Here is a 576,716-nt window from a genome sequence, read left to right on the forward strand (position 1 = left end):
AAGGCAGCACCCCACCAGCAGCAGCGCAGAAGTAAGGGTGGCAATACCATACCATGACATCCTTACTTCTGCGCTGCTGCTGGCGGCGGCTCCGCCTTCAGAGCTGGGATCCCGGCCAGAAGCCACCAGTCTCCAGCTGCCCAGCTCTGAAGGCAGCATTGCTGCCAGCAGACGCACAGAAGTAAGGGTGGCAGTACCGCAACCCCCGCTCCCGCCACAATAACCTTGTGACCCCCCCAACCCCAACTCCCTTTTGGGTCTGGAGCCGTACAATTACAACTCCATGAAATTTCAGATTTAAATAGCTGAAACCATGAAATTTACAATTTTTAAAATCCTATGACTGTGAAATTGACCAAAATGCACCGTGAATTTGGTAGGGCCCAAAAGATAAATAGTCCATGAGAATGAGAAATGTGGACTTGCACTGATGCTGGGGAGACAAGGGACACTGCAAGGAAAGGAGTCTATGTGTCCAAAATGTTAAGAAATCCGGGTACCTCTGCAAGGCTACTCAGGTAAGTTATGAGGTAGGTAGCGTGAGAATAACTCAGGGCTTGTCTACATGGGATGTTACTGTGCACCAAGCCAGGAGTTAATCCACAGCACACCAGCTTGCCATGCAGTAACCTCCTGTGTAGACACTGCTACAGATTACTGGACAGTCCGGAGGGCGGCTTGATGTTCTGCTGCGTAGTGAGTGCCGTATAGATTCTCACCTTTCTCACTGTAACTTGCTTTGTAGACAAGCCTGCCGCGTGTAATGTGGTTTGTGTGTGTGAGAGTTTGTGTGTTAGTGTGTGTGTGTGGAGGGGGGAATGTTGTGTTTTGGGTGCTTGTGTATTGGTTTTTCTTATATGTGTGTGTATGTTGTGTGTTGGTTTGTGCACTGTATGTTAGTTTGTGTGACATGTTGTGTGCTTGCACAATGCATTTGTGTGATGGTTTGTTTTGCAGGTGTGGTCTAAGTGAGTGTGTCTTTTAGGGTGACCAGTCAGCAAATGTGAAAAATCGGGACAGGGGGTGGGGGGATAATAGGAGCCTATATAAGAAAAAGACCCAAAAATCAGGACTGTCCCTATAAAATCAGGACATCTGGTCACCCTAGTGTCTTTGGAGTGGGTTATTCAGTTCAGGTGGGTGTTGGTTTGTGTTGTGTGGGGGTATTGTAGGTGCAAGTCACATGGTCTGTGCATTTAATTACAGCTGTCTGTATGTGATCAATGTGCTGGCCGCCTGAGTAGGTTACAACCCAAGAAGGATCCCTGGAGCTGGAAATCAGAGTGTGCTAAGAACAAAGGGATGAATCACGGAGCAAATGCCACCTCATGTTTCACACCACATGACAGTGCAAGTCCAACTAGTATGTATAATAAAGAGCACCGTAAGCCACGCAAGAAAACTCCACTGAGTGCTTTGCTGGCCACTTGCCACAGGCTGAGTAATAGTCAGTAAATGGTGCTTAAATAAACAGAACGCTTCATGGTGAAGATTTCAAGTGTATGTTAAAGGTCCCCAGGGTTGGCAAGAGGCTTTTTTGCTGCCCGAGGTAAACAGGAAAATACGTTTTCTTCCCTACCGCCATACAAACAAACCTTCCTGGTACATTTCAGGCAGCAAGAAAATGGAGCGGGGGAAAACACGCTGAGTCAAAATAAAAGCCCAGATGGAGTAAGTGAAAGCTTCCGTGCTAGCCAGGCACCGCGAAACCGGCTGTGTGTTTGGAGCCTTAAGCCCCTGCTTTGGTCTTTCTGGCCCTCCTGGCTGCACAGGATCCCATTTAGTGAGTGATCCTGGATGCAGGTAAGTCTTGGGCCTTTGCAAAGCTATTGTGCTCAGCGAGAGCTGGGTGGGCTGGAAGGTTTACACTGGGATGCAGCAGCTGTCGCCAGTTAGAGCCTGAGCTGCTAGGAGTCACCCAAAACAATTAGCCTGTGAGAGACAGGTCTGAACGGCATGAATGCAAAGTGTGAGCACAAGTCTGGGGGCTGGGAAATCCTGAGACCTGAGTTTGGCTCCAACAGTGACTGTGTGGCCTTGGACAAGCCAAACTCCCAGCCTCGGTTTCTCCCGTGTGCTAAATGTGATCACGCCCTCCCAGACGTGTTGTGAGATCTTCACACACAGTCAGATGCGAAGGGCTGAGTATGAACCAAAGGTCTTGTAATTGTCCCCGACACAATGGACACTTGCTGTGATCTTAGCCGAACCTCGGGGCTGCTTGGTGACGAAGGCTGAGCTCTCCTCATGCCCGCAGCGGTGGTCCCAATAGAGCAGAAGCAAAAAAAACTTGCCCTCCCACTGCCTGGCCTGTATCTGTTCTGCAGGTGGAGACACTTCACTCTTCTGTGCAGGGCTGGGTTGCCACCTGTCCATGTTTCCCTAGGATTGTCCCTTTTTTTGAGATAGCTGAGCCAGGAAATCAGTAAAGTTGCTCAGTGCATGCTGCCAACTGTCCTGTGCCCGGGATCATCTAGGATGTCCTGTTTGTTTGAACCTCAGAGATGGCAACCCTAGATCAGGGGAGCTGATGTATCCTTTACCGTGAGGTCTTTAACCCTGGTCACAACTGGGAAAGCAGAGCTAGATCTGTCAATCCCTGGCAGGAAGGGTGTGGCCCAGGCTCTGGAAAAAACAGCCAGTGTTTATCCTACCTCTCCAGCTGCTGCGGCCCTTTCCCAGACGCTTCTTGCTGCAGAGCAGAAACGGAGACAGCCCAACTGCAGAAGGGATGTGCTTATTCCTTGTTGCTTGGACTCTAAGCTTTCCTGGCCTGCTTACTAGGCTGGGGGGCGCTCTGCAGAAAACTGGCTGGAACCCTGCCTGCTGATGCCCATGTAACTGGCTACAGCAGCTCACAGCATGTGTCCATGCACATCTCTCAGACAGCTGCACCACAGAGAAAATCAACAGATCTGTGCACCTTCCGACTAAAAGAAGGGGAGTTTTCAGGTGAGCAGAACCCTTGACTGTCACAGTGCTGTCCTTTGCATCTGTTTTCATAGCGTGAGATATGACGGATGTAAAAAAACCCTATGAGCTGATCAAGGCCCACCACCTGCCTGTGGGGGGGTGTTTGCTACTGTATATTTTGCTCACACATTTTGCTGTTGGACTTCAGCTGCTCCTGCAAGGCCAGGTAGCAAGAGCAGCCTGTTCTTGTTTCTGGTCCGGTGTTAGTGACCCTTCCCTCTCAGAGGCAGACCCTGTCTTGTTACCTGCGTCCGTCTGACTTCCAGACCAATGACTGTAATTCGCTCTATGTGGGATTAGGCCCAAAGATCACTGGAAACGTTAAATTGGCACAGGATATACCTACCTGTTTATTAAGTGGTGTTTCTTTGCAGAGAGCCTGTTACGCTTGTGCACTGTTGTCTGCACTTGCTTCGAGTTTGATTCTCTTTTAGGGTTATTGTTTTTATTATTAACATATATATTGTTTTGGGGCATTAAGGCCGCACCCAGGTTGGGCCCCCATTGTGCTAGGTGCTGTACAGATATATAAGGTGTTTGGTTTGAGACCTGATCCAGATGAGAAACTGGAAGTGGAAACAAAAGTGACATTGGGGGTGTGTGTGTGCCCTGTAAGCTCCACAGTATAGTACATTTCCTCCCCCTTAAAACAAACACACCCCCAGCAGTGTTTTCTGTCAGAAATGGGAAAATGCCCCCTTTATCAAATCTACAAACTCTTTATGAAAAATCTTTGCTTTCATATGCAGAACCCAAACTGACAATTGTGTCTGGCACTTACTCAAGGCGGCTGCATTTTGTCTGTAGGCACAGGCATGTCTCTCTCTGTCTGTTTGTCTTTAGATACACACCCAGGTCTATACAAACTCACACATCTATTTCTAAAGATAAGCAGTTGGTCAAGAGATGGACACTGATGTTACAAACATGAACCAACATGTTTAACTTTATGCACATGAGTAATGTGCATCAAGTTTACAGGCAAGTGGTCACAAGCCTGGAGCCATTGTTATCAAGATATGGAGAAGAGGGACTGGATTGCACCAGGGATTAGTAAAGGGCTGCCCCCTTTTACTTCCAGGTGACTGTAGAGAAAGAGGGGACCAGACAAGATGCTGTAGTTGCTCACTAGCTCTTTGCTATTTAATCATTGTCTTGTGGCGGAGGCAGTTTGTTGATCTCCGCTGAGTTCCTAGGGGACAACTGTCCACAGCACACTACGACTCTGTATTATAGGCCTGGCTGACAGCCTCAGCAGGGAGGCCTAGGACTGAATAAGCCCGGAGAAAGGGCTATCCTCTCTTCCCCAGAGCTGATTCCCTGCAGGTCCGCGTTGGCAGGGCTGATGTGCCTGTTCTCAGAGGAGAAGCCCTGGAGATGGAAACCTTCTGTCAATCTGGCACCTTTCAACGTGCATTCCATTCAAATGCGGAATGACAAAGTGGGAGGAAAAGCAGAAAGAGCTCAGGCAAAGCTGTGCTGCCTGGCCTGTGCTGGGACCCTGCTCTGTGCCTGTTGCATACGCAGCTCTCAGTCCTCAGGTGGAGCTTCCACTGACGTCAGCGAGAGCTCTGCATGCAGAATGTACAGGCGAGATCTGAGAGCAGGGCTGTGCCCATGAGGCAGAAGCCTTCGCAGGAATTCCTGTGAAATTGCCGACATTCCGAACGGTGCTATGGTGTAATTAGCATATTGTTAGGAGAAAATGACAAGCACCAGGAACATAGTCCTGTCTCCACTGCAGCCTGGGTGGCTTGAAGGTTTTCTTTATAGACTATAGGGCCCTACCAAATTCATGGTCCATTTTGGTCAATTTCATGGTCATAGAATTGGAAAAATAGTAAATTTCATGATTTCAGATATTTACATCTGAAATTTCACGGTGTTGTAACTGTGGGGGGTCCCGGCCCAAAATGGGGCTTGGTGATGGGGATGCGCTATTGCCAGTCTTACTTCTGTGCTGCTGCTGGTAGCAGAACTGCCTTCAGAGCTGGGCAGCGAGAAAGCCGCAGCTGCTGGCCGGGAGCCCCGCTCTGAAGGCAGCGTCACCGCCAGTGGCAATGCAGAAGTATGGATGGTATGGTATGGTATTGCCACCCTTACTTCTGCGCTGCTCGGCCAGCAGCTGCCACTCTCCGGCCACCCAGCTCTGAAGGCAGCAGCGCAGGAGTAAGGGTGGCATAGTATGGTATTGCCACCTTTACTTCTTGTAGCGGGGTGGTCCCCTGCTCCTGCCCTGAGGGGTTTAAAACAGCCCTGGAGGAGGGCTGTGGAAGGGCAAGACGCCTGGGCTGATTGGGAGGAAGCAGGCTCAGCTGGGGCCATGCCCCAATCAGGGCTCAGCTGGCACTATAAAGGCTTGAGCCAGGAGCTCAAGCAGACAGTCTCTTTCTCTCTCTGTGTTCAGAGAGAGAAGGGCCTGGCTGCAGGGAGCTTAAGACCAGTTAGCTGGAGTGGAGCAGGGCTGGGGAAAGGGCCAGGGAGCTGAGGAGCTCCGGCCTAGGAAAGCCCCAGGCTGCAGGCCTGGTAAGGCCTGTTAGGTACTGGGTTGCAGGGTCAGAGGCAGCAGGTCCAAACCCCTTTGCCTGTGATGAGTGGCAGTCTGCCCCAGTGAATGGGGGCTAGATGAGGCCTGGCAGTAGCCAAGACTGAGGCGAAGTGGGGATAGTAGGTGGGGGTTCCCCTGGGAGGGGGAGACCCAGACTGTGGGGGTACTGCCAGGGGGCAGCACCCAGTTAAAGGGGCTCTGGGGTCCTAGGAGGGACACAGGGGCCTAGCGGCAGTGGGACACTGGCTGGCAGAGGGCGCTCCGGAGGCTGGATGAGCTGATTCCCTGAGAGACCAGCAGGAGGTGCTGCTGGGTGAGTCTGCACTTGCTTACACTGCTGCTGGTGGGGAGCTGCCTTCAGAGCTGGGTGCCTGGCCAACAGCTGCTGCTCTCTAGCCACCTGACTGTGAAGGCAGTGCAGCGGTAAGGCTGGCAATACCACACCCCCCCCCCCAGCAACCTTTCAACCCCCTCAGCAACTCCCTTTTGGGTTGGGATCCCCCAGTGTGAAAGCGGCTGGTCTCCCCCATGACATCTGTATAGTACAGGGTAAAAGTACACAAGACCAGTATTCATGGAGGGAGACCAGATTTCATGGTCTGTGACATGTTTTTTCAGGACCATGAATTTGGTGGGGCCCTATTTATAGATCAGCTATTAAAGGCCTCCAGCAGGCAGGGACCAATCTAGGCCACACATTTCTGAACTTGCGTGAGTGATAAAAAGTGCTAAATCCCCAGTAAAACCTTGTTGCCAAGATGAATCCTCTCAGCTGGTGACTCTTGGCACTTCATTGTAGTCCCATAGCCCAACCAATTCTAAACTGTGCCTTTTGAACACAAAAGGACTGTGGTGCGCGAGTGCCTCGGTGGCACTGAATAGATGCCATTTGTGCAACCGTCTGCAGCAGGAGCAGAAGCGCATGGAGAGGAGAGAGGGAGGCTTTGGTTAGCCACTTTGAGTCTTAGAGCACTGCGAAGATGTTGGCCAGACCTCGCGGTGCACTTGGGGAACACTAGCAGAAAACTTCCGGCTGGTGTGTGTGTGCGTGCGTGCGTGCTCCTGAGTCCTCTGCTAGCCAGCTCATGCTTGCAGGTGCAGACGCAACATGGTCCCTAGCGTCCATATAGTGTTTTCCCTGAAGCGGGTGAGAAACAAAGTTCCAGTTAATTTTTTTGGTCAAAGTGACGCCTTTTCCCCAGTTAAAATAGATAAAAGCGAAATTCTGTGCACACTTCTGACCTATTCAAACTAAAGAAAATTGGCTTTGAATTTCAGAGTCTGTGTGGGAACAAATCCAGTCTGTTAAATTTTGCCCCAAAGTAAAACCTGAGGGTGCAAAATTGTCAGGAATGAAACTACAGAGATGTGAACACCAGATCCTTGTATGGCATTTGGAAGGGAAATGTTCAGAATTCTCACACAGCTCTACTTGCAATACACCGGAGAGATATTGTTGCCTTCTTTTACATCTGGGGAAACTGAGACAGAGAGGTTAAGTGACTACCCCAAGATTACGGAGGGAGTCGGTGTCAGACTCACAAGTGGCATGCAGGAGTAGAGCTGGACAGGAAATGCAAAAAGTTGAAATCTCAAAAATTTTCGCTAACCAAAAATCAGAAAAAAGCCAAATCAGTTTTTGTCACCAGGGGAGCAAGGAATGCAAACTGAGTCCTGACTGCCAGGTCTCAAACTCTGGCGCTCCAGCCTGCAACACTGGCCACTCATATGCTGAGATCTCTGTCCTACAACATTATGCTGCCTCCTGTAGTGCTAATAGGAGCACCTGGATTTTCTTCCAGGCTCTGCTGTTCACGTGCTGCCGTGTGATCTTGGCGGCGTGCAGTATTTTCAGTCATGCCATCTGTGATGATTTGGAATTTTCTGTGATATTTTATGAACTCTCTGTATGACACTGCTCCTAGCCTCCTGGCACTTCTATGGAGGGGAGTTGATTTTTCTCCCCGGAACAGGGGGAAGGCATGAGGTGTGTGTGTCCTGTATCTGTCTGGGGCATAGGTGTGGGAACCTGCAGCACCCCCAGGTTTTATGCGGAGTTCTGCTCCGGCCCCGAGCCCAGGGCTCCATTTCTGGCCCCCCACGTGGGGTCCCGGCTGCTGGCCCACACCTGGGGCTCTGCTGCCGTGCCTAGTGTCCCAGCTGCTGCCCTTGTGTCTGGGTTTCCAGTGCCAGCCCCATGCCCAGGGTTCCGCTCCTGGCTCTGCACCCGGCCCCAGCCTTGGCCCCATTACCTCTGCCTGTGTCATCCCCCCCCCCCCGAGACACAGCCCAGTTCTTGGGGTTGAGGGGGATGGACAGGGGTAAGGCGGCTGGTTTTCAGCACCTCCACTATTAAGTGTTTCAGGGCCACTGGTCTGGGGTGGTGTGAATGGGCTGTCAAGGGCTGGCTGGAATCAGCGTATACCAGTGGAGGATCCCTGAAAAACAATAGGGACCCCGTTAACCCAGAATTGACACGTAACAATGCGTGTGAACTAGGCGTGGCTTTGCAGAGGAAGGAAAATGGACTGGAGGTGACAGGATTCCGTGATAAGAACACGGCTCAATGACACATGCCCAGGGGTGTCCCTTGGGATTGAGAGACAAAGGGGACAGAGAGAAGGAAGATGGGGACCAGGCCCTGGCTCCCACCAACAGCACCCATATACTAAGGGTACGTCCATACTTACCGCCGGGTCGACGGGTAGCGTTCGACTTCTCGGAGTTCGAACTATCGCGTCTAATCTAGATGCGATAGTTCGAACTCCGAACGCACTCCCATTGACTCCGGAACTCCACCACCGCGAACGGCGGTGGCGGAGTCGATGGGGGAGCCGCGGACTTCGATCCCGCGGCGTCTGGACAGGTAAGAAGTTCGAACTAAGGTAGTTAGACTTCAGCTACGCTATTCGGGTAGCTGAAGTCACGTACCTTAGTTCGACCCCCCCACCCTAGTGTAGACCAGGCCTAAGCCTGCCTCTCTTATGTGGGCCACGTGACTAATAAATCAGTACCTTGTTTTGAGAAGGCTGCTGGGGTCGCTGCACTTACTTATGGAGACCATTGTGCCCTGAAGCCATGGAAAAAATCTCCTGTGGGAGTCTGGCTTGGTGAGACCCTCTGCGGGGAGCCAAGGAGAGAGAGAGTGATTGCTGGTGCCCGAAGGCCCAATTTCAGAGTCATGGAGACCACGGGCATGTCCCTGTGAAATGGTGGGGATGCTTGGGGTCCAGCACACTAATGGGGTTATTCCCAGGGAACTGATTAATCATGGAGTCATAGAACCATAGGGCTAGAATTCAGAGTAGCATTCAGAGTAGAATTCAGAGGGCTAAAAGGGACCGTAAGGATCCCTTAGTCTACCCCCATGCTGAAATGCAGGATTTGTTGTCTCTGCTATCCAGGGCAGATGGCTATCCAGCCTCCTTTTGAAAACCTCCACTGAAGGAGTTTCTACAACCTCCCTTGGCCTCTGTTCCATTGTCCTACTGCTCTTACAGTTATGAGGGTTTTCCTGTAGATGACAAAATGAAATTCAACAAAGACAAATGTACACTTGGGGAAGAAAAACCAAATGCACAAATACAGACTGGGGAGTAACTGGCTTGGCAGCAGCACTGCTGAGAAGGATCTGGAAGTAGTGGTGGTTCACCACCTCAACATGAGTCAACGATTCGACACCACTGAAAAGGCAGCAAATGCAATTTAGGTTGCGTTAACAGAGGCTTAGCATGCAAGTCACGGGAGGTGATAGTACTGCTCTATTTGGCGCTGGTTAGGCTGTACTTGAAAGGCTGCCTTAAAGAAGATGGAGAAAGGTTGTTTTTTGCCACAGAGAGCAGGACAAGTGGCAATGGATTAATGATTGAGGACCCTGTGAATCTGTAATACTACTCCCTACCCTTGAGCCAATTTCTTACCTCCAACCTGCTAAGTACATTCTCTTTCTTCCTTCACACCAAATCCCTCTTTTAAACATGTTTCTTCCATGGACCCTTCAAACCTTGACTTCTTTAACAAAAAACCCTCACTCTCGCTTAGCTGGGCAGTTCTTCCTTCTCTTGTCTCATCTGTATGAGACAGCAAGTGTGACAGCTGCCATTTTGGCTGACACACGGATTGAACTGGGATTCTCCGGAGCTAACAGCATAAGCTGCTGCAGCTTGAGCCCCTCAGGGCAGACTGTAATGGACTCCTCTCCTCTTTGCATCAGGCACAGAGGGGGAACCTGTTGTCACATCTCACCCGCCTGAGGGTTACTCAAGCATGTAACGTGCCAATGTTTCTACAACCGTAGACTGCAAGCTCCTTCTCGTGTGGAGAATGTCCGAGTCTCTCTAGTATCAGAGGGGTAGCCGTGTTAGTTGGTTAGGCTGTACTTGAAAGGCTGCCTTAAAGAAGATGGAGAAAGGTTGTTTTTTGCCACAGAGAGCAGGACAAGTGGCAATGGATTAATGATTGCATCCGAAGAAGTGGGTATTCACCCACGAAAGCTCATGCTGCAAAAACATCTGTTAGTCTATAAGGTGCCACAGGATTACGAGTCTCTCTAAAATGCCATGCACAGCTAGGGTGCTATTGACACGGTGTAGTGGGGTGGTTACCCCGCTCCTGGGATAAAAGGAGTGAGAGCAGCTGAGGGAGGCTGGCTGAGTATCTGGCCCTGATAAGAGGGCTGTGAGTAAGGAACCGTGCTGGTCTTGCTCCAGCCCTGGAGTGAGAAGGACCTAGTTGCCAGGGAGAGACAGAGCAGTGCTGGGGAAGGGGCAGGCTGAGCTGGGGAGCTCAGGCCTGTCTCTCTCTCAGGCTGAGGCCTGGCAGGAAGGCCGAAGGAGGTACTGGGGTGTAGGGAAAGGCAGCAGGTCCAACCCCCTAGTCAGTGATGAGTGGCCATTGCAGACTGCAGTTGTAAAAGGGCTAGATGAAGACTGGCAGTAGCCACTGAGGCAAGGTGGGTGTAGGGGGTTGGGGTTCCCCTGAGGAGGGGAGACCCAGAGTGTGGGGCAGCACCCCAAGGTAAGGGGCACCAGAGTCTGGGAGGGACACAGGGCCAGAGGTGGTGGAGATTGATTGATTGATTGAAAGACAAGTAGTGACAGCAGGAGAAATACCAGCCAGAAGGAGGCGCTCTGAGGCTGGGCTGAGCTGAGCTAATTCCTGGACTGACCAGCAGGAGGCGCCGCGGCAGTGAGTGCACGCCGTGCTACACACGGGTTAATTAATCATTGTTTTGGTAAATGATTATACCATGTAAATGTGTAGCTCTTTCTAGATAGTTGATGATAATAATAATGCCAGACCTTTTTAGTACCTGTTTTTAGGTCTCTCTGCTTTATCCTAATTATTCTTTAGCTGTGGGAAGCCAAATTATACAGCTTGATAGGAAACACTTCCAGGTTCATAGCTCAGGAGCCAGCGAGTCAGTCTTGAACCAAGGTGAATGTCAAGAATAGATGGATAGAAGGAACATGGAACAGAGGTGATTAGTTATTATAGAGCAGTGGTTCTCAACCCGCAGCCTGTGGGCCCCTTGCAGCCCAATCAGCACACAGGTGCGGCCAATGTGACATCCTCAGGGTCATACAGGTAGTATATATATTGTATGGATGCGGCCCACATAACACATGGAGAGCTGCATGTGGACCTAGAAGCCCTGGTCCTGGTCCAGGACCCTGTTTGCTTGGTGTTGTACAAACACAGAGCAAAATTATGGTTTCTGCTCCAGAGTGCTTTCTGAGTAAGTATAGACAACAGATGGCTATAGACCGACAGACAGACAAGGGAGTACAAGGAAACAATGAGATAAAATTGATCGGCATGATAGATAGAGCAAGAATACATGATTTGGGGCCAGCTTCTCCTTTAGCTCACTCCAGAGTAAACAGAGGGGAGCTCAGCTGAACTGTGCTGGAAGTGGGAGGAGAACTGGATCTTTTATCTCCTTCTAGCAACCAAAACAAACAGATTATCATAGAAATAAAGAGCAGCAGTGGAAAACAGGAATCCCTCTCCCACGGAAGTCAGTGAAAATAGAGGGAAAGATGTAAGAGGAGAAAAGAGAAGATGTGTGTGGTGCTGGGGGAGGAAAAAAGAAAAGTTTGTTGTTCTAGGGGCGATGGTAGAGTTGCCTAGAGTTAGCGTTGCATGGCACTTCCCATTATTACTCACTGTGGGTGAATTTTGGAGAAGGTTTCAGCCAAACAGTTCAACCATTTCTAAAAGCGAGTGTAGGAAAAAAAATACACTGTGTTGCCAATTGGAAAAAAATCCTGGCGATCTTTCCTTTGAGAAGCTCTTGCACCCCCCATGCTTTGAAGCAGTGACTTGAAATTAGGCAGGGTCTCTCCCTGCTACTCCTCTCGGCATGGGGGACTCCCTCAGGAGCACAGAGCAAGTGTAGTTGGCTCCTACACCACCCTCCCCTACAAGCCCCAGTGCAGGGAGGAATGCACTCTGCCCCATTTACCCTCGGCTACTGGGTGGCCCCTCCAGGCTGTTGTAACCTGCCTTGGAGGTAGACAGAGAACGTGGGAGCCTTACCTGGTTTCCTTAGTTCCCTGCTTCGTCAGTTCAGTACATGAGAAATCCTACTCCATGGACTAGAGGAGTTACTTCTGATTTACACCAGCTGGAGCAAGATTAGAATCAGCCTCGCTCTGTGTAATCTTCTCTTCTCATCCAGCGGGAGCTGTAGATGATTGAGCCCAATAATAACATGACTGTAAACAGAGCCTGAAGACACTAACTGGGTAACAAGCTCTCTGAGTGGAGATGGTTGCATTATTTTTATTAGACAGAAAACAACATCATTCCATTCTCGGGAGATGTGTGTCCTCCTTGCTGGAAAAATGGCTTTTCAGTTAAATCGAAATTCGGGGGCATTACTCAGTTCTGGGAACTAATTGCTATTCTTCACCAAACAAACCACAGAACTAACAGAGCTGTTAACTCTAGAAAAGGGACAACTGCACACGTGGACGACTTCTACTAATAATGGTGTAAATTGCCTTGGCGTAATGGAGCTCTCATTCTTTATACCAGCTTCACAATCTGCTACCACTTTACATTCATATGGCTCCTTTCAGTTTAAGACAGGGGTAGTCAATAGGCGGACTGAAGGCCAAATCCGGGCCACCAGACGCTTTTGAACGGATCATTAAATCTTTTTATTGCAGTGTGAAGAGTGTTTCTCTGTAGTCTGGATCTTGACCATTCTTTTGACCAAAAAATTGGGACTTTTGGGGAAAAAAGTAATTGACTACCCCTTGTTTAAGTCCTTAAAGAGTTTAAAGTATTGTTTAATTAAGTATCAGACCATCTCTGGGAGCACAGGTATTTGTTTTGTACACTCATCTGTAATAATCATTAGTTAGTGTTTTTCTGGTAGCAACTACAGTGTACAGACAAGAAGATGCTGCCTCTGCCCTGAGGGGCTGCAATCTAAGACGGACACACAGGCATAGGCTGGAGGGCAGCAGTAGGACATACGTAGTCACGGTGGTGGTTAGCCACATCTTGGCAAAGTAAAGGGAAGGTATAGGTTAACTGTACATGTCAATTGAAGTCAGATGGATTTCCTGTAGGCATCTCTATGAGCATTGCCATGAAACTTGGTAAATGGTGACACAGAGCTAGTCAGTGATTGGCCCAGTGTCTCCTATCACTTCAGTGGCAGAGTTAGGAATGGAATCCTGGAACACTGACTCCTCTTTCCAGGCTCTAGGGTGAAGTGTATTTAGACAGCCCTCAGTGGGTATGTCTACTTAGCGTTTTGGAGCGAGACTCCCAACCTGGATCAATAGACTTGGGCTAGCGGAGCTTGCGCTAGTGCCCTGAAAATGTCTGTATAGACAGTGCTTTGATGTTGCGGTTTGGGCTGGTGCTCTGTCCTGAAACCTAGAGCCCGAGCTCCAGGCTGAGCAGCAACTTCAGTGTTAGCACGAACTCTGCTAGCCCAAATCTGTGAACCTGGGCAGGGAGGCTCTCCCCAAAATGCTGTGTAGACATACCCCGCGTGTTCCTCTTGCCCTGGGGAGCTCTGAAAGGTATTCTACTCTCCTGGGGCAGAGTACCTCTGCCTGGGTCCCCTGGAGATGGTCATCTTTCCACTGCTATGTACACAGACTAGCTCAAAATCTTTAGCCTCTGCGGAGGCTGTCAACAATGGGCATCAATTGTAACTGTAGTTGTAGCACTGCCTGGGAGAAACCAAACAGTTGCTTCTCCTGAGTCAGCTTGGGGACAGCTGTATGGGTATGGTGACATTTTTATATGTGTCAATCCCTGGCCCCCTCAAAAAAACCCAGTGCAAACCATGTGTTCAATAAATATTTTTGTTGTTTTTTGGGGAAAAAACAAACGATATAGTCCTCATCATATGGTGATAACACACTTTCCATTCCAGTAGTATCTCTGGAGGATGTTAAACGCAAGCTACTAAAGCTAGACGTTTTAAAATCAGCAGGTCCAGATAACCTGCATCCAAGAGTTTAAAAAAAAAAAAGCTGGCTGAGGACTCACTGGCTTGTTAATGCTGATTTTCAATGAGCCTTGGAGCACTGGGGAAGTACCAGAAGACTGGAAGAAAGCTAATGTTGTGCCAATTTTTGAAAAGGGTAATTGGGATGACCCAGGTAATTATAGGCCTGTTGGCCTGATGTTGATCCTGGGCAAGAAAATGGAGTGGCTGATACAGGTCTTGATTAATAAAGAATTAAAGGAGAGTGGTGAAATGAATGCAAGTCAACATAGGTTTATGGAAAATAGATCCTGAGAAACTAACTTGATATATATTTGAGGTTGCAAGTTTGGTTGCTAAAGGTAACAGTGTTTATGTAATACATAGGGGTGGACAAACATACTGACCCTCTGAGCTGCATATTATTATCTCCAGAAGTTTGAGAGCTGGGCGCACCTGTTGTGGCTTGGGGCTTCTGCCCTGCGGTGGGGTGGTGGGGCTCGGGGCTTCTGCCCTGCGGGAGGTGCTTACTGGAGCTTGGGTCTTCAGCCCCACTCCTGCTGAAGCCCCGAGACTCCCCACCCCCCTGGGCAGAAGCTCCTACCCTCACTATCCTGCCTCAGGGTAGAAGCCCTGAGCTCCCCACCCCAGTCTGGTAGGTGGAGAATGGAGAGGGGGTGTGGGAGGCTCCGCGAGCCACATTTTAATTGTAAAAGAGCCTCAGAAGCTGTGGTTTGGCCACCCCTGGTAAATACCTACATTGGGAACAAATATTTAATAATGTTCAGTCTAGCAGAGCAGGGTCTAACATAGAGGTAGGCAACCTATGGCACACGTGCCAAAGGCGGCACACGAGCTAATTTTCAGTGGCACTCACACTGCCCGGGTCCTGGCCACTGGTCCGAGGGGCTCTGCATTTTAATTTAATTTTAAATGAAGCTTCTTAAACATTTTAAAAAACCTTATTTACTTTACATACAATAGTTTAGTTCTATATTATAGACTTATAGAAAGAGACCTTCTAAAAACATGCAAATGTATTGCTGGTATGTGAAACCTTAAATTAGAGTGACTAAATGAAGACTCGGCACATCACTTCTGAAAGGTTGCCGACCCCTGGTCTAACATGATCCAGTGGCTGGAACCTGAAGTTAGACACATTCACACTGGCAATAAGGTAAATTTTAAACAGTGAGAGTAATTAGCCATTGGAACAATTTATTCAGGATTCTGGTGGATTCGCCATCACTGACAATTTTAAAATCAAGATGGGATGTTTTTTCTAAAAGACGTGCTCTAGGAATTATTTTGGGGAAGCTCTGTGGCCTGTGTTATACAGGAGGTCAGACTAGATCACGATGGTCCCTTCTGGCCTTGGAATCTGTGAAAACAAGAGGGTCCCTGAGGTCCCATTAACTAACTGTGCTGGGTAGGCTCAGGCCTCCATTAGCAAGGATGCTCCCCTGCACCCCCACAGCATGCTCTGCTGCCTCTGTGGCTGTCCCCTTTCTGCTCCCTTTGGTATGATTTGCTTGCCCAGAGATGCTTGCAGGGACATAGGGCTGCTATTGCATCTGTCCTTTGGGCAGGATGCTGCAGGGAAGAAAGGCAGCGACACCATGACTAGGCCTGGTCCAGCCTTTCATATCCAATAGAGCTGCATATTGGCTATCCCTGCTTTGTTCTCTTGTATACAGTGGCTGCCTGATCTATCTCTCTGAGAATGATGTACAGAAGCCAGGAAGCAAATCAATGAAGGCAATTAGTTTTCACCTTCACAGTTCTGGTCTTTGACTCCTGGTTTTGCATCGTTACATTTTTTTTTCCAACTGCACTGTAACAAATCTCCATTATTGAGTGTTTTTATGTATACAAAATGTCAGCTCCAAATAGAGCTATGATGTGTAAGGGGCCATTCTTTTATAGTGAAATTGTTGGTGAGATATCAAAGCAGTATGTCAGCAAATGCCATGTCTGGCTCGTGTAGTTGGCTCCTACACCGCCCTCCCTTATGAGCCCCAGGGAAAGTAAAGATGCTATATAAAACAAGTTGATCTCATTCTCTCAGTGATTTTAGTGACATTAATAGCAATTTGCAGGTGTTTGGCAACATTTCAAGCCTGAGGCCTCAATGTAGAACTCTTGAGGGATTCTCTCAAGGTACCATAATTAGGGTATAATTAGAATAAATTCATAGAGGGAACATGTGCTGTTCTGTTTCTGAACACTGAGATCTCCCCCCCACTGCTAGTGTTCAACTCCATTGATCAATCAAGATTCCAAGTATTGTTCTATTATTACTGTTCCTGAGTACCTAATTATTTGGGAGAGGCTTAGACACACCCTGATGTCTTTCATGAAAGGGGTAGGTTTTCAGGCAAAGGAAAGCTGAGAAAGCTAGGGGCAGGAGTCTTGCATTTTCTTCCCCATTGACACTATCTGGGAGTTCATGCACAGACAGCAGGCAGGCTGAGGCCCTGGGTGATCTCCTTTGCCCAGCCTTTCCTATGTGGTGGACGTGTGCAAGCAGGGGATGATAAAATAACTTGCAACCAGCCATGATAGAAGTTAAGGTAGGAGAGACCCTCTAGGTCACCAAGTGTATCTTTTTGGCACAAATCATTTTCTTCCCCTCATGGGTTCTCCTCTATGTCCCCCCCCACACACCTGTTTGTCATCGCTGGTGCTGTTATATAACCCACCAGTTCCTGTCTGTGTCCAATTCACAGAAGCCACAAGTCTGTTACAGTCCCAGCTACAGAGCCGACCTCTTCAGCTCAAGCTGTAACTGCCGAGGTCCCTGGTTCAGTCCAAGATGTGCCCCTCATGCTATTTCCCCTTTCCTCACCCTTGGCACGCTCTGTCCTTTTGGTGGGGCAGCTGACCCACAGTGGTAGGAGAAGGGTTTAGGCAGCCTTGGAGAGGCTGCACAGAACCCTGCCAATCAGGAAAGGGATCATTGGGAGAGCCAATCAAGAGAAGGCTTGCTGGAGCAGCCCATATATAAAGGACTGCTCAGCAGAGTAAGGGGCAGTCTCTTCCTGGAGGGCAATGGGGAAGGATGGTTGGCTAAGGACCACTAGAGCTTCTGCAGTGCTAAGCAGGGTAGTGGAGCAATAGGGGAGCTCTTGACTGACCATGGTGAGACTGAGGTCCAGAAGCAAGGGCAGGGAAGGTACTAGGGCTACAGGGGAAGTGGCCGAGGGAAAGTAGGCAGCAGGAATAGGAGGGGCAGTAAATGACTGCCAGCTATAGGATCCCTGGGCTTGGACCCAGAGTAGCGGGCTGGCCTGGGTCCCCCTCCCTTTATTCCTACTTGCCAATGAGGAGAGTGGCCTAAATTCAGAGTGCAGTGTTCCCCTGAAGCCCGGGGCTAGGCTAGAGACTATAGAGGCACATGGAGGGACTGAGGACCTCCTGTCCTCCGAAAGGGGGAGACAGCAGGCTGGACTCAGCCAAAGGGCTGTGTCCCGAAGAGGATGCTGCGGTCTGGGAGTGACGCGGGACCAGACGGTGGAGGAAGTGGAAGTAACGCAAGTGAGACACCGCTAGTAAAAGGCGTACTGACGGTCCAAGAGAGCTAATTCCCAGCATGACCAGCAGGAGATGCTGCAGCAGTGGGTCTGCATCTCTACAGTCCCCACGTGCTATTCCATTGTTCCCCCTACACTGTTCTGACAACTACATTATGGAAAATCCATTTGAACTTTCCACCCCGACAGCTTCCGTCATCTCTCTTGCTGCCTGCTAGAGGATTAAATTGTTTTCAAAGATTTCCTTTGTTATGTAAGTGTTTTTTCCCTTCCTTTTAAGATTAAGGCCATTACTTTCTGGAATTCATCCTAGCACTGTTGGCCTAGAGGCGCTATTAAGAACATAAGAACGGCCATACTGGGTCAGACCAAAGTTCCATCAAGCCCAGTATCCTGTCTGCTGACAGGGGCTAATGGCAGGTGCCACAAAGGGAATGAACAGACAGGTTATCATCAAGTGATCCTGTCACCCAGTCCCAGCTTCTGGCAGACAGAGGCTAGGGACGTCATTCCTGCCCATCCTGACTAATAACCATTGATGGACCTATCTTCCATGAATCTATATAGCTCCCTTTTGAACCCCATTATAGTTTTGGCCTTCACAACAACCTCTGGCAAGGAGTTCCAGAGGTTGACAGTGCGTTCTGTGGAAAAATACCTTCTTGTTTGTTTTAAACCTGCTACCTATTAATTTCATTTGGTGGCTCCTTGTTCTTGTATTATGAGAAGAAGTAAATAACACTTCCTTATTTACATTCTCTATACCACTCATGATTTTATAGACCTCTATCATATCCCTCTTTAGGTGCCTCTTTTCCAAGCTAAAATGTCCCAGTCTTATTAATCTCTCCTCATACGGAAGCCGTTCTATACCCCAATCATTTTTGTTGCCCTTTTCTGAATCTTTTCCAATTCCAATATATCTTTTTTGAGATGGGGTGACCACATTTGCATGCAGTATTCAAGGTGTGGGCGTACCATGGATTTATATAGCGGCAATATGATATTTTCTGTCATCTTATCTATCCCTTTCTTGATGATTCCCAACATTCTGTTTGCTTTTTTGATTGCCGCTGCACATTGAGTGGATGATTTCAGAGAACTATCCACAATGACTCCAAGATCTTTCTTGAGTGGTAACAGCTAATTTAGACACCATCATTGTATAGGTATAGTTAAGATTATGTTTTCCAATGTGCATTACTTTGTATTTTCTTCCCTTTAACTTATTCCCACTCAAAAAGAGTCACAGCATTCTCCTATTCCACTCACCCTACCTCTCCTTCCCTTCATTTAAACTAGGTAAGCTGAGTTCCTTTAATGTCTCTTGCTACGACATGTCCCAGCCATCTTATCCCTTTGCTGGGCTGCTTTGTAGTCCTGCTATTTTAAAACAGCAGTGCCTTTATTGTTCGGATCTGAATCAAGAGCCTGGCAAAATGTGGGATGATAGAAGCCATTAGCAGGTATGGATCCAATCTTCCCACTTACAGGGGGAGCTAGGAGCAGGTACTCTAGGCTCACACTATTCATCAAAGTGGGAGCTAGTTGAATCTCCTGCGAGGACGTTATAGTGTGGCCCCATTGCATTCTCTAGCATGTGGTTCTGTACAACATGTTAAATACGGAGTAGATGCAGAGCGGAATTTATTAGCATTCTATTAGTTGCACCAAGCAGATTTTTGGGACAGTGATAACACATTATGGGGTTGATGGTAGATGGGAGATGGAGTTAAAGTAAAGGAGAGATGGAACCAAACTGAAACCTCTGACTAGTGCCAACATTTAAATTGTTCAGGATCTGCATACAGGTTGGAATTTCTAATGAATAATGCATGCAGTAATACAACATAGGGCCATAATCTGATCTCATTTACACACCAGTATCAATCTGGAATGACCCCACTGATTTTAATAGAGATTGATACAGGTGTACCTGAGATCAGAATCAAGCCCATTATATTGTAATCTGCGTTTGGATTGCTTTGCAAACTGAGTACAAGCTACAGTATGGAAAGATCATTTCACCCACCACGGAAATGCAACCACAGTTGGGGTGATTGGTTAGACTTGCACACAGCAAGACTGCACAGGCACTTAGGACAGAAAGTGGAGAATAATTAATCCTATGAAAAATACAGGGAGAACTTTCATAAGCAGAATATGAAGGACCTCATTTGAATTCAGTTGCGGTGCCAAGGCCAAGACCTGTACTCTGATGTAATGTCAGTGGGATCGCCAGGTCGCAGTCTGATGTGTCATCCCCATAGGCAGCACCCTCAGCAGCGCAACACTGAGTGAATCAATGTGTTGCCGGCACAAAAGGCCTGAGGCTACAGCAACAGTGATTCGTTGCCCGGAGTGCCTCGCTCCAATTAGACACACCAGGGTGGAGAAGCAAAAAAAAGTTTATTTGAGATCTCAAAGCGCAGGATGCTTGGAGACACAGAAAGGTCTCAGACAAGCAGCTCTCTGTCTTTATACATGATCTTAGCTAAGCATGTCTATTACCCCCAATGCCCAGCTCCCCCGTCCCTCCCCCTCTTCTCCCTCCTTTCTAGTTCCCATACATCAAGCACATTATGAAGCAGCAATTACTCTAAACAGGTTAGATCATACTTGGTAAAAAAATATATTATCTCGTTAGTAACTTTTCTTGACCGGTCATTCTGTTTCACTCCCTTTAGCCAGGTGCAAGCAGGCTGTATAATTGCCTCCTGGTACTGATAACTAGTTGCCACACATTCCATTCTTTCCATCTAGCCTGTGGGGTTAATTAAAGTTTAAACATGGAAGCGGTTCAGACAAGCAGAGGCCTAATACAGGGAGCCTTCATTGGCACTGTCATTTTCCACCCCTCTGTCAACACTGGGCCATGCCTGGTGCCACCAACAATTCCCTCCTTTGAGAATACTCAACAAACCTTTGGCTGAGTGTTCTCATATACTGTGGACAAAACGTAATTGAGTTCTATGGAGCTGGGGCTGTCAATGAGAGGGTACATAGGGACCTTCGGGGCACGGGGGGTACAAAGTTTACGGAGGAGCAGTTTAAAACAAGCAAGCAGGAGGAGGGTGACCAGGCACAGTATCACACCTGTGAGGAGGAGACGCACAAGGCCACTTTCCAGTCCTCCTAGGTTGGGCAACCAACTCCAAAGGGAATCAAAAATTGTGGGTTCCCTTTCCTGGGCCTTCCACTCCTCGAAAGCCTGTTTGGCTGACAGGATGTGTTTCCATAGCAAAGAGTAACATTGTGGCAAGCCCTAGGCCTGGATCCATACTGGGCAAGTGATCCTAAGGCCTAACAATTAAAATTTCCCAAATACCCACAAAATTACTACTACTAATAACAAGCAGATTAAAAACAAAAGGGACCAGGCCCACAGGTTAGGCTGGCCCTGTGAAAATAAACACAGCCAACGCTTAGAATGTTCACGGGGAGTGCGCTGTAACTGTCCAAAGGGGTCACAGGGCATTCCCAGCAGGCCTTACTGTTGCCTGAATAACAGCTTAAGTCCCAGATCGTCGTTGGCAGTCTTCTCCGCAGGTTGGACGGTCCACCGTTCAGGAGCTGGCACTGCTTTCAGACGGGAGTAGTGGATCCAGTTCTTGTATCCCTCGACCTTTGCTGCTGTGTGGGTGATCAGCAGGACGGTGTGAGGTCCCTTCCACTTCTCTTGGAGAGGCTCGTCCTTCCAGGTACGAACGAGAACGGAGTCACCAGGCTGCAGGGAGTGGACAGGGGCATCCAGCGGGAGAGGCTGCAAATCTTTGGTATACCTGTGGAGAGAACAGAGAACAGCAGACAGAGAGCACATGTACTGAGATAAGAAACCGCAGCCTACCTCCCACTCCCCTAACAGAACCGGTGTACCATTCATAGGCCATGCCCTCCCAAACATAATCTCGAAGGGACTAAGCCCTAACCTGCCCTTTGGGAGAGCACGAACTCGGAGCAAAACAAGGGATAAGGCATCAGGCCACCGAAGAGAAGCCTCTTGGCAGACCTTTGAGAGATGCCGCTTGAGTGTCTGATTAGTACGTTCCACTACTCCACTGGCCTGTGGTCGCCATGGAGTGTGGAGCTTCCAGGTGATCTGTAGAACATCTGAAATCCCCTGAATAACTTGCGATGTGAAGTGTGTTCCATTGTCAGATTCCATCCACTGGGGGAGTCCAAAGCGAGGAATGATCTCCTTGACAAACTTGAGAGCTACCGTTCTGGCAGTGTTGTTACGGCATGGGAAGGCTTCAGGCCATCCGCTGAATCGATCCACCATGACGAGGAGGTACCTGAACCCTTGGGTTCGGGGGAATTCAGTGAAGTCTACTTGCCACACCAATCCTGGCCCTGGGGTAGGTTCCAGAGTGGCTGGTGGCACTGACACTCCTGGTCGAGGGTTGTTCTTTTGACAGACTAAACACTCAGCCTGTACCTGGGAAGCCAGGGGTCTTAATCCAGAGGTTAGAAAATACTTATTCATAAGCTGGGTGAGAGCCTCCCTTCCAGCGTGAGTGGTCTGATGTAGTTTCTGTAGTACTGGCCGTATTAGGCTTTTAGGTAGGAGGATTTTTCCTTCTGTGGAGTGGAGCCATCCCTCCTTTTCCTGGAGCCCAAGGGAGTCGGCCAGATTCCTTTCTTCACGAGAGTACTGAGGGGCTGGGAGCTCACCCACTGATGGGATGAGGGCATGCACATGGGCCTCCTCAGCTTCCAATGGCTCCAGGGTGGCAGCCCGCTTGGCTTCCCTGTCGGCCCTGGCGTTGCCCTTGGCTACGTCCTGGTCTTCTCGTTGATGAGCCTTGCAGTGCACCACTGCTACCTCTGAGGGGAGCTGCACCGCTTCCAGAAGCCGGAGAATCTGTGTCCCATGCTTGACCGGGGACCCCTGAGCTGTAAGCATTCCCCTTTGTTTCCACAGACCAGCGTGAGCATGCAATACCCCAAAAGCATATTTTGAGTCAGTAAAAATATTAACCCGTTTGTCTTTTGCCAGTTCAAGTGCACGGGTTAATGCTACTAGTTCAGCAAGCTGGGCAGATGTTCCAGCAGGTAAACTCTCTGCTTCCACTGTATCGTAGAGGGTCACAACAGCATAGCCAGCCCTCCTTTGCCCATCTATGACAGCACTGCTCCCATCAGTATACCACTCACAGTCTGCATTTGAGAGCGGTTGATCTTTTAAATCTGGATGGCTGGAGTACTGGGCATCTATGATTTCTAAACAGTCATGTTCCTGCTCCTCTGTTTCTGGTAACATAGTGGCTGGGTTGAGGGAGGGGCAGGTCTGCAGGGTAACTTCAGGATTTTCTAGGAGTTTAGCCTGGTACCGAGCTACCCGAGCTTGCGTGAGCCAGAGACCACCCTTAGTGTCCAGCAGGGCTTGAACCATATGAGGGGTATACACCTGCACAGTCCCCCCCAAAGTCAGTTTCTCTGCTTCACCAAGCACTAGGGCAGTTGCCGCGACAGCTCGCAAGCAAGCTGGCCACCCCTTGGCAACTTGATCCAGTTGTTTAGAGAAATATGCCACAGGACGTTTCCAAGTGCCTAATAATTGAGTAAGCACCCCTAGAGCCACTCCCTTCCTTTCATGCACATACAGTTGAAACGGCTTAAAGATGTCGACCGAGTGCCGGGGCTTCCATTAGCTTTCTCTTTAATACTTTAAATGCCTTGTCAGCTTCTGAGGACCAGTGAAAGGGGTCGTGATCCATTCCCTTAACACATTCATACAAGGGCTTAGCCCACAGTCCGAACTCTGGGATCCATATTCTGCAAAAGCCTGCCATGCCCAGAAAAGCCCTGAGCTGTTTACGATTGCTTGGGACAGGAATTTGACAGATTGCTTCCTTCCTCTCGTTTGAAAGCTGTCTCTCCCCCTGTCTTATGTGAAATCCTAAGTACTGTACTTCTGAGAGGGCAATTTGAGCCTTGCTCTGAGCTACCCGGTATCCTCTGAGTCCAACAAAGTTCAGGAGGCTCACAGTGGCGTGGAGGCAAGGGGTTAATCCCACCGCCCCTATTAACAGGTCGTCCACATACTGCAGGAGGAGAATCCCGTCCGGAGTATTCCACTCCTCCAGGTCTTTGGCCAGAGCCTGGCCGAAAAGCGTAGGGGAGTTCTTAAATCCCTGGGCTAACACAGTCCAGCAAAGCTGCTTCTTAACCCTTCGGTCGTCTTCCCACTCGAAGGAGAAAATCTCCTGAGATTGTGTGTCGACCGGAATTGTGAAGAAAGCATCTTTCAGGTCTAGGACCGAAAAGTGGGTGTACTGCCCTCCTATAGATGCCAACAGTGTATATGGGTTTGGAACAAGGGGGTGCAGAGTCTTAACCCGTTCATTAACTGCCCTCAGGTCCTGGACCAGCCGATAGGTGCCATTGGGCTTTTGAACAGGCAGGATGGGCGTGTTCCAGGCTGACTGGCATTCTCGCAGTACCCCGTACTTCAGAAACTGATTTATAGTTTCCTGCAGCCCTTCTCTGGCCTCCCTCTTTATCGGATACTGCTTGATCCGCACCGGACTTTTTCCTGGCAGGAGCTGAACTTTAATGGGGGTGTGATGTGCTGCCTTTCCTGGGACCCCGATGCCCATACTAGAGGAAAAACCTGGTCCTCCCACTGGCTCCACTCTGGGGCTTGCATGGCTGAGGGCTCAACTGCAAGAGTCATTATCCAGGCATTCTCTGGGGGCAAGGTGAGGGTGATTTCATCTTGGGTGAAGTGCAGGGTGGCACCTAAGCGACAAAGCAGATCCCGTCCCAGTAGAGGCGTTGGGCAGTTGGGGAGGTAAACCAGCTTGTGGGAGAGAGTTCTGTCTCCCAAAGCACATTCTGCTGGGGCATACACTGGACATTTGATTCCTTTTCCTGTAGCGCCGACCACAGTGAGGGAATCTGCCACAGGCAGCTGGAGGGGTTGATTTACAGCGGTTCGAGCTGCTCCAGAGTCTACTAAAAAGTCTATTTCAGAATTTCCCACCCGCATTTTTACTCGGGGTTCCGGGGGCAGGATAGTCCGTCTCCCCTGACACCCCTAGTCTTGATTCTCTGCTGCCATCATAGGGGTATCTTCCCTCTCGGGGCACTCATTTTTCCAGTGTCCCTCCTTTCGGCATATGGCACACTGATTGCGTCCCAAACGCCTTTCCTGTGAGCCAGGGCGCCCACGTCCACGGCCTCTCATTCCCCGGCCCCTTCCACCTCCTTCCTGAAACTTTCTTTTGTCACCAGCCTGTACTGCTGCAACCATCATCTTCACTTGCCTTTTTTCCTTCTCTCCCTCTCTAAGGCTGTAAACCTTGTTTGCAGTTTCCAAAATCTGTGCCACAGACATGCCCATCAAATCCTCCTTTTTCTGCAATTTCCTTTTAATGTCAGGGGCAGCACGGCTGGTAAAGATACCTTTTATAATTGCCTCAGTTGCTGCATTATCAGGGTCTGCGTTAGTGTTTTGCCGAATGGTATCCCGGATGCGCTGCAGAAAAGCGACCGGACTTTCCTTAGGCTCCTGTATGAGCTCATAAGGCTTGGCCCAATTGTTATGGCGAACAGCTGAGCGTCGGAGTCCTAGCAAGAGCAGCTCCTTGTACACAGTGAGGCGGGTCTGACCATTAGGCTCATTAGGATTCCACCTAGGATCTGCTAGGGGGACCATATTGGCAGGAGTGGCAACATTAGCTGGATCCCGATCATGCCTTAGTTGTGCTTCTTCTCTTGCCTTAGCTATAACCTGATTCCTCTCCACTTCAGACAACAGGGTCCTCATAAGGATATTACAGTCATCCCAGTCAGGCTTGTGACTGGCAAAACATCCCTCAAAAACCGAAATAAACTTGCTGGGATTCGTGGAGAATTCCCCTGCCTGTGCCTTAAAGGCTGCTAGGTCCACTGGGTTAAAAGGCACATGTGAGTAAACTAGCATAGTAGTGGCCCGGCGCCCCTCCGCTCCCGGGCGAGCCACCACAGTCTCAGTAATCAACGGATAAAGTCCCACTGAAGGAGCAATCTCTGAAACCTGAGGCACCTGGTCTTTATACGGTGGGGGTGTAGGAGCCGAAGGGGACACCGACTCTGCCATTACAACCGGGGAGAGGTTCGGGGAACTAACAACAGTGACTGCCGAGCCTGTCGGAGTCAGATTACACTCTTGCAACAGATCTGACCTATCTCTCAACAACATAAACAACTGTGCATACATAAATTCATTCCACTTATTCATTCGCTGACAAAACAAAGCTAATTGAAGGATCGTGTTGTAATTAAGTGATCCCTCCGGTGGCCACCTTTCCTGGCCCTCTAGCTGGTACTGAGGCCAGTTTACTGTACAGAATCTTTTCAGTTTACTTTTAGTCAATGGATCTTTTTCAAACACTTTCCAATTCATCAGAATGCATTCTAAGGGTGTACACCGTACCCTGCCTGTACTCTGTCCCTGCCCCATACCTATGGGAAGACACTGGGCGTCCCCAGGTATTAACAGGCAAACAAAAGGTTAACAGCACTGGACTGTTCCTACCTTATCCACGAGACCGGTTCCCCACCGTCGCCCGTAGCTGCTTCTCCACTATCTGAGCGCGTTGCACCGTAGTGCCCTCCGGGGTCGACCACACCACGTCTCCGCCGAGGCCCCCGATGAAGTCACCGGTGCGCGCTAGGCATCGGTCGTCGCCGCAATCCGTCGACCTCCAGGAGGGGTCCGGGCAAGGCTAAATTTAGCCTCAAGCCCACCCAGGGACGCCAAAACTGTTGCCGGCACAAAAGGCCTGAGGCAGCAAACAGTGATTCGTTGCCCGGAGTGCCTCGCTCCAATTAGACACACCAGGGTGGAGAAGCAAAAAAAGTTTATTTGAGATCTCAAAGCGCAGGATGCTTGGAGACACAGAAAGGTCTCAGATCAAGCACACCCCAGACAAGCAGCTCTCTGTCTTTATACATGATCTTAGCTAAGCATGTCTATTACCCCCAATGCCCAGCTCCCCCCTCCCTCCCCCTCTTCTCCCTCCTTTCTAGTTCCCATACATCAAGCACATTATGAAGCAGCAATTACTCTAAACAGGTTAGATCATACTTGGCAAAAAAATATATTATCTCGTTAGTAACTTTTCTTGACCGGTCATTCTGTTTCACTCCCTTTAGCCAGGTGCAAGCAGGCTGTATAATTGCCTCCTGGTACTGATAACTAGTTGCCACACATTCCATTCTTTCCATCTAGCCTGTGGGGTTAATTAAAGTTTAAACATGGAAGCGGTTCAGACAAGCAGAGGCCTAATACAGGGAGCCTTCATTGGCACTGTCATTTTCCACCCCTCTGTCAACACTGGGCCATGCCTGGTGCCACCAACAATTGGAACAAGAACAAACTACTAACTCCTAATATCACTCTTTGCAGTATTTAGGGATTGTATGGAGGTCCCCTAGTCAAGTGCTGACCAGGCCCAATTATAAACTAGTGCAATCTAATGAGATCACAGCCTGTGGCAGTAAATATAGAGTAGCTCCTACTAATGTTTCTTTTTCACATCCCTTCTATTTTTATGTCCTTGGCTGCTCTTGGGATGTAACGTCACAGATGAGAGCCTCTTGAGCATCAAAGGGAAGGAGAATTAGCTGATGGAGTGGTGAAAAGTGAGTGAGCCAGGTGCTGCATTTGCCAGCTGGATGCACTGAGCTTTCCTTGGCTCAGCAAATGGCTTCTTGAATTCTTCTTTGTCCAGAGGACCTGACTCCTCTTTCTTAGCACTGGTATAAAATCAGCGTCACTGCATTGACTGACTCCTGATTTACAGTGGCATGACAGAAGAGCCAAGCTATAGGTAGATCATCGTGTTCTCGGCGTAATGGAGTTCTTGCCAGCTGTCTCCTTCCTTTTTTAGGATGTGTCCCAATAAATCCCTCCTCTCTCCTCCCAGGCCTGCCAATGGGGGGAGAAATGGGGGCAAAAGGGGTAATTGTCCAGGGGTCTGGGTGATTTAAAAGGGCCCAGGGGCCCCCAGCTGCCACTGCGGCAAAGCTAAGGCAGGCGTCCTGCCCGTCCTCACTCTGTGCTGCTCCCGAAAGCAGCCGGAACGGCCCTGTGACCCAGAGGGGAGGAGGGGGTCTCCGTGCTCTGCTCTCACCCTGAGCACCGACTCCACAGTTCCCATTGACCAGGAACTGCGGCCAATGGGAGCTGCAGGGGCGGTGCCTATGGGCAGTGGCACGCGGAGACCCGCCCTGAGCCTCTCTGCCAGAGGGGTCGCTTTTGGGAGTGGCCCAAGGTAAGCACCAATCCCCTGACCCTCTCCTGCACCCCAACCTACTGCCCCAGGCTAGAGCCTGCACCCAAACTCCCTCCCAGAGCCCACACCCCCTCCTGCACCCCAACCCCCTGCCCCAGCCTGGTGAAAGTGAGTAAGGGTGGGGGAGAGCAAGTGACGGAGGGAGGGGACATGGAGTGAGCAGGGCTGGGGCCTTGGAGAAGGGGTGGGACATGGGCATGGCCTCAGGGAAGGGGTGGGGCCCCTTTGGGAAGGGTCTTTGGGTTTGCACAATTAGACAGCAACCCTACCGGGCGGGCAGGTGGAAGCCCTGGCCGTGCCCAGCAGCGCATCCGGCAGCTCGCTGGGCACCAGCCAGTGCAGGCGCAGCCCTGCCAAAATGTCAGGCGGACCGTGTCCACTCAGGCCTGGCTTGTGCTTGCGTGGGGGCCCATTGACTGTTCTGCCCTGGATTCAGGAATTGCTGCTGACAGGCCTGTCTCCTCCCATGCTGACATTACACAATGCAACACAAATAATGATGTTCTGCTTTTTGGGCACCTTTCCCCCCACACCGAAGAGGCCAACTGAAGTGATTTGACTTGACTTGAAACTGCTGGTGACCAGGTGTTATCGAGATTGACAGGTCTTAAAATTTACATAAACTATTCTATAAAAATGGTATGTTGGATACTAAATGGCCCAGAATAAAATATTTCAGCATGAGTGCAAAACATTAAAAGTAGAGTAGGCTGGATCCTCAGCTGGTGTACATTGGCGTTACTTCATTGGACGTTAGTAGAGCTATGTCAATATTAAATTCCCATTGACTTGAATAGGTGAAGCCATTCAATAGGAACTGCATGATGCTCTTATGCCAGCTGAGGATGTGGTCCAATGAAATTTATAGAAGAGCATCAGAATGGCCATACTGGGTCAGACCAAAGGTCCATGTAGCCCTGTATCCTGTCTTCTGACAGTGGAAAATGCCAGGTCCTTCAGAGAGAATGAACAGAACAGGTAGTCATCAAGTGATCCATCCCCTGTTGCCCGTTCTCAGCTTCTGGCAAACAGAGGCTAGGGACAGCATCCCAAACCATCTTGGCTAATAGCCATTGACAGACCTATCCTTCATGAACTTATCTAGTTCTGTTTTTGAACCCTGTTATAGTCTTGACCTTCACAACATCCTCTACCAAGGAGTTCCACAGGTTGATTGCGTTGTGTGAAGAAATGCTTCCTTTTGCTTGTTTTAAACCTATTGCCTATTAATTTCATTTGGTGATCCCCTAGTTTTTGTGTTATGAGAAGGAATAAATAACACTTCCTTAACAAGAAACAAGAGACAGTACTGTGTATTTTAGACAATACTTTACGCAGAACTATGGTCTTGATTTGTCACAGCCTTGTAATTGGTGTATATTATTGTACATCTGTGCAAACTGCCTATAAAATGCTGCTATTTTGCTTTGGTAGCAGGATACGTTTACTCTGCACGGGTGTAAATGATCATGCATCCATGCTGATGACCGGTTCTGCTCCATAATAATCCAAAGTAGTGTGGACCAATGCATGTTCATTTTCATGCCACCAGCAAGAGGTTGATTTTGGGTGGTTCAGGTTCTGTAGTTTCTGCATTGAAGTATTACTTTTTTAAGAATTGAAAGCATGCTCCACACCTCATTCCTCCCAGATTTTGGAAGGCACTTCAGATTCTTAAACCTTGGGTCGAGTTCTGTAGCTATCTATACAAATCTCACATTGGTACCTTCTTTGCATTTTGTCAAATCTGCGATGAAATTGTTCTTAAAATGAACTGTTCTGGGTCATCATCCAAGACTGCTATAATATGAAATATATGTCAGAATGTGGTAAAACAGAGTAGGAGACATATAACCCGTAAGGAGTTGAGTCACAGATTTAATGAACGTGTTATTTTTTTAATGAGTGTCATCAGCATGGAAGCATGTCCTCTGGAATGGTGGCCAAAGCATGAAGGGGCATATGAATGTTTAGCATATCTGGCATGTAAATACCTTGCAGTATCGGCTACAAAAGTGCCATGCAAATGCCTGTTTTCACTTTCTGTTGCCATTGTAAATAAGTGGCTGGCAGCATTATCTCCCAAAAATGTAAACAAACTCGTTTGTCTTAGCGATTGGCTGAACAAGAAGTAGGACTGAGTGGACTTGTAGGCTCTGAAGTTTTACATCCTTTTGTTTTGAGTGCAGCTGTGTAAAAAAAAATACATTTGTAAGTTGCACTTTCACTTATATGAGGTGAATTGAAAAATACTATTTTTTTGTTTATCATTTTACAGTGCAGATATTTGTAATAAAAATAATATAAAGTGGTCACTGTACACTTTGTATTCTGTGTTAATTGAAATCAATATGTTTGAAAATCTAGAAAAAACATCAAAAATATTTAATAAATTTCAATTTGCATTCTGTTGTTTAACTGTGCAATTAAAACTGCTATTAATCACTATTAATTTTGTTAACTCAAAAAAAATTAATCGCATTTAACTGTGATTAATCAACAGTCCTACTTAAAATCTGTGTACCTGTGGCTGGATGAGACACCTAAGTTTGGATTTAGGAGCCGAATATCAGGCTCCTGTTTTTGTTTTTTTAAATCTCAGTCCCAGTTTTTAAATATAGATAAGGGCCCTGACTCTCCACTGACCTTCACCTTCTGCCTTGTGGCTGTGAAACATCCCGGTTCTGATGCGGCGGCCTTTTATACCCACTTTGCACCGGGGTAAATGATTCTACACAGTTGAGGGCAGTGAAGGGTTAGGCCTAAGGTGACTGAACGGGGGAGAAAGCTAGATAAGAGCAGAAAGACAAGCACTGAAACTCCATCGAGGAAATGTCTTGGCACAGGGGAGACAGTCTGCCAGAGCGAGCGAGCTAGGAAGGTGTACTAGTGCAGTGGTTCTCAAACTAGGGCTGCTGCTTGTTCAGGGAAAGCCCCTGGAGGGCCAGGCCGGTTTGTTTACTTGCCGCATCCGCAGGTTCGGTCGATCGCAGCTCCCAGTGGCTGCGGTTTGCCATTCCAGGCCAATGGGAGCTGCAGGAAGCGGTGCGGGCCGAGGGACGTACTGGTTGCTGCTTCCCACGTTGGCCTGGAGCGGTGAACCGCGGCCATTGGGAGCTGTGATCGGCCGGACCTGCGGACGCGGCAGGTAAACAAACTGGCACGGCCCGCCAGGGGCTTTCCTTAAACAAACGGCGGCCCTAGTTTGAGAACCACTGCACTAGTGCACAGTGTTAAAGGCTGCAATGAGATCAAGGAGGTTATTAAGGAAGAAGTCTTCATCCGCATCAAAGAGCTGGTAATAAGTGATTGTCCAGGGAAATTGTTGCTGTGCTCTGATCAGAACAAAGCTCCAACTGAAATCACTCCAGGGTACCCCCTTCATTAAAAAGCTTGCTTCACTTATAGCTAAGCCCACTAATTATTTTGGATATGGTCTTTGCATTACATTCTGAATTGAGTTCAATGCTCATGAGAGGTGTGGGGTTGTGACAGCCCCTACAGAGTGAAGCCCTTCCTCTCTGGGTCATGTAGAACACATCCACTGTCATGCAAGAACTCTCTCTCTTTCTTTCTCTCTCATATATAATCTCGAGAACGCCTCTTCCCTGTACAGCGAGGGACCTTGGCATGAAAGGAGAGTCTAGCCTCTCAGCTCATTTACTCTTTGCTAAAGCAGCCAACAAAGGTGCTGATTAGGCCCAGTTGTGTGGGAACTGGACTGAGACCACCAAATCATTTCAACCACATGGGCTACTGAGCAGCCTTCAGTGGTGATTAATTTAGTTCACTTGTGACCTGGGTCTTCTGTTCACTTATATCTCAATTGGATGCACTGGAGTGAAGAAAATGATCAGTGTGCTCTCTGCACACATCACTTGTTCACATCTTTCATTTGTTTCTGTCGAGGAAGCACTAGAAAACAAAGCTATCAGCTGACAAACAAAATTGCTAGAGCTGGCACTCTGGCTGGCTGTAAATACAGTATAAGACTTATGAGGCTACAACTTGTATTTTCCTCTGGAGACATTTCCTTCCATCTTGGGGAACAGTCACTCAAAAATTTTAACTTTTTATTGATTTGTATAACAGTATAAAGACATAACAAGAAAAGGCAGGTGTAAGTACAGAAGCGATTCACAAAACACATTATAAAGTAAGTGCATGGTAAATGCATTGTAAATTAAATGCACAATGAAGTAAATGAATTCAAAATTCATTCATGGAACCTGCATAGGAATGAAGTAAAGCAAAAGTAAAATAAAGAAATGGTTGTTTTCCAGCAACATGGTAGGTGTAGTCTAGTCTAGATAGCTCTAATTGCAGGGGGGAAAAAACAATTGGGAAATAAATTAATACATATTTCATGATGTGTAGGCCCTGATTCTGGAAAGAACGTTTTAGTAATTAAGCCTCATTGACTTCAGTAGGAGTTAAGCACATGCTAACAGTTTAAATCATAGAATCATAAGACTGAAGGGACCTTGAGAGGTCTGGTCCAGTGCCCTGCACTCATGGCATCACTAAGTATTATCTAGACCAAGGATCAGCAACCTTTGGCATGTGGCCTGTCAGGGAAATCCGCTGGTGGGCCGGGACGGTTTGTTTACCTGCAGCGTCCGCAGGTTCAGCTGATCGCAGCCCCCACTGGCCACAGTTCACCATTCCAGGCCAATGGGGGCTGTGGGAAGCGGTGTGGGCCGAGGGATGTGCTGGCCATCACTTCCCGCAGTCCCCATTGGCCTGGAACGGCAAATAGCGTCAAGTGGGAGCTGCGATCAGCTGAACCTGCAGACACTGCAGATAAACAAGCCGTCCTGGCCCACCAGCGGATTTCCCTGATGGGCCACGTGCCAAAGGTTGCTGATCCTTGGTCTAGATAATACTTAGTCATGCCACAGGCACATTCTCAGCTGGCTACCCAAGCCACCGCCAATGCGGCCACAGCCACACTGCTAATTTTAGCACACTAGCTTGAGCAGGGCTAGTGTGCATATGTCTACCCAAGCTGGGAATTACACTACCCAGCTGCTGTGTAGGTGTCACTTTAGAACCTCTAGAAATACAGGGTCAAACCAGCTCTAGGTCCCTAGCCAGGCGGATAGTATCTAGTGGCACGCAGTTTATTACGAGTGGGTCTTTCATAGGGGACATTTAAAAAGGGTGCCCAGTTTGCACTGCGTGGACGTTAAAGCGCGTTTATCAGAGCAGATGTTTGGCCAAATGGCCATGCCCAAATAGATTCTTCTGCCCCTGCTGTGGTGTGATATGCTGTGTGCAGCCCTGCACTCTACTGGTGGGGCTATCTGGAGAGAGAGTTACGTGTTGCTTTATTACCCATTCGGATCAAAGCCCGCTGTCTAAATGAAAGACGCAGCTATCGAACGCACGCCATCAGAGCTAACCCATCAAACCTCCTGGATGACTTAATGATGTCAAACAATCTCGGAGGTTGCTTGTGATGGGGTGCTGCCCTCAAGCACAGCCCTTCGTGGCTCCTCATGGTCCTGCCAGTGAGCTGCCCTCAGCGCTAGCGCAGTTCTTCCCAGCAATTACCCAAATTACTTTTAACAACATATCCCCTTCAGGGGGTCTGGTTCATTAACTCTTTTTTTAAAAGAAAAAAAAGGTACAAATCACTTCTGTTAGCTTATGTCTACACTGTCACTTATGCCGGTATAAGTTATGTCACTCAGGGGTGTGAATAAGCCACCTCCTGAGCAGCTTACGTTACACCAACCTAAGCGCCAGTGTGGCCAGCACTATGTCGGCAGGAGAGCTCCCCCGACCGACATATCTGCCACCACTCGTTGGGGATGGATTAATTAAGTCGCTCTCTCCTGTCAGCTTAGAGCGGCTACACTAGAGAATTTACAGTCGTGCAGCTGCAAGCTCTGTAGTGTAGCCATAGCTTTAGTCTCTTCAGTTCACGCCTGCTCTGGGTCCGTATAAGAATCCTGGTACGTTTCCTTTCCTCTGCTCAGGAAGCCCCAGAGCTGGCTTGCACTTTGGGGAGTGTCTCTCTCTCTCTCTCTCTCTCTCTCTCTCCTAAATTAGGAGCCCCCAACTTTCTTCCTTGATCTAGGTCAGGGGTAGGCAACCTATGGCACATGTGCCGAAGGTGGCACGTGAGCTGATTTTCAGTGGCACTCACATTGCCCAAGTCCTGGCCACCGGTCCGGGGGGCTCGGCATTTTAATTTAATTTTAAATGAAACTTCTTAAACATTTTAAAAACCTTATTTACTTTACATACAACAATAGTTTAGTTATATATTATAGACTTATAAAAAGAGACCTTCTAAGAACGTTAAAATGTATTACTGGCACGCGAAACCTTAAATCAGAGTGAATAAATGAAGACTCGGCACATCACTTCTGAAAGGTTGCCGACCCCTGCTCTAGGTTCTACTTTCAATGGAGACTTTAGTTTCTCTTGCTAAATATCAAATGCGAAACCAAAGTTCCTGATGCCAGAGTACTTGACTGGGCAATTTTGCTTTTTCTTATCACTGTTCTCAAGCACAGATGTCTCTGTTGGTTTGGATATCTGCACTGGATGGACGATGGATGCACTCCAAAGGATCTCCTGTTTGAATGTGGGTGCTCCAGGGTCACTAGGCTGATCTAGCTCAGGTTCCGGGACATTTGCAAGAGGGACTCTTGAAGTCTTTCAGCGTGGACACTGTCGAGGTTTCTTTCCCCACTTTGAACTTTAGAGTACAAATGTGGGGACCTGCATGAACACTTCTAAGCTTAATTACTAGCTTAGATCTGGTAACGCTGCCACCAGCCAGAAATCAGTGTCTGGCACACTTTCTGTCCCCCCAAAATCTTCCCTGGGGAACACAGATCCAAACCCCTTGGATCTTAAAACAAGGAGAAATTAACCATCCCCCCTCACCAATCCTTGGTGAGTTCAGACCCAATCCCCTTGGATCTTAAAACAAGGAGAAATTAACCATCCCCCCTCACCAATCCCTGGTGAGTTCAGACCCAATCCCCTTGGGTCTTAAAACAAGGAAAAATCAATCAGGTTCTTAAAAAAGAAAGCTTTTAATTAAAGGAAGAAAAGGTAAAAATTATCTCTGCAAAATCAGGATGGAAAATGCTTACAGGGTACTTAGATTCATATAGCCCAGAGGAAACCCCCTCTAGCCTCAGGTTCAAAGTTACAGCAAACAGAGGTAAAAATCCTTCCAGCAAAAAGAAACATTTACAGGTTGAGAAAACAAAAATAAGACTAACACACCTTGCCTGGCTAGTTACTTACAAATTTGAAACATGAGAGACTGATTCAGAAAGATTTGGAGAGCCTGGATTGATGTCTGGCCCTCTCAGTCCCGAGAACAAACAACCCCCAAAACAAAGAGCACAAACAAAAGACTTCCCTCCACCCAGATTTGAAAGTATCTTGTCCCTCTATTGGTCCTCTGGTCAGGTGTCAGCCAGGTTTACTGAGCTTCTTAACCCTTTACAGGTAAAAGAGACATTAACCCTTAACTATCTGTTTATGACAGACGCCACAAGCTGGGAAGATGCAGCTAGCCACAAGCTACACTGGAGGGTTGTGCTGCATCAGGGAACTAGAGAGGCCGAAGAGAAGTGGGTGGGAGAGAGGAGAGCAAAGAGGAAAACACAGCAGCCACAAGCACTAGTAGTGCACCAGTGTCACCCTTTGGCCCTGTGCCTTATGCCTGCATCATCTGTGTGGCTAAGACTGTCACTCAAGAATTGTGCTTTTTTAGCCACTCGTGATGCTGCAGCATGATATATAGTAACTGAACCGCCTGGGCACTTACACTATCATCTTTTGAGGGCACAGCTGCCATTTTGAGGAGGCAGGATACATGCTGATCGCCCTCCCAGAGCTCATCCCAACTGGCTGGGAGGGAGGGGAGCCTCCCCCTGCCCATTCTCAGGAATAAGGCCCTCTAGCAGCAACTGCTCAGTCCCTGACAGCCTAATGAGCACAGCTGGGCTGCATCAACCAGACAGGCTGATGTAATGCCCTACCTGATTGGCTGAAGAAGCTAGCAGGCTTGCTCTTAAGCCCTGCAGCAGCAGCAGTTTGCTGGCTGCTCAAGGCATTTGCCCAGGGCTGTGATAGTGCTGCTTGCACCCAGCCCTGTACCTGCCTCACTCCAGGTAACCTGGTTCTGACACACAGCTCCGATTCCTGACTTCGGCTCTGGCCTCTGGTTCTGGGTCTGACCCTGAGCTCCATCTCTTGGTTTCTGACTCCGGTCGTGACCCTTGGCTCTGGCATCTGGCTACTGACTCTGACATCTAGGCACTGTGCCCACGTCCTGGTACCTGACACTCACTGCAAGACTCGTAGTCCTGGGCCCTTAAAAAAACAAGAATGGGTTTTCCCCCTTAACACTTCCTATTCCTGGATCTGCTTCCTCTCTATCCATATCTCTTGTTTGCTCGGTCCTTGTATGCATAAGACTTCCCAAAATCTTTGAGCCACGGCATGGAACAAGGGTGGGCTGACCCCTAAGCCCTACTGCCCTTAAGGGACAGAATGCCCTGTCACATTGATCTGTTATAGAAACTGGAGACACGTATCCACTGAAAAGGTGTATTTTTTTTACTTTAAACAAACTGTACAATTCAGTGCAGTAACATGGGTTCATATTTTTAATAGTGACTTAACTAGATGAGATTATTTTCCATGAGGAAATGAAACTGTTTGTTCTACTTGAGGGATTGTGTTCAAGAGCCTCATTGATTTCCTCGTTCACAGATGTCCAAATCACAGTTGCTGCTCATTGACACCCTCTGCAAAGAAGCAAAAAGATTGAAGGGGCCTGGAACATAAACTGTTTGCTCTCCTAGATCTTTCCAGGTTAAGGCTGGGGCCCATTAGTAGAGCAGTGTAAGGGGTGCGGACTGAGTTGCCTATGATGTATCTGTTTGGAGGATAGACAGAGTGGATCTCAAGGGACTTAATTCAAGGGAAAAGGTGGTGCAGTAAGTTAATTTCAATTTGTTTTCAAAGCACTATTGATCTGAATGCTAAAATCATTAGCCTTAGCAGTTACTGGAGGATATTGAAAAATACCTTTTAAATTAGCATCATCAGATGAAACACACAGTTGGAATGGGAACCCTTTCTCCTGTTTTAGAGAGTTGACCAAGTAAAAGACAATATTGATAGGTGAGATCCCGTGGGAAGCAAGTCTAAGGGGAAAAAGAGTTCAGGAGAGTTGGCAGTATTTTTAAGACATGATTAAGGGCACAAGAGCAAACTATCCCACTGCACCAGAAAGATAGGAAGGGTGGTAAGAGATCTCCGTGGCTTGACCGGGAGATCTTCAATAATCTGGAATTCAAAAAAGAGTCCTACAAAAAGTGGAAACTAAGTCAAATTACAAAGGATGAATATATATAAAAAACCAACAACACAAGCATGTAGGGACAAAATTAGAAAGGCCAGGGCACTAAATGAGATTAAACTAGCTAGGGACATAAAAGGTAATAAGAACACATTTTACAAATACATGAGTAATGAGAGGTAGACCAAGGACAGGGTATACATGTTACTTAAATGAGGAGAGAAAGACAATAACAAAACACTTCAGCCATTGCTGCATTAACTGCCTTTTTTCTCCCAGTTTTCACCAAAAAAAAAGTTAGCAGCAATTGTATGACTAACATAGGGCTTGGCTACACTGGAGAGTTGCAGCGCTGGTGGTGGCTTTGCAGCGCTGCAACTCACTCACCGTCCACACTTGCAAGGCACATACAGCGCTGCTTCTCCCTGGCTACAGCGCTGGCTGTACTCCTGCTCTGCCTGGGGAATAACGACTGCAATGCTGGTGCTGCAGCGCTGGGGTGCCAGTGTAAACAGTGATTAATCTTACTATGCTGTAACTGACCTCTGGAATTTTCCCATAATGCTTTTAACTAAACAACTCTCTTTGTTTTGTTATGATGCCTCTCTTTGTTTTGTTGTGAACTCGGGGCTCCGGGAGCTGCTTATCTAAAAAACAAACACAGCTCCTGTTTGCTGTGAATGAGGCAGGCAGGCAGGGGGATGAATGTCCACAGCTAATGTTTGCTTAAGGAGAGAAACAGCACGGGGGGAGGGGGGAAGGGAGTCCGTCGGAGCAGCTGCTTATCTAGTCTGCAGGCTATTTGCATTTAAGAGTGAATGAGGGGTCGGGGAAGTGGTCAGAATTTGCAAGGCAGGGAGCTGACAGTGTCGGCTCCAAAAATCCACACTCTCTCTCTCTCCCCCACACTCCCTGTCACACTCCACCCCACCTCCCTCTTTTGAAAAGCACGTTGCAGCCACTTGAACGCTGGGATAGCTGCCCATAATGCACCACTCCCAACACCGCTGCAAATGTGGCCACACTGCAGCGCTGGTAGCTGTCAGTGTGGCCACACTCCAGCGCTTTCCCTACACAGCTGTACGAAGACAGCTGTAACTTCCAGCGCTGCACATCTGCAAGTGTAGCCAAGCCCATAGTGAAGATCAATGCACAGGGGTAGGATCTAAGGCTCAGATAGGGAAAGACCAAGTTAAGAATTGCTTAAACAAGTTAGATGTCTTCAAATTGGCAGGGCCTGATGAAACACATTGTAGGATATTTAATGAACTGGCTGAAGAGACCTTGAGCCATTAGCGATGAACTTTGAGAATTTTTGGAGGATGAGAGAGATCTTAGAGGACCGGAAAAGGACAAATATAATGCCAATCTATAAAAAGGGGCATAAGGACAACTCAGGGAATTATAGACCTGTCAGCTTAACTTTGGTATATGGAAAGATAATGGAGCAAATAATCAAACAATCAGTTTGCAAGCACCTAGAAGAAAATAAGGTGATAAATAACAGTCACCATGGATTTGTCAAGAACAAATCATGTCAAGTCAACCTAATATCCTTTGAGAGGGTAACAAGCCTTGTGTATAGGGGAAAAGTAGCAGATGTGATGCATCTTGATTTTAGTACTGATACTGTCTCACGTGACCTTCTCATAAGCAAACCAGAGAAATATCATTTAGATGAACCTACTATAAGGAAGGTGCACAACTTGTTGGAAAAAACATACTCAGAGTGTAGTTATCAACAGTTCACTGTTAAGCTGGAAGGGCATAATCGAGTGGGGTCCTACAGGGACTTGTCATGGGTCCGGTTCTATTCAATATCCTCGTAAATGATTTGGATAATGGCATAGAGAGTGCACTTATAAAGTTTGTGGACGATACCAAGCAAGGAGGGGTTGCAGGAATTTTGGAGAACAATTTAGAATTCAGAATGATCTTGAATTAAATAGTATGAAATTCAATAAGGACAAAGGCAAAGTACTACTATGCTTATGAAGGAATAACCAATTGTGTCAATACAAAATGGGAAGTGACTGCCTAGGCAGGAGTACTGCAGAAAAGGATCTGGGCATTATAGGGGATCACAAACTAAATATTCAACAATTCAGTACTGTTGCAAAAAAGTGAACATCATTCTGAATGTATTAGCAGCACCGATAAGGCCTCAGCTGAAGTACTGTGTCCAGTTCTGGGCACCACGCTTTGGGAAAGATATGGACAAATTGGAGAAAGTCCAGAGGAGAGCAACAAAAATGATTAAAGGTCTAGAAAACATGACCTCTGAGGAAAGATTGAAACAACTGTGTTTGGTCTGGAGAAGAGAAGACTGATATCACGTCCCCCTTCAGTCTTCAAGTACATAATAGGTTGATATAAAGAGAAGGGTGATAAATTGTTCTTCTTAACCAGTGAGGACAGGACAGGACAGGACAGGAAGTAATTGCCTTAAATTGCAGCAAGGGAGATTAGACATTAGGAAAAAGTTTTGTAACTGTAAGTGTAGTTAAGCACTGGAATAAATTGCCTAGGGAGGTTGTGGAATCTCCGTCATTGGAGATTTTTAAGAGCAGGTTAGACAAACACCTGTCAGGGATGGTCAAGATAATATTTACTCCTGCCTCGGTGCAGGGGACTGGCCTAGATGACCTCTCGAGGTCTTTCCAGACCTACATTTCTATGATTCTATGAATATTTCTGTGCTAATTGCTGTAGTATTTGCTAATTGTGTTCTCCATGATATACAGCCTGAGAAAATACTTTGCAGGGTCAATACCAAGCTAAGGATAAACAGGAAAGTGTTAAGAATTCAAGAGACTGTATGACTCAGTATATCTGAGGAGGGGACAGAAAGAGAGACTCAAATTTGATATTAAACCACCTTATTGGTAGCTTGGTCTGGCACCTGTGGGGTCACTCATGGAGTAATGGACTGCACTACTTAACATGAGTCTGGCTCTTCATGTGCTCTGATTGCGTGAGGGGCTCAGACACTGTTGATGAATGTGATATACACACTGTAGTAAGTGCAGGCCCTGATAAAGGCCCAGTATGAGGCCTGAGGCCTGAACTAAAGTAATGGTCAAGACTTTGCTAACATAAAGCAAAGTTAAGCTGTGAGCCAGAGGTAGGCCCTGCTCACAGAAGCTGGCACAAAAAGGGCTGATGCTGCATAAACGTATATTCACCTAGCATAAACACAGCACTAGAACACACTATACTGAAACATTCCATAGATAACAGGAGGACAGGCCGACCCATCCCAATGACAGGGGCAAAAGGGTAAAATGATGGATAGAGTTGTTTTGTTTGAACCAACATGTACAAGGTAGAAGGCGGTGCCTTAATACGTAGAAGGGTTGTAACTTGCTACGTAGAGAGGTTGTACCTTAATACGTCAGGTGTGATGTGTAACTTGTTTGTATCTGTGTATAAGAATGCATCCCTGGGGAGGTGCCTTTGTCCGGCCGTACGGGGAGTGGAAAGTCCCGCCACTAAGCCGGGTCCTTGCCAAGAGGCACTCTCTCGCAGTACGCCCGGTAGACTAAGTAATCTACGGGGACCCTGCACGGGTGTCCGAGGTCGCAATAAACCTAGCCGACGTGGCTTTGCATCTTACTGGACTCTGTGGTTATTGGGGATTCTCGTCGGGTCTGCTGTGTCAGCTATCTGCGCAGAGCTGGGGCAGCACACAGAGGGAACTCACGCACACAGCCGAGTGATATCAACAAGGAGAAAGCAGAGCACCACACCGGTACAACTCTGACAACAAGACATAAGTACTCAGGGAGTGTATATACACTTACTGCCAACACTTCCACGGCTTGGTGCAGTATTTCAGAGTTGCACTGGACAGTAGCTCTATAACTCCCATAACAGTCAATGGGATCACACCGTAGGTCCACCTAGTTCAGTAGCCTCTCTCCAACAAGGGCCAGCACTAGATACTTGAGAGGAAGAGAATCCCGCAATAGGCAGATTTAGGATAATCTGCGCCTCACATTAGGTCTGCTCCTTATCTTTAATTGTCTGGCTCCTCTGGTGGCTGTCTCCCAACTGAGTTCTCCGGCACGGCTTTTATACTTCCGGTCCCGCCCACTGACTCTGGGCGGGAGGGTTGAGCGTGGCGTGGCTCCGCCCACCAGGGTTCAATGAGGGGGTCCTCCCCCTCCAGGTCTGTGGGTGGCCAATTCACCGGCCCACTACAGCAGGGTATTCCAAACTGCCTTGCACAAAATTTCTTTCTCCTTCCTCTGTGTATCTGATACTAGTGGGCACTGTTAGACTGGATGCTAGACAAGATGGATCACTAGTATGGCATTTCCAGTGTATCTAAGTGTGATGTAAACAGCAGGAAGGGAGAGAGGATTTGTTTCAGATGGTCCAAGAGGCTATAACTTGAAGTAAAGGAAGGCACTTGAGGAAAGGAAAATTTAGCCTGAATACCAGAGAGAGCTCCCTAACTTCAAGAGCTATTAGACTGTGGAATAAGTTCTGATGGGAACCACTGGCTGCTCCGCTGTTTTACCCAGGATAAGGTATGGTTATTGTCAGTCAAGATACAGTGACCTTCCACTTGGAGTGGAGTCTCCTATTGAAAAAACAACTACATCACCACTGGGTTACATTGTGCGTCTGTATGTGTTCTTAAGTACATACCTTATAGAAGGGCCCTGAGCTGCAAAGCCATGCTGGGCATTGGCATGCAAATCAGCAGATGAACCATCTCACTCTGTCTGAGAAATAGCTTTCAACATGGACATTAATGCATCATTTTGGATACTAATGCATTGTGATCTCCAGGGAGAGTTCAGAGAGACTAACAGCCCAATTTTCCCATAAAGCAGGTGGGAGGTAATTTCCCTCTGAGCGCCTTACATTGCTGATTCCACATATTTTATCAGCACACACCGTAACTATTACCTTGATGTGGGTCAGATAACTAAACTATTCCGTTTGTGAGGCTATAACGCAATCACAATGGAGATGACAACACCTGTAATGCGATTACATCCCATACAATATTTCAGCTGCTTTAGAAATCTTTTGAAATCTGATATTGGTACCCTGTAGAGGCTGGAATTTATTGCCAGTTCTTTATCAGCAGTGCACTGAATTTTCCCAAAGGAAAATCACCACATATTTGCTCAATAATTAATTCATATCCAGGTGTGATATGCAGCCAGGAGACCTGAAAAACCAGTTCCTCAGAAAGCAGCCTTGAAAGATACCATTCGTTTGCTTTCATTTCCTGCCCTCTTTTTCTCCCGACTCCCGTCCTTTCTCATCTGAGATAGCATTTGTTACCTCTCTGCCCACTCAGCCATGTTTTCTTTCCTCATTCCCTTTTTCTTTGGGTGTTTAAATTTACCAGCTCCTTTCATCTTTCTGCACCAGGTGGTTTTGGAAGAAAATGCAAAAAGGAGAACAGTCCATTTGCAGAAGAAGCTCCACCCAAGAGCTGGGTTATGCTAATTGAGAGCAGGGCTAAGGCCCTATATACACACACACACAAACACAAAGCAATATATATATATATATATCACAGCTCTGGTTATGATGGTAGACAGGTCTGGGTTAGTGTTGGGGTGGGGCAGTGCTTTAAAGTTGAATTATTATTTTCTCTGGGATGGCCAAAGCCATTTTGCTGTGTGTCTGTATTTCAGACCTCATGTTCAGAGAAGCTGATCACAACACAGAGCTCCTGTTAAAGGCAGTGGGCGCTGTGGATGCTTGGTAGCTCTGAAAATCAGGCCTATCATGTCCGTGTTGCGGTTCTTCTGTTCTATTTCATGTGCTCTCACTTGATCTCTAACCAAATGTTGTAATAAAAGCCACATATGCGGTGTGTGTTGTACATGAATTCTGAATGCAGGGCTGTTACTAGCCCTTCTCAAGGCAGGGAGATGTGCTAAGATCTACCAACAGGAGTATTTTCTAATAAAGCTCATAAACCTCCTATTTATATCCAAGCAGGGACAAAAATAGACTCACCGTGACAGAACAGCACACGGCAGTTCTCTCTCCATCCCTGAAATAAGATAGCACCTGACACGAACCTGCCTGTGTTAACAAGGTGATGTGAAAATATTGATCCTCTCAGCTGCTCCTTTCCAGGACAATGTGACTTTCTCCTGATGCATTCTCTTGTCCTTTATGCATATAGTTATGGCAGCAGCTCCATGTATAAACCAGCCACTCGTATTTTCATTCAGTCTGGCCCCCAATTCTGAGCTGTGAAAACAGCTCAGGGTTTTCCTCCCTAATTTTCTGTATCCTTAACAGTTTCTCTAGGCACAGCTACAAATACATCTGTTCCTACAACTGTTTCCAAGTACAGCAAAATTCTAAGTACCTCTTCTATTAAAAAAAATAAAAAAAAAGCTAAGCCATACTAAAATGCACAGACAGTTTATGGTTTTACTTTCAGAACTGGGAGTCAGGACTCCTGGGTTCCATTCTCACTGATTGGATGTGTCATGAACATACAGCTAAGGATATCATAAAATCCCTCCTTTACCTGTAAAGGGTTAAGAAGCTCAAATAACCTGGTTGGCACCTTATGAAAAGGACCAATACGGGGAGAAGATACATTCAAATCTGTAGGGGAAGGTTTTTGTTTTGTCTCTCTCTCTGTATTCTCTCCAGGTCAGCGAGGAATCAGGGCTGGGAAAATACATCTCCCAAAGCCATACTTGAACTAAGCATCTAAGATTACAAATTGTAAGTAATAGGAAGGAAATGCATTAGATTATCCTTTGTTTTAGCTTGTGAATTGTCCCTATGCTAAGAGGGAGGTTTATTCCTGTTTTTTTTTTTTTTTGTAACTTTAAAGTTTTGCCTAGAGGGGAATCCTCTGTGTTTTGAATCTTATTACTCTGTAAAATTGCTTTCCATCCTCTGCCACTGCTAGGGCCCTGGGACAGGACGCAGTGGAGTGGGTGGGCCTGCACACCCCCCGTGCCACCCCAATCCATGGAGGGCAGCCTCCCCTCTCTTAGGCAAGAAGCCTGCACTTGTCGGCCTTCCGCCAGAGCTAGGAGGCCCGACTGTTTGTGGCTGAGCCTGAGTGCAGGCCTGAGCCTCAGACTCTCTACTGCCCTGCCCTGATCCAAGGCCTGGGCTAACTGACTGGTAGCTGCCCAGCCTGAGTGCAGGCCTGAGACAGAGACGCTTTGCTGCCCCACTTCAACCAAGGGCTGGGGCTCTATAACTGTATTTGTTGTTCGGCCCTGATCACAGGCCTGAGCTCACGTCTCCCTGCTGATTCCCCAGGTCACGCAATCCCCCAGAGACGTAGTGGGGCGGATTGGCTGCCTGCAGACCTGGAGTGGGAGGAGCCACTCCCCTCAATGGACTACACCTGCCTACAGGGAAAGTTTCCTCCTGACCCTCACCGGCTAGAAATTGGTTTATGACCTGAAGCTTAATGCTGTATATCCCTTCCAAAACTGTACCAGCCTAATTCTCCACTCCCTTATATCAGTTCTAGACTGGTACAGCTCTACTAAACGCAGTAGTGTCCTGCTTATGTAATGGACTGGAGAATTGGGTGCTTTTTTAAAATCCTCTCTGTTATAACTGTATGTTCTTGTTATTCAGTCCTTTTCTGAATCCTGCTAAGCCCTTGGCCTCAGTGATGCTCTCATGTGTAAGCATCTGTGTCATCTGGCCCTGTGCAAGTTCGCAACTCAATCTACAACGCATCACCTACTTTCAACAATTCACAACACAACAACTTGTATCCCAAATTGCCTTAAGTGTGTGTAACAGCTTGTCAGTTGTTAAGGAGGTGAGCCTATATTGTATTAAGGATAGCAGTGGAAGGGCTAATGAGACCGATGCCTTTGTAGGGACACTGGGTATGTATGTGTGTGACCTTTGATGGGAGCGCCGTTGTTGAGATGATGAGGTCAGGCTGTATTTTGGCAGTTCTGATCTTGCTCTGCTCCACTCAGTGCCTCCTTTGGAGATCAAACCTTCCTGGTGGTTGTGGTTAGATGTTTGGCTGCATGTGTGTGTTTTCCCTGCGCGCTGCCCCAGGTCTGTGCAGACAGCCAGCAGAGCAGACCTCGAGCGAACTGCCCAATGACCACAAGATTTGTTAAGGTACAAAGGCGCCAGGCCAGGCTTATTATTGACCAAGCACAGTAATAGCACATGGCAGACTCTACGGCATGTATGCTTGTGACAATGGACCAGCTCAGTGAGTGATGGGACTCTCCATTCCCTCCTCAGCTGGACAAAAATACTCTCTCAAAAATACATCTTTATACCCTAATACAAACAAGTTATGTACTGCCCCTCTGACATGGTTAGTTACTGCCCACTGATGAGTCTAGTTATTAACCATCACCTTGTACCTGTTGTTTCAGTCAAAACATCTCGATTACGTACTGTCATCCCGAGTTTATCTTTTAGGAGGGGTCAGTGAGTTCCTATTATCCTTGGGGAATGTTTTTGTATCACCCTTGATATCGGGATGTTCTGGTACCACTTAATATCAGGATGTATTTGCGTATGTACTCTGTGCTTAGCACTTCTTAGGAATGCGCATTTTTGCAATATCAGCCCTGTGCTTGCCAGATTCTGTGAGCAGGTCCTGCCTCATACCAGGCCTCTAATACAAGGGCTTATGTCTCAGGCTTACTTCCTACTACAGTGGTTGTTTCCTAATGGCCTTACCCTCTCCTGCTGATAATTATTCACAGATCCATTTAGTGCTGCTCTCTCTAGTTTCTTTAATTAGGAACTCCTCAGATGTGATAAAAGATTGTATTAGAGCTTGTTAAATCCCAGGCTGATTTATTTGTTGGGGAAGTTAATTCTCCCATGTTCACTTAATAAGGAATCTTTTAATATTCCACAACACCTTTGTTCTCTGTGATGCTAGTGAGATCTGGAGATACAGTTAACTGGGAATACCAGTAAATCTGTACATGAGTGGTTCTTTCCTCTGCTCTTTTGAAGTTACTCCAGGCTTTGATTCTGATCACACATAAGCCAGTGTAAATCAGGAATAACTCCACTGAAGTCAGTGGAATTACTCCAGCGGGAGATGAGAATGAGGCCCACTTTCTTTAAGGGAGTGAATCTAATTTAAGGGCTTGATATTCTCTTACACTAAGTTTATACCAGTTTAAATCCATTGGGTGAAATCCTGGCCCCACTGAAGTCAATGCCAATATTCCCATTGAGTTCAGTGAGGCCAGACTATCACCCATTGAGGCCACTCTTGACTTACACCAGTTTGACAGCAGACTCAGTCCCTGAGCAGCGTTGTTCATGAGAACCCCATCTTCTCTCATTTCCAGTGGAGCGTTTTCCAGTAGCATTTCACACAGGGTTTATATTTTGTAGTTTATGGGATTTGTACTCTTGAGTGTACACTGTTGAGATGACTCGGAACGTGCTCGTATTTCCAGCAGGGCCATGTCTTAATTTTGCAAAGGTCAAAATGTTTGGTCTGAAAGTTTTTGCAATGGAAAAATGGGTTTTAAACCAAAAAGAAACATAAGAACATATAGAAATTTATCATTGGAAAATTGAAACATTTCAGAACCCATTGAGGGAGGAGGGCGGGGGCAGGATTTGTCACAAAAAGCACCATGTTGTGACCAGTTCTATAGCGTAGGTCCTCAGAGAGCAAAGCCAGTGTGTTTTCATGGAGAGTGACCGAGGGTTCTGCAGAATTTGCAAACCCTCTCTACATGATTCTGCAGGAAAGGACAGTATTTGACGGTGATTGTCAGGTGTTGTTTATTCGCAGGACCTCGGTATCCACTGCCATGCGTCGTCATTGAGGCCTTGATTCTCATTTACATCAAGGCTCCTTTACACCCCTCCAACATTGTCGATGGGCCTTAAAATGGATGCACATTATTTAAGGCTCCTTTGCACTGTCAGGGGCCTTAGTGTAAATGTTCCTGAACTGTTGCCAAACCCAAACTCCTTCTTTCCATACCCCCGCCCACACACACTTGCGTCGCCAACCTACCCGTCAGTCTTCCCTCTTATGTAGTTCAGTGAGCCCCTACCCAGTTAATTCCATGCCTCCCCCTTTGTTCATCCTCAGGCTGTCACTCAGCCTCCTGTCCCACTTTCAGTCCTGTCTGTCAGTGTCCTTCCAAAGGTTACTTGATGCTGATACCAAGGGGTTATAAACCATCTGCAAGGATGTGGTGCTCTCTTTTCTCTCTGAGGAGGCGTCCATGTGGCATTGACAAATGGCCGCAAATACTGGTAGTATCAGTTCGGGAAGACATGGGTTAGAAGGAAAGAGGATCAGCTGACATGTTTCCTTTTTTGACATGTGATCTCCATAGAAAATAAGTGTGTTTAAAAGTCTGTTTCACACTGATGTGCTGAAAGCTGACATCCTGAAAGGAGCGTTTGTCCCCGTGTTGTCTGCAGCTGAGATTTTTAAAGGAGGGGGGCGGGGAAATGTTAAAATGAGTCAAGTCAGAATGTCTCCAGCTGGTTATAAATTACAGGAGAGAATTCTCATTGTAACTTCTCCTTGTCTCCAGGAGCCAGTCAACCCCAGGGCTGTGATGTGAAGTCACTTCTCTCCGGGATCTTGAGGTGGGTTATTTAGTACAATATGCATTCCACTTTCTGTTACTCATGGTGTAAAATCCTTTCCCGTTGCCCAGCTGAGACTCACGAGGCTGAATTTTGGAGCCGCCTTTCCCTCTGTGTGTTTCTCCCTGCATGTCAGATGGCTCTCCTTTCCCCATAGGCAGTGATTGGAGCATAGATTTATCTTTTAAAGATTTAATCCAGCCTTTTTTTCTGGCCAGACTGATAATCCCGTCTGCCATAGCAAATTTCAATAAGGTGCTTGACCCAAGAGCTGTGGAAGCAGGAGGGAAGGAAGATGCAACACTGCTTAACAGACACTAGGGGGTGGTAAAGTGCAGTGCATTACTCATGGTACTTTCTGTCAACTCTAAGGCCTGGTCTACACTAGGATCTTAAATCGAATTTAGCAGCGTTAATTCGAACTAATCGCTCAACCGTCCACACCAGGAAGCCATTTAATTCGAACTAGGGGGCTCCTTAGTTCGAATTTGGTACTCCACCCCGACAGGTGGAGTAACGCTAAATTCGCACTTGCTAGCTCGAATTAGGCTAGGTGTGGATGCAAATCGAACTTAGTAGCTCCGGGAGCTATCCCACAGTGCACCACTCTGTTGACGCTCTGGACAGCAGTCGGAGCTTGGATTCTCTGACCAGCCACACAGGAAATGACCCGGGAAAATTTGAATTCATTTTCCTGTCTGGGCACTTTGAATCTGACGTCCTGGCTGGACATCGGGGCGAGCTCCGCAGCACCTGCAACGATGCAGAGCTCTCCAGCAGAGGAGTCAGCCCAATGCAAGAATAGAAAGAGATCCCCAGCATGGACAGACCGGGAAGTCCAGGATCTGATCGCTGTGTGGGGCGAGGAGTCTGTGCTGTCGGAGCTGCGCTCCAACAAGCGTAATGCAAAGACCTTCGAGAAGGTCTCCCAAGCCATGACACAGAAAGGATACAGCCGGGATGCGATGCAGTGCCGCGTGAAAGTCAAGGACCTGAGGCAAGGCTATCAAAAAGTCAGAGCGGCAAACGGACGCTCCGGAGCACAGCCCCAGACATGCCGCTTCTACGAGGCACTGCATGCCATTCTCGGTGGGTCTGCCACCACTGTCCCACCACTGACCGTGGACTCAGTGGATGGCATAGTGAGCCAGGACAGTTCCTACTCGATGTTCGCCGATGGGCAAGACGACGAAGGGTCCGTGGAGGAAGGCGCAGGCGACAGCGAACACAATGCCGCTTTCCCTGACAGCCAGGATCTGTTCCTCACCCTCACAGAGATCCCCTACCAACCCTCACCGGCCGTGAACCCGGACTCAGAGTCAGGGGAAGGATCAGGCGGTAAGTCGTATAAACAAGAAAATATTTATTTGCTCGAAAACATGTATACCAAAAATATAAATTCTATCTATAAATACTATATCTAAAAGTTTTTAAAGGGAAACTAAACGAACAGTAGGTCTACACAGATTGGGATGGAACAATAGTCCTCCATGGACAATTCCACAAATGCTTCAAACAGTTCCTCAAATACCCTCCGCAGGAGGTTTCGAGGAAGAGGTGCCCTATTTGGTCCTCCGGTGAAGCTCACTCTTCCACGCCACGACATCCTCAGATACAGGGGAACCATCGCCTCTACCAGCATGGCCGCGTAGGGTCCCGGTCGGTGAAGTGCTTCCCTTAACATCCTTTCTTTCTGCACTCGAGAGACACGCCTCAGGGTAATCTCGTTACTGAAGTGCTGCATCTAATTAGGGCAATTAGCGAATAGTTACTGTTCTTAATGGTTTACTTATACTTTGCATAACAAAGCCCCGCGCTTAGCAGCCACGTGCTGTAGGCCACACAGGAAAAGCATACATTGATCTTTCCCCTGCAGTGTCGGGAGTGGCTGCAAAAGGGTCATAGTATCTGATTTCCAGATTGCCGTTAGCACGACGGCACAGCTATCCGTTAACTGATAAGCATAATGTACTGTAAGGCTTACCAGGACTCTCTGCTAGAGGGATTCTGCTCTCTCTCCCGACTTCTCCGCTCTCCTGTGCAATGGCGCAGCCAATCAGAGCGTAGGCCAAAATGTTGTGCTTCTCTGGAGACCACGTGACACTTGTTGTCCGGTACGGTCTTCTTCATGGAAATTGACTAGACGGTGTTCACTGTTCGCGAAAATGTATCTGTACAAGGAAATCACTAACTTTCCCCATCACACAGCTTCGGGTCCTTCCCGGACTGCCCCGGCATCCCCCTCGCAGAGACTGGCAATGATTAGACGGCGAAAGAAGAAGACTAGGGACGACATGTTCGCTGAACTGATGGTCTGCTCCCGAGCAGAGGCTGCAGAGCAGAAACACTGGAGGGAGACCCTATGTGAGCAGCATCGCACACTCATGGAACGTGAGGATAGGTGGCGGCAGGAAGACCAGCAGACCACCCAAACGCTACTTGGTCTCATGAAGGAACAAACGGACACGCTTCGTCGCCTTGTTGATGTCCTGCAGGACCACAGGCTGGAGGACAGGGCCCCCCTGCAGTGTCTCTGCAATCGCCCTCACCAGCCAAGAAGTCCTGGCCCCCCCTCACCCAAAAGTACAAGACGGAGGGGTGGTAGAGGACGTGAGAACTGTCACTGAACCAGAGCAGAGCGGCCGTGTACCCCGCACTTCTCACGTTAGAAATTTGTAGAAGTGCTTCCCTTATAGGCTCAGCCAGTCCCAAATCCAAGGTTCATCCCCCCACTGTTTATTAGATTAATAAAAGCTGTTTGCTGTTAATCACTGTTTCCGTCATGTCTTTCCTGTCAGAGGATTTTTCGGTGTATGGGGTGGACAGGGGTTTCATACTTGCACGGTATAGCCTACAGTACCAGGGTACAGACTTGGGGAAAGGATCAACTGCGGGGCACACACACACTGCAGTCAGTAGGCACCAGGGTCATTCTGTGTTGTGTATGCTGCCCCTGTTCATTTCGTAATGTGTATAATTGTCCAGGGTCCTAGCGCCTGTCACGCCATTACTGTGAAGGCAGGCTGCCCTTACGATGCACTTGCAACGGATCCACGAGCCTATCCGCTGCCCTGAGCCCCAACAAGAGCCCTCATCCACGGACAGATAGTCACCCTTCTCCCACACCCATCACCCCTTCCCACGCAGAAACCCGCAGCCCACTGCCGTCATCCAAACCCCTATGCAAAGAAGGCACCACTCGCCCCTTCCTGCAAACCCTCCCCTTCATGCAGAACCACTGTCATCCGTCCCCCACCCCAGAGACCTATGTAGGAGCAGGAGGATGTCAGTCCTCTATGGAGGAAGCGGTCTGTACGTCAGTGCACACCGTGCCCAGCACAGTATGCGTCCATGTCTCAACACCAGAACAGAAATGCAAAGTAAAAGAAAGATTTATTAATAATGAGTGTAACAATTACTTTGCTTAAAAACGTGCTTTGGAAGTGGGGGAAACTTGGAGAACAAGGCATGTAGCCGCAGATCCAAATCGACACAAACTGACACAGGCCCAGGGTCAGTTTCTCTTGAAAGCAAGTGGAGAGTCATAGGTTACCCTGATCTCCGAGGAAACTTGCTTTCAAAGCCTCCCGGATACAGAGCGCTTCCCGCTGGGATATTCTCTCGGCACGGGTGTCTGGCTGAGCGTAAACTGCAGCCAGGCGATTTGCCTCAACCTCCCATCCGGACAAAAAGGCCTCGCCCTTGCTCTCACACAGATTGTGCAGCACACAGCAAGCAGCAATAACTACGGGGATATTCTTTTCGCTGATGTCCGAGCGAGTGAGTAAGCTCCGCCATCTCCCCTTGAGACGTCCGAAAGCACACTCCACCACCATTCTGCACTTGCTTAGCCGGTAGTTGAAGAGTTCCTTCTCACTGTCCAGGGCGCCTGTATAGGGCTTCATGAGCCAGGGCATTAGCGGGTAGGCTGGGTCCCCGAGGATCACTGTAGGCATCTGCACATCCCCAACCGTTATTTTGTGGTCCGGGAAGAAAGTACCTGCCTGGAGGAGTCTAAAGAGACCAGAGCTCCTGAACACACGCGCGTCATGAACCTTGCCCGCCCACCCGACGTTGATGTTGGTAAAACGTCCCCTATGGTCCACTAGTCCTTGCAGCACCATGGAAAAGTAGCCCTTTCGGTTAATGTACTCGCTGGCCTGGTGGGCCGGTGCCAGGATAGGGATGTGAGTCCCATCTATAGCCCCACCGCAGTTTGGGAATCCCATCGCGGCGAAGCCGTCTATGATGACCTGAACGTTTCCCAGGTTCACTACCTTTGAGAGCAGTTGCTCAACGATTGCGTGGGCTACTTGCATCACAGCAACCCCCACGGTAGATTTGCCCACGCCAAAGTGGTTCGCTACTGACCGGTAGCTGTCTGGCGTGGCAAGTTTCCAGAGGGCTATGGCCACTCGCTTCTGCACACTCAGGGCTGCTCGCATCCGGGTGTCCTGGCGCTTCAGGGCAGGGGCCAGCAAGTCACAGAGTTCAAGGAAAGTGCCCTTACGCATCCTGAAGTTTCGCAGCCACTCTGTGTCATCCCAGACCTGCAGCACTATGCGGTCCCACCAGTCCGTGCTTGTTTCCCGGGCCCAGAATCGCCGTTCCACACCATGAACTTGACCCATTGCCACCATGATCTCCACTGCCCGGCGTACCCTGCTTTCTGAGAGGTCTGCGCCACTCTCCTCACCGCGCTGCCGGAGCCTCCTCGCCCGATTTCTCAGTAGCTGACTGTTGCACAGGTGGACGATAAGGTGCGAGGAGTTGACAACGGCCATAAGTGCAGCGATGATCGCAGTGGGCTCCATGCTCGCAGTGCTGTGGCGTCCGCGCTGTAACCGACCAGAAAAGTGCGCGAACAGATTTCCCGCCGGCGCTTTCAGGGAGGGAGGGCGTTTGTGAGTGACGGTTGAATGATGACAGTTACCCAAAACCACCCTCGACACATTTTTCCCCCAGCAGGCATTGCGAGCTCTACCCAGCATTCCAATGGGCAGCGGGGAGTGCGGGAACTGTGGGATAGCTTCCCACAGTGCACCGCTTCCAAAGTCGACGCTGGCCCCGTGAATGTGGACTCAGAAATTCGAATTAGTGTATTTAGTATGGATACACAAATTTGACTTCATAAGGTCGAATCCACAAATTCGAACTAAGTTGATTCGAAATAGTCTTGTAGTGTAGACAAGGCCTAAGGAAAAAGGGGGCAGATTCTGTGACCAGTTACTCTGATGTAAACCCAGAGTATTGACTTGAATGGGGTTCTTCTAGATTGACACATGAGAGCAGAAACTGGTCCCGGCTTGTCTTGAGGTAACTCCCTAGTACTTTGTCACCTGCAGGATGTAATAGCCTATAGCTTTACGGTGTCCACTGAGTACTGGACTTGTCCAGACTGCTGCTGATTGTTGACAAAATAATACATAAAACAGGGAGACTTCAGAACTGGTCTCATTTACAATAATTAGTTATTGCTCCCATTGGGCTAAATCCTGCCGTTCTCAGTCCTTTTCCAGGCAAGGCTCCCCTTGAAGTTCTGCCTATTAAGGGAACAAGCAGGAGTTTTATGATTCTTCCCATTGTATGCCATCAAAGTGCCCCCACTGTATAAACACAGAGGGGGAGACAGTCCCTGCTCCATGGAGTTTACACTTTACATCAGATACAGGCCCCATGTTGTTTATAATGAGGGATGCGTATCATAGCCTGGGGTTACACGGTGCTTTATAGAAAAGAGATAGAAGCTTTCCTGTTCCTGCTCCACAAAGCTTGCAGTCAGATTGGAGAACAAAAACCACACAAGAATTCCATCTCCCCTGCTTTGTGTGGGGTTGGGGTAAGGCAGTCTTGCTAGATTAACCAGTGGGCTTTGCTGGTGGAGACACTCCATAATTTTGCTGTAGTTTACTCTATAGCGGAGCATGGGCAGCAAAAATATTACGCTGCCCCTGGAAAGATGACTGTGTCACCTCCATGAGGAGGATGAAAACAACATGGCAGTGCCCCCATTGAACCACTGATGACCAGTGTGGTTACTACATTTTTGATTGATCTGACTCCCAAAGATAATGGAACTTTGCTGACTGACACCAGTTAAGGACCTGGCCCCATAGACTACTGTAGAGTTACTCTGGATTTAAACCTGTATAAGACTCATTCAAAATATCTGAACTTCAAGGGTCTGCAGATATGAGTTAGGAGTCTCCCAAGAATTTGACAAAGCGCACTCAAGAGGTTTTGGGGATTTTCTGCCAAGGAGCTCCCACAAAACAGTCTCCCAGAGACGTATATGCTTGCAGACATGTGTGGGCTTTCAAATCTTAAATTCCTCTAGGTCAGCTTTTTGACAGTATTTTGTCATTTCCTCTTTCAATCCCAGCTGAAGTGAATGGAACTATGTCGATTTACACCCAATGAGGTTGTTTCCCAGTGGGTTCCATATTATGTTAAATGGGTCTGATTGTCTTCTCTCCTACACCAGTGTATATCAGGAGTGGCTCCATTAAAACCGTTGAGGTGAGAGGAGAATCGGGCACTGTTTCTTCCCTTCCTCACTTGCGTATTATAAGATATTTGTAATACTGCAGAATCCTGTAGGGTGGCGATGCATTGATCACTTCTGGGAAGAGATGAAAACTTTCAGCTGGAGAGCTAAGCCACCAGGCTTGCTCGGGTCCATGCTGTCAGATTTTCAAAAGTGGCCGTGCATTTGCATGCCTTCATTTTTGAGTGTCCAACTCACACCATCTTAGGTCTGATTTTCAAAGATGGTGAACACCTGCAGATCCCATTGGCTTCAGTGAAAGCTCTGCAGGTTGGTGCTGAGTGCTGGACAAGGCTATGTCCCTAATTTCCCCCAATCCTTAAATGTTAATGCCCATGCAAATGGTAGCAGGGAGATAAGTTTCTGGCCAACCCTGGTCTGGGTTACATGGCTGTGTATTCGGGAATGAGGTGCTCCTTGCACTTTGACCCCTTTTGACCTGTACATGGGTGGTTGAAATTGTGTTCAGATTTTATTTTGGAGACTGGTGGAATTCCAAAGGTTTAGCGCAATCTTCAGTGGGAGTTGCAGGTGCTCAGTACCTCTAAAAACCTCCTGGCTGGGAGAGGAGCCAGGCTGTCGTAAGTGACTATTAATTGTTTTAACCAATTTCCTCTAGTGCAGTTAGCGAAGCCACTATAAATCTCCTTTGGAAACATCAAGGCATGCGCTTAGGAAATATGATCATGATGAAGCAGATTGGGGCTTTTAAGAAATGACAGCAAAGCAACTTATTGTGGCTTTTCACTTGGCTGATCCTGGTTTTCTCTAAATGGAACACATTAGCCAAATTGCATGCAGTCTGTTCTCAAAAGACGAAGGGGAGGGACGGCAGAAGGATCTCAAGACCAGTTGGAATATTTTTCATGATTCCTATAAAATGCTCCGTAGGTTTGTTCAAAAACCCTCTCCACGCCTGGTCATCCCTGTAATGCTAGTTAATCTGTTTACTTCTGAGAGGTAGATTCCCCAGTAGTGCATTTACAGGGATTTACAACCCCGGAGTCTACAATGAACACGTCTCTGAAATACATCTTCAGGAAGAGTAGGATGGAATATGGGCACCTGTCTGGCAAACTCTGGGATTCTGTTACCTGTTTTCTCCCATTGCTTCTCTTTCCATAGCCAGAGGCAATAGCAACAAATAATAAAATAGAGAAAAAACCTGTGCTAGTTCATTTCACCAGAAGCTCTCCGTCCTCTTTGTAAACAGAACTGTAATTAATTAGGTCTCATAACCCTGTTTTCCATGCGGTGAAACTGAAAGAGGCAGGTTAAGTGACTTGGCTAATTAACCTCTGTGCACAGGTCATTTTTACTGATATGTATATACCAATTATATTGACCTTGCAAGTTTTCCTTCCCACTCCTTCTTTTTGGAGAGTCATCTGCCACCCAGCCTGCAGTGGTTCAGGTCCCATTTTAGGGATCAACAGGCGGAAGGAAGGAAAGGGGTAAGTTAAAAATGAGGGGGATGCTTGTTAGTTTCTGATGCAAATCAGACTGCTGAACATTTCCAAAGAACGTAGTAAACAGTAACTCTTTATCCTATCACCAGTATGAGGCAGGTAAGCTCTCATCACCACCGTATAGATGGGGACACTGAGGCACGAGGTTCTGGCCAGGACAACAGAAGGATTCAGTGTCACAGGCAGGATTCTCTGTATCCCTGTCTACTTATACATCTCTCATCACTGCAGTATCTGAGCATCTCACCGTCCATTATTAGTGTATGTATCCTCACAACACCCTGGTGCTGCAGGGCAGTGAAGTTATCCCCATTTTATAGATGGGGGCATTGAGGCCTAGTGTGGATTAACTGACTTGGCCGAGGTCACACAAGATGTCTGTGGCTGAGATGGGGAATTGAAACCAGATCTCTTGAGTGCCCTGTCCACTAGTCTAACCTTCAAACAAGGCTGCAAAAGAGCCACTTGGAAATGTTTAGCAACATTTCGAGTGGCCCCATAGGGGCTGAGAAGCTTGTTGACCACTGCGTCACTGCATTTCCTTCACAACCAAAGGAAACAGAGTTCTGGGTTAGCAGAGATGAGACTTTCAAACCTGACCTGAGGATTTAACCATGTAGCATCCAATGGGACTTGTGGCTAAATCCCCATGTCCACAGTTTCTCAAACAGGGGTCGCCACTTGTGTAGGGAAAGCCCCTGGCGGGCCCGGCCGGTGCGTTTACCTGCCCCGTCCGCAGGTCCGGCCGATCGCGGCTCCGGGCCAATGGGAGCCGCTGGAAGCAGCGGCCAGTAAGTCCCTCGGCCCACACCACTTCCAGCAGCTCCCATTGGCCCGGAGCAGCGATCCACGGCCAGTGGGAGCTGCGATCGTCCGGACCTGCGGACGGGGCAGGTAAACACACCGGCCCGGCCCGCCAGGGGCTTTCCCTACACAAGTGGTGACCCCTGTTTGAGAAACCCTGCCCTAGTCATCTTAAAAAAAATCTCCATGTCCATTTCATTGGCCAGTTGGTTGAAAGGTCAGTATGGCGCATGCATATATAACCTTAGTCCCTCCCTTTTGTTTTTGTTCCATTGTCTCCATCTTTATGGACAGTTCCATCGTGGAGAGGGGCAAGGGGACCTGTGCAGAACTTCACCCACAAGGGCAGAACCATGGCTCTGTCTCCTTTGCACCCCTTTTGAGATGCCATAGGCTCCCGGGGACATAGAAAAGAGCATTCCCTCTACTCAGCAGAGCACAGGGCCTATAATTGTGCACAGCCTCTGCACTGGGATCCCATGTCTTCTCATACCCTCCTGCCCATCTGTGCCTGTGTTCAAGGGCCAGGCATGCCCTGGCTGTTAAGTCTGTGATATTGGGGCCATTCCCGAGAAGTGATTCCAAACCAAAAGCTACTCCAACTTCCTCCCCAGCTCTGTAAACACAACTGCTACTCCACGCTGAGATAGCTTCCCGGCACCATACACCTCACAGCGTTGGCTGGGGGTTAGACCAGAAAGCAGGAGCTGGGTTTTCTGCATCATGGTCCTGTCCCTGCAGTTTACCCATTGTGTGCTCTTGAGCGAGTCACTTAAATAGTCTGTGTCATTGTGAAACCCCAACCTGCCTCCCCACAGGGGTGTTCTGAGGATTAATTAATATTTGCAAAGTTCTTTGCCATGCTGGGAAGAAAGGTGCCTAGAATGCAAAGCGTAATTATTAGAAATATGAATTAAGCCTCACACAATCTGGGAGAAGTAGATATCCAAGAGCAGTGGTCTCCAAATTGGGGTGCGCGCACCCCAGGGAGTGTGCAAGAGGATGCTTTGGGGTGCATGGCAGGAGGAGCGCTTTTTTTTCTTTTTTTTTCAGAGCTGGCACGGCAGGGGCTGTGTGCTCCAAATTTTTTACTGATAGGGATGCACAATCAAAAAAGTTTGGAGACCACTGTCCTAGAGCAGTGGTTCTCAATGAGGGGTACGTGTACCCCTGGGGGCACACAGAAATCTACCCGGGGGTACATCTACTCATCTAGATATTTGCCTCGCTTTACAACAGGCTACATAAAAAGCACTAGCAAAGTTGATACAAACTAAAATTTCATACAATTACTTGTTTATACTGCTCTATATACTTACCCTGAAATAAAAGTACAATATTTATATTCCAGTTGATTTATTTTATAATTATATGGTAAAATTAGAAAGTAAACAATTTTTCAGTAGTAATGTGTTGTGACACATTTGTATTTCTATGTCTCATTTTGTAAGCATATAGTTTTTAAGTGAGGTGAAACTTAGGGCACACAAGACGAATCAGACTCCTGCAAGGGGGACAGTAGTCTTGAAAGGCCTATAGAGAAGAAGCTCTCTGGGGCTAGAAATATGTGTCAATGGGTAAAGAGAGCCATAATAAGTGTAAGTGACTTGCACACAGCAAGGCAGAGCCAGGAGTCCTGATCCCAGTCCTGCACTCTGACCGTTAGATCACGTTCCAATAGTGATTCATGTTCAAGGCCCTTGGTAACTCTGCTCCTCCCTACTTCTCTGCCTTTGCCTCTCTAGACTTGAATGTGTTAGCTAAAATGTTCTAAAACCGAGGCTTTAAATCCTAGCCTGGACAAGGCTTTCATCTTGCCACGCCCTTTACTCCACTCTGACAGAGATGCCAACCTTGTCAGTCCATTTGTCCACTTCGCTCAATGACCATTCCTGCGTTTTCTTTCACGCTGCCCTCCAAACCTGGAATACCCCTGCCTGAGGCGGGCCACGAGGCCACTGTCCTGTCATCATTCAAGCCCCTTCTGAAGATCCACATCTTTCCCTGTACCTACAAGAAGCAAGGTGCCTAAGTCATCTACTTACCTGTCCCATTTATTTATCCTCTGAGTTGGCTACTCACTTTTCCTTAGGGAAGGGGTTGAATTTTGGGAGGGAGGAGCATAAGGGCGCTAGAATTGAAGCAGGGGAGACAAGGAAAATGGATGATGGTAGGAGGAGGATGGGTGGAAGGGAATTTAGAGCATTTGGCTTAAGACAGTGGTAACAATAATAAGCAAAAGTGAAGCTGACAAGCCATGTGTGTGTGTCTGATCCCTTTGACTGTTTGTTACATTCATTTCCCTGTCCTTTTCTGCCTGTGTATGCTCTCTAGCATGGGCCTTTGACTTCCTGTGTTTGGAAAGCCCCTAGCACGTCTTGAGTGCACCTACAATGAAAATAATAGTAGAGAAGGATGTACACAGTACTGCATTTCCATAAGAGATGAGCTTCTTAACAGTGCTGAAGGCAGGGAAGATGTGGAGGGAGAGTCATGGAAGGCAGAAATGGTGTTGAGACACCAGCACATTCCCAGTCTGTTGAAACGTGTATGCTATCACCCATCCTGTTTTGAAGAGATTTTAGAGATGGGCCCAGAACGCTGGCTTAGAGCCCCTTCCTACTCCAGGGAAGCCATTATCCAGTCAGGCCCACCATTAGAGGCTGGATCTGAACTGTGGCAATGAGTGCAACGCGTCTCTGATATTGGCAACATCTGGAGCCGGGCCCATCTGGGTTAGGCCCATCAGTCTATCTGCATGTCTGTGAAGATGAACCACACAAAATGCAGCCCCTGGGAGGAGTGCGGGATGTGCCACTAGATCTCCTGAAAACGCCAGATCCGCAGCTCAGGTAAATCAACGTAGCAGCTTGAATTCAACAGAGCTGGACTGACCAACTGTGAATCGAGCCCGAAGACTCTATCTCTGTGCTGCTTTCCATTCTGCCAGTTCATTTGTACATGATGTGTACACTGTGGTGGGTTTCCCCCCTCTCCCCAGGTAACTAATGCTTCTGTCATCAGGAGAGTGGTCACCTTAAAGTAGTCGACAAAACATGCCTCCGGGGTCGGCAGAGGGAGTCATCGTAAACGGAGAAGAATATCTTGCAAATTTTCTCTCTGAGGGAAATGAAATACACCTGAGCTTCTGTGCAGGCCTCCAGACTTTGCTGTGCACATCCTCACTGTCCCAGACTGAGAGAAACTGGACTGCAGATGCCACTGTTATTTAGTAGTAATAATGCAGTGTCCTGGCTTTGCAGGATGATACGCAGAATGAGTGAAGGCTCATTCCCTTGTGGAGATGTTACAAAGAAGACAGGATGCCGGAGTAGATAAGAATCAAGAAACATTAAAGGAAGGAACGCTCAGAAAATGTTCATGGGGTTGTTTGGCTGGGACAGCGCAGCTTGTGTCAGTTCCCAAGTGTCACCGGGTGACAGTGACACTTTAAGAAGGAAGTGCCTGGTGCACCCATCAATCATCAGCCGACTCCAGTTGGGCTTAAAAGAGGAGTCAGTCAGGAGAAAGGTGCGTGAGAACTGCCTGAGAGGAGAGCAGCAGATGAGAGTGGCCAGAGACTAGTTGAGTGGAGCAGGTCTCTGAAGGAGGCTGGAGGAGGTTTCTGGGGAAAGGCTGAAGGCAGGAGAGCAACAGAGGGTTTCCTGGCTGATGTCCCCAAGCCAGAGAGCCAGGGCCAGAAAGCTGGGGATGGCTGAAGGCAAAGGAGCAGCAGAGGGAGTTGCCTGCTAGTTTCCAAGCTGGAGAGCTGGATGGGGCTGAAGGGAAAAGGGGCCACAGAGGGTTTTACCCACTGTGACCTCTCCATGCTGGAGAGCTGGAAAAGGTTAATGGAACAGGCAGAGCAACGGGTGCCCATGTTTGGAGCTGCAATAGTGTATGTCAATGGATTCTGTCATTCAACCCTATCTCAAAGGGCACGTCTACACTGCAAACTCAAGTTACGTAGACTTACAGCCACCATTTTAATTATACTGCTGCTGCATGTCTACACCATGGCCCTTGTGTCGACAGCGCATGTCCACACTAGCAGGTTTTGCATCAATGCAGAGAGAAATGCACTGTGGGTAGCTAACCCCTGTGCAGCTGGCCACCATCTGCCACAAGGTGTTCTGGGAAGGGTTTGGAGTGGGGAAATCCACCGTGTGGGTTGCAGTGATACAAGTGTGCAGGGCCATTAATTGCCTCCTGCTAGGAAAGACTGTGGCTCTGGACAATGTGCGTGAAATAGTGGCTGGTTATGCAGCAGTGGGATTCCCTAACGGTGGTGGTGCGATAGATGGAGTGCATATCCCCATTTTGGCCCCAGACCACCTTGTGACAGACAGGGGCGGCTCTAGCCATTTCGCCACCCCAAGCACGGTGGCACGCCGCGGGGGGCGCTCTGCTGGTTGCCGGTCCCGCAGCTCCGGTGGACCTCCCGCAGACGTGCCTGTGGAGGGTCCGCTGGTCCCGCGGCTCCGGTGGACCTCCTGCAGGCGTGCCTGCGGATGCTCCACCGAAGCTGCGGGACCAGTGGACCCTCCGCAGGCACACCTGCGGGAGGTCCGCCAGAGCCGCCTGCCACCCTCCTGGCGACCGGCAGAGCGCCCCCTGTGGCATGCCGCCCCAAGCATGCGCTTGGCGTGCTGGGGCCTGGAGCCGATCCTGGTGACAGAGTGCATCAACAGAAAGGGCTACTTTTCTATGGTATTGCCAGTGCTAATGGATCACCAGGGTCATTTCACCAATAGCAATGCGGGCTGTTCAGGGAAGGTGCATGACACATGCATCTTAAGGAACACTGGCCTGTACAGAAAGCTGCAGGCAGGGACTTTCTTTCCAGACCAGAGGATTACCATTGGGGATGTTGAGATGCCAATAGTGATCCTAGGAGACTCAACCTACCCCTTGCTCCCACGGCTCATGAAGCATAACACTGGCCCCCTTGACAGCAGCAAGGAGCATTTCTACAAAAGGCCCAGCAGGTGCAGAATGCCTGTTAAATGTGCCTTTGGCCGCTTAAAGGGGCGCTGGCATTGTCTCCTCGTCAGGTTAAACTTCAGCGAGGAAAATATCCCCATGGTTATAGCTGCCTGCTGTGCTCTTCATAATATATGTGACTCAAAGGGGATACGTTTCTGCATGGTTGGCGCCTGGAGGTGGAGCGGTTGGTTGTCTGGCTTTTGAGCAGCCAGATACAGGCCGGGGAGCTATTCAGATCAGGGAGGCTTTGAAGAAGCATTTTAACAATGGGTGGTAGTAATGTGTGTTGCTATAATGTGTTGAGCCAGGCTTTTTAATTTTTTTAGTTTTTTTTAAAAAGCAGTACGAGACCAAACGTGTCCATGCAGTATTGAAGCAGAAAGAGTTCTTATCAGAGGTTCCCTCCCCTGCATCCAGCTCGCCAGAGCAGGACTGCTGGGACTGGCTAGACTGCTCCGGAGTCAAAAAAGGTCCTGGCTCATCACACCACTGGATCTCCCTGTTGCCTGTCCACCCATCCTCCTCCGCCTCTACTTCCTTGTCCAGCATGTCATCCTCAGGGTTCCCTCCAGTGACTCCAGCCCCGCCCCCCCAGAAATATCCATGGGGCTCTTGGCGGTGGAAGTGGATGGCATACAGCTCCTTGTGGAAGCAGCACATTTGCAGCTCTGCCTCAGTGTGGCTATTTGCCTGCCTTGCCTCCTGGTATGCCTGCCTCAGCTCCTGGATTTTTACATGGCACTGCAGCACGTCCCTGTCATACCCCTTCTCTACTTTGCCCCGAGCAATCTGGCCGTAGATGTCAACATTCCTGCAGCTGGAGTGGAGCTGTGATTCTACAGCCTCCTCTCCCCACAGACCCAGGAGATCCACCACCTCCCGTGTACTCCAGGCAGGAGAGCGTTTGCTGCATGGAGCCGGCATGCTCATTTGGGCAGTTGGGCTCCACACGGAGCAAACAGGAAGAACAATTTCAAAACTTCCCAGGGCTTTAAAGGGGGAGGGGTGTTCACCTGTGTACCTGGCTGCAGGGCAGTGGAGTTGAAAACTGTGACCAGAGTGGTCACGGTGGGCATAGTGGGACACCTCCTGGAGGCCACAGGCATGCGTTCTGGTATGCCTGCCTCAGCTTAGGGCACTGGAGGCCACTTAGGGCAACATCAGCAGCATCACTCTAATTACGTCGCAAAAAGCTCCATGCCCCTTGTCCAGGTGGTTTTATGAGGTCGGTGTAGCGAGTTAAAGCGCCAGGAGGCGCATTGCGGTGTGTAAACCTCCATAGTTAGATTGGTGTAAGCTGCCTTATGCAATACAGACATGCCCTTAGCAAGGTGGTATGTTCTCAGTGAAAGCAGGTCTGGCCAGCCCGTTTAAGGGTCTGTTCCCAGCAAATTCTGAGCATCTATCGCTCTTTGATGTAACTGCCTTTCTTCTTTTACATTGTAATCCCCGAAATGGAGTTCCCCCTCCTTGGCCCAGAGCCAAAACCTTCCCACAGATGAAAAAGCACGAATTTGAACAATAGCAGCAGAATCATTTCTTGTAGCTATCTGCCTCTGGGATGTGAATGAAAACCAGGGGTGATGCTGCATATGCACTGCCTGGGAGTCTTAACAAATCCCGCTGTGATACAGCCTGGCATTTGAAGCCATGATGTCAGCGGTTCCTCCACGACACTGCAGATCAAAGAGAGGGAGAACAAAAGACATACAAAGCCAAAAGGAGAAACTAACTGGAATTTCAGTTTAAATACTCTGTTTCAGCTCCAGGTTCAAATTCAGTTCTGCTTGATTCCCACAGCCACTGCTGGCTTCCAGAGCTTGGAGAGGAGGGATGATCCAGCAGTTAGTGCAGTAGGCTGGTACTCATGAATGTCAGGTTCCCAAGCTCTGCCACAGGCTTCTTGCATGAGCTTTGTCAAGTCACTTAAAGTATGTTTACACGAGAAAAAACCCCCATGGCCGTGAGTCTCAGAGTCTGGGGCTGGCTTGTGCCATGGGGCTAAAAATAGCAGTGTGGATGTTCTCACTTGGGCTGGAGTCTGGGCAGGGGAGTGGGTCTCAGAGTCCAGGCTCCAGCCTGAGTGGGAATGTCGCCACTGTTATTGTTAGACCCATAGTGCAAGCCTCAATCAGTTGACCCAGGCTCTGAGACTTGCTGCTGCTTTTCTATTTTTGCTGTGTAAACGTACCCATAGTCTCTCAGGGCTTCAATTCCTCATCCCAAAATGGGGATAATAGCACTTCCCTGCCTCATAGGCTGTTCATGGGGCTAGTATAAGGGGAGATTGATAGCTCAGTGGTTTGTACATTAGCCTGATAAGCCCAGGGTTGTGAGTTCAATCCTTGAGGGGGCCACTTAGGAATCTGAGGCAAAAAAAATCTGTCTGGTGATTGGTCCTGCTTTGAGCAGGAGTTTGTACTAGATGACCTCCTGAGGTCCCTTCCAACACTGGTATTCTATTTTATAAGTACCTTGGATAAATTCCATTATCTTTTTCTAGGAATGGAGCCATTGTCCATTATCTTTCTCTAGGATGGAGCCCAATAAATATAATAATTATTATTTTATATTTGCATAGTCTCTTTCATTAAAGGGTCTCAAAGCACTTTACAAATACTCATTATATTATCCTGGTATTTAGTGATACTAGAGCTAGATGAAAACATTTAGGGGGAAGGGTGTGGGGAATGATCAAAGCTGAATTTTTTAATCAAAATTTCATTTTCATTAAAGAACCAAACCCACAATATCTTTCTATAAAACAAACTGCTGGGTTTTGCTCTTTGAAAACAGAACATGTTTCTTGGAAACCTTTTTTTAACTAAAAATGGATTTCAGTGAAAACCTGAAATATTTACACATGAAATTTCTAAGAAAACAAAAACAAAAATTCTCAGGAAAAATCATGAATATTTTTTGACAAGCTCTCACAAGCACCATATGTATCAGGTAACCTCCTTCATTGCAGTGGGATTACTCAGAGCAAGTACAACATGGATAGGGGTGGCAGAAAAAGCCCCTCGGTGATTAAGATGAGGTGGTAAATTTTCTACCCATGTTGTTGATGGACATTTGATTCTGGGAACCAAAATGTGATGAGCCTGCCTCTGATCAACTGAAGTCAAAGGGAGTTTTGTCCTTGATTACAAAGACAGAACTGGGTTTCATTGTCAACATTATCAAACCTCGATGCCTATGATTGAAAAAGCCTTGCTGATGTGTCCAAAAACCACAGCGAGAATTCAAATGAAGGAGAATATGTCGTATGCCATGTGTAGCTGTTCCCAGGGTTAGTTATCCTTACTGTTAAGAATTTGTCTCTTACATCCAATGTGAAGTCTGAAGTTTGATCAAGATATGACCTAGCTCAATGACAGGTGACTGGATTCTATAGTTGAAATGTAACACTCCACTGCAGAGATTACTAAAGTGAGATTCTCTGGCTTGTGTCATGCAGGAGTTCAGACTAGTGGTTCCTTCTATCCTTAATGACTAGATGCTCAGCGATGTAGCAGCATTTGAACTGCATTTAGGAGTCAACATACAAGTGGTGCTGTATGCGGCGAAAGGCAGGTGTTTTTTTTTTAAACGGGGGGGGCCCAGTGTACCCCAAGACTTTTTTCATCCTGTTGCACAATAAGCATTATTATGGGGTTCTGGATGTGAGAAAATTGTTCAGTGTGAAAAATGATTGTGAGTTTTGCCACACGGTGTCCAGTCATGACCACGCTTGCTGGTATCGTTGCCGCCTCTGCTTGAGGGTGATGTGCTCAGACAGTGTGGCAGTGCCGCTGAGGTGTCCTCGCTGTAGACTGTATTGTCTCTCCAAAGAGTGTTCAGACAGACACATCGACTGTGCATCGAAAAAACAAGTCGGATGCCTGTCTAAAACTTTTTGATCAGTGTCAGTCTTACGTGGACAAGTGACACAGGTGTAAAGGGAGGCATTGTAAGCAGTGTCAGGGTTCGATCGCTGGTGATGTAGACAGCCACCTGTGTTTTATGGATAGCATTAGAAATGCCCGAATGATTGGCAAAGTATATTTTTTTACGATTTTGAATGCACGCAGGAGACGGGGTTGCATGTGCCCAATTAAATTTTTGCTATGTCCCTAAAGCCAGAAAAGTCCTGGGAATTTAAGGGTGGTGCGTGTCTTTCTACCTGTTGTCAAAGTTAGACTCAGGACTCACAGTTTGTCAGACCACTCTGTTTTATTAGCACAGCGCTTCTGCTAATAACACCCAGATAATGTGAGCCCCATGCAAGACACAAACTATCTTATTTATACAGATAAAAGGATGAGAAACTTAACAAGATAACAAAGGAAGCAGAATCAGATAAGTTTACCTGGGTTAGGCATGCATATTTTATTCCCTTACTAACTACTACCCATCTTCTGTTAATGTTTTGCCATTAGCACCATTGTTTATGCCTAATGTTTCTTTTCCTGGCACCTGTATTTCAACATTTCTTATTTCTGCTTAAAGGTACATACAACATTTCTTTAATCCATTCTTATTTTTACAATATAATTTATTCTACTTTCACAATCCCTCCTTTTGGTCAAGCTTACGCCATGACCAAAATTTTACTGGGTTTTACACATTAACCGTTTTTTTTTTAATCTCTTTGTTCATTAGCAATATTTAAAATTATTGTATTAGCACTCTGTTCTGGGGCAGTTACCTGAGTAGCATGCCTTATACAATTTTGGGTACAACAGGAGACTAATTGAAAACATACAAAAATTATTAGGATTTCAAACAGGATAGTTAGGGCTTCCTGAAACAACCAGTTTCCTATACCACAGAATACTTAGCCACTTCCATAAAGAACTTGGCTTTTTATGGGGAATATATGCGATTTGTTCTAAGTGGCTAGCGTGATCTATTACCTTATTGGTATCGTCAGGTATAAACACACAACATTGTTTTTTTTTAATGAGAGCACAGGTCCCTCCTTTGGCCGCCAGCACTATGTACAATGCCTGACGTTTTTGGAGGGCCACCTGTCGGACCGCCCCTGTTTCTTTGGTCAGGGCTCTTAAAACTTTCTCCAGTTTTATTTGCCATTATTTTAACTACTTCTTTTAACCTCAGGAGCCTTTTTGCCCGGTGTATTACTCCCCCAAGTGGGTTAAAGGAACTGCCAATAGTCTCTTCCCAGGTGTCATTACTGTTCCATATTGTATTAAACGGATGAGGTCCTCCAGTGAAGTCTGGGGAATTGAGCGGGATAGCCAGGACAGGAACATCAGTTTGACAGTGGGCTGGGATGTGGCTGCAGACCCAGCATTTAGAAATATTAAGGGTCTGAGCTATCCACACTTGCTGCTGGATAAAAGAATTGTCATTGTGGACTCCCCCGACCTTCAGACACCAACAGCCGAGGAACAGGCACCACATGTTGGAGGCAGGGCCCTTCTGGTTCTGACAACCTCAACTGAGGGAACTGTAGTCAGTTTTATGTCCACCAGGCAGCAGGCGCTAGGCTCACTACTGCTTTTTCTTGGGCCTTGCTTTAGGTAGTCGTCTGCTTCTGGCAACCCTTACGAGAACGTAGATTGTAAGGTATTGCAGGCTGTTCCTCTACGTCATCTTCTGGAGTCAAAATTGACTCTGCGTGGTCCTGAGGTGATGATTGGTTCGCTGGGGTGGTTCATTCTTACACGGCAAAGCATGTATTCATGCTGCGGATGCCAGACAGTTTAACAGCAGTTTGGGTAGTAAGCAGTGCCTGATGATTCTTTGATACTCTTTAAGTCTTTTTGCTTCTTTTCTTGACTCTGGCTATAACAATGGCCTTCACACCTTATCTTTTCCTGATGCATTCATTCCTCATTCACACAAACAGATTGAGAATACAAACAGTAGTATTTTATATTGAGCAAAAAGGCATTGCAAATTAAACCTTGCTAAGTTTTACAATTAACCAAGACAATTTACATTGAGACCCAGGCCTTCAATGTTTCTCTAATTTACTTAACATAGACACAATAGAGAATCCTGTCTCTTACTACCTAAATCTTAAAACAAAGAGTTAGAGAGGGCCCAATTTGTAATGCATATGGGAAAACAGAATCTTATAGTCCCAGAGGGTCATTTCTTTCTGCTATTCAAAAAGGGTGGCTGGTAGGATGAAATCAAATTATACATTATAAAGTCCAGCTCCTACATATCCCCCTTTTGACACTAAGATTATCAATCGCCAGTGTCACTTCTTATGTAGTAAAATACTGGGAGGTGATTTGGGCCTGTGGCTTTAGCTTTGCATACATTTGTTTTATTTACCAGCATATTTTAAACATTTTAATTAAACACATACAATTTAAAACCAAAAACAATTAGGGGTAGTAACATTAGTATGCCAGTAGTTGTGGGAGACCATCCAGATAATATGAATGGTTCTGTTTCCCACATTGTTTTGTTTGTTTGTTTTTAGGAACTATGTTACCTTTTTAAACAGATAATGGGTAACTGTTTGCCATTTAATGCCAAGACTGATAGAGAACTCAGCTAAATTAGTGCTTACAGTAAGCTGAGACTTTTTGGTTGTGGCAAATAGTAAATGTGATTATTGGTAAACACAGTACTTACATTACATGTACATTTGTCTACTGGTGGGTTGCTAACACTTTTATTCTTTTAAAACACTTCTTTCCAAGAATTAACACACACATTGCCCGTTATACAATACTTTGGCCTAATTATTAATTGTATCCCACATACAGGATCCTAGTGAGATGCCTTTACTACAGGGCTTTGGAGCAACAGGCATGGATGAGCATACCCACTTTTGAGGAGTTCACTTGGTACAACCTCTAGTGTCCAATAGTTTCCCTTCCTCCCCAGCCCACTGGCTTGAGGTTTGAGGTAGCCAGAAGGATCCCAGGTGCAATCTGTGGAGTGGGCTAACTTTTCATTTTTTTTGCTTCCAGAGCCTGTTGGTGTGCAATTTTAACAACAATTTCTTCACTTAACAAATTTTGTCTTACCGTACTGGAGACATACTGCATCCAGTTATATTGATAGGTATTAAACAATAATCTTTTCCTTTGATTTAACAGATGCATCAAAACCTTAATATTTTCTGATATTACCCAAAACATCTTATGTTCTAAATATCTGCATTTTAGTACATTTCATAGCTATTGCAGTATTTTTTTTTTTAACTTATTTGTTTTTGTAATAGGTTGTTCTGTAGCTGGTATTAGCTTTTTCTGATTTTCTGAAAGACAAAAATAACATTTTTCTACCCCTTTCAGGGTGGCATTGATTGTTGCTTAAAATATTCCTTTCTTTTACAAATACCCTTGCTGATTGCAGGCAAAACAGAGGAATTACCCCCATATTTTCCTGTGGTTTTTTTGTTCTATAGGCAGGCCAGGTTTTAATGGGTTCTACTTTTTAAGAGTTATGGGGAAATTATTCCACTGTTGAGGTATACCACCTCATGAATTTAATAACTAAAGTTTTTCTTCTTATATTGCAGACCAAGTTTGTAATGTTTTTCCTGCTGTGTTAAGCTTTAAGTTTATTCACAGGTAATAGCTGAGAAGCATTATTACCATATTACCTTCAAGGTTTTTTTTTCAAAAATCATACACACTATACGTTGTTACAGGGGTACTTACTAACATTAAATTTATTTCAATGTTTAATATTAACAATAACATTTAGCATCAAATCTCTTAAAGGGATCTTGTTATACCATGTCTTTTATTTAGGCAATTTCTTCTGTGCTGGCAGTTTTTACCTTCCTTTATCAGTTAGGTAATTTGCATTAACACAGGCTTGGCTTGTGGATTCAAAGCCATTAGCAGAGCTCAGAGACTTTGTCTTAAAAGGGACACAATTAACTTCCACCAGAGTTTTAATTTCTTTCCACTTTCAACTCCTGCTTACAAAACACACAGAGATCTGAAAAAGAAAACAGTCTATTGCGGCTCTTTTTGGAGCCCTAATAGGATTTTAATTCAGTAGCATATTTCATTTGTATTTCTTTTACCCCTTTTTACAATATACACTGCACATGTCCTAGGGAAAAAGCACATTCCTTCTATATTACAACTTTTTTTTTTTTAAACATTAGCCATATCAATTTTTACATACGATGTAACTGTTTTTTTTTTTCTTACAGAGTTTTCATGTACCCTTATCAAAAGTGACAGTCTGATTACACAGAGCCATTTTAAGGCTCAGTGTTTTTAACATTGCTTCTTTTTGTTTTGTGCACCTCACCTCTGCTGTTGCTTCAGAGGGGCACTGTTAAAATATTTTTTTTTTAATTCTTTCACTACAGCTCTTATCTGCTATTGTTACCAAAAAAAAACCAAAAACAACCAACCAAACAAAAAGACTCCAGAATCTCTCCCTATTCTCCTGATTTTGACTGCCCTATTGCAGCCATGACTTGGTTTTTATTTAAAAAACATTTTAAATTTTATAAAGAATCAAGTTACCCCTTAAGGGTTAAATGCTAAATCCCAAAGCCAAACAACACTAATTACCTGTGTCTTGCAAAAAGGTCTGTCGGTTTTGCAACTTTGAATTAAGAGTCAAATGAATTTTTAGTGGCATTAAAAACAAAAACAAAACTAATTTATCTTACACCTACAAAACAGCAGTTTTACAAACCAGATGTGCTGGTTTAGATTCTTAGAACTTTACATATTTTCACAGACAACTAGATACATACACATTTTCTTTTCCTTAACATTCCTTTGCACTGCTTTGTTTTTACATAGCTCTATATATTTGGATTATTTACAGGCATTCTTTTGGAAAAGGGCCCATTTTCCCTTCAGAATGGCTGCAAAGAAACCAAGAATTCTCTCTCTTTAACGTGGTCCTTTTTAACATTTTCACAAAGTTTAACTGCTTAATTCTCTCCAGCCCTTGTAGAGTTAACTTTTCACTCTCTTTCCTTAAATCACTCGTTTATCTCCCAAAATAACACCTTTATCACCTCAGATTTCACCATTTTAAGTATTGTTCCAGGGGTTCATGCCTGCACTTACTGCTTTTCTTACTCCTTACACTATGCCCTTAGGGCTTCCAACCTGTTTTTCAGTTGTTTTTTTTTATCTGTTGCTTGCCTGCTTTTCTGGGCCCGATCCTGCTTTTTGTCCTTTTTACAATGAGATGGGAGTATTAAGGGGGTTGGATCGATCCGGGGTGGGTTTTTTTTGAGAACGGGGTAAAGGGGAGCGCTCGGTCTGGTGGTGGGAGAGGAGGCTTTTAATAAAGCTTTCAACTTATTATTTGAATATTTGAGAGAGGCGAGTTTTTTATTTTGTCCAGCTACGATTTGCCTCTTCCCACCACTGAATGAAACAATTAACCTCTTCTTTAGCCAATTTAGTTTTAGGTTGGCCGAGTTTGTCCTTTAAGACGTCCACTCGGTCTTTGTTCCAAGATTTTAACAGTGGCCACTGAGTTTTGGGATCCCCCTGAGTTAGCCTAGACCATTTTTCCAGAAATTTACAGGAGTCCGGACCCTTCTTACAGGAGTCTGGACCCATCCTAAATACATAAAATGAGCCGGCGTTCGTTTAGGGAACTGTCCCTACTTAGACATCTGGTTACCCATACAGGAGGACTTCACACACCAATCGCACAAGAAGGAAATTCGGGTTTGTCAGAGCAATGCCCAGTGCAACACACAAAAGGAGCCCACAGGCTACTGCCTCAATTGCCCTTGCTTTCACACCCAGGGATTTACCCAAAGTGTGGTGCGGCTGCAATTGTGCAGATTCCACTCACTCAGACCGCAGGGACAGGAACCCCTTGGTTGGCCGATCCCCGGACGGAGATGGCACCCAGACTCAAACACTCCACAGGAAGACGGATAGACACAGAGACAGAACAGTCCTCAGTCCGGACAAAACACAGAAATAATTACCTGACCAGATTCCTGATGTCAGATCCCGGGATCCCTACCAGAACAGAGTGGGAACCAACAGGTTCAATGGCGTAGACTTCACTGTGGTCGTGCACCTTTCTGTTCTGGTGGAGGACCGCTCGGGCCAAATGCCCAGGTGCCGGCTTCCACGGTCGTCCTACAAAAACAGTCAGGAATCACACAGCCCCAGTGAAGACGGTTGCCATCTCGGTGGAACCTCCAAATTGTCAAAGTTAGACTCAGGACTCACAGTTTGTCAGACCACTCTGTTTTATTAGCACAGCGCTCTGCTAATAACACCCAGATAATGTGAGCACCATGCAAGACACAAACTATCTTATTTATACAGATAAAAGGATGAGAAACTTAACAAGATAACAAAGGAAGCAGAATCAGATAAGTTTACCTGGGTTAGGCATGCATATTTTATTCCCTTACTAACTACTACCCATCTTCTGTTAATGTTTTGCCATTAGCACCATTGTTTATGCCTAATGTTTCTTTTCCTGGCACCTGTATTTCAACATTTCTTATTTCTGCTTAAAGGTACATACAACATTTCTTTAATCCATTCTTATTTTTACAATATAATTTATTCTACTTTCACACTGTGTTAAGACCTTTATTGGCAAAAAGTTCCGGGACTACACGGTCGTAGCACACAATTCCAAAGGTTACGAAGCGTACTTCATTGTTAGACAGTTACTGAACGAAAAGATGTGCATAGAACTGATAACCCAGGGTAATAAACTAATGTGTGTGGAAGTTAAGGCCCTGGGCTTTTGTTTTATAGACTATTTAAACTTCTCACCCAGGAAGCTTAGCAAGCTCCCGCAGGTGATGGGGTTTGAAAGTTGCAAAGGGTATGTCCCACATTTTTTTTAACACTTTAGAAAACCAAAATTACATGGGGCCTGTGCCTGGGGTGGAGAACTATGGAGTAGACAGCATGATCCTCAGGGAGAAAGCAGAATTTCTTGACTGGTATCAGGGCAACAGATATGAGATGTTTGACTTGCAGAAAGAGCTCGTGTATTGTTGTCAGCAGGATGTCAAAATTTTGAGACAGGACTGCATTCTGTACAGAGAAGAGGTCATGAAAATGACAGCGACAGGAGATATTGTAGAGAGAGGCCCTGATAAATTCACAGAGGTAAAATTGTGTATAGATCCTTTCCGGTACATAATGCTGGCATCTGTCTGCATGGCTGTGTACAGGGTTATGTTTCTGCAGCCTAACACAATGGCTCTTCTCCCTCCAGATGACTATCACAGGCAGAAAAAGAGCGATTCGACCCCGCTGTATTCAGTGGCTGTTGTATACCGCTCACAAAGACAATATACAGATACGGCATGCTTTACGGGGTGGGGAATTACAGGTAGGCCCCTACTCTCTAGACGGTTACGCCGTCATTGAAGGAGTACGCACAGCCTTTGAGTTTAACAAATGTTTTTTCCACAGCTGTGTCACTTGTTATTGTGAAAAAGCACAGAACCCTATGACAGGGACAACTTTGGGGTTTCTTTATTACAAGGTGCAGCTCAAGACCGACTATCTGAAAAGACTTGGTTATGTAGTGAGGACCCTCTGGGAGCATAAGTAGGGGGTGATGATAGAAACAGACAGGGACCTTGCAGATTTCTTAAAGCCCAGCTGCCTCAGCCTCTCGTGCCTAGGGATGGTCTTTTTGGAGGGAGGACTAATGCTATCCACCTATATTACAAACCTAACCCCGGTGAAGAAATCCACTATTATGATTTTACCAGCCTGTACCCTTTTGTAAACAAAACCAAAGAATACCCGATCGGACACCCTGATATAGCTCATGACAAATATGGACCCCTCACAAATTAGTTTGGAATTGCGAAAGTTAAAGTGTACCCCCTGCGAGGTCTCTTCTTCCCATTGTTACCTGTCAGAGTGGGTGGCAAACTTATGTTCCCGCTATGCTGAACTTGTGCAAAAACAGAGCAGCGGGAGACGTGCACCCATACTGATGAGGAGAGGGACATCCTGGGGACTTGGTGCACGGTGGAATTGAACACGGCCGTAGCGAAGGGATATGTGGTGGCTAAAATCTATTAAATCTTGCATTTTGAAGAAAAATCTGACAAACTCTTTTCAGAGTACATAAAATTACACCTCCGCCAGAAACAAGAGGCTTCAGGGTATCCCAGCTGGTGCACAGGCAAAGAAAAACAGAAGTATGTTAATGATTTCTACTGGAAAGAAGGCGTGTATTTACGCCAACATGAGATCATGTTGAACCCCCTAAGTGCCAAATCACTAAACTGTTTTTAAAATCTCTGTGGGGTAAATTTGGCCAAAGATCAAACCTCTCAATACCAGCATCATGAGAAACCCTGACAAACTCTTTCAGTACCTGTTTTCCCCCAATTACAAGGTTTTATCCTGCGAGTTTATCAATGGTGAAACAGCATGCATCTTGGAAGCACGCAAAAGACCACTACTCAGTCTCTGGCAATGCCAACATCTTCATAGCCTGTTTCACCACCCCTTATGCCCGCTTAGAACTATACAACCTGCTAGACAGGTTGTACCACAAAACTGACTCAGTGATATTTGTGAAAAGGGAGGGTGACTGGAACCCTCCTCTGGGGATTATTTAGGGGACCTCACAAGCGAGATTCTGCCAGATCAACACATCACCAAGTTTGTCTCAGCCAGCCCGAAAACATATGGGTACAAGCTGTTGGGAGGAAAGGCCTGTATGAAAGTCAAAGGGATTACCCTGAACGTAGCAAACTGTGAAAAGATCAACATTGACAGTTTGAAAGATTTAGTCCTGGACTATAGCACGGCCCAGGACTATAGCAGCAGCCCTCTATCCCAAGGAACAAAAATCAGTTGCAAATAAAGACAAAGACCCTTAAGAAAGCGCAAAAAGTCATTTACAACAAGAGGGTTCTCAGAGAAGGGTTTAAAACCCTGCCCTGCGGCTTTTGAAAATGGATATGAGGTGGAAACACGCCTTTTCTGTAATTCTCGCAGGGCCTAGCAACTGCGGGAAAAGTTATTTTATAAAAAATGTGTTGGATAATGCCCAATGAACGTCGTCTATTCTGCCTGAGAACATTGTGTGGTGTTACAGTTGCTGGCAACCTCTGTATAAAGGACTGCTCGGTAAATATCTCTTTATTGATTTTTGTGGAGTGGCTGCCTGATGCTTTTGACGATGACTGTTTCTTTCTTACCAATAAAGTAAATATGATTATCGTAGATGATCTGATGAACACTGCTTGTAAAAGTGATGAAATTGAGAAAGCCTTTACCAAGTACGTGCATCACAGGAACCTGAGCATTCTGTGTATAGTTCAGAACGTATTTTGTCAGGGATAAAAGAGTTGCACGGTTAACCTAAACACAAAGTACATGGTTCTGTTCAAAAACCCCAGGGATAAATTAGAAATCACTGTGCTCACTCAGCAAATTTGCCCTGGCAAAGTGCACTTCTTTCTAGAAGCTTTTGAGGATGCCACCAAAAGACCTTCTGACTACCTGGTGGTGGATTTAAATGCTTCTACACCAGAAGCTTATAGACTAAGAATTGGTCTTTTCCCTCCAGACTGGCCAGCGGTTTATACTTTGAAAAGAACAACAGCCAGGTATAGAAAGAGAGGAATTATCGGCAGGCCCTTTTTAACAGCTGGTGTTGCTGACTGAAAACATGTCTAGCTGCGTGAAGGAAACCTGGTCCTCTTAAAATTACTTAGCAAATCATCCCCACAGCAAAGGAAGGCTATACCGTGTTTGGCCTCTGACGATTTAGTAGCGGCCATCTCAGAAATAGCACCCGATACCTTAAAAGGAAACGTACCTTTGACACAGAATCAAGTGCACGTGCAGAAAAAGAGATGCATGCTTATAAAAACTTGTGTAATAAAAGGGTTTCACTTAAACGAAGGAAGCATCTGGTGAAGCAGTCTGGGGCGTTTATTGGACTTCTGTTAAGTTTTGCCATCTCTCTAATAACGGGGCTTTTGACTAATCAATAATGGAGTATGCAGAAAAAATGTACCTGGTGCCCAGCTGTCAGTTGCAGCAATTAAGGGGTTCCCCTCCAGCAGAGGAAAATATCAGCAACTTGCTTACTGGGTGCTGAAATGAAGTCTGTGCTTCAAAGAACTGACTTAGCCCAATACGAAAAGGCTAAACTTTACAACACCATGTTTCAAAGGTGCCTAATGTACGTGATGCAGATAAAGGGAAAATAAGTCTGTTTCTACCAGAACAGCAACAGAGTGTGACAGCCAAACCCCCAGAAACTCCAAAGACCTCAGACTCTGTTGCTCAGGAGGTGTTGGATGACCTGAATAAGCATTATAAGAAAAATGCATTAGTATTGTTAAATAAGCTGGGCCAGGATAAAAATATCTCTTTGTGAAACAATAAAGGGGCTTTTGTGTACAAAGGCTCAGTGGTTAATGGTTCTAACATGTGTGACTAAGTGAGGGCCGTCACCCAGACGCGCTCTGTTCCTAGCAGACACGAACCTAACGGATGGGATGTGTTTATGAATGTCATGCCAGAAATGAACGTCTTCCATCATGGGCAATGTGGCCAACAGAGATCTTTTGGAACACCTGAAGGCCTTGACCACCAACACCGGGGTTGACTGAGAAACACTGGCCCCTTTTTTGCCATCTAAAAAATGAAAATTGGCTCAAAGACCCGAATAGCTCAGTTTGTAATGTTTTTCGTGTTCTAAAAAAAAAAAAATTTAAACTGGTAAATGTTTTGCTTTAAATAAAGCATTTCTATACTTTTAAAGAAAATATGTATGTGTACTTTTTTGGAATTGGAAAAAGAAAGAAAGAAACACACCAAACATCAATTGTCTTTAAAGCCCTCACCTGGAGTGCTTTATTGGGTAACCTGACTGTGAAAATTGTTGCAAGATACACATGTCTAGGTTTGCTGAAACATGTTTGGAGCAAGGCTAGGCATGCCTGAGATTTTATATTTTTTACAAAATTCATCACCATCCGGTCATTTTGCTCTAAATCTTTAGAATACAATTTAAAAATCTGGTCAAAAGATAAACCCGTGCTATAGTGAGGTAAGAAAAAACATGCAGTGATAGCCACAGGCGATGGAGCAGGGGTCTTGTAATTGTCTAGTGTGAAATGCAATGTTGATGGTGTTTTTGTTTAAAAATTTCATAATGCTTCTAAGAAACTACACGCTGTTTGGGGGATGCCCATATGAGTCAAAAAACTCTCCATGATTATGCTTCAACAGATACAAGGCAAGCCACTGTTCACCAGGTTGGTTGTGCAGATGCATGTTGACCACCAAACCTAGCAGTCTCTGAGACAGATTGCCACCAGGGAGCCAATAACAGGGGAACACATCTAAGAAATTCTCTTTTGTGTAAGGGGCTGCTGATAAGACACATGAGAGTTGCACGGTGTCCATATTCACATGTATTCAAACAGAATGTTTCTCCTCTGATTTATCTCTGTGATGTTCTCAAAAAACCCATACATGATCATATTGACGGTGACCATCAAAGCCTTCCCAAAATGTATTTCTGCTTTCAGGTTCCCGGTTTTAATCAGGGAATAGTAATTGGCACTTCCTGGTCGGGAGACAGGTCAAAGGCAAAAAAGGTGTAACCCTATGCAAACTCCTCACGGTTGATTAACAGAGAATGATCTTTCATGTGTTTGCCAGCCGTCTGTACCAGATTCATGTATTCGCTCACGCAGCATCTGGCCTTGAAGTCTGGTTGCAGAGGCCTGGTTGGTATCTGTTTACCATCCACATACAAGCTCACAAAAGTAATATTGTAATGTTTAAAATGAAAGGAGGTTTTAGCGTAACTTCCACTAAAGGCATCATTATCCACAAACCCTAGGACAAGCATTTTGGGGAACTGTCCCAAGAACAGGTTCTCCTGGTTACTGACTGTGCTTCCCAAGGGATGATAAACACTTTAATTCCCACGCGGTCCACGGGGTACTTAGCATTAGCGGGCCTCTGCGTGCAGGCAGGGCCGGCTCCAGACCCCAGCGCGGCAAGCACATGCGTGGGGCGGCCCTTTCCCGGGGGGGCGGCAGGCTGGGCCGGCGGACCTGCTGCAGTCATGCCTGCGGGAGGTCCACCGGAGCCCCGGGACGACCGGACCTGCCGCAGGCATGACTGCGGAGGGGGTGCTCGTCCCGCGGCTCGGCTGGACCTCCCGCAGGCATGCCTGCGGCAGCTCAAGCGGAGCCGCCGGACCTGCGAACCGTCTGCAGCTGCGGGAGGTCTAGCCGAGCCGTGCGACCAGCGGACCCTCCGCAGTCATGCCCGCGGGAGGTCCGTTGCTCCCGCGGCTCTGGGGCACCTCCCGCGCATGACTGCTTGGGGCGGCCAAAAAGGTAGAGCCGCCCCTGCGTGCAAGGCCTCCGCGTGCCCCAGACGGATGCCTGGGGCCACCCGTACTTTCTTCACAAAAAGGAATGCTGATACAATGCACAGTTTAACGCCTTAGGCCGCACTGCCCATTAAACAGACGGCATCTTTACTGCACATCAGTTTAATGTTCACATCCACTCCGTTCAACAAAAGTGTTTCTGGAAAAAATAGGTCGCTGTGTAGATGACCCAACAGCTCTATCATCCTGTTCAGAGCCATCAGCTTTGCCTGTCTCACAACCCCTAGATTCCCGCCACCCAGCTCTGTTTCTTTGTGTTGTCCAGGCGTGTCGTTGTAAAACAGGTCGGTGGAAAATTGTGTGGCGAGAGTGTGGTCGCTGTAATTGAGCACCGAGTGTATAAAGGCCCTGTAAGGGTAACAGTTGTTGCTTTGGCGTATGCGGCAGTCTCCCAGCGTGACATCCAACTGACTGAAAATAGAGGCCATGGGGTAATTCACCAGGCCCACCTCGGCGTCCCTGAGTTCAGTTCCATCTCCTTTTACAATCTTGCAACAAAGGTACAACAGCGTGTTGTTTAAATCCATATAATCTATGTCATTCGCTGCTATAAAAAAGTGGTTGGGGGCAGCCTCCATAATGGCTGATAGAAGCGGCACCTCTATGTAGATGCTTTTCTTGATGCTGGTCTGCATAGGGGCTATTTGGAAAAAGTCTAGTTCAGATTTGGTGCACTCTTCAGACTCGCAGTGAACAAAAGCCATGTTGATTAAAATATATCTCTTTTACCAAGTAGAGAGGTCTCCTCTTTTGCCCAGGCTTCCTCTTGAACTTACGCATATGGCCGGTGCTGCACATCAAAGCCCTTCTTTTAAAGGTTTTTGAGGGACCTGTGCATTGTGTGTATGACGCAATTCTCTTTCTCTTCCTCCTCCTAATGTACATCAGCCCCGATCTCTCCTGTGCAGCTGGATTCCCCTTCTTCTCCAGAACAGTGCTAAAAACCGAGTGGCGGTTTTTACATGGGGTTTAATAATCTCTAGCCCTCTCCTCAAAAGCGGTACGGCTTTTTGAAAGAGGCTACGGAATATTCGGCCCACGCCAGCCCCGTACATAACAGGGGGCCGCATGATATCCAGGAAGGGGGTGTCCATCCTGAGCTTTGTAGATGGTGGGATCGCTGTAATTTTTTAATTTGCTTTTTAGAAACCTCGCTCTCTCCGGGAACGCAGGTGCAGCTTGACGATCACCTTGCCGAAGCGAATGAGACATGGCTGTTCTGATCTGTCTTTATTTCAATGGTGGAATACCTCACCATCTGTCTTGTCTTTTAGGCCGAGGCATATTTAGATAGAATGTCTATCACTGTTAAGATGTACTTAAAACTACTGTTGTGTTTGGAGAATCAGTGCATATCCACCAAATCTGCTTGCCATTACGCATCCACATCTGAAAGAAGGGTCTTGTTTCTTTTAAAATGTATTTGAACTGCTTTGTGTAAAGCTTAAGCATCCTGGTCTGAAAACCAAGCTGTTACCTGTCTTCTATTCAAAGTTTTACTATGCTTTTTGGCTGCTTGAAAGAGAGGGTTCACCCCACCGAAGTTCTCAACTTCCCCAGGGGTGTAATATATTTTCTTTAACTGAGCCGTCTGCATTGACCTGATGATTACTTGTACCATCTTTTACTAACATGAGTATGGAGGGGACATATTCATATTGACATGGTTTAAAATGCCCTTTTACAGCTGCCTGTGAAACTGGACTCCATGACCCCTACCATTGGGGATTTTGAGCTGGTTCATTCTTCCATTTTGTCCTTTTCTGGATTTTCCTCTTCAGATTTGTGTCTTAGAAATGAGCAAAAACAGCTGATGCATGATAGATTTATTCCCACAGGGCTACCGATGTGTAAGTTCTCAAAAACCTCTAGAAAGATATTGTTGAGTAATCAAGAGATTTTAAGAAAAGAAACAGTGTAAGCCCCCTACTGCTTGTTTTTAGATTTACACAACCCTGGGTCAGTTCCTAACCCCATTACACCCCATCCTTGACCGTCACTTCTTAATCATACATTTACCCGAGTGACATCTTTTCCATTTACCTTGTCCACCGGTAACTCCCATGAGCCGTGGTTGCCTTCTTCCATAGGGGTGGACAACGAGAGCCCATGTCACTCGTTGGGCTGCCTCAGGAGTGCTTGGGTTTCAGGATTGGGTTCCAGCATATCCATCAACAGCTGGGCCAAAGGACCCACCATGGCCTCTCCCTCCTCCTCCTAGGAACTGTCACTGATGTAGTGCTTCCTCTATGGGTGGTCGAAGGCCCTTGGAGCTAAAACAAAGTTCAAAGTTCTCACGGGGGTGGTGGAGGAGTCTGTTTCCTCTCAGTGTTTCCACAATTTCCAAAACATGCATTATTGGAATGAAATGTCCTCTTCTGTGGGGCACTGGAACTTCTGGGGGTGGTATTGTACTCTGATTGGTAGAGGGTAGTAGGGAGACTTCTTAAAGGGGTCACATGACCCACTTCTGGATGGATCACTCTGCCCTGGAACACCCCCTGATTGGTCAAATCTCTCGGGGTGGTCCTACGTGGGGTGAAACACATCCTGATTGGTAGAGGGTGGTGGGAGGAGTTCTTAGAGGGGTCACATGACACCCTTTGCTGTCGATCATGTGTCCATCATGATCCTAGAAGTAATACCCCCAGGCGCAGATCTTAGTGTGATAGATGGGTGGGGCCTATGGGATCAGGGGGCAGGGCTACGTTTGATTGATGGTAGGCCCCTTATACTACTATTACTAAAGTGAGATTATCTGGCTTGTGTTATGCAGGAGTTCAGATTAGTGGTTCCTTCTATCCTTAATGTCTATGGAATCACATAGCAAGTCTGTGGCAGGGCCAGGGATTAGAACCCAGGAGTCCTGACTCCCAGTCCCCTCTGCTAATCACAGTATTGACACTCCCTCTTCAGTCTTTCAGCCAGTAAAGGTGATTACCATGCCAAACTGATTGCTAGTAACTCCAGGCTTAAGTTTAGCTATGAACTGACTTTTATACCAATTGAAATTACTTCTTTAGTTCACCAGATTTCAGGATTGCTGACCTGGTTTTTTTACTGATGCAAAAATAAAACACAGCAAATGGAACCACCTTACTGATTAAAACACAGTGAACTGTAAAAAGCAATATTGAGAATTTATGGGTTTGAGTTTGGCATCTGATGGATGAAGACCAAAACAGATTTGATAATGCAGCTTTTCAGGGGGATGGTACATAAGGTACAGAGCCCTTTGTTGCTAGGCCACAGGTTCAAAAGACGTTCCAGGGGTCTGATCCTGCAAAGTGTTGAGTGTCTCCTATGACTCCCATTGCCTTCCAGGGGCGTGGGGGGTAATTTGTTGCTCAGAATGCAGTCCTGAGCACCTCACAGGATTGGGCCTCAGCTCAGTAGTGGATGGGCCTTTGATCTGGAGGAAGTGAAGTCACTGACTCACTCCTTTTCCTAGAAGTAGCACTGCTGGAACCAGGTTGAAATGCCTTTGAGATCAGTGGGGAGCAGCTTGCGCTGTTGCCATCTGTACTGCAGCTAAGCCTGTAGGTAAAGGAAGGACTTCATGCCAAGGTTTGTAAATGACTAGTAACTTTGGGTGCCCGGCTTTAGACACCTTAAAGCGGCCCAATTTTCAGAAAGTGCTGAGTACACCCGCCCTCTGAAAATTGAGTCTCAAGTTGGGCCTAGAAAAATGGAGGCACTCCTAATCACTGTTCACTTATTTAAAATATTAGCTTCAATCTGCAGGAGTCCATATACTTTGGAGAAGTAGCACTAGAATTGACTTAGGGTGAAATTCACCACTGTGCAACGGGGCTTACATAGAACAAAAGCCTCATCCTGCCTCTCTGAACAGAAGAGTGTTTCATCCTGAAACAAGAACAAAAAAGAGCATGATACGCAGTGGGCCTCTGCCTCTGTCCTGTTCTCTCTATTTTAATTTGTTTTGGGCCAGTTGGCATTCCTGACTGGCACTTATTCTGCCAAGATCCAGTGACACAAAAAATAACTGCCACTCCAAAGGCAAACACCAAAGGAGCCGTTGATTTATTTTCAATAACTGCCTTGATTTTTTCCCCTCAAGATTTATTTTGTAGTAGAGATGACATTGTTGTCCTTTGTCACTGATGTTCTTCTCTTCCACTGACATGGTCTATTAATTAGAGAAGGAAGATGAATTAAAAGCCAGGTTGTGATCTATAAATTTTGATGAAACAAGACAATTTTTCCTTGTCATGTAGATTTTATCACAGTCATTACAGTTAAAAAAAATGCTATCCAGTTTTCACTACTATAAGTTTTTGTTTGTTTTGAAAAGCTACATTTAAGTTCGAGCCAGCACAGACCCATGGCTTGTATTCAGATATGTGAGCTTTGGGGGCACTTGTCCATCCTGATAGAGGCTTCTGGGAGCTATCGTGTATTTCTTGTTGCTGCTGTTTTATTTATAGGTATTTTGAGGAGAGCAGTTGGTTTTCAGGGATACTTCAAATACCTTTGTTATAGAACTCAGAATCCAAGGAGAACAATGACTGAACAGTGTGCCTGTTGCCAAGAACGCTAATGGCATTTTAGGGTGTATAAGTAGGGGCATTGCCAGCAGATTGAGGGATGTGATTATTCCCCTCTATTCGACATCGGTGAGGCCTCATCTGGAGTACTGTGTCCAGTTTTGGGCCTCACACTACAAGAAGGATGTGGAAAAATTGGAGAGAGTCCAGCGGAGGGCAACAAAAATGATTTGGGGGCTGGAGCACATGACTTATGAGGAGAGGCTGAGGGAACTGGGATTTTTTAGTCTGCAGAAGAGAAGAATGAGGGGGGATTTGATAGCTGCTTTCAACTATCTGAAGGGGGGGTTCCAAAGAGGATGGCTCTAGACTGTTCTCAGTGGTAGCAGATGACAGAACAAGGAGTAATGGTCTCAAGTTGCAGTGGGGGAGGTTTAGGTTGGATATTAGGAAAAACTTTTTCACTAGGAGGGTGGTGAAGCACTGGAATGGGTTACCTAGGGAGGTGTTGGAATCTCCTTCCTCAGAGGTTTTTAAGGTCAGGCTTGATAAAGCCCTGGCTGGGATGATTTAGTTGGGAATTTGTCCTGCTTTGATCAGGGGGTTGGACTAGATGACCTCCTGAGGTCCCTTCCAACCCTGATATTCTATGATTCTATGAACTGACCCCAATGTGAAGCAGAGGTTGTACCTTTAAGCTGCTTTGGGAGCCAGTTGTGCTTTGAGGTGCAATCTAGTGTTTACTTTCAGAGCTCCTTGGGGCACAGGGGGAGCATGCCCGCTGTTTAAACCCCTATGTAAGATTTGGCATAAACTGCACCTTCATACCTATCCAATTCCCAAAGTCTGCTATGCTGTAGGGGTAGGTCCATGGTCTCACCGCTTCTTGCTGCCCTCAGGGATGTTTGGAGGGAGTAGTCCCTGAGCGCAAGGACTGCAACTGCACCTTGCTCTTACACTGAAGATGCAAAGGGTGTGTGTGTGCATGGGATGCTCCTTCCCCGCCATCCCACTGCATAAGGACCAGGCACTATCTGTACCTAGCTTGGCTATTAACTATTGGTAACATAGCCCATCCAAACAACTGTGTTACAATAATATGGAGGTTGCAGAGTGAAGAACTCCAAAAGAAAGAATTGCCTGCGGAAAAATTGTCTAACTAGTCTTATGCTACGCCATGCCTTGGGTGAGTTGGTGGCAGCAGAGCTCAAACCACGGATCGCTGCATCTTAATGCATGAGCCTCTAGTGCCTGGGCAAAAAGACATATTCCTCCTAGCCAAACGTAGAGCAGGCTTATCACCCATTGTGTCCCAGCTACCACCAGAGGGGGACAGAGAGCCACCCCAAGTTGGTGTGGGTTATACTGTTGTGTGTATTCTACACCTTGACCTTCATTTACATAATCACATGCTAATTTTCTTTGCAGGACCCATCTCATTCAGGGACTGATCCAAAGCCCACAGAAGTCCATGGGAGTCTTTCCATTGACTTCAATGTGCTTTGGAGTGGGCCTTTAGTGTTCGGGATTAGTGCCCAGTGAAGAGGAGGGCTGTTCAGTGCTCCATCCTGTTTACCATTAGATCATGAATGTGATCTCAGTTACATCACTGGGACTGGGTTGCCACACAACACCCTTCTTCCTCCCGTAGCCTCAATTGTTATTCCAGACTGCACTAGAATAGCAACTACAGTCTGGCTGCACCGACTGGATGGGGAACTGGGTTGTGAGTGCCTTTTAATTGTAGACCCATGACTCCTTGCCGGGCCCCGTTCCTAGACTACCCTGGGTATCCCCAAAGCGGCCTATGCAAGGCAGGCAGGGAGATCATTTCTGTAGCGTGCAAGGGATGCATTATCACCACAGAGTTCCAGATTCTGCAGGTCAGTTTAGGCCCCTGGTGACACTTGTGCAGCCCCAGTCTATTCCTTGCATGAGTGTGACCAATAGGCAGAATGCTTGCCAAGTTCCACGGATGCCTGGCTGGAATAGAATCCAGCTCTTTCTTGGCTGTGCTGGCTCTGCCAGGTTAGCAGGAGTGAAAAACGCAGGAAGAATACGTCACTCCCTGAACTCGGCAGGCCTGCCTCTGGCGACGCACAGAGAGCAGGGCCGACGACTAAGAAGGTGCCACTTTCAATAGCTGCTTTTCAGAGCAGACCTAGACTTTAAAATATTGTTGTGCCGGGGCTATTTCTTGACACTCTCTATCACTCTCTGCTACGCTATGAAATACGCCCTAGCTGAGCTCACGGGCTAGCACCAGAAAACCAGGAACTAGCAGGATTTCCCAGAAGAACGGGCTAAAATCAGTCCTTGGAAAAGCAATTGACTTGTGAGATATGGAGTGCGTTGGGTCTGGGGTACCCTGCAGCTCTCCAGTGGAGCCGTGCTCATGTTAGGTAGCTACTCCAGGATCCCCTTTCAGGTGGGGGGCGGGAGGTAGGGCTCCCCCTGTATTATGAGGTAATAGCGCCCCAGTCTGTATTTATAATTCTGTCTGTTTCCATGGGGGTTAAATATGGAGGTTGAGGAGAAACAAACGTTAGCTTGGCCCAAGCCTACATTCCCCTGGTCCTCACCCTGGGCAAAAGTGTCATGAAGGCAGCTGACCTCCCCACCTCCATGCAGGAAGGTTTACACTTAAGGAGACCCTAGCACTAATAATCAGATGCTGTTTTCATCACCAAGGGCTGGGTAGGCCCAACTGCTGGTTTTGGGTCAGTGCTGGACAAATGGACCATCCTGCCTCTCCCCTGAATCCCTCCTATTGGCCAGATAATCCAACCCTTGCTAATTTATGGCCTGCTCAGAAGGTACTGCCTGGAGGATGAGAAGTGCTTGTGGTCTGAGTTCCCACAAACAAGCCTGCAGTTTAATGCTCACTGATGGCTTTCGAGCAAACAAGAGTAATTTAACCTTAAAATAATCTTATTAAAAACCCCACATGCACTTGCCCCCTGGGCGTTTACAGAGAGATTAGAGGAAGGGCCAAAGTCTGCTCAGTTATGCTGGTGTCAATCGGAAATAAGCACTTACATTAATTAGCAGAATTTGCCCTCTGGGATTGGAGCTATAAAAAAACATCTCCATGGCTTTATTAAAAAGGTAGGCCGGTCTGGGATGTGAGAGACTTGCATGGTAGAAGAGCTGGGCTTGGCCTACAGGCTGCATTGGGGTGATTGTGACGTACAGAATGGGAGCAAGGTTTTGTGAGCTTCCAAGCGTTTTTTACACCTTGGCTATTTTGATGGCGCTACATCTGTCTGATCACACCTGAAGTTGGGGATTTAGTTGGGGATTGGTCCTGCTTTGAGCAGGGGGTGGGACTAGATGACCTCCTGAGGTCCCTTCCAACCCTCATATTCTATGAAGCAGTGGACAAGTTCTGCTCAGACCCCAGAGCTTTGGTAAGAGCCTAGTGGAACATTAAAGCTTTGGATGTATCTGCTGATTTACTGTTTTAACATCACCCCTCTCCAGCAAGGGGCCGGCTGATCCGCACTGACGTTCAGGGTCTTAGTCAGAAGTGTATACTTGCAGCTCTCTCAAAACAGACCGTACAACGACAGCAGGCTTTTGTTCAAAGGGGTCATCCAACCCCATTGTGATGAAGTGGGAATGTTCTTAATGTTTTCTCTGAATACTGTGTGGGTGCCTCAATTTCCCCTATGCCTTTCTTAAATATCTAGGTGGGGGGAGCAGGGTGTATGATTGTCGCAGAGCCCAAGAAGGGCCCTGTGATACTGTCTGCAAAGAGAATGGCCGGCTCTCTGTCTCCTGGCAACTAATGGCCGGGGCCCCTCCTCTGCAAAGATGCCAACTGAAGGTGTTGGAGAACAAAGAGATCAGGTGACCTCCTGGCCCGGGAAAGAGACAAAGGCCAGAGAGGAGGGGCTGGAGAGTCTCAGTTTGGAGCTGGCTGGGAAAATGGAGGGGAGCCTAGATGGGGCTCTGGCCTCCCTGGGGCTCCCCAAGTTGGACCTAACTGAGGGGGTCCTGTTGTCTGTACCTGCAAGACCTGTCTTGGACTGTGTTCCTGTCATCTAAATAAACCTTCTGTTTTACTGGCTGGCTGAGAGTCATGCTGAATCACAGGAAGCTGGGGGTGCAGGACCTTGTCTCCCCCGAACTCTGTGACACCCATTACAGTCAACCTCAGCGCAGCGGGACATGGCATCTGTGCTCGCCGTGAGGTGATTACCTAGCTGCTGAATTGAGGACCAAGCTAATTCATTGAAGTGAGGGATGTTTTTCAAATTGTGTGTGTTTAAATGTGGAAAAGCTAATAATAATAATCAAACCTAGCTCGTATGTAGGGCTTTTCATCCACTGATCTCAAAGTGCTTTACAAGGGTTAGTATCATTATCCCCATTTTACAGGTGGGTAAACTGAGGCACAGAAGCAGATGACTGTCTATGATCACCCAGTAAAGTAATGGCAGAGCAGGAAATTGAACACAGGTTTCCTGAATACCCATCCAGTGCTCTAACCACTAGACCACACTGCCTAAGCAGCCATCTTCATAAGGGAAAAAGTGATGCCAGGCAGACTTGACTGCTGTATTGGATAATATTGCAGAATTATTAGAAGGAAGGCATGCAGCAGGTATAATAGTTCTGCACTCTGGGAAAGGGTAATGCAAATCACAGCATACAGAGCAAAGCATGGGAGAACCAGAGATGAGGCATTCTCAGCTAAAGGGATCAGGCTGCAGAATGAAAAGACTTCTAGAAGAGAGTAATTCTGAATCCTCCCACCTTTCGGTCCTGTTTCATGACCTTTTTGGTAAAGTCTCGTGTAATGGGTTGCACTCACCAGCGTGGCATCTCCTGCTGGCTGTCTCAAGCTTTCTCAGCTGGCACACGCTCTTCTGCTGGATTGATGCCTTTTCTGCCGCCTCAGTCCAGGAACCACAGCTTCCTTTTCATGACTCAGTCTTCTGGCCATGTCACCATCTGTGTTTTCCCCCTTCTGGGGGTGTGTGGGGATGTATCACAATCCAACCCACCCACTTCCCAAGTGGTGAGCTGGCGGGGGGAACCCAGGCAGGAGCTGCGCCAGGGTTTCTGGTGCCCTAGGCAGAATTCGGGGGGCAGCATTTTGTGTGCTCCCCACGGAGCGTGCGGGAGCTTCCAGTTCTGCTCCCATCGTGCTGCCGAAGAAGAACCCTCTGCCGAAATGCCTCAGGCGACAGCGGCAGTCATTGAGCTGCTCAATTGCCTGCCACTGTTTTCCGCGGCACGTTGGCAGAAGGTCCTTTTTCGGCAGCGCGACAGGAGCGGAACCGGAAGCTCCCGTGCGCCCCGTGGGGAGCGCACAAAATGCCGCCCCCTGAATCCTGGCGCCCTAGGCGACCGCCTAGTGTCGCCTAATGGAAGTGCCGGCCCTGAACCCAGGCCCGCACACTACTCTGGGTCCCCACCCAGGGACCCTCTAGATAGCAGCCTACTCCTGCCTCTCCTTAACTTCTCCATCAGCACTGCTTCAATTCCCCGGGTGACTTCCCCACAGCCCCAGCACCTTCTTCGCCCTCTTCTCGGAGCCTCCAGTCAGCACATCCCAGCAGCCAGCCAGGAGCGCCTGTTTGCTTCCCTGGCCCCTACCAGCAACTGCTCTGTCCATGGTGCTACCTTCTCTTGGGCTCCTGCAGCAACTGACTGTCTATTGCCCTGCAGCTCCTTTTAAGTAATCCCACCAGGCCCTGATTGACTGCTCCATGCAGCCTCTCACCAACTGGCTGATCCCCACACAGCCTCCCAAGGCTGTTTTTAACCCCTTTCTTTCCGGTGTAGGGTGAACACCCAATCACTCTTCCCCACCACAGTGAGAACACCAAACACCACTCCACCCCCATCTCTTCCCATAAGCAGTAAATGGAGGAGAGCCAAAGGCTCAAGAGACCTTTTGATGGACCAATCTAATGAACCTAGGAGGTGCACAGATCATACGTTGATGGGCACCAGTGCAAATTCCTAAAAGAGACCAAAAATTGATAAAAGTTCCCAGGAAATCTAAATTAGAATGTGCTTAGTTGTGAGTGCGGACACAGGGCTCATCCACATTCGGGGATTTGTGCACCACTGCTGTCACCACCAAGAGGGACTGAAAACTGGCAGAAAAATTGCAAAAAATAGGTAATTAATTATATACTCCAAGGCCAGAAGGGACCATTGTGATCATTGAGTCTGATCTCCTGCAGAACAGAGAATTTCCCTCTGGGGTAGAGCTGGTCGGAACATTTTTATCAGAAGTTTTCCATCAGAAAATGCCCCTTTGATAAAATCAGATTTTTTTTATGAAATTGTTTCAATTCCATAGATTCATAGATTCTAGGACTGGAAGGGACCTCGAGAGGTCATCGAGTCCAGTCCCCTGCCCTCATGGCAGGACCAAATACTGTCTAGAACATCCCTGATAGAAATTTATCTAACCTACTCTTAAATATCTCCAGAGATGGAGATTCCACAACCTCCCTAGGCAATTTATTCCAGTGTCTAACCACCCTGACAGTTAGGAACTTTTTCCTGATGTCCAACCTAAACCTCCCTTGCTGCAGTTTAAGCCCATTGCTTCTTGTTCTATCCTTAGAGGCTAAGGTGAACAAGTTTTCTCCCTCCTCCTTATGACACCCTTTTAGATACCTGAAAACAGCTATCATGTCCCCTCTCAGTCTTCTCTTTTCCAAACTAAACAAACCCAATTCTTTCAGCCTTCCTGCATAGGTCATGTTCTCTTGACCTTTAATCACTTAAACTATATTTAGTGTAAATAAAAGTTGACAAGGTTGGGGGAGAAGATTAGAAATGTCAAAGTCCTGGTTTGATGCTTTCAGAACAAAAAGTTTTTTTCATTTTGAAATCGCTTCATTTCAAAATTCATCCTATCTATCTATCTATCTATCTATCTATCTATCTATCTATCTATCTATCTATCTAAAAAGGGTCAAAATAAAAAAAATACCTTTTGATTGACCCAAATTATGTATGTGTGTGTGTGGTCTTTTAATTTTTTTCAAAATTTCATTTTGTGACACAAAGTGATATTTTGCCTTTTTGTCCCAAGATCTTGAAATGTTTCACAGGACAGAAAATCCATGTTCTGACCAGCTTTACTTGGTGGTTCCTGCACCATTTATTGTAGCACATCTAGAACAGCATATCGTGTAGAAAAAGGGATCCAATATTGTTGTAAAGACTCCAAGTGACTGAGAGGCCACTACATCCCTTAGGAGAAATGTGCAAAACTCAGAGCTTTCCCTTTGCAAAGGCTCATGGGGACATTTTCTTCAATTTCAGTCCACATGGGTTGGCACTTTCTCTGCTCCTCTCTATGTGTTTGCTTTCAGTTTCAGGTACAAAAATCACCACATTTCAAAAAGAAATTTAGTTAGAACCATGAGATTAATCTTTGTTTCCTCCTTCTTTGTGTCTCCATCTAAAGCTGGATTGTAAATTGTTCAGAGCAGGTCCCTTGTTTTATTTGTTCTATAAAGCATCTAGCATGCAAAAATAATGAGCATAATAAACCTGGCCAGAGTTCCAAGGGTGTAAATTAAACACCAAAGCAGGGGAGTGTGGTGCAGTTTCGGACTGTGTAGTGAATGTTAGTATGCAGATGGCAAAGTCTCAGTTTATGGGGACCTGTCCATTAAAACTGTCAATCATCAGCACAGAGCTGGTGAGAGATGCTGTGTGAGTGGCTGTCACTCAACCTATCAGCTTCAGAAAGATTTGAGGCAGCTTAGAAATCTTGACTCCAATTGAAGTCCAGGGGAAACTTGTCAAGTGCTCAGCGCTTCTGCAAGTCAGGCCCTAAATGTGTAGTGGGACCCCCATATATGGGACTATATAGCACAGCATTTCACCATGCATTATTATAACTCCTTCTGCAGGCTGTTTCTGCAGGTACCTGCATCATTAGCATTCTATAACTGAAGCCATCGTTAGTGCCAGTATTAAGAGCCCAGCTCATAATTAAGGTTGCACAGAATTAAGGAGCAATTTAATGTAAGTTTATAGAAAAGGGAAAAATAAGTGGAGTCATCTGCTTTCTCCTGCGTTCATTAGGAATGGGGGGTGTTGGGAAGAGCGGAGATTATCTGAAGCCTCAGAGATGTTGTTGGTGGATTAGTGGATAATATGCAGACTAACTAAACCTGTTCTTCTGAAGCAATGGAACTAGAATACGATTTACCTTTACATCAATTAGGACATTTGGGTCATTAAATGATTTAATGTAATTAGTAAAGAAAGTGCTATGTTCTCTTAGTCACTTATCTTCATAAACCATAATTACAGTGTCATATCAATTTCCATTACAACTTAAACTGAAAACAAACAGGCGCATAACATGAAAAGTGATGATTGCAGCTCCTAGGGTATGCTGCTGTTTGTGGGCTATAAATGGCAATAGAAGAACACTCTAAGCCTTCATGTAAATGAAAACAAATACCTAGCGATTTCACTCATAGACAGGCCTGGCTTCCAAAGGGGCTGAACACCTGGGAAGGTTAAGGCAATGGGAGCTACTGGTCACTCTTATGTAGGAGCCTATATACAGATGTTGGAGCCCAGGTGTGATAAATGAAGGAGGGGGAGCTCCCTTTTATGGACACCCAGCCAGCCAGTAGCTATCAAATCCCTCTTAGTAGCTGTTCTCTACTTGCTTTACCTGTAAAGGGTTAAAAAGTCTCACCGCTATGCATAGGTAAAAGGAAGTGAGTGGGCACCTGGCCAAAAGAGCCAATGGGAAGCTAGAACTTTTTAAAATTGTGGAAAAAACTCCCAGCTAGAGAGGCGGACAGGGCAGCAACTATGCTATAAGAAGCCTGGGGCCAGGTATGAAAAATCATCAGTATACCTAGAACTATTCAATTGAAAACCCAGATATGTAAGTAGATCAGGAAATGTCTAGGAAGACGTGGTTAGGTTTATCTCTTTTTATTTCTTTATGGCTTGTGGAGTCCTCTGTGCTAACCCCAGGTGCCTTTGTTTTGCTTAGAACCTTTAAGCAGGAACTCAAGAAAGCTATTCTTGGTGCTTAATCCTTGTCGTTACTCTTTTAAAATCTAGCAATAGCCTGAGTTCCCAGATGCATTTTCTTTCTTTTTTTAAATAAAATTTACCTTTTTTAAAATCAGGATTGCATTTTTGTGTCTTAAGAGTTTTGTGCACGTTACTTAATTAGCTGGTGGCAACAGCTGATTTCTTTGTTTTCTTTCTCAGCTCTTCCCTGGAAGTGGGGGGGGGCATGAAAGGACTTGAGGGTACCCCACTGGAAGGAATTCCCAAGTGCGCCTTCCTGGGCTCTCAAAGAGGTTCTGCACTTGGGTGGTGGCAGCATCTACCCATCCAAGGTCAGAGAAAAGCTGTAACCTTGGGAGTTTAATACAAGGCTGGAGTGGCAAGTATTAATTTGTAGAATCCTTGCAGGCCCCCACCTTCTTCACTCGAAGTGCCAGAGTGGGAAATCAGCCTTGACACCAGGTTTAAAAATTGGCAAATAGAATCCAGCCCCACAACACCCGTGGTGACCATGGTTCAATCACAAAGCCGTTCAGTTTTATTTCAAAACAAATATAACATTTAGGGGACTAATGCTGCTCCGTTGTGTGAACATTTCATGTGCTTTAAAGAGGGTTTTGTATGAAGTGAAGAGTGTTTAAGAGAAGACAGCACATGAGAGAGGTCAGAGTAGAAGAGTGCAATCGGCGTGGCTAGTCTGGGGTTTGGGGACAGACCTGTGAAGGAAGAGTGGCCCTGCAGGAGGAGAGAGGGGCTCAGAGAGTAGGAGTAGACATGGGCAGGCACTGGGAGGAGAGGATGAGACGCGTGAGCCTGAAGCGCCAGAGGGAACGCCTGTAAAGGGATTCAAAGACTAAAAGGATGGCCAAGGGCAATCTTTCCCAGCAGCATTTTGAAGGCAGCAAAGGGGAGTGAGGGGAGAATCCAGGCCATCAGAGAAGAGGAGGAGGCAGTAAGGTTGGTGTTTACAAATTGTTGGCCGTCCATGCCTGTGAGATGGAGAATGGCTGTTTTAGAGATGCTGCAGAGGAAGAATTCAGAAGGATTTTGTGATACCCTGGGTGTGACAGATGGAGGAGAGAGAGAAATCAAACACCTCACTGACGCTGTGAGGCCAAGGAAGAAGGAGGAGTGGGGTTCATAGATTTTTAAGGCCAGTAGGGACCCTTGTGATCAGCTAGTCTGACCTCCTGCATAATACAAGCCACTGAACTTCACCCAGTAATTCCTGCATCAAGCCTATAATTTCTGTCTGAGCTGTAGCATGTCAATGAGAGAGAACGATTGGTTCATGGAGAAGGAAGAGTTTGGGAGTACAAGTGAAGAGCCTAATGTTACAGTCTTATTTCTGGCATAGCCATTTACATGCATGCAAAATGCTGCCAATTCAGCATGGCGGTGCCAAGCTCACTCTACACAGATGTAAACGACTCCACCAGGTGCTAGAGAGAACCAGTCCTGAAGGGTTCAGTTTGCATGATGCTGTGTTTGAGTCAGACACAGGATACCCAGAGTGAGGTGTCAGAGATGTGAGATTGCCCAGAGGTAGGGAGATTGATTTTCGGAGTCATTTGGAGGATGGGGACAGATGCTGTGTGAGTAGAGGCCACCAGGGAAAATGTGCAGAAAGAGGAGAGGAATGTGCCAAAGACAGAGATCCCTGAGGGACCCCAAACAGGGAAAGGAGCCATTAATGAAAGAAGACTTTGAAGGAAGGTTTGGAAGTGGGGGAGGAAAGCAAGAATGAGAGAATTCAGAAGAAATGAGTGAGAAAAAGCAAGTAGATGTCTCAACCTCCTTGATATTAGAAAAAAAGGTTCTTTGTCTTGGACTAAAAAAGGGGGATCAATGACATTGTAAGGACAGCTTTGGTGGTGTCCAAGGGAAGCAGGGGAAACTAGTTTGCAGAGGACCTAGGAGACCAGGAGAAGAGAGGATATTAAGGCCGAGGGAGTAGACTACATGGTCACCTACTTTGAAGGCAAAGGGTAGAGGGAGATGGACTGGTAATTGTAGCAGAAGCTGGATCAAAGATTTCTTTGTGTGTGGGTTTGGGGATATAGGGTATGTCTGAAGAGTGAGGGAAAGAAGCCAAGTATGAAAGAGAATGAGGCTGAAAATGGGATAGCAAGGGAAGCCAGGAGTCTTACAGAAATCAAAAGGGCAGGCCAAAGGGGTAGAGGCCAGGATCAGGCGACACAGCTCTCAGGCAGCAGCACCAACTGGAAGTAAAATGAGCTTCTCTCTAACAGCTCCAGGTCCTTTTATATCAGCCATGATAACAGCAGCATATGTGGATTTAATAACTGTGGCATATTCCTTCCTCTGGCTCACTAGTATACGTTAAAGTGAGTGTGAGCTATTTTAGTGGAACCTCGCTGATGTGAAACGTGGTAAGTTACATGTGGGAGGTGGGGGGCTGTCACGGAGAGGGGCCAGCTGCGTCCAGAGTGACATTCAGAACCAGCACAGGGGTGAGACGCTCTCATTGTTTCCATGTTGGACACAAGGCCGGAGCTCTGTTGTGCGTGGGAGTCTCCAGTTCTCAGGAGTCTGGAGGATTCTGCAGTAGTTCAGCTAGTTCCTGGTTGGAGCCTTTAGTGGTGGATCTGGTTCTTGCTACATACTACTGCCTCTGCACTAGCAAGCTCTGTCTTTTCCCAAAGGAGCTGGACTCACTGAATCTCAGTATCTGTACTCAGCATGTTTCTCAGGGAGGCTCTGAAAGGGCAGAGGCAGCAAATGACTGAGTCACAGTAATAGAACCGATTGGAAAAATTCTCCCACCCACAACGGATTTTGAAGAATATGAAAATTACTTGTTTTCTTAATTTTGGAAGTTTTCATCTTTCTTTTATTTGCAACTGGTGAAAAGAATTTTTAAAAATCAGTTTTCATCTGAAAAATGTTAGTTTTTTTCAGGTTTTGTCTTTTTTGATGAAAATGTGAAAACTTGTGAGGAAAATGGATTTTTTTGGTGAAAATTCCCACTCTGTCACAAGAATGTGCCACAGGAGATTTTGACCAGCTTTCCATAAGCAGATGAGTTAGTGTAGGGATTGGCAACCTTTGGCTCGTGGCCCACCAGGCCAGGCCGGGCCAGTTCATTTATCTGCTGCGTCCGCTGGTTCGGCCGATGACGGCTCCCACTGGCCGTGGCTCGCCGCTCCAGGCCAATGGGGGATGTGGGGAGTGGTGGCCAGCACATCTCTTGGCCTGTGCCACTTCCCACAGCCCCCATTGCCGATCCCTGAGTTAGTGAGTGGTGGGAGGCCACCTTGGGAGATGCGGTTCATTGAGGCCAAAGGTGCCTGTAGGTGGTGACTGGGACTTGTCTGAGTCCTTCCTAGCGGTTGTGATGTCACTTACCTGTGATGAGCTGCCTATGTCACAAATCCCTGGATTTCAGAACAGGCTGTCAGAGAAAGGTCAGGCAGAGCTGGCTGGGCTTTCCTCTAAGAGGGGGTGTTTGCCCAGGCCTGGACCCTGCTTGGTCACAGCAGTTTGAGGTGTGATGGCATGTCAGAGTACGTGCAGTTGAATGCGAAGTTGGTAGCAGAAGTACTGCAGGGATTGAACACAGATGCTGAGCCCACGGGTCACCACTAAGGTAGGGTGGTAGCGTGCAGTGGGCACTATCATGTGACGAGAGGTGATGTTGAATCATTGCCAATGGGGAAAGATGGACGTGCCAGTACTGGTGCACAGTGGTGGATGAAGACTAGAGAGGGTTACCAGTGCCTGAGAACACCCAGGATTCATTCTCAAGATGAGGCTTTGCAGGGTCTATTTCAGGAGGTTCCCACAGCGACTGGCCATATAGGCTTCATTGTCAGTAACTTCCCAGGTGCTCTTTAGTGTAGGTTGTAGCTATTACTGGCTGAACTGATCTTGGCTATGTGGCAGATGTGCTGACTGCTGTGTTTTTCAGTAGGAGAGAACAGTATGCCCTGAAAGCTTTGGCTATGCAGTCATTGGATTCTTAATCACAGAGGCCAGGCTGTGCTGTCTCTGCTAACGGAGATTTCTTGTTTCCTCTCTCTTCCAACCTTGGAATTAAACAGAAATATCTCACTTGCCAAGTGGTCACCAATCTCTTCTTGCAGCTCAGCAAGGACAGAGCAGATTAAAAAGTCCCTATTGAAAGAGAGTTAATTAGGGAAAGGCAGCTTTTGTTAAAATTTAACTGTTTGGATGTCATTGTTAATTAAAAATGTGTGTAGCATCTGTTAGGAGAATACTGAACAAGCAGTAATACAAATATCAAATGACCGTCGCAACACCAGTGATGGCACGTGCAGTGGTATGACCCCCAAGAACAAATGGTTGTCACAATACCGACTTCATCATAGGAAGATGGGAAATATTTCCATTCTTGCAGAGTGGTGTTGCACTGAGGCTATTATTGCTTATATTTGTATCAAGGGTCCAAGACAAGTATATCACCAATAAGACTGTGCCTGCCCTACAGAGTTTACAGTCGAGGTGTCAGACAGGTGGAATGCAACAGGCGGAGAAGACAAAACGAGATGGGCGTGGAATGTGACTAATAAATCAGTACCTTGTTTTGAGAAGGCTGCTGGGGTCACTGCACTTACTTATGGAGACCATTGTGCCCTGAAGCCATGGAAAAAATCTCCTGCGGGAGTCTGGCTTGGTGAGACCCTCTGCGGGGAGCCAAGGAGAGAGACAGTGATTGCTGGTGCCCGAAGGCCCAATTTCAGAGTCATGGAAACCACGGGCATGTCCCTGTGAAATGGTGGGGATGCTTGGGGTCCAGCACACTAATGGGGTTACACCCAGGGAACTGATTAATCATGGAGTTATAGAACCATAGGGCTAGAAGGGTCCACAAGGCTCCCCTAGTCTATCCCCATGCTGAGATGCAGGATTTGTTGTGTCTAAGCCATCCAGGGCAGATGGCTATCCAGCCTCCTTTTGAAAACCTCCACTGAAGGAGTTTCTACAACCTCCCTTGGCCTCTGTTCCATTGTCCTACTGCTCTTACAGTTATGAGGGTTTTCCTGTAGACGACAAAATGAAATTCAACAAAGACAAATGTACACTTGGGGAAGAAAAAACAAATGCACAAAATACAGACTGGGGGGTAACTGGCTTGGCAGCAGCACTGCTGAGAAGGATCCGGGAGTAGTGGTGGTTCACAACCTCAACATGAGTCAACAATGCGACACCATTGAAAAAGCAGCAAATGCAATTTTAGGTTGCGTTAACAGAGGCATAACATGTAAGTCACAGGAGGTGATAGTACTGCTCTATTTGGCGCTGGTTAGGCTGTACTTGAAAGGCTGCCATAAAGAAGATGGAGAAAGGTTGTTCTTTTTTGCCACAGAGAGCAGGACAAGAGGCAATGGATTAATGATTGAGGACCCTGTGAATCTGTAATACTACTCCCTACCCTTGAGCCAATTTCTTACCTCCAACCTGCTAAGTACATTCTCTTTCTTCCTTCACACCAAATCCCTCTTTTAAACATGCTTCTTCCATGGACTCTTAAAAACCCTCACCTTAGCTAGGCAGTTCTTCCTTCTCTTGTCTCATCTCAGTTTAGAGAGCCTGGCTAGCTCAGTTGGTAGAGCATCAGACTTTTAATCTGAGTATCCAGGGTTCATGTCCCTGGTCAGGCAGAGAGACACTTATCCCCTGTAAACTTCAGTAGAACTCACCTTGACTCCAGTTTTTGGGGGGAGGGATAGCTCAGTGGTTTCAGCATTGGCCTGCTAAACCCAGGGTTGTGAATTCAATCCTTGAGGGGGCCATTTAGGGAACTGGGGTAAAAATGTCTGGGGATTGGTCCTGCTTTGAGCAGGGGGTTGGACTAGATGACCTCCTGAGGTCCCTTCCAACCCTAATCTTCTATGATTCTATGGATGGGAAGATGACTCTGATTTTACAGTGATAAAATAAATACTGCCAGTTTATGGCAAAATCATGACCCCAAGTGAAATGGCACAGGTCTTCATCCAGTTACCACCAGCTGGAGAGGGTTTCATGTCATCCTGCGACTACACTTGGAGTCCCTTTCTCTCTCTCCATATTACTCTCTGAGCCTGGAATATTCTCTCTGTTTATGGGTTTTTAATAAGAACGGCCAGACTGAGTCAGACCTGTGGTTCATCTAGCCCAGTAGCCTGTTTTCCGACAGTGGCCAGTGCCCAATATTTCAGAGGGAATGAATAGAAAAGGACAACAGTCAAGTGATCCATCCATCCATGTCATCCACTCCCAGCTTGCAATTAGAGGCTCGGGACACCCAAAGCATGGGGTTGCATCCCTGACCATCTTGGCTAACACTCATCACAGTAGCATCTACATGCTTCTGTAGTATCTGGCTGTTATTTCCCTCATTCCCTCATTGGGGCTGGTACAGATTAGACTACAAACCCACGGAGTCCAATACTTCTACTTTACCTACCTACCCATTTGTGTCCTGTGCAGGAATTAGCTGTGAAAGCTGCATTGATGGTGCATTCAGGAACAGCAGGGCTGCAGTCATTGCATGCAGCTGAGATATTTTCCCTGTGTAACTGGTAGGCTGAGACCTTACTGCGTAAGCAGCCACCATTGCTATGTAGCCATGTAGTGAATTGGGTTCAAAGCCTGATTCCTCCCAGTCTAAGTCATTGTCAGGATCCCAGTGCTGAACGCAGGCCTACCAGGTCCTTAGGTGGCATCCTTGGTTGCTGCACTATGGTGATGCACTGTACTACTATCCCTGACCAATAGCCTTAGTGCTAAAGGCCTGCAGACCTTCAGCAGTCATGCCCCAGCCCCCTGACTGGATGGATAGACAGCACCGTCATTGGGTACCTGGGCTATATAAAGACACCAACAGGAAGAGGAAGCTGTCTGAGCAACAGACTGGTGGTTGCTGCCTAGACTGCCTTGCCCTGTTGCCTCACCTGACCTTGCTTCCTTAACCCACTGATCCAGGCCCTGGGATTGAATCTTCCAGCTTCTGACACCTGCGAGAACTCTGACCATTCCTCCTGGCTACCTGACCGCTCGAACACACTTGACTACTGCTTGGGGTTGTCCCTAGCCCACTTTAGCCACTGGGCATTATAGTCATGAGTGTTACCTTGTAGTGGTTCTGATACTCACCAAGAAGAGATCCAAAATCCCCCCCTTGTTGGCTTCCAAGAAGGCTGCTGGGGTGGAGGGTGCGAAGAAAGAAGTCCTATGTATTGGGCAGAAACTCCCAACCCAGGAGCCAGTCAGCTCAGGAAGAACATCAGAACGCTAGTGGGACCACACAACGGCTGCTTTTTAACACAGTTTGTTAGAGTAAAGCAGTGGTTTTCAACCTTTTTTCATTTGCGGACCCCTAAAAAATTTCAAATGGAGGAGCGGACCCCTTTGGAAATCTTAGACATAGTCTGCGGACCCTCAGGGCTCCACGGACCACAGGTTGAAAACCACTGGAGTAGAAGATTCTGCACATTCCTATTAATCCTATAGCAGTACTGGGGTGGGGACGGACAGACAATCTATGGAAATTGCTGTGACTTGTGACTGTGGAGATGAGGATGGTATCGGTGATTGTGACCCTCTGGGCGATGAGACATGCAGCAGGTGTGATAGTAGTAGCAGAAGATTTGGCACTGATGGTGCAGTGATACCGTTCAAAGCTCACTAGTAAAAGGGCCCAGTGACTATCCCCTTCCTACTCAAACAGGAACAATGCCATGGCTGATTGTACATTAACCTGCACAGGCACTGACAGCAACATGGGAAATGGCTCGATTCTGCCCCCTTCACGCAGGCTGGGTAGTTCCATGTCCTGTGAGAAGCCCCATTGATTGCAGTAGGACCCTTTTGAATCCGGCTTGGTGTAACTACCATGGGCCCATCAGCCTGGCTCCTTTGACTTCCCTGGAGTGAAAGTGGTTTACACCAGCTGAGGATCTGGCCCCATATATTCATTACAGAGCTGTGCCCTCCACACGTCTTTATGCAAATCACTTCCTTTTCCCTTTATGCTGCCTTAAAAGGCAGCTCGGCCAGGTCTGTGGTTTTTGATGAATTCCACTCTGAATCTGGCTAGCCCACCAAGGGCCTTCAGCAGCAACCCCTTCCAATGCAGAGATGTAAGCACTCATGACTAACCAGTTTGTCTGATGCTTCCTTAATCATTCCATCAAAATTAACCTGAGTGCCTCATTGAGCCCTGGCCATGATTGTACCCATATTATCCACACACCCAGACACTTCAAAGCCATCTGTAGTAGGAAGAGAGCCTGAGATCTAAGCCCTTCTATTAGAGACCTGGTATGAGGCAGGACCTGCTCACAGAATTTGGCAACAACAGGGCTGATATTGCAAAAATACACATTCCTAAGAAGTGCTAAGCACAGAGTACTCACGCAAACATATCCCAATATTACGTGGTACCAGAACATCCCGATGTTAAGAATGGTACAAAAGCATTCCCCAGAAACACACCGACCCCTCCTAAAAGATAAGGGTAGGATGATAGTACGTAACTTGTTTATATTAGGGTATAAAAATGTATTTTTAAAAAAGTATCTTTGGCCAGCCGAGGGGGCAGTGCAAAGTCCTGCCACTGACTGAGCTGTGTCCATTGTCACTGGCGTACATGTCTTAGTATCCTCGTAGAGTCTGCCAGGTGCTATTACCATGCTTCATCAACAGTAAACCTGGCTGGGTTCCTTCATACTTTAACAGATCTTGTGGTTATTGGGCAATTCGCTCGAGGTTTGCTGTGCCAGCTGTCTGTGCAGAGCTGGGGCAGCACACAGGGAAAACACACACACGCAGGGCCAGTGCAAGGATACTTTGAGCCCACCTTGCGCCTCCCCCACCCATCTCCCCCAGAGCATCGATTATAAACTTTCAAAAACGAATACTGCATAATATGGCATTGTTCATTAGAATTAATACACGTTCGGCTTGAAAATTTATTAATTTCATTATTTAGTCTACATATTTAATGAAAATAAATGAATAACCTGACAGGGCGTGGGGCTGGCTGGCTTTGGACAGGGGGGTGCGGCAGGGGTTGTCTGGAGACAAGGGGGTGTGGGACTGGCTGTGGGCAGGGCAGAGCGTGTGGGGTTGTCTGGAGACAGGGAATGCAGGGCTGGCTGCGGGCAGGGCAAGGGGTGCAGCAGGGGCTGGCTGAAGACGGGGGTTGAGGCTTGCGGGCAGGGCAGGGAGTATGGTAGTGGTTGGCTGGCGACTGGGGGTGTGGAGCTGGCTGTGGGCAGGGCAGGGGGTTTGGGGTTGGCTGGAGACGGGGTGCGGGGCTGGCTGAGGGCAGGGCAGGGGGTGCAGCAGGGGTTGGCTGCGGGCAGGGTGGCAGGTACCGGGGCCCTCCCTAGATATTTTGGGGCCCTACGCAGCCCCCCCCCGGGGGCGTGGTGCCCCCGGCCTCTATGGGGGGAAGGGTCTTCGGGGGGGATGGGGCTCCCCAGGCTTCCGTGGGGGGGGCAGGCCTCCGGGGGGGTGGGGCTGGCTTTGAGGGTGGGGGTAACCACCCCCCAGCACTCCCCGGGTCTCTGCACTTCCCCCCACCGGTGAGTGCAGGCCCGGCCCTGCTGCAGAGCTCAGGGGAGTGGGAGTGGGGGTGGGGCTGAGCAGGGGGCCCTGGGGAAGAGCCAGAGCAGCAGGGAGCAGTGCAGTGCCCCCAGCGGCCAGAGGAGGAATAACATCACTTCCCGGCCCAGAGCTGATCAAAGCCGCAGCGCCGGGTGAGCATCCCAGACATTTTGAGCACCGCTTTTTGGCGCCCTCAAATCTTGGCGTCCTAGGCGACCGCCTAGTTTGCCTAATGGTTGCACCGGCCCTGCACACACGCAGCCAGACATCTGACCACACCGTGATTTATTTATTCCTTTTTTTCCTAGACCCTTCATGTCAGGGGATGAACTTTTTTTGGGGGGGGGGAGCATCATGGGGAGAGCTTGTGATGCTGCTGCCCTGTCCCTGTTGGGTAGATCAGTGGAGGTCTTGAGCTTGTAGAGCACTCTATACGGCTGTTTTTATGAGCGCTAATGATATCCTGTGCCCAGCTTTCTATATTATCTCTGCTGCCTGCTAACCCTCTGCCCCAATCACATTGTTCATTGCGTTGTCTGTGGGACACCGGTAGTGCATGGATGTCACAGACTGTTGGTGGCTAGGGCTAATGTTAGCTTGTGGGGAGCTTTGTCCCGTCTATGCTATCATGCTCCCTTTGCTGCTCTGGGCCTGTTTTCAGGTGGACCCCATCAGGGTCGAGTGCCCTTGTTTACAGCACACCCAAGCTATGGAGTTCTCTGACAGCTATTAAGACGGCTGGGTCCTCTGAGTCTTTTAGCAGCAAAGTGAAAAGCTTCTGATTTTCACAGGCTTACAGTGGTGAATTTGGAGCCATTGTCTTATTTCTGCAAGACGTTAGCGAGACGCCAGGCTTTGCCTTCTCCATTTTTCAACCATGATCCTTTCTTCTCCATGTGAAATGGATACACTTTCCTCAAATGGGTTGCCTTAGCTGTCTATTGCAGGGAGTGATACTTATTATTATGATCATGTAGTCTGACCTCGGGTATAACACAGGGCAAAGAACTTCACCCAGCAACTTCTGCACTAAGTCCGTAACTTCTGTTTGAACTGTAGCATATATTTTTAGAAAGACATCCAGTGTTGATTTAAAGATTGCAAGGGATGGAGAACCCACATGTCCCTAGGTAGGTTGTTCCAATGGTTAATTCCCCTCACTGTTTAAAAAAACTGTTGATTTTTTTTCTAGTGTGAATTGGCTTAGCTTGAGTTTCTAACCATTCAGATTCAGCAACTGGATCTCATTATCCCTTTTCCCATTAGATTAGGGTTGTGAAGTGCACAAAAATAAATATTAAGAACAATCAATGGAAGAGGTGAGACTGGCACTCATGGTCTCTGATACATGGGAAGAGCTTCTAATTATGGTCTCCTGGTTCTCAGCTTAACGTACCTTCTCCTAGGCTACAGGGGGATCTATTACAGAGACTATTTTATGGGGGAAGAGGTTTTTGCTTGTGCTTTCTTGCCCTCCAGACTGCTGAAAAATCAGGATTTTCCTTGAGCTCATGGTGATGGAACATTCTCTTGAATGTAGGGACTGGCCAGCAAAATTTGGGCCAGGGGATAACACTAGGATGGAGATGGTTATTCCTGGGGTTGAGAGATAAGGGGCTTGCATGGATAAGACGCCAAGAAAGGGAGACTGGGCAAGCACAGGAGTGGCCATGCTTGATTTTGTATGTTTGAGTTTAGTGCTTGTAAAAAACTGTTTAGACGGGAAGGTGGTTGGAGGCTTTGACTACATTGGTGTCCATCTGAAGTTAGCCAGAATTTTCAAACTAGGGTACTGATCTGTGTCCAGAACTGAATCTTCAGTGACCTAACTTTCTTTGTTTTGTTGATCTGGCCCTGGCACAAGAATTCCCAAGGGCGGTTTCGAAAATACCTATGTGAAAAGTATCATTTGCTGTTAATTTCGATAAAACCCAGTTACATTTTTTGGGAACCCCATTTGTTCTCATCCCTGTCAAATTCAGTAGGCTTGTTCCATAAGGGCAGCACGGTAAAAGAGCAATGCAGTAAAAATCCCCTTTAAAATCATTTTCAATTCTGATGCTTCTAAAATAGCAATATTTTGTGCTAAATCTTTGAATTTAACAGAGTATTGAGTCATGTTTTGGGATAGTTCCCCCTCCAACCCCCCAGTGTTTTTTTGGTTTCTGTCTGCATCCTTTGGTAACAGTGTTGCTTCTTTCAAATGGGAGATACCCTGAAAGAAAGGTTGGTGGCAGTATGACTCCAAAAGCTCCTGTCACCATGCAAGCATCTTTGGAAGAATATTTTTCCTCCTTTCCGGAAACTACTCTAGAAAGGATACAAGTGAATAATCTAGGGGAGAAAAAAAACACCTTATCATTAGGGAATGAGTGAGTATTTAGGGCCCAATCCTGCTAAGAATTGTGCTTTCTGGCCCCCAGTCCATTAAGGCAGTTAAGCACATTCTTAATTTTAAGCCTGTGTGGAGTCCCATTGATACATGCTTATGTGCTTTGCTGGATTGGGGCCAGAGTGGTCCATGTCTTGTAGCATTGGGCCCTTAAACACTAGCAATAGGAATTGCCATACTGGATCAGACAGACCAGAGTATCCATCTAATCCAGTGGGCCCTCTGACAGTGGCCAGTCCCAGATTGCTCAAAGGAAGGTGCAGGGAACCCTGCAGTGGATGATTCTGGAATAATTCGCCCATAAGGAAATGTCCTTCCTAATCCTACCCCCTGTCATTTAATAGTTCACTATAGCCTGAAGCATGGAGATTTAAACCCCTTCTGGGTTTTTTTTTTTAATCCCAGCTTGTGTAGATCTGCTTCTTATCCAGATACATTTCTCATCCTTTTCTGAATTCTATAGAGCTCTTAGCCCTCCATAGCATCCCGTGGCAATGAGTTTCACTGGTTAATTTTGTGTTTAAAAATTATTTCCTTTCATGCTCACAAAGTAGCTATCTTTCATTTTTACTCTGAGGAGCCACCTGATTTAATGTTCCCTGTCCCATTGGTTAGTTTGTACATCTCTAGGATATATCTGCTTTATTTGTCTGCTTTCCAAACAAACCAATCCCACTTTTTCAGTCTCTCTTCATATGGAGATTTTCCCCGACCGCCAGTCATTTTTGTTGCCCATTTCTGAAGCCTGTCCAATTCGGCTGGATCTGTTTACAGATTGGTTGATCAGAGCTGTACACAGCATCCCAGGTGAGGGCCTGCCTCTGCTTTATATTGTGGAATAATATATTTTCAGTCTTCTCTATCCCATTCCTTATACAATCTAAAACCCTGCGGGATTATTTTTTTTCACTGCCACTTTTCATCAGAGAAATATTTCTGCTGAGCTGTCCACAATGACAGCCAGGTCTTTTCCCTGAATGATTAGTTCAGAACGTAGCCCTCAGTATGAGTGATGCCAATTATTCCTCCTATTACCTTGCATTCATCAGCACTCGCTTTTCATTGAGTGTGATTAATTATGTGCCGAGCAGGCACTTGTGCATGGAGGTACATGCGCTTTGCTGAAGTTCAACCCCAGCGTCCGAACGGTGTCCTGGTGCAGCAGAAAGACCACTGCTATGGACAAGGGGTGGAGTCAGAACTGGCTTCCTTATTGGAAGCCTTAATAGGCTACAGTCAAGACTGAGCAGCGTGGAAAAGCATGCGGAGCTGCTGCCTGTACCGTGGTACTTGGGTGGATAAATAAAAGCCTTTAAGGCAGTGGGTGCATTAATCCAACACCTTTAGAGTGAGGACTCTGTGCTAAGTGGGTGGGAAATGACCCATTCCCCAATATCCGTAGCATTAGTTAAAGAGCTGCTGTATTTCATTCAGAAGAAGGATACATTCTTCTCAAAACCATGGGCCTGTTTGTAGCCAGGCTTATATGGCCATAGGGGAAGCTAGATCCCACCCTGCTCAGCCTCCATTTCAAATACAGAGGAGACCCCAGAAGCAGCTGCCTTCCACTGCAGGTACAGAGGGGTAAGCCTAGTACTCCCCTCCCCCATTCATGCCAGGCAGGCAGAGCACTGGGGGAGTGGATGAAGCTTTGTCCTTATCTTCCCAGCACGCTGGCCAATGCAGCTGAGCTAACAAGGAGAGGGGTGTGATGTGCTGCTGATACGAGACCATAGTAATATAGGGTGACCAGACAGCAAGTGTGAAAAATTGGGATAGAGGGTGGGGGGTAATAGGAGCCCATATTAAAAAAAAAAGCCCCAATATCAGGACTGTCCTTATAAAATTGGGACATCTGGTCACCCTATAGCAGGGGCCGGCAACCTTTCACAAGCGGTGTGCCGAGTCTTCATTTATTCACTCTAATTTAAGGTTTCGCGTGCCAGTAATACATTTTAATGTTTTTAGAAGGTCTCTTTCAATGTCTATAATATATAACTAAACTATTGTTGTATGTAAAATTAAATTAAAATGCAGAGCCCCCGAGACCAGTGGCCAGGACCCAGGCAGTGTGAGTGCCCCTGAAAATCAGCTTGCTTGCCGCCTTCAGCACGTGTGCTATAGGTGGCCTACCCCTGCCCTATAATAATAGCATGTCGCAGCCCCCTGGGAGCAGGGAAGGAATTACACTAGGTGATTTTTGCAGGGGTGAGGTACAGCTCTGTGCCACTTCTTACACAGCTCTGGTGGTATAAGTACAGTCTAGCCGGTGTGTCCCAGAATACAGCCTGTGGAACTGAAAACATTGTACTGTGAAAACTAGCTGCTGCTGGAGAATTCTAGTGTACATCATGTGTGGCTTTAACCGGCATACCTAACTCCAGTGAAAGCCTTCATGAACTTGCTCAGTCCTGTAGAATGGGCCCCAAACAGTTACACGGGCTAAAACGCAACGCACACCTCAACCCCTTGCTTGTTCATTACACTGGGGTTAGAACCTCATGGAAATTCCAGAGAGGTTTTAAAGAGTTTTGTTCAGGTTGAAATGGTTGCTTCAGTCGTAATCTCCCAGCGACAATGCTTTTGCCTTTCGCTAGCTTTTAAGATGAAATGTCTGGCACATGGGCTCCTGTGGGTAAAATTCAAAGTGAAAGCTAGCCATATGTGCTGGTCTCACCCCTTTTGTTCTTTCTCCATCTCCTCCCAGCCTTCCCAACCCCTTTCCACCTAATTGTACCATTTCTTTCATATGGTGTACGTGGTTCGTATGAGGTTTTTTTGTTTATTTTTGCTACTTTTGTATGTTGATGAAATTCTCTGAGAAGGTGTGGGTCAAGAAAAACGACTGACAATACTAAATATAATGTATTCAAACTCATTAAAAATAAACCAGGTTGCAGCTGGTACTTAAGCAATGCATCCAAAATTCATTGGAGATCAACAGGGAATTTTCCTTGCTATACTGAATGCCAAAATGTACGCAATAGTAGCAGTGCATTTATGTATTGTTAAAGATGGAAATACAGTGCCTTCCCTTCCTCCCCACCCCCATCTGTTGTCCCCCTCCCCATGTATGTGATAATGGAGAAAATCCCTTAGTAACTAATGGCTAAGGATAGTGATACTGCATAGGGGAAAACCTCACTGAGCACAAACACTGGTGGTTGTTAGTTTCAGCATTCTAGCCTGGGCACCGAGCCAACCAACCAGGGTTCCTTTCCCACCTCTCAAACACATAATATATAAGAAACAAAACAACACACCAAACCATCCAGGGAATCTAGGTGTATAATCATGTCATTAAAATAAATATTGCTTTTTCCCCACCCTGCTTCAGCTAAGATGGATTTAATAGAGCCAGCATCCTTGTGTGTGAAAGGGTGTGTTTGCGTGGGTTAGTATCTGAGTGTTTAAGACTCTGTAATCAGTGATATGTGACCTCGGGCTATGGATTCTGCTCAGTTTCAGCAACAGGAAGGACTGTCTCAAGCGCCACTTTATGAACTATGTATGTGAGGTACTGAGCCTCCCCAAATCCCATAGAAATTGATGGCACCCAGGGCCTTCCAGGATCTGGTCCTTATGAAACATTAACCACTAAAATGTCCTTTGAGCAATCTGGTAATGACCACTGTCATTGTTTATAGGAAGAACATCTTAACGTTAAGACTCTGTGGATTCCTAATAATGTAGGTCTAAATTCTGCTCTCAGATCATAGAATCATAGAATATCAGGGTTGGAAGGGACTTCAGGAGGTCATCTAGTCCAACCCCCTGCTCAAAGCAGGACAACCCCCAACTAAATCATCCCAACCAGGGCTTCATCAAGCCTGACCTTAAAAACCTCTGAGGAAGGAGATTCCACCATCTCTCCAGGTAACCCATTCCAGTGCTTCACTACCCTCCTAGTGAAATCATTTTTCTTAATATCCAAGCTAGACCACCCACACAACAACTTGAGATCATTGCTCCTTGTTCTGTCATCTGCCACCTCTGAGAACAGCCTAGCTCCATCCTCTTTGGAACCCCCCTTCAGGTAGTTGAAGGCTGCTATCAAATCCCCCCTCACTCTTCTCTTCTGCAGACTAAATAAGCCCAGTTCACTCAGCCTCTCCTCATAAGTCATGTGCCCCAGCCCCCTAATCATATTTGTTGCCCTCCGCTGGACTCTCTCCAATTTGTCCACATCCTTTCTGTAGTGGGGGGAATCAAAACTGGATGCAGTACTCCAGATGTGGCCTTGCCAGTGCCGAATAGAGGGGAATAATCACTGCCCTCGATCTGCTGGCAGTGCTTCTATTAATACAGCCCAATATGCTGTTAACCTTCTTGGCAACAAGGGCACACTGTTGACTCATATTCAGCTTCTTGTCCACTGTAATCCCCAGGTCCTTTTCTGTAGAACTCCCAATTAGCCAGTCGGTCCCGAGCCTATAACAATACATGGGATTCTTCTGTCCTAAGTGCAGGACTCTTCACTTGTCCTTGTTGAACCTCATCAGGTTTCTTTTGGCCCAATCCTCCAATTTGTCTAGGTCACTCTGGACCCTATCCCTACCCTGCACCATATCTACCTCTCCCCTCAGCTTAGTGTCATCTGCAAACCTGCTGAGAGTGCAATCCACACCATCCTCCAGATCATTAATGAAGATGTTGAACAAAACTGGCCCCAGGACTAACCCCTGGGGCATTTTGCTTGATACCAGCTGCCAACTAGACATCGAGCTATTGATCACTACCCGTTGAGCCTAACGATCTATCCAGCTTTCTATCCAGCTTATAGTTCATTCATACAATCCATACTACTTTAACTTGCTGGTAAGAATAGTGTGGGAGACCGTATCAAAAGCTTTGCTAAAGTCAAGGTATATCACGTTCACTGCTTTCCCCATATCCATAGAGCCAGTTATCTCATCATGGAAGGCAATCAGGTTGGTCAGGCATGATTTGCCCTTGGTGAATCCATGTTGACTGTTCCTGATCACCTTCCTCTCCTCCAAGTGCTTCAAAATGAATTCCTTGAGGACCTGCTCTATAATTTTTCCAGGGACTGAGGTAAGGCTGACTGGTCTGCAGTTCCCCGGATTCTCCTTCTTCACTTTTATAAAAATGGGCACTATATTTGCCTTTTTCCAGTCGTTCAGGTTGTCCATGCCTACACTGATGTTTTCTCTTAAATGTTTATGCCACCCCACATCAGATCCCTTCTGGGTGAGAGCCGAGTGCTGCCAGGTGTGCTAAGGCCAGCATTTCCCAAAAGAGCTCCACTCCCATTTAGGCATCCATACAAGTACCAAACCAGACAGTCTCTGCGCAAAAGAATAAATAGACACAAATCTGACATTAGGAATCATAACATTCAAAAACCAGTAGGAGAACACTTCAGCCTCTCTGGCCATTCAGTGACAGATTTAAAGGTGGCAACTTTGCAACAGAAAAGCTTCAAAAACAGACTCCAACGAGAAACTGCTGAACTTGAATTGATATACAAACTAGATACTATCAATTTAGGCTTAAATAGAGACTGGGAATGGCTGAGCCATTACATACATTGACTCTATTTCTCCCATGTTAAGTATCTTGTCAAACTGTCTTAAATGGGCTATCTTGATTATCACTACAAAAAATTTTTTTTCTCCTGCTGACAACAGTTCATCTTAATTAATTAGCCTCTTAGAGTTGGTTGGGCAACTCCCACCTTTTTATGTTCTCTGTATGTATATATATCTGCTCACTATATGTTCCATTCTATACGTCCGATGAAGTGGGCTGTAGCCCAAGAAAGCTTATGCTCAAATAAATGTGTTAGTCTCTAAGGTGCCACAAGTACTCCTGTTCTTTTTTTCTGTTTCTTTTCTTCTTCTCAAGCACTTGGGGCAAGGTGTTGGCTACCCTGAAACCATCTGATTCAAGTGTCCATCAAAGCAGGGTGTTGGCTACCCTGGGACCTTCTGTCTTACAGCACATCTTTACATGTTAATTGGGAGGAGCATATGATATTCCCCAATACTTATACCCCTTTCTCAAAGGAGTCACATGTCCCGAAAAGTTCTGATCATTTCTTGCATCTTTCTCTAGCTTCTGTTTCTGACACCTATTTATTTTCAGTGAGGCGTCTACTACTGGAATTTGTCATTTGCGAGGATCCCCTGTGGAGAGCAATTTTCCTTGCCTTCTCCAGTGTTTGCCTTTCGCTGATGTTTATATTCCTGTTGGGATTCAAGACCCAGACTTTAGCTATTCATCTCTGTTAATTTATTGTCTATAAACCCCGGGCACACTAGTGGTGATACCACAGGCCCCATTAGCAAGTTACCAGGAACCTGATCCCTGCATCTAATTTCCCTGTATTTGCATACATGTTTAAAACTATAATACAACACACCGCCATAATTTTTGCTTGCTTTCTTATCTGCCCATGAGGGAGATAAGCAGCTGTTTGAGTTCATCAGCAATAAAATCCTGCGGTTGATGGTTTTGTCTTACCCTGGGCTTTAAAGTTTAGAGCGGTGGTGTGCCAGCATTTAGCCCTCATGCTCTTTCTTTGTGGTATGGGCCATGCGTGGTATGGACACCGTTCTATGAACTGTGGTCTTATACATTTGTCATGTGGCTGTCTGAGCTAAAAATTGGGGCAGGAGGAATGGGGTTTTGTTCAAATTCAGAAGAAAACTATATTTTCTTTTGGTGGACTTCTGTCATGAGAAATATATTTCGCAGTGATTAGACTTTGGTGTTATCTAGAAATCTTTCCATACTGGTTGTTTGGGATGGCATATACCACAGGCTGTCAAAACCTTTTCCTAGGGAAGACAATGTCTTCACAGTCTGTCACATGGCCATTCATGATGGCACTGCACATCCTTTCCCATTGGTGATAGCTATACTCTTCTGAGCACAGGGCTGAGAGCCAGGAATTCTTCCATTATAATGCAAACCTTGATATGGTGCCCTTTGGCAAATCTGAAAATTCCCACACTGTACCCTGGGGGTTGAGCTGAACTGGACAGAGAATGGACCAGACTTTCACAAAAAGGTGTGGTTTTGTTTGTTGAAATTTAATATTTTAAACAATTTTTTTGACCAGCTCTGGAGTCAGAGTGCTGAGGACTTTAACCTCAGTCACTGCACTGCACACCAAGGGGCGCTTGGAGTTTCCTGGTGAAGGTGGGGATAGAACTCAGAATCTACTGCTGAGAAAGCTAGTGCCTCTCCTACACGGGTTAAATGAGAATCACTATTAGCAGCATAGGGCCTATGAAATACCATATGAAACTTTTGAATTGATCTGATAAACGACAGTGGTACCAACACACACATTACCTCTTCATTGCCCTAGACACTCTGATTATACTCTGAACAAGGCATATTTTGTTGTTTAACCTTGACTCTTCCCCCCCTCAGTAATGGAGCTTAAAAATACAAATATTTAACCCTTCATATCTCAAAGTAAAGAAGGTATTTTTGTTTTGTTTTTTGAAATAACCCTCCTTCATTCACATGATTTACTGTTCTTGCAACAATTTGGTTCTGGGACAAAACACAAACGATCCAGAGAGGATAGGAAGATATCAGTAGTAGTTAAATGTGTTCAGTCACAGGTGGCAGGTCTGATTCCGTTGCTCCTTTTTGCTCTCCTTTTGTATGTCTAAGCAGAAACTCTTACGGGTTCTGACAAGCCTGCCAAGTCTACTTAGCTCTTCTGGTCGGATACCCTTTGTTCTTTCATCAGCAGCTGGGCCAGGAAGTAGCCAATGATCACAAGGTTCTTAAATGCATGCAGTATTTCAGGAGCGCTAGTTAAACAATGGCCTGACTCTAGCTGGGTACCCAATGTTTTAATTGAAGTCAGTGGGAGCTGACTATAAATAGTTCCTCTTAAGGCTTAAAAAGGGTACTGTCAAATGAAACATCACACTGTTTTCTAAAATTATCACACCAAAGACAATGGGAGGGTGGGGAGAGGAATTGGTAATTTTTTTCTCTTTGTTTCCATTATGCACGTAAAATCATAGAACTATAGGGTTGAAAGGGACCGCAAGTGTCAGCTAGTCTAACCCTCTGCCAAGATGCAGGATTAGTGGTGACTAAACCATGCAAAACAGATGGCCATCCAGCCTCCTTCTGTGTGCTGTCCGTTTCATCGATTCCCCTCTTGCTTTTGTGGGTTTTTCACAGAGTGGGAGGAAATAATTAAAAACCTGAGACAAAACTCAAGAAAATGTGTTTCTAAAAGCATCAAAATTGGCAGTGGGCCCAAGGGCAGGTGTAGAAGCTGAAACTACTTCAACTCTTTTTTTTTTTAAACTGACTAAATTCCAAATGAGAGACAAGGTCGGTCAGGGTAATATCTTTTATTGGACCAACTTCTGTTGGTAAAGGAGACAAGCTTTTGAGCTGCCTGGAGCTTCATGCCTGGGAATGCTGCCTGCAGTGACTCTGGAGTGTGAGTTCCAAGCGCCGGACAGACAGTTACAAAGTACGGGCCAAACTCCAAATTGGTTGTTTAGCTGCTGCAATACAGAAATAAGTCATATAACTTGTAGCATATATTAAATCTACATACCAGACTAAGTGTATGTCTCCACAGAAACGCAGGCTTTAATACTGTACCCTGAAAACATATGGCTCAATTTCAGGTCTTAATTAAAAGCTCATAGATAAGCAAGCCCAATCTGAATTTGTTCCTGAGTCATTCTGACTAAATTCCCATAGGGAGGGTCAATCTATCTTTTGTGTGTGTTTTTCCTTAGAAAAGCAATAACGACCATTGAAAACTCAAGTCTCCAATTAGCTTAGTCCAGGGGTCGGCAAGCTTTCTGAAGTGCTGTGCCGAGTCTTCCTTTAATCACTCTAATTTAAGGTTTCGCGTGCCAGTCATACATTAACGTTTTTAGAAGGTCTCTTTCTCTAAGTCTATAATATATAACTAAACTATTGTTGTATGTAAAGTAAATAAGATTTTTAAAATATTTAAGAAGCTTCATTTAAAATTAAATTAAAATGCAGAGCCCCCTGGACCAGTGGCCAGGACCCAGGCAGTGTGAGTGCCATTGAAAATCAGCTCGCATGCCGCCTTTGGCACACGTGCCATAGTTTGCCTACCCCTGGCTTAGTCTGTACCTAATGCTGGACTTTGTATAGCTTATACATATACTTTGTGCTGGGCAAGTGGGATGATGTTCTAATACTGAATAATTTCAACTCAACACTTGGTCAATAAGTATTTACTGAAGTTGGGACCATCTTTTTTGTTCTGTGTTTGTGCAGCACGTAGATCCTGGTCCATGAGTACAGCTCCTAGGTCCTATGGTAATCGAAATAATTAATAATGTATTGCCATCCACTGGAACAGCACAAAGTAGAGGAAAGCCAGGGATATGTTGTACTTACAAAGACCATTTCTGGACTGAAAATGTGTTTTGAAATTAATCCACATGGCATCTGTAACTTTATCCTTGCCCATTAACGTTTCCCCATCTCCTCGTTCAAGAGCAAAACCAGCCAACAAATAAACAGAGCATGCAACAACACTTTCCCTCTTTGATCGCCAAGAAGATGGCAGAATCATTACAGCAACTGTTTCCAACGTTTAAGTCATGACAAATAATTCAATAAATAGCAAAAGTTACAGTGAATGGCAATTAGGCACGGGAGAGATACTTCTGATGGAACACAAAACTGTTTTTTTCCCCCTATTGATCTTGAACAGAACCATTGTCATTCGCTGGTCATGAACATTCCTAAAGTTAAAGATTTGTTTAATGCAAATATTAGCAAACAGTGCATTTCAGGTTTCGTAGAGTTTATGGCCAGAAAGGGACCATTAGATCATCTAGTCTGACATCACAGGCCATTCAATTTCATTGAGCCCAATAACTTGGGTTAGACTGAAACATTTCAGTCTGGAGACTGAACCTTTGTATGCAGAAAACAGGAGAGAGTCAGGCACCACCAGTGCCTGAGGTGCCTGCTCTGGCAGGGAATTAATTAGATGGGATATGCCCAGATGATCTTAGTAAGTGATCTGTATTCCGTGCTGCAGAAGAAGTCAAAAAATCCTTCCCAATATGAAAATTCCTCCTGTCCTCAAATCTGGCCATCGGTTGGACCCTGAGCATGTGGGTTCTCTGTACCTCCTCGGAGCTGTGGTCCACTCCATACACATTTGGTAGCTGAGATAATTTATAATAGTCAAGAAAAGTTAGGTCATCCAACCAGGGAACAGAAACCATATCATGTGACCTAGGGAACCAGTTACAGAGCTCAAATATTGAATTCAAAATAATTGACAGAGTACACACTATGGAAAGTTCACAAACAACTCATAGCATTAAATCCCCCTGTAAATCGGATCCTCAACTGGTATAAATTGATATTGCTACATTGACTTCAGTGGAGCTATGCCTGTTTATGCCAGCAGAAAATTTTTCTTGTTGCTCTAAGAATATTGAATAACGAACAAATTTGCCAGCATCTTAATGTGCTCTTGGACAACTTGTGAACAGGGAGTGGGGAAAGAGGCTAAAATTGTTGAATAGCTCACTGAATAACTGGAACAGTTCTACTTACGTAAATCAAATGGTCCTCTTCCCCTGACAAGGGCCTTTATTACAAAAGGATAACAGTCCAAACAGGGCATTTCTCCAGATTAAGGAGGAGAAACTTTAAACAAAGGAAAGAGAAACACTGTACTATGTCTAACATTAATGGGCCAGCATGACCGACCTACATGAAACAATATATTACACCTCTGTCTGCTACAAAAGAAACTATTCCATAAGCAGAAGCCTATAGGAGTAGCATATGGCCTCATGCTAGGGCACTACATCTGTATCAAGTCAAAGGGAATGTGCCACTCATTGAAAATTCCTCATCAATTCCTGCAGCCCCTAGGTGGTCTCCCATCTGACTACTGTCTTTCCTTGCTTACCTTGTCTGAGCTGTTAAGATCACAGCCCATGGTTGTATGCCTGCAAGGAACACAACGGTGTTCCTTGCTATACATTTAATATTTAATACACAACATGCAGCTCTGTGTTCTAAGTTAAATAGTTCAATGGACTATATATTATTTAATAGGTGAGACTTACTGAATTCACTAAAGACGGAGTTTAACAGTCATCTGTATAAATGGGTTCAATTACACAACTCCCTTGATTCATTTGTGTTTTAATGCTTTCATTATTTGATTAAACTGCAAATGGAGTGTTTTGCCATCTCAGGCACTCCTAGCACTGACCTCTTTTCTTCTAGATAATGTACAACTGTACCGTCAGTCCTGAGTGGCTGATGCATATACAATTCAGAGATATGCAAGACCCACTTAGATGCTACAGACACAGGCCAGTGTAAAGTGTTGAACTCCATTCCTAGCATTGCTTCACATGAAGATTTTAGAAGTATATGTATTTTCATATAGCCTTTTTATTAAAGGGTGAGAGTATGGTCTTGCAGATCTTTAATTGTTACTTACGTATTGTCAGAGAAAAACTTAGTTCTCACTCTCTGGTTGGGTGCAGCAAAGTCAGATACTTTATTCTCAAGCAATTGCATAGAGGGAGAGAGTGCACTAGGACACAGGGTTTCCCCCTCCTTGGCAGGTCTCTCGACAGGTAAACAATTACAGCAAGCATTTATACTTTTTGTTACATACAATAATAAGCAACAGCTGCATTTTGTTTATACATAGGTCATCTTGATATCTTATTTTTCTCACTTATTTAGACTCTAGTCTACATTCTATATTTATCTACACAAGGTCGCAACAACTTCTCACGCAGTTCTTTCCCACTCGCCTCACCCAATCCTCGCTTCTACAAATCTCGCGTCATTAGGGTTACCGCTAGTCTGAATCTTGCTAACAGAGACTGCCATGCATTGAAATCCCCTTCAAATCCCTAACAGTTCTTTCTCTACTTCCACAATATTCTTATCTCTTGTTATTGGTCTTTGTATTCTATTAGCACCTAGCGACCTGAACAAATGCATAGTAATAACACCTAGTTCGAATATAGCACTGTGAAAAGGAGGTCAGTATCATTTCCCAGATGGGGAAACCGAGGCACAGAGCTGTGACTTGACTTATGCAAGGTCACCCAGCAGGCCAGAGCTGGGAATAGAACTCAGGTCTCCTCAGTCCAGTTTAGTGTTCTGTCCACTAGGCAACGCTGCGTCCTCAGGTCAAAACTCTCACACTCTAAGTAGACAAGACAGAAAAAAGGTATGGGAAACAGGCATTATTATCCCCATTTTAGACTGTGCTTTAGTCATGGAGAGATTATAAGATTTGCCTCAAATCACCTACAAAGTCTATGGCAGAGCCAGGAACTCAAGCCATGTTTCCTGATGCCAGTCCAATGCCTTAATCACACGACTCATCTTCATTTCAGCTCTACCAGTTGGTTTATCATGTGACCTCATTTAAATGATGTAATCACTCTACATCTTGCCTTATCCCTGGTAAAACAGGGATACTACTACTTGTCTTCTGCACAGGGGTTAAGTAACTTCGATATCCTCCAAAGACATTGTGCTATAGAAATGCAAAGTATTAACCATAAGGAAAGATGGCCCGAAATCAGAGCTTTGCATATGAGTAGGCTTGGCACAATTTGAATTTTTAAAAAATAATTTTGACAGATAATATCAATGTTTATTTTAAAGGTTTTTTTCATATTTATTGATGTGTCCACAGTTGCACAAAATTGTGGATTGTAAGCATTTTTTTTATTTTTATTTTTTTTTTTTTTTTGCATTTTGACAGTTGAGACAATTATTTAATGACAGTAGATACTGGGATTCAAAAAAAATTGAAACTTTAAAAACCATAAGAGCAGAAATTGTCAACATCACACGTCAGATTACACAAAATAAATATCCTTAAATCAATGAATCATACCTGTTTTCACTATTCATTCGCTAGTCAATTCGTAACAAGCCTAATTCAAACATCTAAATCACTAGATTTTGACTCTTGGGTTCTCAGAAAAGTAAGAAAAATGCTGTTTATCTGTAAATTTTGATTATTATCAAAGGAAATATTTTTTCATTGGTTTGTCTGCATACAGTGAAATTGATGTATATTGACATCTGCCAATGAAATCTAATTCTTCCAAGCCTACATATGAGCCCCTTCAGAGGTGAGTGAAGGCTATACTGTGTTATTTTTCTTTTGGAGGCAACAATTAACTTCATGTGGGTGCTAAAGTGACTTGTTCCAGGTGGTTCTTTCTCCCCATCCCTCTCTGCTCTATCTGAGCAGAGAAGACATTCCCACTATCCAAACGTGGGGTAAGGTACAGCCCTTTTGTGTCCTACTGTCAGTGAGCGGGACATGGGTGATCATGACTAGTCGGTGGAGCAGGAAGCAAGCCAAGTGGTTAGAGCAGGATTCAGACCTCATGGTTAGCACAGGAGTTGATTGCCACGAATCAGAGCCAAGGGTCGGAGCCTAAGTCAGGAATTGATGCCAAGAGTCTGAAGCTGGGAATCAGAGCTGAGGGGTTAGAGCCAGATTCAGAGGCCAGGTGCCAGAGGTGAGGAATAGGAAGGAGCTGAGGCAGGGGCCAGGCTGGGTCCAAGCACATGCAGGAACTACTGCAGCCAAGGGTAAATGCTTTAAGCAGTCACCAAACTGCTCCTGCACTGGGGTTTCAGAGCCAGGCTGCTTACTGTTCCAGCCAATCAGGTGGTGTGGACTATTAGGCTGCCTATGACAGGCCAGCTGTGCTCATTGAGTGCTCAGAGACTGGTTCTCCAGGCCCTGCTTCCAGACTGGCTCTGCTGCAGATTCTGATTCCTGACACTTATAACAGGACCCTGCCTACAGCGAAGTGTGTTGGTAAAAAGAAGCAAACAAAACACTCAGGAAAACAAAGGTCTGTCCCTGACAAGCTCACAATCTGATGTTAGCTGCAATATCATTGATATTAGATGTGATATCAAGTGAAGGGGGAGGAAGAAAGCAGGTTACACTGATAATACACTGAGGGCCCTAGTCACAAACCTAGACCCAGTTGTGCTAGGTGCTGTACAAATACAGAACAAAAAGTCTCTCCCATGAAGGACTTACAATCTAAACGGACAAGACAGACACAGGGTGGGGGAAGGGGGATAACAATTGAGATAGCAATGAAAAGGTAAATCAGTGAAGATCTCTATAAGTCTGAAAAGTGAGTTTCATTTCCATGCAGTTTCATGCGTTCATTTTCAGGGGACCATAAAGAGAAATGTAGATTATATTTATTTTTTTTGTTATTGCCATAGGCAAAACAACTACTGATTTCTGGTACTGCAAAACCGTGGAGAAATAATTAGTGGGAAATGTTTTAGTTAAAAATCTGAATCATGAGCATTAAAGTCAATGGTTTGTAACAAATCTTTGCTCCAGCGTTCAGGGCATGCAGATTCTCAGGCAGGCGCACTGTGATGCCTGAGAACTAGTTTGAGTGTATGGTGAGGAAAGAAAAGGGGTGAAATTTACGTTGAAATAGCAGGAGAAACTTGCTAATACTTGCTAAAGTTGATTTCTGCAGTCTGAGGTTGGATAGTCTCCCAAAGGAAGTGATGGAAGACTCATTTCTTGAGATGCTTTAACATGTCCAGTCACTAATATATAGAAATAGGTAGGCAAAATCTCAAGTTGGCAAGTTCATGCACTGAACAACTCAGCAGATCTTTTCCATCTCAGGCTTCTGTGATTCTACGAAATGAGTAGAACTGATAAAAACACAAATATAGTGAACATTTTGAAATTTTCAAAGACTTTTGTTCGACTAGGTGTTCAGTGTGCTGATATCTTTGCTTTTCACTGAAATTGTTGTAATCTTGCTTTCATTTCTGAAAATGGAATTTATTAAAATGAAATTTCCATTTTGAAATTTTTAAAATGTTGGTTAAAGAAAAGTTTTGATTTTTGAAAAATCCCTTCATGTAGCTTATCTGACCAATCAAAACTAGCAATGAAAAAGGAAAAAAAAAACACTCCCCAGACCAATCAGAATGGCATAAATTTCAATGTTTAAAAATGTCCACATTTAATGGAAAAAACATATAGAATTAAAAATGTTGACCGGTTCTAGAAATATATAATAATAATACACAATATGAAAGAATTCAACATGTTTGTACGTGACTTCAAATTCATTTTTATCTTCTGCCTCATCATTACAGATTACATTCTTTATGAGCCAAATTCTGAGGTTTTAGTTCAGTTTTTGTTCAATCTGAACTCTAATTGATTTCAGTGGGAGTTTGTCTTGTGAGAACTAAGTAAGGATATCGGGATTTGACCCTAAGAGAACAAGAATTCCATTTGCTTTGCAGTAATTTTTACACTACTACATGAAGAAGATGCGTAGGATGCTTCATCTTAGATGCTTCCAGATATAGCTGATTTTGAAATGATCCTACCAAGACATGAAATCATTATTGATGTCTGCAGAGCATATCCCTTCTGGGGACTATGGTTATTGACTTAACTATCCAGGAGAGTAACTAGAATTGATTTAGACCCTGTGCCAAGATGATCCAGTCTGGGATTTTATTTGAGATACTCACAGGGAATTCATCATAAAGGAATGAGTGGGTTAATGAAGCCTTCTGTCTATGTGATATGAGTTCAACTTTGCTAGCCGTCGCTTCTCAAGTGTGGCAGCTGTGGCCAACTCCTAAAAGTAGCTTTGGTTAGACTTTTGGAATAGTCTCTAATATCTCCCTTGCAGCTACCTAAAAAACATTGGTGGACACGGTCAGTTTACATTGGGCATTAGTGCCTGTGTTTTAACTGCATGTGCATGCAAGGGAGGGAGGGTTCTTTAGTAATTAGACCAGGTGGGGCTAGGCATTAGGACTCCTGTACTGTTACCAACGGCTTTTGGGAGACTGAGAGCGAGGCCATCAGCTGTTAGTATCAATCAGTCTATCTGTGGCACTTATCTGTCCCCCAGTACCTGAGCATCTCATGGTCTTCAGTGCATTTATTCTCACAACACCTCTGTGAAGTAGGGAAGTGCTGTTATCCTTCTGTTACAAATGAGGAACAAGGGCACAGAGAGAGATCATTTAATCATGGTCACACAGGAAGCCTCTGGCAGAGCAGGGAATGCAGCTGTCCTGAGTCCCAGCCTAGCACCCAGACCACAGGACCACCCTGCCTCTCAATGCCTAGCTGTTACATAGCACTTGCATCCTTACAAATGACTTACTAAGGAGGTCAGTAATCATTATCCCCATTTTACAGATTGCGAAGTGCGGCACAGAAAGCTGATGTGATTTGTCCAAGGTCACCTACTAGGCTAATAGCAGAGCTGAGACTTGACCCCAGGTCTGCTGAATACCAGTATACTGCCAGTTGTAGTTCCTGGTTTGATGAGATACTTCACCTTTCTGGATACAGGATGCTCTCACTCTTCTCTGAGTCAATGTCATGCCAAGTCAGCAGAAAAATCCAGGAATGAGTCATTAGTCCTATATAAAGCAGTAATATGACAGATTGCATTGGGTGAGACATATTGCTAGAACATCTCTAACCTGTAGCCTAAGAGTATTCGTTCTGTGCATCCCAAATCTGCCATCGTCTTCTTTTCTTCTCTTTTTTTTTCCAAGCGTGAATTGTGCAATAGATTCCAACTCATGGTTAATAATATTGAATGTGACTAGAGTTGGTTGGGAAAAGAGGATTTTTCCTGCCCAAACTTTCAGATGAAATTTTGAATAGAATTTCGTTTTTGGAGGAGGGCGGTGGGTTGTCAAAGAAAGAACAAATCAGTTTTATTTTGAAAAATATCTGTTTTCTGTTGGGAAAAAAAAGAGGGGGGGTGAGGATTAACAAAAGCCTGAAAAATGTCAACAAAAATGGAAAATTGTCCATGAAAATTTCCATTTAATCAAAGACTTTTTCCATCAAAAGATATTTTGATGGCAAATATTTGAGTTCTAGTTGCAACCCTCTGCTTTATGGCCGGTGAGCTCACAACAGGTGCCCGACAGGCAGCGGATGGTTCTTGTATTAAACACTTGGAATGGTGGTGACACTAGACTATTTCCTACTCCCTTCTGTTCCTCATTTCTTTATTTTTCTATGAACAAGGTAGAAAATGTGCCACGTCATGGCACACACTGTGATCAGACTTTTGACCGTATTAAGTTCTGGGCTTAGGTTCTCTCAAGATGAAATTACTCCAAGTTTATCTGTTTGCAAAGTTTCATCATCCAAGAGGTCACTTTGTCTGTGTTCCTCCAAAGATTCCATTAAGATGTCAAAACGAATCCAGGGCTAGATACTGTATGTTAACAACAATGCAGCTGTCAGCTAAAGATGTTGGCAACTTTTTTTAATAAACAACCTCGTAAGCAATATGAAGAGTGTTTACAACACAGCTATAGTCTCTCTGAGGAGTTGAAATGATGCATCCAGTCTTCTTCTAGCAGTGTCTCTTTTCTGTTCTAGCATGACAGCGTTCAGAGAGATGCTGCAGCTCCCAGAACCCTGTGAAGTTTAGGTAGATGGCCAGATTTTCAGAAGTGTTATGTATTCAACAGGTTCTACTGTGGCAGAGACGGCAAAAATTTCAGAAGAGTTTGGCACCCAAAATGGTGAGATGTTTTTAAAATCTGGCCACTTATTTTGGTTCCTAAATAAGAAGTCAGTGTCTTGAAAATCTGACCCTATAAATGCATGCTGAGCACTTCTGAAAATCCAGTCCAGAAGCAAGGCAAGAATCTGAGTCCTGTTCACAGTAACAAAATACAGTGAAGTTTGACTTGTATTTGTAGGGTCCAGTCCTTCTGAAAGTCCCCTTTCAGCCCACATCATCCTATCTGACTTGAGGGAGGGGAAAAGGACATAAACATTAGCCATGAAATTTGCTTAATCTTAACACAAATAATCTTGCTACCCAGAACTACCTACCATCCAGTTATAAACCTCTCTCCTTTTTCTTTGATATTGGCTCCTTGAGAAGGTGCCATCTTCTGCCAGCATCAAATTCCAAGCCATAACATGACACAGAGGTTGCCCTTCTTGGGCTGGTGTCTGAACTTCTGCTGGCTTTCGGAAGGAAACAACCCCCCTACATGGCTGCCATTAGATTTCTTTGTAGCCTCCAGACTGTGGACCATCTGAAGAATATTATGCACAAACGATTTATTGTAGGAATGAATGGGGCAGCACTCTGCTGGATCCATGTCTTCCCATCCAGCAAAGCTCCTCATTATTAGATCCCTATGATGTAGAGTTTGTCAACACTATTTTCCCCTCCTCTTCTTTATATGAGATCTCTGCCAAAGTGAGAAGGATGCCAAGGACTCCAGGACCAACCATTTATGATGGCACCCAGCACTGTCTTCTGTGCTTTTGAAGGCTCCACCATCAGCACTAGGATGCCCCAAAGCCAGAAAGAAATCAACAGAATGATGAAGCACAGCACAGGTGGCTCACAAGTTACCAGGTTAGACACAAGTGACATTAGCAAGTACCCAGATAGAAGCACTGTGGGCCTGGCTAATACTCTGGTCTCACCAGTGACTGAGGATATCAGACCAGTGGGTTGCCAGGTGTCTGGTTTTCACCCAAACATCCAGTCGAAAAGGGACCCTCCCAGCCTGGTAAAAATGAGTGAGTGAGTAAGGGTGGGGGAGAGCAAACGACGGAGGGAGAGAGTGAGTGGGGCAGGACCTTGGAGAAGGGGCAGGGTAAGGATGTTCGGTTTTGTTCGGTCAGAAAGTTGGCAACCCATCAAGTTAGACTGAAGCCTCACAGTCATGCTGGATTCTTCCAGCCTAAGCCTTTGAAATTCTCCTTGACTAGGGTGGAGTGTAACCAGTGGAATAACTCTCTCCAGAAAGTTGGGGGAGAAGGAGACAGACACTTCACGCAGCACCATGAGATGCCTCTCTCGGCCCCCAGTAACCGGCAAAAAAGTTACTCCAACTTTTTTCTCCACACAACCCTTCATAAAGGCACTTGCTTCGCCCTTTGCCAATGGTGCAGGCCTTGGCTGGCTCCTATGCTTTGCTCCAGAATGACTGTGGTGAAAGTCTACAGTCAGCCCTCCCCTTCTATCACCCAGGCTTCCTTCTGACCGTATTAGCAGGCATAGCATGAGTCCTGGGTGTACAGAGAGGAGAAATCACTGCTTGGACACTTCATGCTTCTTCATAATGTTATTCTGTGTGTTTAGATCCCTTGGATAAAATTGCTTTGCGCTGCTAGGAAAAAACCCAGACATTCTTTTACTTGTAAACCCAACATATTCGATACAGAATCAGAGGCCAGTTCATGGCAGACTTTGTGATGCCATTTGTACAGAGTTATCCTTCAGAACTGAACCACACCCTACGGAGGGAGGAATGGGGAGAGTATAGGGCACACAAAGAGGTGGGAAGGGCTATAAGCAGTCAGCTGGAGACTTATGGAAAGAGACCACCAATGCTGAAGGATGGGATAGCGGGAGGTGGATAGGATCAGTCCTGTCTTTCATGACTTGAGTTTTAATTGGGAAGGAGAAGTTCATTTGTAATAGTGAAAGGAAGGATTATTTTGTGGTAAAGGCACTGGGCCTGGAACACAGGTCTGGGTTCAGTTCCCATTTCTGACACAGACTCCCTGTGTGACCATGGACAAATCACTTAATCACTCTCTGTCTCAGTTTGCCATTGTTGGTAATGAGGGGATAATTCTTCTTTCTCCCACCCACTGACTTGCCTTGACTGTTTAGATTGTAAGCTCCTTGAGGCAGGGCCAGTCTCTTCCTGTGTGCCTAGCACACTTGTGTCTGATCTTGGTGGGGGTATCTAGGCACTTCCATAATATACATAATGTTTCTCAAGGAGGAATAAAACTGAAAGATGGGGACAGTTCATACTGGAAGAAGTTCATGTAATGGCAGGATTTCCTGCCACGCCTAGTGGAGCAAGAGCAGGAACAGAGGAAGTGTAGGCAAAGGAAGAGCCAGCCAGAACAGAGGGGTGGAGGGTGTTGTGAGGAAGAGGAGGGGCGTCAGGAGCAGAAGAGAAGACAGAGTTGAAAAATTGGTCTGACAACAGAACTGACAAAGTGCAGGAAGGAGGGGAGGTTGGGGACCCGGAAGCTAAGAGCAGCAGAGAGGTTAGTAGACTGGCTGTCACAGAAATCTCCATATTTATCCCACTGTTGATGCCAATTAGTGCCATTCACCAGAGTGGCTTTTGTGTGTGATCTGGCAGCTAGGAACTGGGCTAAATCCATCAACTCCTTTCAAAGAGCCATTCAATGGGAATGTCTTTTGGCCACTATCAACTTGGGCTAGGTTTGAGCTGGCAACAAACTCTGTGCCTCGTATCCAGTCCCCTGAGCCATCCAGGTCCCTCCGTCCCCCCAACAGACTCACTCTCATTCTCTATATACTGTTTTATTGTTCTGCACTCATCCTTGGCACTGATCATTCTCTATGTAATGGGCTGCATTTCAACGAGGGATTTATTAACATGGCTTATGACACTGTTCACACTGAAGTGAGTAATAGCATCTTTCAATAGCACTGAAAGCACCAACAAAACCACAGACAAATGGATATTCCACTTGTTCTCTTTGGCTCCGGCAAATATATGTCAGTGTTATCACTGTGCTTACATGAATCAACGGCTTCTTCTGCACGTGTGGGGAGATGACCCATTCCATTCCTCATAAGAAGCAAAATGGAGGAGCGTTAGGAGGTCATGACCAGGCATCAAGATCTCTAAGGGCTATTACACTCTCATTTGAGTGGGGCACCAGGGGACAGTTCCCATGCCAGTGAAGCAGGGGAACTGTGGTGTAATTGCTACTTAACCACAGTTTTATTTCTTTCGCGGAACAAGATGTCAGTGAAACCGTGAGTGTAACGCTACTGTGTGTCATTTTGTAGTGCATGTGTCATGACTTATTAAATGCATTGAGAAGGAGCTGTCCGACGAAGTGGGTATTCACCCACGAAAGCTCATGCTCCAATACGTCTGTTAGTCTATAAGGTGCCACAGGACTCTTTGCTGCTTCTATATTAATTGTTATTGTGGTAGCACCCTAGGAGCCCCAGTCAGGAAGTGTGACCCATTGTGCTAGGTGCTGTACAAGTGTGGAACAAAAAAGACAGGCTGTTTAAGGCAGTCAGGATTACTTTCAGGGTGTAAACTTTGCTACCCTGTTAAAGCACAGCAGATCCTAAGGGCACGTCTACACTACAGAATTACTTCCATATAACTACATCGCTCAGGGTGTGAAAAATCCCCACCCCTGTGTGATATAGTTATACCGACCGAAACACTGGTGTAGACAGCACTATGTTGGCGGAAGAGCTTCTCCCACTGACATAGCTACCGCCTCTTGGGGAGGTGGATTAACTATGCTGACGGGAGAGCTCTCTCCCATCAGCATTGAGTGTCTTCATTCACGTGCTACAGCAGCATCAGTGCAGCGTTTGAAGTGCAGACCTGCCCTAAGGGCAGTGGAACTGCTGCTATTCCTTTGCTCAGAGGGGCAGGCTCTGGAGGACGACTCCCAGCAGGTTCAATGGTGGGAATTGGCTAGAGGATCTGCCACTGCTCCGTTAGCTTGATGCCCAGCTACCAGGCTGTGGCAATATGCAGCCTCTCCACTCCTGACCATTTATTCTTCATTCCCCTGCTATCCCCAGCACAAATCTGTGAATTCAGTAGAGGGTTGGGGACAGGCAGGCAGCCTCCATGCTCAAGAGGGAAAGAGTGACTATATGCTTTTCCTTTCAGCTACAGAGATGAATAGGTCTCTCTCAGCCCCTATTAAATTTCAGAGCTGTGTAATCAAACTAGAACTATTGCTGTCCTTGTGGCTATAAAAAAAATTTGTTTATCAAGTTCCGCTATCCTTTTTATCAGTTTGACTTATACACACCGTGCTGCTTTGGTAGTGAAGGTAATTGCCGTTGTTGGGAAGTGACTGCAATGAAAGTAGTGAGTGTACACAGATGTAAATGAGGGAAGATTTGGGCCCAAAGTTCCAGGCTTGAAGATATATATTTAAAAAAACAACAAGGGGGGGCTAGGGTTAGGCTGATCTATGATGATAGGAGATTGCAAGAGTGTGGGAAGCCAGGTGACTGCATGGTGGAGTTGAGCGTCTGTTATTGAATTGTTTCAAGGGGAATATCATGGGTTGTTTTTTATTAGTGGCATGTTTTTATCCGTACACTTAAGGGCTGATTCTCTCCCCCTTGCTCACGCTGAGTAGTATGAGAGGAAGGATTGTCTTGGGTTTAGGGCATTACATGGGGACTCAAGTTTTAATTCCTGACTCCCTGGGTGACCTAGAGATTGATACATGGGCTACAGCCTTGGCTAAGAGACATACGTCTTTTAGCTCATGCGGTAGAGCAGGGATCAGCAACCTTTGGCACACGGCCCATCAGGGAAATCCCCTGGCGGGCCGGGATGGTTTGTTTACCTGCAGCGTCCGCAGGTTCGACTGATCGCAGCCCCCACTGGCTGCAGTTCGCCGTTCCAGGCCAAAGGGGACCGCGGGAAGGGCGGCCAGCACATCCCTTGGCCCGTGCTGCTTCCGCTCGCGGCCCTACTCACACTCCATCCCTGCTCCACCCCAGGCTGTGCCCCCTCCCCCACTTGGCCCACTCGTCGCGTTCCTCCTCTCCTCCTCCCTTCCCCGCGAGGCCCCCACTGCTCACCACGACCCTCTTCTCCCTCCTCCCTCGCGAGGCCCCCACCACTCGCCACATCTCTCTTCTCCTCTTCCCTCTCCTGTGAGAACCCCACTGCTCACCACGTCCCTCCTCTCCTCCCTTTCCCCCTCCCCCGTGAGGCTCCCACTGCCTGCCATGTCCCTCCCCTCCTCCACCTCCCCCCCGCGAGGCCCCCATCACCTACAGGGACACAGCAAGCGGCAGGTGGCAGGGGTCTCTTGGAGGGGGTGAAGGAGGGACACGGCGAGCGGCAGGGACCTCTGGAGAGAGGGGTTGGAGTGGAGGAGAAGAACTCAGCCAGGCACTGGTGGGCAGTGGGGGCCTCGGGAAGGGGTGAATCAGGGACGGGAAGATACGGAGCACAGGCGGGGCCACCAGGGTCCAGGCATCTGGCAGCACCAGCTGCACCAGGAGAGGCTTAGTCTCCCCTGGCCTATTATACCTGCAGCCTACGGTTAAAAGGATATTGTGCCCTGAATGAAGCTTTAAGAGCTGGAGCCAGTCAGGGAGCTCAGGAGTTTACAATGCAGGGTGCTGCTGAAATCCTAGCTTTCTATATTTATGCATCAGCTTCTCAAGTTGGATTTTAGTTCCTACAAAGGGCCAGCTCCTGCAGTCCTGATTTAGCCAGAATCCCAGGCTCAACAGGTGCAAGCTCAACAGCACTGGATATTTAAGGCGTCTCTTCTTGGAAGAAACACATGCTGGTGGTGATCGTGTTGGCTTTGTCACACTTTGCCCACAGCCATTGTAGTCCCCTATAGTCCTCCCTGCCCCTTCAGCCTTTGGCCTTTCTGTTGAGAGACTCAATAAAAATATTAGTTATTGTTACTGCCTGATGCTACTGCACATCCAATAGCAAGTGTGCTGGGGCAAGCAACTCCGTTCACATAGGCTACCAAGGAGATGAAAATGACTGGGTCACAGCCAACCTTTGGAGCAATGACCTATACATTCAAAGCCCCGTATCCCATTATGAGTCCCCTAAGCCATCCAGTTCCCTTGTGCACCATCACTTGCTTTACATGTGTAGTAATTTCTTTGTTCTCATATTCTGGTCAGTAAATAAGCTATAAAAGGAGCAGCAGATACCTGCCTGCATATACAGTCACTGTGTTGTGATGCTATATTGAGGGTGTATCTTTCTTTGAACTGTCAGAGACCAAAGACAACGTAGTAGCTTGCCTGACCCACCGTTGCCTAGTTCCTTAGGGTACAGTCGCACCGCTATAGGTGCAATCCATGCATGTTCCATAACTGTTAATAGGTCTTGCACATGAAGTAAGGACTTGACTCCTCCTTGCATCAGCTTTGCAATGTTTTGCTGGTGGATCACTTCACATTTTTCTGATGGATTTTTCCACTCACTGAGAAGACGCCAACAATAGTGGCTTTAGCATTGTGCAGAAACATTCTTTGACTCAGCCAGTCTCCAGAGAGTTAGAGGTTAGTCACTAAAACCTGGAATCACATGTGGCCTCTGCCTCTTGCTCACGGATGTACACAGTCAAGTTAAAAAACTTTGTTACATTTCAAGTGGTTTTGGCTTCATTGGTTGCTTTGTATTGCGGTATAATACCAAACCCCACCTCTCCCGCCGAATAGTGAATTTTCTCTACCTCTCCATCCCAGGGGATTTTATAAATGCTAGTTTCTACTCTGCAAATCACAAACCAAGTTAAAGAAGTCATCAAACAAAAGGCTCCCCTGAAGTGAACAAGCATCCGTTGTGTACTGCCATCATGCAAGGCTGTTAGAATCTCATCCCCAGGGGCCAATTCTCCCCCGAGCTGCACAATGTGCACTTACTAAAACACATAGTAATTATGTCATAATTGCTGCACGACAGCTGTGGCAAGGGAATTGTGGGGCTGGCACTTGTTTCATTCATTGAGAGGGAGGAAGGGCGGAAACAATGTCAGGAAATGTTAAGAATTGGGGATACTTATCTCTGAAACCCCGTAAAAGTGGATTAATTTAGTTTGCTGCAGTTCCAGTAATATCCAGTTAGATTCTCTCTTCTGAAGACCTAGTTTGATTAGAAAGCTCCAACTTGTCTTCAGTTCCTGCCCACCTTTGGTTGTGGTCTAACTTGAACTGACTTGCCTGGAAACTGGAGTCCTGCTTTATTGTCTCTTAGCTCCACCCTCTTTTGGTTTCAGCCAATCAGTTCCCTCTAACTTTCCAGGCTGTCTTTTCCTAAGTTTTTTTTTTTAACTTTTTACCCATTGATAAACTTGTCCACTTGGCCTTGCCTGACCAGAAGGAAGTGAGGGGCAACCAGCACCAGTCACTCAAGAAAAAGAGAAGAGACTACAAAAGAGGAAAGAAACAAAACAGACTCATCTTACAGTGTCCCCATTTGCATCCTTGAGAAGCTGCCATGCCGCATTCCTCTCACCATATGGTGCTATGCAGGTCTATACATCAGCAGCTCCCCGAAGCCCACTTAAACAGGAGATAAAATATGCAGTGTTGCTGTAGCCGTGTTGGTCCCAGGATATTAGAGAGACAAGGTGGGTGAGGTAATATCTTTTATTGAACCAACTTCTGTTGGGGAGAGAGACAAGCTTTCCAGCTTACATAGAAGCTGGAAAGGTGGAACAGATTGTTTAGCATAAGCAGTTAACACATTTCAAGGGACCATGCAAGGTGAAGTGGCTCGTTAACACTGCTCCAGTCATAGGGAGAAAAGGAAGGAGAGGGAGTAAGCTGCTGGGAGGAGTTGTTAGTGGGTTACAGATTGTTGTGATAAACCATAAGTCCAGTGCCTCTAGTCAGTTCATGATTTTTTGTTTCTAGCCGGGTTACAAATGTAAGCTTCCAGGCATGTCTTTTGAAAGTATTATGCAGGCTTCCTTTGAGGGTGAGGACTGAGAGGTCGGATGTGGAGTGATCATTTTGTGAAAAGTGTTCACTCACAGGCGATGGGGTGTTTTTGTCTTTAATCATTTTTCTGTGCAAGTTCATTCGAGAACGTAGTGATTGTCTGGTTTCACCCACAAAGTTGTCGTTGGAGTATTTAATGCACTGGATGAGGTGCACAACATGTGATAGGCATGTGGAGGATCCATGGATCTTGAAAGGTGTGTTGTGGGGGATATGTCATCAGGTTTTGCCTCTATTGTTCATAGAATCATAGAATATCCGGGTTGGAAGGTGTCAGGGTTCCTTCCCCACTCTGAACGCTGGGGTACAGATGTGGGGACCTGTATGAAAGACCCCCTATGCTTATTTTTACCAGCTTGAGTTAAAAAATACCCCAAGGCACAAATTCCTTCCTTGTTTTAGTATCGCTGCCACTACCAAGTGATTTAAACAAACATTCAGGGAGGGCCACTTGGAACCCTACCTTCCCAAAATATCCCCCCAAATCCCTACACCCCCTTTCCTGGGGAGGCGTGAGAATAATATCCTCACCAGTTGGTACAGGTGAACACAGACCCAAACCCTTGGATCTTAAGTACAATGAAAAATCAATTGGGTTCTTAAAAAGGGAATTTTAATTAAAGAAAAGGTAAAAGAATTACCTCTGTAAAATCAGGATGGTAAGTACTTTACAGAATAACAAAAGACTCAAAAACAAAGAGGATTTCCTCTTTAGGCAAAACTTTAAAGTTACAAAAACGGGGATAAACCTCCCTCTTAGCACAGGGAAAATTCACAAGCTAAAACAAAAGGTAATCTAATGCATTTCTTTTCTGCTATTATTTACTATTTCTGCAAGACTAGATGCTTAGTTCAGATATAGCTTAGGGAGATGTATTTTCCCTTGCTCTGTTTCCTGGCTGGCTCTGAGAGAGACAGACAAAAAACCTTTCCCTACAGATTTGAAAGTATCTTCTCCCCTTATTGGGCTGGTGCCCCTCAGGTTATCTGAGCTTATTAACCCCTTACATGATAAAGAGGGATTTTATGCTACCTGTATATTTATGACAGAAGGGACCTTATGAGGTCATCTAGTCCAAATCCCTGCTCAAAGGGAGACCAACCCCCAGATTCCTAAATGGCCCCCTCAAGCATTGAACCTACAACCCTGGGTTTAGCAGGCCAATGCTCAAACCACTGAGCTATCCCTTCCCCTTAGTCTAGTGTGGTCTGGTGCCACCGTGATTTGGTGTGTCCTGGTCTGTGGGGCGCTTGCTTCTGATGATGAGCTTGGAGAGGTTATTTGAAGGCCAGAAGAGGGGGTTCAGGAAAGATTTATTTCAGGATTGGGTCCCCATTGAGTATGAGTTGTAGTTGTTTGGTGATATGGGTTCTAATGTGGGGTGGTAGGTGACAACTACGGGTGTGCAGTTGGAAGGGATTTTATTTCTGTATTGAAGCAGGTTCTCACAGGGCATTTTGGTGGCCCATTCCATGATGCCATCTACATTTCTGGTGGAGTGTCCTTGTGTGGTGAAGGAGGTTTTGAGTGTGTTAAGGTGTGTATCCCTGGACTTTCTCCTTGGAGCATGTTCTGTGGTATCTGTGTACCTGAAGTCCTCCAATTAGAATAACCAGCTATATTAACTTATTAATGTCCCCTGCTTGAATGATTTCTGGGCATATAATGTTTGATATGGCTTTTGGCATGTGTATTTTGTTTTACTGGAGAAACTCTCTATATTGATTTGTAGGTAATTTATAATAATATAAGATAGGTATGCTCTAGTATTAAAGCAGAGGAGTGAACATCAGGATTCCTAAATGTCACAATACCAGGCCTCAAATATGAGGTATGTGTATTTTTTTAAAGTTACATCTACATGTAAAGAAACTTCCACACACCTTGAATTCCAGCTTTGTGTTGGTTATTTACCATCCTATGGTTAATGCAACCAGTGGCTGAATAATATATTTCAAGCAGATATAAAATTACATTCCTTTTACTGGTGATTTGCTGTCATGTTTTTTTTTTCTGTAACGTAATCTACTCTGGTGACACAGACAAATCTGTTAATCTCACTGTGGCTCAATTTACTCATCTGTAAATTAATATAATCCAAGTTGCCTGCTCTGTAAGGGTGTGTTATGAGGTTTAATGCAGTATTGTTTCCAATATATGTTTGAAATCTTTATATACAAACCTCGACTTGAGAGCAAAGTAATATAATTTATAACATCCCAACTGGTATTTTGCATTGTCAAACAAACAAACAAAAGGCAGTTAAGAACCACTGGGAGAAAAGATTAAAGAAACAAGCCCACCTGGCTGTTTAGTGAATTCATCTGTATTATAGGTGGAGCTGGTAGTGCCACCTATTAAGGTTGCCCAACACTTACCATTATAAGACTCTGTTTTCAGTTGCTTACAACTCCGCCAAACTGTAATCATTTAGGGTAAAGTGTTGTGTGCCAGGTGCCTGCCTTGGGCTGATTTGGGGGAGGGGAAATTTCAGCCAAAATGATTCATCTGTTTCCAAGAATGCAAATAGGGAAAAATAAGTTTGTGCATCTTAAAAATGACTGCTAACCTTTTCTTTGAAAGCCCTAGACCCTTCGTGCTTTGGAGTAGCGACTTGAAATTTGGCAGGGGAAGTTGCCTTTGTTTCAGGGATGTGCCTTCTGCTATTCTCCATGAAAATCTGTCCAAATTGGGCCGAGTTATAAGCCACTGTAAAATGAACTTTCACATACTCTGTGGGGACTTTTTAGATTTCAGTTGCTAAATTCCCCAAAGATTTCATCCACACTGGCATGCTCCAAACTGGGATTGAGAAGAGCTTTCCCTGCAGTTGCAGTTCTGAGCTGTTGATGTCCCAGTCTGAGAACCTGAAATGAGAGCAGGGAGCCTGTATCTCCTGTATTCTCAGTGACCCTATGCGATGCCCAGGCAGTGTGGAGGAGGAAGGTTGTCTGATCCAAATGCAGGGGGCACCAGAGCTGGACCTGCTGGGACCAGAGGGGTCGGGCAAGGGGAGTAGATTGTGACAAAGAGCCACAGAAGGTGGGGAGACTGGGATTGGAGGCTGGAGGGGTGGGGAGAGGGAAAGTAGGAGTGGGAGCTGGAGGGAGTCTGGAAATGGCTGGGCAAGGAGACTGGGACTGAGAACCATTGGGATGCAGGGTAGGAGGGAGGTGGAAAGGGGAGACAGATCTGATTTCATTGGAAGTTAGCTGCCTAGGCCGTCTTCAGAATCTTACTAAACTGCACCATTACATACCTAAGTATCTTTAAAGATCTGGCTAAATGGCTGTATCACTTCCGGAAATGCATTTTAGCTGTGCTAGTCACTTAGACCCAGATTCGCAAAGGTATTTAGGTGCCTAGCTGTCAATGCTGAGCAGAGCAATGCCAGGCCATTTTTACAAATCTGTGCCTCAGTTTCCCATCTGCAAAATGGGGATGAAACCTCTTCATCTCATGACGTGTTGTGAAAATAAATGTGTGATGCACTCAGCTACTGTAGTGAAAAGTGATGTAGAAAAGCCAGGAGGAAATTGTGAATTCTCTCTCCATCAGGGCTGGCTCCAGGCACCAGTGAAGGAAGCAGGTGCCTGCGGTGGCCCATAGAAAGGGGTGGCACTCTGTCCGTTATTGGGGCGGCGCTCCTGGGTCTGCGGCGGTAATTCAGCGGCAGATCCTCCAGTCCCTCTCTTCCTCTTCGGCGGCACTTCAGCGGCAGCTCAATTGCTCCGCTTCAGTCTTCGGCGGCACTGTCGGGGGCAGTGCAATCACATTTTTCTTTTTCTTTTTTTTTGGCTGCTTGGGGTGGCAAAAAAGCTGGAGCTGCCCTGCTCTCCAGAGCAGGGTTTGAGTAGCGTGCATTGCCATTGGGCCTCACGCTGAACAATGAGGAGAAAGCAAAATCTGAAATTAGCTGCTCGTTAAGTGAGCATCATCCACCCTGTACACTGAATGAGGCAGGGGTCTCGTGGGGCAAAAAGGATGCAATCATGTAATTAAAGACTATCATAATACACATACACAGGGGAGCCAAATTAAGGCTCCTAACTTTTAAGGGCTTGATTTTGCTATCAAGTGCCTAATAATGTTCGTTTAGCTTATTTTTTGTGGGTAATATTATATGTACTTTGACAAATTAATAATAATAATAATATATAAAACAATGAATTATTGTTTTTTCTGGCACTCTTAATTTTTGTCTTTACCCTCCAATTGGCCAGGCTGTCAAATGCTTTTAAACAGCCACTTTTACCACAGTGGCCTAAAAGAAGTGAATCAGCTATATTTTCTTCAGTCATGCTGAACACACATTCACCTTTGCTGAGAAACCATGTAATCTCATTGCTGTGACCCCTGCCTGTCCTCCCCTACCCACTGTTTAATTGCTCCTTGGTTGCATCGTGTATGAAATTCAATTGGGGGCAGAGACTGCGTTGTTTCTCTAAATAAAAGTTGCCTACTTGCACTCTATAGGGTGCTGTAATATACTGCCATAGCAATTAATAATCATGCATGCTTCTGCCACTTTAACTTATCTGTGGACACAGCATAGTATTATTAATTTATTATTAATTATTATTATTATTATTATATTTTATTCTTTGTATTGCATAGCAACTAGAGGCCCTGACTGGGATTGAGGCCCCATGGTACAAGGGGTTGTACAGGCAGATAAGCCCAGATCCTCAAAGATGTATGAGCCACTAACTTCATTGAAATCAATGGGAGTTAGGCACCTAAATACCTTTGGGGATCTGGGCCATAGCGAGAGCCAGTCCCTTCTCTTTGGAGCTTATAATTTACCTGGACAAAGGGTGGGTGAAAGGATTATCCTCAGTTTACAGACAGGGAACGGAGGCATAGGGGGAGAGGCCCAGATCCTCAAAGATATATGAGCTGCTAACTTCCATTGAAATCAATGGCAGTTAGGTGCCTAAATGCCTGTGAGGATCTGGGCCAACTTGTGCCAAGTCATGCGGATGCTCCATGGCAGAACCAGGAACTAAACTCAGATTCCCACTCTTCCAAGAGGGAGGCATGTGTTTCTGTGCTTGTTAACTATCCTGAGACCAGCTGATTTGATCTTCCATGTTTACATTTTATCCTGCTCTTAAAGTAATTTCCCAACCCTCTGCAATATTCTATTTCTTTGATTATGGATGCAATCCCTTTCAAAGAGTAGTCTTCCTCTTGGAAAGGCAATGACTTGCAACAACAATATTAATTCCATCACTGAATGGCAACTGTTCTACCTTTGCATATATTTAATGCCAAAGAAAAATGCAGTGTTAAGGGTGCACAGTTAAGCATGCCAAAGTCAGTCAAGGTTGAACGTGCAGCCTTAATTCTGGTGTTGTGCAAGCATGTACTGCTGTGAGACAACCTTTAACTATGGGATCAAACAGTATTTCTCTAATAATGGTCTATTATTACACAGGGTTTTTGTGCACAAACATAAAGACACTTGTGCCTGATTCTTCACCTTTGCACGTTTATACCTGAGCAGTGACAACACCACCACCAAGGTGATTGGGCCATTCTGATGTGGCTACAATGTACACCCAATTACACAGGGATAAATGACTGCAGGAGATGCAGGGTGGTGGAGAATCAGCCTCATGGACTTCAGCAGAACTATTCATGTAGTTAAAAGAAGTAGAATTTGGCTCAGTATTACAAGCAGGGTTGAGAATTAAAGTGGCTAGATCCTCAGCTGGTTTGAGTGAGCATAGTGCCATTGAAACCAGTGAAGCTACCCTGATTTAAACCAGCTGAGGATCTGCCCCTGAGCAATATATTCAGCAGGAGCAAACCTCAGTGTTATCACTCACATGAGCAGTTCATTAGCCTCACAGGTGCAGTTTAAGAGACAGGAGTCAGGTTCTAAGCAGTTTTGAACATTGTGACTGAATGCTTGAAAGGAAGTATTCACAGAACGTGGAAAGTTAGGAACCTAAATAGGAGTTTAGAGCTAATTCCTTGTATTCATCCTGTGTGCTTAACTAGTTGTCAGTTAATCTCTCTTTTTCAGGATGCCTCCTGACTTAATAAAAAAAAATCTACTGCTATGGTGAGTGAACTTTTGAAAACTACCCTTTGCTTTGTTGGTGCTTAGCTACAAGGTTAGCAAACTACAGAAAATCTTAATTCGATCTATTTTTCAAAACCAGGGGAAGGTACTGATTGATCCCATTCACAATGAATTTCAGCTTCCAACCATCAGCAGTTGTTAACCTGGCCCTGTTCAAATGTGTGCATACCATTTTTTAAAAAGCATAAACTATATAACTTTCCCCCTTCCTTCTCCCATAGCTCAGAGAAGGACTTTTTGCTCAAACTTTCCAAAAATTGCACGTTGGACAAAGATGGAGCTTAGAAAACTTGAGCCTAAAGTGTGTATTTCTTAGAAAGTGGAACACTGTGTAAAACTGGGCTGGAGGAGAACTCCAGAGGATTACATCTGTATGGTATTGTACTGTATTTGAAGACAAACACTCCCTAACGCCTGATGTGCAGCAGTCCCACCTGTCTTGTCGTTTGGGTCCTAGTTCTTGCTAATAAGGTCTCTAGTAGGAGCCCATTCAGCTTAGTTCTCTCCCTCCTTGTCCTGCAGATTCTCAGAGCTCGGCAAACTCCATTCTCTGTAAGGGGATTCTGCATGAATGTTTTCCCCAAATGTCATTCTACTCTCTGCTCTGCGAAAGGAAGTGGCTATCCTTCTTCATTAGGAACTTCTGACTAATGTGAATTTTCTGTATAAAATCCATTTTCATTCAAAGGGAAAAGAAAAGGTCCAACTTCCAACTGTGTTTTGCTTGAAAATCGGCCTGTGTTTACCTGGAAAATTGTTCTGTCTTTGCACGAAAACAAAAATTGGAAAATTGTCCCTTTTGTGAGTTTGTTACAAAAATGCAGAAACCCCATGAGCAAAACCCTTCTATCATTTAAGTAATGGCAAAATTATCATTGACTTCAGTGGAGTCAAGGTTTCACCCCACCAATTCTGAGAGGCTTAGCATTCTGTTAGAGTATTTCAGGCACTTCTGTGGACCACCTGTTTCTTCTCAGCTGTGCCATCACTCTGCAGCCCATTAGCCAGGCTGTATGGAATTGTCTCTGATGCTCTCCTTCCTCACTGCCCCACTAGAAAAGGGTTGGGGGTATGTCCTGGGCCCTTCTTCTAAATCCCCTTCTCTTCCATCCCCTTTTCCTGCTGCTGCTACGATTATCCCTTTAACCTGCTTCCAGGAGGCTTCTGAGAGACGGGATCGCCCAGGCATTGCAATCATTAACCTGATCGCAGAGCCAGAGCGCTAGACTCAGCTCCACACTAGTAACAGCGGCAGCATAATATTCAAAAGAGCAGGAGAAAGTGAGTGCTGGAGAAGAGTGGGCATTTATTATTGTTGTTGTTTCTAGCTCCGCCACAGCCTGTGTCTGAAAGAACCAGGAGCTGGAGCAGCTGTTGCACTGAGTGGTGCTGCCGCTGAGTTCAGTAACCATAGCAACAGCATCAGCACCATCACCATCCTCCTCCTCCTCACTCATTCTCCTCCTCCTCAGCATCATCAGTACCAGGAGCAGCAGCAGCAGCCCTGACAGGAGCCAGAGCCCAGCAGCAAGGACTGCAATCCGCCAACTGCCTTTCTGTACCTGCTCCATCGACACCAGCAGCAGTAACCACAACCTTACTTCCTACTGGGAGAGAGCGTGTTGAGGGAGGACCCCGCAAAGACCCAGGTAAGATCAGCTGTGCTGCTTGCAAACTCTTCCCTTGATCAGTGCAGTTTTGTGTACGTGTGCGTATTGCTAGTTTATTGGCTGTCTTGTTTCAAAGGCATTTTAATGGTATTTCAACCAAGCATGTTGTCCAAAGCATGTTTTGCTATCTTTGCCATACAGACCCTCTCTCTCCACCTCCCCTCAACACGTGAAAAATAATAAATCCCTGTAATATTCCAGTGAGAGTGGTTAGAAATGGGGTGATCAGGGGACACAACGTGATCCGATTATGAACGACTCAAGCTCTGTGCTTCAGAATAAAAGTGAAGGGTTGCAATGAAGCAAAGGTCGACGTAGCAATAAATAACCCTCTGAAAAAAATAATCCAGGCAACAATGCTTTTCCCTCTCCTCACTGCACAGAATAAATTCCTCGGGTTATATTTAGGAGACATCTGTAAAATATAGAGGTGTGTGTATAGGCTAGAGAGGAAACTTCACTGTAATCTGTAACTGAAAGGGTTATGTTACGTGCTTTAAAATAAAAGTAAATAGTTGCAATAACACTAAGGTTGTCATAGCTGTTAACAATCATTTTTAAAAAGACTTACCAAAATGTTCAGTCCTTCCTATCTTAAAAAAATGTTATGAGTAAGAAATAAGGGAAACTCACTGGATCCATATATAGAAAAACATACATTGGGTGCATTTAAAAAGGGTAAAGATCAGCAATAATGCAAAGACAGGTGTGGAAGTGAATCCTCAATTTAACGCACAAATAAATAAAAATGCCTTGCAATGCCCATATGCAAACTTGGATTGTGCTGAAAGATCGAGTGTGTTTGTGTTTGTGGAGAGGGTAAAAGTAAGTTGAAGCCAAGTGGTAACTGTTTGCTATGTAATGACTGCAGAGAGCTCTTTCCACTTACACGTAACTAATATTTTTTGCAGCAGTAAGGAGAGATAGAGACGTCAGCAGCTATCTCCTCCTCCTCACCCCCCGCCCACCCTCGTTATCACTGCCTGCGTGGTTGGAAATGTACTTCACTGTAATGACAATCAGCATTTCAATAAAAGGGAGCCAGACATTAGCAAAGTCGTACCCATGAAATGCCAAAATTATAACCCTGCTTCTGCTTCACAATTATACTCTGAGGGTGGTCTGGATGTGAGGTAGCCATGGCTAAACTGCACCTGTCTTCATGTTGAACAATGATAGAGAATGAGCATATGGGTCCCAATCCTGCAAAGCCCATTAGAAATCAACAGGAACTGGGGGTGCTTTTGCACCCTGCAAGAGGCGCCGAACGTGTCACAGAATCATGCCCCTTATTTCTCTCTCATATGTAATACACACTACTTACACAAGCTGTTGTGAAGCACAGAATATACACAGCTCACCCTGATGGAGAAAGTACTGTAGAGATTGACAGAGACTACATCCCTGCTGTGGAATTCTATAGGATGGCTTAAAAAACCTGTACGGAGATTAACATTCAGAATCCAATTCTGTAGACTCGCAGAGTAATTTCCTTAGAACCCTCTTGGTATCATCGTTACTAAAATCTATAGGACTTCTCCATTAGAAGATGTTTGGCCTTATTAATACAAATATTTTAGAATAGCCAAGTATAATTAGAAGGGCTGATTTTTGGTCCTCGTTCTAATTAAATCTATCTACTGTGAAACCATAGGTCCCTGGATGACGTCCACTAGGATATCCTGGCCATATCTACGATATATCTTTGGCTGGGTTTGATTTCCTGTTTTAAGGCTAGAGAATATTATAAATTGGGAACCCTCGTTTACAATGATGTGTCTTGGAGAAGATGGGTCAGGGGAAAAAACCGCAGTAATAGGAACCTGAACCTGATCGTGCTTATAATGATGATAAATCAATTGCAGCATTTTAATCAGTTTTATACATGTTGCAGGGATATGAAGCACATAATCAAGAGGGAACATCGTAAAGAATGAAGCAGAGTGAATATTTCATCAGTGCAAACAAATGATTAAAGGTCAAGGGGCTTTGAGATTACACGTAATGTCCCCAAAATATTATTCTGAATTATTACTTTGCTGCTAGCTGGAGGCGTATGATTACATAGAAGCCAGCACTATATATATGCTGACTCCTAATTACTATGTGGCTGCAAAACTTCTCTTAAAAAACAGCTCTAGGAAAGGCAGGAAATCAGTGTGTTTATAGTAAAGTAATGCTCATATAGAATCACAGTGTGTTGAGAGATGGAAAATGCTGTCAGTTTATGGAGAGTCAATCCAGTGTTTAGTGTTTTTATCAGTGTAAATGTAAACAGTCAGGGTGCTAGGCACTCAGGGCATATCTACACAGTGATAAAAAACCTGCGGCTTGTCCGGCTCAGATGACTCGGGCTTGCAGGGCTCGGGCTTTGGACTGTAAAATTGCTGTGTAGACGTTTTGGGGGGGCGTTATCACTGTGTAGATGTACCCCTAGAATAACTGATTTTTAATATTCAAGGCCAGCCAACACTTCCAGCTGACAGTCATTACCCCCCACTTACTCAAATTAGAATCTTAGGAGAGGATTTTCCTTGTATCAAATGGCTGGTTGTCTTATATTACCATTTCGTGCTAATGTGGAAGGACACAGTCTCTCTTACGTTGGACTCTTGATGACCATCTAGCATTGGTATCTGGCACTGTTCTGGGGGGGGGGGGCGTGGAAATGCTATTTTGGTACCTAAAGATATTAACTATCTTTTAAAAATCCAGTTCCTTTTTTCATTAGTCCTCTATTGTGTCTCACTGGAGCTTAGAACACAATCAGGCTTGTATGGTAGCTGCCATTAAAAAGTCAGCTTTTGTCAACAAGTTGCAACAGTCATTTCTGAGACACAGCAGCCAATTTCCTCTTATAAGTGTAGGGGAAACTGCCATGTTCCACATGCCACGGTGTGGTACTATTTGGCAAGTGATTCTTCATTGCTGGTGAACAGTGTATCTGATATTGTTTGATATGTTTTAAAATTCATCTTCATTTTATGTAGAGGATTTGGAGAAAATTTATTTTTTCTTGTCTCAGTACTTTAAGTTGTATGTCCTTTTAACTGGGTAAAATCAGGCTTTTAATAAAACAGACAAATTAGTTATGGCAAAGCATTGCAAGGTGATCCAGGATAATATTGTCAGAGATGCTAAGCAGCCATTTAATGTGGTCCCTTTGGAATTAAAGGGAGATATGGGGCCTCAACAACTCAAGGGATCAACCCCTCTAATCCATCTCCCTGTCAGGGCAAGATTGTTCCTTGCTAGATATGAAAAAGACCCACACATCCTAAATACAATGTCGATCTTTTCCCCTATGACTGGGTGTACCAGGCCCTTTGAGGCCCCCTGTTGGAGGCCTTGTGGTCCTACAAAACCCTGCCCCCATGAAAGAGCAGTGAAAGTGGGTCCTCCATGCCTGCCTAGAAAGGCTGCAGGATGCAGCCAATCAGAGCACAGCGGGCTGAGATAAAAGGAGCTACGGGGCTAAGCAGGTCAGTCACTGTCTGGAGCCAGAAGGGGGGAGAATGAGAAAGGATGTGACTCTCTACAGGTAAAGAGTCATGGGCGAGACCCGTTCAAGCAGGGAACAGAGAGCCCTGGGGTATAGGTGAAGAGGAAGGGGCTACATGGGAAGAGGCCCAGGGAATAGCAGCAGCAATGGTATCTAAGGGAGCTATTTGTAGGATCCCTGGGTTGTGACCTGGAGTGGTGAGTTGGCCTGGGTCCTTCCACTGGCAAAGTGGCCAAAGACCCCAGAAGGGGACAAGTTCTGTTTAGAAGCCCAAGCACAGGGCTGGAATTTACAGGGCTCAAGGATGGGTCTGAAGAACCTGCAGAGGGCCACCCATTTGCTGAAGTAGGCTGAATTTGAAGGAGTGACCTGGCTGGAGAGCTGGGGTAATAAGAACTGATAAAGGCTAGGAATCTCCAGAGAGAAAGCCCTGGGGGCACTTCTCTATACCAGGGCAGGCACAGACTTAAAGCTAGCCCAGAGGGGGCTGAGGATGGAGCCCAGAGACTGGGCTGTAGATGGTAACAAGGGCACAGAGACAGGCCCTGTTTGACCTTTTACTCTGGTTTTGTTTGTGCATGTTGGTGGTGTGTGACTTGGCTGGAGGGCTGGGCCACTGAAGATTCACCTGAGGAGCTTAACAGCTGACAGGGGGCACCCGGGCCAGAGAAAGAGAGAATGTGCAGGAGGTGCTCATGAGAGAGGGGTGTCTCCTATCATAATCCCCTCTAGTGGCCATCTCACTGGAGAGTTTGAGGGTCTGTCAGTGTGCACAACTTTAACTGTGCAGGTCCCAGGTTCGCCCCCAGTATGTTAACCTAAGTGGGGTTAATGAAAAAATCCCTCTTTTCCAGACTCTAGGTGTGCTTTGCTCTGGATCCACACTTCACGGTTGGAGCCCCTCCCTGGTCTATGTAGGGTGACCAGATGTCCCAATTTTATAGGGCTAGTCCCTATTTTTGGGTCTTTTTCTTATATAAGCTCCTATTACCTCCCCCTGCCCCCGGTCCTGATTTTTCACATTTGCTATCTGGTCACCCTAGTTCTATGCAATGTGTGAAGTGGTATTTCCCTCTATGTGTACAGGCTGCTTGTATCCAAGCCCGTGACTAGCCTGCTATTATGGTTGAAGTTTCATGCTTATTTTCTGTATTCTCCCCTGGATCCAACACCCTCCCTTGCACACTGACAGTGCTCTACATACTCTCTGGAGGAAGCTGTGCCTGGTCTCCAGCAAGATCTTTGCTAACATTGTTCCAGGAGGTAAGGCTCTGGTTGCTATGTTGCTCTGAGCCCTGTTTCAAAAGGTCAATTTAATCAACTTGGTGACACGCCTGATCTCAGCCCACCTAGGGAATGAGACACAGGTTGATGTCTTCCAAACCTAAATCCAAGGGATATAATTTTATTCCCTTTCTGAGCCTAGCATTAATGCCTGCACTGCTAGTGACTCTATTGTTCTAGAGTTTTACTTCTCTAGTGTCTGATTGCACTTTCTTTGGGGGGTTTTTTGCCACAAGGATCTGCCACTAAACTACCTGTAAAACTGTTCTCTTCTGTGATTTCTCCTCCCCAAATTCATGGAGGCTGCGAAAGTGTGTGTGTGTTTTAACCTGGCTGCTGCCTTTCTGCCCCCAGAAGAGCAGGATCCTTCTTCCAATGAGAACTACAGCCAAACCCTCATTCCCTTGAAATGGCAGTGCAAAGAACCCAATATCACTCAGGACTCCTTAGAGATGAAGGGCACTATATATAAATACAATATCCTGATTTTTTTTTATAGTTTTCTAGCTGTGACACAACAGTTGTTTAATTGCCCCTGCAGAAGGTTAGAGGAATGGGATTAGGGTCAGGTGAGCAGCTGTTTGGTGTTTGGTGAATACTGACTGTCCATTTTTGTAACTGTCCTCTTTGTTGTATTCACAAACACTTTTGATATACACATTGTAAATGCATGACTAAATGTTATTAGTTTTTTATTAATGACATTGTAATGAACCGGCTAGCGTGTGTGTATGTATATATACCACTGCTCAGGAATGCATGAATCAGAAATGCTTGTCTGTATGTCATAGACTTCCAACACCTAGCAGAGATTCTCCTTTAGGTTAAGCGCTAGGACCCTGTTGCATGCAGAACCGAACTCTAACCCCACTGTGACCAGGAAGTTTTTAAGGAGTCCTTGGCCATGTTGTTGCACACAAGGTGAAGTTCCTAGGTAGCTGCTGTTTGTTACATCGTGACCTGGTTCTGAGGTGCTAAGTGTCGCCTATATTCACTCAACACCTCCTAGGATCAGGCTGTATCTTTATTCCACTTGTTTGGAAAACATGTACCTGAGCCAAAGCGTCTATGTGATATTTCCACTAACTGCACGTTCTACTTGGAAGAGGGCTTGTTTCTGTTGGATATTTCTTTTCAAATGCATCGTTGGTATTGAGCACGCAGCAGCATGTCTGGAATTTTATGTGTAAGCCAAGGAGCAGGTCTCAGTCTTTCTACTGCCCCAACAGAGCTGCATATTTATCAGGTGTGATGCATCAACCAAACAATATTGAGTCCATGTCAATGAGTTGTTGACAGGTACTATTGTCAATTTGTATTTTCAAGATGTGAAGGATACAGAAATCCAAGTACAGTACCTTTCTAAGAGCTGTTTCTTAAAGAGAAGAGCAAGAGTATCCACACTTAACTCTTCTGACTCTTCTACAAGCAGGATATTTCCTTAGTACCAAAAAGATCAAGATCTCAGAGCAGGGCCGCACAGAGCGGGAGGGCAAGTGGGGCAATTTGCCCGAAGAGTTTTCAGGGGCCCCCATGAGAGTTTTCAGTGGGTCTTCGGCAGCAGGTCCTTCAGTGCTGCCGAACACACCTGGATCGAGTGAAGGACCCGCTGCCGAAGACCCGGAGCTTCTTCCGCTCCGGGTCTTGGGCAGCAATTCAGTGGCGAGGGCTCCTTCCCCTCCGGGTCTTCGGTGGCAGTTTGGTAGCGGGTCCTTCACTCATTTTGGGATCTGCCGCCGAAGTGCCCTGAAGACCTGGAGTGGAAGGACCCTCACCGCCGAAGACCCCAGGCCCCCTGAATCCTCTGAGTCTCAGAGGCTCTGATTCTGCAAAGAGTATCTATGTGGGCCCACTGCAGGATTGGGACCCTGACCACAATCCTGTCCTCCCCTTACCTTTATCCTCCCTGTACTTGTTTACATCCACCAGCCATCTCTCATTGGCTACTAACATTGCAAACTCTTTGTGGCAGGGGCTGGCTTTTTCTTGCAGGTGGGTAAAGTGCCTGGCACACAATGGGGCCTTACTTCTGATCAAAGGCTTTATTCTCTATCCCAGGACATACCATAATATCCCTGAGATGGGACATGAGGAATGATCCCATTGGGTTGACTTGGAGTTTTTCTGATTTTAATGGTATGGTGTTGGGCCCAGTAAATAATAAGAGTTCCCAAAGTGGCATTCACTTCATCACCAATGACTTACTGGACAGTCACAGGATAAATCCCATTCTAAATGCTGTTCCTGGATCCCTGAATGCTGTGCTGGGTCCAATGGTTTTGCCTGTTTTCTTCATATAAAGGGGCCTCATTATTGTGTGTGTGTTTGTTTTTGGTTTTTTTTGTGTGCGTGTAACTTTTTAAGTAGCGGATTCCATTATGAGACATCTCATTTCAATGAATTATTTCTAGCACAACAGTGAATAGACAAGGGGGAGATACAAACAGTGGGCCCAAGGACTCCTGTGTGAGGAGTGGGGTGTCATCTGCCTTCCCAGGGCCCCATAGATAGCTGTCCTGTGGGGCTGGGATCAGCATGGGAACAGGTAGGGACTGGGAGAGGGAAGCTGTAGGCTGGGTAGGTCAAAAGGGCCTCATATTGATCCCCACATGACCCTGTGGATTTTCCAAGAAAAGGCGATACCGCCTAGGGTCAGACTACTTTCACCTAGAAGGTGCTTCAATAGTAAGAATCATAGAATTATAGGGTTAGAAGGGACTGTAAGTGTCTTGCTCTGAAGGGGACTCTTGGAGACACAACTACAATAGAACCTCAGAGTTGCAACCATTTCGGGAATGGAGGTTGTTTGTAACTCTGAACAAAGCATTATGATTGGTCTTTCAAAAGCTTTCAAACTGGACATTGTCTTAATACAGCTTTGAAACTTTACTGTGCAGAAGAAAAATGCTGCTTTTCCTTTTCTTTTCAGTTTGTTTAACACAGTACTGTACTGGCTTTTTATTTTGTCTCTGCTCAGGCCTAATTGTGTACTTCTGGTTCCAAATGAGGTGTGTGGTTTACTAGTCAGTTTGTAACTCTGAGGTTCTACTGTTTTGCGGAGGTTAGGGCCCTCCACACACACACATTGTGGTGGACCTGTGTGGTTGTTGCCTTTTGGCTGACACGATGATCAAACCAGGGACCTCCAGTGCTTAAGCAGGGGCGGGGAAGCTACTACAGCTTGAGCTCGAGAGCCAGGCTATGTAGCTGGGGCTGTTGCAGACTCGCATCCTCTGTGGATCAGGCACAATGTAACACACACTGACCAGTGGTTTACTTCTGTACTGCTCACTCATTTCCATAGCACACTGTTTTACTGTGGCATGCGGCCCTCAATTATACCAAGTCATATGGAATCACATCTGACTTAGGCAACTGACTGAAATGGGACTATCAGCTTTAAGTGAGTTGAGCAGGATTTGGTACACAGAGCTCTCTGGGGCTCTGTGGATGTGGGAGGCTGAAAGCAGTTTGTGGCCCATATTATACTTTGTAAATCTATTTTGCAACAAGAAAAACGACAGCCTCATTTATTTCCTTTGTCTCTCCATCTCAGCTGAAAACATCTCTTTTTGTCTGTAGCTCACCATTGTTTCCCTTTTCATTTCTCTCTCCCGCTGCAGCTGTGTTGACACTAAACTCTGTCAGGGTGCAGTCTGTAGGGTAGATGGTAAAAGCAATAACGTTCCATTGTGTTACATTTCATAGTTACCTTCATGCATGCTTGGCCTGACCCTGCACAACTGACATTAATCGGACTCTGGACATTGACTTTAATAGGGGTAGGCTCAAGCCCAGTATTGCAAAAGGCTTTTCAAGGAAGATAAGCCACAATTTAGGAGCAAAGGAAGATTGAGAAGTGACTCAGCATGTTTCAGAGAGAACCAAATGTGAAGCCCATCAAGTGAATGCAGACGTTTCCAGAGGCTGCAGTGGGCCTGGAGTCCAGCCGAGAAGAAAGTTATGGAGAAAGGTCAAAAACTAAGTGGTGCAGTATGAATGCCAGAGTGACATAAGACCAGCCATACCAGCCCAGACCCATGGTCCCTCTAGCCCAGTATCCAGTCTTCTGACAGTGGCTGCTGCCTGATGCTTCAGAGGGAATGAATAGAACAGGGTAATTATGTGTGATCGATTCCCTGTCATCCAGTCCAGCTTCTGGCAGTTGGAGGTTTAGGGACACTCAGAGCATGGGGTTGTGCCCCTGACCATCTTAGCTAATATCCATTGATGGACCTGTCCTCTATGAACTTGTCTCACTTTTTTTTTAAACCCAGTTACACTTTTGGCTACCAGTGTCCCTTGGCAATGAGTTCCACATGTTGACCTTTAATGATGTATGGAGAGAAAAGCAGTGAGGACAGATACTGGATGAGTAGGCAGGGGAGAGGGTTCAGAGGTCAGAGATGTAGGGTGAAGTGACTTCAGAGGGGCTATGTTTGGTGGTAAGGGATTGGAGGATTGGCACTAAGGGAGTACAGTAATGGTTTCAGTAGCTTTTGGTGTGGTAAGTTTTAGAAGTAAAAGGAGGAATTAACCCTGACTGGATTACAAGTCAAATATATTTTTTGTCTTATGGAAAGAATCAGATGCCTTTGGCATAAACCACTGGGAAATGATCAGCTAGGCTCCCATGCTTTTTCCAGTAGTGCTGTAATGGAACACTGTCTTACTTTAGGTGACTCACGGTGGTAGAGAATGACATTAGTGCTTTAATAAACGTACAGCACGGAGTGCATTGTCTCAGCTCAGCTAATAATAACACTCTAAATGAGAGACAGAAAGTGGGATAAATCACATCATAATTCAGGATGCAGAAATAGTCGCTGCTAGAGGAACTAAAAATATACAACCGTATAACCCTAACACCTACAGCGGCATACTGGCAGAGGCAGGGTGTGGGCTGGCTGGCTAGGAGGGAGATGCTCACTTGTCCTGGATGTGATTCATACAGCTGGTGTCTTCCTTGGCTACTCAGTAAGTGGCTTCACAGGATCCCTATGTATTGGGGTGCACTGGGTAAAAAGTAGGGCTCTGATAAACCACACAAACCGCAGTCTGAACTGGGGGTAGACAGGAAGCTCCATCTGGGGGCGTGCGGTGTCCCAGGGGTGTGCCCCAGTGCCAAGCCTGTTACCTACATTGCTGTGCCTAGGGAAGAGGCCTTACTCCATAGAACATAGGGTTAGAAGGGGCCGCAAGGATCCCCTAGTCTATGCCCCTGCTGAGATGCAGGATTTGTGTCTAAACCATCCAAGGCAGATGGCTTTGCGGCCTCCTTTTGAAAACCTCCAGTGAAGGAGTTTCCACAACCTCCCTGGCCAGTCCATTCCATGGTCCTACTGTTCTTACAGTTAGGAATTTTTTTCCTGAGATTTAATCTAAATCTGCTAGGCTGTAGTTTAATCTCATGTTCTCTTGCCACAGAGGACAGGACAAGAGACAAACTTTTCCCATCTTTTTTATGGCAGCCTTTCAGGTTTTTTGGAGACCACTATCATTACCCCCCTTATTCTCCTCTTTTCCAAACTGACTATACCCAGTTCCTTCAGCCTTTGCTTGTATGGCTTGCATTCCATCCCTTTGATCACCTTTGTTGTGCGCCTCTGGATCCTTTCCAGTTTCTCTACATCCGTTCTATACAGCAGTGACCAGAATTGGACATGGTACCGCTCCACTTGCTGCTGGTTAGGTCTCAGCTGCAGTACCATCACCTCCTGTGACCTGCACGCTATGCTGCTGTTAATGCAACCCAAAATTGCATTTCCTTTTTTTTTCTTTTTTCTTTTTTTTTCTTTAACACCATACTGTATAAGATGGTGGCTGCTGGCTGAACTGTTCATAGCCGAGGATCTGGGGTAAGTCCATTCCTTGACACAGCCCCCCCACCCCCAATTCCTCACCAAACATGTCCCCTCTGTATGCTACTCTTAGTCTGTGGAGGTATGTCCCTACGGGGCCTGATCTTGCACTCACTGAAGTCACTGGGATCAGCATGGGGCCTTAGTGTGCAGACCCAGGTCCTGATTCTCCTGCCACACCTGCCTCTCAATGCACTTACATTGGGCTGAACCTGGTGCAGAAGAGGGAAGAATCAACGCAAGCACCATGGGCCTACCTGCCCTCGCAGCCAGCAGGAGCACCCACAAGGGAAGGTCATTCTGCGTCTCACACCCCGCCTCATGCAAGTGAGCAGAAAGAACTTCCATTGACTTCACTGAGCACAGGACTCGGCCCTTCAGTGCTGCTTACCTGTGTGCAAATGTCAAGGGGAGTAGTGAGGGCAGAGCACGAGAGACGTGTAGGAGACGTGAGAGCGGGCATGTAGTCAGAGACACATTGTGAAAAGCCTTAAAGCTGAGGATAAGGAGCTTTAACGCAGAGGGAACTATGAAGCCAGCAGAAAGATTCTCCAAGGCGGATGGTGTGTAGCACATAAGGGGAGATGAAGTTGAGCATAGCAATGGCATCTTGGCTAAAACCAAGGCAGAGTGGTCTTTTAAGAGCATTCTTTTTAGTGTGGCTTGTTTCCTCTGGGCAGAGTGTGAGTGTGAGTGTGTGTGTATTTGGGGGAAAGTCTTTTCTTGTGGCTTGGTTGTAGCTGTGTAACTAGACTAGATTTGTCGTGCTTATGTCGCAGAGGCAGGTGTACCTTCTAAGAGGAGACGCTTTTGACTTGTTCTTAGTTGTCCATTGTGGTTGTGTACCCACTCGTCCAGGGTACAGTTATGGTACTTTGAGGTACATAAGGTTGCGAACTTTCTAATCACACACAACCGAACACCCGTGCCCGCGCCTGTCCTGCCCCCACTCCATTTCCCACCACCCCTGTTCCTTGCTCTCCCCCACCCTCACTCACTTTCACGGAGCTGAGGCAGGGAGTTGGTGTTGCGGGGGGGGGGGAACTCTGGCTGGGGGTGCTGGCTCTGGTGTGGGGCTGTGGATCAGGGGTTTGGGGTGCAGGAGGAGGCTACATGGGCCAATTAACAGGCAACATGTTAGCGCACTTTAGAAATCACATCACTCCAGCGAACAGACAAACCCCTAGTTTTACTTTACACAGTTACTTCAGTCTTGTCCTGTCTTTCCTCATGATGGCTGGTCTATAGGCTTGTACTGTAAACGCTTTGGTGCCAGGTCAGTCAGTCATATGTGGTTTATACAATGCCTAGCACAGCGGAGCCTGATCTCTCATTGTGGCCTCTACATCCCACTGGAATACAAATAATTGGTCCCAAGTCTAACTTGTGTAATTCAGAGTTTGCCTCCCTAATACGCTCTGCAGTTTCTGTGTGGATATTTCATATAATGCATTTCTGGGGTGGAGGGCACTGTTAAAACAGCTACCGTGTTACATCCTAGAAGTAGCTGCAGTTCAGAGGTGAATGAAGTGGATTCCATTTATCAGAGCGTTCCTGGCCTCATTGAATTCAATGGCAACATTTCTTTTGACTTCAGGGAGGCCAAGATTTCACCCTATATGTATATTACACGTTTAAAAAAACCCTAGTAAATGGACATTGTTAAAGTTACAAAGTCAAGCACTCAAATTAGGAAATGCCAGAATTAAGATTGCCACAATGAAGCACCCTGAATCTTCAAACATTCTAGCTGCTTAAATTGAAGTCTCTACTGAGCCTGTGCAAACTGAAGTTTTTTGTTTTTTTTTCCCCAAAGACTTCTAACTGATCCAAATTTTGGCAGACTTTCACAGGGTGACACAAAGGCCACCCCTTCCAAATTTCAAGTCCCAGTTCCAAAGAATGGGGGTGTTAGGGTGCCTCAAAGAGAAGGTTGTCTGATTTAAATTTTTAATACTGTACAGCAGTATAGTTTTCCTTGTCCTGTCCGTGGAAACAGCTTCAGCCAAAATGGTTCCGCTATCTACAAAAATTCGACCGGTGCAGACACAAAATATGAAAAATTTTGGCCCTTTGGGAATAGTTGAAATTCATCAAAGTTATAAGCAAATGAGAACAGGATCATGTACTGGAAAGTGTTAGGCAACATTAATAATAGGTGGTATTACCAGCCTTTCATCTGATCAATAACTTGTCCAGAACCCCTTAATCCATATGAGTATTAAAATGAACTGAAGGACCAGCCATGTGACTAACGAGTAGTCTCTGTGTTCATCTAGCACCTTGGAATCTCTAGGGATAGAAGGTTACATGTCAATAATGTTTAATGAATTAGTGGTATGAGCTGCGAGGGGAATGTCTTAGTTTGGATGAAGTGTAAATAGTTCCAGTAATGTCAAAGGGAATAACTGTAATTGTGTTCACTCGCTGTTCTCCTCTTCAATTTTGGTATTGATATTTTTTTTCATGACAAAGGGCTCTTCAGGCATGACCTATGCCAGATGTACAATGTTTGCAAGGTGACTTCTTCCACACACAAAGCCATTTTAGAAGATTGCAGCTAGGCAGTAATAAGAGTTCTCTCTCGCTCTCTCTAACATAGATGTGCAATGAGCAGAATTTGAAAATCATTACACATTTTCCAGGAGAGATCAGAGATGGCAAATTTCAATGCGTGGAAAGAGCAAATACAGAAGCTCTCATTCCATGGAAAAGCCCTGCAGAGAAAATGGTCTCATTTTTTTTGAGACCTTGTGTGAGATTAATTTAGGTTTTATTCTTTTTTTTTCTTATTATTCAGATAACTCTCAGTTCTGAATACTAAAAAGATGAGACTGTAAGGACCACGTGGAATGAAGAGTTGGCATGGCCTAACTGACTTTTTTTCGTGACAAGTTAACCATCAAGTTAAATGTGGGACATATGCTTTGAGTGTGTGAGTGTAATTTTATACACTGTATAGTATGCTATCGCTGGCAATGGAATCCTAGCTCATCCTGACAGCAGGATCAGAGACAGCAATTTTTCTCAGTCATAAACCATATACAGTCTAATCTCAATATACATTCTATCTATAGCTATATAATGATACTCTTGGGGGAATTCTGCTCCATTGCGCATGTGAAAAATTCAGGTCCCCTTCAGATTTCTTTGCTTCTCTGCAGAAAAATGACTTTCTGACAGGGAAGCAAAGGGAAGCTGCAAGAGCAGTCATGCACCACTCCCTAGCTGCACAGGTACATCGTTTCAGGCACCCAGAGCAGCCGGCAGAGAGGTAAATCACTTCAGGGCTGGGGACACCTCAGCCAGTAGCTCCCACCCTGAGCCGGGATCAGCTGCTAGTCCCCTCTGGGCTGGAGGCAGGATAAGGATGGGAATTCCTCTTCCCCTGCATGGAGTGGCTGGAGCTGTGTCAGACCCACCCCCAGAAACCTCTCCTAGCTGCAGGAAGCTCTGCATCCTCCTCTGCTTCCTGCCCCCATTGTTCCTCAGCTGCAGGGGGAGGAGTCACTGTTCAGGGAGCTGTTCCCCCATCTGCCCAACCCCCGAGCATCCCGACCTCCCATACCCAGGCACCCCCACCAAGCCTCACCTCGTACACCCAGAACCCGCCTAGTCCTCCATGCCTGAACCCCACCCCATTGATCCTCAGCCCCTGCATCTGGAGCCCCCTTGCACCCAGATGCCCTGCTTCCGGACCCCCACCTCTTTACACAGACCTCCCTGCACTCAAACCCCCACCCTTATGAGCCCCACCACCCTGAGGCCACACACTGACCCCTACACCACTGACCCCCCCCATTAGCTGCACCCAGATCCCCACCCCACCCCTGAGCCCCATCCACCTTCACCTGGAATCCCCTGAAGAGTCCCATTTCCCCTATACCTGGAACTCCCCCCCCAACAAGCCTCTGTGCATCCAGATCCCCCCCACACCTAGACACCCCACGCCCCCACACTGAGCTGCCTGCATCCAGATTGTCCCATACAGAATCCTCTCACCCCACACCTGGATCCCCCCACACTGAGTCCCTCCACACTTGGATCCTGCCTGGTTGAGCCTGCCTGTCCCACACCTGGTGCACTTGGCACAGAGGGCCAGGGCCCCAGGGTGTTTCTGAGGGTGTCTCCTTGCCTTGGTTTTCTTCAGCTTGTTTGCTGAATTTTCAATTTCTGTATTAGCCTTAAGGATCTTTTACAGAATGTTATGGCTCTGCTCCTGTCTGCATCGGTTGTATAAGTTGTGCCTGTTATTCACTGCTCCCTCTTGTTGTGTAGACTTTGCATGTCTACACAGCAAAAGCTGCAGGTGGGCCAGCCTACATGAGCTAGCTTGAGTCTAGTCAACATGAGTAACAGTAACAGTGCTGAGAGAGCACTATGGGCTTCAGAGCAGGCTAGCAAGCCAAGTATGTACCCAGGTCCCTGCTGAGCTTGTATTACCGCTCTGAAGCCCACACTGTACTGTCTTCTCTGCTGTTGCTACCTAGGCCAGGCCAGCCCATGCACAGCTTTTGCTGTATGGACATGCTAGATCCTTATGTTAGATGCTTATGAAAGATGAACCGTTTTGCTGGAGAAGTGTAGCTTGTATTCAGTGACACTTTAAGCAACATGCCTGCCTCTAGCTTTTGTCTTTCAGGCTTCCTACTGAGTCCAGCTAATGGCTTGGCGTGACAGCCGGTCCGCTGATTCAGTGACCAACTTATGTGTGAGCTTGCCACTCCGCTTGTGATTCCTGGGCTGGCGTTTGTTGGTGCAATTCCATAGGAAGGAAAATGGGGGATGGAGGGAGGGGAAAGCTCCTTTGTGTTGCTAAATTTAATGCATGTAGTATGAGAGGTGCACACTAATCACAAGTGTTGAGGGGAATTCAGTATCACGTTTTGTAGAGAAGTACTATATCTTGATGGTTGGATCAATACTTAGATGTTGTGTGCATGGATGTGCTCACGCACTTGTAATAGATTGTCCCTTTTGACTAGAATAGTTAGTTAATATTCAGGGCCTTGCCAGTTTGTTTCCATCAGAAGAAATTGATTGTGACCGAGGTATTTCATTATAAATAAAACAGGATTGTACCGAACTCTTGTTTCCCCAAACACAGTGGAAATGAACAACAGCAAGCAGCTTACTTGCTTGGAAATCCACGCTTGTCTTTCCCATGAATACCATTCATAGCAGAAGCTCTGTCTTTTTCTTCCTCCCCAGGGCCACGTTCATGACTGCGTCTCTTGCTTTCTGTATCTCGTGGTCCATCTGCAGCCAATCCACCCCCTAGTCTGTCTTTTACAGTCAGTCTCTGGGAAAGCCCTTCGCCAACATGGCTTAGCTTCTGATTGGCTTTGCCATGCAGCCATTTGCCTACAGTAGTGGCTCCCTATTGTTTCGAGTTATCATGATATAAAGGGGCATTGAATTGTTCCTTCAGCTTAGCCTGATAGAAAGGTGGGTGTGTGTGTGAGTGTGGGATACCCATCAGCTTTAACAAAGTCTATGACTCTCTGCAGATCAAAGATATTTCAAGACTTTGATTCCCACAGGGATGGGGTGTATTTCCAAATGGTATATCAGCATCATTGTGAAGGGACTTGAGTCTTAAGGCTGCTTTCTTACAACGGTTGGTACATGGGTAGTCTGCTCTGTCCTGAGTCCCATTGACTTCAGTGTGACTTCATGTCGCCAAAGCAGATGATCTGAGCTGTATTAGGGCTTGTCTACACTGGCAATTTACAGCACTGCAACTGTCTTGCTCAGGGGTGTGAAAAGACACTCCCCCGCCCCCAAGACAGCAAGTTTCAGCGCTGTAAAGTGCCAGTGTAAACACACTGCACCAGCGCTGGGAGCCGGGCTCCCAGTGCTGGTAGCTACACCTCTTGTGGAGGTGGGTTTTTTAGAGCGCTGGGAGAGCTCTGCCATGACTACACAAGCCACATTAAAGAACTGCTGCGGCAGCGCTTTAGTGTTGCCAGTGTAGAGTAGCCCTTAGCTGCAGCACTGGAACCTTGATTTTCAAAGTGGTTGATAATTTTGGGCCCTGAATCCCTGATGTTATTGAATGCCTCTCTTGGGGGACAGATATGCCAAGTGCCTCTGACTCCTGGCAAAACTGAGAAGAGTTCTGAGCATTCAGCACCCGTGAAAACCAGGCCCAAGATGTTGTAAGTTGATCACCTAAAAACTGTGGAACACTGAATGGATAGAAAATCTGGGCCTAGACAAGTAGGCCCCAGTCCTGCGTTCTTCTCATACCCAATACTGCTACTGATGTGAGGAGTTTTGGATGCATAAAGAATTCGGTGTGCAGGATGCTGGTTTGTTGCATGCATTCCTGCAGGCCATATTTCCAAAGGTTTGGCACTTTTGAAACCCATTGTACAAAGTTTGTTGTGTTTTTTTTTTTTTGCCCTTTGGAAAAGGACAGGACTTGCTCCTGCAGAAGTATGCTGACAAGGTATATGAAATTGTTGATTTCCCCTCCCCCGCCCACCCCATAGTGCTTGATCCTGCACGTCCCACGATCACATGAGCAGTACCCCATGAGCAGTCCTATTGACTTTAGCGGTTGCGGGATCATCCCCTGGGTTACTGGCCTTAAACCAATATTGCTGCAAGAATTGTTCTCCCCATTTTCACATGCTACAAGTTGGTGGGAGGAGAGGCAGGGGATTAGAAAAGATTCTTCTCCTTAATCATTTTAAACTGTTCATCTCAATAATTGCTTGTTAGTTTTTATCCAATTTCAACAAATCTAGCATGAGGCCAAAGGCAGGGTTTAAACTATTAGTCAATTATGTGGAAAGGGGGAGTGGGAACAAGGAGGTGCCAAACTTGTCAGATGATGCATAATTATGTTTAGTCAAGACTGGAGGGACCTTACAAAAGTGGGTAAAGGACAATGAATTTCTTTGTCCACAAATGCAAGATAATGCACATTGAAAAGGAGCAATTTGAATGACTCATCCCCATTGCCAGGCTGTAAGTAAACTGTCACTACTCGGAGTGAAGACCTGCTGTTATCTTATGTGGTCAGCTCAATAAAGCAATAGGTGGCTTGCGCTCAAAGCGCAAACAGAATTTAAGGCTGTGTAAGGTCTGTGATGTGAGATAATATTGAAAATCGACGCAAGTTGAAAATCTTCCAGTGAAATCTTTTTCTGTCTGACCTTGATTTGTCAAAATCAAAATTCTGTGGTAATACGTCAATTGAGATTATTTCATTTTTGAAATAAATAAATAAAAAATGGAGTGTTATGGATAATAAAAGCACTAGTAGTTACCAGGATAGGGGATCAAAATCTTTGAACTTCAGAGCATAAACCAAATACTAAGGTCCTGATGCAAAGCTTGCTCAAATTAATGGAAAAACTCCCATTCAGGTTCAGTAGGCTTTAGATCAAGGCAAAAATTGCCTGATGGGTCAGGCTATTTCATAATTGTCCATTGCAGAACTGCTTGCATCTTCCTTTGAGATGTCTGGCTGCTAGGATCCTAGACTAGATGGACCATTGGTCTGACACAGAACGGCACCTTCTGTGTTCTGTCCCTCAACCTTGAAGTAATCTTTGACTTCCCTCTTTTACTTAGCCCATGCATCCATCTTCATATGTATTTGTTTGTCTGGGGCCATCTGCTTTGTATGACTTGGGACGTTGTTAGTCTGTACATAAGTCATGCAGTGTGTGTGTGTGTGTGTGTGTGTGTGTGTGTGTGATCCTTGTTTAAAAGGCATCTGAAAAGCCTGGTTTTGGTGTTTTAGTCTTTTGCAGTTATGTCTCAGAAAAGAAATGAATTAGCTTATGATGGGACTGGTTCTGTTATGTCCTCTGCGCTATATGAATGTGATGGGAATTTCATCTGTCTACGGAGTGTAGAAAATAACAGTAGCTCAGCATGGAACTTTCTATCCTATTGAAAAGGGAAACCTTTACGGTAGTACAAAACATTGAATCACAGCATATAGACAAAATGATAAACAATCCTGGCTGACCTTAGAATGGCATGCATTCTGGTTCTGAGGAGGACCATGTTATGACGAAGTTTTCTCCATCCTCTTCTGAAATAAGAAATCTGTGACATCATACAAGGCCTGTTGGAGGCATTTTTCTCCTATATATGCCTTCTGGGAACTTCCCATAAGCAGGTAATTAGGAACCTATTCTGGGCTCAAAGGAATATCAGTCTATTTACTTTGATTGTATTTTAGCCTGAAATAATTATTTTGTAGGGGAAAGTCCCATCGTGGCACAGTGGAGTTGGCACCAGCCGTACCTTCACAAGTGTTTTATTCCTGATCCTGAAAGCTAATTTGCTAAGAAAATGCAGCTAGAAACCAGGAAGTGTATTCCAACAGAGCCCCTCTGAACACTTTTTTCTTTCCTCTTGCCTTCAGCTTAGAACTGCGTCTTTGTGATTTATACTCCCCACTATTCCCCTCCCCCCTTTGCTTCGATATCCCCTGACCTTGTTAGAAACAGACGAGACCACCTGAAAGATCATCCAGAATTGTGCAAAAGCTTCTCTCGCTAAAATGGACTCTTCATAGCACTTGGGGGCCAGTTCTTACTTTGCTCTATTTCAATCTGAAAATATCTCAGAAATGAGTGACATGTTTCCAGGGAGTTGATAAGCTGTTTTCATTCAAAATTTCTGCACTGCCATTATTTTTCATGAAAATATATCTAGACATGATTCTCCAAATAGGGAAGGCCCAGAATATGATGGGAGCTCAGAGTACCTGGTACTTTCCTTGTGGCATTTGACACTTTGTAGGATTGGGCCTTTGATCTCTAGATTCTTGGACACATGCTGCCCTTTACCTGCTGCTGACTTGCCACTCTGCTCCCCTTCTCCCTGTCACTCAGTTGGCATTACTCCTCCACTACAGACTGACGTACCAGTTTGCTAAATGCTACCATGGTGCATAATTGTGTGCACTGTGTACCATGGGGATCTATAGTATATGCTCTCATCTTGCAAGGGATCCAGTTTGCATAGCCTGTTTCGTCCCACTCTTGTCATCTATATCCTGTATCTAGCAAGTGCAGTGTGACCCAAACACCGCTTATACCCTCATAAACTTGCCCATTGTTCATGGATGAGTGGATCCCAGAAAGTGGGTGGAATTACCACACTGAACAAAGAATGTTGTCCCTATGTTACCAGTAAAACTGCTGGATCTTAAATAGAACTGGGGTTCAAGGCTTGGTGCACTTCAGGAACCTGGGAAAAGGGGTTTGGCCTGATTGCGGGGAGGGAGGGGAAGCTCATCAACTTATTCCCTTCAGTTAATTGGCTTTGCTCCCCAAAGCCAGGTTCCCCTTCCTTCCAACGTACAGAAAGTCACTCCTGACCGCCTGCTGCACCCAGTACCCTAACTGGGGGATGGGTAGTCGTCCCATCTGGCTCTCTCCTGGTTGGCTAATTTTATAGAATCTTTGACCACCCAACACATCTTGCATTTGGGAGGAGGCCCCCCAGGTACGCCCAAATCCCATTCCCTGCAGAAGATGCTTGGAAAATGGCCTGACCCCTCTCTACCACAGGGAGGCAGGAGAAAAGAAATTAGTATTAACTAATTATTAAGGCTGCAACTTCCATGAGAGCAGCTAATAGTCTCTTTGAGCTGGCCTCTGAAGTCTGTGTCAGAAGCGAATGAGTCATAGGTTCCACCAGCTGATTGATTGCAAATAAGTGTGTGGGAGGGGCACAGTCCTTGCACTTTGCATTGGGAAGGTATGAATACAGAGTTAGCAGCTGGCACTCGCAGTGAACACAGGTAAGTCTGACTAGAGCTCAGCAGTAGTGAGAAACGGGCAGCTTAGGTGGTGGTTGGTGCAATAAGAACTGTAGCTAAAGTGTCTCTCTCTTTAAAAAACAAACAATTTAACAATGTAGTGAGGAGACGAGCAGTGGATGAACTAGGTTGCAGAGCGACCCAGTTTTCTGCACAGCGTCTAGAATGAGTAACTACTTGCTTTGTGGTCAAGTGTAAACTGCTCCTGGAACACACATGTTTCAAGTGGAACTGCACTAAGTTTTTGAGCAAATCCAAAAACTGATTCAAGTTGCAGGGTTTGCATCTGGAATTGGAGTTCTCCCAAAGAGCCTGTGGCTTCATTGTCCATTTTGGCCCTTTATAGAGAGACCCAAGCTGTGGAAATTCAGATTTGCACATGGATCTGGGTCTAAAGTTTGCTGGGGTTTGATCAGGTTTCCGTCTGGACCCATCTCTACCAAAAACCATGCAGATTTCATTGTTTTTGTATTGGCTTTGCCCTGAAAGTCTGCAGCTTTGACTGTTCCTTCTTTTGAGGTGCGAGTTTAATTTGAACACAAAAATCAAAGTGAATCTGATGGTGATCTAGACTGTTCTCAGTGGTAGAAGATGACAGAACAAGGAGTAATGGTCTCAAGTTGCAGAGGGGAAGGTTTAGGTTGGATATTAGGAAAAACTTTTTCACTAGTAGGGTGGTGAAGAACTGGAATGGGTTACCTAGGGAGGTGGTGGAATCTCCTTCCTTAGAGGTTTTTAAGGTCAGGCTTGACAAAGCCCTGGCTGGGATGATTTAGTTGGGTTTGATCCTGCTTTGAGCAGGGGGTTGGACTAGATGACCTCCTGAGGTCCCTTCCAACCCTGAGATTCTATGATTCTATGACACGGCTGTGAGCCCACAGTGATTGCAACAAAGAAAATGAGTTTACTTACCCCAGTGAAGCAAACCCATTGTTTCCCCACAGCTTTAGCTCTGACCAGAATAGGGGCTGTATGCCATGGAACTAGAGTTGTCAATGGGGTGAAGTTGGGGTGTACGCACAGTTGTTTTCAGACTATCTAGGAGAAATGCCATCTGTTTGGCTGACGCATCCTGCAAAGATTTTGATGGATGAGGATGCTGATCAGTATTAAAAAGGTTGCTGGAAATATTTTTCTCTCTCATTTCTGGTTTGAAAGATGGAGGAATATCCAGATAAGTGCAGCCAACAGGATTTACAGGAGTTAATATTTCTGGGCGCTAATACTTGTATTAGGCAAGAGTATGGCCTGGAGGTTAGAGCTAGGGGCTCGGAAGGTCTTGGTCTAGGGCGCTGACTCACTACATGGGAGCTTAGACAAGTCACTTACCCTCTCTGGGACTCAGTTTTCCCTTTGGTAAAATGGAGATAATGGTACTTGTCTTCACTGGGAGACTTCCTTAATTAGTGTGGAGCATTTTGGGATGCTAGTCGGATGGAAGGTGCTGTAGAGCTGCAATCGAATATCAATAGCATGTTCTGCATTTTATGGGCTGAGCTCTCTATGCCCACTCCTTGTCCTTCAGGATCATTTATCGATGACTCTAAGCATCATGTCCCACTCCTCCAGCTTCTCCTCCCTATTAATGTGACCACGGCTGATGGACACGGCTTCGTTTTTGTCTGTGTGATGTTAATGCCATGCGTAACTGCTTGGGATTTGTAGTATCTTGTCTTATCACACAAGGGACCCATTCTTCACAACCCTTGCTTGTTACCTTGCCCTTCTCCAGCATGCATCTTGGCTAGTACACAGAAGATCCTCTATGGGTGAGAAGGTAACTAGCCCAGAGCAGGTGGACAAAGAGGTCAGAGGACTCCTGACTGCACAAGGCTATAGAGGCTGCTCACATTGACAGTTTCCTCCAAAGAATACAAGGACTGAAACTCAGAAAATGAGTGTCCCCCCCCCGCTTTTTTATGTAAGTGGGACTTGGGCACCCAGTTGATCTTTGTCTTTTAAATTCTACCTCTAGAGTGCAAAGACTGGCCTTGTCCCTCATAAGTCCCACTGAAAACTCTTCCAGTATAGATCAGATGCACTGCCTCCTGCAGATCCCCCTGGAATAATGCTCCCCTCCCCTTCCCTGCCCATGAGGACTGGGCTTTGGAGACACCAGTTAGCCCTAAGTGTGAACGGTAGCTTTGTCTTGCTGTGACACTGCTGCAGTATGTACAAAGCATGATACTTGCAGTGGCGATAGTCTGGCAACGCGAGGGGTGATGGTAGGGCACTGTGGTACAGGGGAGACAACCGGGAGCCATGGCGCGGGGATGATTGAACTTTCTTGTGGGAAAATGTTGGTGAACATATTTTTCAAAGTTCCATTTCTCCCTTGGAGACTGAGAGTATCCTGGGCCAAACCACTTGTGTGTCATGCGCTGATCTCACCCCAGGAGATCCAGCTCATTCTCTCATGCTGGCATGTGACTATCCCAGCAGCTTAAAGGCTGTGTAAGGTCTCTGTGCTGTAGACTGAGTCTGAAAACTTGCATGCAGAGTCCAGGATTGGTTTTGGGGTGGGTGTGTGTGGGTGGGGGGGGAGGTTGGGGGTGGGGCAGGGGTTATTCAAGGGCATGAGCAGGGCTCAGGATTAACTCTTCCATTGCCAAAATCAAAGGACAGCCAAAATGCGAGCTTCTGCTTGTACTGCTCAGTTTACAAGGCTGTAGTTATTTTTAAAACGGCTATTGCCTTATGAATGGTATATTTTGATAGAGGTTGTAAGTTTGGTCTATGTCTTTGGGTGAGCATTAGGGTTGTGCCATGCCTTGAAATATTATTGTATGCAGATGTTTAAGTGGGGGACCAAGTCGTAACTGTAATGAGACCAAAGAGATAAAAAATACAGTGTGGTGCTTTCTGATGCCATTATTGAAAGTCATTTTCAGAAGAGAGCTGTGCATTCAGTGACCACTCTTCTAATAATAATTTGCACTTGAAATAAACATTTGATGAACAAAAAATGATGAAATGAACAAAAAAAAACATTTTAAGTAGAAATTCAGTGACAGTTTTTGATTGGAAACTTCCTGTGGGGAAACACAATTCTTAAACCAAAAATTATGAACAAAGATTTTTTTTTTCTTTTAGAAATTTCTCATAAGAAATATATTGCTTTTTCCAGCCATGTCGATCCTAAATTCCATCCCTACCTACAGCACACTATCAACCCCTGGAAGCTGGAAACTGAAATATCTTTTTGGGGTGTAAGTTATCACAGGTCATCTCTGTACCACTTAAGCCTGGTGGCTCCCAGGAGCCTGGGAAGAGGGATGGGGTGGGTGAACATATGAGAGAAGGGCACTCATACTGGCCTATTTGGAGAAACCAAAGCTGCAGAGACAGCATTAAAAGTTTAGCAATACACTCAGTCAGTAACTGATTGTTTGCAGCCAAGATTAGACCTGGAATCAGCGGTTTGTATCTTAATTAAAACAAAGCTATTTTTATTGATAAACTGGGAAAGCACGTGCAGACATCTCCTCGCAAACGTAATCCCTTGCTCCTTTTGATTAGTAAATGGGATTACATTAAAATCAATCCTTCTCCCAAGGTCCATTTGTGCTCGCGCTCTCTATTGAATTACATTGCTGGCCCAGTGCCAGGCTGCGCTCCCCCATTGGGACAATGAAATTTCATCCGCAGTAGTGCTCATTTATGTCTTACAGTGTGTTGCCCATTTATTACAATGGGCTCAGGAGACTTTACTCCTTGGTGAGAAATTATTTTAGGATTCAGATCTCTGTCAAACGATCAGTCTGCTTCTCACATGAGTGGCTATTGAAGTGGGGGAGGGGGAACCAGCCTGTGACGGGCAGAAAAGCTATTTGTAGCGAGAGATTTTTTTCCCCATCAGGGGCCTGCTGCCAGGAGGAGAATTCGTTTGGGAATTGTGAGCTGCACGGACTGTTGGAGAGGGGGACTCACAGGCTGCCGCTCACCTATCCAATGCGATGCATCCGAGTCACCGGCACCAAGATGTTAGAGCGCTTATTCCTTCACTCTCACCCTTCCCTGGTCCTTCTCGCGTGAACAGAGAGCAACAATACCCGAAGTCCGAAGGTGTAAACAATTCGATGTTTATTGGGGTGAACTTCCAGCAAGCTTAAATTCAAGTTCCTTTTCCTTATTTTCGAATCCCAACTTACTTCCTGTTTGCCCCTAATTTATATAGTAATATTTTCAGCTATACCTTAACCAGTTATTCTACTAAAATGTACCTAACCAATCCTAACGTATTGTAACATGATTAGCTAACCAATTATATCCCACCCCCTTAATTAGTTTACACCTAGCAAAATTAATTATACAGCAGTCAGAAACAATCACAGAACCAGACAGACCATGCAAATAAACATACAAAACAATACAGAAGTGAGGATTTCACAACTACATCTATACAGACATAAGGGTTTTCCAGCTGTGTCTATTGATAAGTGAGTTCTTACCAGACAGAAAGCTATCAAACTAAATTTCTAGGCTTTTTCCTTTCTCTGGAGGTGATAGATTGAATCACCTTCCTAACAGCCCCAGATTGCCTTATTTTAATATGACTAGTTTGGAATGTGAGGACGTGACCATTCATTTCCCAGTTTATGGTTGCTAAAGAACCAGGCCTCAGACTGTCACAGTAAGAGAAGGCCACTACACAGACAATGATTTTTTATTCTTTTTTTATACCTCTATAACTAGCTAAGTGATAAGAAAACACCTACATTTTTAAAGTATAGGCCTTTGCAGACAGGCCTGAATATCTATATCCTAACAAGCCTGATCCAGGACGAGAATTTCAGTGTGAAAATTCAGAGCAATTGGAGGGGCTCAGCACCTCCTGGCGTTGGGTCCCCTCTGCTTTGAACTTGTGCATTGGAGGTTTGACTCCTGAATGAGGAAGGTGCTTTTAATCTTGCTGATTTACCCTTCATTGCTCACAGAGGACTCTGTCCGAAGCCCAGGGAAGTCAATAGGGGTATGCCCAGGGACTTGGATTGGACCCTAATTGAGCTAAAAATTAGAGTGGAGAAGAATGATGGAACTCTGTTTTGTTTTTGTATTGCAATTTATAAAGCCGTGAATAATCGTGCCTATGGAAGGTGAAAGGGGTTCATAAAAAGCATCAGTGAAGTGCTGCTGAGGATCTAGGAAGTGGATGAGCTGGACTGCTCTGTTTAATTTCCTCCCACCTTCTCCATCTGTAGATCTTGCCTTCCTGTCAGCAAGCCATCCAGCAGTATGTGATAGTTAAGTGGTGTGCAGTCCCTTAAGGCTTAAGACTACATTTTTCTCTTCCTTTTGCTGTCTTTTAATAATGTACTGCTTCACACTGTGCCCCTGGTTCCTTGACTTGTGTAGTTGTGACTAGGAAGCTATTTTCTAACACATGAGATCTTTGGTGGCTTTTGGAGTAATGCAGATGTCTCGAGAGTGTAATTAGATCTGTTAACTCGCAGCACACCTCTTTGTCTGCCAAGGCCCAAATGTAGGATGCAGAAATACCAGTCAGGCAGGAAATATGAAGTGCTGTGGGATTCCTTCCATTAGCGTAGAGAACATTCTGTATTGCCTCGGTTCCCTGATTCTGCATTTCTTGCATAAATAATGTCCAGCAGTAGAAGTGAGACGGTGGCATATTTTTGTATAATGGGGGTAACGTTGGGACTAAAATGAAAAGTGTCCCTTGAAATGAGGGCCGTGGGGGAGGTGTGACTTGCACCGTGAGTGTGTTAGCTTGCTGCTGTTCTGAGAGGTAACAGCCACTACAGGTGTTGAAGGAAGGGCGGGAACCTTGCTGTATCTGTTGGTTTGAACAGACTGTTAGTTTTCAGAGGTAGAAGACCGATGACCACTCCAGTTTTATATTGTGTCTTGTATTCTTTGAACACCTCAGCAGCTCTAAGAGCCAGTTGTGACACCTTAATACCCCCCACAGCATTAAACTAAAGGGTCCCCTCGAGTCTACAAACACAAAGGTTCCTAGTGCTCTCAAGAGCCGGCGTCCCAGACAGCCAACTGATCAACTTCACTACTTGATTCAACTAGTGATGGCTTCACATTTTTCTTGCATTGGAGATGCGGAGCCCGATTCACCTTAAGCTTGTGATGTTACATTGACTGCAGTGGAGTTACTCCAGCTTTATGCAATAATTATAATAGTTTGAATTACTGTACCACCTAGGAGCCCCAGTCATGGCCCAGGAACCCATTGTTCTAGGCCATATCCAAATATAGAACAAAATGACAGTCCCTACAATGTAACTGAAAACAGATTGAGGCCCGTTGGGTAGAATAGCTCTTGCCTAGTGCCCCTCTTTTTGGTAAAACCTTTGAAAGAGACTGATATGGGCACTTGCCACCTTCCCCCATTTATTGATGCATTTTAGGGGTCTCCATATTTGCCTTGCACCTGTGATATGAACGGCAAGATGTGGCACAATCTCTTTAGAGAAAAAGAATTTACAATCCACAGGCTGACAAGTGTTCCATTACGACTAGTGCCACTAGCTGTAAGTTCCAGAGGTTGGGAAGACATTAGGGGACTCGTAGGTCTTCCTGGTATAGTTTGATCTAAGAGCTGGCTTCTGTGGAAAGCCATAAGGGTTAGCGTCAGTCCTTCAGACCCTCCTGTGTCCCCAAGGGCAGGGACAACGGCTGCACTGGGGTCATAACTTCAGTATCTTATATTTTAAAGAGGGATAAAATGAGAGCTGGTGAGAAGCAGGAGCCATTCCAGCAGCTGGAGATGAGACATTGGGCACCCCATCCACTCACTCCTCCTCTTGGGCACAGTCCTGACTTGGATGGCCTCCTTCACCAATCCCTCCTGAACCACTGGGGGAATACTCCGCTAACCACATCTGCCAGGTATAAGTCAGCTTGGTACAGCAGGGGTCTGGATGCACATTCCGGAATAGAAAGGCGACTTAATGGTCAGTCCTGCATCGAGCACAGCTCAGCCAGACCAGAGAATCTGGCCCCTGATCTATATGGTTTTCACTTGCTGCAAATTCTGCCTATAATGAAAATATCTAGACATCCCTAACTGAAAATGGAAAGCTCTGAGCATCCCGTTTCTGTTACTGCTGATGGAAGAGGTGAAATGCAGATGCCAGCTCTCCTGAGCCCCACACTATCTGATGCATCATAAAGCAGAGCCAGGGCTAGGCATAAGCAGCCTAAGCAATTGCTGAATTGCTTAGGGCCCCGAGCAGCTCAAAGGGGGACCTTTTTGCTTTTATTACAAGAACTTCCCTGTTTTAGTATTGTGTGTTTGGGGGATGGGGGAGCAAAATATTCCTCCTTAAGGCCCCCAGTGGGCTAGCACTGGCTGTCCTAAAGCCCCAGCTGCTGGAGGCAAGGGGCTCTTGAGACTCTCAGCTGCCTTTTTTTTTTTTTTTAAATGAATGTTTCTAGTTCCCTGTGGCTGTGGAGAAAAGAAAGTTTGAGACTATGACTGGAGTGTGACCTTACAGGAGCAGAAACCAGACAAACCAAACTCCAAATCTAGTATTTCTTTTTTAAAGTTTGCTATTTTTAAGCCAATCTCTGACTTTTTGGAGGGCCAGGCTCACGATTTTTGAATGCTTGTGGTCAGTGCATTGTGACAGCGTGTCTACCCCCCAAACACAGTAATACACCTAGCCGCACCTGGAGAGTGGGTTAGGCTTTATTAAAGATGGAGCCTCACTGAGGAGAAACTGGATGGATGAAGAGAGGAAGTCCTGGAGCAGGAGTGGGCTGCAGAGAGAGAGAGGGGCGAACTCTTCCCTCACTCTCTTGGTAGCAGAAAGTGAAGACACCTGAGGGAAACAAGAAGTCTCGTACCAGTGAGGGTGAAGATACCTCTAAGGCACAGCATTGGAATGAGCTATTGTGGTGGACCCTGACACAAAAGCAGGAACTGGGCTTTTGGGGCAGAAGCCTGGGTGGCACTGATCCTTACAAAGAGCCCAGGAAGGCGCTATTGGAGGAAAGGCCTGAGGAAAGGCTAATGGTAGGAAGGAATCCAAGAGGCAGCAGCATGGTGTCTGATGGGACAGCCTGCAGCTGTCCATCTTAGGTTCCCTGGACTGGAGCCCAGTGCAGCAAGAAAGCCTGTATTCCCCTACTAGTTACTGGGAAGATGATGTGCCACCTCCTGATATACGGGGGATTTGAAGCTGTCTGAGAAGGGTTTGAGGACCATGGGGCTGAGAACCAGGTGTAAGGAGTTGGACTCTTCCATGACTGTCCGGGAGGTCCAAGTTGCGAGGACAGAAGGACACAACACAGGGCTGGAGATCAGTAGTGGGTCCTAGACAGAGCTGCTACACAACATGCAGCCAGGATGGGACGTGCCAAAAGTGAGTCGACATGGAGGTGTTCCACTGTGATCTGCATCCAGCAGCAGCCAAAGTCAGCTGTAAAAACATTGACTGCTCAAGTACATTAAATAGTAAACAATTTGTGGGGGTTTCAAAAATGGTAATTTGACAGCATAGAGGTTTGGTGGTGGTAAATTCTCATCATATTTGCAATGTTTTCCCCTTGTGAAAAAGAAGCATTATTAATTGGGCAGCTATGTTTATAAAAATGTTAACTAATTTTTGCAAGTAAAGCTGATAAAATGCCCCCCACCCAAAACCACAGCAAGCACAATACCGAAAACGTGCATGCATTGTCGATACAGCCGGTGTTTATACTATAGTGTATGGTAAGCAGGGAGAGGCACTTGCATTAAGTTTCTTGCTTTATCAAACTCAGAAAAATAAGATGCCTTCAATATTTTGAGACTGATTTAACAAAAATCCATGGCTGGCTTCAATGCTGCAGAAGCCTGCACAAAGCTATGGGGATCCTGCATAATTTGGCTTCCTCCATTTTTACTTGGGTGTCTGCAGTGTGGAAGCCAAATATTTTTCTTTTCTTGCTGAATCAGGCCCTTTATATACGATATAAAAAGTCTCCCAAATGCTATAAGGTAGGCTGACTCCTAGCTTCTCTTTAGGCACATCCTCATCTGACTGCAGGATATTCCATGTAGTTAGCTAGTGCCTGACAATAGACAGGGATAGGAGACTAAGGAGCCTTCTATCATCATTTTAAAATGTTCTCTTACATTTCAAAGGAATTCTCAGGCTTGCATGACTAAGCTCTTTATCTCAGTAGCCTTTTCATTTTAATTTCGAATGACATATTTATGGTCTCCTCCACATTAACACAAGCCCTTTTTGCATTAAGTAAGTGGAGATGGAGAAATATAATGGGGTTTTTTGGTGCATTGTCACTTTCAAAAAGTAAAGTGAACATTTTCAGCAAGCTTGAAAAGTCAAAAAAAAAAAAAAAGCTTAAGGTCAAATGAAACATTTGTTTTGACAAAATGGTTTGTTTCAATTTCAACCATTTTTACTCCAGTTAAGAGCCAGCATATTTTTGCCGCTAGGGAGATGCTCTGTTGGAGAGGTTGCTGGGAAAGGGGAACATACTTGCACATGTGGTGATTGTGTCCAGGAATTAGACAGTTTGGGGAGAAAATTATTAAAGGGATTCATTTTATAACAAAATGCCAGCTTCCCAGAGATCCCTGACCTGCTTACTTAATGCTGCAATAAAGGATGTACATTGTAAACAGAACGACAAATTAATTTTTTATTGTTAGCAGCAGACTTTATATTGCACATTATTAGAAAAATGTGACTTCTCCTATGAAACTGTGGTATAGTAAAATGTGGACTGTCTTGGTAATGGAAAAGCTTTCACACCAAGTATGTACACAAGAAAAGTGCCAAACTGCTGGGAATGGGTGATGTCCACCCTGATTGCACTGGCATCATTAGCACTACAACAGTAATTTTCTCTGATATTCACCCCTTCTTGTCAACTGTTGACAATAGGCCACTTCCACCTTAATTGAATTGGCCTCATTAGCACTGACCCCCCACTTGATAAGGCAACTCCCATATTTTCATGTGCTGTTATATAATAAAACTTATACTGCATACTGTATTTTTCACTCCATGCATCTGATTAAATGGGTTTTAGCTCACGAAAGCTTATGCCCAAATAAATTTGTTAGTGTCTATGGTGTCACAAGGACTCCTCATTGTTTTTACTGATACAGACTAACATGGCTACTGTTAGGCCTGAATAAAGATGTAGCACAAAACCAGTTGTGCCAACCTGACTAAAATCAGGCTAGCAGAGGTTTCTGGGAAAACCCAGAGTGAAATACTGACAGGCAGAATTGTCTCACAAAGCCCTGGGAAAGAGCAAGATAAGTGAGGGGGCTGATGCCAGCTGTGTTGTGTTAAGACACAGTGTTTGAAGGACCGATAAGAAACACAAGCATCTCACAGTTCTGACTAACTCCCTGGTTTAGTGTTCGGTGTGTTTTTAACTCCCTCACATTCCTAACCTTTGGCGCTTGTTGAGATATTAACAATTCAATATTGTAGAGACTAGGCATGCGTATATATTAAAAGGTGTCTAATTTCTAGTTGTTAGACAAAGGGGGTGGATTGCTCTAGTGAATGATCTATGACGTAATAAAACTGTCTATATAAGCTAATACTAAGCTGTAAAGAGGGGGCTGGTTCTTTTCGGATACGAGCTGTTCTTTACTGATACGTGCACTTATCAATAAAGAACTTTTGATCGGACCTTGCTGGTGTTGCCTGGTCTCTCTGCGGTCAGACAACGAACTTCGCTGTTGGGGTTCGAGTCCCCGACACTACCACTCTAAAAAGAGAATGAACATTTAGGAAACTTGGTCACCCTGTTTTAGCATAATCAGCAGAGGAGGATAGGTCCCTAGGCAGCAAGTGCAAATCTTAACCCAAATTCTTTGAATAGTACCTGATCCTTAATACGTAATGTGTGGTGTAGTATGTTCACGTTTTATTATAACTTTGCCTGAATAAAAAGTTTAAACAAAAATATTAAAGGCAACATTAATATAAAAAGTCACTTCAAACCAAAAAATCAAATAGTTTCATTTCCAAAATGTCAAGATAAACAAAATCTGGAAAAGTTGTTTTAAGTGAAGAATTTGGCAAAAATGACATGAATTCTTGAAATGTTTCGGTGTTGCTGCATCTGAATTTTTCACTGGAAAAGGCTCTGGTTGAAAATTTTTGCCCAGCTCTGCAAATCAGTTCCTTTATTTGTGATTTTGCCTCCACTTAACAGCATACAAGCCAGAACTTGTCCCTAGAATTCTCTATTCTCATGAATCTTCACACAGCAAAGCAAGGATCTTCAAGAGTAATCCCTCCAGTGCTACGGCTGCAGCCAACGCCCTGAGATTGTGATCTACACAATAACATTGCAAATGCTTTTTACCAGCCTACTCATTTCATTTAGGGATGCTCCAGTATTTTAGTTGCCATAAAGTAAAATACAAAAAGTGCTCTCTGAATGTTCATGAAAGCAAACCAAGCTCTCTTCTAATTTTTAATCTAAACTAGGAACATTAATTTTTGAGGTCCAGCCTTGGAGCTGTGCCAGTTCACTGTTCAACATGAAATACAGAATAACGCCAAGTAGAGTGACCAGATGTCCCGATTTTATAGGGACAGTCCAGATTTTTGGGTCTTTTTCTTATATAGGCTTCTATTACCCCCCCACACCCCTGATCCGATTTTTCACACTTGCTGTCTGGTCACCCTAACGCCAAGCCTACCTTGAGCTAAGTACAAACTGCATCTGGGAAACAGTTGCAGTTCACTCAGGTTATGGTCATGTCCAACAAACTGACTGTAGAAGTTTAGAAGTTCTATATGGATGCTCATAAAGCTGCTGCTGATGATGTATGTGCTGCTTTTGCTTGGTTTGTTGTAGGAATTCACATGGAGCAACTAATGTGTTCAAAGCCACATGGTATTTATCCTGTGTCCTTTACTAGTAGTCTATCCCATGTGATCAAGGATGTCAGACCAGTTAAAGGCCAATTTCACTTGGTTTCTTGGTTACAGAGGCAGCATTTTAGCTGAACTTCCTGATCTGATTGCAAATAAACAAATCAAGAAAAATAACTTTTCTTAACTTACCATTGGCCGTGGTGGATTATCCATCCCTGGCAAAAGATAGGCTCTAGTTCAAACAGGAATTAATTCAGTGAAGTCCTATGTTGTGCAGGAGGTAAGTCTAGATGATCACCATGAGCCCTTCTGGCTTTAAACTCTATGAATCCTGGTTCCTTCATGGGAGTGATCCTGACAAGTAGTGCCCAGTGTATGTTTTACTCTAATTCCTCCAGTTCTGGGGGACCATCTCTCATTACTTAATGATTATTTATTGCATATTGTGGCCCTCAATCACTTTCTCCTCCATCCTCTCTCTCTCTTTGTGATTGGCAAGGAGATCACCGTTGTCGCCAGGGTGAAATGCTTGTAGTCTGAGTTTAGGGGATTTTGGTGACAGGTGGTTGGGTGGAAGTCCCAATCAGCCTGAGTGTTGGCACACTTAGGGCACTTCGCAAAAGCTGTCTCTTGCTGCAGGCCATCTGCTCCCCAATAACACCAGCACAGAATGAGCTTATGACCTCTGGCCAATGAATTGCCAGAATGATCCCTCTTGTGGCCAGAGCTAAGATGAGGGAGGGTGGCGATTTGAGGCCCTTTTGAGGGAGAATTTAGTATGGTTGGTATCTCTGTATGCAGTTTACTGGGTACCAAAGTGTTGGGCATGTTAAAATGCCAGAAGTGTGTACCATTCCCAGGTAACTCAAGGTCTCATGGATGGGGTTTGGATTTAACTGATGAAGCCCTAGATGGTTTGGGTCCTATATACCTCAGAGATTGCTTGTCCTTTTGGGTAGTGTGTGATCAGCTGAGGTGCTCACAACTAAGTGTAACAAGAGGGGCTTGCAGGAAGGATGTTTTCCTTTGGAATCTGCTTCCCATCAATGGTTTGCTAGTTCCCAACAGATACCTTTCAGGTCACACTGCAAATATACACTCCCTGGTGAAATCCTGGCTTCACCGACATCTGTGGCACAACTCCCATTGACTTCAACGGGACCAGGATTTCACATGCACACCTCGCTTCAGGCGTCTGTGGGGTGGGAAGTTTGTTTTCTTTGGTGTATTCTCAATAGATGCTACAAGTATGTTGTCCAGGGCTGGACAGTGTATATTCTCTGTAGCAAATGCAGATGTGAAACTTGGTCTTTCAGGTATCTTTCACTATCTGTAAGCAGGAATTCCTTCCTTAATAGTAATACGCAGCACTTACAGCTCTTCACTTCTTCAAAGCACCATGCAGGTATTAACTAATTATGATTAACTGGTGTGTTTCCATGTGAAAGATCCTGCTGGTTCTCTTCTTTTCAAGTCCTCCAATAAATGAGAAGAATCTTACTCACTATGGGTCCGATCACATCTGAGGCTGTCTTGACATACCCAGGACTGAGGGTTGCCTTGTTACCCCCCTGCCTCCAGTGTGAGAGAGATACTTGCTGGTGCTTGGCTGGGTGTCACCTCCCTAACAATGCCAGCCTGTGAGCCACACAAACAATGCTCAGGGCAATGCTAACCCTTGCTCTGCAGCTTCACAATAGGTTCACCCCAGTCCCCGAGCCCCTTCAAAGAGTTCCCTGTGATATCCAGGCCCTGTGACTGCTACTCATAGAAATACAGGAACTCTTCACTTAAAGTCAGCCCGGTTAACGTTGTTTCGTTGCAGATCAATTAGGGAACATGCTCATTTAAAGTTGTGCAATGCTCCGTTATAATGTTGTTTGGCAGCCACCTGCTTTGTTCACTGCTTGCAGGAAGAGCAGCCCGTTGGAGCTGGCTGGTGGGGGTTGGAACCAGGGTGGACCAGCTGCCCCCCCATCAGCTCCCCACTCCACTATGTTCCCTGTGTGGCAGCCGCCCAGCAGGCTATCAATTGCCAGCAGTTCAGCTGTCCTCCCCTCCACCCCCATGTGATGCTCCTGCCCTCTGCCTTGGAGCTGCTCCTGGGGGCCTCCTGCTTGCTGTGCAGGGGTGGGAAGAGGGGGACGAATGTCAGGGTGTCCCCATCCCCCCTGCTCCTGCAGCCCCTTTACCCCTTCTTCCATAGAGCAGGGGGGACACACAACAGGGCTCAGGACTGAGGGAGCTTCCTGGGAGCAGCTGCTGTCTCAACTTGCTGATCTACGTAAAGGCAGTGTATTTAGAGTGGGTCTGCGTGCTTAAAGGGGCAATGCACCTCTCTCTCTCTCTCTCTCTCTCTCACACACACACAGTGTGTCTCTCTCTGCCATGTTGTCTCCCCTCCCTCCATTCGTGCTGCCTTGTAGAGTGTGAGGCTACATTAACAATGAGTTAACCCTTGAGCCAATTGCTAGTTCATCATTTAGCAGTAAGGCATCCCCTGGGAAACATTCCACCCTCTGACTTCACCACCTCAACCAAGCTTCACAATCATCATCACTGTGTACCAGTATTAAATTGTTTTGTTTAAAACTTATACTGTATGTGTGTGTGTACACATTCCCTGGAACCTAACCCCCCCATTTACATTAATTCTTATGGGGAAATTGGATTCGCTTAACATCGTTTCACTTAGTCGCATTTTCAGGAACATTACATTAAGTGAGGAGTTACTGTACCAGCTTTGCTATCCCCTAGGGACAGTATGACACCAGCTTGTTTGGCTGTATGGAGGATCAACTCATGTATAACATCGCAGTGCTGATAAAATTATGGTGCAAACAATTTTACATTTCTTATCAAGGTTAAGATTTAAGAGATAGCAAGTGAGGATAATGGAAACAGGCTGCATATAAAACACAATCAATACAAGCTTTTTAGAATCTACATTTAACTTGAACAAGCTAACCATCTGTCTCAAAGCAGTCTGCTCTCACGCAAAGCCACCTTGCAGTGTTTCTAGCCAAGGCTGGTTGGGATCCCATTTTCATGACTGTAAATGCACTGCCTAACTACTTCCTCGGGTGCAGGATAAAGGGGTGTCCTTTTTCATTGCCTTCCTGTTACATTCCCCAAAGTTTGTCCCCAGAGTCAAGATGACTCTTCTCTCTCCCCCACCCCCAGTGGTTTATTCCCTGGTTTGCTGACTCCATGTTAAGATCATCTGCTTCTGTTGATTTCATATGCAAATAGGGCTTCCATTGTGTTGGCTTAAAAAGTAGAATTTGTGTGAACCAGGGCAGACCGGTGAATATACATTCTTGTGTTACAGGCTCTAAAAATGTGTAGGTTTTATGGCCAGAAGGAACATTGTGATCATCCATTCTGACTCTGCATAATACAGCGGATGGGATCCCACCCAGTAATTCCTGTGTCAAGCAGAATAGGAAAAGGGGGGAGGGATAGCTCAGTGGTTTGAGCATTGGCCTCCTAAAACCCAGGGTTGTGAGTTCAATCCTTGAGGGGGTCACTTAGGGATCTGAGGCAAAAATCAGTACTTGGTCCTTCTAGTGAAGGCAGGGGGCTGGACTCAATTGACTCTTGAGGGTCCCTTCCAGTTCAAGGAAATAGGTATATTTCCATTATTTAATTTTTAAAAAAAAGCTCTGGAATGTCACACTTTATCATAGTGTTACAACCTAAGCAGCATTCTCCCATCCACCTCCAACTGCATGGAAATATTTTTGTGTGCATATTAGGCTCTGTGGTGATGAGGGTGTGGCTGAACAGGTAGGCGGTGGAATTTGGTAATGACCTCTTGGCAATCTCATCCTAAAGCCTGTGAAGGGGAGAGGCCAATAACCTCCAGTGGTGAAAATCATAGCCCAGGTATTGATACTGTTAGGCAGGTGTGGGTAGGTATATACCAATTTTCAGGCAATATTTTTTGATAAGATCAGATGCCTATAGATCTTTTCGGGAAAGGGAAAATCGTATTTCCGGAGTGTTTTTTTTAATTGTTTTTATTTCCTTTCCAATTAAATGTGGACTAACTCAAATTAGACTGCTAACCAAATGTGTCCCTTTTACCCAAGAGATCATTTCCGCAGGAGGGGGTAAAAAGGCATGTTTTTACAACAAGAAATGAAAATACAGCAATTGAGGGAATTAACATACTGTAGTGGCTGACGCAAATGTTTGTCTATTTATAAGACTAAATATGCTGGATGCTAAGAGCTCTGAGAGCTAAACGCTGAGAATGATGGACCCCCTTAGTGCCAAGGCTACACAAGGAAGCAAGAGGAAGTGCTGCTAGCTTGAAGGCAAAGAACTGTAAATGACATGGGAATTGTTCAGCATATAACAAAACTCCACTTTCTGTGTGCCTCTTACAAAATCTGCATTTTAAAAATGCAGGCGTAGATCATGTTCAAACAGTTATCATATTTAGGACTCTTTTTAGAGTTTCCCCAGATCATTTAGAGAGTGTGTGTGTGGCGTTATTTCTGTTAAGCTTTGCAGGGAATTGCAGAGTGGAATGAAAAGGCAGTTCTCATACTAATTGCTTTCTATGCACCCCTTCGTGTCTATAGCTCCCTGTTGAAATGAAATGCCCAAGGGCCTGGAGTTCCAGTAAGTAATAGCTAAATCCTGAAAGATGTTTCTGAGCACTTCCAGAAAGATGCAGAGTCCCTTAACTCATATTGACTTCAGTGGTGGTAGAGGGCACCCAGCACCTCGCAGGGTTGAACCAGAAGTTATTAGCCAGCCTAGGTAAACTCCGTAGTTTGGATAGAAAGTGCTCATCTGAGTGATTTCCTTTATTCCCTTGCAGACAAATATGGTCCCTTGTGCACATCCCACGAAAGTTGTTACCCCTCTCCACCCATGCGGCAAAATAAATGCCCCTTGAGCTAGGAAGTGATACTCGGACTTTGGCTTTCAAGCCACAAGTGGCTCTTTAATGCATCTCCTGCGGCTCTTTGCAGCATGTGGTATTAAAACACTGATTGAATTATTAACCAATCAGGATGTGATTAACCACTTGTAGTGGATAAAATAATACTTGATCAGTCATTTTTGCTGTGCGAATAATAGATATGGAACTAAAGATTTCCCCTGTCGTACTGTTTAAATATGACTCTGTAGTACTATAGTAAATGAAACAATGAATTTACACGACTGTGGCTCTTTTGGGTAATGTTGATGGCTAATTTGGCAGCTGAACCATTGAGCTAGGGAGAGATAACACCCAAAACTCCAGTGGGTGTCCACGGGGGAGCTGTGGGTGCTCAGCACTTCTGAAAATTAGAGACTCATTGACTGAACTGCAGGCTGGCGTGCACTTAATACAAGGTTCATGCATCAAATATGAGAGAGATTAATGAGGCATGGTCTTCACATGCACCATGTATTAACCCATACTAGCTGACCCTTCCGTGTCTATCATTCACTCATGATTCTGTTCTACTGTTGCTGATATGGGGATTGCAGGGTCCCTCAGTTTGCCTTGCCTGGAGCCTGCCTTCTCTGGTCAGTAGAACTGCAGACAGTGCATTGTATTTAGGATTTTGCTCAGCCCTGAAGCAGGAGGACACAGGGCTGCTGGATAGGAGAGAATGGGGCAGGATGTGGTGCTTTGGTTGGATATTTTGTGATATCATATGTAATGACTGCTGTGTTGAGTCCTTACCAGGAATGGAGGAAACATCTGGATCTCTAGTATAGAAGCATGTAACCCGATGCCTCTTCAGATAAAGAAGTAAATCCGTTTAGGCAGGGCATGTCTACACATACAGCAGTGCAGCTGCACCGTGTCTGGTGAAGATGCTCTGTGCCGATAGGAGACAGCTCTCCCGTTGACATAATAAAACCGCCTCCACAAATGATAGTAGCTATGTTGGCAGGAGAAGCTCTCCCACCGACTTACACTGACTTTAGTCACTCGCGGGTGGTTTATTCACAACCCTGAGTGACATACGTCATGCTGATATAAGCTGTAATGTAGACGTAGCTGTAATAGACCCCTAGCTTTTGTGGCGCAGACGGCAGAGGGGATGGGTTACATACAGTGAACAATGGTTGCTTGGCCTTTGTTGAAAGAATACATTTTGCGAGCATAATTAAGGCACCTATATTTGGGGTGGGGGAAAAGCCACTGAGTTCTGAGTTTGCTCTAGCCTAAATCAATGTATCATTTTAGAAAAGTCTTTTAAGACACTAGTGTGGAGCTGTTCACTAAATGGTTCAGAACATTCTCCTTATATAACCCTTTGTCTGGGCTGGGTTCCAGCCTTTCTTGGTTTCATATGTTTTTATATCTCTGAGCGATTAAGCCTGTGTTAATTACCATATTGTGGTCAGCTAAGGTAACAGATATGGGGTGTGATTTATGTAACTTTTATAGCACATTACCGACTGCTACTTTAATATGACGTCTGCGCAAATCCCCAAAGGCAGTCAAGCCAAAATAGTCACACTTATGTTCATAAAGCTCAACACCTAAATAGGTGTCTTGAATATCAACGGGATTTCATAAGCAGGAGGAGATCAACTAACAACAGGGACGTGGTATTTCTGTATACAGCATTGTAGGATCAGTACTTGAATACTGTGTCCACACTCAAAAAAGGGTGTTGAAAAATGGGTTTAGAGAAAAGCTACGAGCATCACTAAGATCTGAAAAATATGCCTTAGTGTGGGACTTAACCTCGATCTATTTCATTTATTGAAGAGAAAGTGAAGAGATGACTTGATCACCGTCTCCAAGTATGTATGTGGGAAAGACATTTCTGATGGCAGGCAGTTCTTTGAGCCAAAAGATCTCGGTGTTCTTCCTTTCTGCTTAAAGCTGAAGGTGGACAAATTCAGATTAGAACTAAGGGACACGTTTTTAACAGCGAGGGGAATTAACCATCGGAACAACTTGCTTCAGGATGTGGGGGAGTCTCCATCACTAGAACTGTTCAAATTAAGACTGGATGTCTTCAGTGAGCGATGCGGGTGCCTCAGCACCTCTGGAAATCAGTGCTTTGACATCCTCCTGTGCTCAAGAGTGGAATCAATATTAAAGGGTCCAGGACTGTTTCCCATGTGTGCCTTGTGCATGTCCTGAACTAGGGTGCATCCCAAGCGTGTGTGCTTTCTACAGTCAGATGTCTTATCCCTCTCGTGTAGCTGAGCATGCTCTGTGTGAGCACAGTGCTCTGCTTTGGGAGGACAGGCACCTGGATCTACTGCCGTGAAGCTGCTTAAGAATCTTTAACTGCTGCTGCTGGTGTCAGAGAGAACTATGTGCTTTTGCCTTCTTCTTGAGATCAGTGCATTATCTCAGAGCACTCCTAGGGCCTCCTTCTGCTCTCCATCCAACCTCGCTGAAGTCAGTGAGGTTGCATGGATATAACTGAGTGCAGAGTTTTTCCTGTTTTAGTTCTTTTTAATCCCCCTTACTTATCCTCTAAATGTCATTCACTCTGCTCTTCAATGCTGTAATTGTATTATTTACAGTCTGTTTGCAAAACTCTTTTTGGCACATGGCTTTACACTCTGAAGGAAGCTATCAAAATAAAACGGCAGCCCGTGTGTGCTGTGGCATGAAGATCTTGTCATAGCTCATCAGAGATCTGTAAGGGCTGGCTTAATTGGCAAACTCTGACCTGGCTTGCACCCCCTGCGTAAACAGACATAGCAACTAGATTGCTGTCCATCTCTGCAAAGTCCCCGCCCAAGGAAATTAATATTAGTCATGCTTCTTACAGTGATACCTAAGGACCAGCCAAAAATGGGGGCCCGTTCTAGGCACTGTACAAACACAGTGGTAGATGGTTTTGGTAACATTTCAGTGAAACTCAAAAGATTTTGGGCAGCTCTATTCAACTTCTTTGTCTGGCACCACTGGTGTGGTGAGGAGGTCTACAGAGTGTGCCCTCTAGCTAGACAAGCTATCAGTGAGGCTGAAGAGGGGTGGGCTGCATAGTTATGCATTTGAGCCCAGCATGCATCTTGCTAATTCCAAGTGCATTTGTTTTAAGGCGTTAACATGGGCTAAGTGAAGGTCTAACGGGATGAAGTGAGAGCAGGGGGGTGAGTGAGTATTTGTGGCTTAGCAGCCATAAAAAGAGCCATTTGAAGAGGGGTTGGATGGAAGGGAGTGAGGTTGCATGGCATATGGAGGCATATGGAATAACATGGCAAAAAGGCAGAAGCAAAAGGGTCTCTCTCTGTGTAGCTTAGCTATTTATCTGGCTCTCATTACCGTAGTATCTGAGCACCTCACAGTCTTTAATGTGCTAATCCTCACAACATTCGTGTGAGGTAGGGAAGTGCTATTATCCCAATGTTACATATGGGGAACTGAGAAACCAAGAGACTAAGTGACTTGCCCAAGGTCGCACAAGAATGTCTGTGGCAAAGCAGGGGATTAAAGTCAGGTTTCCTGTGTTGCAAACTAGTATGCTAGCCACTGGCTCCTCCTTCCTCCCTGGCATGGAGACCGAGTAAGGCATCCAGAACCATGGAAGGGCACATAAATTAAATAGCCCTGCCCCCTCCATTGGGATTTTAACATAGAGAGAACTGAAGGAGATGGAGCCTTGAAGGAGAGGCTCAACTTGCTGAGGGACGCAACAGAAAATCAGTGGAGGAGGGGTTTGAGAGCTGGGCTAGTTGCTGCACTGGAGAACTGACTGGACCAGCATGGAGAGATGATGGAAATGGTGGTGGCAGTGACATTGTTTTCCTCACTGATATTTCATAAGCTGTGTTGGGGCCTGCCATTGGTGCCCACTTGGCCTTTGCCTTCCTCTGCCGCCTCTTCATCACCATGGGGTCTGAGCGCCTCCCAAACTACGTGCATTTATTGTCCTGATTGCTGCTTTCAGGTCCCCCTGGAGGGAATACAAAAAAAATTGCCCCAGAGGCAGAAAAAAACAAGTTTAGAAGCATGTTGCTGGGCTTTGTGTGACAGGTGGCGTTGGGGGGGCCCTTTTCATGGTCCATAAACATCTGCACTTTCTGGCCTGCCTTGTCTCTCCCCCAGCCCTCCTGCCCGTCACACTGAGAAGGACTAAGCTCCCATTGCACAAATCTCTCTGTAGCCTGCTTTTCCTCTTATCACACTGAGTTCCACAGTCATCTCCTCCTTGGCTTCCACAAGGCTGTCCAGCAGCAGTGTCTTACTAACATGGGAAATTAAGATGTGGTTTGGTTTTTTTTGTAATATCCAAAATAATAATGGGAGCACCCACAGTTATATTGGGATTGCAACAAAACTGAGAGTAGAGAGAAACCCCAGGAATCAGGGCATGAGAGCCATGAATCGACGTTCCCTATGGACAGTTTGCTCCTTAATTGCCCACATCAGGGTTTCTTGCATCTTCCTCTGAAGCATCTTGTACTAGTCGGGAGACAGGATCCTGGCCTAGATGGACCCACAAGTCTGACCTGACGCAGCAATCTCTGTGTTCCAGATCCCCGTCTCCTCAGGCAAGGGATGAATTCTGTGCTGCATAAGTTCCCTGACGGTTGCCCAAGTCTTGAGCAACATGCTGATTATCTTTCTCACCACTGTGGTTAGTCAGGTCCCTGGGCACATCATGTCTCCTTTTCTCTCTCCCATGTGCTGCCAGTCTCTGTACAGCAAGCTCCAGTGCTTCTCCCCACATTGTAATCGGATGCCAAAAATCTTTGGGTCTCCGCATTGCATTTTAGGTACTGCCTGTGGTGGCAATGGTGCAAGACCCCCCGCCCATCCTATTGGGAGGCATTGTGTTGCCTTCCCAGAGCTCCAAGCCTACAGGAAGAATGCTGCTGTATTACTTCTAGGACAGTGCAGGGTGTGGTCCCAGCCACAGCCAGCCAGCTCTTCCAGTGAGTAACAAATGGGGCAGGCAGAGCCATGTCCCTCTCACCTCTTTAGGAACAGTTTGTTCTAGGAGGTTCCCTTGTAGCCAGGATAGCACAGGGACTGCACTTGTAGCTGGTCTCTCACCCAGACATGCACAGGAGTGGGGAGGAAGGGTCCCTGTGCTCCAGGGCTAGGCATAATCGAATACTGCTATTTATTACTAGTTGGACCAAATCCAGGAGCTCAGAACCGAACCCTTCCAAATTTCAGCATGGGGAGATCTTTGGCTGCAAACTCAGCCCTACAATTTTGATTCTGAATCAGTTCCAGAACTGGCGGGGGCCTGCGTTGCAGTTCTGGTTTAGGAATGGCCATTCTTATGAGATCTCTGCCATTTTGAGCTCAGATCTTGGTTGCATCGCACTAGAACCAAATTCTGACCCTGGTGAGGCCTGGTACCAGAGCTCCAAACCCAGTCTAAGCTTGATCTCAGTCTGTCAACTGTCTCCTTGGCCCATCCCTTTGGATTCTTTTCCTCTACACCATTCACTATTGTCAGGAGCTCTTTTTCCTTAAACTCAAGGCTTGTTTTTGTACTAGCTGTTTAAGACAGTGCTACCGCAGGTGTAAGTAATAAAGTCTGAACTGAGGTGAGGCAACAATAGCAGAAAGAGTGGCTGCAATTCGAAGCAGTTCCACAGGAATGACCAACACAAAATTGCAGGGTCTGCTTTTCAGTGTTGACATGCATTCAGTGTGTTTCTACCAAGTCTTCACTCACCATCTCTCGCCGGATATTTTCAGATGCTCCTCCCTAGAGGATATGCTCTAATATGACAAGACTGTTTTCAGGCCTATTGCTGCAGTGGCTAGCCACACACAAATGAAAAGAGTAGCAGCCTCTAAAGGCTAAAGACTTTTGACTCAACTATCAGGTTGCATTGTCTTGGGGGCAAGTGACTCAGAAGGTCAGTGGTGTTAGGATCTATCATGCGTCTGTGGTGCATAATTGTGTGTGTGTGTGTGCATGTGCTGTCTCCCAGAGATGTCACTGGATGGAACCTCAGACCTATAAAGGAAGGGTTGGAGTGTGTGTGTGGTGTCACTTTCTAGTGTCTGGCACTCAATAGAAATCCTGCATAATGATGCAGCTTACTTGCTGTTCTTTTAAATAATAAACTATAAGCTTATGGTCAGAAATGAATGACCAAATTCTGTTTCTTGTTAAATAGATGAGCCAGCTGCTTTTAATGACCAGGGATGACTAAGCATTTTCTGCTGATGATCAATATAGTGGAATGAGAACAAGCTCCCTTCACACATTACTGTATGTAAACCCCTCTCCTGCACGCGCCTTGCATCAGTAAAGTACAACAAAACATTTGATGCACTTGTGCTGCGATATTGTAACATTTTTTTTAATACCTCAAGTGGAGAGAAGGCCTAGTGTCCTGCCTCTGCTAGCTGCTTGGACATAACCAGACTGAGGCCATGTCTACACTAAAGACCTACACCCCTGACCAATGTAGTTATAATGACCTAATCCCCTCGTGTAGCCAGCACTGTGTAGATGGAAGAGCTTCTCCCATCGACACAGCTATCACCTCTTGAAGAGGTAGATTAACTACACTGATGAGGGGGAAAGCTCTCCTGTCAGGGCAGTAGCGTCTACAGCAGTAAAACAGCAGCACTGTAAGTGAAGACAAGCCCTGGGAATGAATTTTCATTGACAAAGTGCCTAACATAGAATGACCTTTCTTGCCCCAAATCCAAGTCTGTTACCTGATCCCTGGTCTCTAGGGCCTTGTCTATACTGAACAACGTCGCAATAAGTCAACCTGTTACGGTTCTGTGGCATGGTGATAAGAACTGCAGAACCCAGCCCGTGCTGCAGTTTCCTTCATGGGTACCTTGGTGAAGGTGCATTGGTGGTTTATTGGCTCTGAAGTTTGCTAATGGAGGTGCAGCCTACTACTGAATAATGACTTTTTGGCTTCTTTAGTCCCACATAAAAATTGTAAGGGAGACTTTACCTGGACAATTCTTGCCTGATTCAGCATGCAGCATTTCCAGTACCTCATCGTCGCTGCAAGGGACAGTGTTAATTTATGGTGGATTTTAGAATGACTTTTTTTTTTTAATTTCACAGACTTTAAGGTCAGAAGGGACCATTATGATCATCTAGTCTGACCTCCTGCACAATGCAGGCCACAGAATCTCACCCACCCACTGCTGTAACAAACCCCTAACCTATGTCTGAGTTATTGAAGTCCTCAAATCGTGGTTTAAAGACTTCAAGGTGCAGAGAATCCTCCAGCAAGTGACCCGTGCCCCAGGCTGCAGAGGAAGGCGAAAAACCTCCAGGGCCTCTGCCAATCTGCCCTGGAGGAAAATTCCTTCCCGACCTCAAATATGGCGATCAGCTAAACCCTGAGCATGTGGGCAAGACTCACCAGCCAGCACCCAGGAAAGAATTCTCTGTAGTAACTCAGATCCCACCTCATCTAACATCCCATCACAGGCCATTGGGCATATTTACCTGCTGATAATCAAAGATCAGTTGCCAAATCAATTGCCAAAATTAGGCTCTCCCATCATACCATCCCCCACATAAACTTATCTGGCTTTAAGACTAAGCTTGATGTGTCTTTTGCCCCCACTTCTCTCCTTGGAAGGCTGTTCCAGAACTTCACTCCTAGCTGCTCCCCTGAATTCCACTGACCAAACACACCAGGGGTCCAGGGTTGTAGTGTTCTTGTAGGCTGACTTCATGTAGGCTAGAGATGAAGGGAGATGATTAGAGCTGAGTGGGAAACAGGTTTCCTATGAAAAATGTTGAGTTTTCAAATAAAATGTCCATTCTGCATATGGATGAAACCCAAACCTCTTGAAGGTGTGTGTGTGGGTTTTTTTTGTGAATAACCAGAGAAAGGGGAAGAGAGAGAGAAACAGCCATCCCAGAATAGCACTTACCTGGGAGGTGGGAGACCCAGGTTGAAGTCCCTGCTTTGTCCGATTCAGTCTCCCACATCCCAAGTGAATGCTCTAACCCCTGGGCTATTTTGGGGTGTGGTATTCCAGCCTGTACTTAATAAACCTTTCCAAAGACAGTTTTGTTGCTTAAAAAATATTCCCAGTCAGCTCAAGATATGAAACCTCATAAACCCTGCTCTTCCACCTCAACGTTGGCAGTCAGTTGAACTAGAGCAGCAGGATGATATGACTCAATATTTCCCTAGTTGTGGGATTTTGAAATAGACCATTTAAAAAGAGACTCAACTTAAAAATTGCTTTTTTGACCTGAAAATGTTTCTGTTTGCAGTGTTGTGGTAGCTGTAGGTCCCAGGGATAAGCAACAGTCTAAGATGATCATAACTGAAACAGACTGGAGGAAAGTTTTATTTCCAGTAGTGCATTTCACTGTTTTCCCTGCATAGTCAGTCACTTGGTCAGTTTCCTGTTTGGGTCTTTTACTCAGCAACAGGGGGTGAGAAACATTTTTAATAGATTTTTTTTTATTATTTTAAATCCACCAAAATTGGCAGTGGGACTCAGGTGTTGTACAAACAAATACTTTAATCTCTTCTTTTTTTAAAAAATGTACTTGATTTCAAATTATTCCTTCAACTAGTTAATTGCCCCTGTTAATTCTGCATCTAGTCATTTTCTTCCAATAAACAGTCTTAAAGTTAAGAGACTGTGAATTCCTAATAATGTAGATCTAAATTCTGCTCCCAGTCATGTAGTGGGTGTTGCATTCAGTATCGGGTGGCAGTGTGGCTCTCAGTTTGGGGGTGAAGGAATGACTAGTGTGTTTGATGCTTACTAAATTATCAGTTATTCTCTTGTCCTTCTCTGTGTGCTGAACAAGGGGGTGGGGGGGAATCCTGCCAAAGAGCTTTTTTAAAATGAAAGTTGTCTGATTAGAGTGCTAGATTAACATTCACCTGGGTAAAAGAAATAACAATTAGATATCTCAGTCCTAACCTAGACCCTGATAAAATGAAAAGAGCAGCTTTCAAATATCAGCAAGTTACCCAATGTTTGCTGTGTGTGAGAAGAGGCGTATAAGCCCTTTGCTCAGTACTCTGCCTCTGTTAGTACTTTGCAATCCAATAATGACTGTTTATGGGTAAATGCCAGAATGCTTACAAATGAAGTCGGGCTGGCACTCCTCCATCCTGACCCAACTTGATCATGTTCTAGATGAAGGAAAATTGAATGAATGCTTATTATTAAAAGCTGATTTTTGTGGAGCCTCCTGAAATGTGCGTCAAAGTAATTTACCAAATGAATGACACAGTTGGAGAATTATGCAACATATAATGGAATTTTCAAAATTCAGGGTTCATCATTAGGCAGGCTTATTGGACAGGCTTGATCTGCACTGTCAACTGGTCCTTTGTACATGTGTACAGTCAGAATTCCTGGGACTGCAAATGCATTAGGCTGTCAATTGCACACTTATAACGCACATGCTCCTGCCAGCCTCTTTTTGAAAATCAGGCCCTATTCTAATGTTGTTAATTAAATCCACATTACATGCTAGTATCTGTCTGCACTTTACTAGCTTATTGATGGGACTGGTTGTAGCATACTGCAGTGGAGTGGGCTAACTGAGTTTGAAATTGGGATTAAAGTGGGATTTTCACAATGAAAAATCTTCCATTGAGTTCAGTTTAGCGAATAAATCTAGATGAACTTTCACTGAAATGTTGTTCTCTATCAGCTTCATGAATGGAACCAGCTCTAATCATGTCCTCTTAGCAGCAGTGAACAATTTCTGAATTTACTACAGTAAGGTTTTAATCTCTGCCTGGTATGAAGATGCTTTTTGTGGGGTGGATTTTCTTTTTTTTCTTATGTATTTGTTCTGCAAATATTATTTGTATAATAGTTGTCTGGAGAATAAACAGATGCACAGATGGAGTATTGAGTTAAACCAGGTGTTGAAACGGTTAGGCAGTTGCTGCTTGGTATATGAATAAGTTATTAGTAAGCATTACGTGCAGGTTTTGTACAGGTAGTTTGAAGATTAACAGCCTCTGCACTGAGTCACCGACATTAAAGTGACAGTGTAATTCATTTTAGTCTACTTCATGGCTTGGCATCTTGGGGCCTGATTTTCAGATATGCTGAGCATCAACAAGTCTCGAGTCAAGTTAACAGGAGATGCAGGTGCTCAGCGTCCATGAAAGTCAGGCTCTTTAAAGTCTTCCCCACCTCCCATATGCTACTTTGCAGTACAAGCATCCCAGGACACTTTAGAAGATGCTGTTACAGTGCTTCTGCTATGGTGACAAACCAACTGATGTTAACCATTGAGGCAAAGTAGTGCCTCCAGGTCTGACGTGCTTCTCAGGCCATGTCCCATATACAATGCTTGTCCCTCAAAGTTCAAGGGCTAGACCCTGCCGAGGAGAGATTTGACTGCTGCTAATTAGGATTTCCAGGGTTCATCTCAGGAACATGTTGGATTGGGACAGTGTTTCACAACACCCCCAAAATAAGGGATCAAAAGCAGGACATAGGCAGATATGATGTGACCACCCTTTTGTAACGGAGTAGTGCCCTGTTGGCTAGACTCTGGGAGCGGTGATGGAGAAGAGCTACAGGTAGCTGACCCTGGGTATTTATTACTTGTTTTTGCATGCATTGTGAAAGCACCTGTCTCTCTAGCATCTGGACACTGCTCTGATGGGGAGGGGGAGGGGATAAGCCTGCATTCCCTTATTCCAGTGAGTATTTCTCCTGAAGCCAATGGGACTACTCTTCTGAGTAAGAATTGCTCATGTGAGCAAGAGTTTACAGGCTCTGGCATGGATGAATTTAAGAAAGCCCCCTCTGTTCTGGGCCATCTTTCTTTTTTCCACTCAGGTGACTCATTTAAAAGGAGACTGTCAACGTAAAAAATCACACTTCTACCGGAAAATGTTTCTACTGTTGTGACAAGCAGCAATCTGAGATGACAATAACTGAAAGAAAGGGGAGAGAAAAATATTTCAGTTTCTTAAAGCCTGTTTACTATCTGCATGGTGTGTTTCATTGTTTTCCCCTGTATAGTCAGTCAGTTTTGCCCAGTTGATTGGTTGTTTGGGTTGTTTACATAGCAACAAGAGAGAGAATGAATATATGTATTTTTAAGGATTTTTGTTTTTAATTGTAAAGCCACAAAATTTGGCAGGGGGAGTTAGGTGTTGTAAATGAAAACATTTTCATGAGGCTTTTTTTTTTTTTAAATGCACTTGATTTCTAATTAGCTAGTACAAGATTTGGTTTGTGCATTGCACTGACCCTTTTAAAATATACTTTCTCTTTTCTATCCTTGCTCCTCTGTCTGTCTCCATCACTCCTTACACCATCGGTCTTGGTGATTCTCTTGCTCTCCACCTTCCTTGGTGTTTCAATGTTTTGAAGCAGTTGTTCCCACTCCTGCCTCTTCTCTTTTCCTCTGTCATGCCTGTTGCCTTTCAGTCTCTCTCTAATCTGACCCCACATCAGTCCTTCCAGATCCTTTCTATTCTCTTCCTGCTCATTGTCCACTCACAGGCTTTTCACACGCACTCTTAGCCTCCCTTGCCTACCACAATCTTTCTCCATAATCAGTCATTCTGCCCCCACTCTCACCTACTGGAAGGGCTAAGTGAGACTTTAGGGCCATGGGAGACAGTGACTGTAGAAGTGTTCTCCCAGACCTGGGGACACACGCATTCTTCCCCCAACCTCTGCAAGTTTCTTGGTTGTACTTCACGCTCACTGGAGCAGATGCTGAGATACCACAGGAATGAGCATGGGTTAGACAGAGGTAGAGTGAAGAGGACTTTGTTCTCCAGGGTTGTTTGCCTATCACGGCTCACTTGCTGTGAATTAGTACACCAGCAAAGTGGGGGTTGTCTAGTTTATCCCCTATTGATATGGGATCCATCCCTCATGCAGGATGTCTTGTAATAAAAATAGATTTTTAGGGTGATTTTATAACAATCACTACATTTCTGCATATGGTGTTATCTAATTGTATAAGCAGTACCACATGGGCTGTGTGTAGAAGGTAGCTAAGAATAGGTACAGCACTATTCTAAATAGGTTCTTGTACTGTGCTCAGCACCAGAGAATCTGAGCACCTTAATAGTGCATAAAGCAGCATGACTGTTACCTGTTGGTGGTTCTCGTATCCTTTCCCTTAGGGGAGAAGTGTGTGCTGTGGAATGGCTCGTTCTGCTAGGCTTTTTAGGGTTGTTTATTATTATTATTATTTATTTTAAATATACATGGTGTGTTAAAGAAGGAAGGTCAAAGAAGTGTGCCTCACACTTGGAGTGGAGGGTGATGAGGTTTGTGATAGCCCTGAGTTCCTGAGGTACTTCATTTCATAGTCTGGCACTGGCCCCCAAGAAAGCCCCCTCTCCTGCACAGATGAGCTTTACCTTTATTGTAGAGTTCCGTTGTGCCAGAGGAATGAAATTGTCGACCACAGTCTTCATCCGAGAACTTTAGGGGATTTTTTTTTCATTGAGCACCCTGAAGATAAGGACTGAGACACTGAATTTGATTCAAACATCTATGGGAGGGCCTGATCTGGAGCAGTCTGTATTCAAGTGAGTAGTTCCTCCCAATCAGAATTACTTACCCGAGTAACATTTTCAGGACCAGGCCTTGAATAATAATAATAATACAAATTATTATTATTATTATTATTATTATTATTATTTATTATTACAGTAGTGCAGGCCCCAACGGAAATCAGATCCCCATTGTGCTAGGCTCGGCAGGAACACATAATGTAGAGTTAAGTTACAATATAAAGCCCTTGGTCCTCCAGCTCCTAGAGAGGACCAGAACATGAGTGGGGAACTTTTGGGTGATCTTTGGTAGAGATGTTATACCTGTGGTAGATATAAGTCTGTGTGTCTTGTCCTTGTCTGCATGAGAGACAGTCTCTGCAATGAGGCGTTAACAGTCTAAACGAGGCAGACAAGGGAAGCGGCATTACTCTCATTTTGTACATTGGAACTGAGGCCCGAAATGAAGGGACTGATCGAAAGCTCACTGAAGTTTTTCCATCAGCCTCAGTGAGAACTAGATTAGACCTTGTGTGTAGCCTGAAGTTGCACAGGAAATCTGTGGGAAAGCCAGAATGAGAACCATGTCTCAATGGGTCCCAGTTCAGGCCCTTAACCACAAAGCTATTCTTCTATTGGCTGTGAAGATGTCCACTCCAAGTGGGATACAAAACCCCTCAATTTAATTCTTCGTCTAATTCTAGTTAATGTTTTGCTTTTCTGTTTTTCCTGCATAAGTATTGGTGCAGCCTGCAACCAGGACACTAACTTTGATCCAGGAAAGTAACAAATTGAAGATACTGTTTCTCAGTCTTTATTGAGCTATTAAATCTGTGCACACATGAGTTCTTCTAAATTAGTGTCTGATACAGTCTTGCTGTGAAAGCTCATCAAAGAGTGAAGTTTTCTTAAGGGTATATGCTAGCTTGTGTACCATTTCCCTTGTTCTTCTCACATGTGATCTCTACTTTCTGGTTCTGTGCAGTCCCCTTGAAGTCCTATGTTTTGATGTGACTTGACACTTTTGAGATTTTTAACTGGCACGTTAGAGGAATGATGAGCTAGACCCTTTTTGGGGGGTTGTTTTGGTGTGTGCGCCCACAAATGGTCCTGCTACTGAAAAAATCTAGAAAACTTCACGGCCTGTGGGCCACCCTCAATTTATGCCAACTGTAAGCCGCTTCAGATAGCTTGAAAACATAGATGGGGATCAACATGGAACAGTGGCATCCTGGCCAGAAAATCTTTCCTTTGGCCATGCCTTCTTTTTCCTCCAGTGCTAGCAATGTGGGGAAGTGGCCTAAAAGGCCCAAATTTGGCTGTATGCCTTTGGAGAATCACCCTGATGGTGAAGGGATCCTCCCTGAGCCAGAGTAAGCAGGGTTCAAGGTTAGATTAAGCTGCCTGTTGGCACAAAATTGCTTCTCTGCACTGGCAAACTTGGTCATCTGAGCCAGAGTGGGTAAATCTTTTGGCTCGCATAATGCATGTTGATTGAGGCTTATAAGGTGGTTCTTGAATATTGCCTCAGGCTTCCCAGCAGATTGGGAAACACTTGTTTTTACAGAACAGACAGTTTGCAAGAAGGTCAGGACTTCGATGTGAGGATTTAAATGATCTACCCCCGTTCCTGAGGATGACAACTTACTCTTATGAGGTGCCAAGCACCCTCCCATTGACCTCGGTGGCAATTGCTGTTGTTCAGAGTCTGGTCCATATCGATCAGGATAACAAGAAATGGGGATGACTTTAATTTAGAGGTTGTGCAGGAACATTTCCTTCTATTGCTGAATGCCCTACCCTGTCAAAATCTATTGTGGGTCTAATTCCTAGGCAGGGAGCCAATCAAGTATAATAAATAAGGCTGAGGTTGGGGGACACTAGGGAAATAGAGATTTATGGTCTCAGTTGATTTGAAATGTTTAGGTAAAACATAAGGGAAATGACTAAAGTATTTGACTGTGCAGAAGCTGACTCTCAGAGGATGAAAAATCTCCCTCAAAGGGTTGTGATTGGAGGTTTTGTTTTTATAAAATGGAACTGAGTGATTGCGAGATGTCACTGTAAATCTTGCACATCACATTGTGGGCCAGATCCTCAACTGGTGTAAATGAGCATGGCTCCATTGACTTCAAATAGCGCTCCACTGCTTTATTCATTGAAAGATCTGGCCCTTTTTATTTACAATTTGCTATTATTTCGGTAGCTCTGTAGATGTCTCAGATGCTTCCCGGTTGATAGAATGTGCTGAACAAATATCACAGAGCTGGTGGAAAATACCATTGCATTGAAATCAAAACTTGCCATGGGAACGTGACGACTTCAGCTAAATCTTGTTTAGGAAAAAAATGCAACATTTTATTAACATAAGAACAGCCATACTGGGTCAGATCATGGGTCAATCTAGTCCAGTATCCTGTATTGTGACAGTGGCCAGCACCAGATGCTTCTGGCAATTGGAGGTTTAGGAACACACAGAAGATTCATAGATGCATAGACTCTAGGACTGGAAGGGACCTCGAGAGGTCATCAAGTCCAGTCCCCTGCCCTCATGGCAGGACCAAATACTGTCTAGACCATCCCTGATAGACATTTATCTAACTTACTCTTAAATATCTCCAGAGATGGAGATTCCACAACCTCCCTCGGCAATCTATTCCAGTGTTTAACCATCCTGACAGTTAGGAACTTTTTCCCAATGTCCAACCTAAATCTCCCTTGCTGCAGTTTAAGCCCATTGCTTCTTGTTCTATCATTAGAGGCTAAGGTGAACAAGTTTTCTCCCTCCTCCTGATGACACCATTTTAGATACCTGAAAACTGCTATCATGTACCCTCTTAGTCTTCTCTTTTCCAAACTAAACAAATCCAATTCTTTCAGCCTTCCTTCATAGGTCATGTTCTCAAGACTTTAATCATTCTTGTTGCTCTTCTCTGGACCCTCTCCAATTTCTCCACATCTTTCTTGAAATGCGGTGCCCAGAACTGGACACAATACTCCAGTTGAGGCCTAACCAGCGCAGAGTAAAGCGGAAGAATGACTTCTCATGTCTTGCTCACAACACACCTGTTAATGCATCCCAGAATCATGTTTGCTTTTTTTGCGACAGCATCACACTGTTGACTCATATTTAGCTTGTGGTCCACTATAACCCCTAGATCCCTTTCTGCCGTACTCCTTCCTAGACAGTCTCTTCCCATTCTGTATGTGTGAAAATGATTGTTCCTTCCTAAGTGGAGCACTTTGCATTTGTCTTTATTAAACTTCATCCGGTTTACCTCAGACCATTTCTCCAATTTGTCCAGATCATTTTGAATTATGACCCTGTCCTCCAAAGCAGTTGCAATTGCAAACTTAATAAGCGTACTTTCTATGCCAACATCTAAGTCGTTGATGAAAATATTGAACAGAGCCAGTCCCAAAACTGACCCCTGCGGAACCCCACTTGTTATACCTTTCCAGCAGGATTGGGAACCATTAATAACTACTCTCTGAGTACGGTTATCCAGCCAGTTATGCACCCACCTTATAGTAGCCCCATCTAAATTGTATTTGCCTAGTTTATTGATAAGAAGATCATGCGAGATGGTATCAAATGCCTCACTAAAGTCTAGGTATACCACATCCACCGCTTCTCCCTTATCCACAAGACTCGTTATCCTATCAAAGAAAGCTATCAGATTGGTTTGACATGATTTGTTCTTTACAAATCCATGCTGGCTATTCCCTATCACCTTACCACCTTCCAAGTGTGTGCAGATGATTTCCTTAATTACTTGCTCCATTATCTTCCCTGGCACAGAAGTTAAACTAACTGGTCTGTAGTTTCCTGGGTTCTTTTTATTTCCCTTTTTATAGATGGGCACTATATTTGCCCTTTTCCAGTCTTCTGGAATCTCTCCCGTCTCTCATGATTTTTCAAAGGTAATAGCTAGAGGCTCAGATACCTCCTCTATTAGCTCCTTGAGTATTCTAGGATGCATTTCATCAGGCCCCGGTGACTTGCAGGCATCTAACTTTTCTAAGTGATTTTTAACTTAAGATGGTTTTGCATTCCTGACCATCTTGGCTAATAGTCATTGATCGACCTATCCTTCATGAATTTAGTTCAGTCATTTTTAATCCAGTTATGCAGTCTCAATGTTGTGAAGGCCAAAAGTATGTTGTGTGAAATAGTACTACCTTATGTTTGTTTTAAACCTGCTGCCTGTTACCCCTGGTCTACACTGGGGGGGGGCGGGATCAATCTAAGTTACTCAACTTCAGCTATGTGACTACTTACTGTGGTGTCTTCACTACGGTGAGTCGACTGCTGCTGCTCCCTCATTGACTCTGCCTGTGCCTCTCACCAAGCTGGAGTACAGGAGTCGACGGGAGAGTGCTCGGAGATTGATTATCTAGACATGATAAATCGATCCCTCCTGGATCGATCGCTGCCCACTGATCTGGCCAGTAGTGAAGACATAGTTTAATCAGGTGACCCCAGGTTATTATTATGTGAAGAGGCAAATAACACTTCCCTATTCACTTTCTCCACACCATTTGTGATTTTATAGATCTCTATCATATCCACCTAGTCATCTCTTTTCTAAACTGAACAGTCCCACTCTTTTTAATCTCTCCTCATCTAGAAGATGTTCCATTGCCTAATAATTGCTGTTGCCATTCTCTGCACCTTTGTCAATTCTAGTATCTTTTTTTTAGATGAGGCAACCAGAACTTCACATAGTATTCAAGGTCTGTGTGTTCCATGGATTTATATTATGGCATTCTGATATTTTCTGTCTTATTACCTATCCCTTTCCCAATGGTTCCTGTTAGCTTTTTTGGACAGCCGCTGCACACTGAGCAGATGTTCTCAGGGAACTATCCACAATGACTCCAAGATCTTTCTTGAGCGATAACAGCTAATTTAGACACATCATTTTGTCTATATGGTTGGGATTATTTTTTTTTTCAAATTTGCATTACTTTGCACTTATCAACATTGAATGTCATCTGCCATTTTGTTGCCCAGTCACCCAATTTAGTGAGATCCCTTTGTAACTCTGCAATCAGCTTTGGACCTCACTATCTTGAGTAATTTAGCATTATTTGCAAATGTTGCCACCTCTCCATTCGTCCCTTTTTCCAGATCATTTATGAATATATTGAACAGCATAAGTCCCAGTACAGATCCTTGGGGGACTCTATTTACCTCTCTCCATTTATTTTTACCCTTTGCTTCCTATCTTAAGCCATTACTGACCTTTCCTCTCATCCCATGACTGCTTGCTTTGCTGAAGAGCCTTTGGTGCAGAACCTTGTCAAAGGCTTTCTGAAAGGCCAAGTACACTATATCCATTGGATCACCCTTGTCCACATGCTCGTTGATTCCCTCAAAACCTTGCCCTCAAGAGTCCAAGCAGCATAAAGATAGTTTCTTCTTGTTAGGGTTTTTTTATCCCATTCCCCCCCACACACCTGTGTATCTCAGCTGATGGGAGGAGTCCATTGGCAAGACTCATCTACAGGAGGGAAGGAAGAACAATCAACAAAGTATTTTGTCCTCTTAAGGTTCCACAAGAGTTCATGTGGTTTTGTTGAGCCTTCACTATTGGGGACAATGTAACACCTTCTGCAGGAAATCAGCATTTCACATTAGCGAATATCTTGCCCCTGTTTGATTTACACAGTTATAGAATGCAAACACTTTTATCTTATAACATGGGATACAGATATTATTTAAGTGAGATTAATTCATGCAGCAACTTACAATAATTTCATAAAGTCTGAACAGATGCTTATAATTCTGATACCTGTTTTAACCATACTAACACGCAGGTGATCCAGACTGGTTCCAGCTACATATTTGTCTGGGTTGAGTTGAGACCTAGGAGCCTTGGCATGAGCTGGCGCCTGGGCTGCCAGCATCAGTCAGTAACACAGCAAAATACGATGTAGAATAAAGAGTGGACTAGTGTCTGCCTGTCACCAATAGGAGCTTCAGGGGACAGGTTAGTGTTCATGCCCTTTTAAAAGGAAGGAGAAAGCTTAGTCAACTCCTCAAATGAGGTGTTCCAGACATTGGAGGTGGTGTGAAAGAAGGTACAAAGTCATGGGGACTCTGGGGGTAAGAAGCATTTATGCAGAACATGTCTGTTGATCCTTTAGAAAGAGGATAATGACAATAGTATCAAAGAAAATGTCATGGGGGAGATTTTCAAAGGCACAAAGGAGAGTAAGACCCCCAGCTTCTATTGGCTTTAAAAATCTTCCCTGTAAACAATATCTGACAATATTGTCATTCAGTCCTGTCCACAGACTGACACGACTGACTCAGGCTTCTTTGTGTTTAGCTGAGAAGCCTGGAGTCTAGGCACTGAGTTTTCCAATTTCACAGTAGCTGGATATATTTGACAGCAGTGACACTCAGGAGCTTTCAGACTCATTCTCTTTTCGGTGGTCTCCCTGGCTCATGGCCTCACCCCTACAGATGTGTTTGATGGATTGTTCAAACCCTCAGGTTATTCGGAGGAAAATTATAGTCTTGGTTCAATGTATATGGCCTAGATTTAGAACAGTGAAGACTAAAGCAGTGAAATCAAACGGTGCATTAGGTTCTTCTGTCCAGTATCCCCCCACAGTATTAAATAATCACTCTAAAGCATCCCCAATATTTCCTGTGCAGTTATATTCAAAATTGCATTTACCACAGGTCAAATTTTCAAAAGCCCCAAGTCCTATTTTCAAACATGACTTTAAGGGCCAGATTTATAAAGGTATTTAGGCAACTAAAAATGCAGCTAAACATCTAGTGCAATTTTCAGAAACGCCTAGGTATCTAACTCCCATTGCCCTAACACCCTAATGGCCATATATTTAAAGGTCTTAGGTGCCTAATTCCCATGGAAATCAATGGGAGTTAGGTGCCTAAATACCCTCTAAAATTGGGACCTACGTGCCTGCGTTGCTTTTAGAAGCCCAAGCTCTACTTTTACATCACTTAGGTGCTCTTGAAAATGCTACCTCCCCCATGCCCCTCCCTACGAGGTCACTGGTCCTGGTTCCTTGGTTGGTGGCTTTAATCAGGGTTCAGTGTACAAACAGAGCAGGCAGTAGTGACCAGAATCCCAATTCAGCAAGGTACTTAAGAAAGTCAGTGTGACTACTCACATTACGTATATAAACACCTTGCAGAACTGGGACCTAAAGGAGGACCAACTATGTTCAAGTCCCTCCTGAAGAGCTGCTCTTTACATCTGTAGAGCCCACAGGAAGCGAACATACAAGCAAACCAACAATTTTAACTTGCCTAATCTTCCCCGGGGCTTCCCAGCACATCCCGCAGCATTCCACCCAAAGTGTATAAAAAATTCATGCCAGATGCCCCAATGCCTGTAAAACTCATGAGATTTTAAAACAAATACAAAGAACCCCAAAATTATTACTAGTTGCTTTCTGTTTTTTAAACACCTACAGTGCACTCAGGCCACCTTTTTCAAGCCTTTCTGTGCAGCCACGAGGGCTAGAATTTTTTAATATGAAAGCTGAGATTTTCAAATTCACCTGACTCCCAGAGCTGGGGCTTCAAGAAAACCACAGAATATTTTTAGACTCAAGACTGAGAGTATTAGCAACACTCTTTTTGTTGCCTTTTTCCTACTAACTGATCCATGTGTGCAGCTCCCTTGTGTGTGGGCTTCATAAGTCTCCACTCAGGCAATGGGTCAGGTTGTACCGATTCTTTTGCAGGATCTTTTAAGCAAGGACCTTCTTCTTTTTGTATCTTGTCCAGCAATGAGTACGTTGATACCTTAGATAACAAGCAATAACAACCTCTAACCTTGATTGGATGATAATTTGGTTACACTGTTGCTGCTGAAATATGGATTAGTCCTGTGTAACATGTCCTTCGGGCAAAGGAAATTTGCATTATTATGTACATTTCATCTGTTCTTTGGATCTTGGCAACTAAGTAGCAAGTACTTTGTCAAAAACAGCAAGAGGCCATAAGTTTGTATGTTAGATAGGTAAAAAGAAAAATCCACCTTAGTTATACCTGCACGAGAGGGCTTCTCCCGAAGGAACACAAGATATTTCTTTTTAAGTTTTAAAGTCTGACTGAATTTTTTAATAACTGTCCTACTTGATTTAAAGAATTGAATCCTTGTAATTACTTGATAATGGTACTGCTGTCTCATCAGAAATTCCTAACAATTTAAGTAAATATTTGAGACTTAACTGATTAAAAATTAATATTACATACGTCCCTGGTGAAATGAAATAATTGATCTCCATATCTTTGGGATAATGAAAGATGAAAACTGAAGACACTGGGGCTTTGTTTATCACAGCAGCACACTTGTGCCAACTGAGGTTGGAGACGGTTTCCTTTATTAAATGGTTTCCAGAATTTTACAACTTTTGTCATATGACCGAGAAGAAAGTATTTTTACCAAAACTTCAAACGGTTAGTTCAGAATGGATGCAATTGTGTAAACTTATTAAAATTGAAATTTTTTTTGGAAATTAGTTTAAAATTCCAACATCTTAAAATTGTAAAGTGAAAGTCTATAGATACACTAATAGTCATTTTAATAGTGTTTTGAAAATTGTGTGAATATATTTTTCCTTTAAAATATTAGATATTGTACAGGTTTAATTGATGGGGAATGTGTTAGAAAGGATATAAACCTGCCTTCTGTAACTAGATAGTCCCATAATCCTTATAAATGCATACTCATCTTTTCAGTGCTATTAGATTCTTGGCTTCAGTTACTTGTGGAAATATGTTCTACAGGTTAATTACATGTTGTTGTTTTTGTTTTGTTGTTACTATTTATAGATACAGTGCTTACCAGAAGGGGGACCAAGTTTCAGTTTGAGTCTCTAGGTACTATTATATTATAAATAATTATAAACTATACTTGGAGAAACACGGAACAAATGAAAAACTTCTACATTTTGGAAAACTTCTTGGAAACAAAATCCTTTTTTTTTTCATAGAATCATAGGACTGGGAGGGACCTTGAGAGGTCATCTACTCCAGTTCCCAACACTCATGGCAGGACTAAGTATTATCTAGATCATCCGTGGCAGGTGTTTGTCTAATCTGCTCTTAAAACTTTTCACTGATGGAGATTCTATAACCTCCCTGGGCAATTTATTCCAGTGCTTAACCACCCTGACAATTACAAAGTTTTTCTTAATGTCCAATCTAAACCGCCCTTGCTGCAATTTATGCCCATTGCTTCTTGTCCCATCCTCAGAGGTTAAGAACAACTATTTTTCTCCCTCCTCCTTGTAACAATCTTTCAGTGGAGAGAGGGGAGGGATCGCTCAGTGGTTTGAGCATTGGCCTGCTAAACCCAGCGTTGTAAGTTCAGTTCTTGAGGAGGCCATTTAGGGAACTGGGCTAAAAATCAGTCTGGGGATTGGTGGTGCTTTAAGCAGGGGATTGGACTAGATGACCTCCTGAGGTCCCTTCCAACCCTGTGATTCTGTGATCTATGTACTTGAAAACTGCTATTATGCCACCTTTTTTTCTCTTTTCTCCAGACTAAAGAAATGTAATTTTTTCAGTCTTCACTCATAGGTCATGTTTTCTAGACCTTTAATTTTTGTTGCTTTTCTCTGGACTTTCTCCAGTTTGTCCACATCTTTCCTGAAATGTGGCACCCAGAACTGGACACAATACTCCAGTTGAGGCCAAATCAGCACAGAGTAGAGCAGAAGAATGATTTCTCATGTCTTGCAAGCAACACTCCTACTAATATATCCCAGAATGATGTTTGCTTTTTTGGGGTGGGGTGATGTTATTGACGTAAACTGTGACAGTATACATTGTTTGCAGCAAATATTGTACAACGGTTGTCGTGTAAGGTGTCTATAAAAAAGGTTGTGATTTGCTGGTTATGATTATGCATATGTGTGTGTCATTTTTGTAGTTAAAGTTATGAATATTGGCTATGTACTTGTATCACAATGTGTTTGATTCTAAATAGCATTAGTGAAGCATCGGGTCAGCTTCTTGAGAAAGGAAGTTGCAAATTAAGTACCCAGTCAAGAAACACTTAACTGACAATGGACCTTTGGAGACTCCAATCCACATAAAAAGTCTTCCTGGGAACATTCAAGGTAGCATGTAAGCAATGGCTGCCGCCTGCAAACTGAGTCATGCACGGACATGTGACTTGCCCATGTGACTCCAAACTCCATCTTGCTATTGTGATTGTCCATAATAAGAACAAAAGGGTGTCCTTCCACAGGGCAGAGAATATAAAAGGCCCTGGAAACCCCTCCATTTTGTCTTTAATCCTGCTTCTTGCCTCTGGAGGAACTTTGCTACAAACTGAAGCTCTGAACAAAGGACTGAATGACCCATCCCAGCTGTGGATGTAGTCCAGAGACATGATTTGAACCTGCAGTTCATTCCATCGTTGCTACAAGCCTGAACCAAGAACTTTGCCATTACTGTATGTAATGATTCCATTTAACCAATTCTAGCTCTCATCTATCTTTTTCCTTTTATGAATAAACCTTTTAGATTCTAAAGGATTGGCAACAGCATGATTTGTGGGTAAGATCTGATTTGTATATTGACCTGGGTCTAGGGCTTGGTCCTTTGGGATCGGGAGAACTTTTTTTCTTCTACTGGGACATTGGTTTTCATAACCATTTACCCAATGAGTGGCTGTGGTGGTGATACTGGGAAACTGGAGTGTTTGATGGAATTATTTGTATGACTTATGGTTAGCCACAGGGCTGGCCTTACCATGAGGCTAACTGAGGTGGCCGCCTCAGGTGCCAGACTCTTGGGGAGCACCACTAGGATCCAGAGTGTAGAAAATTGTGTCTGCTGCTGGTGCATATGTATTCTCTCTGCTCTAGATGCACAGAGATGGTGGAGTGCTGTGCTGGAGGAAGGAGGGCACAGGAGACATAACAGGCAGGCAGGAGAAAAGTGAGAGAGAATAACAGAAAACAGCAGGAGCTGTAGGGAGAGAGGAGGAGGAGCCTCTTATGTACCCCTCTAGCATCCCCAGGAGCCTGGACTGATTAACACCAGCTGCTCAGGAAGGTTCCTGTTTCCTGCTGCTTCCCTGACCCACTTGAGGAGAACAGGCAGTCAACTAAAGCAGTAGGAGCCAGTTAGGCCCTTAAGACGCTGATATCTTCCCTCACTCAGGCTCTGCTACCAGCCTGCTTATTTGTCCCCTTCAATTGAGTGTTGAGAGCTACTATAGCTGGCACAGAACAGCAGTCATGAGTGAAAGCATTCTGGGGCAGCATTCAGCATTTTCTATCGAAGCAGGAAGGAGCTCTCCTGAGATACATAGACACAAATGTTCATGGTGAGTCTTCTGACCCCAGTGAGGACGTGAGTGGTGAGGAGATGCCTGATCCTCCAGTTAGAGTGCAGGTGACCTGGCAGCTACTGCGGGATCCGTATCTCCATCTCAAATGGATATAACTATGCACATTCCTGAAGAAAAGTGTAGATCAGAGAAGAGTGTGGTGGAGGCGCAAGAAACTGCTGCTGCTGAGTTTAGTTCCTTAAGTCTAGATGATCCAGGACTGTGGGCCCACTTGAGCAGTAGCCTGAGGGACTTTCTTGTATTGCATGGGCCACAGCAAGTGAAAAACTTCATGTTCCCCAAAGACAATGAAAATAGAGGTTTCCATCCAACACATTACTGTTGTGAAATCCCTAATGGTGACAAAGTGGAGAGGCCATGGCTTATGTACTCAAAACCCCAGAATGCTGCATACTTTTTGTTGCAAACTCTTCCAGTCTAATGTTCCAGCCACATCGGGTTCTACAGGAACAAAGGACTGGAAAAATCTGGCTAGAAATCTAGCATGCCATGAGAAGGCAGCAAATCACCAGAGAGCATTCCATAGGTGGAAAGAGCTTGAGATGATACTAAGGTTAAAGGCCACCATTGATGCAATCTTCTCTTGATGCTGATCATCTGAGTCTCTTTACTGGCAAAAATGTACTGAAAAGGCTCATTGCCATTGTGAGAATGCTTGCTACCCAAAACCTACAACTGCATGGCACTTTGGATCAGCTGTACGTGCCAAACAATGGAAACTTCCTTAAAATTATGGAGCTGATGGCTGAGTTTGATGCTATACTCCAGGAGCATCTAAAAAGAGTCACCACCCAAGAAATGTACACACCCCACCACCTTGGAAAAACAATTCAAAATGAGATCATACAGTTACTGGCAACAAAAGTCAAACAGAAGATTGTGGCAGATCTGAAGTCAGCAAAATATTACTCTGTTATTCTGGACTGCATATCTGACATCTGTCATACAGAACAAATGACTTTAATGGTACGTTTTGTAACAACAGAACCTAGTGAAAATGTTTCTGCAATGGTCACTGTCAGAGTATTTTCTAGAATTTATTGACATTGATGATACTACAGGAGCTGGTATGACAAATGTGCTTCTTAAAAAGCTGGAAGACATGGGAATTGCGAAACTGACATGAGAGGTCAGGGCTATGATAATGGTGCCAACATGAGAGGCAAGAACAGAGGAGTGCAGACATGAATCCGAGAGTTAAACCCTTGAGCTTTTTTTGTCCCATGCAGTTCTTATTCATTGAACTTGGTGGTGAGTGATGCAGCATCAGCTTCTAGTGAGGCTGCTGATTTTTTTTTTAATGTAATTCAAAGCATCTATGTATTTTTCTCTGCATCAACTCATTGATGGAAAATTTTGAAGCAACATCTGGGGACATCCTCTCTGACACTGAAACCATTGAGTGCCACACAGTGGAAAAGTCGAGTGGAGGCGATAAAGCCTATCCAACACCAAATTGGGAAGACAGATGATGCCATAGTTGCCATTGTGGAGGATAATGCTGTGACAGGAACTGTTCGTGAGAGAACAGTGGCAGAGGGAAATGGAATCACCAGAAACATACATAACTTCAAATTTCTGTGTGGCTTAGTGTTATGGCATGACACACTGTTTGAAATAAATGTTGTAAGCAAGAGACTCCGAGTTGTTGACCGTGATATATCTGGGGCAATGGAACAACTGGACAGGTGCTAGATTGTGCAATACAGTCAAAGAACGTTTCATGCAGCTCAAAGAAAACAGCAGTATATTTGGGATGTTGTATGATATTCCAAAACTCCTCACTATACCTGAAGAAGACCTACATCAGCAATGCAGGGCACATGATGACATGCGCAACATAGATGCGAGTGATTTAGGTGATGAACTGAAAGCCCTTTCAAGATACATTTCAGCAGGATCAACTCCAAAGGCTGTTCTGGAATATATGTGCACAAATAAGATGACCACCCTCTTTCCAAATGCTTTTGTTGCTCTGCGCATACTTCTAACAGTTCCTGTAACAGTTGCCAGTAGCGAACAGAGCTTCTCCAAGCTGAAGTTAATAAACACATCTAAGTTCCACAGTGACACAGGAGGGGCTGGTCGGCCTTGCAACCATCTCAATAGAGCATGAGCTGGCCCAGACTGTGGACCTTCAGGAAGAAGGTCAAATCTTTGCAGCCAAGGAGGCACGGAAAGCACCACTTTGATTATTCAAACAGATAAAAGTGACAGTGTTTACTATGCAGACAAGAAAAGTTACCTTTCAAACACCTGAACAGCAAATGTAAGTGTTACTTAAAATTTTTGAACAAGGCATTTTAAGTTGTTAGTTCTCCTTTATTGGGGTAGGTAGCAGAGGAGTACCATGAGAGGAGTAGAACAGGAAGAAGGCAGAATTGAAATCTTTCAAATGTTTGGCCTAAGTGAGGGGGTATGGGGATGTCATTTGAGCTCCTAGCCTCAGGTGCCAAAATGCTGTGGGGCTGGCCCTGTTTAGCTGTAAAACTGAAGTCCTCTCAGTTTGGCTGGTTTGTGCCTTAGAAAGGACACCCAGCTTTGGGCTGTGACTGCCCTGCTCTAAGCAATTCATCCTGAATTGATACACTCAGTTCTGTCCTGCCAGAGGCAGCATCGTTATGGGGGGGAGAGGCAACAGTGTTACACTGACTCACATTTAGCTTGTGATCCACTATCACCCAAAATTGGGTTTTTTGATTAAATGAAATTTTCCATAGAAAGTGTTTGTCCACAGAAACCAGACAATCTTGACTTCCCAAAAGAAGAAAAATCTACAGGTTTTGTTTATAATAAAAAAAAGAAAAAAGTCAAAATTTGCAGGTGCAGGGAGGAGAGAACCTATTTTCCTCCTAGCTCTAGGGAACTGTGCCTCTGGGTGGTTTGCAGATATTCATCATCCATTGTATTCAGTCTCATTTGAAGATTATGGGGCCAATCTTCTGCTCATTAACACCTCCACAAATCCAGAATGACTCCATTGACCACAAGCCCAGCAGAAGGTAACCCTGTGTTAAAGTTATAAAACGTTTGGCATTGCAGGATCTCACTACTTGGCTCCAGATTTTAATTTTGGCAGCTCTCCTTCATATGAGCGGCACCATTAGCTTCCCTACAGCCTTTCTAAATTAATTCCATGGCCATATTATCCAGTTTATACTGCCAATTGGGGGATTTGCTTCTGGGCCCTGTTTGGAGCTCAAGAATTTTATCTTACTCTGATGTCCTTGTCCCCTAAGCACATGCCTCAAAAATTCACTAAAGCTGTGAGATAGCACAAACGGTCAATTACTTCTGCCTCTGTTAAGGAAAAAAAGATTTGTAGCAGTCATTTCAACGGATCCATTATACTTGTGGCCACAAAACTCCTGTTTTTGGAAATAGGTGAGCCTTGCAAACTTCCATTTAGCGTTTGCCTCTGGATAGTTTTTCTTTGTTATCCCTGGTTTGAAGGCCTATCGGCTATTGCAGCCTCACCTGAGCGGGAACTGTCGGGGTACTGTACAAATAGTCTCAGCAAGCTCCGTGTCGGTCTCCATGATGATTCCTGCTGGCTGCACTGTGGTGTGGTGTTGATGTAGAGGTGTTTTTCTCCTTATAATTGGCAAGGATAGCGGAGTGACCTAATCAGCGAGGGAGTTCTTAGCTTCCTTTCCTATCCACTCAGCTTCTTCTGCAGTAGTAACATTCCACTAGACAATCTGTTAAATATAGTCTGGATAGTCAGAGGATAACTGAACATTCATTATAGTGAATGAAGCAATAAATGTCTGAGGCTTTGGTGAGCGGAAAAGTCAAGGTGTTTATCAGATTGCCATGGGAAATATCTTTGCCAAGCGTTCAGTAATAAACTTTCAATGATCACTTTTATACTCTGACTGACTGCAGAACACTTGTCATATCAGGTTTGCTTTTCTTTGTTCAAGGAGGGCGGCACATGAAGTGGTTTTCATTTCATGCTAAGAGGTGATAAATACATGTGGGTGCGTGCATGTGCAGATAATTATGGGATGTGCTTTTTGATTTCTGGTTTGCTTTTCCTTTTCCCCAATCCAGGATTAACTGACCTGAATGCTGATATATTGAGGATTTTGAGGACAATCCCCAAAATAACTCTTACAAAAATGATTAATCCTCTTTTGGAATACAAAAGTAAAATTAGTTGGTTCCCACTGTAATACCCCGCGTCCTAGGTACAGGGAGCAATAGCAGTGTAGCAGGCACAGCTTAGGCAAGTAGAGGTGACGTGCCTGAATGGTGGGGGTATGTATTCAAGGATATACCCTCTCTGCTCACCCAAGCTGTGCCTCCCCGACAGTGTAGAGTCCTGCTGCCTCCTCACTAGAGGAGCCTTTTCCCTCTGTAGGAAAAGCCTCCTCCAGCAGTGAAAGGCTCTGACAGGGGATAGACTGCCTTTCCCTTCTGCCTCCCCTCTACCAGAGCCTTTCACTGACATGTGTAGCTACACACCACAGGGACACAACCTGCTTTTCCCTGTGGAGTGTAGCTATGTGTGCACCACACACTGCCACCACTGGTGTGTAGTGTAGACATAGCCGAAGTGTCTGGCCTGCCTTTTGAGAAGGAGCATGATCTAGCGTGTGGAGCAAAAGCCAAGGAGTTGGGTGCTGGGTTCTGTTCACAGCTCTGCCACTAAATATAAGAACAGCCATCCTGGGTCAGACCAATGGTCCGTCTAGCCCAGTAGCCTGTCTTCCAGCAGTGGCTGATGCCAGGTGCTCCAGAGGGAATGAACAGAACAAGTAATCATCAAGTGGTCCATCCCCTGTCGACTACTTCAAGCTCCTGGCAGTCAGAGGCTAGGGACACCCAGAGCATGGGGTTTCATCCCTGACTGATTTGGCTGGCTAACTAACCCAGGAACCTATCCTTGCAACAAAGCCCGTTGCCAACTCTATCCACATATCTATTCAGGAGATACCATCACAGGACCTAATCACATCAGCCACACTATCAGAGGCTCGTTCACCTGCACATCTACCAATGTGATATATGCTATCATGTGCCATGCCCCTCTGCCATGTACATTGGCCAAACCGGACAGTCTCTACGTAAAAGAATAAATGGACATAAATCAGACGTCAAGAATTATAACATTCAAAAACCAGTTGGAGAACACTTCAACCTCCCTGGCCACTCGATTACAGACCTAAAAGTCACAATATTACAACAAACACACTTCAAAAACAGACTCCAAGGAGAGACTGCTGAATTGGAATTAATTTGCAAATTGGACACCATTAAATTAGGTTTCAATAAAGACTGGGAGTGGATGGGCCATTACACAAAGTAAAACTATTTCCCCATGCTTATCTTTTCCCTACAGTTCCTTATATCTCCTTGTCAAGTGCTGGAAATGGGCCATTCTTATTACCAGTACAAACAGTTATTTTCCTGTCCTGCTGACAACAGCTCACCTTAACTGATCACTCTCCTTATAATGTGTATGGTAACACCCATTGTTTCATGGTGTGTGTGTGTGTGTGTGTGTGTGTGTGTATATCTATCTATCTATCTGTCTATATATAATCGTCCTGTATTTTCCACTACATGCATCCGATGAAGTGAGCTGTAGCCCATGGAAGCTTATGCTACAATAAATTTGTTAGTCTCTAAGGTGCCACAAGTACTCCTATTGTTTTTGATTTGGCTAATAGCCATTTATGGACCTATCCTCCTTGAATGTGTGTAATTCAGTTTTGAACGGCTATAGTTTTGGCCTTCAGAATATCCCCTGGCAAGGTGTTCCTCAGGTTGACTGTGCACTGTGTGAAGAAGTGCTTCCTTTTGGTTGTTTTAAACCTGCTGCCTATTAATTTCATTGGGTGACCCATGGCTCCTGTGTTTTGTGAAGGAGTAAATAATACTTCAGTATTCACATTTTCCACACCATTCATGATTGTATAGACCTCTATCATATCCCCATAGCTGTATCTTTTCCAGGTTGAAAAGTCCCAGTCTTTTAAATCTCTCTCCATATGGAAGCCGTTCCATACCCCTAATCATGTTTGTTTGCTCTTCTCGGTACCTTTTCCAATTTGCATGTCTTTTTTGAGCTAAGGTGACCCCAGAACTGTGTGTGTGTGTGTGTGTGTGTGTGTGCTATGTGATAAACTTGGGACAGAGCTGCAAGTGTGGAGTAGAAAACAGTCCCAGAAGGGTAAAAGGCCCTCCTCCCTATCCACTGAGGGGTGACTACAGGTCAATTTGGTTCATCTGAGAAGAGGGTTACCAGAGATCAATTAGGATCAGTTGAGAGGGAGTTACCTGAGGTCAGTTAGGATCAGCTGATTCCAACAAAGGGCTGCCTGAGATCTTTTTTTAAACCCTCCCCTGTTGGGGAGAGAGGGGGGAAGTTAAGCTGCCAGTAGGTGAGGAGCAGCAAGACAGCAAGCCTCACCAGGAGGGGAGGCTGTTCACTAGTTAAATGAGGATGAAATCAGAAATGTATCATAAGGGAGAAAAACAAGCCTAAAAGACTGGCTGAGAGAAGGCGCGGCCTGCCTCTGTGTAGCTAAGAGGGACTGTTACCCCAAGCCCGTCTCACTGAGGCTGGTGAGACTGAGAAGGTGCCTTGCCATTATATACACCCCCCCTTATATATGTGTGTATATATAGGGAGGGGTGTATATATAGATATTATGGTATTTTGTTGTATTATTTATCCCTTTCCTAATGATTCATAACATTTTCTTAATTTTTTTTTGACTGCTGCTACACACTGAGTGGATGTTTTTGAGAGAACTATCCACAATGAGTCCAAGTTTCAGAATAGCAGCCGTGTTAGTCTGTATCCGCAAAAAGAACAGGAGTACTTGTCCAAGATCTTTCTTGAGTGGTAACAGCTAATTTAGACCCATCATTTTCTATATATAGTTAGGATTATGTTTTCCAATGTGCATTGCTTTGCATTTATCATAACTGAATTTCATCTGCCATGTTGTTGCTCAGTCATTCAGTTTTGTGAGATCCTTTTGTAATTCTTTGGAATTTGCTTTAGACTTAACTATCTTGAGTAATTTTGTATCATCTGCAAATTTTGCCACCTCAGTGTTTACTCCTCTTCCAAGATAAGTTATGAATATGCTCAAGAGTACTGGTCCAAGTACAGATCCCTGGGGGACACTGCTATTTACCTCTCTCCATTCAGTAAACTGACCATTCATTCCTGCCATTTATGTCCTATCTTTTAAGGAGTTATTTATCTATGAGAGGACTTTCGTTCTTATCCCATTGATGCTTACTTTGCTTCCGAGCCTTTGGTGAGGGACCTTCTCAAAGGCTTTCTGAAAGTCCAAGTACATTATATTAACTGGATCACCCTTGTCCACATGTGTGGTGACCCCTCAAAGAATTCTAATAGATTGGTGAGACATGATTTCCCTTTACAGAAGATGCGTTGACTCTTCCACAATATATGGTGTCCAACTATGTGTCTGATAAGTCTGTTCTTTACTGTACTTTCAACCAATTTGCCTGGTACTGAAGTTAGGCTGATCAGCCTGTAATTGCCAAGATCACCTCTGGAGTGTTTTTTGAAAATGGATGTCCCCTTAGGTATCCTCCAGTGATCTGGCACAGAAGCTGATTTGAATGATAGATTGCAGAACTACTAACAGTAGTTTGTAATTTCAAATTTGAGTTCTTTCAGAACTCTTAGGTGACTACTATCTGGTTCTGGTGACTTATTACTGTTTAATTTATCAATTTGTTCCAAAACCACTTCTACTCTCACCTCACTTTGGGACAGTTTTCCAGATACATCATCTAAAAAGAATGGCTCGGGTGTAGCAATCTCCCTCACATCCTCTGCCGTGAAGACCGATGCAAAGAATTAATGTAGCTTCTCTGATCTGCTCTTCGCAAACACCTCTGTGCCTAAGGCATTTGTAAAATGGGGATGATACTGCTTGCTTGCTTCACCTAGGTGTGGTGAGATGAAACACTCTGACTTCACATGACAGACTCTGCAGACTTGCCAAATACTGTTGTTAATGCTGATCTTATCTGTTCTTGCTGGGATCTTATGCTGTAATGCACATGTTGCCAGCCTTTTGCATGCGGTATCCACCTTTATTCAGTTGCAGCTGAATCCTCCTCAGCTGCATCCCACAATCCTTTGCTCTGGTTCCCAAAATATTGAGAGAGTTGCTTTTTGGAACACCCTAAATAATTCTTCCCCTTCTTGGTGTTTACACTGCTCAGACGTTTTTATTTGTTATTTTTAAAGCAACTGAGGACTTAACAGCTGTTATATCTGTAATCTGCTCTACTGCCTGGCCCCCTGGTAACAGGCACACAAGCTCACTGAATAGGCTTCCACAGCATGGCAAGCCAGACCCTTTGACAACCTGGCTGTTGATTTTTCAAGGGTGCAGAGCTCTTAGAGAAGTCACGTGCCCAAACGCAGAAGGAATGTGTGATCATGCCCTTTATCCATCCACAGTGACCTCAGTGGAAGTTCAGAGTGTGCAGGATCGGGACCTTAGTAGAGTTGGCAGCATGAAATGCACTGTTTCTGAACAGGAGCACTTCATAAAAGTGTTTAAGGTTGGCATTTCCAGTGGCATCCAGCAAACAACCTCTCCTCCCCTTGCAGGAAAAAAAAGTTTTATTTCCAAAAATTCTACACCTTGGAAACAAAATAAACACCTACTATGGGAAGTCTAGAAATAAACAATTAAAGGTCACAATCAGGGCATTGCACTGATTTAACTACATCAATTAAAAAAGCCAGTGCAACTTGTGTGTGTAGACAAAGTCTCACTGCGCTGGCTAATGTGATAGCAATGGATGAAGGTTGATTGCATGTCAGTCCCCAGACCTCCTCTTCATGCCTCACCCTGCCATATACCCTTATGGACTCCTGGTCCTCTACATTTCCTCAGGGCAGATTTATTTCTTTGGGTGAAACTGTGCTGAGGGGACAAGGTCTGAAAATTGAGCAAGCTTCTCTGAATTTGAGTTAGCTGTGAAGTAGTTACCACTGCTCCAGACTAACAAACTGGACCTGAGAAATGGTAAAACCTCAGAATGCAGGATTTCAGACTGAACGATTCCTTCAGTTAAGATTAGAAATAGATATAATCTGTAAAATCTTCCTGGCTCCTTGAGGGATTCAGGAGCCTAACTCACTTAGATGCATAATAAAACCCAGTTGAAATTTAGTTTTTGTAAATATTGGAGGATTATTATTATTTATTTGTAGTACAGTAACACATAGGATTCCCCGTCATGGATCAGGGTCCCATTGTGCTAGGCATTGTACAAACGCAGAACAAAAAACACAGGCCCTGCCCTGGAAGAGTTTACAATTTATACATCGAATCAAGTGGTGGTTCTTTTCTTTGGAACAAATATCTTTAGGATTATGGATGAATGTTTGTTGTTATCTACCGATGCTAGTATTATGTAAAATGATTTCTTGCAAGGAAAGTATAGCAACTGGGCCACCACACAATTTAAAAATTGCATTGAGCTGAAAAGATTAATAATAATTTTCTGCTCAAACGGTTCACAGTTTTGTGCTTTGCTAAATGAAATCCTATTTCTAATCCAGCAGTCTGTCGGGGGATATTTTTGTCTCTCTCACACAGACATTGTCTTGTACAATACATCGCTATTTCTGCAAGCACTGAAAAATAAGAGATCTTTTAAAGATATAATGGGATAGATCCTCAACTGATATAAACTGGCATAGCTCTACTGACCTCTGAACTGATAACTATTGATGAAGCTTTAAAGTCTCTAGCTCAGATAAATGTCCCAGCTCTTGGGTTGTTCAGCTTTCCTGCTGTTTGGTAATTAATGTTCCTTGCTCAGTGTCAACTCACAAACATCTTCAATTGGACAGATTCATGGCTGCATGTTTTATAATTTGTTTGGATGAGTTTGCATGTTCTGATCTGACAGTGCCATGCAGTCATATGTAGACCTTCTAAAACAGAGATTCTGCAGGTTTGGATTGATCAGAACTTTCTTGGGCAGTTTCATAGAACCTCAAACTTCCTTGCATTTCCCAAAATTATTAGCAGGTTTTAACATTTTGGACATGATCTGTTTAACTTAACCTATTTTTCATATATGTCAGTAGATGCTTTCTTGTCTTCTGTGAGCAGAGACCACATTGTCACATGTACAGAATTACAAGCTTAAAATCAATGAGCGCATCTCATTAGGAATAAACCCTGTGGTTGAGCATATTGTTTTGACCTTATGCTTAGGGACATATGTATCTTCTATCACACTAAAAAGAAGCACTTCCTACATCCACTCTTTGAAAACGTGCTGTATCTATATTGACTGGAGTAAACTCAGAGCACTCCTTAATTCACTCAGATGTGCAGTAAATGTACATTCCTTTAAGAACAAGAAAAAATCGAGTGTACAATGCTGAAAGCATTTGGCAAAGAATTACAAATAACAAGTTTTAGAAACTCATGATGTGTTTTCAGAGAACTTGCAAACAGAAAAAGAGGTGACATATTAAATGAATTGTTACTTACAGTTTGTGCACCTCATTCTAAAAACTGACATGCAGGCCAATTCATCACACACTTTCAAAGGTTAGCACAAGCGGTGATTATATCAGAGTTTTTTAAAGCGATTGTATCAGTTTCATAGACAGTGCTGCAGACATTTATTCATGTGCTGAACTTTAAGCATGTGAGTAGTCCCACTGAAGGCAATGGGACTATTCATAAGCATAAAGCTAAGCATGTATGTCAGTATTGATAAGATCAGGGCCTTTATATTTTGATTGTGGCACCTTCTTTCCATTCAGTTGTACATGAGCTAATCCTCCTTTTACTTTAGCTTATGCCTTGGCTACTCTATTCCTTAGTTTTTTTATTCCAGTCTGAGTTATGTATTCAGGAATAATCTTGACATTTTCTGTGTCTACAATCAGAGAAAGCTAAAGAAGCTCAATTGTGTGTGAATGTGTGTGTGTGTGTGATGTTTGTGTGTGTGTGTGTGTATATATATATATATATATGTATATATATATATATACACATATATATAAAATATGTATGTGTGTATGATATATATTTATGACAAGGGTCTGCAAATAAATCAGGCTCCCTATCTTAGTCTGTTTTGCAGTGATATCTATTCTAATTCAAAAGAACAAAACGCTTCCCAGTTCACTCTTTACTGCCTGATGAAATCATATGTCTGCCAGGTATTGTTCTGTCCTTCTGTTAGTTCTCATGCTGTGTGAGAATTCTGTTGCATGGATATCTCACTGGTTAAATGAGGATGAAATCAGAAATGTATCCTGAATGTTCACTCATCATCAGAATCCTGAACTTGTTTGTATTAAAACCTTTTAAGACCTTGGTGTACTTCCTTACCCCTTGATTTCTACCTTATTTTAGCTTGCAAACTCTTTGATCAGGACCTTGTGTCTATTGGGCACTGTGAATTGACGATGATAAAACATAATGATGAGTTGGAAAAAATAACCTTTTTTTTTTTTTTTTTTTTTAACTTTCACCTGAGAATAACATGCCGTTTCTTGCGAGGAGGAAGTGGCTCTCTGCTATGCTAGGTGTTTAATACAATGCTATACATTTATATTGTCTCCTTCATCCAGGCAGGTTCCAAAGTGTTTTCCAGTCTACCTCTCTATCATTTCACCCAACACGGAAATGCAGCCACCTGTGAGTTACAAGAGGGAGCTGTAATGCATCAGTATTACAAGACAGCAGTTTGTAGGGGAGGATACAAAGAATATCTTCTCTAGATAAAGCAGCAATGGAAATGTAGCTAGGTGGAAAATAGTCACCTGAGTTGGGACTTAGCCAAGACAATGGGGGTTAATCTGCTGTTGCAAAAAGTACTATGGGATCTCTACCCGTATGTGGTACCTGTATATCTGGTTTTAAATAAGACTTTCCTACCCGCTGGAGGTGCTGTGATGACTGTTTTTTTCCCCAGGCATTGAAAAGGCAAAATGATATATAAACGCCAAGTATTAACCAGAGGTACTTAAGCATGAAAATTGGACCCTGCTGCTAACAATTAAATTTCTAAATCCATGCTTCGGCATCTGTTGTCCTGCTTTTGGGCACATAAATGCCATGTTGTCTCCTAAATACATAATTAGTTGACCAGATATGGATTTAGGTGCCTAACATTAAACACCCTGGTTTGGCAATTGGGTGATTCATATATCATTTTATTTCTCTTTCTGTCCAGAGATGGGTGGGTTGATTTGATTTGTTTGAGTTAGTTACGTTTAAGCACTGAGGGACAATTTTCAAAGGTGTTTAGGTGCCTGAGGATGCAGATAGACACCTAGCTGTGGAGGGACAGGATGCACAGTAGCTCTTTAACCTCTTCCTTTCCAATGTGGGGTTTTTATACCCCATCACAGGCACTTAAATACCTGTGAAAATATGTCCCTTAGATCCCACTGATCAGTTTACCCTGGCTTCTAATTTTGCAAGTGAAAATGGTAACAACTGGACGTTCTGTGTACCTAACTTGCATCTGCAAGCAGGTAGGTAGGTGGCCAAATGTTGCCATTTCCCTCAGCAATTTGGGTGGGTGTGTATATTTGCAGGGGGGAAAAAAAGGCCTTAAAGTGTGGCTATTCCTGAACAGTGACTTTGCAATGTTATCATTGCAGAGTGCTATACTCCATTGTATCTAGCTGATTTCCCTGTTGCACCTGAAACATGGGTGATTGCATTTCCTATCTGCCAGCCTCTCAATCTCCAACTGTGCTCTAAAAGTCAAGCTCCCACCTCCCCTTCTTGGGCATCATCGTGGACAATAGAGGTTCTTCAGGCTAAATTCTGCTGCTGGCTAAACCTCTGCAATCTCATTAGCTTCAGTTAACTCTTGACACTATAGGTTAAAATAGGTCAGTACAAGGAGGGGCAATCTCTCACCAGTTAGTGGATGTCGTCACAGGACTTAACATTATGTTTTGATGTAGCATTGCATCATCTCCTGGAGTTTCTCCTGATGTTCCCTGGTGGTGATCGGACTGTAAAGTGCTGATTAAAAAAATAAAGCTTAAAAGTCTTGCAGAATAATAGGCCTCCAGCTGGGGGATATTGTGAGGTGATTCATCAGTACAGTTCTGGGTTAACAGTTAGGTTACAAAAAGTCCCCAGGAACCAAACAGTCACTGTGTTAAATATGCCCCCACTGACTCGTGCAACGGAGAATCATAGAGATGCAGTGATGTATTTATTTTTGGCTTGTAGCAGTGTGATAAACTCAAGAGGATTTAGTTTATCCTCATACCTACCTCCGTTCATTACTTGGAGGATGAAGGAGGTGTCAGTTTAAGATATGGCCAACGGGTTGTATCACCCGATGCTGTTCATCCTGTCAGCTCTCGCCTGCTAAGAGTCGAGTCTTGTGAGAGGCCGAGCACTGTCTGTGAGGGATTTGGTGCCGGCACAGGAGGAGTTCAATGCTTTGTAAAATCAGGCCCCAGGGCAGGTGTACTGCATCAGTGTTTTGGAGAAGAATCCTCCACAAAACATCCAGTTACTGCAGGAAGTGGTATGGATCACAGGAGTGGAAGGGACCTCGAGAGGTCATCTAGTCCAGTCCCCTGCACTCATGGCAGGACTAAGTATTATCTAGATCATCCCTGACAGGTGTTTGTCTAACCTGCTCTTAAATCTCCAATGATGGAAATTCCACAACCTCCCTGGGCAATTTATTCCAGTGCTTAACCACCCTGACAGGAAGCATTTTTCCTAATGCCCAACCTAAACCTCCCTTGCTGCAATTTAAGCCCATTGCTTCTTGTCTTTATCTTCAGAGGTTAAGAACAACAATTTTTCTCCCTTCTCCTTTTAACAACCCTTTACGTACTTGAAAAGTTACCATGTCTTCTCCTTTCCAGATTAAATTTTTTTTTTAAATCTTCCCTCATAGGTCACATTTTCTAGTCCTTTAATCCTTTTTGTTGCTCTTCTCTGGACTTTCTCCAATTTGTCCACATCGTTCCTGAAATGTGGTACCCAGAACTGGACACAATACTCCAGTTGAGGCCTGATCAGCGCCTAAATGTTGCTTCTGACTGAGTCAGTTATGAACCCAATGCCTCTGCATGGTGGGCTAGGCAATTGTGCTACATAGAAGTCGTGTCTTTCAGAATGAATCTAAACCCCAGATCTTGACCATTTGTGGCCAGTGTGCACAAATTACTTCTTGCAAGGGTTAGACGTGTTTTAACCCCAGAATCTGTCCTTACAGCAACTTGGGTAATGGTATTCCTCCCCGCTTAGATTTCCTCTGCAGTTTGGATTGGATAGTCTATTCTTCCTGAATTTGTAGCCGAAATCATTGGTTAGTAAAGCTACTGCGTTAGGTCAAGGGACAACCATTTCAACTAGGTGAAAGATTATTTGCCTGTTCCTGAGGTTGCTCCGATTTCAGTAGTGCTTGGCAATTTTATCAAAACCTTTTTGAATGCATTTTGTTTATTTTTAAGCTGTTAGGCTCACGGTGAAACAATGCACATTTTTCCACATGCCCGTCTCAAATTTTGAGCTAGGCTGCTCGCTGTGATTGGTTGTTTAGGTCATGTGTGTGTGTTTCTGCATATAATGAACAGTTAAAAAGAGCACAAAAGCTACCAGGTGAAGAACTAGAAAAGTTGCCATCAGCTGAGACAATAAATTAAACGACTAGTGGCTCTGAATAGTAAATGGTTACGGTACCCCAGGAGCACTCAGGCACTGAAATGTACAATATTGCAGAGGCTGAGGATGCTAATGAAATGCGTCCCCTTCGCTTCGTAATGTTGTTTCTTACAAGGGGGAGAATCTAGTCATGTCGTGCTGCTGTATCTCTCTTCAGAGAGACGGTTCTGAAAAAAAAAATCTCGCTCATTCTACTTGTCAGGAACTGTGGCTCAGCAGCATGCAGGAGGGGGCAGCAGGGAGGGCATAAGGTGGAAGAAAACTCAGCCAAGGAGTTTTGAAAGTGTTGGGTAAAAGTTACAGGGCCTGATCGTCTGCTGCAGAGCCAGAGCCAGTAAAAGTCATGGACTGGTCACAGGCTTCCATGGATTTTTCTTTATTGTCTATGACCTGTCAGTGACTTTTACTAAAAATATGCATGACAGTAAGGAGTTGCAGGCTCCTCACACCACCCTGGGGGGCCCAGCTCAGAGCTGCAGGGTCCCCCTACCACCCATGGCTCCAAGCTCAGGGCACCTCCGCCGCCTGCAGTGGCCAGGAGCTCCTAGGGCCCTGCAGTTCCCAGCCGCCATGGGTGGCAGGAGGACCCTGCAGCTCCTAGGCACTGGGGGCTCAAGTCACGGAGGTCTCCGGAAGTCACAGATTCCGTGACAAAATCATAGCCCTACCCATAATTAGCAAATGGTCCTGAGTACGCAAAACCCAGTGATGAGAACTTGGGATCAGAGTCTAATACCTCTCACGTGGAATAGTATCTCACTCCATTATGGTCTAATTGAAATCAGTTGATTATAAGGGTACCAGGAACTGGCCTTTTAATAATATTGCTGCAGAGTAAAAACAGCTGAGCTCTGAGATCAGCCATCCTCAAATGTAGCCTAATCTCCAAGAGAATAACTTGGCCTTGAGCCTAAATGAAAGGGCAACATTTTTTGCTGTGCACAAGCTGTCCACACCGATGCATGTGACTCTCACATGGATGTAGAGCTTTTAGCAACAGAATTATCTCTGGTTTTGGCAAGCAAAGTCGCCTGTGGATATGTCACACTTCAGGCTGCCATCTGCACAGATTTGACAAATGAAATGTGTTACAGTTTGGTGCTTGGAAGGGAGATCTCCCAGGGAAGCCCGGGGTGGCTTAGCAGGAAGTTGTGCTGGTGACTCAGGAGCTGGCTTCCCACCCCTCACTTGGAGCTGCATGTCTGTGCTCTCCCGATTCACACAACTGAGTGCCACAGATCATTTTGGAAAGCACTGGAACTGTCCAGGAATGAGGGAAGTCGACACACAGAAGAAGTCAGGGTGTTGGAATTTTTGTCTAGTGACTTGAGAGAGAGATGTGATTTGTAGACGCTACTTGTCTGTGACTTGGCTGGGTGAGAGTTAGCTCTCTGGGCTTGAGAATTCAGCAGCACAGCCTAAGGGCAACTCTAGACCCTAGCACTCAGCCAGCCAAACAGGAACCTTCCACATACAGAAGGGTACGTGTTGCCTGTGTAGGTCTGCCCCCTTCTTCCGTGGAGCCATGGGAGTTCCAGTACCGAGGGACTCATTGTGGAGGAGGGAACAGGATTTTCCCCAAGTGCCAGGACTGTCAGGAAACCTACCCCAGGAAGTGTGGCTGGGCCCAGCTGTACAGATTTAGAGGTCTCCCAACACACTATAGACCTGATCCTGCAAGCAGTTACTAACTCACAAAGTGCCATTTACTTTGTAGAGTGAATAAACACTATTCTTGTGAGTGAGGGCTTGTAGGAGCTGACCCAGTGAGAGGGCGGTGCACTGAGGTGTCTGTGGTAGCTGGCATTAGAAGTCCTGCTCTCCTGTTCAGAAAGGAGGAAGTATTAATGTAAGTGAACGTCTATGCTACCTGCTGGATCGGCGGGTAGCGATCGATCTATTGGGGATTGATTTATCGCATGTAGTGTAGACCCGATAAATCGATCCCCGATCGCTCTCCTGTCGACTGCTGAACTCCAGCAGTGCGAGAGGCGGAAGCAAAGTCGACGGGGGAGCTGCGCCGCGCCGCGAGGACACAAAGTTAGTAATTTTAATTCGATCTAAGATACATCGACTTCAGCTACGCTGTTCTCATAGCCGAAGTTGCGTATCTTAAATCGATTTCCCCCCCTACGCACACACACACCGTGTGGACCAGGCCTAAGAAACTGCCTTTTTGCCTGGTGCATAGTCTGCAAGACTGAAGCTCAACGTCATCCTTTTGTTGAAATTCATTTAGGTGCTGGGTTAACTTACAGCTTCAGCTCTGACCAGGGGAAATTCTTGTTTTGAACAGACTCCACAAAGCCTGGTTAGATCAGTCTGCTTCACTGCAAGACCTTGGCCCTAGGCCTAGCTGCAGCTCCCTTGGAAATGGAAGGTCAAGACATGCCAAGCAACATAAGCATCAGACTTCCATTTTGTTTGTGAGCCATTTGATTTGCCTCTGGCTGCATGCCAAAATCTGGTGCGGTTGTGTGTCAGTTTAGTCCCCAGCACTTTGAACACATGTCGACCAATCTGCTTATGGCTCTGCATATTTTATTGCTTGTGCTTGCGTCATTCTGAAACCACTGCCTACCCAAAGAACCAATCCCATCACCATGACAGCGAGCCTGTTGTAGTCATCTGACCCTTCGTTTGGGCTCAGTCACATCTTTGAATTTCTTGCCCATGGGCCCCCGTGGGAGCTCCCCACTCCTGGGCAATTTTCCTATCCCTAGTGGGAGGTCAGCTCACTCCCAGGGTCTTTTAAGCAGGTCTTTGGAGCGGAGCCCAGAGCTGGAGCGTGGAGCATCTCTGGAGCAGTGGAGCTGCAGGTTTTTGCCTGGAGCTGGAGCACAGCTCCAAAGCCCTGCTTTTAAGAGTCCAGTTTATAGTCCCCTGGTCTCTAGGGTTACCAGACGTCCCGTTTTGGCCAGGACAGTCCGGTTTTTAAGCCCTATCCCGGCCATCCCGAGTGTTTTGGGGGTTTTTTTGGGAAGGGGGGAAGTGGGGATTTGTCCCATTTGCTCTTGGCAACTTGATCAGTTCGCAAGAGGAAGTGCAACGAATGCCCACTTTTTTTAAAGAAGTGAGGTGCGGGGAGATGAGCGGTGATGCCGGCCTTGTGGGGGGAGGGGAGGCGGGAGTCAAGTGGGGGGCACACAGGGCTCGCGTGAGCAGCGATGCCAGCCCCAGCCTTTGAGAAATATGGTTACCTTATTTAGTATGTGTGTTGCTGCTCGCCCAAGCCCTGCCTGCCCCGTGTGTGGGGAGGGGAGCATGGGCCAGCCCTGTGCAGGAGAGGGGTGGGGCTCGGGCGAGCCCTGTGGGAAGGGACCTCGGGTGATTGGCTTGGGCCTGTCCCACATGGAGTCCCGTTTCCCTTTGGGAGATATGGTCATCCTACTTGTCTCTAGTCCAGGGGTCCCCAACGCGGTGCAGGGCATCTAAATGCGCCCGCGTCCTGGCCAGCGGTCGAGCATCCGCCAACATTCGGCAGCATTTCGGCGGATGCTCGACCGCTGCCACGGTCCTTTGTCTGGTGCCTGCCAGACAAAAAAGGTTGGGGACCACTGCTCTAATCCCTGGTGGCACTTAATAGGTTGTTAGCTGGAAGCAGTCCTTCAGGGCTTTTGCTCATATCAATCGGGTAGTGCCAGTCTGCACTAAACTGAAGGGTGAATGGAAGAGTTAGCAACAGCCTCAGCCTGAGATCCCCTTGCTCCCGGAGCTAAGGGGCAGACCCTGGCATCCTCCCTCCACCTCGGAAAAACTCCCCCACAGTTGTGTGCAGACTTCCTGTTTTGAGGCTTCACTTCCCCAGGAGGAACACATTTGGTAAGTGTGCCTAACTGAGGCTGCCTTAGTGCAAGAATGCTTGTTAGCCTTTTCACTAGGGGGATGGAAGCGTGTCCCACCATGCCTGTGAATTGTTTCCAGTCCCTGCAACGGGGAATGCCATTCCACACACAATGGTATTTCAAAGATCACAGGCACTGAGAGTATTTTAAATTCATTTTCAGGGATTTTTAGTTTACTTTTTATTACCAATTTAGGAACCTACAATTTCTCAGCTTACCTACTTTATTCTCTTTTTGTTCTGCACATACTAATAGTATTTATATTCCAATAGCACCTAATCAGGTTTCCCAGTTGCACCAGCTGCTTTTACAAACAAAATAAATAACAGTCCTTCCCCCAAGTAGCCTACCATAAAAAAAGATGAGACAAACCAGGTGGATGAAACCAACGGGCAGATGGGGAAGGAGGATAGGGTAACAATAAATAGCAGTAGCACTAATCCTAACAACCATAGCTTACCACTGATTGAGTGATCTGATTCTTCCTCGGTGAAAGACAGCATAGTATTGCTTGATGGAGTGTAGTCTTTGGGCCCAATTCTGCAAGCACTACTTGACACAGTGCTTGCTAGCGTGAGAAGTCCCATTGGCTGTAAAGGAACATAGTCAGAAACATCAAACCCTGTAATAAAGAGTTACAGAATTTGTCCCTGTGAGAATGAGATATAGTACACATGCTCACGCACACACGTGAAAAGAACGTTATTAAGGTTGCAAAGTCAAGCACTCAAAAGTTAAGAGATGGGAGGAGCTGCAAGATAATTCAGTTCTCTAACACAGTATTCAACTACCGTAACCATGACCCGGTTGTTTAACTTCCTGCAGTCCCCTGCCTCGGTCACTACAAACCTTCCAGTTTCTGCAAGAAATTAAATGGGTCTTCCACATAATCTCCCTCACTGTGCAGCCCTAATTCACCCCCATAGCAGGTTTATCCTGTGGGGAAAATGTTTGTATGTGATCATGTAATTAAAGACCATCATGCATATGTGCATGGGGGGATATTAAGGATGCACTTGTGACAGATTTCTGTTACCAATTTGACTGAGGCGTCAGGTGATGAGACTGAGGCCACAGGATCGTTAGGGGAGGAAATGACAGAACACACCAAGGCCTGGTCTACACTGGGGGGGGGGTGTCGAACTAAGGTACGCAAGTTCAGCTACGCTATTTGCTACCTTAGTTCGAACTACTCACCCATCCAGACGCCGCGGGATTGAAGTCCGCGGCTCCCCCGTTGACTCCGCCACCGCCGTTCGCGGTGGTGGAGTTCTGGAGTCGACGGGAGCGCTTTCCAAGTTCGAACTATCGCATCTAGATTAGACGCAATAGTTCGAACTCCGAGAAGTCGAACTCTACGCGTCGACCCGGCAGGTAAGTATAGACATACTGTGTGTGACTGAGTTTTAAAGCTTTATTAATAAAATAACAGCAGAGAGTGCTGGGGGTTCCTCATGTCACTCAGAGGAAGGAAGAAAGTGTTAGTGCCCCAAGCCCTAACCCACTTTCATACTCACACATGCACTGCCAAGCCTGGGTGTAACGTACGAAGAAGTGGGGGAAGAGGTGGATGGGAGTTCTGTCCTGTGCACAGGTCGTCTGGGGTCTGCTGTTGATCTCCGACTTGCTTCACCTCTCAGGAGGGTTTTAAGTCCTGGGGTCTTTGGAGGCATTTTGTTCAGGACCTCTGTCCCCTGTGCTCTTTGTACCAGTCCAAACCAGCTTTCTGCAGCATCCTCAGCTTTCCCAAAACACGCCGTCTTCAGGGACGCCAGCCTCTGTTTTTCCTCCCTCCTGGCCTTCGTCGTCTCACTCGTTTTCGCAGCCCCTGCAGGTCTGTTCAGCTGAATCCTCCTTTCTCATGGCTGGTTGGGGTTGGGATCCAGGCCCCCGTCTTTCTTGGCAGGTAGCCGAGAGTCGGTTGTGTGCCGTGCCTTGGGCTGGAGTCAGCATTTTTTCTTCAGACCTAGCTGGAGCATTGAGTTAACACAGTCTCTTCTCTCTTCCTCCCCCCTCGGCCTCTCGCAACCTGCAAAGAAATATTTCACTCCACATCCACAACTTCAATCCTCCCCGAAATTCTTTCCAGTGCATCTCAAAGCATTAGCAATATGCAATGCTGGTGCTTACCCAGGGCACCCTATGGGGGTGCAATTTTATTGTGACACACTGGCAACCTTGATATTGGCATTTTCTAACTTAATGTTCTTTCCACATAGGTTTTTCTGTGTAATTTCTTAAGCTTTTAAAAAAGGAAACTGAAAAAACAGTCCACGTGGCATCATACCACAGGGACCGCAGTTATTAGCTCAAATGCCAGACAGCAATAGTATGTTGTCATGCGCTATGTGGACCAGCACTACAGGGGAATGGGACACTTTACAGAGGGTTTCACAGATAGAGTATTTGCTCACAGCAGAAGAATGGTGAGACTCATGAATCTTGGGTTCTATGCCAGGCTCTGGATGTGAGTTTTCTCTATTGGACACAGAATTTTCTGCCTATGTCCCCAAAATTTGACTCTTTCTGCCCCCCTCCCCCTCTCCCAGTCCTGTCTCTTCCCCACCCTTGGCTCATCATCCTAGTACTAGTCTCCTGGCCCAGCCAGTCATGGTCTCTTTATCCACACTCTCCTTGCTGGTCTTAGGTCCTTCCTCATCTAATCTCTTCTCTTCCTTCTTGGATTCCAGTTGTACTCCCTGCCCATGTTCCTTAATCCCATTGGCTTTCCGTCCCAGTCTTCCTCTTCAGGCTCCTCATCCCATTTCAGTGTCCCACCAGCTCCTCATCCTAATCTCCATACCTAGCCCAGCCCAATTATCCACCCACAGACTGGCTCTTCATACTCCTCTCCTCCACCTCCATCTGCCCAGCTGGGTCCCAGTCTTTCACTCTTGGCTTCTAGTCCTATCTGTTTCCTCCCAGTCCATCAATTCCCCCTCCCACCCATTTCCCTCCTTGTCTCCTAGTTCCAGTCTCCTTACCCAGCCAACCCTGGTTTCTCACCCAACCCAGACAGCCTTTAGTTCTAGGTCCTTATCTGTCCTGCCCTCTGTATTTGAATTAGGCAGCCTCCTCCTCCCCTGCTCACTGGGCTGCTCAGGGGAGTCACTAGGAGCACAGTCATTTTCTGGTGCCCAAATGCAGCCCAAAGCCGCAATTGCAGGGAAGTCCTGATCAGTGCTAGGCTAGAGTGTGCCAAGTGTGGATGGAATGCTACCAGCCTGGCCTATTAAGTGTGTGTGTGTGTGTGGGTGTGTGTGTAAATGAGCATCACTAGAGATGCCAGCACACTTGTCAGAATAGGTCTTGATTATTAATTTTTTGTTCCCTTGTATTAGTTGGATGGCTACATCCAGAGCAGCAAAGCCAAGGTATCGTAGGCTCATACCTGGATAGAGTTTGAGGGTTCTTTTTTTCATTCGTATACTCACAGCACTAGTATTGAATATATACACCACATTCTGCCCTTACCAACCTATATAACCCCTTTGAAGTTGGTGAAAGTGAGACCAGAATTTGTCCCATAGGTGTTTAGAATCCAGTGGATACTTCTTTCAATGAAAATATTTTGAGGCAGTTTAGGCTCATCACATCAACAGACTTTCATGAACTTTTGCTTGGATTATCCGGAAGGCACTCAAAGCACAGCACTTTTAATGTCAGCAGTTTTGGAAAGCAAGTGAAACAGAATACCTCGTCTAAGTGAAACTCTAGAGTGAATTTAGCCTGGCAAAATGTGTCATTACTCAGCTTGATGTTTGACAAAGGCATCATGTTTAAAAACCCCTTGTTCTTCTTCAAGTTCTGGTCCTTATGGGTATGCATGAGCTCCATGTGCCCAGAGATGGAGAATTTTGAAAACAGCATCTCTTGGTCCTCACATGCGCCCTGGCTAACCCCATGCCTCAGACCAAGAAGATAAAGGGCAAGGCAGACTGACCACCTCTCCAGTTCCTTCTCACCGCCACATGAAGCTTCAGCTCTATTCATTTATTGCTAAATAGGTTTAGAAGTTTTTGGAGTTGAACGTTTTATCTAATAGTTTATGCCATATAGTTAGTTTTAGGTTAGTGAGTTAGTTTAGTTAGTTACCTTTCCAACCTGGGGAACGCCCCCATATCCTGTTTGGTTACTGGACTATACGCAGGACTCAGGGCTTCAAAATTTGTGCCTCCTGCTCATGCTCCTTCTACTTCAGCGATGACCACTAACGCTGCTTGTACTGCCTTGGGTAAGTCCACATAGTGGCAAGGTGCAGTATCTGCCATTCGTTCCGCCACCGTGCCTGGGAAGTGCGGGAACCTTGCCTTAGGAAGCACCCAACAGAGGCCATGAGATCACAGTTGGACCCAGCCTGGAGTATTTCCCCCTCTCCCCTGCTACATTGGCCTGATTCAGCAAGGAGTGCACCTCCTGCCCAATTCAGAAACAAGGGTGTCGACTGCCACAGAGCATTCAGTGGGGACTTGGTGGCAGAGCTGGGAGGAAATTTCATAAGCATGAGAGTAAATCCTCCTCCAAATCCACTTTGAAGAAGTCTAATTCAGTCCTGCCTAAACAGAGCAAGTCTCTAAGCTCAGCCCAAGAGAATTTAGGATGTACTAAGTCTCAGAGACATGACAGGAAAGGCCATAAGTCTGGGGCTCCCCGGTACTGGATCGCAATGTGGTGGTGTGATATACCAGTGTCCAAGCCACACATCCTCCTCCTACTTGAGTACTACACATTGGGACCAGCACTTGAAGAAGAAGAGTACATTACTCTATAGTAACCAGGAGTTCTTCCAGATGTTTTCCATGACCCACTCTCCTTCCATGACAACTCCTCAGCTTCGGGTTGTCTTTTTGTTCCTGGTAGAGAAGGAACTGGAGAGGTCCACCCCTCCCCTTTATCTTGGTCCGAGGCACAAGATAAGCAAGGGTTCATGTGTGGACCAACAGACACCACGTTCAAAATTCTCCAGCTCTGGGTTTGTAGGGGACCATACATCAAAAAGCCGCATTACTGTAAGGTAAGTAACTTTCTCTTTAAATATGCCATGGAATTTTTCAAGACTGCAAATGGGAATGCAGTTAATATAGTGCTAAGGAAAGTTGTTTTCCAGCGATTGCCCATATAGTCACTACAGAAGATGATGATAATAATAATTATAATAATTATTATTATTAATTACAATGTATATGTCATAGCACCTAGGAGCACAAATCATGGACCAGGACCACATTGTGCTAGGTGCTGTACAAACACAGAATAAAAAGAGAGCTCCTGCTTCAAAGAGATTACAAGCTAAGTATAAGACAGGCGGGTGAAACAGATGGGGAGTACAAGGAAACATGGAGAGAATGACATTTTCCCAAATAAGGAGATGCTTAATCTTAGATGGGAAAGTGTGAGAACTGTCGGCAAATTCTGACCATTTAATAGTGTCTAAAATGTGCTGCAAATGAATGCATGACTCTTGTTGATGGACTTTATGTTCAGAAATGAATACAGATTGCACTAAACTGAAACAATTCACAAATTTGTGTCGATTTCGCTGAATTGTTTAGGTTAAAAAAAAAAACCTAAAAAAAAAAATCAAAACGTTTCATTTTAAAAAATTCTGAAATGACACGTTGCAATTTTTGATTCAAAATGACTCTGTTTTGCAAAGAATTTTAATTTTATTTCAAAAAATTCGAAAACTCAACATTTAAACAAAAGCATGTTTACATTGAGTAAGGTAAAACATTTTGTTTGACCCAGAATATTTGTTTTGTTTTTTGCTTCTCAGAGCAAACCAAAAAAAATAGTTATTTGCACAGCTCTGGTCCTAAGACTGTCCAGGGGCATACCAGAAAAGGATCCCTTTACTGCAGGGGAACTGTAAGGAAGAGACATGACATAACTGAAGATCTGGGCTCAGTGGGTGTTCAGCAGCAGTGAAAATTAGGCCAATGATTTTTAACTGTAACTGTGCACAAAGGTTCTTTGGGACTTGTAAGAGCAATTTCTTTCTTTCTTTTTGGAGAGTCAGAAGGGAGGGATATGTGGCAGGCCAAAAAGCAGAGAATCATGTGACAGTACAGATGAAGGTCTGTTACCGCTTTTCTCCTTATATTCTACCACCTCCTCACCTTTCTGCATTTTCCCTGCCTTTCCGTTTTGTAGGCAATAGCCGCAGCAACTTAATATTATTTACTATAAGCAGATGCTGAGTTGATTTCAAGACTGCTGCATGAAAAGAGCATGCTGTGTGAGGCTAATTGGGGCTGGCATTCATTCTTTGTCAAATTATCTGACCTAAATTTATATATGCAGTGTTTGCTGTAGCCGTATGGATCCTAGGAGATTAGAGACACAAGGTGAATGAGGTAATATCTTGTAATGGACTAACTTCTTGGTGAGAGAGACAAGCTTTTGGCCGCCTTCAGGTCGAAAGCTTGTCTTTTACCTCACCCACCTTATCTCTCTGACCTAAATTTTCCTAAATCTCCCTTGCTGCAATTTAAGCCCATTATTTCTTGGCATGTCCTCAGTGGATAAAGAGAACAATTTATCACCCTCCTCTTTATAGCTGCCTTTTGCATACTTGAAAACTTTTATGATGTCCCCCTCCTCAGTCTTCTCTTCTCCAGACTAAACAAACCCATTTTTTTGGTAGATCATGTTTTCTAGACCTTTAATGATTTTAGTTGCTCTCTGTTTTTTCCAGTTAGCCCACACCTTTCCCGAAGTGTGGCGTTCAGAACTGGACACAGTACTCAAGTTGAGGCCTTATCAGTGCTGAGTAGAATGGAAGAATTACTACTTGTGTTGTGCTTACAACATTCCTGCTAATGCATTCCAGAATGATTGCGTTTATTTTTTGCAACACTGTTACATTGTTGACTTGTATTTAGTTTGTGATCCTCCATGTCTCCCAGATTTTTTTCTGAAATACTCCTTCCTAGGCATTCATTTCCCATTTTGTACTTGTGCAGCTGATTATTCCTAAGTGAAGTACTTTGCATTTGCCTGATGGAATTTCAACCTATCTATTTCAGACAACTTCTCCAGTTTGTCAAGATCATTTTGAATTCTAATTCTGTCCTCCAAAGCGCTTTCAGTGCCCTCAGCTTCCTATTATCCACAAACGTTATAAATGTATTTTCCATGCCAGTATCTAAATCATTTCTGAATCTTTAAAAAGAAACCTCATCTGCCTCTTCTTCCTGGTTAGGTGGCCTATAGTAGACCCTTACTGTGACATCATGCTTGTTTTTACCCCTTTTATCTTTACCCAAAGACCTTCAACAGATCTGCCTCCCACTTCTATCTCAATCTCAGTGCAAGTGTATACATCTTTGATATACAAAGCAACACCTCCTCCCTTTTTTCTGCTGCTTTTCCTTCCTGAACAAGGCGTACTCTTATACCAATATTCCAGTTGTGTGAGTTATGTGATCATCTGTCCACAAAGCCATGCATTCATCTCCAAGATGTCTGCCTCTGCCTGGGCCCCTACCCTTGTCTGGAAGTATTGATGAGAACACCACCTATGCCCCAACTCTCACCCTCTCTCCTAGAGCCCCCTAGTCACGTCTGATTGGTTCAGGGTCATAACTTGAAGTATCATTAATGCCCATGTGGATGAGCAGCATGGGTTTAGTAGTCCGAGGGCTGGATGATCCTCGGCAATCCTTTCTAAGTGTCTCTATAATAGGCCCCACACATGCACCATACCTAAAAGATGCCTCTGTCTCCTTTAGAAAGGAATCACAGACCACCACGACCCTTCATTTACTCTGTGAGTGGTGTCCATGAGCCTCCTAGCCTTGGGGGTGTGTGGCATCTCCTCCTCCACCTTTTGGGGTAGATTCCTCATCCCTCATTGCCAGGGCAGCATACCAGTTTCTTTATCTTTATGGACGGTGGGTTGGGAGCAGGTGTGGAGCACTGTCTGAATCCAGAAGTCGCCAGCGGCCAGCTTCCTCCTTGTGGTGGAGCCATTTCCTCCACCCCTGGTGGTGCTACTGTGGTTCTCCCCAACTGGGTTGCTTCCTCAAGCTTGACTGTCTCCATATGCATATTTTCAATGAGTTCCTGACAATGACAGCTGATGTTAGTTCTGGAACTGTTCAGTATTGACCTACCAAAACCTCTGACAAAACCTGGGTTTCCTTTGGAGATTTACCACTCAACTGAATAGCCTTGGATTTGCTAATCTCGGAGGATAATCTAAGTAATGGGCTCTCACTTTAGAGATCACCAATAGGTTTCAGACAGTCATGATCACACTTTATTGCTAGATGCAGGTGTACGCGTATTATCCCAGAACTTCTTGTAGAGTAATGACATGGAGCAAATTGAGAACCCTTGACCTAAATCATGAGTTTGGGATTTTGTGGATCCCAAGTGGGTTGGAAAAAGGTAAAATATGGACGCAAAAATATAACCGTGAAAATGTCAACAGCTATAAGTGAGTTGGATCCTTTCTTGAATACTTTTTTAATTCAGTATCTTTCTTGGGTTTTGAATCACTATTTCCCTTTTTTAAGGGATGTTTGTTGTTTTACTCCTACATCGCCAACTTTATTTTCTATAATAGAAATCAACAAGCGTTGGGAAAAATTACTCACTTTTTTGTGCTGATTTTTTAAAAATAGGTTTGATATGGCTGATGAAGGAACCAATTTTGATTTTCCCAGGAATGCAGAACAGCAGACTTGAAAAGTTTTAAAATAGGACTCTTATCTAAAGTGTGTTGGCTCGTCAGAGAATAGAAACAAACAATGTATAACAATTAAACTGTGTGACAAAGTTCCTCCTCTATCTTGGTGGGTCCTGCGCTTATTGGTGGATTTCTTCGCCTCAGAGATTCACCATGTGGGTCAGGGAACAGCCCAGAGACCTTCCCCTCTGGTAGAACCCACAGTCCAGGTCAATTCCTCCTGTGTCTGATCAGGAGTTGGGAGGTTTGGGGGGAACCCGGGCCCACCCTCTACTCCGGGTTCCAGCCCAGGGCCCTGTGGACTGCAGCTGTCTAGAGTGCCTCCTGTAACAGCTGTGTGACAGCTACAAGTCCCTAGGCTACTTCCCCATGGCCTCCTCCCAACAATTTCTTTATCCTCACCACAGGACCTTTTTCCTGGTGTCTGATAATGCTTGTACTCTTCAATTGTCCAGCCATCCCACTCTCAGCTCCTAATGCCTCTTGCTCCCAACTCCTCGCATGCACACTACAAACTGAAGTGAAGTCCTTTTTAAACTCAGGTCCCCTGATTAGCCAGCCTGTCCTAATTGATTCTAGCAGTTTCTTCTCAATTGGCTCCAGGTGTCCGAATAAGCCTGCCTGCCTTAATTGGTTCCAGCAAGTTCCTGCTTCTTCTGGAACTGTCCCTGTTACCTTACCCAGGGAAAAGAGATCTATTTAATCTGGGACTAATATATCTGCCTTCTAACACTCTCCTGTATCCATCTGGCTGGACCCTGTCACAACTGGTATACTTGTGAAAGAAACAAGCATGTTTTGTGGATTATATGGCAGGATAAGGTCATGTGCCTTGAATTAATTTGTATCTGTCCATCTGTCCATCCATCCATCTATCCATCCATCCATCCATCCTGCCCTGCAACGTAAAGAAATAATTCCAAGGCATGTTGCAGGCTGGAACTTTTACAAAACAATAGGAACAGTTACCTGCAGCTATCCCATCTTGTGCTGTGATCCCATTACATTCCACAATCTAAACAGGCAAATATATCAATGGAAGACCTACAAGATTAATCCTTGATACTTTTGAGTCAGTGCAGAATATTGAAGGGCACAATGTAGCTGCAGATGCTGTGTTTTTCAGAGGACACATCAAATTTAAATCCTGAATAGTTGTGGCCATTTAAAAAAAAAGTGGCTGACTCTTGTGTCCTGGCTAAATTCAAAACTGGGTCAATACACTGCAGTCCAGAAAACCCAAATTCTGGAGCTATATGGAGGCCATGCTCCTCTTTCTTTTTTTTTAAGGGTATTTTGTAGGTTATTCTTCAACTATTCATCTAATAATAATTGCAAGGCCTGGTATTGCTATTCTTTATCATTCATATAGGGCAGGTATTACCATGTGCCCTGAGTACTCTACCGTTCGTTGTCCTTATTCAAATACTAAAATGTGGCTATGTTATACCTTGTCGTATTCAAAATCTTGGAACTAAAATAACATGGCTGACATAATTTAAAGGTGATTAATATATGCCACTAATATAATAAAGGCTCTACCTCCACTGTACTAATGATGCCCATGGGTTCATGGACATGAGGATGATGTGCAACAGAAGTGCTGACTGGCCTCTGTGATTGCTCTGAATCAAAATAACTCACCTGCTTTTGGGGCATCTTGATTCAGTAGTGACTCTAGGGTCTCCTGGGACCCATTTCACTTGAGAAAAGGCAAATGATAGAAAAACTAAAAGGAATTAAAAAGAAAATTTTACTTCACCTTGAATGGTCCCTTGAAATATGTTAGCTATTTATGCGAAACGATCTGTTCTACCTTGTATTTAGTTGTGACACACTGAGTAGATTGCCTGGACCTGAAGAACATCTCTGTGTAAGCTCGAAAGTTTCTCTCTCTCACCAACAGAGGTTGGTCCAATAAAGGATATTACCTCAGCCATCTCACCTTGTTTCTCTAAAAAGAAAAGACATTTAATCTATTTTCACCTTTCCCCAACACTTTATCCTAACTGACGGTTTCTGAGTTTGAGTCACGATTGCCCTGTTTTTCAGAGGCTGTTTATTATTTTGCTCCTGTGTCGCTGACTTTATTGATATCTATGCTAAGAGCAGATATGTATGGAGAAGAGAGTAATGCAGTTTTATCATGACTGGTTTTTTATAAACACAATTGTAGCTTTTAGAAAAACTTAAATTCCCTCCCTCATCTTGCAAATATCAGCTTCCCAGGGAACCCATAACAAAATACAGTTTGTTCTAAATGTAGAAATAGCAGGGAATGTATTATGGAGACTCACGTCTAAGATGCGCTGTGCTTCCTGAGGAACACAGCTGGGTTCTCTTCTTTAAACTTTGCCCTAAACGAATGCTTCTAGGTTTATGAGTCATTGCTTTCTCTGGGAAGGTGTTTTTATTTTGCTCTTTTGTCCCCGACTTTCTGATGAATCCTGTGATGGAATCAGACAAGTATGGCCAAAGCACTGACGAAATGTCTGGCTTATTTCTTTTTTTGGCCAAGAATACATACAGAACGCAGGGCAGATTTATAATCTGCTGGGGGAGGTAAACACGTTTTATGTTGTAGTAGAATAGCTTCTGAAAGTAAATCAAAGTAGGGGCCAGATCCTGCAGCCCTCACTAGTGTGATTAGCGCCATCAAGCTAATGCGGTTCTTAAGAGTCCTGTGGCATCCAGCCTTTAGGATTATTACCCTCTATAATACAGTAATGCTACTGGGCCAGATTCTGTCCTCAGTGACACGCAATATATTTCCTCTGAATCATGGTTGCTGCAATTATGATTTCTTTAGTTTATCTCTGTGTTTACCTATGTATGTACCAAATAACCATTTTATCAATGCATATAGCTCAATCAGCTGTACTACCAAAATAAGTAGTAGAACTTAGTAGCTAGCCCAGACAGCCAGCTACTAAACATTGCACATGGCAAGGGCCAATGAGCATGAACACAAGCATCATATTTTGGCCAAAAGATTGCAACTTTATCATAACTTAAACAACCACCACCAGTCCTCAAAGGCAACCTGGTCCAGCAGCAGCAAAAGAAAATAACAGCAAGTGTTCCTTTAAAAATGCAAATGAGATCATGCATATTCATCTACCATACAGATTAGGACATGCTATCATTTCAAGAAGATGTCCAGATTTCCAGCGTGGGAGACCCCACTCCTTTCCTCATCCACTCAATTTTAACAGCATGAAGGGGAATCTAACCCCTGTGAGCAGGACAAATTGCCCAGATTTGTGAGCCTGTAATTTAAATAAATCATAAATTAATAAAACCATGACAACCTGGGCCCCTCTGTTCTGTAGATTTTGCCAGCACAACACAACCTGTGCAGTTGCCTGAAATGTCAAGTGGAACATGCTGAGACCAATGAACCATAGACCCTGAAATGTAACTGATCCAGCTTATCCTCCATAGCCATTACTCTCTAAAGCTATGTCTACAGTGAAGAGTGAATTCAACTAATAATTTGAGTGATGCCCCAAACTTGAGTCTTGTCCACACACGCAAACCCTTAACTCAGGTGTAATGGTGCTTTTAACTTGAGTTTGCAGGCCCAAGGGCCGGGGAGTTGTATAGGCTGAAACTCAAGTGAGTACAATGTCTGAGTGCAGACTAGCTCCTACCTGAGTGCTCCTGGGCCTTCCTACAATTCCCCTGTGTGCCCAGAAAGAACAGAAGTTCTTCTGCAGTTCAGCAGGAATGAATTCACAGAGCATCTCAAGTTACTGCAGTACAGAGAAACACGGGGTGTGGCCCCAGAAGTCTTAGCACCACACATGAGTGAATGCAATGCTAGTGTGCATACAGCAGTTGTAGTATTATTTTACAGTGTGGCCTCTCTCACTAAAGCGAGGCTAACTTGGGAGTAGTAACTCGAATATAGTTAACTCTGCAGTGCAGACATACCCTCAGGGAGCGAGTGTGGGATACTTACAACCTTTTGGGGAGTAGCAGAGAGAGGCCTACTTCTGTCCAGTGCTCTCTTTATGGGCAATACTCCACCAGCCAATCCAAACTCAGAGGTGCTAGGACTGATCAGTGGCAGCCTCGCTAATGAGAGAGGGCTGCCATTGGCAGGTCTGTCCCCCAGGTCACGTCACCAGCTGCGTTGCCTTGTGCCTGCCTTATTCTTGTTCCGAAATGTTAGTGTGGCATGTAGTGCTTAGCTTAAAAGCACTCAAGGTGCTGTCCAACAGAGAGGTGCCCAGGGGCATTCCCTAAACACTCGCTGGTCATCTTATTGAAGTATGTGACATATCTTCAATATTGGCAATATTCTCTACAGTACTGCAAATACTGATGTCTTACGTCGGCCCTCGGTAACAGCACAATCGGCCAGGTAGCTACTCTACTTTTAGGTAATGCTCGTTTAACTAACTACTCTGTGGCCTGGGGGTCCTGTCACAATCTTGTCTGTGACATCTGTGATACAGACTAATTTTCCTGCCTCAAAGAGCTTACGTGGCAGTCCCTGCCATTCATTTCTTTCTGGAGTTAGTTCTGTTCCATGTGAAACCTCCCTTCCTTGTCTTTGATAAGTGCCTTGGTTGGAGTGGGCACAGGGATGGGAGCAAGAGAACTCTGTACCACTGTGGTTTTTGGCTGGAGACTGAATTTTCCATTCTCTAAAATGGGTATAACAACATCTCTCTTTCCCCCCAGGAATACTGAGAGAGCTTGGAAAGCACTCGGAGGTTCTAGGCTGAAGGATACTATGTACATTTCAATGATTACGATATAGCCTAATGTAGCATTATTGCTGCACCCTCAGGCTGTCTTTGTCTTTTATGACTCACAATCATGACTTGGATAGGGATCTTATCAATAAAAAGCCTGAACAGAGTCCATTGAAGTCAGTATAAAGACTCCCATTGAGTTCACTGGGTCATGGATGAAGCCCAAAGTGCTGAAGCAAGATGTAGGAACTTAAGTGAATTTGTTATTAAGCAAACTGTTCGGCATGTTTAAAATACCTGTTTGTGTCTCATTTAGGTGATGACCTGATAAGATCATGTCTGAGGTACAGGGAACGGTCGAGTTTTCTGTGGAACTACACAAATTCCACAATGTGGATCTCTTCCAGAGAGGGTGAGTTTGGAGCTTCCATTAGTTTTTAGCTGCTTGTATAATGCCCATTTATGGAAAGGACCTAGACTCTGAAATATGTTGCTTCCTGCTAATGCAGTTATACTTCATGTAATCTGGTGTGGGGGGGATCATTAGTCTTTCCTCACAGTCAAGGAAGCTGGAAGCATGTTATTTCCACTTATTTGTAAAGTCTGACTGCCTGAATTATTAAAACAATGTGTTTATAAAACTAGATCAAATGGATTTAACCAGCTGCTTAAGTTTAGGCCCAGTGACGGCTTTACCTCTCCTGGGTTAGCTCTGATCTTCCAACATGAATGACAGTTGTGCTCCGTGACTTTTCCTTCCTGCTTCATGTTAAATAATGCTCACACTGGAGTCATAAATGTAATTGCTCTATTTTCCTATAATGGAGTTTAATGGAATTCTACTAATTCACATTTAGAATTGGAACACTGAGTATTTGTTACATCCTGTATCTAATATTTAGAATCTTTGGTTCTATTAATCTCCATGTATTATAAGCCCACTGTGGTTTTAAAATCAATGCTTCAGAAGAAGGGCAACTTCCAGTAAACTTATTTAACTTTTCCCCTGGACCTTGCCTGGTGGTAGAGGCATGGCAAATATGTGGCTACTAAATGGTGGTAGTCTCTTCTAAAGATTGCATGGTGACTGGGCTTCTAGTGGCTATGATTAGATCACAGGTGTATTTTGTGATTTCTTTCATCAGGGTCAGGGACCTATATTGAAGGTCTGTTCAAGGTTGCCAGTGGAACTGGATAGGTTCAGACAGCCCTGAGGGTGTGCACTTTGTTGCTAATTGACTATTCTGCTGCGGGTCTGCTGGGATATTTATTTTTGTCAGTGAGTTTTTATATAGTGACTCAGAAATGCCCTCTACTTAGCTGCAACCCCCACCCCACCCCCCCATGTCAGTGAATGGCAGATGACTTGGATATGCCGGTAACTGATAGTGTTACCTGAACTGTGAAACTGCTCCAGCAGTGGGATAGTTTAGCTAATCAGAGCTGCCTCCACCGGAAAATGGAATATAAATTTTCTTACTATGATGAAATGTTCAGTGAACCCATGAAAATTTTTCCTATGAAGCCCTTGAGATGGTCAAGGTAGCATGAAGGCCATATGATCTATAGCAATAGGTGCTGATTAAAACTAAAACACAAATCACTCTTGAATAGATACTTATTTTAGATTTGAACCAATAATACACTTTTTTTTTCTGCCAAGTTATGCACTCTTGAGAAATGAGGACCAGATAGGCACCAGTTGAGTATCAGCATAGCTCCACTGAACTTAAAGCAGCTCCATCTCTTCATTCTATTCATTGCCCAGAGAACAATGTTTAGAGCCCTTATTCTCGAAAACAGCCTTGATTATACCAAATCTAGCTATTAGGAAGAAAGCAAACATGCCTTTTAATCAAGGGACTTGATTCAACTTAATCACAAAATGGTTTAATCTGCAAGGAGTTTACTGTGTTCTGTATATTTTAGCTCTCTCTGCAATCTAAATACTAAGATAAGTGAGCTTGAATGCCTGGTATTTGATGATGATGATATAATAGGCATCACAGAAACCTGGTGGAATGGTGATAATCAATAGGACATGGTAATTTTGGGGTAGAAAATATCTAGGAATGACGGAGTAGGTTGTGCTAGTGGGGGAGTAGCACTGTATGGGAAAGAAAGCATACAGTCAAATATAGGAAAAATCTTAAATAAATCAAAATGTACCATAGAATCTCTATGGATAGAAATTCCATGCTTGAATGCTACAATAGGAATATGCTACCGACTGCCTGCCCAGTATGATGACAGTGATTGTAAAATGCTCAAAGTTTAGAGAGGCTACAAAGATAGAAAACCCAAGAATGAGGGATTTCAACTATCCCTCTGTTGGCTCGGTACATATCCCCTCAGGCTATGATGCAGAGATAAAATTTCTAGACACCATTAATGACTGCTTTGTAGAGCAGCTAGTCCTGGAACTCCCAAGGGGAGAGGTAATTCTTTATTTAGTCCTAAGTGGAGCACAAGATCTGGTCCAGAAATGAATAGAGCTGAATGACCAGGTAATAGAGACCATAATGTAATTAAATTTAACAGAGTTGTAGTGGGGAAAGCACCAAAGAAACCCATCACAGTAGCATTTATCTTCAAAAAGGGCAACCACACAAAATGAAGAAGCTAGTTAAATGGAAATTTAAAAAGAATAGGCACAAGAGAGAAATGCATGCAAGCTACATGGAAACTATTTAAAAATGCCATAATAGAGGCTCAGACTAAATTTATACCCTGAAGGAAAAAAAACAGAGGACCAAAACCATAAAATAAAAATGCCACCGTAGCTAAACCACTGAGTAAAAGAGGCAGTTAGAGGCAAAAATACATCATTTGAAAACTGGAACTCAAATCTTAGTGAGGAAAATCGAAAGGAGCATAAACTCTGGCAAGTCAAGTATAAAAGTTTAATTAGGCAAGCCAAAAAAGAACTTCAAGAACAACTATCAGAAGACAGAAAAGCTAGCAAAAAAATTAAGTACATTAGTAGCAGGAAGCCAGCCAAAGAATCCAGGAGGCCACTGGAAGATTGAGGTGCTAAAGGGTTACTCAAGGAACACACAGCTCCTGCAGAGAATCTAAATGAATTCTTTGCATCAGTCTTCACTGCAGAAGATGTGAGGGAGATTCCCACAGCCATTCTTTTTAGGTGAAGTATCTGAGGTGCTGTCCCAGATGTCAGTAGAGGTGGTGTGAGAACAACTTCATAAATTAAAAAGTAATAAGTCACCAGGACCAGATGGTATTCACCCAAGAGTTCTGAAGGAACTCAAATATGAAATTGCAGAATTACTCCTATCACTTAAATCAGCCTCTGTGCCTGATGACTGGAGGATAGATAATATTATGCCTATTTGTTTTTTAAAAAGGATCCAGAGACAATCCTGGCAATTACAGGCCAGTAACCCTAATTTCAATACCAGGTAAATTGGTTGAAACTATAGCAAAGAACAGAATTATCAGATACATAGATGGACACCATATATTATTGAAAAAGTCAACACGACTTTTGCCTCACCAATCTATTAAAATTATTTGAGTGGGTCCACAAACGTGGACAAGGGCAATCCCAGTTGAGTCAATGTATGTGGACTTTCAGAAAGCCTTTGACAAAGTCCCACACCAAAGGCTCTTAAGCAAAATAAGCAGTAACTGCTTAAAAGATAGGAAACAAAGGATAAGAATAAATGGCCAGTTTTCACAATGGAGAGAGGTAAATAGCAGGGTCCCCCAAGGGTCTGTATGGACTAGTTCCATTGAACATATAGTAAAATCTCAAAGTTACGAACACCAGAGTTACAAACTGACCAGTCAACCACATACCTCATTTAGAACTGGAAGTACGCAATGAGGCAGCTGCAGAGACAGCGCCGCCCCCCCTCCCCCCGCCGCCGCAAAAAATAAAAAAAGGCAAATAGAGTACAGGACTGTATTAAATGTAAACTACTAAAAAAAATGGGAAAGTTTAAAAAAAAAGATTTGACAAGGTAAGGAAACAGTTTCTGTGATTGTTTCATTTAAATTAAGATGGTTAAAAGCAGCATTTTTCTTCTCCATAGTAAAATTTCAAAGCTCCGTTAAGTCAATTGTAAACTTTTGAAAGAACAACCTTAATGTTTTGTGCACAGTTCCGAACATTTCAGAGTTATGAACAACCTCCATTCCTGAGGCATACATAACTCTGAGGTTCTGCTGTATTCCTAAATAATCTGGACAAGATGGTGAAGAGGGATATGGCAAAGTTTGCAGCCAAAAAAAACCTGTTCAAGCTAGTTAAGTCCAAAGCTGATTGCAAAGAGTTACAAAGGGATCTCACTAAACTGGACAACTGGGCAACAAAATGGCAGATGGAAGTCAATGTTGATACGTGCAAACTAATGCACTCTGGAAAACACAATCCCAACTATGAATACAAAATAATGGAGTCTAAATTATCTGTTACCATTCAGGAAAGAGATCTTGGAGTCATTGTGGAAAGTTTTCTGAAAACATCTGCACAATATGCAGTGGCAGTGAAAAAAGCTAACAGAATGATAGGAACAATCAGGCAAGGGATAGGGAATAAGAGAGAAAATATAATGTCACTAAATAAATCCATGGTACCCCCACACTTTAAATACTGAGTGCAGTTGTGGTCACCACATCTCAGAAAAGATATATTAGAATTGGAAACATTACAGAGAAGGGCAAGAAAAATGATTAGGGGTATGGATCAATTTCCATGTGAGGAGAGATTAAAAAGACTGGGACTTTTCATCTTAAAAAGAGATGACTAAGCGGAGATATGGTAGAGGTCTATTATACCATGAGTGGCGTGGAGAAAGTGAATAAGGAAGTATTGTTTACTCCTTCACATAATGCAAGAACTGGTGGTCACCCAATGATATTAATAGGCAGCAGGGTTTAAAGCAAACATAAATAGGTACTTCTTCACACAAGACATAATCAACCTCTGAAACTTGTTGCCAAGGGATCCTGTGAACGCAAAAAGTATGAGCAGGATCAGAAAAGAATCAGATAAATTAATGGAGGTTAGGTCCATCAATGGGTGTTAGCCAAGATGTTCGGGATATAACCCCATGCTCTCAGCGTCCCTAAATTATCGATGTCCAGGAGCTCAGACTGGACAACAAGAGATGTGTCACTCCATAATTGCCATGTTCTGTTCATTCCTGCTGAAGCATCTGGCACTGGTCACTGTTAGAAGACAGGATACTGAGCTAGACGAACCATTTGTCTGACCCAGTATGGGCCGTTCTTTTGTTCTTATGATTTTCTAAAGGGCTCAGTGTTGGCCTAACTCTCCTCTGAAAGTCATTGGCTTCAATGTGAGCAGAGTTAGGCCAACAGTGAGTGCTTTAGAAACAACAGCTTAAATAAATAAAAATATTTTCCAAAGGACAAAACGAGGGTTCTGTTAGGCCCTTCCTCATAAAAGCCCAAAGGCATCTGTTGTTAATCAAATTCCATGAAGTAGTCAAAACTGTCTGTTCCCTAAATAAATGGTTAACATTCAAAACTACAGTAAGTGGCCTGAATGATCAAGAATGTCTAAATAGAAAATAATCAGGATTCTTTGTGTGGTCCAAGCTTGTGTAATGGGGACCAGTTATCAATAGGTTACATGCTTCAAGTTGTTTTTTCTTGGTGAGATATTTGCAATTAATATTAATGTTCTCTTACTCAAAGGCACAAACATAGGTATCAGTATTTATAGACATGAATGGTCAGTTGTTGATTTGTAGAAAATACTATTGTGGAGAGAAAAAAACACTTTTTGTTGAAACAAAAGACTCATGCTGATGTTTGATCCTGGAGTTCTAAAGGCTGAGTAATGCAATTTCTAGACGGAAAAGCAGTTTTTAGTTTCTCCATCCGAGTTCTCTCCATCATGTGCTGCTTAATGACTGGTGACAGATATTTCTTTAGTAAAATTAGCTAGCCAATTCTGATCTCCTTTAATAGACTAGGAAATAAAATTATCCCTGTCTGGTACAGATCAATTAATTGATTTTGTCTGGTTCTGTCAGAAGCAATCTTTCTGCACCTTTATTCTTGAACTGTTTTAAGACCTATTTGATGGATTTCCATACTTAAAACAAACCTGATACTGGCATATCCACAGTATAAATAACTTTCTGAGTGACTGAGGGGGAAACAAAGGTCACAGGAAAGGTGAGCAGGTGTCTTGATAATACTGGAATTCTGACACTGATGTATTTTTAAAACACAGTGAACATGAAAGGAATGGTCAGGGCAAATGATTGAATTAATTCACAATTAGTCCCTTGACTTCTAGAATTGAAGGCCAATGTCTGAGAAACAAAGAGAAGCATTATGATGAAGCATTTTTTTTCTTTTTTTGGGGGGGGGTGTTATCAGGACCCAATACAAAGATGTAGTCTGGCTCCTTACATAATTAATATGACTGCCATGCCGGGTGTGACCAGTGGGCCATACCGTTCAGCACACTATCTGTGACAGTGGCAAGTATCAGCCACAGGCAACTCATTCATCTGTGACTCGCTAGAAGACTGTATCCCATCTTGGCAGATGATTTAGCCTCAAGAATGCATGTGTGTTACCTACCAGCTGGACTGCAGTTGTGTGATCTATTTGGCCATTGAAGCCATCAGCTCTTAGGACAGAATCCAGCAGCACATCTACTTAGCAACATAGGCTACCCTGAGCACGTTGCACCCATCCTCTGCTTGTCACACTAGCTTCCGACAAGTTCAAGGTCTAACGTCCGTACCGGGCAAATTAGTTGAAACAATAGTAAAGAAAAAAATTGTCGGACACATAGAAGAACATAAATTGTTGGGCAGAAGTCAACATGGTTTCTGTGAAGGGAAATCGTGTCTTACTAATCTATTAGAGTTCTTTGAAGGGGTCAACAAACATGTGGACAAGGGGGGATCCATTGAACATAGTATACTTAGATTTCCAGAAAGCCTTTGACAAAGTCCCTCACCAAAGGCTCTTACGTAAATTAAGTTGTCATGGGATAAAATGGAATGTCCTTTCATGGACTGAGAACTGGTTAAAAGACAGGGAACAAACGGTAGGAATAAATGACAAATTCTCAAAATGAAGAAGGGTAACTAGTGGTGTTCCCCAAGGGTCAGCCCTGGGACCAATCCTATTCAATTTATTCATAAATGATCTGGAGAAAGGGGTAAACAGTGAGGTGGCAAAGTTTGCAGTTGAAACTAAACTGCTCAAGATAGTTAAGACCAAGACTGACTGTGAAGAACTTCAAAAAGAACTCACAAAACTAAGTGATTGGTCAACAAAATGGCAAATGAAATTTAATGTGGATAAATGTAAAGTAATGCACATTGGAAGAAATAACCCCAACTATACATATAATATGATGGGGGCTAATTTAGCTACAACGAATCAGGAAAAAGATCTTGGAGTTATCGTGGATAGTTCTCTGAAGACATCCACGCAGTGTGCAGAGGCAGTCAAAAAAGCAAACAGGATGTTAGGAATCATTAAATATATTATTGCCCTTATATAATTCGATGGTACTCCCACATCTTGAATACTGCGTACAGATATGGTCTCCTCATCTCAAAAAAAGATATACTGACATTAGAAAAGGTTCAGAAAAGGGCAACTAAAATGATTAGGTGTTTGGAGAGGGTCCCATATGAGGAGAGATTAAAGAGCCTAGGACTTTTCAGCTTGGAAAAGAGGAGACTAAGGAGGGGATATGACAGAGGTATATAAAATCATGAGTGATGTGGAGAAAGTAGTTAAGGAAAAGTTATTTACTTATTCCCATAATACAAGAACTAGGGGCCACCAAATGAAATTAATGGGCAGCAGATTTAAAACAAATAAAAGGAAGTTCTTCTTCACACAGCACACAGTCAACTTGTGGAACTCCTTACGTGAGGAGGTTGTGAAGGCTAGGACTATAACAGGGTTTAAAAGAGAACTGGATAAATTAATGGAGGTTAAGTCCATTAATGGCTATTAGCCAGGATGGGTAAGGAATGGTGTCCCTAGCCTCTGTTTGTCAGAGGGTGGAGATGGATGGCAGAAGAGAGATCACTTGATCATTACCTGTTAGATTCACTCCCTCTGGGGCCCCTGGCATTGGGCACTGTCGGTAGACAGGATATGGGCTGGATGGACTTTTGGTCTGACCCAGTACAGCCGTTCTTATGTTCTCAAATGTTATTTTCAGAGGTCTCAATGGTATGAGGCCAGGATATGGAAAATATTGCCCTTAGAGAACCAGGGCAAGGACACACCATGTAACTTTATGTTCTTAGTGCAAGGTGCATTTCTTCACCATCCCCATCACTAATAAAAACACACAGCACAGAACACAAACGTCGCATCCCTTCCCGGCAAGTGATGACCTGGCCTCAATTATTCATTCCTTTGTCATCTCTTGGCTGGACTACAGCAATGTAACCTACTTGAGCAGAAAGCTTTCAGCCCTTAAAAAACTCCAGCTGGTACAGAACTGCATGGCACATCTTCTGAGCCACATCAGACCCATTTTCCATTCCATACACTGGCTGCCCCTTGTTAAGGGTAGTTAGCATGAGCAACTCCATTTTATGAGTAGTTAGCATGAGCAACTCCATTTTGTAAGTTTCCCTATTTTGTATCCATCATTAACTAAAAACGAGCACATCACATACACAGCTCCCAAAAGCAGCATTAAAGAAAGACAGTCAGGAACAGGAAACAGGATAGGAACACAGCTGTAGCAACATAATTAAGGAAAAATTCTAGTATGCAAGGTAACAGCTGGACTGCGCACTAGCCAGCACGTGGACAGTGATTGACTGTAATAGGCTAAAGATAAGAAAATGGCTTGCTTATTGGTTAAGGCTTCCGATTCACGAGGGTAGCATGCACTCCTAAAAGGTATATAACTTCTATGTAATCTGTAGCCTGGGTCTCTCCCTGACTAGCAGGGGGACACCACGTTCGAACGTTGTTTGAACCTTGTGCAATAAAACTTTGTTATTTGGACACTCTGTAAATCTTTGGGTTTTGTGCCTCAGCCTAGAAGTGAACGGTGCGTGGCCTACAGGTATAATTCGCAACACCCTAGAATATTGAATCAGGTTCAAAGTCTTGGTCCTTATTTCAAAAGTGATCCAATGGCTTGGACCCAGGTTATCTTTTAAAAAAAAAATCAACAAAAGCTCTGAGATGAAGACCAGGGCTGACAACGTCAACGTTCTACCATAAGAGTAAATCTTGTTTTGTGCAGGAGACAGAACCTTGTCAGGTACTGGTTCAAGACTGTGGAATGAACTCCCTCACCACTACATCACAAATCTCACCACCTTCTACTCCAAGTGCCAGGCCTTCTTGACACATTGCTCTGTGTGTGTGTGTGTGTGTGTGTGTGTGTGTGTGTGTGTGTGTAAAACGAACCAAATCAGAGCACTCCACTGCACATGCTTCCCCCCTGGGGAGAGGATGACAGAACAAACATGTGACCGATGTTAGTTACGTTGCTTAATGCACTACTGGAAAGCGCTCAGATGCTATGGTGAGGAACATGGTATAAGAACTCATACAGAATAGAATAAGAAAGCAGCGCTTAACAATTCTGTTTATCTTTAATAAAAAGTTAGCCACTAGACTGCCTTATAAAATTCATGGTATTTAAAAACCCAAAAGTAAAGGGAGTTGGATGCATTAGTGAGCTCTCCAAACTTACCTGTGGGTGATGATGCTAGTTGAATAAACTAATATTGGAGAGATTGCCAGTAGCATTCCAGTGCTCCTGTAGCCTGATTTATCAAAGCTGCTGAGCACTCACTAGGCCAATGGAAACTACATGTGCTTCACTCCTTTTGGCAATCAGACCACCAGGACCTCATTCAAAACCCATTGACTTCAGAGGACTTTGGATGAGGCCCTTTGTGATTTGGGTATGTGCGTTCAGCATCTCAAAAGCTCAGGCAGGCCCCATCACAAATGTTTTCAAATTTGGGTACCTAAGTTAAAGAATGAGGCATCTGTAGTGGAGCTTAACCAGGGCCGGTGCAACCATTTAGGGGACCTAGGCGGTCGCCTAGGCCGCTGGCATTTGGGGGGCGCAATTTTTTTCGGCAGTGACCACGGCAGCCGGATCTTCGACCGGCCCGGTCGCCGCCGGCATTTAGGCGGAGGGAGCTGGGGCAGGGGAGCATGGGGAGGGCTGCCTGCAGCATGTAACGGGGGGTGGCATGCAGGGGAACTCTCCGCCCCAGCTCACCCCTGCCCCGCCTCCTCCCGAGCATGCCATGGCCGCTTCACTTCTCTCGCCTCCCAGGCTTGTGGCACCTAAGCTGATTGGCACCGCAAGCCTGGGATGTGGGAGAAGTGAAGTGGCCACGGCATGCTCGGGGTGCTCGTGCTTGTGCGCTGAGCAGAGGTGAGCTGCCGCGGGGGGGAGAGGGGGGTGTGCCTCAGGGCCGAGGGTGGGGAGTGGGGAGCTGCCGCGAGGGGGGGGGCGCCTCAGGGCGGGGCTCGGGGGGGGAGGGCGCGAGGTGGAAGTTTTGCCTAGGGCGCAATACATCCTTGCACCGACCCTGAGCTCAACACAAGCCAACTCTTGTGATTTTAATGCAGGTTTTGCATAGTGCTTTTCTTAAAGCCCCAGCTCCTGGCATCAGATGATTATGTGTAAATCTCAGCTTTCATTTTTTTTAAAGTAAGTTTTTTAGCATTCGTGGTTGAAAAGAGAACCTTGCAACGGTGAGCCAAGAAGGCAGGGTCAAAAAAGGACCCCAGATTTATTACTTTTTAAAATCACATTTTTAAGCTAATCTTGTGATTTTTGGGGGGGCTGACTTGTGATTTTGAAAGCTTGAGTTTAGTCGTACTGCTGGCTATTGCGGTCTCATTGATTGTCTGTTAAGTGGTTTGAGATCCTTACATTTAAGTTGTAAAGTATAATGGGTTTTTGCTGTTTTATTAAACAAACTATCTCTCATTGGTAAACCATGCTGGAAAAACTGAAAGTAGCAACGCTTTCTGAAAGCTTTTGCTGATGTGCACACGCTGTCCTAAGAAAGCCGGCTTGACATTGTAATTGGTTTACCAAAGACCAAACTCTGCTCCCTGAGCAACAAGATGCTCCTGTAAGGAAAAAAAAATACCCTTACAATCCAAGTGACATTTACGCTGCTGCTTTATTGGGATCCTGAGTGAACTGAGTCTGAAAGAAGCTTCAGGCTCACCTAATATGATTTACATTTTTACAGAGTTACACTTTGAACATTAGCTCTAGCTCTTACTTTGTAGAATTACAAGAATGTACGTGTCCCCATTTGGAGATCACGGTGTTGCCAAGCTGGCAGGTTCATAAAATGATCCCTGTTTATGTGCTGCAACATATTGTTACTTAAAGTGAAGTGAAACATTTTTAAACATTAAGCTTAACTGGAACAAGCTGGAAACACAACACCGACACAAGCAGTCAGTGCATTTGTCTAAACGAGAAGAGAGATTGTGCCGACGATTGTAACTAAACGAGCAGTACTGGTAATGAAATAATTCTGAAATGCTTCAGAGAGAACTTGTGCGCCGCGCAAGCAATTGTGGTGGAATTTGAGGCTATTCCTGGAGTTGGCATGTGAGGATAATGCTGCTGCTTAGCAGTTATTTGGCACTTTTCCTTCCCGAAGCACTGCACAAATGCTAACAAATTGAGGCATGTGAAGTTATCTGCGCTCAGAATGTGTTGTTACATTGTTACATGCTGCACATATCTCAGGGGAGAGAGCTGCACAATCACCAGCAACAAATGGAGCATTTAAATATAGGCTGAGCTGTTAGGAAAAACAGCCGGCCAGATCCTGGGCCCCTTTGCACCATTCAGAGGGCACAAATAGTGTACAGAGCTTTCCTTCTGTGGCAGTCAAGAGTCTCTGATGGGGGGGGGCGCGCTGGGGGTGGTGTAAAGCTATATAGCCTTCTCTACCCCACTCACTCAACCCCCTGGCACATTGGTCTTTCCTGGATGGAGGGAATGGGGCCATTATATATACACTCTGTTCTGGCAGTCCACAGCCAATGCAATGGTCCTTAGGCAACTCTCCAGCTAGCATCGCTTAGAGCAGACTGTAGGGTGGTTTGGGGCTTAGCACCTCCTTTTCCTTCACCACCCTGGTTCCTGCACCAAGTGCAGCGTTGACCTTGCTCAGGATAGTTACTGTGCATCTTCTTACACACATCCGGCAAATAAAATCTTTATGTAATGGTGTGTTAAAATATTTCTAGTTTTAAGAAAAAGCATCTCACACTTCTAATGATTTTTATAACTCTCAATAGTATTCCTAAAACACCAATTGTGGGCCAATTTTTCAGACTTAGGTTCCTATCTTTAGAGCCACATGAGCCAGCGTATGTTGGCTCCTAAATAAGGACACAGATATTCTGGTCACCTAGAAGCACCTATTTATTGTATAGATTCTCTCTATTCATTTAAACTGAAATTCTCCCCAAAGGTGCAGATCCTCGGTAGATCAGTGATGCTTTCTTGAACTGAAAATTTTATCAACTTTCTTGACAGTGATCAAAGCCTCTCTCATTTTCCTGAGTATAATAAATTTAACTCGAGACCCTCTTCCTGCGGTATTATTTAGCCAGCTTTTATTTTATAAATTGTATTAATAAGAAACAGGTAAAATTCCTTCCAGTTAAATGTCAAGTGCTTTGAAGAACATCTTGTAATGATGAATTGCTAGTGTTACAGGCTGGGACTGTGAGCTGGCTTTTGAATTCATGCCTGGTAAACATTGAAAGTTTGGCTAAACCCCAAAGATATCAGGGTTTTCTTTTTTCAGAATATGTCCAAACATTTTCATCTGACAGTTCTCAACTTTCATTCAGTAAGAATAGTATATACTTGTTCTGAGGTCCAGAAGGAGGTGAGAGGCAGAACAGTTGAAAGTCCCTGGGTAAAGATAAAAGGTAAAAAATAGGGGCGACATCATAGTTGTGGTCTACTGTGTACCACCAAATCAGGTAGAGGTGGTGGAGGAGACATTTGTAGAACAAAAAAACAGAAATATGAAAACTACAAGACCTGGGAGTAATGGGGGGCTTTAAGTACCCAGACATCTGTTGGAAAAGTAACAGCAAAACTCAAATTTTCCAGTAAGTTCTTGGAATGTATTGTTGACAACATTTTGTTTCAGAAAGTGGAGGAAGTAAATAAGTGGAAAGACATTTTTAGATTTGATTCTGATCAACAGGTAAGGACATGTGATATGCTCATGTGACCCTGGACTCCATCTTGGGCCAGTAACTTTCCACAAATGGGCTGTGGTCTTTGTTTGGGACAGTGAAATTCCATGCACATGGCAGAGGATATAAAAGACCCCTGAAACATCTCCATTTTGTCTTCTTTCCCCTGGACTGAATTACTAACAAGGGCGCTCTACACAAGGAATCCTGATGATTTCCAATCTGTTCGGGTGATTCTAGAGAGACCTTTGCAAGCTAGCAGTTTATTCTTTTATTCTATCTTTGCTACAAACCTGAAACAAGGACTTTGCAATCACTTGTATGTATATGATTCCTTAACCATTTATAACTCCTCTTTTTTTTAAACGTATTATTAAACCTTTAGTTTTAGTTACTGAAGGATTTGCATCAGCGTGATTATTGGGTAAAATCTGAGTTATGTATTGACCTGGCTAAGTGGCTGATCTGTTGGGATTAGAAGGACTCTATAGCTGATAAAATTGTTTTTGCGTAACCACTCATCATGAAGTCTAGTGTTTGGGTAATGAGCCAAGGGCTGGAATGCCTAAAGAGACTGCATTTTGACTTCTTGTTAACTATTGTGGAGATACAGAAGTTCACTTTTGTTACTGGCTTGGTATAATCTAATGACAGAATAACCACCGGTTTGGGGTGAGTCTACCCTGTTTCTCAGTAATCTGTCCTGAATTTGGCATTCTCAGCTGGGACCCACTGACGCACAGTGGTATGGTGTCCAGCTTGAGACACTGTTGAATGGGCCTGATTTTCATAGGGTGGATAGTCAGCACTTTCTGAAAATCAGGTCCCTTTAAGGGGTCCCGAGTTGGACAGCCAAAAGCATGAATCCCTTTTGAAAATGTAGGCCTTTACATTTATTCGAGGCCAATACTTGTACTCTTGTGTAACACTAAAGTCCACTTTGAGAAGAATACAATGGTGTTAAAATTATTTGGTACATACATTGCAGACAGTCACGGGGCACAAGTGAAAAAATTGGCCTTTATCCTTGTATTGTGGAGCTTGAACGTACAGTATGTCTAGATCAGAGACTTTTTTTAGCACTTTAATTACTTAGAGTGCTTGCTGCTTTGGCAGTAGATTAACAAATGCAGATCAATTCGTCCACCAATCCATGTCCATTTTGTTATTTGAGAACATCCATTCATCTGCAGAGATAACATCTGCCAAGAAAAGGTATTACAAACAAAACGCAGGGTAAAAAATGAACTGTTCTTGATAATCTTCTGCACTCATTTGGCTATGCATGATAACTCTTTATGGAGATGTCCTTTAGCAAATGAGAAGTTAGTTTATAATGGAGCAGAAAATATAACTGCTCAGGATGTTGTTTTTAGCTAGTTAATAACTAGCTGAGGATGTCAGGAAGTTTATTTTTGTTGTTGACTAGTTTGAACACTGACTCTGTGGATGAGATATTCTCAGGGCATATGTTTCCTGTTGGTAAAATAAACAGCATAAAGCAGTGGAGGGAAATATTTTGATAGAAAACACTTAACAGCTGGACAGGTGTCAGGAGGTCTGCCACTCACTGTTCAGCAGCGCCTCCTTGTGGCTCGTCTAAGGAATTAGTTCCCCATCTGGAGGTCACTCACTCTGCGGCCCCTCTTTGGACTGGTCGGGAGCTGCAGCGCCTCTCCTTCATGTCTTAGTCCTCTAGCCAAGTCACAGTTGTCTTCCCTTTCTAGGGGTCTCACCAGAGTCTGTCTCCACGTGGTTTCGGGCAGTCTCCATATCCACCGTGCTGACTGCACCATTCCCACACTGGCTTGTAGGGGAACCTAGGCCCATACTCCTACCCTGGGTTCCAATTCAGGGCCGCTTGAACCAGCATTCAGGTCTATTCTCTCAGCCCGTCTCTGGACTGCTTTCTGTACTCCTATAACAGGCTCTTACTCTCCCCGCTCATATCGGGGGTGTGACTGCAAGCTTCCTCACTGCACCCCTCCTCTCTCCGCAACTCCTAGGCTTTATAGGGAATGTCTGTACAGCAAAGAACCACCCTCAGCTGGCCATGCCAGCCGAGTCAGGTTCGTGGGACTTGGGCTGCGGGGCTGTTTCATTGCTGTGTAGATGGCTGGACCCTGAGCCCCGGTACCCTCCCACCCTGCAGGGTCTGAGAGTCCAGGCTCCAGACCAGACATCTACACAGCAATGAAACAGCCTCGCAACCCAAGCTCCGTGAGCCCGAGTCAGCTGGCATGGGCAAGACCTGGGTTTTTCTTTGCTGTGTAGATATACTGATAGAAGCCCTACCTGTTCCTCCCCAGGTGAGCTCCATTTTTAGTTGATATCATTGCCGCTTAGCTTCCCAGCTGGTGCAGCCTATGGCTAATTGGCCTCTCCTGCCACCTTAAGCCCTTCAGTCTTGGTGTGGGAGGAGCACCCCATCACAGGAGGAAAGTGTGTGTGTGTGTGTGAGAGAGAGAGAAAGTGTGTGAGAGAAAGTTATGGGAGGAAGGGTAGTTAGTGGGTGTATAAGGAAGCATGGGTAAATGATTTAGGGAATGTCAAGGATAAATCAGACTCAATAATGGATAAAATAATGAATCATTTAACATTTGGAACATAATTAGGAATTAATTTAAGTGGAGAATGGTTTTTAAAATGCTATGGCTAACCTCACATAATTAAAAATTAACTTTGCTCTGCTTGAGATTGGACTCCACGTCTATACACATTTAACACTTGACAATATGTTTGAGGTAAGTAACATTGGAATAATACTTCCCTATCTTATAGGGTTGTTGCAAGAATAAATACATGAAATGACCGAGGCATTCAAATACTATGGTAATGGTGGCCATATAGGTATATATTATCTATAGTAATTTCTCTTAGATAATTTACTTGATTGATTCAGCTTAATTTTCCTGTCATGGAATGTCCATTATCCGATTGAGTTTCCTCAGACTTCATCATTGTTTTAATCTTTTCACAATTTTTATTTTACTTTCTGAATTGAACACAAATTGTTCTCGGTCAGCATTTGATGCTACGTGTTTGAAATTTGGGCCTTGATGTGTAGTTGTGATTGGTCACAAAGTATTGTTTCTGATCCCTGATTGGATGTGTGAAAATTACAAGTAGGAAGAGAGCTGGAGGAAGCTGCTAAGGCTATGACTCTCTCTCAGGAAGGGGGACGAATTTAGGGACAGGTAGTAGATAAACAGGACAAAGCAATTTGTTTTCTTTAAAACAATTATTAGTCTCTTCCCCTCTAGGAAAGACCAGTCTTAGGGCATCAGTCTTTTAAAAAAAAAAATCAGGCTACTGTCAGATTAATTTGGCAGATGAGGAGTTACATTGAATTCATCTGTCATTACATTGGCGCACACAATTTGCAAGTGCATGCCCAGTCCTGAGAGAGGTCAGATGTGGGCCAAACGGATTTGGTCCAAGATACTCCTCAGACTTGTATATTTGCCTCTGAGTAAGGGTTTTGAGAGCCTGGATACCCATTGGGTGTCCCATGCCTTATAAAATATATCATGTGTATTCCATTTACTGCTCTGTCATCAGCGCCATAGATGTGGACACAGAGTAATTCATGCATGGTGCTAATTATGGATGGTGAGGGGACATCTATCTTAGGCACTTATATGGCCCTGGTTATTGGGCTATCTGATTGCCTCATAACCTAATGGATTAAATGTATTTATCCCCACAAAGCCTCTGGGGGAGGGCAGTTTTATTATCCCCTTTTTACAGAAAGGAAACTGAGGCACAGAGTAGCTGAGTGACTTGCTCAAGGTCACATGGGACGTCTGTGGTAGAGCAGGAAATTTAACCTCGGTCTCCCGAGGCCCAGGCCAGGGTGCTAACCATCCTTCCTCTCTGTCCTTGTCTCGCTCATTTACCAGCCTCTTTAAATTTCGCTCTCTGTGAATAGTTGCTCTTGTGAGTCTGAAATTTAGCTTTTCATCGGCATTTGTGTGGCTGAAACTCAGTAGTGCAGATACTTGCTGCAAGTGAAACAAAGAGGGGGGTGGGCAGGTGATCACCGCGGAAGAAGGTTAGTTTTAAATTGGAGTGAATACCTTTGGGGATGTGGATGTGGGATTTGCCCGGTTCTGCTTTACAATAACACTGTTATATTTAATGGTTATATTTAAGTCTGGGAGTCCTATTCATAAAGAGCTATGTTCTACCACCTTTCTCCAGACTGAGCGGTTCCTTACTCTGTGAGCAATCCCATTGAAGATAGTGGGGCTAGCTGCAAAGTAAAGCACTAAATGTGTGTAATGGTGGTAGAATCTGTCCTTTAGGACATTGAGTAATTCTGCAGTGACTGGCTAGTTCCACCATAGGACGCTTTTCCATCAAGAGGGAGGGATTCTGGTCACTGTGAGATTGAGCATTGGCTTGCTAAAGCCAGGATTGTGAGTTCAATCCTTGAGGGGGCCATTTAGGGATCTGGGGCAAAAAATCTGTCTAGGGATTGGTCCTGCTTTGAGCAGGGGGTTGGACTAGATGACTTCCTGAGGTCCCTTCCAACCCTGATATTCTATGTAGTTGGATCAGGACTCTTTCCAGTGGTGAGCCCCAGCTGCTAAGACATCCCTGCCCACACCTGTCTGCCTTGTGCACTTAAAATCTCCCTCTGCTTGTGGTTCCCACCCTCTCTTCAGGCCAGAACATAGCACGGGGAAGGTTGTCCCTCATGGCTGTGGCATGGAACCGTGCTTCATGCTGGTTATTTAGACTGTAAGCTCTCGAGGGAAGGGACTGTATGCTACTCTGTGTGTGTACAGCACCTAGCACAATTGGGGCCCCATTTGCGGTTGATCCCTAGACACTTCTGTAAATAAACACCACTAATGAAGTTTGTTGGCTGAGCAGAGGGGAAGCTTGGGGCCACTGCAAAGAGGGTAGGTGCACACTGCAGTGCTCAGTGTGAAGGGGGCATGGCTAATCAGTCTGGGTAGAGGGGTCTCCTATGTTGTGAGCAGGGCCGGCTCCAGCATTTTTGCTGCCCCAAGCGGCGGAAAAAAAAAAGTTGCGATCGGCGGCAGCTCTACCGCCGCCACTTCATTCTTCGGTGGCAATTCGGTGGCAGGTCCTTCCCTCCGGGAGGGACTGAAGGGCCCGCTGCCTGCTGCCAAATTGCCGCCGAAGACCCGGACGTGCTGCTCCTTTCCATTGGCTGCCCCAAGCACCTGCTTGCTTGCTGTTGTGAGAGGAAGGGAGCAGTAGAGAGGCAGGGCTCCTGCTGGAAGGGGACGGAGAAGAATGGAGAGGCTGAGATCTGAGCCATGGGAATTAGCACGATAAAGGTTTGGTGGGTTAAAATCCATGTGGCTTGTGATTCTGCAAAATGTGAGCGGGCTCTGCCTTTTTCATTATAACCTATCTCCCCGTTTATTAGCAGGGGTGGAGCAAATCTTTACCCCTTGGGGAGCCACAGTTATATGACTTTCCAAGAGCACCCCGTGGGGAATCCCGAGGTTTTATTATCTATTTATTTCGAGGAGGTATGTACAGCAGGGGAAAGAGGGCAAGAGATGCTGAGGGGTTAAATATAGCTGGCTGCTTCCCATTGCCTAACCTCTGAGTGAGGATTTCACTGGGACTTCTGGGAGCGGCGTTACAGTGGGATTTGTTGCAGTGAGCTCAGTGACCATTAATGCTCACTCAATTAGTTGCCACGATGGAGGAAATACAGACAGAAGGGCACTCACTGCTCCCCTTGAATCAATCATTGGGAGTCGCTCCTACTGGCAGCCAGGGGCCTTTCGCGGAAGCTCACTAGAGATTTAAAATATCTGTGTTGGGTGGAGGGGGGGACTGGATGATTAAGGGGATGATTTAATGGGATATGGAGTCTTGTTAGTTCTCGGTCAGTAGTTTTGAATCAGTTCCATGTTAGCAAGGCTAAATGCTCATCATCTGGCATATGTCTAGGATATGTGAAATAACATGGCTATCTCTGCCTTGTTGCTAACAGGCAGTCACCCATATAACAGAAATGACACGTGCTTATCTTGGCCGACATATGGGGGGACGAAGGAGGGACCTTGAAAGTGATACACACAAACCTCTATAGGTTGAGCTAATGAGACCAGCCCTGTAGCCAGCTGTAACAGAACCATATTCTCCATGGATAGGGCACAGATGGGGGGACATGTTACACACACTAACCAATGACAGGTTTCAGAGTAGCAGCTGTGTTAGTCTATATCTGCAAAAGAACAGGAGTACTTGTGGCACCTTAGAGGCTAACAAATGTATTGTAGCATAAGCTAACCAATGAGTTACACAGACATTACAACTGGCTGTGTTGTTGACTGTCTTCACAGAAGGGCCAAGAGAATGGGTGGGGAGATTGAACTCACCTACAAAGAGGTTCCTGTAAATCCAGATTGATTTATATTGGTGAAGGCAGGGTCAGGGGAATTTGCAGTGCAGCTCCCGGTGCTGCATCCATTCTGTGGTAAACCGAGGACTTCAATCTCCAGTACTGAATGTACTTTTAGAACAGAGTGTTTCTAGCCTGCTCGATGGGGATAAAACCCCTCCAGAGCTGCCAACAATCCAATTAGAAAAATAGGTGCATTTGGATGAGACTCGGCAGTTTCCAACACAATTTGTGTGTGTTTGGAGGGTTGGGGATGCAAGTGGAGATGTTCCTGAGAGTTCTGGAAGGAAAGAGGACTAGAGAGAGAACATGAGAATGAACATTGGAAGAGCCCAGAAGAAAAGCAGGTGGATCTCCTGAGGGCACTGATTTTTCATACATGGTACAGGTAGGGGAGAGGGGAGGTATGCAGGGATAAATGAAATGGCTTTGTACATTTATAGCGACAGAGTTTATTTTTGCCCAAGATCTTGAGAGAGAACAGTGCTGGCCTTAGTAACAACCACTGCTGCTCGGGAACTTTGCATCACAATGATTTTTTGCATGTAAAATGCAGCTTTCACAAAATAAAAATGGTCTAAATCTTTTTTGATTTTTTTTTCCATTGGGAGAACTGAAATGAAAGATTTTCCTTCGGGCCATTTTGATCCAAATCAAAATATTTTGGTTTATTAAACTGGCACACAACTTTTTATTTCAAATCAATTCAACATTAAAGTTTCCATATGGCAATGCATTGCCTCTTGGGAGTTCTAGTTTTGGGAATGTCATCCACCCATTCTCCCAAATCAGCCAGGCTCCCAGGCTGGATTACCTCTCCCATGATGCAACACAGTCTTCGCTCTGACTCTGAGCCATGTGGTGCATCATGGGATTCATATGATTGTGGGTGCATTGTGGGGCATGTGTACAGGCCCAAAGGGGTTATCTGCTGCCCAACCTATAGCTAGCATGATGAAATGTGCACCCTAGGAAGTTGCTGTTTAATGTTGAACTGACTCAAAACAAAATAGTTTGGGTGAGTTTGTGACACACTTCAAACTCAGATTCTGCTCTTTGAAGGCACAGAATTCTTTATAAGATCCTATAAACACCTGAAATAGAGAGCAGAGGGAGACTCAGGGATCTGTATGAAATAAAGCTCAAACTCAGATGCCCCAAACATAGTTCAACATGGCTGAGCAACAGGATTCAGCAGCCTAATAACAATAAGCCACATGGTTTAAGCTTTTCTGCTCCTTTACAGTACACTGTGCCCAAGGACTGGCCTGACACAGAGTAAAACAACAAGCTGCAACTGATTTTCTGTAGCCGCATATTCCTAGTACTTTGAACAATTTTCTGTTTAGGCAATAAATGTTTTAGAACTCGTTAAAGCGTAAATGTATAGCACATGCCTGTAATGCAGAATAGAGACCGACTCAGGGGTCAGTAGGAAAAGGGCTCAAACTAACAAATTTAGCCCTATATCCCAGCCAGCCAGGGTAGGGAGTGTGTAGAAATTACTCCCTCTGGGGAATACAGTGGTAGTGTCTCCAAAAAGTTCAACCACTATGAAAATGTAAGTTAACAATGTAAGATCAAAGCATTCCCTTTTATGTCTCTCTGTCAAAGTCAACAAACTGAAATGAAATGTTTTTATGTGGGAATAATGAAAGATTTCATTTTGACTGAAAATTCTGAATCAAAACATTTTACCACTTCAGAACTGAAAATATTTTTTGGAACTTTTTATTCTGCAAAAAAAATCAATATTTCATCTTTTTGTCCTTATTTGGAACAACGAATGTTGAAATATCGGAATTTCTTGCAATATAGAAATTCTAGTTTTCACTTAGACAATATTGTTGTGACTAGATCTGAGACTTTCTGAATGGAGGGAGGTGTTTTAAGTTGTTTACAAGCTGAACCAAGCTCATGTGCCTATCTAAATAGCTTCTTTTTTCTTACACTCAGTTAGGGCCCAATCCTGCAATCAGATCCAGGAATGTAGAGCCAGCACTATTTAACATTTTAAAATATCACAAACAACATTATAGAAACACTGGAAATCTAATGAGCCACTATATTCATTCTCTCTTTAGCTAGATCTATACATCTTCTGAAGGGAGCAAAGTGTTATACAAGCAAACTGCAGTATAAAAATTTGAATAAAGGCAGAAAGAATGACCTACCTCCAGCCATCTCTTGATTCCTTACACATATATTAAAGGGTGCTTTGCTTTTATGCTAGTTTGTGCCCAAAACAATGAGGCAGTTAAGCATTACTAAGGTCTGACTAACTGATCACAATGGTCACTTCTGGTCTTAAAATTTATGACTGTACAGGTGTCTGTATAATGTAAGACTAGATCTTATACCTTACTGCTTGACTGTGACACAAAATTAGCCCATATTGCCAAGGTTCTCATTTCTCCTGAGTCTTAAGTATCTGTGCCCAGTTCTTAGTGGGTTCCTTAAACAGGGCCGCCCAGAGGGGGGGGCAAAGGAGGCAATTTGCCCCGGGCCCCGGGTTCTGCAGGGGCCCCCAAGAGAAGAGCGGAGGCTCCCGCCTCCGCCCCTCTCCTGGAGCCTCAGCGCATCAAGCGCCGAGTCTCCGGCCGAGCCCCTGAGCCCCGCCCCGATCCGAGCTGCGTGGTGAGGGGGCGGGGCTGGGAGCTCCAACGGGGCCTGAGCTCCGCCCCGCTCAGAGCGGCGTGGGGAGGGGGCGGGGCAGCTGCCTCCGCTCGGCGTGGAGCTCACAGCCCCGCCCCCTCACCGCGCGGCTCTGAGCGGGACGGAGCTCAGGCCCCGCCGGAGACGCGCTCGGGTAAGAGGCTGAGGCCGGGGCCGGGGGGGGAAGCGGGACCCGCTGCCGCCACCGAAGCGCAGCCTGGTCTTCGGCGACGGGGGGCCCCTTCTGTTCCGGGACCCGCCGCCGAAGTGCCCCGAAGGCCCGCGGTGGGGACCCCCCCCGCCACCGAATTACCGCCGAAGACGGGGCTGCGCTTCGGCGGCGGGTCCCGCTTTGGCGGTAATTCGGCGGTGGGGGGTTCCCGCCGCGGGTCTTCGGGGCACTTTGGCGGCAGGTCCCGGAACGGAAGGGCCCCCCGCCGCCGAAGACCCCGGGCCCCCGGAATCCTCTGGGCGGCCCTGGGTTCCTAAATGCTTCTGCCCTTTCCTTTCCTTTTCCACTGCCTCTTTGCCTATAGTAAAATATCTTTTCCCAGCTTTACTCTGCTGTTCAGCCTTCTCCCCAGCCTTTTTCACCTCCTGCTGTGCTAAGTAGCATGAATGGGAAGAAAAGGTCAAATTGGTTTAAAAGTAGTCATGCAGACATTGCTACCTTGGTGGGCAGAAAAAGGGTAAAGGCTCCTGAGGTGAGCATAAAAGGAGATGTAAAGAGAACCTGTTGGCGTAATTGTCAGAGAGCTGCAGGAGATTAAAGGGCTGAGGGGATTATGGCATCTAGAATTGCAGGCTCCTGTGGGAAAGAGATGATTTGATCAAAAGGTGTAAGGAAGTGGAGGAATAAAACTGATCATGACTGAGGTTCACTCACATCTAAATAAAAGCCTGGCCTCCAGTGCACCATAGGCTCAATCCTGTGAAGTTGCAAGCACTGGCTGTGATCCAGAAAAGCACTTAAGCACACGACTTTTCATTTGCTTAAAATTACTTAAGGCTTCGCTGCATCAGGCCCAGAGTGCTCACCTTCTTACGGGATTGAGCCCTAAATCCTAGGCCCAGTGCACATCTCTAAGTGCCTGCGCTGCTGAGGTGCTGAGCACTTCTGGCAAGGTACTGATCCGAGCCTTGAAATCTGTGGATTTCATTGGGGGTAGAAGGCGCTGAATACCTCTTTGGGATTGAAGGATTGGGCCCTCACAGGGTTTCTTAGCATTAAAATATAGAAGCCGGGCTGCGAAGAATTATGCAAGAGCCCTAGGAAAAATCTGGTAAGAAAGTATTGGAAACAGAATGATTAATGATAGCGAGCATGGATTCAAGCACAGGTCGTCATGCTTAGCTCATCTGCTATAGTTATTTGGCACTGCAGCTGTGGCATATAGGGGAAAAGCCATAGGTAGAATAATATTTGAAGTGAAACCGTGTCAAATGTTTTCTTTTGTTTTTTAAATGGAGATTAAATGGCAAATGCAAATCTATTTCATTCACAGGTGGCTCTTTGCTAATTGCTTTGAATTGATTTTATGGCTAAGGCACTGTCATAGCAATCAGAAGATTTGGTTTCAGTGTCCGCCACAGACTTCCTGTGTGACCTTGGGCAAGTTGCAAATCTCTCTGTTCCTCATCTGTAAAATGGGGGATATGTCATCCATTGCCCCACCCTTTGTCCGGCTTGTATACTTGGATTTCAGGCTCTCCGGGGCAGGGAATAGCTCTTACTATGAATTTATACAGCACCTTCCACAATGGGGCCTCCATCTGGGTTGTTGCCTCAAGACAGTTTTGTAATACAAATAGTAAACACAATGTAGTTCTCTGAAGCTTCTCTACACGCAACGCAGTAACTAGGACGTGTTTGTTTGGCACTGTTCTTATGAACATCTCAGCTTACTTCAGATTTTACTTCAAATATCAAGCCTTTAAAAAAACACACCCAGAAAACCATATTCCCTCTAACTTCATTTAGCCAAGATCTATTAATTATGAGCACGTGAATGGTTGATCGGAAAAGTAATAATTTGAGGGTTATTTACCCAATCTTCCCTCCTATGCTTTAAATCAGTGCTTCTCAATCTTTCCAAACTACTGTACCCCTTTCAAGAGTCTGATTCGGCTTGTGTACCCTAAGTTTCATCTCACTTAAAAACTACTTGCTTACAAATTCAGACACAAAAGTGTCACAGCCCACTATTACTGAAAAAGTGCTTACTTTCTCATTTTTACTACATAATTATAAAATAAATCAACTGGGTTATAAATTTTGTACTTACATTTCAGTGTATAACAGGGGTCAGCAACCTTTCAGAAATGCTGTGCCAAATCTTCATTTATTTGCTCTAATTTAAGGTTTCGCGTGCCGGTCATACATTTTAACGCTTTTAGAAGATCTCTTTCTATAAGTCTATAATATATAATTAAACTATTGTATGTAAAGTAAATAAGGTTTTTAAAATGTTTAAGAAACTTCATTTAAAATTAAATTAAAATGCAGAGCCCCCCAGACCAGTGGCCAGGCCCCGGGCAGTGCGAGTGCCACTGAAAATCAGCTTGCGTGCCGCCTTCGGCACCCGTGCCATAGGTTGCCTATCCCTGGTGTATAATATACAGAGCAGTATAAACATTTCATTGTATGAAATTTTAGTATGTACTGACTTCGCTAGTGCTTTTCATGTAGTCTTTTGTAAAACTAGGCAAATATCTAGATGAATCAATGTACCCCCTGGAAGACCTCAGTGTGCCCCCAGGGATACACATACCCCTGGTTGAGAACCATGGCTTTAAATAATACTGATGGTGTTGTTTTCTTCATTTTCATTTTGTTTAGCTTGCATTTAAAGTGGTTGGGGTTTTTTTTATATTGTTTTGTTTTTTGAAGATTCAAAAATGGATGTCTTTCTAAAAGATATGCTGTGGCTCAGCCACAAATTGTTGAGCTAGATGCAGAAATCACTGGGTGAAACTCAAAGGTCAGTGTTATGCAGGAGGTCAGCCTAGTTGATCACAAGGGTCTCTTCTGGCTTTAAATATATATACCACTGTGAAAAACGTTGTTGGAAGCTATCTGAATGTCATACACTTGTGGTGTGCGTCATAATTCCCCTCTAGGTGCTGGTCCACCTGGCATATAATAGCTTACTACTGTTGCCAGCTTATGAAGTTTGCCCTTTAACTCAAGTGATAGAAATCTGTTCTTTGATGCTGAAGATTCTTCTTTCTGATGACACACAAGGGAGGGAATGGGGGGCTGTTCTGTGGAGTCATTTGAAGCCCCTCTGAGTGCTCTTTTCATGCAGTATTTCTCCTGCCTTTCCTTTGCCTGCGAGTTCAGGCTTTGTTTTCTTATAGAATAATGCAAGGCCTTGGCTCAGCACAAGACAATAATTCAATTGAGAAGGTTCTGCTGACATGAGTTGTTTGCAGGCAGCTCCATCAATTGTATAAAGAGCTACGGAAACTCTGGATTGAATTACAGTGTTAGTGTACAGTCGGTTTGTTTGTAGTATGTATTATTCTGATCCTTTATTAAAATGTACAGTCTAACTCAGAACTACATTTTGAACCTTGCTGCTTGTCAGGAGGTCTAAAGCTATAGGCTGCCACCATGCAATTCATGACACAATCTGATCTATGGTATTTTTAGAGCGTTCATCCCCCTAGTGTTTGTCTTGCTACAAAAGGAGCAGGATCTAATAGTACTGTGCAGGTACGTGTTGATGTCTCAGTAGTGTTGTTGCACCAATAGTATCTTTGAAAGAACATTGGATTTTCCATACTATCTAGCCACCATCAAATCTGGTAACTTGCTTCAATTTTAAAAATCAGTGTAAGATTACTTATTCTCGCTGTCTAAGGTAGAATGAAACAGAAAAGGCAAAGGAGAAGCCAGTAAGCCATGAATAATAGACACCAGCTACTTAGAACAGTTTAACTAGTTTTGGCTGGGAACGGCGAACCGCAGCCACCGGGAGCTGCAGGCGGCCATGCAAATGTAAATAAACTGTGTGGTGGTTGCCAGCAGATTACCCTGATGGGCCATGTGTAGCCTATGGGCCGCACGTTGCCCACCACTGTTCTAGATTCTGGTCTGAATCAGACAGAGTAGAGATTGAAGTGGGGTTTGCCACATCCCACATGAGTGCCCAACCACTGGTCTATTGGCTCTTCTGTACACTCACTCTCTGTTTTTTCATGAAAAATCTCAGAGGGTCTCAGGTTCTTCCTGATGTGGAAGAAGAACAAATTCCCAAAACTCTATTTTTTTTTCAAAACAAAATTCTTGGGTTTTGGCCAGCCTAGTTTTAACATTTGGTGTTTATAGAGTCATAGGAGTTAGAAACAGAACACACTGTTAGTCTGGCTTCCTGAAAATGCAGGACTAGTCATAGGGAAGCAGTGTTGGCTGGCAGACAGGACACCGGATGGGCACTAAGGAAATCTGAGTTCTAGTACCAGCTCTGCCTGACCTGAGGCAAGTCATGGCACTCCTCTGTTACCTCTCTGACTCTTTGTTTAGATGATACGTTCTCTGGGGCAGGGACTTTCTTTTGTTATGTGTCTGTACTATGCCTGGCACAATGGGGCCCTGATCACTCGTGCCTGAAGGTTCAGCCCTAATATAAATAATAATATTCCTGATTGTGGATTTATTGGTGCTTAGGATTAGTCAAAAGATTAGCCCCGCATGGACGTGCAATGGGGCAGAAGGTGCATGAATCCACCCCCTTGCATTCTTTCGTGGGTGCTAATAGCCAGGATGAGCAGAGATGGTGTCCCTAGCCTCTGTTTGCCAGAAGCTGGGATTGGGTGACAGGGCAGGGATCACGTGATGATAAGCTGTTTATTCGTTCCCTCTGGGGCACCTGCCATTGGGCACTATCAGAGACAGGATACTGGGCTTGATGGACTTTTGGTCTGACCCAGTATGGCTGTTCTTATGTTCTAGATGCCATCACAGCCCTTGGGTTAGCTGACAATTGCTCTGGCCTATCAAAAGGGTGAGTCAGTGCAGAGTTTGTGGGTCCCTAGACCCTGGTTAGTGTAGCTGGGCTGGGACAGGATGGATTCCCTGCTGAATTCTCTCTAAGAGTTAGGGTTGCCACCTTTCTAATTTCTGGTAACTGGAACCTGATGACCCCGTCCCTTGCCCTGCCTCTTCCCTCCAAGGCCCCGCCTCCTCTCTGCCTCTTCCTGGAAGGCCCGACCCCCATTGCTCGCTCCTCTTCTGCCCCCTCCACCCTGCCCCCCCGGTTGCTCACTGGATCGTCTCAAGGAGCCTGGCTGCAGTTAGGAGGCAGCCCCAGCTGAGCAGAGGCTGGGGTGGGTTAACAGTCCAGTACGTTTCCCTTGCCCCGTAGTAACAGGGCTTTTGGTTTGGGTGCAATTTAGGGTTGTCAGGCCCCCGAAAACTGGGCACCTGGCAAACCAAAAACCAGCCTATCGGGGTAAAACCCGGACGGAGGACAACCCTACTAAGAGTATTGCACAGCCTGCTCTATTCTCAGTGCTCCTAGAGCATTGTGCCAGAGCATGGCAGGGCCTGTAGGGGCTCCTGAACAGGTGCTGTGGCCATACCGTGAGCTGTGGTTTACACACTACAGTCCTCGCCATAAAGGTTAGAGCAGTTTAAAAAACAAGGGATAAAAGGTCCCACCTGAGGCAGTGCAGGCCCTCAGAAAACCATCAGTGCATCAAACTTGGGAACATGAAGTTTAAAAAATCTAATTATTTTATACCATCGTTGAAAAGGGAACTGATGACTAACGAAGATGTACAAAGCCTGTGGGAAGGCAAGTTCCTGGCGGCTGCATTAACCACATGGGATGTTCCAAAGGTGCCACTTGCATCTCTCATTCTGAACACAGGGACTCTTGATTGGGTGATGCCTGATTTTCTGTGCTGAGACAGAATTTCTGATGCAGGAGTGACAAATGAAGTAGTAGCCTGTTGTGATACCTTGTTGACGATGAAACCTGGTCAGAGTAGCCTTTACTAAAATACATTAATTCTTTTTGGTATCACTTGACAACAGGCAGTTCACCGTATGGGTGTCACCCTGTATTTAAAATTACTCAGTGTGAACCAAGGATGTATAGCATTATGATCAGGAAAATGCCCCTCAGAAATGCAGAAACTCTTAAGATATCAAATAATAATGCCTGCTCTTATGCCATGCTTTTCACCAGTAGATCTCAGTGCCTTACAAAGGAGGGCAAAGATCATTATCCTCATTTTACAGATGGAGAAACTGAGGCACAGAGAGATGAAGTGACTTGCCCAAGGTCACCCAGTAGGCTAATAGCAAAGCCAGGACTAAATTCCTGACTTCCTAAGTCTCAGTCCAGTACTCTGTCTACAAGGCCATAGGTGAATAGTATTCCAGCTTCAGTGCATGGGAGCTGGAATCATCCTTCTGATCAGCTGCAGAGTCTCTCTGTAGTTTTCCGACTGCCCAGAAAACAGCAGAAGAAACCCTGGGAAGGAATGGGAGATTGTGCTTAGATTGTGACATAAATATTGGAGCATGGCTTGAGAATGTTAAGTACAGTCACTAGGATTTTTCAGTTCCTGTATCTGGAGGTTATTTACTTTTTTTCCTTCACCTGGACACCAAGAAGATCTATCCAAGGTGTACCTCAAATGAAAATGTCTTCCTAACTTACCAGTGGTCAGAAATGTAGCCTGACCCAAAGTTGGGTATATATAATTGTAATTTGAGGATTAACAGGTTCTTGTCCTAAGATCAGGCCCAGTAAAATTATTGTAAAATTATCATGTAATTTGGGAACCCCGATGTGCACAGGTACAACACTCACACTATAGGAACTCTCTCTCCATATATACAAATATAGATATTAATAATTTAGCAAAGTTATACACACACTTAAACTCAACAAGGCAAATATAGATAATACAGAAAGTACATTTGGATGTCCATACTTACACCTTTATCTTTCATACTTAACCGTTATCTTTCTCATCACCGTCATCGTCCTCATCTTCCCCGGTGGCCATCATTCTGGCCCCTCCCAAGATCTACATCTCTCCAACCTCTCTGCTGCCCCTGGGATGTTACTTTTATAGTAGGTTATGCTGACGCTGCCATGGCCAATGTCTTTTCAATTGAGGTCCTTATTTGTATTTCCTCCCCTTAAGGTGTCCGTTTTCTATAGGTTCATATATGTATGATGTTACCCTAATAGCAGACATGTCAATTTGCTGTCATGGCAGCTTTGCGGTCAGAGGTTCCATCCGGAACTTTCCGGATGCTGGTGTCAGCTGTGTTCTGTGCTGGCTGATGTCAGTATTCTGGACAAAATTCCCCCTCTGGCACACCACTGTCAGTTCCCTATAGTGGGTGAGTTAATTAAGTTTATCTATGCCAAAGGTTATAGGCCTCAAGCCTCACATTATCTCGTAAAGCCAAATCTTAAGGATAAAAGCCTGTAGGTTCCTTGTATTACTACTAAATATAATAAAGCAGGATAACAAAGCAATGAATATAACACAGGTGAGCTGGCCCACTGGGCTACAGAAGTGAACCAGTTAGGAACACAGGGCTTGGAGGGACTGCCTGGGTCATCTATCACAGGCTCTGTCAGATGATCCCATTCACAAGTTTATCAATTTCCATTTGAATGCTGGTTAGATTGTTCGCCCCCACTACTCCTATTGAGAGGCTGTTCCAGAAGCCCACTCCTGTTATGGTTAGAAATCTTCTTTTCATTTCCAGTTTAAATGTATTAACGGCCAGTTTATCCCCATTTGTTCTTGTGTCAGTGTTGTCCTTTAGCTTTAATAGCTCGTCTCCCTCCCTGGTACATCCCCCCGATGTGTTTATTGGGAGCAATCATATCCCTTCTCGGCCTTTGTTTTGCTAGGCTAAACAAACGGCACTCACTGATCAGCCTAGTAGTCTTCTCTGCACCTGTTCCGCTTTGGATTCATCCTTTTTTAACACAGGCAATCAGACTTGTATACAGTTTTCCTCACCAGTGTCTTGTATGAAGGCACTAATGCTTCCTTACTTCTACTGGAAATAACTTTGCTCTGCTCCGAATTTGGCTCTCCTAGGTGATGGTTATACTTTTAGAGCCAGTTGAAATGTTTTGACTGAAACTTCTTTAGTTGGAAAATGATGTGTCAAAATCAAGATGTTTCATGGAAACAGTTCTGTGTCCGCAACAAGCCTTTTTATATAAACCTTCAAAACAAAACAAATCGACATTTTGTTTCAAATTAAATATTTTTTGCTTAGTTTGTATTTTGAAAACCTGAACTATTCAGTTCTTGGATTTATTACATTGCCCTTCCCCCCCATCACAGGGTGAGCTGGCTCTTTAAGAGGCATTGGGGCTCAGCCTCACCTCTGCCAGGTTTAGCCCATCTCTTTAAGTGACGTGAAGGAGTTCAGGGGTCATGTGACGACAGGAGCAAATGACCAAGAGTCTCCTGGGAGATATAAGGGCAGCCTGAGTTCAGTCAGGAAAGAGATTCTAGGAGAGCAGATTTGGGAGCGTCAGGACCAGGACATGGGCAGTCCGATCTGGTGGTCAGGCCTAGTGGTCAGAACCAGAGGTCACAGCAGGAACCAGGCTAGGGGTCAGAGCTGAAATCAGGAACCAGAGACCACATTAGAGTCAGGTCTAGTGCAGCAAGAAGTCTGTCAGTTGTTCAGACAACTTCCTGTGCCACCTCATGGCTTAAATAGTGAGGCCTTTTGTAACCACCAGGCAACACTTTGAAGCATAAAACCACACTTCATTTACCAGGAAAATGACGAGTTAAACAAACAGGCATCCAATTCCCACTTTCACAACACTCCAGTTATACTTACTCGAAGATGGAATGGTGTATCAGTTGGTTGTCAGACCACTAACAACAGCGTGAAGTACAGCCTTATGATCCTGCAACCTAGTGGTACCCTTTGGAAGTGAATTGGAGCTCTCTCTACAATTTAGCAAAACTACTCCTTTCATACCCCATTTTAATACGGCATTAAACTGCCCTTTACAATAATTATATTTCTGCCATCTTATTGGCCCTCTACGTTACACAGTATTGAAATTTACATCTGCACCAATGTCCTTCTCATACTATCATTGTAGATAACATTTGAATAAAACATTCACAGGTCTTGAAAACACTCATTAAAAACCTTGCTCAAGCCAGTTATAACCAAAGCATAACGGTAAAATAACCCTGGGTCACGTCCTTGCTGACTCTTACTTTCCCACAACACACTATCTTATTTAACTCTTATCATTGACATTTCTCACACTAGCAACTTTTGTTCCCCATGCTCCTTTTCACTTGGCCTAACGTAGGCCCCAGACTTAACTTATAGTTATTTCTTAACCTAAACTATCCTATAGACTACAGTAGTATGGTTGGGCCAATCGGTCATTGACTTCAGTCTGACTCCTCCCAGAGGCACCACATACAAGGATCCTGAGTTTTGCTAGCCTCTTGCTTCCAGCAATTCTGGGAGCCCGTGGGCCCAGGTTCAAGACTGGTGGGCCCTTACACAGATAGGGAAGGACCAGTGAGGAGACCTAGGCTGAAAACATGCAGGAAGAGTCACTGGGAAAGAGAGACCGGGCAGTTTGGGTTATTGTGCAGATAGCCTAATTGTTTAGGACCCCAGGCCTCTAGTAGAGGGTGGGCCTGGTTTTCGCCCTGTGTTGCTACTTTGTACAAGGGGAAGGAGGTACTGATGGGACCCTGTGAGGGCTGGAAGCTGAGTCCTGCAGAAGGGCTGCAGACTGTTGTGCAGTTGGAAGGACCCTTGGAGAGATGAGCTGGGTAGGAGTCTAGGGTGGAAGATTGGTTTTGTATCCTTTGTGTCTTTGACTTTGAAAGATGTGAACTCATGGTGTAGCTGAGTGGTTTTCAACCTCTTTTCCTATGCGGACCCCTAAAACATTTTGAATGGAGGTGCGGACCCCTTTGGAAATCTTAGACATAGCCTGTGCGCCTCCAGGTGTCCGCGGACCACAGGTTGAAAACCACTGATGTAGCTGGAGTGCTAAGCTACCTTACTGCTCATAACAATGAAGCTCCTGCACTGTGGATGACTGCTGAGAGGGGACCATGAGGCACTAAATTAGCCTGATGCCAGTCTAGGTAAGTCCCTCCTAAATTCCTATTTCTCTCCTTTTACTTTTCTTCCCTTTTTTCATTGAAAGTGGTAGGAAGGAATAAAAAAGGGAGGCTGATTGCTGGGTAAGGAGAAGAAACCTTTTTTGGGGGTGGGGGAGAGTGTCAAAATCCGAAATAAACAAAATAAACAATTTGTTTAATGGCAGGTCCATGAAATGGCTACTGGGTTGTCTAACCACATGGTTGGATCTTCAAACTAGGAGCCTAAATCGATGGTATTGCAGGTGCCATTATTTTGCCTGTATGTATTTATACCCAAACTGGGGCATGGAAACTGAAGTATAATCACCCCAGGTACTAGTCTCTCCAGGGCACAAGTTCGCCCTGTTGGGTGGGAGGAACAGGACGACGCTTGCGCTGACATTGCCTAAGCTCTACTTGTTTGTAGAGGTAAAATTTAGCCATTTGCGGAGGGCTAGAGTGAGGCCTGTGCCCCACTTAAATATTAGTTATGTTTTACTTTAAGGGCTTAAATGGAACTTAATTAGTTCATAGCCCCTGAGCTGGCCTCCACAATGGGCTGAATTTCACTGTGGAGGAATAGGGGACTTCGATCTCCAGTGTTGCCAGATCGGCACGTTCCACTCATTTTAATGTAATAAATCAACTATACGACATTATACTGAACTCTTGTGGAATTGCAGTGCATACATATGAACAAATGCATAGATCTTTACTTAAAGGACTTGCATAAACCTTCTTTCTATTTTTGCCAATACTATATATGTGCTGTATGTTGGATAGAGAGGCATGATCCAGTGCCTGTTGAAGTAAATGGAAAGAATCCCATTGACTTTGGGTTTTTCATCAGGCTTATAGATGTAATGCAACACACAAATCCATACCAACTGCAAGGCCTGTTACATTCTGTTCTTGTCGTATCCGGTCAACTAACATTCAGGCAGAGCAAATCACCTCCAGTGATGGAGTTACACGGACCCCTGTACCAAACTCCTTTTAGGCTGACCTATGGCCCTGCCGCTTCTCATTTAAAATTCTGATTATTTATAAGCCCTCATTATTCATTTTATTTGTCTGAGGCATTCTCTTGCAGCTTGCTATTCTTCTGCACATTCAGAGAATACAGATGAGTACACTTGAGTAATCCGTCATTGACAAAAAGGGAGGGCTTGCTGTCAGAGCTCTATAGTAGCATACTGTCAGGGTGATGACAGTGTGATCACAACTGTGTTTCACATGGCGTCCTGCTGGATGATAAAATCTTCTGTGTTGAGGGGGAAAAAAAAGCCAGCTCCATCCTCTGTTGTTTTTGCCCTGTTTAAATGTCAGTCCCTTTAATCCTGGTAGTGACAAATATAGAAAAATGCACTTGCTATTAAATAAATACTTAGTTGGCTAAAATGTGTATTAGCTGCTCTGAATACCTACATGCTTAACACATTCAGTACTGTTGTTTCTAGTAAGAGAATGCTGATGATGATGCTCAGAGAAAAACGCAGAGAGTTTATAAGAGCATTGCTCAGTACTGAATGTAGCTGTGCAGAACGTTCATAGTAAGGCCTTGCAAACCTCATCAGCCTTCATGTTTGTCTTATAGCAGCAGTCCTGAACTTTCCTGAAAGATGTACTGAAAATTTCAGTAACTTTTGGACCAGCACCTCCTTTCATGCATGACGATCTCCCCACTGCCGGTCCAACCCTTTAGTCATCTTCAGCCAATAACCTTTTAGAATTGCTTCTCTTGCTTTCCGGGACGTCTCTCAGCCCCAGGTTGCTAAAGAGGTGGTAGAAGCAGCGGCAGTTCAGGAGATGCCCTGCAGGGTTCCTGAGAGCTCTGTGGCACTTGTGCACAGTTTGGTAAGCTTGGGATTACACGTCCTAATGTGCATAAAAATATAGTACTGAAGAACCCAATTAAATAAATACAAATCCCACACAATTACTTGCTAAATTCTCCAGAACAAACCAAAGACACTGGTGCTCCTAAAAACCAACAGATCAAACAATAATGAGCTGAAAGTGTGGATTACTTTAAAAAAATAACCCCCCCTCCATGCCTTTTTGACTCTGCCTCGCTCCTGAATACATTGTCCAGTTGGTCCCAAATGTTCTGGAAACATTCTATCCTCAGATAATATGGATTATTATGTATTGGTATTGCCATAGTCCATATAGAAACCCCAATCAGGACTAAGGGTCTGTTGTGCTAGACACTGTACAAACACACTGTATAAAGGGCAGGTCCTGCCCTGAAGAGTTTGTAATCTCCATTATGCCTGTGAAGTATCAGCTGAATTGGTTCATTTATAGCCTGGTCTACACTAAGGGGTGGGGGGTCGAACTAGGGTACGCAAGTTCGAAGTACCCTAGTTCGACTGACTTACCCGTCCAGACGCGGCGGGGTCGAACTCCGTGGCTCCAAGGTCGACTCCGCCACCGCCGTTCGCGGTGGTGGAGTTCCGGAGTCGACCGGAGCGCGCGGGGAGTTCGAACTATCGCGTCTTGATTAGATGCGATAGTTCAAACTCCAAGAAGTCGAACTCACCGTGTTGACCCGGACGGTGAGTATAGACCTACCCTATGTCAGCATTAGGGGGATAAGAAACGGTGATGGAATACACTCCTGTATTCACACCCTACACACTATTATAATAATCTTTGTACAAGGTATGCCTTGTAGGGTATCATTTGACAACTCACAATTTGCTGGTCAGTATTATCCTGATAAAATATGTATGGCAACATGGTATGTGCAGTTATAAAATATCTCTATATGGTGTTATTAACACATGTTCCAAGCCACACAGCCCTGCCAAACCAAAATTGGCAAACAGGTCTGTCCTATACAAAGGAATGTGTGCTTGCTTTAATTTGCATTTAAGCAGTAAACAGAGTCATCAAGGAGGAAGGGAAAACAAAAAAAAGTTCAAATAGGTGGGGAAAAAACCAGCAGGGAACATCCTTCTACATAGGCTCTTTGTCTTCTGGGTCTCAGCTGGAAATGTTTTCCAAGAGAGGTTTTAAAACTATTAAAAGGAAGGACCAACACCCAGAGGGACCCCTGTCTCTGTCCCTACCCACCTCGTTCTCCACACCTCAGAAGACAAACAGAAACAGCTACTGGACTCTGGGAGAGAGGTTCTGATGTGAAAATTTGCTCAGCAATCCGCTGGAGCATGTTGTGAGAAAATTTGCTTTGCAACTAAGTTTCTTAAGTAGATACTAATAAGTGTTTTTCTTTATTTTTCCTGTAACCATTTCTGACTTGTATGCCTCATGACTCACTTAAAATTTCTCTCTTTGTAGTTAATAAATTTGTTTCATTGTTTTATCTAATCCAGTGTATTTAAGATAAAGTATCTAGGTAACTCTAAGGTAATAAACTGGAATATTATTCCCTTAAAGGAATAATGGACTTAATATATTTGTTCTGCCTAGCAGAGTGCTGGGCAGTACACGACATACATGTCTGGGAGAAAATCTGGGACTGGAGGCATGTTGGGGTCACCCGGCAGTACAACCAAGGCTGGTGAAAGCTAGGGGGGTAAGAGCAGCCAGATGGGAGCTTCTCCAGCAAGGCTTTGTAAGGCACCAAAGGTCCCAGGACAGGGGTGACACAGTCCCTCCGCCCTGCCCCCCCCCCCAGTCTGGTCTGTGCCTTGGTATGTTGCAGAAATGACTGTTTTGCACCTTGTATTGTCATGGGAAACCGTGCAAAGTAAAAGTCACATGCCATTCTAATTCAGTAGTATTGTGCTCCTGCTCCGTTCTCGCTTGGCACAGGAATAAATGATGACACAGGGAGCAAGGCAGTGGAGAATTGGGCTTTATAATGGAGAGGTAGTTTCAACCTTAACTGTGCAGAGCCTGGATGCTCTTCATACTATGCAAGGCCGTGGTACGTCCTTCATCTAGAATCTTTTTTTAAAAAAGAGAAACGGCTGCTGTCTCACAGAGCAATGCAAACTTTAAACTGGTACAACCATGGTGCTTTAGATCAACATATTCCTTTGAAAACCAGCAAGGGTAAAAGCAAAAAGAGCAGGATGCCTCGGGAAAGCTGAAGAAAAGGGAGCATGATGCAGTTTAGACATGGAGGATGATGCGTGTAAGGAATGATGCAGTGTGCAGAGCTGTTGAAGCAATGGCTGAGTTTGTTTAAGGAGAGCTCAAATGCTATCCTAGGGTAAAACTCTGTGCAGTCTGAACATTTTCTGCTTTCTAGCTAAATAGTTGCTCATCCCGGCCAGTGTTTCCTGAACAATCAGAATCTTTAGACATAAAGGAATAAAACAGGCAGCCAGAAATGATAGGATTTTATTTTTCCCTATGAAAGATGCACATGCAGTCAGGATTATGCACACGAGTCCCTGTCACACTGGGGAATTAGTCCAGTGTGACCGGGATTCATGATAAAACATGTTATCAGTTAATGTCTGCATATTAAAGAGTCTTGTTACTTATTTGTGGCAACCATCAGCGATGGCTAGTAGTGATATTAGTATTTTAAATTAGAAAGGTACTTTTGATTTTGCTGATAGTGCAAGCAGGCTGTTATCATTTTAACAAAATGTATTACTTTATATTTTCACTATGATTAAACACCTTCAGCTCAACTCTCCCCTCACATGTCCCGGGGTAAATCAGGAGAACCTCGACTGAAGTCAGTGATCCTACAGTTGTGTAAAACCAGTGTAAGGAGGAGGAAAATCAGGCATTTTGCACTTGCACTCAGTTCCCAATCGTGCATCAGTGAAATGGGTGTGGGGTGTAGGGTGAGAGTGTGGGGGTTTTAGGCAGCTTATGACCCATAAATGAAGTACGGGCTTCTCGCCTGTAGGTCTTGCCTATATCTGGTGCCAAGGGGCAGCGACAGTATGGATGTGCTATGGGGTCCATGCAGATCTTCAGGGATTTGCCAGGTTTCGGTGGCTGGGCCTGAACTCTTTTCTGTAAGGAGGGTTTGAGCAAACCTCACTCTCTGCATGGGGATCTCCATGAGGGGATTCGGTGGAGAATGTTCTCCCCACAAAGCCCCCTCCTGCAGGTTTTAACATGTGTGGGTCTGTTCTGGTCTTAAAATCTTTGCTAAGGGTTTAATAAACAGTATCTAAATGCATTAAAGTACTTCCACCAACCTATCTCCACCACAGAATGGAACAAAGGGGCAGGGTGTAGGTTGGGTGTGTAGTTGTAATTGGGGTGGGGCTGGTGTGTGCAATGGCAGTTATGTCAAGTTGGGGTTGGCTGGTTTCCTGAAATGTTCATTTCCAGATACTCATCCAAAAATAAAAACACCCCCCACCCCTCCACACACACACAAGTGTAGTAGTTTTGTAAAGTGTTTACATATTATCTGATTGGATTCCAGTGACAAACCTTTTAAATCTAAAATCATCATTATTTACAACTAGAGGCAATAACTGAAGCCAGGGCCCCACTGTGCTTGGCATTGTACATACACATTATAATAGACATAAGAATGGCCGTACTGGGTCAGACCAGTGGTCCAACTAGCCCAGTATCCTGTCTACCAAGAGTAGCCAGTGCTAGATGCTTCACAGAGAATGAACAGACTAGGGCAATTATTAAGTGATCTGTCCCCTGTGATCCAGTCCCAGCTACTGGCAGTTGGAGATTTAAGGACACCAGGATCATGAGATTGGACCCCTGACCATCTTGACTGATAGCCATTGATGTGCCTACCCCCTTTCTAATTCTTTATTGAACCCAGTTATACTTTTGGCCTTCACAAGATCCCCTGGCAACGAGTCCCACAGGTTGACTGTGCATTGTGTGAAGAAGTATTTCTTTGTTTGTTCCAAACCTGCTGTCTGTTAATTTCATCGGGTGATGCCTAATTCTTGTCATATGTAAAGGGATAAGTAACACATCCCTATTCACTTTCCCCACGCCATTCATGATTTTATGGACCCCTGTCATATGTTCCCTTAGTTGTATGACTGTTCAACTTAGAAAAGACACAATACCTGCCCCAAAGAATTCATAGTGTAAATAGACCAGGCAAAGAGTAGGAGAAGAAACACCGACACACACACAAGTGAAATGACTCCACCAAGACACACAGCAGGTTGTGAACAGAACCCAGAAATCCTGAATTACATGGCAGGATGCTGTTAATTGGACTATGGTGCCTATTACTCTTGGCTAATGAAGATTTTTGTTGGGGAATATACCTCTATATTTATATATGAAGGCTGTATGCAGATATATGCAAATTTTCCTCAGAGTCCTGCAGTGCACTTAACTCTCACTCAAGCAAAATTTCCATTGCTGTTCTCTCACATTCTGTGGCCGGGTATTGTCCTGATACATGTAACCATAAGCGCTGACTCCGTTGGTGCTCCGGGGCTCAAGCACCTACCGGAAAAAAAAAGGGGGTTGCTCAGCACTCACAAGCTGGGGGCAGGAGCACATACGTGGAAACTAGAAGGTGGGAGAGCATCCACTGAGAAAAATGAAAATCAGAGCCTGTGTGTGTAGCATAACATTTGGCCCTTTGATACCAAATAACTGCAATGCAAGGGGGCCTAGACCTGATAATGCAAATACAGATAGAATAGAAGCATGTTAACCGCGGGAGGGGAAGGGGGTTTGGATAATGTACAAACATTTCTTTTGAGTTTTCACTTGTGTTAACTTTCCAGTGCATCCTGTTTGATCGTGTTGCATTGCATCATGGACTCTTCTTTTCTCGAAGCAAGCTTTTCTTGTCACGGCTCTTCATATTAAAGGCGTGTTGGGTTTACTCCTCCTCTCACGTTCGTGTAAATCAGGAGTAATTCCCTTGAAGTCAATGGAATTAAACTTGTATAAAGCTTATGTGAATGAGAGGAGAATCAGGGCCATAATATTTAACAGTCCAATCCACCTGCTCTCCTTAATATCATAGCTGCATGTTTGCTCTCTGAACTAGCGTAAATATCCATTGTGTGTTCTTACTATTTTTCTCGTATTGAATGGAGTAGTCATCTGTATAACATCCTTTCTTTTTAAAATCCTCTCTCTAGATACTACCAGATACGAGCAGGGTTGAAACTTCCATCCAGGATTCCCCATAGACTGACTGCAACAATCGTACAGCAAACAGGTGAGAAATTCATAGGAAAGTGACCTGATGAGAGCTGGGTTCATTTGTTCAGATTGGGGAAAACAGAGTAAGTGAGAGATCAACCAAGTACAAATCTGGGTTTAGATCCAGATCTGAACTTCTCCTGAAGCTCAGGGGCATTTAGAGACCGTGTTCTGGTTTGGCCTGTTAAAGAGATGGGCTCCAGCTCTGAGGTTTTAATCTGATCCCAAACCTCATGGTGTGTTTGTGTGAGATGCAGAGCCAGATTCAATATGGAACCATTTCTAGAGTAGGTGGAAATGTGAATAAAACAACCCTCCTGGTTACTGCACATAGGAATGAGCAGTTTGTGCTCAAAGACATGAAATGTAAAGTAATGACTGAAAGGAAGTTCAGGTAAGCAACCGGAAACTCAGATGCTTCTCTGAATTTCATCTGGGCTTGCTGAATCTCAAAAGGCTGCAAAATTGGGCCAGGAATGGCAGAATAAAATCAAAATCACCTATGTAAAAGCTTCCCTATGGTTTGCTGGATATGAGAATTCTCCATTTTCTACCTGGAACTATTGGGTGGTGTTCAGCACGTGGCCATGTTGCACTACAGCGGTGATGGCATTTCATCAGCTGCTAATGGGATGGCTATTGTTTATATAAAATATGACCAAATACAGCATGAAGTTTTGGCTGGAGGAAGCTGACCTGGACCAGAGTGCAGAGTGCCAAGCAGCAGGACCTGTACTGCAAGAAGGTTAGTACGGTTCCTCTGCAAGGCATCTTGCAAGGACTCGGGAGAGCCCCTCCCAAAGGGTGGCACTGGCTGGGGAGGGAGCATAGTTTGGGACATGAGGAGTTGATGTCAACAACCCCGCTGCCGCTTCCACCCCAGCAGCCCATATGGAGGTCTTGTGGAATTAAAGCTGCCCCTTCCCTGGTGGAACCTCTTGAGAGGGAAGCAATGGGAACACTCTCTTGCCCTCTGTCTCTCTTTAGGGTGTGGCCAGCATAGGAAGGTGCAGCTGGCAATCTGACCTGTAAATGGTGTAGTGCTTTAGTCTCCTTCTGGACAAAAGGACACTAGGTCAGTATAAACTATGGTCTAATCCAAACTCCACTGAAGTCATTTGGAAGCTTTTCATCAACTCCTGTGGGCTTTAGATTGGGCCCTGTTAGCAGAAGGCTGTGGCCTAGGCTGTTTCACGCACAGCCAACAGCTAGTAGCAACACTACATTTTAAATCTAACTTTACCTTCCTGTTATAAAAAGGAATATAATGTAATGCAGTTCTGCATTTTAAACCAAGTGAATGAGCATGTTGTCCAGGAAATGGGTAAAACTACTTTCTTCCTCTCCTGTTTCTTCATTTCATTGATGGAGCACCTAGCATTTTCTTTCTCCTAACATTTGTGCATGCCTGAAAGACAAATGAGACTGCAGTGTTTTCATTAGTCTTTAAAAAAAAACAAAAAAAACCCAAAAAACTTATAAACAGAAGGCAAAATGTACAGTGGTTACAGGATTAGCAGCAGACTTGCATGATGCTAATGCAATCCAGGCAGGAGTTTAATAGCTTTACAGGGCTAAGATCAAGGCAGGCTGTATTTAAGCCGTTAAGGCTTTAAAAGATTCTTCCTTGGCTAGCTTTGTTAGGGTTTCATAATTGATTCATAAAGCCTGTGGAAGAACACCATTTAATGGGGCTGAAGGTTAAGCTAATCAGTTGGACTGCTAGACCGAAATAGAGGTTTTCCTATGGGATGGGGAGCAAGCAGATACCGGACACAGTATTGGTACACCATACTTTAAATGCTTTTTATTGATTATAAAACAAACCTTCCTTACTTTTACATTTACATCCCAAACATACTATACCAGAGTTCAAGGTCAGAATGGTCCCGATGGCCAGTCCAAGTTTCTTTGGTTGGATAAGATCATAAGATGCAGGGAGCTGGCAAAACCACATTTATATTCACACGGGACTCTGGATTAATAAATGACATTGATTTTCAGAAATTATAGGCATTTATTTATAGTTCATTTTGTCGCATCATCGGTTGTTTGCCTCTGTTTTCTAGGCCTTTTACCTGCACAATTTTAGAGAGACAATTTTGGGCGGGCCGCCATGATTTAAGGCGTGCCATTGTCTTTAATTTTTATGCAATTTTACATTAGTCCATTTGGTGTTATTTCCTTTTCTGATGATTTTTCGTATTTTTCTCGAAACATAAGATTGTGTTTGCACAAAGAGTTCTAATAGTCCTTGACATTAAGTCCTTGCTTCGGTTGCTAACTTGCAATGCACGCATTTGATGTAAAGCACATGTCACTCATACCAGGCCTCAATGACCTATAACATATTACATGGATATATGAATCACAATGTACGTTAATATAATATACATTCCGCCTTCTTGATACATGATTAATGCCGTTAATTATTGTATTACTTTATAATGTTGCAAGCAATTTAATTTTAGATATTACTTGCTTTAAAACTTTGTTGCTTTTTTTTATTCGGCAGTATGAGCATAGCATAATAAAGGTTAACAAAATTAGTAATGCAGATAATATTACAATAGGATATAGCATTAAATGTAGAAGAGCTGTGACGCTAGGAGACCATTTAAAAAAAACATTATACCAGTGAGAAATTACCAATGCTTCCCCTCCACCCCATTTTAATATTTTACCATTGTGGATCAAAATGTTGGTTTATTTTTTTTAGCTGAGCAGACTTAAATACATTTTTTGCATATTGCCTGATTTTATTGCTTTTATTAATTATTTTGTTGTTGTTTCCAATGTATTTTTAAATTGAAGGGCCAGTTTACATTTTTTTTTGTTTTTTAAACAATTTTTTTTTTTAAATAGAGGACCTTGGTAAAGAATTTTATTAATAATGACCTTTGTTACATTACATTTACATGACTTAATTGGGCCTTTTTTTTTGTTACACTTTTAAAATACATGTTTTTTAGTGGTTACCATACAGATACACTCATTGCCTAAATTAAACACTTTTGTGCCATAGTGCACTTGAATGGTTTAAATGACATTTCTTTAGGGACCAAGTTACTTGTGGTCATTTACTTTGTTTTTAGAATGTTTTGTTAATTTTATTAATTTATATTTTTTAATTGTGTGTTTCACTTAATTTTATTTGCCATATCTTTTTATTAATCATTTCTGGAAACAGGTGTTGCTGCTGTGTGTGTGTGTGTGTGTGTATTGTGTATTGTGTATTGTGTAACAGTGTTTTTCCTTTTTACTTTCCTCTCAGAGTGGCTTAATTTTAATTAAAATTTATATATATATATATATATATATATATATATAATGTAATTTGTTGATTTTATATATGAGGATTTTTGAACCATTTAAAAGGCCATTGCTCATGACTTAACATATTAACCATTTTTTAATGTATTGTATTTTATAAGTTTGCATTTGTACGCATTGTACACATTGAAGAGTCCTGTGGCACCTTAGAATCATAGAATCTCAGGGTTGGAAGGGACCTCAGGAGGTCATCTAGTCCAACCCCCTGCTCAAAGCAGGACCAAACCCAACTAAATCATCCCAGCCAGGGCTTTGTCAAGCCTGACCTTAAAAACCTCTAAGGAAGGAGATTCCACCACCTCCCTAGGTAACCCATTCCAGTTCTTCACCACCCTACTAGTGAAAAAGTTTTTCCTAATGTCCAACCTAAACCTCCCCCTCTTGCAACTTGAGACCATTACTCCTTGTTCTGTCATCTTCTACCACTGAGAACAGTCTAGATCCATCCTCTTTGGAACCCCCTTTCAGGTAGTTGAAAGCAGCTATCAAATCCCCCCTCATTCTTCTCTTCTGCAGACTAAACAATCCCAGTTCCCTCAGCCTCTCCTCATAAGTCATGTGCTCCTGCCCTCTAATCATTTTTGTTGCCCTCCGCTGGTCTCTCTCCAGTTTATCCACATCCTTCTTGTAGTGTGGGGCCCAAAACTGGACACAGTACTTCAAATGAGGCCTCACCAGTACTGAATAGAGGGGAATGATCATATCCCTCGATCTGCTGGAAATGCCCCTACTTATACAACCCCAAATGCCATTAGCCTTCTTGGCAACAAGGGCACACTGTTGACTCATATTCAGCTTTTCATCCACCATAACCCCTAGGTCCTTTTCTGCAGAACTGCTGCCCAGCCATTCGGTCCCTAGTCTGTAGACTAACAGAAGTATTCACCCACAAAAATTCATGCTCCAATATGTCTGTTAGTTTATAAGGTGCCACAAGACTCTTTGCTGCTTTTACAGATCCAGACTAACACGGCTACCCCTCTGATATTGTACACATTGTACTGCAAGTATGATTTTATTGTTAATTTTAGATACACCAAATAGATTTACATTTAGACACGTTTTTAAGGCTTGGACTTGTTTTAATTGGAGTTCCACACTTCTTATTCCTTGTTTCGATAATGCACCATGTTGTGTTACATAGAATCATAGACTTTAAGGTCAGAAGGGATCATTATGATCATCTAGTCTGACCTGCACAACGCAGGCCACACAGTAGCGTAGCTAGTGGGTTGCAGGGGAAGCAGCTGCTTCCCCTCAGCACATTTTCAAAAGAGCCGTGCCTTAGGTGGGGTTACCATGGCACCAGGGGGGGGCCCATGCTCCACTCTGAAGCTTGGCCTGCCCGGCTTCCCCCAGCGTGCTGCATACCCTGCCCCCGCTGATCAGCTGTCTCTCCCAGCAGGAGGGAGACAGCTGATCCCACAGCAGGGAGGGGAGGGGAAGAACTGAGCTCCAACAAGCTGGGCTCCTGCAGGCAGGCTTTGCTGGCTTCCCCTAGTGTGCTGCATAAACCCTGCCCCTTCCCTGCCTCACTGATTAGCTGTTTCCCAGCAGGAGGAAGACAGACAGCTAATCAGTGAGGGGAGGGCAGGGGAGGGGGAAAGAACTGAGCTCCAGCAAGCTGGGCTCCTCGGGAGGAGGAGGAGAGGCTGGGGCCTTGGGGAAGAGGGGGGTTGGTCGGGGCATGCCTCTATAGGGGGCAGGGGCACCCACCCACCAGTCAACTGTTTATGGGGCCCATGGGGGCCCACGAGCCATCAGCTGTTCGGCGGGGGTGGGGGCAGTAGGGTGGCTAGGTAGAGGAGCGCGAGTGCTCGCTGTTTAGCTGGTTTTTGGCCACCAGCCAATCGGCGAGGGGAACTGCTCCTGGAGCAAGGGGCCGAGCAGCTGAGGGACTCCACCTCCTTCTCCTACCTGCTTCTTGTGGCACTGTGGCAGGTCCTTTCTCTGGCTCTGCAGCAGCAGCTCCTAACCTCTCACCCAACTAAAGGCAGCCAGTAGCAGCAGCTGGTAAGTGTATTTCAAAGGGGGTCTTTCTTGTGGTGAGGGTGTCTTGGGTGTGGGGGGGGACTGGAAACCCTCCAGGTGGCTGTGAGAGCCAACACCTGGCTGCTGGTGGGATGGCCGTCTGCATGGTGGGGGGCAAGGGGCTCAGTCAGAGGCATCTCCAAAAACATCCCCTGCACCCGGGCAGCTGGTCCAGGACAGGCATTGGTGTGGGGTGGGGCGCATCTCCTGGTCTCCTGTGGATGTGGTGTCCCTGCTTGCCCTCCCTGCCCAGGCAGAGACGCCTGCCTCTCAGAGACAGTGGCCATATAGTGTGTTTGGTTCCCCCTCCCAGGCATTTGGGTGACTGCCTCTTAGGGGGTGAGGGGTGGAAGGGAAGAAGCAGTGGGGAAGGGATAGGGGTGGGGGGGGTAGGAGAGGAAAACTGGGACTATCAGGGGAAATCTTCATAGCAGCACAATCTCTGCCTTGGGGGTGTGGATGGAATTCTCTCTCAAGGGAAGGCTGGAACGAACTATCTGCTGCTGTAGTATGTGTTTAGTTTAGTCCATGTGCTCCGGCAAACACAAGTCCAGGCACCATGTTGCGGGGCAGGGAGAGGTAGCCTGATTTTCCCTCTCCTATCAGGGGAAACCTGATTTGTCTCCTAAGGGAAGGGCTTGTGATCATGTTGGGAGGAGGGGGAGGCATTGCTGAGTCTCAGGGCTGAGTAATTCTCTGGTGGTGGTGGTCATTAAGTTACTAATCGTCATTCACTTGCTGCACACAATGGCTGGTGATGATGGTTTAACATCCACCCAGCCATTTGGTCAATGCCTTGTTTCTTGGGAGTTGCCTTCTGTAACTTCTCTAATTTCATCCCACTCTCCTGTGAATACAAATTCTGGTTCTAAGGACCTGGTTCCTGGATCCCATATTGCCTTGCACTGGGATTGGGAATTAGTGCCCTGACATGCAACTCCTCCTATTGTGCCAGTGTAGATCCTGCTGTTAGTACAGCTATTTGCAGGTGCCCTTGTGTTTAGCTGAAACTTTGGACTTAGTTTAGTGGGGATGGACTCAGACTGAGCGTTAAACTGACACTACTATCCTGCTGTGTGGATCCCAGTGTGCTTGTACTGTGAATGTTTGGCATGCACATGTGGCTATATTTATCTCATTGTGCTGATAGTGCTACTTCCTTGGTGTGATGATGACATTATGCTAAGATGAATCATGAAAATAGTGTCCTGGTGTGATGGTGGTCACTCTGTGCTGTTCATATGAATCTTGCATTTTTGTATGCTGGGTTGGTGTAGCCCTGTTGTTCCCAGGAAATTAGAGCCACAAGGTGGGTCAGGTAATATCTTTTATTGGAGCAACTTCTGTTGGTGTGAGAGAGAGAGAGAGAGAGAGAGAGAGAGAGAGCAACTTTGAAGCTTTCATGGAGTTCTTTCTTCTTCCTGAAGAAGAGTTCCGTGAAAGCTCAAAAGCTTGTCTCTCTCACCAACAGAAGCTGGTCCAATAAAATATATTACCTCATCCACCTTGATATATATTACCCCTCCCCGCCCATATTACCTCACTCAGCTTTCCAGGAGTGTGTTTTCATAATGACATGGGAAGTGCTCTGACTGGTCCTGACTTCTCTGTATCAGCCCCTCTAGCTTGCACTGCAGCCCAGTACGTGGGGGCTGGGTGCCTGCAGCGCTGAGACTCTGTGAGATCAGGGACTCACAGACCCAGCTGGGAGGGGAAGGGCACCTCCTCCTTGGCCTCTCTCTCTCTTGCTGCCTCCTTTTCCCGAGTGGCCTCATGATGCACAGAGCCAGCGTGGCTAGGTGCTGCATTGGAGAGTCTCCCAGTGCAGCCCCCCATCCCCTCTCCCCCATGCGAACTCCCAACAGACCCTGCCCATCCCTGTCCGATTGTCTCTCATATGTTCCCCCGCTCCTGTGTGCTGCCTGCTTCCGGGGGCCACAGATTGCAGAGCAGCCCCTCAGGAGAGATGAGAGATGAGAGAGGCTGTCCCCCAGGTGCGTGCGCAGCCCCCCGGAGCGCTGCTTTGCCCTGTTATATCCTAATTCGTGTTATATCGGGTCGCGTTTTATCGAGCTAGAGGTGTAATTTGATAGGTTCGGTGGCGCCTTTTTTTATGTGTTCGCTCCACCTGATGTTAGAACCTGGCTACGCCACTGAGGCCACAGAATCTCACCCACCCACTCTTGTATCAAACCTGTGTCTGAGCCATTGAAGTCTTCAAATCATGGTTTAAAGACTTCAAGGTGCAGAGAGTCTTCCAGCAAGTGACCTGTGCCCCACACTGCAGAGGAAGGCGAAAACCCCCCAGGGCTTCTGCCAATCTGCCCTGGAGGAAAATTCCTTCCTGACCCCAAATATGGCGATCAGCTAAATCCTGAGCATATGGGCAAGACTCACCAGCCAGACACAAAGGAAAGAATTCTCTGAAGTAACTCAGATCCCACCCCATCTAACATCTCACCACAGGCCATTGGGCATATTTACCGATAATAGTCAAAGATCAGTTAATTGCCAAAATTAGGCTCTCCCATCATACCATCCCCTCCATAAACTTATCAAGCTTAGTCTTGACACCAGATAGATCTTTTGCCCCCACTACTCCCCTTGGAAGGCTGTTCCAGAACTTCACTCCTCTAATGGTTAGAAACCTTGGCTAGTCGAGGTTCCTTCCTTCAGGATAAGATCATAGGATGCGTGGAGCTGGCAAAACCACATCTATAGCCACACGGGACTCTGGATCAATAAACTACTCTGATTTGCAGAAATCATAGGCATCCATTTATAGCTCATTCCATTGTTTACTAGGCCTTTTACCTGCACAATTTTAAAGAGACAATCCTGGGCGGGCCGCCATGATACAAGGCATGCCATTTCCTCCAAGTCGTATACAATTTTACATCAGTCCACTTGGTGTTGTTTTCCTTTTCTGATGATTTTTTATATTTTTCTCGGAACATAAGATTGTTTTTGCACAAAGAGTTTTAATAGTCCTTAACCTTAAGTCCTCGCTTTGGTTGCTAACTTGCAACGCACACATTCATGCCAAGCACACGTCATTCATACCAGGTGTGTGTATATATATCTCCCAACAGGACATTCCTTTATTCTGTTGTCACTGATCTGCCCAAATATATATAGAGATTGGGTGTGGGTGTGTGTGTGGGGGAGAAATTAAGACATTGCAAGTTTTTATAATATGCACTTATGAAAGAAGCAGCCCTGGCAGCCCAAAGTATTATAAAATCATGAGTCAGAGCCCCAAAATTCATGAGATTGAATTTGTGGTTCTTTATATTTGCCTTCTATTTTATTGAGGCCTTTGCATTCAGATTTTTCAAGGTTTCTTCACAACCATGAGGGCCAGGAACTTTCTTTCTTCAAAAAATAAAAGCTGACATTTTCATTTTAGCAGCTGGCATGCTAAGAAACATGAAAAATAACATGAGACTTGCAATAAAACCATGGGAGGTGACAACATTTAAGGTAGTGAGGAATTAAAGGAATAAGTATTTTCTGTTGCAGAAATAGCATAGCTTTTAGCTCCCAAAACTCTTAATGGAGAAATGAAATCAGGGACCAATCAAACTTGTGTATTTGAGACCAACCCTTGGGACGTCCAGGAAGTTAATGTTAACTTACTTATAGAATGTAAATGTTAATATAAATGTACATATATAATGTAAGGAAGTACATATACAGTCCTGTTATTCAGGAAGCAGCAACGCTGGTGATGCATCTTGTTGTATTTTGTTGCAAACAAATCTATTTGGGAAAACCCCCACTGTTGGAAGATGTTGATCACAACATCTGGGCAGAGGGATCACTTGTGATTGTGAAATGACCTGCTGTGATGATAGGCCAGTTCATTCTGAGAGCCTGGAAGGTACTATGCCTCTAGATGTAGCGAATGGGTGATGCAGAAGTGCCACAGCTTGAGGGCTTCCTGGCACAGGGAGAGGAGCGAGCACCATCCTGTGCGTTTATATAGAACATCGCTGCCATGTTGTCAGTCAACACAGATACACTTCTGCCTTCCAGATGAGCCTGGAACATTGGGCAAGCAAGGCAGACCACTCTTAGCTCCCTGACGTTGATGTGCAATGAAAGTTCTGCCTGGAACCAGAAGCCTTGAGTCCTCCTAAGTGCACCCCCCATCTCATTGCTGACTTATCAGTAACTAGAGACATCGAGGGGTGGGGCCTGGAGAAGGGCACTCCCGCACACACCACTTGCGGGTTGAGCACCACAGGAGGGACTCGATAACCGGAGAAGGAAGTGTAACAAACTTGTCTAGGTGGTCTCAGGATGGCCTGCAAAGGCTGGAGTCGAAGTCTCACATGCTGTACTATATACGTACAAGCAGCCATGTGACCGAGCAGTTTTAGGCAGCCTTGAGCCATAGTCATGGGGTATCGTGTTAGGACCTCTATGATGGCGCCTATAGTCAGAAAACAGGACTCTGGAAGGAATGCTTTGGCTTGACCTGAATCTAAGAGAGCTCTGATGGGCTCTATCCTCTGGGTGATGGTTAGAGTTGATTTCGGCACGTTCAGTATTAGCCTGAGCTCTTTGAAAGTCGATCATATGAGGTTAATGTGCTGTTCCACCTGGGGTTTGGTACAGCCCTTGACAGGGCAGTCATCTAGATACAGGAAAACTTGTACATGTCGCCTCCTCAGGAATGCGGCTACAACTGACATGCATTTGGTGAACACCTGAGGGACTGCAAATAATCTGAAGGGGAGAACTGTGAACTGACAATGGGCTTTGTTGACCACAAAGTGGAGAAACCACCTGTTGGACAGCAAGATCAACACGTGAAAGTATGTGTCTTTGAAGTCGAAGGTGGCGTACCAGTTCCCCAGATCCAGGGAGGGAATAATGGAAGCCAGAGGGACCATGCGTAACTTCAGCTTTTTCATGAATTTGTTGAGGTTCCACAGGTCCAAAATGGGTTTTAACCCACCTTTGGCTTTTGGGATTAGGAAATATCAGGAATAGAAACCCTTTCTCCTGAGAAACTCCCGAGGGACCTCCTCTTCTGCTCCAGCTTCTAGGAGTGCTTGCTCTTTCTGTATGAGAAGTTGCTTGTGAGAAGGGTCCATGAAGAGGGATGGGAAAGGGGGATGAGAGGGAGGAGGGGAACAGAATTGGAGAGAATATCCAAATTCTACTGTGTAAGACCCACTGGTGCGAGGTGATCTGGGCGCAGGCCTGGTAGAAATGGGATAGATGATTCACAAAACAGGAAGAAGGATCTGGGATTGTGACTGGTGCATCACCCCCGGGCACACCTTCAAAGTTTGCTTGGGAACTGAAGACTGCCTCGCCGAGCTCTGTAATCTTTTTCTGGGTTGAGTGGGTAGAATTGTGGTGGGGGCTGAGGCTTAACACACTTTCTTTGTGGGGCTAGTGTATGGAGCCCCAGGGATTTTAATGTTGCTCTTGAGTATTTGAGACTATGGAGCCTAGAGTCTGTTTGCTCTGCAAACAGACCCGAGCCATTGAAGGACACATCCTGAATTGTTTGTTGGACCTCATGTGGGAGGCCCGAGACATGCAGCCACGAGCTCCTTCACATGGCTATCGCGGTGAACATCATGTGGACATCTGCTGAGTCCAATGCAGCTTTCAAGGGGGTCCTTGCAATAGGCTTGCCCTCCTTGAGGATGCCTCCAAAAGTCGGAGTGAGTGTCAGCTGAGAGTAACTCCTTAAACTTGGACAAAGTGTTCAAAGAGTTACAGTTATAGTGGCTGAGGACCACTTGTTTATTGGCAATCTGAAATTGGAGCCCCCTGATGGAAAAGACCTTATGGCCAAAGAGGTCCAGCTTTTTTGCCTCCTTAAATTTGGATGTAGGACTCTGCCGCCCTGGTCTTTCTTTTGCGTTTGCCACTGCCACAACCAGAGTGCCCGGCTGAGGGTGGTTGAATAGGTATTCATACCTCTTGGAGGGTACAAAGTACTTCCTTTCCACACCCTTGGCCATGGGGGGAATGGAGGTGGGAGTTTGCCATAGGGTCTTGGTGGTATTCTGGATGGTCTTCATAAGGGTAAGGCCACCTTTGAAGGACCCATTATGGGATCTGCTTCTTCTGACACCACCTCCACCTGGAGGCACAGATTTAGTGCTACCCTTCTGTAGCTCTTGGTGGGCTCTATTGTCCATAGACGGAAATGTGGCAGATGAGCCCTCTGCTGCCTCGTCCGGGGAGGGAAAGGATGATGCCCTTTGTGGCACTGGGTCATCTTGACCCTCCAACTTGCAGGGGTCCGCTCATGCTGATATTTCCTGTGCGATGGCAGGGGTGGTACTGGCCCTAGTCCTGGCCTTGATGTCAGCCTCGGTGCCATTTTCGACGCTGGGAGCTGATCCCTGCGGAGGTTCCCACACTGTGGAGGATGACGGGGGAGCCGCCAGTCTGAGGCGATAGATAGAGATCTGCTTCACCCACAGCATGTTTCAGTAACACATACATAGCCAAACTTCATAACTTCACATATGACAATAGCACATACAATCCAACAAGATATTAATGTCTAGCAGATCAAGACTTTTAGGATGATACCCCATAAGGCATACTTTGTACAAAACATATCCTAATTACATGTCAGGGATGAATATTGGGGTGCTGGGGTGTCACAGAAGGGACCTCAAGAAGTCATCGTTTCCAGTCTCCTGCTCTGAGGCAGGACCAAGTAAACCTAAATCATCCCTGGCCGATGTCTGTCCCGTCTGTTCTTAAAAACCTCCAATGACGGGAATTCCACAGCCTCCCTTGGAAGCTTATTCAGGAGCTTAATTACCCTTATAGTTACAAAGTTTTTCCTTATATCTAACCTGAATCTCCCTTGCTGCAGCTTTAACCTTGTCCTGCCTCCAATGGATGTGGAGAACAATTGATCACCATCCTCTCTGTAACAGCCCTTAGCCTATCTGAAGACTTATTAGCCCTTGCCTCACTCAGTCTTTTGTTCTCACGCCCTCTGTTTTTCAACCTGTGAGGTTAAATACATTAAAGATTGTGAAGCACTTCCCAAGAAAAGTACTATATAAGAAATAGGCATTATTTATTATTAATTAAAGCCCTATTTTTAGGCCACTCCCACCCCCGTACACCGTAACGGGTTTACTCTGAAGGCTAAGGAGAATTTGTCTGAAGAAAATTGCTCAACCCGTCTTTGAGTAACACACAATTAAATACATTACTTAGTACTTCTGATTTGTGGCCAATGTTGCTTTGTTTCTCTAGTTTAAAAATGGCTTGTTACCAGCTTTTAAAACTTTCCACATAGATAAATCCCCTTGAAAACTTTACCATAGGCTGTAATTGCAGAAAATAGGTTTTAATTGTTTTAAGTTGTTGGCTACAGTGTATTGTGTATCTAATTATATGCGGGAATGGTACCTGCCAGGAATATGGTAGGGCAGACTGACACAGCAGCTGTATAAACCAGAGGTGAAGTGCAGCCTGGAGAAAACAGTTGCAACGCCCATAGAAGTGTCCTGTCCAAGTTCAGTGGTGATGCAGATTGTGATTTAAATTATATGGCATTTGTAAGGGTGTAATAAAACAGGTGTATGTGGCAAAGCAGTGATTTGGCATTAAATGGGGATGTAGAATGAGCAGTTTGTCTTCTGGTAGTGCAAGAAAAGCAAATGCAAGGCCCGTTTCTTTGACCTTGCCTTCTCTAATATAAACACATAGCAACGGGTATATTAAAAACAACAAAAAAAGACCCTACCAAAATAAGACACTCCATTGCACATGCTTCTCCCCCCTGGGGAAAGGGTGAGAGAACAAAGAAATGTGTAGTCACCTTGCTTAATGTGCTGCTGGAATGCACTCAGACACTACAGTGGTGAGTGCTATATAAGAACCTGTATAGAATGGAACTAATAAGAGGGTAAGAAAAGGAGACCCCTCCTGCATTTGTTTATGCCGGCAGCAGTTTCAGGGCTGCAGTTCCTGTTTATTCCAATGGGAATTGTCCCACCTTACAACAATGTTGAAACTGGTCCTTGTAGAACACCATTCTAATGTAAACGATGGTTTTTCATGCCCACTGAATATCAAATCAGTTCAAGTTACACTGATGTTTGTGACTGCCTTGCATCTAGGGCATGATTCAAAGGAGTAACAGGTGAATTAGGCCTCTGATGTGTAAGCTTCTTCACTGGCAACTCTTTCCCCATGGTTTTAATATCTATCAGTTAATGTTTGACCCAAACCTCCTTATTACTGTTTAAGAATCTCAAAGCAGTTTTCAGTAAAGGAATTGCATGTTTCTTCCACTTTTGGAGAAAATATTTTGTTGCTAATCCTCTCATGACCCTCAATACAGTCAACACAAGTATGTGCACTTCTTTTCTCATTAGAGCAAGAAGAAATAGCACCATGAATTGTGGAATTGTATAAAATTACAGTCATTAGTTTCAATAAGAATTTGAAAAGTAATTTCTGCCTCCATTAAGTGAAGATAAATTTATTCTTTTTGAAGCATAGAATGGGGAGACATTTAATTTTGAATGAATACATTCTAATTTGTTTTCGGGTCTTATCAAACCCACCTGAAAAATAAATATGTATGTTTACATGGAGAGTACAGTGTTCCAGGTAAATAGGCATTATAAAATCTGAAATAGTCTAGGAATGAGCTGTACTAGAAGTAATTTCTAGCTATGGTGGGTGTTATGGTAGATAATCAGAAATTCCAAGTACCTGGAAAAGCAGAGGGTGGGAGTTTAGGATCTGAACAAAAAATGCTCCCAAATTTGTTTGAGATGAGGGAGAAAAAATAGGACAACATAAAAAGAAGAGACTGCAAGAAGGGGAACATAAGAGAAGGCGAAAGCATTCCTTTACTGACTTAAGTACCTTGGAGAGATTCGTGTGCCCATTCTGAGCCCTTTATATTAGGTAAAAGCAACATAAAGGGGATCTAAAAGCCTTGTATCTTGCTGAGGGAGGATCTCTCTAATCCAGGCATTGTGGAAGACATCCATAAGGCTGTCTTTTGAGGACCCCCTTGCAAGCTGGGTGCAGGAGAGGCATGGGGATGCGGCAGTAGGGTAGGCATGGGAGGGCCACAGCAGCATGGAGATTCTGAACAGTTCTGCAGTTCATAGGCAGCTGGGTGGCTGACGTAATTTGAATGGGCCCTCAGGACTATCCATATTGCACAAGAGTCTGTGACCATGCCCAGAATTGGAAGGACACAGAGGTGGCATAACTCCAGTGTAATGGTGTGGTAGAAGTGGACCTTCCTGGCATCCTGACGTGGCTGCAAGACTCACTGAGGGGAATGGTGGGGAGAGTCTCTGTCCCCTATGTCCACTGGGTGTTCCTACAATTTTAACCCCATTGAGGAGTGGGTCAGGGCTGAAGGGGCTTAGCCCCAAAATGTTTCCAAGCAATAAAGTAAACTCAACCCACTACTGGGTCATCCCCAGTCTTGTAAACAGTTCCTTAGTTGAGTGTTGCTGTCTCCTAGGTCTCAGTGCTTTTCTCCCAGTGGCTGCCTGGGCTGAGTCCTTTTTCTCCACCTGCAAAGCTCCCTTCACAAAGAGAGAGAGAGAGAGAGAGAGAGAGCACTTCACCCAGCTTCCTCAGCAGTCAGCCCTGAACTGAGCCAGGTTCTCTCCTTTTGTTCTCCCTGCAGGGATAGTGGGGAGGGATTAGCCCGGCCCATAGGATCTTTTTAACCCTTTCTCCACTGGTGAGGCGCCTCTCTGGTTACACAAGGTGTAGGGCCAAAATCAATTGAGCCCAATGATGCTACACATTGAGTAGGGCCACCTCTCATGAGTAAGGGTTTATAGGATTAAGTCCTTAGAATTTGTTCAACCCCTAGCAGTTGTGATGTACTATTTTTTACGTGGGGACTTTTTCAAATGCTTAATACATCTGGAATACATGGGTATGTTAGCTACACCATTATTCACCTGCTATACTGCCTGTTTGCCCATCTAAGTTATTAAATCCCAGTTATTTTCAGAAGTTACTTGTACAAATACAGAAAGACCTTTGGGACCCTCTATTCATAACAGGCTTAAATCTAATAATTACTTTTTTATTTAAAGCAACCCCTGAATTCTGTTTATTTTAACAAAGTGCCAAAAGTTTAAAAAAGTAAAAAGAACATTTTCAGCTAGTGCTAAGTAGGTCAGCGATTCCATCATCTCACATTTCAGCATGTCTGAAAAATGAACCCTGGTTTATAAAGCAATACAGAGAGAAGAGATACATTTATATTAGGACCTTTCACACAAGGAAATTAATAGTATATCTTGCTTTTCATCTTCACAGAATCTATGTATGGTAAGAGAGGCAATTTTATATAATTTGTTCGGCTAGGCTAATTGGAAATGTCAAAAGGCAAGGTTAAGATTAGAAATGTGTGGCTTTAATCAAAAGTCAAACTAGAGGAGTAGAAATTCTAACTTTCTGATCACACTAATTCAAAAAATCATGGTGTGTCTTTAAATCATTTTCTTTGCATGGAGCACATAACATTTTGCTGGTTTTAGCTGATGTGGGAGTTTAGGGGTCCTGGTGAATATCTTTCCACTAAGAAAAGTGTCTTATTGAGGAGCAGTTGCATTATTTTACAGTCTTTTAGAAGGAGTATTTGCAGCTCACGTTGTATCGTTGCAGTATTAGAAGGCAGTTTGTGCCATGATCTCTAACCTATGTTTTTGAATATTACTTGACTTTGAAGATCTGGAGCAAGTCCTGCTCTCCGTTACAAGATTTCCATAAGTCTCTAGTGATTTTGGGTGCCCAATTTATAGAATCATAGAATCACAGGACTGGAAATGACCTCAAGAGGTCATCTAGTCTAGTCCCCTGCACTCAAGGCAGGACTAAGTATTATCTAGACCATCCCTGACAGGTGTTTGTCCAACCTGTTCTTAAAAATCTCCAATGATGGAGATTCCAACACCACCCTCAGCAATTTATTCCAGTGCTTACCCACTCTGACAGTTAGGAAGTTTTTCCTGATGTCCAACCTAAACTGCCTTTGCTGCAATTTAAGCCCATTGCTTCTTGTCCTATTCTCAGAGATTAAGAAGAACATTTTTTCTCCCTCCTCCTTGTAACAACTGCTTATGTACTTGAAAACTGTTATCATGCCCCCTCTCAATCTTGTCTTTGCCAGACTAAACACACCCATTTTTTTTCAATCTTCCCTCATAGGTCATATTTTCTAGACATTTAATCATTTGTGTTGCTCTTCTCTGGACTTCCTCCAATTTGTCCACATCTTTCCTGAAATGTGGCGCCCAGAGCTGGACACAATACTCCAGTTGAGGCCTAATCAGTGCTGAGTAGAGCGGAAGAATTACTACTTGTGTCTTGCTTACAACTCTCCTGCTAACACATCCCAGAATGAGGTTTGCTTTTTTTGCACCAGTGTTACACTCTTGACTCATATTTAGCTTGTGCTCCCAGATCCCTTTCTGCAGTGCTCCTTCCTAGGCAGCCATTTCCTGTTTTGTATGTGTGCAACTGATTGTTTCTTCCTAAGTGGAGTACTTTGCATTTGTCCTTACTCAATTTCATCCTATTTACTTCAGACCATTTCTCCAGTTTGTCCAGATCATTTTGAATTTGAATCCTGTCCTCCAAAGCACTTGCAATCCCTCCCAGCTTGGTATCGTCCACAAACTTTATAAGTGTACTCTCTATGCCATTATCTAAATCATTTGATGAAGATATTGCACAGAACCGGACCCAGAACTGATCCCTGTGGGACCCCACTCATTATGCCCTTTCAGCATGACTGTGAACCACTGATAACTACTCTCTGGGAACGATTTTCCGACCAGCTATGCACCCACCTTATAGTAGCTTGTAGCTAGATGGTGGGATCCCCCACAGCCCCACGGAGGGATGAGTCTCCCCTAGCACCAACGTGGGCGGAGCCAGCGTGTTCTGTGCCCACCCCCCAGAGGGCAGGGTGCAGGACAGGAAGTAGAAAAGCCCAACTGCAGAGCTCACTTGAAAGCCAAACACCGGAGAGGCCAGATTGGGACACGCCGGCAGGCTAAGGCCGACACGAGGACTGGCCAGGCCAGGCCAGCCTACCCCTCGCCAGCTACCCCGAGGAGTAGCTCAGCCTACCCCTTGCCGCCTACCTCTCGTCCGCTACCCGGAGGAACCGGTGGTGCTGGAAACCTCCGAGGACACCACTCTAACCCAGGTACCTTACGAGGGGAAGTCTGGAAGTAGTCCACCCTGGTCTGGCTGCAGCGCAGCCAGACCCCATGTCAGTGTGTTGCGATCAGGATCCCCACTGACACCGCAGCGAGTCTCCCGCCATTGCTAGGTCCCTGGGCTGGGACGCAGTGGAGCGGGTGGGCCTGTGTCCCCCCCCCTGCCACCCGACTCATGGGTGGCAGTCTCCCCTTGCACCAGTTGCTCAGAAGTCTGAGCTCCATAATAATTGGAGATATACCAATCTCCTAGAACTGGAAGGGACCTCAAAAGGTCATTGAGTCCAGCCCACTGCCTTCACTAGCAGGACCAAGTACTGATTTTTGCCCCAGATCCCTAAGTGGCCTCCTCAGGGATTGAACTCACAACCCTGGCTTTAGCAGGCTAATGCTCAAACCACTGAGCTATCCCTCCCCCCTCCAGATGGTTTGTTTACTGCCCTGACCCAGGGCCTGGGCCTGGGCCTCCCTTGAACTCTTGGCTCAGCCCCTGCCTAAGAGCCTGAGCTCCTGACTGTTTGTTTGCTGCCCCGCCCTGACCCAGGGCTTGGGCTCATATTGATCTATTGCAAGGCAGTGGGATCCCCCACATCCCCGTGGAGAGACGAGCCTCAGCCGAGCCCTTCTACATAGCTCCATATAATAGATCTAGCTAGGTTGTATTTGAAACATTATAATCTTTTCAGAGGCTGGATATTTCCTGAAATTGGGTATCAAGTTGTGCACCCAAAATAACTCATTGCTTTTCAATGTCTGAACTAAAACTGATGCCTTTCCTATGCATTTGGAGCCCAAAATAGTCATGATTCAATCAAAAATGGATAGCTTATGCCAGACCCTGAAAACCTCTTTATGCCATTGTCTGAAACCAGAGAATGGCAAGTTGATTTCAATAATACTGATGACTCACCAGAGCTAGAGTCCTGGTGAGGCCACCAGTAAAACTTTATTCACATCTGTCATCTGAACCTTATGTAGAACCTGACACTTTGACATGCTGCATAATTGTCCCAAGTAGTAACAGGAATGATCTATTGTGGTGTGATGGGATAAAGGAAACAGGTAACATTAAGAAGAGGAAAAATTTAAGACAAATATCAGGGAAAAGTTCTAGGATTTGATTCTGCATTCCACATGAATCCCAAATTCCCATTAGTCTTGGGCACATGAGAAATGCGGGATGGGGAAACCAGTGAAGAAGTAGAATTGTCTGCTGAGAAAAGTATTGTAATACCTAGGGTGAAATCTTGGTCCTGTGGAAGTCAGTGGGAGTTTTGCCATTGATTTCAGTAAGGCCAAAATGTCACTCCAATGCTTTGGACTGGACAAAGTGTAAAGATGGCCATCTTGGTCATCAGTGGCAGTTAGATTCAGGAACTCCAGAACGAAGGAGGGCGGGAACTTCTACATCTTGCGCTCCCAGTGGGTTAGGTTCTCTGGCTGGCAGCCGTAGCAAGCATGTATCCTCTGTAGAGCAGCCATAGAGGAGATGGTGTAGTACACGCTGAGTGGTGGGCTGCAAAAACACTAAAAATCATAGCACAGAGGACAGTATTATCCAGGCATGTGCACGGGCTAGATAACTCATAGGCAGAAGTGATAGAAAACTCAACATGATTTACCCCCTCAAAAAACAAACAAACAAACAAAAAAACCCATCTTCGTTAAAAATTTGGACAAAAATTGTAATCTCTCAATGAAAATGTCCATATCAAAAACTTCCTTTTAATTTCATTTTGAAATTCTTAATTTTGGTATTTCAAAAACTGAAAAGGATTTCTGGATTTTTAGGGGTTTTTTTACTCCTCCTTTTCTACACTTCTCTTTTAAAGAAATATTAAAAAGGGGTGGGGAATAAAAGTCTAACTAAAAATTAAAAAATAAACTGAAACTTGAGATGTAAGATGAAACCAATTTCATTTAGAACTTTTACAACAAAATGTTCAGACGAAGACATTTCTTTTTCAAATCTTTTGGTGGGAAAATGTTTTTGATTAGTTTAGTTTTTGCCAGCTCTGCATATTGGGTATCTGGGGCTAGATTAACAAAGGTACATAAGCAGTTAACTTCTGAGTGAGTGAGTCCAATATTCAGGTACCACTGACATTCTCAAAACCAGCACTCAGCTGTCTCCCAACCCTAGCGCCTAAATTCCCCTAGGTACATAAGGGTTCTCTACACTGTTCTTTAGTCTGCACTAGTAGGGTGTAAATTTTAGTACATACCTCCATATTGCATGCTACTTGGTGTGTGTAGACCATGCTGGCAGGAACTAAAAGTGTGTGTTAACATAGTACTGTATATGCAGTTACCAAGGGTCATGCAGTAGTCTCCAAGAGTAGCAATTTTAAATCAAGATTGGATTTTTTTTTCTAAAAGATCTGTTCTAGGAATTCTTTTGGGTTGAATCTATGGCCTTTGTTATAGAGGAGGTCAGACTACATGATCACAATGGTCCCTTCTGGTCTTGAATCTAGTAAAGTCAGCTATCCACTGATGCCTCCCCACAGCTAATGAGGTGCTCGCATGTCTAAGCCCCAGTTTGATTCTCAAACTAGGCTTCCCCCACATCTCACCCGCAGGGCCTGATCTGGTAAGAGTGCTCTGAGAAGGTTTGGGTGCTGCACAAAAGAAAACCAGGGCAAGTAGATCAGGACGGTGGCTGTGCGTATGTCCCCAGAATAACTGATAGCTAGGGGGTTGACCTGGGAGGTAAAGGTTTTAATCCCCAGGTCTGCTGATTGTGGAGAGGGATTTGAACCCACATTTCCTACATCTCAGGTGAGCACCCTTACCGCCAGATTGCTCTGTATGTCTCAATTCTCTCTCTGTATAAATAATTATTCATTGGATCAGAAACTTGAAACTGATTTTCCTGTATCCCAGCTGAGTGCCCTAATCAGTGGGCTATAGAGCCAATCTATCCCTCTGGCACAATGACTATTTAAGCATTTTATAAAAGGGGAACAACTTCATAGACACACCCACACCCAGTGGTTAAGGCAACTTCTGGGGCTGTGGGGGACCTGGCTTCAGTCCCTGCTCCAAGCCAGGCAGAGCAGGGGTTTGGATAGGGGGTCTCCACTATGTGGTAGGGTGCCTAGCAGTCAGGCATTGCAATGCCTAAATCTCCTTTCTGAATGTAGTGCCTAGTCCTGTTGCAATTCAACATTTTCTTTTTGTTTCTAACTTTTTCCTTGAAAAAACAAAAAATGTCAAAAGTGAATTGTTTAATTGAAACATTTAAGATTGGACCTCTCTCCTAATGTCTTGTCCCTCTGTAATTAGCAATATTCATATTGTCATAGACATTCCCCAAAGGGTGTTTGGTCCATAAAGTAAAGACTGGATGATAGGCCTCCAAGAATGTCTATGCCGTTTTAAAAAATGATATACTATCCAAAATGGAAAATATTCTTCATTTTAGTATATTCATATATTGCTCACCACTGCCCACCCTCACGTCTCTCCAGGGTTCTTGTCTGGGACTGTCCTTCTATATGTTTAGCGACCCCTCTGGTGGTGGTGGTTTTTGTAAAATTGGTCACAGTTGAACTTACAGCAAAGAAACACTTGACTGAAAAAACATGCAGCAGCCATGCAAAGTTTTCTTATTTATTAAACAAATTATTAAATACAGTACAGATTACCCACAAAAGTTTGCACTGAGCCTTCCTTTCCATCTTTCCAAGAAGCAAACCCCGGTTACAAAAAGCCCTGGTTATAAAAGCCCAGATCTGCAAACAAGTATCAGATTCATGGGACTTCAGCAGAAGCTTCAGGGGCTCAAGCTACTTATTTAGGTACCAAATCTGGATTCACATGCCCAAAGATATCATCATATTTACACTTAAAATTAGAGCTGATCAGAAATTTTCCAACAGGACGTTTTTCAGATGGAAAATGTGGATTTGTCAGAACATATCAATTTCATCAAATTTTCTAATGGAAACTAGGCAGGTTTCATACCATTTCACCTGCCTCGTGGGCTGCTGTGGAGTCCTGGCTAGAGCGGAAATTCCGGCTTTCCACAAGCACTACTTAAAATACACTTTAATGAGCACTTTCTTAAAATAATATTGTATTATTGAGCAGTGCATCATCCAGATGCTGCTTGGCAGATTATGTTGCGGTTGAGTGATTAGTGGGAATAATTATGAATATTAAAAGGTGTTGGTGTTTAATACATTGCATTATTGTATATTAATCCTGGGCTATAGCCAGGTACCCTCTGTGATAAAGACCATTCTTCCATACATATGAAAGGACATAACAGGTATTCTGAGCATCAAGCATTTTTAATACCTCACAAACTGTTTCATTACTTATATATTTTTAAGAGTCTTGTTTTAGATTTGAGCCCACTTCTCCTTTAGAAAAAATAATGGAATTAAGCACTAATGGTTTTGGAGCCCAGGGTATTTCCTAGGGATTAGTGACTAGTGCAGGATAGTGATTTGATCCTGTAGTAAGGAGTAATTATCCCAAGCTAGTCATTAATCTCCAAGAAATTCCTCATCTCAAGGTCATTATACTGATTATAGGCTGAAAATGACTAAAATTCTATAGGCCATTATATTTTATATGAATGATGTGGCTACAAAAATATATATACACAAGTCTTTTTAATTGATATCCATGATTGGTTGGAATGCAGATAGATGTTTCATTACAGTTAGAACACAATGGCTTATTGAGAAAATGGGTCAATACCATCACATTATTCTTCACTTGATTATGGATTGTATTCTAAAATGGCTTGGACAGATTGTAGGTTTTTTGGAGCAGGGGTCATCTTTTTGTAATGTGAATATAGGTACACACTGGACAAGGTGATTATGGATAATGGTATACCACTATAATTTGAAGTAGAGAATAGATGAGAGTATGCTGGATGGCTTTTACATTTTATTTATATATACTGTGACAAAGTTCCTCCTCTACCTTGGTGGGGTCCTGCACTTATTGGCAGATTTGCTCACCTCAGTGATCTTCCCCTCTGGTGGAACCCACCGTCTGGGTCAACTCCTCCTGTGTCTGATCAGGAGTTGCGAGGTTTGGGGGGAACCTGGGCCCACCCTCTACTCCGGGTTCCAGCCCAGGGCCCCGTGGATTGCAGCTGTCTATAGTGCCTCCTGTAACAGCTGCATGACAGCTACAACTCCCTGGGCTACTTCCCCATGGCCTCCTCCAAACACCTTCTTTATCCTCACCACTGGACCTTCCTGCTGGTGTCTGATAATGCTTGATTTCAGACACCATTCCTCAGTCCTCCAGCAGCACACCCTCTCAGTCTCAGCTCCTTGTGCCTCTTGCTCCCAGCTCCTCACATGCACTTCTCTCCTCTGGCTCCTCCTCCCCTGACTGGAGTGAGCTCCTTTTTAAACCAGGTGCCCTGATTAGCCTGCCTTGATTGGCTGCAGGTGTTCTAATCAATGTAGCTATCTCCACTGCCTTCTAGAAAGATCTTAATTGGCACCAGGTGCCTTGATTAACCTGGAGCAACTGCCATTTGGTTACCACGGTACTAGGGATTTGTTTAGCCTGGGGCTAACATACCTGTTCCTCAGTACTTTACTGTAGCCATCTGGCCTTGCCCCATCACAATACACACACACACAACCTCAGCAGTGCTTGTCACATGAAAATATCCCTAGTGAATCTGTAACTTGCTGTCTCACTACGTTCTGTGTAGTCATCTTGGATCACCCTCAGCCATGGGTGCTAGTGATTCAAATCCTGTCTCTTCCAAAGACTTTCAGTGTGACTCTCAGCAAGCCACTTGATCTCTGTCTCAGATCTGTGAAATGGGAATGATAATACTTCTTATCTCTGACACTTTGGCTATCGTCACTATTTAGGGCAAGAGGTTATGTTGGTAGAGGGCCTGGTACAATAGGCCCCAGTCTCAGTTGAGGTTCTATACACTAATGTAAAATAAGTAAGAAATAAAGACAGGGTGAAAGTCAACAGGGATAATAAATCAAAGAACATAGAAATGTAGGAATGTAAGGGACCTCGAGGGGTCATCTGGTCCATCCCACCCCCAGGTATACCTAGACCATCCCTGACAGGTCTTTGTCTAACCTGCTCTTAAAAACCTCCAGTGATGGGGATTCCATAACCTCCTTAGGAAACCTGTTCCAGTGGTTCAGTGCAAATCTGTATGTCATTCCTGCAGATAATCCATGGCTCTTGTTAGATTGTGTTATTTGCTTAATGCTTTGCTCAGAGTAAAACGATAACTGTAATATGAAAACTATTTTATTTTACCTTGTTCTAGCACTAATGGGAAAAGCTTGTTTAACTGCTGTACATAACTGGCCCCAGTGATTTCAGTGAGAATTATCCCCTGTTGATACTTGAACAGCTGCCTTGAGAAGCACTTGAGTGAAAGTGTAACGATGTAAAAAATTAATTCATTTTTCAGAATTGTGATGTGATTTATTCATTGAAAATGAAATTGTGTAAGTGTGGCTCAGTTTATTCATTTATTTAAGTCTAAAACTGTTGTAACCATAAAGATCTGCACTACTACTGTAAACTCCTTAGATGAATAAAGAACAGTTCCAGAAATACGGATGGTCTTAAGTTCTGATCTACCAGTAATTTCAGTCTCGTCTGTCTATATTATCAGCACTTCTCTGGTCCATTTGGCAGTGATCAGCGGCTTACAATTCTATGATTATATATTATATGTGGCCCTAAATTAGAAAGATCAGAGAACTTGCATGTGTTCAAGGCTACCTATGGGGATTCAAAGACTTCAAGAAGCATCTGCTTACACTACAATTCCAGTACTGTAACTCCACATGGATAACATTAGTGGGGCTTTCTGAAAGTGAATCTTGTGGCTAAAGTGGAGAACGAGGCATCTGGATAGCTATATCCTAGACTTGCTGTGTGACCTTGGGCAACTCATGTTACTTCGGTCTCATCTGTAAAATAATACTACTTCTCCAAAGGAGTCTTTTTAAATAATGCATCTCTTCTTTTATGAACTTTGGAATCTATAAATATCTAAAACATGATAAATAAGGCCCGACTTGACAGAGAGGTCATCATATTGCAAGTGACACAAAATCTTAAGTCAGTAGAAATAACATGTCCCAACGAAGGAAATGATGTCATGATGGAAGAAGAATATCTTGGTAGATTTGTTTGTAAGATTCTTGTTTTAAAGGGCAGAAGAGGCCATTATCATCATCTTGTCTGACAGCCTCCATAATACAAGCTATAGAATTTCACCGAGTTATTCCTGCATGAAGCCCAGTGGCTTGTGTTTTGAACTTACTAGAACGTATCTTTTTAGAAGGTAACACTCGTTAGAGGGTGTCTGATAGCTTACCTTAACTGATCACACTCATTAGAGTGTGTATGGTAACGCCCATTGTTTCATGTTCTCTGTGTGTATATCTTCCTACTGTATTTTCCACTGCATGCATCCGATGAGGTGGGCTGTAGCCCATAAAAGCTTATGCTCAAATAAATGTGTTAGTCTCTAAGGTGCCACAAGTACTCCTGTCCTTTTTGCAGATACAGACTAACATGGGTGCTACTCTGAAACCCTTTTAGAAGGATATCCAGTAGTAATTGTTAAACCAACTTGGAGAGAGGTGTTTGCATTGCCCTTTGAAAGATTGGGGTGGCCCTCTTCCTAAGAATTCCTCTTTGCCACTACAGAGAAATGGAAGATCCCCTGCCTTTATACTAGGTGTAATGAGAGGGACAAGACTTAAGCAGTTGATGTCTTGCCCATTCTCTAGTGCAGTGTTTCCCAAACTTGGGACGCCGCTTGTGTAGGGAAAGCCCCTGGCAAGCCGGGCCAGTTTGTTTACCTGCCACGTCCGCAGGTCCGGCCGATCGCAGCTCCCACTGGCCACGGTTCGCCGCTCCAGGCCAATGGGGGCTGCGGGAAGTGGCGGCCAGTACGTCCCTTGGTCTATGTCGCTTCCCACAGCCCCTATTGGCCTGGAGCAGCGAACCGCGGCCAGTGGGAGCCGCAATCGGCCGGACCTGCGGACGGGGCAGGTAAACAAACCGGCCCGGCTCGCCAGGGCTTTCCCTACACAAGCAGAGTCCCAAGTTTGGGAAACACTGTTCTAGTGGCTTAAATTGGCCTCTGTCTTCCATCTATTCTCCCTTATGTTCAAAGATGCCAAGACAATCAGAAAGGACAAGGCTTGACTGACCGTGACCACCCTAAAAAAGAAGTGAAGAGCCTAGAATATGGCCTTGATCCAACTACCAAGACACTTTTCAATATCTCCTCTTCTGCTTCCTTATTTAGGCCCTGATTCAGCAAAGCTCATAAGCACTTTCTTAACACTAAGCACAGGAATAATTCCATTGGCTTTAATAGGCCTATTCATGCTAAAGTTTAACTACTGCTTAAATGCTTTGCTGAATTTCACCCTGGTTTCCAAAACTCTCATCTGATATGCTTGACCAAATTCAGAAATGATGTGCATGGTGGTGTCAGTTTGACCTTGCACCAGAATAGACTCTTGCAGTTACACTTGTTCTGATGTGTACGTCTATGGGTCTAACCCTGGCATAAACCAGGAGTAGCTGCAGTGAAATCAGCAAAATTAAAACAGTGGGAAATTGGTGTAAGTATGAGCAGCATCAGGCCCTATGTTAGTGTAACATGCTGAGGAGCTGGAACAAGGTGTGAATCTAAGTAGGTTGGGAGCTATTTTAATTTACATCCTTATAAACATTCTTCTGACTCTGGCACCAAGGTACACCTGCAGAGAATTGGGGGCTTCAGTTGTAAATTATACCTGCTTTGCAGTAAACTCCTCTACCCAGTGGTAAGTTGGGTGCAAGTAGGTCTAATTTATCACACAGTGGCCTGATTCTTCATTCCCTTGCAGCTTGTGTCACAGCCTGTGCACAGTGGCTGTGAAGTGCTGTCAATTCAGAATGGGAGCATTTTGCACACTTTTTGCACGGGTGTGAATAATTGTATGAGGTACATTGCAATGGAGAACCAGGCCCAAGGGGTCTAGAATCTAAGCTCTTTGGGGCAGGTGCTGTCATTTTGTTATATATTTGTACAGTACCTAGCACACTGGCGCCCTAGTCCATGACTTAGGTTCATAGGCGCTACTGCAGTACAAATAACTCCCATCACTTTACACATGGCTTCTAAATTTGGCCTAGTAAATGAAGGAGCGATGGGTCAGGTTGTCAACACCTCTGATTGTTACTACCACATTGCTATCAAAGAGGACAAGAGCACATGCTTAGTACAGACAAGTGAAGTTCAAAATCATGGAAGTCAACATTTACAGGTAAAGGGAAAATCAACCACTTTCTAGTGTGGGAATTCCATTGTTTAAATTCCCAGTAAGTGCAAACAAATTGAATTGAAACCTTATGTTAAAAATATGCTACCACTGCACCCTCCACTGGTGAGATATTAAACTTTCTGAAGCCACAGACTGCCTATCGTAAGTAAATTCAGATAATGAGTGGCTCAGTAGCCTAACTCATTATGGTGTTCTTTGTCAAAAGAGAAAGTGACAAGGGCATTCTCCAAGTACTACAAGCTTTGACTTTTTACAGTAGCATTATACTCTCTAACTTTGAGAGATCCAATTCACAATGGCTTCTTTATATACTGCTGTGAACACAGTACCAGGAACAAAGAAACAAAAGCAATAAACATTAGAAAAAGAGCAGAGAACTGAAAAATGGTATAGAGATTTAAAAAAAGAATCTAGTAAGAATTAGTACCTGAAAGGGATCAGACACTAGTAAAATTATGAGCTTGTCTAAAAACAGAAGCAAAAGTATTTGTGCAGTAAAAATATTATCAATTGACCATAAGATGAAAGAAATTTCTCTTGCTCTGGTGGGAGAAATAGCTGCGGGATTTAATAGATCTTTATATGCATATATTCAATTTAGTGAAAAGTATAACACTGTTTATCAGTGTAAAGTAACTTCACTGAATTTTACTGCTGGGCTTCAGTTCATCTGCAAATTTGACACCATCAGCTCAGGATTAAACAAAGACTGTGAATGGCTTGCCAACTACAAAAGCAGTTTCTCCTCCCTTGGTGTTCACACCTCAACTGCTAGAAGAGGGCCTCATCCTCCCTGATTGAACTAACCTCATTATCTCTAGCCTGATTCTTGCCTGCATATTTATACCTGCCTCTGAAAATTTCCACTACATGCATCCGACGAAGTGGGTATTCACCCATGGAGCACCCATGACAGCAGCAGATGGTACAGTATGACTGGTAACCGTCTTTGCTAACTTGCAAAGCAGCAGACGGTACAGTAGTAACTCTCTTTGCTAACTTGCAAAAGGCAAGGGGATGCTGCAGTACCACGTCTGTCAGCAGCATCCAGTAGACATACGGTGACAGTGAAAAAAGGCTCAACGGGCTCCATGGTTGCCGTGCTATGGTGTCTGCCTGGGCAATCCAGGGAAAAGGGCGCAAAATGATTGTCTGCCGTTGCTTTCACGGAGGGAGGATTGACTGACAACATTTACCCATAACCACCCGCAGCAAATTTTTGGCCCCATCAGGCATTGGGATCTCAACCCAGAATTCCAATGGGCAGGGGAGACTGCGGGAACTATGGGATAGCTACTCACAGTGCAATGCTCCGGAAGTCGACGCTAGCCTCAGTACATGGACTCACACCACTGAATTAATGTGCTTAGTGTGGCCGCGTGCACTCGACTTTATACAATCTGTTTCCAAAAATCGATTTCTGTAAAATCGGAATAATCCCGTAGTGTAGACATACCCTTAGTCTATAAGGTGCCACAGGACTCTTTGCTGCTTTTACAGATCCAGTCTAACATGGCTACCCCCTGATACTGAATTTTATATTTGTTATGCAGAAAGGTCCTTCTAATCTTCTTTAGATATTGACAGAATACTGTAGAAAAGGCCCAGAAGTGATTGCCATTTCATTTATTTTGGCTAGAAAATCTAGTTTGCTTATGTGATGGCCACCATCTTGGCCAACACACAGGGGGAGTTGAACTGGGGATTTCCAGAGATGAAAGCACAAGCTGTTATGGCTTGAGCTAAAGAAAGAGGCTTTCCGGCTGGTGCTGTGACAGAGTCTTACCCTCTGTGGATCAGACACAGAGGGTTACTGGACCATACATCGGTTTACTTTGTAAATGAGGTGCAGATATTAAATAATTAATCCAACCATTTTTGTCAGGTTTACCACAATAGGAAAACTATAGTTGCTATATTATTATTATTTATTAATGTATTTGTGTTGTGGTAGCACATGGAGATCCTCATCAGGGATCAAGGGTCTCATTTTGCGAGGTACTGCATGTGCACGTCTGGAAAATATGGTCCCTGGCCCACAGAGCTTAGAATCCAAGTGTATGTAAATATATATTTTTTTTATGGGGAGCAGCATTATCTAAAGATAAAGCATAGGAGAAAACATCAGGAAAGGTATGTGGATATGGAATCTTCGGTTCTAGTCCTCTCTCTGCTATGGACTCGCTGTAGGACTTTGGGCAAATCAGGTGCTCTCTGCCCCAGTGTCCCCATGTGTGTAATTGGGTTAATTATACCTGTATTATAAGGGTATTTTGTGGCCTATTTACAGTATGCAAAGTGTTTGCGAACCTTAGCATTGTAGCACAGAGAATTTGCAAACTCAAATGTTTGGTGATTGGCTCACATTTAAGAGAGAACTAATTCAACGGATCTGCTGTGAACAAAATGTTCGACCTAAGCAGCTCGGCTAGGTGCTCCGTAATGAGTTTTCAGTAATAATTTTAATCTGTGAGAGTGATCATGTAATTAAAACCACAGACTACTTTCACTGTGGGAGATTTGTGAATATGTCTAATATCATAAAGGAAACTGTTTCAGTATCATCTTAGTTCCTGTATACTGTCCAAATGTGGGAGGATAACACTGCAGGAAAAAAAAACAACGTATCCTCTCCAGCAACCAGCCAGTAATGACTAACATGCTGTTGAAAAGCCTGAGGCAGCAGCTCTCAAACCTGTTCCATCTAGGACCTGCGAACCAGCCACCGTTTCTCTCACAACTTCAGTCCCACAATCCTTTGTGGCCAGAAAGCTTTGTGGGATTTGGGTCACTGCAAGAAACCATGGCTGGTTTGGGGTAAAGTGTGCTGCATGAGGCTATGGATACATTGACACCGCAGATTAAGGTGTGATTGCAGTGCAGGCAGGCTGCAATCTAGTTAGTGTGGTAACAACGTGGCACAGGCTTGAATGTGGGCTGGCTGCCCAGGTTCAAACCCGCCAGGAACCCTGGGTATGTACTTGGGTTGCAAGCCTGTGCTGAAGTCCATGCCACCACTTCTTCACCAGTGCTGTTATCTGCACTAGCTAGATGAAAGATACCCTGGATATGCCTATCCGTGCTACAGTCACACCTTAATTTGCAGTGTAGATCTATCTCAGCAGCACAAAGGGCAGGGGTTGGCAACCTCTGGCACGCGGCTCGCCAGGGTAAGCACCCTGGTGGGCCGGGCCAGTTTGTTTATCTGCCGCGTTGGCAGGTTCGGTGGACCGCAGTTCCCACTGGCCATGATTCGCCGTCCCAGGCCAAGGGGGGCGGCGGGAGGCACAGTGGGCCGAGGGATGTTTTGGCTGCGGCTTCCTGCCTCCCGCATTGGCCTGGGATGGCGAACCGCGGCCAGTGGAAGCCACAATCAGCTGAACCTGCCGACGCGGCAGAAACTGGCCTGGCCCGGCACGGTGCTTACCCTGGCGAGCCGCATGCCCTAGGTTGCCAACCCTTGACTTAGGGTATTTGAGGTGCTGGAGGGCTGTGGTGGTGTTTCTAGGCCGGGAGTAGGGATGAAGTGGGGGTGGGGAATGCTTTGGAATGTAGCTAGCAGAGAAATAATTTCTGCTTGCAAATAAAAGCATCAGGTGACTTCCTATATGCCCATGAAATACAGTTCCATGTTTGGGTCTAGCTGGCTATAAACAGTGCAAGCTGTATCAGACGCCTCCCTTTTCTGCCTCACCGGTTTGGTTCTTTCCTATCCTGTGTGGGAAGTTGGGTGTTTTCAGCCTGCTACTTCCTCAGTAGGAATTTTATCAATGTTTTCAGCTTGTTTAGAGCTCACAGATATAATTTCTTCCTCTTGTTGTGCAATGTTGTATCATTGCGCCAATGTCCCCAAAACTGTAACTAATCTTCTGGTATGTATGTGGGAGAGGGAGAGAGACATATTTCTAGGTGCAGAAGAAGTAGAGTGGGATAGAAATGAATGAATCTGTGATACAAAAACAAGCCTACTGTGTGATGAGTAAGTGCTTCGTGGTACTGACAACAAATTCCAGGACATGGAGTTTCCATAGACCACCTTCCATCTGCAGATCTCAGTGTGATTTGCAAATGTTAACTAACTAAGCCTCACAACAACATCCTGGTGAGATAAGTGAATTTCATCATCCCCATTTCACAGAGGAATGAACTGCGGTACAGAGAAATTAAGCCATAAAGTGAGTCCAAGACAGAACCAGTAATAGAAGCCAAGAACCAGGACTAGAGCAATGTGAAATGTTCAGCTCATGCTGGAAAAGCCTCTATCAGTCTGTTTTTGAGTTTAGCTCATGTTCACAAACCAGTAGTGGTCAAGAGACTTTTGTTTGGTCTGCGCACTTCAAATCTGTATGGTAATTTCTTTCTTCTCACCGTGAAGCAGGATATTTGGAGGTCAATGCTTGGTTCATAGGGACAGATTTGTCGCTTTGGGCAACATTAACATTAACTTAGGTGGGAGATCCTTGTAGAGTCAGTAGGGAGGATGGGAGGAAGTGAATTTTGATAGCACCTGTCCCTGAAGCCACAGATCCAAATCTCCATGGCAGAATTTTCATGGGGTCCAGGGAAGGAGGGAGCAATGCTCCAGTGGTGGTAGCGCGTCATCTCCAGGCACTACGCTGGAGGCAGGATTCGAGTTCCCTCTGTCACTTGTAAAGGAGGAAAAGATAACCAAGAGCCATGTTTTGATGGGGGACTTAAACCCCCAGCCTCCTGAGCATTACTGGCAGGTGTGCAATGGAACTGAGCCCCATTTTATTGAATGGTTATATTGATCTCAGAAGAATTCTCGGGTGATCTGCTCTGGCTGCCACTGTGTCCTTTGCATTTTGAAATGTTTCTTCATTTGATGTTTTAGCATAAATCCTTCGGCTTTTCTTGCAAACCAGCTAATAATCTCGTCCTACTGTGTGTCTGACGTCACCTTTGCAGGAAGCTCTGGTTTTATGTCCAGCTGACAGGAAGGATGTGAATGGAATTCTCACATGCTTTAAAAAAAAGAATAGGAAGGGACAAAAGGTTGGTTCCTAGGGCTGGTCCCAGAACTTAAACTTAAATCCAGTGCATTGGGGAAGAAGAGGAGACTTGTGTAGGAAAAGAGTCATAGGCAGAGAGGTAAGAGGAGATGGGGAAGCAACTGGCATGGAGTGACAGTAAAGCATGGGAGGGATGATCTTGTGACTGATACACAGCACTGGGAATCAGGGTATGTGTGCTCTTTCCCCAGTTTCGCCATTTCTTAAGCTCTTAATTCCCATTGGCAGTTCCATGAAAGGCATAATGCTGGCAGTCCTGAATCACTGTGCATTCGGGATGATAGTTCCACCCTTTTCTGTGCATGGATGTTTCACCAAGTTAGTTAATATATAGGGGTACACTGTGTCTTGAGTTTCCATTTTGATCAACCTATACTGGGATTTTTCTCTAGAATATTCATTCTACTTTGGTGGGACTTGCTTGCAAACACCAAAAAGCAGAATATGCCCCTTTAGAGATAACCCTGGTATTCTGTAGCCCCTGGAGGCTTCTTTGGTTCTCTCAGGGTCGGATACAAAATCCACTGACGTCCCTGGGAGTCTTTCCACTGATTTCATTGGATTTGAGATCATGTCCTCAGTTGCTGTTACTTGCGATATTTCAAGCCTGAATACCTTCAGAATTCCAGAATGTGAATGTCAGCAAGACCTGAAGTTACAATACAAATGCAAGTCTCTATTGCTGTTCTATTTTGCGCATGGGTAATCTGAGAGGCTAAGTCAGGGTTTCTCAAACAGGGGTCGCCGCTTGTGTAGAGAGAGCCCCTGGCAGACCGGGCTGGTGTATTTACCTGCCTCGTCTGCAGGTCCGGCCGATTGCAGCTCCCACTGGCCGTGGACTGCTGCTCCAGGCCAATGGGAGCCGCTGGAAGCGGCGTGGGCCGAGGGATTTACTGGCCGTCACTTCCAGCAGCTCCCATTGTCCCGGAGCAGCAATCCGCGGCCAGTGGGAGCCGCGATTGGCCAGACCTGCTGATGGGGCAGGTAAACACACCCACCCGGCCCGCCAGGGGCTTTCCCTACAGAAGCGGCGACCCCTGTTTGAGAAACCCTGGGCTAATTTACTTGCCTGAGACCAATAAACAAATTAGTGGCAGTGCCAGTGAGATGTGAATCCAGGAATCCTCATGACCAGACCCATTCCTTAACAACTATGCACCGCTATAAAATATGGGTCACCATCACATGACCTCTGAGAAATATTGATTTTTTTTCTTAATTAAAGTTGAAGGGGGGACCTACCAATTAAATTCCACCATTAATAAATAACTGTACAGAGTGTAAGCTCTTTTTGTGGACAAGAAATCTTGTTCTTATATATACTGTGTGTGTGTGTGTGTGTATATATATATATATCTACATACATACATATATGTATAGTGCCTAGTACAATGAGGCCCTGACCTTCAGAATAGACCTATTAATATTTGATTTAAAACACAAAAGCTAGAAAACAGACTCCCAAATACTAGCTAAATATTACAGGGAGCTCCAAACAGCACCACAGTAATTGTGCCTGTTACAGCAGTAGGACTGCACAACGAAGAACAAAGGGGTGACAAACAGTTTTAACCTCAGCTCTGAATCCCTTCTTTTTTGTGAGTTGGAGAACGGATTGCTGTTGAAATGTTGAGTTTTATTGTTTAATAAAGTAAATTGCCCACAGAGGTTGTACAGTCATCTGCTTTTCACACGTGTGAGTTACCGGAAGGTACTGTCATTTGGCCACTAGCTTCAGACTTGAGGAAACTTGGCTTTGATTCTCGGCTCTGCCTCCGACCTTCTGTGTGACCACTTTGCCTCTTTGTACATCCACTCCCCATCTGTGACCTAGGGTAACAGCACTGCCCATTAAAGATTGTGAGGCACCCAGATCCTGGTGATGGGAACCTGTAACAGGGTTCACGACCCACCCCTCTTCCTGGGCCCGCTTGCTTCCCCTAATAAGGCTCAGAGAGGCTTCAGGGTTGTGCAACACCCCTGTCTTTATTTACTTAAGGTTATTCCATCACCAGTGTCCACCTATATACAAGCTTTACAGGCAGAGGCAGCCTTCAGCTAGGAGGCCTCCAGCTCCCTCCCTGACCAACTTCTCCCTTGATGCCCCCTGCCTTCTGGCCCCCTCCCAGCCTTTATAGCCCTTGGCATGTCAGGCCAGGAGGGGTTGCCAGTCCTCAGGCCGGCATCTGACCTTTTTCATCAGCCCCAATCTGCTTCCCCTGATTGGAGCTGACCGGGCAGGGGTTAATTAGGTGCTTTTGCACCAGCACCCTGCTACAGAGCCCTACACAAACTATTATTTGTATGTGCAACTTTGACAGGGCATAACAAGTTTGGACCAGATTTAGTCTGAAATGTTGCTTATTATTTTCATTGCATAGAGGATGGGTTTTGCAAGCAGTTAGCTGTAACGTTAAGCTGTAAACAGGGAACACAAAGGCTGAACACAATGAACCAACCTATTTGAAAAAACGTAATTTGAAGATGGTTTCCGTCCTTTTAGTGCTCTCGCTTGGGCTAGAGAATAGAATCCCTAAATACGCTTCTCTTTCAGGTTAGGTGACCAACTGTTTCCAGATTGAAATTAAAGTTATTTACTTTGTTTGTCTTTTTAATCATGGAATGGGGACAACCAATGAGAGTCACCTGGAAATGCAATTATGTTTACATAATTGCTGTGTGGAAAGGGGAATTCGCTTATCCAGACAATGAGCATGGTCGTTATTAGTGACGATCACCGTCAGAGGAGAAAGCGCTCTCTGACACGGTTAGGTCTCAGATGGGAGTGGTTTAGGTTATGTTTCACGTTAACCGATCAATTAAAAATGGAATTAAATTTAATTTCCCGTCTGACTGTGTCAGTGAAGTTGAATGCAAAGTGGTTGCCCTTGTTTGAGACAAGGCCAGCTAATCTTACAAGGAAGCCCAGCTCAGTAGAGCATGAGGGAGAACAATACTGAGTTTTATGTGGTGTTCTGCGAACACTAGGGGCTGAATGCTGACTTGGCAGTATGGGAATAAGAATCCCATTCATTATACCCCCTAAGCAGGTAACCTGGCCTTTGGGCAGGCAGGAATAATCAGCGCTACTGGCCTATTGATTCCCTCCTTTCCTGGTTCCCAGCCCTTTGCTCAAATGCTTAGACCGGGATTCTTCTGACTTCTCTGATTAGTTAAATTTTTCCAGTGTACTTTTTTTGTGGGGGGGCAGCTTTTACTCCTTTTATGTTTCTTCCACTCAGAGACTTCACAGCTGCTCCCACCACACCACTGCAGGGACGATGTAATTCGAGTTCTGCATAATTTTCACAGAGATTGCAAACACTTGGATCATGAGTCAGTTAGAGTGAGGCAACATGATGTAAATGGATGAACAGCTCCCGGGGAAAAGTTTCATCCAGTTTTGATTGACCAACGAGGCAGCTTTGTTTCTGTTAACTTATTCAGGGCTGGCTTTTCCAGGATTTGAAACAGAAAGTATATAGTGGAAATGTGAAGGAAAGTACACCTCTACCTCGATATAACGCTGTCCTTGGGAGCCAAAAAATCTTACTGTGTTATAGGTGAAACCGCATTATATTGAACTTGCTTTGATCCACCGGAATGCACAGTCCTGCCCCCCCCCCAGAGCGCTGCTTTACCGCGTTATATCCGAATCTGTGTTATATCAGGTCGCGTTATATCAAGGTAGAGGTGTACAAGGCTTAAATGTCCTGAAGAAAACAAGGGAAACAGCAGCGAAAGAGAAATGTGATAATGAAAGTGTTGAAAATGAATCAGTACTTTCTGAAATATTTGGGAAAAAACCTGATAGTGGAAACCTGATTTTGTATGGGAACAACAGTCATCTGAGAGGTAAACAGCTAGTTTGTGTAGGGTCTGATCCTTCAAACTGCTGAGTACACCCTAATAGATCCTGAGCACCTGCATCTCCTGATTGATTTTCCGAATCTCATCTTCAAACAACCGGTGTTCGTAACAGGAGAAAGGGGGGTATCTGAGGAAGACAGCAAACTTATTGCTGATAAAAGGAAATCCCTTTTCACACAATAAGCCTGAGAACTTACTGCCTTCAGTATCATTGGGGCCAAGACTTGAAAGAGTGAAGAAAACTTAGAAACATGAGAACGTCCCAAATTTTTATAGTAAAGATTTTAAAAAAGAGAGACTCTTGGCTGGGATACAGACACTCATGCTTCGGGTCAAGCCAACCTCTCAAGGAGGGGTTAGGAAGAAACTTCCTTTGTGGACAAGCTGCTCCAAAGCTGCATCATACAGAGGGTCTTGCATCTTCCTCTGAAGCCACAGAAGGGCTCCATTGTTGGAGACAAAGGTGCTATATCAGCGGTGGGCCATTGGGGTAATCTGATTTTAAGACGCAAGACATTTTGCTGACGTTGACCGTCTGGAAGCATGCCCCCACCCTGCAGCTCCCATTGGCTGGGAACGGCGTACCGCGACCATTGGGCGCTGCGCGGGGCTGTGCCTGCGGACGGTCAATGTCTGCAAAATGTCTCGTGGCCCACAATCAGATTGCCCTGATGGGCCGCAGGTTGCCCGCCCCTGTGCTAGATCTTTACAGCCACTGGCCTGAAACTGTATGGGAATTCCTCTAACAAGAATAAATCAGTCCTATTAAGTCCCAGTGTTCTTGCTTCTTTCATTTCCTCATCTTCTTTGCCATATTATATTTTATGAAGGTTTATTATTCTTTCTGTTACAGGCTCTTGTCAGTGCTCGTTTGGATGCTTTCCAATTTCCCTCATTCTTTTCATTCTTTCGCCTCTTTGAAAAGTTCCCATAAAGTCTTCAAATTCCCTCTATTAATTTTGAATAAGAACAAGGTAAAATTTTGCTCTCTTCCCCCCCCCCCAACCCATAACTCAAATCTACAAGCTCCGATATGATTTCCATTGCTCTAGTTTCAAGGACAACAGTTCTTTCAAGGACCTTGGTGGAGTATGAAGGATCCTCATGCAAAATGAACAGTGATTTGTATGGCAGGAGAATAGCCTTTATCTAAATTCTGGGTAATGGAATAATCTGGTTTGTTTCATTTACAAAAGCACAAAGATTTGATTTTTTTCTAACATTTGATTTCCCCAATCCCCCTTGTATAGCTGATAGCTTTTCAGGTTAGAATGGTCAGTATGTCTTGTTCTCCTTGAAGGCTTTGCTGCCTTTAAATAAAAAATGAAAAGAAATATCTGTGATCCTAACAGCATCCCAATGCAAGAGGACAAGGGGCTCTTTGGAAGGTGGTGAGTTTCAGCTGGCCTGAGCAATTGAATGTATCCCAACTCACTAATGTCATAACCTGTGTCTTGAAGTTATCATATAAGATATCAGTAGAAAGCTAATAACATACTGATCACTAATATTATTGTGTGGTCTATGTACAGAGGACAAATTCAAACTTACAAACATATTGGAAATTATGTTATCAAAGTGTGTCTGCCAGACAGATGTAAAGTTACCCCGTCCTAAAGAAAGGAATGTGGTTCTGCCACCTGGAAGGTATTTCCAAGGTACATTAAGAGACAATGGGAATGCAATTTATATAGAAAGTAAACAGGCCCATCAAGCCAACAAGGGGAGGCATTAACCACTCAGCATCATGGCATGAGGAAGACACTGCAGGAAGCAGATCAATTTGTGTTTCACCAAACACACAAGCAGGGGAAGAAACCAGCATGGAACTTCCTTCCCCACCTAGACTCCATGTCACCTTCCTCACAGCTCGAATAGACTTTACTTTGTCTGAAGAATCCATGTCAAAGGTGCACTGGACTATGAAAAGAGAACCCTAAGTTATCTTTCACCTACGAAGACAAAAGAACCAAGTTCTTTGGACTTTGTGCAAGATCCTGACCAAAGAGGTTGGTCAGCCATCTCGCTGGAAGGTATATCAGTAAGGAAGTTACCTAGAACAAGGACTGTATCTTGTTTTGTTAAGTTTCAGCCGCTAGAATACATTTTTCACTTTTTATATACTTATAACCATTTCTGCCTTTATACTTGAACTCACCTAAAATGCAGTCTCCTTTTGTTAATAAAATTATTTTACTTTACATGTAAATCAACCCAGTGCTGTGTTTGATTTAAAGTGAATATTAACTGCAGTTAATGTGGCAAGCTGCTGGGTATTGTATTTTAAGGGACAAATGAACCTTATGATCTCTGAGAATGGCCCAGGAGAGGGCTGGACATTGTCGAGCACATGGTTTTGGGAAAATTCAGGACTGGGGGGTGTTGGAGGCCAGTTTTAACCAAGGTTGGTGGAAGTTAGAGTGTTGCAATGGTATAACGACCAGGCTGCTGAACCAGGGCACTGAACCAGGGCTGCTTGCTTAACACAGACACTCAGTGCTGCCTGGAAGCGTCCAGTCAAGATTGCTACAGCAGCAGAGCATTTTGAAGCACTCATCCTTGGGTGTTCCTTTCCTTTATTCAAGCAGAGTTTCTGTAAAACAGGGCAGGTACCTTGGGGATGGGGTCCCAAAGAACAGCATCTAAATACATGGTCATCCCTCAGTGCCCTGCTCTGCTCAGTGGAAGAAGCTGGAGTCTGCTGCTGCCTCCAAGTTAATGAAGGCTCTTCAGATCCATAAGTTCCAGGTTCAGTCATGCAGATGACGCATCCAGGGGCGCTGAGGAACCCAAGATCAGTGATTCACTTGTGATGGCCCACTGGATGGGTTGTCTGAATGGGTTGAACCCAGGAATCTGGATCTAAAAGCACATGAGCTGCTACTAGTTGAACTTAAGGACCAGAGCTGAAATTATGGCTTTATTGAAATCAGTGGTCTTCAGTGAAGCCAGGATTTCATCCCAGGTCTGTTTTAGCTTGGTGGTAATGGCATCCTCAAACCTTATACATGGTCTCTATGGGGGAGAAAGACACTGCATTATGATCCTGATGAGGCAAAATGCTTACAGGTGTAATCTGGTGGCCTGATAAGATCAAGGGATGGTGGGGGAGAAGTTGCCAGCAGAATGTGTGCGGACAGGAAGATTACTGACCCACGCGTTGTCCCCTACAAATATCTGGAGGAATATGTAGCACATCCATGTGTGTGTTCCCTGACCCAGGCTAGCGGTGACCATTACACATCATGCCTTTCCTAGATTTCTCCAGTGCTTGGTAGGAATAGTTGCTGTGGCTGTTATCACTGATTATTTCTATTACAATAGCACCTAGAGGTCCAAATGCTATTGCCGCCCCGTTGTGCTGAACGTACACACAGTAAGAGGCAGTCCATGCCCAAAGAGCTTACAGTCTTAGTTACAGAAGAGGGACAAAGTAGAGGAGAAAGGAAGCGGTATCATCCTCATTTTACAGGGAAACTGAGGCATGGATATTTCATGAGTTGTCCAATATCACATAGGAAGTTTGTGTGTTGGGAACTGATCTCCCAATACTTTAATGACAAGATTCAAAAGGACCTTGATAAACTGAAGAGTTGGTCTGAAATCAACAAGGTGAAATTCAAAATTGACAAGTACAAAGTACTACACTTAGGAAGGAAGACTCAGATGCACCACTGCAAAACTGGGGAACTGGGTGGGCAGTAATACTGCAGAAAAGGATCTGGGGGTTGTAGTGGATCACAAATTGAGTATGAGTAAACAATGTGATGCAGTGGCAAAAAAAGGTCAATAGCCTTGGGTGTATTAACAGGAGTGTTATGTCTAAGATGGGGTAGTAAAATTGTCCTGCTCTACTTCGCACTGGTACGGCCTCAGCTAGAGTTCTGTGGTTGGTCTGGGGAAGCACACATTAGGAAAGGTGTGGACAAATTGGAGAGAGCCCAGGGGAGAACATCAAAAATGATAAAAGGTTTAGCAAACCTGACCTCGCTCTGAGGAAAGGTTAAAAAAAATGGGCATATTTAGTCTTGAGAAAATAAGATGGAGAGGTGACCTGATAAGTCTTCAAATATTTTATGGGCTGTTATAAAGAGGACTGTGCTAAATTATTCTCTATGTCCACTGAAGGTAGGACAAGAAGTAATGGGCTTAATCTGCAGGAAAGGCAATTTAGGTCAGATACCAGGATAAACTTTCTAACTATAAGGGTTTTTAAGCACTGGAATAGGCTTTCAAGGGAGGCTGTGGAGCCCCCATCACTAGATGTTTTAAAGAACAGGTTAGACAAACACTTGTCAGGGATGATCTTGGTTTATTTGGCCCTGCCTCAGCATCAGGGGATGGACTAGATGACCTCTTGAGGTCCCTTCCAGCCCTACTACAATTCCCTTGATTAGTGTGTTTGTGTCAGAGCTGTGCATGGGCCTGCTCCTAACTAGAATGTGAGTGTATATGCCTGCTGCTTTGACAGTATATACGTGCTAGTTTTGGTGGGTGCTTATATCATTTTCTTCATACCAGACCTGGGTTCGATTTCCAGTTTTGCTACAGACTTCTTGTGCGATCTTCACCAAAGTCATGTAGTGTCTCTGTGCCTCAGTTTCCCATCTGTGAAATGGGGATAAAAGCACAGTTCTGCATCACAAGGGTGTTGCATTATAGAGTGTGAGGAACACAGACACTGTGATGATGTGGGGGGGGTGCTGTGTGAGTACTTTGGTTGCATAGGTAGGTAGACACTTGCCAGAATGTATCTTATAGTGCCCCTTTATGTGGTGCTTCAGTCTTTTTTTCAGTTTTGCCTGAGTAAGGCAGGTGGGATCAGAGCAGTAGCCCCCAGTCAGCTTGCACAGATATTACTGCAAGATCATCATTTTTATGGAGGCATTATGCCAAATAAAAACAGGAGTTTTCAGAAAGGGATAACAGACGCTCTACTTGAGTGACATTTGATGCACAGCTATAGGGACAAATATTCTTACCAGAAACCAGTCCAAAGTGAGAATGGCTAATGACACTGCTGGCACACCATGGGCAGAGAAACTTTAATGCAGCTAATGAAATCCCAGAGAGAAAGCCAAATGGCTTGTGCCTGACGTGCATTAGCAAAGTATGATCAGCCTCTTACAGATTTATGTGCATGTGGGATCCAGATGAAGCTGCAGGGCTTCAATTGAGATAAGTGCATAATTAAAAAGCAAAAAAAAAATTACCGACTCAGTGGCAGAGGTCGATAGAATCTAATTGGAGAAGCAAATGAATAAGAAACATTTTTATTGCATTTTTGTGCCGAGTCGTATAGACAGCTCAGCAATTAAATAACTAATCATACATAAGAGCCCTGGTGATTTATGAGATGAGCGACGGCACATCTCAGTTGTCAGGGAAGATTTAAAGTTTCTGTTCAAGGCAAACAAAAGCTCAAAAGATGCAGAGTCTAAAAATGTACATTTTGTGCTTCCATTAAGTTGTGTTCTATGTGCAATGACCCCGTTCAAGATAAACAGCATTGCTGCAGGAGAATCTTCTTTATAGAGACACCGTTTTTATTTGAAACGGAACAATTGTGCAGTAAATGGAATGCAATTTGTTTAATTCACTTTGTGTTTATCAACATTTTTGTGATGTGCCTGTGAATTCAGCGTCTTTTTGTTCCGTTTGTGCAGTGCCTAGCACAGTGGCATTCTGGTCCAGGCCTTGGGCTCCTAGATGCAATGTCTGCACTGCAGCTGGAAGCGAGCTATATAGATGTTGTAGTTCAAGTGGCACCTTGGGCTCTCAAGACCACCAGCTCCTCTGGCTCTGAGCTCGGTGGCTGGCTGGAGTCTCTAGCAGAGCCTCACAGCCCACATGGCTATTTTTAGTGCACTAACTCCAGTGAAGCTAGCACGAGTCTGTCTACCTGGGTTGGGAGGCTTGCTTCCCACTGCAGTGTAGACAAGTCCCTAGGTCGGTGGTCCCCAAACTGTGGGGTGTGCCCCTGGGGGAGCAGAGGAACATTTGGGGGGGCACACACAACAAGGTCTGGGCCAGCTCCCATGGTGGGCGGGGTGGGAGCACCACCCAGCCCCACTCTGCCCCCTGCCCAGTTCTGGCCCAACCACAGCTCCACTCCACCTGCAGCTCTGCCCTCATTCCCTCTCCACCCCCAGACCTGCTCCACCTCTAGCTCCAGCTCCTACTCCATATCCAGTTCTGCCCCCAGCTCCACCTTCAGCTCAAGCTCCCACGTTGAGCCATCTGTGCTGTAATGGAGGGGGGCATGTAGATTCCACTACTGGTAACGGGAGGGCGTGACCGGAAAAGTTTGGGTACCACTGCCCTAGGCGCTACATTAATATAGATAACAACAGGCAGACAGGGTCACCTTTTTATTGTATTGTTGCTATCATCATAGTACCCAAGCACTCTGTGTTGTATCTAAGGGTACGTCTACACTACGGGATTATTCCGAACTTACATAAACCGGTTTAACAAAACAGATTGTATAAAATCGAGTGTGCGCGGCCACACTAAACACATTAAATCGGTGGTGTGCGTCCACGGTCCGAGGCTAGCGTCGATTTCTGGAGCATTGCACTGTGGGTAGCTATTCCGTAGCTATCCCATAGTTCCCGCAGCCTCCCCCGCCCCTTGGAATTTCCGGGTTGAGATCCCAGTGCCTGATGCGGCAAAAATCATTGTCGCGGGTGGTTCTGGGTAAATGTCATCAGTCACTCCTTCCGCTGGGAAAGCAACGGCAGACAAGCATTTCGTGCCTTTTTTCCCTGGATTGCCCTGGCAGATGCCATAGCATGGCAATCATGGAGCCTGTTTAGCCTTTTGTGACTGTCACCGTATGTGTACTAGATGCCGCTCACAGAGGCGATTCAGCAGTGCTACACAGCAGCATGCTTTTGCTTTTGCATGATAGCAGAGATGGTTACCAGCCATATTGTACCATCTACCATACCATAAATTGGTAATAAGATGATCGTGGCTACCAGTCCTTTTGCACTGCACCATTTGCTGCTGTCATAAGTGCCCCTGGCTGAGATCAGCCAGGGGCGCAAAAGCCAAAATTGGGAATGACTCCCTGAGTCAATCCCTCCTTTTTGGTATCTAAAAATAGAATCAGTCCTGCCTAGAATATGGGCAAGTGTACTAGAGAACCACTGTATCATAGAACCAGAGAGCACAGCTGCTCTGTGTCAGATCCTGCAGAAATTATGAGTTGTATGCTATTCACAGGGGGTGCTCCTGCAACAACCCCACCTGTTGATTCCGTTCTTCCCCCAGCCTTCCTGGGCTACCGTAGCATTGTCCCCCCACTTGTGTGATGAAGTAATAAAGAATGCAGGAATAAGACACAGTGACTTGTTAGTGAGATATGAGTGGAAGGCAGCCTCCAGCTGCTATGATAGTCCAGACAGGACAGTAAGGAGTGTGGAGGAGAGGAGCCCAGCATCCCTCTGCTAGTCCAGGGACAATTGAATCTTTTCTTTACACATGAAGGGTGGGGGCTGATGGAGCTCAGCCCCCTGTTGCTATGATGACGATGGTTATCAGCCATACTGTACCATCTACCATGAAAAATTAGGACCAGGCGCCCTTGATTGACCTTACCGATGCTAGTCAGCATGGTTACCAGTCCTTTTGCACTGCCCCATGTGCCAATAGGCTGATGATGAGGACGGATACCAGTCATATTGTACCATCAGCCATCCATGGCGTGGGGGGAGCAAGGATGTTGGTGTTGAGTGCTGCACCATCGCGTCTATCTGCAGCATTCAGTAAAGATAGGGTGACATATAAAAGAGTCAAGAGAGGATTGTTTTCCCTTTCACTTCTGGGGGTGGGTGGGTGGGGGGTGTGCGTAAATTGCCTAGCTATGCCCTGACCCACCGCGGACACTGTTTTTGACCCTAGAAGCATTTGGAGCTCAGCCAAGAATGCAAATGCTTTTCAGAGACTGCAGGAACTGTGGGATAGCTTGAGTCCTCCAGTCCATGAGCGTCCATTTGATTCTTTGGCTTTCCGTTACGCTTGTCACGCAGCAGTGCGCTGAGTCCCTGCTATGGCGTCTGTCTGGAGATTTTTTAAAAATGATTTTGAATTTCGTCTTCTGTAACAGAGCGCTGATAGAACAGATTTGCCTGCCCTTACAGCGATCACGTCCGCATCGTCCATGAGGGAGCTCTTTCTTTATTTTGATTTTTAACTGCATCACCACACGTGCTGATCGGAGCTCCATGCTGGGCAAACAGGAAATATTCAAAAGTTCGCGGGGCTTTTCCTGTCTACCTGGCCACTGCATCCGAGTTCAGATTGCTGTCCAGAGCGGTCAGTGGTGCACTGTGGGATACCGCCCGGAGGCCAATACCGTCGATCTGCGGCCACACTAACCCTAATCCGATATGGTAATACCGATATTAGCGCTACTCCTCTCATTAGGGAGGAGTACAGAAACCGGTTTAAAGAGCCCTTTATACCGATATAAAGGGCCTCCTAGTGTGGACGGGTGTGGCGTTAAATCGGTTTTACGCTCCTAAAACCGGTTTAAACGCCTAGTGTAGACCAGGCCTAAGGGCTACAGTGACACTTACAATAGCAAATCAGCAGTGAAAACTCACCCAGGGCCTGACTTGTCTCTCCTTCTTGGGGCTAGGTGGTGCTTTGACAACTGGTTCTGCATAAGGGGTGCTGTGCTGCGCTGCCATGGAGCTCAGCAGAGAACAGGGGGTGGGTCTGGGAGTAACAGGCCCTCACCTTACTCGGGGGAGATAGTAAGTCAGGTCATTCCTTTCGGTGGAGCAGCTTACTCTCCTCTCGGCAACTCTTTGAGTGAGGAGGGCAGCAATCCTCCCACTCTGCCTCCTTCCTGCCCACTCCCACGCTGGTGGAAGCAGGTGGTGAGGTGACCCTGCGTCCAGAGTCACAATATGATCAGGACAGTGGGCGCTGTGGAAGGGGCAGCGAATTCCCCCGAGTGGCCATGTAGGGGGGGAGGGATAGCTCAGTGGTTTGAGCATTGGCCTGCTAAACCCAGGGTTGTGAGTTCAATCCTTGAGGGGGCCACTTAGGGATCTGGGGCAAAAATTGGTCCTGCTAGTGAAGGCAGGGGGCTGGACTCGATGACCTTTCAAGGTCCCTTCCAGTTCTAGGAGATTGGTATATCTCCAATTATTACCTTTAAAAAGAGCAACCAACCAACCAACCCTGTGGCATCAAGTCTCAGAGCCTGAGTCTATGGACTGGGGCTTCCTGGGCTCATGCTGCAGTGCTAGAAATAGCCATGTAGCTATTCCAGGGTGGGCTCCGAATCCCACAGACAGGGATGGGGTCCGGAGCCCAGTCTCCAGCCCGAGCCAGAATAGCTACACGGCTATTTTTAGTGCTGTAGCGTGAACCCCCGTGAGCCTGAGGCTGTAGACCCGGGCTCTGGGACGGGCTGGCACGGGGGTATTTTTGCAGTGTAGACACACCCGGTGAGGGCTGGGGTGTGACGAGTACAACAGGAACCTGTGGGACTGTGTGTACAGTCAGGGAATACTTGGTGTGAGCAAGGGCAGCAGAATTAGCCCCACAGACCAAGGTTTTCAAAATTGGGGGACTAAAGTTAGTCTCCAAAGCCCCTATTTAGGCCCCTAAATAAGTACCCTGGATTGTGAAAGTGCTGAGCAGCCAGAAGCTCCCTTCGATTTCAGTGGGAGCTGTTGAGTGCCCGGCTCTCCTGAAAACTGGGCTGTTTGCTTAGGCACCTAATAAGGAGCCTAACATTTAGATTTCAATTACTGGAAACTTTGGCTGCAATATTCAACCATTGCAACCAGAATAAAAGTGCAAAACCTTCCTCACCCAGACCCCTTCAGGAGAAGCTGGAACGCACATCTGCAGACAAGAGGCTTTTATTCTGCTGCTTCCTAGACAGAGTTTCACCATCTCGGAGTTCACTCTGGCTCCGAGCCTGGCCCCTGTGTATGGGCTGATCAGCTAGGCAGTGTGCTATGGTGGAGTTTCCCTCCCCGTACCACCTACTCCTAGTGTAGCAACGGGACCAAGAAGTTGGTAGCTACATCATTATCAGGACTAGGGTTACGCTGCTTGTGTAACCCACTGGTGAGTCGAGCTGGGACACAATGCAGATTTGGTGATGCTGAAACCTTTCACGGACTGGCATGGGTTTGGCCTACTTGTTTCCATTGTGGGGAGCAAACCACCACCACCAAAATTCAGAACAAATGTTTCATTTCAGCATTTTCTGTCTGAAATGGTATCGTTTGAAACAATGCCTTGTTTCAGTTTCCTTTAATTTTTTTTAATAAAAATATTTTAAATGGTCGAAATGAAATCAGATGTTCCTACTTGACCTTACGCCTTTTATTTTTCTGTTGGCCAAAAATTTCAAAAACAATTAATTTTTGGTTTGACCCAAATTCTTTTTTTTAATTTGAAGTTTCAGGATTGCTAGTGAACTGAAAAAACATTATTCTCATGGCTCTACTGGCCAGTGCATGTTACAGGGTCCCTTCCCTGGCCCACCATCTACAGAAGATATGGGTCTGTTGCAACTGCGGCTAACTATAGCAGTTCATGCTTTTGACCCTGGAGATCCCCATTTCAATCTCTGGTGTGTCGGCCAAACTGGTGGCAGTCACACTTGTGTCCCAACTATTGGAAAGTCACCGGTACGGCTGTAGAAGAACAGATTCACCTGCCCTGCTCTCAGCTCTCATTTTCTTTCACATCGCTGGCCGGCAAGTAGCACAGTTCCATGGCAGATAGTGGGTGCACACCCACTGCTTCTTCCAGTGCAGGGACAGGGTATGCCCCTATCAGCAAGTTTCACTCTTTGAGGTTTGTGTTGCATTCTTCAGATGATGCCACAGTGGCCATATCCAGCTACTGGCTTCCCTCGCTGCTGAGCATTTTGATGGGATTTCAGTGCCTACTTTATCTATCCAATAATGCTTTTATTCAGCCAAGGTCATTTCAGTGCTTCCATTTCATTTGAGATCATGGGATGATTTGAATGGCTGTATCAGTGTGACCTTTTCAAAAGCTTTCATAGCATGGAATATATTTTCAAGGAAATGCGCAGTATTAAAAGAAAAAAATCTATATAGTCACTGAGTAGGTTTAGAACAAGAATAGAAGCATCTCTGTCTGCAGAGTAGCTATGTGGTTTTTACATTATTTCTATTGCAGAATAATGGTTGCTGTTTATAGTCCTCTCGAGTTTCTTTGGTTTCGCTCTCTTTTTGTAATCTATTTATTTTAGTTAAGAGAAGGTTAAGGGTCTGTGAGTACATGGATGGGGGAGAAGTTTTCTGACAGTAGATAGCTCTTTAGTCTAGCAGATAAAGGCATAATAAAATCCAATGGCTGGAAGCTGAAACTAGACAGATTCACACTAGACATAAGGCACAATTTTTAAGTGAGGATAATTAACCACTGGCAGAATTGACCTAAGAATGTGGGGGATTCATTGTTACGTTGTTAGTTCTCTTTTGTAAACTCATGCTCTAGCTCAATCAGAAGTTAAGGGCTGACTGCAGGAATCATCTACTGAAATTCTATAGCCTGTGAAAGGTCAGACTTGGGGCCAGTTCTGAGCATCATGGCCTTAAAATTGATGAAAAGTACCCTAAAAAATATATATGAACACCCGCAGTGCAAGTGGACAGTACCTCTATTATGCTAAGCCACTACCACAGTCCCTCCCATTCCTAATACCGCTTGTTTAACCTACTGAAGGCAATACAGTCTCTTTGTTGGGGGACTGAACATAGATACATCACTTGCAGAATCCAGGCCAAACTCTGCACCTCAGTGGCAACGTGCTTCCATTTCTCAGAGAGAAATGCAAATTCTGGTATTGCCAACCTCAAGAGATCGAAAACCATGAGAACGGGCCCAAAAATCATGAGATTTTTTTTTAATGATATGGTGGATATTTGCTCCGTCTTTTGATTTTCAAACTCCCCCGTACCCATCTCCAGTGTGTGTGAGCGTGTTACAATCACTGTTCCCCATTTACCTACATTTATTGGCTAAGGTGATTTTGGCCCTTGCTACAGGAACTCTCATCTGCTTGTCCCTGCCCAGCAATTAATCCTGCCCCCGCCAGCCTCCGATCAGTTCTTTCCTTGCCCACTCCCCTCAGTTCAGCTCCCACCCCACCCCAGTTTGCACCTCCTAGGGTTCTCCATCCTCCACGCCCATGCCTGGGGTGGCTACAGTGGAGTGCCCTCCCCCACTTCCCAGGCTGTCCCTGGCTGTCTCTGTCCCTTCCCGGGCGGTGTTCTGCAGCAAGGAGAGGAAGGAGCAGAAGTGCTGTCCTGTCCATGTTTCTCACAGGGGGGGAAGTGGAGGACGGAGTGGGCCTTTGCTCCCTCCTCCCCTCATCCCTCCTGTGAGAATGGAGAGCAGTGGGAAGACACTCTGCCCACTCCTGGCAGGGCCGACCTCCGGGAGGTGGCTGGAGGTTTTTGCGTCATTGCCAGATGAGCTCCAGCCCCCTCGGAAATCCCGCCACGCATGAAACAACCATGAGATGGTTTAATCACGGAAGTCACAGATTCTGTGACTTTACCGGACTCAGCTGCAGCTGTCAGCGGTGGGGATGGAGCGGGGGCTGTGCGCTCCCCTGGCAGCTGCAGCAAGAGCCAGGACTGTGTGCCCCCCACCTCCACGGCTTCAGCTGGGGACAGAGCCAGGGCTGTGTGCCCCCCACCTCCACGGCTTCAGCTGGGTCTCCGTGCCCCCTGTAGCTTCAGCCAGGCCTGGAGTCAGGGATGTGCATCCCCCTCGCAGCTGCAGCAGGAGCTGGGGCTGTGCCGCCCTCCCCCCCCCCACCGCCTTGTGGCTTCACCCCCCACCCCATAGCCGGAGCTTCTGCAGTGTCCCCCTGTCCCACACTGAATCTAGAGCTGTGCAGACACACCATGGCAGGGGGTGGGAGGGTCTGGGGGCCTGGGGCTGTGTCTCCCCTGGTGGTGGGGCATGGGCTGTCAGTCTTCCTCCTCCCCTCCCCCCCCGCAGCTGTCATTCCTTCCCCTCCCAGCCCTCTCTCCGCCGTCATTTTTAGTAAAAGTCACGGACAGGCCACTGCTCCTGTGAATTTTTATTTATTGCCTGCGACATGTCCGTGACTTTTACTAAAAACAACCATGACAAAATCGTAACCTTAATCATGAGTGTTGACAATGCTGAAATCCCCCCCGAGCTTATTTCAATAAATACTCTCTGTTTGAGTGATCTTTGGAGATTGGAAATGTTAGACACAGCCTTGGGGATGGGTTGGCACAGAAAGGCACGGAATAAGGCCAGTCCATCTTATGGTTGCAGAAATAAAGATACAGTATATCTCCTGTGGACATATAGACATATGGACACCATTGTTTAAAATATGTTAAAAGGTCTTTCTGTTTGCAAAGTGAAGGCTGGAAATGACAGCATTTGGATAGCCTCGGAGGCTTTTCTCTGCCCACTTTTTGCACATGCATCACAATAAGTCTTCCCTGACATGATCCCATATTGTTATTTCCATAGAGCCCTTGCCTTCTTCTGTGTATAGGTGGATTCTCCATGGCATTCATGTATTTCAGGTTTAATGTTAGTTAGCAGCCTTAACTTACCGTCACAGTGTGGATTCTGGTAGTGCCTAGAAACACTGTACAAATACATTGTAAGAGAAAACCCCAGCCTTGAAGAACTTACAATGCATAAAGACAAAGGGTGGTAGAAAGGAAGTAGCTATATCTCCCGAGTCCCAATTCAACGCAGTAACCCAAGTAGAACTGGTATTTTTTGGCAATCCCTGTTCTCTAACAATATATATAATATTTGGTCAAAAAATGCCAATTTCTTGAAACCAAAACTTTTTGCGGGATAGGGTCAATTCCAGTGAATTTATGTACTTGGAGTTTTTTGGACAATAAAAAGTTTCAAAATGATTGAAACAAGTCATTTCAACATTTTTGAAATAACGTTTTGTTTAGAAATTGAAGGTGATTAAAATAAAAACAACACTTTTTAAACAAATGGTCACGGTTAAAACAAAACATTTCAAAGTTTTGGAAATGAAATGTTATAATGGACCTCAACTGAAAATTTTTGAATGTTCATTTGATGACAGTTTAGGAGGTTTTTGACTTCTCATCCCAGTTTGGGTTAGGAAAATATTGTAAATCTCAAAAATTCTTACAGGCCAGGAAAACTGTTTCCTGTTCAGCTTTAATGACAAGTCTCTATTTCCTTGAGAAGTCATCAAGTCCAGCCTCCTGCTCTGAGGCAGGACCAAGTAAATATACCATCCCTGACAGGTATTTGTACAACCTGTTCTTAAAAACCTTGAATGATAGGGATTCCACAGCCTCCCTTGAAAGCCCATTCCAAAGTTTAACTAATTTTATAGTTAAAAAGTTGTTCCTAATCTCTAGTCTAAATCTCCTTTGCAGCAGATTAAGCCCATTACTTCTCGTCCTACCTTCCATGGACAGGGAGAACAATTGATGACAATCCTCTTTATAACAGCCCTGAACATATTTGAAGACTGTTACTTGGTTTCCTCGCAGTCTTCTTTTCTCAAGACTAAATGTACCCAGTTTGTTTAACCTTTCCTCATAGGTCAGATTTTCTAAATCTTTTATCATTTCTGTTGCACTCCTGTGAACTCTTTCCTGTTTGTCCTCATCTTTCCTAAATGGCGGTGCCCAGAATTGGACACAATACTCTAGCTAAGGCCTCATCCATGCCCTGTAGAGTGAGACAATTACCTCCCATGTCATACATACAATAATACTTCTTTTAGTGCATCCCAGAATATTATCGTTTTTCACAACTGCATCACATTGTTGACTCATATTCACTTCCTGACCCACTATAACCCCCAGATTCTTTTCAGCAGCACTACTGTTTGCCAATTATTCCCCATTTTGTAGTCCCGCACTTGATTTTTTCCTTCCTAAGTGATATACTTTGCAGTTATCTTTATGGAGTTGCATCTTGTTGATCCCCAATTTGTCAAGGTCTTTCTGGATTCTAATCCTGTCCTCCAAAATGCTGGCAAGCCTTCCCAGCTTGGCGTCATCTGAAATTTCATAAGCACTCCATTAGCCAAGTTGTTAATCAAAATATCTAATATTACTGGACCCAGGACTGAGCCCTGTGGGACCCCACTAGGTATGCTCCCCCAATTTGACAGCACACCATTCATAACCACTCTTTGAGTACAGACTTTAAACTAGTGTTGCACCCACCTTATAGGAACTCCATTCAGACCACATTTCCCTAGTTTGCCCTCAGCAATGGTGACAAAAGCCTTCCTAAAATCGAGGCATAAGAACATAAGAATGGCCATACTGGGTCAGACCAATGGTCCATCTATCCCAGTATCCTGTCTTCTGATAGTGGCCAGCATCAGATCCTACAGAGGGAATAAACAGAACAGAGCAATTATTCAGTGATCCATGTCCTGTCATCCAATCCGAGCTTCTAGCAGTCAGAGGCCAGAGCATGGGGTTGTGTCCCTGACCGTCTTGGCTAATAGTCATTGACAGACCTATCCTCCGTGAACTTATTAATTCTTTTTTGAATCCAGCTATACCTTGGCCTTCACAACATCCCATGTCAACAGGTTTCACAAATTGACTATGCATTGCATGAAGAAGTACTTCCTTGTGTTAATTTTAAATCTGCTGCCTATTAATTTTATTGGGTGACCCCTCGTTCCTGTGTTGTATGAAGGGGTAAATAACTCTTCCCTATTCACTTTCTCTGCACCACGCAAAATTTTGTAGACCTGTCATATTCCCTCTTAGTCATCTCTTTTCAAAGCTGAACAAATACCAGTCTTTTTTAATCACTCATATGGAAGCTGTTCCATGACCCAAATCATTTTTGTTGCCCTTCTCTGTACTTTTTCCAATAGAAATATGATGAGGTTCAACAAGGACAAGTGCAGAGTCCTGCACTTAGGACGGAAGAATCCCATGCACTGCTACAGACTAGGGACCGAATGGCTGGGTAGCAGTTCTGCAGAAAAGGACCTAGGGGTTATGGTGGACGAAAAGCTGAATATGAGTCAACAGTGTGCCCTTGTTGCCAAGAAGGCTAATGGCATTTTGGGTTGTATAAGTAGGGGCATTTCCAGCAGATCAAGGGATGTGATCATCCCCCTCTACTCAGCACTGGTGAGGCCTCATTTGGAGTAGTGTGTCCAGTTTTGGGCCCCACACTACAAGAAGGATGTGGATAAATTGGAGAGAGTCCAGCGGAGGGCAACAAAAATGATTAGGGGGCTGGAGCACATGACTTATGAGGAGAGGCTGAGGGAACTGGGATTGTTTAGTCTGCAGAAGAGAAGAATGAGGGGGGATTTGATAGCTGCTTTCAACTACCTGAAAGGGGGTTCCAAAGAGGATGGATCTAGACTGTTCTCAGTGGTAGAAGATGACAGAACAAGGAGTAATGGTCTCAAGTTGCAGAGGGGGAGGTTTAGGTTGGATATTAGGAAAAACTTTTTCACTAGTAGGGTGGTGAAGAACTGGAATGGGTTACCTAGGGAGGTAGTGGAATCTCCTTCCTTAGAGGTTTTTAAGGTCAGGCTTGACAAAGCCCTGGCTGGGATGATTTAGTTGGGTTTGGTCCTGCTTTGAGCAGGGGGTTGGACTAGATGACCTCCTGAGGTCCCTTCCAACCCTGAGATTCTATGATTCTATGATTCTCTTTTCAGATGGCTTGACCGGAACGGCACAAGATTTGGGCATACCATGGATTTGTATAGTGGCAATATAATATTTTCTGTCTTATTATCGATCCCTTTTATAATGGTTCCTAATGTTTCTGGACTGTCAGTGCATATGGATCAGATGTTTTCAGAGAATTATCCCCAGTGACTCAAACATCTCTTTTCTGATTGGGAACAGCTAGTTTAGACCCCATCATTTTGTATGTATACATGGGATTATTTTTCCAATGTACATTACTTTGCACTTATCAACATTGATTTTAATCTGCCATTTTGTTGCCCAGCTCACCAATTTTGCGAGATCCCTTTGTAACTCATTGCAGGCAGCTTTGGACTTAATTATCTTGAGTAATTTAGTATCATCTGCAAACTTTGCCACCTCACTGTTTACCCCCTTTTCCAGATAATTTATTAATATGTTGCACAGCACTGGTCCCAGTTCAGATTCTTGTGGGACCCCCACTATATATCACTCTCCATTGTGAAAACTGTCAGTTGATTCCTACCCTTTGTTTCCTATCTTTTCACCAATTACTGATCTATGAGAGGACTGTCTCTCTTATCCTAGGACTGCTTACTTTGCTTAAGAGACTTGGGTGTAGGTCCTTGCCAATGGCTTTCTGAAAGTCCAAGTACACTAAATCAACTGGATCAGCCTTGTCCGCCTGTGTATTGTCACCCTCAAATAATTCTAATAGTTTGGTGAGACATGATTCCCCTTTGCCAAAGCCAATACGACTCTTCCCCAACATAAAATGTTCGTGTATCTGATAATTCTTGTCTTTACTGTAATTTCATCCATTTTGCCTGGTAGTGAAGTTAGTCTTACTGGCCTGTACTTGCCAGGATTGCCTCTGGAGCCTTTTTTTTTTTAAAGGCGTTACATTAGCTGCCCTCAGTCATCTGGTAGAGAGGCTGATTTAAGTAATAGGTTACGTACCACAGTTAGTAGCTTTGCAATTTCATATCTGAGTTACTTCCAAATTCTTGGGCAAATCCCATTTGGTCCTGGTGACTTATTACTGTTTAATTTATCAATTTGTTCCAAAACTGCCTCTACTGACAATAGGGTGACCAGATGCCCCAATTTTATAGGGACAGTCCCGATTTTTGGGTCTTTTTCTTATATAGGCTCCTATTACCCCCTATTCCCTGTCCTGATTTTTCACATTTGCTGTCTGGTCACCCTAACTGACAACCTGAATCTGAGACAATTCCTCAGATTTGTCACCTAAAAAAGAATGGTTCAGGTGTGGGAATCTACATCACATCCTCTGTAGTGAAGAACAATGCAAAGAATGTATTTAGCCTTTCTGCAAGGAAGTTTTCTTCCTTGAGTGCTCCATGAGCACCTCAATCATCCAGTGTCCCCACTGATTCTTTGGCTTCCTGCTTTTGATGCACAAAGATTGCTATCAGTTTTTGTCTTTTGCTAGTTTTTCTTAAAATTATTTTTTAGGCTGCCTAATTATACTTTTGTGATTGACTTGCCAGAGTTTATGCTTTCTATTTTCCTCAGTAGTTTTTGGCTTCCAGCTTTTAAGAGATGTCCTTTTTATCTCTGACTCTTTTACTCTGCTGTTTAGCCATGATGGCATTTTTTGGTCCTCCTACTGTTGTTTGTTTGTTTGTTTGTTGTTGTTATTACTTATTATTTTTATTGTATTATTTTATTCTGGGCATACATTTAGTTTGAGTCTCTATTATAGTGTTTTAAATGGTTTCCATGCAGTTTGCAGGCATTTCACTGTTTTGACTGTTCCTTTTTATTTCTATTTAAACTAGCTTTAGCTAGCATTTTTGTGTAGTTCCCATTTTTAAAGTGAAATGCTACTGTGGTGGGTTTCTTTGGTATTTCCGCCACTACAGGGATGTTAACTTTAATTGGATTACGGTTGCTATTATCAGGCAGGTCACCTATATTCACCTCTTGGACCAGATTCTGTGCGCCACTTGCTTCTACCCTTGTAGGACTAGCTACTCAGAGAAGCAGCCACATCTACTGCTTCCCTCCATCCACTAAGTCAGTAACCCTGTCAAAGAAGAATTTAGGATGGTTTGGTATGATTTGTTCTTGACAAATCCATGCTGGCTATTCCTTATAACCCTATTATGTAATTAATTATGTAATTGTGTGTGTGTAAAATATATACAGGCATGTGTGTTTATCATGTATTTCATCAGTGATTTATCTTTGTATGGTTAAGTACTCATAGAGTTCCTCCCATGAAATGGTTTATTAGCAGTGATGGGAAAGGCAGGACAGAAGCTGCTAGTCACCCACACTGATCATGGCTAGCTTTCCGTTCTGACAGGCCGTGACAGAATCAGTTATTTGTACCTGACTAACTTCTGCACATTTCTCTGTAACTCAGGCATGGCCTCCCCATTCCAACAAGATGAGATGTCTGCTGTCACCTTGCTTTCAGTGTGGCCCTCATTCGCTGTCACCCATATACTTGTGCACAAATGTTTTGTGGCAGTAAAAATGGGAAACAGCTGGTGGGTTGATAGCTAGAAGGGATTGGATAGAAACAATCTATTTCTGTTTACCTCTAACTGAGGAGAAGATAGTAGTCTAGACTGAACACTACTGAGCTGACTGAGTGGACAGCGTGGAAGATTGAACATGAGATCTTGTGTTCCCAGCTTCACAACTGCACTGGGGCTGGGTGAAATGTGTCGTGATTGGTTTGGGCTTTTTGTGGGGGCTGCAAGTATTCATTTAATAACATTTTTAGGACTGGATTTTCATTTACACTAAGGCCCTTGTACACCCCGCAGGTAATGTACAGTGGCTTTATAGTGAGTGTGAATTAAACTGGTGTAAAACTGCCTGAATGGTGTAAAGGGGCCTTAGTGTAAATGTGAATCAGACCCCTGGGGTAAAATATTGACCCCGTTGAAGTTAATGGCAGTTTTGCTACTGATGTCAACAAAGCCAAAATGTCACCCTTCGTGTTAAGTACAGTATTCTGTTTAGGTTCTTATACCACTCCCATCACCATCATATCTGTGCACTTTCCAGAGTTAAAATCCATACAGTGCGCTTTGTGTCAGGAAAATTTCTTCTCAGTCCCACTCCAGCGGGGAGCCCAGGGTAAGTGAGGGGGAATTTTGTTCCCAGAAATGACAGCAGGTTAGGAGTTTTTGCGCAGAAGAGCAAAGCTGCAGAGGTGAGGTGTGTGTTTGGCTCTGTGGGTGCGGACGTTCTCATCATCCTTATTTCCTGCGGGAGTGAATTCCATCATTTTAGGCCTACTGCCATGAAAGCCCTCCATCCCATGGCCCAGCTCATGCATTCATCCACATCCTCATCGTCTTGCTGCCAGCATTATCTCCTGGGCCATCCTGTTCTGCATGGTGTATAGAAGGTAGGAGAGGGAATGATGTGGACAGGGAGCATCTGTTTTCCAGGGTTGAGTGGGGCCCCAGGAAGTGGCTGGGAATCCTTGAAATTGTCAGAATTTCCACTCAGACTATGGAACGTTGAAGCAGTGAAAGGGCCCTACTTCTGTTGGATTAGGGCTGTGGAATGCCATCCGTAATGCCTTGGCATTTACCAAGTCACTTTTCTTCTGTGCTTGGCTGTTTGGTTGTTTGTTTCATAGAAAGAGGTGATCTAGGCCAAAACATGTTTCTGTTTGGTTTGAGGAGGGAAAAAAAAATCAGCTCAGTTTTTATTTGCAATTCCCTGATTTTTAATAAGTCAGTCATTGAACTTGGTAGCCCATTTGGAATGACCGTGGTAGTGTCACAAAAGCATAATTAACCAAGCAGTCTGTTAACATACAGAGCCATGGATCATTATTGCACACTTGCATCCGACGAAGTGGGTATTCACCCATGAAAGCTCATGCTCCAAAACGTCTGTTAGTCTATAAGATGCCACAGGACTCTTTGCTGATTGTACACTGTAGCTTTCTGTCCCAAAGTCACCTCTTTTACTGTACTTGGCCTCTGTACTTTGGCTCTCATCTCTATTGCAGCAATCCATAAATCCCCATCCCACCCGTGTTAATACAGACACACATTGTCTACAACTACCCTGTACTCCAGAGCCACCAGAGTGTAGAAAGTGCTTCATTTATAAAAGGGAAATGAAAGCTCCAGTAGAGGGTTGCAAGAATTACAACTATTTGATTAGTTGCAATAGGGCTCTAATTAGCTCTTATTTAAGAAGGCATATGGCTCCAACAGATGGGAAAGGAAGAAGCAAGTCAAATAAACAGTTCTATTTGCATGAGACTTTCTGGACTTTTGTTGTGGGTTTTTTGCACCATAATGCTTGGTTTTTAATGTTCATTCAAGGAATGTCTACAGGTTCTACCTTCCCATAGCAAAATTAGCAGGACTGCAGGTGCCTATAAACTGTGGCAATAGCAAGGGAAACTAAAAGTAAATAGAGGACACACAGATCCTTAGCAATTAAATATACTAGGCCTGAGTTTTCAAGGTATCAGCTCACTGAAGTCAGAGGGAGCTTCAGACACTGGCTATAAGGAGGAAAGATGGCCCAGTGGTTAAGGTCCTGATCAGGCACTCAGGAAATCTGGGTTCAGTTATTGGCTCTGCCACAGACTTCCTGTGTAATCTTAGGCAAGTCACTTAAGGCCAGATTTTTAAAGGTATTTAGACATCTAACCGCTATTGGTGCCTTAGTTCCCAGTCTGTAACGTGGAGGTAATAGTTCTAGCCTACCTTTAATGGGTTGTGAGGTACTTTGGATGCTATGGTAATAGGGGACACATAAATACTCAGATTAGGATTTGTTTCTTGCAGCTGTATATCATTAACTGGAAATACAGGTATTGAAGGGTACATTGCTCTTCACATGAAAGCATCTTTACAGAGCGTACCATGCTTTATTAATACAGCAGCTCGGTTCAGATATGCTGCTTCATAGTAGCTCTTTCTTTAAAGTAAGGCTTAGTAGAGTCTAGTATTCTGACCCTAAGAGCACCCCAGTGCCAGATGGAAAGGGTCCCCCTGGTACAGAACAGTAAAACTCAGCTGGCCTAAACAGCTCAATACACCTCACACACAGTTGTCATGACATCTATTGAAAGGTGTCTTGTAATATAGTCTTTGAAGATGAATAACACACTGCTCATTAATATCACTGTAAAATGTATGTAATGATTCTGCATTTGACATTATGGAGGCTTTCTGATATTAGGGTTTGGAGTCTGTAAACAGACCAAGGAGGCAAAAACGGGTTTTTTCCAGACAAAGGAGAATGACCAAGACCTTTTTGGCTTCTGGTGTCAGGGCCCTGAGCTAAAGCTGCACAGAAGCATCTAGAATTACAGGGTAGGTGATGACACGAGCCCTTACTAGTCTGGGTGAATCCCAAAGCATCACAAGTGTCTTTGTTTATTTGCACGCTGGGGTAATTTTATTGTTTTCCATAGTCATTAAGAGAGATTGAAGAAGTCTGCAGTGTTTGAATAATCATCTTATTTGGTGTACTGGTTTATTAAAAAGAACAGGAGTACTTGTGGTACCTTAGAGACTAACACATTTACCGTATTGTTCCGAGTATAGGCTGCTCCTGATTATAAGCCGCACCCTTAAAGTTTGGTGCTATTTTAAAAAAATTAAATTTTTAACTTTTTTTAACTTAAAATATACACATTAGTAGAACAGTAAAACAGTATTTTATTTAATGAATAGGAAGACATGTACCAGTATTTTTAACACTTTTAACACTTTTGGTAGTCCTGCTTTTGACGGCATATGTTATATACTCAGAAATATTGAAAACTATTTTGTAGTTATACTGTAAATAAAGAAGGGAAAAGGAATGGACAACAAGGAGACTGATGGGAACAGTTCTCACCCTCTCCCCTGCACAACAATCAACAACATTAGCAAATGTTCTTAGGGTTAGGGATCATGCCCCCCCCCCCCGAACTCCTGCCCCATCCAACCCCCCGCGTTCCTTGACACCTCCCCCCACCCCAGGGACCCCTGCCCCATCCAACCACCCCTTCTCTCTGTCCCCTGACAGCCCCTGGAACCCTTGCCCCTGACTGCCTCCCACCGCCCCATCCATCCCCTGATCCTTTCTAACTGCCCCACCAGGACCCTTGCCCCTATTCAATCCCCCTGTTCCCTGCCCTCTGACCCCCCCCAACTCCTATCCACCCCCCACCCCGAACTCCCCTGCCCTGCCCTCTCTCCAACACCCCCTCCCTGCCCCCTTACTGCGCTGCCTGGATGTGGCTGGCGGCACTACAGTCCGGCCGCGGCTGGAGCCAGGAGCCCCGGGATGCGGGGCCGGAGCCGGGCGGTGGGGGACGCGGGGATGGGGACAGGCAATGCGGCGCCGGGCCACCCAGAGAATTCCGGGGGCCCGGGGTCTTCGGCGGGGGGGGGGGGGCTTCCATTCTGGGACCTGCCGCCGAAGTGTCCCGAAGACCCGCCGCGGGGCGCCCCCACCGCTGAATTACCGCCAAAGCGGGACCCGCCGCTAAAGTGCAGCCCGGTCTTCGGTGGCGGGAGGGTCTTCGGGGCACTTCGGCGGCGGGTCCTGGAACAGAAGGGCCCCCCGCCGCCGAACTACCGCCGAAGACCGGGCTGCACTTCGGCAGCGGGTCCCGCTTGGGCGGTAACTCGGCAGTGGGGGGTCCTTCCGCCCCGGAGCGGAAGGACCTCCCCCCACAGGTGAAGACCAGGAGCAGAAGAAGCTCCTGCGCCCGGCCCCGCAAGAGTTTTCCGGGCCCCCGGGAGCGAGTGAAGGACACCGCTCCAGAGGCCCCGAAAAACTCTCGTGGGGCCGGGGGCAAATTGCCCCCTTTACCCCCCCCTCTGGGCGGCCCTGAGGCCGGGGCCGGCGGAGGCGGGTACACGGGGCTGGAGCCGGGTGGCGGGGGAGGCGGGGACGTGGACGGGGTGGAGCCGGGCGGCCGGGGAGGCAGGTCCGCGGGCCTGGGGCGGGGGGGGGGAACGCGGCCGGGGCCGGGGCCGGAGCCGGGCGGCGTGGACGTGGCCGGGGCTGGAGCCGGGCGGCGCGCGGCCTGGGCCGGGGGCGGCGGGTACGCGGGGCCGGGGCCGGAGCCCAGCAGCGGGGGAGGCAGGGACACGGCTGGGGCAGCCCAGAGCGCTCTGATTCCCGGCCGCGGCTGGGATTTAAAGGGCTCTGGGCTCCGTACCGCGGCGGGCAGCCCAGAGCCCTCGGATTCCCGGCCGCGGCTGGGATTTAAAGGGCTCTGGGCTCCGCACCGCGGCGGGCAGCCCAGAGCCCTCGGATTCCCAGCCGCGGCTGGGATTTGAAGTACCCTATTTTTATTGTTGTTTTTTTTTCAAGATCCCGATTATAGGCCGCACCCCTAATTTAAAGACTTAAATTAGGGGAAAAAAGTGCGGCCTATACTCGGGACAATACGGTATTTGAGCATAAGCTTTCATGGGCCTGGTTTATTAAAGGAATCCGAAGAAAAAAACCAACATCATAAAGTGAAGAATATTAATGAGTTTATAAATGAGTTAAGCCTGTTCTCTGTACTGATTCTTTCCATGCTTGTTTAATATCCCACCCACACATATTTTACCCATGTCACAAAATCCCAAGTATCCTGCCGAGATGTACTTTGCAGAGGGAGGGATACAAAGGTGCCCTCATTATTCTGACATTGGATGGGATTCTAACCCTATGTATAGGGTAACATTTAGAACAAAAATAACAACCTGGGGCAACTACATGGTAAAATATGTGGAGTGGAACCATAACAATAGGCTTGATTGCAAATTAGATACCATTAACTCTGGCTTGAATAGAGACTGGGAATGGCTGAGTCATTATACTACTTGAATCTATTTCCTTATGATAACTATCCTTACACCTCTTGTTAACTGTCTGTAATTGACCATCTTGATTATCACTACAAAAGTTTTTTTCCTGCTGATAACAAGTCATCTTAATTAATTAGCCTCTTAGAGCTGGTATGGCATCTTCTCTGTATGTATATATATACTCTTCTTATATGTTCCATTCTCTGCATCCAATGAAGTGGGCTGTAGCCCACGAAAGCTTATGCTCAAATAAACTTGTTAGTCTCTAAGGTGCCACAAGTACTCCTGTTCTTTTTACGGATACAGACAAACACGACCGCTACTCTGAAATAGGCTTGATTGTAACTTTGCCCCAGGGGTGAGGCATAGACACACCAGCACAGGAGCAGAGATCGAATTCCTCCTCCTTTTCCTTGGGGGAAGAATAAGTTACTTTACCCCACTTTGTGGAGCAGCTTATTCCCTCATTGTGTTCCTAGCCAGCTGGCCTGAGGAGGGAGCAAGGGCAGAGCCAAAATTCCTTCCATGCCCCACCCTTTCTCCATCAAGCCCTGCTCGCCTTCACCCCCTTTCGATGAAATATCGGGATCCTGGGTGAAAATAGGCAGGACTAGTGTCAGGAGCTCGGGAGTCAGGAACTGAAGCCAGGGGTCAGAGCCAGCGTCAGAAGCAAGAGTCAGGCTGGGGGTCAAAGCTGGAGTCTGAATCAGGAGTAAAGCCAAGGGTGCGAGCCAGAGTCAGGAATTATGCTGAGAGTCAATATCAGGGTCACTGTTGGGATGCCAGGGGTTGATCGGGAGTCAGGATCCAAGTCTGAATCAAGATCAATACCAGGAATTCAAAGGCAGAGAAGCAGGGCAGTTATGACAGCTAGCCAGGGATTCACACTGTTGCCTGGACACTTCCTGGTATGCTCCATGGGCTTATAGGATCAAGGAGCCAATCAGGGATTGCTAAAACAGCTGTCAGTTGGATCACTGGAGGTAGAACCTCCAACCGCTGCAAATCGTACATCACAGGGAGCGGTCAGATTACAGCTTCCATTGAGTGGCAATGTGAGGATGTCAGTTGCCTGGTAACCCTGAAGGCCCAGGTTTAAGTCATGCAGATCCTTTTCACACACATATCCACACCCCATAGGGACAACGCCCTGCCAGGCTGGGGTGTCCGGGTGAACTGCATGGAAGGCCTCCATGAGGTTGGGTGCGTGTACCTGGGACACCAGCTCCCACAATCACTCTTTGGGGCCATAGACTTCCCAATTAGTGAAACACCAGAGCAAGCCGTGTTTCATTTCAGAGTCCAGTATTATATTTGTCATGACCCTGCACTACACTAAAAGGAGAGGTGGCTGTGTTCAGCATGCAAAAGGACTGTTGACATCTGGCTTCAATAGAGACACGTGAAATACTCGGTGTACTCTGAAGGATCTGGGTACTCAGAGCCAAACGATCACAGGGTTGATTGGTTATGGGCCATGGTACTGGAGTTCCAGTTTGCAACAGGGCTGGTCCATGCAGAGGTGTTGTGCTGGCACCCGCACTTTCTGCTCCTCAGCAAACGCTGGGCCTTCCTGATGCTGATGGTCAATGTGTCGTTCATAGTCCTTTTGAGTTTTCAAGATGTGTTTAAAGTTCCTTCTGCATCTTGTGGATCTGCTGGACCCAGTCGGCAGCTGTGGGGTTTGTAGATGTGATGGGCACTTCTGGGTGGAGACAGGGATAGAACAGAAAGTTCTCATAAAAAGGACTTTGCCTGGTGGACACATGGTCAGTTTTGTTGTAGAACTCTGCTCGGTAATTCATGAAGTATCTCAGGTATTGCTCCAAAACCTGATTTACTCTCACATAGGTCATCAGTTTGTGAATGATAACCAGAGGACGTATAGGCATGGACCTCCCACAAATGTAGAATTACCACAAAACTGTGATATCAGTTTTGCTCGTTGGTTGGATGTGATCAGTTTGGGGAGTCCATAAAGCCGGATGATGTGTGTCATCAGGAGCTGGGCCATTTTGTCTATGGAGGCAGATGTACAACAGGGGGTGAACTGGGCCATTTTACTTAGCTGATTTCTGCAGTGAGGATGACTGTGTGCCTGTCAGACATGGGAAACTTGTCCATAAAATCCAGGGTAATGGCCACCCAGAGTTCAGCTGAAGTTTCTGAAGGCATTAGAGTGCTGTGGACCTCAGTGGGCAGTTTCTTGTTGCAAGTGCGTAGCTCAGAGGAGCCGAGATAGGAATGGACCATTACATGCACCTGGGGCTACCAGAAGGATCTGGCAACAAAGAGATGAGTCTTGAGGTGGCTGAAGTGGCCAGGTTGTGGTGCATCAAGGCAGAGCCACAGCATCTGCCATTGAGGATGTCCTGTGGAATGTGTAAACAGCTCTTGTTGTACAGGAAGCCATCCCAAACCTGCTGTTGTCTCTTATTTACTGCCTCAAGGCTCCTGGAAAGGGCCTTCTCCTTTTTTAGCTGAACCAATTACAGACAGGAGGTCTTGGGGAATGGTGGCATCCAGGAAATTATGGGGCTTGAGGAGGAACGGCTCCATGTGGGCATGGGTGTGGCTGGCAAGGCATTCGCCTTTTTGCAGCAAGGCCTTGGTGATGGTAAAAAATCTGTGAGGAACAAAGTACATCAAAGGTGTCTTTGGTTCAGCGCCTTTGCCCTGTGGAGATACGCTACATGATCTTTGTATACCTGTTTTTTTTTCTCCTTCCTCTGCATCATGGGGCACAGGTCTCTTACAGGTTTAAATTATTGTAAATGGTGGATTCTCTGTAACTTGAAGTCTTTAAATCATTATTTCAGGACTTCAGTAACTGAGCCAGAGGTTGGAGTCTATTAAAGGAGGGGTGGGTGAGGTTCTGTGGCCTACAATGTGTCAGAGGTCAGACTAGATGATCATAATGGTCCCTTTTGACCTTAAAGTCTATGGGTGTGTAGCCTATAGAGAGAATGCTTGCTTATGTTATATAGAAATGTAAGTAGGCCCAAAAATCTATTTCCTAAAAGTAGGTTTAACAATAGTCAAGCGAGGCCTAATAAAATATGAATGAAGTGAGACAATTCAGAGGCAAGTTTTAGATAAGTTAGGGCATCACCCCAGCTCATGTTGTAAACATGTTTTGGTCCTAACTGGTTTTTACAAGTGTTTCAGATAAAATGTTAATGTTTTGGAAAATGCTGTCTGTATTCATAGTTATTGGGATGGCATTTATGCAGATGGTAATGCACACGATGCTTAATGTTAAATAGGCAATGAGAAAGTAGAAAATATTTAATTATGGTAGCAGAAATCCACACATGGTAAAAATTGGATTTAATGTTAATTAACTAAAGGGCGTTATCATAATTAATTATAAAAAGGGTACTATGCTGATTTTAGATAGGTGCACCCATCCACCATTAAGACACCATTGGAGAAAGGATTATACCATTTTTCTCAGTCAGGGGCTGATCATCATTCATTTTAGAATGTGAGTATAAATGCAGTGTATGGTTATGTTGTGATGCCTGTTTGCTTAACTAACTTCTGTATATTAAATAAAATCATTAATGTTATCACTTATTGTGTCATTCACAGTCCTCCACTAAATTAAATGATTTGTAACTGCCCTGGAGATTGACACCCTAAAAAGTTCAGTTTGGTTTTATTCTTTATTTTTAAATTACTAATTGGGAATGCATAAATCAAAAGTTACGTGGGCACCTTCAAGGTGGTGTCATCTTTTCTCAAAGGCAGCTGTGACTGCTAGATGCTCCTTATATAAAATCTCATAATTTTGTTCTCCCAGAGTGATTTTCAGGGATTAATAGGCACAGGGGAGCAGGTGCTATTGGGGGTCACATCTTTGGGAAAGTATTGCCCCAATTGTTCCATTAGATTCATCAGTCTTGATGACAAAGGCCCACATGAGGTCAGGATGGATCAGGACTGGAGCACAAGTGAAGGCCCTATTGAATTTATTGAACGCTCATTGAGCCTCTCAAGACCAGGTGAAGGCGGTATGTTTGGGGAGGAGTTCTGTCAGTGGGGCTGTTCATTCCGAGAACCCAAGAATGAAGCGCCTATAAAAATAAGTGAACCCCAGGAAGTGTTGCAGCTCCTTGATGTTCCAGTGGCCTGCCCAGGGCCGGCTCCAGGCACCAGCTGAGCAAGCTCATGCTTGGGGTGGCAGATTCCAAGGGGCGGCATTCCGGCCGCCCGTTTTTTTCCTTTTTCTTTTTGGCTCCCTGCCCCCCTGTAGGGTGCGGCGGCGCGGAGGAGGGGAGAGCCCTGCAGCAAACTTGGCAGAGCAGCCCGCGTCCTTCCCTCCCCGCCGACCGGCAGAGCCCTCCTGGCAGGCGGCGTGGCAGGTGGGGCCGCGTGGCGAGCGCCCTGCTGAAGCCCTGGTGGCCCCCCGTCTCTCTCTCTCCCCACTCCTTCCCCCTTCCCCTCTCCTTTCCCCCCACTAGACCGGGCGCGCACTCCGCTGCACATCTGCAACACAGGGAGTCCCCCTGCACCCTGGCTCTGGCCGCCCGGCAGGTTTTTTTTTTTTTGTTCCTTCTTTGCTGCTCCGGCCGCCCCACGGGTTTTTTTTTTCTTTTCTCCTGCTTTGCCACTCCAGTTGCCCCGCTTTTTATTTATTTATTTATTTTTGGCTTGGGGTGGCAGAAAAGCCAGAGCCAGACCTGGGCCTGCCCAGCTCCGAACAGCATCGACCTTCCCAGGGTCCATCCTGAGGCCCTCCAGGGACAAGATGTCATGCAAATACTGCACAGAGTGCTGATTGAAACTGCATTTCTTGAGTTTTACAAATAGGCCATGTTGTTGGAGCTGATCCAGGACTGACCAGACATGTTGAATGTGCTACTCAAAGCTTTCTGAGAAGATGAGTCTATCTTTGAGATAGACTCTGATATATTGGTCTAGGATGGCCTGAAATATCTTGTTCACAAAGTTCTGGAATATTGCTGGGGCATTCGTAAGACCAAATAGCATTACCAAATATTCATAGTGACTATACCAGTTCCAAAGGCCGTTTCCCACTCATTCTCTGCATGAATCTGTACCAGGTTGTAGTCTCCTCTTAGGTCAAACTTGGTAAATACCTGGGCTGATTGTATGTGGTCTAACAATTCTGTCATGAGTGGGAGCGGGTAACAATTTCTGATGGTTACCTGGTTGAGGGCCTAGTAATACACATGTAAGTGCAGGACCAATCATTCTTTTAACTAAAAGAACCAGAGCCATGGCAGGGGAGGTGGAAGGATGGATAAAATCCCTTGGCCATGTTAACCTGGATCACAAGGTGTCCAGTTCCAGCTTTGATGTAGCATAGATGCAGCCAAAAGTTATCTTAGCCCCAGGTTGCAGCTCAGTCAGATAATCATAATCATGGTGTAGTGGTAGGATGTCCACTTATTTTTATTTTTTCCTCAAAAATATCTGTGTAGTCATGGTACTTGGCGGGAAAAGCAAGAGCCAGCTCCGACAGTGGTCCCAGCTTGGCCACACCCTGGACCGGAGGGCACCTCGGCAGCAACTTGGACTTGTGTCTTGAAGCCAGGATTTGTCCAGTGGTGCGTGCAAACAGACTTGCTGACAGAATTTAGAGAGGAAACTGACATTCTGCTCCCACCAGAGGATGTGTGGGTCATGAGCGACCAGCCATGAGACTTCGAGAATTATGGGGAAGTGGGATGAGCGGATCATATGGTTTCTCAGTAGTCCTCGATAATAACTTCCAGAGGCACTGTTTCGATTGTTAACAGATTGAGGACAGGAGTGAGCCATCTATAGTCAGTTTTTTGCTGAACTAGGATGGCCAAGGGTTGTGCTGTATCGGCATCTATAAAATTGTCCACAGCTCTGGAGTACATGAGCACTCACTGATGGGGAATTCACTGGGGCTTCCCTAGGATGTGCAGGCAAACTTCGACTTGCAGGGGAGGTGGGGGCTTGCTGTACCTTCGATGTGCTCCATGAGAAGTGGGGGGCATCAGGAGACTAATTACAAATCCTAGTTTTGCCTGGTCTGTGGGGTAGAACCAGGGTCAGAACAGGAACAGCAGATAACATTGGTGGAGGAAACCCCTAAATGTTTGGCAGTCTCCATTGCAACAAGGAGTATTCATCATGTAGCCAGGTAGGCTACACCATTTTTGTTCAGAACATGAGGTGTTCCCTTTTGGGGGCTGTCAACCCATTCAGTTGTATTTAGTGCCCTTTGGGTCTGTCATAACTATAAAGGGAAGGGTAACAACCCTCCTGTATACAATACTATAAAATCCCTCCTGGCCAGAGGCACCAAAATCCTTTTACCTGTAAAGGGTTAAGAAGCTCAGGGCTGACACCTGACCCAAAGGATCAATAAGGGGACAAGATACTTTCAAATGGGAGGGGGAGAGGCTTTCGTTTGTGCTCTTTGTTTTGGTGGTGTTTGCTCTTGGGACTGAGAGGGACCGGACATCAATCCATGTTCTCCAAATCTTTCTGAACAAGTCTCTCATATTTGGTTTGAGTCTTTGATCACTTTGTAACCAATTGGTTAGGATATTATTCCTCCAGCCTCCTCAGGAAAGGGGGTGTAAGGGTTTGGGGGGATATTTTGGGAGAAGAGGAACTCCAAGTGGTCCTTCCCCTGTTTTTTGTTAAATCACTTGGTGGTGGCAGAGTACCAGGTTTTAACCTAAGCTGGTAGAAATAAGCTTAGGGGGCTTTCATGCAGGTCCCCACATCTGTACCCTAGAGTTCAGAGTGGGGAAGGAACCCTGACAGGGTCATGCTGGCTAGGGAGTGGCTTCCTGATGCCATGTCCCCACAGGGCCAACCTTCTTCATGGGTTACGAGGAGTCCAGGCAAACTGTCAGGATCCTGGGCAAAGGTAGGCAGGACTAGTGGCAGGAGCTTGGGAGCCAGGAACCAAAGCCAAGGGTCAGAGCTTGTTGGAGTCAAGTGCAGAGTCCAAGTCAGGAGGAAAGCTGAGGGCTAGAGCCAGAGATGGGGTCAGGAATGGAGCTCAAGGTCAGTACCAGGTATCAGGGTCAGTGTTTGAGTTTTGGGAGTCAATCAGCTGTCAAGATCCAAGTCAGAGCTGAGGTCAGCCCCAGGCGTTCAGAGGCAGAAAAGCATGGTAATCATGGCAGCTAGCTAGGGATTCACATTGTTGCCTGGACACTTCCTGGTGTGCCCCAGGGGCTTCTACAGAATCAAGGAGCCACTAAGAGGTCGTTAAGACAACTGTCAGTCGGATCAATCGAGTCAGAACTTCCCGTGGCCTGCAACCTCTGCAGATTGTGTGTTGCAGCCAGGGGCTAAATTACAGCATGAGGATGCTATTTACCCAGTAGCCCTGAAAGCCCAGGTTCAAATCCTGTCAATCCTCACATGAAGTCACAATCTGAGCAGGACTAAATGTGAGTGGGGAGGAATAAGGGATGTTTCCTTCCCTGCACAGTTTAAAAAGGGCTGGGTCAATCTAGTGCAGAGAGACTAATAGGCATGTTGTGTGGAACATAATTTGCTTCAGGTTGGGGATCATAATTAGATTTCTCGGAGGAGACCATATTTTTCACACATTTCAGCATTTTCACTGCTGGGCTTTGCTGCTGCGTCCGATCTATAGGAAAGATGTTTGTTGTTATTTAAGGGTTCCCTTCCCCCACCCACTGGAAACGATTGGCTTAGGCAAACTAGTCATTGTTAAGACAACTAATCATAGGCTTTTCTGATGATGTCGTATATCTAGGTTTTCTGATTTTAGGTTTGAACTGATAAACGCCAATAAAACGCCCTTGGTACACACACAAAGAAATTGGTGTTTTATCCAATAAACTCCAGAACTGGTTATTCAGTTTGTGTTGACTTCGCCCCTTTCTCACAGCTGTTTGTTTATGTAGGGGATGGCACTGCTCCCTAGCTTGTTTACATGGAGCAGTAATGCAGATTGGGGGGGAGGGGGGTTGATTTCTAAATAACGTTGCACATTAATTGGTCCGTGTAGGCCTTGTCCGTGTGCAATAATGGTTCCCTAGTGTGTTTTAACATAGTGATGTTTGGAGCAGTATATCACATATGTACTAAGAGACAGCCCTGAAAAAAAACAATGTATGGATATCTACATAGAACTCAAAAATTGTTAAAAATGAACCCTGAAAAGTGAAATGAATATACCCTGAAAAACACAAGCCCTCGTTATTGCCTATTAGAAACATCTAGAGTTACAGAGCACTGGGATATGTGATGTGTTGGTGTTGGTTATATTATACAGGGGTGTGACACTGCAGGACATCTCAAGGAATTAGCTTTTTCCAACACAAAGCGCCCTCTGCAGGCCAGTGTCCTGCTGCCGCTGGCCCCCGTGTCCCTCCAGGACCCCGGTGCCCTTTTACCTGGGGTGCTGCCCCTCCAGGCAATACCCCACAGATCTGGGCCCCCCCGGAGAACCTCCACCCTCTATCCCCACCTTGCCTCAGCCTATGGGCTATTGCCAGTCACCATATAGTCCCCGCTCACTGGGGCCGACTGCAGTCTGTATAAGCCAGTCATCATAGGCAAGGGAGGTTTTGACCTGCTGCCTTTCCCTGCAACACAGTACCTCCAGGGGCCTTGTCCAAGGCCCTGCAGCCTGGGGAGTTGCTGGCCTGGAGCTCCCCAGCGCCTCTGGCCTTTCCCCAGCCCTGCTTCACTCCAGTACCCTTTAGCACTCAGGCAGCTAGGTCCATCTCCCTCCTCAGCTAGAGGGAGACTACTTGCTCCTGGTCCCCTGCCCTCTTATAAGGGCCAGCTGGGCCCTTATTAAGCCAGCTACAGCTGTGGCTGCTTTCCTAATCAGCCCAGCTTTCAGAGCTGCAGCCCTCTCCAGGGCTGCTTGTACCCTGCCAGGGCCGGAGCGGGGTGATCACCCCACTACAAGGGGAAAGGAGATGGTGTGTGGTTCAAGCACTGACCTGGGACACGGGAGAAGGGTAGAAATCACTTCCGAGCTCTGCAGCAGACTTCCTGTGTGATTTTAGACAAGTCATTCAATCTCCCTGTGTTTCCTTGCGCTGCCTAGACTGGCATTGCAAACCCTTCCCAACCTCACAGAAGTGCCGTGAGAATTAATTCGTGTGAGGGTGAGACACTGTGACAATGGAGACCGCATAAGCACTTGCACAGACTAGGGCCTTGACCCTGCGAACACTCATGCCCAACTTTAAGCATGTGAGTAATCCCATTGGCTTTGATTCACGTACTTAAAATTTGATGTGTGGAAGCATTCGCTGGATCGGGGCACAAACTAGCTATCCTCACAGGGGAAAGAGACAGAGCCAAGCTTGCCAGGCAGAAAAGTAACATCTGATGGAGCTTTATGTAGTTTATTTCATGATAGGAAATGTGTGGCTTTTCTTTGCAGACAGTAATTAAATGGTTGCTAACTGTATTCAAAACCACAGGAATTAAAAAAACAAATCCTTCTTTAGAAAAAAAAAAGTTGGGGCAGGGGGTTTCAGGACATTTTAAACGATAGAAGAGTTCTTTTGTGTAAGGATATGAGGCTGATTAGTCCCAGGATTTTTAGTAATTGTCTTGGTACAGTGTTGCCAGTCACACAAGTTGTGTGAGACTGACCCCCCCCCACCCCCAAAAGCTGCATGAGGTTATTTTAAATACCAGAAGATTTGCATCAAATCAATCCCTCCTTCAAAAAAACCCAACACAAACAAAAAAATTTCTTGGTCTTTGTCCAGATTTTATTTATTTAGTTATTTATTTATTAACTCTGAGGAGGGTGAGGGGAGCGTGTGTGTCTGTCTGTGCTCACACACATGTATGTGTGCATTAGACACACGGCATGAAATTCAAGCTGAAGTGTACCAAAAATTCACACCCAAGTTGGGAGTAGTTATGACACTAGAATGAATTAGGTCATGAAAATCCTCCTATTTGCGCAGATAAACTGGCAAATGAAACCTAGAGGGAGTTAAGGCTGTGGTTGCCAGGCGTCCGGTTTTCAGCTGGAATGCCTGGTTGAAAAGGGACCTCAGCAGCTCTGTTCGACGTCGCCGCAGGGGCCCGGGGCTAAGGCAGGCTCATTACCTACCCTAGTTCCGTGTGGCTCCCGGAAGCGGCCACCAGGTCTCTGTAGCCCCTAGACACATGGGCGGCCAGAGAGGCTCCGTGCACTGTCCACGCCCCTAGTGCTGGCTCTGCAGCTCCCATTGGCCGGTTACCGCGATGAACCTCCTTGGCTCCCCTGCGCCCCAACCACCTGCCTCAGCCCGGATTCCCCTTCTGCACCCAAACTCCCTCCCAGAGCCTGCACTCCCCAACCCCCTGCCCGAGCCCAGAGCCCCTTCCTTCACTCCAAAACCCTCACACCCAGTCCCACCCCAGAGCCCACACCCCCAGCCGGAATCCTCATCCCCCTGCATGCCTGCTCCAGCCTGGATCCCCCTTCCTCACTCTGAACCCTTCATTTCTGACCCCACCCCAGAGCCTGCACCTGCAGCTGGAGCCTTCACACCCTCCTGCATCCCAATCCCCTGCCCCAGCCCGGTGAAAGTGAGCGGGGGTGGGGAAGAGTGAGCAACAAAGGGAGGGGGTGGAGTAAGTGGGGGTGAGGCCTCAGAAATGGGGTGGTGCAGAGCAGGGGTGTTTGGGTTTGTGCGATTGGAAAGTTGGCAACCCTAGTTAAGGCCCCTTGATTTTCTATGTTCGGCACTAACAATTCGGATTGCCAACATCTCAACAGAATAGGAGTGTGTTCTTTATAATGCTTGAGCTGTTAGCAATGTCATCTTCACTAGCAGGGGAAATAAAGGACCCCAAGGGGCCGGACTGGCTTTCAGTTCACCTTTAAAACAGCATGCATGTCTTCTTCCTAAACTCTTGTAGTTACATAGCATCAACGTGGAGGGCCCTTGATACAGCGGTGATAGTGCCATTCTGCTGCATCTGGGTGGGACAGGATGCCAGCATCCCATACAGCATGGCTGAGCTTTCTGCACACCACCACACACTGCTCCACGGGGACTCCTACCACAGTCTGGCATAGTGACTTTTTGGAGTGAGGCTGGATGCAGAGCCGAAGGCTGCAGTCACTGAAGTACGTTGGGAGTGGATGGTGCTAAGCGTCTGGTGGGATTAGTCTACCAGTGCATTGTAGCTCTCCTCTCTGGAGCTCTCTAGGAATGCTGGTCTCTGTGAACATAGGGCATGTTGCATTTCAAAGCTGAAATGTTGAGTGTTTCCATTCATTTCAGGCATCCCTATTCAGTGGAACTCCTGAACATAATGGAAAGGGACATGCAATTATTTTTGTTAAAGGAACAGGTTTATAAGGGGACACTTGGATACAAAGCAAGGACCACTTGATCTGCAGTCCAACACACTACCACTGAGCTGTATGGAACATTCCCTGAGGCATTGTATCCATTCACCTTGTTGTTGTATAGAATTCTAGGCATTGTTGGCTGTCTTTGACTTTGACCTTCTCAATAAAAATAGTGGCTCTAATGCCGCCATGCAAATCTAACTTCCAAACCAATTATCCAATAGCCGTGGTCTGGGCAGGAATGTGTTTGAAATGAAAATGACATTAAACTTTCCATCTCCAAAGAGAACCAGTATATCAATATCCAAATCAAATAACAGCAAAGCCCTTTTGTCTGTCAGATAGGAATAAGAATACATTAGGTCTGTAATATAATTTTCCAGGTGTCTCTAAAATGATGAGGTTTAAATTAAAATAAATATGACTGCATGCCTTTGAAGAGTCCATCTGGCTCAAGCATTCTATTGGAACAGCTGTAGCGCAATAAAGTAAATATGCTGGGGGCGGGGGGATGGGAAATTATCCACACTTATGAGCAGCAGCTGTCCAGGGTACCTGATGGGAAGACATTGGGTAGAGGAAATAATTTGTATATTCCCAAGTATGCTTGATAAAAATCAGAGTTAGGAAAACCGACTTGAATGTAGTTTAGAGTTTCAGCCAGATGGACCTGGTAAATAATGAACTCAGTCTGATCTGTATATAACTCATATGCCTCCATAAACCCTTTTAGATAGTAAACTTTTTGGCAGTGGGGCTGTCTTTATTTATGTATCTGGTACAGGTCAAACAGATTGGTGGTAAATAAATAATCAATGATGATTATTATGCTATAGTACCATTTGCAAATCTGCCAGGCAACATGCTTGGCTTTTAGGGAGTTCCCATACAACTCCCCCCTTTTTATTTTATTTTTTTGCAAATAACATTGACAATAGGAAATACTCCATGCTGCTCCCCTGTAGTAGTAGTCAGAGATATGGACTGCAAATTGTATACACATCTTCCACTAACTGGAGAGAAGTAAAGCAACAGTGTTCCATTCAGCAGAATTCACTCAGTGCCATCTCCTCTTGATCAGAGTTTCACAAACCAGTGCTCCCTCAGACCTCCTGGCTTGCACGGGAGCAGTTGTAGCTTTGGGTTTGCAAGCAACATAGTGTTGCCTGCTCTGTTCGTTTGGCAGCTGTGATGAGTACAAAACATCTGCGCAAAGGTCCCAGTTCAGGAAAGCACTTCAAACACTTGCTTAACTCCTTTCCTGTTCATAAAAGCAGACACTTGAGTGCTTTCCAGAATAGGGATACGAGACTTAGGTTTTTTCAATTCTGCCTCTCCTTACAGGAGCAAAACTTCTGCACCTTTTAAGTAGACTCGCTTGAAAGCCAGGAGAGTTGTTGAACTAGATTGTAAACTCTTGGGACCAATGAGGATCATTTTGTTCTGGGTTTGTACAGTGCCTAGCACAATGGGGTCCGGGCCCGTGACTGGGCCTTCTAGACACGCTGCTAATACAGATGAATAATAATAATATAATATTCCAGAAACCATCAGTCAGAACTTACATGAGCTGGGTGACCTTAGAGGTGGGTAATTAGAGTTGCTACCCTGGGCACCAATGTTCAGAGGTACCAAATCCTTGGGTTGGTTTTTTTTTGTCCATTTGTTTTTGCTTGACAGGTGTTTTTATTGCTTTTGCTTGTGCATTTTGTGCGGGGTTGGGGATGGGGCATTGAAGATGTTTTCTACCCTAGGTGACAAAACCTTTAGGGCCAGTCCTGTGCTGAAGATTCATGTTTTTAAAATTCACGTGGTCACAGCATGGCTCTGGGTAGGGCTGGATGGGAGGAAGCTTTGCAGGGATGTTGTTGCACCTAGGCAATAAAAGTGTAATTACTAGAGGATACTGATTAAAAATTATGATAAAACTTTGAAAGTCTCTGAACACCAGAGACCCTTGGATCAGTGACTGGGCTTGCTGGCGCTGTAGACTGCTAAGTCAGTCTGTTACTTGGTTGTGAGTCTGGTATAGCCCTAGCTAGAGAACATCTATACCTCAAACCCTAGCAACTCGTGCTTTTAGCTCTGGAGGTTCCTGGTGCATCACTCAAGAGGGCAGATGTCATATGCTCAGGGTCCCAAGGATTCCACAGAATTATTGGAGGTTAGGAAAAGTTTAGACGTCTTTTCCTTTCATTGTGTTCTTATTTTGTGGTGTCTTTGCACGTCTATGTTTTAGCCTGGAGCAGAAAGGGGACAGCTGACCTGGCATTTCTGCCCCAGCCATGGTATTTCATGGAAGAACTTGCTTTCTCAGAAGATACCCAGCCAAATTTTACAGATTCCAAGTCACTGGGATAGGGTTCTGATGAGCTGCTTAAGTATCCTGAACCTCTCAGGAGAACCTTACAGGGCATTATCCATCATTAGAAACAATGTCTGTGTCCTCCTTGAAAAAGCAGCCTGCCTTCTGCAGCTTGTTTTCTTTAAATGCCTCAGCAGGGGACCATTATCCTGCAGCAACATTATGCTCCATTAACATTAATTATTAGGAATGCGAGTGTGTAATTACAAATATAAATACAATGGGCCTAATTAATCCTGGGAGCCAAAATGTAAGCTAGAAAATGATGTCTTTGCAAAACTCCAAAGCCATGCTCTGTCTGTGTTTTGTGCAGGTGAATCTAGCCTTTCTTCAGCCTGCGTTCATGAGAACAACGTGCACAGTAGAATATTTCAGATCTTATACAGGAACGAAGAGATTGTTCTCAACGAATCGATGAACTTCAGGGTCCACTTACTCCTAGATGGCGAGAGGGTGAGTCTTCCTTGGATGTGAATAAAACAGATACTTTTCTGTTACGATGCATAGGCCATATCCAGACGTCAGGCTTTCAACTGAATTCTAGAACAGAGTTGAAACTGATGGCTGGTCATGTCATCCGTGCTCTAGCCAGAACTGGGGACCCGCTCCATCTCTCTTGGAGCTCCTTGGGCCACACGGGAAGTGTGCAGTCTGCAGCGTCCTTTTGGCTAGTACAACCTGTTCTCCCACTTGGGGTGCCCAGAGCTGGCTGCTATTGGGAGGTTACGGGGGAGCAGGGTCATGGCCCCACTTTCACTCTTGGATGATTTGAGACCCCTCTGGGCTCTAGGGAAGGAGCAATTACTGTACTCCTCAGAGAACCGGCAGTGCAATTCTGCTTTATCCTTTCACAGCCTGGAGATGCATGTTCTTTGTGCCTTCCACCCATGTTATATACACGTACTGTCTGATCTGGTATGTTGCCTCTGTACAAGGACTATCATTCAATTCTGTCTTTCATATCTGCTCTCAGTAACAATGAAGATCTCAAGAGATCAGCTGCTCTCACTGAAATTCAGAAAATAGCCCCTTCTGGTCCAGTAGACAACCTGGAATAAATGCCCCGGGTTAGGTTTGGGCGTGGCAATTCAACCCCGTCCCCTCCCCCGCTTCGCTTCATATCCTGAAATTCAAAGAGGAGCAGATCCAGTGTTCTGGCATTGGCTCATCTGAACGTACATGTAGCTTTAAAAACAGTTATGGTGTAAGGTCTCCTTTACTTAAAACTACTAGAAAAACCTAATTTAAGCTTGTTTGAACTGCTTCCTCTCCTCTATTCTTACCATGGTATTGATCTCCTGTGTTCTCTCCTAAAACATTTGTTTCTAGTTTTATGTATGCTTATATGAGAAATGGACAATCATGAACTGTGAAGGAAGGGAAAAATACCCTCCTTTCACATATTGTGAAATTTGACAGAGAACAGTTCTAACAAATTTAGCTGCAAATTAATTTACCATCATGATGCAAAATCTGTCATAAATCAGTCTCTCTCCCCAAGTTACGGTGACTTCCTCTAGGTCAAGTGGCTTCATGCTGACTGCTGCATTAGCATTTGGGACAGTTTTTCCTGCCAAAAATGAAAATGATCCTGCCAGATTCTTCTTCACACTAGCTCAAACTCGTCCCTGTGCCTGATGTGTTGTGTGGAGCGTGGTTTAGATAATAAGCTCTAAAGGGAAATGACAGGGGTCTGATTCGCCACTCGCACACTGGCTTTACACAGATACCAACACCGTTGTCTTCACTGGAGTCACACCAAAGCAGTTTGGGAGTAAATGAAAGAAGAATCAGACCCCATGTCGACTTATGTATTTACACATCACCGGATGTACTGCTGACACTCTGTAAATAATAAGTAACAAGAACTTTGTCGCTCAGAAACTTTGGTACTTTTCATTCCTTTGTTTGTCAGCTTATTTATCACATGATAGAGCCCTGTCCTGACTGCCTTCCTCAGATCAAGTAGCACCTCGCTTTGCAAGCAGTGGAGGAAGGTGCTACTATGCATGAGTAAGGGTGGGAGAGTCACCAAGGCACAGAGCTGATCAATGACCAATAAAATTGGTTAGAAAGTCAGACTGGGTGACTTGGGTGCTTGAGTTACTATCCTCTGTGTATTTTGGCTGTTGGAGCTTCATTTATAAAATATTCCCATAAACAAGCTGCATGCACTGCCACACGGGGTTTGAGTAATTCCATCTAGGGGATAGGCTGCTAACAGTGTATTCAGTACAAAATAATAGTAATATTGGATGGATTTTGGGGAACAGTTGGGCTGTTGTAGGGAAAGGCTATACCAGAACTACTTGTGCCTGATTCGGACCTAATTTACACTGGAGAAGGAATCTGATGTAAAGCCTGTTGATTTCAAAGGGCACTGTAGTCAATGGGGTTATATTTATGCAGAGCTGGTCAGGACTTTTCTATTGGAATAAATCCAGTGTCTGCAGAGTTGAAATTTCCCATAGGAATATTTTGATTTGCTGATTTTTTTTTTTCATTTGGAAAATTTAACTGAAAATATCCCATTGACTGGAGAGCACTTCGTAGTGTCTTATCTCGTACGTTCTCATTCTTCTGTAACTCTTGCTGATTTCAGTGGGAGTAGCAGGTGCTCAACATCTCCTAAGATCAGATGCCAAATTTCATCTACACTTGGTGGATGAGACTTGATCTGTCTCAGGCACAGCCCATGGATTGAATCCCTAGTTTAAATGCAGACTGCAATTCCAAAGGCTTTGCTATATAATAATTATTTCCTTTGCAACCAGCAGTGACTGCGATTTGAGTTTTAGCAACAACAATACACTTTTTAAAAAAAATAAGTCTTGTTTTGATAAACATACTTGCAGGTATTTCAAGACAAATATTCATTATGTAGAGATTGGAATTTCCTCATTTCAGGTCCTACCACGAGGTATCATATCCTGCACTGCAAAATAACAGATTACTTTGGGAGGGTTTAAGTACCTTTACTTCTATTATTATGACAAAGCTAACTCCTTCTTGAATTCTAAATTATCTCTTCCCCTCTCTCCCCCCCACGCACAAAAAGATGTTTCACCTTTGCAAGATGTAGTTAAAGCAAATGTTATACCAGGTATCATGATTCATGCATATCTGTGTAGATCTGGTGCCTTGAAATGTCTTTAGTGGGTTACTGACAGGGGTGAAAGTAAGTTAAAGGACTTACTGGTATGCTGGAGTCCTGAGCAGGGGCGTGGCCTCAATCAGAAGAGGCGGGACTTTTAAATCAAGATTTAAAGGCCCCGGGGCTGCGTCTGGGAGCCCCAGGGCCTTTAAGTCATCCCCGGAGCTACCAGCTGCAGAGGTGGCTGGGAGCCCTGGGGCGATTTAAAGGACCCGGGGTGCTGGCCGCTGCTACGGCAGTGGAGCTCTGGGCCATTTAAATCACGTCCGGAGCCCTGCTGCCAGGGCTCCAGCAGCAGCTCAGGAGGTGATTTAAAGGACCCTGGGCTCCAGCTACTGCAGGGAGCCCCAGGCCTTTTAAATCACCAGCCTGGGGAAGCCGGTTGGTCCGTCACTGCGCACCAGCTCTTGCCAGTACACCGGACCGGACCGGACCAGCTTACTTTCACCTCTGCTTACTGATATAAGGCCTTTTGCTGCAAGGAACTGAGTATCTGCTGCAGTGTGCTGGGTGTACAGCAATGTCATTGTAGAGAGTCTATTATACACAGAGGAGTAGTTCCTTTTCTATCAAGTAGAGGACAGGGGTCACTAACTAGTAACACCTTCAGTTTCTACCCTGCTTTGCTATGGTCTGTTAAACAGTCATTGTGTTGTACCTGAGAAGTAGCTGCATTTTAGTAATAGAAGAACTGATTTCTGCTTGTATTTCAGTTCACTAAAACTAAATGCAAGACATTGTTATAAACTCTCCTAAAGTTGCATTGCTGGTTAAGAAAAGTGAAACAGACAATTGTTAGAGAATTAGATTCTGCTTCCATACTTTAGCGTGTATTTCTATTGGCTTTAATTGTATCAAACTATATGGTGCACTGCTAGATCCATTTTTTCCAAGGTTAATTTAAATTAATTTTCAGCTAATCTTATTTTCTTTTTCATAAAATCGAATTCAAATTCTTTTATTAACAATAAAATATCAGGAAAAACTTCCTGATGGTGAGCTCTATTAGACAAGGGTGTCAAACACTCAATTTGCAGGCCATATCTGGCCCATATGATGTATTTATTTGGCCTGCTTGGTACATCCAGATTTTGCAGAATCATAGAATCTCAGGGTTGGAAGGGACCTCATGAGGTCATCTAGTCCAACCCCCTGCTCAAAGGAATCTAACCTTTCCTTAAAATTTTTACCCCTCATGTTTTGCAACTAAAATCTTCCTAATATTAGCCAACTGCAAACCGATAAAGTGCTTTCTTCCTAAGTCTGCAGAGAGCCTATAACAAAGGCTCTGAGAGGTATGAACACCCCTTTAATCTCATTGGGGTGTTAACTATAAAGACTAAGGATATTTTAAATGTTGGAATTAACTGTTTGCAGTGCTGTAGCCATCTTGGTCCCAAAATAATAGAGACACAAGGTGGGTGAGGTAATATCTTTTATTGAACCAACTTCTGTTTGTGAAAGAGACAAGCTTTTGATTTTACATTCTGTAACCCACTAACCCCCCTTTGTCCTATGACTGCAGAATCTTGAATGGGTCCCTTGCAACATGTGTAAACTCCTTATGCTATACAATCTGTTCCACTTTCTATTTAGCTATGACACGCTGAGTATCTTTCCCAGACCTAAAGAGCTCTGTGTAAGCTCAAAAGCTTGTCTCTTCCACCAATAGAAGGTGGTCCAATAAAAGATACTACCTCAGAATTCACTATTTAATTGATGATAGTTTTATCAATAATTTGACTTTTCAGTAGTTATTGATTGAGAACCACTACGGCTCATGGTTCTGTATGAATGTAGAAGTAAAACTAGTCCCTTCTCTCAGTAAACTCACAATAAAATTCAGCCTAATAATCTCCTAAAAAGCAAGCTGAGCTCTCCATTACTTGGAACATCTAAACTTGGAGGAGATAAAACCACCACAAATGTCCTGTGTGGGTGTGACATTCCTCAGTCTGGACTATTGAACAGCTGTGTCCCCTCAATTTTCCAACCTGGGCTGCCTTTTACACTGCTTTGCTGTGAGAACAACCACTCCTGGCCTGTTGATGCACAGCCTCTAGCATGCAAAATCACTCCCAGCTGAATGATATGGGTGCTGTAGCTAGTCATTCCTGAATTATAGTGCAGAGTGACACCAGTAAATGCTCAGTCCCAGACTTGTCCCCAGAAATGTGCATCTTGTACTGCCCAGCTCCCTCTTGGACAATACAAGCTCATAGAAAGTCTGTCATTTCATTAATATACAATGATATGCACAAACCCTATTATTTCAAATGGAGGTCCCCAAACATTTCAGTCCAAACATACTGGCTTAGTTAAAACAATAAAAGTTTAACAACTATGGAAAGATAGATTTTAAGTGATTACAAGTAATGAGTTGCAAAAATCAGAATTGGTTACGAAGAAATGAAAGTCAAACTAATATCTGATTTAACAAGCTAAGTGAACTTAAAGCAATAGGATTTCTCTCACAGCAGTCTGTCTGGATTTTTCAGCCAGGACCCCTCCCCCAGTTCAATTCCCTCTTTTGTTTTTCAAACATTGTTAATGCCATGAGTAGAGATGAGGGGAAAGAGGTGATTTGTGTCCTCTGTTCTCCCTTCTTACAGAATTTCTTTTCTTTGAGAATCATCTCCAGCTGGGGTTCAGAGGACAGCAAGTCTGTCTGCCAAGATGTAAATTTCTCACTGACACCCTTCTTCCTGCCAAAGAATGGCCGCTTAACCTGCTGACAGTCTGTTTGATTATGCTGACACCTGGCTGAGGTGCTGGCTAGCAATTTGTCTCTGAGGAACTGGTCTGGGCTGCTTCCTCAGATTTAGAATATGCCTTACTGACATCATACAAAATAATTTTATAACTTTACATACAATGTTAACACACACATTTCATCAGGACAGTAATGTTCAGCAAATTACGAGTTTTCAAATTATACCTCACAAGGCGTATTTTGTGTAAAAAAAAAAATCATCTTGTAAAAAAGATGAACATGAGGGTACAGTCTGTCACAGGGGGACAAACTTTCACTGGCAGGGTTTGGACTAGATGAGCCAATAGGACTTTTCCATCTCTAATTTGTGTGGTTTATTTAGATTGTCAGCTCTTTGGGTGAGGGACTGCCTTTTTGTTCTCTGTTTGGTACAGCACAATGACTACAGCTCCTGGGCATTACTACAATACAAGTAATAATGACAATCATTCACCAAATTTCTTAAATTTCTGAGTGTAAAGTAATAGGGAATTAACATGTCTGAACCAGCATGTTTTACATACTCTTTTGAGCAGAGATAAGCCAAAACCTTATGACTGAACAGCCCTGCTCTGAACACCTCTGAAGCTGTTTGAAAGCTGGATGCAACGTTTATAATGTGGGTTCTTTCTGCATTCCGAAGCACATTCCATTCAGCGAAAGTTTGCTTACTGCTAACGCCATCAAATCGTATTCTAATTTCAGAGCAATGTATTTGTCTGTCTAAAGCCGGACAGTAGCTCTGAATCCTGCTGTAGCTGACCAGTTATATTGCCCAGATGTTCTCTGTATGCACTTCAGCAGCTGTCTCTCACTGCTCCTGCATTTCTTTGCACTCTCTTTATCAGACAAGAATATTGCCTTGCGGTTGGGTTTTGCTGTGAGCTGGCTTACACAGGTAACTCTGCCCTTCTGTTCTTTGCAGGTGGAAGATGCATTAAGCGAAGCAGATTTTCAGCTCAAGTTGGACCTGCACTTTACTGATAGTGAGCAACAGTGAGTGCCGTTTTAAAGCCCCAGTGATGTTGTAGGGACTCTCCTGTCTTTGGGTAACATGAATTCAGTGAAACTTAGAGTCTTTTGGAAACTGGAGAGCTCTGATTTGATTTGGCTTCCGTCTCTCTTGCGGCGGTGCCTCCCCATTCCTCTTCCTCCCCTCCTCCATTCCTCTCCCCCACCAAAGGCATTTTTTTCATTCCTCCCCTTGCAGCAAGAGATTTTCTATTTTAAGGGTGGACTTTTCAGAGGTGCTTGGCACTCCTCTAACTCTGCTACCATGGAAGTCAACAGGAGTTTTCCCATTGGCTCAGTGGGACCAGGGGCTGCGCTATGGGAAAGCATTGCTTTTCAGGACATGCTTCAACGTTGTCCTGGGTAAGGTTGGACTTAAGCAGGTGTCTAGTGCTTTTCTGAATCAGGGCCAGAGTTAGGTCAAGGCTGAGCACAGTTGGAAAATCTCACCCTCTGTGTGTATGGGCTAAGAGCCTGATCCTATGCCACTAAAATCAAAGAGCGTTTTGCCATTAACTTCCATGGGAAGAGGATCAGCCCTTGATACAGGAGCTTTGCATTACTCCTAGTTCACTGGTCTTGCCAAACCACACTGGAACTGTGCTTGAAGGAGCCTCTCAGGCCCTACTGAGGTCATTGAAAAGTCTTCCAGTGACTTCAGCAGGAGTTAGCTGAGGTCCACAGTGAGCTCCTTGGAGCTGGGCTTCACACCTAATTTAGCCCGAAGTCACCTTATACACTGCCCCACAAGGCACCTTACAGAGGAACTCAGTGTGCCATTTCCATTTAGTTTCTGTACGGTGTAGATCAGTGGTTCTCAAACTTTAATACTGGTGACCCATTTCACATAGCAAGCCTCCAAGTGTGACACCCCCTACACCCCCCGTAAACTATAAACACTTGTTTATATATTTAACACCATTATAAATGCTGGAGGCAAAGCAGGTTTGGGGTGGATGCTGACAGCTCGCGACCCCCTGAGGGGTCCCGACCCCTAGTTTGAGAACCCCTGGTGTAGATGAAACAAGAGCTGTGTTATCGCAGGCTGGTGGTGGGGCAGTGCTTTAACATATCAGGGGTGCGGTGAGGGCCGGTAGGAGAAATGACCTGTGATTTATCAGAAAGAATCTAGTGCATTTATTTAATTTTACTGCTGTTATAGTTATCTGAACAATTATTCACCAGGCCGTTTTTAAAGAAAAGTTTCTATAGTGGTCTTTTGGTAGGGACAGTCTCAGTGAAACAACTCTGTTCATCCAGGGATGCTCTGAGTGGTCTAAACCCTCCAGGAACAGGTCTGCTCTTTCACTATTGCCGTCCCCCGGAGGCAAAGCAGACTGTCTGGTGCTACGCATCCAGATTAGTGCTAAATTCTAGGTGCTGATATTTGAATTAGCAGGGCAGCCTGCTACTACCTGCACTTCTTCCCTGCTACCCCAGAGCTTCCCCCTAGTGTGAGTGTGGTGTACAGGAGGGAGATCGCTGCTTGTCTGGCAGACCCAGGATGGGGCTCTTGCATTCCGTCATATCTGTTTTTTACTGTAGAGTAATAATATTTACATCCCCGCTACTTGCAAGTTCAATTAAGAGATAAGCATCAGCTGAATAAATGCTCTGGTAGCTGACACTGACACCATGAAGTGATAAAAATTCAGTTCATGTGGGTCTCCCAGTCTGCTGCCTTTAATGCCATTATAGACTATGACAACTTAAGATTTCACTAACCCTTGTAAACCTCTCCTTTCAGGCTGAGAGACATTCCAGCGATCCCTGTGATAAGCAGCCGTACGTTGGGGCTTCACTTCCATCCGAGAAGAGGCCTGCACCACCATGTTCCTGTCATGTTTGACTATTTCCACCTGTCAGTGATATCTGTTACAGTGCATGCCTCACTGGTAGCGTTACACCAGCCGCTGATCAGGTAAAGAGCAGAGAAATGATGATTGCGGTACAGTTCTTATGACAATGTTCACCCGTCTGATAGTAGCAGCCTTTGCTTTAGAGCGGAAGGATGGACTTGTGCTTCTGGTCCTGGACTGGGTTTCCGGAAGTCTGGGTTTGAATCTTGGCTCTGCCACAGACTTCCTGAATGTCCTTGGGCAAATCGCTTCATCTCTCTGTGCCCCAGTTCCCCTCCCTAAAATAGGGATGATAGCACAACCCCACTTGACAGGGATGTTATGAGGATGAACACATGAAAGATTGTGAGGCGCTTAGATAGGGCTGCTTGGGGCCATATAAGTCCCTTAGATGGACAGATGTGGGATATTGTCATTTGTTCCTAGACCTAGATACTGCTGTGAAGTATGTAATTATTGGTGTATGTTGACTGTATAAAGTGCACTATATGTTCTCAGTTCTCCCACCTGATAGTTTTGCCAACATCTCCCTGTGCCCCATTATGCTCCACTATAAATGGACAGAACACTAACAGCTATGGGGTGTGGGAGGAGGAGGGAAATGGCTTTCTTCTCCTGAGAGGATTTTCAAGATTTCGAGACATTTTCTCATCCTGAGTCAGGATGCAGATATGAAATCTCAAATTTTCATGCGCTGACGAACCTATTGGTTTGGGTTAATGGAAATGTTTTGTTTAGATTTTGACCTTTTTTTTACTATGCGTTAAATTTCGGTTTAAAAGGTTAATTGATTAAATTGAAACCCATTACTTTTCATTTCAGAAAATACCGTCGTGACATTTCAACAATTTCAAAACTTTTTTTTTTTTTTAGTTTGCTGGGGAATTCTTGGGAGCTGATCCTTTCCCACAGACAGTTTGAGTTTCAATGAATTGGCATTATCAGCACCTCCTCCACCCCAACCCGTTTTGTCAAAAAATTGCCAACCAGCTCCAGTTATTAGGCTTAATTATTGTTTATAAAGTGTTTTGTTATCCTCTAAGGAAAGGAGCTAGAAAAGTGTAAAGTATTATATGAGACATAAACAGCATGGTAGGCCACTGATCTATAGCTGGGTTACTATTAAAGCTTAAATATGTGATTGTGTGGATGTTTATGAAGAAAAGAGTGTTTTGATTTCATGCAGTGGAATGGAAATACATTTTGACAACACAATATATGGTCTCATTTGGTTAAGTCAATAATAATGATAATCTGAAAGTGCAATATTGTGGATTTATCTGCCTCTTGATAAACATCCAGAAACCTAAATATTAATATAGCATAAATTCACTAACCATAAAACAGGGTAAAATAAATAGCATAAAAGCAACTTCTGTGCCATGCAGTCTCAAACAAAACCAGCCTATTAAAACCAGTATTCTTTTCTCCAAGTTCAGAGCCTTTGTGTGTAGGCAGGCTTATCTTTGCTGTGTTTGCTGGGATCACAAAGAAAAAGACTTAATAGTAAGAGTTTTGATCTAATAAGACCTTATTTTTGCAAAGCCTCAGTAACTTTCTGATCATAAATTCTCATCTTGTCACAGTATATTAAGATAAAAGCAAAGCTATTAATTTGCGGAATAAAAAAATAAAAAATTAGTGTGTGGTAGCCTTTGGTGTTTCATTATATTTTAGTTTTCTGAGAATCTTAAATTGTTTTAATGTAGATTCTGAGATTCTAAGGCCAGAAGGGACCATTGTGATCATCTAGTCTGACCTCCTGTATAACACAGGTCAGAGAGCTTCCCAAAAACAATTCCTAGAGCAGATCTTTTAGAAAATCTTGCTTGCTTTAAAAATTGTCAGTGATGGAGAATCCACCACAACCCTTGGTAAATTTTCCCAGTGGTGAATTACTTTCACTGTTAAAAAAATTATGCCTTATTTTATCTCTTAATTTTCTAGCTTCAACTTCATGTTATACTTTCTCTGCTAGACTGAAGAGCCCATTATTAAATATTTTTCCCCGTGTAGGTACTTATAGACTGTCATCAAGTCACCCCTTAACTTTCTCTTTGTTAGACTCAAGGCACTCGATCTATGTAGCTTATCGCTATACAGCATATTTTCTAATCCTTTAATCATTCTCATGGTGCTTCTCTGAACCCCCTCCAATTTATCAACATCCTTATTGAATTGTGGGCATCAGAACTGGACATGGGATTCCAGCAGTGGTCGCACCAGAGCCAAATACAGAGATAAAATAACCTCTCTTCTCCTACTCAAGATTCCCCTATTTGTGCATCCCAGTATCGCATTAGCTCTTGTGGCCACAGTGTCACACTGGGAGCTCATGTTCAGCCAGTTATGCACCATGACCCCAAAATCTTTTTCAGAGTCACGGCTTCCCAGGCTAGAGTCCCTCTTCCTGGAGGTATGGCCTATGCTCTTTGTTCCTAGATGGATATGTTTACATCCAGCCATATTCAAACACATTGTTGGCTTGCACCCAGTTACCATGCAGTCTAGCTTGCTCTGAATCAGTGGCCAGTCCTCTTCAGTGTCTGCGTCTGCGTATTCATTACACATTGTTTATCTGTAGAGCCGTGGTTCTCAAACTTTTTGTACTGGTGACCCCTTTCCCATAGCAAGCCTCTGAATATGACCCCCTTTATAAATTAACACCATTATAAATGCTGGAGGCAAAGCAGGGTTTGGGGTGGAGGCTGACAGCTCGCGACCCCCCCCCCATGTAATAACCTTGTGACCCCCTGAAGGGCCCCAACCCCCAGTTTGAGAACCCCTTCTGTAGAGCAATGGGAATTCTCATTCTTCCAATCTTGCTTTGTCCAGTGCAAGCTCATCCCTATCCTGGAGCCTGACTACATTAATGAAGGAAACAATAATACATTTGTATAACTATCAGCTCATACTTTCTTTCCAGACATGGCTTGTACTATGGTTCCTCCCTCGGGACTCTTCTGCCCACACCCTAGATCCTCTCCCCAAAGAGCTATCCCAATCTCACTTACATTTAAATAGGGAAATGTGACCTGTATCAGTGAGTCAACAGAACCTACTCAATCCTTTCTAACAAGAATCACTGTTTGCCTAACGGACAGGATATTTAAGGTAAACACTGCCTTACTACCGTATTACCTCTTCCATGCTCTCTCATCACTATGGTTAGTGAAGGCAGAGATTGCACAGTCAGAATCTCAGCTACATGGCCAGCCCAGATGGTTTTAAGCATAACTGTGGAGTACAATACAATTAGCAGCTCAGTTTTGACAGCGCGAACAGCTGATTTATTAGTTATTGCAGCAGACCTGATACTCTGAAATTCCAGCTGTGTTACCGAATGCATGCGGGATTGAATTAGTTGACACTCCGAATATTGTTTCTAGCCCCAAGTTTTATGTTTCAGCATTTCGGATGTAAACAAACGTCAGTAATGAAGATGCAGTAACCCCAGAAAGAGGGCTAGAGGGGCACTTTAAATACCAGCTAGCACTTCTCCCTAGCTTCCGCACTCAGCAGCGCTAGAGACAGAGATGAGCTGCTTTTAGTTCTTCTTTTGTCTTTAGGGAGCTGAGTCAGGAGCTGGTTAAAATCTCCTGATTCAACATTTCAACTAACATGGCTAGTTAAAACCCGCCCGAGGATATAGGAGAGCGTGGAACAGCAGAGGGTGGGCCTAGTACTTCTGATGTAGATGCAAGAAGAAACGCAGTATGATAGGAATATTGTGCCAGTGGGGGGGTTGTGTCCATTGCCCCAGCCTGCAGCATGTCTCTGCTCCCACTCCTGCTTTCCCCAGCAGCCAAACACTTCCCATCAATGACAAGGCCTGCCACACCACTACTCTCAAACAGTAGGGCCTTCAAACTCCCTTCCCACTGCTCCTGAACCCTTTGGCTCCCCTAGTAATTGGTGCATTGCAGCTGTACGCTGGCAGTGCTGAATTCTTTCGCCAACTGCTTTTCCGGGAGCGTGAAAAAAGTACGATGTCTGTGGGAAATGTAAAGCAGGACTTGAGTGACATGCTCCAGGATGCTGCAGAAATCACCGTTCATTACAGAAAGCAAGGGGCTGTGCTTCTTGGGACCCGATTCCTCAGCAGTCCCACAATGGAAAGAAGATAATTCCATCTGGGAAGGGAAACGTGTATCTTTCCTGAAGGGGAAAAAGTCTTGGGACAACAACACAGAACTTTTAAAATATTCACCGTTTTGTAGGGAAACTAAGAGCAGGAAACTAAACCTGCTTTATTGGATAACAACGTCCTTTGTGCTGCTCTCTCTAAACAGGAGGAAGCACATGCCGTTGCTCATAAGACAAAACAGAAACGTGCAAATAGCCTGTGACATGGGTGTCTGAACTGTTGATTGTCAAATCCTTCCCTGAGTGCACTAGGAGGCCACACCCTCTATGTTCAGCTTAGGTTGATTTGCCTTGTAATGAACGTTCATCCAGGAACTTCAAGTGATTTCTATTTTAAAACTTCCAGGAGCTCTCTAGGCATTTGAGAGTCGTGATTCCTTGTCGAATTGCCATTGTCAATAAAAACAGGACTGATAAAAGCTGCACAGCCTTTGGCACTGTGCAGAATCCAGTCCAATGGCTGGCAGCACGAACTTCAGTCTTATATTCAGCAGTTCCAGGAATCCATTTGAAAACATTTGTAACCCAATTAAAACAAACAAGCAACCCTTTAAATGAATGTAAATCAGCGTGGAGAGCCTTCGCCGAATGCAGCTGGCAATCGAGTTCTCTCTTGTTTATATTATAATGGAGATTTTTTCCTCAGTCAACAGCACAGCTGCCTGCACACCCACCCACACACGTCTCTTAAAATCATAGTCAGAGGAAAGCTCTCGTAGCCCACACTCAGGCAAAACTCCCAATGCCTTCAGTGGGAGATTTGTCCATGTCAAAACAAACAGGCTGTTAGGGTTTGACCCACTTTGCATCCTTTACATCTTCAGAGCACTCTATTGTAACTAACACCTTTCCCCAATACCATCTGAGACAGGTAAAGAGCATATGTCACCTTTTACAGGGGGAGTGACTTATCCAAGGCCATTCTCTGCTAGGGGCAGAAGAAGAAAAAGAACTGAATGGGAGATAGCTTCAAATGTGTTCAGCATTAACCTAACTCTGAGCCTGCTAAAGCAATGCTAAAGCTCCCAATTTCTTCACAGGGAGCAGAGTGAGGACAACACCAAGCATTTTAAAAAAAATCCTGCCCTGAATTCTTTATTTCCAGTCCTACCCTTATTCATCCAAAGCACTTTAACTTATTTGTTACCGTATGCAGCGTGAATCTTGGCAGAGAAATGACTGGCTAATTTTCTATGATCCCATGAGTACTAGTGGGTACTCACTCAATTGAAGTTGCCACAAATATAAGCCTGGGTAGCAAAGTCAGTCAGCTGGTGATTTATTTCTCTCTCTCTCTCTTTATATTTCATTTATATTCATAACATGAATTGTGTTTAACGAGAACGTAGGATGTATACACTGAAAAGCCACCGATACCTCAGAAAATATTGGAAAACATTCATTTTAGACAAAATGTTGTCAATATGATATTTTTTCCCTCCAGGAATATTTGCTTGAAAACAGGATTTTTCTTGCTTTGGAATTATTTTCTTCCTAGTGATTGTTCCCTACCTGAAATCTTAATCTTTTTTGGAATAGCAGCCTCCAGGGCTACCAGCGGGGGTGTCAAATAAGTAAAGATTCTGACCAGTTGTGTGCCAACCTTTCGTTTAAAAAAAACCAACACTGACTGTCAGTTTTTATTGTAGATCCAAAACTTAGTCTGAGCTGGGCAAAAAGTTTAGAGTCACTTTGGAGAATGCAGGTCAAATTACAACCGCTGACTCTTCTCAAGTTCCAGGGAGGGATATATGGTGTCATTAAAATATATGTAAAAATAATAAGATTTGTCACTGTGATTGAAGGATCTCAAAGCACTTTACAACCATTAATTATGTTAGCCTCACTACAGCTTGGTGAGGATTTACAGGTGTGACATGAATTGGATTTATGCCCTGATACTTCCTCCACAAATAAATAGCAGGTCGAATATTTAAACTGTGCCTGTATGTTCAACACTCACATTGCTGGGAGTTGGAATTAAGGTTGTGTGGTCTACTGTGACGGAGATTAATGTGGTATGTGTAGTGTGTTTCCTCTTCTGCTGGAGGCAGAAGGAAGCTCCTGGTAAAAGATGCATAGTCAGTCTATCTGTGGAAATGTGCTGTGTGGGAGTTAAGGTTTGATTGAGAGGTGTCTCACAACTTGGCATTTCCTTATCTTTAAGGGTTTGTATGGGGGGAATGTCCTTAACCACTAGGCAGTCCTGTCTGCGGCATGCCAATTGTAATGGCTTGGGCCAAAATTCACATATATTATCTGCATGTGTTCAGATCTGATTTTCAAAGCAAATGGCAGAAGGTGCAAAGTTGTTTGCTCCTCCAGGTATTAATACATACTCTGAATTAATTAATAAGTAAAAAGTGATTTTATTAAATACAGAAAGTAGGATTTAAGTGGTTCCAAGTAGTAACAGACAGAACAAAGTAAAACACCAAGCAAAATAAAATAAAATGCGCAAATCTATGTCTAATCAAACTAATACAGATAATCTCACCCTCAGGACCTAACTCTAGTATAGACCAAGCCTTAGAGAGATGAGAATCTGAGGCACAGAGACTCTCAAGTGATTAGCCCAAGGTCAGACAGCAAGTCTGTGGCAGACCCAGAGTTCAGTCTTTTAACCAGGAGCCCATTCTCTCTCTTTCTGGAGCTGCCATGATGTTTATTACATCTCCTCAGGCTTTGATATATTACCATAAGGACACTCCATAAGGAGGAGGAAACCTCATGGCTGGCCTTGTGTTTAAACGTTTTAAAGGACGTGATTCAATCAGTTTTCTGGAGGCTGCTTCTAAGCGGTAGGCAACCCTTCAATGCATTTATCCCACCTAAAATGTGAGCTAAAGAAAGGAACTCCAAAGAACAAAGGGACAAACGTTGCTCAGAATCACATGACAATGGACAACAGAGTCTGGTTTGGTCTGTTGAAAAGCTTGAATCACACAAAAATGTAAAAGGACTGTCACTGTATCATTCAGAAGCACAAACAAATGATACCTGACTACAAAAAACCTTCATTTGAATATTATCAAACCTGAAAGACTTTGATGGAGAGAAAATTTAATGCCACTTTTATTTACTTATCTTTTGCTTTTACAGCAGAGAAGGGATTTGATTGTGCTGGTCTTATGGAAATTGATTTGGGATGGTACTGTAAAACCAAAATCCTTTTTCAGGAAACCAGCCAAAATGTAGGTTGTTTTCTGAAGGAAACTTTAACTAAAAAGCTTGAAAAGTATTGAAGTCCCACTGACGCCTCATGAAGAACATCTTATTTGGAGACAATTCCTGTTAGTTAATATGCAGGTTCATTTTTTGTATTTCTTCTATTTTTTACATCTTAATATTACTACACAAGTCACTTGATTTAAAGTAGAACCTTTGTTGTTTACAGGTTTAACTTTCTTCCTGTTTATTAGCGCTGACTGAAAAGCAGAATTTCCATCCTTGGCAGATTCTTATAATTCAACACTAGATTTTGCCCCAAATTAGGACAAAAAGTTGAAACATCTTGTTTGTGTGTCTGTTTGTTAAACAGAACAAAAAGTTACAAAAAATTCTATTTGAAAATTCATTTCTTCTCAGCTTATTACCCTGCATAAGCTTTATACACGGTAAAACGGATTTATTTGGGTTTAGACCCCATTGGGAGTTGGGCATCTGAGTGCTAAAGACAAGCACAGTTCTGTGAGCTGCTTTCAGGTAAACCTGCAGCTTTGGGGCAAGTAATTCAGACCGTGGGTCTGTGTTGGAGCAGATGGGAGTGTCTGGCTCAGCAAGACAGAGTTCTGGAGTCCTGAGCTGGCAGGGAAAACAGGAGCAGAGGTAGTCTTGGCAAATCAGGTGGCAGCTCCCAGGGGGTTTCTGTGATCCAACCCGTCACAGTGTGTTCGCTGCTGGTTCTGAGCAGCTCTGGATTCCAAAATGGCCCATGGGGTAATTTAGGATTTCAGCTGCCCATGGCAAACTTTCTGAGTGGGAACACCACCCATTATCACTCCATCAGATAACGCTGTAGCCCCAACTTCTTCAGCACCACCCCAAACACTATCCATACAGTAGGACTAGTGGGACAGCCAGTGGCTGCCTTTCACAATGCCTGTGCTGGGGGAATATTCCCTCCGACAGTTCTGAGACTTTTTATAGCATGAAGTCACCCCTCAGATGTTCATATATCCATGGAAAAAATACAGTGTGCCCAATGACCAGGACACAGCAGTCGAGCTTAGTGGTTAGAGCCAGCATCAAGCCTCATGGTGAGAGCAGGAGCCAGATGCCAGGAGCCAGAAGTCATGATCAGTGCCAAGTGTCAGAACCAGATTGCCTGGAGTGAGATAAGGCAGGAGCAAGACTGGGAGCAAGTGTAGGAGTTATTTCAGCCATGAGCGAATGCTTTGAGCAGCTGCTGAAGTGCTGGTGCTGCTGCTGGGCTTAAGAGCCAGTCGGCTGCCTCTTCCAGCCAGGGGCAGCTCCAGGCCCCAGCACGCCAAGTGCGTGCTTGGGGCGGCAAGCCGCGGGCGGCACTCTGCCACCGCCACAAGGGCAGCAGGCAGGCTGCCCTCGGCGGCTTGCCTGCGGAGGGTCCGCTGGTCCCGCGGCTTCGGCATAGAGGCTTGCCAATTGGCTGTGGAGCACCTCACATTACAACATTACAGCTTTCAACTCCAGGCCATGATGGCAGTAGGGGACGATGTTGCCTTTTGATGGCACAAGTAAAGGTTTTCAGGACTAGGCCCAATGCTACTCTTCCAAGTTCATAAGTTACTTTCCTGGCTTGATTGTTGCAGTGAGGTTCTAGCTGCTCTCCTTGCTTCATTGAAACGTCCAATGGGTGATCCCGGTAGGGCTGTGGAAGAACAAAAGAAGAGATTGCCCTCCTGAAAATCCATTATAGGTTCTATGCTGAGCCCAGTGAATGCTCAGAAAGGACTTTGGAACTGCTGCGTGAAATACTCTGTGGGATTAATAAAACTTGGAGTTTATGTACCTCACTATCTACTGAGATGCTGGGCTTTGATTTAAGCAGCTTCCCAATAAAATAGGGCATAACCCTATTGGAACTGCAGTCTGTTCAAAGATGTGTGGCTTAACTGATCTAACGGGGTTCTGGTTTGGTTTGGGTTTTTTTCTTTGTGACTCAGTTGTTTCCAATCCATTGTTATCTACCCATTTGTTTGTTTGTTTGTTTGTTTTAAAGCTAATTCCAGGTGTTGATGTTAATATTTAAGACCCTGCCTTCTGGATCATCATGTTGTACATGGTTGACCTGATTTCTCTTCCTAAACCTACCCACAACCTGCCATCTCTTTCTGAGCTACCTTTCAGGATTTTAAAGAATGGGAGCCTCAAGTTAGGCTCCTACATCTGAGAAAGTGGCCTGATTTTTAAAAGTGCTCAGCACTCCAGGGCTCGTATTGACATTAACAGGAGCCATTGGGTGCCCAGAGCTTGAAGAACAGGCCACTCTCTTAGCTGCTCTAACACAGCTTTAGGAACCTAACTCTAGACTCCCATTTTTTTTTAAACTCTAGGCCCTAGTAACTTCATTTTCACCCTTTGAGATACCAAATATTGGATATTTTCTGTGTCCCATGGAATTCTTCCCCTTTGTGAGATGTGTGGTGTTGACGTGTTATAAACAAAGCCTAAGATTTTTTAATCTGGCTTAATACTTTTCTTATTTCATGCTGTTAGATGATGTGCTGTTAGTTCAGTGCTTGTGAAAAATACTTCCTTAAATCTGCAATAAATTCTGCCTGGTGGGTAGCAGGGATGGAAACTGATTCATCAGTAACTCAGACTTTTAGTAAGTGTCTTTTCCTGTTGTTTCTCCTTTCAGCTTTGCTCGTCCAGGAAAAGGGTCGTGGCTGGGTAAAGGCAGCCTGGAGACAGGACCAGACCAGTCCAGTATATCATTAGAGAATCTAGTGTTCGGAGCTGGCTACTGCAAACCGACTTCATCTGAGGTAAGGGCAGGCAGGCAACAATGGAACGGTTACATTTTGACTTGCCATCTCTGCACTCAACCGTGACATGGATTATCTATGCAGATACAGGGGAATGTGAAGGAGTAAGAACCCTTCTAACAGCCCTATATGGGATGCTCAGACTTTGGGTCCGAGTGTGCAGTCCCCACCCTGGAGCCAAAGGGCAGCAGGTGTTAGAGAAGGAACGGAGTCTTTCCTTCACGCCCTCTGCTTGTTTTCCAGCATCACGGAGCCACCGAGGAGGGTATTGTGAGTTGCTGTCGGTAAAAGACAAGAAACAAATTGCAATTTCCTCTCGGAGGACGGAGGAAATTGGGGAGTAATTATGCCTCAGAGCATTATCCGAGTCTCCATGCCTTCTGGGTTAGTACAGCTTAGGCACATCCCCTTGCTCAAAGCAGCACCTAGAGTAACAGTGTACGACAAGGCTTGTTGCTTTATTAGTGACCTATAAAAAGCATTGGAATAGCAGGATTGTTACGTTCTAGAGAGTGGTTTTCAATCTGTGGTTGGGTCCGTGGACTGCGTCTCAGGGGTCTGTGTGCTCTGCAGATCCCTGAGGGTTTGTGGACTATGTCTAAGATTTCCAGAGGGTCCAGTCCTCCATTCACATTTTTTTAGGGGTTTACAAATGAACAAAGCTTGAAAACCACTGATCTAGACAGTGACCTACCAAGTGCTAAGTAAGAACCTTCAGCTATTCTTAAGGTTAAGATTTTGTCATGGATATTTTTTAGTAAAAGTCAGACAAGTCATGGGCAATAAACAAAAATTCACTGACCTATCTGTGACTTTTACTAAAAATATCTAGGGTCAGAGGCGACGCGTCGGTACAGGGTCATGTGCCGGCCCCCCAAGATTTCCTGCTTGGCTTGTAGTGAGCATGCTCAGTAACACTGCTGAAGCTGGCAGCCCTCATTCTACCCCCACCCCCGCTATTGGAAGGCACGAGTTGTCTTGGGGGAGGGGCAGGGAACTAACAGTTCGAGCCACATGGCTGCTGCTCCAGCTGTGCCGCAGCTCCAGCTGTGCCACAGCTCCAGCCCTGGGGGCCGACCCCTGGCCATAGCCGCAGCCCCGTGGTGGGAGGAGGGGCAGCCCCAGCCCCGCTGCAGCTCCAGCCTCAGGGAGACGTAACACAGGGCCAGATCCTCATCTGGAGTAAATTGGACTTAACAGAGCTACACCAATTTACATCAGCTAAGGAACTGGACCTGTAAATCCGACAATAAAAATAGAGCCAACTAGTAAACCCTTTCTGCATTTTTACTCCATTTTTCTTCAACCCCTAACCATGCAAACTGCCGCACAGATCAATGGGTAGTAGCAAGCACTACACCTGGCGGTGCGTCCGTCCACAGGACGGGGCTCCTACAATGCTTCTGCATTAGATTATTAACACTAATCCAAGGGGACTATTCTCCACTCGTTACTGTACCTTGCGGGCTAGCTTCTGCATATTAGACAAATTAGAGGATTGGGCCAAAAGAAATATGATGAGGTTCAACAAGGACAAGTGCAGAGTCCTGCACTTAGGACGGAAGAATCCCATGCACTGCTACGGACTAGGGACCGAATGGCTGGGCAGCAGTTCTGCAGAAAAGGACCTAGGGGTTACGGTGGATGAAAAGCTGAATATGAGTCAACAGTGTGCCCTTGTTGCCAAGAAGGCTAATGGCATTTTGGGTTGTATAAGTAGGGGCATTTCCAGCAGATCGAGGGATGTGATCATTCCCCTCTACTCAGCACTGGTGAGGCCTCATTTGGAGTACTGTGTCCAGTTTTGGGCCCCACACTACAAGAAGGATGTGGATAAATTGGAGAGAGTCCAGCGGAGGGCAACAAAAATGATTAGGGGGCTGGAGCACATGACTTATGAGGAGAGGCTGAGGGAACTGGGATTGTTTAGTCTGCAGAAGAGAAGAATGAGGGGGGATTTGATAGCTGCTTTCAACTACCTGAAAGGGGGTTCCAAAGAGGATGGATCTAGACTGTTCTCAGTGGTAGAAGATGACAGAACAAGGAGTAATGGTCTCAAGTTGCAGAGGGGGAGGTTTAGGTTGGATATTAGGAAAAACTTTTTCACTAGTAGGGTGGTGAAGAACTGGATTGGGTTACCTAGGAAAGTGGTAGAATCTCCTTCCTTAGAGGTTTTTAAGGTCAGGCTTGACAAAGCCCTGGCTGGGATGATTTAGTTGGGTTTGGTCCTGCTTTGAGCAGGGGATTGGACTAGATGACCTCCTGAGGTCCCTTCCAACCCTGAGAATCTATGATTCTATGATTCTATTGTGCATGAGCATTAATGGAATATGAACATTGGACTTACATTTCAGACTACAGTATATCGAGCAGTATAAACAAGTCATTGTCTGTATGAAAGTTTAGTTTGTACTGACTTCGCTAGGGCTTTTTATGTAGCCTGTTGTAAAAGTAGGCAGAAATTTAGATGGGTTGATCTAGCCCCTGGGAGACCTCTATGTACCCCCAGGGGTATGAGTACCCCCGGTTGAGATTCCCTGCTGTAGACTACATCTAGCTTGATGCAGCTGGTCGAGGTCCACCCTAAGGCAGCTAATCTCAATGTAGTTCCCTAGCGTAAACAAATCCTTTCAGGGCAGCACCACATGGGACTGAGGAGGATGAAAAGATTTTGGCTAATTCTTTGCTACTTGCAAAATATTGTATGAAATATTTAAACCCCATGCTGAGCAGATGGGAACTCTGTCACAACTGAAAGCCCCCCAGGCATTAGCACTACCTGGAACTCAGGGGAATGAGGAGCTCGGTCAGCCCTAATGGGATTTGAACTTATAGTTCCAGGTATGCTACTGGTTAGATTTTCAGAGGTGCTCAGCACCCACTGAAGCCAAAAGTGTTCTGAAAGCTGAAGCTGATACAACTCAGCTATCCCTTCCAGGCATCTATTGAGTGCTAGGTAGATCACTCTTAAATCGACACATCAGCCCCAGATTTTGTGGCATTTCATTATTATATAGTCACATACATTGTTTAATTATTTTCTGTACAAATGTGGATGTACCAAAATCCATAGAAAAGACTGATGGCTAACTCTCCGGTAAGGCCCAAAAATATCACTATAAAAGTTTTCAGTGACTATATTAGCTTGAATTTTTTCTTTGTCTTATTAAAAATAAAAATAAAACTTGCTGCCTTCATTTGAAAAGAAGGCTGGTTTCAGTCATCACTCCCTGTCGCTGCTTTTTCTGCTAATGTTCCACCCATGGGAAGCCGACAGACCACTGCTAGTGACAGACGCCTAATGTTCTGCATTCTGAGCTTCTGATTTCTCAACGTGGAGAGTAATTAAATGTCAGTAGCAGCAGATTGTACCTGTCCAACTTCCCCGGCTCCCTCCAAGTGACCTCAGAACCCCACTGACAGTTCTCTCATCTCCCAGCCTACCAAAACAATACTAATTCACACTGTGATTAAAAGCAAGACGGTGTTCTATTATTCCCTTCACTCTCTTCCAAATCATATACCCAAGCTATCAGGGTTTTTTAGTATTTTCTCGGGAGTTATGTGGAAGCATCCAGTTATACCATATTTTGATGCAGGAAAAGATGTCATTACCTTTCTTCTCTGCAATTCTTTTATTTCAAGCATGCCACTCCTCAGAGCTCAAGTAATTTTGAGCTACTAGAGGGACAATTGTAGTTCTAGACTACAGCGACCCTTAGAGCTGGGTGTGATTCTCTGCTTGAGTAGATATACGATAACACTCATCAAGTTAGTGCACTAAAAACGGTAGTGTCGCCGTGATAGCACAGCCTGGGGCGAGTGGCAGCCTGGGTTCGCCACCCAGACCCCATGAGTATGTATGTCCTCGTGCCACCACTCCCTGCTGCCTGTACTAATATGGCTACACTACTATTTTTAGCACATTAGCTCAAGGAGAACTTGCGTGAGTATGTCTTCGTGAGCACCCCCCGAGCTCTAAGTGTAGATGTAGTCTTTTGAATGAGTAGTATGTTTAACTTACAGGTAATACAAGGGAGAAAGCTCAGAGATCAGACTGGGGAGCGGGGGAAGAAGAAGGTAGTGCACTTTCAAGCTCCACCCACCACATGAGTTCTGCCCACGTGAGAAGCTGCTCACATACATTGTGCAGATGTTCAAAATACGATCAGATATGCTCGCTGGGCTTCTGGCTCGCTGGGCTTCTTGGGATTGGTTCTGTCTCCTTGGGGCCCAAATACACCATGGGCTCTGCTAGGCTCCATTTGAGTGGCATCCGCTCAGTGAGGCTTGCATGCCCCACTGGACTCCTTGAGCTTGTCTCCCTCTTGGGGATCTCAGATGCCTAGCTGGACTCTGCTAGCCTCCTTGGGCTTGGCTTCTTCTATACTGGGGGATTTCAGAGAAGTGGCAATACTCTCCCAAGCCCACTCAGAGGTATTGGTCACAGCCTGACATCACTGCATGTACGCTTGGTTCACATTTTCGAGGACACCTCAACAGCCAGGTTAGGTCCTAGTGAATAAGGCAGCATTCTGAAGGATGTGCCAGTGTACCGTATTGGTGTGTACCAGCTGAACCTGAGCCCTGGACTGGGATTAGGAATCATGAGTTTGGGGTTCTGTTCCTGGCTTTGCCACATACACACTGTATCCATTGGCTAATAGCCATTTAGACCCAACTTTTCAAAAATGGCCTCTAATTTTGTGTCTTACATGTGCTTACTGTGCTTCGTAATCAAGGTGTGATATACAGGATGACTAGTAACAGACTATACTCACTCTAATCTTATCAATTATACTACAGATAATTTGACTACTAATTAGTCCATCTGTTAACTATTTAAATTTGCATGACGTGGAGTTACCAAGGGCTGTAGTGTAAAGTTCAGTGGTCTCATTTGGCAGTTGGTTTCTTGTAAAGAAAACGTACTTTTCCCAAGTGGTATTCTATGGATCAAAGTTCACCTGAAATTTCAAAATTACTTTATATATGAGCGGGTAGTATCCTTTATGTAGAGCTGTAAAAAAATAGGGAGGTAATTTCAATGGGAAATTTTGGCTTCTTGTCAAAATACCAAAAGCCAAAATATTTTTGTCTAAAACTGAAATATTTCAATTCAAAATGGTTCCACCATGCCTCATGGCAGTTGTAGTTTTGGTGCCTTATGCTCCCGTTGTCTACTGTGAGCTGGGTTTTCTGGTCAGACTACATCTCCCATGATGCACCACTTTCTCTTGTCATGAGAGGAAGGCTGTGTATCATAGAAATCCTTAAAAAAAACAGGAGTACTTGTGGCACCTTAAAGACTAACAAATTTATTTAAGCATGAGCTTATTATTTAATTATTATTATTATTTAAATTTGTTAGTCTTTAAGGTGCCACAAGTACTCCTGTTTTTTTTGCGGATACAGACTAACACGGCTGCTACTCTGAAACCTGTCATAGAAATCCTTGACTGTGATCCATCATTGGAGATGCAGTCCAGCCAGAGAGCCCATCCTATAGAAGAGAACAGGAACATAAGGCACCCCAAACTACAACTCCCATGAGGCATGGTGGCACCATTTTAAATAAAAAAAATCAGGTTTTTGGGGGCAGGCGGGGAAATGTTTTTTAGGTGTTTGGGTTTTTTGATGAAATATTGTTTGTTTTTTGGTGTGGAAAGCAGATATGTTTCATGAAAAAAATCATTTTCTTCGCAAAGTCCAATTTTCCATCAAAAAACCATTTCAAAAACAGAAATGTCATGTTCCCAGTGGAATGTACTGTAACTCTCCAGTGCCGCCGCACCTGCCGTATAAATCAGCAAGGAGTGTTTCACGCTTTCTGATTTCTCTTCAAGAAAGCTGGCTCCCTGGGAAATCTGGAAGTTCTGCAGCTGGTGAGCTGGTGTTACAGATCCCCCTCTGTGCCCAATCCAGGAAGGATGAGAATCCGTTACAGCTCCAGATAGAGGCACCTGGCTCTTTAGCTTACACTGTAGCAGCTCATGCTTTTAACTCTGGAATCCCTGGTGTGTCAGTCAAGATGGTGGCTGCACCACCTCCTTCAGTTCCCTGCTAGGTCCCCTACCAGAGTGAGGGATTCTGACACCACCCCAGCAAAGGCAGGATGGGACAGCGTGTACCTCTGCACACAGAGTCTGGGGGTAGTGTTGGGGTCAGGTTTCAGAGTCAATGCCCCATGCAGATAAGTGGGGCAGTGATACCCTTTGAGCTATCATCTCGAGCAGTCTGCAGAGTCAGACGCTGCTGAAGTTATGCTCCAGCTTCATTTGATCCATTTTGTGCCGAAAATTCTGTTTTCTTCTGCACCTGTTAAACTTGGTGTTTCCTGCTTCTTCTTTTCATTTCTAGCCAGTCAGCAAACATCTTTCCTGCTACTTTTCATCCTTTCTTTTTCTGAGCATATCTTCTTTGCTGGCTGTGGCCTGTGGTACCTGCTGACCTAGAAAGAAAATATATCACAAAGAAAGAAAGAAAGCAGGCATTAGCTTTGCAAAAGAAGGACTACAGCCCAGCTATTTCCTTTAAAGGGCAGATATTTTGCATGTTTTCCCTTTCTCCCTTTGAAACTAGTTAAGGGCTTGAGGGTTCATATATTCCCTGCTGCATAAAGAAAACAATCCTACCGAAGAGGAAACTGAGACCTGAGACCTCCAGAGACCTGAAGTGCCTGCAGGATCTTTCTGCTAGATTTCATAACATTTTTCCTTTTTGCAATAGATCCTGTAGTGTATTATAAGACAAATGGCTGTTTACAAGCTCAGGACATGATTTTGATCTTGGCTATGCTGGTGCAATTCTGGAGTATATCTGTTGGCTTCTGTGGCATCTATCTGGAATTACATCTGTGTAATTGCGATCAGAAGCTGACTCATTTGTGGAAAAGGAGTTTCATGAGTGTAATTTAGAGCAGAGCTTTAGCCCTGAATGTTCATTTTAGATTGGAATTCTTCTGTATTTTTGGGCCGCTAGCTCTCTTCTTAATGTCAGTCCAACACTTCAGATACATTTTTAATATGAAAAGGAAGGCATTTAAAATATGTCCACAATGGTTGGTATTAACAGAACAGACAACTTTTGATGTTGCTAATTTGAATCTTAATTAGCAATGACAGGGAATCTAACAAATGTCCATTATATTTGTGCTTCTGCAACTGTAAGAGAGAATATACCATCTAATGCTCTGCTTTTTTGGGTATTGAAAAGTATGTTTAATCATCAGAGTTTGGAGACCATTTGGGATGATTGCTGTTCATTGTCTGCCATTTACAGTAAAACAAAAACTGCTAGCTAATATGTACACAGAACTATAAATGGTTTCCTACAAGTATTATGATCCTGCTTATTTAACAGCCATGCAATAGGGGAAATATTTTTAGTGGTTACTCCAATGTCTTTCATTAGTTGTTTCTTGTAGACATGATGTGGGCAGAGGGAAGCAGTGTTATGATCTGGGTTAGGCTCAGAGTTTGAACTGAGGCCAGTTGGGGGACTATGGTTCAAAGATGATGGCAAAAAAAAATCTTGAAAACTTGTCCCATTTTATTTTATTCCAGATGGTGGAAATACCTTGAAAATAGCTATTCCTATGAGATTTCAAATATGTGAAAATCAGAACCAGAAAAGAGGCCACTTCCGGTTTTGATTCTTAACCAAATCCTTAGGGATTTGTTCAAATTTGTTGATTGATAATTGACCTCTCCCTCCTACCCTGAGTAGGGATGTCCATCGAGTCTGACAATGACATCACAGCATCTTGTATGTTCTCTTGTGGCTACACAGTAGGATCTGCGAAGAGCAAGATCACAAACAGGAATGTATAGGCTCCCACCGAAGTGTTGGCATGATGCTTGGCCATGTTTTCAAAGGTTTACAACCTTTATATTTGCTCTCTATTCAGGTTTGTCCTCGACTGTGTCTTTGAAATTATCAGTATTTGTCTCATGATTAGAAATTCTGCTTAAGAGCGTCTTTGATGTATTTCTGCCCACTGTTCATTTTCCAGTTTCAGTTCACCATAGAGGACTTTTTTGGGGGAGACTGCCATCATCCATTCTGATAACATGAGCTGTCCATCTAAGCTGAGCTTTGATAATCAGTGCTTCCATGCTGGTAGCTTTTGCTCTTTCAGTGATGTTTATGTATGGCACTTTGTCTTACTGGTGGACCTTCAGAATAGAGTGAAGATAGCTCATGAATTTTTTCAAGTTGCTTGATGTGTCTGCATTAAACTGTCCATGTTTGCCTGTATAAAAGGCAGTGTATCACCACTGCATTGTATATCATCAGTTTTGTTGACAGTTTGATAATATGCTGGTTGAGTATCCTATGGTGACCTCTTCCAAAAGGCTGGTGTGCTTTTCATATTCTGTGTGATAGTCTATGATTCAATAAGTACTATCAGGGCTGGAAGGGACCTCAGGAAGTCATCTAGTCTCACCCCCTGCTCAAAGCAGGACCACTCCCCAGACGGATTTTTGTCTCAGATCCCTAAATAGTCCCCTCAAGAATTGAACTCATAACCCTGAGTTTAGGAGGCCAAAGCTCAAACCACTGGGCTATCCCTCCCACCCTGAGCCAGGGAACCATCACTTGAGATAGTACTGCCAAGATATGTAACGAGATGAATGTTTTTTAGTTTTGTACCATCAGTGCTGATATTTGGCTCTGTGATAGCAGTTGATGGAGCTGTTTGGAAAACGGCTTCAGTTTTTTCCAGGCGGATGGTGAGTCAAACTGTTTAGTTGCCTCTGAGAACCTGTCAAGGATAATCTATAGGTCACTTTCACTATAACTACTAAGTGGAGAAAAATCAACTACAGAAAGGGTTTCACATATGAGTTCTTGAAGGACTTTTGTCTTTGCAGTAAGCTTTTGGAGGCTGAAATGTTTTCCATCAGTTCTGTACTTTATGTAGATGCCCGTTTGAAGATTGTCAGATCCATAAATCAGAATGGCTGCAAAGAAGAGATCAAAGAGGACTTGTGCCAGCATGCTGCCTTGTTTCACCCATTTAGACATGAGGGATGTTTTAGGGAGGCCACCATCTGAGAATACTTTTGAAGTCATGGCTTTGTGGAATTGATGTGTCATGCTACCAAATTTGGGCGGAGGGTTGTATGGGGTGCAAAAGGAGAAATAGTACCTTTCGCCCTGAAATTTGAAAGAGTTTGCTCATAAAGTCCCACTTTGTTCATGTCTGTGTTTTTTTGTTGTTGCTCTTTGTTTTTTAACAGAAGCTTCATTGCTTTTTTAAAAGCTATGTAATGAAGGACTCAGGACTCTCTAGTTCTGTTCCCAGCTTTCCATCTAACTTGCTGTGTGACCATGGACAAGTCACCCAGGGCCAGATATGCACAAGGGGTCTCTAAGTTTGATAGCCAAAATTTAGATACCATATGTAGGCTCATTGCATTGACAGGGTCAATAGGGAGAACAAAGACTTAATCAGCATGGAGAATGAATTACCCTTCCACAGCTACAGATACCTAGATAGCTCTCATCACTCTAGTATCTGAACTTTGTTCTGAAGACCACTGATGAGGTTTGTACTGCAGCAGCCTGTTGTTCCTGCTCAGTGGATAAAAAGTCCCAAGTGCTATCAATTTTGCTCATTTAAAATTTTTTTTAAAATGCTATGGATGCAACGATCCACATTTTGGGGGTTCTGGATGTGGGGACTGATTGTCTATTACATTAATCAGAAAAAACTACTCCCTGTTAAAGTCTCTGCATCAAGTCAATGGAGCTTATAACCTGTGGTCAGATAAAACAAGCTCAGGGGCAACTATAAGAGTGGTTGAAAGAGAAATAATAGGTGTTTACTCGTTGATCAATTTTCCAGGTGGCTTGGTTGTGAGCTTCACAGTAGTTCCACTCTATAACTGGGCACTTCATCAAATGCATTTTTGCATATACTTAAATCTTTACCTATCTTAAAAATTCAGTGTTGGTTCCTCAGGCATCTTAAAGGAGGTGGGTAGGGACAAGTGTTTCTGCTTTCTACCCTTAGGTGGAATGAGCTATGGGAGGGAGAAACTTTTTTAGTCTCAGTCAATGCCAATGGAAATGGCTAATCACTGCATGTAGATGTAGTGCACCACGGTACATTTTTTCTTTCTCCTAAGTATTTTCTCCAGTCATACTTTGTTGAAAACTATCCCCACATCCCTAAAGAGCACCATGATAATTCGCATAGACTGACAGTAACAGAATTCTTGAACAGAGACCTAGTTAGTTCTTAACAGCTTGTGAGTCGAGTGCCTTTCCACAGCAGCACAGACGCCAACACCAGAATGGATGATGAGATCCATCACCTAGATGCAAACTCTTTGCCACTGGCCGGTGTCCCAGACAGTAGCACTGTGGCTGAGAAATGAGAGGAGAGAATCCCTGTTTTTCCTACCATTTGCTCTTGTTTTGTGGAAACAGATCTTCACATGACATCAAGTGCTGCATCCTAGCCAAAAGCCACCGTGCCAATAACAGTTATGCAGTGTATAGGAATTAGTGCTTCTGTTCTTGTTACTTATAATAATACAGTAATGCCTTGAGGCATCAAGCGGGGGCTCATTGTTCTAGGTGCTGTACGACAGCTCTATGACAAGACCCAACAGGTGAAACAAAATAATGGGCTGAGAGATAGCAGTGAAGTTGGGTGCAGGTGCAGCTGCATGCGTTACTGGTCTCTCATGGGTCCGAATAGCCCCAGGGGGATGTCAGCTTAGCCAGTAGAAGATAACAGTGATCTGTGGGTCTCATGGCCGACACTGGAGGCATTTAAAGTCAGCAGAGCACTTCAGCACAAGATTAAGTGGCATCAAAGTCAGACGCACCCATTGAAATAAACGGAAGTTAGGTGCCTAAGCACTTTTCAGGATCTGGGCCAATGGGAATTAGGCACCTGCTTTAAGTTAAGGGTGTGTGCTGACATGCTTTGCTGAGTTAGAAACTAAAAGAGAACAAGGTGCTGGTTTGGGGTTTTTGCTGATTAGAGCTGGCCAAATATTGCAAAATAGTGTTGTGAAACATTGAAATAAAAACCTTTGACTCAGTCCAGCTGTATCTGCACTCCTTTTCATCCATTTCCCCCAAACTTGTGTCTTGTTTTTGTTTTCAGGGTGTTAGAAGTCCTGTGAACACTTATGGGTAGATGTGTTTGCGGAAGAATAAGTTGTATAGCCGTCTTGACATCTCTTTGATTTTCCTCCTCTTAATAAAAGTTCAAGTCATCCAATCAGGGAACAGAAACAAAACCACAATTAGTGCAATGGAGCTACAATCGTAATTGGAGCCTCTAGGGGTTACTGTTATATAAATAATCAGTAATAATGATCAAATAATATATAACACATGGAAGAAAAGGAAAGTTGATAGTAATGAATATAAAACAAAAGTTAAGAATCTGCAAAAATTGATAAGGGAAGCAAAGGGAGACGAGGAAAGTTGTGGTCAGCAGAGTTAAGGACAATAAGGAGGTTTTTAAAAAAAAAAATGAGGAGCAAAAAGAATCCTGACAATGGTTCATTACTAAATGGAAATGGTGGAATTATCAATAATATTGCAGAAAAGGCAGAAGTGTTCAATAAATACTTCTGCATTTGGGAAAAAACAGATGTTGTAGTCATCATATCTGATAACACTCTTTCCATTCCACCAGTATATCAGGAGAATGTAAAACAGCAGCTATGAAAATTAGATATTTTAAAATCATCAGGTCTAGATAACTTTCATCCAGGAGTTTTAAAAGAACTGTCCATGGAGCTTGCTGGACTATTAATGTTGATTTTCAATAAAACTTGGCACACTGGAAAAGTTCCAGAAGACTGGAAGAAAGCTATTGTGCTGATTTAAAAAAAAAAAAGTTAAACAGGAAGACTTGGGTAATTATAGGCCTGGGAGTCTGACATAGATCCTGGGAAAGACCATGAAGTGGCTTGATTAATAAAGAACTAAAGGAGGTTAATATAGTTAATGGTATTCAGTGTGGGTTTAAAGAAAATAGATCCTGACAAACAAACTTTGAATCTCTTTTTTTCGATGAGATTACAAGTTTGGTTGATGAAGGTAATAGTGTTGATGTAGTATACTTAGAGTTCTGTTGTCATGCTTATAAGAAGCACACGGGATCTTTTTCAGGGGAAAAGGCAATGCACCACATTTATTGGAAATACAACAATTAGCATATGCATTCAATCACACACACACACACTCTCTCTCTCTCTCTCTCTCTCCTGCCAGTCGATGTTATAGTTACCAGTCCAGAGTCCAGATCAATCTAGTGGCCAGCTAGGTTGATTACAAGTATGTAGGAGCCAGGTTCTGTTGGTCATGATACAATGCTCTGGGGAAGTCTTGGCAGGATGAACCCAAAGTTTCATGGCAAGGCACCCTGTTTATATAGTGATTTCCTTCATTGGGACCAATGATGTTTTGCACCATCATGCTGTAATCAACTGTTGTTTGACAAGTGCTTGTTTTCTAAAATTGTCCTTCTCATTCTTTCATGAAGTCTCTCAGGGAGTTACCCCGTGCTGGTTTTGATCACAGCTATCTTTGTTCCGATTGATAAGTGCCTGTCTTATCTTTTAGAGTCGTCAATCTGCCCTCCTCTGACATTCCAATAGGGGCATGTTGTAATCTTCTGGCACACTTGCATCTGTCCTCAGTTCGTCCCTAGAACATCTGGTTCGGTGATGACCTTCACTCTTGTCTTCAAACACACACATTCCTCATTCACACACAACACAGGATTGATTTACACAGAACATTTGAACAGGAACATCAAATTGCAAAGCAAGAAAAAAACAATCATTGTGTTCTTTTACTTATTTTAAAATGCTAAACCTACAACAAAGTGCTGACTGTTACTGCCTTGAAATCAGCTCAGATACAGATTCTGGCTGATGTATCTCTACCAATGGCCCATTAGGCCATTCCTTTCTGCTATTCGAAAAGGGTGGCTGGCAGGATATGATCAAATTATACACCAGTATATTTAATACATGCTACATTATTATTCTTTGTCCTTCATTCTAAATTATATAAAATAGAAATGTAAAATCCACTACTACACTATAAGGCATTTGATTTAGTACCACACAATATTTTGATTAAAAAACTAGAACAATATAAACATGGCATACAATTAATGGATTAAAACTGGCTAACTGTTAGGTCTCAAAATGCAGCTGTAAATGGTGAATCATCATCAAACAGGAGTGTTTCTGGAGAGGCTCCCTAAGGATAGTTTCTTAGCCCTACTCTGTGTAACATTTTTGTCAGTGACCTTCAAGAAAACATAAAATCATACTGATAAAGTTTGCAGATGGGCACAAAAATTGGGGGAGTTGTAAATAATGAAGGGGACAAGTCACTGATAAAAAGCAATTGCTTGATCAACTGGGTGCAAGCAACTAATATGTGTTTTAATGTGGCTAAAGGTGACTATATTCATGTAGGAATAAAAAATGTGATCCTGGGATACGTAAATGAGAATCTCGAGTAGGAGGAGGAAGGTTATTTTGCCTCTGTATTTGGCACTGGTGTGACCACTGCTGAAAGACTGTGTCCCATTCTGGTGCTCACAATTCAAGAAGGATGTTGATAAATTGGAGAAGATTCAGAGAAGAGCCATGAGAATGATTAAAGGATTAGGAAACATCCCTTACAGTGATAGACTCAAGGAACTCAATCTTATTTTGCTTAACAAAGGGAAGGTTTTAGTGGTGTCTTGATTACAATCTATAAGTATCTACGTAGGGAACAAATATTTAATTATGGGCTTTTCAATCTAGCAGAGAAGTGTATAACACAATCCAATGGCTGGAAGTTGGAGCAAGACAAATTCAGACTGGAAATAAGGTGTAAATTTTTAACGGTGAGAGTAATAAATCATTGCAACAACTTACCAAGAGTCATAGTGGACTTTTCCTTACTGGCAGTTTTTAAATCTAGATGTGATGTTTTGCTAAAAGATCTGCTCTAGGAATTATTTAGGGGAAGTTCTATGGCCTGTGTTATACCGGAGGTCAGACGAGATGATCACAATAGTCCCTTCTGGCCTTGGAATCTATGAATACTTTTTGTTCTGTCAACGTTGTGCAGATAAAATTTTAAAAAATGCTTAAGTCACTCAGGTGCTTTTGAAAATGGAATTCAGTCTCCTGTGTTTCATGGACTTTACCTTGCACCTTAAAAGTACCCTTTTTTCACCAGCCATACCCATGGAAATTTGCTGTCACCCTTGTCATAATTGCCAGTCTGTTTAAAATGGCTAGAAATCAAATCCAGCACCTCACCCTGGGGGGATCTGTGAGTTCTGGACCTCTAGCAGGCTCACACATTTTGGGAAATCTGATTTCCTGATTTGCCGGGCCAGTGAATTAGCAGCAAATTAGGATTTTCTCAACATGCTGATCTTCCTATAATCATCTTGTAATGACAAACCTTTCAACATGTCAGTGAATAATAATCAGTTTTAAATGAACTGACGAAAGACAGCTACTTGGTATTGAACTCCATAGATCTTCTAAAAACATGGGAATGGGATAAGAGGAAAACATTTACAGCAGGTGAAAACAAAGGGCATACAAGTGTAATACATGGGTAACGGCAGTGTCGTTTTAAAAATCCTGCAGGTTAAACCCTCTTAAATAGGAGATGCTTGTAATCTGCCCGGCCAATGGGAGCCCCACATGAGCATCGAACATAAGAACAGCCATACTGTGTCAGGCCATCAGTCCATCTAGCCCAGTATCCTGCCTTCTGACAGTGGGCAGTGCCAGTTGTTCCAGAGGGAATGAGCTGAACAAGGCAATTATAAAGTGATTCCTTTTCCTGTCATCTAGTTCCAGCTTCTGGCAGCTGGGGACACCCAGAGCATGGGGTTGCATCCTGACCATCTTGGCTAATAGCCATTGGTGCACCTGTCCTCCATGAGCTTATCTAATTATTTTCTGAACCCAGTTATACTTTTGGCCTTCACAACATCCACTGGCAGCGAGTTCCACAAGTTGACTGTGTGTTGATGGAGAAGTACTTCCCTATGTATGTTTTAAACCTGCTGCTTCTTACTTTCATTGGGTGGCCCCCATTTTGTGTTATGTGAAGGGGTAAATAACACTTTCCTAGTCATTTTCTTGACACCACTCAAGGTTTTATAGACCACTATCATATCCCTCCTTAGTCATCTCTTTTCTAAGATGAACAGTCCCAGTCTTTTTAATCTTTCCTCATATGGAAGTTGTTCCATATCCATAATCATTTTTGTTGTCCTTCTATGTACCTTTTCCATTTCTCATATCTCTTTGTTTGAGATGGGATGACCAAAAATTAGATGTAGTATTCAAGGTGTGGGCATACCATGGATTTTATCTAATGGCATTACAATATTTTACATCTTATTATATATCCCTTTCCTAAAGGTTCCTAACATTCGGTTACCTTTTTTTGACTGCCACTGCACACTGAACAGATGTTTTCAGAGAACTACCCACAATGACTCCAAGAAATTAGTAGTAACAACTAATTTAGACCCCAAGATTTTGTATGCATTATTGGGATGTTTTCCAATGTGCATTACTTGCAATTTATCAACCTTGAATTTCATTTGCCATTTTATTGCCGTGACCAGTTTTATGAGATCCTTTTGTAACACTTTTCAATCAGCTTTGGTTTATCTTGAGTAATTTAGTATCATCTGCAAACTTTGCTAACTCATTGTTCACCCCTTTTCCTGATCAATTATTAATAAGTTGACTATCACAGGTCCCAGCAGAGATCCTTGGGAAACTTGCTATTTGTTTGTTTCCATTGTGAAAACTTACCATTTATTCCTATCCTTTGTTTCCTATATTTTAACCAGTTAGTGACCCATGAGAGGACCTTTCTCTTACCCCATTACTACTTACTTTGCTGAAGAGCCTTTGGTGAGGGACCTTGTCAAAGGTTTTCTGAAAATCTAAGTACATTTTATGAATATATCCTTGTCCACATGTTTGTTGACCCCTCAAAGAATTCTAGTACATTGGTGAGGCATGATTTCCCTTTAGAAAAGCCATGTTGTCTCTTCCCCAACATATCTTGTTCATCTATGTGTCTTATAATTCTTTTTTTCACTATAGTTTCAACCGGTTTGGTTGATACTGAAGTTAGGTTTACTGGCCTGTAATTGCCAGGATTACCTCGGAAGCCTCTTTTTAAAGATCAGTGTTACTTTAGCTATCCTCCAGTCATCTGGAACAGAGACTGATTTAAGTGATAAGTTACATACCACAGTTAGTAACTCTGCAATTTCAGATTTGACTCCATTCAGAGCTCTTAGGAGAATACCATTTGGTCCTGGTGACTTATTACTGCTTAATTTATCAATTTGTTCCCAAACCTCCTCTAATGACACCTCCATCCTGGCCAGTTCCTCAGATTTGTCTCCTAAATTAATGGCTTAGGTGTGGGAATCTCCCTCACATCCCCTGCAATGAAGACCAATGCAAAGAATTCATTTAGCTCCTCTGCAACAGTCTTTTCTTCCCTGAGTGCACCTCGATAGTTCAGTGGCCCCACTGATTGTTTGGCAGGCTTTCTGCTTCTGATGTACTTAAAAATACTGTTAGTTTTTGTGTCTTTTGCTAGTTGCTCTTCAAATTCTTTTTTGGCCTGCCTAATTGTACTTTTCACTTGACTTGCCAGAGTTTATGCTCCTGTCTGTTTTCCTCAGTAAGATTTTGTTTCTAATTTTTAAAGGATGCCTTATGGTCTATAATTATCTCTTCCACTCCGTTGTTTAGCCATGGTGGCATTTTTCTTTTGGTCTTCTAGCTGTTGTTTTTTTGTTTTTTTAGGGGTTTTTTTTTGTTTGTTTGTTTTTGGGGGCATACATTTAGTTAGAGTCAGTGATGAGCTGCCAAAATATTAACAATCGGTTCCCTCCTCCTCACCCCATGAGGGGGTCATGCCCCCCCCCAGAACTCCTGCCCCATCCAACCCCCCCATGTTCCTTGACAGCCCCCCCGACCTGTGCTCTATCCACCCCCCTTCTCTGTCCCATGTCTGCCCCTTGCCACCCCATCAAACCCCTTCTCTCATTCCTGATGGCACCCCGGGACCCCTACACCCCATCCAACCACCCCTTCTCTCTGTCCCCTGACTGACCCTGGAATCTCTACCCCTAACTGCCCCCCACCGCCCCATCCAACCCCTGCTCCTTTCTGACTGCCCCCCCGGGACCCTTGCCCCCGTTCAATCCCCCTGTTCCCTGCCCTCTGACCGCTCCAACACTAATCCACTCCCCCAACTCCCCTGCCCTCTTCCAACATCCGCTCCCTGCCCCCTTACCGTGCTGCCTGGAGGTGGGGGCCGAGCTGGGCTGGGGCTGGGACCAGAGCCACCCAGCCGACGTCGGTGCCGCACCCAGGGGCCGCACCCGGGAGCCGCGTCGCCCCGCCGGGCCCGGACCCGGGGGCCAGGCAAGAGCTGTGCCGCCCTGCTGGACCCTGGGGCTGGACCCGGGGGCCGGGCAGGAGCCGCGCCGCGCTGCCTGGGCGAGGTCGCAGCTGGACCCGGGGGGCAGGAGCTGCGTCGCCCGGCCCCAGGGTCCGGCCGCGACCTCGCCGGGCGGCAGGGCGCCTGGAGCCCTCCTCCCACTGGCGCCCCCACCCCCTGGCCCCAGCTCACCTGGTGGAAGCCTTCTCAGCCCTCCCAGGCTTCCCGCGCGAACAGCTGATTCACGGGAAGCTGGGGAGGGGGAGGAGAAGCCGGAGGAGCTTCCGAAGAGGAGGCAGAGGCGGAGTGAGGTGAGCTGGGGCCGGGGGAAGGGTAGAGAGCTGCTAGAACTTTTGTTAAATTTAAAAGCCCTTTTGGAACTAGTTGTTCCTCCAGGAACAACCGGTTCTAAAGGGGCTTCTAAATTTAACAACCGGTTCTCGCGAACCGGTGTGAACCGGCTGCAGCTCACCCCTGGTTAGAGTCTCTGTTATGGTGTTTTTAAAAAGTTTCCATGCAGCTTGCAGGCATGCCACTCTTGTGACTGTTCCTTTTAGCAAGTTTCCTCATTTTTGAGTAGTTCCTCTTTGTTAAGTTAAATACTATTGTGGGGGGTTTCTTTGGTATCCCCCCCTCCACCCCCATATTAAATTTAATTACATTATGTTTGCTGCTACCGAGCGGTTCAGCTGTATTCACCTCCTGGATCAGATCCTATGCTCCACTTAGGACTAAATGAAGCGTTGCCTCTCCCCTTGTAGGTTCCAAGACTAGCTGCCCCAAGAAGCAGTCAGCCCATCCTCAGGTGAGATATTCCCAGTCAATATGAGGATAGTTGAAATCCCCCATTATTATTGAGGCTTCTGTTTTTTGTAACCTCTCTAATCTCTCGGAGTATTTCAGAATCGTCGTCACCATCCTGGTCAGGTGGTCGGTAGCATGTTCCTGCTGCTACATTCTTATTGCTCAAGCATGGAATTTCTGTCCACAGAGATTCTAATGTACTGTTTGATTAATTTAAGATTTACACTATATTTGACTCTAATGCTTCCTTACCCATATATTTAGACTCCCCACCCCAAGCGTGACCTACTCTGTCATCCCTATGTATTTTGTATCCAGGTTTTACCATATCCCACTGATTTGTCATCATTCCACCGAGTTTTTGTGATGCCTATATTCTATCAATATCTTCATTTAATACCAGACATTTGAGTTCACCTATCTTAGTATTTAGACTTCTTGCATTTGTTTACAAGCACTAATAAAATTTGTCAGTATTTAGGTGTCTGCTTGCATGTGATGTAATTAGATGGGATTCTTTTTCCTTTTGCTGCAGCTCGATGTTCTCCTGCCCTGAGACTTTCAGCCTCCTCAACAGCACAGAGGCTGTCAGACTGGGGTGGGACCGCTCTACCGTGTCCTGGAAAATCTTGTCTCTGTACCTCTCTGTCTCCCTTAGCTCTGGTCTCCAGAGCCCATACTCAGTCTCAAGAAGGAACATGAGCTGCTTGCATCAAATGCCCACATACACTACTTGTCCACAAGCCAAAAGCTGGCTAGCCCCCACTCTGCTGCTGGAGGTCTGCCTGTGTTGTTTTTGTTCTTGCTGGGTGTTTTTGTTCTTTCTTTATTTTTTTTTGTGGGAGAGGGGGATTGGCCTAAGTTTAGAACATGTTTGTTAGGTATATCTGGCTCTCTCACTCCTGTAAACTCCCTTGCAAAACTCCCCTGTTCGTCAGCTCCTTTGGCTGCTTATGAGCTGGCTTTTTAAACCCCTGTTCTCCCTGAGTTAGCAATGCCCCCTTGTGAAGGGATTCTAAAGAACCTTTTTTCTATCAAGAACCATTGACCCACAGAAAAAATAAATTCCAGGCCACACACAGCCCAAGGGGGGCGGATCGTCCTTCCCGCAGTGGGGCGACCTGGCGCTCGCGGTTCCAGTGGAGTTGTCAACCATCTAATCGCACAAACCCAAACACACTTGTCCTGCCAGATCTCCAAGGCCCCGCTTATTCCAGCCCTCCTCCTTCTGTCGCTTGCTCTCCCCCACCCTCACTCACTTTCACTGGGCTGGGGCCATGGGTTGGGGTGCAGGAGAGGGTGTGGGGTGCAGACTCCGGGATGAAGTTTGGGTGCAGGAGGGGGGTCAGGGCTGGGGCAGATGGTTGGGGTGCGAGGGAGGGAGCTTGAGTGCAAGATGGGGCTAGGGCAATGGGTTCAGGTGTGGGACTGGGACAGGGTTCAGGGTGCAGGCTCCAGCCAGGTGGCAATCTCAGGTTGCTCCCAGAAATGGTGGCATGTCCATCAGTGGCCCCTAGGCTCAGGAGCAGCCAGGTGGCTCTGCGCGCTGCCCTTTCCTGCAGGCACTGCCCCCACAGCTCCTATTGGCCATGGTTCCCCGTTCCTGGGCAGAGGAAGCTGCGGAGATGGCGCTTGGGGCGGGGGCAGGGGGCGGAGGCAGCATGTGGACACCCCCTGGCTGCGCTTCCATGTATGAGCCACTGATGGACATGCTGGCCGCTTCTCAGAGTGATGCAGAGCCAGGGCAGGTAGGAAGCCTGCCTTAGCTCCAAAGTCCTACCAGACTTTTAGCAGCCTAAAATCTCCCAGATTGACTTCAGTAGCCTCTGGGTGATCAAGCCTAATTCTGGGAGACTCCTGGCCAAACTGGGAGGTTTGGAAATCTTAGGCTCCAGCCCCGTGGGGCAAGCCAGTGCTCGTAACTCCCAGCCCATGGAGTGGGGAGAGAGGCTCGGAGCTTCTGGCCTGCAGTGCCAAGACTTTCTGCAGGCAGGATGAAATTAAACAACGGCCCAGATCTGTCCCATGGGGCGTAGGTTCCCCACCCCCGCTAAAGGGATTAGTGGTGAAAAGATGGCAGAGTAGAATTTCTTTAGGAAGCTGTCAGCCTTGCCTAGCAGGCCTCTAGGCTCTGCAGACAGCCCCACAACAACTCACGCTATAAACTTCAATCAAGCAGACACACGGCAAGCAAGCAAACTCACCCCAACAGTCTGTACTTGCTCCTCCTTCACCAGGAGAATTCCCTCACAAAAGTCCCATTTGCTGATCCTTTTCGCTAATGTCAACAGAGTCTAAATGTTCCATAGAATAAATCGGCCTTGCCCAGTAGGCATATAGACGTGGGTTGGGTAATGGAGTCCTGCCAACAGTTTGGAGCCTGGCTGTGGACCTGGAGGAGCTGCGATCACCACTCCACGGCTGTGACTACAACATCCAGGTTGTTGCAGACGCGCTTCTGATGAAGGTGTTTTGGCCATTAGGTCCACTGACTGTCCCTCCTTCGAGGCTCCCAAACCCCCTCTCTGTGAGAGGAAAGAGCAGTCCTGAGGTTAAGGCACTAGCTCACTCATTCAAATGTTTCCCAGAGGGACCCTAAGTAAAAGTCATTACATCTGCCAGCTTTTTGCTGGGCATCAGAGCAGTTCACAGGGTGCAAGGCTCCCTGCCACCAGAACCATCCTCTCAGTTAGCATTGATTGGCACTTTCCTTGGCTTCCTCAGCAGAGAGGCCAAAGAACTGAGTGGGGCATGGAATTATTTTCTCACCACTCAAAGGCAGTTCCTCCAGGATAAATCTGAGTCACGTTCATGGGAATAAGGAAGTACTGCATCTGTTGTACATGCTGTACTTTTCCTGTGAATAAATAGTGCTCAAGTGTTCAGAGCTGTCAATCCAGCACCCTTCCCCTAGTGCTAAACTCACTCCAAATATTTTATTAAAAACAAAATAATGACCTGCAGAATAAATGCCAAACCACTCTATGGCTCATGAAATTTTATTGTCTCTGCCTCTAACTTACTTGAAGGCTGGCATATGAACTATGCATAATATAGTAGGTGACTGCTGAGATAAGAAACGAATAAGTGAAAATGGAATATTTATGCAAATTTATATAGCTCCTGCTATTCAAAAGTTCCCTGTTAGTTGCAGTGGATTGTAGCTAATGACTGTAATGTGTCTTAAAGTAACATACCTAGGGAAGTTTCTGATTAATCGCTATTGTTGATCCAAAAGAAAAATAGAAATTCTGGATGTTTTAAGCAGCAAAAATGTTGCTGCTTTGTTTCTAATTAGCGTTCTGCTTTGTAATCTGGCGGGTGGTTGCGTGCATCAAATAATGGTGCTGTGGTGACAAGTTAGTGGTGGATGGAGCACATTGACAACTGTGGGCAATGAGAAGTTACCTGGCACCAGCAGGGGTAGAACCTAGATCCTCCGGCATCAAAAGCATAGGCCTCTATCACCTGGGTTAGCAGAGAAAATCTCTGTGGGAGGTTAGCAGTAATAAGGCCTGTACCATATTTGAGCAATTCTGATTTTATCCAGCAAAGAAGAGCCGTGCACAGAGTATTCATTCACAAGAAGGCAAGTTGCTGTGACCAGACCTGTAAATCGTTCCCTGTGGAAATTACAATGTGCACTAAGTACTGTGATGCTCTAGGAGATTGAGAGAAGACGGTTATCTGTGCATAACGATGGGGCAAATCCAAATGATGTCTGCTGCAGGAAGTCTCTGTGAGAATAATCTTGAGCGTGTTCCTGGAATCATTCCATTGCCAAGGTAGAGTTTTCTCTTCCTTCAGAATGAATGGCTAAGGCCTCACATCCTGGGGACCACAGGACCTTCACAATGTTACCAACTTTATTATTTATATTGCCCAGTAGGCCTAGATGCAGTGTCTTCCATGCATTTTTAACCTGGGTCTGTGGGACCAAAGCTTGTGGACTCACTATTTCCAAGCCCATGCTTGAGCATCCACACTGCATTGTAAACCTGGGCTTCAAATGGCTAGACCCGGGTCTCACAACCAGGCTAATGTCTCCATACGGCATTACGCAGACCTTCTGACTTGAGTCTGCGGTTTGACTTGCGTCCACAGTGCGAAATGTCAAGGCTTGGGCTACAGGGGAACTCAGGCTCTGACCCACCACCACCCTAGCAGGGTTCTAGGACCTGGGTCCTGAGTGCTTGCTGCCCTGAGTCAGACTGATTTGTGTGAGGAGTGGGCTCAAACCTGAATCAGAGCCTGGCTTAGTGGACATAGGTTAGAAGTCCCAGTCAAGGCCAGGACACCATTGTACAAACAACAAAAAGCTGGCTGCTGCCCCAAGGAGCTTACGATCTAAGTACAAGACAAGAGACAGCAGATGGAGCAGTACAGGGAAACAATGAGACAATATTGGTCTCTGCACACCAGCAGCCTAACCGTTGTCAGATTTGTGTAGGGATTACAGCAAAGGAGAATTGTGAGCAGGGATTTGAAGATGGATAATTAGGTTGCTTTGTGGAAGGTTATAGGGAGCACCTCCCAAGTGTGTGGGGCAGCATTGGAGAAAGCATGAAGGTGGGCAGAGGGGGCTGGCATCATAGGTCGATCAGAGGCAAGCATGAACTGCTCAATAGTGCATGAGATGATAGGAAAGGTTTGGATTGGCCATGAAGTGACTAAAAGCAGTTTATATGTGATGCGATTTTATCATTAGTCTCATACATCACGATATCCAGAAGGAAATTTTCAAAAGCACCTGAATTCCACTGACTTTCAGTGAGACTAAGGGCTTGTCTACACTTACCAGGGGATCGATGCTGTGGTGATCGATGCACCGGGGGTCGAGAAAGAATGGTTACTAATCTTTCTGTAAGGGTTATTTTTCGAGATGTGTTGCTCATGTCCATTCCCAAACCTGCCCTCCTACTGCTCTGTGGGAGTTGCTGGCAAGAAGCAACTGAGGGGCCAGTGGGGCAGCAGGTTCCTATGTACTGCACCATAAAAGCGCCACTCCGGGCGGCACCAGAGCCGACATTCTAATGGACATGAGCAACGCATCTGGAAGAACAACAGTTACAGAAAGGTCAGTAATTGTTTTTTTTTTATAAACACACAGAGGAACATCATATGATAAGGGTGAACTAGCCTGGGTTCTCTGTAATGGAAATTGTGCCACATTAATCCATTAGAATCATCTGAGCATGTCAACAAAATAGTGCATAAAGGAGAACCAACTGACATAATTTATTTGCATTTTCAACAAATTTTTGACCAAGTCCATCGCAAGGATCTCCTACATCTCTACCCTGATATAACGCTGTCCTCAGGAGCCAAAAAATCGTACTGCGTTATATCGAACTTGTTTTGGTTTGCCAGAGTGCGCAGTCCCCCCCCAGCACTACTTTGCCACGTTATATCCGAATTCATGTATTATTGGGTTGCATCTTATAGAGGTAGAGGTGTATTCTCAAGAGCAAGGGCAAATTCAATTAAATTGAAAGGCAACACATTTAAAACTGAAAATGTACTTTATTCATATACAAGATAGAATTAGCCTGTGGAACTGATTGCCACAAAATATTATTCAGTCCAAGAACAGAAGGTTCAGAAAGGATTTGATATTATTATGAATAATGAGAACACCTGCAATCACATTAGATAGGATTAGGCTGCTGATGTGCAGAGATCGTATTGCCCAATATTGACTTATTGTTTACTTGTATTCCTCCATCTGTCTGTCTGCGTCAATTTTTGGTCTCTTGTTTTCTACTTATATTGTAAGCTTCTTGGGGCAGGAACCAGCTTTTTTGTGTGCGTTTGTACAGTACTTAACACAATGGGGCTCTGGCCCATGACTTGGGCCCCTAGGCACTACAATAATACAAATAATAAATAACTGATTATAAGGGACATAAACTCTCATGATTTATTCCGTGAGACAACCACTGATGGGGGTTTAGGAAGAGACTTTGCCTGTGGACAGGTTATTTCATTAATTGTCCATAAGGAGATATCTTACATCTTTCTCTGAAGCATTGGATACTGACCACGATTGGAAGCAGAATACCAAGCTCAATGGACTGCCGGTCTGATCTGGCATCACGATTGCTATGTGGTCTAATTTATCTTTCCCGTCCCCCACACCTCTGGGAAATATGAGAAGCTGAGCCTTAGAAAGAGAGACATGTGATAACATTATACATAGAGACATGATTGCCTCCCACCTGCTCATGACTCATCAGAGCCTGGTTGGTAGCATGCTATAGACTGAAAGAAACAATCAACACAAAATCGGCCTTAGTAATAAAATGTCAGACTGATTGTTTAAATAAAAAAAAGCCCATAAAAGTTGAAATCACTTATCAGTGCCAAATGACGACTAAATATTTTCTGTTTAGCAATTGCTTGACACTGCTGCTAATGTTTAAATTTGCCAGGATGAGGAACAGTTTGAAGGTAATGTTATGATCCGTCTCATTATTCTCTTCTCCTTTGGAAGATACAACACTAATTAGCAGGCATGCTGCAACTGGCCCCGTTACAAAGTATCTCTCCTCTGGCTGTTGTGGAAGGTTCTTGAGTGAATAGAATGGGTGTGTGTGATTGGACACGTCCGCTTGTTCTCGCCTTTGGACTCTGCCATTGCAAAGCAAAATGAGCAACTGAGGAGGCTCTTCAGCTGATGGCAGTTGTAAAGGTTGTGTCTGAGCCACATCAGTGTGATATCTATAGTGTGCATGAAAAGTCCCTTTTTAAAGTTCAAAAATTAGTGTGTGAAGTTGATACCAATAGGTAAAAGAGGTAGCTTGGTTCAGTGGATAAGGCACTGGACTAGGAGACTTGGGTTTGATACTTGGTTCTGCCATTGATCTGTTATGTGACCTTAGGCAAGTTGGTTTGCTGCTCTGTGCATGTTTCCTCTTCAACACTTGGTCTGTCTTGCCTATTTAGATTGTAGACTCCTCGGGGTAGTGGGCTGTCCCTTATTATGTGTTGTATGCTGCCTGATACAATGGGGTTCCAAATTTGATTGGGAGGCCCTAGGCACTAGAGTAATAAAGATAAGGGATGCTGCAAGGTGTTGAGTGGGAAATCTGAAGGGAGTTGAGGACATTGAGCACCTGGATTGAATAGGTGCTAAGGAGCTAAATGATATTTTTCCTTAATGCACTTTGTGTCCTCCTATTCTCTTCCTTGTATATCCCTATTTCTGCACATCAAAGGACTACAGATTTTGCCTTCAAATCCTTCTCTCTGTCTGTTTGAAACACACTCATTACCACATTATCTGAATGCCACAAAACCTATCAACCGTAATCCGCTGACATCAGGAGAATGATGTCCAACAAATTGCCAACTCAGATTAAACCTCAGGGGCAGAGCTGAATTTAGCTGAGCTAAGCAGGGAAAACATGGTATAAAAAGTCACTTGCAAGGCAAACTTGAGAGCTGCAGACAGAGGCAGCTAACCAGCATTTCAGAGAGGGCTGAGAGTGGGACTATGAGAGGCTTTCATTCCAGTTTCAGCACTGTGTGTGATATCAAGACAAACAGTGATGGAACAGTGGTGGTGACCTGCAATGAATGTGCCAATGTTCTCTTTCCTGACTGAATACAGTAGGGATGTTATGTGCATGAAGTGCAAACTGGTGGCTGTGTTGGAGGAGAAGATTCTTACAGTGCAGGGGCAAGTAGAGACACTACAGAAAAGCAGAGGAGTTCCTAAACAGCCAAGTTCAGGAAACACCAAATACCTTAGGTTCAAGGAAGAATGGAGCTGGTCACCAACGAATCTCAGAACGAAGAGGTCAGAGAGGAACCTGGCGGTTCATAGCCACCAGAAGTAGGAGGTGATGGCAGCATTCTAAATGGCTGGAGAAAGATGAGAATGGGCAGGCTGTTGCCACCGGAGAGAAGAGAAACTCCCCACAGCTAGATGTTTCACATAGATACTGGGTCCTCAACCTGGAAACTATGGAAGATATCTCTTGAGATCCAGCAGGTCCAAGGGAATGGAGAGATGTACTGGACACACATGTGGATAGTATCTCGGCCCAACTTACAAGAAAATCAGGCTTGCCCACAATGAGTTCTCCAATCATCCAAAGATGACAAACAATCCTTGCTGGAGATCCAATACTCAGAAAAATAGAAAGAACATTCTTCAAGGGATGGGGAACAACAGGACAGCATGCAGCCAGGACATGAGATGTCACACTAAGACTAGATCGGCTTCTGAAGTCTATCGGCAAGGATCCATTGGTGATCATTCATATCAGCATTAATGACTTAAGCTAAGATTGAGTCATGGGTATTTTTAGACCTGTCCATGACTTTTACTATAAATACCCATGACTAAATCTCTGTTCATGGTCTCCGCTGCTGCTTGGACTGCCCCCAGGACTGCTGCTTGGGCACTCCCATGGGCTGCTGCTCTGGCCACCCTTGAGACTGTTGCTGCTTGGGCGGTCCCCGGGGCCAGCCATACTGGCCACTGCTCGGGTGCTCCCCGGGGCCATCTGCCAGTGGCCGCCCAAGCAGCAGCCAGTGTGGTTGGCCCCAGGGCCACTCCAGCAGTGGATGGTGTGGTCACCAGCTGCTCAGGCAGCCCTGAAATCAGCCATACTAGCCGCAGCAGCTATGGAAGTCACGGAGGTCTCGGAATGTCATGGAATCCATGACTTCCACGACAGAATCGCAGCCTTACTAATCATACTGAATTGTGGGATATCTCACAGATAGTAGATGATTTCAAGGAACTTGGAAACATGCTGAAGAAGAATGTCCAAGCAATCATCTCTGAGCTCCTTCCTGTCCCACAAGCAAAGGTAGATGATTTTGGAAGTGAACTGCTGACTAAGTGATGTAGAGTGGAGGGTTTGGATTTTGTGGAACATGGTTCCACCTTCTATCGGGAGAGGGGGCTATATAGTTTGAATGGCCTCCACCTCGGTAGAAGGGGGACCAAGCTTCTCGGGACAGTTTGAGTAGAGTAGTCAGGAGAGGGTTAAACTAATAGCAAAAAAGGTGGGTGAAAAGAAGGAAAATATGAGTATGTCATGCAAAATTGAGATTTGAGAACAAGATTAATCAAGGAACCAAAGGACGTGAAGAAAAGAAATTTTTGAATTGCCTCTTCACCAATACTAGGAGCCTGGGTAACAAACAAGAGGAACTGGAATTGCTCATTTATGAACATAAATTTGATCTTGTTGGTATTACTGAAACATGTTGGGAGGATTCTCACAATTGGAATGGTCAAATCAATGGTTATAAATATTTAGGAAGGATTGAGTGGGTAGAAGGGAAAGGATAGTGGCAAACTATGTCAAATATGGCATTACCTATTTCCAAGTCACTGAGAGCTCGGAAGAAAATGATCTCGAACACTTATGGATCAAGTTTCGATGACAGTTTCCTATCTAAAAAAGTGGTGCAGCCAACATGGTAGAATTCTTTATTTGACCTTGTCCTAACAGATATTAAAGAACTAAAAATTAATGGTAGCTTAAATACAAAGGATCATGACTTGATCAGCTTTGTAATGTGCATGCAGAATGAAATACAGATTATTAATATATATACTTGGTGCTTTAATAGGACCAGTTTCACAAAGCTGAAACATTATGAGCCAAATTAGCTGGGAGGAAGAATGTATTGAAAAAATGTGAATGATAATTGGGAATCATTTAAGAACACCTTAGCAGATGCCCAAAAACCTACAATCCCACAACTGAGGAAGAAGGCTATTTTAAGTTAAAAACAAACAAACAAACAAAAAAAACTAACCTGTAGATTATGTAAAGGCAGCTATAGTTTTTAAAAGCATATAACAAATGGAAGAAAGGGAAAGTTCATAGTAATGAATATAAATCAGAAGTTAGGAATTCTCAAAAATTGATAAGGGAAGCAAAGGAACACAAAGAGAAATCTGTGGTCAGCAGAGTTAAGGACAATAAGGACTTTTAAAATATATTAGGAACAAAAAGAATCTGACAATAGTACTTGTCCATTACTAGATGGAAATGGAAGAATTATCAATAATAAAATGCAGAAATGTTCAATAAATATTTCTATTCTGTATTTGAGGAAATCAGATGACATAGTATCATCATATAGTGATGATAACACTCTTTCCATTCCACTAGTATTTCAGAATGTTAAACAGCAGCTGCTATAGTTAGACATTTTTAAATCAGCAGTTCCAAGTAATGTGCACCTGAGAGTTTTAAAGGAGCTGGCTGAGGGGCTTGACTGTTAATGCTGATTTTCAATAAGCCTTGAGCACTGCAGAAGTTCCAGAAGATTGGAAGAAATCTAATATTGTGCCAATTTTCAAAAAGGGTAAACAGGATGATCTGTGTAATTCTAGGCCTGTCAGCCTGACATCGGTCCTGGATAAGATAATGGAGTGGCTGATACAGGACTTGATTAATAAAGAATTTAAGGAGGGTATTGTAAATAAAGAACAGCAATATGGGTTTAAGGAAAATAGATCCTGTCAAACTAATTTGTTTTATTTTTGATGAGATTACAAATTTTGTTGCTAAAGGTACTAGTTTTGATGTAATATACTCAGCCTTCTGAGTGGATTAAACACTGGCTAACTGATAGATCTCAAAATATAACTTGAAATGGGAAATTGTCATTATGTGGGTGTGGTTCCAGTGGGGTCCCAGAGGGATTAATTCTTGGCTATACACTATCTGACATATTTATCAATGATCTGGAAGAAAATACAAAATCATCTGTGATAAAGTTTGCAGATTACACAAAAATTGTGGGAGTGGTAAATAATCAAGAGGACAGGACACTGATTCAGAGTCATCCAGATCACTTTGGTAAATTGGGCGCAAACAAGTGTTATGTATTTTAATACAGTGAAATGAAAAATATATATATCTAGGAACAAAGAATGTCAGACATACTTACAGAATGGGTGACTCTTATCCAGGGAAGCAGTGCCTCTGAAAAATAATGCAGGAGGGAGATGTATAATCAGATGTACAGTCCTGGGATGCATAAACAGGGAAACAGGGAAATCTCAAGAAGGAGAAGAGAGATTATTTTACCTTTGTATTTGGCACAGGTGCAACCACTGCTGGAATATTTTATTTTTTCATAATTTGTTTTAGTTTATTTAACTGCTTTTACCGTGCCTGTATATCTCCTTGGGTTCCTATGAACATCCTGGTCCCAAACAATCCACTAATGATTCCTATTATCCCACTACTATCTCTCTTTTCTCATGCTTAATTCTTTGTTTCTGGGGCTATCCCAAAGTAGTTTCATAAATTCTCCATATAATTCCCCAACTTGACAACTTTGACAGACTTCAGTATTGGTAGAATCCCACTGGGCTCTATTAAGACATGGAACCAGCCAACTTTATTGTATAATGCACTGGTTTTGCTTCTAACTGGGGAGGGTCTTAATCCACTTTCTTGTCCTGGTGTTACTACTGGACATGGAGAAATTTATAATTGTTTATGTGATTGTGATAATTGAGGGAATGGATGGTTTAGTTAATTGGTCTGAAACTAACGTTTCTACCTCTACTGTTCCCATTTCTCAGAGTTCTTTACTGTACCCCTGGAAAGTTCCAGTATTAATGGACTTAACATCTTGAATTATCATGGAAACCTCTCTCTGTGTTATATCCTCATTTACAAATTGCACTCAGCTATGTTCATGGTGATTTCCATATACACCGTATCTCTTTTCATTAGAGCAGGGGTCGGCAACCTTTCAGAAGTGGTGTGCCGAATCTTCATTTATTCACTCTAATTTAAGGTTTCGCGTGCCAGTAATACATTTTAACCTTTTTTAGAAGGTCTCTTTCTATAAGTCTATAATATATAACTAAACTATTGTTGTATGTAAAGTAAATAAGGGTTTTTAAAATGTTTAAGAAGCTTCATTTAAAATTAAATTAAAATGCAGAGCCCCCTCCCGACCGGTGGCCAGAACCCAGGCAGTGTGAGTGCCACTGAAAATCAGCTTGCGTGCCGCCTTCGGCACCCGTGCCATAAGTTGCCTACCCCTGCATTAGAGCATGGTCCATAATTTTTCCCTCCTGAATACATTAATATTAATATCCCCTCATTTGCATCATTTGGTATACATTTCCATGTTATGAGACGAGGAAACAAATTTTGTTAATTTCTTGTAAAAATACACCGTAGAGTTACATTACTGCCTTTAGATCCTAAAATTGTTTGAATAGTTAGGACTGTCATAGGCACAGTCATAAATATTTGTTTAATCTCTTTCACATTTTCTCTTAATAGCCCTTTGTCATGTATGTGTTCCCCAATTTCTCTTCTTTTTTTAATGCTTGTCGTCTTATTGGCATTACCCTCTTTTATTGTTAAGTTGTGGACTTGTTTAGCAATAGTTCTTATAACTGGCTTGAAAGTAGTTATTCTTATTCGATAACACTCAGGGAGTATCCTGTTTTCCTTCATACCTAATAGATAAAAATGTACAACTCCATTTTCATATTTGAAGGAGAGTACCCTCAACTCCAGTCGTCCAGTACTTCGATCATAGCTATGTTGAAGCGCTATTGTACAACCTTTAGAGCACATCCGGCCTCCAATTATCCAGTTCAGACATGACAGACACTGGAATGCCTGTTGTGCTCTGCCATGTCCCACCAACCAATCATACACAAGTGGAAGCATACACAGCTCATCAGGAGACAGTTGTGGGCCATGTATTTGAGTTGGTTCTTTCTCTGTGTACACAGGGTAAGTCCAGGTACAGTTCATTAAACAGCATGTATCCGAGTAACAGACAGTTCTGCCTAGATGACAAAATGAAGCAGCATCAGACTTGTCCTTTGAACAATTTCATTTGATTAAGATGAAACCATTTGTCCCAGTTTTTCTGCCTTTATGAATTCACACCAAACACACACTGAGACTAGCATTTTCTGTAACACAGAAGTGCCCGACCCAACTAGGTTGTAAAGGGTTTCCTTTTTCATTGTAGATTTTTATCATTGCTTCATCTCCTATTTGCCACTCTTGCAACTTTATTGTGGTACAAAAGTATCGAGCAATCTGCCTTTCTCTCACATCCATGTTTTTGGCTGCCCGTAGATTAACTTCTCTCAGGTGTTCTTTTAGCTGAAACAGCCATTGATCAGTTACAACAGCGTGTTGTACCGAGCCTAGCACAGCATAAAGCAGATGTTCAGGCAACACCGTTTTATGTCCTGCCATGATTTCAAAAGGAGCTACCCACATTATTCTGTTTGGAGAAACTCAAAGAGCCGTCACTATAAAGGGCAATTTTGTATCCCAATCTTTTTTTGTTGTCATTAGATATTTAGTAAGCATAACCTTTAAAGTTCAATTACATCTTTCTAGCAGTCTTGATGACTGTGGAGGATAAGGTGAGATGATATTTCTGCTATATTCCCAGCATTTTCATGGTGTTAAGTGTTGTCTCATCAGTAACATGTTCTCTGAATCAGTTACCCGTGGAAGTCCTCATCTGGTAGAGATGTGCTCAAGCAGAACCTTAGCAGTAGCAGCTGCCTTGTTGTTTTTCATAGGGATTACTTCTACCTAGTTGAAGAAACCTTTCACAATGACCAACTGTCAAGGCTGATTCCTCACTCTGGCACTTCAAGTGCAGAAGATGGGGGCCCATAAGGACTCTAAAAATTAATACTGGCTACTCCAGGCTTGTGTTAAACTCCCAAGGTTACAGCTTTTCTCTGACCTTGGATGGGTAGATGCTGCCACCACCCAACTGCAGAACCCCTTTGAAAGACCAGGAAGATGCCCTTGGGAATTCCTTCCTATGGGGTACCCTCAAGTCCTTTCACCCCCCTCTCCTGGAAAGAGCTGAGAAAGAAAGAAAAAGAAAGAAAGAAAGAAATCAGCTGTTGCCACTAGCTAATTAAAAATAACCACACATATATGAACAAACCTCTTAAGACACAGAACTCCAGTTCTGTTCTTAACAAATGGTAAATTTTATTTAAAAAAAAGAAAGAAAATACATCCCGAAACTCAGGCTATTGCTAGATTTTAAAAGAGTAACTACAAAGATTAAGCACCAAGAATAGTTTTCTTGAGGTCCCGCTTAAAGGTTACAAGCAAAACAAAAGCAACTGGGGTTAGCACAGAGGAATCCACAAGCCATAAAGAAATAAAAAGAAGTAAACCTAATTTCATCTTCCTAGACATTCCTGATCTACTTACATACCTGGGGTTTCAAATGAGTATTTCTAGGTATGATACTGAAGATTGTTCATACCTGGCCCAAGCGTTTTACATTATAACTGCTGCCCTGTGCCCCTCTCCCCGGGAGAACAAACAGACAGACAAAGGGGAAGTGTTTTCCTCAATTTTAAAAAGTTCTGGCCTTCCCATTGGCTGTTTTGGTCAGGTGCCCACTCACTTCCTTTAAACTATGCATAGCAGTGAGACTTTTTAACTCTTTACGAGTATAGCAAATAGAGAAAAGCTACTAAGAGGAATTTTATAGTTAACTGGCTGGCTGGGTGTCCAACAAAGGGAGCTTCCCCTCAACCCCCCTTCATTTATCACACCTACACAGACAGATTTTCTTGGGCTGTTTTAGGCAGTGGTCCAATATAATCAATGTGGAGTCAAATCTGTGAGCTTTCAATTTGGTTGTGTCTCAGTATTGCTTTCTTCTTGACAGGTTCAGAATTTACCTGTGCAGACACTAGACACTTTTCTGTATATCACCTAACATCCTGATTCATCTGTGCCCACCAAACAATCTGCTGAATTCTTGCTAGTGTATTTTTAACACCTCGGTGCCCTCCAGTGGGTAAATCATGACACATATATAAAATCAATTTTATATTGCTGTGGTACAACGCAAGCCCATTGATGACTGGGTTAGGCTACCTTGAGGGATTCTCCATCGGGGGTTGTATGAACGTTAAGGGAACAGTTAAGGGTCAGTCCAAGGGTCAGTCCTAGGACCAATCCTATTCAATTTATTCATAAATGATCTGGAGAAAGGGGTAAACAGTGAGGTGGCAAAGTTTGCAGATGATACTAAACTGCTCAAGATAGTTAAGACAAAAGCAGATTGTGAAGAACTTCAAAAAGATCTCACAAAACTAAGTGATTGGGCAACAAAATGGCAAATGAAATTTAATGTGGATAAATGTAAAGTAATGCACATTGGAAAAAATAACCCCAACTATACATACAACATGATGGGGGCTAATTTAGCTACAACGAGTCAGGAAAAAGATCTTGGAGTTATAGTGGATAGTTCTCTGAAGATGTCCACGCAGTGTGCAGAGGCGGTCAAAAAAGCAAACAGGATGTTAGGAATCATTAAAAAGGGGATAGAAAATAAGACTGAGAATATATTATTGCCCTTATATAAATCCATGGTACGCCCACATCTCGAATACTGTGTACAGATGTGGTCTCCTCACCTCAAAAAAGATATTCTAGCACTAGAAAAGGTTCAGAAAAGAGCAACTAAAATGATTAGGGGTTTAGAGAGGGTCCCATATGAGGAAAGATTAAAGAGGCTAGGACTCTTCAGTTTGGAAAAGAGAAGACTAAGGGGGGACATGATAGAGGTATATAAAATCATGAGTGATGTTGAGAAAGTGGATAAGGAAAAGTTATTTACTTATTCCCATAATACAAGAACTAGGGGTCACCAAATGAAATTAATAGGCAGCAGGTTTAAAACAAATAAAAGGAAGTTCTTCTTCACGCAGCGCACAGTCAACTTGTGGAACTCCTTACCTGAGGAGGTTGTGAAGGCTAGGACTATAACAATGTTTAAAAGGGGACTGGATAAATTCATGGTGGCTAAGTCCATAAATGGCTATTAGCCAGGATGGGTAAGAATGGTGTCCCTAGCCTCTGTTCGTCAGAGGATGGAGATGGATGGCAGGAGAGAGATCACTTGATCATTGCCTGTTAGGTTCACTCCCTCAGGGGCACCTGGCATTGGCCACTGTCGGTAGACAGATACTGGGCTAGATGGACCTCTGGTCTGACCCGGTACGGCCTTTCTTATGTTCTTATGTTCTTATGAACTCCTTTATATTCTCTTGAATCTCTCTCTGGGCTCAGCTTAGCTCCTGTAAGACCTTTGCAAAGTAGCAAAATCAATATTTTCCCATTCAGGAGTTATAGCTGCAATGGGAGTGTCAGATTGTGACAGTTTCCACAGTGGAGCACCGATAGCTAGCTGCCTTGGCTGCTAAATCAGCCTCTCAGTTCCAGGCTGTTCCAGGGGAGTTACTCCCATGTGCCTTTACCATTACTGTGGCCAGCAGGGTGTCCTTGACTCTTTTAACTGCAAGATCATAAATATACTGTCATAGGTGAGCATATGCTAAAGGTTTACCATCCCCAGAGTGAAATCTGTGCTAGATCTGGTACAACTCAGGCAACGTTTCGTGCACCCATCGTGAATCCAAATAAATGATTAATGGGAAATCAGGACAAACTTCTAGCACTGGGGCTACTGTGGCCAGTTCAGCAAACTGGGCTGACTTGGTTTCCACACTGTGTTGTACTCAGAGGCGGATTAAGAAATATTGGGGCCCTGGGCACAAAGAACATTGGGGCCCCTGCCATTGGGCCCCACCCGCTGCTCTTCCCCTTCCCCCAAGTCCCCACCCCCTGGCCTGGCCAGAGGCCCAGGGAGCCCAGGCCACTATGGGCAGCCCTGGACCCCACCTACCCTGGGCAGTGTGCCCTGGGGGTCCGGGACATGGGCTGGGGGCTGCTTTCCGGCACCCCCATCCAAGGCAGGTGCAGGGTCCGGGGCTCCCCACAGCTGCCTGGGGTCCCTGGGCAGCTCTTACCACAGCCTAGGGCAGTGGTCCCCAAACTGTGTGGAACACCCCCCCCAGGGGGACACAGAGGAATGTTGGGGGGGAGCGGCAGGGCCCTGCCCTGCCCCCATCTCCCCTTCAGCCCTGCCCCCAATCCCAGCTGTGGCTCTGCTCCTGGCTGCACCCCCCGCTCACAGCCCCTGACTATGGGTCCCAGCCTTGCTCCTGGCCCCAGCTCCCGGAGGGGACGGAGGGGCAGCGGGGACCGGGTAAGGGTGGGGGATGCGCAAGCAAAACCGTTTGGGGACCCCTGGCCTAGGGTGACCATACATCCTATTTTGACCCCAGATGTCCTGACCTTTTTGGCAAAACTGGGCTTTAGTCCCGTGTGCACTTGCCAACTGATCATCAGTAGAAAGCCCAGTTTTTCCAAAAAGAGGCTGGGGCAGCTGAGCAGTGGGGCTCTGGGGGCGGAGGGGGGGGCATTCGGCAAGTGGCTTGGGCAAGCCCTGCACAGGGGAGGGGAGATGGCCAGCTGGGTGGGGGAGGGGGTAAGGGATAGGGACTCATGAGTGAGCTCCGTGGCATGTGTGGGAGGGAAGGAAGGGGCCCCCGTCCAGCACTGTGCTGCCCCATTGGCCCGTGCCGTAATCCGTCACTGGCTGTTCCAAGTCGGGAATCACAGTCACAAACCCTGCGTTAGGACTGCCCCCCTGATAATATGCGGGTCCATCTGTGAATATTTTGGTGCCTGGCTTTGTTTCTGTCTGTTGCCAGCTCACAGCTCGAATCGGAGATGTGCCCTATGGCGTATCAGCTAAAAGACATTCATATGGGTCTCCCGCAATCAATAGGCCATGTGCCAATAGCCAGGGTCTAGAGATCTGGTTTCCTGTAATCTCTCTATCCTGCAACAACAGTTCCCACTGGGTTAATCTTGCATTTGATACACTTCCCCTCTTTACTTGTCCTGATAACAGGAATTGTATTGGAGTGTGTGGAGTACTGACCCTCAAAGGTAACAATCCCACAATATCAATAAAGTGCCTAACAGCCCAAAATGTGGCCAGCATGTGTATCTCACACCAAGCATATTTCTCTTTTTAGGAGTCAGTACCTGAGATACATAAGCACTTGGTCTGGGTTGTGAGGTCCTGTGCTGACCCAAAGCAGCTGCCGGTGCTGGGTCGGTAGCAGCTAGCTCCAAAACAAATGGTTGTCAATAGTCAGGTTGAGCCAACACAGGAGCTGGGGCTAATGCCTGTTTCAATTTAGTGACAGTGTCAGTCAATTGTGGTTTCCATTCCCAATTGCTACCTTCTTTGAGTAAAGCATGTAAAGAAGCAGCTCTTTCTGCATAGTCAGGTATAAACTCCTGGGAGAAAATCCTGTCACTCCTAAAATTTGTCTCAAGGCAGCTTCAGAAGTAGGCAAGGATAAAGAGTGAATCATTTCTACCTTTGGCTGATCTGGGGATTTTCCTCCTGGATGAAGTGTCAATCCAAGAAAATGCATTGTCTGTCTGACTACCTGCTTTTTGGGGATTGACCTTTAGGCCTGCTGCAGATAGTGTGTGCAGCAGAGCTTCCAAAATAATCAGATTTTCCTCCTGAGTTAGGGTGAAAAATAATAGGCCATCCATATACATGAACCACATTTTGCCAGTATTGGAACTCAGCCAACACAGCTTTCATGTGTGCATAGCAAATCGCAGGGTAGTCACGGTACCTTTGGGGAAGACAGGTGAAAGTATAGTGAATTCCTTCATATTGAAAAGAAAATTTGTACTGCGAGTCAGGGTGGACAAAAATTGAAAAGAAACCATTGACCATTACTATCTACTGCATTTGCTACCTCTGGTAAATAAACCACTACTGGTGCATGGAATTTGATTTAGTTTTCTGCATTCGGTATTCAGAGACAAGCTGCTGTCTGGTTTCTGCATTGGCCAGATTGGACTGCTTGCTACTGAGGCACATTTTCTAATTACTCCTTGACTCAAAAATGATGGGATTGCTTTTCCAATATCCTCCACTGCTTCTCTGGAATATGGATACTTTTTGGGGGACGGAGGGTCCCTTCCTTCTATCACCGCTCATGCATTCATTAGACCACAAGCATGCTAAGAGGTCTAATACCTGCTGTTCCCTTGAACAAATTTGCTTTACATCCTTCTGCTCCTCTCCTAAAGCCAGGTCTTGTATGCGCAAAGGCACACATCCCTTCACAGTTAACATGGCATGTGTGTCTGGTATAACCCACTGCTGATGCTTTGCAGCAGGGATTATCCAGAGGCACATATTAGCCAGATCCATCACAATCCTGTGTTGAACCATTACGTTTGATCCCATAATAGATTGTTTTGTGGGCAGGCATGGCAATGCAAATGACACACCTGCCTTCCAGGATCCAATCTTAATAGAAACTGGTACCAAAATGTACATAGTGAAATTGCTGCCTTCACATACTTGCAGCATCATGATTTAGAGCTCCTCGAAGCAGGGGTGAAAGTAACTTAAAGGACTTGCCGGTACTCCAGAGTCCTGTGGAGGGGGAGGGGCCTCAACTGGAAGAGGCGTGGCCTCTGTCGGAAGAGGTGAGGCCTTTAAATCCCAGAGCTTTTACATCAGGATTTAAAGGGCTCAGGGATTCAGCTGAAGCTAGGAGCCGGGCCATTTAAATCATCCCCGGATCTACCAGCTGCAGAGGCGGCTGGGAGCCCTCGGGTTTGGGCAGGGGTGAAAGTAATTTACATTTCTTACCCATATGGTCCAATCGCAAGCAACCCACCTCTCCTACATACTTCCTGGATCCCTCCCATTGCATGACATAGATAGAGAAAATAAAGCTACTATTACTACTACCAGGACTGTCTGTAATAAAACTTTACTATTGGAATAAGCCTGAAAAAGTGAAAACTCACTGTCACATTTTTCTCCATGTCTTCCCTCCTTCTCCAGCCAGGCTGCGGACACTAGGCTCCGTGCTTTCTCCCTGCCTGGCACTGAGCAGCAGCTGCAGGGGCTTCCCTCTAGCTTGCAGCAGGGAGCAGGGAGACTGGCTGAGGGAGGGAGAAGCCTGCCTCCTGCATAAGAACAGTTTAAACTCAGCTGTTCCCTGCGCAGTTCAGTAACATTTCAAAGAGGCTCTGCAAGCGGTTTTGACATCACAACCATGATCCTCTTCTGGGGAGGGAATGGGATAGATTTGAACTTGGAAATGGTTCCTGATTTTGATTGTGTTGTTTGTGTATAGGAGATCCCCTCATCCCGGGGGCAGAAAAGAACTGCCCTTGCCATGGTCACACACACCCTCCCCCTGCCCCCAACAACAACTGGGAGTTCTGCCTCAGTGTAAATTCCTAAGGGTGGACGTGTCTAGGTGGGTATAATGTACCAGTGGAAAGGTGGGTTGGTAGCTGCTAAAGCAGCTAACAGGAGGGTGCTAGGAAGAGCTAGATTAAGTAAGAGGAGCTTGTTTCACTCTACATCTTCCTGTGAGTTGCTTTTCTGGCTACAACCCTGCCTTCACCAGCATATAAATCACACCAATTTACACTGAGTTACTGATGTGTAGCATATACCATTTGGCCCATAGGCTTTCTCTAAAATGAAATCCATCAGGCTTTGCATGTTGTAACTACATATAAAACAGGAGAAAAAAACTTATTTCCATTATTTTGTGCTCAGTCTTCCCTGCAAAGAATGTTTCCTGCATATGCACCTGTTTGCAGTGGATTCTGCTTCCAAAGGCTGGATGGCTTCTCTTCTGAGCCTTGCCGTGTTTGGCTTTAAGAGCTGAGTATGAGCAGGAGACTGTGTATCCAGCAGTAAATGAGGACACTGTGTTCTCTAGGTCTAAATCACAGCCTTGTGCATAGTTTATATTCTAGGCTTTATCATGACTGTACCGTAGTTCATGCAAAGTTTCACTGGGCCTGAGTTCACGTCATCATTATGGTGATACATTGTACTCAGTATAGCTAACCGCAGAACGCAGAGGTAGCAATTGTTGAAGAATTACTGATCCAAAGGGAGGTGTCCATGGGCCTCATTCATCCTGAATGTAGCTCCAGTGGAGTCAAAGGAGATACGCAAGGCAGGCAGATTTGGCTTTGCAGCTCTAAACTAGTGATCGCTGCCTGATCTCTTGGTAGATTATTCTGCAGGGATTATAAAAAGCTGAAACCGTCCTGGAGACGCTTCCCACAGCTTCCGCCAGATGCAAACCTGCTAAGTCTCATAGGGTCACCATGTCACACGCAGATTCTGTATCAATCAGACAATGAGATGACGTACCTGTTTTTTCTCTGGGCTTCATTAGCCGAATCAGCCAGTCCCTGTGAAAGATGCAGGGTGGAGGTAGCTTTGTTCTGATCCTCAGTGTGGCTGTTGCTTCTGCTTCTAACCGTATATGTCAAAGCCATAAGGTGGCTTGAGCACAACAGTGAAGCACAGTCCTGACGCCCCTTCAGGGGTCACGTTCAGGAAAATAAGTCAGGGGTGAGCCCCACGCTCCCTAGTGGATGAGACTACTTCAAGGAAATGACCCCTCCACCTCAGGGGACATTCGTTAGGCTCACCTGGGATGCACACAGCATTGCAGGTGAGCCTTCGGATCCAGGTCACCCCTTCCTTGCACCGTTTCCAGGGTAATGTCTCCTCTAGCTGGAGAAACTGGGAGCAGAGTGAGCATGGGGAAGGACTCCACACCCTGTACATCCAAGAGCTCTGGAGTGCAGGCCCTGTCCAGAGCCTGGAGCCAAGCGGAGTCCCCGACTGGCTGCTCTGAGCCAGCCATGGCGGTGATTCCACAGGACTCAGTGCTACTTTTAGACACGAAGGGCCTGACCCTCCCCTTAGCTACCGCAGTGTAAACTGGGATTTACTCCGCTGAGGTCAGTGGGGTTACACCATCAGTGAGAGTCGGTGCCTGAAGTTGGTTCCTCTCTGGCACCGTTTGGCAGTGTTTAACGAAAGCCTGTGTTCCTAGGCAGGCAGCCCCGCCTTGCCCAATTCCTCTCATGTAACAGATGGCACTTCCAAGGGTTCCTGTGTTCCTGCTTAGGTTCCTGCTCTGTCCAGTATCTCCTGGACATGGTGTGGGGAGGGGGATGGGGAGAGAAGGAGCTGGCTGCAACTCCCCTACTTCTTTGGTCGGGTCTATATGGATCCTGGCCATGGCGTAGTTCAGAACAGCTTCAGGACTGCTGTTGTCTCAGTCTGATGGCTACGGCCTCCACGGGGCTGCCGGTCACCTGGGGCTTGCTGGAGGGTGGTGTGATCTGACCACTCTCCTGTCTGGCATACCCTGCCTCCCCCCCCTCCCCGTGTCAGGACTGCTGAGGGGTGGGGCATACCAACGCTCACCAGAAACGCCCCCAAGCTGAGGCATTACCAGCATGGCGCAAAGGGGCCAGAGAAGGACAGAGAATCTGGCCTGTGTTCTTCTTGGCTTGCATATAACTTGGTTAGAATACAGCATATTTCCATGCAGGTAGTTCTCTTCCCCAGGGCTGTTTGTTGGCCTGCCCCTAAGCTTTAGACAGAATGTCACAACTTTTTTAGTCCCAGTGTTAAAGGTCCAGTTAGCCAGAATTTTATGTTCCCAGCTCCTTTTTGCTGTTCAGACTATGCAAAGGGGTCAATTATGGCTGCAAATCTCCAGCAGAGAAATCCTCCGGCAGAGGGGAATTTACTCCTCCAGCTTTTATGCCAGCCACTCCGCACCCTGGCATAGAGGGCACAGTGCAGGCGGAGGGGAAATGGAAGAGCTTCACCCCAGTCTGCTGACCCTTCACTGTGATAGAAGGTCTCTTCCAGCATCTCCAGTGCTGTAAGTTAGGGCAGCTCTGAGGCTGGTCTAACTCACACTATGGCACGGTTGGCTTATGATCAGGGAGCTGTCGCCAGTTTCCTGATGCCCATCCCTACTCCATCCTGGGATAGAGGGAAGGATTAACTCAATAGCTTTTTAAAAATACGAGTGTGTTTTTGTGTTCTGTCCATGAGAAACCAGTATCTGTGAAATGAAAGTGTAACTCAGAGATCTGGCTTCTTTTCCTGGCTCTGCCCCTGGTCTGCTGGGTGACCTGGACTAAGTCACTTCACCCCCCTGTGTCTCAGTTTCTCCATCTCTGAAATGGGACAATGATACTGCCCTCCTTTGTAAGGTGCTTTGGAGTCTGCTGATGAACGGTGCTATAGAACAGCTGGGTGGTATTATTCTGCATGTGCGTGTAGGTTCGGTCACCGATTGTTATATGTTTCTGGTAGCCCATAGGTTGTACTAGGCCCCTTCCCAACATAAAAGAAGGTTCCCCAAAGAGCTTGCAGTGATGCTTTCTCAGGGCACCCAGGGTTACGTCACCTCCCCCCCGGAGAGAGTTACTTGTGCTCAGTTGGGTGTCAGCTCCTGTCAGCTCAGTCTATGAACCACCCAACCAATCTCCTCCATCAGCCTTTACTTCACCTTGCAGGTTAACTTTAGGTGCACCCCAAGCCCCCTCAAAGAGCCTTCCCCTGTAGTATCCAGCCCCTATTGCTGGACACTCACAGAAATTGCCAAGTTCGCTGCCTCCAAAGACAACGAGGAGTCCTTGTGGCACCTTAGAGACTAACAAATTTATTTGGGCATAAACTTTCATGGGCTAGGACCCATTTCATTAGATGCATGGAGTGGAAAATACAGTAGCAGATATAAATACACAGCACACGAAAAGATGGGAGTTGCCATATCAAGTGGGAGGTCAGTCTAACGAGACAATTCCATTAACAGTAGGATACCAAGGGAGGAAAAATCACTTTTGTAGTGGTAATGAATCATAGAATTCAAGATCAGAAGGGACCATTATGATCATCTAGTCTGACCTCCTGCAAGATGCAGGCCACATAAGCCGATCCACCCACTCCTTAAGCAAGCGACCCCTGCCCCATGCTTCGGAGGAAGGCGAAAAACCTCCATGAGAGTGGCCCATTTCAAACAGTTGACGAGAAGGTGTGAGTAACAATAGGGGGAAATTAGTATGGGCAAAATTAGGTTTTGTAATGACCCAACCAGTCCCAATCTTTATTCAGGCCTAATTTGATGGTGTCCAGTTTGCAAATTAATTCCAGTTCTGCAGTTTCACGTTGAAGCCTGTTTCTGAAGTTTTTTTGTTGAAGAATTGCCACTTTTAGGTCTGTTATTGAGTGATCAGGGAGGTTGAAGTGTTCTCCTACTGGTTTTTGAATGTTATAATTCCTGATGTCAGGTTTGTGTCCATTTATACTTTTGCGTAGAGACTGTCCAGTTTGACCAATGTACATGGCAGGGGGGCATTGCTGGCACATGATGGCATATATCACATTGGTTCCCGGCCAATGGGAGCTGCAGGAAGTGGCGCAGGCCGGGCCACCACTTCAGGCAGCTCCCATTGGCCGGGAACGGTGAACCGCGGCCGCTGGGAGCCCCGAGCAGCCGTACCTGCGGACGCTCAGGTAAACAAAGTGTCTTGCGGCTTGCCAGGGGCTTACCTTGAACAAGTTGCGAACCAAGTTTGGGAACCACTGGTCTAGGACAAACTTGTTGATCAACCCCGCCTGGTTACATGGCTTACACATATTTATAGTACAGAAATAGAGCTTGGTAAGTATCACCCGTATGTACATCACACAATGCTTATGATGACAGTATAACATAAACTTTCATTTGATACCTCACACAACCTTCTTTACAGTCAAATACTATGACAGCCGTGTGTTTGGTGTAGTGAGTTTGTCACGCCAGTAGGATTCGCTGTTACAAGACAGTGACCCCTTTACTAATTGGCATTGAAGGGATCTTAGGGTCACACTGTCACACTAAATATTAGATCACTTGGACACTGTTTAGAAGTTTGAAAGAAGCCTTGTTAATTCTAAGCTTTAAAATATAACGTGCATTGTGGAAAGGGACAGCTAGGAACTGGTGTGTTTCTTTTTTGTTTTTTACTATGTAACACATACTTGCTTTGTGACAGAACTAATGAAACTGATACCGGTTTGATATTGCCACCGAAATAACTGATCACACTCTTTTAACAAAAGTGTTAACATAATTTATGTAGTGATTTTTTTGCATCAATCAGCTAATGGCAAAGATTCAAAGAGTGGAAATGCACCAGCAGCTGGTAAATTTCAGCACACCAGAGCACAAGTTTGAAACATCTTTCTCTGTTGATGTATTTTAAAGTGTAACATAACATTTTACTTGCATCCAATTGCCCTTAAAGCGATGTAGAGCTCATTATTCTGCAACGCAAACACTTTCTCTTTTTGCCAAGACAGAGGTGCTAGCAACTATAATGAGAGTTTCCTGTCTGGTTATGTCTGCTGCCTGGGGTGATGTCTAATAACATGGCAGCTCTTCTGTTCAGGGGTCCTTGTTTGATCACAGTAATGGGTGTGAGTTTGCCTTTTCTTACCAGTGGGTGAACATTCTGGACTATAATTAAGCCGGAAATATTATGTTCTTGTGCAATGTCCTGATAGCCTTGGTTAGATGTCTTGTTTTGTGGTTTTAATTCCCTTTTGAATTAACTGGATTTTTTGCATGTTTACCCCAATCCTTTTTAAAGCCCTCAACCTCCTTGCTTGTTTTATAAGATAAATATTTGGCACATCTACATCACCTTTCGTCCAGAGGATCCCAACACACTTTACAAACGTTACTTAAGGCAGGCTTGCAATACCCATAAGATGAAGGTAGGGGATCAGTATGTTCTGTTGTTATAAATAAAGCAATGCAAACTTGTGATGTGCCTTTGGTGACATGAACCATGACAAAACCTGCATGTAGACCCACCTCGCTCCAGTCTGCTGCACTAACTCACAATAGATCTGTTCCACCCCTTACTTGGGGGGAAGAGGAGGAGGAATAGCTCAGTGGTTTGCACATTGTCCTGCTAGACCCCAGGTTGTGAGTTCAATCCTTCAAGGAACCATTTAGGGATCTGGGGCAAAAACCTGCCTGTGCAGTAATCTGAGAGCTGACCTTGTTCATGAAAACAGAGGCAAAAAAAGCATTGAGTACACTAGCTTTCTCCACATCCTCTATCACTAGGTTCCCTCCCCCATTCAGTAAGGGGCCCACACTTTCCTTGACTTTCTTCTTGTTGCTAACATACCTGTAGAAACCTTTCTTGTTACTCTTAATATCCCTTGCTAGCTGCAACTCCAAGTGTAATTTGGCCTTCCTGATTTCACTCCTGCATGCCTGAGCAATATTTTTATACTCCTCCCTGATCATTTGCAAGGATTTCACTGTTAAGCCAAGCTGATCACTTGCCATATTTACTATTCTTTCTACACATCGAGATGTTTTTTTCCTGCAACCTCAATAAGGATTCTTTAAAATACAGCCGACTCTCCTGTACTCCTCTCTCCCTTATGTTATTCTCCCAGGGGATCCTGCCCATCAGTTCCCTTAGGGAGTCAAAGTCTGCTTTTCTAAAGTCCAGGGTCCATATTCTGCTGCTCTCCTTTCTTCCTTGTGTCAGGATCCTGAACTCAACCATCTCATGGTCACTGTCTCCCAGGTTCCCATCCACTTTTGCTTCCCCTACTAATTCTTCCCTGTTTGTGAGCACCAGGTCAAGAAGAGCTCTGCCCCTAGTTGGTTCCTCCAGCATTTACACCAGGAAATTGTCCCCTCCACTTTCGAAAAACATCCTGGATTTTCTGTGCACTGCTGTATTGCTCTCCTAGTAAATATCAGGGTGATTGAAGTCTCCCATGAGAACCAGGGCCTGTGATCTAGTAATTTCTGTTAGTTGCCTGAAGGAAGCCTGATCCACCTCATCCCTCTCATCTGGTGGTCTATAGCAGACTCCCACCACAACATCACCCTTATTGCTAACACTTCTAAACTTAATCCAGAGACTCTCAGGTTTTTCTGCAGTTTCATACCGGAACTCTGAGCAGTCATACTCCTCTCTTACATACAATGCAACTCCCCCACTTTTTCTGCCCTGCCTGTCCTTCCTGAACAGTTTATATCCATCCATGACAGTACTCCAGTCATGTGAGTTATCTCACCAAGTCTCTGATGTTCCAATCACATCATAGTTCCAGGACTTCAAGTTCTCCCTGCTTGTTTCCCAGGCTTCTTGCATTTGTGTATAGGCACTTAAGATAACTCACTGATCATCCTGCTTTCTCAGTATGAGGCAGGAGTCCTCCCCCCTTGCGCTCTCCTGCTCATGCTTCCTCCTGGTATCCCACTTCCCCACTTACATCAGGGCTTTTGGTATATTGTTGTTACTCCTTTGATCAGTAGAAATACGGTCATAATCAGGCCCTGTGTTTAGTAAACACATAAGTACGTTTTCTCACAGATCAAATTTTGCAGAAGACCAAGAGTGAACAAAATATATATTGTTAATGATCTCTTCCTGATTATTTTCTTTATTGATGCCTTTGGATTTGCTTCTGCCAAGAGCAAATTACTCAGCCGTATAAACACAGGATAGCAATTTTATTTCTGTCACTAATTTTACAGCTTCAGATAACAAAGCACCTTATATTTTATAGAAGATTAGTAAATCAGTATAAGCAAGGTAATTTGCTAATTAAATTGATATAATACGCACATTAAAAGGCAGTTTCTGGTCCCATAAACCTGTTTATCTAAAGTGTTTGGCTTTATGTTTTATAGTACAGGATAAAAAACCCTTTCCCTTCCACGTTTTGTAAAAACAAGGTGGGTGAGGTCATATCTTTTATCAGACCAGCTTCTGCTGGTGAGAAAGACGAGCTTTCGAGCTTCAGTGGAGCTCTTATCTGACCCTAAGCTCTTAGCTCTGTGGCAGCTCAAAAGCTTGTCTCTTTCACCAGCAGAAGCTGCTCCAATGAAAAGATGTTACCTCACTCGGCGTGTCTGTCGTATATGCTGGGACCAGTTCAGCTACACCACACCGCCAGGAAGTTCTGTAAAGTCATTTCTGTTGCAAACACTTTTGTTTTCACATTTCTGGGGAACATGATGGCTCAAGGGATCAATGTTCACAGTCTAGGCCAGGGGTGGGCAAACTACGGCCCACGGGCCACATCCGGCCCTTCAGACCATTTAATCTGGCCACCAGCTCCAGCTGGGGAGCGAGGTTGGGGGCTTGCCCCGCTCCGCACAGCTCCCAGGAAGCAGCCAGCATGACCCACCTCTGGCTCCTATGTAGTATGCAGAGGCTTGGACAGGCAGCTCTGCACGCTCCCCTGTCCGGAGTTCCCAGCCAATGGGAGCTGCAGGGGTGGCGCCTGCGGACGAGGCAGTAAGCAGAGCCATCTGGCCACACCTCAGAGCTGGAGGGGGGACGTGCTTCTGGGAGCTGCTTGCGGTAAACACCGTCCAGAGCCTGCACCCCTGAGCCCACCCTGTGCCCCAATCCCCTGCGCACCAATCCCCTGTCACAGCCCTAATCCCCCTCTCGCCCTCTGAACCTCTTTGGTCCAAGCCTGGAGTTCCCGCCTACACACCAAACCCTTTATCCCTGGCCCCACCCCAGAGCCCCCCCCCCAGCCGGAGCCCTCACCCCCTTTCCCCAAACCCCAACCTCCTGCCCCAGCCCTGATTCCCCTCTCACCCTCCAAACCCCTCGGTCCCAGCGTGGAGCGCCCTCCTACACCCCAAACCCCTCATCCCCGGCCCCACCCTAGAGCCTTCACCCCTACCCCAACCCGGAGCCCCTTCCCACACCCTGAACTCCTCATTTCTGGCCCCAGCCCAGAGCCCACACCCCCAGCCGGAGCTCTCACCCCCTTCTGCACCTCTAGACCCAATTTCATGAGCATACATGGCCCACCATGCAATCTCCATACCCCGATGTGGCCCTCAGGTTAAAAAGTTTGCCCACCCCTGGTCTAGGCCCAGCTCTGGAGGAGACTCTGATACTGCTCTCACAAGTCGCTTCTTGATAGATGACAACTTGGTAATACATGTGTGCTTTTTTTCCAAGCAGGGTAAGATCTCACGTTTCATGCTAGTTACATAGTCTTAGGAGAAAGAGCTGGGTGATGGAATTGATACACGAGGAACTTTGGCATGCTACTAAATAGGTATGAGAACTGTTCTGTGTAGGCTTCTCAGATCTGTGAACTATGTCAGGCTCTTATACTTGCCAACAACTCTTCATTGTCTGACACAAGAACTTCTGTAATGTTTCCTGTTTTCCAAATATAGAATTATTTTTGGCAGGAGGACTGGTCACAGTTCAGGCTCATTAATAATTGCTCCAGTCTGGGAACAAGTAGACCACCTTATATGTATACTTTGCATTCCCAGCACATTATAGCTATCTGGTTGGAGAGGTGGTAAGGATGGATAAAACTTTCAAAGCAATATAGGAGCCTAAATCCCATGGATTTTTATCACCTTAGTGCCTAAGAGACTTTGAAAACAGGACTTAGATGCTTTTGTAAGTATTACCCTCATTTATATATATATATATATATATATATATATAATTTATGTTCCAGTTTTTGCATCCTTATTTACACTGACTTCATGAGCAGTTCTATTAATTTCAGTGGGACTACCTGCAGATTTGAAGCCCAAACCAGTGACGCATTTAAGCGTGCACTTAACTCTAAGAATCTGAGAGGTCCCATTGATCCTTTGCATGATCCAGTGGACTAGGCCACTGCAATGAGACTCAGGAGGCCTACTTGGTGTAAATCATCCTAGAAACCCCTGAAGTTATTCCATTTTGCCACTAATCTGCTCTGTGACCTTGGTCAAGTCACTTCACCTCTCTGTATCTGTGTTTTCCCCTCCCACCACGGTCAGTTTTGTCTGTTTAGATTGTAAGATCTTCGGGACAAAGACTGTCTCTTACTGTGTGTTTGTAAAACATCTAGTATAATGGACCCCTAATCTTAGCTGGGGTCTTTGGGTACTACTGTAATTAATATTATTTTATGTGCTTAAATTTAAGCTTTGTTAAGTCAGGGCCTCTCCCAACAGTGAGATCTGAGACTGTGAAATAAGCTCCAAGGGGAGCTTATTGCTTGGAGTATTTGGAACTAAGTTAGTAACTGTCCAGTAGGGTGCAATATGCATTGGCAGGGAGATGGACCCAATGACCTAAGAGGTTTCTTCCATCTCTGGATGATGTGATTTTTGTTCCTCTGCTCCATGCATATGTGGCTGGATGGTCATTTCCAGAACTTGATGTGGAATGAGCAATGCCAATTAGTTCTGGCTGTCCTAACCTAAGTTAATTAACAAGGCTGCCAACATGGTGGTTTCAATCTAAAATGGCTTTTAAGTATGTTAAAACTCTTGACAACTAATTTGTTAACAGTTGAATATGAGTTGTTTAATGCTGTCCTAATTAGATTAAATGTTAAGGGTCCAGTTTACCAACTGTTCGTTCAGTTGTTGAACATTGCATACAGTTAACATGGTTTGGGAAATTGCTTTAATACAAAACAAATAAAAGCACAGTACAATATATTGCAAAGCATCAAATCCATGTGGTCTTTTGATATTAGATGGAGTTGTTACATTGGAAGTGAATAGTTACAAATTGTTCTCTGTGTTAGAATAGTGAACTGGCACAAACCTTATTTAATTAGTGTTTGTTTTTTAAAATTATTTTACTTTCCCTTTTTGTAAAAGAAAAGTCAATTTATAAAGTAATAGAGTCAATTATAGGGGAAATCGGTTGGCTGAAAACAGGAGCACACAGAAGGTCTGTTCATTTAAATGGATCATTTATTTAAACGTATTCAGCAGGGCTTTGTAGAGCTTGTTTTTTATGCTGCCTAGTTTGGTTTTCTGGGTGAAGTCAAGAAGCAGAACATTTTGTATGTTTCTTTGATGGGTCAGTTTAAATTTGATCTCTCATCCATAGCAACTAATGTAATTACAGTGCTAAAAAGAAATCTGCCTGTATTAATAAAGGCAGACTGTGGATTATTTGTAATGTATCTGATGTTGGTAGTCAGTATCCCTGTTTCTAATTTGGCCACCCTAAATCACTGGTGAATTGCATATACATATTAGACACGGGGTGAAATCCTACCCAGTTAATGTCAGTGGCAAAGGTCCCATTGATTTCAATAGAGTCACCTGCATGCAGCTATTTGACCAGTCATACAAACCAGTTTTGAATCTCCATGAATTTGTGAACACCATTGAGTTCAGATATTATCCCCATTTTACAGATTGGGCATTGAGTCACAAATGCTCAGGTTTTGGAAGCAGTCAGATGTCACAGTGATGAGCCAATATAGGAGTCTGCGTTGACAAACGGTGGTAAAATTGTTCCAAAGCCACAGTACTTGTGAAATATTCATGAATTGTTTTTTGCCTAGTATTTGACCAGGTCTATTTATGTAAGTAAACTGAGGAACAGAGAGATTAAATGACTTTCCTATTAAATACATTGTGTAAACAGAGGTGCTGGACTGTCCTTTCTGGAAAATGAAATTCTCTCCTTAGCCACTGAACATCTAGGAAATAGGAAGATTCCTCCAGTTGCTCCTAATCTAGCATGTCTCATTTCTAACCTGGGGAGCACATCACACATGGCCAGTATTATACAGTATTTCAGACAAGATGATTTTATGGTCCCTTCTGGCCGTAATTCTATTAATCTAGTGCTGACATTTCAGTGTCCAAATTCATTCAAATTTTGGCCTTGCCTGAGGATGCTAATTAGCACCAGTTGTGGTAGTGGGATTTGGTGATGTGCACATCCAATCCGCTGGTAACTTGACTGACAATGAGCATCAGAAAAGGGAACTATGCAAAAATGAGGGGGTTAGTTAAACAGAAATTAAAAGGTACAGTGACTAAAGTGAAATCTCTGCAAGCTGCATGGGCGCTTTTCAAAGATACCGTAATAGAGGCCCAACTTAAATTAATACCCCAAATTAAAAAACACATTAAAAAACTAAAAAAGAGCCACTGTGGCTTAACAACCATGTAAAAGAAACAGTGAGAGATAAAAAGGCATCTTTTAAAAAGTGGAAGTCAAATCCTAGTGAGGTAAATAGAAAGGAACATAAACACTGCCTAATTAAGTGTAAAAATGTAATAAGAAAAGCCAAAGAGGAGTTTGAAGAACGGCTAGCCAAAAATTCCAAAGATAATAACAAAATGTTTTTTAAGAACATCAGAAGCAGAAAGCCTGCTAAACAACCAGTGGGGCCCCTTGACGATCGAGATACAAAAGGAGCGCTTAAAGACGATAAAGTAATTGCGGAGAAACTAAATGGATTCTTTGCTTCAGTCTTCACAGCTGAGGATGTTAGGGAGATTCCCAAACCTGAGCCAGCTTTTGTAGGTGACAAATCAGAGGAATTGTCACAGATTGAGGTGTCACTAGAGGAAATTTTGGAATTAATTGATAAACTTAACAGTGCTGTTGACCTGAAGAACTAAAAGCAACCTGCACATGGGGTGAACAGCATTAGGGAGAGTTTGGTGATCGCACCAAAAATTTTGGACGGGTGAGAATTCAAAAATCCAATTAAAAATATCATAGGCTCAACAAGCCACACTCTGACATTTAATCCAAGTTGATTCCGGACGAATTGTATAGTGTGGTTGGCATGCAAAGGCAGCAGACAGCTGGAGTCAAAGCCCTGCTGAACTGTTTACACCCAATTCTCATTAATAAACTAAGATCTATTTAAAAAGAAAAGAGAGAGATTGTGATTAAAGATCATTATACATACAGATACAATGTTCATAGTAGAGATGGTGAGCTGCTGAGTTTCAAAAAGTTGCAAAAAGTTCTTTCAGAGTCAGTTCCATAGGTTATAATCCAAATAGGCAGTTCATGTGCAGTTTGTATAAATTCTTCCATGAGAAATACCAAGGTAATCCAGACTTGCGACTCAAGCTTTCCCTGACTAAATTTAAGCAGTGGGTGGGGGAGATAGCTCAGTGGTTTGAGCATTGGCCTGCTAAACTTAGGGGTCTTAGTTCAATCCTTAAGAAGGGCCATTTAGGGATCTGGGGCAAAAATCTCCTTGGGCATGGGTCCTGCTTTGAGCAGGGGGTTGGACTAGATGATCTTCTGAGGTCCCTCCCAACCCTGATATTGATTCTATGATCTGAGATACAGGCTTGGGGCCCTATAGTTCTTTTATAGATCTCTGGCAGGCTGCATTAGCCTCTTGACAGTAGTTAACACAGCAGGCATTAATTGGATGAAGAATAGGTAATATACATTATGACTTAGAAGTCACTTCTATTTCCTGTTTATACATGGGCAATTAATTGCATTGATCAGCATAAGGCAATTAACCATTTCAGCAGTTCATAGATAGTTTACTACAACTAAAAGATAAAAGAGAAATATAGACAGTGATATTATTACACCCATGTTTCATCTAAATGTTAATATTCCCTTTTGATCTCTGAATCAGTAGAATATAGTAACATTGCTAACATCTGACAAGATATAGGTAAACACAGACTAATACAGTAACCATCTTCTAATTCTCTAACAATAATAATAATTTTTTTTGTTAATACAAGTCTACATTTCAGAGCCCTGGCCTATCTAACATGGCTTTGTTAGCTATTTATAAGGAATGGCCCTAATTACCATTTATATACTTTTCTAGTATGTTTTTAAAGGTTGAATTTGTGTCATTTAGCCTGTTAATTGCTTAACCCTTTCTGGTTTGGTGTCACACTAGGTCTCCTGGCTCTTGCTCTGTACTGCGACCTCTAGGTGCTGCCCAATATATTGCGCAGCAAGGAACATTTTTATAAATAGCTTCTCCTCCCCCATCCATTGTTTGCACTACGTAGGTCTCTGCAAGAACCGTTCTCACAAAACCTGTGCTTAGCTAAGGTGAATTATCTCATCTCCGACACAGGGACTCTAACCATTCATATGAAATCAATTTGAAAAATATGTTAGGATTTTAAAAGAAAGCAATATCTGAGAACTATGCAAACATGAATGTAATTAAAATGGAGTTAATTGATAAAGATTGTCGCTGCCTTTAACTCACACATTTGTGATCCCACCTGCTGTTCCATTTTCCTGGTTCTTACTATTTTTGCATTATAATGATGTTTTATGTCAAGAGAGGCAGAAAACAGACCCATTAAAACATCATCTTGTTGTTCAACTAAGATCTAATATCTCACCAATATAAAATGTGAAACTACAATGCACCACAAATAGATGCTTCTGTTATTTAATGTAGCCTTTATTTATCAGAATGGTTTTGCCTAAGTAACATGGCACTGGTATATTTTTTGACTCTAAAAAGTTTAGCAATCCACTTCCACATTTTTATCCTCTTCCAGCACCTTTTCTCCATTCGTTCCCCCTTTCCACCTTCCCAAGGTCCCCAGATAGTGTGTTGTGAATGTGGGGTGCTCAGATCCTCCAAACCTTCAGGATTTAAAGCTAATATTTAAAACACAACTCAGCAACAATCCTGAGGGATTTCTAATAGAGACTAAAATTTGCCAACAAGAAATACAAGTGTTGGACAAAAGCCCTGGCCCTGACTGACTCCACATGGGCAAGCCCCTGTGCTTGTTCAAAGCCACATTAACACCAGTGGGGGTCTGTCCACCTACCAGGAGACAGTTGGAGGGCTGGGATCCATGTCATGGCTGCCCCTGTATGGGTGCGCTGAGGAGAAGAGGTTGCAGAAAGGCCATTTTTCCACTCCATGCTCTTGTAATTCACTGCTCAATGTATGTTACACATTCTCCATTGTGTCTGATCCCCACAGGGTGTGAGTCTGTTGCAGCCCACAGCTACAGGGCCTGTCCGTTTAGCTCAAGCTGTGGAGACTCGTGGGTGTAGCTTTAGAGGGCCTAGGTTCAGTCTGTGGTGTGTCAGCCAACCGAGAAGCCCCATGTTAGTGTCTTCCCACCCATCAAGACAAACTGCTTCCCTTGTGTCCATTACAAAATCCCAGCTAACTCCTGGGAAAATACACCACCAAATTCAAGCTCTTGCAGGCCATGTGTGGGAAGGTGAGTCCTGAGATACCCTCTCCTATTCTAAGCACAGAGAACTGCTGTCCTTTCACAGGTTTCAGAGGGGTAGCCGTGTTAGTCTGCGTCAGCAAAAACAACAAGGAGTCCTTTTGGCACCTAAGAGACTAACAAATTTATTTGGGCATAAGCTTTCCTGGGCTATAACTGATGAAGTAGGTTATAGCCCACGAAAGCTTATGCCCAAATAAATTTGTTAGTCTCTAAGGTACCAGAAGGGCTCCTCGTTGTTTTTGTCCTTTCACAGATACTGCTAGGTGGGCCCTGCAGGGAAATGTTGACTGCCCAGTGGTGTCCACTGCATTCTGCAGTCAGCCGGGAATATAGCAAGTGCATAGTAATCTGCACAGTGTGGAAATTCAGTGTGTGACATGTGCAAATAGAGCCAGGACTGGCATGCTTCTTGACACCTGAATCCCTCACTGTGTCTGTATCAAGCACCGGAGTTGAAAATGTACCACTGGGCCATTCTACTTACCCATTTTTAGTGCAGGAGAGATATGATGTGGTGGTGTAGTTCAGCCACTTTACTGTAGGAGGAAGGCCCAGCTGCACTGTGCAAATCAGTATCTGAACTTTGTTAGTGTTCAAGAAAGTTTGAGTACAGCGGTTTGGTTTGGGATTCTCTGTCCTTCTAACTTAAAGGGACAATGTTGATATGAATAATGGGCACCTGCTCATCAATTCCCTCTTTCAAGTGTTGTTTCTCTCATGTGGTTGTGGGTAAAAAACCCCACACAAACAACAGGGGAAAGTTCTTCAGTCCTCAATTCTACAATCAAATTCAAAGCTAACAGCAGGATCAGGGCTTAGCTCACTACACAGAGCAAACTGTGAAACTGACTATCTACAAAGTGCTGTCAAATGCACAAAGTAAACATACTGAAAAAATCAGGGAAACATTTGTATCTTCTGTCTTTCAGTTCTAGTCATCTTAGGCTGTGCTCATAACAATTGCAGGCAGCAAATTTGTAGTCAAGTTCTGATTTTAAATGGAGGGTATCCCTTTGACTTTGTTACAATATTGCAAACGCCTGCTCAAGCTGTACTATCTACATCTTTAGGTAGGTGTAAAATACTATTCCTTTTTCGCAACAGTTTTTGGAGACTTCTGTGTTTAAACATACTTTCTTCTGCTCGATTGCTTCCTCATATGACAGACCCAAGCTCAGGCTTCCTGCTTCCAGGAGCTAATGCCTGAGGGAAGGACCAGTGGGAATCATGCTCTGAACATCCTCTTACGTGACACCAGTGGGTGGTTCTTTGTACACTGACAACGAGTGGAAGTAAAGATCTACACGTGATCTAAAGGATGCAAGATTATGGGGCATCTCACACTCACATTTTTAAAACCTCCAGCACAAACGAGAAGTGTACATTTTAATTTGCATTTATTTTCTTCTGTTTCCTTATCCAGGGTAGCTTTTATGTCCCTTCTGAAAACTGTATGCAGCATGCATACAAATGGCATAAGGACCTGTGTCTGCTGCTCTTGAATGCATACAGAGGGCTTCATCTGTACTACACAGTCATAATGAAAGAGATTCCAGATTTGCCACAGCTGAAGTTAGGTAAGAGAACAGACATTTTACATCTCTTAGTGTTGACTGGGCTCATTTTAAACAGATGTTTTAGTAACTAAGTTTTCCAGTTTGTTTTGGGATTTTAGGGGATTTTTCCCCTGATTTTAGTTTTGGTGTTTATTTTAGGGTAATCATGAGCCAGGGTTGATGTAAATGGACATCGCTCTACTGCAATCGGTTTATACTAGCTGAAGATCACATTAGTGTTTAGAAGGAGTAAGTTATTGTAAGTGTCCAAAAATAGTTTCTTTGAATGATATCTGGAATTGGCTGCCTTTCAAAGCCTCGAGCTCCCTATCAGGCATGGGAGAACTTTAGGAACCAACAGCCCCATGAGCAAATATTTTTCAAATTAGCGGGGGAAACTCAATTTAGGGTAAATTTTATTAGAACATAGTCTCCAATTTCTGCTTTAGAATGTATTGCTTTTTAACCACAGACACCTTGATAGTAGCAGAATTACTACATGCTCTTTAAAGTGTTTTCTGCTTTTCTCCCTAATTTAGCTGTTTAATAGATTCTCCCCCTGAAGCAGAAGCCACTATGACTTTGTAGACCTTTCAAGGCACTAGTAAAGATATTGGGTTCAAAGCTTCAAGGCCTAGCACTGTTGTAGGGTTGCAGGCCTGCATTCATTAATTTGTGCTCTCTCATGCTTGCAGTGGTACTGAGTAGTTAATTAGAAATGAAGAACTCCCCCAAGCCAGCCTCTGTTTTCCAACCTGTTTCTTTGGATTTAGGCAGCATGGCTGGCACTTTCATGTGTATATATTTTTAAAAGGCATTAGCTGGCAATATTAGGATCACAGAGCCGATGAGAGAGACATGCCCCATTCCATTGACCAATGGCTTAAAAAAAAAAGAGAGAGATAATGTCTTCCATATCGATTCTGTAGGTACTATCGGAGCAGCCAGCTATAAAACATTGTGCTGCACATCCCACATTGGGGCTGGTTCCAACTCCTCGTCCTGCTGCATCCACTCTTAAGGGCCACATGCTCTCCTCTCTCAAATAACCTGCATTCAGTTAAGAAAACTGATTTATTTCTTTCACACAGTGAGAAAACATCCTTAAAAACAGATCCGGTACTTAAAAGTTATTATAACCTGTCAACTACAGCATGACAACAAATGCATTTTGGTTATTGGTTACATGTAGAGATTATTTCTATCACACACTGGCAGGTTTGGAAGCTGAAAGGTGCAAGGTGGTATTGCCTCTTGTGTATTTCATCTATCACAAATATAAAAAGACCCAAAACACATACAGGTTACATTTCTGCATCCCATGGGCCAGATTTTCAGACAGTTTATGATGCATAAATATGCATTTCATTTGCACACATACTTGCTATACATGCAGATTCACTAAATGCAAATCTAACTGTTTAGCCACTTATCAGTGAAATTGTCCATTCTCATTTACAAGTCTAAAATATCTGATGGCAGGTTCAGGACTTTGAGGCCTGATCAAAATCCTGTTACAGTCACTGAGAGTCTTTTCATTAATTTCAGTGGGCATTGATTAGGCCCGTGGGCTGTACATAAAAAATGTAACGATCCAGTTTCCACGTTAAGGGTATGTCTATACTCCAGGGACTATACCAGCTACATTGCCATAGCTCTGCCAGCACAGCCCCCTAGTGTAGACACAGCCACCACTGAAGGAAGGGTTTTTTCTATTGGTGTAGGAACAATACCTCTCCAGCTGACGGTACCTATGTCAACAGACGCATTCTTCCATTGATTTGGCTGCGTCTACACTGGGGGTTAGGTCAGCTTAGCAACGTTGGTCAAGGGGGTGGATTTTTCACACTCCAGACCAGCATAGCTATGTCAGCCTAAATTTTAGATCGGGAGCAAGCCTGAGAAACCAAGAATGCAAATGCATGAGTCCGGATTGAAGCATGAACCAGCACATTAAAAGATAGAGTGTATTTGTGTTCATGCCCCCAGTGGTTGCACCTATGAATATGCAAAATTGCAGTTAGACACCCTTGTGTCAATTTGTCCCTTCATGGTTACTCTGAACATTTAAATAGGAGGCATTTTGGTATGGTCTTCCCTTGTAGCCATGTGCCATATACTTGTTATTATTAGTGATGGCTCCTCCCTGCAAATTCCGCAAGCCAAAGTTCCTGAGGTTTTGTTTCAGATCTCCTGTTTCTATGATGTTTTGCAGAATGTCTCTATGATCCACACTTGGTGGGGCATAACCGCAGCATGGGATTTTCCCTGGAGCCATCTCACTTGACAGCTGCAAGCTGTAAAAGCTAGGTCTGCACTAGGGCCCCAAAGCAAACATTTCGGTTGAGACCACCAAGCATAGATGCAGAGGAGGAAATGAATGTGCATGTTCCAAGCGTAGGATTTATTACCGATGCTGTGGCAGGGCCCAACAGGTACCAGGGGCTTTCCAAACACAGAGGAAGGTACAGTCCCTGCCCCAAAGAGCTGACAGACCTCAGACCCAGAGCTGCATAAAGCTTTACAAGCCTGGCTTGCCTCATTGTCCAGATATTGGGGATGAAACAAGGTATAGGGCAATTGGCTGAAGCATTTGCTGCCCTGGAAGGCTTTTGCCAGGGCACTTAGCAGCTTGCACTTTGTTACTGTGTTACCTTGGCATTATAAAGTAAGTAAAGGGCATAATCCTGCACAGTGCTGGGTGCCTCTGATGCAGCGCTGAGCACTGCCAATACTACTGACCCCAATGGAAGCTGGGGATGCTCCAGCACTAGCCCTAACACAGTCATTTGCTGGAAAAGGGGCAGGGCATTTTGTAGTGTGCATGCTCCCTTTCTGGTCAAGCTGCTGCTTACACCACTGGGAGTCCCATATAGGGAGAGCCAAATCCTGCATGCTTTTTTGAAGCAAGTGTCCCATTGAACTTCACCGCGGGTAGCTGCTGGAGTAGAGTGAGCAGGATTTGACCACTAAGGAAAGAGAGGGGCTCTTGAGCAGAGATCTTGGGTGCAGAGCCAAGGAGACTCTTGCCAATGGAGGGTGGAGCGTCGAGTGTTGAATGACAGTTATGAGTTAATGTGTCACTTCTGCTCTTCTCAAACTTGGTTTTTCTTTTTGTGCCCGCAGCGGAGCTAGCTGTGGAAGATACGCTATCTCAACTTTGTACAGAGCTGCAGGTATTTTCTTTAGCAGAATCAATACATTCACACAGTTTCCAAACTCACGGAGACAACTCACTTGAGAGAAGCGAGTTCAGTGTCAGCAACCAGTCGAACAAACGTTTCTTGCACTGTGACTGCAAATGCATATGGCGCTTCCTTCATTGCCATCAAATCACTGGCTGGACTGTTTTAACAAGGCCTGACTCCATCCCTAGGAACAGCCCCAAAGATCAGCTTAGTTAAATGGGACTGGGAGCTACCGACTCCTGGGTTATAATATGTGGTCTGCTGCTGATTGAGTGCCAGGTATATAGGACCAAATTGTCAAAGATGGGTGCCTAAAGTTAAACAGGCATATAAATGGGGAATTAGTGAGTTGGTGTAAGGAGGTGATTTTACCTCTCTGAACACAGCATTGGTGAGACCAATACTGGACTACTGCATGCAGTTCTGGTGTCCACATTTTGGAAAGGATGTTGAAAAATGAGAGATGGTGCAGGAAAGAGCCACAAACATTATTTGAGGGCTGGAAAAAATGCCTTTTAGTGAGAGACATAACTCTCAATCTGTTCAGTTTATCAACAAGAAGATTGAGACCTGACTTTGATTACAGTGTATAAATTCCTTCCTGGGGAGAAAATGTTGGGAACTAAAGGGCTCTTTAATGTTGTGGAGAAAGGCAAAACAGGAACCAATGGGTGGAAGCCAAAACCAGACAAATTCCACTTAGCAATAAGACATACGATTTTATTTTTTTACAGTGAGGGTAATTAGCCTTTGGAACAAACTATCAAGGGAAGTAGTAGATTATCTATCTCTTGATGTCAGATCAAGACCGGATGTATTTCCAGAAGCTGTGCTTTAGGTAAACACAAGTTATTGGGCTCAAGGAAGAGGTAACTGAGTGAGATGTCACGGTCTGTGATGTGAGTCTAACCCTCCTGGTTGCAGAGAAAAGTTTGAAAATATGACCCAAGTGCACCCTGAAGGTTCAGAAACTAGAAGGCAAATAAAAGAACCACAACGTTCATTGTTATTTTACAAAATCTGATTTTTAAGGCAACGGTATGATTTCAGCAATGACTCATGATTTTGTGAATGTCGGGCAATAACACAGTGGATTCCAGACTTCCCTGGGCTCCTCTGGAAGTCCCAAATTCATGAATGAATATTGCAGAATTCAGATTAATTGGGAGGGATTTGGAATTGGAGGGTCCTTCTTAGCCCTACCCATGGGCTGAATCCTGAGAAGTGCTGAGTACCTAAAACAAACTGGAATGGCTACCTCTCAGGATTTCTCTGACACCTGCCTAGCTCTCGGTTTGTATGACCCACTGTTGTTATACAGCAAGAACATCACAATTAGAGCTTGACTCTGACCTTTCAGTTATCTCAAGCCAGCTGAAAAGGTTAAGAGCAAATGAGCTGGAAAAATAATCATCATGCTATTTAATAACCCTGGGTGAAGCTTGCTCTCCAGGCCTTCCTTTACAATGGATGCAATAACTTAGTTGCTAATGTTTAAAATTAAAAGTAAACAGCATTGCTGACAGTGCAAGTTATTTCTTCTTCTAAGCAAGGGGGACTAGTTATACAAAATAAGGGCCTGATCCCGCAAAGAGCACCGGGGTGTGTGGGGGGGGGCAGATGCCTCCACCCCGTAGGCCCCTTTGATTTCACTATTTGAATTGGTACAGAAGGTTGCCCACACCGAACAGATTGCAGAGTCAGGAATACAGCAGAGCAGTGAGGGCAGTGTAAGTACAATCAGGATACCCACTGTTACACACACGCACATACGCACCCAAGGATTTCCTTTTAATTGTGATTTAGATTTCAGTGCCACTAGCCTTGGGAGATTGCCTGGGAAGGACTGGGTAAAAATCAAGCAGGAACTCAGGATTCATTGAGGTGCTATGGTGAAAAGGGACTGTGACCGGCAAAGAGACTTTGTTGGTTTGTTTTGTTTAGTTTTTTTAAGGGATAACTTATATTATTATTATTATTGTTAATAATTTGTATTACCTAGGGACTCCAGCCATAGATCAGCGCCCCGTTGTAGTAGGGCTTTACTAACACATTTACCATAAAACGTAATTACTTTCTGTGGATTCTACTGCTATTATATGCTATAGAGGTTGGAGTGCATAAATACCAGTAGAATTATAAAAGAGAACTCTATAGCCTTGTATCTGTTTCTCACTCTTGTTCAAGTGCAGTAGAGAAAGGAGAAAATACACTTAAGAACATAAGAATGGCCATATTGGCTCAGACCACCAAGGTCCAGCTAGATCAGTATCCTGTTTCTGACGGTGGCCAGTGCCAGATGCTTCTGGCAGTTGGAGATTTCGGGACACCTCGAGCATGGGGCTCCTTCCTTGACCATTTTGGCTAATGGCCATTGATGGACCTATCCTCCGTCAACTTATCTAATTCTTTTTTGAACTCAGTTATACTTTTGGTTTTCACAATATCCCCTGGCAATGAGTTCCACAGGTTGACTGTGCATTGTGTGAAGAAGTACTTCCTTTTGTTTGTTTTTTAACCTGCTGCCTATGAATTTCATTAGGTGACCCCTAGTTTTTTTTTTGTTGTGTGAAGGAATTTTTGAATTTTTTTCATACTGTTCTGGGCATTAGACTTTATAAAAAAACCTCACCCAGCTAGTGCTGTGGTGTGACCTGTGTGAAAGAGATTTTATTCTAATCAAAAGGCATCACCAAGTCTACAGAAGAGGGAGCATCATTTCGTATTCCAGAGTAAGCAGCACCATCTAGTGGATATTCTAGAACCAACAGCCAATTGGCTGCAGTCATTTACTTTTTACCTGCAATGGAAAATATTGGCTACAGCTGGATTGTGCCCACTCCCCACACTTCCCTTATGTCTCCATCTTAATTTGTGCTAAAATACATGTGTTGAAATAATTCTATAGTAACTGCCTGATCTGGGATAAAATAATTGATAAGAAAACAGCGTCAGCCCAGTTCTGAGTCAAGGATCATGCTTTTTTTTTAAAAAGGGGGACTTAATCTAATGTCCTAATTAATGCCACTGACCTAACCTCCAAACATCCTTCTCCCCCTCCAGATGTTGAACAGTCCAGAGAAGATAGCAGAGCAGATAAGCAAGGACCTCGCCTGGCTTTGCTCCCACCTTTTGGCACTATGGACCCAGTTCCTGGAGACGGTGACACTCCATCCAGAAGTCACAGCCTATCTTACTCAGGAGCATCATACACTAAGGGTAATGCTAAACAATTCATTCAGCAATGGCAATAACAACCTGATAGGAAGAGATCAAAGCTGCATCCAGAGTATGCCTTAATTAGAGTTACTGTGTGAAATTCACCCCCAGGCAGAGAACCAGCCCAAAGCCTGTCTACCACTTAAGTGATGCCTAAGTCACTGGGCCGGCTCTCTGCACGGGGGGGATTTTATGCCTAGCAAATAGCAGGTTTAAAATAATTCCTTCAACTATCAAATCCTAGTTGTCAGTTCAACAAATAGGAGCAAGTAGGGACCTTGTAACCTGTCTTGTCTTCACCTGGCAGTGGTAGCCAGCTTTCCAGCTGGATAGCATCATGCCAAGAGGAGGGCATGTTGGAGCTTGGAATGCATAGCTCTGAGAGATCCAGGAAGGGCTTCACAATCTACAAGAGATGATGAAACAGGGAAACCAGGGTCTGCTTTTATAATTTTGTTTCAGCAACTTCATAGATTCTCGGTACAAACTACATTCCTTGGTGAGGCCTGCTAACAATAATCATTAAGTTGTTGTTGTTACGATAGCACCAGAATTGTGCTAGGCACTTCTCAGACAAGTATAAAGGGAAGGTCTTTTCTTTGAGCAGTTTGCAAACTGAGTTAGCTATGTATTTTAGCCCCAAGACTATAAGTTGTTCTGCCTGGGCAGATCCATGTCTCTTAGACTTCATCAGTACAGAGGTCCTCCCATTTAGCTCGCTGGGTCAGGGCCTTGGTGTGGGTTTGAATCTGAGGCCTTAGTGACATGGATTACAAACAGGCTACTGTCCTTTACAAGAGCTGCATTTCAGGACTGTACCTCTGACCATCCCTTGCCGCCTTATCAGTGTCCTGGCTTTTGGGTAGATCCCGGATATTGTGGACCTAAAGTTTGGAAAACCCTCAACCACAATGGAAAAGAAGACCTGGCCTTTATAGAACACTGGTACTGTACAGAAAACTGAGCACATTTTAAATATCAAAATACCAAGTTAGTCAGTTGTGGTAAAGGTTTGATTTCCCATGGTGCCTGGATTGTCACAAAATGTGGAAATTCATCTGAAAAAACAGAATCATCACAGGGTCAAATAATTGAAAAATGTATCCTTCATAACTCCTTTAACACAGCTGCCACTGGAAATACAGTTCGGTTTCTTTTATTATCTCTTTATACATAAGCAGCCAGTACATTCCCTCCCCTTAATTATCTCACACACATTCTCACACACATGCACACACGCACATATTACCATTTGGCTGCTGCCTATCTGATTATGCTGAATGCACTAAAGCCCCACTTAAGCGTGTGCTTAACTTTAACATTGATGTCAGTGGGGCTACTTGCCTGCTTAGGGAAGCACGTGCTCAAATGCAGTGCTTCAGATCAGGACTTTCTTTATTATCTGACTCCTTCAGAGCGAAACATATAGGAAGCAGGAGGTACCTTCAACATAGCACCTAAGCTGAAGAAGCAGCATGTCTAATGGCTGGAGCAGGGAACTGGGGTTCTTTGGCAAGTTACTTGACCTGTACGTGCTCAGTTTTCTTTAAAATGTGTGTGGTATTGCTTACCTGGCTGCATGAGAGCCTCAGACGTAAGGTATTATTATTATTAAACAGCCTTTTTCAAGCGTTGCTAATCGATTATTTTAGAAAGGCCATTTGTCAGAACACAGTTTGGAGGTTTCGGGGAATGTTGTAATTTTGTTTGCATGCTTTCTGCTGCCATTCTACGATGCTGTATTTTACAAATAACAGCAGTAACATAAGGGCTAGAGTCTTAATTGATTTGATTACATATCTTGTTGGAGTGCTTAGAAAGTCAAAGCTTATTTCTGAGCAGATAGCAGTACCGAGTTTTTTAGGAGTGTATGTTTTCATACCAAGTGCTCTGCAAATCATTTCAAACCTGCAACTATTTCGCAATCGATTGTCCATTGCTTAATTGTTCTCTCTAATGTCCATGCAAAACTTTGGAAAACTTGAATTTGCAGATTTCATGCCACGCATGTATGTGTTTCTGATAATGTAGGGTTTCTTCCTCTCTGTGTTCATGTGTAAGAATGGGAGTTACTGTATATCTTTGTGCAAAAGATACCATTGATTATTGACTTTCCTCATTTAGTAACTGCTCTACTGCCATGTCAGCTGCTGGGGAAGGGAATTAGCAACCCTAGTTTTAAAGCTGCAGAGAGAACTCTTAAATTCAACAGATGTGCTGCTTCTAAACAAAGAAACAGCAGGTACATTGGAACAGATTCCGAAATATTTCCAAGGGCTGTGTTTTCAATCCTAAGAGGCTTTGAACATCTCAGGCCATATTCACCCTGACACACTGGCTGCTTCCAGCAAAACAAAGCAGAAAACCAGCTGAATTGGCTGAGCAACCTGGGTTCCTAGCTTTCTTGTGTCACCAGAGTGGTGCAAAGCAGCTGGAGCAGGCTTGCATGCACTCGGTGTCTTTAAAAGGCTTTAACGTGTAACCTTTGTGTTTCATACCCAGGTAAGAAGATTCTCAGAAGCATTCTTTTATGCTGAGCACCAAAAGCTAGCTGTGCTGACCTTTCAGGAAAGCCTGTAAGTAATTCCTTACATCTCCCATCCCTGGCACTTGGGCCCCGCAAGCATGTGGTCTCTTAAAACCAGACCCCATGCCACCACGTTATCCTTTCCGATGCAAATCCATGCCCTTCCTCCTTAATCTTCAGTGGGCATTTGTACTCCATACAGAAGGCATCGAGTCTATTTTAATCTTACTGCAGTGTAAATCCACTGAAGTCAAGGTAAAAAATTACACAATGCAAGATCCAGATCTGGCCTCAGAGAGTTGTAATCTTCAGACACCTGTGATTGGCAGGTGGGTTTTTTAAGGCTTGTGGTCTAAAGCATGATGGAGGCTGAAATCCTGCACTGAGGTGGCAGCAAGCGCCAAAAGGTCATAAAAACTCTTTTCTCCTCCCCTCTGTCCCCAAGTGGGTGAAACTCTCTTGGGTGCAGCCATGGTAGCGCTGGGAGGATCTGGGAAGGCAGACGGGACAGAGCCATGAACCATTCATCAGTGGTTAACACAAATCCTTGAACATAAGCGCTGGAGCTGGGTGACGCAGTTCAGAAGCTGACAGCTCAGAACGGGCAGAATGCTGGGTTGGTGCTGGTAATAGTGGGACTCAGAGTGGATGATAAATTGCAGGAGAATTAGCAATGGAAGGCTGTCAGAGAAAATAAATCTGGTACTGGGCTGTATTCAAAGGAGTGTGTTATGCATAACAAGCAAGGTAATTATTTCCCTCTGCTTGACGCTTCAGGTTAAGCCCCAACGGGGGAACAGAATTGGGACCCCCCATGATTTTTAAAATACTTAGAGACAAATTCTGCCCTTGGTTACACCTGAACAACCCTGCTGCCTTCATCTGGGTTACCTGGAGGTGGCTGCAGGCAGGATTCCACTCCTTAGCTCATTTAGAGGAGAGTTGAGAGGAAAGCAACAAAAATAATAAAAGATGAGGAAATTAGGCACTGTCTGGGGAAATGTTAAGGGAGGGCTAGGCTCATTCTGCAGAAAACCAGGCTAAGAGGAGGAAATATCTGCTCGCATACATGATCAGGGATGTTAGCGATGGAGCAGGGGGCAGTTATTTTCATTAATCAAGTGAGTCAAAAAGCAGACGCTCTGGGCTGATGCTATTGTACAGCAGGAACGAGTTAGATTAAAGATTAGTGAAAATGTTGTGGTTTTAGAAGAGTTCTGCAGTGAGACAGATTGGCCAGGGGGACTGTGAAGCCCCCATTGCTGGAATGTATCAGACTGGAGACATGTCCTTCAGAAATGGTTTACGGATGGTGCCACAGATTGTGCCAGCATGCAGGGCCATAGAGGAGGATTCCATATAATGGTGCCCTCTTCAAAGCTGTAACGAGAGACATGGGGACAGATGCAGTGCACAGTCTACCACATTGTAAAGAGGAACAGCTCAAGGCAGCCACAACCTCAGTAGTGCTTGGGTGGATGGTTGTATAAGTCCAGTCCAGCCTACGAAAGTGGGTAGTGCTCATCTGTGAAGGAGACATGGCCAGAGGGGCCCCAGACGTGACCGTTCAGCTCATTCTCTCATATGGCACCCCAAATATAGACTATAGCTTCCTGCTATATCAGCACCCTTGAGGGAGAACATAAGAATGTAAGAACAGCCATTCTGGCTCAGACCAGAGGTCCATCTAGCCCAGTGTTCTGTCCTCCAACAGTAGCCAATGCCAGGTGCCCCAGAGGGAATGAACAGAACAGGTAATCATCAAGTGATCCATCCCCTGTCTCCCGTTCCCAGCTTCTGGGAAACAGAGACTAGGGACATCATCCCTGCCCATCCTGGCTAATAGCCATCGATGTTCCTATCATCCATGAATTTATCTAGTTATTTCTTGAAACCTGTTATATTCTTGGCCTTCACAACATCCTCTGGCAAGGAGTTCCACAGATTGACTGTGCATTGTGTAAAAAAAAATACTTCCTTTTGTTTGTTTTAAAACTGCTGCCTATTAATTTCATTTGGTGGCCCCTGGTACTTTGTGTTATGAGAAGGAGTAACCCTAGTCTCCTGATTCCCAGCAATAAACAGTGCTTTGTCTGTCAGGATTTAAGTCTTAAGTATACTATTTCTGATATTAGCACGGACGTGATGATTCCTAAGTTAAATACAGACTATTGCATGGAATTCTGCTACTGACTTCATTGTTTCTCTTACTGCTGCATGTGGCACAGATTTCAGTGCCGAAAAGGAATGCATACACATGTTACTTTCAAACACTGACCGTAAAATCTTGGCCCCATTGAAGTCAATGGGAGTTTTGTCACTAAATTGAATGGGGCAGCAATTCACTCTAAAAATCAAGGACATGGCTGTGTGTGCTAGCAAGGGGAACCAGGTAGCTACTGCACATGCCCTGCTTAAGTCTGGATGGCTGTCAAGTTTGTGGGCCCTTTTATTTAATTATTCTACCAGAACATAAGAATGGCCATACTGGGTCAGAACAAAGGTCCATCTAGCCCAGTATCCTATCTTCTGACTGTGACCAATGTCAGGTGCTTCAGAGGGAATGAACGGAACAGGTAATCATCAAGTGATCCAACCCCTGTCGCCCATTCCCAGCTTCTGGCAAACCAGGATTTATGAAAAAAGCGACAAAGAGTCCTCTGGCACCTTATAGACTAACAGACCTATTGGAGCATAAGCTTTCGTGGGTGAATACCCACTTCGTCAGACAAATGCTCCAATACATTGGTTAGTCTATAAGGTGCCACAGGACTCTTTGTTGCTTTTTACAGATCCAGACTAACATGACTACCCCTCCGATACTTGACAGGATTTATAGTTGAACAGTTGGACCCAAATAATTGTGAAACAGCCAAAGTAAAATTGAAGGGGAAATGTCAGGCACGAGAGGGCACTTGTCTGGGATACGGAGATATCCTGCATTAGCATGAGAATTGAATAATATGTTTACAAGCCTGTTGTTTGAGTTAGCATGATCCATTTCTTCTCCGTGCCATGTACAAAGTGATGAACTGTGTACATGGCACACTTATTACCTGGTGATGAACTGTGTTTCCCTGACAGAAATCTGAAATGTGTGCACTTCTGCACCAGCCCTGTTCTGTGGAACCTGTCCCATATTGCTTCCAGCTAATGCCATCTCTTGAAAGCTTGTGTTGTCTTCATCTCTATTTGTTAGAATACATAGACTTGCTAAAGAAAGATCCAAATAAAATAATCTCACATTTGAAATATGCTTTCCCACTTGACTGGGAAGAATTTTGGCAAGGGGACATTCAGCAAAACTGAAAAGCCACCACATGTATAAGTGACAAAATGAAATACTTTTGTTCACAATGCATCACTAATTTGTGGAACTCACTGCCACAAGATCTAACCAAGGCTCAAAATTGTATATGATTCCAACAAGAATTAGGTATTTATCTGGATAATGAGAACATCCACAGTTATATGAGAGATGATAGCAGGGAGATCCATTTCCATGATTCTGGGCATGAAGCAATCATTAAGTTATGTGGCGAAGGAAGAGAGTGCTGAGCAGAAGGGTCTTCCTAGTGCCACTCCGTGCGTGGCAGGTTAGTGTGCCCTAGATTAACACCCTGGCTTGCCATGCCCCAAAGCTTTATATGGAAAACCCCTGAGACATTTTGTCTCAGTTGCTTCTAATCCTCCACCCCAGCTCTCTGGTAGTTGTATTGGTTGTATTTTGCCTGTTCTCCGCTTCCCCTGGCAGTTATTATGTCATTCAGCTCTGGAGCAGGAAGAGTATAATAGTCACTAGCAGGGCCGGCTCCAGACCCCAGCGCGGCAAGCACGCGCGTGGGGCGGCATTTGCCGGCAGGGGCAGCAGGCGGGTCCGGCGGACCTCCCGCAGTCATGTCTCCGGGAGGTCCACCAGAACCCCGGGAGCAGCGGACCTGCCGCAGGCATGACTGCGGAGGGGGCGCTCGGCCCGCGGCTCCAGTGGACCTCCCGCAGGCATGACTGCGGACGGTTCGCTGGTCGCGCGGCTCGGCTAGACCTCCCGCAGGCGTGCCTGCGGAAGCTCCACTGGAGCCGCACGACCAGCGAACCCTCCGCAGCTGCGGGAGGTCCAGCCGAGCCGCGCGACCAGCGGACCCTCCGCTCTCATGCCTGCGGGAGGTCCGCTGCTCCCGGGGTTCCGGGGCACCTCCCGCGCATGACTGCTTGGGGCGGCCAAATTCGTAGAGCCGCCCCTGGTCACTAGCTATTTCTGGGCCAGTTCTTCACCCCAGAGTTTCAAGAGAGGACTGACAAGGGCCCTCTGCAGGATGGGGGGAAATTCTTCTGACATAAGAGCAGTACATGGTTGTGCACTGCCCCCTGGTGGAAGAATTGTGCCAGGGTTGTGCTTAGAGCAGGAGGGCGCAGATCTTGGGTGGAAGGGGGTGTGCACATAGCACTCTGCACTATGGTGGATTCTGGGCTGCAGAGCAGGCAATAGGCAGCTGAGTGACATTGCCACAAACTAGAATGGCCCTTGGAGCTTTGCAGACTGACTCCATGGGCCACACCAGTCTCTGCTGCAGGCAGAATCCCAGAGTGTCCCTGAGTACTTAAGTATGTTTGTATTTAAGTGCATATTTTGAAGTATTCCACATACTTGTAGGTAAGCACTTTAAATCTTCCATACTTAGCATTTGTATTTAAATACAGTTTAAAGGTTCTTAAAGCATGTCACTTTTTTTTTTATCTGCAGATACTTTTTCAAACTCATTTTGTGAAACAGTCACATTCCTCCCAACTGTCACAGATTCTGGCTGGCCCCCAGAATCCACAGCCCTGGCTTGGGAGCTTCAGATCTGAGTTCTGGCTGCCAGAGCTTTTTTACATTGGCCCTGCGGTTGCACTAGTCAAGGAGAGTGGCAGCTCCACCCCTTTCTCTTCTGACTGGTCACTGCAATGGACAGCTGGGAGCCTCCGTGTGTGTGTGTGGTGGGGGAGAGGGGTCTTGCCGGGAATACAGGAGTTGAAAGTACTTGCACTTGTACTTATAAATGCATCAGTACCATCGGCACCATTTCCATGTGTATAATACTTCCGTAGTGGAGTGGTTGGCGCTTATAGTTATGTCCCTTTTATCAGTACTTACGGTAACGCTGGAACTCAGGCAGTGCAAATATGGCATAAAGCCTTCTTCCCCCTGTGCTGCATCTCTCAGGAGATGGTGCACAGAATCTCTCCTTTTCATTGCATCCCTCATCACAATGCAATGCAATCCACGGGCCTGCGCCTGCAGTCCTTAGAGGCAAACTTCCCATGAGGACCAGCTCCTCAGAGAGCATATGGAAGCCTTTGCCATTGTTTGCCTACACCCACAGTTTAAAATTTCACTACGCTTTGTAATAAGTCTATTTTCTCTCATGTTTTTTCATTGAGAGTTTTTTAAAGTTAAATTTTAAGAATAGGTTAAATTAACATTAAAACAGTTATAGGGATGATACTGAGAGGAACAAGGCAATTTGGTTACAGCTGTCAGAACACCTGTATCCTGAATATCACAAGGGAACACATGGCATCGCATCCCACACAGCGCCGTCGGTGACATAATACATAGGAAGGCAGACTGCACACCTTGAAAAGAAGATACCAGCCTTCTAGCTGCTGGGTCGTGAGCTCTTAGGAGACAGAGTGCCTTTCTCGAAGCCATCGTTTCTAGGAGAACCTGAGTAGGCACCAAGTTCTGAACAAATGGAGTCGGGTCAATTTCTCTAGTGATTCCTGTGAGAAGCTATGCGGGGACTCCGATTCCATCACATGGAGATATTTGGAACTGATTTTCCAGAGCGTTGAGTGTCCACAATTCCAGCTGAGGTCAATGAGAGTCATGGATAATAAGCACCTCAGTAAACCAGGCCCATAATGGGCTCAGTTGCATCACTTAGCTACAGCCCTGCCAGGGAACTGGTACAGCGCCACACCACCCAGGGGAAGCTCTATAAGGGAGTGATGCATAATCCTCTCTGCTGTTATGGGGCATACACAGGAAGCATCCCTTGTGATGTCACAGTGTGCACCCCTCTCTCTGTATATCCAAGAGGGAGCACGACCCTGCCTTTTCCCCAGTCACCTCTGTCCCTTTTGGGGTGGCTTGCTCCCCAGGAGTTGCTAGAAAGGAGGAGACACTGCAGCAGTAAGAAGAGCGCAAAGGGCTGCAAGGGTGTGGAGGCACCACAAGAAAAGGCTCCTTGCAAATCCACTCAGCTCAGCAGACAGGCTCAATATAAGTAATGTAGTGTACAGTACTAATGTTTTATCCTGTTCAGCATGGCTGGGTCCCGTCCTGCCAGGTGCCAAACACCTCCCTCCTGTTTTCTCCACAGCACTCTCCCCTCCTGTGGATGTGGTTGCTCAGCACTTCTGAAGACTAGCCCATTTGCGTACTGCCTAAATATGGACGTAGACACCTAATTTTAGGCACCTGTATTTCAAAGCATTGCCCAGTGCTTTGGTCATACTCAATCTGTTTTGCTGACTAGATGAGGTGAATGCTGGCGAGGCTGAACAGTAACTCATTGATTCCCTCTGTGTCTTGCTCTCAGGATCCAAAGTCACAGCCAGATTTCTACGGAAGTTCGGAATTCCGAGTACCTCACCAGCATGCCCCCTCTGCCGGCTGAATGCCTGGACATTGACGGGGATGGGAACACAGTCCCTGTGATTTTTGAAGACAGATATGTCGACTTCCCTTACAAAAGTGAGTAATGCCCCTCGGGCTGTGCCCTCAGCGCATCTCACAGGCAATGCAAGGGCAGGGCTGCTCCCAGGAGATTGCAAGGAGTGGTGTGGGTGGATCGGTAGGTTCACATACCCTTAGACGGTCCTGAACCAGTCCTCCAGTGTGGTGTTAGAGGGCTCTGTGGTTGTTCCAGGTCCCATCTTTAAAATGAGGCATAAAACCAAGGTTTTCCCTATTACTTTTGGTCACTAACGATCCTATGGAACTTCTCACTAGAGTTGGGGCATGTTTTCTGGTCAGGTTTCAACATGATGTGAATGATTCTGCTTATGGTACCTAATGTCCCGTGTTGTTTCAGTAGATTATAGGGTGGCCGGACAGCAAATGTGAAAAATCGGGATGGGGGTGGGGGGTAATAGGAGCCTATATAAGAAAAAGACCCAATGACTGTCCCTATAAAATCGGGACATGTGGTCACCCTAGTAGATTACAATATATACACTCCCTGTTACTTAGACTGTTTCTTTCTATGAGGTGTTTCTGTTGTTTTTTTAAGATTAACAGTTTAATTCCAAGAACTGGAGGTAAAATCTGAAACCAACCCCCCTGGAGCTTTCATTTCCGCCATTGAGGGAAAATAAGGTGGTGGTTTTCATTATTAGAGTGACATCTAGTGGTAGGAAAATCCTTTATAAAATATTTCATCTTTAACTTACTGGAACATGAAATCTAGAGAGGTTATAAAGGAAGCTATTTATTGGCACTAATACTTTTTTTTGTAAGGTACTAAGATCTGTGGTTTTATTTTACAAAAAGATATCTGTAATTCTCAGTTTTCCTCGACTTTTTACAACAGGAATATTTTTTTTTAAAACTATCCGTGTTGCAATTTGTCACACTGTAATAATATAGGGCTGAATTTCCAAGAGCATCCACTAGTTTTAGGACATCCAAGTTGCCTGATTTGGGGAGGTACTTAGCACTCACAGCTCTAAGTGATTTTAGTTTAACCATGTAGCGAGCATAACAGTTAACAGTGAATGCAGCTTAAAGAATGTTGATCAGGCATGTATATGTACGGTGTGTACGTGAGAGGGTGTGTGTGTGTATAATCACCTACAAATATTTTGATTCCTTGTATAGGCCATGAACTTTTTTTTCCCCTTTCAGGTCAAAGTGTGGATGTTTTCCCAGCTTTTGAGGTTCCTGAGATGAACGGTACACAAATGGACTTAATAAACAACAAGGAGGCTCTTGCATCAAATGATGACATTGCATTAGCAAAGGGAGATTTCAGGAAAGATACTCTGTTAATACATACAGATAAAATAAATGGGAATGCCTCCTGTATCTACAGCGATATTTCACTTGATCCTTATATGGCTAAAGCTTTGACTCAGCACTCCACATCTCAGGCTTGTACAGTCAAAAGGGAAGTCCAGAGGAAAACGGATGTATCCCATGAAAATACATCAGTTTCAAGTAAGGAAATTGTTTCTGGCTTGGAATCAGGCCTTTTAAAACACAAAGCCGAAGACTTCCAAACATCAGTGGATATTTCATTAAAAGACGATAGACTTGCTATAGGTGTTACATGCGTGGATATGAAACCTAGCAATAAGGATTCCCACAAAAGTGAACCCACATTAATCATTAGTGCTCTGGGTGACAGCGGAACTAGTGGCCTCTTACACAGCACTGAGTTAAGTAAAGCAGCTAAAACTGATAATTGTGAAAATAGTCTCACTTCAGATGAACTTGCATTAAATGAACTAAACAGTCCTGAAAAACCAGTGGATCAAGACAACAAGGCTCTGTTACCAGTTTTGAAAGCGTTACCAATCAGTACTTTGGATTTATTAACCCAGACAACAAAAGATGCCCTGGAGGTGAAGTCATTTGTGAAGGAGCAAGGAGTCGAGGAATGCGAAGAGTTTACCCTGACGTCAGGGGTCATAAAGAGATCTTCGTCAATAATATCCGACTCGGGCATTGAAAGTGAACCCAGTTCGGTGGCTTGGTCCGATGCGCGTAGCCGGGCTTTGGAGCTGCCCAGTGACCGTGAGATGCTGCAGCAGCTGGTCCGGAGGCACACCATACACAGAAACTCCCTAGAGGGTGGGCAAACAGAAAGCAATACAAGCTTGCCCAGTGGGATCCAAGCATCGCTGACATCAATTAGCTCATTGCCATTTGAGGAAGAAGAGCGGGAAGTAGAACTTACAAAGCTGACCAAGTCCGTTTCTGCGCCACAAATCAGCAGCCCAGAGGAGCCCACAGACACGGTAGATGTTTCCAAATGCGATAAAGCAATCTTGGAAGTTGCAGAAGGGCCCTTGAAAAGCTACATGGAAGTGACGTGCAGAAGCATAGAAATAGCAGGAAACTTTTCTGACTACCAGACTGCCAGGGAAAGTGAGCGGTCAGAACCAGACATCGCCACAGGAGAGCATCCTAGCGCTGCTGTCAAACGAGGTAACAGCAGCGCTGAGCTACCAGAAGAAGTGGAAGATAAGGAAGGTTTGGCAGAAAGAGATTGCAGTTTGGAATATGCAGGACAACCTGTCAAACTAAAGCAGCACAGATGGGATACCTCTGAATGCCAGGCAGTGCAGAGAAACGAAGAGTGCAGCTTGGAAACACTGAGCGTCACCACATACTCGGACCGTAGTAGCGTGCAGTGCGGTGCATGTAGTGAGGATCTGAAAGATGCACTTAAACCTGTACCCGAAAGGTTGAAAATAGGTCAAGACTTTTATTCCAGTGTTAGCACACCAGACGTCGAGGATTTCTCACGTGGCCTGAGCCAGGTACCAGATTTTTGCTACACTGTTCCAGCCTCATCAGAGACATCGACTGAATTTGGTTCAACGAGAGGAGAGTGTGGTAGCCCCGTTGCCAGTGAAACCATGATGTCATGTGAAGAAATGCAGGGCTTACAAGAAATTGAACTCGATGACGCATCTGCACTGGTAGATTCTGCTCCCGGACCTTATTGTGCCGAATATCCTCAGGAACCAGACAGGGTGGAGCGTCGGCTTGTGGCTAATGGCAGCACTGGCTTTCACTCTGTTGTCACAGAGGGGTTGGCACTGGAGAGTCGAAAGGCCGTTGAGGTGGTTAACCTGTCTGTGTCTTGCACAGCCACGTGTCTTCCCTTTTCTTCAGTGCTCAAAGAGACTCCTGCCGTGGTTGGCTTCTCTTCAAAGCAGGCTGCTTTCCCCATCACACGGCAGCCATTAGGCTCCTTCGGCATTGTCTCCTGCAGTTCAGATGATGTGGAGGAAGAGGCCAATGAAAGGATGCTTAGGTAAGACTGTCTAATGGCTTTCTTTATTAGTGCTCCAGTCACACCTAGAGACCCCAGCTGAGGTCAGGTCCCCACTGTGCTAGTCGCTGTGCCAATGCACATTAAGAGCCAATCCCCACCTTGATGAGTTTACAGTATAACTATTCCAGACAGACAAAGGATGGGAAATGGGCTGTAACATAACCCCCATTGTACAGATGAGGAACTGAGGCATAGAGAGACTAAGCAATTTGCCCAGGGTCTTGCAGGGACTCTGTAGCATTGCTGGGAACTCAGACCCCTGAATCGCAGTCTCCTGCATTAGCCCATCTTTCCTGTCCCCTTACTTCAGGATATTTTGCGTTGATTGCCTAGCTGACACCTCAATACGCAGCACATCACAGAGGTTTCCGTTACGTTTTGTGTCCTGTGCTGTGCTGGGAGAATACGGGCGCACGGGCAGTTATCTTAAAACACTGAGGCGGATAAGGGCTAGACTCTTAAAGGGGGTGTGCTCTGATTCCTGACTTTGTTTAGGTCGTTCATCAAACTCTCTAACCTTCTGTTTAATTTTGGAGCCACATAGTGGCAGGGTTTACTGTTATGTATTATACTGCACTCTCTGGCTTTATAGCTGTCTCTTCTGTCGTCTCCTTCTCCAGGTGAACCATGGTTGTCAGGCTTTTAGGCCCAGATTCGACAAAGCCCTTAAGTTTGTGCTTAAAGTTAAGCACATGCTTAATTCCTTCTCTGGTCAGCCAAGCAGTGCTTAAGTGCTTTGCTGAATCCAGGGCCTTAAATCCCATAGCATAAGACTTAGATTGTGACCCCCTTCCTAACTTTTTGGCAAGCAGAAGTTTCTGAGCACCCCACTGACTTCAGTAGGATTACTTGTGTGAGTAAGTGCTCCTCAGTGAATAGGATGGTCACAGTCTTGCCCCAAGACTGAAGCGGATGTGTCCCAGCTTGGCTGTGGGACATCACCTTAGGCGCTTCCACGTGTGGCCTGATTCTCAGAGATGCTGAGCATCTCCCGCTCCGTTCAGCGGCTGTTCAGTGTGGACTTAAGGGCCAAACCGTAGGCCCCAGAACTAGGAAATGTTAGTCTAGCTGGAGGGGCACTTACCTGCTCTTAGCTGGTTCGTGTCTGGGGGCTGGTCTACACTACGGGGGGAAATCGATCTAAGATACGCAACTTCAGCTACGTGAATAGCGTAGCTGAAGTCGAAGTATCTTAGATCGAATTACCTACCGTCCTCACGGCACGGGATCGAAGTCCGCGGCTCCCCATGTCGACTCCGCTACCGCCGTTCGGGTTGGTGGAGTTCCGGAGTCAACAGGAGCTCATTTGGGGATCGATCTATCGCGTCTAGATGAGACGCGATAGATCGATCCCTGAGAAATCGATTGCTACCCGCCGATACGGCGGGTAGTGAAGACGTAGCCTAGGTCAAAGCTACTATCCCTTTTCCTGGGATACAAATTTGCATCCATTTGTGCAACTGTCTGAGGGAGTAGGAGAAGGAGGTCGACTCTTTGTCTGTTTAGCTTAGATTTGTTTGTTAATGTCTGTCTATGAGCCATGCTGGGTAGATCTGGACACCACATATTCTGCAATACAGCTACGTAGCCTTGCCAGTCCTGATTCTCCCTGTTAGGGTGACCAGAAGGTTCTTAGCAGCAAACCCGCTTTGGACTCTAGCAGGTGAGGTACCACTGGGAGGATCTCTCCCATGAGAGGTAGCTCACTCCCTTTTGAATCACAGGCTATCTACCCGCCCACCCTGACCTCCCTTAGTCACCCTAACCCGTAGGACAGAGTATGCAGGCCTTCACCTGCAAAGTTGCCAAGGGAATGCATTGCAAGTGCTCATTCCTAGTTTAAAGGTTTTACTGTTGAACATTCAGTTCTCTGTGTGATTAATTAGTGTATTCTCCAGTTTTTATCAGGCCAAAGAAAAGTTTAAAAAAGAACTGAAGATTGAAGGATTTCTGTACAGTGACTTATCTGTACTAGCTTCTGATATCCCATATTTTCCACCAGAGGAAGAGGAAGAAAATTTGGAAGATGGAATTCACCTGGTTGTCTGTGTCCATGGACTGGATGGTAAGGCCTGAGAGAGATGCTGTGTGGAATTGCCTCATGGAGTGTATTCATATTAAAAAATACAGATGTTGAGATCCGCAGCTGGTATAACAGCATAGTCCATGGGTGTCACTTACACCAGCCAAGGATCTGGCCTGTAGTATGTTGGTCTGTCTAATGTTGCTGGAAAGGATCTGAGCAGAAATTCTAACATTTACTCCACAAACGCTTTTTGTTACAAAATGGAGAATTTTGACAGATTTGTGCCCCCTAAACCCAGTAAAATTGTCAGCCCCTTCCTTGGCATTTCACAAACGTCCGATCATTTAGCAAAATATCATCCAGTGGGAAAAAACCCTTGGTTTAAATGCTGTCACTGAAGGAGAGAAGGTGGCTGGCTCTGGGGAAGGTGAGTATTGTTCACTGTATATGCAGCAAGCAAAGACACAGGAAGGCTGGATTGTGTGCACGTCACAGTGTTCGGGCACAGCGCCAAAGGGGATACACTGTGCCTCAGACTCACCCCTTGGAGTCACAATGTGTCCTCGGTCTCCCCTGTTCTGCTTGGGAATGAAAGGGAGTTATTTGCCGTCACTCTTAAAAGAGCAGCTTATTCCCCCATCTCTGCTGGCCAGCTAATAGGGGGGTGAAATGGCAGAGGTATCGGGATTCCTACTCCCTGCCAGTTCCCATCCCTTCACTTCCTGGGGAACATCTGAAGCACCTGCAGCTAAGATCTAGAGAGCCCTCAGGCGGCTGCAAAGTTTGTTGGGATTCCTGTCCCACTGCTGCTCCCCTGCATGGCTGTGTCGGGGCTAACCATAACGTAGTGAGCCGACAGTCACAGCCGCACTTCCCGCGACAACTCCAGGGACAGTGTTGAGATCTGAAAAGAACATAGTGAACAGAATCTGTCGTCTTTACCCTACTGTGAAATGAAATCTCTTATCAAGGGCTGTTTCTTTTTAGGGAACAGCGCAGACCTGCGACTGGTAAAGACTTTTATAGAACTGGGACTCCCTGGTGGAAAGCTGGACTTCCTAATGTCTGAAAGAAACCAGGTAATATAGGGCCAGTTTCTGCCCCCCTTTACATTTCACTCAGTCCCATTGAAGTCACTGAAACTTAGCCCTGGCAGAGCAGATATCAGGAATTGTACATTTCAAAGGCTTAGGGCCAACACCTACACATCTTTGGGGAAAGGCCCATTGGGAGTTTTGTGAGGGGTGCAGGATTTAGCCTGGGTATCCTGCATCAGATCCCATTCAAATCAATGGTACTTTTCCCCATTGGAAGGCAGCTGTTGCTGGCCTGATCCTATTGCCACTGAAGTTAGTAGTAAACTGTCCATTGGCATCAGTGGGGCAAGGATCAGACCCTCGGAAAGGAGATAATTAAAAACATCATGTTAAATGGCATGTACAACAGTCTGATACATCCATCTATTGTATGATATGCAAAATCATGCAGAACAAAAAGAAAACAGCCAGCCTGGTGATGTTAATTCTAAGTGCTCAGAAGGATGCTATGGTCTGCTTGGGGGAGTTGGTACTGCTGGTTTCAGCTAAGGCATCAAACAGTTGTTTCCTTTGTGTAGTATATTGTGATTTATTTGCTCGTATGATAAAGAAATGCCCTCCAGGAAAGCTAATCCATTGCCTGTGCAATGCAGAGCAGCAGAAATGAACTCTGTGCTCTGCCCTACATGCATGTGATGCAGCATATTTAGTTACGTAAAGGGCCACATTCATAAACAGAGCAAGGATTTCAGTGTCCAGTCAAAAGCATTCATCTGTTCTACCGGGAAACTTTAGGGCAAAATGTTCCAATTTGGTTTGCAGTGCAGATCTCTTATCCAAAGGCAGGTTGCAACTGAACAACCTGTGTTCTCACCTTGTTCAAGTTCCTGTTGATGTCAGTAGCCATTCTCGGAATACAGAATGCATGGAAAGTAACATTCATGAGGATAATATTTTGCCCGTTTGACAAAGGCTCTCAGTGCACTTTACAAACATGAAAGAGTTCAGCTTTACAGCACCTCCGTCTACTGTTGTTCAGCATGTGTGGTGAGGCAGTATTACCCTCATTTTATAGTGTGGGAAACCAGAGCACAGCAAAGCAAGCAGCTTGCCGCAGGTCACAGAGCAAGTGCACGGCAGAACTAGGAACTGAACTCTTGACTCCTTCCGCTGTGCTTTTAGCCGCCATATCCTCTTTCCTCCCTGCAACAGAGAGCCATATGGAGACTGTAATAGATCCGCAGTGCGAGCTGTCTAGCCAAATTTTGCCTTACAGGGAAAAATGTGAATCTATGTCATTTGGAAAGGCACTGAAGTGATATTGAGGGATGGAAACACAGATGAGTGAAATAGGAGGACTCTGTGTGTGTTGTGTCTAGGACTTACACTTGGGGTGGTATTTTTCCACTTCTAAATAACCCACAAGATTCAAGATAATGAGCTTAGGAGGAAATCATTAATTATCGATGCAGACAAAACAAACAGGCAGGAGGTTAGTTGACTGTATTTAGTTTATGAGAACATTTATTTTAAGGCAGCACTGGAAATAGGAGACGCTCATGTTCTCCTTTGCAAGAGCTGCAATTAGTGAGATGAATTTTGTCACAGAAGCATTAATTACTAGATATGTTTTCCCTAAATATCTGTTCCAACACTTGATGATTGTTTCCCTGGCATCTCATTAGTTTTGAATTTGATTTAGAGTCCTGACACAGTTCTAAACAAGAATACTCTCCTGCAGTTCTGTAGACTAGACAATTTATAGTTTGTTTTGTTGAATCACAAATGGCAGTATTGCCAGGGGCAATAAATAACTTAAATACCCTGCTGATACTCATCATGCTACTGATTAACTGTCGAACACCACATGGTATTGTGTGAGAGCAGCATAACTTTTTTTTGATAAATTTGTTAGGGTCAGTTTATAATACTATAGACTAGTCTAGCATGATAATCCACTAAATCCTAAATGCTAAAGTTGGGACTGGTCTATTGTAGGAACTTCCATCAATATAGCTGCGTCTCTCAGGGCTGTGAAAAATCCACGCCCCTGAGAAACATAGTTACACTGACCTAACCCCTGGTGTAGATAGTGATAGGGAGACTGAAGAACTCTTCCTAGCTACCACCTCTTGGGAATTACCTACGCTGACTGGAGAACCCCTCCTATTGGTATAGGTAGCGTCTACACTTTATGTTTTGTCTACACTAGCACTTTTGTCAGCACACCTCTGACTGACAGAAGTTTCACTGACAAAAGCACTGGTGTGGACAGTGCTGTCAGCAGGAGATGCTCTCCTGCCGACATAGCTGCCACCACTCGTTAGTGTAGACATAGCCTGAAGTGCTACAGCAGGACACCTGCAGCTGTGCTAGTGCCATATCTTACATGTAGAGATATGCTTGGTCTCTTACATAAGTGGGCTGATATTCAGAGGGGTTGAACATCTGCAGTCCCCTCTGATCGAAACTCAGGTCACTCTATGAACTTGAGTCTAATAATATTGGCCTAAGCAACTTGTGTGTCGTTACTGTGATCCTTACAGTGTGGTTCTACTACATAAAATGACTATGTAAAAAGGGGATTATCACTCAAGAAATCTGATCACTTTGTGTGTTCAGAGTCATGTCCCTTTTAGAGACTAAAATGAGTTTGTATGCCTTTACTCCTGTTAGCCCTGCTGAGCCAATGCAGCTTGGAGAGCATGAGCTGGAATATATTCCTCCTTCTGCATCATCAACAGACTTGCTCACTATGTTACAACTAGTTACACCCATGTAAGCCCCTGATGGCAGTCGGCTTCCACAAATGTCAATATGGGCAGAATTTAGCCTGTAGATCCTTCATTACTGTTAATGATGTATGAGAAGGAAGGAACCAGCCTGAGTGAGTTTGCAGCATTAGCCCTGAGGAGGGGAAATATCAAATCTGTTTGCTTGCAAACTGAGCATATTTCATATGGAATCACTGAGAGACAATAAACGTGGAACTCCTTGAAGCTGCTTTTACACAGTCACTTTTTGGAAGAGAAATGCAACTTCCAGGGGACCTAGCGAATGAGAAAAATTGGATCTATGCTTTTTTTCCCCCTTGCCTCTTTATGGTGCATAAAGAAGTCTTGACATGTTCTTATTTTATTGCTTGTGTTTTTCCTCAGAAATATCATTTGTCTAGTTTTTTTTGTATCGCAATGCAATGCAGTACATTGGCAGTTATGTCATCAGCTGACACCATTCTCTTGTCACCAGACTGATACTTTTGCTGATTTTGATTCGATGACTGACCGATTACTGGATGAAATTATTCAACATATCCAGTTGTACAACCTCTCCATCTCCCGGATAAGGTAAAACACACTGACAGTTAATTGGATGTGATGGGGCACAGTAATGTTCAGTAGAATCATCTCTATTATATGGGGCCTGATCCAAAGCCTTCATGTCAATGGGAGTTTTTCCAGAGACTTAATGGGCGTCACAATGTGTATGAAGATGTTGGTTTTGTCCAGACCTGGCAGAGCAGCTGCTGAGCTGGAAATGTCATGGAGAATAAAGGAGATGGGAAAACGTGACTAAAGGGCACTAATGAACAATCTGTTTGGAGGCAGAGCCAATCCACATAGAACAAAAGAGAGCAATGCCTGCCACACGCATTTTGAAGCTAAGGAATATATAGACTGTTCTTTGTTTGTGTGTCATTTTGTCTCTCCCGACAGTTTCATTGGTCATTCCCTTGGTAACGTCATCATCCGATCAGTATTAACTCGGCCAAGGTTTCGCTATTACCTCAACAAGTTACACACCTTCCTGTCCCTCTCTGGGCCTCACCTAGGGACCCTGTACAACAACAGTACTTTGGTTAGTACAGGTAAGAGTTAATGAAAAAGGCTACGATTTGCTTTTGTGCGTAGCAGTACCTGTAAGAGACCATTGTGTGAATGGGGCAGTGGTACCGACTAGTGTTTGTGTGTGTCACTAACCAGCGCTGTGGGAAATAGTCACACCAGATCTCCAATCACTTGAGTTTAGCTTTGGGTTTGTGTTTAGCTGCATTCAGAATTCCCGGATCAGGAAAGCCTGCACATGTGGGCTGAGGCTACGTGCTTCCACCTGTGCACTGAATCTCAGCTCCCAACCCCCACTCTGCTGCCTGAATAACGTTGTTGCTGCATGAGTCCCAAGGGCAGGGAATTCCCTGATCAACAGCTGCCTCTGGAATCAGCAGTATAGTACCTGTAAAACTAAGGGGGTAAAAGAATGTCATGGGACAATAATGTCATAGCTCTCCTGGATTCTTCTGTTCTCTGCTCATGGAAGCAGAGACTACAATATGGCCCTGAGGTTTTCTAGCCACTGGCCACTAGCACAAGAAGAAATGTAGAGTACTGATGGCCAATTGGCACTTCTAGCCTTAGAATGTTCAGTCACAATTTTATAACCGTGGAAGGGATTCTTAAATTTTGGGGCGTTTGGTCTGATGATTTCGAATACGGTAAACCCACACGTTGATTGTCATTCCAGGCCTATGGCTCATGCAGAAGCTGAAAAAATCAGGGTCACTTTTGCAGCTGACCTTCAGGGACAACGCAGATCTGCGCAAATGTTTCCTGTACCAGCTCAGCCAAAAAACAGGTGAGTAAATATCTGGGTGGAGAGCAGATTCTCCAAAGTGTTGTCCCATGCTGAGATGCTCTTCAGGAAATAAAGGAAGTCATCGGTGTTTGATCAGTGATTTTTGCTAATCGTTGGTCTCAAGGGGAGATGGGCCTGAAGCAAAACTATTTAATGGATGCCTCTGTCTAATCTAATCCATTTTACCTGTGCATTTCTACTGTGGACATCACCATGGAATGGAGTTGCCAAATGCTCCCCACCAAACTTTGGTCAATTTGCAACTGAATACAAATGCTGTAGTTCAGGCCTATCTCTATCTGCACACTCTGTAAGCAAAGACTAGTGGTGTCATTAGGTTGCTACAACCTAATTTATATTGCTAAAGGGCAAAAACTCGATTGTTTCGTTTGGCTTAGTTTGGGGCCATTCGCTTAGGGTGAGCAGATGTCCCAATTTTTATAGGGACAGCCCCAATTTTGGGGTCTTTTTCTTATATTGGCTCCTATTACCCCCCACCCCCTGTCCCGATTTTTCACACTTGCTGTCTGGTCACCGTGCATTCACTAGAACTGGGTGAGAGTTGACACGACCTTTTGGTGAAAATGCAGATTTGATTATACTGAAGCAGTTTGAGAATTTTTGTTGGTTTTGCTGAATCGTTTCATCCAAAAAAATCCCTACAAAATTCCAAAAAAGTCAAAACATTTTCTCTAGACATTTTAAAAACAAACCATTTTGATTGTTTAGTTCCAAATTACTTTTTGCTTCAAAACTTCCCCTAATTATTTTTTAAATCAAAAATGTTAAAAAGGCTCAACATCTAAATGATTTCTTGGGGGGGTGGGGGAGGGAATTAGTAAAATTAAAAAAAAAAGTTTTTGGTTCAACCCAAAACATTTGTTCCTTTAAAAAAAAAGAATTGCCAATGGACAAAAACATTCATTGTTCACACAGCCCTAATTGTCACCTCTAGGACCAGGATGTTTGAATCTAGGTCCCCAGTGATGCTTTTATTTAAGCCCATTGCTGACACCACAGTTCAATGCCAGAGGGAGAATTATCATTCTTCCGCTGTAATGCTAAAGAGAGGCCCCATTAGCCCCCCTCAGTCTGTCCATGATCAACTGAACTGAGGCTCTTTCAGAAAAAAATTGGACCGAATCCTAGCGTCCTATCCAGAATTCCCTCTCTCAGTAGAACATTCCTACTAATGCAGAAGTCTGTATGTGAGTGGTCAAGTTCTGTACATATTTGCCTACACTGTCACTCCTGATATTTAATTCATCACCTATGAAATACTGGTATAGGCTGTCAGAAGGAAAAGGGCTATTTGTAAAATCCAATGCTATTCTTTAATAATACTTTGCATAACAGATGTGGAGCTTATATGTCATAATGCTCTGACTATTGCGATGTAATAGTTTTATGAGGGGAAGTTGTATGTTGGGATGATTCGAATTTCCTGTATGACTGTATTGATCTAATTTATATTGGTGATAATGGTAAATTTATCATACACCTAGAATGCTTGAATTCATTTGGATCTGGAGAGGCAGACAACACAGTAGGTCCCAGATAAGAACACCCAAGCACACACTTGAAAGACAATGGCATCCTTCCAGGTTGTAGGCCAAAGCGACACAGCCATTTTGCCTGACTGGGAGGCTAGAGATTAAAAGGGCTATAAACAGTTATAAAAAGTCTTGATCCCCATGAAGGAAATGAGTTTCTATGGGGGCTGTCCAGGGAGTGTCATTGGACAGGAAGACAAGCTGACAAAGAGGCTCTGCAGAAGAGTCTACGGGGAGTTAGGAGATGGTTAGACAGCTGGTAAGCAGACATGTATAGGCCGCTCTGTTGTTTATAAGACATGCTTTTTCTTAGATGCTGTTCTGCTAGATACATGATACTTTGCTATAAGGAAGCTGTTGGGTCACTAGTTACCACTGTCATTGCCCTGCAGGGAACAGAACTGCAGGGTCTGAGCCCACGTCAGACCTGCTAAAGCAATCACTGCTAGCACCTGGGTCACTGCCACCCAGAACTCAATATTAAGGGAAGAATTGCATGATTCAGCCCTGAGTTCAGTGACAGCTGGAGGTCCGAGACCTCAGAGAGGGATGCAATCGATGAGTCCAGGAGGAGTCAGAGGTGCGGTTCCCCAGTAACTGCGTCACTTAGTACCTGCCACCCTCCAATGCTGTGCAGATGCTAACTGACCCTGAGAACACTCCTAAGAGATAGGTAGCTATGTAGTAGTATTCTCATTTTGCACATAAAGACACAGAGAAGCCAAGTGACTTGCCAAAATCACAGAGCGAGTCAGAGCTAACAATACAGCTCAGGAGTTCCTGAGTCTCTTGCCAGTGCTCATTCCTCTAGACCGTGCAGCCCTGCTCATATTCAGGGAGATGCCCAATATCTCACAACATAGTCTGCGACAGTGGTAGTAAGTGAATGTGGGTCTCACCACTCCCAGGCTTCTGTTTTAACATGCAGACCACTGTCTCTCCTACCCCGCCATGATCACATGCATACCTTTGTCCTCCCCGCAACTGTGTCGCTTCCTGTAATACAGCCCTGCAATAGCACCGGTCTGCATCCTGTGAGCCTTGTCCAAAACCCACTGAAATCAAAGGAAAGACTCTCACTGACTTCAGTGACTTGTGGATCAGGTCCTCACTCGACCCCTGTGCTACTCCATGGATCTTGTAGGGTGGAGTGCTATGTGTGAAGACTTCCCTTGCCTTAATGGGGGTGTGCTCAACAGTCCACAGGCTTATGATCGATCCATCACCAGCACTGTATACACAGCTGATGTACTAGAACAAGCAGTGATTGATACTGCACACTGAATTCATCCATCTTGGCTGGTCCAGATGACTTCACAATACATTAGCAGAGAAAAAAATCATAAATTACAGCAATGCATTCTCAACACCATGGGCTTTTAATTACTCAATAGAAAATAATGTCCAGATCCTTATTTACAAATAAAACTACTCCTGAGTCTACAGTAAGAATATTAACCCTCATTCAGATTCCCCTTAAAAATCTCTTGTCTGCAATCACCTCTGACAATTGGGAGTATTTAAAAAAAAAAAAAAGCAAGAACAAAATCCCTAATGTAATGGAACTATCCCGCTGCTTAACCCCCTTGCTAAGTAACCTCATTACTGTGAGCCTGCACCTTTGTCTCTTTCCCACCACATTTTTGTGTTCATTTATGATGCTTCATTTCTCAGTTTAGGCCCTGGTCCTAGAAAAACTCCCCCAAGAATTCCGATTGAACTCAATGGGGCAGTTCATGTTTGTAAAGTTGCTCATATGCATAGGAATTTGCAAGATCAGGGACTTAGACTGGAAGCTCTTTGGAGCAGGGGCAGTGCCATTACTTTTTCCTGTTAAGTGTCTGGTCCATATGGATGTTAGAAAGAGCTAATTACATCACAGCTTACAACGGTGACATCGGTAGTTTACGCTGTTACTATACTGTTCTTTAGAAGTATGCTATATATATAATTATTCTTCCTTGACTATGTTGTACATTTTAAAACACATGCAATCGTGCCATACTCTTGAAGATGAGTCCGTGTAACCTCGAAAGCTTGTCTCTGTCACCAACAGAAGTTGGTCCAATAAAAGATATTACCTCACCCACCTTGTCTCTCCAATACACCTGTTAAGATGTGTGTAGATTTGTTATTTTGATAGATTGCTGAGATATACAAGTTTTGATGTATTTCTTTGTTACAGGTCTTCAGTACTTTAAAAACGTTGTGTTGGTGGCCTCTCCCCAGGATCGATATGTGCCATTCCATTCAGCAAGGATAGAAATGTGCAAAACCGCACTTAAAGACCGGCACACAGGTATGATAAGACCCTGCCTGTGTTCACAAAGCCACTGAGTTAATTGGTTGTTTGTTTAGGTCTTTTGTACAGCTGAGGATGTCGCATCAGAATAATTTTTTGCATTCATCATTGAAAAAATAATCGAAAACTTAAGCTGGACAGGAAGCTATTGAAATCAATACAGGACCTACTTATAAAACTCTTTGTGTGATGAAAACCAATTTCTTTCAAGGAGAGTTCAGTGTACGGGGTAGGGATAGCTCAGTGGTTTGAGCATTGGCCTGCTAAACCCAGGGTTGTGAGTTCAATCCTTGAGGGGGCCATTTAGGGATCTGGGGCAAAAATCTGTCAAGGGGTTGGACTAGATGACCTCCTGAGGTCCCTTCTAATTCTACAATAGAGTTTGTTGCCAGTATTGCTATCCACCAGCCTACTGAATTACCAGTATTCTCTCTTTGTTTCTTATCACAAGCCTGGTCCAAAGCCCACTGAAGTCAGTAGGAATCTTTTCTTTATTTTCAATAGGCCTTGGATCATAGCCCTTATGATTTAAGCCTCAGTCCCATCCGAACTCCTTTCTGGGTTTTGTAGACTTGGAGCAAATCCCTTTATGTCAGTGGAGACACCGCCTCTGCTTTTACCAAGATTGCCTTTGTCCCTGCAAATTCCCTTTTATTATCAACAAACACACTGTTCATTTAGAGGACACCGCACAGCTCCATTTTAATGGACCTGTCATAAATAATGGCAAATGCATAGCAGTCTGATCCTTCTGCCACCAGTTTCATGTGAATGATTGATTTGAATTGGATTATTCGTGATTTACGCTGGTGTACGTGAGAAGAGACATCCATGACCAACAGGTCAAAAATGATGCCTGGTATTATCAGTCTCTTAACTGTAGTTCTTTCTCTCCACTTCCTCCACTGCTTTCTCCCAGCCCGGACATAAGTTGAGGAGGGAAGGACATCTTCCCACCCATTCCTCAGGCATTCCTCTCACAGGAAAACACAAGGCCTAATAGGACCCAGATCCAGATTCAGTATAAAACATTCAATTCCGTACAGAGCATTACCTGGTTTCCTTACCAGCCTCCTAAAAACACCTCAATGTAGTGTTCTGGAATAGACAGGCAGGGTGTTCTGGCCTTAGCTGGTTCCCATGTCGAGTCCCAAAGGAGCTGTATGCCACATGCCCCATTGCTAGCCCATCTGAACTCTGCCTTACAGAGAAGGAAGGGTCCAATTCTGTTACCTCTGAAGATAATGGGAGTTTTGCTCTTCACTTCAATGGGATCAGGCCTGAGTCCCGAGGTACTTTGTACAGCATAACACCCATAAGAACGGCCAGACCGGGTCAGACCGAAGGTCCATCTAGCCCAGTATCCTGTCTACCAACAGTGGCCAATGCCAGGTGCCCCAGAGGGAGTGAACCTAACAGGCAATGATCAAGTGATCTCTCTCCTGCCATCCATCTCCACCTTCTCACAAACAGAGGCTAGGGACACCATTCCTTACCCATCCTGGCTAATAGCAGAACTTCAAATGAATAATCCTAGCAGACCCATCAGGCTGCTCTGTATGCCATGGATCCACTTCAGATTAGCAGTAATATGGCATTTGATCCATCTTTCTGATGGACTGTCCTCTAGAATCCAGTGTTCTAGCACCTTTCAGGTTTCACCATCCATGGGTGCCAGGGTATAATTGCACTGGGTGGAGAAGACCCATCACCAAGTCACTAACTCTTTGACTGCCTCTTAAAATCTCTTTCAGGTCCCATTTACGCAGAGATGATAAACAACCTCCTCCAGCCTTTGGTCGATGCAAAGGACTGCACTTTAATCAGACACAATGTGTTCCATGCGCTCCCCAACACTGCCAACACGCTGATCGGACGGGCCGCCCACATAGCCGTGCTGGACTCTGAACTTTTCCTGGAGAAGTTTTTCCTCGTGGCAGGACTCAACTACTTCAAATAGCACCCGAAACACTGGGTAACAAAGGAAAAGCAGAGTGTTCAATGGCATAGAAGCCCTTAGCCAAAAGAGCGCAGTATTAGAAATGAGTAACATGCACGTGATGAGGTGGGACCCTAACACTACTCCCATTTTCATTTATGTTTCAGAGAATAAAGTGCTGTGGCTTTAAGATATTCCAACTTCCAAATAGTGGTGCTTTTGGAAGACACAAATATTCATGTTCAGTTCCATGTTCTCTTTTGATTGTTCACCTAAGACAAAAGCCGCTTCTGAAACAGAGAACAAAAATAAGAAGGCCAACTCTATAGATGTGACAGAACCAACATGATTCCGACCTCTGTTAAATATCAACTGAGGGACACAGTCTTCTTTGATTTCACGCTCATGTACTTAATAAGAAAGCTATACATCTGTAGCACTTTTGTTGGGGGTAGTTAATACAAGAGAAAACAAGCATATATGAACTCAGGTTAAAACCTCCTTTTTGATGAACTGGACAATATGAAAAATATGTATGTGGTCAGAATCCTTGATAGCTTCAGTGGTTCCATTTGTCTAAAGAAAATGCACAGATGGTTCCATTATCCGTACTCATTTGTATCATTCAAACAGTCAAGGCATGGAAGAGGGGAAAAATATTTAAATAAAAAGAAGGAGTCATTATAAAGCCTTTAAAAAACTCCATTTCATGTGAAATAAATTAACTCAAGATAGAAGCAATCCCAACAAGAGGAGTATATTGGAATAATCATGGGATACAGTCATCTTCTGTTAACATCTCTCCTGTTTACATTTATGGACTAACATTGTTTTTGCTTGTCTTTATAACCAAGGTACATTTGTTATTTTTTAAATCTGTACCTAAGTACATTGGCCCCAGTTTTAAAAATATGTTGGTATTCTGAGCTGGTATTCAAAGTCATGCCAATTAATAGTGCCACCAAAGCAATGAAAGGCAGTAGGTTGTAGCTTTTCAACAGAAGGTTGTGAAATGCTTCAAAATACAGGGTTTTTCTATTATGCCCTTTCTGAAATATGTTAGTCCCATCTGAAACACTGTATGCAGTCCTGAAAAACACAGCACTAAAGCTGGTAGAAAAATTTTAAAGAGAAATTATTAAAAAATAGCCAAGTTGTTTCCCAAGATTCAAAATCAATCCACTTTCCACTTTTTCAATTTTTGTGTGTGTTTTTTATTGAAATTTTTATCAAAGATATGATCAAAGTTCTAAATGTTAAATTTTGATAACTATTTCAGTAAGTTTTCCTAACGTATTTGATCAATTTTCAATAAAAATAAGTCACATCATTTTTTGCAAAAAATAAAAACAAAAAATTGAAAAATGTTGGGAAAAAATCAACAGCCCTTCATGAAATATTTTGTTTTTGAAAGAAGGCAACTCTGTAATGAAAACCACGGTGTTCAGAAAAACGATGAGCAGCTCTTCATACAGTAGATCTTGTAGTGAAGAACTACAAAGATGGTAGCAGATGTCAAGCATCTAAATTATGAGTTAAAGTGAAGGAAATTATGTTCCCTGAAAGAGGAGATTTCAAAAAACTCTAAGGGAAACTTTGAAATATTGTGACAGGTTTCAGGGTGGTAGCCATGTTAGTCTGTATCAGCAAAAACGAGGAGTCATGTGGCATCTTAGAGACTAACAAATTTATTTGGGCATAAGCTTTCCTGGGCTATAACTGATGAAGTAGGTTATAGCCCACAAAAGCTTATGTCGAAATAAATGTGTTAGTCTCTAAGTTGCCACAAGGTCTCCTCGTTGTTGTTGTTTTGTTTTTGAAATATTGTGAAAAACAAGGCGATTCACTTGAGTGGTGGAATTTAGGCAGAATATTTACTGAATAGGGTCATTAGCAAATGGAACTTCTGTGGCAAGCAACTGATGCAAAAAAATGAATAGGCTTAACACCAGTGTTTGATTCTAGATACAAAGGACAGGGCTGATGGTGCTAATAACAAGAAGGTGGAATTGAGATCAGCAGAAAATGGGCAGGTATGCTGGGCCTGGACACCATTTTCTGTTCCTTAAAGGTCATGTTGAAATGAAATAGTAATAGTAAGCACTTATATAGCATATCTGGAAATATTAATCAACACTCCAGTGAGACATGCGGGTATGTATTATCATCCTCACTTCACAGATGGATAGCTTAAAGCCGAGAGGCTATATGATTTGCCCAAGGCTATAAAGGGAATCTGTGTCGGAGCCAGGACTGGACCAGAGGAATCCTGGCTCCCAGTTCTGTACTCAGACCATCCGATCATACCTCTGCCTCTGCAATTTTAGTGCCAGCTAAACTTATTTACCACACAATTTATCTACTTCTGCATAAATATTTGTATGAAAGTTCTAACAATAATGATAATGGTGTATATAGGATTGGGTTTCATATAGATGGAAGGTTGTCTTTTTGCATGTGTTTAATTTTCATGCCAGAAAATAATTTATACAGAAAAGGTGTAGTTTAGTTCCATCTCTTATACTTGAATATTTATAACATTCAATTTGCTAGTACTCGGTGAGTCAGGCAGAACCCTGGAGAGTAACGATTCCTACATTCAGACCAATGGTTTCTGATCTTGGAACAGTTTTGCCTTGCATTTGTCCATTAGGCACGACACCCTGCCTTTATTCTGTGTGTGTGTGTGTGTGTGTGTGTGTGTGTGTGTGTGTGTGTGCACGCGTGCGTGTGTGGGCATGTGACACTCCTAAGCCAATGGGAGTTTTGCATAAAACGAGTGACAAGATTGTCTCTATGTAATATTCATTAAGGAGTCTGATCCAAAGCCCATGCAAGTCAATGAGAATCTTGCCATTGATTTCAATGGGAGTTGGATTAGGCCCATACAACCCGGGCCCTTGAAGAACATTACATGTCGTGGTTCTAAGATAGAGCCTAGAAATGTCATTCTTTTAAAATGACTGGTTGTAGATTTTATCTTCTCTGTGCTGCCAGAATGTTGTGAGAAATATTGGCAATAACAGTCCAGTTTGATGTTGATTTGAAGCTATCAGGTGTCTTGGGGTTTTGTTTGTTTGTTTCTTTGTTTGTTTTAATTGGGATGCTGTCTTGGTAAAGACCCTGAGTAGTGTAAACCTATCTTACCTACAAGTATATATTACAGATGTGCAGAAATTACATGCAGCCATTATAATGTATAACATCTTAAATGTTTGAACATCATTAAACTAATCAATTTGGACTCATTTGGAAAGACTTTTTTATGTCAATGTGTATATATATTAATAAGGTGACATATATATATGTCACCTTATTAATAACTATCATTGTAGTAAGCAAACTATCTGCAGAGCTGATTGTCTAGCAACTTGGTTACAGTGTAAGCTTTGGGGGTTGTGTTTTTTCATGAAGACCCTCTTTAATATCTAGTCAGCAAAAGTATACCCCAGTATTACCAATAGCAATTGTTTTTACAGTCAAACCAGACAAATAGCGCGTCGTATATTTAAACTGATATAACTGTGGAGCCACACTTATGATCCCAGCAGTCAAACAGTTCACTACAGAGAGGTGGGGATTTCAAGAACTGGGGAAGAGGTGGAGATGAAGGGCCAGATACTCAACTGGCGTAAATCACCACAGCACCACTGAAGCCACATGAAACTATGCTATATACCAGCTAAGGAGGTGGGACAAATTCTTACTTTTGATACGTCATTTAGGGTCTAATCCAAAACCCTCTGAAGTCAATAGCTAACTTAATTTTGTGTTCAATGGGCACTGGACCACATCCCATGTCATGTATATTTTATATCTTGACTTTAGCAAAGCTTTTGATATGGTCTCCCACAGTATTCTTGCCAGCAAGTTAAAAAAGTATGGACTGGATGAATGGACTGTAAGGTGGATAGAAAACTGGCTAGATGGTCAGGCTCAATGGGTAGTGATCAATAGCTCAATGTCTAGTTGGCAACCGGTATCAAATGGAGTGCCCCAGATGTCAGTCCTGGGGCTGGACTTGTTCAACATCTTTATCAATGATCTGGATGATGGGATTAATTGCACCCTCAGCAAGTTTGCAGCTGACACTAAACTGGGGGGAGAGGTAGATATGCTGGAGAATAAGGATAGAGTCCAGAGTGACCTAGACAAATTGGAGGATTGGGCTAAAAGAAATCTGATGAGGTTCAACAAGGACAAGTGCAGAGTCCTGCACTTAGGAAGGAAGAATCCCATGCACTGATACAGGCTGGGGACTGACTGGCTAAGCAGCAGTTCTGCAGAAAAGGACCTAGGGATTACAGTGGATGAGAAGCTGGATATGAGTCAGCAGTGTGCCCTTGTTGCCAAGAAGGCCAATGGCATATTGTGCTGTATTAGTAGGAGCATTGCCAGCAGATCGAGGGAAGTGATTATTCCCATCTATTCAGCCCTGGTGAGGCCACACCTGGAGTATTGCGTCCAGTTTGGTCCCCCCACTACAGAAGGGATGTGGACAAATTGGAGAGAGTGCAACGGAGGGCAATGAAAATGATTAGGGGTCTGGGGCACATGACTTACAAGGAGAGGCTGAGGAAACCCTCCTAGTGAAGTAGTGCTTCCTAATATCCAACCTAGACCTCCCTCACTGCAACTTGAGACCATTGCTTCTTGTTCTTTTATATAGCAACACTGAAAACAGCCGAGCTCCATCCTCTTTGGAACCCCCCTTCAGGTAGTTGAAGGCTGCTATCAAATCCCCCCTCACTCTTCTCTTCTGCAAACTAAATAACCCATGTTTCATAGAATCATAGAATTCTAAATAAACAATAACATGGGTTATTTAGTCTGCAGAAGAGAAGAGTGAGGGGGGATTTGATAGCAGCCTTCAACTACCTGAAGGGGGGTTCCAAAGAGGACGGAGCTCGGCTGTTTTCAGTGTTGCTATATGACAGAACAAGAAGCAATGGTCTCAAGTTGCAGTGGGGGAGGTCTAGGTTGGATATTAGGAAGCATTACTTCACTAGGAGGGTGGTGAAGCACTGGAATGGGTTACCTAAGGAGGTGGTGGAACCTCCATCCTTTGAAGTTTTTAAGGTCAGGCTTGACAAAGCCCTGGCTGAGATGATTTAGTTGGTGTTGGTCCTGCTTTGAACAAGGGATTGGACTAGATGACCTCCTGAGGTCTCTTCCAGCCCTAATATTCTATAATTCTATGTCTGATTCATCACATTGACCAAGACAGTTCTTTCATTCTGCTCTGATTAGAATCACTGGGTGAAGATTCAAGATCTAATCCTGAAATCATAGTCCGCACTGGCGTCAGGGTGAGTTGTCTTGAGTGAGTAGTGAAGAACTGCAATATTTGACCCTAGATATTAATTATTACCAGATCCTCATATAGCCATGTGGCCAGCTGAACAGTTACCTGGAGATTTTCAGTCACTTCTTAAGAAGCAATCCACACGGTCACAGGCAACATTTTAGACACATCACATTCATAAAATAGATATCCCAAATGCATGACATATCCTGGGGATTTTTATTATCTTGAGGCGGTTTCTGAACCATTTTTCCATCTCCTCTTCAGTGACAGGGTTTTCTAGTTCTGTGTGTGATGCCATGTTATTCTGAAAGCCAAACAAAACAAACCCATAAAATTGTATGGACAGATTCATAAGAACAGCTTAATGAAGAGCAACTGAAATGCGTTGCAAATGTACTGATGGGTTTTCCAGCTGGAGCTGTCTTTTTAACAAAAAATAATAATGTATAAGCAGCCTGTAGTATGAAAGCTTTGATATTACGTCTGTGGAAAAATAGGAGGCATTTTAAAACAACTATAGCATTTTGGTAGATATTATGCTCCATTAATAGCTGGGCTAAATTCCTTTCTTAGCTTCTAATACAGTGCAGAGAGTCTTGCCAATTCTCTGTTTTGGATGAATTCTATCTCACTTGTAATTGTTGGCTACAGATCTCATTTTTTGCATTTCTCAGTTTTAATGCCAAAACAACTAGGACACACGAGGACTATATTTCAGCATTGCAACTTGTCAGGGGGAAATGTTTGAATTCAAACTGCCCCTCTGGTTCATAGAAAGAAACATAACTTCAGCTGTATGTGAGTGAGCATCAGCTATATGTATGTGGAATAGCAGCAGCCTCTAGGGCTTGGCTAGATTAATTTCAGAAGGTCATATTTTTGTCATCCTCTTAACCCACATTGGAAACATCCTGTATGCATGGAATAATCATTGCATGAGCACACTGTGTGTTTGTGCACCTGACTACTGACTATTCAGTTTGCACATACAAGTGCAAGATTTTGCAGATACAGTGGGATGCACCAGCACATATTAAAGGGATGACTACTGAAGTCCTTTAAAGATCTGGCTGCAAGTATTCATCCTTCGGGCTTGTCATATGTGCCCTTTTTCTCTTTTATAACGTGATTTATCTGCAGTCAAAATTGTGCCAAACTGTTGCCTTTAATGGATGCTGAAGGTCCTCAGCACCTCACAGGATCATGAGTTTGAGTCTGAAGAGTTTGCAATCTTAGCATGCACAGATGCCGCATGGCCTTGGAGAATTATAACAGTAATAACAGTACTCAGTGCTTTTAATCTCCAAAGCACTTACAGACATTTGCTAACCAATCCTCACAGCAGGTTTGTGTGGTGGGGAGTCAGCATTACCCCCTTTTACCAACCATGATTCAGTGGCAGGGGGATCGAATGACTGCCCATGCTCACAGCAGGAGTTTGCCTTAAAGGTGTAATTAGAATTCATGAGCTTCTTGCTCCCAGTCCTGTATGAAGTCTCTAAGCCTGACTAATGCAAATATCCCAGAATCATCTGTGATGCTCAAGATAGTGTGGGTCCGGATCCAGAAGTGGTATCAACAGAGCTGATATACGCCAGCGAGGCACCTGGCCCACTGTTTGTATATTTTATCTATAAACTGACTTTTCCATCAGAAGAACAGTTTCCAAGCACCATATTTTATGAGAGATGTTCTCACCCCAGGGATTCTGCTACCAAGTGTCATGTTCCATACACAGCAATTTAGTCTGTGTTTTACACTGTTCCAGTCCTTACATTCAGTAGTTTTGATATTAAATATGTAGTCATAGTGAATGAGGTGAATAAACAGTATTTCTTAGCTAGGTCTCTGATATTTACCAAATTTCCCCCACTACTTTGTCCAGTGCATGTAATATCGGGCCAGATCCTCAGCTGGAATAAATCAGCATAGCTCCGCTGAAGTCAGAGATCAGCTGCATATTCACCTGCATGAATTCAGTGAAGCTATGCCAGTTTACTCCAACAGAGGACCTGGCCATGATAGTTAAGTGCTTTGGTAAATATATGGCAGTTATCTGATTTTGAACCAGATGGTCTTTCTTTTCTTCCAGATTTTTAAGACATCCAAAAAGAAGTCTTTTCACAAGGTCCCCTGATGCTACTGTCCCTGGGTCACATCTCCTTAAACCCCTTTCAGCATCAGCAACTATGTATAAGCTGCTGATGTATAATGTTTTGGAAGATCAGATGTTTCTTGCTAGATTACCCTTTTGGTATTTTTGTTTGCAAGGAAAAGTTGGTGGGAACAGTGAATCGAGTCTATATTTCCAGGTACAGAGTTACTTCAGCTGAGCTTTTACTAACGGACGTGTGCATTTTATATGCCGGGGTGGCCAAACCATGGCTCATAAAACTCTTTTACAGTTAAAATGAGACTCTCTGAGCCTCCCATGTCCTCCCCATTCTCCACCTATCAGACTGGAGTGGGGGAGCTCAGGACCTCTGCCTTGCAGCAGGGTGGTGAGGTAGGGACTTCTATCCAGTGAGGAGGAGGTCTTGGGGCTTGAGACCCATAGGGTGCGCCTGCTGGTGCTTGGGGCTTCAGCAGGAGCACGGCTGAAATTTCGAGCCCTGGCAGTCACCTCCTGAGGTGCAAAAGCCCTGACTCCCGGCAGGTGTGCCCCGACTCTCAAACTTCTGAAGATTGTCAGAAGGGTCAGTAAGTTTGGCCACCCCTGTTATTTATTTTAAGGCATACCTAATCCTGCCTGGGAGGAGGGGGGGTGGATTAGATGACCTCTTGAGGTCCCTTTCAGCCTTATATTTCTAGGGCTATGTCTACACTACTGTGGTAAGTCGGCCTACGCTACGCAACTCCAGCTACGTGAATAATGTAGCTGGAGTAGACGTACCTTAAGTCAAGTTACCGCGGGGTCTACACCACAGGGGGTCAACGGGAGAAGCTCTCCTGTCGACTTACCTTACTCTTCTCATCACGGGTAGAGTACAGGTGTCGGCTGGAGAGCGATCTGCTCTCGATTTGGCGGGTCTTCACTAGACCCGCTAAATCGACCGCCAGTGGATCAATATCAGAGCATCGATCCCGGCTGTAGTGTAGACATAGCCTGGGATTCTAGCTTGTTTACTCATCAGGACATAGGCTAACAATTACAAACCATAGTGCCTCATTTTAGGAGACGTGGAACACCCACAGCTTCCATTGACTACAGCAGAACTGTGGGTGTTGAGCATTGCTGAAATTTCCATCAGGCTATTTTTATTTAGGTGCCTAAATATGGATTCTGGTGCCTAAGATAAGGTGCACAGGTTTGAAGATGTTGGACGTGGGGCATTTTCCTCTGTTCATATCATCACCTTTTGGAGTCGAGCATTTTGAGTATTATGTACAAGTGGCATGGAAAGGCAAAGAATTAAAAAGGAGCCAGATCTTCAGCTGGTGTAAACTGGCAGCATCACAGGGAAGTCAATGGAACTATGCTGATTTATACCATTTGAGAGTCTAGTCCATTAGCACTTGGAGCAGAATATCTGGAGCCGAGATGCAAAAGTCTCACAACAAGGAGGAGTAGCAGACCCGACTGCTCCCGTTCTGGAGCTCTATCTTCCATTCTTAGGTGGATATCAACTGATTGGTCTGGTCTGCACCTTGGCTGCAGATTCGGCCCCATCCAGTCATTGAATCCACTCCCATCAGTAACGTGTTCTGCTTGCAGCTCTCTGTGGCATGTTCTCCAAGTGCAGCTCCTGGTGTCTGTTCGCCAGGGCTTCCCTGAATTGCTCTTTGTCCAAGCACTCATGCAGGCAGATATTTCTCAGTCTCAGTCTATAGCCAAGCTCACCAAAATGTGTTACTGCCCCTCAAGATATTTCCCTTCCTCAAATCTGTGATCCCCGTTGGGGCAGGAGTCATACGGGCAGGTGAGGAGGAAACTCATTCTTCCAGCTGGACTTTCCTGTGGATGCTGTGCTCCAGCAGAATGTTTGCCATGACTAAACTTAACCCTCACTGAGCTCCTGACTAGAAACTGGAAAGAAGATTCTCTAGTTCATTCTCTTCCTCAGTGGATCCCTTTTGAATCCCACTTTCAAGCTGATAAGCCAAACTAAGAAAATGTAACCTGTCATTTTGGTGGTTGTTGCCAATGTGGCCTGTTATTTTAAAATCTTTTTTTTTTTTTAAAAACTGGTTCTGTTTTCTGGAGTGAGGATGACCACATTTTCACAGGGATCTTGGTTTTAATTTCCTACATGCTTACCAGGAAGTGTTCTTCAAGCAACTTTCATTTTTCCACATACTGTTTCTGAATTGTCTTTACTGTAGTGGCTTCAATCAGCTCTTTTTTCTTTTCTTAATTTCTTTCTTTCTTTTTTTGTTGTTGTTTGTTGTTGTTGTAGCACTGAGTTGTCAAATCTTCTTTCTTAATGTCAGTGATGTAATAGACAATCCCTGACCTTCCAACTCTTCACTATGTAAGTGGCTTGTTATATGTTCAATTAGAGACAAATGGCTTTTTGTGCAATTTACTGTGCTCTGTCCCAGAAATGCCCAGACAGTCACAGACTTCTCTTAAATACTCATGTTCTAGATGGCATAAGAGTCCTCCTACCTCCATACAAATGTCCTCTAGATCTCTCCCAGCCATAGTGCTTGCAAACAATTAAATCTTCCTCTCTGCTTTCAGAGAAAACTGTCTTTCTTCAAAACCACTTTCCTGCTTTCATTGACTTCTGACAGCTCTCCACAGAACAGTCTGCAGCAGCTTCATCTCTCGGAGAGGTCTGATCACTGCAGTTCAGCCTTGCCTGCCTGGGCTCGCCAAATGTTACACTCCCACTCCAGGGATGGGTTTAAAACAGGTTCTCCACAGAACAGTCTGCAGCAGCTTCATCTCTCGGAGAGGTCAGATCACTGCAGTTCAGCCTTACCTGCCAGGGCTCGCCAAATGTTACACTCCCAGTCCAGGGATGGGTTTAAAACTGAGGTTTTATTAAACTTAATATAAAAAAAAAACAAAATGAACAAAGGCAGCCTGCATGAGCCCCACACCAGCTCAGTGTCACCAGAACGCAACATCACCACCTCCTGGGACTACACCTTTCTTCCCCACCACGTTCCTTGTTTACCTTTGAGCAGTGCTCCAAACCCTTAACGAGACAGGACACCAGTAAATTAACCCTGACATTCCCTCATGAGTGTTAAACCTCACATAGTGAAATCAGATTAGGGAGCTATTATTCTTATTTGTTTCTTGGAGTGCCCAAGATGCACATAGGTGCTTTCCAAAGAGAAATATGGCCAGATCCCTGCCCTGAAGAGCAAAGCCTGTGCGAACAGACTCCCAGTGGTGTAAAGTTGATTTAAGTGAGAGGAGAATCAGGTCCGTTGACTTAATGGTGAAGATTCAGGCCCTACACATAGTGCTGATTTAATAAGTTCCTAAAGAACAGATGTGCCGCAGGTTTCATTAAAAGAAAAGTCAAGGGAGAAAATGTAAATTAACTTTCTCTAACCAAACTGCATCAGATCAATGAGGATATGCTGAAGGCTTGATTGTCAGCAAGGCTTCATTAACAGTGTCACTTCTGCACATGCCACTTAGAACACTTTCGGTCTGCTTGCAGCCTTGTGGGAGCTCTAACAGCTGCATGCATAGGAGACACATTTGCACCCACAAAGCTTCTGTCCATACATATGGGCTTTGCATACTAAACTTCTGTCACTTGTGCCCTCGGGGGGTAGTGCGCCTCAAAAGCACATGTAAAGATGCCCTCAGAAGCAGGGTTTGGGTCTGAAAGTAAGACCTTACATAATTAACCCAGCGAGAGAGAGTAGATTTAGTAACACTGCTCACCAACAGGAGTTAAAGATTCACAGACCTTTCAGGCTCTTAACATAGGGTGACCAGACAGCAAGTGTGAAAAATCGGGACAGGGGGTGGGGGGTAATAGGAGCCTATATAAGAAAAAGACCCAAAAATCGGGACTGTCCCTATAAAATTGGGACATCTGGTCACCCTATCTTAACACAACCAGCCCATAAAACAAAACAAACAAAACCAAAGCTCTCTTGAGTCCAAACCAAACTTAAACAACCCCCTCTCCTTTTCTAACTACCATGGCAATGTCACTTGATTCCATGCACTCTGTCAGCGCTCTGCTTGGGGTTTTACAGTCCATGGTGCAGCCTGCAGTGATAAAGGCCTCAGTGTCAGTAGACATAGCTTGGTCTTTATTAACTTCAGTGTAGGAAGCTTTTTATCCTTGCTTCAAAACTAGACTATTGGCCAATATCTTGATGTCCTAATTCAGGGGGTAAACAGTGGCCTGCCTGGAATACAACGGTCTTATTCTTTCCTCTTTTTTATGAGTGACAAGATTTATTGCAGCAAAGTTCCTGGTGGCAGGATGAAAAGGAATCACCAAGTTACCGTATCATGTGGGATAGATACAAGTAGCTAAATAGGAATGAAGGGAGGATGAAGAAAAAAGAATGGAAGAACTTTTGCCCTGCCTCGCTCCATTGACTTCGATGGGAACGGCAGGGGAAGTAAATCAGTGCAATATGTGGCTCCTCTGTCCTTAATGCCATTACTGAATTCAGTGGTTCATAGTGAGTCAAATAATTTCCTTATTCATAGTTGTATTTTTTTCCATTGGGTATCCATCAGAGCCAGGCAGTTTGCCTCCAGGAGGCATTTCACTGGCTTTCTTTACCTCCTCTGAGCTCAGAGATTGGTTTGCACAATCAATTCTGAGCCCCTTGGCACATTGTTGGCGGATTAGGCTTATCTAAACAGTCTTGAATTTGATATGTGTTATCTACAGCTTCTGGAGGTTATAATGGTTGATTAAAAGTATCAAACTGCAGTCATGTGTCTGGCGGCAGGGAGCTCCTCACCCTGTTTGTTTTCCTGTACATCCATCCGCTTCAGCTGAGCTCTCATGTTCAAACCAGTAGGCCAACATTTTACTGGCTTTGCCACATTTCTCAGAGTAGTTTAGTTTGGCCCATATCAACATGCATCCAGTTTTGGAAATAAACTCTTTCCCTTTTTATGTTGTTACATTTCCTTATACAGTAGGCCAGTCAAGTAGTTATTTTCAATTTCACTGGGGTCCTACAGTGTTTTGTTTGATATATTTTGCTTCAGTTTCTTTTCTATGAAGTTACAGAAGAAAATAGATGATCTTGTCCTACTACTTTTAGAGCTTCCAGTTGAATATTGTAGGATGTATTGGTAAGGGCATTAGATAAAGTTGGACCAAAACAGAACCATATACTCCTGAACTTGGAGAAAGTTCAGATCCAGATTTGGATCAAGGTCTGAAATTTGTGGCTTGGGGTCATTACTAATGATGAGTTTCACCTAGACCCTCATAGCAGTTTCAGAGTCCAGTTCATCCCAGGTATTAGCTCCATTGGCTTGAGCAATGAATCATTTTAGTAATGAACCATCAGAGATGAAATTGGCTCTCATAGATTCGTGCATAAAGCTTGCCTGTAAGTAGGTCAACAATTGTTACCTCCTTTCATCTAGCATTTCCTGATCAATGGAGGTCACGGAATTGATGTAGATTGGGGCACAGTCTGACCAGTGACTCTATATGGCTTCAACCATTTGTGGAAGAGGAAACCAAAAACCAGTGAATTCATGTTTGTATTTTGTGAGGGCTAAACTGAAAAGTTTAATCTCTGGGTCATGGATAGAGTTTCTACCTGCTATCCTACACGTGCCACAAGATCTTTTAGGGTTCTGAGGCTATGCTTAATTTCCATATTTAGAGATGATCTCTACCAAGGTAACCATTTAAAGGAGCAACTAAAGTCTGCACAGACATTACCTGAGAGATTTGTGATCCTCTCTAAAAGTGTTAGACATAATTCTTCTTAATCAACACTGGGGATTGAAATACTGATAAACAGCCTCCTTCCCAGTAAGATTTGGTAGGCAGAATCAGTATTATTTACTGAATATGTATTTATTATTATTATATATTATTATTGTAGTGCCTTGGAGCCCTAACTATGGACCAGGATCCCATAGTGCTAGGTGCTGTACGAACGCAGAACAAAAAGACAATCTCTGCCCCAAAGAGCTTAAAGTAACAAGACAAGAGACAACAGATGGATCGAGACAGACAGATGGGGGAGTACAAGTAACAATGAGTCAGCGTGATTGGCAGCGGTCTCTGCATGCCACCAGCCTAGCTGTTGTCAAATATCTTGTAGGCATTGAGGCAAAGAAGAATTTTGAGGAGGGATTTGGAGGTGGATAATGAGGTAGCTGTACGGATGTTAATGGGGAGCGCCTCCCGAGCATGTGGGTCAGCATGGGCGAAAGCATTAAAGTGCTCATTTGAAAAGTTAACAAATAGGCAGGGGAGGCTGACATGATGAGCCAGTGGGAGGTGAGATTGACATCAGGAGAAAGGCCAAGTGCTTGAAATGGGGGTAGACGCAGTACCTGCCCTAAAGAGCTTAGAGTCTAGCTCTATCTGACTGGGAGCTTAAGTTAGACACCTGATTCCAGGGCCGGCGCTTCCACTAGGCGACCCTAGACGGTCGCCTAGGGCGGCAAGATTTGCGGGGCGGCATTTTGCCACCCTTGGCGGAAACTCGGCGGCGGGGGGTCCTTCCGCTCCGGGTCTTAGGCGGAAATTCGGCAAAGGGTCCTTCACTCGCTCCGGGACCCGCCGCCAAAAGGCCCCGAAGACGCGGAGCGGAAGGACCCCTCGCTGCCGAATGCTCAGAGGAGGAGCACTGACGCCTAGGGCAGCAAAAGCCCTGGTGCCGCTTCTGCCTGATTCCATACTTGAGCTAAATAAGTGGTCTGATTTTCAAAGGCCCCAAGCACCCACATGTCCCACCGAAGTTGATGGAACCATAACACCGGGGTGGGCAAACTTTTTGGCCCAAGGGCCACGTTGGGGGTTCTGAAACTGTACGGAGGGCCGGGTAGGGAAAGACTTTCCCCCTCAGAACCCCCTGACCCATCCAACCCCCTCCGCTCCTTGTTCCCTGACTGCCCACTCCCGGGACCCCCCACCCCTAACTGCCCCCTCAGGACTCCTCTGCCTATCCAATCCCCCCCTGCTCCCTGTCCCTTGACAGGCCCTCCCAGGACTCCCACACCTATCCAACCGCCTAAATATGTGTGCAAGTGTCTAACTGTAGGCACTCAAATTAGAAATTTTGGCTTCTCTTCACAGCAACACTTTGCTGTAGAGCAGGTCTTGTCTTGCTATCAGCTGTTGTCCAGTATGTATTTCACACAGGGACTAAATATGCTTTCATCCCTGGAACCTTTCTCTAAAGGCCTAATCCTGAGAATTGTTGAATCTGTGAAATACCCATTAAAGTTGGCCCAAGTTGCTACCCCTCAGCATCAGACTCTGATTTTTTAATACTAAGTTGAAATAGGTGGCTTGGATGGTGTGAGATGATTCTCTTCTTTCATAGTTTGTCTACACAGGCAGAGCACTTTATGGCAATGTTATATCCTGAGTTAATTCTCAGTTCTTTGAAATATTGATCCGTAATTCATTACCTTCAATGTTCCTGCACTGATGTATGCAATTAGGCTATAGGGAACATAGGTTTGTGGGCAAGGTATCTTACCTTGATAGCCAGGGATTTATGTACATACTGGTTCCACAATCTGGTAGGAAAATGCTCCCCAGATTTGAAAACCAGGTACTTTGACACTGTAGGTAGTCTGGTTTAAACATTCTTCCCATTTAGACAACAAGGACAGAACCATGAGCCCAAAATCTAAATTTAAAACAGAGATTGAAAAGGCTATTAAGGAAGAGGCTTAACTGTTATCAGAATAAGGATTATAAAGAATATCGTGCTTGAGTTTCTGATGATGGCTTGGATGTTAACTTGGATAATTCACTCCCTTTCTAGAAATCTGAAACATGAGGGACCTGATTCTCCACTCCCTGGCACTTTGCGGAATCACTTACATGTTACGCACAAAGTGGGGGTAAAATGCTGCCATTGGCAGGAGTGCAGAATTCTGATTTGGTAGCATTTCACATTCACTCAGCACAGGTGGGAATGACAAAACTGGGGGCGAGACAACGGATCCGCCCCTTCATTTACATTATTTTTCCACATTCTCTCTCTAAGGTTAATTGTGCTAGATACATAATGTGCATGAGATATGTGTAAGAATAAGAATCTTTATATAGGCTTTCAATACATTAAAAGTCAGAGCCCAGCAATAATCTTATATGGAGGTTCATGTGCATACAAGTCATTTTGAGTTATTTTTAAACACAGCTGTTTTTGTACTCTCTCGTCCAAATACAGGGGCATTAAGATATTGGTATGTGGCAATTGAAGTTGTACTTCTAAATTACATAGCTTTAAATTTTGTCAGAAAACCTGCAGATTGTTTCATATCAGAAAGAAGAGGCAATAATTAGATGGTCAGAGCTTGGATAAATTGGCTTGGATAATCTGTACTGGCTTTTAAGGAAGACATCAAGATTTGCTTCATTGTACTCCATCTCTCTGTAACTCAGCTCCCGCAAATGAACATTTTGTCATCTGCCACACATTTCAGCTGTGTTTATTTCTGTCTAATGTGAGGTCCTTTTACACTAAATTTATGCAGACAAGGAAAAATGATCTTACAAAATGGAAAACCGCATTTGGGTTGACTCCACTGAATTTTAGGGTAAAACCCAGACGTAAGTCAATTGTCTAGAATTTCAGTTTTGACTTGGTGGTATTCACGAGGTTTGAATAAGGGCTTGATCCTGAGAAGAGCCAATCATCCACAACTTGCCCTTAAATACAATGAGCCAGATCCTGAAGTGGTATGAATTGGTGTGTCAATTTATACCAGCTGAGGATCTGGACAAATGGAAGATGGAAGTGCTCATTCCACCTCAGGATCACACCCGAAGTGATGATAAACATTTTGGGTTCCATTTTCATATCGGTCAATTGTGTTTGTAAAAGTAATGTCTTTGAAGACAAATGCAGACCTCTCTAAGGGATCAAGTCAATGGATCAGAGTGGGCAAATCACATTAGATGAAGGGAAAGGGCTTTTAAATTTTAAATGTACCACTTTGAATTGTGATCAAACGTAAGGGTTGAAGACATTTGACGTGGTCCCTTATCTAAACAAGATCATGAATGTAAAGCTTATAATGCCACTGTGAAATTTTAATGCTCATTTATTATGGTTATGATAAAATCTGTATAATAAGATAATAATAATGAATAACAAATATTCATCAGTGTCAATATGATTCTACTATTTTTCTACATATGCTGTATCGTGGCATTTTGCGTGGCTTCTGTTCAATGTAAAGAAAAATCAATAAAAGTCTTTGCTTCCTTTTGTTTGGACTTTGTGTGATTTCTTGTGGAAGCACAGGGTCTATGTCTTCATTTGTGCTTGCACAATGGTGAGTGTGTTGTCAAATAACTAATGATAATTTCGAAGGTCAGTGGGCCATGTTTTAAGAGCATCCCACTACCAGCCATGGGAGTTGCAGGTGCCCAGCACTTCTCAGGACTTGCCTAGGTAAGTGGAGAGAGCAGCCGGCCAAGGGGTGGGCTGGATGGGAATGAAGCAGTAGGTAGGAGGATGTCTGAAGAGGAAGAGAGAGGAGGGGTTCCTGAGGCGAAAGGGAAGGTGGCAGCAAAAGAAGAGGGAAGCTTTCAGTTGTACCACAAAGGTTTGCCCACTGTGCATGTTTATACCATACCAGACAACTTTGTGGGCTTAAAAATGTTTTCTAATGTAAACTGATCAGCCCGCAGATTGCAGAGCTCCTATTTCTCCATCCATAGAGGTTTGCTTTGTCAATGAGTCAAGCACATCTAACAGCAAATGCGCTAGCAGCAGGAAGGGTATAATTAGGGCTTTAGTTAAACGTGTTTGCTTTTCACCTCTGGAGATAATCGCAGTCAGCTCCCACTTAGGTCACAAACTGGAAATGAGTAGGTCTCACCTACAGGTTGTTTGTCCCAATTCAGAGCCAAGACAGGGTTCGGCACACGTTTTCATGCATTTGGTGGTATCTGCTCCAAAATACTCCAGAAAAGCAGGGGTGCACTGTACTGTACCATCAGGACAGTGGTATTTTGATGGGATGGCTTTTGAAAGCCTGCTCAGCCCCAGCTTTCAGGGTCCCTGGCCTTGGGTGGTATAATCAGACCCTTTCATAAGCATTACATTCACCTGACTATTTTTGTAAATCCAAATGTGCCCCCATAGGGTAACTTCCCTGCACATCAGCCATTATACTGCAGGGAAATCATACTAAGGAGTTGTTGTTGTTTGTTTCTAGTGGCACCCAAGAGGGACTAGGTGTGCATCCTTGCCCTGCCTAGATTATTGCCTGATGTTCACTGAGGCTGAGCACCACAGATGTCATTGCAGTCAATGGGAGCTTCAGAATATTCGGACGTTACAATCAAAAGGCAGGGAGCCAGGTGCCTGTCCTCATGGCAACTCTTTGGGCTAGACCCGCCACATCTTTTTAATGGGGATGTGACACTATTAGCTAAAATCATGTAACTCACTTAGAAACTTCAAGGTGAGTCACTAAGAGACAGGTTCTCAACGTTGTTTAGGGTCTGGGCCTAATATCACTTTCTCGCTCAGGAGAGAGAGAGGGATGAAACAGATGACCAGTCCCCATCAAAATCTTCTTGCATTCCCAAGAATGGCACCTGCTGAAACTTTTTCTCCAAGAGAGAGCAGGTCGGGGAACAGCTACTATGTATATCCTCAGGGGCCAGACTCCAGGCCATTTCTGAATGTCCCACGAGCACAGTAGGCCTGCTGCCAACATACACACTATTACGCACAATTCTGCCAGATCCAGTCTACATTTGGCTTCCAAACACCTCACTCAGGGGCTCGGTAGAGTGACAGGCTTTAGCCATCTTTTCTTGGCACTCACATGCATGTTTGGCTGGTTTTGCTTGCCGCTTTTCCACAGGTCTCAGTGCAATACAGCCTCCAGCTTGAAAAGCTACTTTACCAATCTTCATTCAATGGCTTCCCAACAACACGAAGACAATTCCTGAGATTTAGTTATATAGGGCCAGGTCTTTCTCCTCCTCTGTCACTTCCAACTGATGAGTCCCCAGCTTATAGCAAAATTTAATGTTGTTGTCCCTAAATACATGATGAGCTAGGGAGTATATGTTACTGCCCAGGGATGAATGCCCAACTGAGAGTACATGGAACAGGGTTTGATTTGCAAAGAGTATAGTGTTCGACCGCAGAAGAAGACACTGCAACCTCATGAAATCCCAACCTGACCCTGGGAAGAGACCTGTTCATAGACTATAATGACAGGAAAAGTGTTGTCCTATTATTACTCCCGTTTCTGGAAGGTGGACCATCTGGAGGACACTCCGGCCACAGCTGTGATCAAGTTTGTAATCGGCCCGTGTGCCTGTACCACCCTCACAATGTACCTGCACTGCTTCTGGCCACCATGTAGCCTTATGTAACAAATTAGTGAATTACCGTGGGTACTGGAGGTACGCTGCAAATACATCTGTGACCTGTGAAATGTGTTTTCATTGGGGGAAGAAACCTTAGTGCTGCTTCACCTTTCATGGAAGGATGCTGGTCCTTCATGTGCAAAGGTGATGAGTGACCAAAGGGTGAGAAATAGACACAACTATTTTCCACGCAATAGGACTGCTGACGCCTTTTCACTTTTGAAACCCTCTCTATGCTCTTTCTTCCATGGGGCTGCAGTCATTTCCTATTCATAGAGCTACTTGTCAATTAAGTACAACTCACCATAAGTAGGGGGTGCAGAATCTGGCCCTTTATTAGGCCAATAATGTTTACTAGTCAATAGATATGTGATAAATTAAGCTATTAAAAATAAAGTTTCTGGGGAAATGCATTAAGGAAAGTACAAGGACATAGCTAGGGATTTTATTTTATTTTTAAAAGATGATGCACATGAAGTCTTTGCTTGTGTCTGCGTATTTATTGAATCATTTTTTACACATATACGGTAAGTCTCAAACCACTTATTATCATTTATAGTTCTCTGAGTAGCAGCATGCTGAACTTCTCTTTGTAATGCACTTGTTCAGGGGGTGTGATTGTGTCTGGGACACTGCTGTATGTGGAGAGGTTCTGGGCTTTTTCAGTGAGCTCAGGTGTTAGGAGCGTTGAAAGCTTTGGTTGTGGAAGGGTTAGTCTTCACTGAGGTATGCACGGTCTGTATGGCTGCTCTCACTGTTGGGTGCTAGAGCTGGGAGAAACCTGGAGAGTGGGGGGAAATCATGAACATTTCATCTTGTCCCTGATTTTTTTTTCATTGAAATTCAAAATTTCAAACTTTTTGTTGCAGATTCAAAATTTGCCCCATTTTGACTGGCTCTTTGTTGCTAATTCACGCCTTAAAAACAGGCCCCAGTCAGCCCCTTTGCCATAGGCCAGTGCCCATTGCATTCCTTGCATTGGCAGGGTCTGCTGTGCCCAGAGGGGATTAACCCAGGATCATGGGGCCCTGTCAGTGTTTGAGGTTTCCACATGGAGAGGGCAGATTTAAGCTGCAGTCAGGGGTCCAGAGCATTTACTTGTGGCACCCAAGTCTGTCTCCTCCTGAGAAATGAAACGCTTTGGTCTAACTGAGGTCTTTGGGCTCAGTACAGGTAAAGTTTAAAGGCCTGTGATATACAGGAGGTCAGGCCAGATGGTTCCTTCTGGCCTTAAACTCTATGGAACGATGCATCATCTGGACAGTCTCAACAAAGAAATATTAGAACTGGAAAAGGTACAGAGAACTGCAACAAAAATGGTGAAGGGTGTGGAAGAGTTTCCATATGAGTTTTAACCTATAAGAACATAAGAACAGCCATACTGGATCAGACCAATGGTCCATCTATCTCTGTGTCTTGAGAGGGAACTAGAGCTGGTCATCAGAAAATGCTAATTCATTGAAGCCACAACTTTTTACAAGAATGCATGTGTGGTGAAACACGTATATGTGTGTTTGAGGGAGAGTGGGGAGGGAAGGCCTTGCTTTTGTCCTGTTGCTTAACAGAAAAAAAACTTCCATGGGATGGGAAAAGTGTTTCCCACTCTATTCTACTGGGAATACAGAACAATACTTTTTCCCTTCAACTGGGCACAAGATGTCACTATTATTCCATGCAAGCACAAAGGATTGTGCATTTATCTGGCCAGTACTCAACATATCCTGCAGTCACTGCACCTGCAAAGTTGAGAAAAGTGTCCATATCCTGTGAGGCCTGAATGGCTCAGGGCAACCTTGCTCCTCAAGGTTGCGTGTTCAAAATCAACCCAAGCTATTACTGACTGAAAGGTTCTGCCATTAAGTTTGGTGGCCTTGGTGAAATAACGGGTGGTCTTGAGTTAGTGGAGAAATTCTATGATCACTGCAGGTATTAGTATGGGTCCATAGCGTGAGTGGTGCACAAAGCCTGTGTAAGGCCTGCAGCCTTCTGGGGAAGAGGAGGGCTCTGAAGGAGGATGGGGGGAGGCACTTTGTAAAGAGATTACACCAAACACTGCAGGGGGCGCTGATAGATGCGTGAAGCTGCGAGTGGCAGAAAGGCAAAGTGAGGTGGTCAGAGGGAGTGCAGCGAGCAAGGGGATTAGTAGAAGGAAATGTGAGCAAAGATAAAAACAGGTGTAAAATGATGTGGTTTTTAAGACCCCAGCCCCCACTTCTCTCAAGAGGCCACCAAGATTATGCCTTGCCCATGCCAGCGCCCCCAAAGTGCATCTCCCCCAGAATTATCCTAACGCAATGACTTGTGGGAACTGCCCAAATCCCCTCAGTTCCTGTGTCCCCTGACAACTTCTTCTCCCAAGGCTGCTTCCCTGCAGCTCCCCTCGTGCACAGCTGCACCTCCTGGGAATGGGCGTGGAGGACTTTGTTTCATGTGTCATGGGCTGCAAATTAACATGAGATGATTCCTTGCTTGTGAAACTAAACTGGCTCTTAGTAAAGAGAACTATCTGCAGAGAACTATTTGAACACACTCCTTAGGGAAGTCATGGAAGCTCCTTCTCCTAAGGTTTTCAAAAGGAGGCTGGATATCCATCTGTCCTGGATGGTTTAGCCACAACAAATACTGCATCTTGGCAGGGGGTTAGACAAGAGGATCCTTGTGGTCCCTTCTAACCCTGTGGTTCTATAAATTTATGATTCAGAGGTGCTTCAACTGCACTTAACATTCCAGCCATGTGCACACACACTGACTTCCTGAAGCCTCCTTCAGACTCTTCCGTACTGCAACCTGTGGTCTTCCCTCCAGCTGCAGACAGATTGCTACATCTTTCCTTTTAACAATTTCTATTCTTAGAGTCCAAGGCCAGAGGAACTTTTGTGATCATTCAGCCATAATACAGGCCATAGAACTTCCCTGAAATAATTCTTAGAGCATGTGTTTTAGAAAAAAAACATCCAATCTTGATTTAGAAATTGTCCGTGATGGGTTATAAATTGTTGCAATGGTTAATTGCTCTCATCATTAAAATTGTATGCCTAATTTTCAGTCTGAATTTGTCTAACTTTCAACTTCCAGCTATTGGATTGTTTGTGTTATACCTTTCTCTGCTAGATTGAAGAATCCATTATCAAACATTTGTTTCCCATGTAGATACTTACAGACATTAGCTAAATAGATTGAGCTCTTTGAGTCTATCACTATAAGGCAGATTTTCTAATCCTTTAAGCATTCCAACTACCTGAAAGGGGGTTCCAAAGAGGATGGATTTAGACTGTTCTCAGTGGTAGAAGATGACAGAACAAGGAGTAATGGTCTCAAGTTGCAGAGGGGGAGGTTTAGGTTGGATATTAGGAAAAACTTTTTCACTAGTAGGGTGGTGAAGAACTGGAATGGGTTACCTAGGGAGGTAGTGGAATCTCCTTCCTTAGAGGTTTTTAAGGTCAGGCTTGACAAAGCCCTGGCTGGGATGATTTAGTTGGGTTTGGTCCTGCTTTGAGCAGGGGGTTGGACTAGATGACCTCCTGAGGTCCCTTCCAACCCTGAGATTCTATGATTCTATGATTCCCATGGCTCTTCAGTTTATCAACATCCTTCTTGAATTGTGGGCACCAGAACTGGACACAGTATTCCAGCACTGGCTGCACCAGTGCCAAATATAGAGGTAAAATAACCTCTAATCAAGATTCCCCTGTTTATGCAACCCATGATTACGCTAGTGCTTTTGGTCACAGCATCTCAGTGGGTGGTCACATTCGGCTGATTATCCACCACACATATCTTCTGTGCTATCATTTACTGACATGTTGGGGCCAGATGTTACTAGTACCTGTCCCACCTCAGGGACATGACCTTTACCACCAGCCCATTATGTGCTGTTACGCCTCATATTTCTCAAGAGTGGTGGTCTTTGAACCAGTCTCCTATTTCTTGTTTGTGTTATTGCTGTGGGCAGGGGGGGGGGGGAACACTTGCTTCCACCATGTTGCTGCCTTCATGCCATTGGGTGGCATCTTGTAGTTCCTGTATTGCTATTATACCTAGTTTCTTCTGAGTCTCCTACATGAGGCCAGCAGATGGCTGAGGCTCCTTAATGTCCTCCCAATCCTGGCCATAGCCCTGTCTGTTATGGCTGTGCCAACTGTCTGCCACTACTCCACAGCTTCATCACTATCCTAAGTCTGTATCTACCTTATATGTCCTGTCTCCCACTGCATCTTGGACTGTTCCTTTTTGGTGTTGCTTTGTGTGGCTATTTGATGATTGATGTTAGACCTGCTCACCTGTTCTGCATTCTCTTAACTGCTTCTGGGTATTGGCCATGGTGCATCCGTTGGGCTGCAGCAGACTACAGTATTGGGAACTAGAGTCTTGGTTCTCCAATCCATTAGTCTCTATGCTGAGCTACTGTCTAGTCCCTGGGAGTGTGGATTGCAATGGTTGAACATGGCCATACAGGGATCCCTTCCTGTATGGTTTCCCTTTGCCATCATTCTCTTGCTTGTCTTTATTGCCAGCTCTGCCTTCCTGCTGGATACCAAAGGGAAGATGCCTCGTGTTCGAATTCCCATTTGGTACTGAATCATTTCAATTCTGCTGTAGTGTACTGTGGCCCATTGTCTGAGCATTGCATGTCACTTTCAGTTTCTTGATCACAGCTGTGGCCGGAGTGTCCTCCAGATGGTCCGCCTTCCAGAAACGAGAAGGACAACACCTTTCCTGTCATTATATATGAACAGGTCTCTTCCCAGGGTCAGGTTGGGATTTCATGAGGCTGCAGTGTCTTCTTCTGCTGTCGATCACTATACTCTTTGCAAATCAAACCCTGTTCCATGTACTCTCAGTTGGGCATTCATCCCTGGGCAGTAACATATACTCCCTAGCTCATCATGCATTTAGGGACAACAACATTAAATTTTGCTATAAGCTGGGGACTCATCAGTTGGAAGTGACAGAGGAGGAGAAAGACCTGGGCATATTGATTGATCACAGGATGATTATGAGCCAGCAATGTGATGCAGCTGTGAAAAAGGCTAAAGCAGTCCTAGGATGCATCAGGTGAGGTGTTTCCAGTAGAGAAAGGGAAGTGTTAGTACCATATACAAGGCACTGGTGAGACCTCATCTGGAATATTGTGTGCAATTCTGGTCTCCCCTGTTTAAGAAAGATGACTTCAAACTGGAACAGGTGCAGAGAAGGGGTATGAGGCTGATCCAAGGAGTGGAAAACCTCCCTTAGGAGGAGCCTCAAAGAGCTTGGCTTATTTAGCCAAACTAAAAGAAGACTGAGCGGGAGATATGATCATTCTCTATAAAGATGAGTGGTGGCGTGTGTGTGAAATGAGTGCTGGGCATTGTACTAAGCAGCCTTCAGCTGCTCCCTCCTCCTCCTGCAGGCGGGGTCTGGATCTGAGGGAGGAGCGACGCACTGATCTCTCCATGGCCTCCAGATAACTGCACCCGCTGCAACGTGATATGCGAAAGGAGGCCAGAGCAGAGGCTTGGGAAGGGACATTGCATGAGGAGAGCAGAGTGGAAGAATGCTGCATGAGGCAGAGCAGCTCAAAGACACTGGCGGGAGGAAATGTGGCAGGTCAGGTGGCCAGATAGGAAAAGGCTGCAGTAATGAAGGCAAGGGGCGGCGAGGCGGTGGGCACTGGGGACAATGAAGAAAAGGAGCCTGTTGGCTATACAAAGCAGTGCTTTGGTGGGGAAATAGCACGCCGCAGAGCTGGTATTTTCCCCCTCACTCAGCGCCTGGACAGGAGTCCATAGGTTCTGCCATCTCTCTGTTTGCATATGCAAAAGGCACATGTGGCCCAGAGGAATTTTTTCATGAGTACTCAGTGCCTTTTTAGAATTCAGATGGCAAACTAAGTATGGCAAGTGAGCTAGAGATAGTAGTTGTGTGTTTAGCTCGTCTCAAAGCAGGGTTATAGCGTCTTACAGGAGGCTGCTTTGTCTAATGATTAGAACACATGACTAGGGAAGTGATCCTGAACTGAGAGACATTGTGGGCCAGTGGTTAGAGCCCTGGCCTGGGGCCTAGGAAACCTGGGTTCTGTATCTGTCTCTTCCACTGACATGCCATGTGGTCCCTGGTAAATCATGTTCCCTGTCTGTGCCTCTGTTTCCCCACCCAACCTTTGTTTATTTAGATTGTAAGTTCTCTTGGGTTGGGGGTGTCTCTTACTATGTGTTTGGACAGTGCCAAGGAAAATGCAGCCACAGTCCTGCTCCTGTGCCATGAAGGAGACCAATAATCCAGAGGTTGCTGGATCCAATCCAGAGGTTGTTTCAGTCTTTCCTTGGAGCAGGCAGGGCTGCCCAGAGGATTCAGGGGCCCTGGGGCAAAGCAATTTCGGGGGCCCCTTCCATAAAAAAAAGTTGCAATATTATAGAATACTATATTCTCGTGGGGGCCCCTGCGGGGCATGGGGCCTGGGGCAAATTGCCCCACTTGTCCCCTGCCTCTGGGCAGCCCTGGGAGCAGGTTGAGAGCACATGCTGTCTATGACTTGCATTGTGGCCTCAAATAAGTAACAAAACCTTTCTGCACTGCTGTTTGCCTGTCTGTGAAATGGGTGTAATGAGCCTAACCTACTGTCCTGTGCCTCCTAGTGTAGCTGAAGTGTGACTGATAGTTGCAAACCACGTTGGGAGCTTTGGGCAAGTAGTGCTATAGAAGTGCAGACTAGTAGTACGTGAGTTGGAGCTAGAACTGGAGTAGACCTGTTACCATCAGTTGACCACTCCATGCTTAGTCAATGCAGGAGAAACCCATCAGTGACCCACCTTTTAAGAAACTGCATTGCCCAGCCTGCTTCTAAAAGCTGAATTCATTCCACCAGCAGCACGCCACAGCTCAATTGAAACCATATGCTGGATACATTCTGTTAACCCTGCTTAGGTTTATCGGTTCTACATTTGCTTGTTTACAAGATGATTAATGCAGAGACCAAGATTAGCACTGCATTAAAACAACGGCATTGTAATGGTTTCTCTCCGCCTCGCCCTGCTCTCATATTTTCCCATGCTATCCACTGCTAACAAACAAACAAACAGAAAATGCCAAATTGTATTGAAATACTGTAATCCTCTCAAAGCTCCTCCGTAGGAGGCCAGCTGTCGAGTTGTTATAGTTAAGTAGTGAGTCTGTAGTGTGCATTAATATTAGAAGTTTGGCCGGATATTTGTGTGGAAACATTCCAGTGCCATCTTCCCAGGGAGCAGGAGAGCAGTGTTAGATAGCAGCTCACTTCGCTGTCCGACCACCATGCCCCGCCTCTGGCTGCTTTCCAAGTGCAGATGAGCAGCTGCCTCTGTGGTCATTGCCAGGGCCTCTTTTCTGCGGCTCCTTTATTTTTATTTTTTTTAGGTGAGGGATGCTAATTAGAGTTGGTTTGAAACACGAGAGCCCTGCCAAGCTGCAGAGGGGTAGAAGCTGTTTCAAAAAAAATCCAGATGCCACCACCTCTTAATTTGCGATGGACCAAACCCAGTCGTTAAAGCTCAGGGCTGGCATGTCTAGTGCCACTGTGATTAAAGGGTGGCACGCAGCTGCTCTGTGCCAGGAACAGCCCCAAGTAGGAACCGCAAGTAAAAGGGTACATCTATCCTGGACTCATGGGGCGTGATTGCAGGTTGTGTAGACATCACTGAGCTGGCTTTAATCCAGCTAGCACAGATAGTGGAGCAGTGACGCCATGGCAACACAGGATAGAAGCCCGAGTAATTACTCAGGCCCTGGGCAGATTCGTACAGCCCGTGCTGCAGTAGCAGTCACTGCTGCAATGCATGAGCTAGCTGGATTAAAGCTAGCTCTGGTATGTCTCCAGGCACTGCAGCATAGAGATACTCAAAGAGAAAGAAGTGAGTTTCTGCAGCCCTTGAAAGGGTGCAATTTCCTTCCCCTTTGGCCAACAAGCGGTGGGGTAAAGCCAGATCTCTGCCCCTCTCCTTCCTTTCCCCATCTACTTGCTCATCAGGGGAGTATCCAGAGCACTGAAACTACTTTCCACACAAGACCTAGGCCTGAGATCCAGGTAGGAATTACTCAACTGAGCAGGAAGTGAAAGGGGTCTTACCCCTCTGCTTGGTCAAGTAACAGAGTAGCAGCCGTGTTAGTCTGTATCCGCAAAAAGAACAGGAGTACTTGTGGCACCTTAGAGACTAACAAATTTAAGCTTATGCTCAAATAAATGTGTTAGTCTCTAAGGTGCCACAAGTACTCCTGTTCTTTTTGGTCAAGTAAGACAATCCCCCCCACACACAACTTTTCCTGAGAAAAAAGATTGGTATTTTTTGACCAGCTCTAGTTAATGAAAATGTAGACCATCAGATAGCTCAGAACCAGGAGATGGGTTTAAGGGAGGGTTTCAAAGCTTGGGCATGGTAACGTCTAGATTCTGCCAGCTTTCCTCCTTGTATAGCAATGGAAAAACAAAGTGCAATGCAAGAGTAAAGGTATTGGATCTGGTAACTGTGGAAAGAGATTGGAATTGAAACTTATTGGAAGTAAATGCTTCCCGTGGCTTTGAGAAGCCTGGGTTTACTAGGACTGTCTAGCATCACTGAGAGAAATTTCAGTTTATCTCTGAAAGTGAGACCGGCAGCTTCCCGCCCCAGACATCTTTCTTTCCAGAGAAAGCAACCCCTCTAGAACAACCTTGAAATGATTTGTCTTTCCTTAAGCTTTTGGTGATGCCGAGCCTCTTCCACATAAACTGTCTGACAATTTTTAGATGCCCTTGATTGGTTTGTTGGGAAAGACTGAGATACACTGAGTATCTTACACTGTGATTCGAGGACTCCAAAGTACTTACTGCCATGAACAGACGGATCCTACAATACACAGTTGACCTTGACCGCTGCACATCAGATGCAAAACAAAATCAAGAATCCCATCCGCTGAGGGTTGACCTGGTGGTCTTCTTGAAGTGAAAGAAGAGTTGACACCACATGTCACCGTACATCGGGAGTGGAAAAATTGAGTGGGAAAAGAGGAAATTGATAAGGTTTAAGGTTGGGCGGCGGGAAACTATTACACTCAAAACCATAAATCTGAGAGAGAGAGAGAGAGAGAGAGAACACTCCATCAAGGCTCTGTCAAAGGGTTTTAAAGCCTCAGACACATTAGTCAACGCTATTTCAGATACTGCTGCTGTGCTTACATGTCTCAGAGGAATGAAATATAGCCTCAAAGTGAGGTAAAGAAAGCCCTGAGCTTGGGAGGTGCAGCGGGAAGGGGACTGAAAACATACAGTTTTCACATTGCTTTAGGGTGACCAGATGCCCCAATTTTATAGGGACAGTCCCAATATTTGGGGCTTTTTCTTATATAGGCTCCTTATATATTACCCCCAACCCCATCCTGATTTTTCACACTCGCTGTCTGGTCACCCTATATTGCTTTACCATCTGATGACTCTCCGTCAGCCCTAGTTTGAATTATTTCTTCCTATTAGATGGCAAAAGATGACTTTCTTAATTGCTCTTAACAGTATCTCTGGGCTGGTCCCCAGTCAATGCAATTCTTGCCCTCCCCGCACCCTTGAACACTACCAGAGGGAAAGCTGGAATGAACTGGGCACATGGGAAAGGTTTTATTACACTCTGTGCCAGTGTACTAGCAAGGGCGCCAAGCGTATTAGTAAAAGCAGCAAACACTCCCCTGGCTGCCTTGGTCTACAGTGCAAATGCTCCAGATTCCACTCATCTGTTTGGGGTTTTGAGATGATGAGGATCACCATGGCTCTAAACTGTGTATGGTACTGTCAAGATTCCTCCCCCACTCTGAACTTTAGGGTACAGATGTGGGGACCTTCATGGACACTTCTAAGCTTAATTACTAGCTTAGATTTGGTAACACTGCCACCACCCAGAAATTTCAGTGTCTGGATCACTTTCTGTCCCCCCAAAACCTTCCGCTCCCTGGGCAGCCTTGAGAGGCTTTTTCACCAAGTTCCTGGTGAACACCGATCCAACCCCTTGGATCTTAACACAGGAGAATTTAACCATCCCCCCTTCCTTCCCCCACCAATTCCTGGTGAGTCCAGATCCAATCCCCTTGGATCTTAACACAAGAAAAGAATCAATCAGGTTCTTAAAAAGAAAGCTTTTAATTAAAGAAAGAAAGGTAAAAATTATCTCTGTAAAAATCAGGATGGAAAATACTTTACAGGGTAATCAGATTTATATAGCCCAGAGGAATCCCCTCTAGCCTTAGGTTCAAAGTTACAGCAAACAGAGGTAAAATCCTCTCAGCAAAAAGGAACATTTACAAGTTGAGAAAACAAAAATAAGACTAACACGCCTTGCCTGGCTATTACTTACAAGTTTGAAACATGAGAGACTGATTCAGAAAGATCTGGAGAGCCTGGATTGATGTCTGGTCCCTCTTAGTCCCAAGAGCGAACAACCCCCAAACAAAGAGCACAAACAAAAGACTTCCCTCCACCAAGATTTGAAAGTATCTTGTCCCCTTATTGGTCCTCTGGTCAGGTGTCAGCCAGGTTTACTGAGCTTCTTAACCCTTTACAGGTAAAAGAGACATTAACCCTTAACTATCTGTTTATGACAGGTACCCAGGAACTCATGGTGTAAACCAAGTGCAGTTTGGAAGGGGACTTACATCTCCTCCAAAAATTTGAGTGTATCGTGTATCCACACACCACTGCCATTCACCAAATAACCCGCTCTACCCATCTAACCTACCAGATTAGTTACAGCAGCTAAATTATTTTTTTGCTTGTTCGTTTACAAGATCGTCTTTTGTGTTCGTCAAGGAGCAACTCATAAACCGAGCTTACTCTAGCGATACCATGCTCAGCACTGTGGGCTCTGACTGGCATGTTAGCTGTGGCTGCCTAAGGCCATTGTTTAGGCAGGTCAGTAGGGAGCCTTTTGGGCAAAGTATAACCTATGGTTAGCAGGAACTACAGTGCATTCAGCTGCTCAGCCTCACATTCTTGCCCTGAGTCTCTGTGCATCTCACCAGGTCTCAGAAGGGGCTGGATCCCACCCTTGAAAACAAAGCACTTACGTCCTGCACCTTGTGGCCTTGTTTGCGCTCTAATTGGGTAGTATTTTACACCCACTTTGCAGAGGTGTAAATGACTATGCCAAATGCAAGGCTGCGGAGACTGCCACCCAGAGTATTTAGTCATGTCCTTCTTGTCATGGTGTGCGCGTGTTTTTAATAGACATATTCACATTGGCTTGGAGCTGGCATACAGCCATTGTTGAAATGTCACCTCTCATGCATCTCTCCTCCCCCCAGGAATATCAGTAGTGTCTGCTCCTGGTCCACGATCCCTTGGATTGACTCATTTAGTTATTTCTCCTGCCCTGCCCTATTGCCCGTTCCAGCTGGCTGAGTAGGTGCTGTCCTGGAGCCACACAGAATCCACAGGCCAGTCTTTCTTTGTTATTTGTGGTCTTCAAACTGGCTTTTAACTAGGTGCCCGTTTCTGTTAAAATGTTTGGAAGAGGAATCACGCTGATGAGTCTGGAGCATTAGGGCACTGGTGGTTGTACAATGGACAGTTAGTTTAACATTCATGGCTATTATTCTCTAGAATATTGCGCCATGGTGCATGGCAAACTGTCCATGGCATCTCTTTGATGTTTGGCTCTTTTAATGCTTAATAAAAGCAAGGCATTGTGTTGCTGAGCTGGCTCGAGTTCCTTGCAAAGAAATTGTATTTGAGTGGCTGGCGGTGTTTGTTCCGTTCTAGATGTCAATTGTGCAGAACAGTTGCTTCAGCGGAACAGAATATGACTTTTGATTGATGGACTGTGGCGGCTACTTTGACCAGTAAGCAGGGTGACTCTGGCCCACCTCCTGCTGTTAGAGTGAACACATATCATTGTGACATTCCTTTTGTTTTGTTGTCCCGTCTGGCTCCAGTCCTCACTCTGCTTGTTGAACTCCTATTCAAGGAGTTTTGGCCACTGGCATAATGTGTAGAATGCGACTTGGAGTGCAGGATTGACCAGGAATTTCAGTCTAACCCCATTGTGACACTTGCGGTACCTAAGTAGAGTAAATAACATTGTTCAAAACACAATGGTTTCCTCTTCCACAGGAATTGCGCAAACCTTTCTCAGGGTTGTAGTTTAGGAGCGCTTTCTCCTGCTGAGCTTTGAGTTCCAACAAACATCAAAACTCATAGAGAAACAATTAAGACCACCAACTTTGCCTGGTTTTAGGTCCAAATGGTGAGAAACCAACAGCTTTTTAACCCCAAAACATCAGATCAAGCAAGGAAATCAGCCGCAGTGTGCTAGAAACTTGGTCACAGTGCACAAAACTTCCCGTAGAACCCTAAGCCAAGCTGCCAGAAAGGATTCTGGCCTGTTCCCACTAACATTTCAGCACATGTATAACTTTACACAGATGGCTAGTCTTCTTGGCTCCTGAACTGAATCAGGGCTGTCCCAGATGTACTGTTAAACAAAAGTGAAGCCAATGGGATTCCTCATAGAGCTAAAGTTACACACAGTGCTTACTTGTCTGCCAGATTGGGGCCAATAAGCGATAAGTTTAATAGATAATGCATGACACTGGTCTGACTGTAACAGTGCCAAAATCATCTGTAAACACAGAGGGCCAGCTGTGACCCTCTTCCTCACATTACATGATACATTACACTGAACTCAGTGGGGTTGCATTTGTAACAAAGAGAGTACAGGTATCATAATGTGGCCCACATAGTCTATTAAAAAGCAGTGTTAGCTTATAGTTGCTCCAACTGAAAGTACAGGGGGCAAGTAGTATAATCACACGTGCCAAGATAGGGTAATAGTTGGCAATGCTGACATGCTAATAGGTATTACTGCATCTGTTCGACCTGGTCCAATGTGTAACAACCCAAGAACAACAGAAGTGTTTCCACGGTTGGGTGGTTTGTTTTTAATGTTCGACAAGAACAATGTGTTTGGTTTTACACGGTCCCCCACAAGTGTTTGGAATTTGGACATTGTGGTGCTATGCTAGTGCATGAGAGCTAGAAAGTAAAACAACACGAAACAAAAAGAAAACTAACACGTCTAGTTAAATTGTCGAGAGAAATGCAAGTAGAAAGATAGTATCAGAGGGGTAGCCGTGTTAGTCTGGATCTGTAAAAGCAGCAAAGAGTCCTGTGGCACCTACGTAAAAGGATAAATGGACACAAATCAGATATTAGGAATGGCAATATACAAAAACCTGTAGGAGAACACTTCAACCTCCCTGGACACACAATAGCAGATTTAAAGATAGCCATCCTGCAGCAAAAAAACTTCAGGACCAGACTTCAAAGAGAAACTGCTGAGCTTCAGTTCATCTGCAAATTTGGCACCATTAGCTCAGGATTAAACAAAGACTGTGAATGGCTTGCCAACTACAGAACCAGTTTCTCCTCCCTTGGTGTTCACACCTTAACTGCTAGAAGAGGGCCTCATCCTCCCTGATTGAACTAACCTCGTTATCTCTAGCTGATTCTTGCTTGCATATTTATACCTGCCTCTGGACGTTTCCACTACATGCATCCGATGAAGTGGGTATTCACCCACGAAAGCTCATGCTCCAAAACATCTGTTAGTCTATAAGGTGTCACAGGACTCTTTACAAGTAGAAAGATAGTTATACTGGCAGCAATGGGGAGGAGTCAATGACATTTTTGGAATTCCTCCAGGGTTGATCATTACAGGTTGTATTTATTGGTGGGGAGGGGAATAGGACACTGCCTTAGTCCCTTGTGCTGGTGTCCTGGACAGCAGGTAGCAATGAAGGAGGGGGAGCAGCCTCCTCAGAGCCATGATGTTCCTACCTGCTCATGTTTGCAGGGAGTAGGCATGCAGGACAGGGAATGGGTGGAGTCTTCCCTTCACCCCACAAGACTAGCCAGTGTGCTGGTAGGATATGCGCTGCCACAGGTACAGGGCTGGCATAGGGTTGCCAACCCGCACAGATTGTCCAGGAGTCAACCGGAATCAGCATTGAGCTCTCAGTGACTATTGAAAGCAATTAGGCCACTAAAAGTCTGGTCGGCAGTGCAGGAGGGCTAAGGCAGGCTCCCTACTTGCCCTGCTCTGCACATCTCCCAGAAGCAGACAGCAGGTTTGGCTCCTCTAGGTGTAGGAATGGCCAGGAGATCTCCACGTGCTGCCCCTGCCCTGAGCACCAACTCTGCCATTCCAATTGGCTGGGAACCTTGGCCAATGGGAGCTGCGGGGGTGGTGCCTGCAGGCAGGGGCAGCGTGTGGAGCTATCTGGCCACCCCTGAGGCTAGGAGCCAGAGGGGCATTCTGGTTGCACCTGAGGTAAGTGCCACCTGGCTGGAGCCCGCACCTCTCATCCCCTCCTGCACCCCAACCCCCTGCCCCAGCCCTGAGCCCTCTCCTGCATCCAAACTCCCTCCAGGAGTGCATACCCCCTTCCGCTCCCCAACCCCCTGCCCCAGCCCTGAGCCCCCTCCCACACTCCAAACCTCTAGGCCCGTGCCTGGAGCCCCTCCTGCATCCCAAATCCCTCATCCCTGGCCCCACCCCAGAGCCCACACCCCCAGCCGGAGCCCTCACCCCCTCCCACATCCCAACCTTCTTCCCCAGCCCAGAGCCTCCTCCCACACCCTGAACCCCTCATTTCTGGTCCCACCCCAGAGCCCTCACCCCCTCCTTCATCCCAACCCCCTGCCCAGTGAAAGTGAGGGAGGGTGGGGGAGCGTGAGCGATGGAAGGCAGAACCTTGGAGAGCAGGGGCAGAGCCTCAGCGCAGGGATGGGGAAGGGGGCAGGACAAGGGTTTCAGTTTTGTTGTGATTGGAAAGTTGGCAACCCTAGGAGCCTAAGTCCCATTGACTTTCAAAGAGATTTAGGAGCCTAAGTCACTTAGGTGCTTTAAAATGATTACCTTATTTGCTTTGCTCTTGCCCCAATTTCAGGGCACAGAAGCAGCCACAATGTCCTGTTTGCTTGACATGTTCCTAATACTTGGCAACCATGGACTAACAGAGATATACACTCATTGCAGGCCACAATGCAATACCATCACAGGCAAGAGGCTGTGCAGGTGTGATGACCACCGCATCTGGACCAAACCAGGGAACTTCCAGAGCTAAAAGCGTCATCTGTACATCTTGAGCCAGCGAACCAGGCTCTGTAGCTGGGGGCTGTAGCAGACTCTGTGGATCAGGCAGAGGGGACAGCGTAATCTATGCTGCAAGAAGAAGAGCATTCTGAAAGATTTCAAACAGTTTTACTAGTATTTATTTGTTATTAGCTTTTAAGTACAGACGGACGCACCGTGCTCGTGTAATCAGAACTCTGTCATAGCACAATGCATATGTGGGGGAGGGATAGCTCAGTGGTTTGAGCATTGGCCTGTTAAACCAAGGGTTGTGAGTTTAATCCTTGAGGGGGACACTTAGGGAGCTGGGGCAAAAATTGGTCCTGCTAGTAAAGGCAGGGGGCTGGACTCCATGACCTTTCAAGGTCCCTTCCCATTCTAGGAGATTGGTATCTCTCCAGTTATTACCTATTACCATAGAATCTCCTGCACTGTTGATGTTAGAGTACTCTCTGCGGGCTCAGCCAGCTTCGGGCCCTGTTGTTTTAGGCTCTGTATAAACAGTTCCTGCCTTCCAGGGCTGCCAGTCTTCAAATCTGATCAAGGAGCAAAACCAAACCCTAAAAAAATGAGTGAGCTGCATAGAAAAACTGTCACCCTTCACGTGCAATACACACAACTGACTTACCTGCATGACGCTAATTCCACTGCCTCCGGACCCAAACAAGATGCGATCTGTAGTCTTCCAGAAAAGCCTCATCAGCTTGACTAAAAAGAAAAAAAAAACCCTAAAAATACTGCCGAGGTTAAAGCCCTTCCACTCATGCTTATCTTTCCAGTGCCTGGGAGTGAGGGGGAATACGTTGCTAACTGTCTAATGAGGCACAGAGTGGAAACTGCTTAAAAGCCAGTGCACAGTAATGAGGGAGCTTTTACGCAGTGGAGCGCCGGGAAAATTATTGTAATTGCACTTTTTAGTTATTATCAACTTGGTCTCCAGAACCTTGGAAAGGGCCATTACACAACTGCTCTGGGATCATTCTCAGCTGACAAAGCAGCCGCTGAATCCCGTTTTAAAGAATCAGGCGCATGCAAGGTGACATTTACTGTGGCCATGCCTAGCACAGTAGGACATTATGGAGACTTTGCTTTTTACGTATGGAAATATTACTCTTCCATGAGACCCTAATGCCCCTTTTCAGGTGAGACAGTTGGCTTTACTTCTAGTTATATACATCCACTCCATTGCCCGAGTACCTGAGCACCTCACGGATACTGAGGGTGGATTTTTAAATAATTTCAAGGGGCTACATTAGAAATGAATGGGCATTTGGCGTCCGTCCCCCGAGCTTTCAAAATCTCACTCGTAATTTAGTGATCTTCACAACATTGTATAGATAGGGAAGTGAGGCACAAAGGCCCAGTTCCTCAGCAGTATTGAGGCCTCTAATTCCCACTGAGGGGAGCCCGATCCAAAGCACGTTGAAGAGACGGGGGAGCTTTTCAAATGACTTCAGTGGGCTTTACCTCAGGCCCATGGTAACTAGCAATATTTTGGGCTCTTCCTCTGCCTGATTAGTAATATAGAGCACAGTCACAAAGGTCTTACTACATCAAAGCTCTCAGTGAGGTCAGCTGAACACAATGGGCCTAATTTTCATCTGATGCAGATTTTTACACTGATAGGCTGACTTCAGCGAAGTTACTCCTGATATCTCCTCAATGAGACAGACTAGCGAATTCATGCCTCTGTTGTGACCTACCAGGTCAACCCAGTGCAGCTGAACCAAGGAGAGCAACAGCTCTCCTGCTTTTAACAAACCAGGGCTGGATCTAGCATTTTTGCCGCCCCCAAGCAGACCCTGGGGTGGATGGTCCCACAGCTTGGGTCCAGCAAGAGCCAGAATGTCTATACAGCAGCTTTTAACCCCCCGGCCTGCGCCATGCATGCCTGAATCAGCTGATCTGAGTAGATAAGCCCAAAGTGGCTCTGTGGATCCCCAACACAGAGGCCAGTTCAAGTGACTTCAGGGCAGCTTTGTGCTGGCCAAAAGAGAGGGTGATGGTGGGGCTGCAGGATTTCGGATATGCTGCTCCCTGCACTTCAGTTTGCTGAGGTTTCTTTGAGGAAGGAGCAGAACTATGAGTGCACCAGCCTCTCTCCTGCTGGAAGGGAAAGACCCCAGTCTTGGGGGTAAACGATCTCAGGAAGCTCCCACAGCAGTTGTGGGGATAAATTCATGGTCGCTAAGTCCATAAAAGGCTATTAGCCAGGATGGGTAAGAATGGTGTCCCTAGCCTCTGTTAATCAGAGGATGGAGATGGATGGCAGAAGAGAGATCACTTGATCATTGCCTGTTAGGTTCACTCCCTCTGGGGCACCTGGCATTGGCCACTGTTGGTAGGCAGGATACTGGGCTAGATGGACCTTTGGTCTGACCCGGTACGGCCGTTCTTATGTTCTTATGTTATGGCTGGAGGGGTTAAGAGGTAGACTGGATTCTCCCCTCCCCCACCTGTAGGAAATCTGCAGCTCAGCCAGTCCAGTTGTGCCTTCGGTTCCAGAGTCAGGGCCAAGGTACGTTTTATGGCAGGTGGGAAATGGTAAGTGAGAGGTAAAGTGACTTGCTGCAGCCTGAGGGTAGGTCAGTGTGTAGAGTACAGACACTGTCTGCCCATCTAGCAGGGCAGAAATAGCAGTGGAAAGGGAGAGGCGTGGCTTAGGTAAGGAACCACGTGCCTGACCCTCCTGGGTCTGTACCTGACCTGGCTCTCGGCATGCCCAAGCAGTGCCTCCCACGCCTCCACTGCTCTTTGGAGCAGCGTAATGTCCTACTGCCAGAGACTTTCCCTGCCGCTTCCCCCCTTGCCGGAGCCTTTCACTACCACATGTAGCTACACACCGCAGTGAGTGTGGACGCAGCCTGCCTCTCACTGTGGCATGTAGCTATACACCTGTATGCCACCGCAGGGGTAGCCCGGTCAGTGTCAGGATTGGAGTCAGGCACTGAGAAAGCCAGATCCCCAGCTGAAGCAATTTGGCTTAGCTCCCTTGCCATGAAAGGAGCCGCACCAATTTTCACCAGCTGAAGGCCTCGCCTTAGATGTTCCCGGATGCCAGTCCTGTGCTCAGGCCAAGCCACACTCCCAAGCTTGGGTGCAAAGAAGGAATGAACCGCAGGGTCCGGGAGAGAGTAGCTAACCCAAGTGCCCTACCCTGGCCCCCACATCTCGGTGTTATGCGTTCGCTGTGCGGGGTTGGAATCCGTCTCGGCTGCCAACCCTGCCCTTGTGAGACTCATGGTCTGGACACGCCACCTCAGAGCCTCCGTTTGATTCTCCTGCGTCGATTGGGAGGGCTCCCCCCTGGAGCACACGTGCATTGCAAACCGGTGGAGTGGGAAGGTGGAGGAAGGGAGGAACACTTCCTTCTTCCCCCTCCTTTCATGCTGAATTCAACCATTCACTCTTTTAATGAATACACCCACAGCCATGCGCCCATAACAATAGCTGCTTCGCTGCCGGTGCGGCCAGATAGCAGCGATTTCCCGTGGTGACACACAGCAAGGCGGTTATGAAAGGAAATCTTTTCCCTTGTTGTCTTCCTCTCTACCATGTGATCATTTCCTTCTCTCTCCTTTAAAGCCAGTAGCACGCTAACTAGTGTGATATAAAAGACCATGAGCACAGGCCTGTGGCCTGTTGATTTCTCCTCTCTCTTCCTTTCCAGGAGGTGCTGGCTGGGAATCAAACACAAAGATGCTCTTCTTTATACTTTCAAGCTTGATGGGCAGAGAGGGAACCTTGAAAGGAAAGGGAACTGCAGAGGAGTTGGCAGCTATTCAGCGGCAAAACAAAGCTCCCAGGGTTCTTTCCTGTGCTTTTCTCTTCGCCTTCCACTTGATCAAAGAACAATCGCCACCTCCTGCATAATTTATCAAGCCAAGGTAACTAACCGCGCACTCTGGTTCTGAAAGATGGTGCGTGCATGTGTGTGGAGGCGGGGGAGTGGAGGGGACTTTGATATCTACATGCAGCAGTGGCCTAATGACTGCTCTTCCATTGTTTACTGCTGCACACAGCACACACCGGTGCTATATCATTTCACTCGCCCGCATTTTGTTCTCTTGTTCAAAGAGGCCGCTGTCCTGCGTTCTGGAGGATTCCCTGGCTTCATTCACCAAGAGCATCAATTTTTTAAAGGCAATCATTGCTCTGATTGGAGCCATTTGAAACCAAGCAAAAGAAAGGGACAAAGCTTCCCCTAAATATTCCAACAAAAGGCTGTATCAGATGGAAAGGGGAAAGAAATGTTTAGTGGCTCCAGCATGGGCAGGATAATATCTCAGCGGGGATGGAAACATCCTCTGCCATGCTGTGAAGAAAAGGGATTAACCCTCGGTATTAAAGCCACTGCTCATGTCAAGCTCCCCTCCCGCTTTGAAGCACAAGTGCAGAGAAATTGAAAAGGAAACAATCGCTAATCCTGCTTTTACGATTTAGTGATTACGTCAAATCCACTTTGGTTTAAGTAGTTTGACTGATTTTTAGATGCTGTTTCCTGAGATATGAGGCTTTGCTTATATAAAAAGATCCACTTGGTTTATTGGAGAGGGGGAAATGCAGCAGAGCCAGGATGGGTTTTGATGATCATTGAACAGGGCTGCTTGTTGGGGGGTTTTTTGTTAGTTTTTTTTTTTTTAATTTAGTGTTCTTGGTGCGAGGTGCAGGGAACTGAACTGAGTTGCCATCCACAATCAAACCTGCTTTGTTCTGCTGCTAATTGCAAGAAAACTTCCTCATATGCATTCACCCCGAAGAATTCCCCAGAAGACAGGTGTGATTCCTTTCTTCCTGTTTATTGGCTACATAGATTTTTTTTCTGAGAAGGCTCAGTCAGGACTCCTAATCTTCCACTCCCACTCTTTACAGAGTACCTTAATCTTCTTCAAAAAGAAACATCTTATTTACTCTGTGGCACTGGTGCATGCTAACACACCCTTTAAAGAATCACTACATTGTAATGTAAAATAGATTCCAAAAAGTGCAGCTAGTTGTGAAGCAGTAGATTGCTATAAAAACATTGAGATGTGCCCATAATACAAATAATAACAATTGAAATTTAAAACAGGATGCTGTCACTATGCCACTCTTACAAGTTTGGTCAAAACACAGGAAATGCAGCTCATGATTAATGTGAATGAGAAATGCATTGGACCAAATGCACCTCTTATTTTCAGAAGTCAATTCCACTGACGTAAATCAGGAATAATTCCACTGAAGTCAGTGGAGTTCCACCATGGGTGTGAATGAAAGGAGATTAGAGACTATTGACTTTAAAGGAAATTTGGATGGTTAAGGAATCTAGGCTTGGTCCCAGACCATGGTCTCTATTTTGAAATTAGAAAACATAGGGAATTAAGCTTTTTCATTCAATATGCTCAAGGACGGTCCACATTTGGGGGGGGCGGGGGAGAGGGAAGATAAAACCGAAAATTTGGAATTATCGCACTGTTTACAAGAGGAGAATGCCGACATTTTAAAAATGTTGGATCTCAGAATTTGAAATGTATTTGGAGCAAAAATTGTTTTCCATTCAGAACACATAAATTTCTTTTGAAATGAAAAATGTAATTTCCAAAGTCACAAAATGGCCCAGAATGAAGTGGTGGAAAATGTTTGTGTGAAATTTCAAGGCTAAATGTGTATTGCTGTCTCACAGCTCTTGTGCTCAGCTATTTTCCAGCAGGCAGTCTAGTGAAATATCTCCCTTGGAGTCACCAGACATGTTGCCTCACTAGAACTACAGTAGCAATAGTGAAAGATATTATTATTTGCCTTACAGTTGCAACTACCTGTATGCTGAAGTTAATTGAATTCCAACACTTCTGAATCATAACCAGAGGCCTTGAAGCTTTTGAAATCTCTCAGGGACACAGGGCAGTGTGGGAAGGTTTTTGGAGGTCTGGTTTTTTTTCAGATTCATCTGATACGAGTCTGTCTTACCAATCTTGTTGTTATTTGTATTGTGGAAGCACCTACCAGCCCCATTCAGGGATCAGAACTCCATTCCGTGAGGTGCAGTACGCACGCACACACACACACACAGGATGCGAGTCACTGCCCCAAAGAGCTTCCAGGCTACACACATGAGAAGTGACTTGTCAGTGTGTGTGGTGTACCTGGACAATATAATAGGCATGCCTGAAAAATATACGTACACACCTAAAAAATAAACCACCTCTGAACAATCACTCCCTCCATTTCCTGAAGGCTGATTGTAAATAAATAGGGAGAATAATTCTGCTCCTGTCAGGGGACATATCTTGCTGGTTGACTGCATTTGTTTAGTAACTCAGACAGTGGTGAAGAGATGAAAACCTGTCATTAGCGGGCAGCTCCGTTACTCTGAGGGGAGAGCACTGCTTAGGGACTGGGAGGGTACTGAAAAATTAATGGTCATAAAGAAGATATTGGCGGAGTTCTTGGGGGGAGTTGTCACATAATTAAAAGAAATGAATAATTAATGCAGAGGCACTTGCTAAAGGTGAGCCTGGAAAAGAAGGCGCTCTGGAGATTAGCGCATCAGAAAAGGCTCTCCCGTTCCTTAGCCCTCACCTCCCTCTGGAGATCAGTGATGGGTGGATGAGTGGGCAGGACAGGGCGAAGAAATGAAAGCCAATGAATTTAATTAGGAAAGCTCACGAGGGCCCTTGGGAGACAGGTCAAAGCCATCCTGCTGGGAACTGACGGTAGCAGGAAAGTAGGAGAAATCCTCCCTCTTCCGTTCTCCCACTTCCCGCCTTTTGTTCTGCTTTGTTGCTGTGCAGCCCACTATTCAGTGGGTTATGCGCCCCCCGCCCCCGTGCCTCAGGGGCACCGTGGGCCTGGTCCAAAGGCCGTTGTAGTTAGTGGGGGTTAGATCTACAGAGGGATTTACGTGTCCAACTGTCACTCTGTTCAGCCACCACCTAATCCCATAGGCACCTGAATTCCCTAGGTGACTACATTTCTGCCAGTGGGCATGTGCAAAGCTGCCTAATGGCTAAAGCCGCCAAGCTGTGTGGCGCCTCAACTCACCTCACAGCCCTGCTGGGATACACACACTAAGATCTGCAGGGCTCAAACTACTGGGATATTTGGTACGGGAGAGGGGAACCCCCTCCTCAGTTTTGCACAGGAAAGGGCTGACCAGCCTCGGGCACCTAACTCCAGGAGAGGTTCCACAGCTGTTAATGGCGAGTGGAGATAAGCACCTAACTGCAGCCAGAGTTAGCCCCCTAACGCCCTTTTGAGGGGTGGAGCCTAAGTTCTAGTTCCCTCTCCTTGGCATTTCCTATCGCCTAGTTTAAGTAGTTCCCTGCTCACGGAGATTGGAATCCCATTCCCAAGTGCCTAGCTCTCCCCATGCATTGTATAGGGAGCCTGGGTGCCTCATTCGGGGCTGTCAATGCCACTAGGCAGCAAGATGTCTGAAGTTAGGTGTTGCAACACTGAGCCTTAGCCCCCTTTTTGGATCTAGCCCTGGCAGTGTCCACAGAGTGCACTAGGCTTTGGATTAAGCCAGTGGTTCTCAACTTTCTCCATTCTGTGACCCAACTTTTCCCATACCACTGCCCCCTTCTCCCGTTTAGCCAGCAAGTAGCAATAGTGGAAGGGCAGAGCAGCCAGGACCTCTGATGACAGCCCCACTGGGAGTTAAAACCTTCCACTCAAGAACCCCTGGAGTGGGCCCAGGGTCCTTTCACTTGAACTGTAGGGGCTCATGCTTTAGCTCTGGAGATGACATGGTTCAGTACCTGGTGAAGAGAAGCAGACAGTCTCGGTGTTGGAAGAGCATCCCATTTCCCATGCCCCAAACACAGTTCCTCACCACCTCAGGCTCACTGCTATTGTGTAGTCTGGCCATTCCCATCTCTACTGTTGTGCATTTTGTTGTATTGTGGGTGTCTTGCCCTTCTCTGTGTCTGCAAAGTGCCAGGTGACCTTACAGCACTACAAACATAAAAGAATAATGTTCTGAGGTTGGTGGCACCTTGCTATGGGTTGAGTTAAAACATTGTTCAAACTAATAGGCGAACAAGGCCTCAATTTTTAAGCTAATTGTAAGAGAGAGTTAAAGGGCCTCAGCGAAAGCAAAGTTCAATAGAGTCTGCCCAGGAACTAGCCCCATGTGGGTGGAGGGTTTGACTGGGTGTTTGTGACCAGGTGTGTGTAAGAGAGAGAACACACAGGAACTGAGGCCAGACAAGAACACAGAGAGAGAGAGAGGGGCAAGAAAGCCAAGCAGGAACCTGTGACCCTGGAAGGAGCTAGAGAGAGAGAGAGAGAGAGAGAGAGAGAGAGAGGTTTTGGGTCTGGTGTTGGCTGAAGAGGCTTGGGGCTGCAAGCTAAGAAACTGGCCTTGGTTTCACCTGCATTGAAACACACGGGATTTTGCACATTCCTTGTAAATGAACAAGATTGCACCGAAGACAATATCAGATGCCCTCAATTTCTGCTTCCAGCTGGAACATCCTCCTGGCTCTGAACTTTGATGAGGTGCTCAGGTCGAAAAGGGGGAACAACCATAACACGGGGAGGGGCATAGGGGAACATAGCAATCTATGAGCAAAGAGAAGAGATTTCTGATGATTATCTAAAGAGTGGCCCAGTAGATGTGTCCAGCATGGTCACCTAACTCAACAACCGGAGAAGCTAAGCAGACAAGGATTTGTGAGCCAGCCAGTTACTCGTGGAATGGAATTTAGAGGCTGCTATTAGGAGCAAATAAATAAGACTACACAGCTCTTATCTAGAGCTTTTCATCCTCAAAGCACTTTACAAAGGAAGGTCAGTATTACTATCCCAATTGTACAGTCTGGGAAACTGAGGCACAGGCAGGTAATGTGACTTGCCCAAGTTCACCCAGCAGCAGGGTCCAGAAGAGAGCCCAGTTCTCCTGAGGCCCCATCCAGTGTTCTAGCCATTAGGCGGCACTTCCGATGAACAGTTCATCCCCTTCCGATGAACTGCCTCTCTTCCAAATGAGAGAGCTAATTGTTATGCTAAGTCAAAAGTTGATGCTCACTATAAAAAGTTTCACCTTCAGTTAGGCCTCAGTGCCGGGAAATGTCGACGTCTTTAATTGTTCTTAAGTTTACTAGTCTTTTAAATATAATTGCAGCAAAATTGCTGTTTAATTGACATTGCTATTACTGTCGCTCAGCCAAATGGAAGGATTAAAACATCAATTGACTGGTGATTATGACATGGTCTATTTTGCAGAATCTGAAATTAAATGTTTAATAATAAAGTTAGTTGGAGGGAAGTTAATGAGGAAGTGATTTTCAGATTTAACACCTGAAATGCTTATTATTAAACTATCAATTTGAATGTAGAAGATGATGACTCATTTCCATCTTTAACGAAAAGCCTTGTGAAAGTTCCCTAGTGTATTGCTCCAGAGTGTGCTGGGTGTGCTTCAAAATATAGCCTGGGAAATGAACTAGAGCCAACCCCAGCAAAATGTAGGTGTTCCACAGAGCTAGCTAGGCAGTCCAGCTGCTACTACCTGCCGATACAGTATGTAGGAGCACATCCTGGATCCCCATTTTACCAGTCCAAACAGCAACATGAAGTGAAAAATCTGAGGGCTGAGCAAAGCACTAGTGGTAAAATAAGACCCAAGGGTGAGATTTCTGAAGCAGCCTGAAGGAGTTAGATGTCCAGCTCTTATTGGCTTTCACTGGGATCTGGGTGGCCATTTTCTTTAGGCTGCTTTGGAAATTCCAAATCAAATTATTATTATTTGCACTTCCAGGTTCTTAGAGTGACTGGAAGCAGCAGTGTCACCTAGGGTTGCCAACTTTCTAATTGCAGAAAACCAAACACCCTTTACCCACTCCCTGTCCCATCCTAGAGGCCCCGCCCCCCTTCTCCAAGGCCCCACCCCCACTCACTCAATCCCCCTCCCTCCGTCGCTCGCTCTTCTCCATCCTCACTCACTCACTCATTTTTACTGGGCTGGGGCAAGGTGTTGGGGTACGGGAGGGGGTGAGGGCTCCTGCTGGGGATGCAGACTCCGGGGTGGAGCCAGAAATGAGGGCTTTAGGATGCAGAAGGAGGCTCCGGGCTGGGGCAGGAGGTTGTGGTGCGGGGGGTGAGGACTCCAGCTGGGGGTGCGTGCTCTGGGGTGGGGCTGAGGATGACTGTTTTGGGGTGCAGGAGGGGGCTCTGGGCTGTGACAGAAGGGTTCGGAGTGTGGGAGGGAGCTCCAGGCTGGGACAGGAAGGGGTGAGGGGTATGGACTCTGAGAGGGAGTTTGGGTGCAGGAGGTGGCTCAGGACTGAGGTCGTGGGTTGGGGTGCAGGAGGGGGTGAGAGGTGCGGGTGCCGGATGGCACTTACCTCAGGTGGCTCCCGGGAAGCACAACATGTCCTTCTGGCTCTGTGTGCTGCCCCGCCCACAGGCACCACCCCTACAGCTCCCATTGGCCACTGTTCCCAGCCAATGGGAGCTGCAGAGCCAGTGTTTGAGGCGGGGGTGGTGTGTGGAGCTCCTGTAGCTGCCCCCAAGCCAGAGGAACATGCCGGCTGATTCCTGGGAGCTGCGCAGAGCCAGGTAGGGAGCCTGCCAGCCCCACTGTGCTGCCAACTGGACTTTTAACGCCCCGGTCAGCGGTGTTGACTGGAGTTGCCAGGGTCTCTTTTTGACCGGGTGTTCCAGTCGAAAACCAGACACTAGGCAACCCTAGTATCAGGACATACAAGAAAGACTGTTCCCTATGAATTTGGTAACAACCAGCGCCTTGCCATCTCATTTGAGTCTGTTTCAGGAAGATTTCTAGTCCAGTTGCAGACCAGACATCTAAACATGAAGCCTTTGAGGTTCACTTCTATGAGCCAATAAAATAGTTAGCAAGAGTCACCATCTCATTGCCTTTTCTAAATCCTGATGCCACTAGGCCTTGCACTGAAAATTGCTAATTGACGAGGGCAATGATGACTGGCCCCCTTCCCTCAGATACACCAGTGCAATCTCTTTAGGTGTGAGGTCAGAAGTTGGTTCTGAACAGGTCTGAGGGAATGGTGGCATTAGCTTGATCTGGAATCTACACTTGGCACAGCATGGGTTTGACTATCCCCTCACTGCTAGGATGGGAGCCCTGTGTTGTTGCTTGATCCACTGTTATCTTTATTACATGCTCCTGAGCCCTTGTGTGGGCCACTCAGTGGTTGCTGGGTCATGGGTCTTGAAGCTTGCTTGTTCCTAGGTAGCAATGCAATGCATTGACAGAACTCATGAAATTACTTACCTATTCATTGGAGCAGGGACTGGGATCTGGATTTCCCAGGAGAGGGTGCTAGCCACTAGGCACCAGTCTCTCTCTCTCTGTCCTTGGCCCAGTGGCTATATAAGTATTGTATACAAAGTGGAACAGCTTGAACAGGAGAGATCCAGGCCAGAACACCCTATATATGTAACCTAGTGGTTAGAGCACTGAGGTAGGAGACCTGGTTCATGTCCTGGCCCTAGAGGTGGTAGAGTAGGAACTTGAATGCAGGTCTACCACATCCTGCACTAATCACTGGGATCTTGGGTATCAGGGACAAGCACCTCCTCATTCCTTTGTGAGAAAGGGCTGAGCTGGCTCAGATGTCTAACGTTCAAGTGGCGATAGGTACCTGCCTCCAGCCAAAAGTCAGGCGCCCAACTCCTTTTGAGGGATGGGGTTCAGGCCTCACCCCTTGCCCCAGCATTTCCCATTGGTAGTTTAGGCAGCTCCCTGCTCACCTTGCTGGCTTTTGTGAATCCCATTCTTAGGTGCCTCACTCGCCCATGTATTGTACAGGGAGTCTGGGCATCTAACTTGGGGCTGTGGATTCCACTAGGCCAGGGATTGGCAACCTTTGGCATGTGGCCCGCCAGGGTAAGCCCCCTGGTGGGCTGGGCCGGTTTGTTTACCTGTCGCGTCCTCAGGTTCGGCCAATTGCGGCTCCCACTGGCCCCGGTTCGCTGCTCCACGCCAATGGGGGCTGCAGGAAGTGACGCGGGCTGAGGGATGTGCTGGCTGCCCTTCCCGCAGCCAGTGGGAGCTGCCATCGGCTGAACCTCTGGACACGGCAGGTAAACAAACCGACCCAGCCCACCAGGGTGCTTACCCTGGTGGGCCGTGTGCCAAAGGTTGCCAATCCCTGCACTAGGCAGCAGAATGCCTACATTAGGCATTGTAACACTGAGTCTAGGTCCTCTTTGTGGATAAAACCCTCAGAGTCTCTTTCTTTCTCTTGTAAATGTAAAACTCTCGAGTAAACGGACAAAGCATCAGCTCAGTTTTCAGAGGACCGTCACTCAGGTGCCATGATCTTTACATCCACACTTTCCTCATTTTAATAATCTTCAGTTTGAAGAGACGCTGTTCAGCTCGATTCCGCCTTCCCCAGCTGTCGAGACAGCCTTATTTGTTTAGCAGAAAAGCTTGGGAGGTGCACTCACCGTGCACTGTCGCTCCAGTCATTCTCAACAGAGAGCGCCAAAGCTGACTTACCTTTTCTTATCATGGTACAGTAGGCTGCTGTTTGAGCAGCTTCACCAGGAACCTTACCAGGGGGAAATGAAAACTTCCGTTCACCCAGGGAACCCCCAGGGTGATATTAGCTACACGGAAGATAAAAACCAGACCTGGAACTTGAATCACTTGTGCTCATGGACTCAATTTTATGCTTCTGCTGAAAGACAAGACTTCCAGCTGTTGGGCAGCCACCAGCCCATTAATGGGGCTCAAGAAATGAGCTGGAAAGAAAGTGTCACATGCTATAGATCTGAGACCACTAAAGTGCACCTGAGGCTACTTGACTTATTAGAGTTGATCAAACAGCCATGGAGGATCTATGCTTCCCAGTGTGTCTGACATCATATAGGGTGAGTCTGTAATATCTGCATGTGCTTTGAGGTCTGTTGGGGTGGGGAGGCACCACATAAATGAAAGGTTCAATTGTAATTGTCTCTTGTCTTTTTGTGTAGGTGGGGGGTAAGCAGTGGGTGAGAGCGGAGGAGAGCAGCTTTATTATTAGCAGGTTTCATTCATGACAGCGACAGCTGCCTGCGAAGTCTAAGTGGCGGCTGAACTGCTTGATTAGCTTACTGAGCTCTGCAGTCTCAGAGACTCGGCTCCTACTGCACGGTGCACTGAAGCTAGCCAGGAAATAGACACAACTGATGTGTGTGGGTTTTGCTCGGAGACTGCTGCTTGCCCTGCACACAGTGGAAGTCCTGCTACCAATTATGAGCCATTATTAGAGACTGAGTGAATAGGTTCTGAAATATCTTTACGACTTTGCTCCAGGATTAATTACCCACCCAATGCGAGCCTCGTTTCGGAAACCACATCTGAGAAAGCCTAAACCAATGGATACAAACCAGCGGGGTGGCAAAGCGTGTAGACAAACTTATTTGAATATCAGAAAAAGGTTCGGAGTGAGATCAAGTTTATGGCACAAGTTCAGGACAGGATAAAACCTCAGGAAGTTAGGCTGGCACATAAGGAGGCTCTCGTGGTTAGGCTCTGTGCATGGCGTGCAGTGGTCACCCACCATTCAATGTGTGTTACGTGTCATCCTCTCTGCCTGAGCCACAAAGGAGGATGTTACAGCTCCTGGAGTGATTCATGCTTACAGCTCTGGAAGTCCCCAGCGTCAGCTACTTGGAGCCTTAATTACAAGAATCTGCCTGGGACTCAGGAGTCCTGGTTCCCAGCTCCATCTGTGAAACTGTGTGACTCTGGGCAAGTCACAACCTCTCTGTGCCTTAGTTCTCCATCTATAAAATGGGGATAATACTTGGAAGTAAGCCTTGGCCTGCAGGGAATAACCCCAGTCGCAGAACGAGCTCTCTCAGCTCTGCACTGCCCATCCCACGGAGAGGAGGTTTACCTGGGAGCGTTCTTAAACCCTGGCCAGTCTACAACTCTGTGTGCCCCTGGGGAGCAAGCTAGGCCAGTCCTCAAGGCTGCTCTGCTGAGAACTGTGGGACACAATGGCCCCCGGTAGCCCCTGAAGAAGGACTGCCCAAGCTGTGTCCCCTCTCCCTCTGTCCCTGCACTGGCCTGGTGGAGGGATGAATCCTGGGCACAGAACACAAGTTACTTCTTCCAGCAGCGGTTGTGATTCAGAGTTACTCAATTGCCTCCAGACATACTCCCCCACCCATCCCCCCTTATCGTCAGGAAGCAGAAAAGGAGTCAGTCCAGCGGTTCTCAACCAGGGGCACGTGTACCCCTGGGGGTACGTCACTTAATCTAGATATTTGCCTAGTTTTACAACAGGCTACATAAAAAGCACTAGCGAAGTCAGTGCAAACTAAAATTTCACAGACAGTGACTTGTTTATACCGCTTTATACATTAGACACTGAAATGTAAGTACAATGTTTATATTCTAATTGATTTATTTTATAATTATATGGTACAAAAATGAGAAAGTTTGAGTAACAGTGTGCTGCGACACTCTTGTATTTTTATGTCTGATTTTGTAAGCAGGTACTTTTAAAGTGAAGGGGACACTTGGGGGTAGGCAAGACAAATCAGACTCCTGCAAGGGGGACAGTAGGCTGGAAAGGTTGAGAGCTACTGAGTTAGTCGACCTGGAACTTGTGCCTGGGGCAGAGCACAGCACCTGCTGTCTGGGTGCTCCCTCTTCGGAGCAAGTGGGCAGGTCGGGGAGGGAGTCTCGCCCCGCATGAGAGGAAAGTGTCACAGCTTTCCAAGGGCTGGAGTGACTTACGGCTCTCGCCCCTGCAGCGGGGGAAGGGAAGACTTGTCCCTCCCTCCCTCCCAGGCTTTTCTTGGGGCAGAGCAGTGAACACAACCCTTTCCTCAGGATGGCTTCTAATGGCCCCATCCCTCCCTTAACATCTTCACTGAGCGAGGTTTTATTAAACGACATGCAACAGGGTCATTAGAGTGGCTTTGCCAGATGGGGCATAGAGGTGGGCGTGACCGTGTGCGCACGTGTCTAGGAACAATCGCCAAGCAACAAAGAGCTACATCTTCAAAAGGGACCAGTGCTATGGGGCATCTCCTTTCGTAGCGGCCCAGCTTGCCAGGCTTCCCAGGGCCTGCATGTCAGCACCTGGCCCTTTTCAGGTGGGTACCTAAAAACGGAGACATTCACGATCAGGCGTCACTTTTGAAAATTTAGGCCATCATCTTTGGAGCTAAAAAATCTGGCCAGGTTCTCGCCACCCAACTCCCTTTAAATTGAATCCAAGTTGTGTCTAACACTGTACAAACACTGGGCTAGTTATTTGTTGGAGGGAAACTAATCGGGGTTAGGAGTAGCCTGTTTCCTGGTTATTAAACGAAACGATCACCAACTTCCAGGAAGCAAAGGAATGCGGCATTTCAAGTCCTTCTTTTCATCACGGCACCTCTAATAAGGCTGTGATTTCCCACGTGCTTGATGCCAACTGTCATGAGGGAGCCTCAGTTCTTGACCTCGGTTTGTGCCCGTTTCCTGTTCATTCTATTAACATGCGAGTCACTCTCCCCTTCTGCAAGGATATTACTACAACGATCAAAGTCTTTGTAAATTAGGACAAAGCTATTTTCCCTCCCCCGTTATAAATCTATTTGATTGCTGGGTCTCTAGGTGCTTGGCTTTCTTTCAGCTAACAGACTGCTTATTACATAGAGGCCCACTGGTGATTTCTTTAATTTTGTGTTGGCTTGTGTCATTCACGCTTCCCCGCCGCATGCACATCCCTCCCTCTCTGATTGGCTGGTTGTGTCAGCAGGGACCTGGTAGCCTGCAGTCTTCAAAATGGTGTCATTGTTTCCTTGTACTCCCGCCTCTGTCTGTCTGTACCCACCTGCTGTCACTTGTCTTAGACTGTGAGCTCTTAAGGGCAAAGACAATTTTTTTTTGGTTCTGTGTTTGCACCTAGTGCAATAGAAGCTCAGTGCTACTGCAATAAAAATAAATAACACTAAATGCTAACCCTGGATTTTGCACGGACTCACTGTGTGATCAGTCACTGTTCCTCTTAGGCAACATTTACTCAGTGAGCAGCAGGGAGTTTCAGAGATGGGGCAACAGACTTAGGCTTGCACTAGGGGCCAAAAAAATTCTGTGTGGGCTTTGCGGCTCGGGCTCTAAGAAGGGGGCACATTTTTAGCGTCATAGCATGAGCCCCATGAGCCCGAGTCTGTTAATCCAGGCTCTGAAATTTGCTGTCCGCAGGCTGCCACTCACTGTGTAGAGGTACTCTGAGTGCCTCAGTTATCCAGCAAAGGAGACAGTAATACATGCCTTTCACCAGAGTGAAGCACGAATTAGTTTTGTTTCTAAGTCACTGTGTAAGTATTATGTGTTGTTATGGTAGGTCTGATTGTTTTGAAGACATGCTTCAGTATCGTCCCTTCATTAACGCAGCTGTAGTTTTCTGCATTCCACGGTTACATTGTGTTGTCCCTACTCCTTCGGCACTAGACAAAAGACAAGTCATGTGATGCTTCCCCAGAATTTTGCACCAATTCTGCGGTGATGTGATAAACTCCCTCCATATGAAATTCCACGTGCTGGTGAACGGCTGTGGTGATATGGTTCCTGCACCACGGGCAGAAAGCAGTCATATGTTCTGAAACGCTGAGATGAACAAGAAGGGCAGAGGTTCCTGTGCTTTGTCTATCACACACCACATCTACCATTGTGCACGATAGACATGGAAAAACAAATCAGTCCCTTAGCAAGCCCCTGGCATAGTCCATAAAAAAGAGAGCACTGCAGCAGCCCCTGTTAGACTTCCCTGTAAAATACCGTGCCTTCAGGTGAAATGGTTTCACTCAAGGGCTTACATTGCAACTGCGTGATGTCTGCAAAGCAAACATTAGGGAGACATATTTCAACTCTCAGCACCAGGGACCCTAACAGTGAGGAAGGCCAAAACTCATGTGAAGGGTGGAGGGCAGAATGTCCAGAAGGAGGCGACGAAGGCTATGATGCCATTCTGGGATTTTGATGACATGAACAAATCACTCACACCTCACTCTGGTGGTTCCTTCATGTCAGCCGAACCTTTCAAGGCTGTTACAACTGCTTAGGAATTTTTGAGGGATGCAATTTTTTTCACAGGTTGATTCCTTGCTGTTGTGTATTTGGTTGTCATGGGTTTTGTTACTATGGCAACTGAGTTAGACTATTAAGGGATAGCTCAGCCGGTTTCAACCGGCTGAGTGAGCTCTCTGTTTCTGTAAATAAAATGGAGGTTTTGGTTAGCTGTCTGCTCTCTGGCCTCAAGTGATTGCTTCCTACACCGGCTGCCCCTAGGACATAACACTGGCGATGAGGGTGGGATCCTGGTGCTGCTCCAGTAACAGAAGGAAGTAGAAGTCAAGGTAAAGACCAAACAAAGAAAAAAAGCTGCTTGTTTGCACTGACTGTGAAAGTGAAACTAAAAATCATGGCTACTCTGACCAGGCCCCTGGAGCCTTTTGATGAGAATACAGAGCAGTGGCATGTGTATACTGAGCGTTTTGAGCTTTTTGGTATTGCAAATGACATTACAGAAGCGAAGAAGGTGCCAATATTCTTAACTGTTGTAGGGGCTAAAACCTACTCTCTGCTACGCAGCTTACTACACCCTGTTAAGCCTGAGACTAAATCTTACAGTGACATTGTGGAAATCCTGGGGTCTCATTTCTCCCCAAAACCACTGGTAATTGCTGAAAGATATAGGTTCCACAAAAGAGACCAAAAGGAAGATGAAACAGTTGTACAATTTGTAGCCATTTTAAAAAAGCTAGCAGAACACTGTGAATTTAAAGAGATGTTAAATGATGCCCTGCGTGACAGGTTAGTGTGTGGCCTCTGCAGTGAAGCTATACGGAAGCGCCTACTGACAGAGGCTCAGCTTACATTACAGAAGGCTGTTGATATTGCTGTCTCCATGGAACTGGCTACAAGGGAGGCACAATACATCGGTGCATCCCCTAGGGTGCAAAAAGTGTCACAAGAACTGACCCACAAAACGGTGCAGAGTCAAGAATGTTACCGCTGTGGTAAGCTGGGTCACCAGGCATCAGAATGCTGGTGTAAGGACCTGGTGTGTCGACACTGTGGCAAAAAGGGACACATTGAGTATGCCTGTAAACAAAAGAAAAAGAGACCTGTGGTCTGGCCGACAAAAAGAGGAACCTTGCATACCCTAGAGCAGACCCAGGATGATCAAGGTGACACCTCCTCACAACAGGAAGTGCCACTGCATGTTTTGTCTATGGCAGCGGGCTCACATGAATACTGGGTAACCCCCTTATTGGAGGGCAAACCTATACGCATGGAACTAGACACCGGTGCAGCTGTCTCGCTGGTTCCTGAGACTGTGTATAAGGAAAAGCTACAGCATCTTCCGCTTAAGGCAACAAAAACTGTTCTGAAGACGTATACAGGTGAAGCTGTGCCCATGTTGGGCACTATTGATGTTAAGGTGGAGCTCAATGGACAGGCGGCTAAATTGCCACTGTTTGTGGTGAGAGGTGACTACCCAGCCTTAATGGGTAGGTCTTGGCTTGGGAAGATTCAGCTGAACTGGGCAGAAGTGCACCGGATGACTAAAGAAGAAACCAGTCTAACCCCTATACTAAGGAAACATGCTGCTGTTTTTGGAGATGATTTGGGAAGTATGAAGGGAATCACTGTGACATTGAACATTAAACCTGGCAGTCCACCAAAATATCGGAAAGCCCAAACTGTGCCATATGCCATCAGGCCAAAAGTTGAAGCAGACCTGGAGCGCCTGGTCACCAATGGAGTCCTAATACCAGTTACCCATAGCTCATGGGCCACTCCTATCGTTCCAATCGTGAAGAAAGATGGCTCTCTCCGGATTTGCGGTGATTTTAAAGTCACTGTCAACCCAGTGTTGTGTGCAGAGCAATACCCGCTTCCCCGCATCGATGACCTCTTCGCAGGCCTGGCTTGGGGACAAAAGTTCAGTAAGATTGATCTGAGTCAAGCATATTTACAGATGCACGTCGATGAAAAGTCCCAAGAGCTGTTGACTATTGTGACTCATAAGGGGCTTTATCGATACTGTCGCCTACCCTTCGGAATCACATCGGCTCCCGCCCTGTTCCAGAGGGCTATGGACCAGATCTTGTGTGGCTTGTCAGGAGTTCAGTGCTATCTGGATGATATCCTGGTCACTGGAAGAAATGAAGAGGATCACTTAAAGAATTTAGAGGCTACCCTACAAAGACTGGAAGAGTATGGCCTACGAGTTCGCAAAGACAAGTGTGAATTCTTCAAGCCCTCTGTTGAATATTTGGGACACATCATCGATTCTGCAGGTCTTCATAAGGCCCCTGCAAAAGTTAAAGCTATTGTGGAGGCTCCCCCACCTCGAAATGTAAGCCAGCTGCGCTCATTTCTAGGACTACTGAACTATTATGGAAAGTTCATCTCACAGTTAGCCACACTGCTAAAACCACTTCATGAGCTCCTTGGGCAGAACAAGGCCTGGAAGTGGACTGAAGCCTGTGATGTTGCATTTAACAAAGCTAAGGATGCATTGTTAAATTCTGAAGTTCTAACGCACCTTGATCCATCCTTACCCCTGCAATTGGCCTGCGATGCTTCCCCTTATGGAGTGGGAGCGGTCGTGTCACACATTATGCCTTCGGGAGAAGAAAGACCTATTGCTTTTGCTTCACGCACTCTAAGCAAAGCAGAAACTAACTACGCCCAAATCGAACGTGAGGCATTAGGAATTGTTTTTGGAATTAGGAAGTTTCATCAGTACCTGTTTGGGCGAAAGTTTACTCTTCTTACAGACCATCGACCTCTGACATCAATTTTTGGACCCTACACAGGCATTCCCCCATTAGCTGCTAGTCGTATGCAACGTTGGGCATTGATACTTTCTGCACACACATATGAAATCAAATATCGGAAATCCACTCTGCACGGCAATGCAGATGGCCTCTCAAGGTTGCCTTTACCGGTCAAACATCAAGATAGTGCCCAAAAGGAAATCTTCTACTTTGAACAGGTAGAGAATACACCCATCACTGCTACTCAGATAAAGAAGGCAACCCGCGTTGACCCAGTATTATCCCAAGTTATGGACCTGGTGATGCATGGAAAATCTCGACAAACCTCTCCGGTCTCACCCGACCTTGTTCCCTACATGTCCAGGCGGACGGAGTTATCGGTCCAATCTGGTTGTTTGTTGTGGGGGCGGCGTGTCATTATTCCACCACCCTTGAGATCACAGATGTTAGAACAGCTACATTCCGGTCACTGTGGAATAGTGTGCATGAAGGAAATTGCACGAAGCTATTTTTGGTGGCCTAGATTGGACAGTGCTATTGAAGAGAAGGCAAAAGCTTGTATGTCATGTCAGAGTGTAAGAAATGCACCCCAGTGGGCACCCCTACACCCATGGGACTGGTCTGAAAACCTGTGGCAACGTATTCACGTTGACTTTGCTGGCCCCCTTGAAGGAAGCAGTTCTTGGTGGCAGTAGATGCCCATTCTAAATGGCCAGAAGTCTCTATAATGCAGTCCACTACTGCAGAGAGTACTATCCAAAAACTATGAGGACTCTTTAGTCGTTTTGGTCTGCCAGAACAACTTGTGAGCGACAACGGACCGCAGTTCGTCTCTCAGGAGTTTCAAAATTTTATGAAGGCAAATGGGATACACCACATCACGTCAGCACCATATCTTCCGTCCACCAACGGATTAGCTGAAAGATTTGTGCAGACAATGAAAAACGCTTTGAAATCAGCTAAGGGACAACACTCCATTCAAAAGCGTCTGGATACCTTCTTACTTTCCTATAGAAACATACCTCATGCTACGACCCAGGCTTCCCCAGCCTTTCTAATGATGGGACGACAGCTGCGCACTTGCTTTGATCTGCTGAAACCTTCTGAACCCAGACAAACTGTGCAACATCAGCAGCAATATCAAGTCATCAGACGGGCACCCAGAGCAAAAGACCGAACCTTTAGCCCAGGGCAGCCAGTTTTGGCTCAGAATTATACTTCCAGAGCTAAATGGGTTCCGGCCACAGTCATCACTCAAACAGGACCTGTTTCCTATACAGTCCGGACTGCAGAGAATCTTACCTGGCGGCGACATGTAGATCAGCTGTTGCCAGGTCATGCCAGTCTTCAGGACCCATCTGCAGTTGAGGGGTCTGACTTCACCCCTCCTGGTGAGACACCGAATCATGAGTCACCTGTTCCTGACTGTTCTCCTCCATTACTGCCGGCAGCTGAGATACCCCTTTGCCCAGCACGAGCTGATACCACCTCCTCACCTATTCGTGCTGCGGACCCTGAGCCCCTAGTACTTTCGGGTGCAACAACACCAGAAGTTCGCCGTAATCCACCTAGAGACAGAAGGCCTCCTCATCGGCTGGATCTTTAGTTAGGGCGAACCCATGGTTATGGGGCAAAATAATCCCCAGGGTTTAGCCGGGAAAGGAGGCAGTCTACCCTCCTTCTCTAGTTTAGTGTGTGTTTTATTTAGGGGATGTTCTTATTAGGGGGGGGAGGAATATGTTGTGTATTTGGTTGTCATGGGTTTTGTTACTATGGCAACTGAGTTAGACTATTAAGGGATAGCTCAGCCGGTTTCAACCGGCTGAGTGAGCTCTCTGTTTCTGTAAATAAAATGGAGGTTTTGGTTAGCTGTCTGCTCTCTGGCCTCAAGTGATTGCTTCCTACACCGGCTGCCCCTAGGACATAACACTTGCTAGTTAGCAGGTTTCTATAGCAATACCCCTCATCGTGCAGGAAGACATGCAAAGGGAGGCTGAGTGGCGGGGCACCAAAACTCTGCTGACTGGAAGTGTAACTGCAATGGTCAGCCCAATATCCATGACATTAACCATGGGGAGGCAGGACAACATCTATGGCAGGTCTGGTTTCATTGTCAGATGGAAGAGCATCAGGTGAGCATGGGCATCAGCAATGCCAAGCTTTGAAAGAGTCCTTTCAGATGAGAGAGTGGGATGTGTGTAAGTGAGATACATCCTTGCATTCAGAGTAATTACCGCAGGTAATCCTCAGCAGTACCATGGGGAGGAGAGGGGAGCCAAGACCCACCCAGCATTACTACTGTAAGCCTTCTGCCAGGTAGAGTTGGCAGCAACAAGGGCTGGGTTCAATATCCAGGGGTCCCTCTTAACAATATAACACAGAACCGGTTTGAGACCCACCCAGTAATCTGGGAAAATTAAACACCATCCCTTGGCGGCTCTAAGAGGCAATATTTCCCCACTGGCAAGCACTGAGTCTGTGTATAGCAGAGAAAACTTTTAATAAAAGATTAAAGGAACCTGGCATGTCATTTGGGAAAACGCCACAACCATGAGTTAAATACATCTGACCATGAGCAAAACTCTGGCTCCAGAGTACACTGGGCAGTGTCCTTTGCCTCTGTTTCTCACCAAACAAATGTCCCTTTAACGCACTCATCTCCTCTCCCTCCACTGCACCCCACTCACAGGTGCTGTTCTTGGTCAGTGGAAACCAAGAGTTCAGATGTGCATTCATGCGAGTTCACCTCCCACCGGGGGGTGGGGGAAGGGAGGAGGGAAGAAACATTGAGCAATGCCTTTGCTGCTTCTGCCACCACAACTGGTTCACACTGCTGCTGTTCACTCTACGTCACTGCCTGCTGCTTCCGCTGCACCATCATTCAATCCACTACTGTCTACACCGTTCTCAATGGCCCTGCACGGTCACCTTCTGCTGCCACCTGCTTCTCTACAAGTTGGTCTCTGGAGGGGTAATGTCCATCCTGCATTCACTGGGTCAAAGTCAAAGATAATTCTCACAAAGAAGTTGGAAGGCACTTGGAGCAGATGACCATATCACCTTAGAGAGCGTTCGGTGACTGTCTGAGACAGAGGGACCTGTTTAATTAGAAAATGGATCTGTTCATTTGATTTGATGTTTTTGATCATTTGGAGGTACTTCTGAATGATATCCAACTTCTTGCCAGTGGTAGCCCATGTTTCAGCCCCATAGGTCAGGATACTGACCACCCAATCATTACATATCCTTATCTTTACCTCTTTACTTATTAGGCTGCTTGGTTTGTGAAAGACATTCTAAATGAGGTGCCCCAACGCTGAAGATGCTTTTGCAGTGCAGGCTTCACATTCTTTCTTGATCCTGCTCATGTTATCAACAACAAAGCCAAGGTATGTGAAATCACTGACAATGTCAACTGGTTGTTGACCTACTAAGATGCTAGAGTTCACAGTGTGTTCAAAATTGCCGACCAGAAGTATGTCTAAACTTCATGTCTGGTCAAGCACATAGTCTATGATAGCAGTGAAAAGTTCTGGGGCTACAATGGATCCTGGATGAACACCTGACATAATCTGGAGGAAGCCCGTTCGTTTCCCATTTACAAGAATCCAGCTTGAGGAGTCATTGTTTAGAAGACAGATCATTCAACAGAGTTTGCCTGGGAGACCTGTAAGTTTTCAAGGTTAGCCAAAGCAATTCCCTGTGAACAGAGTCCACACATGCAATGTGAACAGCACACCTGAATTTGTGTGCCTTCTGAATAAGCTGGCACACTGTGAAGATTTGCTCTCTCATGGACAACTGGAAGTGAAGCCAGCTTGTTGTGGTCTTCTCTGACTCCTCAAGATAGCAACAACTTGGACCAACAAGTCAGAAGCAAAAACTTTCATGGGGACAGTTAGAATAGTTATGCCACAGCGCAAACCTGGTACAACATGCTTGATTCTACTGTGGTGATACCAGGGTAAATTTGACAAAGTTCTTTGTAGGCCATTTGTGATGATCGTTTTAGTGCTATGGACACTCTAATGATTTTGGGGTTCATTAAATAACAACCCAGTGAATGAAAAAGGAATAAAACTTTAATAAAACAAACTGGAGAGCTTCTTTAATGAGCAGCTGCACACAGCCTGCGGTGTTCCCAACCTCCGCCTCCAGGGCACATCTCCAAATGCTCAGACTCACAACACTGTCCCTTAGGAGGGAGTGTCTCCAAATCACAGGCTTTCATAAACATATCTGTACATCTTCCCTCTTGAAAAACAAATTAACTCTGATATACAAACTAGCTAATCACACACATTAAATTCTCAACCCATCTAATATATTTCCATGAACCCAAGGTGTCAACTACCTAGAGAGGAGAGGTTACCAGCACATCACTCACAAATGAGTCTTTACCACTCACTTTCCCCAAATACCCCTTCTCCAGGCAGGTTACCAAATCTCTGAGTCTTTCAAGATGTTTAATCTCCGACTCTGATCTTCTCAGTCTCAGCCTTTCATTAGAGTCTGAGTTGTTCTCTTGTTCCTTGATAGTTTCTCCTTTATGCGTTGATGATGGAAGTTACAAGACATCCATTTTGGCTTTCCCCCCCTTAAGTTAGTAAAGCTAGTATTGTGCTCATCAAATACATGCAAAAGTCTTGGTGCCTCTGTGTCTGGTGCTCCATGTACTTCTCTGGTGCCTCCCTTTGCCTCTGCTTTCAGTTGCAAACACCGGAGTTAACTTCAAAATGTCTGCAGTTTCTTTCTCATTCAGCTCTTCTGACACCATGTAATGATCTTGGGGTTCATTAAATAATAAGCCAGTGAATGAGAAAGGAATAAAACTTTACTAAACCAATCTGGAGAGCTTCTGTAGTGAGCTGCTGCACACAATCATGCTGTGTTCCCAACGCACGCCTTCATAGCATGTCTCCAAATTCCTATACTCACAAAACTGTCCCTTATGAAGGAGCATCTCCAAAGCACAATTTTACATAGAATCATAGACTATCAGGGTTGGAAGAGACTTCAGGAGGTCATCTAGTCCACCCCCCCTGCTCAAAGCAGGACCAATCCCCAACTAAATCATCCCACCCAGTCTGACCTTAAAAACCTCTAAGGAAGGAGATTCCACCAGCTCCCTAGGTAACCCATTCAAGTGCCTCACGAACATATCTTTACAGACACTAGTCCATTAAGCATAGAAGTGGGATAAACTGGTGATTTGACAACTCCCTGAGCAGCCAGCTCTGATATTATCTTTTGGTCACTATTTTGCTTGGATAAATCTGAACAAGGCGAAAGGAGATATTGTTAATAGAGCGGGGTGAATGTTATTTGGCAAACAGTTGATTTGCTGAATTTTGCTGCTGTTTGTTTAAAAAACTATTATTTGGTGATTCATTTTTTGTATTAGCCAAACAATCCATATAATATAGCCCATATTTATGCCTGCAACTCCTCAGAGTCAGACCAGGCATGAATTTGGCTGCCTGCAACTGTAACCCATCTGCCAAGTGCCACTGGCAGCAACAAAAGCTGAGTTTGATCAATTTAGTGGGCCTTTTCTAAAATAAATACAATGATAGCTTGAGCCCCCACCCAGAAGCAGATGCCTATTTCTGGCTCTGGGAAATTAACAGAAAACCTCTCTGGTCATCTTTGCAGGTGTTCCCTCCCCCCGCCCATGGGGGCACTCAGAGTCCTTAGGAACATGGAACACAATTATTGTTTTTACGTAGGGGAAAAATGAGAAAACAGTCAAGAGAAACATAGAAATACAGGGTATCTATTTGCATACAAGACAGTGAGCAACACAAATCAATGCATCTGGAATTGTGTAAAGCCCCAGCCCCAAATACTAAATGTACAGTTCTGTGTCTTGCCACCAACTCTGCTCACCAAAAATTCCTCTTGTAAGTCAAGTAGTCTAAGTGGCAGTTAAGGGAATCCAGGGGTGGCTCCCCTCTGCTGGTTTGCTCCAGACCTCAGGGAATTGCTCCAGTAGGTCCTGCTCCAATGCACAGCCACCTGGCCAGTTCTGTGTCTTCAGCTCAGTTCCTATCAGCCAGGCACTGTGACGCTCAATACTGCAGCTCCAGATAGGCCCTAGGCTTGCTGTACAGCCGCCAGGCCTGCCAGTCCTCACTGTCAATTCACCTCTACACAATTCCTCTGCCCTTTCATGAGTATGCACTGATAATAATCTATTATCACATTTACTCATTAAAACCTAAACAAATTCCAACCAAAACAATGAAAATCAGTAGCTGGACTTATAGGTAAACAATATTGTAATCAATGCAAATGAAGCTGGCCATACCTGGCTTTTTCCCTTCTCCCCACTAGAGGGAGCAGACTGCTCCATCATTCTCGATCTTCCAGCCCTCAGGCTTTCATAATTAACCGGTTATATTACTGTTTACTGACCAATTCTATTCCAACTGAACTCTCTTGAGGTTCTGCCATTCACTTCAGTGGAAGCAAACCCCTGGGTAAAAACCAAGTCCCATTGAAGTTAACTATATGAAAGTGCATTAGGAACTGTTAGTGCTCCATCAGCAGGGTCCACACAGACAGTTAGTCCACAGCAGGTTAGTTCAGGGTAGATTTACAGGCCAGCTTACTGCAAACTAAATGCTAGAGTACACAAGCCCTAGGACTCAGACGAGGTGGGTCCAGTTCCCATCTGTGATTAGGAGAAAGTCACTTATTCTTTCTGTCTGGAAAGTATGGCTAATAATATTTCCTTTCTCCCTCTCTCTCTGTTCCATTCAGAATCTAAACTCTCCCCAGGGCAAGGACTATGCACGTACAGTGTCTAGCACAATGGGACTTCAGTTTTAGTGGGGGTCTCTAGAGACTGATTTTTAAAGGCATGTGGATGCCTAACCCTGGTAGATTTCAATGGGAATTAGGTACCTAAATACCTTTAAATGTCTGGGTCTAGGTGCCACTGTCAAAAAAGGTGCAAGTGAAAAATCAAGAAGCAAAATTACAAAAGAAAACAGGTGATATGAGTTTATTTGAGCTTTTGCTGATATTTCAGCTAAAAGGATAAAAAAATGCTAAGCTTAGGCAGGAGAAAATGATATTTGTCATTACTGAGAGTCAACTCAACTGCTTATCTGTATCAATTTATGTTGCTGCTTTCCATTATGTTCTTGTGTAACTGCCTATGAGCCATCAGAAAACGAGTTGAATTAAGGAAGGTTTGTACCACTCTTTGACTGTAATTCTATTTGGCCACACAGCTGAAAATGTGGATAGGGATTTTATTAAAGCTGGCAAGATTTATACTGATAAATGCACATCTATTTTATGAACAGGATAAATGTAAAGTAACTGTAGTATTAGAATTATTGAGTTGTCTCTGGTGTTCCAAGCTGACTGGCATACCATGTTTCCTCTAAAAAGCAACATTTTAGTAGAACAAATTGGATGAGTTATTGATGGCATGAACACACAAATGAATGTATTTAGCTGAATGAGATTTGAGTGCATCGGAGGTTCTTTTAAGTCGACTTCCGTGTTTTTTCCCCCCAAAGAGTGAGTAAAATTACAGGTATCATCTTTATAATGGCACATACAATCTTAATGAGCTCGAAATGAAGGCAGGAACATTTCAGAATTTATTCTCTTCTGAATAAGCCAGGAGTGTGACAAACACGTTGCTAATTAAGGTTCCAAAGAGGTTTCTTTTGAAAATTCTTTTTCAGTGATAAAAACTTATTGCATTATTAATGAAGCCTTTCTTGTTAAAATCATGGGCATAAAACCTCTCTTTACTCAGGTTTTAGTTGTTGGTCTGTTATTCATGCTCCAATCAAAGTCAGTGGGAATTGGTCAGAGTGGATGCAACCCACTGACGAGTCAACAGGATGTGACATCCATTCAGAAAACATATATACATTAGATAGATAATGGATCTATTACAGCTCTTGATGCAATTGATAGGAATCTGGAGATGAAGGGAACAGAAGGGAGAATTCTGTTTCTGAATATACACTTACGAATAGACAGCCAAAGCACAGAAACTGGATTGTAAAATCTGTAGGAAATGAAGTCACACACACACACTCTATAATAAGGACTGAATTGAGCAACATGTATCCAAATGATCACGACTGTCTAGATCCATAAACCCATGAACTTTCCAAATCAGACGCACGCACAGAAGCAAAATCTCCATTTTACAAAAGCAGAGCAAATTCCACCTGATATTTTAATGTCAAGGCAGGTCAGTCGGCTTGTAATTGGCTATAATTGGTACTGTGACATTTTTTTACCTGCAGGAAAATCGTACTTAGAAAGGTGTGAAATTCTTTCCTGTCTTTAAAAAACATCAAAGAACTGGTTTCCAATCTGATCTTTACAATTGACAGCCCCAGTGACTGACATAATTGAAGCAATTTTTGGATCCACGGAGCCACTAAAAAACAAATTCCACTGCATAATGAATCGCATGCACGTGTCACTGTTGGGTCGTCCATAGGCTCTTTGGAGTCTGCAGGATTGTGTTTAGCCTGTGTGAGTCCTGTATATATAATCTCCCAGCCTGAGTCATGCAAAGAACTCTTACCACTCTAGCTCCCTTCTCACTTTAGGCAGATGCTATTTCTGAGATGAGTCTTTCAAACAGTCTCCCATAAGTACATCTACTTTCTACACTCTTAGACAACAAGTGGAAAGGGGAGATGCAGGAACGTAGTCCCTGGATGTATTTCTCTAGGCTTTCTTTGATCATATCCTACTTTTGCAACATGATTTCAAGCTAGACTGTAACAGGGTTCCACGTCCCACCCCTCTTCCTGGGGCCTGCTTGCTGCCCCCAGTAAGGCTCAGAGAGGCTTCAGGGCTGTGAAACACCTGTGTCCTTATTTATATAAGGTTCTCCCACCACCAGTGTCCATCTATATACAAGTCTTGCAGGATTAGTCACCTCCTTTACAGGCAGAGGCAGCCTTCGGCTAGGAGGCCTCCAGTTCCCTCCCTGACTGACTTCTCTCTGGCTTCCCTCTTCCTTCTGGCCCCCTCCCAGCCTTTTTAGCCCTTGGCTTGTCAGGCCAGCAGGTGTTGCCAATCCTCAGGCCGGCATCAGTCCTTTTCCATCAGCCCTACTCTGCTTCCCCTGATTGGAGCTGACTGGGCAGGGGCTTTTGCACCAGCACCCTGATACACAGACACTGTAGCTATTTTAAGATTTAAAGAATAAATGTCATGTAAACAATATGGATGCAGTGGAGCTGTAGCTGTGAAAATAATGCGAATTATGAAAACAATAGACAGAGCAAACTATACTCCTGGGAAGTTCCCTGGAGCCCCAGTTTTAATAGTTCATATTCGGGAAAGAAAGATTGCCTTTGCACCCCACATCATTTCCTTTGTAATAGGATGGCACAAGGGTTTGTGACCTGCTGCACCATTCTGATGAATAGAATGGATTATTAGCATGCAAGATGGTATCATAACAGACTGCCTCGTTGTCTCTGTTAAAACAGACACAGACTGTGTTGCTATGAATGCTGTGGAGAATCCTACCACCACAAACGGCACTAGGTAGCTGCTCCTTTGTTGGTGACTGAGATGGAACGTATAAAGATACCCAAAGAAAGGGGCAATGTTTGAATGGGCTCTGGAGAGAACCTCACTTCTCGGAACACAGTCAGGCTTGAGTCACATTGAGTGGGAAGTTGTAGGGAAAGATTTCACTGCTCCTACTAGTTTGCTGATGTATCCATTCTGTGGATAAACAGTGGACTTCTGTCTCTATGGAACTCAGTCCTATACCCTTCACTATGACTACACACAGTATAGTAGACCTGAGAAATAAAGGAAGGAATGATATCTTCTTCAAGTTTGCTGGAAAAATCCCTTGAGTGGAGATTCATAGCTATAGCTCTTTATACCATGACAGTGCAAGTACTTCTGAATGAACATATATAAATGTTGTCATTTGGGGGTTTTCTTTTTCCTTTTAAAAGGAAAAATATATAAGTGGAATGCAGCAGCCTCAGGGCACTGAGGCAGAATTTTGAAGGTCTCTTTAAACAAACTTATACATTCCAAGGACAGAGACACAGAATAAATACACAGTCCAGGATTTGCAAAAACAGGAACTTAAAGCTAGACTCCTAAATCCTTATATAGACTCCTTATATAAGAGACCTGATTTTCAAAGGTGCTGAGCATCCATTGATTACTTACTTTTCCCATCCCCGCTGTGACAATCATTAATCTGTGCTTCTCATTATTTCTATCTTCCTTCCCCCCCAGAGATGTAACCATACCACAACTACAGGATAGTAAGATGCATTTAATTCTTGGGGGAAGCGGATAATTCCATTCTGACAACTGACTCAGAGAAGTATGTCCTATTATGACCAGTAGATGGCGCTGTTAATTTTCACTCATTCCAGGCACATCTATGAGCAAGATCAATTCAGAATGTCAAAACACATCCAAATCTCAGATTACTAAAAGGAAGGGCTAATATTCAACAACTATAGACACACTACAGTAGGGGGGAAGGATAGCTCAGTAGTTTGAGCATTGGCCTGTTAAACCCAGGGTTATGAGTTCAACCCTTGAGGGGGGCATTTAGGGATCTGGAGCAAAAATCTGCCTGGGGATTGGTCCTGTTTTGAGCAAGGGGTTGGACTAGATGACCTCCTGAGGTCCCTTCCACCCCTGATACTCTATGATTCTAGTGGAGCTATCTGGGGAGACAAGAGTTGAGGGCACTGTCAAAACAATCTGCATTTTTAACATCTCCATTGGTTTCTAAACAGGTACAAATTTTTAAAAAGGCCCAGAAACCACAACAAAAAATCCTCCAGTTAATTTGGATTTTGATCACAGGAAAGGTCTGAGTCAAAGTTTGAATCCTAGGTGGGATGGCTTGATTCTCAAATAATGCCTAAGAGTCGACAGTGTGTTTGTGCCTGCGATGGGAGGCTAAATGGAACATAAATCGTCTCATTAAATCGTTATTGTCCTTAAAGCCTTGCAGCCCAGGAGATCAGCCTCTGGGGTCGCTTCTTCAAAACAGTGACAAAGTGAATGTCAGGAACATCAGAGTTACTCAAATTATGGTCTGAATGAAATGGCCATTTCTCTTCTTTGGCTGGTTGATGGTAGATTAGATGGAGGAAGGAGGTGCTGGCCATCGAAAGACCTTTTGACAATGTAGGGGTGAGAATGCGCAGATGCAACTGCATTCCCCAGCCCTCTCCTCCTTCCTGGTCGCATCCTTTCTGCACCAGGCCTACAGATGTACTTACTCGCTTCTGGCTCCCTCCTCCCCAGGTTTCTTTAGGCTGGATTGTATCTAACCCCAATGCAGGGGAGAAGCAAGGTGTAAGGTATCCCTCATTAACACACACATCCTGTATGGGCTACCTGGGTTGCAGCTCTGTGTGCTCAGGGGATACCCAGTCAGTGCTCTGTACCAGAAGCCAGTGGGCAGGGAAAAGGCACATTCAATAGAAAGGTACTGCAAATTATGCCTCCCAGCACAACAGGTAAGCACAATGCCCCCATGGGTATATCTGTGCATCACCTCTTGCTAGGGGCAGTGTGTCACTAGCATGATCTAGCTTTCTTTGTGGCTGCATCACTGTATTCATCCGACTGTGTGGACAATTGCATCCTGCATGCTCAGAACTCCTTGTGAAGTCAAGGGGCTCATTAACGTGCGGTGTAGTCTGGGTGAGAACGGAGCAAAAACCAAGTAAAGATGCCAGGATTCAGCACAGTGGGGGCTCAGTATCTCTCAGGAGTTGATCCTAGAAGTCTTAACAATATGGTACCCTGCAAGTAAATCTGTATTGCTTGAGAGTCAATGTAGTCCAGCACACTGGGGCTCAGGAAACCTGCGTTATTCCTGGATTTACCATTGCACTATTGTTCTCTCAGCTGAAAGAAGGATACCGTAATGTGGGTGGACAATGGAAGTGTTATAAGGACTTGCTGAAGGACAACCTAAAAAAATGTAATATTGACAATGATACCTGGGAGACACTTGCCCAGGATCGCTTAAAATGGAGTGAAGTCCTAAGTGAGGGTCCCCTGCATTTTGACCTTGCTCGCTGACAAGCCGAAGAGGACAAGAGGTGAAGGAGGGAGCAGACTCTGTTCTCCAGTCATGGTCAACAGCCACCTGCTGAGCCTGAAAACAGCTGCCCTCATTGTAGTAGAACTTGTGGTTCAAGGACTGACCTTATTAGCCACCAGAGGACCCATAACTCCCATGGAAGATGGTAACGAGTGATCGCTCCTCATCATCCTCACTGTATGACCTTGGACAATCACTTCATCGCCTTTCCCGTCCCCACCTCCATCATTTGTCTGTCTGCTCTGTACACAGTAAGCTCGCTGGGGCCAGGACTATCTCTTCCTAGCAGCACCTAGCACAATGGGGCCCTGATCTAACTGGGTCAGGAGCATATAGGTGCTCCTGTCATCTAAATGATAACAGTACTGAGAAGTGGGATGAATCCAGTGGACAAATTATGGGGTCTGCAGATTAGTGTGGTAGGAATTAATTAAGACAGTGGATTCCCCCATACCTAAACATACAAGGAACTATATTATTCGCTTTAAGGATCCTTGATCCTCCTTCATCCAAAATGTATAATGCTGAAGTGAAGAGCATTTCACGATAGCTCGTATCGTGCAGGAGCAAAAAAAACCCCCAAGTTTCTTATACCCAGGACAAAAAGGCTCTTTGATTGTGAAATGCTGTAAAAGTTCTTGTGCTATTTCTGGTGAAGGCTACAAACCACCACTTGAACAAATGATAGGGAAGTGTGTGTGGGGGGAATAATAAGCTATCAAGTGGCTTTAATAAGATGTGAAAATATTGGCATGGTAAAGGCATTAACGAAATAGAAGATGGCCAATGCGTGATGGATGATGAACGCTGTGTTGGTAATAATAACTAATGCTGAAATCTTACTGTGAGGGGAAAATGCTTTTCTTAAAAAAGACTGGGGGGGGAGGGAGGAAACCTCTTTCTTTACAAGAGACATGGTTAAAAAAATGCTTTAAGCAGTAGGAGGAAAATGGCACTCACACAAAGCCATGCCGCTGTGTGTAAAAATTCCAAATGTCTGTATTTTTCAGTCTTCTAATTCCCTGACACATTTTCCCACTTCTTCTTGCACTGTTATTGCAGAAGAGGCCCCATGACACTCCTGTATTGCCGTGACATCTGCCAGAAGAGGGGAAGTGGAACAAGCCTTGCTCTCCCCCTACATGTGTCAAATGCCTGCTGTTCATTCAGGAGTGTGCACTTGACTCCGGTATGGGAGGACAAATCATCCTGTTTTACTTTCCTCTCCTAGGAGCAATTGCCCTCATCAGAATTGCAGTGGCTGGCTTCAAGATTAGGCTGACGTGCGGGTCCATTTTTCTTTGAATCGGGTCAGGTCAGGGTTGAAACTTTCAAGAGCAGAAACTAGTGTGCGGAAGGTGAATACATGACAGTGGAATGCATTAATGCTTTGGGTTAGCACACAGCCCCGAATACTTTATTGACCAATCATTCCAACCTCAAGAGGCTAAATTACATTTCGCTTTTGTGGGCTGATTGAAGATTGATTTAATAAAGCAGCTACATCATTGAAGGGACCAGATTATTTTCTTGCAGTCTTCAGAGAAAGACTTCACTGAAATGCCAAAGGAATGAGTGGGGAAAAAAAGAAGACATTTGCATGTTAAGATTCGCATCAGATCTTCCTCCCTATCAGCACCTTCCAGCATGGCATAGTTAGTAATCTTTTCTTCTTGGGCTATATAATATAATCAGTAATAAACATGGCATAACTATCTATCTGCGGTCACACACAAAACCACAGCAGGCAGCTAACAATGTACAATAAATGCCGAAATGAGAAGACAGTTCATGGCCTTTAATGCCACAAGAAAAAGTCTCAACCCAGTGAGTGAACTGAGAAGTTGGGCAGGAAAGAGACAACCCTTTTGTGATCAATTTGAAACCAGAACTGAAGGTGCAGGATAGTTTAGTGGGTCGACATTGAGTGGTTTAGGAGTCAGAAGAGATGGTTTGGACCCCAGCCCTAGTGCAAATTTCTTGTTTTCTTTCTAGGAGCCTCTCAGGTGCTCATCTGTAAAATGGGGATAATAGCACTGCCCAGCCTCAGAGGGGTGTTGGGAAAATAAATCTATTAATGGTAGCATGGTGCTTAGATACTGTGGTGACAGGGTTCATATATATGCAGAGAAAGAGAGATTTCAGTGTTGTCACTACAACATGCTATGGTCACAGTGGACAAGAAGCTGGATATGAGTCAGAAGTGTGCCCTTCTTGCCAAGAAGGCTAATGGTATATTGGGCTGCATTAGTAGAAACATTGCCAGCAGATTGGCAGAAGTAATTATTTCCCTCTGTTCAGTACTGGTGAGGCCACATCTGGAGTACTGGGTCCAGTTTTAAGGCCCCCCACCACAGAAAGGATGTGGACACATTAGAGAGAGTTCAGCAGAGGGCAACAAAAATGATTAGGGGGCTGGGGCATATGACTTACGAGGAGAGGCTGAGGGAACTGGGCTTATTTAGTCTGCAGAAGAGAAGCGTGAGGGGGGGGATTTGATAGCAGCCTTCAGCTATTTGAAGGGGGATTCCAAAGAGGATGGAGCTAGGCTGTTCTCAGTGGTGGCAGAGGACAGAAAAAGGATCAATGGTCTCAAGTTGCAGTGAGGGAGGTCTAGGTTGGATATTAGGAAACACTATTTCTCTAGGAGGGTGGCGAAGCACTGGAATGGGTTACCTAGGGAGGTGGTGGAATCTCCTTCCTTAGAGGTTTTTAAGGCCTGGCTTGACAAAGCCCTTGCTGGGATGATTTAGTTGGGGGCTGGTCCTGCTTTGAGTATCTTTGAGACCTCTTGAGGTCTCTTCCAACCCTAATCTTCTATGATTCACTTAGAACATCACAACAAGAGCAAAGACAAGACTCAGATATTCCTGCTCCAAAAGCACAGGCTTCTACCATGTGAGGAGAAGAAGAATTTCCTCTTCTCAGTACAGGGCTTATGAGAAACACAGTTAAATATTTTGATTTTCTTCAGTTGGGGACAGTGAACACAGGTGCTGGCTCATTATACTCTGTGCCCACAAGAACATGTAACAATACTCCATCCACTAGAGTGAACTTTCATATGCATATAAACACACATTTCATCTTTCTCTTCTGCAAGGACAGTGAGTATCTACATGGGGAACGAATATTTAATAACGGGCTTGTCAACCTAGTAGATAAAGGTATAATATGATCCAGTGGCTGGAAGCTGAAGTAGACAAATTCAGACTGGAAATAAATTGTATATTTTTAACAGTGAGAGTAATTAACCATTGAAACAATATATAAAGGGTCAGGGTGGATTCTTCAGCTCTGACAATTTTTAAATCAAGATTGGATGTTTTTCTGAAAGATCTGCTCTAGGATTTGAGGGACGTTCTCTGGCCTGTGTTATACAGGAGGTCATGCTAGAGGATCACAATGGTCCCTTCTGGCCTTGGAATCTACGACTCCATGAATTTTCTCCTGGAGATAATGTTTTAGAATTCGAGTGTCTGTGCAAGGTGCAGCCCAGCTCACCCTCTGGGGAGAGAACAAGAGAGAGAATGAGCCACACATGACAGATCACATCACTACATGCAGCTACTGTGGTGATGAGGGTGGCATAAGGACCTGTATCCAATAAAATAGACCTCGAGACACCTTACCCTCAGAATAGAAAGAAGCGACAGTTCACTAGCCCAATGTACCTTAACTAATCTTTTGGTTTCCACCTATTAAAATCCACCAGGGCAGGGGGACATTGTTTCTATGCTTTGCTTTTGGCACAGCTCTTAGTCCATTATATAGGTATGGCGTTAGGGCTTCTGGGGGTTATAATTCAATAGCAGACATACACCATTGTGCTTGGCCAGTAGCCAGACAGTGAATGCAGAGTAATTACCAGTAATATCAATATGAATTGCAGCAATATTTTTTATCCAAGGATCTCAAAGCACTTTGTATCTACTCCATTAGCTGACTAAGCCTCCCCCTCCATAGTGCAGTGAAATAGGAATTGCTTTAAACAATAGTGAATTGTAGCCAGCTCTGGGCAGGATGAAGCAGCTAAATGATAGTATGCAGTAACACTGCAAAGATCCCTGAAGGGAAGAAGAGTCTCTGTCCAGCTGCAACTGCAGAGGGGATTTAGATAAGCAGAATGTAATGAGCAGAACTGGAATTGCCCAGCACACATCCCTATTCTGTATACACTGCCATGGGAGATACAACAAACACAAGACTTGCATTTCAATGTCATTATGAAGGCATAACCCTCCAACAGCACAGAAACACCATAGTGAAGCGTTGATTCTGCCTGGACTCTGAGAGATGAAGGTTACAGGCCACACCACATCCTTGCAAGTCTCCCAGTTAAGTGCTGGGCCAGTCCAGCTCGAGGTTGCTTGAAAGAGAGAAGACCAGGCCAGACACAGGTTGGTAGAGCTGTAGTGCTATGTTGCTACTGCCCTAATGGATACCTTTGTTAACAAGCACTAAAGCAAGCCCCAGTTTTGGGCACACATCCTGTCCTCTGTTGATATGGTGACTGATGATCTCTTTTCAAAGTCATGTGCAGGGTTTTAGATTCCCGTTGCCTTTTATGGGGTGGGAGGCCACATGAAGCCTAAGAATCAGTAGCATGTTAAGGAGGCGATTTCTAGCTGTGGGGTGAGTGAAGGGCAGTGTTCTGGCATTAGCACCGAAAGCCCTGGATGTTTTAGTGCTTTAAATATTCTCAGCTGATTCTGCTTTAGAACAAAATGATTTAATGGATTTCTTTATGTTTCTAAATGATTGTTCATATTTTGGGAGGATTTTTTGAGCATGGAACATCTAATGTTGGATTAGGGGATTATTAGTGCAGGAACAGATGTAGTGGCTTTGTTCACCAGTCAGGAATGGCCCGATTTCCTAGACTGTCCAGGCAATGACCTCAATCCTGGCGTAGAGCAATCCCCGTCTGCAGAGGGAGTTTGATTCTATCTAGGTGTTTGCTGACTGTAAGAATCTTTATGATTTCTTCTCCTTTCTAATATTCTGAATGCTATCAAACTCTGGCCCTGATTCAGACACACACTTAAGCACATGCTTAAATTGAAGCATGCAAATAGTCCCATTGATTCCTCTCTCCTTCTCCCCTGCATTGCAGCTGTTCTCAAACCCTGCCAATTCTGCCTCTACATCATCTCCAGCCTTTCTTCTCCATCTCTCTGGCCAAAATCCTTCTCTAAATCCTGGTCACCTCTCACTTTGACTACTACAATCTCCTCTTCACTGGCCTCCTGGCATCTTGCCTTGATAATAGAGAAACAAAGTTGGGAAGCCCAGATGATTGGTAACTGTATGTTTGTCTCTGATGCGTGCGGTAACAGATTGGGAGTATGTCCGGGTCAAACTGTGAACTCCATTTTGATGGGAACTTTCCTTGTAACCCACACTTTGCAGTGTAACCTCCATGTTGGATTAAGACATCCGGAGCAGGTTGCAAACCAGCCTAATCTTGACTATGTCAGTCTGCTCTATCCACTGTTCTGTTCTTGTTACGGGTGTGGGCTACCTCAGAGAAGACTTTCAATGAGATAGCCCTCAAGGGCCACCGACTGTGTTCATCTTTGAACTACAGGCCCAGCCACAAGAACAATGAACTCTCTACAGACAAGGCTTGCTGGGGGAAGGGGCTGCAGTTCCTCAGCTTGGGCAGAGGGCAAAGGTGGGCAGACACTCTTTAAAAAAGGGAGCTGCTTCTCGAAGCAGGAGACCAGATCAATGTCACATGCAGAAGACCAACCCAAGAGGGCAGGTTGGGTGGCCTAGTGGGAGGACGCTGACCAAATCTCAGACTCACAGGAGGGGTGAGATGAGACGGGGGTGGGGAGCCAGAGGGGATGTGTTCAGGATTTTGTTTTTCAAAGAGATGTACCTTTCTAATGTGCTTTAAGAGTAAAGTGCCTGTGGTTAGGAACTTCCATTGCTAAGCAGGTTCCTTGGCTAAGCCAGCATTCCTTACGTTCTTGCTTTGTTGCTCCTGAAGGGGTTAACTAGAAACCAGAGTTCCCACTGCTTGGTGGACTCTGGGGGGAACATATATAAGCAACTGGGACTCAGGAGGGCAGTGGCATTAGTTCCAGGGTGCACGATAGGGTCCCATGGCCCAAGAGGGGTTCCAGACACAGGGTCTAAACCTGGGAGCGTGCCTAAGGGTACGCCTAAACTGCAGCTGGGAGAGAGACTCCCAGCATGGGCAGACAGACTTGCACTAGCAGGGCTTGGACTAACACACTAAATATAGCCATGTGGACCTTGTGACTTAGGCAGCAGCTTGGGCTCTGAATCCCACTTGCCCCTCCTGGGTTTAAGTTTCCGCCAGAGCCTCAGCGGCCATGCTGCTATTTTTAGTGTGCTGGCTTGAGCCCTGGTAGGGTGAGCCTGTGGATTTGGGCTGGGACGCTCAGTCCCAGCTGCGGTGTTTATGTACCCCCAGAGATCCAGAGCTAGCAACCGTGATCAGTTACTACACAAACCCATGGGGTTTAGACGATCCAGAAGTTGGGTCCATTCAGAAACTGGTGTCCATCCAGACAGGGGCACGGTATCAGGTCGTGACACATCTAATTTGCAGTAATGTATTCAATTTTCAGGGTGCACCACTTGCAAAAACACATTGTTCCTGATCCAGCAAAGCACTTAAAATACACATTTAACAATGAACATGTGACATCCCAAACTGACTTCAGTGTTTCTTCTGACAGCAATATAGGTGTTCTGGGCCTCAGGGCATTGTCCCTTTGTATCCTAGAGGAACATTCAGGGCTCTTACCTATCAGAGGGAAGCTAATAGCCTTATACATGGGCAAGGATGAAAGAAAATGAGCATCTGCAACCAACAGAATGAGTGTGTTGGCAACTTTAATAAGAGAAAGAGGTTTTCTATTCTCCCATGATCCCATTGCAGGGTCCCTTTGCAACAACATGTTGGAACCATGTATTCCAATTAGCCAGCTCATTAACACTGTGAAAAGCACAGCAGCGTCTCAGGGCAGAACAGAACACGCTGAATAACCAGTCCCAAGGTGTGAGGAGGGCAGCGGTGAGCTCTAAGAGAGGATCCCCAGATGGAAATGAGGCACTCCAGTCTGATTCAGCACCGCCCATACTGACGGCTCATGGACTGCTTAAAGTCCAGCAGGTGCTTTGCTGGACTGAGGCCTCAGTATCAACACTGGGCCAGGTTTACAGCGGTATATAGGCCCTTAAAGACACAGTTGGTGCTAAGGGGGGGTTGCCACATTGCCAGAGGAGATTATGTTAAGTGCAGTGGAACATTGCTGGGCTCCAGCAAGACCTACAGATTAGGCACCTAACTCCCACTGAACGTCAGTGGGAGTTGGGAGAGGGGAGGCTGTCCCGCAGGCACTCCTGAAAGTCCCACAAGGCCCCTAACTGCCTGTGTAGGCACACAAAGCATGCTTTGTGTTTGCTTTTGGACTCCGTACCAGGCCGAGCTCCGGGGCGCTGGGTTCCCCGCCTCCGTGACAGCAACGCTTGATGTTCCCGTTGCGGGTGTGTCACTTTACCTTCATTAAAGCCAATAACTCACAGTGTGTGTGGGCCTCGTTCTTGCAAAGCACCTTGGGAGGGCCTACGGCCCCCATAGAACCTAACACTATCCCATAAGGACATTTATTCCAGTATAGCTGTTTCCACACTAGAGGAGTGTACCACTTTAACTATGCCAACACAGTTAGGGCAGTACAACTTTTGAGGCTACACAAGCCCATAGCTGCACTATCCAGACTAGATACTTCTCTGCATCTGATAGACCCAAAGGCAAAATCCCAAAGTAATGTGAAGTGCTCAGGCCTTGAACTCTGTTCCCAGCACTATCTGTGGAAACCAGACGTTTAATCTGTCCCAGCCCTTTTCGCTTTAGAAGGCTGTTGCTGTGGGAACCACCACCCTCTACTGGACAGAGCAGCAGGCCTGGCTAAGCACTAATACTCCAACATTTATTAAGCACACAGGTGCCAGGTTTGGCAGGAAGGAAGGCACAGTGCTTCTTGCTAAGCAAACAAGCATTTGGCTCAGACGGAGTCTGCTCATGCTTCTGGAAAACATGTAATTCACAAGGCCACGCTGAGCTGCTTAACACAGGTATTGGCGTTAGTCACTCCTCTGCTGACATTATACTATTCCTATGGTTATTATTTGTTATTTGTATTGTAGTAGCACCAAGGGGCTCTGATCATGGCTCAGCTATATTAGGGGCTGTACAAACACATAACAAAAGGTGGTCCCTCCCCCAACGAGCTGACTGTTTAAGTAAAGATCCCATTTCTTTACTCACCCCCCCAGGTAGTAACTTGATAACTGTCCTGCTACTGGAAGCCTGTATTTTAGGGGCCAAAGATCCTGAGTTGCATCCCCAATACAGAACGCATGCAAACGAGCAGCCCGCTATGGGTGCAGCCATAGGTGCATTGCGCAGCCTTCCGGACTGTCAGGCCAATGCCCCAGGAAGCTAATGTCAGCTGAGAAGAATTAATCATTGATGGAGCAGGAGCCATGGAATCAGATTTGCTTTTTTTATTTTTTCAGGGAAGCCATTCTCGCTTTGCACAGCAAACTGGCCTTCCCCCTTCGCGAAGCTGATGTCTTCGAGGAATTCAAAAAGCAGGAAATTGCATCAGCGTTCAACGCAGCTGCTGACTGTTCTTTTCGTTGCTGTCACTTTACACAGTGCTCCTTACATAATAAACATTTCCAAGGGCTTCTAACTGCCAGTGGGGAGGGGAGCTGGAGGACAGGGAATGGGGGATTGGCCAAAACAGAAGGAAAATTTCCTGCATCTTTAGCCTTTCTCCCAGATTCATTATCCAGCTCCTTTCATAGGCTGCTAAGAAGTTAATGTAGGAAAAGATTTATTAGGCTACCCGCTGCCAGCCCAAGATTGTTCCATGGGGCACAGTCGTTTCATATAGTACAAGGTTAGGAATAATATTGGGAGGAAACAGTCACTGCGTCTGCCTGGTTCAATGGTAACTTAGCCAACCAAACCTGGTGTTAAAATACTGATTGACTGGGTATGTGAGGCTGGTGTAAATCAGTGTCCCTCCACTGAAGTCAATGGAGCTACAAGATTTGCATCCGTTGAGGTCTGGTCCCACGCACTGGGAAGGAGTCTTCTTTCATAAGGAGACCCCCTCGCTGCAGAAGAAACACGTGCTGCTTAGCGGACTGCAGGCTGAGAACCTGCTGCTTTATTCAACTGCAGAACAAACAGAGTGAGCATGGGGGAGGGGGAGGTGGAAGGGAACTCCAATTAACTAAACCGGAAGGGGTGGAGTATGGCTTCAACCCATAATAAATACTCTGAATAATCCTCGATGACCATTTTACAACACTTGCAGTAATAGCCTCCAACTGATCAGAGACAGCATAAACAAGCCTTTTGTTCAAAACCCTTTTGAAACACGTTCTATTCCTAGTGCTCCGGTACAGGAGTTTTCCTTCCACATGTTGGATTTCTGGGGATACTGGAAGTGCAACACTGAGGTTTTGTGCAGGCTGCAGAACTGTGTAGCGCCAGCAGCCCTGCTCCAGACACCTAAGTCACATGGATCCCGGACCTGCCTTTGCCTCTGCATCATTTTTAACCTTGCTGAGCTTCGGCCTGTGCAGAGGGACTGCAGGGTGACAGGGTATCAATCGGGGCCCCTCTGAGTGGATCCTGCAGGGATTTTGGCCGGGTTTACAAAGGGCTTTGTGTGCCTACACAGGCAGTTAGGGGCCTTGTGGGACTTTCAGGAGTGCCTGCGGGACAGCCTCCCCTCTCCCAACTCCAACTGACGTTCAGTGGGAGTTAGGTGCCTAATCAAACACAAAGCAGCGGTTCCAGCCGGTTATGGCAGGTTGGAACTGGCATGCCCTGTCCTACAATGACCAGGCGCTGAGAAAGCGAAACTACCTAAGCTAGGCCGTAACAAAATCTTTCGTGGTTCCCTATCCTCCTACAGATAGCTTGATCCATAGGGAAAGGGGAATAAACTGTATCAGTATAAGGCATCTTTCTACGAGTATAACTGTGTCCACACTAGGGGTTGTACCAATCTAGTTATTTCAGTGAAAAGAAAAAAAAATCACACTGCTAACTGATACAAAAAATCTGAGTCCCAGGTGGCAAATGGGGCTCATCACGCACTGGCCCAGACTAAACTGCATTGTGACTTCATATGGAGGAAAGTGGATTCTCTTTTCCATATGAATTGAGTGCGGAATATAAAATGTTGTGGCAAGGGGATACTTTTATCAGCATGAATCAGCCTCGGGAATAATACTCCACGTTCTGCGATGCCATTCTTAGGAGCCTGGCAAGGTTGCAGCCTTGGGACTACAAAGTTGTTGTAATGAGTCTTTAAAGAACACTGACTGTCACGCAGGAAAAGGTCAATGCGGTTCACCACACGACTTCCGTTTAGAGCCACTTGGAGGCTTTTGATGAGGTGATGCCAGTTTTTACTATTGTCAAAGATTTGAGGAAAAGAAATAACCCCTTGACATTAGAAACCAGGATTTCCCACACGCAACCTCCCAGGTGCACTGAGCAAACACAAATAACGGGGCAGTGCTGTCCCATAGTACAAAGGCTCTCTGTTCATAAACAGGCTGCCATGGCTCTCTGTCAGACTTTGCAGATGGGCTCTCTTCCTCTGTCCTTCCTGCTGGGGTGGAGGCGGTATTGTAATGTGGATGCTGTTGTCAGATGCCACCAGTGTGGTGCTCTGTTCAGTGTTGATACCAGTCGGCTGCGTGCGTGTTCCCTCTGTGTGCTGCCCTGGCTCTGCAGATCACTGGCACAGCAGACCCCGAGAGAACCCCCAATGATCATAGACTCTGATAAGGTACGAAGGTACCTGGCCAGGTTTATTGTGAAACAAAGCACAGTAATAGTTTCCAGCAGACTCTACAGGACATACTATGAACATGTGCCCCCTGACAATGGACACAGCTCAGTCAGTGGTGGGACACTCCACTGCTCCCTAGGCCAGAAAAAAAAACCGCCCCAGGGATGTATTCTTATATACAGGTCCAAACAAGTTACACATATTGAGGTGCAACCCCTCTACATAGCAAGGTACGACCCCCTCTATGCAGTAAGGTGCCACCTCTCACCTGGTACATGTTGGTTCGAACAAAACAATTCTATCCATTATATTACCCTTTTGCCGATCTTTAGGAGGATGAATCAGCCTGGTCCTTGTTATCTGTGTGGAATGTGCAAGTATCCAAGTGTTCTGGTACCTTTTAGGAATGTGTATTTTTGCAACATCAGCCCTTTCCTTGCCCTACCTCTGGCTCACAGCTTAACTTTGCTTTATGTTAGCAATGTCTCAACCATTACTTTAGTTCAGGCCTTAGGCCTCATACCGGGCCTCTGATACAAGGGTTTATGTTTCAGGGCCTCATCTTACTACAGATGCACTGGGGATTAGACTGAGATGGCTGGACGGTAACAGCTTTTGGATCCTATGAAACTAGCCTGGATTTGAACCAAAACTTAGAACTGGCCTAGTATTCCTGATCTACCTGCCTCCTCTCCAACTTCTATAGCCATTGTGATCCCTGATGCCAGTCCCAGGAAGGAAAACTGCCCTGAAAATCACAGGATGGCTCATTACTAAATAGTATGGGTCGTAATCATGAAAGGAATGAAGGAGAGAAAGGTCCTTTTAATACTTTAGGCTGGGATTTCCAAACGAGACTAAAGTAGGGAGCCTTTGAGCATCCCTGACGTAATAAATGCATGGCTTTCCTATTCATCAGTGTTTGGAATTTGGTAGTTGTCTGCAATAGGCAATAATGCCTTGGAGTCAGTAGATGGCGCTGTTGGCTTCGACTTTTTGCACAGCCACACCTGCTGTGCTTTTATAAGGAAGTGGGTCAAGAAGGAAGAGCTTGGTTACAGCAGACTTTGGCTGCCTCTGTGTGTTTTAGGAGACTGAGGCTAAAGAACAACTCCGGTTAGGGGCAGACTTTCAAGGATGCTGAGCACCCACACCTCTCTTTGACTTGAGCTACAGCTCAAGTCTAAAAATCAGACCCCTGGATTTCTGGCTGCGCCTGTTAACTGTTCATCGGGACAAGTTGTAGTGATAATTAGTGAATTTCATGATGTATAGAAACCTGGCACACCACAGCTATAAAACTGTACCTTCTAGGCACAGCTTTTGGATGGGGTTATCCTATGCCTCCCAGGGTTCTGGCTGCTTTACGTTTTGGTACAATCTGCCTCCTCCCCTTTCTAGAAAAGACAGCCCCCATAGGAGTATATTTTAACAAAGCAATGATCAGTTTTCCTGCTCTGTCCCTCCTATCAGTCCAGGATTCAATTTAATGGAGTCAAAGCTTATGGCACCGTTTTCCTTCCCAAATATCCCTCGATTTTTATGATGTCTAATCCAATCAGTGGCTAGATATTTACAAGTAACACTGGGGTTTATAGTAGACATTCAGATTACCGTAAAGCAAATCAAACTCAGATGGTTTTGGCAGTTGAAATGGGGTTTTCCACAAAAAAATCTGAACCCTCCACTCTTCCAGAAAGGTTTGCTTTGTTCAACGTTCTTTAATTATTCACCCGCAGAAAACTGATACCCCCGCCACTTTACTTCCTTTTTCTACTCTTTTTGTTTCCCCCACTGGAAAAGGGGGAAGGAAAAAAGGAAGAGAAACGTGAGGGGAAACCCCCAAAATACTAAAAACCAAACACTATTTTTTAATTTTTGTTGAATCAAAAACCATATTGTTTTTTGAATGGAACAGAGATTTTCTGTGATTTTTTTTCATTTTGGTTGGAAAATTTGGACTGCCTTTAGATTCAGTTAGCACTCGCTTGTGATTCCTTCCTTTCTGAAGGTTGTCACACTTTGTGACCAGAATGAGAACCAGAATCAGAGTCTATTCCATAGCATAGCCTAAACTCTCCCTGATTTCAATAAGGACTACTTGCAGGATATTCTCTTAGACTATTCTGGCTTTTTAATCCACATCTTCCAGTTCTAAGGATCCAGCCACTCAGTGCATGGAATTGCTCTGGACTTCCTTGGGAGGGCTGCACCCACAACACCTGTAGAATCGAATCCTGAACCTCGATGTTGTTTTAAATATAAGGACTTGATCTGTCAGTAACTCTAAGATGACTGCCATCAAAGTGTCAATATTTCCCTTACAATTCATGCATCATGAATCAAATTCATTCCACCTGCGGAGCTGATATCTGCTATCATTAAACCTCTCCTATGCCAGACTTGCTGGAAGGCCACTATGGCCTCCCCGCAGAGGTTAGATAAGGCTGAGGGGGTACCCTAACACGAGCTTAGCTGCCAGGGGTTGTTTGGCAGCCAGGAATAGCCTAGACATAGTGTCATCCCTTCCATGTCCTTTTTATCCTCCGACATGGTCTGTGCACTGGGAGATCCTGTTGGGAGGAGTAGAACTGGCTATGCCAACGCTTCCCCTTTAGGGTACGCCAGGGGTCCCCAACGCGGTGCCCACGGGGGCATCTTAATGCGCCCGCGTCCTGGCCCCCGGGAGAGCACCCGCCGAAATGCCGCAGCGGCATTTTGGCGGGGACGCCTCTCGATGACGCCGCTTGTCGCCGACGAGTGATGTCATCAAGAGGCGTCGCTCCCGAATTTCGGTGGGGACGCCTCTCGATGACGTTGCTTGTCAACGGCAAGTGATGTCATCATGAGGTGTCGCCGCCGAAATGCCGCCAAAATTCGGCGGCATTTTGGCAGGTGCTCCACCTCCGCAGTGGTCCTTCGGCTGGCGCCCGCCAGCCAAAAAGGTTGGGGACCACTGGGGTACGCCATCTACACAGAGAGGGAATGCCCTGGGCAGGGGGTTTATAATCCCTTGATGCTCGCTCCAGGGAACTGTGGGGCATAAATGAACTAGGCCCAATGTTGGTTAGTCAGTTTCAGGGCCCAGGTCAGCTTCCAGTCGCACCAGTGGCACTTTGGGAACTGGAGCTGGCACAAAGGAAGAAGTTTAATACCTGAGTGTCTGAAAAACCAAGATGCATTTATATATTTACTAGCCCATCAAAGAGTTAATGTAGCTGGTAGTAGATGTGTCAGCAGCACCAGGATTAGGGGAAATATTCATTGTAATTGCTCCTCACTACAGCCTCATTTCAGGAAGAAAAGGAGATTGAAATAAACTGCTCTTGTAAGAGGCTATTCAGTGGGAGTGAAAGAGCTAATTTTGTGAGACAAGTAGCTGTCTCATCACTAGACTTTTTGTGTTTTATTTCATCTTGGCTTTTTTATTCCTCTTCCTTCTCCCCCCCCCCCCCCAATCTCTGGCCCCTTCCCCAAGTTTGGCAAAAGCAATGAAAAATTCCCAGCTCAGTTCCTTCTGGATGTGGGCATGTGGGCTCTCCCCGAGCTACGTATATTCATCACAGAGCTTTGGAAGGGATGAAAACTATAGTCACCTCCAGAGAGAGTGACAATAACTCCAATCCGTCTGGCCAGTTATCAGCAAGAGATGTCACTGTTCAATGTCCTTAAGTTTCAAGGATAAGCAACATCTTCACAAAGTCATGGGGTAGCCCCCATCTCACCTCTCCTGTGATTCAGACAGACAGATAACTAGACAGACAGAGATCGCTAGACACAACTTACATGGCCCTGGTGACCATCACATAAATGACACTTCCCAAATTGTAGTATGAACCGCAAATTATCTTGGAAGTCACTGAGGCCCAGGAATTTAGGTGCCTCCTAGTGAATTCAATAGGAGTTAGACACCTAACCACCTTTTGAGGATCTGGACTTAAGATGTGCTCATACCATCACCGTAACTAGCAGACTTGAGGCCTCTATAAAACACATACTTAAGTGCAGCATGAGGTTAAGTGCTTTCCCGAATAGGTGTGGACTTCAGCACAGGCGTCTGTCTTTTCTTAAATCTAGACCCGTGTGAATAATTCACAGGGAATAAATTCACCAGGCGAGTTCTTTTCCTTTTTGTGATTTTTTTTTAAATTGAAGTACAGACACTCCATGAAAAATGGGAATTGCAAAGCAGTCCTTAACAGAGTTCAGTGTGGAGCCTAGGGAGGACTGCAGAGCCAATACATTTTAATTAGAAGATTATACTAATAAGAAGAGAAAATAGCAACATTTAGGCCCCGATCCTGCAAACACTTTAGCACATGCTATGAGCTCCTTGCCCCCATTGAACTCACCGTGCAGTTCAATATGTGTATGCAGGATCTGGGCCTTATTGATTTATATGGACTGAGTATTTCACATAAAAGATTGAGACTGCAGACCCCCACTCTGCTCATGAAATGTCCCTGGGCAGATCACACGGTTTCCTCAAATGTATTTATCATTTAAACGCAAGGAACTTTTTGTTTCCTCCCCACACCCCTCAGTATGAGCTGAGCCAGATTGATTGCTGGATTGAAGCAGATTGCTCAGTACCTTGCAAGACTGAGCCCTAAATTCATTAGCTCCTTTAAGAGTTGCTCGGATTTAAATTCTCTGTAATGGTAAGACAATTATATCTGCACGTTATTAATCAATTCATATAGCTAACTTCACAAGGCCGTGATCAGAATGGTGAAATATCCATGGTTTGGACTCTATTGGTCAGATTTTTAATTACACTGGGCTCTTCCACACCACTTTTCCAGTGTCAAGGAGCCTTAAAAGGGGAGTAAATTACCCTTTTACTCTGAGGTCCTTCGTACTTCTAGAGCTAGAATAAATAAAAAAATGGGCCCTATATTTTCTTTAGTATAACTGTGCAGCAGCTGAAGACTCTGAGAAAGTAACACCAGCCAGCGTTGTATTAGACTAATAGGAAACATTTATTCCTCTTAACTAGGTACGCGTACACCAGGCTCAAAACAGCACCTTTCATTCTTTTCCATCTAGAAATGAATTGCAGGTGTATTGTTATTAAACGGCTATTATGCATGCGGCTCCTGTTGAAGTCAAAAGGAACCTGAGGTCTGCATCCGAGGGCAGAATTTCACTCTAAAGGATTCAGGGCAACTTGATGCCGACGTGCATTTACTAATGGGATTGACAAGGTGATAAATTATAGAAATGTTTGGCCTCCATTTTCACAGTGAGGCTGCAATTTTTTCATGGCTTCCCCAGAGAGATTCCTCACCGTCTGGAGATATTTAAACAATTACCTGATGTGAGGGATGGTGTAGTGCTGTTAACATACTGTATCAGTAACTTGGTTTTAACTTAACCTTAGGGGAGATGCAGGGTCACATTCTGTACTAACTCACACTCTGTGCAACCCCACTGAGCTCAATACAGTTGCATGGGAAGACGGAGGACAGAAGTTGGCCCGTAATAGCTACTTTTGGGGATTTGGGAAGAGCTGTGAGACACTCAGCCCTTTGATTCCTAGGGCAGTGGTTCTCAAAATAGTGCCGCCGCTTGTTCAGGGAAAGCCCCTGGCAAGCCGGGTCAGTTTGTTTACCTGCCGCGTCTGCAGGTTCGGCCGATCACAGCTCCCACTGGCCACGGTTTGCTGCTCCAGGTCAATGGGAGCTGCAGGAAGTGGCGCGGGCCTAGGGATGTGCTGGCTGCCCTTCCTGCAGCCCCCATTGGCCTGGAGTGGTGAACCGCAGCCAGTGGGAGCCACAATCGGCCAAACCTGTGGACGCAGCAGGTAAACAAACCAGCCGGGCCCACCAGGGGCTTTCCCTGAACAAGGGCGGCCCTAGTTTGAGAACCACTGTCCTAGGGGACCAAGCGACCCCCTTTTCTTGGTTTCACTTCAGGCATGTTCACACCCACCTACGCTTTGCTTTGAATTTCAGGTTCAAACAACCCTAAAAACTCTCAACAAAATTCAGCCGGTGCAGCTCAGTTTTGCTCAGAATCAGAACTCTGCCCAGGAGCAGTTGAAACGTGGCAAATTTGGAATGAACCTCATGTGGTTTCAGGCAGGGCCGGTGCAAGGATATTTTGCGCCCTAGGCGAAACTTCCACCTTGCGCCTCCCCGCCCCCCCACGCACCTGCCCTGAGGCGCCTCTCCTCGCGGCAGCTCCCCCCCTCCGCCCTGAGGCGCCCCCCCCACGGCAGCTACCCCACTCCACCCTGAGGCTCCCCCCTTGCGGCAGCTCCCTCCCCTCCGCCCCAGCTCACCCCTGCTCCATGCATGAGCACGAGCACCCCGAGCACGCCGTCACTGCTTCACTTCTCCCACCTCCCAGGCTTGCGGCATCTAAGCTGATTGGCGCCACAAGCCTGGGAGGTGGGAGAAGTGAAGCAGCTCACCCCTGCCCCGCCTTCTCCCTGAGCACGCCATAGCTGCTTCACTTCTCCCGCCTCCCAGGCTTGCGGCAACAATCAGCTGAGGCGCCTAATTGCCGGCGGCGACCGGGGCGGCCAAAGATCCAGCTGCCGCGGTCGCTGCCGAAGAAAATGGCACCCCTCAAATCCCAGTGCCCTAGGCAATCGCCTAGGTCGCCTAAATGGTTGCACCGGCTCCTGTTTCAGGTTTAGTGAAGGGAGCTGTGAATAGCTCTAGATTCATGCTCTACCCGTTCCATCACTACAGTCACAAATAGCGTCTCAGAGAACTTTCTGACATAGGCCCCGATGCAGCAAGGCATTTGGGCACATGCCGGATTTTAAGCACATGAGTAACCCCACTGAAGTCAGTGGAACTGCTTACATGCTGAAAGTTAGGCTTGCGCTTAAATGCTGAATCAAGGCCATAGGGATTGCTTAAATTGTGGAAGGGTTTGATGGGGTTTCCTACCTTGATTGATACACATGGGACCTGATCCAGATCTACTGAAGTCAATGGGAGTCTTTCCATCTCCTTCAATGGACTTTGGATCTGGCCCATGGTGAACAAGTTTAGGCACATATGTGTGTGCTGTCACCAAGACTAAGCAATGCCTCCCTCCCCATGTACAGTTTCACGTGCAAGTTATTCCTATTGTTAGGATATTGTTAGGAGGAATATAAGGTGTGAGGGAGGAGGCTATGTGCAGGGCTTGTCCTAACCAAGATATGAGTACACCACAATGCTGTCTTTGCAGCGGATTGGTACATCCAAGTGGGGGTTCATTACTTCCGTTTCCAGGTGCCAGCCAGAATTTAGATGCATTTTTTTTAATGTAAAATGATTGCAACACAACTTTAGCAAGACCAATTTATTGTAAAGATTAAGGAAGTTGCCATGTTTCTCACTCTTCTTACAGGGACATGGGGCCTTATTCTGCTGTCAGTTATAACAGTTCAATTCCAGAATAACTGAGGGCATCATTTAGCCCGCAGCCAATAAGATCGCACATGCTGAGTGGTATGATTACAATATCATTACATGATTGACCAGAGTTGATTATTGACCAAAGTTAGCAAAGCTTCTAGCACATCTTGGGCACTGCATAAAGAAGAACCACTCCCCCAGTTCCTACAGTAAAAAAACCCCTGCAAATTGAACGCAATATGGTTGCTACAGTATTAGGTTGTTCCAAATTCCCCCAATACATCTGCAGACAAAAAAGGGAAGAAAATCAATAATGAAGCAGACCTCAAGCCCTTAGAAAGCTTGTTTACAAAGCCATGGTATCCACAGCCCAAGTCAATGAAAGGAGGATGCCAAAAGCACAAAATTATGATGTGTCAGTTTATCTGCCCAGCAAACAGGTGCATGTAATGGGCACTCCAACCAGAGAACACACAGATTTCAGAGCCTGAAATGAGAGCAAATAAGGAACAGCAGAATCACAGACACTGAAATGTGTTAACAAGTGAGAGGAAACTGTCACACCACACCACAGTCAGATATTCAAACTGGTGAAAACAAGTGCCTAGAAGGATTGGAGAGGGAGAAAAGCAAAGTTGCAGAAGATCTATGGGAACTTTTAGGGGATTAGAAAAAATGAGTGAGGGCTGAATTGTTACATTTGGGTGACTAAGGTTGGTTGGTTCACCATGGATTTAGTGTGTGGAGTGATTTTCCAAAGGTGCTGAGTGATGAGAGTTGTGGCTGCTCAGGCATTCTGAAAATGACCTCACCTGTTATTTTAGGTGGTGACATATGGATTTAGATATTTCCCTTTCGACAGCCGAGGTGGAAGATTTGTCGAGTCCAGATTTCTACTCTCATGTGCCCCTCTCGCTCCAGGAAGCAAGATCACAGCGTCCCATTCATTTCTCTGGCACCTCCGCCAGGTCCCCATCCATCTCTGAATAGGACTCATTTGCTTTCCTGTTTTTCAGAATGTTGCCCTGGATTTGCGGCAGCCTGTGCTCCTGGTTGTACATCCCTCAGCTCTTTTACTGTCTGGATGCCTATCCAAAGCTTTTTCTAATTACTATATCTGAGCTCTGTTCTCCCTGCCCTGCTGCAGGGACATTTCTCTTCCTCCGAGGAGGGCACCTGACGCATGTTGGGGTGGTTCTGATGCACTCCTCCTCTTTTCCCCACTGATCGTAGTCATCATTGGGCTAGACTGAGTCTTTAGGTTTAACCCTGAGTGAGGGATGGTTTGTAACTTCTCTGCCAAAGAAACAGGCCCAAAGTGAGCAGATGCTACGTGCTTCAGTGCACTGCCAGGAAAACCTTGAGCCAGAGACCTGGGAGTGAGGAAATGGACTGGGGAGGACACAGTGGAGGGATCAGAATTGCTTCAGGCAGGAGATGCAAGCCTTTGTGCTGGAACATGTTACAACATAAGGCGGCCAGCTTTTGTCAATTTATGACCAACTTCATTAATGTAATGGAGGAAGGCACATGCTGTGGGATGGAACCTTCAACAACCTGAAACTCAAAGGAGAGTTCTACAAAAAGTAGAAACTAGGTCAAATGACAAAGGAAGACTATAAAAGAAAAAACAACCCACAAGCATGAAGGGACGAAATTAGAAAGACCAAGGCACAAAATGACATTAAATTTGCTAAGGACCTAAAGGGTAAGAGGAAAACATTTTACAAATACATTAGAAGCAAGAGGAAGTCCAAAGACAGAGTAGGCCCATTACTCAATGAAGAGGAATCAAAATAACAGAAAATGCAGCAATGGCCAAAGTGTTACGTACCTTTTTTGTTTCTCTTTTCTCCAAAAAGTTTAGTGGTGAGCAGACAATTACAACAGTGAACATCAGTGTACATAGGGTAGGATCTGAGGCTAAAATAGGGAAAGAACAAGTTAAGAATTACGTAGACAAGTTAGATGTCTTCAAGCCTGAAGAAATACATCCCAGAGTTCTTAAGGAACTGGCTGAAGAGATCTCTGAGCCTTTAATGATTATCTTTGAGAACTCATGGAGGATGGGAGAGATCCCAGAGGACTGGAAAAGGGCAAATATAGTACTTCTGTATAAAAAGGGGAACAAGGACAATATACAGAGTTACAGACCACTCAGCTTAATTTATGTACCAAGAAAGATATTGGGGCAAATAATCAAACAATCAATTTATAAGCACCTAGAAGATAATAAGGTGATAAGTACCAGTCAACATGAATTTGTCAAGAACAAATCATGTTAAACCAACCTAATATCCTTCTTCAACAGGGTAACAAGGAAAGGGGTGGGGGCAAGCAGTAGATATGGCATATCTTGACTGTAGCAAGGTTTTTGATAGTGTTTCACATGACCTTCTCATAAGCAAACTAAATACAGCCTAGACAAACCTACTAAAAAGTGGGTGTACAACTGGTTGGAAAACCATACTCAGAGAGTAGTTATCAATAGTTCACAGTCATGCTGGAAGAGCATATTGAGTGGGGTCCCACAGGGATCTGTCCTGGATTATTTAATATCTTCATAAATGATTTGGATAATGGCACAGAGAGTACAGTTCAGTTATGAAGTTTGAGGCAATATAAAGCCAGGAGGGATTGGAAGCACTTTGGAGGATAGGATTACACCTGAAAATGATCTTGACAAACTGGAGAAATGCAATAAACTGAATACTGAAATAAACAGGATGAAATTCAGTAAAGACAAATGAAAAGTACTCCATTTAGGAAGGAACAATAAATTGCACAAGTACAAAATGGGACATGACTGCCTGGGAAGGAGTACTGCAGAAAAGGATCTGGAGATTAGAGTGGATCACAAACTAAATATGAGTCAACCATGCAATACTGTTGAAAAAAAGCAAACGTCATCCTGGGTTGTATTAGCAGAAGTGTTGTAAGCAAGACACAAGAAGTAATTCTTCCACTCTTCTCAGCACTGATAAGACGTTGACTGGCACTCTTTGTCCAATTCTGGGCACCCAATTTCGTGAAAGATGTGGACAAATCGGGGAAAGTCCAGAGAAGGGCAACAAAAATCATTAAAGGTCTAGAAAACATGACCTACAAGGAAAAATTGAAAAAAATGTGTTTGTTTAGTCTGGAAAAGAGAAGACTGAAAGAGGACATTGGAACAGTCTTCAAATACATAAAAAGATTGTTATAAAGAGGAGGGTGATAAATTGTTCTCCTTATCCACTGAGGACAAGACAAGACGTATATGAGCTTAAATTGCAGCAAGGGTGATTCAGGTTAGACATTAGGAAAAACTTCCTAATTGTAAGGGTAGTTAAACATTGGAACAAATTTCCTAGGAAGGCTGTGGAATCTTCGTCATTGGAGGTTTTTAAGAACAAGTTAGAGAAACACCTGTCAGAGTTTGTCTAGACAATACTTAGTCCTGCCTAAGTGCAGGGGCCTGGACTAGATGACCCACTGAAGTCCCTTCCAGTCCTATATTTCTATGATTCTATGCTTTAGTCAAACCCACATTATTGGGCTATTGGGTATAGGAGTAACTGGATGAAATTTAATGGTCTAGATATAAAGTCAGACTAGATGAGCTAATAGTTTATTTGGTCTTAAACTCTATGAACATTCAGTCTAGATATCTGACCTGAATGGATCCAGAGGAAATATAATGAAAACGAGTTTTCTGAGTCGTGATCTTGCTGGCACAACAAATTTTAAATTCTCATTCAGTTGTTATGTACAATTTGCTCTTCTCTGTTTACTGAGACACCAACATTAATATTTTTCTTCCTGGCACCCATACAATGAAAATCAATGTTCTACTTAGGGAAATTGTTCAGCGGGTATTAATTTTGCTACAGACAGCTCCATATCAATTTTGTGCTTTTTCAGTTGCAAATTGAAATCCAGTTGTAAAGAGTTACTGCTGTAATCAGAGTTAAGTCTACTGAGTCCTTGAAAAAAAAAGAATTGAATTACAATAATACAAACACAAATGCATAAAGTGCTGAATGCAAAATTGGAGAGGGTGTGGAGAGAGACAAAATCAAACTAATACTGTATTAAGGCTGCTCATTTCCCAGTTTGGCTCTTTGTCATGTAAACCATACTGTGCTAGAAGAGAGGCACGAGCTGTAACGTAATCGTTATTGAGCACAGCCAACAGGCCTAAGCCAAAGCTCACTGAAGTCAGTAGGAATATTTCGACTGAGTTCAGTGAGCTTTGTTTCAGACCCAATGGAAACAGCACACAGAATTGGCAGACCCCTAGTGGAGCTGCTCCTTGAAGGACGCTCACCACGCTGCTGTTTTTGGGTCCTAAGACTGGATCTGTGGACTTTTAGGATCACTTTTGGTCTGGGTAGGCTCAACGCACTCCCTCTTTCTTTGGCGTCGAGGCTTCCTCCTTGGACATAGGCTGGTAGCTTTTCTCAGAAGTGGGACCCCGCTGTCCAAGTGCCCTAGACTCCCAGACTAGCGCTGACTTCCCCTATGACTCTGCGGTATCTTTAACACACCCACCCTTTCCCAGAACTTCACCCTTGTGGGCACTCTGGTTTACAGTTTACCCCTTCAAGGTCATAGGATATTTGAAGCACAAAACACACAGACTTTTCAGCAGGATTTCTAAAACAGTCACTCTTTAGACAGCCCAAGTCATATGGAGATCCATGCACAACAAGAAACACCCACACACAATTTCCTGCCTCAGTTTCCCCACCATTCTTGAGAGTGTTCTTTGTGATTTGGTCAGAGTGCTCTAGGGAGTCCAGAGTCCTTCCTCTTTCTGTTCTCCTTCCGTACAACTTGCCTTCTGGTTCTGGTCTCTCCTCTGTAATAGCCAGTGAGATACCCTTCCCTTTAGAGACTTCCACTCTCCCCCCACCCCCACCAGGTGAACTCCCTGGTCAGCCTCAACCCTCATTTTGGGTGATCAGAATTCTCTGTCAAGGGGTCTGTTGCCTGGTCACCACACATCTGGAGTCTGGATTTGAGAAACTGCTTTTCCCTGGCACTAGCCAACTCTTTGTTCAAGGGTGCTTCAATCTGAATGGACAATTATCAAGTTTTAATGACCCTTTGTTGCCAGTCTTCTGCTAGGTGCAAGAATTTCTCCTGACACCTCCTGTGTCCTTCCGCTCAATATGCAGGTTTCAGAGTCAAGGTGAAGGCCTCATTGGCTCTTCAAGCTCTTTATGGTTAAACTGGTACTCAGAAAACAAAATGGAGTTTGTAATTTGATATAGATTCATACAGAGAGTTCATGATGTCAAACAGAATTCATACCTTGTGCATAGGAATGTCCCTCCAGACCTTCACAGTAGAATAATAGACTCATAGACTTTAAGGTCAGAAGGGACCATTATGATCATCTAGTCTGACCTCCTGCACAATGCAGGCCACAGAATCTCACCCACCCACTCCTGTATCAAACCCCTAACCTATGTCTGAGCTATTGAAGTCCTCAAATTGTGGTTTACAGACTTCAAGGTGCAGAGAATCCTCCAGCAAGTGACCTGTGCCCCACGCTGCAGAGGAAGGTGAAAAAACCCCAGGGCCTCTGCCAATCTGCCCTGGAGGGAAATTCCTTCCCCACCCCAAATATGGCGATCAGCTAAACCCTGAGCATGTGGGCAAGACTCACCAGCCAGACACCCAGGAAAGAATTCTCTGTAGTAACTCAGATCCCATCCCATCTAACATCCATCACAGACCATTGGGCATATTTATCGCTAATAGTCAAAGATCAATTAATTGCCAAAATTAGGCTATCCCATCATACCATCCCCTCCATAAGCTTATCAAGCTTAGTCTTGAAGCCAGATGTGTCTTTTGCCCCCACTGCTCCCCTTGGAAGGCTGTTCCAGAACTTCACTCCTTTGATGGTTAGAAACCTTCGTCTTATTTCAAGTCTAAACTTCCTGATGGCCAATTTATATCCATTTGTTCTTGTGCCCACATTGGTACTGAGCTTAAATAATTCTTCTCCCTCTCTGCTATTTGTTCCTCTGATATATTTATAGAGAGCAATCATATCTCCCCTCAGCCTTCTTTTGGTTAGGCTAAACAAGCCAAGCTCCTTGAGTCTCCTCTCATAAGACAGGTTTTCCATTCATCGGATCATCCTAGTAGCCCATCTCTCTACCTGTTCCGATTTGAAGTCATTCTTAAACAGGGGAGACCAGAACTGCACACAATATTCCAGATGAGGTCTCACCAGTGCCTTGTATAATGGTACTAACACCTCCTTATCTCTACTGGAAATACCTCGCCTGATGCATCCCAAGACTGCATTAGCTTTTTTCACGGCCATATCACATTGGTGACTCATAGTCATCCTGTGATCAACCAATACTCCGAGGTCCTTCTCCTTCGCTGTTACTTCCAACTGATGCATTCCCAGCTTATAACAAAAATTCTTGATATTAATCCCTAAATACATGACCTTGCACTTTTCACTATTAAATTTCATCCTATTACTATTACTCCACTTTACAAGGTCATTCAGATCTTCCTGTGTGATATCCTGGTCCTTCTCTGTATTGGCAATACCTTCTAGCTTTGTGTCATCTGCAAATTTTATTAGCACATTTCCACTTTTTGTGCCAAGGTCAGTAATAAAAAGATTAAATAAGATTGGTCCCAAAACCAATCCCTGAGGAACTCCACTAGAAACCTCCCTCCAGCCTGACAGTTCACCTTTCTGTCCAACCCGTTGTCATTTCCCCTTTAACCAGTTCCTTATTCACCCTTCAATTTTCATATTGATCCCCATCTTTTCAAATTTAGCTAATAATTCCCCATGTGGAACCGTATCAAATGCCTTACTGAAATCGAGGTAAATTAGATCCACTGCATTTCCTTTGTTTAAAAAATCTGTTACCTTCTCAAAGAAGCAGGGCCACCCAGAGGGGGGGGGGCAAGTGGGGCAATTTTCCCCAGGTCCCGTGCCCCGCAGGGGCCCCCATGAGAAGGGCTTAGGCTCACCCCCCACCCCTGCCATCTCCCCGGAACCTCAGCGCGCTTGTCCAGGAGCATCCCTGGACAGCGCTGGAGCCGTGTGCCTCCGGCGGGGCCTGAGCGCCTCCCTGCTCAGAGCCGCGTGATAAAGGGGCGGGGCTGTGAGCTCCGGGCCGAGCGGCGGGAGCTCCGGTCCCGCTGGAGCTCACAGCCCCGCCCCCTTACCACGCGGCTCTGAGCGGGGAGGAGCTCAGGTCCTGCCGGAGGCACGCGGCTGCAGCGCTGTCCAGGGACGCTCCTGGATGCGCACGCTGACGCTCTGAGAGAGGGGGTAAGCGGCTGGGGCAGCGGGGAGGGGCAGGGGGGGCGTTGGATAAGGGGCAGGGAGTCCCAGGGACTGAAGAGTCCTTTTACCTCTGTACTATAGTTACACAGTTGAGGTTTGCACTAATGTAGCTAATGCCCAGTCAGTGTTTCCATCACAATCAAGGTTTCAATGAGGGTGTTAATAGAATTTCTCTGCTTTGAAATATGGTATGAAAAGATATAGGGACTAGATAGCTATGGAGGTTGCTGGACTTGCCTTTTCATCTCTTGAGACCCAGAACCAGCTGGTGCACAGGAGTGCGTTCTTGGGGGATTATTAATGTTGCAACAGAACCTAGAGACCTCAGGTAAGATCAGGGCCCCATGATGCTAGGCACTGTACAGACACCCTGCTCCACAACACTTCTTATCTAAATGGACAAGACCAACAAAGAGAGATTTATTTCCATTTTAGAGATAGGGAACTGAGGCCTGGGCTATAAAATGACTTGCCTCAGGTGAGACAGAAAGTCTGTGACAGCCAGAATTGAGCACACATCACGCAAACTCCAAACCAGCTGCCTAACCACAAAACCATGCTTTCTTTCTGGGGGCTCTCTGTTAATAGTCCAAATCCAAAATGAAGCTGAGGTGCTTTTCCTTGCCACTGCAGACATTTACTTTCTCTCTGCCTGTGATAAAGCATCGCTGCCAGAGATGACTCAACCCTGGGGCTCATAAAATACTTCTCAAGATCAAATACTTTGCTTGTGGAATGGAGCAGATTGGACCAAGCATTTGGAGTTTAAACACAGCAGCCCACCCAGTCCTAGGACCTAGAGCTGGTCAGAAATATTCCAGTGAAGCATTTGTTGAAATACAAGTGTTTTGTGGCATTGGTTGGGTTTCAGTTCAACCTGCCTGGTTTTCTGCCAGGTCACCTGGTTGGCTCCTAACAACCCACCTGACAGACTGGCTCAGAATCCAGGGCTCCACCCTCCCTATTGAAATCCTCTGCAAAATAGAATTTCCTTATCCACACAGCTCAACAAGGGACTGGGTGGTGGGATTGGATAAGGGGCAGGGAGTCCCGGGAACAGTCAGGGGACAGGGATGGGGCAGAGGTTCTGGGGGGGCGGTCAGGGGAGGGGGCAGAGGTTCTGGGATGGTGGTCAGGGGACGGGGAAGGGGGGGTTGGTGGGGAGGTCTCAGGGGGGCGGTCAGGGGACAAGGAGCAGGATGGGTTGGGATTCGGGAGGGCAGTCGGGGGGCAGGAAGTGGATGGGGGTCGGATGGGGGCAGGGCCAGGCTGTTTGGGAGGCACAGCCTTCCCTACCCTAAAGCTCGTTCCGCAGTTTGAGGCTTGCAGACAGCTATTTAACACCAAGAGCCAAGCTGTTATCTTTTCCCTTTTCCCTACATTTAATTTCAGTGCCATAGGGAGATTCATGTCAGGGGAGGGTCACTTTATTTAAAATTAGCCACTTTAGATTAACAGTGATAGAGCCAAGAGAACCATGGGGGAGGGATCACATGAGAAGAGCAATATCTACACCACCTATCTCCTTCCCAACCCTACCAAGGGAGACCCCCCACCCTGTATTCCCCGAGGCTCCAGAGGGGTTAATTCAGTGGTTCTCAAACTTTTGTACTGGTGACCCCTTTCACATAGCAAACCTCTGAGTGCAACCCCCTCCCCTTATAAATTAAAAACACTTTTTAATATATTTAACACCATTATAAATGCTGAAGGCAAAGCAGGGTTTGAGGTGGAGGCTGACAGCTTGAGACCCCCAGTAATAACCTCGTGACCCCCAGTTTGAGAACCCCTGGGTTAATTTAATTTTAGCACCCTTGGTCCATTCACAGGCATGTGCTATTTTGAGCATTTCAGTTTTCACAACATAGGCTCATCCCAGATTCTGCAACAAGCTCAAATGCTCAGTTTGTGGAGTATGTACATAGTCTATACTAAATACAAACCCACAGTAACCGTCTCCAGTTTGTGAGGGACCCCATGGATCCAGTCTCTAGGAAACAGATAAATTCATGGAGGTTAAGTCCATTAATGGCTATTAGCCAGGATGGGTAAGGAATGGTGTCCCTAGCCTCTGTTTGTCAGAGGGTGGAGATGGATGGCAAGGGAGAGATCACTTGATCATTACCTGTTAGGTTCACTCCCTCTGGGGCACTTGGCATTGGCCATTGTCGGTAGACAGGATACTGGGCTGGATGGACCTTTGGTCTGACCCAGTATGGCCATTCTTATGTTCTAACCTAAATGAACCCAAAGTTATGGAGATGGATATGAGTCAAGGAAGCCAGCAGAGTATCAGAAACCTGGAAAAATCTCTGACTGGATGGGCTCAGGCGTTTGGTCACAAGCTGAGGTGGTTCAAAAGTTTTGGATTTTTTTTAAGTAGAATTTTTGTTTTGTTTCTTTAAACAATCAAACACAGCAAGCGGCAAATATTTGGCCACACACTTCTGAAACCCCAAATCATATTCAGGTTTTGGCAGACTAATTTCAGTTTTTCAATTTTAAAAATACCACAACAAATTTTGAAGGAAAGCAGACATTGTCCGTGATTTTTTTCTGCTTTTTAAAAATCCCTAAAAAAAGTTTTGACAGAAAATATTTGTCCAACCCTTTTAATGAGCTTTAGTGCCTTTTAGCACTAGCTGATGCTGAGAACCAGTGATACCTTGTAAAGGTGACTTGAAAAGAAGTTTTTTCAAAACTGGGTTTGTGCTGAGATTTTTAAATGTTAATTTTTCCCAGGGGCCCACGGGGGCCCCCATGAGAATACAGTATTCTATAGTATTGCAACTTTTTTTTAATGGAAGGGGCCCCCAAAATTGCTTTGCCCCACGCTCCCTGAATCCTCCGGGCGGCCCTGCAAAGAAGGGGATCAGGTTGGTTTGGCACGATCTACCTTTTGTAAAACCATGTTGTATTTTGTCCCAATTACCATTCACTTCAATGTCCTTAACTACTTTCTCCTTCAAAATTTTTCCAAGACCTTACATACTACAGATGTCAAACTAACAGGCCTGTAGTTACCCAGATTACATTTTTTTCCTTTCTTAAAAATAGGAACTATGTTAGCAATTCTCCAGTCATACGGTACAATCCCTGAGTTTACAGATTCATCAGAAAATCTTGCTAATGGGCTTGCAATTTCATGTGCCAGTTCCTTTGATATTCTTGGATGAAGATTATCTTGGCCCCCCGATTTAGTCCCGTTAAGCTGTTTGAGATTGGCTTCTACCTCGGATGTGGTAATATCTACCTGCATATCCTCATTCCCATTTGTCATCCTACCATTATCCATAAGCTCCTCATTAGTCTCATTAAAGACTGAGGCAAAGTATTTGTTTAGATATTGGGCCATGCCTAGATTATCCTTAACCTCCACTCCATCCTCCATCCTCAGAAGTGGTCCCACTTCTTTCTTTGTTTTCTTCTTATTTATATGGCTATAGGACCTTTTACTACTGGTTTTAATTCCCTCTGCAAGGTCCAACTCTACATGGCTTTTGGCCTTTCTCACTTTATCCCTATGTGTTCTGACCTCAATAAGGTAGCTTTCCTTGCTGATCACGCCCATCTTCCACTCCTTTTGGACTTTCTGATTTTTCTTAATCACGTCTCTGAGATGCTTGCTCATCCATCTTGGTCTACAATTCCTGCCTATGATTTTTTTCCCCTTTCTTGGGATGCAGGTTTCTTTCTTGGGATGCAGAGGCCCTGGAGGTTTTTCGCCTTCCTCTGCAGCATGGGGCATGGGTCACTTTCTGGAGGATTCTCTGCAGCTTGAGGTCTTCAAACCGCAATTTGGGGACTTCGATAATTCAGACATAGGCTAGGGGTTTGTTATAGAAGTGGATGGGTGGGATTCTGTGGCCTGCATTGTGCAGGAGGTCAGACTAGATGATCATAATGGTCCCTTCTGATCTTAAAGTCTATGAGTCTATGATAGTTTCTGCAACTTTGACTTCAAATAATTCCAGCCCCGCCCCACCTTTAGATCCATAAATTCTTCAGTGCAATCCACTTCCTTAACTAATTTCCTTAATTTTTTAAAGTTAGCCCTTTTGAAATTAAAAAACCCTACTCACAGATCTATTTTTGTTTATCTTTCCATTTAGTTTAAACTGAAATAGCTCATGATCACTCGAACCAAGGTTGTCCCCTACAACCATTTCTTTGATGAGGTCCTCACTACTCACCAAAACCAAATCTAAAATGGCATCCCCTCTTATTGGTTCAGCAACTACTTGGGGAAGGAATCCATCAGCTATTGCATCCAGGAAAATCTGAACCCTATTATTACTACTAGCACTTGTTCTCCAGTCTATATCTGGGAAGTTAAAGTTTCCCATAATCACACAATTCCCATTAGTGTTTATTTCATTAAAAACATTAAAGAGGTCTCTATCCATATCCAAATCAGATCCTGGTGGTCTATAGCACACCCCAAGCATTATCCCAGGAGAGGATCTATTAGCTTTCTTCCCCAATGTGATTTTTGCCCAGACAGACTCTGTCTTATCCATTCCATCCCTTCTTATTTCTTTACAGTCTACCTCATTATTGATATACAGTGTTACTCCACCACCTTTGCCATTATTTCTGTCTTTCCTAAACAGCACATGCCCTTCAATACCTGTACTCCAGTCATGACTACTATTCCACCATGTTTCTGTTATCCCTATAATATCCAGTTTCACTTCCTGCACCAGTAGCTCTAGTTCCTACATTTTGTTACCTAGGCTCCTTGCTCTAGTGTAAAAACATCTTAATTCTTGCTGTTTGGCTTCGCTCACATTCTTTACCCAATTAGGCACAGACATTCTACCACCAGTATCACCTATTAGACTGGTATCTGCACTACCCTTCCTCCTTCTGTCCATTCTCCTACCCACGACTGTATCCTTTCTTACTTTGTTTTCTTCCCTCTCAATATTAAAATCCAGCATGAAGATTATCTGGACATCTCCCAACCATCTCCCCCAAATTCCTAGTTTAAAGCTCTCTTAATCAGTTGTGCTGGCTTCCATCCTAGAAGTCCATTTCCCTCCCTACTCAGGTGAAGTGCATCCTGAGAGAACAGTCCTCTGTCCGTGAATGCCTCCCAGTGGCCATACATCCCAAAGCCCTCCTTATAGCACCACTGCCTGAGCCATCTGTTGATTGTCATAATCTTGTCACACCTTTGCCCTTCTCTAGGAACAGGCAGAATCCCACTGAAGATCACCTGAGCCTCGATTTCCTTAAACGTCTTCCCCAGTCTGGCATAGTCTCTCTTGATACGTTCCAGTGAGAATCTAGCCATATCATTTGTTCCCACATGAAGGACAATCAGTGGATTCTTTCCCACTCCCATTAGGATCCTCTTCAGCCTCAGGTCCGCATCCTGTATCTTAGCACCCGGCAGACAGCACACCCTTCTGTTCTCTGGATCAGCTCTGGTTACAGGCCTGTCTATTCTTCTCAGTAAGGAGTCTCCAACCATGTAGACCTGCCTTTTCCTGGTGATGGTGTGATTCTCCGGTCTATTCCCTGTTCCCTCTGGCTGCAAGTCCTCTTGATTCCTATTCTCCCTTGCAATCCTCCATGACCCATCCTGTATCCTCCTGGGGCTCATATTTGGTGTTGTCTCCATTGACTCTTCCTCTCTTCTTATAAGACTAGCTGCTCTTCTCTTCTTCCTTGCCCTCTCACCTTCAGCGACCACCTGCTGTGCCCCTTCTTCATTTTCCAACACCACAAACCTCTTCCTGAGCTCTATTTCTCCTTCACTAGCCCATCTTTTCCTCTGCCTAGTTCTCTTAGTCACATGCCTCCACTGTCCACTTTCCTCACCCAGCAGTCTCCCCTCAGAGTTCTTTGGTCTTTCTTCTATCTGCAAGTCTGAGCTTTGCCCTTCACACTCCTCATGTCTTTGCTTCATCATCTGCTCGAATCTACTTCTAAACTCAACTAAAGTTTCCACCTGCATCTCCAGTCCTCGGATCTTTTCTTCCATCAGCTCTATCAAGCAGCACTTCATGCAGACAAAACTCTTTTCAGGTACCCCTCCAGGATCATGTACCTGCTGCAGCTTCCACATCCAGTCATCTTCATTGTGTCTTCCACTGCTTGGGTCACTACCACTGCTGCCTCTGTATCTGTCATAGGCTTCCCACCTACATCCTGTAAATCCAGAAAACACAAACCAAACTACACCACCACCACCCACAGCAAAACAACCCCCCCAACGAGCACCAAAACACTGCCAGAACACCACACACTCCCTTCACTAGCCTGTCTGTTCCTCTGCCTGCCTCTTAGTCTTCCCCCCAAACTCTCCTTGCAAACTCCCGCTCAAACTCCCCTGTTTACAGTTCTGTTTGCTGGCTCCTGCACAGCTGCAGCTGTCTGTACATAGTGGAGTTCACAGCCCCTGCCCCAAGGGTCTTACAATCCAAGGGTTATTATAGCTGTGAATGAACTTGAGGGAGTGTTTAAGAAGCCATCCCTTGCCCCCTGAAGAAGGGGCTGTGACATTCTGCACCCCAAAGCACCCCATATTTACCATGGTGAGCATGTGGAACATATTTTAAGATGTGACAGGAGACTACAGATTCACTCAAAGTTCCTCTTTTCCTGGCTGGGAACAAAGAACCAAAGAAGGATCAGACAGTCCTTCTGCTCAGATAAGAGTCCTCTCCTCTCTTGGTCTCCTGCATGGTGTTTTCTCCATGCATTGCAAATGGGCATACAAAGGTATTTTCCCTAATCTCATTCCCAGGAACAGTTGAACCATTTCTCCTAAAATTAAAAATAAATAAACAGATCGCCTGAGGCAGATGCTTGGCATGGAAAATTTTAGTCTCGACAGTTAGAGTTTAGAAAAGATATAAGCAATTAAAATCAGGGTCTTATAATGGTCAATATTGGGCAACCTTAATTACGGACAGTACTACCAGTTCTGCCTATCATATCCTGGTAGCCTGTTCTTTTCTAATTAAAGCAATAATGTGTGTGTGTGTGTGTGTGTGTGTGTGTGTGTGTGTATATAGATAGAATCCATCAGTAAAGGGGTTAAAAAAAAGAAAGGGTCTCTTCTGTGTCAGATACAGCAGTGACCCACATTTGGAGCTATGAATGATTCCCTTTTACCACCGAATCCATCCTTATCTTTAGGGTCAGTGCTTTGGGGAACTTGCTCCCTGATTGTATATGTACAGTATTGAAAGTAGAATGAAAGTAATTCTAAAGCCCTGGCTTTTACAGTCAGGTGTTGATTTGATAGACAGTGAATGTGGCACAGAAAATGTATTTAAGACTACAGTATGCACACGATTATTTTCTCTGTCAGCTGCAGACCATGGCAAACTAAGAGTATTTTATTCCTAACAGACAGGAGAAATCTCCAGGCATGAAAACCCCAGGGATTTTTGCACCTTTTACAGATTTCGCTGTTTTTTTCAAAATCTGAGCTTGCATTAGGGCCCAAAACGCAGCTGCCAGGTACTCATTAACCTGTTTAATTTCCTTTGCAGAACACAGATGAAAGCAAAATAGCACCAGTCAAGGTGAAAATTCTTGATCATTCATCTAAATGGTGCTACCTTTAAAACCTGGCATTGACCATTTAAATGCTAAAAGATTGGAGCCCATTCGTCTGTGTAACTGGAACTTGGCTTTCAGAATTGAAAATGAATAACAAGTTACTTCTATTAGCCTACAAGACACTTACTTACGAACAAAACGCAAAGGATGGTACACTAGGACTAAGCATTAACTGGTTAAATGCCACCACAATTAAGGATAGATTCAGACAGTGATGTAGAATTATGGATCAATTATTCTCATATATTGCAGATATTTGCACAACTAATAACAAGAACACCTTTCATTTATATAGCCCCCAAGCACTTTACAATCTATGTATCTGTATCACACCAGGTAAATGTGTGATGTCTCCTCCTCTAGCGACTGATTTACACAGAGGATAGGAATGTACTGCTACTAACTCGTACTTACTCCTTCTGCATGAGTGATGCAGACTTGTACTTCAGAGTTCAAGGTTCTGGATTCAATCTTTGCCAATGACTGTCACCGTGCATAATTATAAACTGGTCTGTGAGCATCACGTGCCTAGGAGAAGCTTCCCCTGATGAGGAAGTATTGTCAAAGTGTGGGTCACATTTCCCTATTGCAGTGGTTCTCCACACTTGTGGGCTGCATATGCAGCTCTCCAAATGTTATGTGGGCCACATCCACACAATATATCTACTATTTGTATGGCCCTGAGGATGTCACATAGGCCACAGCTTGGTGCTGATTGGGCCGCAAGTGGTGGAGAACTACTGCCCTATAGTGTATAATTCACATAGAGGAAAATAGCCTATTACTGCTACTCACTGATGGAGCTACTCCTTTACTGCCAGTGAGAGACGCCTGTGTTTTGGTGCTCAGCTCAATCCCTCCCCCACAACTTGTCCTCTATTGACAACATGTAGAAAGAGTCATTGCATAGACATTTAGTGTGTGTGTGTGATATATACAATAATTAGTGATGAATGACCCTCTAAAGTTTAAATAGCATCTCAAATACACGATGTTTATCCCAACTACTCAATCCTCTTGTGGGAATCCCCCTTATCAGATCACAAACCCCACTCTCTCTAATTAAATCAACAGGCATCCCTATCACCGACTTGTTGATGACTTCTTGTCTTGGTGACCTGCTACTCCCCATCCATATCTAGGCTGGCACTTGGAAAGATTACCTTCCACGCTGAGGTCATCGGAAAGTGCCTGGTGCATATACAATCCCCTCCGGATTCTTCACAAGGGACCAGGTGGGACCACCACCCAACAAGATCCTCCTTGCCAAGATCTTCTGTGGGAGGGAGGGAGGTTGCTGGCCATCCCTACCCCTGGTGCTAAAGCAGTGCCATACAGAAGCCTCTCAGTTGCTCTGCCTCTTTATGTGTTAACATCCCCATAGAGTTCGGTGTGCCCCATAGTGCACTGGAAATCCTGTTCCAGCTCAGGTTGGTACCGTTAGAACATAAATCACAAAAATTATTTGTGTAAAAAACGGCTCCCCAAAATGTGAGTGAGAGACATGACCTGGAATGTGTGGATGAGGAATTTAAACTTTGTACAGCAAGGGGATGCAGCTGAAGGGTCTGGTGAAATGGGTTGACCCAGCTGGAGTGACAGGAGAGGAGAAAGCTCATAGCATCAGTGCTTCTGGATAGACTGGAGGATCCGCAATTAGTAACGTTGCATTGATTGTGGCAGAGGCAGGCATCTACATGAGTAGGATAAAGATTTATTTTGGGGTAAGGGAGTAATTTTCATTCCCCTGAAGAGCAGCTAGCAGCTAGTTACATATCTACAGTCTACTCACTGTGTCATAACATAGTTATAATTACTGCAATTCTGGGATATACTTATACCAGCAGATGAAGTTCTCTTCATAGCTTTGTGTCCAGATGCCTCATGCAGTGATGGGTCATGGTAAGCACATACCATTTTGGGAACACCATGGGAGCATCCTGCATCATGCACATCAGATTCACGTTATCACATTTCACTAAAAGCAAGGCCTGCTGATCCCTGCTGTGCTTTTTATTAATTATTGTTATAATTTTCTATTATGCACAATTTCTAATATGGAAAAAGAGCAATAACTTCCCCTGAATCAAGTCTAGAAATGCATTTTCTTATACTGTAAATAAAGATTTCTCTTGTACATGGCAGTGCATTAAAAGGATGTAATTACCTTGTACCATAAGGGAAGCAGTGGAGTTCACACCTTCTGTACAAAGACCCACATCTTCCCTGCTCTTCCAGGCGGGCAATTGGCTCCTGACATTCTGGAATTGCTGCTATTTGGCAGTGCGGGACAGCAAAATATGAGGGGGATACATACCTTGTCAGGATTACTTCTTCTCGCTCCTCTGTCCCCCCTATGGTCTCTCTGAGTGCACTCCCTCCTGGAATCTCACAATTCTCCCACTCATAGACCAGAATCGGGGTTCAATAACTCCTCTGACTGGATTTCCTCCCTTCAGGAGCTTAGGACCAGTGTTATGTAGTGACCAACAGCCTTCTTAAGACAAGGAGGTTTATTTAGCAAATGGAGCTGAGCACTAGAGAAAATGATTTAAAAACAAATGACAGCCTACTTCCATCTCTAGGCTCATCCAGAATTATCCTTCATTACCAGCTAAATCAGATGGGATTCTCTCTTGAGTTGCAGGAACAGAATAGACTCAACTTACCCTCTTTCAGCAAGCGCCGGAGTTCTTGGGACCCAGCCTGGGCTCCATTTGCCATCCAGTTATGTCCAGTCCATTCCCCTTCTTTCCAGGCTACTCCCCTTTCTCAAAGCCCCATCCCCACATGTGCCTGAGGCTTGTCTACATGGTGCATGAGTTCACACCAGCTGGGATGTAAATTCTAGGGTGCAGTAGCATGTCGTGCACTAACTGGCCTGTGTGGACCTTGCAGGTGGGCACTAAACGTTCACGAGGGCATATAGTCCCGAACATATTGCTCAAAAAGCATTTGCTACAGGTCCTAGGTGTGAAGTCTTCCTTTTGCCAGTTGGCAAGACAGGCCAGCTAAGATAATGCCCCTGTGGTGGTTCCTCCACTCTTTGGCAGTTAGACTTATTCAGCTTCATGGCTTTCAATCATAGGCCTTGTGTCTATGGGGGCTGTGTGGTGAAAATGTCCGCTCCCCCGGGCATTCTAGTGCACTAACTCAGGAGTCTTGTTCAAAGATCATATTTTGGAGGACAGAACAATGTCTGTTACCAACCATGCCTCACATCCGTCACATCCTCTTGCCCATTATAGGGCTGCCCAGTTCTGTCAGGGCTCCAGCGTGTCCACTTTTGGTCAATAGGGATAGAACCAAAGGATCTGTCTAAGCCTCGATTCTTTAGCTCTAACCCCCCATTTAAGAGGAAAATGAGGGCCGCAGTGGTGCTGGAGTAGTGGCTCCCCTCACATACAACACTCTGGGAGTGCAGATTCCCTGGCGTTACTCTGGCTGGGCACTGGAAGAACAATTTGCGCCAAAACAAACATGGAAACAGGATTTTTTACGCTTGTCCAAGACAGGAAAAAATCCTTGTTTTTCCCATTCTTTAGCAGTTCAAAGAACATTACGTCAAGGAGCACAGGACAATACACAGCCCAGTTGCAGCTTCACTGCATGGCGGTCCCAGGAGCATCTTTGGAGCCATCAAGACAACTCTGCCGGATGCAGCCCATTGGGTTGCTTTAGCCTGGTCACATTGCATTAGCCATGTCACTTAAGATATTGCAACCGGCCAGACAAGATCTGATGGTTTGTGTCACAGGGTAGAGCTGGAAGAAAATTGTTCCTTGAAAACAAGGATGTTTTTTCACGTCTCCTTTTAAATAAGTCCAACGGAAATATTGTTCCCGTATCTAGCACCTTTTTTTCCTGGGGATTTCCATGGCACTTGTCAAATGCATCCATCAAGTAATCACTTCACTCATTCATTAAGTGCAACCACCTTGGATGGTGGTAGACAGCAAACAGCAACACTGCACAACTGTTTGGGGTTGGGGAGGGAATTCTGGGCCAAAGGTGCCAGGACCACCATCTGTGCTTACCACAAGCCACGGCGGGATCTTTAAGTCTATGCAGAACAGAGATGCCCTTGGGGTTTTTTTTAAGACCTCATCCAAAAGTCCTGCTTGCAGTAAACTGCATGAAACTCGCTTTTCTCCAGCACTTCAGAGCTAAACGAAGCCTGCGGTTGTTCACACCGTTGCCTCCATGGGATCTAGGTGTTATAAACCTGATGTTGAGAACATCAAGCCTTTACCTCGCCCCAACATCTTGCAGGGTAAGTTCTTAAATTAGTGTTCACGGGACCAGTTTTTCAAACCACGGTACCTGCATCTGGACACCTAAATCCATATTTAAGCACAGCGCTGAACATCTGCAGCTCCAGAGAAAATCAATGGGAGCTGCTGGGTGCTCAGTGCTTCTGGAAATCAGGCCACTTATTTAGTTGCCTAAATATGGATTTAACTGTTCAACTTTTGACACTTAGGTTTTAAAATTTCCCCCTATTTTCAGACACCTAAATGCCCATTTATTCAACTGTTGGTTGATCTCAGACACCTTGTAGCCAATAATAGTAATACTAGAGCATAAAATTAAACATGTGCATAAATCCTTGCGGAACCAGAGCCTTAGACTGATAAACCCTTTGGGCAGGAGGCATCTTTTAGTTAGGTGCATACAGCACCTTACACAATGGGGCTCTGATCCCAGACTAGAGCCTCTAGTGGCTACCACCATACAAACAATAAATAACAATAATAACCATTGTACAGACAGAGAGGGACTCCGCTTCTTTGTTTTCCCAGCATATGAGGCGTCTGTCTTGCCTGAGAGCAGTGATCGTAAGAGTTTAAGACTCACAACTGCACAATGTTAGAAAAGGTGTGAGCTGGAACTGCTGTAAGGAAGTTTTGCTCTATGAACGTAACCAACTGGCCAAAATCAGGACTAGAGTCTGGAGGAGTTGTAAATAACCGGGGGTGCACATTACCAAAAATACTCCCTCCCCCCAAAATAGAAAAGCATCAAGATTTCCATCTTAAATTACCAACATATTCCAGAGAGCTACCCACCTACCAAGTATAAACAACAACAAATAGTGAAGCAACTGGAGAGTCAGAAAATGTCTGAAATGATTAAGAGCCAGCATCTACCAAGGAAAAAAGATGTAGTTTTTCTTTTCTCCCTCCCTTTCTCCTAAAGAGACCCAGTGACAAGGTTGTCACTGCCTCTGTTGCTTTGAGGACACTTGAATTGTTATGACGAGAGCCGTGCGCTTGGAAACCACTCATTTAAAAGGGTGTCAGTAAGAACACATGGGAGGGGATCTCAATTTTCTATCCAGGAAAGAGATGCTTCTTCACCGATTTTGTTCTGTTCTCTGTTGTCTCTCTCAGTCCAGCCTCTGCTGGTGCATTGCTGCTGTGATCGTGCTATTATAAATAAAATCTAAGCCTAGGAGGGAAAGGGAGTTTCCTTCCTGTCATCTTGTATTTGTGTCGTGGCTGGCACCACCTTGATAGATAGTGACAGTCCAGCACTGGGCTTTGGCAGAGACTTTGACTTTCCTACTGAACCCCCCGCCCAAAATAAAATTAAACTGAAAGGAAAAATCAGATTTTCCAGCTTTTACATTTTTTTTCTTGTGCAACAGAAAACGACGGAGCAAAAAACCAGGAGAGATCCTGACGCAGAGGAGAGGCAGACGCTTCTCACCCTTGCTTAACAATCAGGGCACGTTTGCCAAGCTGAGAGAGCTGCGAGCATCTCCACTCATCCATTCCAGCTAGAAGAACCAGGGTTTGACTCCCGGAGAAGGCTTGCTGACCTCCCTCACACCCAATTGATTTGGGAGCATTTGAGAATTGGAACGTGTCGATAAAAGATCTCTCTGCCATGTGAAGAATATGTCACTCGTGCTACTTCCCACACTCCTGTTCTCAGTGGTAAGGACTTGGTAAAATTAACACAGGTGATGGCTCGTCAATGACCTTCCAGTCAGGATCGGGCAAAGCCAGGGGCGCTGGAATGCTTTTTATAGTGGGGGTGCTGAAAGCCAGCTAATGAAACTGTAAAATTGTGGTCCCCAAACTTTTTATCTCGCGCCTTCCCTTACCCCTGTCTGTGCCCCCTCCTTGTCCCCCAGAGCTCAGGCTGGGAGCAGGGCTGTGGCGTGGGGTGGGGGGCACAGCTGGGGCTGGGTTCAGTGCCAGCAGCCAGGATCTCGGGCGTGGGGTCTAGGGTGACCAAACAGCAAGTGTGAGAAATCAGGACAGAGGATGGGGGGTACTAGGAGCCTATATAAGAAAAAAACCCAAATATTGGGACTGTCCCTATAAAATCAGGACAGCTGGTCACCCTAGCGGGGCCAGGAGTGGAGCCTTGGGCACAGGGCCAGCAGCTGGGAACCCCCTGCTGCAGCACCCCCCGGCCCCTAGTTCCCATGCCTATGGACAAAGCTGCCCCCGATTTGTCTTTTAAAATGTGACACTATAGGAACCTACTTTTGTCTGTTCTTGAAACCACTATTCTCCCTCCCCGCCATACACACCTTTGTTTTGAAGGGGTAAGCACCTGTTTTTTGCTAACACTCTCTCTCCTTCCCATTTCCTGAACACTGAGAGAGTTTGCTTAGCTCTTTCTGCTCTGATGTTATCAGGGCCAGAGAATTGGTAGCAGATCCCGTTGCTTAAAACAAACCAAGCACTGGTCAAATCCTGTCCAGTTTGTACTCCACCCTTACTCAGGCAAAATTCCCACTGGGCCAAATCCTGAGCTCTGTCTCCAGGCAACTCCTATATGGCTGAGAGAGAATGGCGGGTCAGACTGGGCCGGGCACTCATGCAGGTGAGGGTGCACTGGCAGGGTATGAGTCCAGTCCCAATTCCAGTCTCTGCACTCATGGGAGATGGTCTCATGCACCCTTAATTAACTAGCAATGAAAAGATGCTGGTGGTTTCTCTAGAATTGCAATTGTCCTTCAGTGAAGGCTTGCAAGGCTAGTTAGTGTGGAAGCAGGGAAAGAATTAACAAGGATTTGAAGGGAATTTTAATGCATGTCAGTCAGTTAGCAAGAGTTAGGCTAGCTGTGACCCTAATGACGTGAGATTTGTAGAAGCGAAGATAGTGTGAGGCAGAGGACAAGAACTATGTAAAAAGTTATTACGACCTTGCAACTTGATAACCAAATATGCAGGCTGGCGTCTTTTAGGAGTGAGACAAATAAGATAGCAGAAAGGCTTATGTATAAACAAAATGTATTTGTTGCTTTTTACCGTCTGTATTATTGCTAGGAAATTGTCTTTAACAAAGGTATAAATGCTTGCTGTAATTGTTTACCAGTTGAGAGACCTGTCCGGGACTGGGGCGACCCTGTGTCCTAGGGCACTCTCTCCCTCCATTGTAATTACTGGAGAAATAATAAAGTATTTGATTTTGCTGCACCCAAAAGAAAAAGCGAGAACTGAGTTTTTCTCCGACATTACCCACCACCGTTACCTTTGGCACTAATTAACTGCCTGGCCCTCAGTTTCGGCAGAGGGCAATGGCTTGGATGGATATGGTGGCTGAAGGGACCATCGCCCCTGAAAGGGTTCCTTCCAAGGTGAGGTTAACGTACACTGAGAGCAGGAGGGCTTGGGGGGGGTGCTCCAGGGAAGCGTGTGTGACCCACTGTTCAGTGTGTATTATGTGTCCCCGTCTGTGACCCATCCACAGAGGATGTGAGTTTGTTGTAGCAGCAGCTACAAAAGTTGGCTCTTTAATTCAGGCTACAGACTCATGGTTTTAGCTCTGGGTATCCCTGGTGTCAGCCAATGTGGTGGTCGGCTTGGTTGCTGCTGGTGCGACACTCTTATGGAGAAGCAGAGGACGTCAGGCTCCAAGACCCTTCCTTCCACCCCCCTCCCCGAGGATACAAGTAAGTCCCTTTGCTTTCAAAGGGAAGACAAAGGATCCCAAGGGCTGCCAACCTAGCTCCGTTCACCTCCCTTATCTAAACAAATGAACATAGCCAGCCTCGGGAGTGAAAACATTTCCAAAACTGAGTATTTCTTTAAGGATCAGTTTTGCTTAATGGATGGAAGGCTGAGATTGTTATGAGGTTTCCATTCGTAAGTTTCACTGGGTGATGGTATTGAGGACACTTCCCGAAGTCAACACAGTCCACAGGCTGCAGAAACGATGTGTCGTATCAATACAGGGCACAGAGTGAGCTTTTGAATGGAGTATCACTCCTGGGAAGGCAAAGTCTCCTCTCCTTTCAGGTCAGTGTGGTTGCATCAGTGTGACTGAGAGAAGGAAATAGATCTTTGAAACTCCTGCATGGCAGGACGGGCCCGGCCCTGTTGTCCAGTGTTGTGCGGATTTAAACAATTCCAGCTTTTGGCCATACAAGTGGATGAACTGTAGTGGTGGGCAAAGTGATTCCCATCATTAGAGCTTGTATAATCAGATGGGAAAGAACTCGAGAATCCATTTGGAAGAAAAGCCCTAATAATAAATGGAGCATCAATGGGGGCAAAATTTGGCATATCATTAAAAATTCATTATCATTTTCTAGACAGTGTTCAGCAAAACGATGTCTGTGTGAAATCTGATTGCACACAAGGCATCTGGATGGGCTTCAGGCAGATATGTACCTGAGAGCAGATTTAAAACAAACTCTACCCAACCAAGATGTCAAAGATTAGAAGCATTAATGAGCCTAGCACCACACAGATCACCGTGACCTGTTACTGAAGGAGTGGGAGGGAAAAAAGAGTGATTATCCATGGCAGAAACACAGTCTGGTACAGATCACTCAGATACCAATGTATAGCTAAAAGACCCATGCCACCGCTGTGAAGGAGGCAAACAGATCCTGAGTTTCTTCTGCCCCGAAGGCAGCAAACTCATGCCCAACAGAGGTAAATCATGGTAGAAGCACAGACTGGGAAATATTTTGGAATTCTCTGCGATGAAAGGTGCTGTGTAATTTTTTATACTCTTTTCTAGGATTTGTGAATAGGGCATCTACCGGATTATTTTGATATTAGTCACATGTGGGAACGAAGTTTTCCTATATGATTTAAAATGGCACATATGCATGTTCACATACACATACATACACCCCTCCCCTGCAGAACTGAGTATAGCATGTTGTTTTTATTCGCCCCTGTTTTGTATTTCAGTGTTAACAACAAATTGACTGTCAATTATTATCATGCTGACAAATTTCCCTAAATTATACCTTTAGCCATTTTTATGACAATGCTGACAGTGTTATTACTGAGTGGAAGAGAACACCCTGCTCAACAGTATTTTCTTGCTCTTAGCACAAAACAAAGGCAAAATTTAAAAAAATAATAGAACTTTGTGCACATCTCTTTGGGTGATGTGCTTTTTATGCAAATGCCTCATAGTTTTCTACTGTAATGGTCCCATTAAACTCCTTGAGATTATTTGTAAGAGAAAATGTTACCTTGAGATTAAGACATAAAGTACTAAGTGCATTTTTAGGAACAGAGGAGATTTCTCTGTAAAGAAGTTAATGTTCCAAAGAAAGCTTTGTTTATTCGAAAAGGTTTTATGGCTCTGCTGTTTTCTTCACTCAGCACCTTAATTCTCACAAACCATAAGGCTGTCCAGATGTTTAAAATAAAAAGCCCATTTGGGTATTATCAGAGATTACTGAGAAAAGATATACAGACATGATGTTTAGCTATGCAACATAAATTCCCAGAGTATATGCTACCCAATAAACCTTATATCCTAGCTCTGCTGAAAGACTAACTCATAAATCATAAAAACTAGACAAAAGTTCCTGAATACAATTTACCTCTAGCCAGCTGCCATTTAAAAAAAAATCTACTTGCCAAAGTGATAATCTTTTCTCACTGAAGTATTATTGGGAAATACGTTTACTAGTGGCAAATATGTCTGTACCCTACCCAGATGCAATTTTCAGATGCTTTTGCTGCTTGTAATGTCTTGAGAATAGGGTTGTCTAGAGTCTGAAATACCTGCATTCTCCTTATTACCTGAACCTTTCATCCACTCTCCTCTAGGGCTACCTAATATGCTCACTGTAGCAATTATTGTTCTGCTTCAGCTAGCCTGGCCCACTTGCCGAATTTCATTTGCTGTCAAACAGTCACAAATTACAGCATTTGCTGCAGACTACCTCTAGTTTAAAGTATCTGTTTGTGCCTGCTGAACTGGAGAACGAACGCAATGACGGATCAATGTGCATTTGCAATAATCCATCCCAAGCTGATTCTCTGAAGAATGCAGTACGGCAGTAGTTTTCCAGCATTTCCTTTCATTTTAATTTGCTTATGCTATTTTTGGAAATTCTTTGCTATATGAGACTTTGTTTTCATGGTAGGGGTTTGCACTCACTTTTCTACCCTGTCCTTGTAGAGATCTTCAAAGGGGAGGGGTTTTTATTTTTATTTTGCACAGATAAACTTTTAAGGCCAGCCTGATCTTTAGCTGATATAAATCAGCATTGCTGTGCTGTGGATACTCTTTTACACTAGCTGATTATCTAGTCCAATATTTCTACAAACCCCAAAGACTTGGGATATGTCTACATTGCAGCAGCTACAGCAGCCCTGCTGTGGCGCTTCAGCTGTGCCACTGTGGTGTAGATAATTCCTGCATTGACAGAGGAGGTTTTTCCATCCACAAAGGTAATCCATCTCTCTGAGAGGCAGTAGCTAAACTGGCAGAAGAACTCTTCCATTGACCTAGCTATGTCTACAGCGAGGGTTAGGGCTACCTAAGTACATTGCGGAGGACGTGAATTTTTTCAGAGCCCTGAGTGATGTAGTCAGGTTGACCTAAATTTTAGGTGTAGACTAGGCCTAGGGTTGTGTCTGGACTAGACATTTTCAACTGGGTTCTAACACATGCCCATTGACTGCCAGTTCACATGTGATAACTAACACAATTATAAATTTTAACACAGACACTTTTTTTGTTCCTAGTCTTGTTCAACCCTAGGCTTGTGAAGGGTCAACATTAGAATGGACAGTTCTCTTAGCCATAGCCCAGGACCCCATTACGCTAGGCACCGTACAAACACAGGACAAAAAGAAGGTCCCTACTCCAATGGGTTTACCATGTAAGTATAAGACAAGAAATAACAGACAGACATACACACAAAGGGGAGTAGAAAAAACAGTGAGACAATATTGGTCAGCATGGTAGGCAGTGGTCAGAGGGTATGGACTACATGTTCATGCATGAACATCTCCTTACCTGATAATGATATTTTGACCACGCAATTACCCATGCACACAATAGCCAACACAGCTTGCTTCTGGCAGGAATAATCAATGCAGAGGTTGGGACTGACATAATGTTGTTTAGAGCTAGAATACAGGCACATAACGATACAGGCACTTTTGCACCATAGGTTCATACCCCTTTGGCCACAAGTCACCCCATTTTTTCAGCCCTGAAACACCTGGTTCTGGATTCTCATTCAGCTGCTGAAACTATTGCAGACATCGTGAAACAATCAATACAGAGCAACGAGCATATTGCTGCATTTCCTGCTCTGTTGCAGGGGTTCGCAATGCCATAGTTCTCAGATGAGAAACTTGTAACTTAAACACAGGACTCGGTAGGGAAGTTAATTGATTGACAATTTGCAAAGCCTACACTGGGCTCCAGTAAAATCTGGCACTCAGTAGTTAAATTTGCTGTGGTATTTGCGGTGTCTCCCACTCTAAGTATATGGAATAATGTGGTGTGGTAAGCATCCAGTTCTCAGTGATAACTGCTGTTGATATGTTTTGCATCCGGAGAGGTTTTTTTGGGCAAGGCAGATTTTACTGGGATCACATTCTCTGGCCCAGCCAGCTGTTAGGTTATTCACAAGAAATGTATATCATTGCCTCATTCGTTCATCCCACTAGCCCTGTGTATTGGGCTCATCGCTCATGTATTTGGCTGTCCTGCAGCATCTGCTCCCTAAGGGCTCTACAATCCTAGATCCCTCTGTTCAGTGACAGTATTTTTTCAGCAGCAGTAAATTGAGCTTTGTCCCAAGCACATGCTTAAATTTAAGGAGGTGAATCATAGAATCATAGGACTGAAAGGGATCTCAAGAGGTCATCTTGTTTTGGGACCGGCTCTGTTCAATATCTTCATCAACGACAAGCTCAGACATTAGGAATGGCAATATACAAAAACCTGTAGGAGAACACTTCAACCTCCCTGGCCACACAATAGCAGATCTTAAGGTGGCCATCCTACAGCAAAAAAACTTTAGGACCAGACTTCAAAGAGAAACTGCTGAGCTCCAGTTCATCTGCAAATTTGACACCATCAGCTCAGGACTAAACAAAGACTGTGAATGGCTTGCCAATTACAGAACCAGTTTCTCCTCCCTTGGTTTTCACACCTCAACTGCTAGAACAGGGCCTCATCCACCCTGATTGATCTAACCTCGTTATCTCTAGCTTGCTTCTTGCTTGCTTATATATACCTGCCCCAGGAAATTTCCACCACTTGTATCCGAAGAAGTGGGTATTCACCCACGAAAGCTCATGCTGCAAAACGTCTGTTAGTCTATAAGGTGCCACAGGATTCTTTGCTGCTTCTACAGAACCAGACTAACATGGCTACCCCTCTGATACTTGACACCATGCAAGGCACTGAATTTAGCCGTATGGAGTGGAAATCCATCAACCTCATGAAGAAACTTGCACAAATACAGACAGATATCATCTTCCTTTCCAAATGCAAACGGATGGACATCATACCTAATGGACTAAAGGTAAAAAATCCACTACTATCTACATACTACACAGACCACAGTGAGAGATTATGCCATACTCTATCGAAGAAACTGAGGAACCACCTGATCAGCATCCTATACAGCAAACAGGAAAACATCAAAAAAGAGCTCTCCAACCTGGAGACTCTCATCAATAACCAAACTTCCATACAAACGGACTTCACTAAAATAAGACAGGAGATCTACATTACTCACTTCACCTCTCTACAAAGGAAAAAGGACTGTAAGCTGTCTAAACTCCTACCTGCCACATGGGGCCACAACCGTGGTACCCCTAACCCACCCAGCAATATCGTCAATCTATCCAACCACACACAGCCCAGAAGAACAGTCTGTCCTATCTCGGGGACTCTCTTTCTGCCCTGCCACCCACACCAATATGATACAGTTCTGCGGTGATCTGGAAGCCTACTTTCGCCATCTCCGACTCAAAGAATTCTTTCAGGACAACACTGAACAGCGCACGGATACACAGTTACCCTCCCACCAACAGCACAAGAAGAAGAACTCCACATGGACTCCTCCTGAGGGTCGAAATGACAGTCTGGACCTATACATTGAATGCTTCTGCCGACGTGCACAGGCAGAAATTGTGGAAAAACAACATCGCTTTCCTCACAACCTAAGTCGTGCAGAACGCAATGCCATCCACAGCCTCAGAAACCATCCTGACATTATAATCAAAGAGGCTGATAAAGGAGGTGCTGTTGTCATCATGAACAGGTCTGACTACCAAAAGGAGGCCGCCAGACAACTCTCCAATACTACATTTTACAGGCTACTTCCCTCAGATCCCACTGAGGAATACACTAAGAAACTGCACCATCTACTCAGGACACTCCCTACACTAACACCAGAACTAATCAACATACCCTTAGAGCCCCGACCAGGGTTATTCTATCTACTACCCAAGATCCACAAACCCGGAAATCCTGGACGCCCCATCATCTCGGGCATTGGAACTCTCACTGAAGGACTGTCTGGATATGTAGACTCTCTACTCAGACCCTATGCTACCAGCACTCCCAGCTATCTCCGTGACACCACTGATTTCCTGAGGAAACTACAATGCATTGGTGACCTTCCAGAAAACACCATCCTGGCCACCATGGATGTAGAGGCTCTCTACACACACATCCCACATACTGATGGAATACAAGCTGTCAGGAACAGTATCCCTGATGATGCCACAGCACACCTGGTTGCTGAGCTCTGTGGTTTTATCCTCACACACAACTATTTCAAATTTGCTGACAATATATATCTCCAGATCAGTGGCACCGCTATGGGCACCCGTATGGCCCCACAATATGCCAATATTTTTATGGCCGACCTGGAACAACGCTTCCTCAGCTCCCGTCCACTCACGCCCCTTCTCTACCTACACTACATTGATGACATCTTCATCATCTGGACCCATGGGAAGGAGACTCTGGAAAAATTCCACCACGATTTCAACAGCTTCCACCCCTCCATCAACCTCAGCCTGGACCAATCTACACGGGAGGTCCACTTCCTAGACACCACGGTGCAAATAATTGATGGTCACATCAACACCACCCTATACCGAAAACCTACCGACCGCTATGCCTACCTTCATGCCTCCAGCTTCCATCCCGGACACACCACAAGATCCATTGTCTACAGCCAAGCACTGAGGTACAACCGTATCTGCTCTAACCCCGCAGACAGAGACCAACACCTAGAAAATCTCCACCAAGCATTCTCAAGACTACAGTACCCACACGAGGAAATAAGGAAACAGATCAACAGAGCCAGACGTGTACCCAGAAGCCTCCTACTGCAAGACAAACCCAAGAAAGAAACCAACAGGACTCCACTGGCCATCACATACAGTCCCCAGCTAAAACCCCTACAACGCATCATCAGGGATCTACAACCCATCCTGGACAATGATCCCACACTTTCACAGGCCTTGTGTGGCAGGCCAGTTCTCGCCCACAGACAACCTGCCAACCTGAAGCATATTCTCACCAGCAACTGCACACCGCACCATAGTAACTCTAGCTCAGGAACCAATCCATGCAACAAACCTCGATGCCAACTCTGCCCACATATCTACACCAGCAACACCATCACAGGACCAAACCAGATCAGCCACAACATCACCGGTTCATTCACCTGAACTTCCACCAATGTAATATATGCCATCATATGCCAGCAATGCCCCTCTGCTATGTACATCGGCCAAACTGGACAGTCTCTAAGGAAAAGGATAAATGGACACAAATCAGACATTAGGAATGGCAATATACAAAAACCTGTAGGAGAACACTTCAACCTCCCTGGCCACACAATAGCAGATCTTAAGGTGGTCATCCTACAGCAAAAAAACTTTAGGACCAGACTTCAAAGAGAAACTGCTGAGCTCCAGTTCATCTGCAAATTTGACACCATCAGCTCAGGACTAAACAAAGACTGTGAATGGCTTGCCAATTACAGAACCAGTTTCTCCTCCCTTGGTTTTCACACCTCAACTGCTAGAACAGGGCCTCATCCACCCTGATTGATGTAACCTCGTTATCTCTAGCTTGCTTCTTGCTTGCTTATATATACCTGCCCCAGGAAATTTCCACCACTTGCATCCGAAGAAGTGGGTATTCACCCACGAAAGCTCATGCTGCAAAACGTCTGTTAGTCTATAAGGTGCCACAGGATTCTTTGCTGCTTCTACAGAACCAGACTAACACGGCTACCCCTCTGATACTTCATCAACGACTTAGATATTGGCATAGAAAGTACGCTTATTAAGTTTGCAGATGATACCAAACTGGGAGGGATTGCAACTGCAACTGGGAGGACAGGGTCATAAGCCAAGATGATCTGGACAAATTGGAGAAATGGTCTGAGGTAAACAGGATGAAGTTTAACAAAGACAAATTCAAAGTGCTCCACTTAGGAAGGAACAATCAGTTTCACACATACAGAATGGGAAGAGACTCTCTAGGAAGGAGTATGGCTGAAAGGGATATAGGGGTTATAGTGGACCACAAGCTAAATATGAGTCAACAGTGTGATGCTGTTGCAAAAAAAGCAAACATGATTCTGAGATGCATTAACAGGTGTGTTGTGAGCAAGACACGAGAAGTCATTCTTCCGCTCTACTCTGCGCTCGTTAGGCCTCAGCTGGAGTATTGTGTCCAGTTCTGGGCACCACATTTCAAGAAAGATGTGTAGAAATTGGTGAGGGTCCAGAGAAGAGCAACAAGAATGATTTAAGGTCTTGAGAACATGACCTATGAAGGAAGGCTGAAAGAACTGGGTTTGTTTAGTTTGGAAAAGAGAAGACTGAGAGGGGACATGATAGCAGTTTTCAGGTATCTTAAATGTTGTCATGAGGAGGAGGGAGAAAACTTGTTCACCTTAGCCTCTAAGGATAGAACAAGAAGCAATGGGCTTAAACTGCAGCAAGGGAGGTTTAGGTTGGACATCAGGAAAAAGTTCCTAACTGTCAGGGTGGTTAGACACTGGAATAAACTGCTTAGGGAGGTTGTGGAATCTCCATCTCTGGAGATATTTAAGAGTAGGTTAGATAAATGTCTATCTGAGATGGTCTAGACAGTACTTGATCCTGCCATGAGGGCAGGGGACTGGACTTGATGGCTATCGAGGTCCCTTCCAGTCCTAGAATCTATGAATCTAGTCCAGTCTCCTGCATGCAAGGCAGGACTAGGTATTATCTAGACCATCCCTGACAGGTGTTTGTCTAACCTGCTCTTAAAAATCTCCAATGATGGAGATTCCACAACATCCCTAGGCAATTTATTCCAGTGCTTAACCACCCTGACAGTTAGGAAGTTTTTCCTAATGTCCAACCTAATCCTCCTTTGCTGCAATTTATGTGCATTGCTTCTTGTCCTATCCCCAGAGGTTAAGAAGAACAATTCTTCTCCCTCCTCCTTGTAACAACCTTTTATATACTTGAAAATTGTTTTCATGTCCCCTCTCGGTCTTCTCTTTTCCAGACTAAACAAACCCAATTTTTTTTTAATCTTCCTGCATAGGTCATGTTTTCTAGACCTTTAATCATTTTTCTTGCTCTTCTCTGGACTTTGGATATGAATTTGTCCATATCTTTCCTGAAATGTGGTGCCCAGAACTGGACACAATACTCCAGTTGAGGCCTAATCAGCGCTGAGTAGAGTGGAAGAATTACTACTTGTGTCTTGCTTACAACACTCCTGCTAACACATCTGTAGCGGGTTGGTTACCCGCTCCTGCTCTTGGGGGCTGAAAACAGCCCAGGAGAGGTCTGTAGCTGGGGCAAAAAGCCTGGGCTGATTGGGAGAAAGCAGGCCCAGCTGTGGCCAGGTTCCAATCAGGCCCAGCTGGCCGCTATAAGAGGCAGTGAGCCAGGAGCCCAGACAGTCTCTCTCTGGCTGTAGAGGGAGAAGGGCCTGGCTGCAGGGAGCTAGACAAGGTACCTAGAGTGGAGCAGGGCTGGGAAAAGGCAGAGGAGCTGGGGAGCTCCTGCCTGAAAAGCCCCAGGCTGCAGCCTAGCATTAGGCCAAGAGGTCAGTACCAATAGAGGTCAGGGGAGTTGCAGGGGGCAGCCCAGGGGTAGGCAAAGGCAGCAGGTCCAAACCCCTTTGCCGATGATGAGTGGCTGATAGTGCAGTCTGCCCCAGTGAACGGGGGCTAGATGGAGACTGGGCAGTAGCCAATACTGAGGCAAAGTGGGGATAGTGGGGTAAGGGTTCCCCTGGGAGGGGGAGACCCAGTTAAAAGAGGCACTGGGGTCCAGGGAGGGACTTGGGGCCAGAGGATAGGTGGATCACTGGCCTGCAGAGGGCGCTCCGGGCTGGAAATTGAACTAATTCCCGGAAGTCACCAGCAGGAGGCGCTGCAGGGGTGAGTCTGGCCCATCTACAATATCCCAGAATGATGTTCGCTTTTTTTGCAACAGTGTTACACTGTTAACTCATATTTAGCTTGTGTTCCACTATGACCCCCAGATCCTTTTCCGCAGTGTTTCTTCCTAGGCAGTCATTTCCCATTTTGTGTGTGAGCAACTGATTGTTCCTTCCTAAGTGGAGTACTTTGCATTTGTCCTTATTGAATATCATCCTATTTACTTCAGACCATTTCTCCAGTTTGTCCAGGTCATTTTGAATTTTAATCCTATCCTCCAAAGCACTTGTGACCCCTCCCAGCTTAGCATCGTCTGCAAACGTTATAAGTGTACTCTCTATGCCATTATCTAAATCACCGATGAAGATATTGAACAGAACTGGACCCAGAACTGATCCCTGCTGGACTCCACTTGTTATGCCCTTTCAGCATGACTGTAAACCACTGATAATTACTCTCTGGGACAGTTTTCCAACCAGATTTGCATCCACATTATAGTAATTCCATCTAGGTTGCACTTCCCTAGTTTGTTTATGAAGAATCCTATTGACTTCAAAGGAACAACTCAGATGCTTAAAATTATTATTATTTAATTGTATTACAGCAGCGCCCAGAGGTCCCACCTGAGACCAGAGTTCCTTTTTTGCCAGGTGCTGTACAAAGTAAGAGACAGTCCTTGTCCTGAAAAACTCACCATTTGAATAGCTAAGACACATAAAGAGGTGAAATCACTCGCCCGAGGTCACACAGCAAGCCAGAGGCAGAGTCAGGAATAGACCCCTAGACCTTGTCTATACCTATGCTGACTTAGCTATGCCCCTCAGGGATGTGAAAAACTAGCACTCCTGAGAGATGTAGGTAAGCTGACCTAAGCTCTGGTGTAGACACCACTAGGTCAATGGAAGAATTCTTCCGTTGAACTAGCTCATGCTTCTTGAGGGGGTGGACTGACTACACCGATAGGAAAACCCCTTCCGTCGCTGAAACACGGGTTTACACTACAGCGCTGCAACTGTGCTGCTGTAGCACTTATAGTGTAGACCTACCCCATGTCTCCTGAGTCCCAGTCCAGTACCCGCTGCACTAGATCACACTCCCCCTCAAACAAATGCTCCCAAAAAACATGCTTAAGTGCTTTGAGGGATCAGGGCTTTGGTGCACACATACAGATGTGGTCAATTATAAAATGACTTGCCTTGTTGTTCTGATGGTATTCATTATTAGGCATTGAAGAGCCGCATAGCTGCCTATCAATCTCATGTGGTCCCAGTGCTATACAATCACTGTAGGTAGTTCTTCATTCAGTACCCAAGTCCTGCTCACAGCAGATTGTTTATGATCCTACAAATTCTTTAACTAAAATAATTTTGATTGCTTAAAAAAATTCAGTAAACTAGTTGGAAACTATGTCAAAATAAATACCTTCTCCATGCTAATGAGGCTTTAATGTTTAATGTTACCAGTGGGACTCAATATAAATAGTTGGATTCATCCTCCGAGATGTGAACATCATTACTGTATGTATAACACCTTACAGAAATATTCTGTGCTCTGCCTGAGTGCAGATAACCTCAACTTTCCAGAGCCCACCATGTGAATAAAGGCAAAACTGTGCCTGTAAATGTTATACATGAAAGTAGAAATACCAATAGGATTGACTAGACTGGTGGCCAACTGTGACCAATCTGACCATTGACATGTATTGCTCTTGTCTTTACTGTTACCTTCCCCACCCATTTGTCTGTTTATCCGCCATTTTTTCATCCTCTAAGCTGTCTAGGGCAGGGACTGTCTTTGTTTGACTCATTTATAGAATCATAGAATCATAGAATTCAAGATCAGAAGGGACCATTATGATCATCTAGTCTGACCTCCTGCAAGATGCAGGCCACATAAGCCGATCCACCCACTCCTGAACTAATTCTCTCCCTTGACTCTGCTGTTGAATGCTCCAAATCATGATTTAAAGACTTCAAGTAGCAGATAATCCACCAGCAAGCGACCCCTGCCCCATGCTTCGGAGGAAGGCGAAAAACCTCCAGGGCCACTGCCAATCTACCCTGGAGGAAAATTCCTTCCCAACCCCAAATATGGCGATCAGCTGAACCCCGAGCATGTGGGCAAGACTCTCCAGCCAGACCCTCTGGAAAAGGCTAACAATATCCCAACATTGACCCTTGGTACTAATTACCAGTGTGGCACGTTATTGACCTATTGACTAAACCCGTTATCCTATCATACCATCCCCTCCATAAACGTATCCAGCTTAATCTTAAAGTCATGGAGGTCCTTTGCCCCCACTGTTTCCCTCGGTAGGCTGTTCCAGAATTGCACTCCTCTGATGGTTAGAAACCTTCGTCTCATTTCAAGCCTAAATTTCCTGACTGACAATTTATATCCATTTGTCCTTGTGTCCACATTAGCACTGAGCTGAAATAATTCCTCTCCTTCCCTGGTATTTATCCCTCTGATATCTTTAAAGAGTGCAATCATATCTCCTCTTATCCTTCTTTTGGTTAAGGAAAACAAACCGAGCTCCTCAAGTCTCCTTTCATACGACAGGCTTTCCATTCCTCGGATCATTCTAGTGGCCCTTCTTTGTACCCGTTCCAGTTTGAATTCATCCTTCTTAAACATGGGAGACCAAAACTGCACACAATACTCCAAATGAGGTCTCACCAACGCCTTATATAACGGGACTAGCACCTCCTTATCTCTACTAGAAATACCTCGCCTAATGCATCCCAAGACCGCATTAGCTTTTTTAACGGCCACATCACATTGCCTACTCATAGTCATCCTACGATCAACCAGGACTCCTAGGTCCTTCTCCTCCTCCGTTACTTCCAACTGGTGCGTCCCCAGCTTATAACTAAAATTCTTGTTAGTCATCCCTAAATGCATAACCTTACACTTCTCATTATTGAATTTCATCCTGTTACTAATACTCCAGTTTACAAGGTCATCCAAATCTCCCTGGAGGATATCCCGATCCTTTTCCGAATTGGCAATACCTCCCAACTTGGTGTCATCCGCAAACTTTATCAGCCCACTCCTACTTTTGGTTCCGAGGTCAGCGATAAATAGATTAAATAAAATCGGACCCAAAACCGAACCTTGAGGAACTCCACTGGTAACCCCCCTCCAACCCGACAGATCACCCTTCAATACGACCCTCTGCAGTCTCCCCTTTAACCAGCTCCTTATCCACCTCTGGATTTTCATTTCGATCCCCATCTTTTCCAATTTAACCAGTAATTCCTCATGCGGTACCGTATCAAACGCCTTACTGAAATCTGCATTTCCCTTGTCTAAAAAATCTGTTACTTTCTCAAAGGAGATCAGGTTGGTTTGGCATGATCTACCTTTCGTAAAACCATGCTGTAATTTGTCCCAGTTGCCATCGGCCTCAAGCTCCGTAACCACTCTCTCCTTTAAAATTTTTTCCATGACTTTGCATACTACAGATGTTAAACTAACAGGCCTGTAGTTACCTGGGTCACTTTTTTCCCCTTCTTGAATATAGGAACTATATTAGCTAATCTCCAGTCAAACGGTACAACCCCTGAGTTTAGAGATTTATTAAAAATCATCGCTAACGGACTTGCAATTTCACTCGCCAATTCCCTTAATATTCTAGGATGAAGATTATCCGGGCCCCCTGATTTACTTCTGTTAAGCTGTTCAAGTTTGGCTTCTACCTCAGATACCGTAATGTCTACCCCCATATCTTCATTCCCGTCAGTCCCTCTACTACTATTCCTTAGCCCTTCATTAGCCTCATTAAAGACCGAGGCAAAATATTCGTTCAGATATTGTGCCATGCCAAGATTATCCCTAATCTCCACTCCGTTTAAAGTTTTAAGCGGTCCCACTTCTTCCTTCTTGGTTTTCTTCCTATTTATATGGCTAAAAACCCTTTTGCTATTGGTTTTAATCCCCTTTGCTAGGTCCATCTCCACCCGGCTCTTTGCCTTTCTCACTGCTTCCCTACACCCTCTGACCTCAATAAGGTAGGTTTCTTTGCTGATCCCTCCCATTTTCCAGTCCTTGTACGCTTTCTGTTTTTTCTTAATCACCCCTCTGAGACGCTTGCTCATCCAGCTCGGTCTAAAACTGCTACCTACGAACTGTTTTCCCTTTCTTGGGATACAGGCCTCTGACAGCTCCTGCAACTTCAATCTGAAGTAACCCCAGGCGTCTTCTGCCTTTAGATCCCTAAATATGTTAGTCCAATCCACTTCCCTAACTAGTCGCCTTAATTTAGTAAAGTTAGCCCTTTTGAAATTGTAAACCTTAGTCTCAGATGCAATTTTGTTTATCCTTCCATTTATTTTGAAACGAATTAGCTCATGATCACTCAAGCCAAGGTTGTCCCCTACAACTATTTCCTCAACAAGGTCCTCGTTACTCACCAAAATCAGATCTAAAATGGCATCACCCCTCGTCGGTTCAGCAACTACTTGATGAAGGAATTCATCAGCTATCACGTCTAGGAAAAGCTGCATCCTATTATTATTACTAGCATTTGTTTCCCAATCTATATCCGGGAAGTTAAAGTCTCCCATGATCATACAGTTCCGATTAGTATTTACCTCCTTGAAAACATTAAAGAGCTCTCTATCCGTCTCCAGGCTAGATCCCGGCGGTCTATAGCACACCCCAATCACTATCCCAGGGGCGGCTCTAGTAGTTTTCTTCCCCAATGTGACCATTGCCCAAACAGACTCCGTATTATCCATTGCATTGCTAGTTATTTCATTACATTTCACCTCATTATTGACATACAATGCTACTCCCCCACCTTTACCTTTGTATCGGTCTTTCCTAAACAGCACATACCCTTCCATACCTGTACTCCAGTCATGGCTACCGTTCCACCATGTTTCGGTTATTCCTACGATATCCGGTTTCAATTCTCGGACCAGGAGCTCCAGTTCCTCCATGTTGTTACCTAAGCTTCTCGCATTGGTGAACAAACATCCTAATTTTTGCTGTTTGGTTCCTCTCACCCTTTTCACCCAACTTGGTAGGGACACAGTATTACCAGTATGACCTGTCGGTCTAGTATCCGTCCCCCCCCTTCCTTATACCTAACCCTCCCCCTCTGGCTATATCTGTTGTTATCCTGTTGTTCTCACTCTCAATGTATAAATTTGGCATGGAGAGTACCTGGACCTCTCCCAACCATCTCCCCCCAATGTCTAGTTTAAAGCTCTTTTAATCAGATGAGCCAGCCTCCCTCCTAGAATTCTACTTCCTTCCCTACTTAGGTGGAGCCCATCCCGTGAGAACAGTTCTCTGTCCCCGAAAGCCTCCCAGTGCCCATACATCCCAAAGCCCTCCTTGTAACACCACTCCCTCAGCCAACTATTTATCATCACAATCTTGTCACCCCTTTGGCGCCCTTCCCTAGGGACAGGTAGAATCCCACTGAAGATCACCTGAGCCTCAATTTCCTTGAGCGTCTTACCCAACCTGGCATAGTCTCCCTTGATCCTCTCTAGCGAGAATCTAGCCGTGTCATTCGTTCCTACATGAAGGATGATCAACGGGTTCTTACCTGCTCCTCTTAGGATCCTTTTCAACCTCAGTGGATTTACACCAACAGGGAATTTTCCTGCACCAGAGTTATTGCCAGCTATTTACAGCCAGAATCCCGTTGCTTTGCATTGCCTGAGTGGTACTGAGTCTCTAGGTCTAAGTAGAGAATCTGTCCCTCAGTGGCCACTGCTTTGACCCACACATTTCTCCTGCAGGGGTTACAATGAAGGAAAGCCTGGCATACCACAGCATCTATCATCACCGAGTCTTTTATTCTCCTTTCCGGAACTGCAGCCATGATAAGACAGCTCACAAGGAGATAAACCATGCATGCCAGCTCCATTGGGAGAGCAGTGGCAGTTCAATCAGAACCAATGGTTGAATACATTTTCTCTCCCCTCATCCACATGGATTTTTGGACCTGCAGTACCATGAAGTAGGATAAGGATCTTCTTGTAAGCTGTCTCTGTGGCACAATGGGTTAGTGTGTTTGGCTGTTAACTGAAAGGATGGTGGTGTGAGCCTACCCAGCGATGGTGGTAAGCCTGTGCTACTTCTTGGGGGAGGTTTAGGTTGGATATTAGGAAAAACTTTTTTCACTAGGAGGATGGTGAAGCTCTAGAATGGGTTACCTAGGGAGGTGGTGGAATCTCCATCCTTAGAGGTTTTTAATGTCAGACTTGACAAAGCCCTGGCTGGGATAATTTAGTTGGGGATTGGTCCTGCTTTGAGCAGGGGATTGGACTAGATGACCTACTGAGGTCCCTTCCAACCCTGATAGTCTATGATTCTATGACTCTATCCCTGAGATGGGCTCCTTGAAAGAGCTGATAAAATAGTGGAAATTACAAGAGGGCAAGCACTTATGGGAAGCGGGAGGCTTGGAATCAGGAGTTCTAACAAGCCTTACTCCCTACTGTGATTTGCTACCAGTCCACATGGTGCTCTGCAGTGGAGCTCTTTAAAGGATGCTCATGGAAAGAACTCATTTGTGTTTACTAATTGCTCCAGGTATGGGGAATGATAGTATATGGTGAGACTGCATTTCCTCTTTTCTGTGCTGGCAAAGGATCATGAAGGTGTAGTGCTGAGTGGTGGCTTTGACAAGCCACACTGATGCTGAGGTGGAAAAGCTATAGCTACTGGGATGCTTAAACTCAGCCCCATCCTATGCTAGAGAGCTAGTGCAGAGCGGCCCTTCAAAGACTCAACTGCAGCACAAACTAAAGTCAAATCAGGCCTGCTCAGTATAACATCGCCCCCGATGGATCTTTTGATCTAAAAGCACAAGTTCCTTCTGCTTGAGCTAAAGGACTAACTCAATTCGTTAGGACCAGTAGAAGACACTTAAATGGTCCTTTCTATGTGCAGAACAAAGGACACACTGTATTGCTACATCAGTTTTCTGTAGACTAGCATAGTCTAACCGTCTCTAAAAACATCTTCTACTTCCCACCCTGATCTCTCTAGTGCTGAGTACACTAGCAGCCCTACCTTCTCACCATGGGTATGTTCATTGCATTACTTTATACCGCACATTTCCCACCAACAGTTTCTTTCTAAACTAATCAGATTTAGGCAATAGAAGATTGGAAAATACCAGCCTACATTAAATATTCAGGACAGAGAACAAGAAGAGAAGTTTCAGAAAGGAAGGTGTAGGAGGTCCAAAAACTGTTCAATTTCTACCTAACACCTACTGAATGCTACAGTGCGATTAAAAAGAAACAACAATTAAAAATGTCAAAATTATCTCAGAATAACAGATGGAATTTTTTTATATATCTACAAATGTATTTAAGGATTAGAATTACTCAAAGCCAAAATGTAAGATTAAAAAGAGATAAAAATCAAATATATAATTTAATATTTCCAGAGGATATAGGTTTTACTTATTAATTTATATTTCATACATTGGAAAAATATGCACACAACACTTGGAGGGGAACAAATTCCTCTATGTGGCCTGTGTTCTGATAGAAACAGGATAAATTATCTCAACAATAAGAAAAGAAAAAGAGACATGATACACTTGAGGCAGCTGTACAAGTCAAGTAAAAGAGAATTATCTCAAAGACATTGCATAAAGGCTCGTAAGTATTTCATCAATTACCAGATCAGTTGACCTGGCTACAACCCAGATGTCCACTAACCCTGGTTATTAGTGAGATTGATTTGTGCCACATGTGCATTTATGTTATCAGAAGAAAATTTTGTTTCCTTTTCTGTTTTCTCTGGATTTTCTGTTGATGCCAGTACCCTTATCCTCATGTTCTTCCATTAGACCTCTGCTTCAAGAAAGTATGGATCCTTCCAATGATAGAGAAACCTGCTGGCGCTAAAGGATACACACACATACATATATCAGTCACACTTTATATTAAGCATCCAGTTATACAGGGAGCTTGTCTACATGAACATTTAGTGCGGGGCAAGCTAGGAAGTGATCTACCACACACTAGTCTGCCATGGACCAGCTGTCCGTGTGGACCCTGCTGATGCACATTAATGACTTGTTAATGTGTTTTGATCTAGTCAAAGGGGACTAGGTGAAAGCACATTAATGAACTGTTAATGCATGTCAGCAGGGTCTACATAGTCAGTTAGCCCATGGCAGGCTAGTGTGGGGTGGATCCATACCCCAGCTTGCTGTGCATTAAATGTTTAAGTAGACAAGCCCATGATTTGCAAAGAATTAAAAATGTTTGTAAGCATGTTACAGACATGAGCGGTATGGGTTATTGATGATTAAAACATATCTGTAGAAGGCATTCTGGATGGTGATAAGACATGGTAACAATATAGTAGAATAGAGTTAAAATGAAAAAGTTGTAATGAAGCTAACGTGATTTGAGGCAAGAAAAGGAAATCTAATGTCAGTTAGTATATGTGAACAGTACAGATATAGTGCAATGTGCCAAAAAAGAACTTTATGGCACTTTCCTAAATAGCTAATTCTGTCTTCATGGATTTGGGCTTTCATTTAAAAAACAAATAAACCAAATGTCAAGCACATATGGGTTGGAAGGAAAACATTCAGAATGTGCCCTAATGTTGCGTTATCCTCCCAGGTCTAAAAACAGACAGACTGTAAAGCCTGGTCTACACTAGGCGTTTAAACCGGTTTTAGGAGTGTAAAACCGATTTAACGCCACAACCGTCCACACTAGGAGGCACCATATATCGATTTTAATGGCTCTTTAAACCGGTTTCTATACTCCTCCCTAACGAGAGGAGTAACGCTAGTATCGGTATTAAAATATCGGATTAGGGTTAGTGTGGATGCTGATCGACGGCATTGGCCTCCGGGAGCTATCCCACAGTGCACCAGTGACCGCTCTGGACAGCATTCTGAACTCGGATGCACTGGCCAGGTAGACAGGAAAAGCCCCGTGAACTTTTGAAATTCATTTCCTGCTTCCCCAGCGTGGAGATCTCATCAGCACAGGTGACCACGCACAGCTCATCAGCACAGGTAACCATGCAGTCTCCTGAGAATCGAAAAAGAGCCCCAGCATGGACTGCACGGGAGGTACTGGATCTGATCGCTATCTGGGGAGAGGATTCAGTGCTAAGAGAACTGCGTTCCAAAAGACGAAATGAAAAAGTATTTGAAAGAATTTCTAAGGCTATGACGGATAAAGGCCACAGCCGGGACTCAGTGCAGTGCAGAGTGAAAGTTAAGGAGCTCAGACAAGGCTACCAGAAAACCAAAGAAGCAAACGGAAGGTCCGGGGCAGGTCGAAAAACATGCCGCTTCTATGCTGAGCTGCATGCAATTTTAGGGGGCTGCGCCACAAGTACCCCACCCCTGATCGTGGATTCCGAGGTGGGGGTTGTAATCTCTGCCATGGCTGAGGATTATGCAGACGGGGAAGATGAAGATGAAGAAGAGGAGGAAGACCTAGCAGAGAGCACACAGCACTCCGTGAGCCCCAGCAGCCAGGAGCTTTTTATCACCCTGACGGAATTACCGTCCTCCCAGCCCTCACAAGCCACTATCCCAGACAATGACGCCATGGAAGGGAGCTCTGGTGAGTGTACCTTTGCAAATAGCAAACATTTTCTTTTAAGCAAGCCTTTTTTAATGATTGATTTGCCCTGAGGACTTGGGATGCATTCGCAGACAGTATAGTTACTTAGAAAAGTTTGTTAACATGTCCGGGGATTGAGAGGAAATCCTCCAGGGACATCTCGATGAAGCGCTCCTGTAGGTACTCCAGAAGCCTTTGCAGAAGGTTTCTGGGCAAGGCAGCCTTGTTCCGCCCACCGTGGTAGGACACTTTACCACGCCATGCATGTAGCAAGTAATCAGGTATCATTGCGTGGCAAAGCATAGCAGCGTATGGTCCCGGTGACTGCTGGCATTCAAGAAGCATCCGTTCTTTATCTTGTTCTGTTATCCTCAGCAAAGTGATATCGTTCAGGATAACCTGGTTAAAAATCAGGAATTTAAGTAAGGGGGTGGCCATTTTTCTACTGGGTTCGTGGACTGCATCAGCTTAAAAAAAAAACTTTCCTGCACGTAGCGAAGCGGGGGGAGGGGAGGAGTGAAATGCCGATGATCTTTTCTGTGTTTGGTCACCGGCGATCTTCCCTAAGGTACCAGACACGCAGTGGGTGGGGGGTGGGGGGGTGGGAAGGTTGTTGATTAGCAGGGAGCTAGCGTGGTATTAGCCATGCATTGGGGGGGAGGGGTAAATCACTACAGAAGCCGAAAGACAGTGGCTTACCATGGCCGCATGCAAGCTGAATTCTGATGCCTGGACCTGTGTCTGTGAGATCTGTAACTCCAGAGCTGCAGGCACTCACTATTAAGATGAAAAATGCGACCTTGTAGGGAAATCACATGTGCTAGGTGAATACTGCTTTTCACTGTGAAAGAGTATAACCATTGTTCTGTAAAATGTATCTTTCTAAATATTTATCTCCCTCATGCAGCTGCAAATTTTTCAACCATCCCTCCTCCATCCCAAAGGCTAGCACAGATAAGGCGGAGGAAAAAGAAGACGCGAGATGAGATGTTCTCGGATATTATGGAAGTTACACGCAATGAAAGAGCTCATCTGAATGAGTGGAAGGACGTGGTTTCAAATTACAGGAAAGAGGCCAGTGAACGTGAGGACAAGAGGGATGAACGTGAGGACAGGAGGGACAACCGAGATGAGAGGTGGCGGCAGGAAGACCGGCAGGAAAATCAGCGGTGGCGGCAGGAAGATCAGCGGTGGCGGGATGCAACTCTGGGGCTGCTGCGTGATCAAACTGACATGCTCCGGCATCTTGTGGAGCTTCAGGAACGGCAGCAGGATCACAGAGTGCCGCTGCAGCCCCTGTATAACCACCCTCAACCCTCACCATGTTCCACATCCTCCTCACCCAGATGTGTAAGAACGC

General features: G+C 44.9%; 1 protein-coding gene and 1 non-coding gene across 9 annotated transcripts; both read left to right on the forward strand.

Annotated features, from left to right (window-relative positions):
• The first annotated feature begins 94,832 nt into the window (after positions 1-94,832).
• On the forward strand, positions 94,833-450,419 carry FAM135B (family with sequence similarity 135 member B). Of its 8 annotated transcripts, XM_045008177.1 has the most exons (24): positions 94,833-95,023; positions 120,929-120,982; positions 121,663-121,836; positions 136,532-136,708; positions 138,624-138,707; positions 230,034-230,129; positions 269,153-269,232; positions 343,543-343,682; positions 350,061-350,131; positions 351,894-352,067; positions 361,994-362,120; positions 416,630-416,783; positions 419,889-419,938; positions 423,014-423,169; positions 425,672-425,745; positions 432,281-432,435; positions 433,588-435,727; positions 437,647-437,813; positions 438,762-438,853; positions 442,061-442,158; positions 442,528-442,679; positions 443,333-443,443; positions 447,182-447,295; positions 449,053-450,419. In XM_045008177.1, exons 6-24 carry the CDS (start codon positions 230,053-230,055, stop codon positions 449,256-449,258), a joined length of 4,338 nt encoding a protein of 1,445 aa, XP_044864112.1. In that variant the 5' UTR covers positions 94,833-95,023; positions 120,929-120,982; positions 121,663-121,836; positions 136,532-136,708; positions 138,624-138,707; positions 230,034-230,052; the 3' UTR covers positions 449,259-450,419. The 8 variants fall into 8 exon arrangements, with proteins under 8 accessions (XP_044864112.1, XP_044864113.1, XP_044864109.1 ...); XM_045008178.1 differs by lacking the exon at positions 121,663-121,836; XM_045008174.1 differs by lacking the exons at positions 120,929-120,982; positions 121,663-121,836.
• TRNAK-UUU lies at positions 96,986-97,058 on the forward strand. Its single transcript has one exon. It is a non-coding gene; the product is annotated as a tRNA-Lys (tRNA).
• Positions 450,420-576,716: the final 126,297 nt, after the last annotated feature.

This window comes from Mauremys mutica, chromosome 2, assembly GCF_020497125.1.
Source record: "Mauremys mutica isolate MM-2020 ecotype Southern chromosome 2, ASM2049712v1, whole genome shotgun sequence".
NCBI lineage: Eukaryota > Metazoa > Chordata > Testudines > Geoemydidae > Mauremys > Mauremys mutica.

What these genes read in the sequence shown, in the direction of transcription:
- FAM135B (XM_045008177.1), top strand. Translation starts at nt 230,053, where the DNA reads ATGTCTGAGGTACAGGGAACGGTCGAGTTTTCTGTGGAACTACACAAA. An exon ending in TTACACCAGCCGCTGATCAG is followed by an intron (nt 352,068 to 361,993) that starts GTAAAGAGCAGA and finishes TTCTCCTTTCAG; the next exon opens with CTTTGCTCGTCCAGGAAAAG. An exon ending in ACTTAAAGACCGGCACACAG is followed by an intron (nt 447,296 to 449,052) that starts GTATGATAAGAC and finishes AATCTCTTTCAG; the next exon opens with GTCCCATTTACGCAGAGATG.